Source organism: Nyctereutes procyonoides, unplaced genomic scaffold (assembly GCF_905146905.1).
Source record: "Nyctereutes procyonoides isolate TBG_1078 unplaced genomic scaffold, NYPRO_anot_genome, whole genome shotgun sequence".
NCBI classification, from domain to species: Eukaryota; Metazoa; Chordata; class Mammalia; order Carnivora; family Canidae; genus Nyctereutes; species Nyctereutes procyonoides.
The window spans coordinates 34286025-34773611 of NW_026575051.1; the positions used below are offsets into that span (position 1 = coordinate 34286025).

The following is a 487587-nucleotide window of genomic DNA, read 5'->3' on the forward strand; positions in this document are numbered from 1 at the left end:
CTAAGCCTATCAAAGCCTTTATTTCTATTACAGTGTTTTTAATTTCTAGGATTTCCTTCTGTTTCTTAGAGTTTTCATTGCTCTGCTTATGTTACCCATCTGTTTTTGCATGTTGTCTACCTTTTCCTCTACAGCCCTTAATCATTATGCTATTTTCAATTTCCTATTGAGAGTTCCAAAGTCTGTGTCATACCTGATTCTGGTCCTGTTGCTTTCTTTGTCTCTTTTTTTCTTACTTTTTAGCTTGATTTGGAACTTTTATTTTTTTAAAGATTTTATCTATTTATTCATGAGAGACACATACAGAGAGAGAGGCAGAGACACAGGCAGAGGGAGAAGCAGGCTCCACGCAGGGAGCGCAACGTGGGACTCGATCCCGGGTGTCCAGGATCAAACCCTGGGCCGAAGGCAGGCACCAAACCGCTGAGCCACCCAGATCCCCTGGAACTTTTTTGTTAAAAGCAGATGTGACATATTAGTAAAAAGAACCAATATAAAAGAACTTCAGTGAGATTTTATGTTAATTTAGCTAAATATAAATTTTAAAACTTTCTGTAGCGGTAGCTACCAGAGTTTTCAGATTCCTTCAGGGTCATTGTTTTTGTCTCCCCTTTTGTCTTTGGGCTTCCCTAGGACCTCCTTTTTTTTTTAAGATTTATATTTATTTTGAGAGAGAGAGTGAGAAAGAGTGAGTAGGGGCAGAGGGAAAGGGAGAATCTCAAGCGGACTCCCCACTGAGAGCAGAGCCTGCATGATATGGGGCTGGACACAGCTTGATCTCATGACCCTGAGATCACAACCTGAGCATAAACCAAGAGTCAGACACTTAATGGACTGAGCCACTCAGGTGCTCTTTAGGAACTCCATTTTAAATAATGTATGTTTCTTGCAGCTTTTACAGCTATCATCCACTCTACTTATATTAGAATGGTTAATTTGGTGATAAATTGTGGGAGAAGGGCCATTCTCTGCAATCTTAAATTTAATTTTTTTTTTCTGAGCCTGTTTCCCTAGGCTATAAGACTATGACTTTCACAAGTGCTTCTTAATTTCTCCCATCCCCTTAGGTGAGATCAGCAAGGCTAGAAGATTCTACAGTTGGATTAATATCCTTCTCCCTAAGTAGGATAAGGCTATGGTAAAATCTTTGCCCTGATAAAAAACATTCAGGGTTTATTTCAAAATGGTTACTTTCTTCCACCCCCTTCTAGAGCCATAAGAGGATTTTTCTTAGCTCTTCTCTGTGAGAACCTGGTGGAGCTCCTAAAGGTAAAATTGATGAAGCATGTGTGGGAGAACCCCTTCAATTACAGCTTCCAGGATTTTCTCATTCTTGCACTGGTCCTCAGTCAGCCTACAGCAATTTGTCAAAATTACCATTTAAGTGCTGCTGCCAGTTATTGGTTCTGCCCCCAGTAAACTGATCTTAGCTGTAATTCTCTGTATTCTCCTGTCTCTGCAAATTTCAGGGTGGCAGTTTACCCTGTGACTTCAGTTTTCTGGTGGATCTAAGAAAAGTCATTACCTTTGAGCTCTTTCTGGTTTTTCTCTTTTTTCTTGTTGTGAGGACAGGAGTGACAACTTTCAAGTCCTTTACATGGCAAAGATGAAACTGGAAGTCTGTGTGTAGTTTTAATCTTTCCATTGACTGCCACCACGAATTATCTGCCCAGTGATCACAACAGGCTCTCTCTCCCTATGGTCAAATTGAGTGAAGGACTATTTATTATTGTAGCAGGTAAAGTGGAAATAGCACTATTACATGGTATCCCAGTTTCTCCTCTTGAACAAGTGGGTCAGGACAGGGTATTGTTTTTATTTTCATTGGATTAGGCCAACTTGACCTTTGTCAAAATGGTCACATTTATTTTTTTTTAATTTTTTTAAATTTATTTATTTATGATAGTCACACAGAGAGAGAGAGAGGCAGAGACACAGGCAGAGGGAGAAGCAGGCTCCACGCACCGGGAGCCCGATATGGGACTCGATCCCGGGTCTCCAGGATCGCGCCCTGAGTCAAAGGCAGGCGCCAAACCACTGCGCCACCCAGGGATCCAAAAATGGTCACATTTATTAACATTTGGTGTGCAACATATGATTCTACTTTGATCAAGTCCTATGTGAGAATGATCAAAGAAATAAGGGGAAAAAATCATTTCTACTCTTCTTGGCATTAAAAATGAGTTTCTTGATAGTTCCTAGGAAATGTTTGAAGCACACAAAGGGCAGTTTATCTGTTGGTGTGAGTAAAACAACCTATTTTATTATTATAAATACAGGAAATAAAAAAAAACATGTTAGTTTCTTTCTTAGAAATACTGATATATAAGAAATACTTTATATTTTCCTAGTTGCTGAATCTGAAAATGTTACCAAGAAAATAATTTGTAGTCTTTTGTACTCTAGGCACACTGTTAGAGAATTTTCCTTGATATAAGTAAATATTCTACAAAATATATTTTTAAAATTGAAGTATAATTCAATTTCAGGTGATAAACCTAAAAGACATCAATGATAGGTTCTGATATCCTAGTAGTTATTTTAGGAAATTATAGCATCACTTATAATTAAAGTTAATAATTACAGAAATACTCAAATTTGGGGCAGAAAGTGAGAAGAAAAGGGTAGAACAGGAAGGGAAAAACAAAAAGAGAGAGACCACATGTAGATGTTTTTGGAAATTGTGGATCACAGAGCCAAGGTGAGATATGGAAAAATGGAAGCCTTAATCTAGGACACGAGATGCTGAGGTCACTCAAACACAAGATGCACATGGAGGTAGAGGCTATCCACAGCAAAGGGCCAATATGGGCAATTGTTTATGACCCAAGGATTAAGTAGAAGCCAAATGTCTAGGAGGTGTCCTAAACTAAGCCAGACAAATGTGATTGCTGAAGTAAGTGCAAGGGGCCAGAGGATGAAAGAAACCATAACTAAAATCGTTTGCTTTTGATAGACCTTTTCTTGAATATGTCTTAAGGAGGTTGGTCAACTTCCTCATATGCGCAAATCACTGTTGAAACTCAGAAGTTTGATGCCAGGCCTTAAAAATAAAAATTAAAAAATTAAAAAAAAGGAAATCAGTCACTATAAAAATGATTTAAGGGTCATAGTAAAGTCTGATGAGTCTCAGTCCCAGTAATTATGAATTAAAGAGAAGCAAAGACTTCAGAAATTGTCAATGCTGCTGAAAACAGTGGTGATTACAATGGAAATGTTGATAAATTATCCAAGTATAGACTATTCTGTGATACATATCAGAGTCCATTTTGCTGCTTCACTAAACATATGCACATTTTGTCAATCTGTCTACTTGGTTCACCTTCTTCTGTTATTCAAACTGCTGAGGAAGGACAATGATCTACACTGGCCATGCTAAATAGTGCCCCAAAGAATATTAATATAGTATCTATACACTGTTGAAAGAAGTAAATATGATAAAGCCTGTAGAACATTTAGTACGGGTCAGGAACACATAGTATGCTCACTGAATATTATTGCTATCATAAAAATGTTTAGAATATTTAAAGGAGATATAATTGTCTCCATTTTACAGATAAGAAATTAGAGCTCAGGAAGATTAAGTTGCCTCTTCAGTTCTGTAGGGCTAATTAGTGCCAGAATAAGGAGTCAAGTCCTGGTAGTCTTCTATCAGTTTTCCCACTTGCCTGCAGGGGCTATGGAACTGTGGATAGAAGCAACTGTCTTCTCAAGGACTGGCTTGTATGGGGTTGGATTGTTCATCTCAAATTTGGGAGTGGAAAATAGGAAAATATGCAAGAACTTGCCAGGAAACAGTGTCAGGGGTTGGGTTCATGTCAGAGAACTCTAGGAAGGAGTGATTATTTAAATCTGATTGTCAGGATCCCTGGGTGGCGCAGCGGTTTAGCGCCTGCCTTTGGCCCAGGGCACGATCCTGGAGACCCGGGATTGAATCCCACATCGGGCTCCCGGTGCATGGAGCCTGCTTCTCCCTCTGCCTATGTCTCTGCCTCTCTCTCTCTCTCTCTCTGTGTGACTATCATAAATAAATATAAAAAAAAAATTAAATCTGATTGTCAAGGTCTCTCTTTTAATGAAATGTCATTTTTAACAAAAAGATGGTTAATAAATGCTAACTCTAATAAAGTTGTCTTTCAACTTACTTAAATTTTTAGTGCTTATAAAATAATCTAGACTTGGAAATTATTATCCATTTTCCACTTAGGATGTTTTTGGCTTTGGAAGTAAGTAAAGAAGTTGATATTTCTTTTTAAGGCAGTTCAACTTATCATACTCTTTAAGAAAGAGATTGATTGTAAATGGAGGAGGATCTCACTCACATAGCTGGGAGGTAACATTTAGACTTTGATACTTTAATGAGTATAACTCTCAGAAGGCACTCTCAAAAGAGTAAAGCATCTTAACAGTTGAGGCATCTAAGATGGAGACTCTTCATATCACATAAAATCAAAACTGAATAATTCTCAAGAAGTTACTCAATATAAAGAAGGAAATTGGAAGAGATCAGAACATGGAGAAATTATTCTCAAACATTGCCAATTAAGCATTCTAAGTTTGACTAAAATAGAAGATGATCAGTCTCAGAAGAATGCAAAAGAGGCCATGAACTCTGATTTTTAATCAGTAGACAAGCATTGAAAGGAAATAAAGAAAGAATAGCTAAGAATATTAATTGCTTGGAAGAAGTATGTCCAAGGCTGGTATGACCCACCAAAAGAGAACAGAATGAGATACCTTCTTCTAGGTCCAAGGACAGAGACATTCCCACACATTGAATTCCTCATGAAATAAATGACAATAGTGGAACCTTACCAAAAATCAAACTAAAATAGGTATTTGGCTGAATTTGAGCCAAAATCTGATATCCCAATTCAGCCAAATACTTTCAGTGAAGTCTCCTGAGATCCAAATGTTCTTTGAATCCAGAAAGACTATATTTTTGCAAATTACTATAACTATGTACAAATAGAATGGCCATATAATTTATCATCCAAACTGGATGATAAGTGAAAGGAGATGCTGTTGATAATAATGCTGGTATAATAGACACAAACTCAGATGGTTCTGGACAAACCAGGATATATGACCACCTTATGTATAAGCCATTCTTGTGTGTAATCGTTTATAATTATGGTGGTGTTCATAAAAATGACAGTGAAAAATATATAGGAGGATATGGTGATAACTGAAGTCAGAACTCTAGGATTATAGTTCACCAGTTAGTTAAGATTGCATCTCAATAGGTGTTGAAGATATTCCTAACTAATTTATGTGAACATTTTCTAAAAAAATTAAAAACACTTAAATAACTTGAGTATAAAGAATCCTGATATCACAATTATGCTACTTGCTTATTCCTTGAAGTAGAAATTAACTAGTACTTTGTCCTTAGCTCTTATGTGAATGTGCATTTGTATGCACACTTCTGCTGATTATGCACTGGTGGGTTTTTCGATTTTGTCATTGTGAAGAGAGCAATAAAGGCCCCTCAGCCCTCAAGCCAATCTTTGATAGAAGTAATCTTCAAAAGAGCATGTCTTTTTTTAAAACTTTAGTTAAAAAAACAAAAACAAAAACAGTTTGACCAGAGGGATCAATTAGCAAATTAAAACCAAATAGATTTGTCTTTTTGAGAGTTTAGATGAGGATGATGACAATGGTGATCACAATGATGACGGAAAACTGTGGATACCCCTCCCACACCATCTATTCCTCCCCCATAACACATACACGCACACACACATTCCCCATCTCCATGTATGGAGCCACCACCTACGCCCTTCCTGCTCAGCTCTCCAAAGGAATCAACTGACATCTTCTCTTCACAAATCCCTCACATCTCATCTGTCTGCAGGTCTCTTGGTGCTACTCCCAAAGCACATCTTGAATGTGTCCACTTTTTTCCACTGGTACTATACTACAAGTCCAAGCCACTAGCCCTTGCTGCTACCCATTTTTCTGCCACCCACTGACAGAGTCATCTTCTAAAAAATGTAAAGCATATCACTTAACTCCCTGTTGAAGCTCTTCAATGGCTTCCTATTGCAAAGAATAAACTAGCACTTTTTGTCAGGGTTGACATGAGCACACCTTCTGTCATCTCCTTTCACAATGATCTCACCTCACTGGCTTACTCTGTGTTCCCCCAGAGTTCTGTCCCTTCCTGACTCAAGGTGCTATCTCGAACACTTTCTTTGGCTTGTAACAGCCTGTGCTGAGCTCTTCTTAGGCTTTTGCCTTCTTATCCTTCAAATCTCTGGCCATGGGACACCTTCTTAGGACTCGCATGACTACCTATCTTCCCACAGTTTATTTTCTAATCTATCTGGTAAGTTATTTTCTAGAGCAATTATCATAATCCAACTGTTCTTAGGTGTTTTTCTGTGCCTTCCCCGCTCCTCAAAATGCATTGTAAGCATCTAGGGCAGAGGTTAAAAAACTTTTTTTTTTTCTATAAAGAGACAGATAGTACATATTTCTGGCTTTGCTGGACATATGCTTTTCCATTTTACATCTACCACTGTAGTATACAGGCAGCTATGGAAAATACTTAATCAATGGATGTGGCTGTGTTGTAATAAAACTTTATTCAGGGGGTGCTTGGGTGACTCAGTTGGTTAACTGTCTGCCTTCTGCAAAGGTCATGATTCCAGGGTCCTGGGATGGAGCCTCCTATTGGGGCTTCCTGCTCAGCATGGAGTCTGCTTCTCCCTTTGCCCCTCCCCCCTTCTTGTGCTTTCTCTTGCTCTCTCTCACAAAAATAAATAAAATATTTTTAAAACTGTATTCAGAAAACAGGCTTTTGGCTGTGTTTGGCTCATGGGCCCTAGGCCGCCAATCTTCTCCAGGCGCAGTAACTTATATGGTTTGTTCCCTTCCATACCCTCAGTTCCTCACACAGAGCAGGTACACACATTTCACCTTTCATCCTTACCAAAACCTTGAAAGGTGGGTAATGTTATTTTCATTGTATAGATTAGCTCAGTGAGGTTTACTAATTCATCTAAACTCGCATAAATATTGTATTAGTCTCCTAGGGCTGCAATAACAATATACCACAAACTGCACACACGGCTTAAAACAACAGAAATTTATTCTTTCAGAGTGGTGGAGGCTAGACGTCCATAACCAAGGTATTAGCAGGCCTATGTTTCCTTTGAAGGCTCTAGAGGAGAATCCTTCTTTACCTCTTCTAGCTACTGGTGGCTCCTGGCATTCTTTAGTTTGGGGAAGCATCTCTCCATTCTCTGCTTCTCTTTTCACATGGCCTCCTCTCTCTGGGTCTCTCTTTTGTCTTCACGTGGCCTCCTTCCTTATACATGTGTGCATTCTCTCCTCTTATAAGGATACTAGCCATTGGATTTAGGACTCATTCTAATGCAACATGAACTCATTTAATTTCATCTGCAAAGACCCATTTCAAAACAAAGTCACATTCTGAGGTTCTAAATGAACATAAATTTTGGCAGGGGTCAGGGGGAGGCAGTATCAAACCCACTACAAAGATCAAATATAGAGTAAGGGCTTGAACCTGATACCATTTCAATGATTTTCCACTTTGAGGTTATATCTCAGCTATTAAATTAACAGTTACTGGTGGTATCAAAATTTAGAGTTATTTTGAGAATATCAGTGGAAAACCGAGCTAAGAAACATCCCTTAGAGGAGCTCTAAGTTGTTTCTGACTACTACTCTGACCATGATGTTAGTTCTGTCCTTCAGCACATCTGATATATAGAGATTTAAGATATTAAGATAAAGATTTAAGACATTCTCCAAAGATACCATTCGTTGAGCAAGGTAGGTACCTGCTTTGGTCTCTCTAGTTAACATCTTTGGTTATCATGCTTGTAAGTCAGGATTTTCCCCAACGCTTGTCTAAAGCACATTTTCCCCACAAGGGGAGAAAATGCAGTTATCTTAGATTCCAAATACATTTGGGAAATGCAAGGCCAAACCAAGTAAAACAGATTTCTTTACTGTACTAAATAATTGCTTCATATCACTTTTTTGTTGTTGTTACAGTGGCTTGTGAATTTCTAAGAGGGAGGTATTACATACGTTTTTCTAAGCGTATTGGACATTTTTGTAGAGTACCTTCAGGAACTAATCATCTGTACCACACTTTTGTACAACTACTTTGGGTGTTTGCTTGCTTATCGTAGGTAAGTTCTGCTTTTCTGAAGGTAAATTTATACAATAAATGTATACACTCCTTTGGAATTTAGAAATTGGTTTTGTTTTTTTTTTTAATTTTTTTTTTAATTTATTTATGACAGTCACAGAGAGAGAAGGAGAGAGAGGCAGAGACACAGGCAGATGGAGAAGCAGGCTCCATGCACCGGGAGCCCGACGTGGGATTCGATCCCGGGTCTCCAGGATCGCGCCCTGGGCCAAAGGCAGGCGCCAAACCGCTGCGCCACCCAGGGATCCCTAGAAATTGGTTTTGAAACCCTCCATAATGGGCAAGATTCCTGGCAGAAAGAGAGACAGTGATGGGTTGCACCATGGTACCTACTAATTTATTGGTCAATTCATTCACTCCTTTAGTCACTTATTTTCTCACTGATTTCACATACACTTTGTGGAGCCCAGGGAAGTAGCTATGAACATAAAGATGATCAAGACTAGATGTCTTTTCATTAAGTCATCCAGATAATACACATCAATCACTATTTCCCAAAGTAATTCTAATACATGGAAATCACTTGTGTTGGACTGAATTGTCCCTCCAAAATTCATATGTTGAAGTCCTAATCCCTAGTATCTTCGAATATAACTATACTTGGAGAGAGGGCCTTTAAAGAGGTTATTAAGATGAAATGAGGTCATCAGGGTAGGGCCCCCATCCTATAGGAATGATATCCTTCTAAGCAGAGGGAGAGAAAGCAGGGATGGGCTTGCACAGAGCAGAGGCCATGTGAGGACACGGCAACAAAGTACCCATCTATAAGCCAAGAAGAGGCCTCAGGAAAAATCAGTCCTGCCAGCATTTTGATCTGGTATTTCTAGCCTCCAGAACTGTGAGAAAATAAATTTCTGTTGTTTAAGCCACCTAGTCTGTGGTGTTTTGTTACAGCAGCCTGGCAAACAAAAATACCACTGTTAATTGCTTATTCGGCCCCTGCCTTCCAGAGCTTTATTCGGCTAGTTCTGATGTCTACTGAGGACTTAAAATTCCTCTATTCATATTTTAGAAAAATTTCAAGAGGACCGATTTGACTCTAAACCTCTTGAGGACAAGGCCTTTGCCTGTTACATCTCTACATTGACAAATACACAGGCATCTTACAGAATGTCATTCTCATCTCTAACTCCTCTCTGCACATTAATAATTGAGGGACAGCCTAATACGTCTTTTGGAGAGAGCAAGAAATAACAAGAGAACTATAAAGTATTAGGCATATAGCTAGATGCTTCAAATTTATATTTTCATTTAATATTTCTCTTCTATTTTGAGGCAAATGTCCTTACCTTGCTTTTCAGATGAGAAAACTGAGGTTCAGAGAGGATAAGTGATTTTACCAAAATCATAAAAACATTGGTAGAGTCAGAATCCAAACTCCTTTTTTCCCACTGAATATATACCTATATCTATAGATATAGATATAGGTATATATTCAGTATACACTATATACACACTAGCCTGAGGAAAGCAAGGACAATTTTTTTATGATGATGGAAAGATGATTAGAATGTTTTCATCAATTGCTTAATTAGAGGAAAGAGGAAATCTGGCTAGGCATCAGCACTTATGAGAAAAACCTGGAAATTTTAGTTGACTATGTTTATTTCAGGGACATCATCATAACTGATACAGTTACCAACAAGTTAGGCCAATATTAAGTTGTGCGAATAAAAATAATGATTCTAAAAGCACTAAGTGCCAGGTACTGTTGTCCTTGTTTTTTTTTTTTTTTTAAGATTTTATTTATTTATTCATGAGACACACAGAGAGAGAGGCAGAGACACAGGCAGAGGGAGAAGCAGGCTCCATGCAGGGAGCCCAATGCAGGACTGGATCCTGGGACCCCAGGATCAGGCCCTGGGCTGAAGGTGGCGGTAAACTGCTGAGCCACTGGGGCTGCCCTGTTCTTGGTTCTTTATATGTATTCTTGATACTGCTATTCAGGAAAGCTAGTGAAAAAACATCAGTGTATCTGAAGGCAGATAACCAGAATGATCAGACTTTGAAATTATGCTACATGATTATTGATTGGGTAAACTGGCAAAGTTTACTCTGGAAAAAAAAATTTACGATGACATGATAGCCATCTCAAATAGTTGAAAGCTTTTCAAGTAGTAAAGAGATTTAGACATAGGAATAGAATTAGGAGGTAGGGAGCCTTCCATTACTGAGAGTATTCAGATAGGTGTGCCAATGTAGAAGCTAACAAATGCATTCATGGGAGTTCAAGTAGTCAAACATAAATCACTTAAATTTTAAGATTTTGGATTTTTAAGATTCATAAATATCACTATCTTCTTCTTCATTAATAAAGTTAGGCTTGTAGGAAAAAAATCTATTAGTGCTAGGTCCTTTCTGGAAGGAGAGAAACATCAATTCTCTCATCACCATTTCTAAGAGAGATATTCACTAGGAAACTGTTGTTCAATCTGAACTCTTCTCTATATTGATTCCATTATAATTATATTAACAGAATTCAGTCTTCAGGTTTTAAAGTCTGTAACTATACCTGCTTTGAAGAGATTGTCTGTTTATTTTTGCCCTTATCAGCAAGAGAAACTCATCCTTAATGCCTATCATTGGGGCCAGGCATCGAAGCAAAAGCTTCTTACAATGGGATATGGTTGGGCGTTTTTCTTATCTGGTATCAGTGTTTCTTGAGAAGTACCTACAGTGGCTAAGAAGTGAGTACATGATGATAGTGAGCATTATTAGAGGAATTCAAGTAGATAATCCATTTGCAAGCACCAGAGAAGTGCGGTTATGTGATGCGATGGGGTTACCCAGAGCCCCAAATGACAAATTAAATAGTTGCTGGGCTGTGGGGCATCTTAAGGGGGAATTAGGATAAATTACAGAACGGTCCTACTGAGGATGGGTCACGAAAGACACTGCATACAATGGACCCAGAAAATCCAAGCCGTCAGAGGGGTGTGTGTATATCAAAATTATTTAAAAAAAAATCACATTGTTGCCATGAACATTTGACTAGTAAATGTGAAATATATCGTAGCAGGAAAAAAAATGCGTCCAGAGAGTGTTCCATCCTGCTGTTCAGAACATCGTGGGTGCTCAAATAATATTAACGTTCCACGATGAAGATGGTAGCGAGGATGATGATGATTAATGCAATCCAAGGAAAAATAGGGCTGGGGAGGATGACACAGAGACCAGGAGAGGCAGGATGACTCACGGCTGAGAGGTACCTGGGGATAGAGCGATGTGGCGTGCACGTTGGCGAGCGTGGGGGGAGAGGCTGGGGCACGCGTGGCTCGGACCGGGGAGTGGGCGGGTGGGTGCCCGTGGGCGGAGCGGCTCCGGGACTGAGTGGCTGGCAGCTATGTCTGCGAGAGCAGCAGCATCACCCGGGAGCGAAGCCTCCGAGACTCCGCCTAACTGACACCCAAAACTCTCCCTCTCCCTCCCGCAGCCCCAAACTGGAGGCAGCGGAGCCTGCGAGCAGCCTCGGCGGCGACCGCGGCGGCGGCGGCGGCGGCCCCGGCCCCGGCCCCGGCCCCGGCTCCGGCCCCAGCCCGGGCCCCGGCCCCAGCCCCGGCCCCAGCCCCGGCCCCAGCCCCAGCCCCAGCCCCAGCTCCGGCCCCGCCCCCGCCCCGCGCGCCCAGCGCGCGACGCCCGGATCCGCCGAGCCCCGCGCGAGCCCTCGCCCCCTCGCCGCGCCCGCCGCGCCCGCCGCGCTCCGCCCGCCTGCCCGCCCCCGCCGGCCGAGGCTGGGCTGCGGGAGGCGGCCGGGCGGCCCCGCGCCTCGCTCCGGCGACCAAAACAAAGGCAGCATCCGGGGCTGGGTGGACGCAAACGACCATGAAAGCCTGGGTTCTCTCTCTCCCCGGCTCTGCTGCTGCCGCCGCCGCCGCCGCCGCCGCCGCTCCTCCTCCTGCTGCCGCCGCCGGGAGGGCTCCTCTGTGAGGGGAAGCAGGGGCGCAGCTGCTGGGCGTGAACCCGAGAGGTGAGAGCCAGCGAGCCGGCGAGCCGGCGAGGGGCCGGGCAGGCCACGAAGATGTCCTCGGCCGTGGGGCCCCGCGGTCCTCGCCCACCCACGGTGCCTCCCCCCATGCAAGAGCTGCCCGACCTGAGCCACCTGACCGAGGAAGAGAGGAACATTATCATGGCAGTGATGGACCGGCAGAAGGAAGAGGAGGAAAAAGAAGAAGCCATGCTCAAGTAAGCCGCCCCCAGCCGCGCCATCCGTGCCTCCGCGCCTGCCTCCACCGGTCCATTCACCACTCGCTCACCCAATCCTGGCGGCTGAGTGTGGGGGAGGGGCGGCCGAGGGACTTGGGTGGGGGGCGGAGGCGCCTGCCTTGGGGCCAGGGGCGCGGGGCTTGAGCGGGGAAGGGATACGGGCATGGAGGAAGGAGGGGATGCCACCGGGCGGAGAGCCCAGGAGCCGCGAGAGGATGGCTTGAGGCTGGGCTGCAGAGGAGGACTGGGTGGATAGGGACCACCCTGAGGGTGGGGTATGCAGAAGCTGAGAAGAGCTGATGCCACCCAGGTGGAAGGGCCCCCGGGCTGGAAGCAGGTTTGTGGGCAGGGACTGAGTGGAAGAAAGGGGGAGATGGGATGAAGAGGTGCTGAGAACAGCTCCTCTGCTCTTCTTGGAGTTGTTGAGGAGGTTGGGGTTACCCCAGTGAAGGGTGCCAGTATGTATCTAAGAAAAATGCTTATTTTAGTGTTCATTTTGGTACTCATTCATCTCCAGATCAAGGTTGGGTCCTTTTTGGGCAGTTGCCATCTTTGGTAACCTACCTACCCAGCGTCTCTTTAATCTTTTAGCCATAGTCTTCTACACAGAATACCTGTGTGAAGACACATTCTCTCACCCGTATACAATGCCATCGGCAATGCAAAGTTCTTAATAATGAGAGAAGCTGATGGGGACTCTGGCCTGAATAAAATAGAGGTTCCTCTTTACTGGTTTCCAAGAGACCTCCGGGGCCTGCTCCGTTCCTGGTGGAAGCAGTACAATAGGGGATCACCTATTTGTACACATCCCCTCTTCTTTAAAGCCCATCGACCTTTCAAGAGCTCTCTGTCTAGTGCCCCATTTTCCTTCGTCTGGGAAGGGGATTGGGCTCATGGCTGGTGGTGCAGGGGTGTGTGTCACTGCCTGTGCTGCTGCTTGTCATATTCTCAGACAAAACTGCTTACAAGGTACTGGCATCCAGACCTGGGTTTTCCTTGCTCCTTAGCATCACCCACAGAGTGGAGCTGAATGGGACTTTGACCCTGCCCTCCTTTAGGAGGTCTTCTCGTATTCAGGAAAGTTTTCAACTTGAGGGTAAAGGAATTTGGAGACCTTGATTGGCACTAATTCCTTGGTGTCTCCTGTTTAGACCAGAAGGTGTATCTGGGGGCAGAGGATTGGCATGAAGAGCCAAAGGGAACCTGTTGCATCTGGAGTTAGCTGAGAGCACAGAAGGGGCAGGGAGGAAACAGGGGTGACACCCAGGCACAGAACACACCCATCAGGGCCTCACCCCCACCCTGGAGGATTGCCTCCTAAAGAGAAGATGCTGCCACTGAAGGTTTCTTCTGCTTCCTCTCAGTGCAGTAGTGCCTGGAAGGAGAGGAAGAGAGGGAGGCTGCTGCATTCACAGATGCATGGGTCCCCACCAATGTAACCGCCACCCAGATGGGAGAGGGGGATATTGAGCAAGCGCAGTGGGTCCTGGGTCACAGCAAAAGAGTAGAAATCCAGTCATTCCTGCCCTTTCATTGTAGACTCAGAAAGGGTCCATTAACTCGGAAGGCCAAAGCTGGCCTCATTCTATACAGAGCAGCAGGTTTCCGGATTCCCTGCTCCTTCTCATCCAAAAAACAAATACTTTAAGCCTGCCGGCTTGAGGGAGGCAGAACCCTCATTAATCTGCTGCCTGCCCTTAGTGCAACAATCACATCCCTGGTGCTGCAGGCTTCCCCTCTTCTGAGACCTGAAGTAATGGATCATGTCTGATGGTGCTGCTGTTTGTCTGTCTGGTTGTCAGTCCGTCTGTCCTCACTGGTTGCAGTCCCTGCCACCTGTCCTGGACACCTTTTACGCTGGTCAGGATTTACAGGTTGCCTATTCCTTTTGCTGCTCACTGCAGACAGCAGGTGGATGGAGGCCTCTAGCAGCCAGTGGAAAACATGAGCTGCTGCCTGACAGGGTCCCAATAGGAAGGGGAAGGCACAGCGCAAGTAGTGGCCATCACACCTCTTTGTTGGCCGTTTCATGCTGGTGGGGAGAGAGATTTTAAGTGGGAGAGGGTGAGTTTTAGGACAGAATTCCAAATCTGCTGACTGCCTAAGGATAGCACAGTAAGATTGTATGGGCTTATATGGACAAATGAAAATGAAGAATACCGTCCAACTGCTCATGTCTAAAGCATCCTTCCCGCTGCCGTTCCTGTGACTGCTTTGCACTAGCTTACAAGTATTGTTCTTTTATTGCAAGGATTCACAAACTATCGCAGTATGTGACGCTGTTATACAACAGCCCTCTATAATCCCAGACCTCTGCATTAACTTTATCAATCAGCCTCCTCTGTTAATGTCTTGGCCTTTTGTGCAGTGCCAGATGGGTGAGTGTTTTGGAATCCTGGTGTGCTGCCGTGTAAGCATGTCATATTGTCTGCAATTAGTGGAACAGTGCTGTACTTTTTTTCTAGAGGGCACTTTATGTCTTAAAAACTGGTGATTGTCAAGGCTATTCCGATGACACATATATATGGGAACTTAATGACACAGTCATAAGTGGTGGCCTTTTCTCAACTTTGCATAAAAATAGATTGGAAAATGATGCTTTTCATGGGGCTTTGAAATATTTGTTAAATTAGAGATAAGTTTTTATGGTAACGCTTGGTCCATCGTATCACATATCTGAGAAATTACTTTTACAACAGACCACACAAAGCTAAAGTTCTGGCCACAGGAGTTAGACTTAAAATTCACTTTTGTCATCACTGCAGAACCATCACCTTAGGCTGCCTACTGTGCTGTCTCTCTCTTCACATGTGTATGAATGTGTGAGATGTTAGTAGAAGGTAGAAAACTGATGGGTGAATATGGGATGGATTAAATACAGAAAAAATATATTTGTGTAGTTTCATCAGTCTTGCTTATAAATTACTACTTGAATTTGGCTTTGATAATATATTTAAATATGTGTAAATGGAAAAGAATAATCAAGCTAACTTTTACCTCAAGATTTTAGAAAAATTTGACTCGAAATTATAAGTACTTAGTCATAAAATAAATCATTTTAATGTTGGCAAAGTGCACTAATTTTAAATACCATTGCCATATAACTAGAAATAGTTGACTCCCAGAAATAATTCTTAATGAGTGATGTAATTATCTGCAAATCAGAGGTCTTTTCTTATTCCTAGTAGGGTTTTTGGTATGTATGTATGTATGTATGTGTGTGTGTGTGTGTGTGTGTGTGTGTGTTCTGGAGGCTTTTTGAAACCTAACTTCCTCAATGAATACTCTTTCAAGTAACTGTCACCAGACACCATAAGCCAATATATTACTTGAGTTGAAAACTGCATTATCTGGGACCTAAATCAGAGAAGATCTCATTAGATCTAAAATCTTATTCCTTTTTTTATAAAAGCTTCATAGAGAAAGGAGCTACAGAATAGTAAGAGAAGAGAAAAAATAGCAGCAGAGAGTAAAGGGATGGTTTGAGGATGGGAGTTGAGAACCATATTGAAATATTTAATAAAATTCTAACATTTGTTAGAGCATTTACCTCATGCTTGCCATTATTCTAAGTGGTTATTGAATCAAATGCCAAATAGTTGAACTATGCTCAAGTTTAATACATGCATATTTGGATTCTCACAACAGCCTGTGCAGAAGGTAAGTCAGGTCATATAATCCTCAAATCTTCATCCTACATCAGAGAATTCCAGTAATACCCTAAGCTTAATATTACTAAGCAGTAATACCCAAGTACTCACATTACTTGGCCCAATCAGGATTCAAACCCAGACCTTTTATTCTAAGTCCAAATGTTTTCCCACCCATGACACTGACCTTCTACCAAGAAAAAGCTTGCATTTTATCTACCTTTTCCTTAAATTAGTTTGTGCTCTTTCCTCAGTTTCAGAGAAGTGGTTTGGCAAAAGATTAGGCTGACTTAGTAGATCAGTTGCTGATTATAGGATGGCCTGGAGCTTCACTCGCACTCTTAATAGAGTTTTTCTGTGGATTGAGGACAAGAGAATTGCCTCCAGTTTGAAGAAAATGAAAAGCATCATTGTATGGTAGAAAGGCCATTAATTGTGGATCCAAGCTTTTTGGGGTTCTAGTTCTAATTCTGACACTTACTGTGTATATGTGGGCAAGACGATTTAAATGGGGATTCTGTGAGGTTCTACCTTACATATAAATTCTGCAATTCATGGTGTGAAATTGATTTATAAAAAGTATTTGCTTTAGACTTCTCCCTCTCCCCTTAACAGGGAATCAGATGCTGACTTTTCACACATCCGTAACATCTACCTCTTTTATGAAAGGAGAAAGAAAATAGAAGTAGAACTCTTGCAACCTCAACTTTTTTTCTTCTTTTTCTCTCTCCAACCAATAATGTACCATTATGGCCTCAAATGGATCTAGAAGACTCAATATGAAAGACCACAATTAGCAAGTGGGAAAAGAAGGAAAAGGAGATGGGGCAGCTGGGGAGGAGTGCACATAGAGTCCCTGTGGATGCAAGTATCATGTTTTCATTGGGGTTTGCAAAGATTTTCATGTCTTATGTCCCAGAATACTATCCAGGTTGCTGAGGCAGGGAAGGGTGAGAAGGAATAGAAAGAAGGCAAATAGTAATGAGGAAATGCTGCTAAAACACGAGCTGGTGTCTACCATTTTTGAGATGTTGTGTTAAATAGAAAAGGAGAAAACTTACCATTTTACTGGACTCTTTATGCCATTTATGGTTAGGGCTATGTTTAGAGAAGGTTAATCCTGAACTCTATTAAAGTTTTCTTCTTTCAATAAAAACCTATCTTAGTAAGTGCATGTGCCCAGGACTGAATTCCCAAATGTTCCTGGAGAAAATATAGAATAGGGAAGTCTTAAAAAATGAAAGATGTGAGGAGCTATCAAAGAGAATGGAGGGAAAGAGACATAACCATTAGTTCACATTTTTGCTCATATGTCTTGACTTTCTTTTAACTTGTATGTATTCTTTCTTAACCAGAAGTGAGGAGGCACCATCGTTTAAATAAGTAGATTACTAAATTTGAAGTAGAATATGGAAACCAGTGTGGGCTATATGTGCTACTGCTGACTTGAATAGAAACACAACATCTTGGGAGTGTTATTTGCTCAACTTGTTAAATGAGGAGAATGATTTATCTTAAACCTGTGCAGTAAGCTTCCCGAAAAGATATCAAATAGGAATTCCTGAAATATTATTTTCCTACTCTTGGAATAGACAGATGGATGAGGCTGATATACCATGGATTATAAAGTCCATTGTATTGCATTGCATATACCTTTGTGAACAATTTTATATTTTTAAACAACTTTTTACATTTTATTCTGTGATATGAATTGGATATTTTAGGGCTGGTCCTGCAAGTTGAAGTAACTTTTCCGAGGACACGTGGCAACTAGAGTAAGAGACCAGAACCTATGTTCATTGACTCCAAGTTGCTAATCTTGTAAATCATTTTAAAAGTATATCAAGCAAAAATAATAATAATACAAAAATAAAAGTACGTCAAACTATGAGTATTACAGTTTGTTTCTCTGTTCTATTGGGTGGGGGGAGACAGTTAACATTTTTTGTGTGTCAGGCATATGGCTGGATACTTCACATGTTTCACAATGCCCTGAACTTACCTCTTGATGAGAAGTTCATCCTGTCAGTATTCTCTTTGTTTCCTAGGATTAATGAAATTCTCAGCACTAGCTAGATACCTTCCTGACCCTTTGCTTATGACATTTGATTCTGGGATCCAGAGAATTAACCTAAAAGAGGGAAGAGAAGAATTTCATATGGGTGGTAGCATTTTCTACCCTTTTCCAGGTCTCTTCAGTCTCTAGATCTGACCACAGATTACTCATTAACCCCATGTACACCAGGGACTTTTCTGATCTGTTTTCTCTTCTGCGCATGGTGTTAAGACCTTAGCATTTCCCCACCATTCTCCACCATGAGGTTATCACTCCTCGCTACTCTTGTTCTCAGTTTTATTTATTAGGTAGGCTATTTTGAACAAAGTGTCATATGAAAGGCAGTTCAGCAGTGAGATCGTTTTTTCAGGCATTGGAATGGGGTAGGCATTGGGCTGTTGGGACATAATAGAGAGAGTCCTTTGCTGAGAACCAGATGTTGGTGTAGTTACTACAGTTTTAAAACTGCCATGATCAGAAGGAGAGGTGTGCATCAAACAGTTGGATAAAGCAGTGAACTAAATTCTGGTCTTAACATAACCACTTTCTGTGCTGTAAGTCTCAGTTTCTTTATGTGTAAGGTAGAATTGATAATGTCTGCCCTGCTAACTTAGGTGGAAGTGGGTAGTGGAAACTCCCTTAAACTTGAAATTTCTGTACCAAAGAAAGTGCTATTATTATCTTTACTTTGGAAAACTATAGAAGAATCTCAAGATTATCTTTTCTTGTGGTGACTGCACCTAGTAGGGGTCCTGTGGAAATGAGTTCTTACAGAACAATTCCTTCATTGTATCGTGCTGACAGTCCACTGTGGCAGAGGCTGCAGCTACAAGTTGGAGAATTTGGTAAGGAGGCACAAGGTAAAATGAGTCCAGAGCTTGGTTTGAGGTGGTATTCACCTTCTTTACATTCTTCTTTCTTTTTTATTAAATAGTTCATTAAGTCTTTAGCACAAAAAGCGATGTGGGCAAAATGATAAAGTCTGAAATAGCTAAAAGGCAACCCTAATTCAAAAAGGTGAAGACAAATTAGTTTATGGTAATTCCTCATCTTTTACTAGAAAAAGACCTATGGTTTTAGTGCCACTGGATTTTATAACATTCATTTTCAGAATGACTGAATAAGGGGCCATATATTTGTCAAGTGGTAGTTTCTCTAGCATGTCAGTTTATTGTTGGGTAATGTCATAGATTATATGTTTTTCAGAATTCTTTAAGATTTTCTACTGAGGGGATCCCTGGGTAGCGCAGCGGTTTGCGCCTGCCTTTGGCCCAGGGTGCGATCCTGGAGACCGGGGATTGAATCCCACGTCGGGCTCCCAGTGCATGGAGCCTGCTTCTCCCTCTGCCTGTGCCTCTGCCTCTCTCTCTCTCTCTGTGACTATCATAAATAAATAAAAATTAAAAAAAAAAAAAGATTTTCTACTGAGTGTGTTGGGTTATCTATATGTATATTCTCACACTCCGTCATCAAGTTTGTGTCCACATATCTTGATCTAAGTCAGTATTCTGTGAATGTCAAGAGGGGAATATATGACATTGACTTTAGATTTTCTACCTCTGTCTCTGTGAAAACTTCCTGTATGCATTGATGTTTATTTAAAGGGAAAAATAGAGTTGTTTAGAAGGACAGTGACTGTACATGTTGGTTTGCCCAGGAGAGTACCTATTTATGCCTATTTCACTCTACGGTTATGGAAAGTACCTCTTTTTCTCAATTTTGTATTTCAATATGGACAATAAATTGTAATGTCTTCTTCTTTATAAGTTTTCCATCCCTGACCCATTATTCTTTTAAAACTTAAGAAAGTCAAGCAATTAACAGCCATAAAATATATCTTATCAATAAATAATACAAATTATAGAGATACTTTGAAAATCATTGGTAAATGGAAGAGCTTTTGGTGAGAATGAGGTGTTATCTTTATGGAGTCTCAGTGGAATGCTATCTTTTATGGCAAAGTAGAATTAAAAATTTCAAAACATTTTTCAAAGAACAGTGGCTGTGGATTGCAACTACATGCAGGACTCTGTTTATGAATGTTCTCCTTTGGGCTTTGCAAAGGAGCAGCCTGTAGTTTAGAGAAGACATTTAAATAGATTTTAGAATGCTACATTTTAATAATTCTTCTCAAGTTTAGATAGTAAAATAAGATAATGTCATAGAAAGTAATTTCATGCAAATTGAAAGTAATTAATATCTTAATTAAATATTAGCTATTTTAAAGAACTATAATGAAGCCAGCAGTTACCTTTATGTAATATAACAGGTAATACCTTGCTAGTGATTTACATAGTGTTTAGTCTTTCTGTGTGTGTTCCTCATCATTATATAGGTAATTATTGTTTGAAAAATGCCATTATATTTACATAGAGAAGATAAATGAATTGAAAACCAATAAAAGTATCTGCACTGTCATATGAATTTAGCTTGCACAGTTTACCTTCTTAGGATGGACTCAAACATGTTCACAAATGGGTGCTAGGAGTAGTGTAGGAGTTCTTGATGGGGTATTCCGGCTGGATTTCCTACACTTTGTGTAGTCTGTTTGATTAGCTACCCACTTACATTCCTGTGCTCAAATATGATTGATATTTGAGCAGTATTCTGGGAGATTACTGATATTCTCAAGAATATCAGGTTATTTTAAAATTGTAAGCAATCAGTGCACAAGCATCATGTGCCACATTACCATTCTTGATGTTTAAACATAGCTCTTAACAAATGCAATGAGAAGCTCTTTATTTGAGTGGCTAGCTGTTTTGTTTTCAGTTTATGAGGTTTTATATTTTAGAAAAATTGGGCAGATGGTATGAAATATCTAGAGAATGTTTAAATCAATATATTAGGCTTCTTTAAATATAGAGTAGTATATATATCCACATGTAGAAATTCTATCCAGGTCAGAAAGATTACATAGTGTATTAGTAGAAGGAGATGAAAACAAAAGTAACCAAATAGCTTTCCCTTTTATATTTCATACAACTTAGCAGATTTATCTTTCTTAGCTATCCTGCCTTGTAATATTTTGGAGCTTAAGTCTTCTTTCCTAACCCTTTTTTGGAGGGGTGAAAAACTTAATTTATTTTAAGTCTTTGTATCTGAAATAATGGGAAATTGAACTGAGCTGGCTTATTTATTTGGGATATTAAAATTTTGGTAAGAGTAAAAATCGTAAAGATTCTACTTAGATATTCTTCATGATCATCATGATGATTGTCATAAAAATGTAACTTGGAAAAATAAAACATAGTACAGTCTTTTTATGAATTAGGCTGGCTATTTCAATATAAAGATGTCTACATACCCTAGGTCAAATTTAACCACCTAATAGTTATTACCTAGAGTAGTGCAACCTGGAGAAAAAACTTAACTAGTCCAAAAAAGATACTATTCTCTGAGTTTTGTTCCAGACACAGGCACTGAAAGGGATTGCATGGTATTTGGAACTCCAAAGGCCTAAGCTGTTAATAGTTACTATTGAGTAGAACTATGATTGGTAATCTGTCAGGTGGCTATCTATCTGGTCCCTGCCTTCCATAAAAGTAGCATAGTTTAAGGTTCTTGGAAGTCCACATGCAGAAAAATTAGAAAAACAAACAACTTACAATCCCAGGCAAAGTAGCAGATAATTTACCTGGTGAAGTAGTACAAATTTTTAAAAATATGACGTATGTTTTGGGAAAATGCTAAATAAGCCTTACAAAATAGTTCAAAATGAGTGGTGGTTATAATAAGAGCTGAAGGACTTTCTGAAGCTCTCCCTAGGCCTTCTTTCTATAACTCCATTTCCTTCTGATTTATCTTCTCCTTTCCCATGTGTCCCTAATCAATCTTCTGTTGATAATCAAATTTTGCCCTTCCTGTGGGTTCTCCTCTCAACCTTCCACTCCCATATTATATAGTTTCTGGTCAATCTCAAACATACTCATGGCTTCAATCATACTTAGATGTTAATGATTTCCAAATATATCTTACTACCTTAGAATTTTCTACCAAATTCTAGATCCATGTACATAACTACCTGCTAAATATCTTTACCTGGATGTCCTTGGGAACTTCAAACCAGTTGTGATCCATCATAAATGTCTTGACCTTCTTCCCAAACACAGTGGTTTTCTTATAATCTCTATCTTTCTGGGTGACATCTTCAGGACAACTCCTTATTGAATCCATTGTCAAATCCTTCTGATTCAATATTCTTAGAGTCCTTTGAATTTCTTCTTTATTTTCCAATTCCATTGCTGTAACTTCAGTGTAGACCATCATCACTACTCACTGGATTGCCTGCAATAACCTCCTAATTCATTTCCCTGCCACTGATCAGACCCTCTCCCATCTTCACATTGCTGTCAGAGGAATCATTCTAACATTCATTTAATCATGTCCCTTCAATAAAACCCCTGTGCTTTCAGAGTAAAGATTAAATCTCATAATCTGTACTGTGCCTACTATCTCCCTTCATTGGTCTATGCACATCTTCCTGCTATAGCTTTCTTGAACAAGATCTCAAAGCATCACCACTGCTTCACAGCTTGGTAATTCCCACTTGTGTTTTTCTCTCTATGAGGAATTTCCTTCTTTCCCTAATTTTTACATAGCTTTTCAAATTAGTTCAAGTGACATCTCATCTGATAAGTCTTCCCAGACTTCCTGGATTAATTTTTGTATTTTTCCTCTGTGCCCATCTTTTTCATAATCTTTACTCAACAGTCTCAGCTCAGTACAGCATCTGTTTCTGAGAGCAGGATCATTCTTTTTTGCCAGTGCCTGGCATATAATAGGTCCCTAAATTTTTTAAACTGTGTGTATGAATGAATGAATAAATCCAGAGGCTGTGGAGTGGAAGAGTCACCTAAGGCTGCTGGATGGATTAATAGGGTATGAGTAGGTGGATGGAGTGGGAAGGTTATACTAACCATGGGAATTCTATCAGCAAATTCTGAAAGCAAAAAAATGAGCTGAGTGGTTTTGGCTATTGAGAGAATCACCATTGGCCAGAACTTACGAGAATATACTGGATGTTGGATATTACAAGGTGAAATTGAAATATAGTTTTTAGATGATCTGTTGTACTCCTAATTTATCATTAATGGGTTTTTGAAGGACAGCATTTTTAAAGTGTTGGAATGTCAGTGTGGAAGGATGTAAATAATACATTTTAAAAAGTAATTCTCTAGACAGAGATGCTTTAATGGAAACATTTTCTTTGAATTAAAACATCACTAACTTCAGTAGCAGTTTAAACCATAATATATGTCCTCTGATTTGGTATTTAGAATAAGATCATAGGCAAGTGTTGTACTGGATTATATTTTTAACTTAAAAATGCCCCTTGTTTAAGTCATCTTCTAGATTTAAACTTCTTGAATGCAGATATCTTCTCCTAATCATACAGGCATTTCCATTGCTTAACACTCTGGCTGATACATGGTAGGATCTCAATAAGTGCTTGTTGAACTGAATTGTTCAGTCTGCATACCCAGGGCAGAAAAGCACTGGTTTTTGACATAACATAACTAAATTGAGTTGAAATATGGATGGGAGCTTAGAGACCGTCCATTACAGAGCTGGCAAATGCTTAGTGCACAGATGACTTTGTGAACCTAGAAAAGCATCAGTGATAAATGTTGGATGCCTCAGAACCTTTCTGAATATAGTGCTCCAGACCAACTGATGAGAGTTGGCAATCAAGATAAAACATTTTAGCCACTAAAGATTTATTCGAACTCCATTTTTAAGAAGAGAAAACTAAGTCCCAGAGTTTCTTTCAGGTTTTCATTGTTGATTAGTGAGAGAGTTAGGTATAAGACTTTGGGTCTTCTATCTTCTTGTCCAGTGTTTTTTCTACTGTCTTACTCTCTCCACATGGTTTTAATTACCATCAAATTAAATTTTTTTTCAATTTTGCTTTGATTTTGCCTGCTCAGTAAGCATATATGCTATTACAGGAAACTTTAAGGGAACTTAAAAGGAGAGAGAGAAAACTTTTTTAAAAAGAAAAGGAAAGAAAACGCCATGGGAAGTCTTAATTACTTTGTTGATTTTGAATTTTGTCATATTGAGTATTATTCAAAGTAAGTGGATCATTGCCAGGGATTAAGAAATATTTTATTTAAAGATGTCCTTTGCAATATTTGTTGGACTTATACTTAAGCTATCAATACTTTTTAATTGTGACAATTTTATTTTTAATTTTTAATACTTCTCTGAAAGATACAATGTTTTCAATAAGCAGTAATTTATTTATGATTCCAAATAGCTTTTCCTTCTATGCTTTTGAATTATGTACATATTAAAATCATATTTTGTTTTTTTCACTTAGAAAAGTCAGTTGGTTTTTGCTCATTGTGAGAAGAGTTTTTCTTGGTTTTCCCTCATTTGGAGGTTTGTCTTCAGCTAGACTGTTGGTCAGTGACCCAAAGATAGAATTAGAGGATTGGGAAGGAAATGGCAACTCACATATGCATCCATGAATACCCTCAGTTCATCCATGCACCTGTACGTATAAACTCTCACACCCACAAACTTGAAAACTTAAAACATTCTTTCTATAAAGTCTTTTTAAAGATGTTCATTTTATTTCATCTACATAATTTGCATGACCTGGACATGCCTCGCATTACTTTTTGCAACTATAGCCCTTCTATAAATTTTGCCCCCTTGGGGATTTTGTAAGAAGCAGTTCTGTATCAATATGATCCCCCCTGGCCATAGCTGATTGAACTAAAGATTAAAGATGGTCACTTGATCCAAGTCCAAATGATTCATTGACTGGCCAAGAACTAATGAGATTCTCTTCCAAATTGAAAATAAGAAAAACATCAGAGGGTCAAGAAAATGGATAATATCCATTCATTTTTTTCTTAGAACAAAAATGGGTTGAGCAATTATGATATGCCAGGCATTATACTAGAATTAACAGAGCCATCTATCCCCTGCCCTTTGTAGGAGAAGGACATTTTATTTAAGTTAAGTTTTTAAATAAATGTAAAATTGAAATCTATGATAAATGCAGCCCAGAACAATAAATGATATTTTGATAAGATGATGTAAACCCCGAATTTTTATTAATATCAGGCTGGCCAGGAATGGCTCTCTATGGAAATGACAGGGCTGAGCTAAGATCTGAGGATGAGTAGGAATTAATTAGGAAAATAGGGAGTGAAGTACCTAATAGGCAGGAAGAACAGAGAATCTTGGATGCAAGGCAGAATGGTAAACCTGAAGACGTAGAAGAAAACCAGTGTTCTGGAAGAGGAGAAAACCAAGAGAAAGCCAAGAGGGATGTGGTTTGAGGGTCTTGGAGAGATAGGCACAACCTTCACACTGTGGGGTCTTCCAGATCATGTTACTGAGTTTTGTCTTTATCAGAAGAACTCAAATATTTTGAAGAGAGATATGATACAATCTTATTAGTATTTAAAAAAAATATTCTGGCTACAGTATCAAGAACTGATTGAATGAAAGCCCAGGGCACATCTGTGTATAGAACAGGAGGCTATTGCAGAAGTCCTGGTGAGAGATGTTAGAAGTAAAGACTTTGATGGTGATGACAGAGTGTTAAGATTTGAGAGAGATTTTGGAAGCAAAAGCCATAGTTATTTTCTTTGAATGGATTGAATAGGAGTTGACTTCTGACTTGTGCCATTAGGTTTTGGGAGCATCTGGGCGGATGGAAGGGCAATTCTAAATTTAGTTTTGGTCATTTACCTTTTGCAGGCTATAGGTTAGGAACTCAGAAGAGAGGATGGATTGGAGCTATGAATTTATCAGTCATCTAGCCATGAAGCTACAAGTGGGAATGAGTGATTAGATTCAGAAAAGAAAAAAGCATAAGAATGAATCTTAATGAAACCTCATTTTAAAAATTGAAAGGGGACAATGACCTAGGAAAGACACTAAAAATGAAGAAAGATAGGATAAAACCCAGAGACTCTTGATACAGCAAATAAAAGGGAAGAGAGTATTTCAAGGAGGAAAAGGCAATCTCACTAGGATGACCAAAATAAAGACTGGCAACATCAAATGTTGGTGAAGGTAATAAGCAGCTAGAATTTCTATGCATTGCTTGTGGGAGCATAGTATAGTACAACCACTTTAAAAAATTGTTTGGTAATATTTTGAAAAAGCTAAATACGCATCTACATTATGACGCAGCAGTTCCAGTCGTAAGTATTTATAGAAGAAAAGTGAAAACATGTATTCACAAAAGCTCTAATAAGGGAATGTTTATATCAGCCTTCTTCAAAACAGCCCTAAATTGGAAATAGCTCAGATGTCCATCAGCAGAAGAATGAATTTTAGAACTATGGTATATTTATCCAGTGAAATATTGCCCAGCAATAAACAAGAGTAAATTGCTGATACATGACCAGTAAAGATAAATCTCAAAAATGATATGCCGAATTAAAAAAAAAACAAAACAAAAACGAGACACAAATAGTGAAGACCATACGATTCTATTTTTTTTTAATAAATTAATTTTTATTGGTGTTCAATTTACCAACATACAGAATAACACCCAGTGCTCATCCCGTCAGGTGTCCCCCTCCGTGCCCGTCACCCATTCACCCCCACCCCCCGCCCTCCTCCCCTTCCACCACCCCTAGTTCATTTCCCAGAGTTAGAAGTCTTTATGTTCTGTCTCCCTTTCTGATATCTCCCACACATTTCTTCTCCCTTCCCTTATATTCCCCTTCACTATTATTCATATTCCCCAAATGAGTGAGAACATACACTGTTTGTCCTTCTCCGATTGACTTACTTCACTCAGCATAATACGACGCTCTAGAATAGGCAAAGTTAATCCATGATGTTAAAAATCAGATTGGTGTTCTCTTTTATGGTAGCAGGGATGATGAGTTGACAGGAAAGCTAAAGGAGCAATTTTCTGGAAGGATAGAAATGTTCTATATTTTGTAAGGATGTGTATTATACATGTGTATGCATTAGTTGAAATTGGTCAAGCTGTACACTTAATATATGTGCCTATTATGGTATGTAAATTATATCTGAATTAATAAAAAGGAAATCCTGACACATCATATAGAATGAGGACTCATAAATGGCTATTGGATTCAGTTGTTGGATTCAACAAGGAGATCACTGGTGACTTCAGAAAAAGGGGTAGGGCCAGAACTAGAATAGAGTGGTCAGAATCAATACATACACTTAATACAGGCAGATCCTTTGGGATATTTGGGAAGAGACATAAGGGGATACCTGGAGGGAAATGAGAGATAGGTTCAATGTGGGCCACTTTTTTTTTAATATTTTATTTATTTATTCATGAGAGATGCAGAGAGAGAGACAGAGAGACAGAGATATTGGCAGAGGGTGAAGCAGGCTCCTTGCAGGGAGCCCGACGCAGGACAGGATCCCCAGATCCCGGGATCATGCCCAGAGCCAAAGGCAGACACTCAACTGCTGAGCCACTCAGGTGTCCCTGTGGGCTGCTTTTAAATGGAATTTAAATAGGATACATTTAAGAATGTTTAACAGTTGATGGAAAGAATACAGTGAACAAGATGGTTTGAATAAAAGAGAAAGGATATAAATTTGTAACTGGAAAGATGATGGACCTAATGTCTAATGGTTTTTATTTTTCCTGTAAAATAGGAGTTGAGTTTTTTTCTGAGAATGATGAGAGTTCGAGATTTGAGGATGAGGAAGAAAGTCTGAAATAGTTGGGGTAGAAAGCAGGAGTGTGGTTTTACCAGAAAAACAGATGATTGCTTGTCTACAGAAGAAGCCCCATTGGGCCTTGTGCAAGATGGGTCAAAAGAAGAGAGACTGACAAAGCATACAGAAAAGAGAGGACTTTTGGCCCAAGAGGCATCAAGCATCTTTGATCCTGACCTCCCAGACTGAGTCACTCTGAGGCTGGCTGAACACTTTGCTGTGTAATCTTTTGTTGTTGTTGTTGTTTTTAGTTTTTTTTTTTTTCCCCAGGGTTTTGTTGTTAGATTGCTGTGTAACCTTAATCTGAGCTTATATGGGTAGGTTTCTATTTCTTCCAACCAAGAGAGCCCTGATTAGGATTTTGTAGTTGCTCTGTTTTCTACAAATTACAAAGATATTTTCAAGTCTACGTTTGGGTTTTCGTGTTCCGAGAGAGGGAACATTTTTAATTCCTCAGTTCAATAACAGATACACATCTGTGTGAGATATATAAACACACATGAAATCTCCATAAAGGAGCACACTGTTATCAAGGTAAATTACCCTTCATTCTTTTCCATATACATCTTTTCAGTTCATGTTTCTGCCCTGTCTCCCAAGATGCCCCTATTTATTTTAACTGGAAACTATTTGTGGATACAGAATAAAGAATGACATGATTTGCTTCAGATCCTTTACCATGAGGTATGGTCCAGGAATCACATTGTGTTAGGAGAAGACCTGATCATTCCAGTTGACTTGTTTCCAATCTCCATGGTTGGAGAGTAGTTTAGATTTCTTGTAGGTTAAGTTTCCCAGAAGCAGATGCTGAGATGGAGATTATTGTGCTAGAAGTTTATTAGGGAGTGCCTTCCGATTAACATATATATGGGAAAGGAAGCAGAGAGGCTGGGAGAAGTTGAACTACAGTGCAGGTACAAGAAGCTTCAGTTAGCTCCTTGGGAGCTGTGAAACTAGTTATAGTATTCTTGCATTGGCCAGTCACTGGATTCATGTTGCCAAGGGAATGGCGCCTGGCCTTAGGAGAGGTGACTTTCTTCAGATTCTCAGGGAGGGCTAATAGCTAAAGCATACCCAACATAGAGAGGAATAAGTCTCCCCATCTTGAAAGAGGCATCTGGACAGCTTGGTAAGCCATCTACTTAATAATTTTAGCTGAAATTCAAAATAAGAAATTTGGGAAAGTTAAATATTCCTTAATTGCATAAAAATAAAAGGAAGGCACAGGTTAAATATGAAGTCAGTTAATAGGATTAGGATAAACCCAAGATTTATAAACAAAATTGAGTATTTAAATCAATTGTTAGGAGTGTCCAGATTGTAGGTCTATTTTGGGGATTGGCAACATCACCAAATCCTAAATTATAAATATACCTATGAAACAGTTGCAAATGCCCATGAGCCAATGATTATAATTTGTGGAGGGTAGTGACTTCAGTTGAAAACTGATTTGTCCTTTTTTTCTACATTTATTGGAAAGGTATGCTTTCATGAAACCTTTGACTCTTTTTTCTCCCACCAATTTTTCTAAAGAAGGCAATCTACCTGGAACTTCAGACAGTGTGGAAATATGCAATGATGGTATTTTACTTCAGAGACACAGGTTTTGGGGCACATGGTTTTTGGAAAATCCCCTCTTCCCATTTAGGTAATTATTCCCAAAACCATCTTTACCAAATCTCTTGAAGTGTGTGCCTTCCATAAGCACTAAGATCTGAGGACTCCTTATTATATAGGAAAATAGAGCAGTACATTTTAGATCTGTTCAGTGCTCAGTCTAAATATTTCCATTAAGTTGAAAATATGTATTTGTCAAAAAATTAATATAAATAACTTTCAAATCTTCAGAGCTTAACATCTTAACATAATACATTTTATTTTTTATTTGCACAGTTCCATGTAGATTGGATGGCCTTCTTCCATGTGGAAGTAGTGGCTGTGAACATGTGGCCATATCCAGGAAAGAGGGGGATGGGAGGTAGAACAAACATACATCACTACAGCTAATGGTCCATTGGCCAGGGCCAGGCAACTATAAAAGAGGATGGGAAATGTAGGAGAGCACATGGGATGTTTGGTAAGCAAAGTAGAATAAATTCAAAGTACATTTTTTTATGAATTAAGCTACTTATTTCCTATAAGGAGCTAGTTTACTTTCTTTGATGCAGAAATAACTAACTTGTTGAAGTTAGAAATCGATATTTAGACTCATAGAGTTTAAGTCAAAACAGGCTTTAGTATCCAAATCAGTGGTTTCCACATTATGTCTGCTGGAGCTATCCCAGAGTGCTGGGGAGTAATGTTGACCGGACAAGGGAAAAGCGTGGTTAGTAGGGTCTAGGCCTCTATGTGTTATACTGCTGTTTTATTTCCAGCTCACTGCCATTATCTGTTTTATATTTTGTGATTTGGAGATCTTACTTTAAAAAAAAAAAAGAGTTTTGCAGCAAAAGGAAACATCTGAAAACTTCTCATCTATGCCAGTACTCCTCTTTTATAGTTATGGCAGTTTGTTTATCTATTTAACTGCTACTTTCAAGCACTTGCTATGTAGCAGATCCTGAGTGAGGCTGTAGGTGCAGAATCCCTCTCCTCCTCAAGCCTATTCTGTGGTGTGTCCCAGACAGCTCTAGTGACTTTCCAGCATCAGAATAAGATCTGAAACCCATATCCCTAATTCTTGGTCCTTCATAAAATGACAGTAAGATTGTTAACTGAGAATATTCTGAAGACATCTAGAAAATCATGGCATGGAATTGACTAGGGAGTGTCTACACTTCCCATAGAGAATATAGCTTTTATCTTGGAGAAAGAACACAAACCTCCTTAAAGTTATTTTAAGTCCAAAACAGTGGTGTCATTTGGACTTCTTTTCTTGCTCATTTCTAACATCTATTTTGCTAACAAAGTCCAGAGTACAGTATTTTTTCTTTATGACAATGTGGTATCATCAACAGCTAACATTTGCCCCCATGAAAAAAAAAAGTGCTTATATGTGGGTAGGAAATATCAGAAAGGGAGACAGAACATAAAGATTCCTAACTCTGGGAAACAAACTAGGGGTGGTGGAAGGGGAGGAGGGTGGGGGGTGGGTGTGACTGGGTGACTGGCACTGAAGGGGGCACTTGACGGGATGAGCACTGGGTGTTATTCTGTATGTTGGCAATTTGAACACCAATAAAAATAAATTTATTATTAAAAAATGCTTATATGCACAATCTTTATTTATTTTTATTATGACTCTGAAGTCAGTAAGATAGCTATACCTACTTTTCATAAAAGAAAATAGAAAAAAGTGATTTAGGGAAAGATTATACCACATAAGTAGTAAATGTTCCATGGAACTTAGAAATAAACTTTGTTATTGCAACCAGCTACTGAAATACAGGTGGTAAATAAAAGTTTCTGTAATATACTCTATTACCACTAGTACCAGTAGTAATTATTATGGGATGCAGGGAAATTAGTGCCTGGATTTGAGAATTAAAGAGGCCTGGGTTTGATTCCAGGGCTCTACAGTTATTGTGTTATCTTAAGTCATTTATCCCCCAAGTTGTCTTATCTGTGAAACATGGATTGGGTGGGAGGGGTCAACCAGATAACAATGGTTATGTAATGCACTTGGCATATCTCTTTATGCATGGGCAGCATTAGCAACTGTTGGCAATAATAATTGTTATAATAGTATGAATTTGAATAGTACTATGCACCCAGTATTCACATCTCTTTGAATATAAAGACAGGTGCAGCAATGCTGTATGAACACTGTCCCAGCTCAAAAATACAGTACTTGCTGTGTTGATACTATATAAAGGAATTTTGAATCACAATTGGAGCTTTGGTTCTGACATTATACTAAGCCAAAATACTCCTATTCATTGTAGTGATTTTAGCACAATGCAGTTACCTGAGCTTTAGGAACACACAGAAGTTGGATGCTTTTTTTATGTCAAACTAGGGTAATATCCCTTATTTTAGCAGCACTTTGGAATAGTTTTACCCTGAATTGTGTCTGCAGATTTAATTCTTCACATTTGTTGTTTTACTAAGGAAGCTTTTTGACTCACCTATTGAGTTTATAATCTCAGATGAATGCATACAGATTTACATATATAATTCGTATGGTCTGTATTCAATGGAAAAGCAACTGTCTTGAGTTTGTGGCATGAAAGAATACCTCCAACTGGTTAGACTCTTTTTACAGGAATGCCTTATTTAAAAAATTAATAGATTGCCACATTGAACCATGGCATTCATGAGTAAATACTCATAATAAATGCTGAATAAAATGTAAAGAAATGACCTTTAAAAATATTGTTCAAGTGTAAGGCTGGTGTGGACTTGTGCTGGTGAATAGTTGATATAATGCTGATATTTTCATACAAAGTAAGGGGTGATGGGGATAATTTCCCAATATTTTAAAAGTACATATACACCAAAGCTCTGCACCTTTGCTGAGATTAAGATGCAATGAAAATACTAAAAATAATAGTATAATTTATAAAGACCTAACTATCAATATCAAGTTCTAGCTCACAATATATATAGCTCCATAGCACCATATATATATCAAAATGCCTGCTTTTAGCTCATGAGAAGAACAAGTGTACATAATAAAGGTCTGTGCTTTCTTGGCAAAACTCTTGTAATTTGGATATATGTTCTAAACTGCATTTAATGCAAATTTTCTAAAAGATAAAGTTCTTTCCTGAGTTTTCTTTATACTTAAATTCACAATGATCAGTATAAATCTAACAATTAGTTATTTTTTTCCCTTCAAGTTTGAAATTAAGAGGCTGATGTATTTACTGTGATCACAGCATACATTGCTCAATCTTTCACACCACATGGTTGGTAAGAGGACTTGGTGATATGAAAGGTAGGCAGTTATAATTCCATTTACCCTTTGTCTCTTGGTTCTAGTGGGACTGGTGTTCTTTCCTCTCTACTTCCAAAGAGGGCACTCTGGCTTTTAGCTTCTGTTTTTATTTCTTTAGGGAAGAAATAATGGATAATTTGGGCAGAAATTCAGGCACTTTATCTTCTTTCTGCTGTTCTTTGTTCTCTACTCCTCCTCATTACAGGAGACAGAAATATGAGAGCCTCAGTGGGGAATTTCCCCAGAAGAGAGATGAAGCATCCATTGACAGTCATTTCAGGGGAGGAGTGATTTTTCTTGTTTGGCCCTTGGGTTCTCCCCTGATGGCTAAATCCAACTCTGTGCCATCCCCTCAGGGCTGCTGGAAGGGAGACCTTCTGGAGGAGAGGAGCTGGGTGGATTGGAGGGAGGCATTACTTCCATGAGCTGCTTCTTTTGACCTCTCCTTGTAGGAGAGTTAGCCCTTCTAACTATACAGGAGGCTGCATATAGGGTATTTAATTTACTTGTAGACAAGCAGAAACTGTGGATGAGGCAAAGCAGCACATTTAGAAAGGAAGAGGATGCTGTGTTGGCTGCACAGTCATTGGTGAAGTTTGAGCACCCCCTATTATTTTCCCTTCAGCATGATGTTACAATATGTTTTGTTCAAGCCTAAATGAACCTTTTCATCTGGTAATTAACATTTTTACAGTGTTTCTCCTACCACTATATATTTTTGTTTAGAAAATTAAGACCCAGAGCCAAAGTCAATGAGTAAAATGTTTGTTTTGCAAAGAGTATGTATTTAAACCTGTAAGAGATGATTAGAGTGTAAAGTGAGAAAGTTAAAAAGTCCTTTAATCTCAACTTCCTTGATTTCCCCCATGTATCAGTATCTGGATCCTACTGTCCTTGCAGTTTATTTCATACTTACTATTCTTTTTTTTTAAGATCTTATTTATTTATTCATAAATAAATAGAGGCACAGAGAGAGGCAGAGACCTAGGCAGAGGGAGAAGCAGGCTCCCCATGGGGAGCCTGATACAGAAGACTTGATCCCAGGATCCCTGGATCACGACCTGAGCCACCCAGGTGTCCCCATACTTAGCATTCTTTGAAAATGTTTCTGAAATCAACTTTTACTCAAATTAAGTGACAGATACAACCACTGAGTGAATTTAGTGGTGTCCTTTTTGTGCTGTGGATTTTGACACACACAAAGAGTTGGCTCTGAGTTTGTGAAATTTGTGTGGCAAACTGATATCTTAATCACATGTGAGTTCAGGAATTAGTGGATTCCAGTCTTGATTCTACTTTCTCTAATCTAACCCTCTAGGGTCTCTGAGTTTTCAAGAATGTTTCATTCGTTTTAATTAATTAATTGCTTAATTAAAATAATGTTTTGGCTCTGGCTTGCATCAGGAAATACAGAGGTACACTAAAATTAACAACAATTATGTGATTCTGTAAGTTATTGCAGAGCTTATTAAACTTTCAGGAAGCCCTGTTTTTTATGTGCATGTCAGAGCTAGTTTTTAATTTATCTGAAGTGGTTTGTAATTATTGGTAATGCTGATAATAGAATTTATACTGTTTGGATCAGAAAAAAATTAGTATAGCCTCAGCCTTTTATTAAATGCAATCTGGACTCTGAAATGTACTTCCTGGCACTCCTCATATTGTAGATATTAATGCTTTCTGCCCTCCTTTCATAGAATACAAGTTCAGCTTAGATGAGGAGTCAACCCATCTCTTTTTAAACACTGATTATTTTCTGTAAGTTAGATGGTCAGAGGATTTCAGCATGACAGTCTCAGTCTCCATTTAGAGGTCTAAACTGTAGCAGAGGAGAGTTCATTTGCAGATGGGAAATAACTTTTTAGTAATAAGGCTATGGTGGGAGGCTGTGAAAATCAGAGGGAGAGAGGCATCTCTTTGCACATGCTTTTTTCCTTATCAGAAGGAAATTAAAAATAACTGCCCATTTGTTAGACTAACAGATAAGCTGACAGTCCTAGGCTTAAGGGGAAACTCAAACATTTCATGTTTTAAAAATACATAATTTTAGAGTGATGGAGAGAAAAGTAAAACAAAGGTTCCAGTGTATTTGTCAGACTGTGGAAGCTTTGGAATGCAGTGAAATATTGTGCATTTTTGGACTGGACATATTTTGGTCCATACACTGACTGAAAGGTCCCTGGGCTGACAATAGGGTTGGCACAGTCACTAGTGGCCGGTTGGTACACAATGCCCAGGCCATGAATACACACTGGCCCACATTATGCTTACCAGACTCTTAGGGCATAAAGTCTCATATTCTGTATCGATAATTTGCAATTATCAGTGCTTGTAATTTTTTATGCATTTAGAGGTAATTTTTTAAAACAGATTTTTAAGACTGTGAAATGAAATATTTATATTTATTAAGGCCGTGTTGGCAAAATTCAACTAAATGCCAGCTATTGCTGCTCTGAATTATTGCCCACATTTTATGATTTGAATTTATTTCCTACTCACTTTCTTATCAAGGTGCTTATCCCTTCTGCTCTGTTCTGTATTCTTTGTGATCCAGGATTGCTCTCAGAAATACTTAGTGTACATTTTTGATGATGTATGGTACACACAATATCATTTTTGGAGTACTTTTGCCTATATACTCTTTGCCTTAGGGAGAATGCAGACGCAGGGAGCAAAACAAGTTACTTTTAAGTGAATTTGGATATTTTTGAGGTGTGTGAAAGTTGCCTTCTGATAGCTTGAAGTTTGCCCCAAGCCAGAAACTAATTTATTACTATTCTTTTGTCCAGTAAGTATTGAAGAAGAATGTGGGGTGTACTAGCAGCTACACAGATGAGATGAGTCTGTCAGCCTGACTCCATCACAGAGACAGGACTGGAGGAGAATGCAAGGAGATCAGGGGGAGGATTTTCTGCTAAAGCTGTGCAAGGGTGAAGATGACGGTGGGATCATATCTAATTTAGGTTCTATGGACAGTGAGCAGGTAAGGTGAAATTTGAGGACTGTCAAAATTTTACTTTTGAAAACCCCTCTGGAGGAATCCACATAGAAGGCAAACTATCATCTCTGTTCTGTCCCAAACTGGCATTGCGTTAAAGCAGCTCTGTTGAGCACTAGATCATAAAGTTGTGTTATAAGGTCTGTGTTGAAAAAAAAATGTGTCTGTGTGTCTTTGAATTCATTGACTACCACAGTCTCACTCATTTGGAGAGGTATTCTGTGGTTGAGAGACAGGAAGTGAGACTGCCCTTGTGTAGAAGATCCTCATGCTCACTCAGAGTAAATGCTTATGGAGAAAATTGGAATGGTGAATGGATTCCTGCCCACTATTTAAACAATTTTCTTATTTCTCTCTGTGTCATATGGTTAAATTCTTGTAAGTTTAATGCTTGTATGATGCAAATGCACTATTTTTGTGGTCAATTGGCAATAGCCAGCATCCCCTAGTTCCTCATACTGTTTCTTGATGGATTTAGCACTGGAAATAAAAATACTCATTGGTAAACATTTCTCTCTTTGAGATGGATTACATCTATAGAAATAGGCTAGACTTGTTCTCACAAAATCTAATTCTACATGGCTTTGAAACATACAAAACTTTTGAAACCCTCGTTTCCTTAATACCCATCAGTCTAAAGGTAGAGGATTAAAGGGCACTTATTTGTCAAAAATGTGTTGATACTTGCAAAATGTAAGACACCGTCTGGCCCTGGTGAGTCAGTATACAGCAAAGAACACATGTCACAAGCCTTTGTAGGGTTTCCATTTGAATTTAGGCTTGCTGTTTCTCTTACATTTTACATCTCTTAAATTTGATTTCATCACATATCCTTTAAGATCTTTGGGAGTGGACTCCCATCTGTGGGGCTTCAGTTGAAAGGAGAAAATCCTCTTTCTTTACCAGTGCCACAACTCTTGTATTCAGTGTTAAGAAGAGTATAGCTTTATGTTCTCAAGTTTTTGCTGCTCTCTCTATATAAGATTTATAGATAGGTATAAGATTTTTTTTTAATCTTCAAATTCATATCCTGAAACTAGTCATTTGAGTCCAGAGGAGAATTTGGAATTAGGTATAGAACAATCTGAAAATGAAGTAGGTATAAAAACGGGCATTCAAGTTTACCTTTTCTCTAGTCTGTGAAGTTATACCAGAAGGGAATATAAGGATGTTTCAAAGAGGCAGGGACAGTTCTTCTTTTGTTTTAGGTGACACGTTTTTTGCTTAGTCCAAAATATGTTTTATTGCAACATTTGAAAACAAAATCTCTGATACTGAACTGAATTCTTCATGTCTCACCATTCCTTCTTTCTCCAGTTTCTTGGTTTCTTGCACCATTGTGCCTCCAAGAAAGCAAATATAGAACACTGATGTGTAAACTATTGGAATAGAATTTAAATATTCTGCCTTTTACCTGCTGTTATTTATCATAATTTCTACTTAATTATAAATATATTTTTAATGATACTTGTTTTCATTGAGTCTTCTTTCATATGCTGACATGCTTATTTAAAATGTCATAGCATTGTTCCCAGGGATGGTTCCATAATCTTCCCCAAGCAATGACTTGTTGCAATGACAAGGAACCTCTTTAATGGTAAAGAAAGTGCTCAAGAGGTCTTGATGAAACATTTGGCAAATATTAGCCCTTAGAAGTGAACACAAGCTTAAACATCCAATTTAATTGAATAAATATTTATTGAGTAAGTATTATGTGTCAGGTACTGAATCATATTGCCTAACAGAAAAATCTATTAGTAAAATAAATAGAACTTTAAAGGGAGAAAAGTATTTGCTGTCTTCTGAGAATCCAGTGGCATGGGAAAGAAGGATTTGATGTTTTAGTATTATTTTGCAAACAAAAGACAAATACCTTTATTATAAAATCCTAAGTGAAAACAAATGTGAAAAATAGACTTCACGAAAGCTTCTTGAATTTCATACACTATCCTTTGTTCTGAAAACAACTGACTGCAATCAGATATGTTTTTAACTTTTTAAGGGAAGTTTTTAACTTTTTAGGGGAATGAACTCAGGCTTACTTTTTATTTAATCAAAAGCTACTTTGATCCAATTATTAAATCTGTGTGCTAATGCCTTACTATAACCAAAACGTTTCTGAACTATAAGTTGTATGTTTTGTGTAAAAAGACTCATACTTATTTGAAATATGAGAAATAGGGGATCCCTGGGTGGCTCAGCGGTTTAGCGCCTGCCTTTGGCCCAGGGCGCGATCCCGGAGTCCCGGGATCAAGTACCATGTCAGCCTCCTGGCGTGGAGCCTGCTTCTCCCTCTGCCTGTGTCTCTGCCTCTCTCTCCTCTCTCTGTGACTATCATGAATAAATAAATAATAAAAAGAGAAATATGAGAAATATTTTGTCATTTAAAAGATCAGAAGGACACCTGGGTGGCTCAGTAGTTGGGCATCTGCCTTTGGCTCAGAGCATGATCCTGGAGTCCCAGGATCAAGTCTCATATCGGGCTCCCTGCATGGAGCCTGCTTCTCCCTCTGCCTGTGTTTCTGCCTCTCTCTCTGTGTCTCTCATGAATAAATAAATAAAATCTTAAAAAAATAAAAATAAAAGATCAGAAATATAATTTTATATTGCTAAATATTTCTAAACAAGGGTCTTGTGATAGAACGTACCTGGGAGATAGGCTTAGCTCATCTATCCGTACGACAATATGGACAAATTGACATGGATGCTCATGTCAACTAGCCAAGGAGAGGCTGGTTGGTGAACAACCAAGTATATTTTGACAAACACTGATTTTTTAGACTTGAATATTGTTTGGGGGGAATTAGTTCATCTTTTTATAAATTTTATAATCTTTTTAAAATTGCGTGAAGAATGCATTCCACACCCCCTTCCCCAGTCTTGTTTCTGTCTATACTGGGATTTTTGTAATATAACACCCTTAAATAGAGAACAGTTGCATCTAATCCTATTTAAAATGGTTGCTAAGGGACTATTCATAGGAGCTTAGAGATGACTCAAGATCTCTCTCTAAGGAGTAAAGGAGAAAAATTGAAGAAAAGAAAACATATAGAAAGAATTTTGACATATGGATTTGTGTCATGTGGTTTCTGCTATTTAGGATGTAGGAATCATTTCCCAATCTGTGAAAGTTCTAGGTCTCCCATTGAGCCCTGAACCTTCTCCTAGCATACTGGTCTCCTATTTTCCTGAAGACTCCCCAAGGAAAATAGATTTACACAGCTGAATTTGGGATGAGAGGGATGCTTCCTTTTTCTCCAACTCAGTTGTGGTAGATAATGATAACTAAAGTTTTGATCCATATCTCTGCTAACTAACTCCTTCAGAAGAGGAGGTAAGGGCAGTTGCTGGGTGAAGGGGGGGCCGGGATAAGACTACCTGGGCAACTGTGCTTGGTTCTTTCTTGCTCATTTCAGGAAACACAGGGTCTGCTTCATGGTAGTTGTTGTTGTTGTTTCAGGATGAATGTGTAATACTTATTTTTCCCTTCATTTGTGATAGTGATTTTTATATTTGTGACCAGAAAAATATGAACTCTGGGGCTTGCCATAGACCAGGTGAAGTATATGTCAACTGTAAACATTGCCTTTCTTTTTTTGGCCAGTTGCAAACATTCAGGAATTTGTAAGAAGGAACTTTGAATGCTAAACCAGAAATTTCTTCTGACATACAGAAAGTTAGAGATCTCTTTGCCCACAAAACATATAAGAATGGATACAAGGGACTTTTAAAAATCAAAACCTGGCCAGAAATTTTAGGGCAAAGAACAAAGTGGAAAAAACTTCTAATCCTAAGTAAAAAAGGTTAGGATAAATTAGTTCTCAAAACTAAGGTGAGATTAAAAATGAAACTTTAATAATAAAGGTGTCAATTTATCCTTAGATGTTTATATGTAAAATGAAAGCTTAATAGCTTTGTTCATATATGATTGCCAACTAATATATACTTACTATAAAATACAGAGTTCTTGTTCTATGAAACTACCAAAATCAGGTGGGAAATTGTTAGTCTCCATCTCATTTTGTTAGACAGCTTTGAGATCTAAGTCACCATAATTCATTATTTGCTCTATAGGAAGAAAACCTAACTCACTGATTGCTAGCCTCCCAGATTTTAACACCTAGAAATTAGGATGCATCAAACATACTAAAAATTTAGGGCCTCTTTTGCTGAATTTAGGTTGTTTGAGGGTCAGGGTCATCCTAAGTCAATAGATAACCTTTGTGCTTCCTGAAGCACTATTAGAGCATCTTAAATACAATGGCCATAGAAACTCTTTGTTGTCCAAGTGAATTTAAGTATATGAGAATTTATATGACTTTGATTTAATCCTGCTTGAGAAGCTTGATTTTTATAATGATGATACTTACTGCAACCAAGCAGTGATATTGCTAAATTATGCATACAAAACCAAGGCTTGCTCTTGTTATAGGTGTGGATCATTTAGTGTTTTCCTATCACTCTAGACCTCTGTCCCCCTATATATATAGACAACTATTCTATTTACAAGATATCCTGACTAATGCTATATATACACACACTTTTATTTTTCCCTTTCCAGGCCTTATTTATCTTTTTCCCGATCCTGTCACATAGGCTTTTCATCTTTGCCTCTACTTTCTCTCCAACTATGGCCAGGCTGCTCCAGAAAAAAAAAAAAAAAAAATCAGTTTAGTGACATATGAGGTAATCTGCCTTTCTTTAAATGATTGTGAATGTAAAAGGCCAGCATCGTGGAATATGTTTGCTCCATGTAGGTGGTCCAGGCTATCTTCCAGTTGTCCAATGCCTTTTTTTTCCCCCAAAACACCTGGGTATCTTTCTCACTCAAGAATATCCACTATCCTTTGCTACACAGATGCTGTTTCTTCTTCCTCATCTATTAGAACAGGGTGTAGTTACTGAGAATGTCAGAACTTGGGCTAGTCACTTAACAGCTCTGTGTTTCAATTTCCTTTTGTTACTGGATTATTTGGAAGATTAAATGAGTTAATATTTATAAAGCACTTAAAACAGTGATAAGCACTTGGTAAACATTATCAAGTTACTTGACATATAAAATAAATAAAAATAAATGTGGAGAAAAAAATTAGTGGTGAGAAAAAGTGGTATTTGAGAAGTAGACTAGGAATTCCTCACTTCTGATGCAAAGAGTTTTGAAGTTCTGTGAGTTAGTGTTTGAGCACTAGGGAGAGCTTTTCAAACTAATCCCATAATTTCCAGGAAAGCCAGCTATAATAACTAGCATTAAAAAAATCATTTATAGATTAGTGTGTCTGAGGGAAAATTTATACTGTTTCCAAGGTTACAGAGCATTTTCTAATAGACCGCTTAGCTGTATGTACCCATTGCCTCATTGAGCAATAACGAAATTTTACTTTTCCATGTTCCTTCTAAAAATTCAGTCTGCTCTTCTGCCAGTGGTTAATGAGTTATCTGGATCAATTGGTATTTGTATTTTTAAGAATTCAAGTTATCCTTAAGTAATTATAAGTTGATTTTTAAATTAACCTTATAAAATTAATATTGCTTTAGATTTCTGAGCATATTATTAGTTTGCTGATTTGCAAGTCCTGCATGAAGAACTAGGATTACAGTTTTAAAGAATGTCTTGGAAAAAAAAATGAAAATAAAAAATGTCTTGAGAATCCAAAATGGATGCTACTCAGCAATTTGTATCTCAAGGACTTTATTTACAGGCAAACCCTTTGTGGTCTCACACTGAGCATGTTTATTCTAACTTGTTTAGATCACGATTTAATTAAACAATTAAGGTAGTTAATTAGTCATTTGTTGCGAATTAGGAGGGGAAGAAGAATAACTGGAGGAAGACACATGCATTTATTCATTCACTCAGTACTTATTTACCAACTGCCTACAGTTCAGGGACTATTACAGTACAGTGACAACCAGACAAAGTCCCTACCCTCATGAAGCTTACATTCTAGTGAAGCAAATACATGATATGATGGAATTGGTAAAGTAAATACATTATCATTCTGCTGCTTACTCTGTGACTATGCCAAGTTTTTAAAACTCTCTGTACTTGTATTTGTCTCTACATATAGTGATAATAATAAGATTACTTACTTCTAGGATGATTTTGAAGAATTAAATTAGTTAATACAGTGCTTAAAATAATGCCTGGCGGGCAGCCCCGGTAGCTTAGCAGTTTAGCTTAGCAGTTTAAACTTCACCCCAGGGCGTGATCCTGGAGACCCGGGATCGAGTCCCACGTCAGGCTCCCTGCGTGGAGCCTGCTTCTCCCTCTGCCTGTCTCTCTAATAAAGAAATAAAATCTTAAAAAAAAAAATAATGCCTGGCACATTGTATCAAGTAAGAATATAAAGGGAGGCAGGGTAAAGACGACTATTCATCAATCTATTGTAGACATTCAGGTGAGAGATGAGTATAGCTTGAACCAGAGCAGTAGTGAAGGGGGGTTGATGAATAGGGATTGAGTATAAGATATATTGCCAAAGGTGGAGTTGACAAGAGTTTGATTTGATTGGGTGTGAGTAAAATAAAAAAGTCAGAATGATTCCAGTTTTGTGCCTGAGCATCCAAATGATTGAGGTGCCATTTATTGAGATGGTGTACATTTAGAAAAGAGATCTAATTGGACCAAGAGTTCATTTTGGGACATGATAACATCAAGATGATGATTAGATATATAGCTGAAAATCCTGAGTGGGTAGTTGCATATTCAGGTTTAGAGTACAGGCAAGTGTTGGGTCTGGGGCTATAAATTTGGAGTGGTCAGATTATAGATCTTTTGGAAAGCCATGAAGCCTGGGTTTGATTGGCAAGACCAAGAATTGAGAAGAGAAGAAGGCTGAAGATTGAGCTGTGGTATTGCTAATTTTTAGATGTGGAGAAGAGGGAGTAGAACCAATAAAGGAGAAGGGAGAAGAGGTGACAAATGATACAGGAAGAAGACTAGGAAAGTGTGAAAACATGAGGCCAAGTGAAGAAATAGTTTTAAGAAGGGGAGAGTGAAAAAGTCTTGCTGAATACTTGTGAGGAACAGAGTAACAGTGAGGGCTGAGAGTTGCCCATTGGATTAGACAATGTGGAGGTAATTAGTACCCTTGTCAAAAGCAGCACCTTGGAATACTTAAAACCAAAACATAATTTGTTGAGGAGATTCAAGAGAGAATGGGAAACTGCAAAGATGAATAACTCCTTTGAAGAGTTTTGATACAAAAGTGGCAGAGAAATGGAGTGTTATTTGGAGAGAATGCAGGGTTCAGTTTGTCCTTTTTAAAGGGAGGTACTATTACAAATCAGTGTGCTATTAGGAATGAGGCAATCAGGAGTTTAAGAGAAAATCCTTAATGGTGTAGAGGAGAGAAGGGATAATTATAGGACTGAAGTCCTTGAATAGGCAAGAAAGGATGAGATGAACAGAAAGGAGAAGTAGGCTGTAAATACAAGCAAGCACAGTTGATCCATTATAATTGAGAAGAGGTATATTAAATGGGCACAGACCCAGAAGGTGGTAGATGGGGAAATGTGGAAATTCTTATTTGATCACTTCCCTTCTCAGAGACACAGTGTTCAACTGGGAGCAATTAGAAGGTGGGAAATGCTAGAGAAGAAAGGAGAAAATGCAAAACAAAGGTCTCAGACGGTGAATAAATTTTTCAGAAAAATGTAGACAGTTGCCAGCAATATTGAGGATTTATTTGACATTTGAGATTTTAAGTCTAATTTGAATTCACTTAGCAAAAGGTGTGTGATTTTTCTCCAGCTATGTTCAACTGTTTGTAAGCAAGGGGTGAGTGGAGAGTTAGATTTAACCAGTGTTAGAGTTTTGTCAAGTGTCTACGAACACTCAAAAAAAGGGATCCTCTGAGGGTGTGTCTCACACTGTGATAATAGTGAATCATGGTTCTTGAAATCTAAGTGGATAAGGTGATAGAGTCAATGAATTGTAAGTATTTCCGGGATAAAGGATTGTGAAGAGGGGTTTCTAGAGTGAGTGAGTGAACAGAAGAAAAAGTGATGTTGAGAGAATGGGATGTTTAAAGTTGAGAATTGGTAATAACAAGGCCTAGCATGTGACTCTGGCAGTGGATCACTGAGTGTGGCAGTGAGCCAGATCAGTAAGGAAGAGAGGTTGAGTACCTAAGAGTCCAGTGTTTGGATGAATTGTCTACATGTGCACTGAAATTGCTGATATTTTAGTCTGTTTGGGCTGCTGTAACAAAGTATGCATGGACCACAGAAACTTATTTCTCACAATTCTGAAGGCTGGATGCCTGAGCTCAAGTGCCAGCACAGTCTGGTTCTGGTGAGAGCCCTCTTCCAGATTGTGGACTGCCATATTTTTGTTGTACCTTCACAAGACGGAAAGGACAAGAGAACTCTCAGGGGTCCCTTTTTATAAGGGCACTGATCCTATCCGTGAGGATTCTACTCTCATGATCTAATTACCTTCCTAATACCATCACATGGGAGGTTAGGATTTCAATATATGAATTTGAGGAAAGGAACAAAGATTCAGTCCATTGCAATTGCTGATAGAAATAACAGTAAAGAGAAAGACAGTGAGTCACTGCAAAAATCTTTAGTGTCTGGGGGATTGTCTTCAGGAAGCCAAAAAGCAGACTGATAGTTATATAGGTTCATGGCATGTGCTTTGAATATTTTAGGGACTTTTCTAGGGAGGAGAGAGTTTAGCACCTGTGATATTCAGGTACCTTAGAAGATGATGCATTAGATAGCCATCTTAAGGAGTTTGAAGTAATTTTGTAGGGGAGATGAGAAAACTGCATTAGTAATTTCATAGCAGGGTAAAATGTGATACAAGAAACAATAGTGGCATAGCTGACACAAAGGAGATTCAGCAGAAGAGTCTACTTTGAGATGGGGGAATCCAAGGGGAGCTTTTTGTAAGAGATGCCTTTCAGGTAGATTTTGAAGGCTGGAAAGGATTTGAACACAGAGATAGGAAAGAGGGAACTTCACGCACAAGGAAGAATATCAGCAAAGGCTTGGAAATAAGGAATTACAGGGAAGCATTTTTTGCTTCCAGGATCCATAAAGAGGATGAAAAAGGGAGAACTGGGGAGTATGATTGAGGCCAGATAAAAGGAATATAATTCCAGACAAAGGCTGTTTGTTCCATAAGCAGCAGAGTAGAGCGAGACCTATAGGCACACTAAAAGTTTTTGAGCAAAAGAATGACATAGTCCAGGGTGGGCTTCAGAAAAAGAAATGGTGCAGCTCAATTTCCAACAGGTAGAGGAGGAAAAGTCTAGGAAAAAGAGACAAGTTAATAGCACAGGCAGAGAGTAATTTGTATTTGCTTTACAACTTATAAACACCAACTATGGTTAGTACTAATACTTATAGTAGCATTGAAAAAGGATTGGTGAGGACAAATTAATAAAATCTAGTAGCAATTCAGTCAATAAATGTTAACAACATTTGGATCTAGTATTGAGAAGAGGAGAGAATAAAGCCAAGAAAGTGACAAGGTTTTGACTTTAGCAGATGTGAAGGAACATGATATCATAAATAAATGACAAAGGAAGAAAAGGACCAAGTATGAATGAGAAAATTATCAGTTCAGTTTTGGCATATTGAGTTTAAGATGCCAGCTAACATCCAGATACAGTTATTTAGCAGTCAGTTAGAAACTTAAGACTGGTCCTTGGGAGTCATCAGTGGACTGCTGACAGTGGAAGTCATGAGACCAGGTAAGAATGACGAAGAAAGGGTGGATGAAAGAGAGAAGTAAATAATATCAATGATAGGTCATTGTGGGACATTTCTATTGTAGGAAGAATGAGAGCAAATAGCCAGAGATTGAGGCAGATAAGGGGATAGTGAAGTCAGCTATAGAGCAAGTCTGCAAGATTGTAATGTCACTGAATTCAAGAAAAAAGGCAGTTTTTTTTTTAAATGAAAGAGTTATTTAATTATATCAAAGGATCCAAAGAAGTTAAGGTTAGGAACTGAAATAAGCTGTTAGATTTTGTAATAACTAAGTTGTCACAATTGATGGATGACTGCAAAACATCAATAATGTAACAACTACTACAACAGCTTCAACTTTGACTATGATCAATACATCAGCAGTATCTTACCACCAGGGGAAAAAGCAGACAGTAAGCACCAAGGATAAGAATATACTCAAATTTATACCTGACTGGGGCCAGTTAGTATCAGATTCAAAGAGTGCAACTCAATTCAGCAAACCCTGAAAGAATCACAATATTATTACATAATTGATGTTTATAATATTAAAACATGTTTTAAGAAAAGATCACTTCACATTAAAGCTTCATGGTTTAAAAATCAGTGACATTAAATGCAATGTGCTATCCTGAATTGGATCTTGGAACAACAAAAGAATACTTTTGGTGAAAACTGGTGAAATGCAAATAAAGTTCTGTAGTTTAGTTAATAGTCATGTACCAATGTTAATTTTTTGGTGTAGTAGTTCATGTATAATGGAAAATTAAAAGAGCCTGGGCAAAGGGTAATGAAAACTCTTTCTGCTATCTTTGCAACTTTTCTATAAATATAAAATTGTCCCAAATTGAAAAGTTTATTTAAAAAAATTATGACTCAACAAATCCTGTGGTACATGTAATGTAAATTTTCAACCCAAATAGGTAAATGAATAAATTCTCAGTGCTTACAAAGGTAAATTTTAGTTAATGAAAATTTTATGAAAACTCTTTCCACTGGTGTTTTTATACAAATATGGCATTACTCTTCTGAGACTAAGGAGTGATTCTGAATAAAATATCCTTTAACTCACCTATTTTCTCCAATTTTTAGATCTGCAGCCTAAATAGCCAGCTCCAAGTGAACCTATCTTCACAATGAAATTGACTATAGTTTTGTATTTATATTTTGGCTTTTTTATAAAATTCATATTTATATTTATTTTTATTTTATTTATATTTATAAATTTATATTTATATTTTTTCTTCCCAATTACTTAACACCAGAAAAAAGCTTGTGCCCATTGTTTACAAACAAAGTGTTCTTACAACAATGAGAAAGCACTGTTTTGCTCTTGCTGGGACCTATTTCAGCTTAGTGGGTGATGATTTGCATACCAAAAGCAAAGGTGTCCTCCTGGAAATCCCAGATAAAAGGACATCTGTGCAAGTGAAGCAGGATGACCTCTTAAGCCTACCTTCTTTGAAGTCAGTGAGGTTGTTAAAAAAAAAAATTCTAGTCTTGAATACATTCCATTCTTCAGCCAGTTGCTTGTTAAAAGGAAGTTAAAGTTTCAAACTCAAAGTTTCTGATACAATATATTAAAATGTCCAGGTAATTCAACCACCTTTATGCCCCTCTTTGTGGTATGACTTGTGCTTAGCATAGTGATTTACAAATATGGACTCTACAGGTTGGGACTCTTGTAGAATCACATTCATTTACTTGCATTGTGGTCATATTTTGCCTATTGTGTTAGCAAGAATGGAAGCCAAAATTGCCTATGAAAAAGAGATGGCAAATTATCGAAGGCTATTTTTATACAAGTATTGAATTATGCAAAATATAAAATTTGCTTGCATATTACACTTTCTCTAGTGGGAACCACACATATAAAAATAGTCATTTTATACCTATAGCAACAAAAAAGGAACTGGTTTGGGTCTTTATTATACAAATGCGCTTAAAGAAACTGCCCACCATATCCTGCAGTATTTTCTTTATGAGAATCCTTGGTGATACTCTAGTTTCTCTTCCAGTACTTTACCACAGTTGTTTTGTTTGTTATTCAATGAATATTGCAGATTTTTGTTTTGGCTACTAAGAAAATCAGAACAAAACTTGCATGTTACCTTTAACCACCCTGTTGGACTTAACAGGATATATATTATGTATACTTAACTCATTTCAGCCTATTTTCCTTATCCTTAGGTCACTTAGTTCCAGTTCTCTCTCTCTGCTTAAACCCACATACATGAACATTTATGCATTTAAGTCTTTTTTCAAACTCATTTTTTATTGTGGTTAAGTTATATACATAACTTAATATTTATCATTTTAGCTCTTTGTAAGTATCCAACTCATTGGCATTGTATACATTAGCAATGTTCTGTGATTTTCACCACTATCTATATCCAAATTTTTTTATTCATCCCTAGCAAAAACTCTGTATCCACTAAATAATAATTCCCCTTCTTCCCTCTCATTCCCTGGTAACTTCTGTGCTATTTTTTGTGTCCATGAGTTTATCTATTTAGGTATCTATCATATAAGTAGAATCATACATTGTTTGTACCGTTATGTCTGGCTCATTTCACAAACATAATGTTTTCAAAGTCCATTCATATTGTAGTGTATATATATATATATACATAAGAATTCCATTTTTTAAATAGATGAATAATATTCCCTCAAATCCTTTTTGAAAAAGGCAAAGTTTAAAGAAGAAGGAGGAGGAATTAGATGGAGAATTAAATGCAGTAAAATATGGGAATATGCCCACATTGTAGTAAGTGCTCCTCAAAAATAAAAGCATGGAAAAAATATTGATGTTACTTTGCTAGCAACTAAGAGCTACCCCTGGGAAAAATTGTGAGATAAATGAAATTAATATTTAAGACTTTCTCCCTCCACTCCCAGAGCCTCTCTCCTTCCCTCAGCAGCTTTCACGTCACCCTTCGAGATCTCAAGGCACTCTGCTCTATTTGTATTGTCCCACACTGTCTCCACAATCCAGCCCCCACATTTAAGTCTGTTTCTGAACTGTCCACCACTTCTTGAGGATTCAACTTCTCGTTATCCTTAACAGGCTACCGTGTGATAAATTTATGCAATGGCATTACTGCTAATAATAATAAATCTAAAACTAAGAAAAATTTAATGTAATATATTATTTTTGTTTAATTCAAGAGAATTTGAATTATAATGTTGGAATTTCAAAGTTTACAACTGTCCAATGTGGTAATGATTTTCCTTAGGGTACAAGGTGGTAAATTGGGTCTCAGTCTTTCTTAGTCTCCTAAGCCACATTAGTACCCTGTGGTAAAGCTATCCCTGTCTGTAATGGTCACAGGTCAAGTTCCAGGACAGGACAAGAAGGACATGCTGCATGCTGTACATCTTTTTGTAGCTGCTTAAAATGGGGCTTGGGGAATCACACTACCTAGAAATATTGTGTGTATTCTACATAGAAAAGGGGGACTAATTCTACTATTTTCTTCAGTTTTGGTATTTACTCAGCTAATCACCTGTATATATTCTTCCTATGTTACCTGTTCTTGCCATTGTATTTTTTTAAACCAATAATTACCTCCCCCCACCAAGTTTTTACTTAAATCCTACCTAGTCAACATGCAGTGCAGTATTAGTTTTAGGTATAGAACTTAATGACTCATCACTTACATACAACATCCAATGCTCATCACAAGTGATGTTTCCTCTTTAATCCCCATCACCCATTTAACCAATCCCCCACCCACCTCACCTCTAGCATCCCTGTTTGTTCTTTATAGTTAAGAGTCTGTTTCTTGGTTTGCTTCTCCCTTTTTTTCCCCTATCCTCATTTGTTTTGTTTCTTAATTTCCACATATGAGTGAAATCATGTGGTATTTGTCTTTCTCTGACTGCCTTATTTCACTTAGAATAATATACTGTAGCTCTATCCATGTCATTGCAAATAGCAAGATTTTATAATTTTTGATGGCTAAATAATATTCCTCTCTCTCTCTGTGTGTGTGTGTGTGTGTATGTAAATACCACATTTTCTTTATCCATTCATCAGTCAATGGGTGACATTTGAGTTCTAGCCATAATTTGGCTATTGTTGATAATGCTGCTATCAGAGTATATGTATCCCTTCAAATTTGTATTTATGTATAATTTGGGTAAATACCTACTAGTGCAATTGCTGGATCATAGGGTAGTTCTACCTTTAACTCTTTGAGGAACCCCCATACTGTTTTCCAGAGTGACTGCACCAATTTGCATTCCCAAGAGTGTAAGAGGGTTTCTTTTCTCTGCATCCTTGCCAACACCTGTTGTTTCTTTTGTTGTTAATTTTAGCCATTCTGACTGGTACGGGTCTGAATGTCTCATTGTAGTTTTGATTTGTACTTACCTGATGATGAATGATGTTGAGCATCTTTTCATGTATCTGTTAGCCATCTGTATGTCTTCTTTGAAAAAATGTCTCTTCATGTCTTCTGCCATTTTTAATTGGATTATTTGGTTTTGGGGTATGGAGTTTTATAGGTTCTTTATATATTTTGGATACTAACCCTTTATTAGCTATATCATTTGTAGGATTTAATTCCTGAGCTGCAAGGGTGGTTCGGTATCCACACATCAATCAACATGATGCACCATATTAATAAAAGAAGGGATGAGAACCATATGATCCTTTCAATATATGCAGAAAAAGCATTTGACAAAGTACAACATCCATTCATGATAAAAACCTTAAACAAAGTAGGGTTAGAGAGAATGTGTTTCAACATCATAAAGACTGTATATGAAAAACCCACAGCTAGTATCATCTACAGTAGGGAAAAACTGAGAGCTTTTCCTCTATGGTCATGAACAAGACAGGGATGTCTACTCTTACCACTGTTATTTAACATAGCACTGGAAGTCCTAGCCTCAGCAATCAGACAACACGAAGAAATAAAAGGCATCAAAATCAGCAAGGAAGAAGTAAAACTTTTACTATTTGCAGATGACATGATACTCTATATAGAAAACCTAAAAGACTCCATTTAAAAAATTGTTAGAACTGTTATACAAATTCAGTAAAGTTGCAGAATACAAAATCAACATACAAAAATATGTTGCTTTTCTATACACAAACAATGAAGCAGCAGAAAAAGAAATAAAAAAATCAATCACATTTATAACTGTACCCCAAAATGGTAAGATATCTAGGAATAAACCTAACCAAAGAGGTAAGAGATCTGTATTCTGAAAACTCTAAAACACTGATGAAAGAAATTGAAGATGATGCAAAGAAATGGGAAAACGTTCTATGCTCATGGATTAGAAGAACAAATATTGTTAAAATGTCTATACTACCCAAAGCAATATACACATTTAATGAGATCCCTATCAAAATACCATCAGCATTTTTCACAGAGCTACAACAAATAATCCTAAATTTGTATGGAACCAGAAAAGACCCCGAGTAGCCAAAGCAATTTGAAAAAGAAAAGAAAAGCTGAAATATCATAATTCTGGACTTCCAAATAGATTACAAAGCTGTAGTGATCAAGACAGTGTGGTACTGGAACAAAATCAGATGTATAGATCAATAGAACAGAAAAGAAAACGATTGTATTCTTTTTTCCTTCATTTTCTGAAATATTGTTGGATTAAGTTTGTCCTGTTAAACACCTGCAGATTTCATACTTGAAGTAGTTTTATTTTCCTGTTGGATAAATTCTACCATCTAAGTAATTTTTAGTTGGGAACTAGAGTAGGGCTTGTAATATGATATGCAGGAATACAAAACATTTCTGATGTCCTCAACTCTCTAAGAAACATTTGGTAGAGGGGCTCAGAGTATTAAACCAAGTTTCTATCTTTGCCTTGAGGGAAACAGGCCTTGCTAATTCGGTAACTATTTGGTAATGTCATGTTCTGGGATTTATTCTTAGATTAGTTCCCATGAAGAGATTTAGAAATCTAAAGTTTATGAGTTTATCATTTATTTATATATTTGTTTGTTTGAGCTCAATAAAATAGAAAGGTTTGTTCTTATCTCTGAATTTCCCTCTTTGTTATAAACCAAGAAAATATTGCTAGAAATCTCTTTGAAGGCATTGCCTTCATCAGTGGCACACTACTTCTTGTTTTTAGATGTCAAATTTCCTCCCTTTGAAGAATGTTCTGCAAGAGAGTCCGAACTCCTCAATGAAAGGAATATGTAGTCCTGGTGAATGGAATGCTAGAACCAAGTAGGTGCTTAATGAGCACTCTTGAGTGCACCTATGTGTAAACTGCAATATAAGAATGTTTTCTACAAGCTAATGGGTTAATTGGGAATAGTTTGAGAAGGTTACTAATTCCACTCTTGAGGTTTCTCTGTTATCTTTCATTTTGGGATTACAACACTTTTAAACAACTAGATTTGTCACTTTGGACAACTAATTATCCCTCTGCCTGACCTTATCCATCCTTTGCCTTGTCTGTCTAACTCTAATGTAGTGAAATCAGTATGATAATGTTTAAGTTAGAGCTCCATTTATTGTTTGTAAGGTAGAGATAATAAGACATCAGAGAGTTTTTATGAGAAAAGAAATTGGAAAAGGGTCAGGCGTCTGATAAATGTTATTTTCTTTCTCTTTTGCTTGAATTGAGAATTGTTAAAAGGCTGTAAAGCAGGAAGCTAAGTATAAATACAACTGATAAAAATGATTTAATAGATAATTGGTATTCTATTAAGTGGGAATATTTATCTGATGTGGTGTGTGAAAAATGACTACTTACATGAAATATTTAATGCCAATGTTGGCTGATATTATAGATCACAAAATTCTACAACAGAATTTGTGAGTGGTGCAAAGGCACAACATAGGCTAGGTTTTTAAGATAAAAACTGCATTTCCATGTAATCTAATTTGGAGAAATGGAGAAAAAATTTAGATACCAAAATAAAGTTCTATCTTTGTGAAGGCACTCAAAACTAAGAATTAGCATTAGTCTGAGCAGTTATGAAATGTTTTGTGTACTATCTTAATGTACATATTTCACCTCTGTGGTTTTAAAGCTGATACCTCTGATATTTCTTTATAGCAACCATAGGTTCCATTATATGTTTAATCAGTTTATTGGAGAATTGATAAAGTGTCAATGAATTCAGCCAGTTTAAACATGAACTTGGGATTGTTCAAATCAAAATAAGTTTCTCCTCTCAGAAACTTTTCCATATATATTGATACAAATGTCTTTTCAGTTTCACATCAGTAATGTACACATAAATTTAAAGATCCAATATTATCAAGTATGAAAGGATATAACACCCATTAAAAACACAACTGTAGAATCACATACATAAAACTAATGCAATCTTTAGATGCCCACATTAGTCTCTGCCTCAGTATTGAATAAACAAACCTGAAACATTTTCTCATGTCATCAACAGAATCAAAAACCAAATGTTGCTTTCATGTTAAGAGGATAGTTGATATCTCTCCACTAAGTTAACTTTTATAGAATTCAAAACATAACAGTAGCCTAACCACTTCTACTTGTTAACATAAGCCTGGTAACGTTACATTAGTCATGACATGAACTTTAACTACATAGATATATTTAATGGCATGGCTTTATAAAAGCAGTAAATTAATGTTAATTAATAGCCACATAGACCACCACAGATCATAAGCATTGTTCTGGGTGTATGATACAATGATATGATGAGTAAGGTATTACATGCATGTCACATATTAGAGAACTGTGTGGAGCTTATGCACCTAATAAGAGGCAAACCAAGATATATCCTAAATCTGTTTAGATTCAAGTCAGTGTTCTGTTTATTTTGCCATATTGCCACTCCAAGATGGCTTCCATTCCAAGATGAACTTTGTCTGAACTGATTAGAGATGAAGAAAGAATGCAGAAGAAATTAAAAAATAAGCTAGTGACAATGAGTAATTTCTTTTCCTCACATGTTTTTACTGTAAGGTGGAGAAATGGGGAGAAGACAAGAATATCCCTCAATCACCTGTGTACTGCTCTACCCTTACCTTCAAACAACCATGTCTTTTAAACTGACAGAGCATGGCTACTTACATATAAACCTAGCAGAGTTGCTCTATCGGATAAAGACATTTGGAGTATTTAGACCTGACTGACTCACAATTTTCTTATTTGTTGTTGTGCAGTTCTGTGCAATGGTTTGTAAAATTATTACAGCTAACTGCATAATATAATAAACTCAAACAGTGTTGAATATGTATTAGTGTATCTTTGATGAATAAAGAGTCACAGTGAGTTAGAATTGAAAGGCTAGTTTTGACTGGATAAAGACAGATGTTATTAATTGACTGGTTAGGCAAAAATTCAGTGAAAATTTTAAGGGCCTGCAGTATGGAGTATATGACTGTGAACTTTGGGTATGTGAATGGGTAGTACTTTTTTTCTTTAATTACATATTAGGGAAATAAATTATCGAAGGATAATTGAAATACTGAAGGATATGATTTATTTACTAGAGAAATCTACACTCTAATATTCTGGCCATATACCAAGTAATGGTTATTTCTTATTTTGGTGCTAATGGTGAAATGTCTTGGCATGATTATCACAAAACTTTGTGTAGTAAAATAAAAATTAGAGACCAATTTATAACATTTGAAAATTAATAGATTGAAATTGTCAGGTAAGTAGGATGCATTAATAAATTGTTATGTCGCCAGTTTTCTTTCTGAAATGATGTAGTCCTATATAAAATTCTATGGTTGTTTTATGATTGCAGTCGTGGAAGGTTCTTCATATTCTTCATAAGCTAGCAAGTGACCACGTTCTGTAGAAATTGTGGAGATCAGAATCTTAAAGTTTTCAAGTAAAAGAATACATGCTCATTGTTTTAAAAAGCTGAGCAGTATGTGAGTGTATAATGAAAACTGATAACCCTTTCCTTAATCCTAACCACAGTCTACAGTGTGTGATGATTCTCAGATATCATTCTTGGTATATACAAACAAATTTATAGATATTTTTATATGCATTCTTATATACACATACAATTATAATGGAGGACTCATTTCATTCAGACTGTTCTGAAATCTAATTCCCCTTCTCCCCTTCACCACCCCCCCAGGCCACTTAACAGTGTATTCTAGGCATCTTTTCATTTGGAATGTATAGAATAACCTTATTATTTTTAACCTTATCCCACTTTATTCACGTAAAACTGTTTATTTGGCCACTTCTTTATTGACAGTTTCTCTTCTGCATTATTTTAAGTAATGCTAAAAGAACATCTTTTCAACATATACCACCCCCCCCACAGTAATTAAATTTGAGTTGATTTTCTCCAACTTGTATTTGATTTTCCTATGGAGGGTATGTTAAAATCAATATGGATCACTGAATTATAGAAAATGAGGAGAAAGAACATCTATAGTATAAAACTCCACCTATGAATAACATTTATATCTACACAGTCTTTATTAATCAATCATATATACAATAAGCCAGCTAATGTACTTTTTTCCTTTATTAATCAATCATATATACAATAAGCCAGCTAATGTACTTTTTTCCTTTATTAATCAATCATATATACAATAAGCCAGCTAATGTACTTTTTTCCTTTATTAAGGTCTTGAACTTCTAGAAAGCACTACTTAATGCTTCTCTGTCTCTAAGAGATTTTTAAAATCTTGATACCCAGGATGCACCAGTTAAGTTGGAATCTCTAGGGGTAGGACCCAGGTTTTGTAAAGCCCTCCAGTTGATCCCAGTTTGCAACCAATGTTGAAAACCACTGACTCAAAAGAGTAGCTTGTTTTGAATGAGATGTTTCCTGGAGAGAAATAGAGAGGAAGCAAGAAAAAAAATTCCAATAAATCAGTCTGTCATCAATAATTTAATATATGTGAAGAACATGTCCACATCATGCTAATTTTTTTTTGCAAGAGACTGAAAGTTTCCACTTCTGGCTTAATTTGGTTCGTGGAAGTAAAGGGGAAAATTGCAGCATCTTGCTATACACAGTACTGGTTCTAATTCCAGCTATAATTGCTCATAGTACCTCTTCTTCATAGCAATTGTTTGGGTTACATTTTATGTTTTCTATTTATTGCCATCAATCTTCAATTTATACTTTTCTTCCCTGGTAGAGGATACTCTCCTTGAGAGCAGGGTTTCAGCCTGTGTCATTTTAGGGCTACATTCCTAGGTAGTGCTGACACAGTTGGCAGAGTTGATCAATATTCGCTTCATGAATTGTGACAGCACTCTGGTACTTCAAAGGAAAGTAAAAGGTAGTCAGAATAGAGGTGACCACCATGGAAGCAGATTGCTTTTTGTTTTCATTCTTTTAAAATTCTTGTATACCAGGTTGAGAACAAAGTACCTTTTAGCTGAAAAGATATCAGATTGTATTTCCTTAAAAGTGGATTTTCTGTAGGAAAAATGTTTCTGGGTAAGGTGAGTTTACATCATACACAAATGGGGGAAAGTGAGAAAATGACAATGATAAAGAAAACTATTTGGAAGAAAAGAGACATTTTATTTAACATGGTAGTGAGTACATTCTTCAGGAAAGTAGAAAACTATTATATACTTTTTGTAAAAGCTTATCTGGTCTTTAAATAAGAAATAATTTGGCAGGAACAAAGATGGGATCTAAAGAAATTTCAAAGAATTAGTACAGTATACTTGAGGGAGGTATTGAAACAAAATTATAAGAAAAATATTGTAAAAGTTCTATTGAGACAGCTAAAGATATGAAGGTTATCATATTTAATATCTAATATTAAAGTTAACAGGACAGGCATGGCATGGAAAGAATAAGAATGATTTTAATATGCTCCAGGACTCTGCAAAACCTTGGTATGAAATATCTAATTCAGTTGGAGAAATAACAGAATATTTCAGCCTACCTCTGCAAATTTTATTTGATATTTGAGAAAATTATGAATAATATTTTAATGATCAAAGGCATTATGTGGATGATGACAAATATTCTCCAACTAAGTTGGACTTGATTTTACTACTGTGTAAATTCAGAAGTAGGAAAGTCCCAGGTGTATGGGAATAAATATGTGATACATAAAGATATGGATTTAGAAAAGTGTATTTTTGTCATATTTACAGTCATGATTGTCTTCAATAAATCATTTATTCCGTGTATTTATTTCTCATGCTTTTATATCCATACTTCTAAAACAGTTTCAAATTTGTCATTGGAAGAAATGTACTGGTGAAATGAGCTTATTCTGGTAATTTTAATGTCACCTTTTTCCTGACAGAAACCAGGTCACTTTTATGCAGTTAAATTTTTATTCTCCAGTTGGTTATTTTTTATTATAAACATCTTCAGTTGTCCTTCTGTTATCATTTTTTTTTTCAATCATGGCCAATTTATATATAGGCCTCAATACAAATGTCTTTCTCACAGGTAAAGGGATCAGCATTTGTGGTTTCCAATGGCCGGTTTAAAACGGAATTTTTTTCTTTTAAATTTTTATTTAAATTCCAGTTCCATTCATTAGTCACTGGACATTTGGGCTCTCTCCATAGTTTTGCGACTGTTAATAATGCTGCTATTAACATCGGGGTGCATGTACTCCTTCAAAGCTGCATTTTTGTATTTTTTAGGTAAACACCTACTAGTTCAATTGCCAGATCATAAGGTAGGTCTATTTTCAACTTTTTGAGGAACCTCCATACTGTTTTCCAGAGTGGCTGCAGCAGTTTGCATTCCCACTAACAGCACAGGAAGGTTCCCCTTTCTCCACATCTTTGCCAACACGTCTAAAACGGAATTTAAGGGCAACACTATTTGTTATAAGTAACTGTCTTAATAAAAGAAAATAGATAACCTGTTGAAATATATGTAGTTTATTATTTTGTAATATTTTTGTATTTGGTAGTACTATTTCTTATTCTGTGCCTACTGAGGAGAGAGGAGTAGCATTTTAATAATGCTAAGTGATGGCATTACGAAAATTTTTAATTGCTATTTAAATATATGTTTCAAGGCCACTTAAATATGAAATCCTCCATCTTAATTTATTTTAGAGTATTTTATAAATTAAGATAACAAGCTTATGGTTAATACACAAGAAGATACTATAATAAAACCTGAACCAAATGAAACTGGGTATGTTTAATACAATAGTCTCCCAGATTTTAGGAGGTATGAAACTTTCATAGAATCAGAATTATATTGCTGGTGGAAAGACCCTAGAGATTAGTCAGTCCATTACCCTGTTTTACAAGTGAAAAATTGAAGCCCAACAGGTGGTTACTTAGAGAACTATGAACCATGAGTAGAATCTAAACTCCCTTAATTCCTAGTCTTCTGCTCTTCTGTGTCATGTTTTTATTTATTATTAAGTGAATCAGGTCCAAGTATTTGTCCTCGACAACCCCCTTTTCATTAACAACTCAGAATTTCTTTTTTTTTCCTTAAGATTTATTTTTTTATTTGTGAAAGAGAGAGGGAGAGTACAGAGGGAGAGGCAGACTCCTTGCTGAGCAGAGAGCTGAGTGTGGGGTTGATCCTAGGACCCTGAGATCATGACCTCAGCCAAAGGCAGACACTTAACCAACTGAGCCACCCAGACACCCTCAGAATTTCTTTTTCACCCAGATGCCCTCAGAATTTCTTCAACACCATGGAAATAAATATTATCATCCTCCCCCCACTTTAAAGCTTGCCTGAAGATGTCAAATGGAAATGATGTTAACACAGCCTAGACTGCAACATATCTGGTTTAAGTATTTATATTATATTAAGGTAAAGGTCAGGATTGGAAAAAGAATGGATTAAAAGCAAAACCTCTAAGAGCACTGAGACTGGAATCCATGAAAAATATAAAGCCAAGATTGGCCGCACATTTACCCTTTTTAATTATGAAGCCACTAAAAATAGAAACAAATGCCTATGTAACTAAATTACTTACTGTTGTCACTAATATTTTTGACTTTTGGAATAGAATTTTTTTTTACTTATAGTTTCATGTATTTGTGTATAACTCCTGTTCAAAACGCCAAATTCAAATAAATGGACCCTAAGGAACTTAATTCTCTCCAGTCAAAAACAGTAATTTCTGAATAATTTCATCAGAAGGTTACTATGTTTACATCTAAAAGGGTCATGTAAGACCTCAGGAGAAATACTTGCTTAATGTTGAATATTTAAATACAGGGCATTTTTATCAAAAGTTTAATTTACATATGCTTATGAAATACAAAAGAAAGAGCAGAAAGAAAGTCTAACAGGAATATCTTAAGAATTGATCCAAAGAAACATAACCATTTTTTGCAATGAGTATGCTCTACCATGTATAAAGGATTTTGTTTTTTTTAGATTTTATTTATTTATTCATGAGAGACACAGAGAGAGAGGCAGAGACATAGACAGAGGGAGAAGCAGGCTTCCCTCAAGGAGCCTGATATGAGACTCGATCCCAGATCCCCAGATCATGCCCTGAGCCAAAGGCAGACACTCAACCGCTGAGCCACCCAGGTGTCCCCGTATAAAGGAATTTAACGAGCTGTTCACAAGCAAACTAGATAATTTGTCATCTAATAATAATGAAGAATTTATTATCAGTGATGATTACTGGATATCATTTTAGTATACATATCTCGACATTTAAGTGTTGTACAACATGCCTGAGATTTTTAAAAATCATTTCTGGATGGGAAGATCTCTAGAATAAAATTTTATAGAGTGCATTTAGGAAGTCTGTTAATTTGGGGGAATAAATATTTTACAAGTTACATATTTGGATAAAATTATGAAAAAGAGGAAGGGAACCTAAATAAAAGATTCTTTATTGACTCCTAATATTGCTTTTTTTCCCAAATGTTTATTGAGCACAGATTTATGTAGCAGACATTGTACTGTGCATTGGAAGATATAACAGTGACCAAAACAATGTAATCTTTGCTCTAAGGATTTTAGAGCAAGTGCTCTAAGGAACTTACACTTAAGTGATATGTATATACTTCTTACTGTCAAAAGGTAATCATCAGTGTCCTGAATACTTACAAAGAATAGCATAATAGAGAGTAAGAAGGAGGATGGAGGGAAGGAGGAATAGAACAGGGAGGAGTGAATGGCAGAAAATTGTGGAAGAGAAGTAGACCAAGTTCTGGGGCACAGAACTTGGGGCACAGAATGCTCCATTGTGGAACCTTCTTCAACTCAATTTCCATGTGAGGTATTCTCTCATGTACCATAATATTTCCATCTTATTTCATCTCTGCATTGTTTCCCCATGTGTTTTCTTGCCTTTTCTCTTTACTTGACTCTGAACTGCTTTGTCATTAATCTTTATATCCCAGAACCAACCATGGTATCTGATACAGTTGGTGCTCCACTGTATTTGTTTAATGAATATTAATAGCAGTTATCTGACGAAGTTTTCAGTTGTGGAAAAACCTGTATCTGTATTTGACCATTTGGATTATATTGGAAACTAATGTGGACTTTTTTGACTGAAAAATTATAGTTGAAAATATCTTTACTTTAAAATTTTTAAAGACCAAATACCAGTGGCAGGAAAAAGAGATACTGTGAGGGAAAAGATTTTGGTTGCCCCACTTCCTCCAGATAATGTCTATTGTTCTTCCTCAATTACAAATAAATACAATTGGATTTAAAAAAAAATAAAACTATGTGAATTTAGCTTTAAAACAGTTTCATAGACCTATCTTCCAAATGAATTTCTAATTCAATATAGAAATTCCAGAGCTGCTACCATCAAGTTACTGCTACTGGAAATACTTTCAAATCTTAGGAACACTTTAATATATCTTTTAATTATTTAATAAAACCACAATCTGCAAAACAACAACAAAACCCCATCCAACCCACACCTCTCACTTTGTGGGCCTTACTAGATACTAAAGGGAAATCCAGGGCAGCCTGGGTGGCTCAGCAGTTTAGCACTGTCTTCAGCCCAGGGCTTATCCTGGAGACCTGGGATCGAGTCCCACGTCGGGCTCCCTGCATGGAGCCTGCTTTTCCCTCTGCTTGTGCCTCTACCTCTCTCTGTCTCTGTGTCTCTCATGAATAAATAAATAAAATCTTTAAAAAAAATAAAAAAGAATAAAGGGAAGTCCATTCCTTCAAGTATATCACAAGGAAAGATATACTTGAATTAATGCCTGGAGAACTCTCCCACCTCTTTAGGTTTTCATGACAAGTACTGTTTTAAGTTCTCTATAGCTCTGTACAGAAGATCTGAGATGTGGGAGTAAAAGGGTATGAGCATCAGTGTGTGCTTAGTTCAAACAGTTAAAATTATATTTCCAGAGTTCCCTAGAAGAACTGTATCAACTTGACCCAGCATTACCTCTGGTATTTGCTTCAGCAAATCATTTAAAACATGTGTAACTATTGTTGTCTTTTGCTTCAAGTTTATAGTCAAAGTGGTTTGAAAACTATTGGTGCCAAACACAAAAGCCAGAGATGAAAATGGAACATACAACCCTGAACATAGGTTGTGATGAATCAGTTTGTCAGCTTTCAAGTACTACAATTATCTACCTAAAAATACCATACTGTACTCAGTCACCTTCCCTAACTGTTTAACTTGCTTGCCACTTTAAAAATTTCTAGTACTGTTGTATGTTTGTTTTTAGGTTATAATGTTAATACTCTTCAATATTTTTTACTTAGCAATTATCTTTTAATTGCCATATATTTGTCTTTTGAGATAAATATAGTATCTTGTTAATCACACTAATTGTGGGTTGCATTACTAGGATTTAGAGATTAGTCACTGTGGGGAAGAGGGGAAGTCAATGCCAATTGGATTGTAATAGTGATACTAATTGAAGAGAGGAAAAAAAATAATGCAGACTTTTATCCTGGACTCTGAGTCCTAAGGATAGCTGTCGAATGGCACCAGATTCCTGCTGTTTAATATTAAACATCTTGAACATGGGGTTGTTTTACTAGTACACTTGTCTGATTATTGGAGCTTAAAACATCTCTGCCATTGTTATCCATATCCACAGTGGCCCTGAATTGTGTTTGTGGAAAGACACCTTTCCCTTCAGAATTAATGCATGTGTGTGTGCATATGTGTGCTAGTTTGCCCCTAACAAAAGAGATGCGACTTAGAATCAAAGCTCTGTAAAATTAAAACTGTTGTTAACATCCAGACTAATGGTAAAATAAACACATTGAATAAAAAGACAAAGTAACTACAAATTAGTGTGGGGGGAAAAAAGAAAGAAAGAGATATACAGAGGGAAAAAAAGCAGAACCTTGGTCAGATGGGTTGATTTCCTGGTGGTTTTCTTTCAGTTCTGCATAAGACAAGAGAATAACTTAAAACATTCTCCTTTTCCCCCTCATCTCTCAGACAAATAATTTAGTATTATACTGAAAACTCTTGAATTCAAGCAGAGGTGAGGGATAAATATTTTATCAACTCAAATGGATTTCTCCTCCACATCTTATTCTGTAAACCACAAAAGATAATTTATGTACCAATTAAAAATGTCAGAACACAATTTTACCTGATTTAAGTGCTATGGATTATTTTCCATATCATGTTATTTTTAATATCATATATTTTCACATATGTGCTTTCATCATTTTGACAAGAAAAACATGGGGAAAATACATAATCACATAATTACACTCTGGAAAAAAATTTGTTTTAAAGAGCATAAGGTTTTCTCAACAATCTGGTGGTTACCAGAGGGGAGGGGCATGGGGGATGAGTTAAATAGGTGATGGGGATTAAGGAGTACACTTATGATAAGCACAGGGTAGTATATGAAACTGTTGAATTACTATATTGTACACCTGAAACTAATGTAGCACTGTATGTTAACTAACTAATTAAAATAAGAGCTTAAAAAATTAAAAAAGCATAGGGCTCTCTCAGTAAAATATGCCTTGGTTTAGATATACATGATAGATGGATGAACTACAGAAGCAAAACAGCTTGCCCTTGCTGGGAAGAGAGAAAAACCAGCATGCAGGTTGCCATTCTGGCCCCTAGGTTTGCATCTCTCTCATTTTATTGCTATAGACATCCATTCTGACTGGGATTCAGCCTGAAACACCCTTAAGAAGGTGAACAAGTTCAAGTTGTGACCTGGGGCCGCAGGAACTGGCTGGATTTTCTCCTGTTTATTAAAGCCGTGATTCTAAAAGTTGGAAGCAGGTTCAATGAACAGAACTTTGAAATCTCCCTTTTGTCATTTTTGCCCTTTCCTCTTAAATATTATAGATACAAGATTTTCTTGAAATAATTCTTTTTTTTGTGAGCATCAAGGTATCACAGTGTGAAGTGTGAAATATTGAAAAATTTATCATGGTTGTTTATGCTGGAGACCAGCAAGGTAACACCTCCAGTTCCTATCTCAGAAAATACTGAGAAATCTCAATGATAGTGTCCTTTGGGCTCCAATGGAGCATAGTCCCAAGCTTGAAGGAAAGGAAATTGTGAGGGATTTTTATAAGGGACTAAAAACTAGAAAGTATGAGTGGAAGAATTCTGCACGTACGAACTAGCCAGCTGCCTACCTATGCCACCTAAAGCAATAATAATCAACAAGAAAGGTAATAAATGTCCATGCAGAGCAGGATATTCAGTTCAGTTCTTCCCTTTGGAAATAGTAAGTTAGAACAATGAGCAGAATTATCTTGAGAAGAAAAGTAAAGCTTCCTCTATGGAACCCGACCTAGATTTTGTAGTTGGAATGAAGCTCATGAACACCTAAATTTAGTGAATTAGCTGGTATATTAGAGAAATTGTGGAATTGTATCTTTGACTTTGGGGAATAAAATGCTTCCCAGTGGCTACTCTTCTATCCAGTGCTTTGTCTGTTCTCACAAGACTGACTCAGAACAGGAACCCCTCGAGGGCCCACCTTGTTGAAAAGGAACTATTCTGTGTATAGCAGAATTAGAAGTCACTCCTAAACCCTTTTCCAGTTCCCTTAATTCTCATTTGAATGATGAGGTAGTCCTAAAGTGTTCTGCTCCCAATTCCCATGTGTGGGAGAGTTTTCTAAGTAGTGCACTGATACCAGTTGACTGTCTTGCAATTCAACTCAATTCTGACACTATCTACCTAGAGGTACCTAGAGATAGTGACACTACCTAGAGATAGGGTCAAACCCCATAGATTAAGGGCTAAATCCCATAAGACTGTACCTACCTCCCCAACTTCAGCCAGTAATTCCAAGCCCAGGTTGTCACCTGGGTTTCTGACCAATCTGCTATAGATTAGAAGTTCCCATATCCTCCTCCTTGGGTTTGATTGATTTGCTAGAGCTGCTCACTTACTAAATCACTGACTTATAAAAGGATATAACTCAGGAACAGCGAGATGGAAGAGATGCATAGCATAGCATAGCACAGGTATGTGGAAAGGGTACAGAGCTACCATGCTCTTTCTGAGTGCACTTCTCTTCCCAAATATCCATTGTTCACCAGCTCGGAGGTTCTCTGAACACTGTCCTTTTGTGTTTTATGGAGGCTTCATTACATAGGCATGATTGGTTCAACCTCCTGTCCCTTTCCTCTCCCTGAGGGTCAGAGGGATGAGTCTGAAAGTTCCAACCCTCCAATCACTTGGTTGGTCCTTCTGACCCAGCCCCCATTCTTAGGTGTATTTGAAAAGTCACCTGATTAACATATCAAGAGACACCTTTATTGCTCTTATCACAGGAAATTCAAAGGGTTTTCAGAGCTATGTGTCAGAAATCCAGTCAAAGGCTAAATACATATTTCTTATTACAAGTCTCAGGATCAGATCCAATGACTTAAGTCAGGCAAGATGGAAGTCTGAGTGTTTTTCTGCTAGCTAGTATGGTTCTTGGCTCCTCTGTCCCAGTTTACCTGCCCAGGCTTAATGGAGGCAAGTGCTTACCAAGGCCAAATTAAACGGACTGGTCAATAATACTAACTATAATTTGGCCTTCTGCGATAAACCAACTATTTTAAAATAACTACATAATGGCAAATGGAGTTATGGATTTGGTCCTGGATTCAAATACCATCTCTGCTCCTAGCTCTCCTTGGGCAAGTTATTAAACTTCTCTGATTTTAGTTTCCTCGTCTTGGTGATGGTAATCACCATATCCATCCACCTCACTGTGTTATTGTGAAAATTAACCAAGGCCATTTGTATGAAGTACGGTGTCTATTCCATGATAAACACTCAAATTATAGCCATCATTATTAATAGTTAGGGATTACAATAGTGTTTGGAGCTATGGGATGACATTATAAATGAGATTCTGGAATTCTTGCTTTTAATTACATCCATTTTTCTGATCTCCTTGCTCCTTTTATGAACATTTGTGTAGGCACATCAACCCAAGGATGAAGCAAAATCTCACTTTACTACTATCCAGGAGCATTTTCAGAACCTTGTAGGGAACTCTGGTAAGCACAGTATTAGGACACAGAGACCAGCAAAAATCTAAACTCTCTGCAAACATTTAAACTTTGGGATCTTACTACATCACTTTGGCAGCCCCAGACTGCTTCACAAGATCCAAGTTGGCTGAACCATTTAACTTCATGGAATGAGGCAAAGAAGAGTGGTTTTATTTTATTTATTTTATTTTATTTATTTTATTTTATTATTTTTAAAAAGAGTAAAGCTGAGTAAATTAGCCTATAAAATAAATATGGTCTGTCAAAGAAAAGAAACCTTAAATAGACAAGACTTTATTCAAGACTAATAATTCAATACTATTGCAGTAGGGGAGAGATTGAATTTAAGTCCACCGAAACAGAAGACAGTGGGGAGAAGGGTATTTTAAACTCTGGGGAGAGCTAAATCAAAGTATCAGAGGACTTTAGGAGAGAGATTGGTGGATGTGGTTGGGCCATGAGTGTTTTTTGATTGGCTCTTATGAAAGTTAGGCTCCTAGCTCAGAGCCCAGGGACTGGGAGATCAGACAGGGACTGGGAGATCAGACAGGGACTGTGTCTTTCTTAGTGACTACATTTCAAAGGATTGGCTCCCAGGTCCTCAAGAAAGATATTCCTGGATTGTAAAACTGACAGGAAGCTGGGAGAAGATTTGCATCTCAGTGCGGCAGGGAAAGAATTCATAGTTGAAAATTCTCTAAAGTAAATGCTGTAAGAAAAGGGAGATCAGAGTGCCTAGTTGGGAGAAACTTGTCTAAGGTTTAGTCAAATTGAGGGGAACATTGGTCAGGTCTGTGATTGTGACAAATCTGATTCTTCTTCCTTACTTTTTAACCCCACCAGAACAGATTTAGTCTAGTACTTCACTGTCTGAATAAACTTCTATAATAGCCCATTTATATTTTTTAATGAACAAATGTGTTTGCCTTGTTCTAATTATTAAAGTAATCTTTATTGTAGAAAAATATTGCCCCTAAACCAAGAGAGACAAAATAAAATTTATTTTTTATTCAGAGATTATCACTGCTTACATTTTGTTGGTTATATCTTCCCCACCTTTTTCTAGACATACAGTAATTTTTCTAGTTACACACTTTTTTTTACAAAATTGCAATCACAGAGCATTATCTGTTTTTTTGCATAACTGTATATTACAGATTTTGTTTTAGTATTACCATACATCCTGTTTTATTTACCTGGCTTGTGCCTTATTTCTGCTTGTTAATATAGCAAATATAGGATGCAAATATAAGAGCATTCAGTCAATATTTAGTGACTTCATAATCACTTATCAGTTTAAATTTTTAGAGACATTTTTAGTAAATTATTTTATATAAATTTGTGTGTTTGAGGAGTGTATGTTTTTCCTATTTTTCCTTGGTTGCTTTCTGATCTTTTTAGTGGCAGCATATTGTACATTAGATGAGATTTTGAGTCTGGTTCATAGTAGATTCCCAGTAAATAGTAGTGTTAAGGAAAAAAAAAATCTCATGACATTTGTTAAAGCACAAGAAAGACAGCTTTATTCAAGGGGGGCAACGTGTTGTGATAAGTATAGGGACCACTTAATGGGGTCTTGCAGTGGGGAAGAGAGATTGGACTCAACTCCAAATACAACATGGGCAAGTGAGAATTTACAACCAAGGAGCAGGATGGGGGTCAGTGGTTGGAAACTTACTAAGAGAAAACATCAGGAGTAAAGAGGATTTTGGATAAACCAACCTAATAGGATTCTTGCTGATGGTGGAAGATGGGGAAGCCAATTAGGTATCAAAGATGATCAGGCATTGAGGATGGAACATTTTGGCTAACCTGACTTAGCAGGATTCTGGCTAAAATTAGATAATGCAGAGATGAAATGGAAGTCCAAAAATCTGAGTCTAATGAGAAGAGGATTCAAAGGAACCTAAGAAGAGTATGGTCAAGGAGAAAATTGTTGTTAGTAGCTACTATTATTATTAATCTATATTGTGTGTGTGTGGGGATATATTATAAAGCAGAGTTTGCTGGAGATCTTCCAAAATTCTGTCTGATGGTTTTATTACAGAGTATTTGCATAGTCTGTCTATAGGTTATAGGCCACAGGCTTCCAAATTTAAGGCAACATGCTCAGGTTGGGAATAAAGAAGGATTTGAATTTTGGTTTGTTTTGTTTTTGTTTTTGTTGGGAGAGGATCTGATTTGCAGAGTTTTTTTTTTAAGTCCTCTTTTTGCTTTCTCATTCATTCCTCTGTTTCTTGCTACATAGAAAATCAGCCCTTTGATTTGCCTCCACAATATCTCCTGTCCATGGATTTGAGCTTTTTTATTTCATATTGTTATGTGTGCTCTGAATCCATATGCTACACACCCAATTGCTGCTTCTATGCCCAGCCTCTTCTGAACTTACACTGAACTTTCTGCTTGGTTTTGGGAGGATATTACATTGTTTTTCATATCTTGTGCTTCACAGCTTTTGACGAGGTGCTGCCCCAATCTGAAGCACAGCGAGGCTTCTTCATTTGGAACAGCCCCAGGTGCAGAGAGGAAATTCACAGTCACTTCCCATCATCATGCTCCTAAATATGATTCCAGTTCCACAAGACCATTCTTTCGACCAGTTGGCACCTTGCTTTAAAAAATGAATTCTTGGTAGATTTATTTGTGGGCACCAATTGTCAAGTCAGTTTACCTTCCCTTCTTTAGGTGCTCTCTGGAACAATGCTTTAGAATACTGAGGAGTGAGAGAATACACTACCATAGTGACAGGGTGGATGAGTTTCTTCTGTTATGCAGATCTTTGTGGCATTCCTTGTCATGGCTGTAATTATAGCATATGGCAATATTCTCTTCTGCCTGTATGTAAGGTTAACACAGCTCCACATCTGTTCCAAGCGGAGTAAGATGGGCAACTCAGTAGTCTGTTTATTGCTGTGTTATTAATGTGAGGATTAAAAATAAACTCAAATCCTCCTGTGACGGGCTAAACTTCCTAAGCAGGTTGTAAATTACACTTAAAATTGATCACTCTGAATTTGATTACATATAATTTTTAATAGATGTAACTTTCCTTAGTTTATATATATCATACATATATTCTGGCAATTTGAATGTTTTATTTGAATGTCAACGTATTCAAACTTGTATAAAAATACTTATTTTCTGTGACATTTTATTATGTGTTATGTATTTCATAGTCATAGTTTATTGCTACGTTTAATTACAGTGTTTATCAGACAAGAAACAGGTACAGGTAGTTTCTTTAGAACCTTGGAGGGATTTTTTAAAATATATTGTCTGTTGCTATATTATCAGAAATTACTTGGTAGTTTGTAAGGAGACATAAAAAGGACAAAAAATATATATCTTATAATTAAACATAGAAATAATACTAAATATAAAAATTAGATGCTTATAAATTATAATTTTTCTGAATCTCTGAATATTAGTAATTATCCATGAATGATTTATCTAAATGTACTTATATGAATTTAGAACACTATTTTCCCATAATAAATGTGTGCAAATACTAAATGTAAATGTATATAAATAATAATACTAACCATAGGTATTTTTAAGACTTATGTATTAAAAATGGAAAATGCATACTAAAGATCTGAAGTGAGTTTAAATCTCAAAAAATTAATAAACTAGTATTTGTAAGAGTCAAGATAAAATTTAGGTTACTTGTATCAGTTCTCACATACTGTAGTTATTCCTAAAGTAGTATTGATGTCTTTATTAAAACAATAACAACAAAACCCCAAACTTTACCTACCACTGAGTTATAAATAATTTTCATTTATAGCTTCAACTATTTAGAATTGAAATTTCACCCTCAAATTTTAACTATAAATTTTGGATTTGGCTATATTTTATGGATGTGATTAACTATTTGAAAGCTGTGATATTTTTGACCAGCAGAATAAGATTCCTTTAGTAATAAAGTCATTGATCTGTGTTCATGTAGCAGGGATCATTTTATGCATTTCCCACAGGGTCATTCCGGACATTTTTTTTTCTTTTCTTTCTTTATTTTTTTAGCCCACAGACTCAGCACTCTTGGAGGGGTAAGAGTTTATAATTTCTATAAAAAAATGTTTCACAAGGATTAGGAGCCAGCTACTCTTGAATATTTTTTTTTAAGATTTTATTTATTTATTCATAGACACACAGAGAGAGAGGCAGAGACACAGGCAGAGGGAGAAGCAGGCTCTATGCAGGGAGCCCAAAGTGGGACTCGATCCCGGGTCTCCAGGATCACACCCCAGGCTGCAGGCGGCACCAAACCGCTGCGCCACCGGGGCTGCCCAACCAGCTACTCTTGAAAGGGACAAACCTTCATCTTTAATTTGTTGAATTTTACCTGTGCTCCAAATTAGCCCTGCTATAATAATCAGTAATTCTAATCTTGCAGTAATTCTGTACACATCAAAAGGCTGGCTGTTAATGTAGATAGAGCATAATGAAAGCTGGTTATTTAAGGGCAGTTCAACTTTGCTCAGCATGTACCATATAATATAGGCAATAAGCAATTTTTTCGTCTCAAAAGCAGCAGTTAATTATTGTAAATGTCAAAATTGTAGCTGTCATGGTTATTTTCCTCCCAAATTGTTTGAGCATATATAAACTTCTGATGGAGCATTTGAACACCAAGGTTCTAATCCATTCTTTGAGATGCAATGCTCAAAAGTAAAATTGCCAATCCAAATTCTTAGATGGTTTAAACCTATTAAGTAATAGGAAGTTGCAATCTGATAGACTTAATATATTTTACTCAAATATTTAACTCAAACATATAAATGGATTATTTTGCTACCAGTTTTAATGTATAATATAAGAAAGCAAATTCCTTTATGATCTTTTTAGTTAATAAGTTTTTCTTCATTTTCCTGGAACATAAGCCTATGTAAAATGTGGTGCATAAAGTAAATGATGCCTGTCAATCTTTTAGCCATTACTTGTATTAGTTGGTAAAACATTATTGTGATTAATATAAATTTGGAGAGGCATCAGGGTTTATTTTCATATTTACAAAGTATCTTACTATAAAAATTTACCTAATGAGACATTTAATGTTTTAAATAGGTTTTGTGTGTGTTATTTTGCATTAAGACTTTTAAGTCTTAATGACATATTTTTTAAAAAGAAAAAGCTGCTACAAAATAGATGAGTAAGTACAGAAGTGTGCAGATAAGAAGAGTCATACCTTTGTCCTGTGGGCTCAGCCTCCCACCTGGTGCCCACTGTGGTGTGGAGTACAAACCAGCTTTCACCCCTGCCCCAGGCTCTTCCATGACCTATACCTCAGGCTGGCCATTAAAACCATCTCAACTGTCCTGAAAGCCTTGCTCACTTTTGATGTGAGGGAGGAGAGAGTTTGAAGATGTCTTGGAAGACATCATAGTTTTAGAAAATGTGGAATTGGCATGAGGTAGGTATTAGAGAGAAGAGTGTGGGAGACAAGAGTAGTGAGACCAGTGAGAAGGGCGTTAAGTGGAGAGAAAAAGGTGGAAAATAAGGCTGGGAAATTTCTCTGAAAAACAGGCTAAAAGTTTAGTAAAAGAGCAGTAGAAACCATACCTAACATTGCATGTGGAATTTATCTTTTTAAACTACATAGAAATCATGAAATACCTGGCCTAGAGGTACTTGGCTAAAATACTACAAAGTTTGAACTGGATTAAGGTCCTCAGACTATAAATAAAGCTCTTTTTCAGTGATGTTTCACTGACTTCTAGTGATTTATCCAGATGGAGACTTGTTCCTATCTGTAGGAGAGGAGTCCCGCAGAAGATTTGATTACTTACAGAAAAAACTAACACCTATGTTTTCTTTATTTATCTGAATATAAGGATGCCTGGGTGGCTCAGCGGTTGAGCATCTGCCTTCGACTCAGGGTATGATCCCAGGGTTTGAGATCCAGTCCCACTTCAGGCTCCTTGCAGGGAGGCTGCATCTCCCTCTCCTATGTCTCTCAGTGTGTCTCTCATGAATAAATACATACAATCTTAAAATATATATATATTTAAATATATATCTGAATATATATACTTATATATATTTATTTATATACTTAAATGTGTGTGTGTGTGTATATATATATATATATATATTCAGATATAGTGTGTAAATTGTTAAGACTTCTATCTGTCTCCTATAACAGATGGCATGATAAAATGGTCAGTTTGAAAAGATACTAATAAAGGGACTAAGTACAAAGATGTGGGCTATGATTAGGACAGACAACAAGGGATGGTGAAGTAACTCATAGCCATTAACAGTGAGGGGGTGTGCCTCTCTAGACCTGAAAGAATAAAGAGAAAGCCAAGGATAGAGCTATGTGGAAAAGGATAGATTTGCGGGGTTGTGGCATTCATGAGGGGGACACAGGGATGCTGACAAGTAATGTGCCGGGGAAATAAATATCTCATTCCGGTTCCCTCTCTAGTTCCTGATCTGCTGCAAGTGCCTTCCATTGGCTAAGCCAATCCAAACCAGAGGGGAAAGAGTCCCATTGATTTAGTTCAAATAGCCTTCCAGGCCTGGAGCAATGTGGACAGGGATGGACATTGGATCGGAAGGAGCAAGCAAAAGATGTTTAGCACACAGCCCTACTGTGCTAGTCACTCTTTCCCAAAACCCAGTTTTATTATTTTTTTCTTTAATTATTTCTAAAATAATTATCATATTTATATATTTCATGCTTACTTTCTACTTCGCCACGAGAATAAGGACCTTGCCAATCTTGTTCTCTCTTTTCATCTAGTCCTTGGAGCAGTGCATTGCAGATAGGTACTCAGTTATTTAATTGAATAAAAAAATAATTATGTATTAAACACATGTGCTCACATGTATATACATATATATAATATATAAATATTTTAATTATATAGATGTATAAATACTCTAAATTTCTTAGTAGACATTATGTAGGCATTACATTTTATAATGGTTTGAGCCTAAATAGTACCTGAAACACTAATCTCCGTATAGTAGCTTCTCATTAAAAACTTGTTAAAGGATTTTAAGTGAGTATACTTAAAATAGATAAATGAACATGTTCAAAATATTATAGTAAATAATGGGATTAATTTCATAAGACATCAATTAAATATTATTAGCATATGGTCACAATTTGTGTTTTTCAAAGATGTCAGGTTAAAAATATCTATTTAGTTTATTTATCCAGCATTTATCAAATAGGCCACATATGTATTGTCAAATCCTGAAAATATCAATTGAGGCAATCATTAATGTTCATCAGATACTTCTGGATTTTCTTCTTCTAAGCACTTGCTAGGATTTATACTTCTCCACTCTCTTAACTTAGCCATCGTCATGAAACTTGCTTTGGTCAATGAAATAAGAACAGAAATGACATTTAAATACTTCTGAGTACAAGCACTTAAGAGCCAGTGCTCTGTTTGCTACCTCTCTCCCTATCTGGCTTGGGGAATTCATGATGGTATTAATGTTAGAGCCTCTTGGAATGATAGCATGTGGGGCAGAGCTCCACCTACCTGACATGAACTTGAAAAATCAATGGAAATACACCTTCATTATTTTAAACCACTAAAGTTTAGATGCTGTTTGTCTTGCAGCATAACTTAGTTGATTTGGAATGATCCAGCGGTATATCAGATTAAGTTCGGCTCTCAAGGATCCCATGATTTAATGAAGGAGACAGTTTTATAGCAAATTATTATAAAACAACTCAAAGGGGTGCTAGGGAGAGATGTCAGAGACCACAGGAACAATGAAAATGAAGCAACTTCTGCATGAATTAGGGGAGGATCCTGGAGGTGACACTAGAATTTGTCACTTAAAGGGTCTTCAGGCAGAAAAGCATTCTAAGATGAGGAACAGCTGGAGTCATGGCAGGTTTGCAGAATGTCATTGCAGAATGACAAAAAGCTTTGACTTAGGGATACTTATTTAGGACACCTACAACAGACACTTGGATCAGATCCAGAGCTCTTGGGCACAGACAGTATAGTGTAATGGAGAGCACAGCCTCTGGAGTAAGATTACTTGGATTTAAACCTTAATTTGTTATCTGTGTCATCTTGGGCATGGTATGTAGCTTTCTAAGACTCAGTGTTCCCTTACGTAAATCAAGAGACAGTACAAATACTGTGATATTTTTTGATGTACTTATTGTGTCCAAAATGTAAGTTTCATGATTACTAGCAATATATGGGTCATAATAATTTCATGATTGGAGATGAAGGAAAGTTGGGCAGTAGGGATGAACAGTGCTAATCTAAAGGAGAAGGTAGGAAGAAACACTGCAGTTGAAGTGACTTGGGAACTCCTCTGGGCTATCAGAGCAGGGATACCCTGGGGACATGTAAAGTTGCTAGAATACTGACCTTGCCAAATCATATCCCCTTGTATTTTTAGTCTTTGTGCATTAGAAGAATCTAAGTTTACTCATCAAACCTATAAATAGAGTGAGGGCATAAGCTAATTCAGGCCTGCAAAGCAGAGGCAAAGGACAATTAGCTGGGCCCTGAGTACACCCATCATATGGTCCCTAGTGACCTGCCTTGCCCCTGGTGATTAGACAACTGCATTTCAAACTATGCTGAAGACATTTTTGTAGTATGAGAATTTGTCCATCTAAGTGCTTATAGGTATATTTTAAGATACATATGCAGTATCTTAATGTGGATTCAGGGTATATATGGAACAGGAATGGCAGAATGGACATGACTTGCAACTTTGATTTCAGTGTCCTATATTAGGATATAAGCTTACTTGGGATGTCACCTCCTAGAGCTCTGGGTCTGGGTATAGAAGGTTAACAAGAAAAGCCTTTTAAGGCCTTCTTCTTTCTCCAAATATCAGGAGGATAAAATGAGAGAAAACAACTGTATGCCATGTTTTACATGTATCATTAAGTATATTTTTGTAGGCAACACCATTTGTTTCCTATTACACTGCAGTGGCCTTAGGAATCAGACTGCTTCAGATAAGGTTCCAAATTTGCCACTTGTCTTGTGGGCAAATTAGCCGCTCTGAGCTCTCAGTGTTCTCATCTAAAAAATGAAGATATTAAGTATACTCTACTTGTAGAGATAGGGGAGGAATGAAATGAGATAGGTCAATTCATAATTTCCATAATGTTAAATTAACCTAACTCAAATGGCTAGGAATCGTTAAGTCATCTTGTGTTATTATATAAAATGATCAATTATAATGTTTCCATCGAACAGTTAAGGAGTGAGTAATGGAAACTCTCTTATACTGCTAGCAGGAATGTAAAATGTGTAGCCACTTTGGAGAACAGTTTGGTAATTTCTTATAAAATTAATATACTCTTGCCATATGACATGACAGTGCCCCTCCTAGGTATTTACCCAGGAGAAATGAAGAAATATACCTTTACAAAGACCTGTCCTTGATAGTCATGGCAGTTTTATTCATATAGGCAAAAACTGGACACAATAAAATGCTCACCAACTGGTGAGTAAATACACACTCTGATACATCCAAGAAATGGAGTATTACTCAGCTTTAAAAAACACCCTACTACCAATATGTGAAACAATACAAGTGAATCTCAAAAATATGCTAAATGAAAGAAGTCAGACACTGAATATTGGATAATTCCATGTATTTAACATCCTAGGAAAGGCAAAATTATAGAAATTTTAAAAAATCAGGGGTTGTCATCAGGTAGGATAGGGGAAGAGGGGAAAAGGAAAAGAGCTTGACTATGGAAGACAGGAGAGAACTTTTTTGGATGATAGACATATTCTATATTTTTACTGTAGTGATGGTTATAAGACTATATATTTGTCAAAGCACATATAAGTGTACACTTTATTTTTTCTTTTTAAGATGTTTTATTTTGAAATGTATTATTTAAATGGAACAGTATATGAGCCACATATGCATAGTTTTATTTTATTATTTAATTTTAATTTTATTCCAATATAGTTAGCATATGGAGTTATATTAGTTTCAGGTGTACAATATAATGATTCAGTAATTCTCTGTTTTACTCAGTGATCAAGATAAGTGTACTCTTAATCCCCTTCACTTATTTTACACCCCCCACACTCACCTCTTTTCTAGTGTACATTTTAAATGAGTGAATTTTATTGTATATACATCGTATCTCAGTGTAAAAAAAGTTAAGGAAGTAGTTATGGTGGAAACCTCTAGGTAGAAAGAACATCAGAGACCAGTTAAGAATTCAATCCAGAAAAGCATTCTAGAAAGGAGAAACCAGTAACATGGATTTTGAATGAATGTTTGGCCTCCCTGATAGTGGACATGTGGACATTTGAGTCTACTGTTAGGTTTTGATGATAGTGAATTAAGTCAAAATGTGAATGAAAAAGCAACCTCTTAGAAAACCTGCAGTTGCAAGTTTATTAGAATAATTTTAGAAGCCTCTTCCATAATTTGTTATGAATGTTTGAGAACTATGATTTGTCCAAGAGTTTCAAGATTTATTTTAAAAAAACTTGCTATCTAAGCTTTCCTCCAAAAACATTTTTTTCCTACTCAGACAGTTTCTACTTTTAAAGCCAGTTTTAAGTGCTATCGTCTGATGCATTTCTATCCAAAGTGATGAAATTACACAAACTTCCTCCTTAAAAAAAAAAAAAAGAAGAAATAAAACTCAAAAGTAAGGGATGCCTGAAGCATACTTTTTATACATGCTTGTTTTTCATGGTTACATATTTTATTGAACTGCCTTTACAAAGAAAGCCAGAAGTCTAGATAATATTTAAAATGCAGAAACATATTGTAAATAGCCGTAAAAGTTGGCATTTCATTTTTTTCTTAAAATTAGCTTGCAAAAAATCAAATATACTTTTGGTTGGGTGTCTGTGGTGATTGGAAGACATGGGAAATCAAAATAAGCATGAATGAAGATTAGGATGCTGTTTTTGTATTTTGTTCCTTATCCTGATTTGTGATGGATTATTTAGATCATTTTTTTAGCAGATTGATAACGTGGTAAATGGAGTCTTTTTTCCTTTTTTTTTAAGATTTTATTTATTTATTCATGAGAGATATAGAAAGAGAGACAGAGACATAGGCAGAGGGAGAAATAGGCTCCATGCAGGGAGCCCAGTGTGGAACTTGATTCCGGAACTCTGGGATCATACCCTGAGCCAAAGGCAGACGCTGAACCACTGAGCCACCCAGGTGTCCCTGGAATCTTTTTCCTACTTAAGTCATAGTCAGTTTCAACTTGACTATTATATTATATATTAGATCTCCATAATTTTAGAAGATTGTTTGTTTCCTTGCCTCAGAACCACCTGTCATTGACCACATAATATAACCATGTTAGTAATGATGAAATTTATTCAGCTATATTCTTAAGTACAACAAATAATTTTGGAATGCCTGTGTTTCCATATTAAAAGTAGGGTAAAAAAATACATTGTTAAAGCAATACTGTACAATTTGATAATGCTTGAGTGTCTTCAATGTGTTTTATACACATTACTTCATTTGTTACTGCTAAGAGCTCTCTTAGATGGGGTCAAGAAATATGTTATTAAGCTCACTGTGTTGGACCATATTAAGTAGCAAGTTGTTTACCTAACATTTTCTAGACAGAAAGTAGCAAGCCAAGCCTCAAACTCAATTCTAATTCTTTGTCCTGCTACTCTACCCTACCATCATTCTAAGAGGATACTCTTGCTTCCTAGTAAGATGAAAATGGGCAATTGGATTTGGTATGTAGTTGTTATGTTTTCCATTGAGGTCTTGTAGGGTGAGATCAGATGAAGGTCTGCATTGATGGTCACATGGCAGTTCCATCATGTCCAAGCCTGACCTTGACTTACATGGAATAATGATAATGTATATAGTGTTACAAACTATTATGTGGGGTTGGTGGGAAGTCTATATGGGATGATTTATAAAATTCCAGGAAAAGCATTATGATGCTACCCGGTTGTCTTCTAAAATTCTCTAGTAACTCCATCCTTTTAGTGAATATACTAAAAGTTCATTGCATACATTCCTATGCAACGTAGCCATTATCTATACTGAAAAAAATTTCCAACACATTTATTCAGCAAATGTGCATTGCTCAATCATGTGCCAGACCCCAGTAACTAGAGGTACAGGAATGATTAAAATGAACAAAGTCCTGGCCTTCACAGAGTTTTGATTGTTCTCATTAATATTATTATGAATTAGCTTCAACTCAAATCTGGACATTTTTTAAGACATTGGAAAAGCATAGCGTATAAGGAGTTGATGGGAGAAGATGGGGTCTCATTCTTAGAGAAGAGGCCTAGGAAATACCTGGACACCTGGAACTTGAGTATTATGAAAACATGGTAGGCAGAAGTTTGACCTGCTATAATGGGAAAAGAAGTCTTTCTTGAAACTGTATACATGAATATCTCTCATGGGGCCTAGCAGTCATTCTGGAGGTAAGAGGAGAAATTAGCCATAAAACTCTCAGTGCATCAGCATGCATCAGCTTAAATATTATCTAGACTTCTTTCAGATATTTGTGAAAGGGCTGGAACCTCTCAGCCAATATCAGCTACGTGTGTTGATGCTTCTTTGGGTTAGCTGGGTAGACGTAACTAACCTAGGCTGGGCTTGACAAGACATTGGCTTCAAGCTACAGGTTGGGTCCAAATTTGCTTCATGTGTCTCATGGTAATGGCAATTCAAGAGGGCAAACCTCAGTGTACAAATGCATGAGCACATTTCAAGCTTTCTCATTATATCTCCTCAACCTGCCAACATCCTATTGCCAAAGCCAGTCACATGGCAAAGCCTAAACCAGGGACAAGAAATACACTTTGTTACCATGATGCTAAAGCAAGTGGGATAGCTCAACTCAGTAAATATAATTGGAGAAATGGTATAGGATATAGGAGTGAGGGAATGAATATATTTTTAGCAGTAATTTAAACAACCACAGAGTAGAAAGGAATTTTAAGGGCAGGGAATCCACTGATGTAAAATTGTCTATGACAGCATGTTAACATTCTGACTTCTCATTAGTTTTTCCATTATTTCATACCCTCTCATTACTACTATTCTTTTTCCGCTCAAAGTTAGGTTTTTTTTTTCCCGTTAATATAATAACATTCTTACCTCCAGAATAAAAGTACATGGAAATAGCTTACTTTAGTGACTTCAGGCTGACTCTTCTGGATTCTCAAACCTTTCAGGGCTTAGTTTTCAATGAGGAAGAAAACCAAAGTAAATACACCTGCTCTTCTGTTGGGACCATTGAGTTGCAGTAGCTCTAATAAGGATATAAGAATTACAGTTTTGAGGCTATCCTCAACCAAATGGACTGAAGTTATAGGAATATGATTTTTACCATATTGTTTTGGGAGTCAAACTGTTTATGCTTATAGAAGATAGAAACTATTTATGCTATAGAAGATACAGACTAAAGTCTTAAACTGTTTATGCTTGGAAGTAGTGACCTTCACTTAAATATGCATTTTATACAGTAATAACAATTGATGTGCTTTTCATGACTTTTTGCATTTTTCAGTGTTTTTCTAATAAAAATAATTTTTAAAACCTTTTGGCATAAGATTTTTCTCTTAGAAATTGTAACTAATGCTCAGAATTTCTTAGAAAATAAATGTCATAAGGCATATGGCATAAGATATATTTTCAGTTCTACATGAAATGTAGACAGTCTTTCAAAATACCAATTTTAGGATTTTTTTTCCAGCCGTAAATGCTAGTCCTGTTCTTAAGTAGTGTTTTGTGTGAAATAGGAAGCAAATTTACCTTTTAAATAATCTACATATAATTTATGACAGGTAGTATTTTAAACATATGGTATTATGGTTTGTCCTTTTCCTGAACTCTATTTTAAAAGCTCCTATAAGTTCTTCATGTATGTGTAATAATTCAAATTGATTAAAAATATTCCTACATAAAATAAATTTCTTAGCTTTAACTGTGTTTATATTTATCCTTCTGATTCTGACAAGGTATAAAGGAATAAATTGTTCACTTGAAAAAGTATATTAGTTGTTTGATTTCCATAGTGTTTTAGTGGAATTATTGTTTTCTGGAGCACATTAAATTATATTCTACTTGCACAAGAGATGACATATCCTTAAATTATGAGACTTTTGCCTTATTTCTTTGAGCCATCAGTTATTTTTCTTATTTCTTTTTTACTTTTTAAAAATATATAATTTACATAAAATAAAATGTATAGATCTGAAGTGTTCATTTTGATTAATACTGACAATTGTATATACTTATGTCTTCAGATCTTAAAACAGGGTATAAAACATTCCCACTATCCCCCTCCAGTCCCTCCCTACCCAGAGGCAACCACTTTCTGATTTTTGTCACCATTGATTACTTTTACCTTTTCTTGAACTTTATAAAAATTGAATCATGGAGTAAGAACTCTATGTCTGGTTTCTTTGCTCAACAAAATATTTCTGAGATTCACTTATTCACTCATATCTGTTGCACATATCAGGAGTACATTCCATTGTATGAATATAGCATGCTTCTTTTCAAACACCTGGGTTTCCAGTTTAGATTATGACTTTGAATATTCTTGTAAAAGTAATTTTGTAGACCCAAGTTTTCATTCTCTTGAGTAAATACCTAGGAATAGATCTCTGGCTCATAGAATACATTGCTTTTTTTTTTTAAGTTGATTTATAAGAATACTTTATATATTCTGGATATAAGCCCTACATATGTATGTATATGTAAGGTATATATAAGATATATAATGTAAATGTTTTCTATCAGTGTGACTTGCATATTATTTTAATAGTGTCACTGGGGGCAAAATTTCCTATTTTGATGAAGTCAAATATTTAAATTTTTATCATTGGTGAAGGATCAGTGAGTTTTAACTACATAGTACAAAACCTAAAATATTATTTCCAAAATAAGAGGATCATTTTCAGTTGCATAGCAATAAAATTATGGGCAATTTGGATAGACAAGGACAATCCTGTTAATGTCACATCTTTTTAGTTGATTTGCTACTTACTTTTATTCATAAGAGATAAAAATAGAAATTTTTTCAATAAGGTAACTACAGGGTTTTAGAGAAAGTGTCTTATTACTTCTAGAAATTTCTCTATAGGCAAAATAAGCTGTATAATTATTTGCTTGAAAAATGACTATTTAAAATGTGTTTATGAACAGTGAAAATATTTGGAATTTTTTGTATTTCCTCTTTACTATTAGGGTGACAGATATAGTCTACTTACTGCAATGATTACATTTTTATTCCTCACACCTCTAACATGGGAATTTCAAAGAAGTACATTAGGATTTGTATGCCTTTTTAGTTATTTACCTTGAAGTTTACGTAAATATATTGATTGTTGCCAGTGTGAAAAATCAAACAGTCAACAAACAAAAACTCTAGGCTTTACACAAAGAATTATTAGTGTAAGTCAAAATCTGTGCCTTTCATAAGTTTATATTGGATGCTAGTCATGAAAGAATTTATTAAGTACCTCATGTGGGTTATCTCTCTGTAAAATTAGTACATGGAATGGAGAAAAGTATGTACCTTTAAACTGTATTCTCACCTGGAAGATGAACCTACTAAGAGTTGTATGATATGTTCAATGGACCAAAATATGAGGTACTTGCCTATGTGCAGGTAAATGTAGTCATGCTTTTAGAATGAGAAGCGGCCAATTAAAAATATTTCCTATTGAAGTAAAATGCCATATTTGCTATTCTGTGTTATCATTTGAAATAATTTACCAAGCATCAATTATATCCTTTGGAGAATAAATATTTCTCATGTTGCAATTACTGTCATTTCATCATTTCCCAAACTGAATGGTATTCCTTGGGAAATGCTACATAGTATGATTCTGTCTTAGATGTGAACAATGAACACTATCATTTTGAAGAATCTGAAAATCTATTTAGTAAAAAAAAAAACCCTGCTTAACCTGTTTAATTTAATGTTTCCCAAATTTATTTGACCGTGAAACCATTTTATTTCTGTGTCATAACACTTACTTAATTCCTATGGAATGTTTCTGTCAAATATTCTTTCTGAATTGTTAACTTTGTGTAACATTTCAATTTTAGTGAAATGCCATTATCATCATAATTGTGTGTGTGTGTGTGTGTGTGTGTGTGTGTGTGTATATTTATTTGTAAGTGTCAGGGCATACTCGTAAGGCATATTAAATTTTGATTCTTTAATTTTTTCTTATGAGATAAAGTTTTAACCTTTTTCTTTTTGTGATCCTGTTTTGCTTTTCTCAAGAGGATTTCAACATAAAACAGTAATAAAATAGAAATTTAGACTTATAACCAAGAAAAAAGTAAAATTATAAACATGGTTACCATGTCAACAGTGTTGTTATGATAAACTTTAAGTGTTTCTCTGAACTTCTTGGAACCTTGACCAAAAGAAATCATGATAGGTATTTGTAGTAAACAAAGAATGACATTTTTCTTGGTACTAAGTTTTGAATCTAAGTTTGTGGGATGGGTGTGAAGTGTTTTTTTTTTTTTAAAGATTTTATTTAATCATGGGAGACACAGAGAGAGAGAGGCAGAGACAGGCAGAAGGAGAAGCAGGCTCCACGCAGGGAGCCCGATGCGGGACTCAATCCCAGAACCCCAGGATCACACCCTGGGCCAAAGGCAGGCGCTAAACTGCTGAGCCACCAAGGGTTGCCAGATATGAAGTATTTTTTTGAGAGTGCAAGAGAGCAAGAGAGCATGAGTGGGGGCAGGGGGCAGAGAAAATCTTAAATAGGCTCCATGCTCAGGGCAGATCCAGACTTGGGGCTCGTCCTTGCAACCCTGAGATCATGACCTGAGCCAAAATCAAGAGTTGGGCACTTAACCTACTGAGCCGCCCAGGCACTATGGATGTGGAATTTTATAGAAAGGGTTCAAATTTAAGTAGTAGACAGTGACCTCACCAGTAATTTCTACTAAAGGCAGATACCGACTTCATACAGTTATTTCTTGTATCAACTGGTCATAAAAACTGAAGGCATAACATTAAAATGCAGTCAGGAATAGCTATTTTATGAGGGACTATGATAATGTGGTCCAAGTTATTGATACTTCTTGTGGTTTAGGTTCCTCAAAGGAAAGGACTCAGACTGTCCCTTGGAGTGAATGAATGGCTTATTCTTCATCAGCAGTTCCCAAACAGCAGCCTGGACATAGAGTCACTCAGGGTAGCTAATCATTTGAAAAATCCAGGGCCCAAACTCCAACTCTGCAGGTCTGGGCAAGCACCCAAAAACTTTGTCCCTCTAAAAACCTCTTTAGGTAATTCTGATGCATGACCATGTTTGGGAGCCACTCATTGATGATTTCCCTTGAATATCATTTCTATCAGTTGTCCTTTTTATATGATTTGGCTATTAGGCCATTAGAGTTTGTGTTCCTTCCTGTAGATCTAGAGTGGAAACACTGCACAAACAAATGGAGTTAACTTTTAAGAGAGTGTTAACCGAACAAGTGCAGCCACAGAATACATGCCAAATGAGAGATGGTTGAGGGGCTAATAAAGAGAAGTGAAGTAAGGGTAAAGGGACACAGGACCACTGAATCAAATATATGAGGAGATGGTCTCTGTTAAAGGCAACGAACTTGTTCCATACAGCTTTTCAAGGGCTGAGTTAGGACTGAAGTGTGAAAGTTACATCTAGGTAAATTTCAGTAGATATTTAAAAAAGGATATTGCAACAGTCAGAAATGTTTAACAATAGAATTAGCTATCCCAAGGCTAGTGAAATCTCTGTGGCTTTAGATTTTCTATAGCAGAAGCACAAATGCCATAGAAGTTAGTAACTTGAGAGGTGCCCAGGTGGTGCAGTAGGTTAAGTATCTGACTCTTGATTTCACTCCAGTCATGATTTCAGGGTCATGAGTTGGAGCCCCCTGGCAGGCTCCATCCCCTGAGTGGGGCTTCATGCTCAGTAAGGAGTTTATTTGAGATTCTTTCCCCCCCCTCTCTGCCCCTCCCACTTGTGATGTCTTGCTTTCTCTCAAAATAAATATATATATATATATTTTTAAAGTTAGTGACTTGAATGGAAGGAGTGACAAATTTCAGTCTTAGAGTTTGAAAACCTCTATTTCTTTAAAAAAAAAATTCATGCATCTATAAGTAAGAGGTATGTATCAAATCAATTCCAGGAGTGACTAGCTAAAACTCTGGAAGTGATGCTGAAGAGTGGGATAAACGTTAGTTATATATGATAATGTAATTAAAATTATTTTAAATCTTTGCGAACACTGTGACATTATACAATACATATATATTAAGAGTATAATAGAGTCTTAGTGTTTTAAATTTTTTTATTTGAGTATAGTCGACATACAGCGTTACATTAGTTTCAGGTATACTGAAACAATCACTTAGTGATTTGACAAGTTTATACATTATGCTATATTCACCACAATGATACTGTATTCCTAATGCTCTGCTTTTTATTCCTATGAGTTACTCATTACATAAATGAAGGCTTCTATCTCCCTCTTCCCATAACCCATTTGGCCCAACCCACCACCTCCTTCCCCTCTGACAACCATCAGTTTACTCTCTGTATATAGTTCTGATTCTGCATTTTGTTTGTTTATTCATTTTCCACTCATAAGTGGAATCAAATGGTATTTGTTTTTCTCAGTCTGACTTACTTCACTTAGCATAATACCCCCCCCCCAGGTTCATCCATTTGCCTCAAATGGCATCATCTCATCCTTTTTAGGGCTGTGTAATATTCCACCCTATATATGTATATGTAAGGGTATTATATATGTATATATGTATGTACTGACTTGATTTCAGGTTGTGATACACACACACACACACACCACATTTTATAATATAAATGACTGACTTGATTTCAGGTTGTGATACACACACACACACCACATTTTCCTTATCCATTACTTTATTGGTGGATACTTAGATTGCTTCCATGTCTTGGCTATTGTAAATAATACTATAATAAATATAGGTGTGCATATATCTCTTCAAATTATTGTTTTCATTTTCCCTGGGTAAATACACAGTAGTGGAATTATAGGATCATATGGCATTCCTATTTTTGATTTTTTGAGGAACCTCCATACACAGTGCCATACCAATTCATATTCCCACCAACAGTCTGCAAAGGTTTCTTTTTCTTGGCATCCTCACTAACACTTGTTGTTTCTTGTCTTCTTGAGTCTAACCATTCAGGCACGAGGTGATATCTCATTGTGCTTTTGATTTGCAGTTTTCTGATAATTAGTGATGTTGAGCATCTTTCATGTGTTTGCTGGCCATCAGTATGTCTCCTTTGGAAAAATATCTATTCAAATCCTCTGCCCATGTTTTAATTGGACCATTCGGGGTTTTTTGCCATTGAGTTATATAAGTTTTTTATACATCTTGGATATTAAGCTCTTATCAGATATATCATTTCCAAATATTTTCTCCCATTTAGTAGGTTGTCTTTTTGTTTTATTGATGGTTACCTTTGCTATCTAAAAGCTTTTTATTTTGGTGTGGTCTCAATTATTACTTTTGCTTTTATTTCCTTTGCCTAAGGGAGGCATCTCTAGAAAAATGTTGCTATGGTTGATGTTAGAGAAATAACTGCTTGTATTCTGTTCTAGGATTTTTATTGTTTCAGATCTAACATTTAGGTTTTTAATCTGTTTTGAGTTTATTTTTGTGTATAGTGTTAGTAAGTAGCCCAGTTTCATTCTTTTACATGTAGTTGATTACAGACTAGAGTTTTATTCTTCAAAATAAAAATATTCGTATTTAGCATTTTGGGGGGAAGTCATCCTTTATTGCATTATTAATCTATATTTCTATACTTAGTCTTATTTTTACATACATTTGAAGATAATTTTTATATTACATGAGGGATGATTTCAGCAATTTCAAGGAATAAAATAGTATTCAAATAGAGTTCAATTTGTGGAACTAATACTGTTGTAACTTACATATAACAGGGTTTTGCAAATGCTATCTTGAGTGGTTATTTTCTCTGCTTAGCACATGGAGCTGTCAGGATCACATGAGTTAATGTATATAAAGAGCTGAAAAGAGTCCATGTAATGCTCAATTAATGTCAGTTATTATTATTGCCATCATTATTGATGAACAGACTGACTTAATTTCAGGTTGTGATCATAGCATATGTCATAGTGTATGGCACAGAGCAGGTGTCCTATAAGTGTTTGTTCATTGATCCCAGAGATGTCGTAATCATTAGGACTTTCCAACTGGGACTTTGGAATGTGCCTCCATTTCACATCCTATTTTTACAGCAGACATTTATTGAACTTCTTCTTAGTAGTTAAGCTGCAGCTATTAGATAAAGTCTCTCCTATATAAGGACCATTTTTTATAATGGTGAAGGATTAATGAGAGTCCTTAGGCTGGAGGGCTTCCTGAAGTTTAGGACATTTCAGTTGAATTTTGAAAGAACTAAAAGATAATGGAGAGGGAAAAAGAGGCAGATAATTTTAAGTAAGAAAAATGGCATATGGAATGGAGATGAAAATGACAAAATGATGTTCTAAAAATTTGAGGTAGATATACCTGACTTGGGAAATGGGTTGTATTAGGAATTAAGAAGAGATTAGTGAATGAGGGCATTTGTCAAAGAAATACCCTGTAACTGGATAGCTGTATATGCATTTGATAGGGTGGGAATGCAAGCTGTTTTGCAGAATCTGTGAATAGGAGAAAATGGAACTTGAGGAATACTACTCTAGCAGTTCATTCAAGAGAGAAAATGAATTTGGAAGTAGTATACAAAATAGGAATGGGCAATTTCAAGAGATCCTTCAAAGGAATAGTCAGAGGACTTAATAATGATTTATTGTCCATTAGGGAGAGTGAGATTTCATAGTGGCATCAAGATTGTGAACATCAGTGATAGAAGTTTGATTAACTCCTACATAGAATTTGAGAGGTGTTTAAGTTTGAGAGGAGAAGGAAGATTGAGTTTAGTAATTTTAATTGGCTTAAGCTCATTTCTTAGAATATTTAAATAGATATAGATTTAAGACCTGATAGATAATGGGGGTAAAGCTTGGAAATAACAATTCATGAACCATCAGCCCATTTGAAGCCATAAGAATGTCAGTCCTACTAAGTCAAGAAAGAGAGCAGAGCACTTAGAGAATGTTTACCCTTGTCAATGAGGAGTGAGAAGTCATATTCACTAGATTATCTTTCCAAATATCATACCTTTCATCAGTATTGTGGCCTCTTGACAAAGTAAAGGCATTTTTACTTATAATAAAAAATGAATAGTATATATTTATGCACAAGTAATAGTCCACATACAACATATGTTCATATCTGTCTCCATTTTCTGTCTAAATTTCTAGACAGGTGAATCAGTTGAGAAAATAGTTACAACTAATTAAAAGCAATGCCTGAAATATTTCATTAATCCTTTCCCAAGTTTCATTTTCCCAATTTATTTTATTTATTTAAATCCATTTAAATACCACCAAGGAACCATTATGGACCTCCTAGTAGATATTTATTTAGCTATCTGGCTCTCAGATGAGAAAGGAGAATGAATGCTTGTGGAGAAAAGGCATTCTTAGATACATAGAACTAACCTAAAATCATTCAAAGAGCTATGGTTTTGTGTTACAAATAAAGAGCAGAAAAATTGTAAGTTATAAAAAAAGCTCTGGAAATACCATTTATCTCTCTCTACTACCAAATTGCATTCTTTACTCTGGATATTTAGACTGTAGATAACCATTACCTGACAACTATCTGTTACTCTTCTACGTCATTGAAATGTGGCAGGGATATGAGTGTGAGGGGTTAAAATTTGAAATACTCAATCACAGTTGTGTGTCTCTTGCTAAAACTTGAATAACAATGAAATAATTTATTTGGTCAAAACAAAGTACTTCACAAATATCATAGATTTTTGAAATGATGAATTGACTCTCCTAAGAAGAAATTGGTATTTCACAAATGTGTACCTTGGATAGTGCCAGGTGCCATGACTAATCGCATATGGAATTCTTAGCATAGCTCCTAGCCTACTGTAGGCACTCAGAAATTTTAGCTGATATTATTCACTGTTATTTTTCTGTTTTGTGATTATATAGTTTTCATATCTAAATGTGTTTACATTTCTTGAAATTCATCTTGTTTTGCTGAATTGCTTTTTTGAATTAAGACAATTTTTAGTTATATGTTCTCTCTGAGAGTGCTACTATTCCTGCTAACTTGGTGTTATTGTTGACTAAACAGTCTCTCTCATCTCATTCAAGTCAGTAATCTTTAAGATGGAGAGACCACTCAGCGAGGCTTGGGACAGAGCCAGCAGTTCAGACTAGTAGTTGTTGGTTGGGCTGTCAGGCATGAAAGTTAGTTGTGAGGGGTATTAGGACCTCTATTAATGAAATTGAACTAAAAGCTGTAAACAGTTTTCTCTTTAGGATGACTTCATGTTAGTTCTAGGATTACCCCCACAATACTATGATTCTTACTCACTTTGAGACCAATATGCTTTCTTTCATGGAAAGAAATGGGTGAGAGTTTTGTTTGTGAAACTGGAGCCCATGGGGATGTGCTATACACAGAATCACTGTCATGAGTGCCAGAAAAACAAAACAGGCTGAATTTACTGATCTAAACTATGTTTCTTCCCTCACTAGAGAAAATTAGATATTATTTAACTTTTGTAATGTTCTAATTTGCTGTGGTTTATCATTCCCAGGTGAGTTTTTGTTGCTGTTGTCATAATTTCATTTTTGTTTTTTTTAATTCACTGTAAGTCTGAAAGACTAAGTCCTCTGAGCAGGCTTCAGATGTGTTTCCCTAAATAGCTTGAACAGAGCTGGGTTAGTGAGGAAGAGAGAGTTAGCAACATCACAGACTTTGCCACACCCAAATCTGCTCAGGCTACTTACTGAGGGAAGCGGAATGCTCAAGTAGAAGCAAAAAGAGGTCCTCTATGCTTGTACTCAACAAGCGAAAGAGGAAACTGCCCACTTATTCTTGCTTTTGAGACATGATAATCCTTGTCACTAGTGAAAATAAATTCTTACTGGATGATGATTGGGAGAAGAGAGCTCCCTTAGATATTCCCGACTACTCCAGGCACAGGAAAGAGTGGGGAGATTTTAAGAACTTTCTGCCTCAAAGGAGCTGAATTAGAAATATGAGAAGAGGTGGAGAGAGAGTTTTTTGTTCTCCAAAACCTTTCCAAAATGAATCTCATTGGGCAGCCCCGGTGGCGCAGCGGTTTAGTGCCGCCTGCAGCCCGGGGCGTGATCCTGGAGACCCGGGATCAAGTCCCACATCGGGCTCCCTGCATGGGGCCTGCTTTTCCCTCTGCCTGTGTCTCTGCCTGTCTCTCTCTGTCTCTGTCTCTCTCTCTCTCGCTCTGTCTCTCATTGAATAAATAAAAAATAAAATCTTTAAAACAAAAAACCAAAAAACCAAAATGAATCTCATTGAACATTATCCTGCAAGTTTCTTTTTTGGAGAAAATGGAAATGGCAGTTATGGTCAAATGAAAGATGACATTTTAGGGACAAATCCCCTACCTGTTTGTTTTATGCCATCCCTCTCTATCTTCCCAGCAACTCTGCTTTCTCACTAGATTCTATCCTTTTTCCTCTTCCCCGCCTCCCTCCTTGTACCTTGAACTTCTCCTTTTTCTTGGGGCCAATTCCCTTGCTTACAATCTTGCCTGCAACTATAAAAAGGCTTTCTTCCCTCATCACTCCTTTTTCAAATCAGTTTTTGTTTCTATTTCACTAATTGACTCCATTTTTTCTCTCTCTCCACTTTCACATCACCCCTTGTCCCACCGACCCACCATAATTCCCCTTGTACCCCATCTCTTTTTACTCCTGGGGCGTTCAAAATGTGTTTTCAGGGCTCATCCTTGATACCTCTGCTACACTGGCCATATTAATTGCTTCCTCCCTCTGTAAATACCTTACTTCTTACTAGATGAGTTTTCCCTCGTCTGTGGAATGAACAGAAATTCTCTCTTGCAGGTTTAGTGGTAGGAAATTTCTGCTACTTTTGATTTTTCTAAGGTTTTGCAGGCTTTTGGAGAATGTACGCGGGTTAGTAAGTAGAAGAATGTAAATGGGACAGTGTTTGAGGGATGGCAGCCTATATAAATCCATAGATATGCATAATATTTCAAGAATTGGTGAATGGAAAAAGAAACTAATTATGTTAACAAAAAATAGTAGCTTGGATAAAAAGGGGTTGATTGGTCATATTGCCAAAATGTTGGAAACCATAATAGGAAACAAAATTAGCCTGTTAGCATTTTGGAGACATTAAGGGCTAATAAATGGAGTAGGTTTGAATAATTCAGAAGACCTGGACTTGATTTTTTACCTATCATTTTCTTTTTTATCAGTCTTTGAAAAATCTGTTTCTCTAAAATTTAGAATTGCTCACTAATCTCTGTGTTGAATCTTCATCTTGTTATCACCTTTATTTTAGAATCCTATACTTTTTTGTCTGGTTTTGTGAATAACTTCCTGGCCTCTTCAGGGGAGGTTCAGCAACCCACATCAGTCATTGTGAAAAATGGCCAGCTGGCTTCCCTTTTCATATAATTAGGAACCTACTTCGCCTGTCCTCTATGTCTTTTTTAAAATAAAAATTAATGTAGCTTCTGAGGGTTCCCTGAATGCACATCAGAGGTATAACAGGCGGCCCTGATGATTTGTGATTAGTACATCTGGATTTTCAAAATACCAACGTTCACTCTCTCCTACTGGTGTAGAATTTTTACTATTCCATCTTCATCTTATGGGTAACAGTCATCATACTCATTTGTTCATGGTTAAATTAACATGAATATGCAATTTTTTAAAAGTCACTTTTTAAAGTAATATTTTTCATCTTTTTTTTTCTTTTTCGTATTTGTGAGTGGAAATGAGATCACTTTTGAAGGCCTCCTTTAAAAATATATTTGAAGAGATTTTTATCAATTGTATGATGTTTGTCCTGAAAATATTTTTAAAAATAATCTTTTTAGCTTCCTTGATTCTTTTTCTTATATACGCTTTTATTATAGGCCAGATGGCTTGTCTTGCATTTCACATTCCATAGTGTTGCCATTGGTCTTAAGGTCATTTTACATTTCTAATTTAACCAACCTGACCCACTGTGTTAATGTCAGGAGTCTGCTTGCAGTGATAGAAAGGACATCACCTTTGATTCCAAATAGACCTTGATACAAATCTTGCCTTCTTAAAATATCAATATTTGCCATTATATTAAAAAAATGATCTCTTAGATGTGTATTCTTCATCTGTCAAATGGGACAATCATATCTTCTTTCAGAGTAGATATCTTGAAGATTGAAGAAGATATGCTATGTATATTTGGTACATAATAAGTATTAAATGAACAAAAGTACTTCTTATTTTCCTATATGTTTAGAAATATCAGAAGAAAAAGGGATTTTCTCTTTACGATTATTGAATTACCTCATATACAATTATATTAGAGTTTTATTTGATAAAATATCAGTACATGACATCTTAAATGGTATCTTGCTGGTTCAGCCAATGACTTGACATTAGTCTTCTCCACTAAATAAGTCATATGCTGAGAAATACCTTTTTTATTGTTCAGAAAGAAAATGAAACTTAGTCAAACCATATAAAAATGCATTTAGTGAAATTATTCAAGTCACAAAACTTGTTGGCCATAAATCAGTTTATATTTTGTAAATATTTTATAGAAATATGCTGTAATTTTGCAAAAAGTGTTTACCTAGAATCTATTCTGAATCACTATGTTTTAGAGTGTTAAAATTACTCAAGCTTGAAACCCACAGCTTTTGTCCTTTTTATCTTATCCATTAACAAATATGTATTAAGTGACTATTATGTCAGACATTATTCTAGGTTCTTGAATATGTGTTAGTGAACCAAAGAGACTGAGATCCTTCCTGTTGAGCAGTTCATACTTCAGCAGTGGGAGGCAGGAAACTTTAGTAAGTAGCAGAGCAAATTAAAAGGGCATCGAACATATAGGAATATGGTGGCTATGGGAAAGCAGATTATAGTGGTAAGTAAAATAATCAGAATGGGAGTTTTCAGAAATTGGCATCTAAGCAAAGCCTTAAAAGAAGTAAAGGAGTTAGTCATAACTAATATCAGGAAAGAACATTCCAGACAGAAGGAAAGGTTGGTTGATGAAAAGAACCCAAAGTAAAATTAGGGCTGGTTTATTTGAGGAAAACCAGAAAGGAAGCCAGGGTGACTGGAGCAGAATTAGCAAAGAAGGAGGGAGTAGGGAACAAAGAATAGTAGGAGATGAACTCTAGAGTTATGGGAGGCCAGATTATATTTTGAAGACTCTGGCAATTTATTTGTGAGTGAAATAAGTAAACTGGAGAACTATGCAGAATTTTGAGCACAGCAATCATGATCTGATTTATCTTTCAGAAGAGTCTGGCTGTTGAGTTGAGACTAGACTAGAGGAGGGAAGGCAAGGGTAAATGCTGGGCAACCCTTTACTTGTGGAAATCCAAGTAAATAGTGATAATGTCTCAAGACAAGATGGCAATAATCGAGGAGGTAAAAAAAGGATTAGACTCTAGATAAATTTTGAAAGTAGAACCATTTTATGAATTGGATGCAAGTGTAAGAAAAAAGAAGAAAAGTCTAAAGGTTTTGGCCTGAACAGCTAGAGAAATGTATTTGCAATCAGCCAAGATGGAGATGGCTGCTGGGGAATCCTTGTTTCTTTCTATCTATCTCTCTCTCTCTTTTTTTTTTTTTTTTTTTTGAGGGTGAGAGAGAGAGAGCATGTGAGAGGTGGGGCAGAAGGAGAAGGAGAGATTTCTAAGCAGACTTCAACTGAGCAAAGAGCCTATGTGGGGCTCAGTTCACCACCATCACCATGAGATCATGACCTGAGCCAAAATCAAGAGTCAAATGCTCAACCAACTGAGCCACCCAAGTGCCATTCTAATATTTTTAATTAGTGATCTGCAAATTAGAAAATTGTGTATTTTAAATTTTTTTTCATTTTCTCAATCTTAGGTTATTTTAACTGTCTCTAAAATTTCCTATGACAAATGCAGACTAGTACAATAACACTCGGGGAATAAGCACAAATGCGCTTTTTCTCCAGACACTATTTGAATGTACTTATCTCCATTGATGATAGGAGTAAAATTCAAAAATCAAGAGACAGAGAACAGAAATGTAAACATGTCATATCTATTTGACAGCTTAGTGCACAGTATATAGTTTCCTGACATTAGTCATGAAAGATAAAACAATTTAGATAAAGTTCAAATTGAGATAAAGTTTCATAAAATAGTGTTTTGTTTTGTGTTTTGCAGGTGGGTCAAGGGGAGTGGGTAGTTATTATAGGATCCAAAATAGAAGCTCAAAAGAGAGAAAGTAATTATGTAAATTGTGTTTTTTGAAGGCATTTGGGATTTTTAACTTACATACTCTAAGTATCTGGAAACACATTTAGTTCCTGCTTGGAAAGATGAAAGTCTAACCATAACCTCATTGACAGGCTTGTGGCAGTTTGAGTTTCTCCTGTGTGTCTGTGCACGGAAGAGTAGAAGTGGTTGAGTGGGCAGTTGGCAGCCATTCATCGCATTGATTGCAGTCATTCATAAAACCCAGCAGTGCTGAGGGTGGAGTCAGGAGGAGCGTTCCCCTGTGGTGGTTGCAGAATGTCTCATTTGCATAAATCTGCAGTAATGCTTGAGTAATGAGAGGATGCTCACTTGCAGTTTGAAGACTGTTAAGAGTCCACATCTGATAAATCCTTGAGGAATTAAAGATGTTGCAAATAAGAGGTCAAACCCCTTGAACTGCTAGTCTCTTGATCCATAGTAATTCTGGGAAGTCAGCACTTTGGCAGTGTTTGTGGCCTCCTTATGTCTGGCTGAAGGAATGAATCATATGTAGAGGAAGACACTTAATAGCTACAATAGCTACAACATATTGAAATACTGTATTTCTTAAGTATGAGGGGTCTATGTGATTCAAGTTTAATGCATGGGAGATGATAGAAGGCACTGGTGCTGAACAATTTCTGCTTATCAGAACTGTCAAAACTATTACAGCTTATCCCTCCAAATGTAATATGCCAGACACAACACAATCCAATTATAATTTTAAAGAAATGTTAATCAACACAAGCTAACACAAATCTTGAGTGTATTATATATATTTTTTACATCTTATGTAACTATATGAGCGTAGGGGTTTTTTTAAAAATCTTTTCTTTCTTATATCTAGAAGAAATTTCAGCTAAAAAGAAGTCAAATTAGAAAATGTAGGAATATATATATACCATAGTTTAGAGTCCCATCAAATTGGTTGAATCCGAAACAAATAGTTTTTACGCCGAAAACACAGATTCAGTAGCCAGCTGTATGTATCACTGTAGTCTTGTAATCAGAATATATGTTAGTATGAAAAATGTTACCTGCTTTTTAAAAATTAAAGTATATTAAGTACATCTCAAATTATATTTATTTTTTAAAGGTTTTGTTTGTTAATTTGAGAAAGAGCAAGTGCGAGTGAGAGAGAGAGAGCAGGAGCAGAGGGGCAGGGGAAAAGGGAGAAGCAGGCTCCCTACAGGGAGCCTGCTGTGAGGTTCAGTCTGAGGACCCTGGAATCACCATCTGAGCCAAAGTCAGACACTTAACTGACTGAGCCATCCAGATGCCAAAAATTATACTTAAGTTCATTGTAAATACTACATTTTTTGAATATTGATGTATCTGTTTTCATTATCTAGTACATAAAGTTCAGAAACTCGAATAAAGTTTTTATTTGAAAGATTCTATATTTGTGCAGACAGAAGCAGTGTGTCAGCTGTTGTACTTTTACACCAAAAGCACTGGGCACTTGAGATTAGATGAGAGTTTTCTTACATAGACGTAGTCTTTCACTTAGGGAAACAGTTTGCTTAGAAGTCTACCTTTGGTGCTGGCTGATAATCCACATTTATTAGAAAAGAGTTACTTAAAAGCATATCTAAGGAAAACTGTAATTAAAATGGCTGATTTATTTTAAAGCTGTGTATAAGTTCCTGAAACTTTAGGGGAAAAAAAGAAATAAACTAAGACAGAAGGTTGCATATGGTTTCCCATAGATATAATTCTTCAAAATGTTTTCCAAAGTTGGTGATATTTCCAATATTTTAACGAACCAGTGCATGTAGATTTAATATGCTAAATGTACTATTTTTAGTTGAGTGGGAATTGTTAAAGATTTTCCAGTGCTATGAAATATAACTTCCTTGTACTTTGGATAAGTTAGACCAACATTTCAGAGCTCAGAAATCCCAGAACATTATTTTGCTCTAATGAGTGCCTTGTTAGTTACTGACTTAACCCTTGTTGCCTGAGTGGCTTTCTCCTTCCATGAAATGAAACAAGAACAGAAGGCCTTGTGTTCCTGTGGATGTCTTTGACTTCCATCTCTTGACCAGTCCATTAAGAGTTTAACATTAGTTCTTGACAAATGCTACATTTATGTACTTTGATCCTCCAAGTATATCAAGTCTTTGAAATGATACCATTTTCTTTTCTCGTTACATTACATATTGATTTCTAAGTCTTAGATGACCTTGTTTGGAATGAGCAGTATGTGTGTGTGCACGTTTCTGTGCGTTGTGTCCATGTTTCCTTGTATCATTTCTTTCAGAAGTGGAGAATTTTGCCATGCAGCTTTTAGCTCTGGGAAAACAATATATCTGCCACTGCCTCACCAGTGATCCACTTCTGGAATAACATGACTGGTTTTAAATATTAGTAGTGTAGTTGAACATCCCAGAAGCCTCCATGGAAGTTGTAAGAACCAGATTCATGTTTGAGAATGCTGGGTCCTAAGGGGCTTTTCCATGTTACAAAGTCTAAGATGTGGGGTCTCAGCTTTGTAACCAAGGGTTTCCCTATTCAAAGCAATATTTTTTAAAGCTCTTGAAATGAAGGCATATCTGAGCCATCCAAGTACAGCCTTAGGCGGGGGTGTTTTTTAATTTCTGCCAATGAATCTCTTCAATGCTCGGCATGCCCTGTTAACACAAGGGTAAGAGTATCCTCTGCTGCCCTTTGGAGCTCTGTTATACTGTCTATCCTCTGCATTTAGTTAGCCTATAATGGGGGATTTAAGACACAAAATCCTTTTGCTATTTTTTTTCACATGGTGGAGGTATTTTCTCTATTTATTTTACATATACACACATACAAACACACACACAAATACCTTATATATGAACATTTCCTTCTAAGTCTTTCTCTTTTCTTAACTTGAAGGGGTTTTGAACATGGAGAATGTCTTCAGGCCTGTTAGATCTCTTTTTGCATAAAGCAAAAAACATGTGTGGTAATGAATGGCATGAAATAAGTCCATATCTTTTAGTAAAATAGCCAAAGCCACAGAAAATCCTGCCCATCTTTTAATATATCAGTGCAACAGTTGTTCGTATTTTTAAACTTTCAGATGTTATCACATGATGAAGCCAAAGCTTTCAGTAGCATTTCTTCTATGGGGAAAACTGCTGACAATCATTTTATTGGTGCTAAAAGGAAAATCAAATTAAAAAGCTAGAACAGATTTTATTTGGGTATAATTGAGCTCTTGGAAGTGTAAGTCAAAAATATCCAACTCTAAGGGCTTTTCCAGGGCCTCCAGGTTAAGATCAAAGGGGCTTACAAAGATTTTCCATTAGACTGTGTTTTCAGTACCATGTTTAATTTCTAGATATGTTCTACCCTTTTTATAATTAATAGTGCGTTGTGCTGTCTATCATGCACCCCAGGTGTGTTGTCAGGGACATGGCGAAGCCTGCTGCCTGCAAAACACCAAGAAATGCTGAAAACCAGCCCCACCAACCTTCACCGTGAGTATGGCATTAGTTTTATGGACTGAAAATGTCGTCTCTTACACAGATCACTGATTACAGATATATTAATTCACTTTGCATGTGGGAGTAGATACTCTGATTGCTCATGTATGTGTAATAAAAAGGCTACTATTTAATCAGATAAAATTATCTGGAAACATGAGCTCTGTATTAAGTATCTTTGTTAAATGAAGTTTCTAATGCCATATTGGAAGCATAAAACTAATTAGAGGAGAGGGACAGATTTTTAGGGCTCTAGGGAGGCAGAAATTATGTGCCTTATGGATTTGGAATGTACGTGGGCTGCAGCCTAAGACTTGAGGGTAAGGCAAGGTAAAGAGAGGGGGGTGTGTAAGTAAGAGAAGTGCAGAGGTAGTCCATTACCCACCCTCACCATATCATTTAAAGGTATGGACAATCGAAAAGAGTGAATTGCCCATCTAGTTTCATTTTTATTATTGCAACCTCAAGTGTAGATACTAGTGAAGAGTTAAACATTAACATAACGGGGAAGCAAGAAGTAGAAAAGAAACCAAATAAGTAAATTCCAAGTTGTGAATGTGGATTTTGATGAGATAAAATGTCAATAGCTTTAAAATTCTGCAGAGTACAGGATATATTCAATCTTCTGACAAGAACTATGCTCTTAATAAGAAAAATTAAACATTCCCTTAAAATGTCTCAGTAGCAGCAATACTCGGCTTAATCATTACAGCCAAGTAGTTACTACTGGGAAATGTCTCCTTCCAAGGGTTTTATCAAACACCTCTGAAGAAATGTGTCTTAAGAGTGATTTTCTATAGATTTTTTTAGTTGAGAATTCTTTGAAGTATACCAAAATAAAGTGATAAAATTGTAAAATGTGAGAAGAAAAGTAAATTTTTATAATTCTTCTACTATGACAAGTTTTTATTAGCATTGGCAAAGACCAAAATTAAATAAGGCATTAAATCCTTATATTTTGTATATTACAGTCAGTCACAAATCATTTAAAATTATGTTTTAGAAAACAAAATTTTGGTAAATACATTTCAAGAGGCTCAGTACATCAGTTATAGATTTTATCTCAGACTTTAAGTATACTTGAATATCATCTTCTACATTTTACCAGTATTTTTCAAGGAATAAAAATAATTTTTATTTACACATAGTAAAAAATGACTTCTAATTACATTGACAAAAGTACAAAGTTGGAAGAAGTATTCTAAATGGTGTTGCCATATTTTTTTTTCTATAAATGTTCTTGCTCTAAAGCCATTTTTCTGATAATTGAACTTTCCTTCATAGTTCATGGAAAATTTATCATCTCTACTTCTTATGTTCTAGGCATTGCAAGACATTTTGTTTTGTATTAGGATTATATTAGGATTCAATCTATTTCTGGGAAAGTTCTTTAGGGAATTAATATTGATTTTAAAATGTTGTATTCCACATATTGAGGTTCCATTTTAATTGGTCCCACTTGATCTAATGTCCATTTTAAATTGGAGTTATTAGATATAGAACAGCAATTGTCATCCTTCCCAACAATACTTTAGATCACTTTTCTTTATTATATTTTTTACATTCCATAGACGTAAGAGTTGTAGAAATATGTTGTAATTTACCTTGTACCTAGTGGAACTTTCCTGGTAGCCCCTCTGAGTATAGTGGCCTAGAGGAAGCAACTGTTGTAGTTCCTTTGGAGCCTCTATTCTGACCACTTCTTTGCTCACCTAAACTTTTTGCATTAAAATAGTGAACCTCTCTTTAGGTGAATTCAAGTATTTAAAGTTTGCAATTCTTTCCTTATCTTGCTGATTCTCTATATAGTGTGTTTGTAATTTGAGCTCTCCTTATCCATATATGTGCCTTTCTAGGTTGATAAGAAAAAGGCAATAATAAATTGCTGGCTAATCAGAATTTTAGATTTGTGAGTTATAAACCATGAGTTGGTCTGAATATCAATAAAGGCTACTTTTTTGCTTTTTAAATTTTGAATGGAATGTAAGAGATTAGAAAATCCAAGAAAGAATGTATCCCAGCTTAATATTGTGGGATGAATTTAAGTTTCTGTGTATGACAACTAGGTAAAAATATAAAATTTAATAAACACTATATTTAGTTATAAGGATGTCCTAATGGCTTTTAATTAGGAGGGTAGCATAGATTTGCATTATATATGTGTGTGTGTAGGTATATAAAATATGTATTACTTTGACAGAAGTGGGGAAAATGGACTAAGAATGTGATGTGGGCAAAACTAGGGACAAGCAAATCAATTAATAGACTATTGTAATAATCAAAAGAAAGACGATAATGTCTTATAGGAGTAGCAGAGGGTGTAGGAAGGAAACATTTCAGGAGCTGAGTAAGGATTCACATTGGCAGTGCTTGATTGTCCATTGAATATGATTTGTAAGGAAAGAGTTTAGGGAGACTATCATATCAATTGTTTGATAATTAAGGACCTGACAGAAAAAGTGGAATTAAAGAACCAAACTAGGTCTAGGTAGGTAAGCAGTGAGGAGTTTGCATTTTGATATAATGATTTTGTGGTACCTGTGCATTATCCTAGGGTACAGGTCCAAGAAATAGTTGGGTATATGAAACTGAAACACTCAGTTAACTGGGACAGGAGATGACATCACTAAAAGATATATAGTTAGAAAAAGATAATAGAGTCCTAGGTAAAAATCAATGCATAATGAATAGGCAAAAGAAAAGGATCCCCTGACTCAGCTGAGAAATAATAATTTAAAACATAGAAGAACCAGAAGCCAAGGTAATAGAGGGGCTCAAGAGGTATCTCCAATAGTATCAAATGCAGCAGAAAATCAATGAATAACTTCAGAGATAAAAAATGTCCTTAGGATCTGGCCATTTGGAAGTCATTGGTGGCATTTGTCATAGCAGTTTAAATATGTAAGTGGGTGGAAATACTCTATTTTGATAGTTGTGAGGAGTAAATGACAAGTCAGGAAAAGGAAATAGTGATTGTATATGACTTTTAAAAAGGCTTGACTGTGTGGGTGTGGAAAAAAGAGAGAGAGTGGTAGGTAGACAGGAAGTAGGGCAACTATACTTATGTTACTTGGTACATTCTACTTGCAAGTCTAGATTGATGAATACACATGTCAATAAACTTTATATTTTTGATAACTGTGTATATAATCTATCCAAGGATTCTTTTTCAGTTGTTATTAAAATGTCACTTAGTCATATTTTAGACATGCTGCATAAGTTGTCATCACTTAAAGTAATAAAGTGCAATATGTTAAAAAATGATTTATTCTGTTTGGGGTTGATGTGGGTCAAGGAAGGATATACCAAGCCTGCAGTAGGTAATACGAGTTTTGAAAGGAGAATAGTTTGATAGGTAGGCAGTTTTGGAGTACAGTCTTCTGGGAGAGAACAATTGTCCTGAGTCCCAAAACATCAGGTTGTGCTGGGGTAATTTAAAACATGTTCTCATTGTTGGAGCCTGAGAACATGTGTATGTGTATTTGTGTGCTGTGTGGTCATATGGGTGGGTAGAAGTTCATGTGTGTGGGGGTGAGTGTGAGCATGTATGTGAAAGAGAGAGAAAGACAGGAGGTAGGAAGTGCTGCATCAGAATCTCTGAAGAACAGGACGTTTGTCTAATTTGGAGAAAGTATATAATTAATTGTGCCTTGTCTTAGGTTTTATTTTTAATACTGTATTTTGAAATTTGACATACCATTATGGGTTTTTGATTTTTTTAGAGTGATTTTGGATTTAAAAAGTCTGAGAGATTCTTGTCTATTCATCAGTATCAGTCTTAGATCTTAACAGGGATAAGTAGGAGAGGTAAGAGATAGGGTAGATTTGAGAAAATTTCCCAGGTGGTATAATTAGAGTATAGTGATTCATTATATATAGTAATAAAGCAAAAATGAGGGGAGACAACTCACTTTATCTCAAGAGATTTAGTGAATGTGATAAAATCAAGAAGAGAGTTAATTTAGGCATGAAAGCAAGTTTAGATTTAGCATTAGATTTATGTATTAATGGCCAAAGGTATCTCCATTTGAAACATCCAGAAGATATTTGGCTCTCCATATCTCAAACTCAGGAGAGGGTTAGATGAGATGTGCTAATTTGTAAGTAGTTGCTTTATAATAAAAGCCATCAGGACAAATGAAATAGCATGGGGAGAAAATATAGAGTTGGAAGGAAAAACTGGAAAAGGCAGTGTAGAAGGTATCATCTGTATTGCAACAAAGAGCAGAGGAATTAAGTAAATTATGCAAGATCATGAAAAAACAAACTTGTCCCAGTTTTCCTGGAACTATCCATGTTTCAGTACTGCAAGTCACATGTTTTGGGAATCCAATTCCCTGCACCGTCCTGGAAAAATTGGGATGATTAGTCATACTAGAATGGGTGAAGTTGGAATTTGAAAGTAAAAATCCAGAAAATGAATGTATAACCAAAGAAAAAATATATTTATACAATGTTTGTATTACTGTGGAAGGTGACATTATCAGGAAAAAATTGAATCCAGAGGTATATGTATCGTTATTCAGTCTTTCTTGGTTTTGTTTTTGTTGCTGATTGCCTGCTTTTTAAAATGAACATGCAATTCACATGCCATATGTACAATTCACCTTTCATGGAGTACAATTTAGTGTTTCTAACAAAATTATGCAACTATCACTGCTTTATAACTTCAGAACATGATGATCACCCCAAAAAAGAAATCTACTACCCATTAGCAGTCATTCATTCCCCTAGTCTCCTCAAACCCAGTTCATAGCAACCACTAATTTACTCTTTCTCTATGGATTTGCCTTTTCTGGACATTTTACATAAATGGAAGCATGGAATATATGGACTATTTATGTCTGGTTTTATCATTTAGCATAATATTTCAAGGTTTACCCATGTTACACATCTATCAATACTTCATCCCTTTTATTTCCAAATAATATTCTTTTGTACGTATATACCACTTTTTTGTTTACCCATCATCCATGAGTTACGTGGACATTTGGATTGTTTCTAGTATTTAAGCTATTGTGTAAAAAGCTGCTTTTAACATTTGTATACATTTTTTGAGTGAATATATGTCTTCAGTTCTTTTGAGTATAAACCTAAGAATGCAATTGCTGGGTCATTATAGCAACTATATGTTTACATTTTTTTAGGAACAGTCAAATTGTATCTTAAAGCAGCTGCACCATTTTACATTCCTACCAGCAATGTAAAAGGATTCCAATTTCGCTACATCCTTGCCAACACTTGGGATTGTTAGTATTTTTTGTTAGCCATTCTTGTGGGTATGAAGCACGTGAATGGCTATTTCATTGTGGTTTGATTTGATTTCTGTAGTGAATAATGATGTTGAGCATCTTTTCCATGTACTCATTGGTTATTTATATATGGCTTCTTTGGAGAAATGTTGACCAGAATCTTTTGTCCATTTTTAATTTGGTTACTTGTTATTATTGTTGAGTTGTAAGAATTCTTTATATGTAATGGATACTATATCCTTGTCAGAGAAATGATTTGCAAATATTTGCTCCTATATAGTGAATTATCTTTTCATTTTCTTAGTACCTTGAAGCACAAGTTTTTAATTTTGATGAAGTCCATGTGATCTATTTTTCTTTTGGTTACTTGTACTTTTGATGTCATATCTAAGAAACTATTGTGAAATCCAAGGTCATAAGGATTTACCTCTGGATTTTCTTCCAGGAGTTTTATAGGTTTAGTTCTTATCTTTAGGTCTTTAATCCATTTTGAGTTACTCTTTGTATATGGTGTGAGGTAGAGGCCCAATTTCATTCTTTTGCGTGTTGGAATCTAGTTGTCAAAAAGTGGTAACAAACAACAAAAAAAAGTGGTAACAGCAGATCTCTATCTTGCTCCTCATCTAGGAAGAAAGCTTTCAGTCTTTCTCCATTAAATACGATGTTTGTTGTGGAGTTCCAGTTGTTTTTTTTTTTTTTTTTTCTTCAGGTTTAAGATGTTTCTTTCTAGCATGTTGAGTGTTCATATCATGGAAGTATGTTGGATTTTCTCAGATGCTTTTTCTGTACCTATTGAGATGGTAATGCCCTTTTTATCCATTATTTAATTAACATGGTGTACTGCTTTGATTGATTTTCATATGTTGAACCAATCTTGTATTCCTGGGATAAATCTCACTTGGTTATCCATTTTATATGTTTCTTTATTTGATTTGCTATTATTTTTGAGGATACACACACACACACACACACACACACACACACACACACACACATATATATATATATATATATATATATATATATATATTTATAAGTGGCATTAGTCCGTGGTTTCCCTGTGATTTCTTTGATTTTGGTATCAGGGTAATTTTGGCCTCATAGAATGAATCTGGAAGTATTCTCTACTATTCTATTTAGGAAGAATTAGTTAAAGATTACTATAATTTTTTTTCAGATGTTTGGTAGAATTTACCAATGAAGCCATCAGCTTCTTTGTGGGAAGCTATTTGATTACTTAAATTCTATTTTATTTGAACATTTATAATGGTTCTGTATAAATGTATATGTATGTTTAGGTAAGTGTACTGCATATGAAGTCCTCACATCTTCGGGAAAGCTCATATTCAAAAGTTAATTCTATATTACTCTTGAACCATTCCTTATTTTGAATTTTTGATACTTGTGATTTCTAGTTCTAGAAAATAAATTTAACTCTTTTGTGTGTTCACATGTATAACCAATTTCATAATTTAAAACTTACAGTGTAACCTCAGAGTCTGGGTTCAGTATAGCTACAGCCAATCAGAAAGAAAAGATCTTGTAGACATAATTTCTTTAATAATTTTGAGATTCTTTGAGTTTCTCTGATTACCTTTGGGAAAAAAATAGAAACTGGTTTTAATATGGTGTTTATTTTTATTTCTAAAAATTATGTTCGTCGTATGTTTGTAAGTCCTGTAAGTATCAATTTCATTTATTTAACAAAAAATGATTTTAAGTTCCAGGTAAAAATGCAAATTATTAGTCTCAGAATTTTACTTTGCCGTTCTGTCTTTATCCTTTCTACTTCGTTTCTAGAAATGATCTCTCTGTGCAGTGGTAATTCATATCCTGGACTGGATCATTAAGTACCATCTGCATTGAAGCTTTTGACATGGGTATGTGTGTCACACATACTCTTCTTTTCCCCTTCTTCACAGCTTCAGATGAGTCAGCCTTGAATTGACAGGGAGGCTGTATCCAAATTTTTCTTTTAATAGGCATACTTTTTCAGGTATCAAGGGCATGGCTTTTTTCAGCAACAACTGTCTTTGTTCAGATTAATTATAACATAGGGGTTTCTGAGGACTGATATGTATGGGATCAGAATGAATTTAATCATGTCAATGTGGTAGCTTATATTTAACCTAATTTTAAAATAGCCTTGAGAATCAAAAAATTAACAAGAAAAATATATATTAATATATATACTTTTCCCATAATGTGTGAGAAGTATACATGTGTCTTTATACTTGATTATATGGTTTTTCATTTAAAATCATATCTAACATCAACATTGTATTTTATACTAGATAACAGATTAAACAAAAGTGTGTTTCTGAAATTGTTAACAGTTGGACAGAGCCCTTGTCACCATGTCACTGTACCTTTAAGCCCTGCATTCCAGACATGATTCAGGTTGTTTATACTAAATGCCCAAAATTCTGTCTTGCTGTAGTAATGGATGGCAAAAATTGCATGAATAATACAGAAAATTGGGCAACCCACTGACAGACTATCACCACCTCAGATACAACTCCATAATAAATACAATGATTCCTCTCAAAAACCTGGGGGAGACCCTGTGAATACCAGAATCTAGCCTGCTTTTCCCTAGGTTTCCTGATCTTGCCTCTCTGCACTTCCTGAGTCATGTGGTGTTCTCTGCTCCTGAAGTTTAGCAGATTTTATACTCAGTCTTTTCCACATTCTCTTAAGTTCTGATCTCTGCTCAGGTATGGTCTGCTCCTTCATTGGGGACCTGTTAAATCAGCTTTGGATGAGAAGGTAGCATTGAGGAGAGGGGAAATGAACGTCAACTGGTAGAGATTGTGTAGTAGGAGAAGCTGTTCACTGCTTGCTTTCCAGAGAGTCAGGCTATTAATTATTCCTTCAATAAATATTTATATATCTGTTTTTTGTGCAGAGCCTAGTACCAGCCACTGGATATGATGATGGACAAAGCAGAATCTTTGTCCTTGTAGAAGTTAGAATGTGTAGGAGAGGATCTAAACAGCAAACATAGATGACAAAATTCTTATTTTTAACAAAGGGCTAAACTGAATGCCATGTTAGAGAATTACACTGGGAAATCTATTTAGAAAACATGTTCAAGGAAGGCTCTGAGAGATGACATTTAAGGAGAGGCTTGAAAGATGAGAAATCAGCCTTGTGAAGAGTCAGCAGAAAGGAATTCCAGTTGGACAGGATGGTGTGTGGAGTGGATCTTAAATGGAAACCAGTGTAGCATGGTTGGGAAACTAAAAGAAAGCAGAGAAATGTGAGGGGGAGGGCAATGGATGAGACTGATAGGATAAGCAAGGGTTCCAACTTAGAAACCTCTCAGATCTTAGGATTTTATGTAAGACTATTGAGAAGCCCTTGCAGTAGTTCAGAAAAGGGAGAATTATGATCCAATGTAGTGTGGCAAGTGGGTTGGGTGAAGATAAAAGAACCTTAGGAGGCAGTTGTAGTGGTTTAAGCAAAATATAATTGTGGCGTGGACTCTGCTGGTAGCAATAGAGATGGAGCAAGTGAAATTTAGTGATGTTTGATGAAGTTTAGTGTAATTTAATGAAGTTTTGGAAGTGGTGAAAGAGGAGGGGAACCTAAATGGCTCAGTTCATTGGGCATCCAACTCTTGATTTAGGCTCAGGTCATGATCTCAGGTCATGAGATCAAGCCCTGCATTGGACTCTGTGCCCTTCATGGAGTCTGCTTGAAGTTCTCTCTCTCCCTCTGCCCTCCCCTCCACCCCCACTCTTGCATACACACTCTCTCTCAAAATAAATAAATAAAACATTAAAAAAAAAAGATTTTAAAAAGGAAGAGGAGAGAACTTCTGGTGTATACTGAAGGGAGGAGGCTGCAAGTCATATGTATAATCTCTGATATGTGTAACAGGTTGAATGCATTGAATGCATAATGTATAGTAACATGTTTTCTCATAAAATATTAAGCATCTTATGTACACATACATATCTTAAAAGGCACATGTGAATGAAAAATTTAGAAATCTCAATTATATTACTTTAGGTAAATTTGCATAGAATGTCAAATATTGAAAGTAAAAAATGATGAAAAGTAAAATTGAATAAAAATTGAAACATGATTAAACTGTGCCATTTTAAATGTTTGCTCTTTTGTGATTTTTTTTTGCACTCTCATATTCTGTTCGGATAGAAGATTTAATAATTTTGTAGGTGTTCTTTACTACAGGAAATAAATATTCTAAAATATATACTAGATAAAAATATTGCTCCTTTTTGGAAAGATATCTCATTTTGTAGTAAAATTCAGCCAAAAAGAAAGGGAATATATTTCCATATGCAAAAGATCTTTTAACTATATATTTTATCATGAATGAACATATTATTCAGAGACAAGCAGCCTGTTCTATACTATTTTTAGCCAGATGTTTACATCAAAATGTGATGAGTTTTATTTTTTTGCTGTTAACTATTTTTTCATATATACCATAAGAGCTGTTCAGTGTTATAGTCAATACTTCTATTACCACCTGCAGTAGGGATCATATTGTGAGCAGGTAATATTAGAAAAATAAAAGTTCCAACTAAAAAAATATATATATATATATATATGTTTTTGTCTTTTAGGATAAAGTCAATACAACCAGTAACTTGGAAATAGAGAGTACAAGGAATGCTAACATTTCCAATTCATGGTTATAATTAGGAAGTGACAGAATTTTTCTTAATCGTGTGGCTTTTATAGTCTTCATTCTCTTTATATGATTTTCCAGTTTATGAAAATCATTCTGTGCCAGTTCACAGAGTCTTATAAGGCCCTTCTTTCTGTTGTAACTATTTTAAGATGATACCGTTTATATCTGTGTCTGAATGCTCAGAAAGAAGATGCCTTCTTCAACTCCCTGTGTATTAAAAAAAATTAGTTCTGTAAGAATAGACTCATAGTAGTTTTATGTGTAACAATTATGTTTCACGGACCTTAATTAATCATAAATTACTTTCACCAGTTACCCCTTTTTGACTGAACTACGTCCTCTGTTAATGAGGCTCTGAACAGTTTCTAGTTTGGTGATCCTGACATTAGAGGACTTGCCTCTTATATACTATGTCCATTGTTCCTGTGCATAGAGGGTATTTTAGCTAAAAACAGTTTTTCCCCTCTTGTGCAGAGCAGCTGAGTAGAATCTTATTCTTTATCATCTTGTTGATTCTATTAGGAAGCCTATAGGTCATCTTTACCATAGACCTAGGGGCAGCCCTAAGGACCTAGCTCAATGGATCTCCATCCCTTCAGCTTTCTTGGGTCAATCTTAGGCCATATGAAATTTTTCCATAGACACAAAGAATTTATTTTAAGAAAATTTCCTGAAAAACTAAAGTTGTAGAAGCCTAAGCAGACTTCTAATTGAATTTGTTTAATGTAAACTTTAACTCAAGTCACATGATGTGGGCACCACTGAACTTTAATGATTTGTGCCCTTGGCCTGCATATGGAAGACGAGACATGAATTTTGGTAGTGAATTGCCTCACTGTCATGTAGCAGGAAAGGGGCAGATCTAGGTCTAGAATCCAGTTATCTAGATTCATAGTATAGGATGGATTCAAAATACCCAGATGATCTACATTATGATTAAGAAGAATTTTGCAATTTTTTAGGAAGTAGTGGGTAAATCATAGCATTCAGAGTTTGAACCAAATATTTTTAGTCCTTGTTCTGGTTCTTACTTGCTGGGTAACATTGGCCCAGGTGTTTGTTTGCCTTCCTAAATCTCAGTTTTCTCATCTGGAAAATAGGAAGAAAAATGTTTCTAGTTATCTCATTGGCAAGTTTTGAAGATGTAATGAGTAAAAGTATGTAAGAGAGTTGTGTGTAAAGTACTGTATAAATATTACGTATTCTACTACAGTAGCAGTGAACAATCTCTACATTATTCATTATTTTGTCCATTTAAAATATTTATGAAGCCTTTACAGTGTACTCTTATTGGCATAATTTGAAAAAAAATACTTTTTACCTAATTCAGTCAAAACATAGGCTGTATCTTATCTATAAGTGTTTCTTAATGAGAGTAGTGGTATAAAAGGCATTGGAACAGTTTTTGAAAAGATAAACTATACCTCACACTAGCCCATCATGTATCAAATGCTCCCTACTGTGCATGAGTAGTGAAGCCAGGAAATTTGTATTTGGAAAGTTTCCCCAAATTATCCTGACATACTCCTGTGGTTTAGAACCACTGAGTTACTCAGTGAAAATGAAGATTAGTTGGGAGAGTGATAATTCCACAAATCAAAATTAACGTGACTATCTCTGAATTAGATCTCTCTTCCAAAACTCATGTTGAGAGAATGCAAAGGAAAATAAATATTGGCAATATTATTATTAGAAAGTTGCTGTGCCTCAGGGCCTAGCCTGTGAATCACTGCTATTTCTTCTGTTCTTCTACAGAGTCTTTTGTCCAGAATGAGAACAGTCTGCCAGTGCCAAGAAATGGTTCTTGTGCAAAAACAGGAAGGAAAGGAAAATCTGTACCCCCTGGCTACTTCTGCATTGGTATTAGAAGGAAGGTATTAAATAAAAAGAAAAGATCATGCCCAGGATCTTGGGCGACTATACAGCAAATTAATGTTTATTTAGTAAAAAATTTATTTTAGTAGATAAATGAATGCACTCATCTATTATGCATATAACAAATATTAAATGTTGTGTGTCTAGACTGTCTTTAATGACTTTAGATAGCATCATCAGTAATATATAATTGAGGTCATTGGGTAGATAAATTCAGAACATGATATGCTGAAACAGACCTTTTAAGTCTTACTTAACTCTGGGTAATATTAAATAAGATTTCCATCATTTTCAAATGACCCATATATGTAGCATATATCTTTACATGAATTTATTCATTTTAACTCATTCATTTGACACAGAGACTTATAAAACTATTAATAAGATAGAGCTGGTTAAACTGACAGACAAGTAAGTAGATGATTACAACAAAGTACGCTGATAAAGCTATGAAAGAAATTAGATTGGCATGAAAGCACAGAGAAATCTAACTCAAAATTAGAGGTCAGGAAAAGTTGTTAGAGCCAGTAATACTTGATGTTTTATCTTATTTATGTTAACAATTATATGGTATCTGATATTTTTCAGTAATTCTTTAAAAATGTATTTATTGAGCACATAGCTATGTTTTAAATACTGTGCAAAATTGGAGGGTGAAGGGAGGCATCCCAAAATAATGGTAGGTATAAGGTCTGTTCTCAAGTAGTTTGTAATTTAATTGTGGAAGAGGAGAGATGGATGGAGGAGTGGACAGATGGATGGATAGATAAGCTTATGGCTACACTGGTATAAAAGATACATTACAATGCAAGTAAATGACCAAAGTTTATTTAGCAAGAGTCAAAGACTATAAACCAATAAAGGAAGGTTGGGACCAGTAGATAAATATCTTTGAAATTTAGGCTCAGGGAATTGGTTTTACTCTGAAGGAAGACAAGAAAGTATCTGATCACAGAGCTACCCAGATTAAAAGGAATGCTTTGGGATGATGAATCTTTCAGAAGTATGCATAATGGATGATAATAGGGCATTCCTGGAGAGAAAGAGACCAATTATAAATGATTAAAATAGACCAGAAATGGTTAATAATAGTAAGGATAATGATAGTGGGGTTATGGAAAAAATGGTTGAGAGAGGCATTTGGAAGGAGAAAGCAGCAGGCTCTGGTGACAAGTGAATGTAGCAGAGAAAGGAACAAGGAAGACGAAAGACTGTAAAAAATGTCCAGAATTAGAGTTGGGAATTACCTTAAGAAAGGTAATGAAAAAGTAAGGAAAAGGCATGTGGCTTTAGGGAATTATTGGCACCTCTTTTCTGATTCTTTAGGGGGATCCATAGGAAAAGAGACTCCATGGCACAATTGAGAGGACTATTTCATTTCAGAGCATCAAAAAGGAGAAAAAACACACATCTAGATTTTAAAAACTGCTCATCAACCTGAATTTGCATAAGGTTAAGGTGGAAGTGTGTCTATTTTTAGCTCTTTGCTGGTTCTCTATCAACTGTGGTGGCAAAATAACTACAATTAAATACTATTCTGTTTTAGGTATTTTATGTGCATTTAATCTTTACAAAATTCTATAAATTACTATTACTCTCTTCATTTTACAAATGAGGAAACTGAGCATAGAGATATAAATTACTTGCTTATGTAGTTACTTCTGCTAATAGTGAAGCCAGGATTTTAAGCCAGGCAATTTGACTGCAGAGCCTGCACTCCAGACTTTAGAGGTAGTCTGATAATTCCTTTCAAAGATCCAAGTGAGGATCCAGTGATGGTCAGCTCTCCTTAATCCTGGGCTACACTGTGGAGGAGTTAGAAGATGATAAGAATGCCATAGGTTTCTTGATTCAAATAATTCACTGTAGGTGAGAGTGTGGTAGGCATGATACGTAATCAGTGAGTAAGTCACATTTTCCATGATATTCACCCCAAGTTGGAGCAAAGTCATGGAAGATATAAAATTTGACAGACCTAGAAAAATGTACAAAATTGCTCTCAGCAACTTTTTTGCATTTGGGTTTCCTTACATATGAAATAAGTAGGTTCTTATTTGTTTTGCTTGCAGAAAGAGGGGTTGGTACATAATTTAAGGATGAGCTCCTATAATACTTCAGAAGTATACTAGTCATTTCTCAATAAATTGTTTTCTTTGGTTGCCTTAGTTGATTAAAAAAATCATTAGCTTTAAATATTTTTTTGGTATCTTGCCTCCAAGTTGTTGGTCTACTATAATATGTAATACTATGTTACACCATTGGAACTTGATACAAATTGCTTTCTTTTGATTCCAACTGTGATTTGATTTGAATAATAAGTGCCAATGGACAAATGACTCCAAGATGAATTCTGTTATTCCCTTTATTGTAAATGGTACTCTGAGTTGATAAACATTGAAGATAAACATTAAAGATAAACATTAAAGACAAACATTAAAGAGTAGAGGATACAGAGAATCAGGAAAGAGAATGGAAAGCCTCTTTCATTTGTCCCTTTGATTTTTCTCATTCTGCCTTTCCATGCAGTTCCAGAGAGCTATTTCCACCATCTGTTATCCTTTGGAGCACTAAAAAGTGTTAAAATACTTGGGCTGGTTTTTTGCAATGTCATTTACTATGATAGCTCAGGGGATCTTGGACCATATTTATGAGATGGTCTTGGACCATATTTATGAGAAAAGCTCAGCCTTGGAAGAAGTATGGCTTTGAGTTTTATTCCTCTACGTGTATGTGTGTGTATATGAAAATAAAATTTAGGTTTTTTGCAATTAAAATTAGAGGACATTTAATGTTTTACTTACAACAAAGTGGGATCTCATGTGCCACTGGACTCTTCCCAGGGACCAACATGGTACTTTATACATAAAGGCACTTAGGTATTATTATGTTGTTTGGTCTGAGTAAAATGACTGGACTCTGTATTTCCTTCCACATCACACTCCATGGCTCACAGGCACAGTCACGTACTGCATCCTTCACCTTCTCTCGTGTACACATTCCCCCTATTCTCCAGATGGACAACCCCTGAGTCATTTTCAACTCTCCTTCCTTGTGCTCCCTACATAGAATCAGTCACTATGTCCTGTCAGCTGTAATCCTGCATCTCTCTCTCTCTCTCTTTTTAAAAATATTTTATTTATTTATTTGAGAGAGAGAGTGCTCATACAAGCAGGGGGAGCACCAGAGGGAGAGGGAGAAGCAGGCTCTTCGGTAAGCAGGGAGCCCGATGTAGGGCTCCATCCCAGGACCCTGGATCATCACCTGAGCCAAAGGCAGCCGCTTAACTGACTGAGCCACCCAGGTGCCCTGAATCGCCTCTCACATCTGTTCCTTCTTTCCCCTCTCACTGCCATCCTCTTATTTTATATTCCCCTTCTCTTTGACTTGGAGTTGGAAACCTAGTTGGCCTTCCTGTCTCTTGTTCTTTGGCTAGTCTAAAGTATCCTACCGAGCTATCGTCAGAGTGGCTGCCCTCTCAGAGGCCCAAAAGCTCAGAATAAATTACAGACCCTGCCCTTACTATCCATTGCCTGTCTTCACTCCCACAAAACCTTCTCCCAGTTGTGTGTTTGACAAAATTATATTACTCCTTACTCACTGACAGTGCTCTCCACTACTTTTGGCCCTCCTGGGTTCAGTGTGTAATTTTTTACCCAATCTACTTTCAAGGCACTGCTTACATGTAATTTTCTCTGAAACTTACCCAACATACCACCCTGCCAGGATTTCTTCTCCTCTGAGCTTTGGGGTACCTGTCTTCCCTAGAGTACATATCACCTCCCACCTCTTCATTTATGTATGTGTCTTAAATCTGCCAAGTTTATGAACTCTATTTTAGTTCTTTTTATTTTTCTAATTCTAATAGAAGATAGTCAACAGTTTTTGAGTGGAGTTGCGTACCAAAATGAAACCTGCTGCACTGTGCCAGTGCTATCCCACTCTCTTTCATTAAAATATTAAATTTTGGGGTTTAGCTATACAGGGAAAGGCTCAGTATTGAATGATCAGAATAAAAGAGCTTTGTAGTTTTTCTTTATACACTGGCATAGGAATTATGATGTTTTTATTTTGATAAGATTGTAAATTTTAAAGCTGGTCCAATCAATTCTCAGTTAAAAGTAAATACGTTTTTAGATGTGATTACCAGAATAGTGATGTTGCAAAATATACAAGAAAAATAGCCACTTGTCATATCTTTGTGTTTTTTTCCTAGACTCTTTTTTGAATGTTGAGATGTGGGCCAAAAGAACTATTTATTTTTCTTGCACAAATTTTATATTTATCAATAAAAAAATTTGAGGGCAGTGAGTTGTATATAAATTTTAAGTGCAGATATGAAGCTGCTGATTATATATAACCTATCCTGGGTACACTCTTAATATATTCTTTCTTAAATCCCATTTTCACCATCTTACTTTTTGTAGTTTTTTTTTTTAAGATTTTATTTATTTGAGAAAGAGAGACAGAGATAGCAAGAGAGAACATGAGCAGGGAGGATGGGGAGAAGCAGGCTCCCCGTTGAGCAGAGAACCTGATGTGAGGCTCAATCCCAGGACCCTGGGATCATGACCTGAGCCAAAGGCAGATGTTTGAGCCACCCAGATGCCCCCATCGTATTACTTTTTGATTCAAAATGTATTTTGGTTTGCTGTTGCCTCTCCAGTTAAGCTTAAAATCCAGTGTCTGGATTTCCTGGCATTTCCTCATCTTTATTCATTTCTATTACATCTCTCTTTCTCACAGGTTTCTGCATGTTTTTAGTTACATGGCAAAATGCATAAAGATGTTATCTTTTACTTATTGGTTGATTGATGATAAATTGCTATTGTTGATCACTTTAACAGCTATAATTAGAATATATTAGAAGCAAAGAGACTGTATTTATAATCTGACATTAGATTTCTGCAATATGTTTATCTCTGAAAGAGAATAAGGCAAAAGGGCTTGAGAAACATCTCTCTGTTCTGAAACTCTAAATAATTATTGAATGAAATAGAGGGAGACACAGAAAGGAAAATGGGAGATAATGTTTTCAGACATGTCCAGAAGGAATCAAAGGTAATGTTAACAGGATGATATTTGAGAGAATAGGAAGAGAAAAAGAAAAAAAAATCTGTAATACTGGAATTAACATCATAAGAAATAAGGATGTGTCTCTACTTTGTGCATAAGCAGAAAATGTACATGTTTCTGAAAAGATATGTGGGATTTACAGTGACACTAACTGGGAATTTTATTTGGCAATTTTGGTGTACAAACCTCTTGCTACATTAAACCTCAGATAATTTTCTCCCTCAGGAAGAAAATACTAGTTTCTACTTTTTAAATCTCCAGTAGATGACAGAGTTGTTACTTAGACCTCTGATGCATATTGCTTCTTTTATTTCATTGCATAGGGATGAGTAGGACCCTGTGTAAGTTGAATTTTGTAAGTTGAGATGGTAAATCTTTAGTTTGTATTCTTATTATTATAATTAATCTATCTCTGTCATCTATCCATATGTAGACTGATGGGAATTGTATAAAAGGGATGTCTAACACCTATCATTGCCCACATTCCCCTGCCCTATTCATTCATGTTCCTACCCACATCTTCCTTCATGCAAACATTTTATGCATCACCAGTATAGACTTGTACTTCACCAGCACACAGTGGTGTGCTTAGGGATGGCCTGTACTAACTAACTGTTAGATTTTCAAAAACTTTCAAACTGGTTGTTTAAACAATGTTACTATTAAAAATTAAATTATATAAACTTACAATTAGGAAAATTACATTAAAACAAAAGTAATAAATGCATGAAAATCACCACTTCTTAATTATTTTGCTACATGTGACTATGCTTTTGAGTTATGTCCATTGTATCTGCACGTTAAAAATACTGTATGATAGAAATATTGCAGTACCACATCTTTTGCCAACTTCACATTACATTTATTGTTTGAAATCTGCCCTAGTTAGAGTATTTGTACCATGGAAATTGGCAAACTATATAAATCAACCACTTTTTTTGTTGTTTGTTTTGGAGAAACAATAGCACATTTTTCAGCATAGCACTGCAAACACTCTCTTGGTTCTCTTTCCTGCCTTTGAAAATGTTTTCTTCTTTGCCTGGAACTTCTCTCACGTTGCTCCTATGTCTGCACATGTACCACACACACATATTATCCACCCAATTAACTACTCTTAATCACCTTAATTGGTGTCACTCCTTTCTGAAGATTTTTTTTTTTTTTTGGCCTTTCAGACAGTTGATCTCTCTCTTTTGTAGTAGCTTTGTAATTTGCATACCTTTGTTTTAGTGCATACATCATCATTTATTACACTTAGGGTGCTAAATTTAGCAAATAAAAATTTGAATTTCGAGTGAACTATATTTTTTAGTGTTAATTGTATCCCATGCAATATTTGAAGTGTACTTATACTAAAAAGTTATTCACTATTCATCAGAAATTCAACTTTAACTGGATGTCTTATATTTTATCTACTAACCCTAACTACTACAGTTAATTTATTAATATTTATCTTCCTAGTAGAGAGGTCCCAACTCTTTTTTCATGGGTCCATAGTATTTAACACAGAGAATGGCTCATAATAGGAATCTTATTTTAATAAAATCTGAACTGTTATTCTATCTTATTTCTTACCTAACATGTGTTCCTACATGGTTCTAATGAATGAAATTAGGAAAAATTTTTGTGGAATTTGATATTACAGGATAAAATATGTACTTTATAAAGATAACTGTAGATGCTATGTGAGAAATGGTTTAGACAGTGGGTGGGCATGGTGGAATTAGGGCAAACACCTAAGGCAATAGGCTAAGTGAATGATGGCAGTGTATGAATCAAAGAACTGACAGTGGCTTGCAGTGGGAAGCATAGCATGGGTATAAATAAAAATCTGGAAAGAGAACAACTAGACATGATCACTGGATATGGATATTAAATAAGGAGAAAATAGAAATACTCTGAAGTTTCCTGCTTAGACAGTAGAGTTGATGGTGGTGCTATTAACTGAGAAAGATGTATAAGACATATAGCAGATTAGAAGCAGTAAGAATAATTGAGGAGTTTAATTTGGGGCAGGTTAAGTTTGATGTGCTATGATCAAACATAATACGAAAAATATTTAGCCACCAGTACAATATGACTGTATGATATTGATACAAACCAATTAGAATGGACAATAGCCAGAAACAATCATACAGTGGCACTAGTGGCTGAAAGTGCTTTCAATTCAGTAATGAGATATAAAATAGGGAATCATAACTGTGGGTCAGGAACTCAGAAGAGAATTTGTATCTGGAGATTTAGGAGTCCTTGATTCAAAGGTAATGTTGGTGCTTTCAGAGTTAAATGAAATCACCTACAGAGTATTTGAAGAAGGTAAATGATAGATCCATAGCATATAATAATATTTCAGGATGGAAAGGAATGAAAATAGTAAAAAAGAAACAGATCGAGTGGTTACTTTTCTTTCTTTCTTTTTTTTTTTTAAACTCAATTAGCCTCTTGAGAAACCTCCATACCATTTTCCAGGGTGGCTGCACCACCTTGCATTCCCACGAGCATATAAGAGGGTTCCCTTTTCTCCGCAACTTCACCAAAATTTTTTTCCTGACTTGTTAATTTTAGCCATTCCGACTGGTATAAGGTGGTATCTCATTGTAGTTTTGATCTGTATTTCACTGACGGCAAGTGATGTGGAGTATTTTTTCATGTGTCTGTTGGCCCAACAATTGCACTACTGAGTATTTACCCCAAAGATAGAAATGTAGTGACCTGAAGGGGCACCTGCACCCCTGTGTTCATAGCAGCAATGTCCACAATAGCTACACTGTGGAGAGAGTTGAGATGTCCATCAACAGATGAATGGATAAAGAAAATGGCATATGTGTGTGTGTGTATAATAGGCAATTGATGAAATTTTGAACACTACATCTGAAATTAATGATGTACTATAAGTTGGCTACTTTAAATTAAAAAAAAGAAAAAAGTAAACAGACTTTTATCACTAGATGTGCTGTATATAGTATATAGTTAAGGCAATATTCTTTATTTTTTTTGGTAATATTCTTTTTTTAGAGAGAGATTTTGTTCATTTATTTGAGAGAAAAGAGAGCAAGAAAGAAAGAGAACATATAGAGAGAGGGGCAGAGGGAGTGGGAAAGAGAATCTTAAGTAGATTCGCTGCTGAGCATGGAGTCCAACATGGGGCTTGACCCTACAACCACAGGATCATGACCTGAACTGAAACCAATAGTGAGACGCCCAAATGACTGAGCTGCCCAGGTACTCCAAGACAATGTTCTACATCTGATTAGTATTTGAAGATGTTATAACTTTATAATTTAGTACATAAAATACTATGCTATTATATTGTCAGATGTTACTACAGATATAGTAGAGACTTTGTGTGCCAAAAAACAAAATAAATTCAATTAGCCAACATATAATACATCATTAGTTTTGGATGTAGAGTTTAGTTATTCATCAGTTGCATATAACACCCAGTGCTCATCACATCATGTGCCTTCCTTAATGCTCATCACCCAATTACCCCATCCCCCTTACCTCCCTCCAGCTACCCTCAGCTTGTTTTCTATAGTTAAGAGTTTCTCATGGTTTGTCTCCCTCTCTGATGACTTCCCATTCAGTTTTCCCTCCCTTCCCCTATGATCCTCTGTGTTGTTTCTTATATTGCACATATGAGTGAAACCACATAATAAGTGTCTTTCTCTGATTGGTTTATTTTGCTCAACATAATACCCTCCAGTTCCATGTCTATGTAAATGGTAAGATTTCATCCTTTTTGATGGACTAGTAATATTCCATTGTTTATAGAGAGTAGTTATGTTTTGTGTATGATGGAGTTGTTGGATTATCTTGCTTTCACTTCAGATTCCACATTTTTTTCTGATGAGTCAATTGTTATGTTACAACTGAAGTTGCATAAACCAGTGGGCTTCAGTAAAATACTAACTTTTGACCTTTCATGCTATGATTAGACCACTCTTGATTGGACCTATTGGTTGACTAAGGATATAGAATACCATTATCACTCCCAGAGGATCTGCTAAAACTGAAAACAAAGATGTTCAGACAGGGAGGGGAGTAGACTTATTAGTCAGGGCTCAGAGTTGATTGCCCCAATAGCCTCTCCAGCCTCAGTCTGTGACAAGAGAAGAAAAGGGCTAGGAATAGGAAGTTGCCTGTGGTGTGTCATTGATTGTGTCCTTAGAGGGCTTCTGCTCTTGTTATATTTCTCAAACTTGATAATGGGAGCAATTTTGAGTTGATGAGAAAGCATTTGCATTTGAACAGTGAGCTGTTCTCATTCTGTTACTCAAGGAGTTCCTGTGGAAACTGAGACTGCCAGAGTCCATATGGTCTGGAAAAGAACACCACGCTCAAGCTCAAATATGTGTGGGTCAGCAGACTGCTGGGTTTTTTTCTTCTGATTCTGAAAGGTTGCTTAATCATTTGTCTTGTTATTGCAAATGTTACAATAATAATTATAAATCATTCTTTGCTTCCTAGAGTAGCAAATCTAAATTCTTCCAGTTGACATCAAGATCCAAGCTACCCTGCCCTCAGTAGTTCCCCCTATACACACATCTAAGTCCCCCCAAATTTTACCACCAGGCTTACTGGATCTGAGTCCCTGATTGTCACATGATATACCATGTTGTTTCCTTCTGCCATGTCTTTATCTTATCCCTTTCCTCAAAATTCCATCCAATTTCTACTTTATCTGTTCAAGCTATTTGGAGTCTGTAGACCAAAATTCATATATTTCAGATCCTTTGCTTAGGAAAATTTTAAAAACTATGTATACCCACTGACTTGGTAATCCTATTTATGGAAATATTTCTGACACAAATATGGTGCCAAAATATAGCTGTGTATATAAGGATATTTACTGCAACAAATTGGATAAACTTATATATTCACCTATAAGAAAATGGCTGAATAAGTTATGGTACTGCTTGTGGAGTTCAGTTGTTAATACGAGAACAATGTCATTAAGTATATGCCTATGCAGAACTGATTCTAATTATTAAGTGATTATTAAACAACTTATAAAGCACAGACACAAGCCTAGCAAAAGGGATCTTGACTCTGAGCTGTTGGATTGCTCACCAGCTCAATGTAAGCCCTATACCTAGGGGTATGTATAAAACAGTGGACGAGTTGTGGAAGGATGCACACACCATTGTCAGTAGTGCTTCATTAGGTGAGACTGGAGTGGAGAAGAAGGAGACCTCTACTTAAACAGTGCTCTTGTTTGGATTGTTATAAGCAAGTATTATTTCTGTAATTGAGATGACTGAAATTAAAAATAATGCTTTACTAACACAGTAACTAGCATATAACAGGTGCTCAGGATTTGGTAATGATTATCATCATCGTTATGAGTACCTCAAGTTCAATGAACTCTAGAAATCTTCTCTACTAACATCTACCCTATCCTTTGAACCATGGAAACATTGGTGTGTACAGTTTATTTATAATACGCTTCACTGCATGTATGAAGCTTCATTATCTGTGGCCTTACTTGTATGGAAGTTTTGTTTTGATCTAAGAACATAGTATTGTTTTTAAGGCAGAGTCACATTTTATGTTTAACTTTTACTTCATCACATAGTATCAGAAAATTTAATTGCAAACAAAATGCTGATAAACACAATCAGTTTATTCTAAATGAATAAACATCTATGAGCTTCAGGTTCTTGATTATATTGGAGGTAATCATTGATTGATGTGTTCATTCATCCAATATATATGGAACATTTGCTACATACCAGTCACTAGGAATAAATCTGTACTGTTCACTATTGAGTAATAGTGAACAAGACACCTAAGGCCTGTATTGTTATGGAATTTTTATTTTAGTGGGGGAGACAATAAGATAAATTTATATAAATATGTATTTATAAGTAGGTATAGATAAATAGATAAAATAGAGGTTGTAAGGGGGTTTGGGGAATTAATGAATGGAGTGCTATGATAGAGAGTTGTAGAGGGGGTGACTTTAATACAGACACAAGGGATGACCTCTGTGAGATACCTGGAAGCTGATAAATGATGAGAAGCAGGCTGTGAGAAGTTGGGACAATGATGTCTCCAGCAGGAGAGGCTGCAAGCTTCCAGGTGGGAAGGAGTATGTCCTGTGGCTCAGGATGACTGGGGCACTGTGATTAGGAATAGAGAGGTACAAAGTAAGGATGGAGGAACAGATGTAGGCCAGGTCATGTGGGGCACAATAAGCACTGGGCTTGTTCTAAGTTTGATACTGATATTATAAATTAATAACGTACTAATAATATCAGGCCACTGTCTTATAAGGCTTCATGAAATGTACTTTAAAACAGTTAAGATAACAACAGAATGCTGTCATATCTATGAAGGCACATCTGGGAAAACTTTAAAATGTATTTCTGTACAAAATATTATTTGTTGATCTTAAAGAACATTTAAAGAACTAAAATGAATAAAGAAAAACAAATAGGTCTTTTATAAGGTCAAAATTACCAGCCTCAACTAATTATGATTTCTTTTATCTAGGGCTCTCTTCTCTAAGCCATACTGAACAGAATATAGTAACTGCTTTATTTTTATAAATGGCTTCCTTTAAATTGCAGACTTTATTTTTGAGATTGCCTCAAGACTCTGTGAGTCATTTGTCTTTCTATATTAAAAAAAAAAAGCCTTAAAATTTTTAACAGCATATTATATCAATTTACCCAGAACATCTGAATGTGTTTTTAAAAATGTATCATGTACCATTTACTTTACCATTTATTTGGCCAGATTAAGTAGTACATCCTAAAACCCAGATATTTTGTATTTTTTTAGATTTATATACATGACTGTATCTTTTACAAATATCCCTAAAATTGAATATAGTTTATCCAGCATTCATTTCCTCATCAAACATAAGCATATGTTGCTACATACAAAGCATGTGCTTATGTGTAGGAATCAAAGGTGATATTAGACTCAATCCCTACGTTCAATTATATTCAGTTTAGTAGTAGAGTTTCGGTTTGATACAAGTGAAAAGTAGAGCCTATTATATGTTACATATAAAAAAAGGGACAAATAAAGTACTGTAGGAGTTTAGGGAAGTCATAGATAGAGTAGAAGTTACAAATAAATTATGGGAATTTACAGAATGAAGAAATTACTGCGAGCCACTAAAACACATACAAAATATAATACAAGTATATTAATCTGTTTGTTCTCCTTTACTTTTAAAATTGTGTCAAATAGAGAAATTAGAATTTTAGAACTGAGAAAGGTTTAAAGAATTATCTAATCCAGGGGATCCCTGAGTGGCTCAGCGGTTTGGCGCCTGCCTTTGGCACAGGGTGCGGTCCTGAAGTCCTGGGATCGAGTCCCGCATCAGGCTCCTGGCAAGGAGCCTGCTTCTCCCTCCTCCTGTGTCTCTGCCTCTCTCTCTCTCTCTATGTCTATCATAAATAAATAAATCTTTAAAAAAAAAAGAATTATCTAATCCAGCCCCATTGCTTGAGACATAGCATTGAGATCAGACAGGTCAAATTGGAATACCTTCCCACGTTACCCAGGGAGATGACAGTAAAAAGCCTGATGGTCTCCTGACTGGTAGAGATGAATGTTTCCCACAATCATGAGAACAGAGGTGCCAGTTTGCAACAGGAATGTAATGTGTTACCAGAGAATATGCTGTTGTCTTTTTTATTTTCAAATAATCACATTTTATTTTCCATGGTCTTCTAATTGGAACTTAAATGAGCAAGTGCATTTTAAAATCAGTTTCTTATCTAAACACACAGAAGACGGTTAAGGAGAAGTTGGATTTAATAAAATCAGTTGGGATGTGGATTAGTCATAGGTAAAGCTGTTTCTTGATGTTCAGGTTATAATACCAGAATGCTCTGTAAAGAAATGTTTTTGAGGCTCAGTCCACAATATTTTAAAAAAGAAAAAAAGAAGATTGTTTCACCTATGGGTTTCAGATATTAACTTGCCGAAAGGTCTCTCAAGGCCTCCTTGTTCTGTGACTTTATTTAAATTTTTGTTATTGTTTCCAGTGCTATGAGGAGAGGGAAAGCTCCATCCAGGTAGAGTCTGTGCTGACATCTGTTTGTTCTCAAGCCCTAAGTTCATGACATGCCAAACAGAAACATAAACAGGAAGAGTGCTATTTTGGTGTGATGGATATCTTGACTTCTTGGTGAATATTTTTTAAATGAGAAGACTTCCTTGGTAGAAATCAATCATGGTGTAAAGTATCTCTGTTTCTTCTTTCTGTCTTTGTTACATAAGGACAGAACAACCACAGAGTAGCCTGTGGTCATGCCCACTTGGAGCTTCTATAGAATGAGAGCTTTACAAAAGCTGCAGGTTGAACCTATATAAACAATTATTCTTTCTCATGTTTATAATTATTTTTGAATTATTAAGTATACATGGTTTAGTACATAGGGGATTTTGTCTAAACACTCATAAAATGGCAGGGTGGAAGATATTTCCTTACAGTTTTTGAAATTGACTTTCATTTGAAATTTATGGCTCAGATACGCACATCATATATTATTTCAGTTAAGTAGTCACAAATTGACTTTTTTTTAACACTGTCATCAGTCAAATTAACACTGTTCAAGAAATTTTGATAGTATTTCCATTGTGATTTTTGCAAATGTTTTATTTTAAAATGGTCTTTGAGTGACTATAATTTAAGGGCATTAAACCCTAAGTTAGGGAGTGTAGGGAAAGATTAGTGATGGTTCTAGTTTGTTTTGTCAAGATAGCTTGTAGAGATAGTAACTGGAATTCCCCCAGTTGCTTTTGTTTGTTTTCATCTCTTTTGTCATTTTTAATAAAGAGGATTTATGTGGGGAAGTCAGTGTTGCTTTGTTAAACTTGATCTTCAAAAAGATAAACCCAGACTATTTGGGTTTTGGTCAAATATTTTATTAGCAAAAAAGAGAAAACATTTCTAGAAAATACGTGCAGTAGAAACACTCATTGCTTCTTTACTCTGTCATTTGTTGACATGCCAAGTAAATCAATAGTTCAAGTAATGGCTGTGGAACTGCTGGATGGTAGACACTGGAAGGATAAATGTGGTGATAGTAAGTACTTGCCTTCAAGAAGTATAAAATATAAGATGAAGCATGGTGTTGATAAAAAAGATTTTGATGGACTCTAGACAAGTCATTTGATACTGCCTTGGGGACATTTTGTCATAATCTAAATAGAGATTTTTAAATTACCCAGGAATTGAGCTTAAAAGATACACTCCCTCACCCACTCATGGAGTCTCACTCCATTCTTAAGCTTTATCATAAGGGTATTTTTTGGACTGAGTTGCCTCATAATTCTTTACTCTTCCAGGATAAACTGCCTAAAAGACCCTGTCAGTATCACCAACTAATCTTTGAACAAAGGAATGTAAAATGAACCAGGATGGCAGTCCCAGTTTTACTAGCAGAATGACTAGAGATTGTTTTTAAACATATTTTTTTAAATTTTTATTTATTTATGATAGTCACACAGAGAGAGAGAGAGAGAGAGAGAGAGGCAGAGACACAGGCAGAGGGAGAAGCAGGCTCCATGCACCGGGATCCCGGGTCTCCAGGATCGTGCCCCGGGCCAAAGGCAGGGGCCAAACCGCTGCGCCACCCAGGGATCCCTGTTTTTAAACATATTTAAATGATAACATTATAAATTCTCTCTTAAATTATGTTGCCTCGCATGCTTCTATCTCCAAAACTGAGTTACAACACTTCTTGCCTAGGGAAAGAGAATGTGGTACACTCCCTAGTACAAAAATTTCATCGTTCTGCTTTTGTATCTCAAAGCTGATTTTTTGGGGATCCCTGGGTGGCTCAATGGTTAAGCGCCTGCCTTCAGCCCGGGGCATGATCCTGGAGTCCCGGGATCGAGTCCCACATTGGGCTCCCTGCATGGAGCCTGCTTCTCTCTTTGCCTGTGTGTCTGCCTCTCTCTGTGTGTCTCTCATGAATAAATAAAATCTTAAAAAAAAAAGCCGATTTTTTTTTATTTTTGTGCACCACAAAGAAATCATTTTGAAATATAGGCTTTGTTACAAAGAAATAGATTTTCTGAATTATGTTAGTTCCATTAATATACCAAGAACAAACTAAGATGATAGACTTCCCTTTATAGTATAGAACTGATATTTTTTTTTTTCTCATGAGGACGAAGGCATGGTTTCCTGCTCCTCTGAGAATAAAGGACCTGTGAGGTAGGGAAGTCCATGGAGCCATTCTCCAGGTGGAATTTATTATAATCAGTGTTAGAACTCTGAAAGACAGCTTATACATCAAAGGCACTGTTGAAAATTAAAATCATTTAATTTATAAATGACTGTTTCCAGATTTAGAAATCAGTCTAGTTAGTTCCTTAACTGTTTCCACATCACACTACATTTTCTTTGTACTTCTGTGGTTAAAAATATTAAATTATAAGCTCCTATCTTCTCTTACAGTAATGTAAGATGAAATGAGCTCCTCTATCCCTGGTTTTCAGTTTTTTGATATGTAATATAGTATGTGTGTGTCTACTGGGTGTGTATTAAATAGCACAGACTGAGGGCTTAAACAACAGAAATTAACTTTCATATGGTTCTGGAGGCTGAAAGTCCTACAGTAGGGTTTCCAGCATGATCAGTTTCTGGTGTGAGCTCTTTATCTGGCTTGTAGACAATCATCTTCTCTCTATGTCTTCACATGGGCCTTCCTTGGTGGGTATGCAGAGAGAGAGTGGGCTCTTTGGTGTCTCTTCTTACAGTGCCACTGACCTTACAGGATCAGGGCTGCAATCTTATGACCTCATTTAACCTTATTTACTTCCTTAGAGTCCTTATCTCCAAACACAGCCACACTGGGGTTTAGAACTTCAACAAATGAGTTTTCAGGGGGACACATTTAGTCTGTAATAATGTTGGCCATAAATAGCATCCATATCTAAGTACAAAACCACACTAAAAATAATAAAACCTTGCCTCCAAGCTAATGCTAAGTATTTATTTTTTATGTATTAAGATTCTATACCTTGATTATATTTTTTTAATTTACAATGAGCAAAATCAAATTTAGAATGGCTTAGGAAAAGAGGGATCCCTGGGTGGCACAGCGGTTTAGCACCTGCCTTTGGCCCAGGGCGCGATCCTGGAGACCCGGGATCGAATCCCACGTCAGGCTCCCGGTGCATGGAGCCTGCTTCTCCCTCTGCCTGTGTCTCTGCCTCTCTCTCTCTCTCTCTCTCTCTCTCTCTCTCTGTGTGTGTTGTGTGACTATCCAAATAAATAAAAATTTAAAAAAAAGAAAATATACTGGGGAGAATTCAGCTCAGAAAGTATCATCAGAAAAAAAAAAGTATCATCAGAACTTGAGGCTTTCCTTCATAATCTGTGCTTTTTTTTTTTTTTAAATCTTGTAATGGGTGTGTGTTCTCTGCACCTGTGTATATAGGTAGCAGAACATGGCAAACTCAGTCCCTGAGCCCACGTTACCCACCCCCCCACCATAGTGTCACCAATCATCTACTGATGTCTAATGCCCTTGTACCGAGGGACTGTGAAGTTATGGAACAGGGGCTCACCCTGGCACAGGCCATTGCAGGGATAGAGGTAGAATGAAATCGTGCAAACTAATCTCAGAGATCTACCATGTTCTTGGAGGGGCAGTTCTGAGGAAATATAGGAAAGCTGCTACAGAGCTGCTTCATAATCTGCCTAATAAAATTGCCCTAGGTTTTATTAATTATACAAAGCTCAAATTAATAATGAAATTAGTGTGTAGATCTAATATGTACTAAGTAGCAACTTACCAGAGGTAGTAACTAATCTATCATAAAGTTTGTGTGACAGATTAGTTTACTTCAATGTAGTTTTATTGGAATTTGATTTTATTTTTAAGTCTGTTTTTAACTTTTTACTTTTTTAAAGATTGTATTTACTTATTTGAGAGAGAGCATGAGCAGGGGAGGGGCAGAGGCAGAGGGAAAAGCAGACTCCTCACTGAGCTGGGAGCCCAAGGCAGGGCTCCATCCCAGGACATGGAGATCATGATCTGAGTGGAAGTCATATGCTTAACTCACTGACCCACCCAGGTGCCCCTTATTTTTGTTTCTTAATTAAACACTGTGTTCACCATGGAGCTTGAGTTCATAACCCCAAGATCAAGAAATCGCAAGCTCTACTGATTGAAACAGCCAGGCATCCCTGGAATTTTAAGTTTGTTTTGATAAATCACATTTTTCTTAGAGCAGTAACATTTTATCTGGAACACTTCTCAATGACTGTTCTGCACAGAAAGTATAATACTGAAGTAAATTAATTACTTTTGGAGGGAGACAAAGGTCACTTACATATAATTTTAGAAAAGAGATAAACTGCTTCATATTAATGAAGAGTTCTAAAATGATTAAACCTTGATGTGAGTTTTCAAGTTTAGATTCATTTTAGAAAAATAGAAAGTAAAATAAGAATAATATGTTTATAAACCAGGTGTCACTTATGTGTGCAGCAAGGTTTCTTTGCAAGAGAGTTTCAAAATTCCTGGTTATAAAAAGCAAGCCAGCTAAAATTCAAAAGGAATGAAAAAGCCATAAAATAAAATAGGCATTTAAAATATTTAATGAAGTGTGAACAAAGCTCTTGTGCTTTAAATGGTTGTCCCTTTCATTAATTTCTTCTCTAAAGCCTGAACAATTAGGCTGAATGTTAAAATCATTGCAAAACTTAAATAGCACTTTGGAGAATAAGGTATTTTGAAAAAGGTGTTTCTGCCTAAGAACTGCAAACATGAAAATAATTTTACCTCATCACAGAAATCAAAGTGTGTTTTCTATTTTGGTTGGATGAAAAAGAGAAGAGGGAAATTTTAAATTTTTTTTTTTTTAAATTTTTTTTTTTTTTATTTATTTATGATAGTCACACACACGCACACACAGAGAAAGAGAGAGAGAGAGAGAGAGAGGCAGAGACATAGGCAGAGGGAGAAGCAGGCTCCATGCACCGGGAGCCTGACGTGGGATTCGATCCCGGGTCTCCAGGATCACGCCCTGGGCCAAAGGCAGGCGCTAAACCGCTGCGCCACCCAGGGATCCCGAGAAGAGGGAAATTTTAAAATAATAATGGACTGCAGAACACTTAAAGTATTCATAAGAGAAATTAGTTAATATAGATTACTATTTTAGAACCTCAGAGTTCTCTTAATGCTAAATCAAATATGATAGAAAATCAAAATAAGTAAGACATATTTAAGTTGCTTTTTTATTTATTTTTTACCAATCTATTGTAGTTAGTAATGTACTACTCTGCTTCAGAAAACAGTAAAATAGCTTGCTCTTCTTGGAAGCTTCTAATGGTAGAATAATATAAAAATGTATAGAAATTTGAAAAAAATGCCACTTGTTCACATCCATTTTTATGGGTGAAAATATGACACGTAGCACCATGTACTGATTACTGAGAGAATTTAGAGAGCCTGCTCTTAGAGTAAGATCAGTAGGTTTCTCGGACCCTTTTTTCAATTTGTTGTTAATGTTTTAAATATTTTTCTACTGTCTTAAGCACACTCACCTACATTAGATTTCTAATGCTTTTGTTTCTTATATTTAGAATGTGTGTTGTGATCTGGGCTTCAGTGGCCAGACCTTTTATTTACTACTGTTTTCTGTTTAGGTCAGTTGCTCAGCAGGCAACTTTCTTTTCTTTTTTTTTTTAATTTTTTTTTAAATTTATTTATGATAGTCACAGAGAGAGAGAGGCAGAGACACAGGCAGAGGGAGAAGCAAGCTCCATGCACCGGGAGCCCAACGTGGGATTCGATCCTGGGTCTCCAGGATTGCGCCCTGGCCCAAAGGCAGGCGCCAAACTGCTGTGCCACCCAGGGATCCCAGCAGGCAACTTTCTTGATGCCTGAATCAAAAGCAGCAGTCTTCCTAACACTTCCTACCCGTGCTGTTTTATTATATCTATAGCACACATCACTACCTTCACTAAGTTGTGTATCTACTTGTGATTGGTTTATGGCCTATCTCCATTACAGTGTAAACTCCAAGAGAGCAGGGAGCTGGAATCAATCTGTTCACTGCTGTCTCCCATTATGTAGAGTAATGCCTGGTAAATGGTCTTGCTTAACAAATTTTTGCTGAAGGAAGGCTAGAAACATAAATCTATATTTCTGCACTGGTTTGAAATTTCATATTTATCACATAGCTCTTTATAAGTTGATATTTCTGAATCTCTTTTCATTTCAGGTCTATTTTCTGTTTGTGCCATATTGTTTTAATTTCTATAACTTTAAAATATACTTTCATGCTTAAGAGAACAAGGTATCCTTCATTTCTTTACTATTTCAAATATGTTCTGACTCTTCTATACTTTTGTTTCCAGGTTAAACTTTAGAAAAATTCTATCAGCATTCAGTAAGCTTCCCATTAGATAAATGCCAAATTTGTAAATGAATTTGCCTCTTTAAATATAGAGTCTTCTAATTCCAGATGAAGGATAGTGTTCCACTTGTATTTATTTTACAGCTAGTGAATTAGCTCTGTAATTTCTTAAATATATGTCCTTTACAATTCAAGATAAGATATTTTTATGGCCTTTTTCTTTCTTTTTTTTTTTTTTAAAGATTTTATTTATTTACTCATGAGAGACAGAGAAAGAGAGGGGCAGAGACATAGGCAGAGGGAGAAGCAGACTCCATGCAGGGAGCTTGCTGTGGGACTCGATTCCCGGACTCCAGGATCACACCCTGAGATGGCAGACGCTCAACCACTGAGCCACCCAGGTGTCCCGTTTTTGTTTTGTTTTCTATTTTTTTAATATTGTGCTTTTTACAGCATTTTCCTCTGACTATAGGAATAGTATAGTTCTTTGAAACCTTTAAAATCCCTCCACTTATATTACTATATTTAAGTATTATACCTCCTTTAAATTAATGTTAATAAAACATTGATATTTACTAGTGTGGCATCAAGTGGGCTGGACTGCCTGAATTTTCTGCCAGCCTTACCACTATGGTCTGTCAGTGGTGGATAAGATGTTTTTGGTGGAATGTTTCTACCTTTCTTAGTATTTCTAACCTTCCTCCCTCATAATTGGTATTGTGGTATTTTTTTTTTTTTAAATGAGTAGCTGTGTCATTTTATTGCTCTTAAGATGAGCAGTTGAGTGTCAACTTTCAATAGCTCATTATAATTTAGGTTGAAATACTCTTTGTCAGAAAATTCTCAGAATTTGAGATATTAAATTGATGTTTCCTATTTTGAGCATTGACAAACTTTTTTCTCTAATTTGTATTTTTTCTTCATTTTGACCAATTTCTGAGAATGGAGGAAGGATATGAAAAGGGAACAGCATAAGCTTGTACTTTTACCCTATCCTTAAGTATAAATATGTGATCTGACTTCTTATAAGAGACAAAAATGTCCTGATTTCCTAAGTAAAGCATTAAAAAAAAATCATTGGGATGCAATTTGAAATAATCCAAACTTTTTCCTATAAATATCTTTTTATCAACTGAGTTTAAGATACAGAAAAATTTCAAGTTCTAAACATGTATTCATCAAGCGTATCTGGGAGGTATTAGTAACATTATGTAAATATAGGTTGAAAATCTAATGGTCAAAAAGCTCATTGCCTTGAATACTTGGTAGAATGGTTTCTGCTTCATTCTTCTAGTTTCAGTTTCTCTTCTTTATAGTTTTCTTTTTTTCAGCCTATAGTCACATTTATAGCTGACCTATCCAAAATTATCCCTTCTACAAACAAAACAAACCTTCCCTAATGCATCCATCCCACTTCTACTGCTTTCCGTCTTCTTCTTCATCTTTACTACCAAAGAGGAAACATCTACTTCTGTAGCTACTGTATTTTGGCAGTGCCTTTGCCATTACATTGACACTTGCCCCTTTTGGCCACAGATGAATTTCCAATTGCCAAATTCAGTTGTTCTGTTTTCATCGTCATACTGCTTACTCAGCTTTAGACATTTGGCACTGTTGATAGCTCTCTCCTTTATAAAATTATTTCGTCCCGTTACTTTTATAGATATTAATTTACCCAGATCCTCCTCAGTAATCTTTCCTTCAAGATCTCTTTCCATTGGGCATCTAGGTGGCTCGTCAGTTAAGGATCTACCTTCAGTTCAGGGGTCCCTGGGTCCTGGGATCAAGATTTGTGTCAGGCGCCCTGCTCTGCAGGGAGCTTGCTTTGCCCTCTCAGATCCCTCCACTCATTCTCTCTCTGTCTCTCAAATAAATAAATAAATAGATAGATAGATAGATAGATAGATAGATAGATAGATAAATAGATAAATAAATAAGTCTTTTTAAAAAGACCTCTTTCCATCAACTCTCTTCTATCCATTTCTTAAATGTTTTTCAACTAACTACCACTATGATGTACACACATACAGACACACAGACAAATTATATTGTGTGTCCTATTGTCTAAATATTGCTATTTGTATATTCCTCCATCATCATACATTTAAAACACCCAACAAAACTCAGTTTTCTACTTTAGTCAATGTATTTCCCAAATCAGTTAAAGTCATCTTTCCATTTTTTCTCTGAAGCTATAAATCTAAATCCACCTGAAAAGGAAGAAATGCGATCTATGTTAATATACCATATAAAACCCTTGACAGTCTGACCACTTGCTACGTTTCCAGGCCTTCTATCACTCCAGGCTCATTCTATACTCCTGCTGTGGTCTTCTAGTCTTAGATATCACGCTTTTTCTCATGTCTATACATTTTACTTTGTTCTTCTCTTATCCTAAAATACATTTTCCATTCTTCTGTATCTACAGAAGCACTACCCAAACATTAGACTGCAGCTCAAATACAATCTCATTCACATAATAAACACTTCTTTCTGTGTACTATAGATCTATAGTACTTGGTTCGTGTTGCCATTGTATAATTACATTAGTATTTATTGATATTTATTCTTGTTTCTCCTCTTCTTTACCCATAGTAACTAAGATGTGTTTCTCTTGAGGACAGGAGTAATATCTTATGTTAGTGTGTTATGTAAACTAGAAAGTGTTGCTAAATAATAATACATCAATAAAGAAGGATAGAAAAAAAGGGCAAACATTCATTCCCATGCATGGGTTTATTCTAATTCCTTGGCTAATCTACTACATTTCTATCATGTATTTGGATGCAAACTCTAGACATAGTTGTCTATGTCAGTATAGTTTCTTAAGGCTACATCATAATGGATTTTATTCCTTGAGATTTCGTGACTATCAGTGACCAGGATCATCACTCTGGTATTCCATAGTAGAAGGACCTTATTCTGCCAAAATATGATACAGAAAATTCCACAAAATAAATGAATGAATGATGACAAGGAAGTCCTCAAAAGAGTTCAGAATGCTCATTTTGTTATCTTCCCATCCCTATAATGTAAGCTGATCAAACGATTTTAAAAATCATTAAAAGTTAAAACCAGACATGATAGGGGAGACAGTTGTTAAAGCTTGTCGATGTGTCAGCAAGAGACTTCAAGACTAGATCTAATGCTCCATCATCTGACCTTTGCCATTTCATCTTGTTGCTCCATGCTGTATCAGTTTTAACTTGTAAACTTTTGTGCAAATGGCAGCAGATTAAGAACACAAATAAAATATTTTCAAGACTATGGACTATCAGGACTTTTTAAAAAGTTGCTTAAATTTCATACTGAGAGAAGCTGTTATTAAGGCTCCAACAGGGGGAAGAAATCATGGTACTTGTACTTGCAAGAAAAGAAGTTCTAAAACATATAGAATATGAAGGGTGATATAGCACCCCTGGCACCATTATAGTCAAACTTGGCAACAATACCCTCAAAGTCTGGGAAGGGAATTTTAAAAAAATAGGTTGAAAATAGCATCCTAAAGATAAAATGTTTAAAAATACTTCAGTGGCACTGGTGAGAACAAAAGACCAAAGTTGTATGGGGTGGGAGTGCACAGAAGCTGCTGTGGTGTTCACATAAGCACATCATCTCAGGCAGGGAAGCATGTTTGGCAGCCTGAGGAGGTGGCAGTGATAGAATTGAATTTCACTGAGCAGAGTCAAAAACCTTATGCATTCAGAAACAAGATCACTAGTAATATCTGTGGACCCCACAGGGCCATGTGAACAGGTAACCCAGTGCAGCATCACGCAGGAAGCAACAAAAATAGGACTGGCCAGGATAAGAGTGGTTGGCAGGTGAAGAAGTTGAAAGTCAAGAGTATAGGAAAAAAATAGAACTCACCTGGAGTGCTGTTTACCCTTTCATCTAGTGGAAGAAAAAAGCTAAATCCATACCAGTTATCCCATAAAGTGGAAAAGACTCAGTGGAGTAATTGTCCTTGCTCCTAGCAGAATCTGTGTGCCTGTAGCTGCTAGTCTCCTCACTTCTACCTCCCTCTTTCCCCAAATGGGGTCATGAGTGTGCTTTCCAGCCCCTAAATCAGACATCTACTTTTATGTTTTTTCCACAGCAGCCAGCCTACAGGGTGGGCAGATCATAAGAGGATTATCACGACTCAGTGACTGAAGAGTAGAGACAGATGAGGGAGGATTCAAAAATAGCTTCTAAGGTGATTATGGGGGTGATCTTGTGGTGGGTTGAATGAAAAGAGAATGATCTATCAATACCCCAGTGTGCTCAGTGATCTCTTCCTTGTCAGATCTTTTAGCCTTTTGATTGTTTTAGTTCTCCTTAGTATTTCTGCAATACTTGACCCCTTACCTGAACTTTCCTTCTTGAAAATATCTCCTTCCTATCTTATATTGCATCAGATTGTAAGCTCCATGAGGACAGTGGTCATGGCTGCCTTATTCTGTATGGCTCATCACAGAATGCCTGCCTGCTTACCTGGGTAGAGGCATACATGGATGTATGAATGAAACATTTCAGCTGTCTTCCTGACTATTCCTAATTCCACTGATACCTAATTGTGAGCTTACTAAAATGATGAGATATACTATTTTGCTTGAGAGTATGAATGTGTGAGTATGTGTCATGAATATTAATCCGGTCACTCTACCTAAATTATCACCACCATATGATTATATCCCAAATGTATGCCCCTAGCAAAAGTGGCCAAATATCAATTATATATATATCCATTTCCTATACACAGTCCTGTATTTTTAATTAACTGTCCACTATGGTTTTTCTCTCTCTGCAATTAGATTTTAAGCAATTTGAAGAACAGGGCCAGAGCTCATCCTTCTTTTCCCTACCCTTTAGCAATGAAACACAGAGCTAATCAGTGAGTTTTTGCTGATTAATCAATTGCTAGGAGACAGCATATTTCTCCTAGTTTAAGAAAAAAAAAACATCATTTACAATTTAAGAACATTCTTCTTTCTTTTCCTTAAATTCAGGCAAGTAAGTAGACCAGAGCAATCACTGAGTACAAAGAAGTTGGTGGATAATAATCCTCTTTTATTTGCCTCTTACTACCTCCTCTGGAATTCAGAGTCTGTTGTGTTGTAAGCAAGGCTCTTTTGGTCAACTTTTACTTACTTAGTATTCATCTAATACACATTTAGTGAATGTCTACATACTAGGAATAAAGTAGTGAAAGAGGTATATAGGTTTGGTCTCTGCTGATATGGAGCATGTAGATCAGTGGGAAGCAAAAAAAAATAAAAGGAATAAATGGGAAATTTTTAAAAATTCAGTTCAATGAAGGTAAAAAAAACACAGGTATAGTAAACGGAAAGAGTGAGTTAGGATTGTTAAGTAGTACCTATATGAGAAGGTAACATTTATGTTGAGACTTGAAGGATGAATACTAACCATTAAAAAAAAGAAAGAAAGAAAGCAGAAGCATAGCTTTACATGAAAAGAAGCAACCTGGCTGTATGTTGCTTCTTCTTTTCAGATGAAAGCTGAGACCTCAGAGGAAGCTCCTCTATTTAGTGTATTCTGATCAAGAGGAGTAGTGCTGTAAGTTGAGGTTGGAGGTATGTGCAGCCAGTTTATGAAAAGGCTCCTTGGCATTGGTAAAGAATATGGATTGTATTTGGAATATGATATAAGGCCCTTTGAGACCTTTTAAGCAGAGGAGTCACATGATCCAAATTCTAAAAAAAGATTGCTTTGTTAAATTTTGGTATTAGGAATGTATACAATACATTATAAGTGTTTAGGTTAAATTGCGTGTTGCAAGCATACATTTTATGAAAGGCATGCACTCAGGGTTATTTCGTCTTAAGGCATGTTTTACAAAGGCAACACTGAACACTGGGTTGGGAATCAAGACACCTGACGTTCAATTATACTTTTCTCTATGCCTATGTAGATGATGTTGTGCAAACCAACCACTACTTTAGTTCTTGCTTTCTTAAACATTACTAAAGTGAATTTTATCTGAAAGACTCCTAAAGCCTCTTCAAGCACTGTAACTATTATATAAATCTATTCATACGTTGGTGTGCCAATAACATTTATATATTGGGCCAACTAGGTCTAGTTGGAGAGTATTAGAAAATAATTGAGTGTTACTAAAGACAATCAGTTTTCAAATACTTTGCTTGAAAAAAGTAGCAAGATAATTTATAAATATTATCTCACACTAAGCACAGGATTTATAATAAGTACAGTACTTAGAATACTTTTGCTTTAATTCTGATTATTCTAAGCTAATCCTTTTAGTCACCAATTATATGTTGAATGTGTGTATGAACTTTGCTAAATGCCATGGCTATGTAGGTCACAGAATATGTGACCCTGTCAAGTACTTAGAGTAATAGGGAAGACAGGCATGATAATATAATGTGATTATTATGTAAAAGTGTGAAGTTGAATACTCTGAGAATCCAAAAGAGGGAGAAGTTTGTTTAAGGAGAGAACAGTGACATTTATATACCTAAATCTACCATTTTTCTTTTTGCCTCAATTTCTCCTTTATTTCAAATGTTAAATACAATAAAACCTAATCCTACTATTTTTTTAAAATAACAGTGTTATTGTGATACAATTTACATGGTATAAATTCAGCAAGTTAAAATATATAATTTAGTGGATTTTAGTATATTTAGAGTTGTGCAACTATCACTGCTATGTAAATGCAGAATATATTTTGATCACCTGAAAAAGAAAACCCATACTTATTAGCAGTCATCCCAAAGCCCCTGGCCAGCATTAATTTACTTTCTGTCCCTACAGGTTTGCTTCATTTGGGCATTTACTATAAATGGAATCATACAATGTGTGGTCTTTTGTGACTGGCTTTTTTCATGTAACAATTTTTCAAGGTTTGTCCATGTTGCAGCATGAAGCATATATCTGGATTCCATTCTGTGTGGATAATATTCTATTGTATGGATATACCACCTTTGTTTAGCCATCCATCAGTTGATGGAAATTTGGATTGTTTACACTTTTTGGGTATAATGAAAAATGTTGATATGAATATTCACATACAGATTTTTCTGAGCATGTATTTTCAATTCTCATGGTTTTATAAATAGAAACATAATAGCTGGATCACATGACACTCTGTGTTAAACATTTTGCAGACAGGCAAACTGTTTACCAAAGTGTTTGCACTTTTCATAATCCCATGGACAATGAATGAGGTTTCTAATTTCTCTATATTCTTGTTATTGCCCATCTTTTTTATTCTTGCTATCCTTGTAGATATGAAGGGTTTTATCATTGTGGTTTGATGGGAAAATCTTTAAATCAATAATGAAATTGAGTATATTTTCATGTGCTTATTCACCATTGTGTATCTTCTTTGGAAAGTGTCTAACTATATCTAACTAACTATATCTGCCCATTTTATGGGGCACCTCAGTAGTTTAGTTGGTTGAGCATCTGACTCCTGATTTCGACTCATTCAGGGATCTCAAGGTCATGAGATTGAGCCCCATATCAGGCTCACACTCAGTGGGGAGTCTGCTTGAGACTCACTCTCTTCCTCTCCCTCTGCCCTCACTCCCTGGCTCTCTCTCTCTAAAATAAATAAATAAATTCTTTAAAAAAATTCTGCCCATTTTAAAATTGGGCTATTTGTTTTTAATTGTTGAATCAGATTTTTTATTGCTAGAGTATAAAAATAAAATTGATATTTATATATTGATTTTGTTCCTTAATCCTCACTGAGTCATTTATTAGTGCTAATAAGTTTTTTTATGGCTTCTTTAGAATTTTCTGCATAGAAGAACATGTTATCTGCAAATAGAAATAGTTTTACATTATTCCTTTCTATCCTTTATGGATGTCTTTTAGTTATTTTTCTTGCCTAGTTGCCCAGACTAGATCCTCCAGTACAATGGTGAGCAGATGTGATATGAGTAGTCATCCACGTCTTGTTTATATCTTGGGGGAAGGACTCAGTCTTTCTCCAGTTAGGTGTGGGCTTTTCATAAATGACATTTATCAGATTGAGAAAGTTTCCTTCTATTTCTAGTTTACTTCAAGTTTTTTATGATGAAAATTTTAGATTTTGTCAGTTGCTTTATCTGCATCACTTTCTATGTTCGTGTGGGTTTTAAAAATTCTATTATTACGGCAAATTACATTAATTGACTTTCAAGTATTAAACCAACCTTGCATTCCCAAGATATTATACTTGGTCATGATCTATAACCTTTCTTATGTTTCACTGTATTCATTTTACTAGCAATTTGTTGATGATTTTTGCATATATATTTATAAAAAATATTGGTTTATACCTTCCTTTTTGGATCATGTCTTTGCTGGAATCAGGGCAATATTGTTTTTCTACTATTTTATTTAGTTCTGCTCTTATTTTATATTTCCTTCCTTCTGCTTGCTTAGTTTAGTTTTCTTTTCTTTTTATAATTAAGAAACTGATTCCTAGGCTTCTGGTTTACACAGATACTTTAATTCTGGGGCAACTGGTTTTGAAGCTTCTGTGAAGCTAGGAGGAGAGGAGTGGGAATAGGGCAAGTAAAAAGCATAAAGCATGCTGTCCTTACCAAGATTCAGCCATTTTTCTTGAATAATTGCTCCTTGGATTCTTGCAAGCTGTGTTGATTTCCAGAATTTTGAAAAAACTGACTTTGACAAGTTTTGCCAGTGTTCTCATTGTTTTCATGGAGATCTAACTCTCTATTCTAGCAGAGTGTTTCTCCCTGCAGTGTTGTTTTAACTGTTTGAAAGGACAATCCACAAAATTTTGGAAAGGTATTAGTTGTACATTTCTGTGAACACAAAGTAGATGATGATATGGATGATAATTAAAATTCTCCTCAAATGCCTATTATGTGGAAAATAAAATATATTTGACAGTCATTTGTTGATATATTATAATGACATGGGACCCTGACAGTTGTCATGCAGTGGGAGTCCTGATTATTTTTGCTCTAAAGAAGAAATAAATGGTAATGCATTCATGGATTTAACTAAAATATTTGATTTTATTAACTGAGTTGAATGCATTAAATCTTTAAAAGATTGCCTTTTGTGAAAAGTGCATATACCCACACATAGGTGAAATGATGGTAGCTGGTATTATAGACATGGGTAGAGACAGAAATACATTCACCATGACTGTTGTAAGGGAGCCAGCTGCTGTCTTCTTCTGTTAGTGTTCATCACCCATTTTTAGCCCTGCCTATGTTAATATTCAAATATTTTGATTCAGTTATTCACACAATTTCATTCTAATGGGAGCATATTAAGTCTGAGATATATTTCCAGTCACAGCATTGTTGGTAGTAGTAATTCATTTTTGTGACTGAGTGATGAACAATTGCCATTATGGTGGTCTGCTAAAATTGCACTTTGCTTCCTGATATGGTATATAGTGCCTCTCTATGTGTAATTCTTTTCATCTTTCCAATTGTATATGAAAAAGCAATATTCTGTTATTTTATATAATCAAAAATATTATATAGAATAGAAAAATGACATTAAAATTAAATAATGTAAAAAAAAGTATGGTGGCTGTGCACAGAACATGACAATGGTGACATTCATTCATTTATTGCAAACATATTTAGGAGCACTTACTTTACAGTGTGCCAGAAATTGTTCTTGATTCTGGGGATACAGCACTGAATGAGATAAAAATCCCTGTCCTCCCTCCTGTTGCTTGCTTTGTATGGAGGAGAGTCATGATAAATAGGTTAAATATATAGTTTATTAAACTTTTGAAAAATGGTAAGGAGAAAAATGAAGAAAAGGGGCAGGGAGTATTGCTATGAGGTGTTGCGATAATATATAGAGTGGCCAGGAAAATACTTAACTAAGAAAGTAACATTTCAGCAAAAATCTGAAAGAATTATAAATGTGAGCCATTATATGTAGAGACACCAGCAAGTGCATTATCCACAAAATGGAAGTGTGTCTGGAATAATCCAGGAACACTAGGGAGGCCTATGTGCCTATGGCAGAATCAGGGAGCAAAAGTAGCAGGAAATGAGACTGAGAAGTTCCGAAATGGCGGATCCTTGTTGACCACTGACTTTGGATTTTGCAAATGTGTGAAGTGGAGAGCCATTGCAGAGTTTGGCTAGAAAATTGACATGACCTGATGCACATTTTAAGCAGATCATATTGGCTGCTATGCTGAGTGTGGCCATAGGAGTGCAAGGGCAGAAACAGGGATGTCACTTGGGAGCTATAGCAGTAATGTCAGTGAGAGGCAATGACTTTGATAAGGGTAGTAGCAGTCTAGGTTTTAAAGGTTTATTAGATTCTCAATATATTTTGCAAGTAGGGCTGAAAGGATGTCCTTACAGATAAAATAGAGTGTGAGAAAAAAAGTCAAAGATGACTAACTTTTGGAGGGGCCTTAAACAAATATAAAAGTAGAATTTCCATTTACCAAGATAGGGAAGACTTTTAAACAGACAGATTTTATGTGTGGGTGGGGAGGTTGGAATATCAGGAGCTTGATGTTACACATGTTAAATCTGAGATGCCTGTTAGATATCATAGATGGAGATGTGGAATAGGCAGTTTTATACATAGATCTAGAGTTTAAGCTTAGAGACATCTAAGCTGGAGGTATATATTTCTTCAAGATTTTTATATTTATTCATGAGAGACACACAGAGAGAGGCAGAGACATAGGCAGAGGGAGAACAGCTCTCTCTGCGGAGAACCTTATGTGGGACTTGATCCTACGACCCTAGGATCATGACCTGAGCCAAAGGTAGATGCTCAACCACTGAGCCACCCAGGTGCCCCTAAGCTGGAGGTATATTTTGAGAGTTACCACTGTACACAAGGCATACACTGGTAGAGAAGGATCGTGATCCCAGATGTGAGCCTTGGGGCACTCCACCATTGAGACACTGGAAATAGGAGGAGGAAACCCAGAGGGTGTAGTGTTCTAGGGGCTAAGAGATGCATGTATCAAAGAGAAGAGTGAACAGATAAGGACTGAAAATTGACCATTTGGTTTAGCAAATCATTATTTGTTTTGGTAGATAATTTCCCCTAAAATGGGGAATTTATCATTTCAACAGGAATTCTACTCTATGTTTCAGAATACTGCTAAACATTTTAATGGATGATAGAAAGCATACTGAAGTAGAATTAACAATCACAGTCATTGAGCAAGAAGTCCTTTACTGGCTCATTAGATGCTGTACATGATCAGATAAGATAGTAATTCAGAGGAGACAGTGGGATTCACACCCACTATGAATGGTGTGCTTGCACCAGTGAGTTCTGGTGTGAGACGTACAAACTTACTACAATTTTACACTGAAAAAAATCTGTTTTTTGCATTTTTGTGTTTGAAGTATGAAAACTCTTTGAGCTCTCAGAATGAAAATATATAAATCTGGAGCGAAACCAGATTTGTGAGTATTTGTGCAAAACACGAATGCTCTCAGAAAAATATTCTTGACTTTTACTTGAAATTTTGATGTACATATTTAACTATTATTGTATCTGAGATTCCAAATAGAATTGCAGTCAACACAAAACTTGGTCAGTAATGAAGTCACTAATATTTGTTTTGTTCACTTGACATGTTTTTTATTTTTATTTATTTATTTATTTTTAATATTTATTTATTTATGATAGTCACACACAGAGAGAGAGAGGCAGAGACATAGGCAGAGGGAGAAGCAGGCTCCATGCACCGGGAGCCCGACGTGGGATTCGATCCCGAGTCTCCAGAATCACGCCCTGGGCCAAAGGCAGGCGCCAAACCGCTGCGCCACCCAGGGATCCCTTGACATGTTTTTTTAAAAAAAGTGTGGAGCAGATAAGAAAATTAGAGGAGGGAGAGCACGTGAAATTATTTTGTCATAGGAAAGAGCCTTGCACATGTTAGGTTGATTATTATAGAAAAACCTTTTACATATTTTATTTGAGGGAATCTATGATACAGATAATACAGTAGGGAATAATAAAAATGTTAATTTTTGATTTTATAATGTAATTTGAAGGGTATAGACCTGAAATATTGAATTATTTCATCTTGATAATCTGACTAAAGGAGCTGGAAAGTTATTTAAAATGTCTTCCCGGGCAGCCCCAGTTACTCAGTGGTTCAGCGCTGCCTTCAGTCTGGGGCCTGATCCTGGAGACCTGGAATCGAGTTCCGTGTTGGGCTCCCAGCATAGAGCCTGCTTCTCCCTCTGCCTGTGTCTCTGCCTCTCTCTCTCTCTCTGTATCACTCATTAATAAATAAATAAAATCTTGAAAAAAAATAAATAGAACGTCTTCCCTTTCTAGGGTGCCTGGGTGGCTAATTTGGTTAAGCGTCTGACTTTTTACTTTGGCTCAGGTCATGGTCTCAGGGTCTTGATAGCAAGCCCTGAGTCAGGCTCCATGCTCAGCAGGGTTATGCTTGAGAATTCTCTCTCCCTTTGCTCTTCCTCCTGCTCTTTTCCTTTGTCTTTCTCTCTAAAATAAATAAATATTGGGACGCCTGGGTGGCTTAGCAGTTGAGCTTCATCTGCCTTTGGCTCAGGGCGTGATCTGGGGTCCAGGGATCGAGTCTTACATCAGGCTTCCTGCGAGGAACCTGCTTCTCCCTCTGTCCATGTCTCAGCCTCTCTCTGTGTGTATCTCATGAATAAATAAATAAAATCTTTAAAAATAAAATAAAATAAATAAATCTTTAAAAAATTATCTTCCTTTTCCTATTCTCCTTGGTTTCTGTGTTCTTGGCTGTCTGGGAGAGATGATGGGTGACATGTATTTGCAGGGGAATGAGAGTGATAGGATTTTATCAAGTTAGTCTTTGAAATCTAGTTTGTTGAAGTTTTTTTTTTTCCTTTTATCATATAGACATGTGAATTTGCATATATTGCCCAGGTCCTTAGTCCTGTCATGTTGTTCTCCCTTGTCTTCTAAGATCTTTGATGGTAGGGGCATGGCTTATTTAAGTTTATTGTTCCATGTACTGTTTATTTCTGAACTGAGTTATGCCAGATCATCCATCAATTTAAGAACTGGTGAAACAAATTCTTAGAGTTTAAGCTTTAGGGACCAAAAACCGGGATTGGAATCCTGGCTCCATCACTTCAAGATAAGTCTCTTGAACTTTCAGAGCTTGTCTTCTTACTTGAAAATGACATTGTATTTATTCGATATAATGTCTCAAAGTAAGTTCTGTACATAACTCTTATTAATGTAATGTGGCAATAAACTCATAATTAATAATTACTGCTAATAATATGGTGACACTCTGTGATACAAGTTGCACCCTCAGGAGACCATTTCTCCTACCTTCTTTGGAGGAACTGGAAATAATAAAATTTCTGCATTGCAAAGTCCTTTTCAAATAGTTTGCACAATAGCCAGAGTAAACTGGTTTTCATAAAACTAAGTTTTCCTTGCTTAAAACCTATCAGGGATATCTTTGAGGGAAAACCATTCAGTTGTTCAGATAGCCTGTAAGGCATGTTAAAACCCTGGTCTTGACCCACTCAGCCTCTTCTGCACTGTGTGTCAGCAGCCCTGGTCTTCCTTCTGCTGCCTTAGTGTGCCAAATCTTTCCTGCCTTAGGAACTTTACTGTTGCTAGGGACCCTCTCACTTTCCATCCCAGCCTTCATCTACTGGTCACTCCTGTTCTTCTTTCACTTCTCATCTTGATAGTGCCCTTGACATTTCACAATATTTGATGACATGCATATGTCTGGAGAAGTCAGGACTGGTAGTATCCTCTTCCCACAAAGTTCCCAAGGAACAATAACACATGACCAAAAACTACTGTCTCATTTAATGGGCTAATTCTGGGTATCCCTGAAGAGGACTCTGGTGAAGCAAGTTGGAGATGGGTTAGACTGAAAAAGAAAGTGGAAAGTAAGATGCCCAGACCTCTAAGAAGGTGTTCTGACTCAGTTTATCCATTTCTCCATAAAAAATGAGAGTTTAGGAATGCTTGACTTCTTAACATCTCACCATGTGATGAGATGGTGGAAAATTTCTCACTAGTGTTTATTCACTGTGCTGAGGTGAGGCTCAAAATCAAAAATCCTAAAAACAATAAAGGATGAATGATTCTTTGTGCATAGGACCCAATCAGTGCCATATAGATCATTGGTTTCAGTTTTCTTTACTTATAATCTAAAGATAAAGTGATGGATAGACAGGCAGTTTCCTTTCCCTTCCACCATCCTAATGGAAATCTTCCCCTGCTCCCTTGTTTCCGCAAACACTGGAATCTGTCTGCTTAGCCATCAGCCCTTGCTATGTGGGTCTTACTGGCTTTCTGGGGAGTAGCTGTCTACACTGATCAATGAGGTCTAGAAGAGTGTAAATCCTCTCGAAGATTCCTGCTTATTTTGCTATTCAGTGTAGTGAACCAACCTCCAAATTCTTAGTGCATTCTGCTAACCACAATGCAGAGGGTCCTGAAGTATCCCAGTTTTCTTTCAGGCTTCTTTTTTTCCTTAAAGGAACCCAGGTGTGACAGGGGTGCTTTCCTTTCTTGTCAGGGAAACTACTCTGATTCCACTCCATGAAAACTCCAAGGAGAACTAACTTATAAAAATTCTGTCAGTTTTGTTCCTTGAGAAGCAGATGCCATGATGGGAATGCAAGGATTTTATTGGGCGAAATGCCTAGTAAGAGAAAATAGAATCGGAAAAGGCTGGGAGAGTCATTAGATGCAAATCTGACCTTTAATGAATGATAGAAGGAGAAAGGTAAGGGGAGTTAGGTGGAAATATCTTAGATTGCTGTGTAGTCTACAGAAGGTTCAATAGGACTGTCAAAGAGCTTTTAAGACCTCATCTGTGGTGAGGTAAAGTAGCTACCTTCACTCCTAGGAATGAGTTGGGGTTTATACCTCTGCCTTGCTCAGTGATTGGCTAGGAACAGCCCATGTGAGGTGTGGTCTCTACGCAAGCAGTGATAGATTTTTCAAAGCACTAAAGATGGGGCCTTTGGTTAGTTACACTTCCTACTCCAGCACTTACCATGAGGGGCAACATGACACAATAGTAAGGAGCGGGGCTCTGGATTTCTACTACTGCATTAATTTTAATCCCAACTCTGCCACTTATTATCTTAATATTGGGCAAATCACTTACCTTCACCATGTCTCCATTTCCTCATCTGTGAAGTGAGGTTAATAATACTGTCTAGTAGTATCATTATGATGCTTAAATGAGTTAATATATGTAGAACCTTAAAAAAGTGCCTAACACATAGTAAGTACTCAGGCACACTACTGGCAGAATGAACTTGTGCAAAAGTACTTAACCTCACACTCTTATTTTCTTCATCTCATCATGACAGCATATATGCCATGTGGCTCTTGTTGAGATTAAGTGAGATAATTTTATGTAAAGCTCCTAGAATGGTACCTGGCATAGGATAAGCGCTGAATAAATAGTAGATAACATTTGCATTATCAGACTCAGCAGCAGAAGCAATGACAGCCGAGTTCTCATTATACCTTCTTTTTTCTACACAAGCATTCTTTTCTAAAAGTAAAACCTATTCAGTTAATAACCATTCTTACAATGTACTATTGCTGAGTATCCATGTTGTATGTTCAAAGTACTGAGGCTGTTTTATTTTAATTCCAAGCTATTTCAGATGCATTTTCTAATTAAAATTGTCATTAATATGATAGGGTAGATGATGTAGTCTTTGCTAATTTGGCTACACTTGTAAAAACATGTCCATAAGTACATAAAGGTTAATGATCTTGCTCCATCTTACATCATAAAGAGCTGACTCACTTTGGATTGGAATAGTCTCTTAATTCTTTACTCCAGAAGGCTTTAAATGTGAGACCATATTTTTAAAAAGTAATCTTAATAAATATGTTTTCCTTATTAAAAATATTTTATTTATTCATGAGAGACACAGAGAGAGATAGGCAGAGATATAGGCAGAGGGAGAAGCAGCTGTGTGAGGAGCCCAGTGTGGGACTCCATCCCAGAACCCTGGCATCATGATCTGAGCCAAAGGTAGATGCTCAACCACTGAACCACCCAGGTGCCCCAATAAATTTGTTTTCTGCTATTGAAAATAAAACACTCAAATATGTATATCTAAAGAAATTCTTATTTAATAAGTATAGATTAAAACTCACAGAATACTGTTATAGGGGCTTTTAGTATTGGAACTAACAGATTTTGATGAATAGGATTTGTCAGTGATATACTCAATATGGTGCATAATGAGGCTTTTAAAACATTTATTAAGTCTGTACTATTTTCCAGGTACTTGGGGGATACAAAGGTAGCATAGGCCTTTCCCTTAAGGTACTTATTCAGACAAATAGATAATCACAGTAGCGTGTAATAAGCTCTATGTTAAGCTTAAGTTCAGCATATCCGAGGTACAATGAAAGGACACAGTGCCTTTTGAGATTAAAACTGTCTGAAAGTAATAATAAGAACAAAATACCCCAAATAATAGGATCAAACTTTATTTATCTCTCAAGTCCAAAAAGTGGTTCAGTAATCAACATAGGAGGTGTACAGTTACCTCAATGTCAGGGGCCCAGGCTTCTCTTATCCTATTGCCCCTGGGTGTGTAGCTTTCTTTCCCAAGGTTATTCATGGTCCAAGTTGGCTACTGATGTACAGTTATTATGTTCACATTGGCCAGCAGAAAGGAGGAAAGAGAAAATTCAGGACTCCCCCTCCTTTGAAAAGTAATTCCTAGAAGTTGTATATAGCATATATGCATTCATCCCTTGACCAGAAAGTGGCCACATGGCCACACCTGTGTACAAAGGGAGCTTACAAATATAATCTTTATTCCAAGCCGTCATGCACCTAGGTAAAATGATAGATTATCTTACAGTGAAAGAGGGAATGAATGGATATTGGAAGACAACTAGCAATTCTACCATAAAACCCAACCCAGCAAGGAATGGGCATTGAGGAAACTATCAAGTGTTTTTAATAAAATAATGTTACCAGTGTATGACATTTTAATGGATAATCTATATTGAATTTCAGAAAGCATTTACAGAAAATTCACAGTCTAATTGAAAACTCACTGTAACAAATTTTCAACCATTGACAACAAAACATTTAAGTTTCTTGCAAGTAAAGATGAAACCATGTACAGCATGTTGTAGTATATCTTAGCTGTTCTCCCAATAGAATAGAGTCTGATGTTCACCTTGTTCAAAATTTTTGGGCATTAGTATTCTTATCTTCCCCAAATTATTATATGTAAATGTTTATAGAGGTGGAAAAGCTTGTGAGAAGAGTAGATGATCTGTCTTTTTAGCATATCCCAACGTATTAAGTACATATACATTATGACACATATTTATTACAATATAGAAGGAAAACTTAATATTAAGTTCTTTGTTGCTAAATCCAGGCATAATACCTACTAATGAGTTGAATAAGCATTAAGTAATCACGTAATTCACTTCCTAAATGCTTTATACTATGCAGGAATCTTTGGTGGATTTATTTGTATTTTTAAGAGGGCTTTAATAATATTTGGTGACATTGATTGATGTTTTTCTTGAAGGGATTGGGATGCTTAATTACATTTTCCCATTTAAAATATTAGAAGACAAATCACACTATCTGAAAATCCACAATCTAATGCTTTTGTAGGAAAATACTTGGTGCAGATAAAGAAGAATACCTTTTATTAATGATCCTAAAACAGGACAGAGTGGAAAGGAGACTGACTAGGACTTTCTTTTAAATAATATACTCTAAATGTAATATGGAATACTGAACAACTATTTTTCTAAGTGATATTACATATGCACACACACATCCAGATATATGTACCTGTACCAATTTTGGTTTCTTCATTCACTTGTATTGTCTACTTACTCATGCATGAGTTCTCCCTCTAGGGGAACAGTTGAGAATTGCAGGCTATTTTTTAAAAGCACAGCTCTGGGTTTGTAGTGATTTTGAGTAAATTTGCTTTCTAGAGAGAAATGAAACAAAGAAGACAATAGCTTAATCTTAAGGAGCAGTTCAGTGTTAAGTTATCCAGATCATTTAAAATACTCTTTTACATCCTAAAAGAGTAAGAAAATGTTATTAAATGTTTGATGTTGGTAACATACATTTTAGGTCTAAATTATAATGTAGAACAGTGTCATATTTATATGTTATGTATAAACAGCACTGTGTGTTTTTAACATAATCAAAGTTTTTCAAATATTTAATAGTTTTATTCATATATAATTGTGTATAATTGTGGGGGTTTGAATATTAATGTAGCTAGAATTAACTATTTAAAAAACCTAAACTTACAATGTTTACTGTAGCAAAATATGACCTGATTTTATGTGTCATTAGGGGTTCATTAAGATACTTATCACAAAAATAAGGATGTAAAACATGATTTATACTTATTAATCAGCTTTAGAAATGTATTGACACATTTCTGAAGGGAATTTCCCTAACTTGCCTCTCATTTATTTTACTACATCTGTGTTTCTGTATATATATTTATGTTTTTTTTATCTTTCTTCTTCACCTCTCTGTTCCCCATTGTAATGTTTGTCCATCTTCTATTTCCTATGATTTCTCTACAAATTCTCTTTTTCCCTTCATTTTAGAAGTTTTATTTAGTTAGATGTACTCCTGATCTGAGTCCAATAGACTTAAGTTTTATCCCAGTTTACTCATGATTGTTAGGTATCGAATCCTTATTTGTGAGAGAGATGCCGATCTTGAACTCAGGGCTATTGTGAAGATTAAATGAAATAAGGAATGTAAATGCCTGACATACTGAAGGCACTCAAATAATATTTTAATTCCATGGCTTCAGTTATCTTTGTCAGTATCTTCAAGCTAGCCCTGGTTCAACGTGGAGAAAGGGACTATTTAAGGCCTCAGTATCAGAGGCATGGATTGTTAGTGGTCATCTTGGAGGCTGGCTACATTTTTCAAGAAAAACAGTAGTATTTTCTCATTTACCTACAACAGAGAGGCAGTGCATTGGGTCAGAAAGAGTATAGATATACAGGAATTTTCTACAAAACTTCTGTCGTTTTCCATTGCTAACTAGACAAAGAACAAACACCTTAGCTTAGCATTGTAAGATCTCCAAAATTCTGTCCTTAACCTATTCTTCTCCCTTTACTTTTCATTACTTTCTTTAAGGGACCCAGCATAGGTTTCAAGAAGTCTTCAAACCTCAGGAATTGTGTAATATAGTGTATGTAGGAATATATGTGCATTTTTTTGCCAGGAAATTTGCCCACATTTTCTGTTGTTTCTTCCTTCCAGGAAGAGTTTAAATGACAACTTCTACATGAAGTCTCATCTGATCCAAAGAAAGTTCATTCTCACCCTCACTCTACCCTACCCCCCAAGAAACCTACTTAGTATTTTTTTAGTTATTTTTAAAGTCACTTTTTGCATTCTACCTTGTGTCACCATTTTATGAATTCACGCCTCATTTCTTTAAAAAATCTCTAAGGCCTTGACAGTAGAAGTCATTTCTAAATTATTTTAGATTCTCCTAAAACTTTTACTTTTCCAGTAAAATATATTCATCTTAGAAAATTTAAAATATATGGAAAATGAGGTAGGAAAATAATTCTGATCCATCCTCTGCAGTATTAGCTCTAAGTTTGATGAACGAATGAAGAACAACACATTCATGAATTTTTAATTATACTTACAAGGATGAATGATTTAAAATATATCCATGTATTTTTGTTCAATTTATTTGGATAGGCAATTTTTTTTATTGTAAAAAGTGGCTTCAAAACTTTCTATGCATTTCTAAGATCGAATTGGCATTCTTTTAGCTTACTGGCTACTACATGAAATCAGTTTTACATCAGAAATGGATGAACCCAGAGCCTGGGCCCAGGAGGGCTTGTGGTTCATTAGTCTGGAAGACTAGAATTGACAAATAGGTCATGTGGCCTTGTGGCTGGGGCAAACAATCTCTGCATCTCTGAAGGGGCAACCACGAGGGTAAGCTACATAAAATGATCAATTTGACCACATCTCTACCACCAAAACTCTTAAAGACTAATACAACACATATAACAGGAAGCACTTGGAATGCCCTCAGAGAACGTAAATAATATAAATCAAAGCAGTTTTATTATTCCTTGACAATAAGCTAATGTAATATCCTCTTTTGTTATGGACTGCAGTCTTATCTCCCTATTAAACTTTTAGAAATGAACTAAAAAAAGATAATTCTGACTTAGAATTTATACTTGCCAATCTTTTCATTGATAAAAGCCATAAAAAATGTCCTTGGTCTCACCCTCTTTGTTTGATAGCTAGCCTATTACTGTCTACTTATCACATCAGACTATATCCTGTACCCTAACTAGTCCAATGACAACTATTTTAATTTTTGTAGATTTTTTTTCATAAGAGTAGAAAAGAAATTAGAAACTCAAGCATTGTCATATTTACTTTGCACAATTTAGATTTTGAGATACTTATTTCATAGATGCTCAAGATAGTATCAATAATAGTTGTCTTGATTTTTTTTAAGATTTTATTTATTCATGAGAGACACACAGAGAGAGGCAGAGACACAGGCAGAGGGAGAAGCAGGCTCCACGCAGGGAGCCCAAAGTGGGACTCGATCCCGGGTCTCCAGGATCATGCCCTGGGCCAAAGGCAGGCTCTCTGCCACTGCGCCACCCAGGGATCCCCAGTGGTCTTGATTTTTATCTTTTGCCATGCTGTTGAGGCAATAAGTATACTAGAAACACCAGTTTTCATTTCCATATGTATTTGTCTTTGTTCTGTAAGAACAAAATGAAGAGTTACTTACCTTTGGAATTTAGATTAAAGAAACGTTTAATAGTTAAACAGTTACATATCAAGGTGTATAGGCTCTCAAATCCTTATAAAATGGAAGAAAACATTCTGGATTCCAATTGGATGTGTTAAGTATAGTGATTAATAATCCAAGTAGTCAGCAGTAATGGATCTGACCTAATCATGTAATATCAACTTAGTAAATAGAACTTTATAGCACAGTGTAACTTTTAATCTCTTGGCCATAATATTTCTACTGTAAAGCTTCTAAAAGGACACTTGATAAGAAGTAAACATTTAGGTATGTTTGTCAAACTATTGAATATATTTACCTAAAAAAAAAAACCCTGTAGCTGGGACACCTGGGGGTGGCTCAGCAGTTGAGCCTCTGTCTTCAGCTCAGGGCATGATCCTGGGATCCTGGATCAAGTCCTACATCGGGCTTCTTGCAGGGAACGTGCTTTTCCCTTTGTCTGTGTCTGCCTCTCCCTCTGTGTGTCTCTCATGAATAAATAAATAAAATCTTTAAAACAAAACAAAACAAAACCCTATGCAATCGATTGTGTACCTTAACTATGGCAAGGTTTCTTTAAAATGTCTTATTTTAGTATTATATCTACATAGCATGTTGAAAATATAATTTGTGATTTGGAATTGCATATATAATTTAGGAATCTGTATAATCTTCTATATAGGCCAACAATGGAAACTGAATAATGTTTGACAGTTGTGTCCTAAATCAATACCATTTTCAACATGATGGAAAATGAAATGCTTCCTTTCTCAGCTTCTGCATTGTCACATTGGTGATGAGTCAACACAACTTTTTGCCAAATCCCCTTCTAACAAGACAAATGAAAGCATGAATGTCTTTCAGTTATTTTAGTTGAATTTGCATATGTTAAAATAGAATACCCCTTACAATATTTTAGGCATTAAAAGTATTCAGAATATACAATTCTTTCACTGAACATATAGATTCTTTAGAATCATCTGGATTCTGAAATAAGAGTCTATGTTAAAGTGGAGAGTTAGTAAACATCCATGTATTGTTCATATTCTTTGTGTCCATCTTTTTCTTAGAATCAGCAGAACCAATTGTAGTTTACTAGTGGTTGACTAATGGTCAGAAATGTGCCATAGTAGTATTGAAGAAAATTGACAATGGAGGTGTTAGATTACTAAAATTATTTTACTTTATCCCAAAGTATTACCTCTATTAGTATAGAGACTTTGACTGCAATTTTAGCAGAATGTATTTGCAACTTTTTATTTTTCCTTGAACTGTTATGATGTCAGTATTGGCAAAATGGATGTTTGAAACTGATATATCAAAATGTAATGGAAGAAGTACAAGTTATTCATATTATTTAAATATTTATAATTGTAATAACATTTCTCCAAAAGTTTTTTTGGTGCTATATTTTGTAGATATTTGGCCATCGTGTCTATAATTGTAAAATATTTTGAATTTTAAAAACACAGCAACCACTTTGAATTATTTCAAAAATGTCACTTCAAGTTTTAAATAGAATTTCTAATATGTTTTATTCATTTTCTTAACATTTTAAATAGTGTAAAGAAGCCTTTGAATCCAAAATATATGTGAGCTGTTTATTTATTTATTTTTAAATATTTTATTTATTTATTCATGAGAGACAGAGAGAGAGGCAGAGACACAGGCAGAAGAAGAAGCAGGCTCCATGCAGGGAGCCAGACTCAGGACTCCATCCCAGGTCTCCAGGATCACACCCTGGGCGGAAGGCGGTGCTAAACTGCTGAGCCCCCCGGGCTGCCCTTTGTGAGCTGTTTAAACACAGTTATACTATATAGCTAGAAAAACAAAATTAGAGATGTTACTTTCAATTGCTTACTTTTGTTTTCATTTTATTTTTGCCAAAGTATATAACTGAAAGAAAGATTTAGTTCAAACTCTCCCTAACTGTTCTATTGTTGAGAAAGAAGGCATATGAAGTGAAAAGCACAGAAAAGTTTAAATATACTTTCTGTGGATTTTTAACTTTGGTCTATTATGTATTTACTATAGCTTTCTAACAAATCACATGTGAAGGTTTTGAGAGCTTGTTGGAAAAAAACCAAATATGTAAAATAAATACAAGGCATGGCATGAGAATTTTAGCAACTTTGTATCATATAATCATGGAACTTTCCCTTGCAAACCTTAGGTTACCAAAGATTACACAGGTGGCCATAAATAGTGATAAAAACAAACTACGAGATGACTGCTTGAGGCTACATTAGAAGAAGTGGTAAAAGGAGAGATATCACTTCCCATTTTCTGTTCGGGTAGAAGTGTGGGAATTTCAGTTCCACCACTTCCTCTATATATTTAGTAATATATAAATGACTAAATGATACTTCTGTCAGAGCCTGTACCCGATTCTTTATTCCCCAACAAAGTATTTTCATATATGGCCTAGAATAGCAGTTTATCTATATGTGAGTATAATTTGCCAGTGATTCTAAATAAGGAAGTGTTATTCTTGCAACTGGGATTAAAAATATAGAAGATGTTCCTCAATATGGAATAGTAATTATAGAATTCAGAGTCTCTTGAATTGATGTAAACTAAAATCTGGGGGAAATAATTGGACAGGAAAAAGCTTCATATGGGTAAACATCCAGAAAGCAATAAAAACAAATTTACAGCATGATGGTCTGGCTTCCAAGGTACAGAGTGGTTATTGGTAGGCAGAGGTGGAACCTTCTTTGAATGTCAAGAGTCAAGATGATGCATTTGTGGTGACATCCTGAAATCTTTGAGTTTTAACATTTATTTATTTTAATTCAGTCATTTACTACTTAAATGCTTATTACTTGAGCCTTTCTTAGGTACATGGCAATATACTCTGTTATAATGGGAGAGAGAAAGCAAAGTAGAAGAGACAGCCTTTGCTTTTGAAGTTATAACAATAGAGACAAAGAAGTAAGCATATATACAGTAATTAAATATATAAACAAATATTTGATGATACAAAAGTATTGACTTGAAAGGAAAACAATGAGGGTTATGTTTGAGGAAGTCTATTGTACAGAGTCCTAATTTAGACCAGTGATGCATGGGTGTTGGAGGAGAGGAAGTGGGAAGCAATCCAAGATGTAGAGGATGAACATAAGCACAGAGGTATAGTTACGGTGAGAGGAGGGAGATGGGTGTGTGTACAGAGGTGTGTGTTTGTGTGGAGGGTGTGCATGGAAATGTGTGTATGTATTAGGATATTTCTATATGGTCTTAAAAACAACAAATCATCCTGAATTAAACAGAAAGAACAGACTATATAGGAGGACTAAAAGTAAAGCATAGAACTGACTCTGTCAGTTAGAAGTACCTCATGACCTACTCATGATCTTACTCATTTGTTTCATGTGTGAATGTCCAAACCCTTCCAATAGACTCTGGCTTCCTAGAGTTCTCTCTAGAGTTACTCACTCACATCATATCCATATATATGGGTTTGGAGTCTGGCTTGTCCTAGAGTGCTGTTTGGGCTCTTTCATTTTAGCTGGAAATGGCATCTAGGAAGAGAAGACAGGATACCCCTGGAACATCATGGTTTTATGTTTATTCATGAGAGTTTGTTTAAGAGGAGTTCTGTTTGTATAAATCCTCTGTAAATAGAAATGCTTTATTGCGTTTTAGTCAGATTTCACCCCAACTCCTTAAGAAGAAACTTAGAATTTTTAAAAATAAAATGTGTAAAACAAATTCATAATGCAGCAGAGCAGAGTAGAATCTGAATAAAACATCTTGTATATTAAATTAAATTCTATGATCTTTGTTTCTGATCATTTCCCTCTCTATCTCACATGGCCACTTACATTCTCATGCATTTGTTCAGAAGAGTCTAGGTAATGATTATGAGTGGCATAAGTTCCTCTTTTTTTTTTTTTGAGTGGCATAATTCCTATTCTCAAATTGTTTTTGCCTTTTAGAGGAAAACAAACATGTAGACTTACAGCTCAATCTAATAAGACACTAGCTATCTGGGTGCACTGTGGGGTAAATAAAATGTACTATGGAATCCTAAAGAAGAAACAATTAACCAGACCTCTAGGGATTTGTGGAGATGGGATGACAAACAGCTAAGAAAGATTTCCATAGTTGAGACAGGATTTGGGTCCTAAGAAATGGACATTTTCTAGGAAGTAAAGAAGGAAAAGAACATTCTAGACTTGTCTAACTCTTCTGTACCCTTGTCCATCTTGGATTCACAGCTTTTTTTTTTTTTTTTTTTGTCACTTGTGCCTAGTTACTTTCTGTTCACTAATGATCCAGATTAAATCCTCCTGACAAGTTGTATCCTGATCTCAGTGGGCAGTCTGGGGCTTTGCATGGATACTGTGCTCTTATATCACCAAATAATCTCCTCCCTGTTGCTTGCTTTCCTTGGGCATGATGTTTTTAGGTCGATTACCTAATTATATGACTTGGATTCTTAACTATGATTCAGGTCTATACTTAGGTGTTTTGGACTGTGTATCACATGTCTCTTCAAGAAATTCTATGAGTTGTCTCTTACCTCCAGAATAGCCAGATGCTCTTGGTTTTGTTTTTCATAGACATTTCCTTTCTACTCGTATTCTAATCATTAAAGAAAACCCTTCAGAAAAGAACAGCAACTCTGTGAGGGCTGATTTATAGATAAAGATTTTTTAGAAAATTTTACTGCCTATAGCATGTTTGAAGGGTAACCAGGAATATAATTTATTCTTTATATAAATGATCATTTGGTATTGAGTAGGCTCAAATAGGTCTAAGAAATGAGAAAAATAGGATGATACCTTGGGATAGCATTTCTCAGATGTACACTCAATGGTTCACAGGTTCTAATTATTTTCTTTTGATTTTGTGTTTTTACCTCAATTGAGTGATTCACTAACCAATAGAGTTGCCAGATAAAATACAGACACCCCATTTAATTTAAATTTCAGATAAACAATGAATAATTTATTTGTATGTCCCTAGATTTTAGTACATCCCTAAAAATTTTAATAAAGTACATGCTTATACTAAAACTCAATGTCCCTCAATAGGACATTCTAAGAAGTTATTCATGGTTTACCTGAAATTCCAACTTAACTGGGTGTTCTTTATGTTTATTTGCTAAATCAGGTAACTCTATTAGTAATAAAGATTAAATTTCTCTTTTTCAGGGATGATTCACAATTAAAAGAGACTTTCATGGTACATGAGTTTCTTGAGTCTGTTTTTCAGAATGAGTGACTGTGGAAGTATTTTTGTCAGCTCTCAGAGATTACTTTTTCTTTGAATATATGTCTGCTTCTTACTCAAATTTTAAAAACACTTCTTTGAAACTGTAGAACTCTCTTGGTAAAATTATTCTTCATTATCTGGGTCATTATCAAACAAAACAAATATCAAGAGACCTCAGAGTTCTAGGAATTTGGAGCTCAAGGAATATTAAAGATCACTTAGTTTAAACTTGTTTTTATTCAGTTAGGGAATAGAGCTATAGCTTTTAATGTTAAGTGACTTATTAATAAGCTAATAAACTGAGACTGATCCCAAGTCTTCCAGTTCTTGGTCCTATATTATAAGGTGTATAAATGTGAGGCTGTATGCTTTCTCTTCTACGAGGCGATTAAGGTGCAAAACTGTTAAGTAATTCAAAGAAGAAAATTAATTGAATGCAATATCTTTTGTAAACACATGGACTTGGGGGCAGCCCCAGTGGCGCAGGGGTTTAGCGCCACCTGCAGCCCAGGATGTGATCCTGGAGACTCTGGATAGAGTCCCATGTCAGGCTCTCCACAGGGTGCCTGCTTCTCCCTCTGCCTCTCTCTCTGCCTCTCTCTCTCTCTGTGTCTCTGTGAATAAATAAATAAAATCTTAAAAAAATAATTAAAAACACATTGACTTGAGCATTATCAACCATAACTAACAACTTCCAATAGCACTAATTGGTTACTAAACTCAATCATCTATTGCCAGTTGTTAAGAGCCAAGAGTCATACTGCTTAGTTTAAATTCTTGCCTCACCATCAACAGATTATGTTACTTTAGCCAAATATCCTCTCTGTGCTTCAGTGTCAAAACAACAATTACAGTAATGATAACTACATCAAAAACTGTGGTAAGAATTACATGAGAATGTCTGCAAAGAATTTCTAATAATAGCTGACACTGGTAAGGGTCTAATAAGCGTTACCTATTATTATCTTGTTTTTTGTTCTTGGTATTGTTAACACATATGATACCTACAAATGGTGAAGTTAATTTCACAACTTCTGTCAGAGTAAATGTGTCGAAAATGTGCTTATGATTGTGATCAAACAGCTTTAATTTAGATATAAATTTTTAGTGATTCTATGAACGATTCAGGGATATAACATTCAGCACTTTATAAGATGTTTTAATAATTGTTTAAAAACAATGGACTCCTTCTCTTGTTTTACCAGCCAAAGACAAATATCCAGTTTCCTCTTCTAATGCCTTCAGTGATACTACATCTGAGATTCAGCCCAAGTTTTCTTTTAATCTTTTCAATATTCATTAGGAAAATGTGCCCACAGTAGGAAATTAGTATTTGAATTTGTGAGGTTATGCAATCCTTTTAGAGATTAAAAAAAAATTAAGCAGTCAGTTTCTTCAGTGACTTCCCAAGAGACTCTATTATTCACTCATGGGAAGAAGAGAAAGAGTAGCTTCCCACTACCATTCTGATAATCCTAATTAGAGGTTTATAACCAGAAAGTTCAGGATAAGTTTCCAAATTTAGTGGCTTCAGTGTGTTAAATCCCAGAAGAGCCACTGGGGAAACTGATTATATTTAGCTTAGTAACACTTTTGGTAAAAAAAAAATAAAAAAGAAAGAAAGAAAAAACAAGTGATGCTTTTGGGTAGAAAGGTCATTTAAAAAAAAAGAAAGAAAAACCTCACCTCTTTAAATTTAGCTAAACAAGTAGATTGCTACTATTCTGTAGATTCAAACCTAGTAAAATACCCTAAAGGGCACAGAAGTGCCTGCATTGTGTTCCTGAAATACTCAAATTCACAAAATTCTGCTAACAGTTTATGGCAAGTTCCGGTGAATTTTCTTCATGTTGATCTCTTAGCATAGCTGTAGCAAAGACTGAGAGGCATTATGTATTCCTGGTCTTCTGTGAGATACATAGCCCATGCCATAGCATCAGAGGTAATTTCAGACTTCATTAAGTTCCACATTCACATTTAAGAAGGCCTATTGCTTGTCAGTTTAAGAGCTAGAATTTAGGTAAAAATTCCCTTAATTTCTCGAAAGTTGTTGTTAAAGAAGAGTCAAATGTAACAATAAATGCAATAACTTTTTGATGTGTAGTAATGTCAAACAGGTCTGCTGTGGAAAATCCTACCCAATCATTTGTTCACAGATGTATGTATATATGCATTTCTGAACTAGTCCATGCATTCTTCATTGATCATGCATGAATTGAGGACTACAATATTAGAGATACAAAGACAAATAAGTATAGTTCCTGACCTTGTGGATTCTGTCTGCAACTTGTACTAGAACCTACAAAATGATCAGGTCTAGTTCTAGTCTCAGTTCTGTAAGTCTGGCACTGAAAGAAATCCAACAAAATCTTGGAAAATTGTAGCACTTGATAATTGGGAATCAGAGGAAATTATAATGTCCATATTAGCAATGACCACGTCGTTAATACTATTATAACCACTGTGCCTAGCACAGTGCATAGTATGTACTCAGTAAGTTGTTTTAAGAATGGAGTAATATCTGAATATATTATTTGGAAAGCATAGCATCTTTTAGGTTCATGCAGGCTGAAATAATCCAAAGTTGTAATTCATATAAAAAGCTTTCTTCAAGATAGAAATGGAAGAGTCCAACGTGAGGATTTCTGATCACATAGAGGAGAATGGAATAACTTTTGTGTCTGCTTTTAGATCAATAAATACATTCTAACCCAAACTTCTCCTAGGAACTGGTATCTCTGAATAAGTATCCCATACAGAAAGGACAACTGTGGCTAATACAAAATGGCATATCAAGATGATGAAAGTACTTTCCAGCTATTTGACCCATAACCTTTCCATCAGAAGCCCTTTTGTGATCTGAGTTATGGACATATTTATTTCCTTATTCCAAAGGCAGTTTAGAGGTTAGGGGGTAGGGATGGCAGGCAGCATGCTGTGTTGGCATGTGGCTGAGGTGACAGGAGGATTTTAGCAGTTCGTGGGTGGGTGTTCAGGGAGCAGGTGGCATTGGGAGAAGGAAGTGACTGTCAGGATTCCGTGGCATTTGAGGGCGTGTATAGGCAGGCATAAAAAAAGAGTTGGATATTCTAAAAACACTTTGGTATTCTCATAAAGAGAGATGTAATCCAGGGCTTCTAATGTCCCAAGGCAGAGAATTTTAGTTTGTTATTCTGTGCAGAGTTTTAGGAAAGAGCTCCGAGAGTTTAAAGATAAGTGAGAGCAGTAACTGATTTGCACAGTGTATTAACAAAACCTGCATGATCATTTGATTTTTGAGGCAATGCTTTGGCAGGTCAATGATAGGCCTTTTATGTTCTTTTCTTACAGAGGAAACAGATTTCACCTCAGTATTTCTGTTGTTGGTCAGTTTGAGAGGCCTCAATTGCCTCAAATGAAATGAAGCTGTTTCAGTATGTTGACCACATCACCAACTGGTTACCTTTTGTGCTTGGCGTCATGCGGCATTCACATTCTGAATTGCACAGAGTTGCACATCTCTTAAATTGTGGCATTCTGGTGCACATAATGGAAGAGCTTGTTATTTATGTAATCAACATGATCTCAACCTTTTTTGGGACATGGAAAGAATATAATTTTTAATTCAATTCTGTTGAACAACCAAACAAATATTAGCTTCTCCCCTCCCAAATTCCAAAAAGACACCATGGAAATATGCATTAAGGAAGGTGATACTTCCTTCCAAAGGTGTACCTTTGATAACATTGACCACAATGGCATTACAAAGATATTTCTAAAAATGAATAGTAAGTCTCTTTTTCAAATAGGCTTTTGATAAGTTGTGGTCATTTGTAAGCACTGTCACATGAGAACCATAAAAAAGATAGTATTCAAAAACTTTGGGGAAATAGTTTTTCAAAATTCGGTATAATACTTAAAGATAAGAATATTCTTCAAATGCTTGTGTCATTTTAAAAGACATGATAGGGTTTAAACATCTTAAATTTAGAAGTTCAAGTTGAAACATTTGTACATTCACAAGCTCACATTGAAATAGGAAAAACAGGGATGTAAACTAACATTTCTTAATCAGGGCTATGAAAAGGGAAAGATAAAAGGACAGTTACATGACAAATTGGCAGTTGTGTGGAAAAAGTGGTGTTGGTGAAAGAGCCCTAACTATATGGTTTGTTCCTCACAGGAGTGTAAGTACATTGGAAAAAATGAAGGCATTTCTTGCTCTTTTGGTTGGGTTTTGCAGGAACCTCCTGGGAATGAGAGATAGAAGGTTCTGATGTCCCTTGTGTTGGGATTTCTTCAAGTTACCATAATGAGGTGTTTTCCTATTGCCTGGAGCTGGCTGGACTATAAGAGAATGCTTAAGGAAGGCTTATTTTAGGATCTTTCCTTCTTAGATGTCTCCTAATGCATTTATATTTTATAACTTTTGAAAGGATAGAGTGATATTCTAAAAACTTTGAAGTAGCATTCAATATGTTGAGAATTCAATATACAAACAATCTTGATTGACTTTTGTTAAGTTTCAACATGGTTTAGGAAAGCTCTTTTGTTTGTAGTCATTTCTTCCTTAGAAATCACCATTCATGGAATACTTTCCAATAAGAATAAATAACAGTATTTTTTAAAAGTATAGTGTGAATTAGCAACATATCTATTTTGAATAATATCTGTTGCTAAATATTATGCTGTTATCAGTCTATGTGATATAGAAATCAATTTAATGATTCTTATGTATTTTTCAGCAAGGAAAAGCCTAGAATATGAGGCACATTAATCTACAAGTTCAGAGACAAAATGACTAATTCTTTTCTAAAGCACATCTTTCTTCCTACCTGACATTCATTTTGACAGTGTGAAGAAACTGCAAATGGGTTGATCAAAGTGTGTTGACATTTTAGTGGGATTCAAATGATCTTTGGTATTCAGGCAGAGCTGATGGCTTCATCTGCAAGTGAGCCATATTGTTAAAATATTGAAACATTTTCCTACCACTTGGAAAAAGATCCCTCTCACTTAGTGTCCCAAAGTGTCCCCACCTTCAATGCAATAAAACCCTCTGTGATGCAGCATCCAAAGGAGTTTAGGACAGTATATCTTTGTATCAGACACTTTATCTGGTTCTGTGATTTGATCAGAGTTATTAGTTTGCATTTTAAAATTTATATTCAGAAATACTAATGGATCATGATTAGTTTTAATAGCCCAAATAAGTTTTAATTCAATGTATATTGTGTCAAATATATTTAATATAAGTATAATGGTTCAAAGCATTCACTCACAGTATTAAAAAAAAAAAAACTTGTTTAACTAGTAAGATTTTCTTTGGTAGGCAAACTTAATGAACCCAGCAATGAAGAAGGGGAAAGAAATACTGGATTATACAAATTTTGATACTTGCCCTAAAAATTATCCTTTTTTTGTACACCCAAAGAATATAAGCCAGCATTGATAGTTTTGTGCTCACAGTGACTACAAATTAGCATTGCACATAGCACATAGCTTTTAATGCTAACAGAAGTATTATGAATTTTCTAAATATAGGCTCTGTGATACAGGAGAGAAGGTGCTTAACATTTATGAAGTTTAGTTTTTTCATCTGGAAAATGAAGAGTAGAACTAGGTTGTCTGTATAGTTCTATGATTTGTATTTTTTATTCCTATGCCTCATTTTACCTTTCACACAGTTATTCCATTGCAAGACTAGTCAAGATAAACTCTGGTGTCCAGTTACTGTTTCTAACCATCTGTTATGTAGAGCAAAATGAAATTTATAAGAGGACTTAAAAATAATCAAACTTACCTGGGCAACATGACAATGCTGTCTAGAAATATTTGTCTGCATTTTGAATCTTAGCATCTAGGCTAATTCTCATATTTTGCAGATTAGAAATACTGAGCCACAACTCATTATTTCTGAGAACCACAACTGTAGCCAGGTTAGAGAATTTCTTTAAAATTTAGAGTGCTTGGCTAGTATATTTGGGGCAATAGGTAACATTTAAAAAGTGAGATTTGTACTCTTTTATGTGTTATTACTATTATACGAAGTATATGGGTACTTTTGAGATGAGATGTTTCATCAATCTGCAATATCTACCACTTAAAGCATATTCATGCTACAGATACATCTAATCATTAAACAAATCCTGGGAAGCTAAAATGAATTTAATAAATATTCCCTTTTTTCCACTGATTCATTCTTTATTTTTGTTGCTGTAACCTATTTATCCTATTAAGTAATAACTTCAACTCATTTATATATATTTTACAGTTATGTAATTTGACTTGTTTTTACAGTTCTTATTTACAGTTTATTAATAATGGTGTCCCAAGACAGTTTACTTATATCCAATAATAGATGCAGCTTTGGAACCTAAAAATTTTAGCTATCTCATAACTCTGGTTGGGTATTGTTAAGTTATTAAGACCATTTTATTATCTCCTCTTAATTTTGTTTACTCATAATATTACCAACAAAATTATTAATTTAAATGTTACTTTTAGTTTTAGAGGTTCCCTTTAAATGTTGAAAAGATACAATTAATCTTATTAATAATAATGCTGTTATTTTAAGTCTTAGCACCTCCTCCCTTTGAAAGTCTATTTGTTATCTGATGATCATTTCAGGTATTTTTTTATTGTCCTGCTCACTGTATAGATAGTAGAAGTTAATGTCTAATATATTTTTCTAGAATATTATAAACTAACTTCATGCTTAAGATTCATATTAATTCCTTTTTCTTTTGCATACTGATCCCAACCAATCTTCCTAGATTTTTATTCATTTTTGGATAATTCAGAGAGGTTTTGAAAATTTATCGGGCTTCATAAGAAAGTAGTATATTATATATATAATCCCCAAATCATGTATATATGTATATCTCCAAACAATATATGTATTGCATCAAATGTACATACATATATATGACATCAAATATATATATATGTATATATACATATGCATATGTATATATATTGCATCAAAGTAATAGTTTTGGTCTTAATGACTTAAAATGAAGGAAGAATGCTTATCTATTAAAACTCAGAAGGATAAGAGCCAACTCTTTCTTGTCAGGAGACACCTCAACTTTAAGCCTATAGGAACTATTTTACTTGACATGTGCATCATGTCTGTTTCACTAACACATTTTAAATTATATCGTTACTGTTATTACTTTTTCTTGTCATATAAGACATAGCTCCACTCCTTTCAAGTGGGGTTCCCTTCTAAACACCCAAGCATACCTGGCCAAAATATCACTAAAGCCTATAAATGAATTATCAGGGAATGTGGATCTCTGCCATTGATGTACTTTATGACTTACTGAGCATATACTGAGTGCTATGCAAGCACAAACACACATCTTTTTTTGTTTTTCATCACTAGTCATTAGTTTCATCAGAAATTTACTAAATTCTCACCCTGTCATTTCAGATCAGATACTATATATAAAGCTAAATAGTCTTAACAGAAGAAAGAGACCAATTTTGGATAGTTTTTGTCTGTGCATTCTCAATCATTTAGACAAGAAATGCTGCAAATCAGGAGCTGCCCTCTTAGGGAGAATGACTATGTCAGCATATATTTTTAAATGATGTATTTACTATATATCATTCCAATATCTGTGCCTTAAGATTGTGATGAGTTTCTACTAATATTATGTGAAAAGATGTTTAAAACTTTAAATAAATAAAAGAAAAAATTAAATTACTCCTAATTTTACCACCCACATACAGTTAAGCCTTAATATACATATACAATATATTTTATATCAATAAGTATTCTTCTATCTATACATTATAACAATAATTGGAGACTATGTCAGTGTATAGGTGTGCTGCAATTTATTTCAATAACTATTTATTAGCAGACACTGAAGTTGTCCCCAATTTATCCAAGTTATTAGCCATGGTATATATAAAACACTCTTCTTTTTCCTCTGTATGCTGCAGTCTTTTTCCTTCTAAATTGAGGTTAACATGCTATACTTTGGCATTTCAGATTACAAATAAATAACAATCTAGTCTAATCTATCTAAAAGAATACTTCTAAAAAAATAAAAGAATACTTCTAATGAAGTTATCTCACCCCCTTCATATTATGAAGTTTCTTAACATGAAGAGTTGCATAAAATACTTAAAAATGGGTTCACAAGATTTCTCCAAGTGGTATTTGAGTACCAAGTGGGTGTAGTATAAGAGTTTAAGAACCAATGTAGAACAGTTGAAATTAATTCTCATATACAATTCAGGCATTGTCAAAAGCTTGTTTCAGGTGATTTCTAATTGTTAAAGCTGTATTTCTTTTGAGTACTAATATTAAAAGAATACTGCTGGGATCCCTGGGTGGCGCAGCGGTTTGGCGCCTGCCTTTGGGCCGGGGCGCGATCCTGGAGACCCGGGATCAAATCCCACGTCAGGCTCCCGGTGCATGGAGCCTGCTTCTCCCTCTGCCTGTGTCTCTGCCTCTCTCTCTCTCTGTATGACTATCGTAAATAATAAATAAAAGAATATTGCTTCTTCCACTTACTAATCTCACCAAATACTCTTTCAACTAAGTATTTTGGGTCATCACTTTATATCTTACTCTAATACCACTTGGAGAAATCCTGTGAACCTATTTTTAAGTATTTTGCTATGTCCTACATGTTAAGAACCTTCATAATGTGAAAGGGACAGGAATCTCCATTAGAACTGTCCTTGGAGATACATTAGATTAGATTATTATTTATTTGTAATCACTAAACACAGCACATTAACCCCAATTGAAGAAGAGGGAAGAGAAAAAGCACCATACAGAGGAAGCACAAGAGTGTTCTATAGAGCATTGTTAATCATTTGGAAAATTTGGTGACAACTTAAGTGTTTTAACAATCAGAAATCACCCAAAAGGAAGCTTCACACAACACCTGAATTGAATGTGAAAATGAATTTCAACTTTCTACTATGCTTTTTTAGCTCTTACACTACACCCACTTGGTACTAATTATAATTTTTGCCATGTTTCAATTTATCTTTGAATCTGTGGTGTGTAATGCCATAGTCATAGAGCACACACGCACACTTGCAAGATCATTTGCATCACTGATATTGTGAATGCAAATAAGAAATTCCTGAAAAGGCAAGTTCCGCTCTGCCAAAACTATCACTCTTATAAAAAAAAAAAAGAGAGAGAGAGAAAAGGAAAAGATAAAGAGAAGTGTTGAAACACTGAATGAAAAATTTTAATGAAAACAATTTCAAAAAATTTTATTATAATTTATATGTGCATTTAAAAGGGAAATTGTATTAAACATATAAAAGTTAAAGTATTCATAATATAATCAAAACCTAATAACCTCTGTGTTGTGTACTTTGATATATAACACTCATGTGTACATATACTTTTGCTTTTCCAGTTTTTTCCCCTATATAACAATATCATTAATGTTTTAATATATTATTAAATAATCTTTTATAAGAGCATTTACCAAAAAGGTAGACATGATAATTCATGCTGAAAAAAATCAGTAGGTTTTGTCATTAAACAAGTCTGGGAAGCTTTTCAAAGACATCAGAGTAATTCAGTGGTAAATAGCAAATAGTGCTGAAACAACTAGATATCCATATATGCAAATGAAATAAACAGATTTTTTTTACTCCATACCATATACAAAAGTGAACTCAAAATGAATCAAAGACCTAAATGTAAAAGCTGAAATGAAGAAACTATTAGAAAAAAACATAGGAGAAAATATTTGTGACTTTTTTATTAGACATAGAATTCTTGGAATGGATTCCAAAGCATGAAACAGAACAGAAAAAAAAAAGATAAATTGGATTTCATTAAAATTAAAACTTCTGCTCTTTGAAAGACACTTAAAAAATGACTCCAAACCATAGACTTAGAGAAAAAAATGTAAAATGCATTTCTAATAACATATGTGTACCAAAAATAAATAATAAGATGGTAAACAACTTCTCATAATGGGCAAAATATTTGAAAGAACATTTTACCAAAGAAGATAAATGGTAAATGACTACATGAAAAGATGTAAAAAAAATTGTAGCTGTAGTTGTCAGTTTGGAATACAAATCCAAACTATGATGATAGAATCATCATACTCACTAGAATCCCCAAAATTTAGAAGATATGCAATAACAAGTGTGGTCAAAGATTCTCATGCATTGTTGTTAGAAATGTAAAATGACAAGTCACTTTGGAAAGCAGTTTGGCAACTTCTTATTAGATTAACACATATGTAATATATTACCCAGCAATCAAACACCTAGATATTTATCCAAAAGAAATATAAACTCATGTCCTCACAAAGACCTATATGCAAATTCATAGTTGTTCTATTCGTAATAGCTAAAATCTGGAATAACTCAAATGTCCATGAAATGGTGAGTGAATAAACAAATTGTCACACACACACACACACACACACACACACACGAATACTATTCAGCAATAAAAAGGAACTACTGATATACATAATAACATGGATAAATCTCAAAGCCATTATGCTGAGTAAAAGAAGCCAGATTCAAAAAGCTATATTGTATAGGATTCTATTTATACAAAATTCTAGAAAAAGACAACAATAGTAATATCAGAAAAACAGTAGTAGTTGGTAGGGTTTGGGGGAGAGACAGGGGATTGACTACAAAGGCACCTGCGGGTACTTGTAGAGTTTATGATACTGTTCTGTCTTGTCAAAATGCATCACGCTGAATTATATTGTATTAAGCTGTATTTCAACCTGACTTTTTAAAAAAAAATTAGAGAAAAGGAGGGAAGGGCGGAGGGAGAAGAAGAGAGAGATTCTTAAGCAGGCTCCGTACCCAGTGTGGAGCCCAATACAGGGCTCCATCTCACAACCTTGAGATGAGCTGAAATCAAGAGTTGATGCTTAACTAACTGAGCCACTCAAGTGCCCCAATAAACTTAACTTTTAGAAGGGGAAAAAAAAATGACTGAGGAACTCTTGCTCCCTCTTGGAGATTCACAAAGCATATCATAACTTAAAAACTCTAAGATCTGAGGAAAATAATTTCTATTTAACTCTAAAAGCCTGGGAAATCCATAATATTTTATTACAAGTATTTTAAATAGCTTAATTGCTATTATAACATTGCCATTAAAAAACTAAAATGCTATTTTATCAAAACAGATTCAAATAGATTTGTAAAAATTTTTATTTTTTTATGATAGTCATACAGAGAGAGAGAGAGAGGCAGAGACACAGGCAGAGGGAGAAGCAGGCTCCATGCACCGGGAGCCCGACGTGGGATTCGATCCCGGGTCTCCAGGATCGCGCCCTGGGCCAAAGGCAGGCGCCAAACTGCTGCGCCACCCAGGGATCCCCTAGATTTGTAAAAATTTAAAGCTTTTGCTGTATATTGACAAATGTCTTCAGAAAGGCTGTCCAAATTTCACATTTATGAGAATGACTATTTCCAAATGCCTCTGCATGGGGCATTTTCTGTTTTTTAAACTTTTTTCAGCTTTATAGGTAAAAAGTTTGTAGAGTTTATTGTTGTTATTTTAATTTCCATCTCCTTTCTACTAGTGAATATGAATATTTTCCAGAAGTTGATTGGCCATTTACAATGCTTCTGTTTTGAATTTTCTATACACATTCTTTGTTCTTTTTCTTCCACTTGGCTCTTTATATTATTTATTGATTTTTAAGATCAAAATAATATAAAGATCCTTTAATTTTAAACAATTTCAATTTCAATTTTGATATTTTAAAAATATTCATTTTTAATGTTTGAATAATAGAAATTTTCCTTTCCTGCATATATCCTTGGAATCATTTTAAAGACATGATTTTCTTAAAAAAAACAATATCATGCTAATGTGGAATCAAAATGAAATATTTTGTTTCACAGGTAAGTGATTTAGTAATTGAGCCCCGGTAGTGACTGATCAATAGAGGTCATGTGTCGCTTTTGAACTCTCTATAAGTTGTTGAACTCCAGGGAGCAGCTTACGTGGATATTAACCTTGGTTTCAGGTTCTATGTTTACATAACCATCAGCTCTATTTGGAAGTGCTGCCTGATGCTGCTTGTCCACCTTTGTGAGTGTGTGAGTCAGGATGTGGGTTGGAGAATGATATAGGATGCTACAGTCAATAGTTCTGGAAGAGTTTGAAGATACAGAGAAGCAGGACAGCTGATGAACTAAAATTCCTAAGAATTCTAGAAAGAATAAACGAGAATATTTAGAAAGATTAGCCTTTATTATAAGGATTATTAGCTACTGAGGCTAGAGGGAAGAATGGGAACAGGGATAGATACATTTACAAACAGGATAAAAGACTTTGAGAGGAATCCTACCCAAAGGGCACTATTATGTTTATTATTTTTAGCCAGGCTATTTGCTGTAAATTGGGGTCTGGAGACAGGTAGCAAATGAATGCTTTAGAAAATTCAGACTGAAAACTGAAATTTTAGATTTTGTTTTTGCAAACATGGAATTCTGGGAGAACCTATTTTTCTTTTGTAGAATATTTGCCTTGAATATTTGTTTCAGTCCAATAGACCTTAAAAACAGATATTTTAGGCCATTTAAACAATTTCTGCTATTGATATTTATATTTTCCTGTTCTTTAACTGTAAGCTATAACTGTTCTGCTATTATCTGTAACTTGAGTCTTTGCAAGAAATAGATAATTAAAAAACTACTTTAGGAATGCCTGGGTGGCTCAGCGGTTGAGCATCTGCCTTTGGCTCAGGGTATGATCCTGGGGTCTGAAATCGAGTCCCACATCAGGCTCCTTGTGGGGAGCTTGCTTCTCTCTCTGCCTATGTCTCTGCCTCTCTCTCTCTCTTTGTGTGTCTCATGAATAAATAAATAAAATCTTTAAAAAAACTATTTTAGATTCAGGGAATAAATTTTAAAGTTATATGACTCAGAAAAATAAATACTATTTATTGTATGAATTACTCAAATACCTCTTTTCATTATAGAAGATTATGATATGCAGTTACAAAAAAAATCTGTTTTTATATAGCCAGCAATAATATGCTTTATAATTTGAAGTGACCTATGTAAAGAAGCAGTCAATATTTTTTAAAGCAACTCCAGGTTTCTCGTTTTAGCTGCTTATTGCTTTTTTGTGCGTCCCTGAGCACTGCAGAGATTGATTTTCTGTTTGTGCTCCCCTCTGCAGTTTTGAGATTCTTTGAATAAGCTCATCAGCCTTAACTACCTACTAGAGCTTTATTTCTCTGAAGCAGCATTGTGACACTCAAGGATTCCAAATTAAATCTAAATGCAAACCATGGAATTTTCGGTTGCACAATGTTTTTGAAGGCCTGGTAGATAGATACTATAGAGGAGGGACTCTGTGATGGAGTAATTCTGGAAATAATAATCATGTGAGAAGTTGCTGGGCTATCTTATTTTAATTTCCAGTGACCAGACTTCAGCAGTTTTTCAGCCTGAATTAAGTGTCTTCTAATCCCAAATTTAGAGAGCTGAACATAATATATTGAAAGACAGGAGGCTAATGAAACAAGCAAGCAAAAAACAGCTTTCAAAAACTTTATATGCCAGGACGTGAGCTTTAGAAACTAGTTTATAGCTATTCTGACCTAGCTGGTAATGTACTAAAGAATAAACTTGAAAAGGTACACAGTTGATCCAAATTCTCCTTCAATAAAATTTACAATAAACTTCTAAAAGAAACAAGTGAGTGTTAATTACACTACTGTATAGGTGGCTTTTAATATCATCTCCTAATCAGGAAGTCTTTGTTAAATTTCTGTTCTTTATGTGTGATCTAAAATATTGGTTTGCTGGTACTTGGAACTATTAGACAAAATCTTTCAATTTATTGGCCAGTTAGCTTTTATTTATTTCCCATTTCCATATCCAAAGTTAGCAAGCAAGTAGTGGTAGATTCAAATACATTATTACTATTGGCAAAACAACTTATTCATTCAATAACTGTGAGTGCTTGGCACTTTTCTAGGTATTTGGGATACAGACAGAATAAAACAAAAATTCCTCCTTCATGGAGCTTATATTCTACTGGGGAGAAACAGAAAATAAACAAGCAAATCGTATGTTATATTAGAAGATATTAAATGTCAAGGAAAGGAGAAATGGGACCAGAAGTCACATAGGGGAAGATGTTTTTGTGTATTCAAATAGGATAGTTGGAGCAAGCCCCATGAGAAAGTGACATTTGAACAAGGACTTGAAAGGGATGTGTGAGCGAGCCAAACATATACAGGGAAGATTTGTGGCAGCTGAAATGGAAGTGCAAATCCCTGAGGCCACTGTATTTCCAGTGTATTCTAAGAACAAGGGGCCAATGTGTCTGGAGAGGGGGAGAGTGGTAAGAGATAAGACCAGAATGATAATAGGCTTTGTAGCTGTACTTCTAACAGTGGATGTGGAAAACTATACCTGACATTGCCAACTTCAAAAATGGTTATAGAATCATGCATAAACACACTGACTGCCATTTGTAAAATTAGAGTTCTTCTTTCCCTCATGGAAAGGATGGCCTGCTTTTCAGCAATAAAATTAGAATGTTGAAGGTAGAAAAATATATTTTAGAAAAACAGAAAAATCATACTATAAAAATATAAAATTACTTAGAAATCTTGATCTGCATCTTTGCCATTTATATTTAATACAGTGCCCTTAATTTACTATAGGCTTATACTCATCCTGGTTTGCTTGAGTTGTTCTCATACTTTGCTCAGTGCCTCAGAGGCAAAGTCAGTTCTTGAAAGCAGAATAGACCTATACATTCCAATGGATGTTAGCCAGTAAATGTACTATGGAGATCCCTAAAGTGGCAGTTGTCAATGAAATGAGGGCGGTTCTAACAGGCACATTTTGATTCTTGGTTGCAGTTTCCAAGCAGCATCCAGAGGATACATGGGTGATATATCTGCCTGAAAGAAAACTATCAGAACTACCTCAGTTCTGCCTACTTTTACAAAAGAACAATGTTCTTGATTATGATACCTTTATCACTGCACAGTGTGCCTCCTATGACAGCCATGGTTCACAGGTACTAGGAGGGCCTCCAAGACATTATTCAGAGAGCACTTCATGGCACTTCCCATTTCTACCTTCTAAGCTGCCAATTATTTCAGCCTTCTGCTTGGCTGAAAGGGTCTGGAGAGAACATGATAAAGCCACCTCAAATCTTAAAATAGAAACTTCATTAAGTTTCTGTTTCAGAATATTTTCTTTCCAAATACTAGTTTTAAGAGTCAATTTTGTGGTGCTAAAAAAAGAAGTAAAATTTAAAAAGACATGCTGAGGAGAAAAAAATGTATTTGTATTATGGTACCAGTGGTATAAATTCTAGTTTCAGAAACTAGGAAGATAGAAAGGAGAAATGAAATCTTTCAGGTATGGGTTATATTTCTCTAATTTAAAACGTTCTTTTAAAAATTAAGTTTGCCCTACTCCTAAACTCCTTTGAAATATCTTTATAATAGGGTGCAATACAGAGTTAGACTTATGAGAGCTTCTCAGCTTGAAGGGAAAAGTTAAAGTCTATATTTCTGAAATATCACTGTTACATTGCTTAAATGAAATTATAATCCTTTTTTGGATATTGTTTGAATCAAAGGAGTTTGAAAGAAAGAAAGAAAAGAGAAGAGAAAAGAAAGAAATTATCTGTCTTTATCTTGGCCTTGAACATAACCTGAATTGTTCTCTCAGGACTTGTCTTATGACCCTCTTGAGTTTGGGGAAGATTGGCCATTAAACTTCCACCTACCACCCTTTGGTTAAAATAACGCATGTGTCAAGACACCTCAAATCTGTGATGATTTATACACAGTGGTGAAAATATATGCATGTTCCTAGGTATAGTAATGTTTTAAGTAGGAATGGTGGACAAAGGGGCACAAAATAAATCCTAAGTATAGCTATATGCTGTCTTATAACAGCTATTTTGGCTCATGGTGTAAGAATCTAGCCCCATACCAGTGGTTCCGATGCTCTTGCATCCAAAGTGAAAGGATTGTCTGAGTGCTTGGTTTCTTCTCAGGGTGCTACCTGTGCTGGGGCTTAGCTAACACAACCTCTGCCTTTTAACTTTGGAGCATTCCCCTGAGCTTTATTGTCCTTTAATGTCATCGACAGTAAGGTTTTTCTACTTGTCACAGACTTTCAACAAAATGTGGCCTAAATGTTGCTTTCTCAAGAGTTATATGATAAATTTTATTTGACTGTGTCTATAAGATGTAGAAAACAAAATAAAATAGAAAATTAGAAGTTTGAGAAAGAACAGATGTATATTTGCAGCAGTGGGTTAATTGTGTCGTGGAAGAACTGGGCCTGGTGGATCAACAGCTTTCTAGGAAGTAGGATTAAATATTAAAATGTTAATTAAAAAGTTATTATCACATCAAATGTTATTTTCTTACCTTTAAACTTTAATCATGAGCAACAAATTGAGAATGGGGAATATTTCATTACTCATGCCTGAGATTAAGCTACTTGAGGGAGGGAGGGGTTAACAAAAGTCTCTAAGCCCCACCATATATTGATCTGCTGTCACCATCTTGCCCTATTATAGGCATGATCCATTATGTTGGCAAGTGAGACAAGGAAGGAAGGTAGGGCTGCAGGCAAAGGTTGGGCAAAGATGGGACAGGGGGCCGAGGGAGCAAGTGGAGCACTGCAGCCACAGAGGAGTGAGGATGCGGCTGGAAGCAGGGTACCCTAGAGTTACAGTTCAGAGTAGTCCAGGCATGCAGTGAAGATTGAGGAGGACAAAGTACCAGAGAGCAATATCATGGGCGAACACCTAGAGCCTAGTATGTGGGATCTAGAATGGGGATAAGCCATTGAGGAAGCAAGAGTATCCGAATCCTGGCAGTGAGGGCCAAGTAAAGGACATCAAAACCAAGAAACTGCTATCTTGCCCTGGAGGAATTTTTTTGTAATGTGTTTACTGATAAGAATTTAGAGCCTATAATCTTGGATCTCACTTCTGACAATTTGGCAGTGAAAGCAGAGGACTGAGAATTTTTTTTTTTTAATTTTGAACATTTTCTATTACAGAAGAGTCCACCAGTTGCCATTGTAGTTGATATAGTCTAGTTCATCTCATTGTAGTTATAAAGCCAAGTTCAATAGCAGCAAGACAGTGAGCATTCTAATAACATTTAGTGTAATGTCAGGAAGTGGGAAAGTGGGAGGGATAAATGTCACTGTGTTACCTAAAGCAGCAAAGAAATAGTCCCCAAGATTGGTTAGGTGTGTGTAATGCTGAGGGACAAGGGAAGGTCAGCAAACAGCATAAGGGAAAACATACTCTTGTCTCACCCCAACCCCTAAAAAGACCTTGGGTATATATATATATTTTTTTGCAGACATATGACCTCTGTTTGAGTAGGAATAGGAAGGATAATGTAGGGGAAAGAATAAGTGCAGTAACATTCCTTAGTGCTCCCATTATTAATTTTTACTATCTAATCTAATACATCTGTATTTTTTTCCAGAGAAACCACGTATTTAATATCATAGCTACAAGCTTATATCTATTCACATAATAAGTAAATACGTAAACATATATTACTCATGTGACAACTACCTTGTTGATTTGAGCCAAGGTGCATTTTTCAGCATCAGGGTAAAGAATTCATGCTGACGGCCTACTCAAGAGACATTAAAGAGAGTCCAATGACTACTTCTGAAAACTTAGAGAATCGCTTAGAGGAAAAATGACTCTTTAAGAGACTAAAAGGTTAAATAGTGGTAAGGAGCTTAGAAGCTTCCCAAGGTTTTGCAAAGGGACAGATCCTGAGCATAGTTTTGCATGGTGTGTCTTGACTATGTCAGAAATTGCAATATCTAATTTAAAAAAAACTGTTTTGATTGAGAAATCTCAACTCATGAGGAATAGGCATCAAACTATTTCTCTTGAAGTAAAAACTGCCTCCTTGAGCCTCAGGGAGGTTCTCTTTCCTGCTATGAATCCATCTCAAAGCCATCTTGATCCAATTCTGTCACTTTTTAGTCACTTTCATTTAATAAGAATAAACTGGTGTTAGGAGTGAGATTATCTATCCATCCTAAGGGCATGAGGTATGGTCTGTCCTCACACACTTGCCACCTTCTCTGCTCTGACTTTCAGTGCTGGGACTTGGAGGTGGGAGAGGGAAAAGACAATCATCAGGTGGCCTCCAGGATGTGTCCCATCTCCCTCGGTAGCTGTCACTACTCTGATGCGCTGACAAGCCTGGCTTCAGACTGTGGGGAGGATGTCCAAATGCCTGCCTTCTCATGAAGCTTTTGTGGGAACCTGCATGTATTTAGTATTCCAGTATGGGGCATCCAGGAAAGACTCTTTTCCTCCTCAAAGAAAGAAGCCTCCTACTTCGTGAAGAGAACGTCTTAAGTTTAATCAGGTTCAGGAACCAGAGCTCTCCCTACAAAAGTTTCCTTCAGAATTTAGCTTGAAACCTAACCAGCTTAGCATAGGTCTAGTTTCTCTGTCTAAATTGTTTTCAATGCCTTCATTCCTCAGCCTGGGCAGAGACTCTGAAGACTCTACTTCTCGGGCAGCCCGGGTGGCTCAGCGGTTTAGCACCGCCTGTAGCCCAGGGCGTGATCCTGGAGACCCGGGATCGAGTCCCATGTCAGGCTCCCTGCATGGAGCCTGCTTCTCCCTCTGCCTGTGTCTCTGCCTCTCTCTCTCTCTCTCTCTCTCTCTCTCTCTCTCGATTAAATAAATAAAACCTTTTAAAAAATACTCTACTTCTCTTCCTCCATGGCTCCCACATACATAATTATAACTCTGGTTCACATGGAAATCTTTGTACCACAGTCTCCTCTGAAATGATATGCCAGATTTCATATCTATGTTGTCTTTCTGTGTTTATGAAATTTCTAAGGAAAAAATAACCCAGAGGATCAATAGACTCTTGCTTTTGTGACTTAATGTCTTATAAGTCACCCAACTAGCCCATTTCTTGTAGTAATTTGTCACTTTGCAGGCGCAGATTTGGATCAAGAATAGGAGTCAATATTAAAATGAGTACGGGAAACTTGCCATCTACCTAGAGTCTTCTTAGCATCTCACTAAAAATTTATGAATTTATCTCATAAAGGCATGTGTAATTATTCTCCTAAAGTGAGGTACATTTCATTCCTTTGTGAAGAACAGTCCTAGAAATCAAGCAAACTCCAATATCTGGTGTTGGAAGAGAAAAGAACATGAAGAGGTTTAAGAGGATAATGCTTCTGAACCAGAAAATAAATTCAGATTTGCAAAAACTTAGAGTAGGAAATCAGATCTCACAATGGTTAATATTTTAACATGAATAAGTTTACCATATTTTCTAAATGCAGTGAAGCATGAGTAATTATGAAAACTAGCCTCCAAAGTTTCTTTTCTGCATAATGTAATTGAGAAACATATAAGAATTGGAGAATTCACAGAGGTCTTGAGATGTATCTTTGTGATTGTTAAGGAGCTACTTTTGTTTCTTTTTATAATGAATAACAGTTGCCATATAATGAGCATCTGCCACATGCAGGACACACTCCTAGATACTCTTTATATATTATTATATATAGTTTTCACAACAAGTACATGAAGGAAGTGCTAACTATGAAAAATTGAGAGTGGAGGGAGGAAATTATCTTGTCCAAAGTCACACAGATTGTGTTGCCATGAGTAGCCCAATGTCATTTTCAAAAGTACTGAAAGGAATGCTCCCTGCATTATTATGGAAAATTGAAACAGTTGCTGTGATTTTTCTCCTCCAAACTAGCAAGACAGGTGACTTTTTTCCTTTCATATTTCGACTTTAGAAAATGAATGAATCTTTTGCCTATAAGCTTAATTCCATTATGCCAACCTTATAAGCTAACCTTTGTCCTCTAATCACAAATATGATAATTATTTCTAGAATGAAAGGAAGGCTCAGAATTTTTATTTTAATTCTTGACTTCAATATTTATTTAGCATTTTAAAATTTACAAAAGGAGTTGAAGTGGTTTGTAAGTAAAATATAACAGATAATAAGAAAATTAAGGATAAATAAGCAAATAGATCATCTAAAATATATACAATAGATTGTAAAGTATGCTTAAGAAAAGCTGACTTATATACCTAGTTTCTAAAATTATTCTCAATTTTATGGCACCTAAAACAGGGAAAATACAATTTATAATCTACATTACCTCTTCTAATAACAGCAAAAACATGTAGGGTAAGAGTAAATGCGGATATATTTTTAAAGCTATACCTAAGAAATTTTCAAACACATAAATTCAGGTATGGCCTCCTAAAATGGTGAGTCTCAGCTGGTGTTGAGGTAACATAGTTTGAATTTACTGCTTTATGCGTCTCTAGCCATATAACCAATAAGCAAGCCAAATATAGGAAAACAGCAACTACCATGTCAAACGAGATTGTTGAAAATATCACTTAATTAGAGGAGGGACTTTAGCAGTACTTGAATATAGTAAATTCAGGCTCAGATTCTTTGACTTGTGGCTGTTATGCAGCTAGCTCCAGCTACCAGTTAAAGGTTATGTGTTTATATAATTTGCTGACCAAACGGGGACACTTTTGAGGGGAAAGAACCAGTTGTAACCAAGACAAGAAATGTAAAGAGACTGTACCAGACATGGTGGGAATATGGTCCCCCTGGATGAGAGTAATCATTTGTTTTAGACACCAGCCTCAGGAGCAGTTGTGACCATTGAGGACCATACTTTGTCACCCATGCAGATGTTTAGCTACTTAGTATGAGCCCAATTGTGTGGATGCCTAGAAGATAAATCAACATTCCTTTACAAATTATTTTCAACAATCTCACAGACTTTTAAAGTACTTACTTGATTGCTCTGAAGTTGGATACTAACTTGTTTAACCAACTGTTTTCTCTTTTTAAAAATTAAAAAAATCAAGATTAAGCATCCCGACTCTTGATTGCAGCTCAGGTCATGATCTCAGGGATGTGAAATGAAGCCTTGCATGGGACTCTGTGCTGGGCATACAGCCTGCTTAAGACTTACTTTCTCCCTCTCTCATACCCTGCCCTACCCTTTCTCTTTCTAATAATGATAATAATAATAATAATAATAATAATAAATCAAACCATGAACTTGTAACATTTATAAGGAGAAAAAAATTTTCATAGCATGATGCTCCAACCTTGACCCTGATTCCCAAGCATCACCTGTCACCTTCCCTGTGATGATTTCTTATTCATCAGCTTTGAAACTCTCAGTCTGGTCTCAGAAAAGTGTTGTAAAAGCAGACTTCCTTCAGGAGTCCTTTTTTCAGTATTGACCCCCATCTTTATTATTTAAACAAAGTGTTACAAAAAGCTCTGAGATGACAGATGAATAATGCACGCACAGTGACACGCATCTCGGTAACCTAGTTTATAGGATGAAATTTGCCTTCACTTTGGAAGCCCTCCTGGGCTTGGGCTGCTGCCAGATTCTTGGCACACATTCACCTGATTGAGCCCATTTTGTTCCACCTGTGCCTTGCAGGAACATTTATCCAGGTGTTTACCCTCCTGGAAATTCACACAGAGAAGAGGGAGGCCCAGAGACAAACCAGTGCCTCCTCTCCTTCCACTTCCATCTCCTCTTCATTCTGGTTTCTCCCCCAGATCTTCCCTGAATTATTGACAGCAGACTGTGAATCGAGGTCCGTCTATATACTTGCTGAAGGTATCCATAATTCTATAAGCATGCCTTGTTAAAAACTTAATGTGAATGTAGGAGACACAAATTAGTAGGAAGATTATTCTGCTCCATAGAAGTGTAGTACCTTTGGTCTGAAAATACTATTAAAATATTACCAGATGACTTCTTTTTAAATATATTAAGTATTGAAAATATTTGCATTATTAAAACAAGCTAGGAGAAAAACAGCCTCTTGACTGGATGTTGAAAGGATTATAATAGAATAAATAATTGAATAAATCACTGTAATAGATTAATAATAGTAATAAACAGAATCTTCATTCAGGATTATATACCTACTATTCAAATTCACTTCTCAACTTGTTTTTAATTTTAACTTCATGATTATCATTGGGGACATAAATATGGCTCATTCAGTTATTGATATAACTATGACCATGATTCCATTAGGTTTTACATGCTATAAATTTTACCATGCTATAAACTATACATTTCATAATTTTATGTAACTGACATGCTTCCATTGAAATCATGTTGCCTTAGATTTGTTAACTGCCATGTATTAAAAGCCAATTTATCAATTGAATAAACTCTAAGAATGGCTAAACATATAATAATGCCTGCTACTCTCCAATTTGAGGCTGTATGAATTCATGCTGTGATCACACTAAGATGCTTGTTACTGGTGGTCCGTCTGTAAACTCTCAGTGCATGGACTGAATTCAGCTTTTAGTCATTAATCAACTAATCAATATAAAATTCCTTTTGGATTACTTGACATCCGTGAGTTAGAAAAATTCACATAAAAAATCTGGATTTCCAGTTTTCTGAAAATTGGACCTCCCTAATTTCTTACGGGCTAGGTCTGAGTAGGTCCTCCTCAAGGATGCTATTTTTTTTTTTTTTACAGGATCTTCTTGGCCTTGACATGCACTGAAGTCTGCAACCCCTGATCTAGACACTTCCTATTCCAGTGCACCCTACACTTGGCCTCCAGATTAAACTTCTAAGTGTATCACAGTAAAGCTGCCATACCCCTACCAAAAACCTTTCATGCCTTCATCCATAGAATCTGTGATACGGACTTTAAGGCCTTCCCATTTTGACTTTATATTCTGATGTTCACCCAGAACAATGGAATAACAGGTATCCATTATTCTGGGCAAGTGGGGCTACTTGTTATCAGATCACACTTTGTGCTTTTATACTTTTTCACTTTTCTGATGCCTTTCTTCTCTCTCAAATTCCTTCTCATCTGTATTCATGTATTTTTTTAGATCCAGTTAAAAATTTGTGTCTCGATTATATCTTCACAAAGCAGTCAAGGGATGGTGATTCTTCCCTCTTCTACACTTACAACACTGATTTCTCTGACTTTCAAATTCCTGAGTGTGTACCATTTTATGTTGAATTTATGAGTGATCACAAACTTAACTAGGTAGGGTCTAAATCTTGTTCAGTTTGAATCCCACATATAGTTGGCATAATTCCTTATACTTATTTGACACTCAGTAATTACTTGTTGAATGAGAAAATTTTCTTCTTTGTTCCAATATTCTTTTATGTAACTAACATCCTCTGAGACACAGCTGTGATTTATATTTGCATTTTCATTAGGTAGATAATAGGTGTGTATATTTAAAATATTGATTTTTGTGAGATATGTGATTATTTAGAGCTGTAGAGCCTTTTGTGTGATCAAGTATTTGACCTTCCTGTTTAATCTTTTTTTTTCAGTAATTACCATGATTTAACTTAGTTTTTTATACTCTCACGTACTAAAATAATTCAGAAGGAATTATGGAATATCAATGATCTTTCTTGAAATTATAATAGTATTGTATTCAAACTAGAAGAAAAACAATTGCTCCTAAACTATAATGTGGTGTTAAATTTTAGGTTAGCAGGATTCATTGTGAAGCTTGACTGGGTATTTGTGGTTCATAGAAATCTTTTATGATATTACAATAATTTTTAAAAAGTATTCCTTCAGGTTATACAGTTTATTAAATTAGTCATTACTCATTGTTATAAATTCAAAAGTATGTGTTTATATTTGGAGTATGTTACATATAAAGTGTATATTAACAACTTTTGTGTACATTGATAGATTTGTCCATTTTGTTTCATGTGATAAGCACTCACTTGGCAGCTGCTCTGTTTTCTTCTTTCTGACTTCTGATTTTCTTCTCACTTTGTTTCTCTTTTTTCCCAAAGATGTGTCCTGGGCATCTCCCAACTTTCCCCTATTTATTTTTAGAGGGTGGTAGAGGGAGAACGTAAGGCCACCTCTTGTCCCCAGGCCTCCCACTAGCCTGGCTCAGCATCTCAAAGAGAATAGTTGCCTGCAAAATGAAAAAGAGCCGCCAATGTGGGTCAACTGTATATATCCATAAAGTTCAAGTAAAAGTGGTTTTCTTTTAATGTTATAAATCTGTTACAAATGATTCTAGAAAAGATTTGCAGCACAATAACATTTTAATTTTTCCCCTGGAGAGAATCTTTAATTGTTTTTAAAGACAGAAACAATTGCATTCTCATAAATATATTCATTTTCAATGTGCATCAATATAATTATTCAGCACAGCTATGTCAGCAAGAGCTATAGGGATAACTTGGGCTTGACCTTTACGCAGAGTAGAAAAATAAACATGATATGTTGGCTCTTTAAATCTCTCGGTGAACTGCTGCAATGGAGGAATCGCCCATGATGAGTAAATAGCATTCAGACTTTGCAGGATCTAATAAGCCTCTTTGAAAGTGTCCAGAAATTTTTTATCAAGGACTTAGATTTTTCTCTGTTAATTTCTTAATATTTCTTATTTTATTGAAAGGAAATAGGTAGGAGTAATAAGGTGACTGAGTAAGAAAATTCTGTCCTTGTGACATGTCTGTGAGCTGGCCGTTTCCAAATAGTAGTCTTGCTTGTTTGATTATTTTTTGCATGTTTGATTATTTATGTTTACATGTAACAAACTGCTTGTATCCTAATAGCCCTTTTACCTCTACATAGTCACATTCAGAGGCCCTGTGGGTTGGGACTTCAACATATGAATTTTTGAGGGGCATAGTTCAGCATATGACATTCTGCCCTTTTGCCTCCCAAAATTCATATCCTCTTCACATGCAAAATATATTCACCGCATCCCAACAGCCCCAAAATCTTTATTCATTCCAGTGTCAACTATTAGTCCAAAATATCACCTAAATCTCATCAAAATCAGATATGAGTGAGTCTCCAGGTATGTCTCTTGTCATTGAACTCTACATTAGCCATTTTGAATTTCTTTCTGTTCCCTGACCTATCTCACGTCTTGGCCCTTGCACAAGCTGTTCACTCTTCCCAAGATACTCTTTCTCATTCTCTTATCTTAGTTTTTTTTTTTTTTAAATTCTTATTCATCTGTTAAGCAGAGGCCTACATGGCATTTCCTCCCATGTGACTCCTTTACATTTCTTTCAGGGTCTGTCCTGTTTGCTTACTCCTTCAGACACCCTATTTCCCCCCTGATGCCCATATCTATTCCCAGTAGCTTCTTAAATGTTCCTCCCACTTTCTAATAAGATAGGAAACTGTAAGAGAGAAAAGCGCTGCCCTCCCCCCCGCCCCAGACATTTGACTTGTCACCACTGTAGCCCTGCAAAGGTGTAGGAACATAGAAAAAAGTTGGTAAATTAGTTAAAAGAAGAAGGTAACGAGGGAGTGTGGGAGAAGAAAAGAGAGAGAGAGAGAGAAAGAAGGTTTATGTGGAAGGAAGATGATGATAGAAAGCTTTGAAAGAAGCTTTTACAATATGGTTCCCATCACACCTATGTGTGCCACCTTGTTCAAGTGATTTAACCTCAGTGGGCTTTGTCTGATGAATAAAAGAGCTAGACTTTAATTTTCTTTATCTCTGTTATGAGGGAATTAAATTCTTTTTTTCAGCATCTGAGAGTGGGTTTAAGATGATCAGGGTAAACTAGGCTCTGAAAGACCACCTAGGAGCCTCTTGCATAAATACAGTTGTGAGGTTCTATTTGAAAGAGTTAAAATGATAAATTTGGTCTGGAGATATGATTTAGACATTCAACACCTGCATTATGTTCCTGTTTGTACCAGTGTATGACTTTTGGAGACATGTGCTTGCTATAACATTGATGTGATATATATCATCTTATGCCACAGACATCTCTTTAGGAACATAAACATTGTTATTCATGTACAGTGTTTAAAAGAGAGCAATGGTTTGAAGGTATTTATTTTAAATCTCTGTAAATCATCTCTTTATATTGTTAATCTGAATTATGCTGATATAAGTAGCTACTAATCATCTGTGATTAGAGAACACACCCCAGTCAAAAGGTCCAGGGAAGTCTTCTGTAGATTAATGTGGAGGAGGAAGAGAATCATTTGGAGCTAAGCAGGTCTGACTCCAAACCCAAGCCTGACAAGCGACTGTGTGGTGCTTACTGGGTACCACACTCTTGCCAAAGCTCATCTCTCATCTGCACTCAGGATTACCAATAAATTGGCTGAAGGAATTATTTTTTGTAATATTGAACCATAATATCCCATTGCAATCTTCTAAAGACATACATGAAAGAATAACTCTGCCTTATTTTAACTAATAGAAATTGCAAAAGATTTCTAAAAAAATAAATCCTTTTAAATGTCAAGATTTTTAAAATGACTATTATTAGTAATTTTACTTTTTAGAAATATTTCTTTTTGTTAATTGTTTCTTCCTCATTCAGAGAAAGGGAGACATAGAATTCTAAGTACATATGAAAATGATTGTGATAATAATAACAAACATTTATTGATTCCTTATCCTAATCCTTTATCAAAGTTTTTGCCTATTACTTCATTTAATCCCTGTAATAACTCTATTCGGAAGATTTGATTATTACCTCCATCTTATAGGTAAGAGTTTCTATAAGACACAGAAATGTTACATGGTGTGCCCTTGACCATATACCTGATAAGTGGTAGAGTTGAGATTCAAACTCAGACTGTCTGGAAACTATGCTTTTAACCAAACATGCTATAGTTATAGTAGTTGCTAAATAATCATTCACTGAAAAGGAATCAGAAATTTTGTCAAGAGAGAAATAATAGAATTAGAAGCTTAGGAAAGGGAATGTTTAATACTAATAATACAACTGAATTTATCTCATGTTGGGAATACTCCAAGATTATATACAGAGAGAAGCAAATTTTCTGTTCCATTCAATCCATTATCAAGGGTGATTGTATATACGCAGGTAAAGACCATGGAGGAACTCAGATTACACTAAAGTTTAGACAGCTCTTTTCTTGGGATATTTAGGTACAGTTTAGAGACACACACGTAATAAATGATTCATCATTATCTTCTTACATATTTATAGATTTCAGTGTTCCCTGTAAATCTATAGTTAGCCAAGATAAAAATATTTGGCTTCTTTGATTTTATTCAGTACTTTTCAGGTATATTCTTGGGCCTATTGAGCCTATTATATCTGTGACTTAATGAAATATCTCCTTGCATTTCACTGACTGTAAACCTCTAGGCTTCTTTTTGAGGTCATTCAGTATTATAATTAACAAATAATATACTTGAATCTCAGCCAATAACCAAGTTAGTTTTGACATCATGCATTTCTGAGTTGTTCTATTAACTATACTTAGATTTCTGCTTGACCAATCCAGATATGAGTCCAGCTATTTATAACTATTTAGATCCTTTTTCCCTTTTGTTTTCATTATTATCTTTCTCTATGCTGAGAAGCAAATTGTGTTGTTCCTCCCAGCCTGTTTTCTATTAAGAGGAGATAACAATAGCTCCTATACCCTGAGCTATGTGAATATTAAACAAGACTATATATGGTAACTGTAGTCGAAACTGCTTTCCCAAGATCTAAAACTCATAAGTAAATGTTTATTCAGCATCTTTACTTAGATATCTCATAGGCATCTCAAACTTAACAAGACCTAGACACTACTCTTGAAGTCTTTACCTCAAATAATCTCCTTCCCTGACTCTTTAATCTCTATAATTTACCCACTTTCTCAGGTCATAAACTTAGGACACACCCTTCAACCTTCTTATTTATTCACACCTTGCAGCCAATCCATCAGCAAATTCTGTGAACTGTACCTTCAGAATAAGACCTGAATCTCCTTTATTTACTATCTTTCTTGATATCACCCTATTCAAGCCACCTTCCTCCTTACCAGAGCAATTGTAATAACTTTCTAACTGGTCTCATTGCCCCATACTCTTGACCCTATACACAGTTTTCCCCCTCCCAATAGCAGCCAGAGTGATTCTGTAAATCCTTAAATTAGATCTCTCCCATTCTTAAAATTCTTCTGTCAGTTCCTAAATCAAAAACATAAGAAACAACAAGTATTGGCAAGGATGTGGAGAAAAAGAACCCTCATGCAACATTGATGGGAATGCAAACTGTTGGAGCCAGTTTGGAAAACAGTATGGAAGTTCCTCAAAAAGATAAAAACAGAACTACCCTACAATCCAGCAATCAAACTACTGGGTATTTACCCCCAAAATACAAAAACACTAATTCAAATGCTGCTGTTTATAGCAGCATTATTTGCAATAGAAAAATAGCCCAAGTGTCCATCGATTGATGAATGGATAAAGATGATGTGGCATATATCACGGAATAGTATTCAGCAACAACAAAGAATGAAATCTTGCCAAATGCAATGATGTGAATGGAATTGGAGAGTATTACACTGAGTGAAATAAATTGGAGAAAGACAAATAGCATATGATTTCATTCATATGTGGAACTTAAGAAGCAAAACAAATGAGCAAAGGAATAAAAAAGAGAGATATAGGCAAGCCAAGAAACAGACTCTTAACTATGGAGAACAAACTGATGCGTACCAGAGGGAAGATGGGTAGGGAGGAAGGTGAAACAGGTGATGGGAATTAAGGAGGGCACATATTGTGATGAGCACTAGGTGTTGTATGGAAGTGTTGAGTCTATATTGTACACCTGAAACTAATATTACCCTATATGTTAATTATATTGGAATTAAATGAAAAAATTTAAAAATGATTTCATAGAAAGAGTAGAATGGTGGTTGTGAGAAGTAGTATTCCTCCTTCCTACTGGGAGGAGGAATAAATAAGATGATGAAGGTTAAAAGGTACAAATTCTCAGCTATAACAAGAATAAGTTCTAGTTATTTAATACATGATATAGTGACTAAAATTAGTAATGCACAGTTGTAAATCAGAAAGTAAATTAAAAATAGATATTAAGTATCTCATTGCAAAAAAATAAAAAAGAAAACCCCCAAAATGCAGTTAACTATGTGATATGATGGATGTATTAATTTTCTTGATCTTAGTAATCATTCCACAATTAAATGTGTATATCAAATAAACAATACTGTAAATGTATGTAATCATCCCAGCAATTTTTTCAATACATTTAAAAATAAAAATTTAAACAGATGCTTCAGCCAATTCCCATCCCACTAAACTAAAATACATGCAATTTTTCATTGATGATACAACCTTAGAGCATTATTCATCTTCATCAGCCTTGCTAATGTTTCCTGTGCTCACGGGCTGCTTGCTTTTGTTCAGTTACATCAAGCTCATTCCTGCCTCAGTATCTTTGAACTTGCTATTCTTTTTGCCTACAATAATCCCCCTTAGATATTTGCATGACTTTCTTCCTCACATTATTTACATCTCTGTTCAAGTGCATTTTCTCATAGGGGGAGCTGGGTGAGGTCTTTTCAGGATAATTTTTCTAAAATATCTTTGCGTATCCCTAATCACTTTCTAAGCTACTCAACAACCATAGCACCTGTTATTTATTTATCATGTGGTATGTCTGTTTATATTTTTTCTTCCATCCAAAATGTATACCCCTTGAGTTCAGGAACCGTAACAGACCCAGCACATGGTAGACTTTTAATATAGATATGTCAAAAAATGAATTAATGGATAGAAACCACATACAGCCTGGTACATACTAAGTTCCCATAAATATTATCTGTGATCCTTCTACCCTTTTCTAATGATATGCATTAGAAAAATCCTAGCTTGTTTTATTCTCCATTACACATATATATTCCTCATAAAAGCTGTTAAGTCAATGTTTCCATTTCCCAGATGGAGTAACTGAGGATTAGACAGATGGATAACTTGCCCAGAATGATGTACTCGTTAGTTCAGAGTTGGCCCAAATTCTTGTTTCTATGTCTAGTGATCTTGAAATAGATGATTTCAATGAGAAGTCACCATTCTTTTGATAGCAAAAGTTGATTTAGCTAGTATCACTGCTGGGCAAGCGAGACTTCTTCTTTTACTGCATAATACTCATGCCTAGAAGAAGAATAAAACACCCCAGAGGGTAGGGAACTGTTTTTTGATCCATGATATCTAACATGCTAGAACCAGAAATGGTCTTACATCCAGCATTATTTTACTGTGCTTCATCTGCTTCCCAAATCACTGCCAAAAAATCAGCTTCAACTCTTCTCTTTTGACCTTTATAGATTAATTTTTTTTACAAATTTTAAGTCTAAGTGGCATGAGTGGTTGTTATGCAAGCTCATTTAAAACCATTTTGCTCATAAAAATTCACCATGCTTAAGCACTAGTAGATAAAGTCTTTCCTTTATTCTTAGGCACTAAATCATGGGACTGCTAGAATTGTTCTCAGAGACAGAAGACAGGTGGAGAAAGAAAGCAGATATCAGTGAAGCTGGCAGAAGTGAAGGGATGAGGGGCAGTTGGAAGGAATGAAAAAAACTGGAAGGAAGTGGCCAGATCTGCAAGTGTCATCAGTGATGAACAAGAAGAGGCAAAGCCTGTAGTGAATGTATGAGATAGCATGCACCAATGGGAATGCTGAAAGGAACTGAACTGAAGTAACCAGAGATAGAAGAAAGTTCCAGAAATAATGACAAATATAGATAGTAATCCAGCCAGCAGTAGACCGTTAAGTGTTTGGGAATAATGCAGTTAATGAAGTACAGTAGAGATTAGCAATGGTCATAACAACTCATGTAATTTTGTCATGCTGTGGAAGCAGGACTTTAATATTGTACTGGGTTGGGGAGAAATGAGAAGCTACACCTTCTTTTCTCTGCTGCTGATTTTGCTGCTTTACGAGTTGCCAGTGGCACCTAGGTGCTCTACTGTTATCCAAACTGGTGTGGTGGAGGAATTTGGAATAGCGCAATAGCTTCTGTGGTACCAAAGGGGGAAGTGCAAAGGGTGTAGACAGCTGAAGATCCTGAATGGTCAGGCAGCTCAAAAACCATAGCTCACCAACCATGTTCTCTACCAGACGGCTCTGGTGATTTGTTGAGCCTTTGTGAGGACAGACTAAAAAATACTTGTGAAAAAAAATTAGATTGAAATTACTTGAGGATGCTAGAATTCTGCAGATTAAGTGTTGTGGCAAATGCAAAATAAAATATATGTTTCAGGATTTTTCAAAAAGGCAAAATTGATTCTATTTGGATTTTTTTGCGTATGTAAACACTTTTTTCCTTGAGCACATGCATCCATAGAGCCCACCTTATGATCTGCACCCTGTGATTGCTGCTTAAAACCTTCATTCTCCCTGATGCTTCTGAGGGAAAAAGCTGTCTTCAAGTATCTCAGAAGCTTCTCACAGTATCTTTGAGCACAGGACTAGTCACATGATTTCTAGTTTCCATAAAACTAATTTGGAATTATCTTAGACCCATAGAGCAGAGTCAGGATCTGTCTTCACCATCCAGTCATTCTTGCTTTAGATCTATTGTTAGTTTAATTTGGCTGTGTGTGTGTGTGTGTGTGTGTGTGTGTGTGTGTGTGTGTGTGTGTTGGGGCATAGCAGGAGTCGCAGATGTGATGCTTAGAATAGCTATATGAATTGTTATGCTCTGGAAAATATGTACTATACCTTAATTATGTTTCCAAAGTTTCAATGTAAATTTCAATTTGGCATGTTTCTTTTTTTTTATCATACTTTCCCATTTCCTCCTTTAGCACTTCTCTTATATTATTTTTTATTCAGTTAACATACTTGAATACTATGTACCAGGCATATTTCTAGGTACTAAGAATATAATGGTGAGCAAAATAATGTGTAAAAATTTATGTACATACACAATTCTTGGATCATTTTATAAAATCAATTGAAATATACCATTTTAAGATAGATAAAATGGAATAGCATATGAATTACTTTTAATAAAATTTCCTTAGCACTTATTAGTCTCTGATTATGAATTATATAATGGTATCAGTCCTAGGGAGCTTGTAGTTGATTGGGGGAAAGGCATTATAATAAGTGATTTCTACAAAACATAACTCTATAATTAAGTCTGTTACAAGAGAAAGGACTCTGCCTATCTTGCTTACCCTTTTATTCTCAGTACAGCATCATAAAAACAGTAAAGGTGTTCTTCAAGAGAAAATCAGAATTTTTTGTTAACAACACAATTGAGTTTTAGAACTTGGGCTATACATAAAAACATCCAGGGAGCATTTTCAGGATACACATTTGTGAACCTTTCTCCTGAACCACTTACTGAATCATATTTTTGAGGGGTAAATCCTAACTTTTGTGTTTCTAAATGTTCTTCAGTCAATTTATTGCTAAGCCCTCATTATGAAGGACTGATTAAGAGAGAAGTTTCTTAGTGCATGTCAAGGGCCCTGTCATTCATATCACTTTCACTAATGATTTAGATCAGGAGTCAGCAAATGCCCATGGGCCAAATCCAGCCCACTACCTGTTCTGGTATGGCTTGTGAAGCTAGAATGACTTTTACATTTTTAAAAGATTGAAGAAAATCAAAAGAAGAATAATACTCTGTAACACATGAAAATTAGATGAAATTTAGATTTCAGTATGTACAAATAATATTGTACTGGATCACAGTTCCCCTCATTCATTTTGTATTGTCTGTGGCTCTTTTCCCACTGCAAGAGCAGAGTTGAATAATCAAGACAGAGACTATATGGCCTGCAAAGCCTAAATATTTGCTATCTTGCCCTGTACAGAAAATTTTGCCTACTCCTGTAATAGGAAGAAAATATTCATTATATATTTCACAAGATATGAATCTGGGAGATATAGTAAGTTAGACGAGAAAAAGGTTCTTGTCACCATGGAGAGATGGGCCAAATCTACCAAGATAAAACACAGTAAGTAAGATAGTAAGTTTCTACATGTTGGCCTAAATAAGACAACCACATAATTATGAGCAATTTAGCTTTGGGGCATATAACGATGACATAGGTGTTTTATTTGACAGTAAGTTCAAATAGATGTTAATTGTATGATTATTATGACTAAAAGTCTAATTTATATGGACCTATAACAGAAATATGGCATTTAAAATAAGGAATGCTAAGATTACACCTAAATAATTCATTTCACTTTGGGGTGGCCTACTTTCAGAATGGAATAGATATCTGAAGTATTTTCAGGGGGAGCTATTAGGATGGTGAAGGGATACAAAATCATGCCAAATGATAAATTATTTTGCCTGAAGAAAAGAAGACTCTGAGGGGACACAACAGATAACACTCATCAAATATTTGGATGAATATCATGTGGGGAAAAAAATTAGGCTGATTCTGTGTGAGCCAAAGGAGTATAAAGCCAGTTATGGAGATGGATAGTGCAGGCATAGTAGGCTCACACTAATTGTTCAAATATGGAATTGTGATTCCTTGTGAGGTGACACCTCCTTGGAAGTTATGGAAAGAGTCTGGAAGAATTCTGAGTCAGGATATTGTTGGTGGGATTTGAGGATTAGAAGGGTAGTTAGATTAATTTAATGTAAGATCTCCCTCAACATTAAGTGTCACTGAGAATAATTCCATCATGCCATATGCATGGATTTTGATATTCCTTGTGCATTCATTGGACATTGACTATTTGCAGAACATTCTGTTTATAATTTTGACAGATACAAAGGGAATCCATGGTGTGAGTTGGCGAAACAAAGGAACTTTGCAAACAAGATGTAAACACCTAAAACATCAGGATGAGTGATATATAAACTGAAATTCTGTTTTTCAAAGAGGATGTGATCAGTGAAGACTTCAGGAAGGAAGTAGGCTCTGAAGAGAGCTTTGAAGATTGGTTTTAATTTGGATAGACTGTGGTAAGAACACAGGGGCTGTAGGTAATGGGACCAGCGTGAACAAAGATCAGTTAAGGAGCAGTAAGGAGAGAAAGAAATGCTTACTCGAACAACATTAATCCCTTATTCATTTAGTACTTAAGGAGCACCTACTATGGGAAACCACAGTTCAGTGCAAGAACTTACTAGGAGGAATAATGATTCCTACCCTCAAGAAGCTCCCAGCCCAGAAAAGAAAAATAAACATCAGCATCCTCTATAGAGTAGCTTAATTCCTGCATGATTTAGCCAAAAGATGAGCTACTCAAAATTTCTTGGACTATCTGCCTCCAATTTAAAAAATTAATCAACCATCATTTAACAAATATTTATTGAACTTCTGCATTATTCTCGCTGTTTGAGATAGATCTGTGATCAGAACAGACAGAGCACTCCTGGTGACCAGAATGTAAGATAAAAACATTTTGTGTTATTCCCTGGTCCTTCAAGAAACATAAAATGTTATTTATTGTCTTACAAAATTTGAGAGGGCAAAATCAATAAAGAAATATCTTATTGGGCTTTACGAAGGATATTTAGAGCCCTGTCTGTGAAAAAGCTGTGAAATACTCAGCAGTGTCTCTTTAAACCTATGCTCCTTTCTTGAGCGGCATTTGTATTTTTGTCATCCATTCCATTCTTTTTGTTTTTGTTTTTTAGCACCTGCAAAATTTAAACTGGAAATTTCATCTTTTGTGTCTCAGCTCTTGTCACTCTAAACGTCTCTTGTTGTGCGAATCAGTATTGGCTCTTCATACAAATAAAATGCAAATCATATCCTTGCCAGAGCTAAACACTTATCTCAATGAAATCAGAACAAATACTTGAAGGTTAAAACTGAGATTCATTGCTTAGCAGAATAAAGAGAAAAACACTGAATGCAACATGAATTTTCCACTGAGATGAATTCCAAATACAAGCCAAAAACTCAGTAGAGATAAAAATACTTTTCATGCCAAATGATGGATTTTGATATCTCGAGCCAGATATCAGACTTATTTCTCAGCTATTTTTCTTTCACATGAAATTTAATATTAAGCATCTAATTGCTTCTCACTCTTGAAAAATGCCATATTAAGTTTCACAAAGGAAAGCAAGTTAACTCCAGTGTCCAGGTCAAATGACTATCCAAAAAAAAAAAAATGTGGCTTACCTGGTCACCAAACAGAACCCAGAATTCTGCCCACTGGTGAGTGCTGAGTGGCCTGGATTTTGTTGTTCCACCTTTTTCTGTGTAGTTGACTTCCCTGGCCCTAATTTCCCTCATAGACTCTGCAAGTCTGTGAGTATCACTCTCTAGGCAGTTGCTCTGACCCATAGAATAAACATAGTATATTATATTCCATTGTTTATTTTTAAAAAGTATTTCCTTTATGTGTCCAGGAACTTAAAGTGACCACATGTATTACTACATTACAGATTTGCTTTTTTAATGCTTTGTTAATTTTTTCCAGTGTAATTTGTTCCCTTTCCAATTCTACATACTGCATAAAAACAATCTGAGCAGGGACTCATAGACTGCCAATGTGCCCATAATACAAAAATAGCTCAGAACCCCAAGTCCTGTACTTGACTGATGAAGCAGGATAGTACCTCCTCTTACCCAGTGTCCTATGGCTCTTCATGTTGTCCCCTTAAGAGATAGGCAGGGTCCTTGCTGAATATACTAATAAGATTCATGAAAAAAAAAAACAAAAACAAAAACAAAAGAACCCTACACAGCAATGTTCATTCACATAATGGATTGCATCACATAGCTATAGTGATAATAACATAGCTATTCTTATTGAATTCTTTTATTTGAAGTCTAGGCAAAAGCCAAAACCAAAAAGACTTGTTAAAAATCATCATTAGGGTGAAAAATTGTGTCTGTTGATGGGCCAACATCCTGAAGATGACTGAGCCAGGGTAGTGTAAGTATGTATATTGTTTCTGCAGTTTAGATAGCTACTGCCTGTAAACAATAAGCACTTTCCAAGTCTGTTCTCTGAGCTCTGGACATAAATAACATAAGCACTTACCCATTTCTGATATCATAAACACCCGGCCTGATGCTTAATGGAAGCTGTATAAATAAAGTTATTCCTTTTAGTACTCTCAAAAAGGAAAAGGCTTGTGGGGTATCTCCCTTTCAAAAGGTGAAGTCCACCAATTCAGAAATAAAATAATCTTGAGAGGGAACTCATCCTATCTTATGGAACAAGAGATGCTATTTTATGTCATGTTCTGGTGATGGTTAATTTAATTTTTCACTTCTGTATGGATTCTTATCTGAAGGAATTTCATCCTGTCATTTCATGTTTAATAAAATTGAAAATATATTATTCTGCTTAACTAACAGAGGAAGAATAAAAACAGGATGTTCATGAGACCCAGATCTACAATTCTTATCGGTTTTCTGGAAATCCTTTATGCAGGTGTCTAAACAGCACAAAGGTTCAAACCAATTATAAGTCCATATCTGTCTAACAACCCTGAGTAAGCTTTTCTTTTAATTAGTAAGGATTGTTTTTTAAAAATTTTTTTATTTATTTATGATAGTCACAGAGAGAGAGAAAGAGAGGGGCGCAGAGACATAGGCAGAAGGAGAAGCAGGCTCCATGCACCGGGAGCCCGATGTGGGATTCGATCCTGGGTCTCCAGGATCGCGCCCTGGGCCAAAGGCAGGCGCCAAACCGCTGCGCCACCCAGGGATCCCAGTAAGGATTGTTTTTATAGAATTCTACTATGAAGGCTATTCTTTTTAGACTAGTTTTTTAAAAATACTTGCTCAAATAGTAAAAAAAAAGCAAAACATTTTTTCTTTATGGAAAATAAACAACCAATGATCTGAAAACTAGAACTAATTTTGTTTATGCTCAAATGTTGTGATGTAACTGCAGGTAAATTTTTACTATCACTCATTTAAACTTTTTGTGAATGTGTGACCTGTTTGCTCATGTGTAATTGTATGTGACCTACATTTCTTATAACATTAAATATTCACTGGCAGACTTTAAGAATTTTTAAAATTGTTATTCATAGGAATTGACCCTTATATTAATCATTATGACTTGAGAAAATTTAAAGCTTTAGTTAGCATTGGCATTTTGGTCTCATAACAACACTATGGAGTAGGCAGTATTATCGCTTCCATTTTACAGTTGAGGAAATTCAGTACATCAGTCAGCTCAGGCTGCCATAACAAAATACATAGACTGGATGGTTTAAATAACAAGAATTTATTGCTCATAGTCCTGGAAGCTGAAAGTCTGAGAGTAAGGTGCTGGCTGACTTGGTTCCCCCATAAGGGCTCTCTTCCTGACTTATAGATGGTGGCCTTCTCACTGTGTTCTACATGGCAGAGAGACTGGGCTTTGGTCTCTCTTCTCTTTGTAAGAATGTTAACCCCATCATGAGAACCCCACCCTCAACCTCATCTAAACCTAATTACCTCCCAAAGTCTCCACCTCCAAGTACTATTACATTGAGGGTTAGGGCTTAAACATGAAGTCCCTAACACTCAAGGTTTAGGGAGGTTAAGTAATTTGCTGAATGTTACAGAGCTAGTAAGTGGTTAAAGATGGAATAAGCTCCAGAAACTTGCCAAAACAGTAGTTTACACTGGTGTGATGACGTTAAAAGTATCTTCGGTTTGGCTTTTCTTTACCATCCTCACCACAAGCATGCTATCAAAGAACCATGTAACTAACTCCTCTGTCTTGGACTGCCTTGTGTGTCTATTCTCCACACAATAGAGAGATCCTTTCATTTCTTAGTCTCATCATATCATTTTGCAACTCAAAACTCAGCAGTGGCCTCCCATCCCATTCAGAAGAAAACTGAAAGTCCCCGCCATGTTCCTATGGTCTTCCTGACATCGTGTGACTATGACCTTTAATCCAGTCCTTCCTCTACCCTGCCCTGTGTGACCTAACTCAAGCTCTTAACTGTTCAGTATTTATACTCCCTGCTCATTCTGCCTGGAATAATCCTCTTCCTCAGTTAGGCAGCCACATTTCCCCACATCCCTCAGAACTCCACTCCCCCCTGGCCATCTTATCCCTGTAACCATGCCCTGCCCCTGCCCTCAACTCCCTATTCTTTAGTCTCTTATTTGTCATAAACCCTTATAGTGCTGCCTGACAAGATCATATATTCTTTTGTGAATATGTTTTAACACCTGCCTCCCTTAGTTGAATGCAAGTTTCCTGTGAATAGAGACTTAACTTGTTCTTATTCATATCACTGGTATCTCAAACAGCACCTGACATGTAGTAGATAATCATTATTTCTTGACTTTACAAACTGATGATGACCCTAGTGATAAAGAAGCCCAGCTCAGAGGTGCTGAACGCTTGTCTGAAGTTCCCCAGAATGTGATTGACAAAACCAGGACTGACGTCCATGTTTTTTACTTTAAATGGTCTCTCATTACACTCTCCTGCCCTTTTCTGTACTTGCTCAGAATAAGGAATAAATCACAGTATTGTGAAAGGGAAAGTGGTGGAAGAGAACAGAGATTTACTGAGTATCAGATCTGTGTCAAATATTGCACTAGGTAATCGCCTCTACAATCCTAAGAAGTAGCAACCATTATGCTCAATTCATAGATGAGGAAAATGAAATACAGACAAACTGCATTGCTTGTCCATATCACTCAGCAAGTCACTAGCAGAACATTTTCTCAACCCATGACTTTTATTTAGTGGGAATACACTCACCCAAGAGATGCTGACCAGGAACCCTGAATGAAACACTTATTCAGACTTTCATTAATTCAGGAGTGAAAGGAAGAGATTGGTATTACCTTAGATGATAGCTGAGTTTTTCAGAATTTATAAAACAACTTGCCTGTGCCCTTGCACTTCTATTTACTCACGGTATTCAAAGCTAAAACAAAAGCCAGAAACCTCTGGGTTTTGAAAGTAAATCTGTTAAAGACTATAACTTGCCTATCATTAAAGCCAGGAGTATTTATACATGAAGCCTACAGCCTAAGCACTTGATGAAGCTGAGATGATGTGGTTAAAGTAGCCTTGAAAAATCTTTTCTTACACAGATTCTATAGAAAGGTGAGCAGCAGGATATGCACAGAGACAAATTAGCGATGCTCCTAGCCAGGCTGTTTAAATTATTTTTAGGCAGGAGACATACTGTACACACCAGGTTTTAGGTGTGAGTAATTAATATGAAATGTTACCTTTTTGCCTGTAGTCACACTGAGCCTTCTTTATTTCTTGTTCTTTCTTCTCAGTTCCATTTCCTAGTATCTCATGTATCGTCTGTCTTGTTGATTGCTCTTTTACTGTGAAGGATTTTCTTGTTATGTTGGTAAGAAGATCCTTACAAACTGTTGGTGACTGTAGCAGCTATGCCCAGAGTTCACTATGTAAAGCCTCTGTTGCTTCCCTGGTACCATATCTGAGACCCCTTGGCTCCCTGTAGGTGTTGGCCAAAGGCACTTGTTTAGATTCACCAGTGTGCCTATGTAGGAGTTCTAGGGAATTGGGACAGGTTGCTCTAACAGGCCTTTTTTTTAATTTATTTTTTATTGGTGTTCAATTTACCAACATACAGAATAACCCCCAGTGCCCGTCACCCATTCACCCCCACCCCCGCCCTCCTCCCCTTCCACCACCCCTAGTTCGTTTCCCAAAGTTAGGAGTCTTTATGTTCTGTCTCCCTTTCTGATATTTCCCACACATTTCCTTTCTTAAGTTCAGTACGTGTTTACACAGAACCCCCATTAGAAGCTTTCTCCTAGACTTAGGAGAAGCAAAAGCAAAAACAGAATAAAACCAAAATCAAAACCAAACCAAACACAACAACAAAATAAGCTAACGTAAGAGATTATTTGGAGAAGCATTCTCTTAACATCTGAAGAAATTTCTCTTTCCTTCCTGCTATCTCCATATTTATAGCCTTGCACAAGGAGAACTGATATTAAAATGGAGAACTTGAGGCTCTGCTGTATCCTGGGTCATCTAACAAGGTTTAAAACACACATCTATATATAAGCATACACATAGAGACACACATACACACACTATATAGTAAGGCATTCAATGTGTTAGAAGAAGTTAACTGCATTAGAACATCACAGTTTAGGGTTCTATAAGTAGTTAAGGGAAAATTAGAAAAACACAGTAGAAAAAATATTTTAAAAAATGTTAAAAATTAGAGCTATTTTCCCCCCACAGAACCTGCATTCTAATAACCATTTAATTTCTACTTTCATCTGTGCCTTGGACATAAAAATAGTGACCACTGGGACTTGGTACTGCAGCGAGAAGTGAAAAGGAACTGTGGGAACACTATTAACATAAGATTTCCAGACATGAGATTACTGTGTATTCACATTGCCTACATATTATTAATAGAATATATAAGATAAATGAAATTTCTGGTAATTTTATAGTGATTTACAATCACTATTCAGTTCAGATCTACCTTGATACTTTACTAAGTGCCAGATTTTAGAAGTTGGGTGGGTGGTAGCTAGGTACTTTGTCCATGAGACCAACAGAGCACCAAATAAATTTGGGTATTTTTAACTATGAGATAACATACCATACTACTTCTTCATATCCTCATTATGTGGTAATTCCTACAGAGCATTTTCTTTGGTGTCACTCAGCCTGCGAAAGCCAATCACTCTTCACTTTGTGTGGTTGGACAATAATTGTCTTTGATGGTGAGAGAAAATATACAGCATGAAGTAAAAATGCACCCTGAGAAACAATTTTAAAAGAAAAAGAAACTACATTACAGTCATGAAAATAAAAATATGTCTACCTGCGAATGCTCTGGGAAGATTTAAAGTAAGATAAGAGGAAGAAGCATCTGACCACTTCTTACCACCTCCATCCCCTGAGGTCTGGTTCAGATTTTTATCATCACCAACCTGAACTCTTGTGTGGTCTCCTGACTGTTGTCTCTGCTTCCAAACCTGCCTTCTATCACAAACATATGAGCCACAGGGATCCCGTGAAAATACAAGTCTAGTCATCTGACTCCTCCATTCAAACCTAGAGTGGCTTTCCATTCACACAGAGTAAAAGCCAAATATTTATGATGACTATGAGACTTATATACCTCCCCCAACCCACCACCCCGAGTCAGAACTGTGCCTTTGCTCAGTCCTGCCCAGCCATGCTGGCTAGCTGGCTTTTCCTTAGATCCCCCAGACAGGCTCCCACCTCAGGCCTTCACTACCCTTGCTATTCCCTCTGCCAAGTCTGCTCCTTGTGACTTGTTCTCTCACCTCCCTCAGGTCTGCTCAAATTTCACCATCTGAGTCAGGCCTTCCCTGACTTCCCCATTTATATTTTGAAAAGCAGGGAAATCAATAGTGACCGTAACATTACTTAGCATTCAGAATTCTCAGATGATGGTAAAATATAAAGTTCACTCTGCATAGCTACAGCATATTCAGTTAGGCTACTAGGTTTAACCCTAAGAGGAGCAGAGGGCAGTGAAACTTAAGGAGAAAGAGGAGGAGTAGACTCTTCTTAAGGACTGACAACATGTCTTTCTGGGCCACTGAATAGATTTCGAATTAAACTCTAAGTATGAAAAAAAAAAAACAACTCTAAGTATGTATTGATTGCCTGTTCTGTGGGACTTGATGCAGGAGTTACTGAGTTGGGTAAGAGATGACAGGACCCAGGTTTTAAGTTTGAGATGATCTACCAAAAGAGATTAATCAAGTACTCAAGAGAAACAACAGTAAAATAAGTAGGAAATAGGGTGTTCCTTCTAAGTGAAATACAGATCTTCCTCAGCTTACAATAGGTTATATCCTACTGAACCCATTGTCAATTGAAAATATTGTTGAGTCAAAAATTCATTCAATACACCTAATCTACAGAATGCTATGGCTTAGCTTAGCCTACCTAATCATGCTCAGAAACTTACATTAGCCTACAGCTGGGCAAAATCATCTAACAAAAAGTCTACTTTATAATAAGATAGAATAATATCTCATCTAATTTACTGCTATTGTACTAAAAATGAAAAACAGAATGGTTATTTGGGTACAGAATGGCTAAGTGTATCAGTTGTTGACCCTCATGATTGAATGGCAGACTGGGAGCTCTAGCTCCCTGCCACTGCCCAGCATCATGAGAAAGTATCATACTGCACATTGCTAGCCTAGGAAGAGATCAAAATTTAAATTTGAAGTATGGCTTCTACTGAATGCATATTGCTTTTATGCCATTGTAAAGTTGAAAAATTGTAAGTCAAACCATTATAGGTCTGGGACCATTTGTATAGCAAACCATTTTCTTTTTGACCAACTGCTTCAAAATTTATCAGATTATTGAACTGGAATCAGATCGTGCTTTAATGGATCATTACAATGACAAAAACTGCAACATTTTCTGTCCGGGGTTCTAAAATATCCTATTGAATTAAATGCAGTTTAGATTTAAAGTGCCTTGATATTATTCAAAGTTTTTCATAGATAATGAAATATTAGAAAAGGTAAAATGGACTATTTCTATCTTTGTGCGCACTATGATTAGTGAAAGCTGATTGTGAGACATTTTTAGTATCTAAATATAACATAAGATGGTAAGTTTTAAAAATAGACTTGATTATTCTCAGGCAGTGGCTGGTAAGGGTAGAAGTTGTTGTCTGGAGTTGATTAAATAGTGGTAGGGGTTCTGGGTCACAGGCAAGAGATATAGAGTGTAAATACATTTGTATAAATTAAAAAGTCTTATGTTTTCTGGAAATTTAGCTTGTACATTTGCAAAGCCATTTGAATTATCTGCTTTATGATCTCCCTTTCATGAGCATAAAAGAACTTCAGTTATTTACAACACCTGTTATATTATTTAGATGATAGTTGGGTCTCAAATGCATATTAACAATGTATTTTAATTAAGGGATGAAAACAGATGTCACCATTAGCAAATATAATGGGAAGGAAATTACATCTTGTCACTTGTCTTGAAATGCATTCCAGAATGGCTTAGAAAATACTGTACCTAATGATGGCTGACTAATTCACTATACTGTGCAAGTAAAATTCAGGAAGCTTGTATTTCTGTGCTTTTAAAAAATGAAAAAGGAAACCTTTGTGGAATACATTTCTTAGTCCTCAGATATTTAATTCAGGCTTTAAAAGTAGGATATTTTCTGGAGCTGCTTTTAAAAATCTGAACTCAACCTAGACACTTTATTTCATAATTCTAAATCCTACTTACATATTGCAATCCATTAAATAATATTAGATGGCACAGAACAAAAACAGATGCTTTATCTGATTTTCTTTCACTATTTTCTCTGTACATTATAAAAAAATAGCTAACGTTTTATAGAGTACTTGGTAACATCCACACCTCCCTAAGTGCTTTACATATATTAGCTATTTTAATCCCCACAACAATCCTGTAAGTAGGTTGGTATTATCATCTCTATTTCAGAGATGAAAAAAGTAGAGTATTAGGGTGTTAACTTGCCAGCCCACAAGGTTAGTAAAAGGAAGATCCCAGGAAAGAATATTTGGCCCCAAAACCCTTGGGCTCTGCTGACTTCTCAAGTATTGCTATGTATGTGGATTAAATCCAAAACCAAAGAAATATGTTAGTACTCTTACTTCCTGGGGGCAAGAAGCTAGTAATACATTTCCTTACTCTACCTGGAAGAGAATTGACATGTCTTCATTAACTCCTCTCTAGGGAGAAGTAGATGAGATAGCACCTTTGATCAGACAAAACAGGGATGTTACTGGTGGTATCTTAGAGAGCCTGGTAGCTGAGATGGGTAGTCACTAAGCTTGACCAACCAAAGGTTCTGTCCACGGAGGCAGAGTTGTTAGATGCCTGCAAATTATGGAACATTACACTTCTCATTTCCCCCTTATGGCTCTGTGATTTCTGGGAAACAGAGCATCTTACCGAGCTTCATAGGACTGTTCAGATTTTTTAAAAAAGATTTTATTTATTTATGTGACAGAGCACAAGCAGGGAGAGTGGCAGGCAGAAGGAGAAGTAGGCTCCCCTCTGAGCAAGGAGCCTGATGTGGCACTCGATCCCAGCATCCTGGGATCACGACCTGAACCAAAGGCAGATGCTTAACCCAGTGAGCGACCCAGCATGCCTAAAGGAATTATTCTGATCAAATATTACAAGTGTAAGATAGTGATCTTTTGTCCAAGTTACACAGAAAGGTCCCCTTTAGCCACCACCTCCCAGTTATATTTTATCATTCAAATGAATAAGCAGTAAAAGTTGGTTAACTCACTAATGAGAATACATTCAACGTGCATAAATTTATTAGATATTAGAAGTAAAAAGAAACGACTTCTTGACATATTAGAATTTTTCTATATATCATTCATTCTTCCACCATTTCAGAGCATTTAGAATACATATATAGCCTAATGATATTAGTCTTTTTAAAAAGATTTTAGAATCTCCTTTTTTCTTTTTTTTTTTTTGTATGAGTTAGCAATGACCATTTTAAAAAGCTGACAAAAGATTCAGACAAAATTATGTGTCTAGGGAGAATACACTAGTGAGCATATCTCCTGGACTTTCCACAAAACAAATTATATCAGCGGGCTCACCTTTCTTTCTTCCATCTTGTAAGATGACCTTTTATCTCTTTATCACTGGTCAATTGATAGATGATCTATGTAGCTCATACTGATACCTATATGCCTGGAAATCCTGACAGTTATAGCTGCTTCTCAAAGTTATCAGCTAAGTGTACTCAGAAATTTAAAAGCAAAGTGCTTTATTTTCTCATATATTATCTATGTGTACATATAATAATAGCTGACATTTATTGAGCTTTTACCATGTGCTAGACACTATGCTAAGCACTTCACATTGATCATCTCAACTAACTTCCCACCCCCAATCCTATGAAGTTGCTATTATTATCACCAATTTGTAAATGAGGTAACTGAAGATTAGAGTTTAAATAATTTCTTCATAGCCATGCACTTAAATTTTTGTATTTAACCCCTTCCAAAAAGCAATTGTGAAATGAAGTTGGTTTGATTTTTTTCCCTTCCCCACAGTAATAATACATAACAAGTCTGGTGAAAATAGTCAAGATAATAGAAAGATAAGGTTTATAGCATGTTGTATAGGCATGAATTGAGTACCTAAGGCTTTGGCTATATCATGTGTAGACACCACTTTCTTTGAAATTGCCCATCCCTAGGTCAATTAATATGATCAAATGACACATCCTGGAAAAGTACATGTGGAATATAATTAGATGTATTTAATATTGATCAATTACATATTTATGATGCAGGTGGTATCAACATTACCTATTAGATTATTTTCTTAAAAACTGACTTCACTTCTTTCTAAAATTTCAATACTATTTAATCTGCTACTTTATAGTTTCTGTTCTTTTCACTTGATTTTCTTCTCTTGAACTGTGCTGTGAACGAGATAACCTGCTTGTCAGGTATGAAAATGATTCCCTCTTGCGCCAGATTTTCAATTTTAGACCTCTGATAGATCTCAAATATTAGAAAGCAGTGCTACTATTCCATAATTTAGAAGCTATATATCAAGGCCTAACACACAAAGCTTCTACACATGCAGTGTCTCACAGAACCCAGGAGCACAGTGAAGGTGCATTTTGGGAGATGAAGTGGAGCAAAAATTTAAATATGTGCTAGTGGGCCTCTGTGTCCTGAAATGTCTTCCTTTAATGCTTACTCAGGAGTGGCCTCCTATGGTAAATTGAAAACGGAATTAAAAATAAATGCTTGACTGAAGTAACAGGCTATAAAACACTAAGAGCTAATCATCAGCTATGCTCTTATTTTTCCTAAGTGTCATCTCTCAGTGCTTTCAGAACACTGTTGGATGCTGATTGGATGAACTACATCTTTAACAGTGCTAACTGGAAGACAAAATAAAAAAATAAAATATCTGACAAAACCTTTTATATGTATTTTTTTATTCTTTTTTCTTTTTTAAGATTTTATTTATTCATGAGAGAGGCAGAGACACAGGCAGAGGAAGAAGCAGGCTCTCTGTAGGGAGCCTGATGCAGGACTCAATCTCTGGACCCCTGGATCACACCCTGAGCCTAAGGCAGACACTCAACTGCTGAGCCACTCAGGTGTCCCTAATATATAATTTTTAAAGACCCACATAGAATGAGGGTCCTCCATCAAAGAGCAGAAGTTCCACCACTTTATAAATTTATTTTTTGTTCTTTTACAGCTACCTCTGAAAACACATTTTTTCTAATAAGTTATACCCCCTGCTGATTCAACCAATATTATTTAGCACATTAGATATTTTAAAGAAAATAGTTTAAATAACTACCTAAGAACTCAGTATAAAAATTAAAATCTTTAGTGCCATCTGCTGGACATTTGTAATAAGTAGAAAGTATACTGTTAGACTACAGACTTATAATGGTTTTAGACAGAAACTGGAACATATTTTCAACTGTAGTAATTTAGAACATTTTTCAGTAGTATCTGAGATAAATTTCTGAATTAATGAAATGTTTACGAAATATATAATATTTATAAATTAACGTTTTTGTATATTCAATATGTTTTATTATATAGCCTTTTATGGCAAAAATTTTTATAGACTTTATTTTTAGAGCAGTTTTAGGTTTACGGAACAATTAAGAGGAAGATTTCCTCTTTTTAAAAATATTTTATTTATTCATGAGAGACACACACACAGAGAGAGGCAGAGACATAGAGGGAGAAGCAGGCTCTCCGCAAGGAGCCCGATGTGGGACTTGATCCAGCATCCCGGGATCACGCCCTGGGCCAAAGGCAGACACTCAACTGCTGAGCCACCCAGATGTCCCAGGAAGATTTCCTCATAATTACAGGGATTTCCTATATGACCCTGCCCCTAAACATGCATAGCCTCTCCCTTTATCAGCATCCTCCACCAGTGTGGCACATGTGCTGCTACAATTGATGAACCTACACTGACACATCATTATCACCCAAAGTCCATAGTTTACATTGGAGTTCACTCTTGGCATTGCACATTCTGTGGGTTTGGACAAATGTATAATGGCATGTATCCACCACTGTAGTATCATACAGAGTTGTTTCACTGCCCTAAAAATCCTCTTTGCTTCATTTATTTATCCCTCCCTGCCCCTCATTCCTATTATGTTCACTTAAGAAACCTACAAATACTTATATGTATATATTTGTAATTCATAATATTGTTAAGTTTTTTTAAATGGTGGATATCAAATTAAGTTATATGGCAATATTTTAAATCTTCTGCATATTTTTATATAGATTTCCCTCAGGTTTTACACTTAATGATTAAAATGTAATTATGTGATGAAGAGTAATTTTATCAAGGATGATGGAAGATGTATGGAAAAAATGCCTTTATTTTCAGTAATGTCTACTGTACCATAGTCCCCAGATGATCTGCCCCAGGATCACCTGGATTGACCTTTAAAAAGTCAGGGTCCAGAGACACCTGGGTGGCTCAGCGGTTAAGCATCTGCCTTTGACTCACGGCATGATCCTGGAGTCCCAGGATCGAGTCCTACATCGGGCTCCCTGCATGGAGTCTCCATCTCCCTCTGCCTGTGTCTCTGCCTGTGTCTCTTTCTGTGTCTCTCATGAATAAATAAATAAAATCTTTAATAAAAATAAAAATAAAAAGTCAGGGTCCTGGAATTTATCCCATATCTACTGAATCAGAAGCCCTGTCAGTCCAAGAACTTGCATTTTAACAAAGCCCCTTCAATAATTTTGATACAGTTTAAGAATAGCAAGGAGACATCCTTCACAAGTCAACTTTTAATTCCTTTAGCCATATTCAAATGAGTATTCTGAAGGTAGGAAAATATAGTAGAAAGTTGAAAATAGAGGATCTAATTATCACAAACCAGTTTTACAACCTTATAATAATGATTCTAAATTTTATAAATGAGAAACTTGTACACAATCATTTTCAAAGTCTCTCCTCCTGCGTCTTTTATTTTCCAAAATATTTCCATTTAAAAGTGGGTTTTGGAATCTTTTCTTTATATTTTCTCATTCTGAGAATGGAGTTTGAATGATTCCAAAGTAGTGAACCCCAAGTCTGAGCAAAGAAGTAGGGGGCTTAGGTTTCAAGCTTATACAACTAGGTATCTTAAATTTCAGGAATAATTCACAAGGTTTGAAAGAGAAAACAAAAGTGACATTTCAAAGAAAGCTAACATGGTCATATGGAGAAATAACATGTTATATTCCTACAGATTGGTGTTAAGTGAAAAATTAGCTTAAGTAAATTTAGATGAACAAATTTCTGATAATTTAAAGTTCTGTAATACTTGGTAAGAGTTCAAGTTGCATTAGGAAGTTCAAGGCTGAAAAGAAAAAACACACTGTTGTAAAAGTGATTTCACCTATATCACACAAATTTGCAATTACAATAAGTTCCTTTTGAAGAATATTTAATATATATGTGACAAATCTGTAAACCACTAATATTTAAAATAAAAATATATGTGGGACATCTGGGTGGCTCAGTCAATTAAGAGTTTGTCTTCAGCTCAGGTCATGATCCCAGGGTTCTGGGATAGAGCCCTACACCTGGCTCCCTGCTCAATGGGGAGCCTGAGTCTCCCTTTCCCTCTGCCTGCAGCTCCCCCTGATTGTGCTCTCTCTCTCAAATAAATAAATAAATAAATAAATAAACAAATAAATAAATAAATAAAATATTTAAAAAATAAAATAAGAACATACGTACAATATAATTTGAAAAACCACAAAAATATATTGACACAATTTAACCAAGACTACTTGTTCCTCTAAACAGCAAAAAACTATTTAGCCATTAATAGCAAATCATAAACCTTCCTTAATTTTGTGCATAGGGCCTAGAAAGTTACATTTTGTTAAAACAAATCAAATTTTATGTTTGTGATCAAATTACATTAGGCTTTGAAAAGAAAAAAAAATCTCTAATGTGGGCACATGATCCCACAAAAAGACCCACAAAAATACCATTTTCTGACATTTATCAAAAAGCCTTCATGGGACCCCTGGGTGACGCAGCGGTTTAGCGCTGCCTTTGGCCCAGGGCGTGATCCTGGAGACCCGGGATCGAATCCCATGTTGGGCTCCCAGTGCATGGAGCCTGCTTCTCCCTCTGCCTATGTCTCTGCCTCTCTCTCTCTCTCTCTCTCTCTCTCTCTCTCTCTCTCTCTGTGACTATCATAAATAAATAAAAATTTTAAAAAATATATTAAAAAAAGCCTTCAATAAAGTAATAAAATAAGTAAAACTCAGTATCCTCTTATGTTATGTATGTTATTTTCTTTGTACCCCCTAGAGACTCAGGCAGTGTCTGTTGTACACTTGGAGCTCAATAAATATTTGTCAAATTGATGTTTTTAAGTCTAATGAGAACTGTGTTTTATACAATCTACAATCTACAATTTTAGATGCACAATATATGAGAAGCATTTGTAAGAGATGCTGATAGGTAAGTAAGTGGTAGCAAACGGAGAATCACCCCAGGATGAGGAACTGGACTATATCTTATGGATGCTATTTTATCAGTGGATTGACATAATCGATTCACTTTGTTATGATCACTTTTATCATTCAGATCATATGAAAGATGAACTAGAGTGAGGAAATCTGCTGGCCAGAGCCTAGTTAAAAAGTTGACAAAACAACCCAAGTGAAGAATAATGAGAGCCTTCACCACAGGTAGTAGATTTGTGCTATGCATCTAATCACTACAAAAAGAGTTTTTGGTTTGTTTGTATATGTGTCTTGTATGTGAGTCTGAATTTTACTTTGGTTTGCTTTTTTACTAGATACAATGGACTGGACAGCTACATATATGTGGACATAACTTTTTTAGGGGACTGCATTTATCAAAAGAAATTTCCTGGTGGAGGCAAAATACTCCCCAGAGTGTTCACTAAGTGTGTGTTCAGTACATGAATTAAGAGAGAGAAAATATGATAGGAAATGTCTGACACAGGTATTGCTCACTTAATCAGAGGATTGTAGCTGAAGTGGAAGACTGATTCTAACAACTGTCTCTAGGGAGTTTATGAAGAAGCCAGGAATCTCAAAACTAAATTTCACAGATTCTCTTGCAGCTAGATTTCCTGATGTGATTTAGGTTCCACCAGTCAGATGTACTTGTATGAGACCTGAATTGAAACTGAATTAAATGGAGAGCCGGGGCAGCATGCAGGACAACCATTTTGCTGGCCTCTCTGGCAGGCTCAGAGCTGCTGTGGTGGTGGTTTTCAGATCAGAATGGATGAGCTGACATGGTAGGATTCTAACACCAGCAATATGCGCAGTGGCTTTCTGATCCTGCAACATCCTGATCAAGGAACTTTGAGTCACTGGTTTATGCTTTTGTTTTAAGAGTCATTCCTGAAGATCAGGGTAAGAACTCACTTCTATCCCCCTTCCAACAATTTTATAGCACCAAATTCCATAACTTGATATTGTTGCTTAAAAGGCTGTGATGTGATTTCCAACTCAACTCTAATATAAGGGACTATTATTTCCAAGCATCATTACAAAAATTTAGTCACCACTGGAATGCAGTGGAATTTTACTGCTCTTCTGTTATAGAGTAGAATCAGAGAGATGATTTCATTAAAAAGGGGACAACTGTGTTTTGAGACCAAGAAACCATTTTTTTAACCGCACATATGTCTTCACAGTCAGTTATGTGTGATTACTAGACTGTCATTCATTAGAACATATAAAGTGGGTGCTTATTTGCTGATATATAAAGACTCTAAAAGAGAATTTAATTTCAGCTTACATTTTTGAGAAGTTTGAGAACATTCACAATTGTGTTGTTTGTGATCAAATTACGTGAGGCCCTACACCTGGATTTCCTATGTCTTTGCTGGAGTACTTCTATTAACATTACCAAATGCCATACTTTTGGTATTCAGGAATAGTCCAAGTTGTAAATCACCTAGGGAAATGTTTTTTGACTAGCTACACCAAAGAAATCTCCCTGATTATTTTACCCAGAATGGTTATTCTCTGTGGAACACTTTACTTCCATTCCTTGGAATGGTATATGTTCCATAACAGTCACTTGGTATATGTTGCCATAAACTGTTAATTTATGTTTACATATAACTTACTTCCTAAGTAGGCTGTACCTTTCTTGGAATAAAGAACTGTGCTTTAGAGTTGAGGTTAGTGTGAATTTTTTGACAATAAAGTATGGTGTCAAAATCTTTTAAAGCAAGCCTCCAACCTATTGGCTAGCAAAATGTTTAATGAAATTAAACATTTCATTCATTGTCAGGTCTTTCTCCTGGACATCCCCAGGTCTATTGGAGACACTTAAACAATCTAACATTTTCAGAAGAGCTCTCCTGGCTTTAGTCTCCATGTCACTAACTTCATGGAGCCTATATTATGCTCTGTTTTATGTGTCCTGTGCCAAGGTTGGGAAGGAACATGGAAGCCATTCTTATTGTTTTCAGTACCCATGCCATCTCACCATTGTATGCACATCCCAAAGCAATTCTCATTTTAGAGTGCTGTGCTTAAATTACCCAGTCTCTGCCCCTCCTTCATTTTAGGGAAAGCTCATATCTTCCTGCCTGCCTGCCACTTAGGCTCTTGAAATTGCAAAACACTAGCTTCCAAACCCCTCCTATTCTAGGCAAATCTAGTGTAGACTTTGAAAAGAAAAGCCAGGAAGAAAGGTGGTTTGTCTCCTAGCTTCTGGCCATTTTGAGGATGGAGGAAAGAAAAATACAAAATATAAATAAATGAGGTACTATGCCAATTACAAAGATTTCTTTGCATTCTATCATTACTGGTCATTTAGCAACTTGCTGTGTACCTTATTTATAGTAAGTGATCAACAAATCCTTATTAATAGGGAAGAATGTCAATAATTTTCTGTTTAAATTATTTTGCACTTACAGAATGATGTTTTTAGACATTTAAAGAATCATATTTAGATTTTTAGGCATTCATCTTTATTTCTTTCAAATATGCCATTAATCACTGAACAGCTTGTTTACAACTAGAATCTTGGAATTTCTTGAGTTGAGTACCCAGGTGTTAGAATAGTGCAATGATTGTTACAGCGAAGGAAAAAGTCGCATCCTGGGAGAAAGCCAAAGTTTTTGTACCAATGCTTTTCTTTTTATAATATTACATATTTTATAACACTCCATTTTCTGTCTAGATAATTTAAATCTGAGATTTGTGATCATATATATTGTCAACCTTACTAATCAATAAGGATATTGTGTTAATTCTAAAATTCTGAAATATACAAATAAATTTCACAAAAAAATTACATTTGCAGTCCTGCATTACTAACATTTACTGGCATTTATAATACTGTATAATAAAATATGTATTTCCATTTATTATTCATAATAGAACACTGTCACATATTTGATATGGATTAAGGCATTAAAACATCAGATACGAAAAGTAAATATGCTGTTTATGGTTTCACTACTAATATCCTGATTCCAAAAGCAAAATTTATTATGAGGACAACATCTTGACAGAGTGAGATATCAGAATAATGTAAGGGAAATACAAATTGAGAAAAGGATCCCTGGATGGCGCAGAGGTTTGGCGCCTGCCTTTGGCCCAGGGCACGATCCTGGAGACCCAGGATCGAATCCCACGTCAGGCTCCTGGTGCATGGAGCCTGCTTCTCCCTCTGCCTGTGTCTCTGCCTCTCTCTCTCTCTCTGTGACTATCATAAATAAATAAAAAAAATAAAAAAGAAAGAAAAAAAAAGAGAAAAGGGAATTAAGCTTGATTTTTAACCGACAGCTTAGAAGATCGTTGCAGAAGCTTACAGAGTAAGTAGATTTTGAAGAAGTGAGAATAATAAATGTCGTACCATCCTCCTTCCCTCCTTTCCTCTCTCCCTTTTCTCCTTCCTTTTTTTCTTTTATAGTGTCTGCTGATAAAAAAGGAACACAATGGGAAATAAGTTAGAGGGGTCTATAGGTACTTTGGTTGGACTTTTTCTTTCAGTGAGGAATAAGGGAGTCCTACCTGTAAAGAGAGGAAGAAGCCTATGACAAAAATAATTCTCTCCCTGTGGGAATGTCCAAACAAGTAGTGTAAACATGGATTGCTGCCAAAACCAGGAAGGAGTTTTAAATATATATGAGAGGAGTATACAGATATGAAAAGGCCACCAAGGGATAGCTTCTAGGAGGATGTGAGTGATGCTTGTGTGGATGGCCTTATGAGCTGTGGAACAAACACTTGTCAAAGAGCTGCCCCAGGCCCCTTAGGTACATCTCTCTAGGAGAAGAACACTGTCCCCTGGCATTTGCCATCCTTACAAACTACTCTGAAGGCTGAGTTTTTCTTCCACTGGAAGAGAGACTGGAAGAAAACTTCTCCCCTAAAATGTCCCATGGAGAAAGTGAGAACCTAGGTACCTCACTGTCATACCTCAATTGAGAAGCCTTATCTTACCAACCTTCTTGCCATGGACTACTGGAGAAGGACATGTTGCTGCCTGCTCACCTGTCGTGTCTTGGGAAACCCCATAGCCTAAGCTGCACAAGCATTTGTTCAGTTGGGAATTGACATTGAGTTCATAAATCACCAAAATAGTATTTTGAGTCTTTTAGGAGAACCCAGTAGCTTGAAGCAGTTGGAGAAAAGAGTTTGGGAATAAAAACTGTACAGGAGTTGAAAACTAAATGAAACTATTACTGAGCAGAAATAATAGGTCTATGGAAGTTTCATGGCCTGATTTCATCAGCATAGCTTTATGTTTTTCCATAGTCAGCTTCTGGTCATGTACCATCAACCAGTCATAATCACAATGTGACATTTCCTGATAATAAACTGTCCTGCATTCAGAAACATTTCATTTGCAAGTGTCATGCTTTATATGGGCTCAGGCAAGACCTGAAGTATGCGAATTTTCATGATATATTCAGGTGGGAAGGAAAAACACAGCCCTCTACAAAAATTAGTTTCGTCATCAATAAGATTGGAATTTACTTCATAAAGTTATCATATATTTAAACATATGCATTTCTTCTTTAAATTAATTAGGCATAAATGGTGAGCTCTATTGTAGATTTCAATGTTGTCTCATATATATTGTTTTTCTCCAATTCTTTATGGCACTCATTTGTTATTTAATGATATTTGATGAGATAGCACTGACTTTTTCCTTTTTTTAAATATGAAATACTTCATACATGCAAAAGCATATTGTATAACATAAATGTAAAATATAAAGACAAAGAATAAAACATACAATATGCACCCACTGCTCAGCTTAAGAAAGAAAACATTTTCAGTACTTTTGAGGTCCAGAGCTTGAAAAATTTCATATCTGTATGCAAAAAAAGTCTTCTTCCACTGAGCACAATAAATATGTATGAATAAGTACTGTACTCAATAAGCTTAACAATTTTATTCTACTGGAAAAGACGTATACATATAAATATGCAAAGTTGTTAATAATGTCTAAATATACTCTATCATTTATTTTTTATTTGTCTGGCCTGTCAATTACAGAGAGAGACAGATTTATAAAAGTATACTATGAAGGTGGATTTCTTTACCTTAGTAGTTTTATCATTTTTTGGCTTTATACGTTATTATATGCAATTAGGTTTAGAATTGTCTTGTACGAAATGAAATTAATACTGTTTAAAATACTTTTTTATCTTTAGTAATGCCTTTTTCCATAAATATGATCCCAGTTTTGTTGTTGTTTTCCTTATTTTTTTACGGGGATGTATTATTTTTCATTCTTTTCTTTTAAATATCCTTTACAGTTTAGTTATATCTCTTCTAAACTTCATTTAGCTAAATCTTTAAAAATCTAACATGTTGGATTTGTCTTTTAATGATGCTGCAGTCCATTACATTACATGTACTGTGTGGCTCCTGAAGTATTGGATTATTTCTACCATTGTGTGCCATAATTTATAACTGTCCGGCTTTGTCTGTGTGTGTTTGTTTCAACTCCTGTCCTCTATGGGTTGACTGTTTTCTTGTTCCATGTTTTTCCCTCTACCAGTTTGGCAATCACACACTCCATTTCAATTATTTTTGGTGGGTACCTAACTACAACATTATTTTGCTCACTTGTATGAAAGTTAAAAGTTAAGTTCTCGGTCCCAGAGCCTCAGCATCGTCATTTCTAAAGGGAGGTAAAGGGGGGGGGGGGGGGGGGGGGGGCGTTTGCACGGGGTTCTCTTTTTTGGGGGGGGGGGGGGGGGGGGGGGTTTTGTTTGTTGTTTTTGTTGTTTTTTTCTTTTGCGGGAGAGGATCGAATAGTGAAGTGGGTGGGGGAGAAGGGGGTGTGGCTGTAGGAGAAAATTAGATATCCTATTGGTTTTGGCGGAGGGTTGTGCTGAGAGGTGGGGTGATGTGGTTTGGTAGGATCGATATTTTGTAGGTCTTTGGTTATGGTCTGTTATGTGTTCGATATAATGGTACTATGTTATTAGTATGTAATATTGTCTTTCAGTGTAGATAGTTTGTTTTGATATCGAGGATGGTGGATGTTTAGTTTGGGATACTCTGGTTTTTAATATTTGGACTGTTTGGTATTAGTGTGAAGGCTGTCGTATGGATTGAGGATGTTATACGTTTTTACAGTTATAGTTTTATTGTTAATGATGTAATTATTTAAGGTATTTGCTATGACATGTGCAGTTGTTATCTCGATGGGGTCAGTGCCATGATGTATGTTTATTTATTTGGATAGTGGTGGGTTCAATTTTTGATGGGACCTTTGAGGAGTGGGTAAAAGTTTCGATGTTTGAATTTTGGTTAAATAAGTTTGGGTTTATTGTAATTTATCAGTCATGTGAGGACACGATGTATAGTAGAGTTTGATGAGAATAGTCAGAGGGAGAGAGCTACGGGGAGAGAGCTGCGGTAATGATATAGGACTATGGGTCATGCATGTGCAATAGGTTCAACCACTGATCACAGAGTGCATGCACAATATATGGTTATGTTTTTAATAAATTATAAACAATGGATTTTAAATCATTATCCCTCAGTATAGAGCATATGCTAAATCTAGAGCTGACAAACTGGTCCACGGGCCCAATCTGGCCTACTGTCTCTTTTGGTAATAAAGTTTTATTGGAACATAGAGCCACATTTATTATGCTTATTATTTGCATATTATCTGTGCTACTTTCATGCTACAATAGAGTTGAGTAGTTGCAAAAGAGACTATACAGCCCAAAGTCTAACATATTTACAGTGTGGCAGAAATATTAAGTCTGCCAACACCCAGACTAAATCATATACTAGATTTCAAAGTAAGTTTATAGGGAAGCTTTTTCCTTAGTCTGGCTTTCTCATTTATATTTACTTAAATAAATTTGATTTGCTAGTTTTCACAATATTTATTCACACACTCTCTCTGTGCTTAGAGTTTATATCTGTTTCTTTGATTGGAGGTATTTCCTTGTTCCCACTCCTTAATAATTATTTTCTTTAATAGAAGTCTTAAGATTTCCAATGCTATTTTGTAAGGTTACTTTTGAAATAATAGATGTCCATGGTTGTTTTCTACCAACTTGAGCCTAGATTAATGGTGCTTAAGGTATAAAAAATTTAATGTATGAAATAACTTCACTCTTCAAGTCAATCAGATATGCTTGATCACTATTTCTTTCTAGGAACTGAAATTGGCTAGCCTTTAGGTCGAGAAGGGCTTCAGATTCTAAACTACTTTATTTTCTAGAGCAAGTATGATTGCTTTAATTATGGGAATTAAATAGAAAAAGTGTCAGTTGGCAAAGCAGGAGAGAGAATTCAAAATTTTTAAAGTAATCGTTAAAATTCTGTTCAAGAGGTGTTGACATTAAAAGGAAAATAGAATGAAATCTCAGTACTTCAAACACTACAGTCCTAACAGTTAACTTTTGTGATTCAGTTTCCAGGGAGTACCAGTTCCCACAGTTATCTTAGGTGTAGAGAATCAAGCTAACTGCCTATATTAACTATAGCATGTGTGCGTACTCTGTGTCCAAGGAAATAGTCACATCCAGCACGCTCACTCGGGTGCACAGATGAATTTCCCAGGGGTTTCTCCTTTGTCATAATAGCCACTACTGTTGGTTAGGCCTGGGACAACTCTTTCAGTTCTCATTTACAAAACTAAGGCATTCTTTTACTGGGGGATTCACTGAATGTCATAGTATTCTGTATAGAACAGCAAACAGTTTTTATTTGTAGCAATCTAAGATTGGGGGATTTGGGCTGATGGGGAGAGGAAGAGACTTGAATCATATTAAGTGTGATCATTCTTATGGGAAATGGTTTATCTCAACAATTTTGGTTGCATGCGTTAAATAAAGAGTGGTAGCAGCTCTCATACATATAACCTGAAAGAGATCAAGGAAAGTTGGAGTATGTAAAAATATGAATATTAGTATAGTTTAGGACTCTTTTTTTTAAGATTTTATTTATTTATTCATGAGAGACACAGATAGAGAGAGGCAGAGACACAGGCAGAGGGAGAAGCAGGCTCCATGCAGGGAGCCCAACGTGGGACTCGATCCCGGGTCTCCAGGATCATGCCCTGGGCCAAAAGCAGGCACAAAACAGCTGAGCCACCCAGGGATCCCCTAGATTAGAACTTTTCATGTGATGTGGAAAGACTAGTGAGCTCAATTATAATGTATAAGGTAACATTTTGTATACTGTATGAAATCAGACACTGAATATATAAATAATCTCCAAGGAGAGGAGTAAAGAAAGATATTCTGTGGAAGACAGAAGCATAGCATTGTAATTTAAAACAGTATTTTTCCAAGTATACATCATGCTCAAATAGTGGGCCATGGAATCAAGTTGCTATGACAAAGTTTTTTTTTTATTAGTAATCACTATTAAACTTAAAATAGAATGAAATAGAATATACCAGAGTACATCATATATAGTTAGACTAAGGATTTTGTATAACTTTTGCTTCAGTTGTATACATACATGAGTATAATTGTAAATTGTTGAGTTCCCCAGTCCAAATACTTTGAAAGCCACATGTTTCAAAGAAGCGGAGGCATGGAGTGGATGCATGAATCCCACTGTTGTGATCAAAACAGTGATTATATAGAGTCTATTTATATATGGTTCATTGCTGGTAAGCACAGTTGGAACCAATGGGACACACGCAAATACATTTTTTACTGTTGGAGGTAAGATTAGTGGCAAAATTGCCTTGTATGTTTTGATTTAGTTCAAATAGCTATACCACTGTTCTGTTAGGAAAAATTGCTTTTATTTTTTGTCTTCCATCATTCACTTAGTTTGCTACCATTTTCTGTTTTGCCCAGGAGATTGCATCAACAATTTGAAAGCTATAAAGAACAAGTGAGAAAAATAGGGGAAGAAGCACGGCGTTACCAGGGAGAGCACAAAGATGATGCTCCGACTTGCGGAATCTGTCATAAGACAAAGTTTGCTGATGGGTGTGGCCATCTCTGCTCCTACTGCCGCACCAAGTTCTGTGCTCGCTGTGGAGGCCGTGTGTCTCTGCGATCCAACAACGTGAGTGTTCCCTGAGTGTGCAAGGCACTCTGAGTGCAGAGGGAAAAGCAGTGCACCTCCCAAGCAGAAAACACATGCGTGTTAGAAAGCACACCTGGGCATAAATGTAGACGTTCATGTTCCCCGTCCCCATTTTCTGTTTTTCATGAGGTTCCTAGTAGTGGAGCAGTGATAAAAACAATTCATAAAAAGGTATTTTCCATATGTATCTCAATAAGCAATTCCCATTCAAAACCCACAGGTTATCTGTGGGAGTAAATTTTCTGAGGAGGGTAGTAAATATATATTTAGTATCATGAATTATAAAACTCTTGCAAGTATTTATGCCCAGTTCTTCTTGTAAAATGAAAAAAAAAGTTTCATTTCTGCAACTGCTTCAGATTGAATGAAAGTAAAATATAAGGTAAACTGCGTGGCATTAAAATTAAACCAAGATAATATGTATGAAGCAATGATGAGCTTCTGTGAGAGTAATTTCCTATTTATTGTCACAGTAAAGTAATGTAGTGCTAAGTTTCTCTAATGGAAGTTATTTGGATATTTAAAGAGTATGTCAAAACACACTCTTTTAAATTGGGGGGATTTTTGCACTATTTTCTTCTCTATTCCTCTATTTAGTTTCATCCAATGAAGTTTCCTTGTTTGGCTTAATTAAATAAGAGCTGGTCTTCTGGTAAGCCAGTGCTTTAAATATATACAATCATATTTAGTCCTCTTAAATATGATTATTGATGAAGTACTAAATAAATTCTAATAATTTAGAATACATTTTAATGTACTTTATTATAATCCATATCATAGTACAGTAGAATTATTTATAGGGATGGCTGGGTGAGTTTTCTTTGATATAGATCTGCAATGTAGTACAGAACAGTTAAGATTATCATGTACCTGAAGAATTCCCAGTATTTCCCTAAGTTATTTCATATATTATTTAATTACATACGCAATTTAACATAGTACAAAGTTATATTTAAAAATAATGTGGAAGCTGTAAGCGCTTTTGATATTTTCCTAATTGAGAAAATCATAGTCAAAATCAAAATCAACCTCCCTATCACCATTGTATTCATTGGTAGTGTATTTGAATTGCAAGTAGGGTATTCTAAAAATCTCTTCCAGTGGAATTAAGATATTCAGTAAAATAGATCTATTGTATATTTTAAGGTGAGCCCACTGTTATCTTCGTGGCCTTGGGAAGATAATTAACTTCTCTGAACAACAGTTTCTTTATCTATGAAACTGGATAATAATAATTACTGTATATGATTATTATGATAATTAAAATCTAGGTCTTTATGATATTTATTTAATTTTTCTTTAGGTACTATTCTGATTAACAAATAAGTTTTCCTCCTAAAATTTCTTTAGTTAATTTTCATATGTTATGTTAAAGCTTTTTAAAACAACTTTGGGTTAAAATAGCACCTGGCACATAAAAAGGTACACAAGACCTGTTTGTTAATTAGTGTTCTTAAGTGCACTGGTTTGAAATGAATTCTCACAGATGAGACCTGGGCATGATAGTTAAAGTATTTAACAAACCATTTGGTATAGGGGTACTGTCCAATTCGAAAGGTATGGGCAATAAGTAGTAGTGTGCGAATCAGCAGAGTGTAACTACTGACAGAGAACTTATGTTGTTGAATGTTTTTAACTTTCTACTTATAGGTTTGAGGAAAGTTGACAACAATACAGTTAAATATTGATATATTACAATTACTTGGGTTAAACTCATGTTTAAAAGAAATTGAGCTAAGAGGTACTCTGCTTTGGAGTAGACATCCAAGCCTAATGGGGTCAATCTGTCTTTACTAAACTCATCCCATTTGCAAAAAATATTCAGAAGAACAAAATAAAAGAAAGCACTGCTTTAATCTTTAATCAAAAATATATTCATACAATAATATTAATAGTAATTAAGATTTCTTTCTGAATAATGTTTTAAATATACATGTAATAATCCAAGTTCTAAAAATTTTGGAAATTATAGTACTCAATTTTTGTATCTTCTTCTATATACAGGATCTGTATGTATTCATTTTCAATGAAAGCTTGAACAATGAATACTTTGGGGCAGAATAAACATTTACTTTTTAAAATAACTGTGTTTTAACAGTTTAAAATAATACATGATTGTTCTCTTTAAATCTATTTATTATATGTGCCTTATTTTTTATTTTTCTCTTCTTCTTTTTCCTCTCTTTTTGCTCTGCTTCCTTGGATGCTTTCCCAAAGGAGGACAAAGTGGTTAGAATCCATGCTTTCTTTTCTATCATTTGTTATTATAATGTTGTGAACTTTATTAAGTGAATGTTTCACCTAGTCTTGCTAGTCACTATAATTTCACAAAGAAATTATGTGCTAGGAAAAGCTCATCCCCTGTTCTCATGGAAAACAAATAAATAAAATGAATATCTAGGGGCATTACAGAGCTTTATATTAATAGGTAAAGTATGGGTAGTTTGAGTTCATGGGAACAGTGATGTTTTAAGTCATTTATAACTTAAGTCATTGTGAACCAATTTGTCCTCTTAGCTTTCTGAGTTTTGATGATGATTCCATCTGCAATATGGAATAAACTCATTGGAAAAACAAACTCCAATAGGTTGTACCTTTCTCAGCACTCAGTAGATGCATAGGCAGGTGATTTGAAATTTTATTGCAGAAGAAATTGAATATACTGGTTTAGTGCCAAGAATGAGTCAAATTAAAATCAAAAGCTCAAAATAAAATGATTTTTCTATGGAACACAAGTGGCAGAGTTGTCCTACTGAATCACATTTTGCCCCCTTTTTCCTCTCTCATGCATAGAAAATACTCTCTAGGGTAGTAAAAGGTCACTTTTCACTCTTACCAGCTATAGAAACCACAGAGGCTAGACTTATGAAGATAGGATCCAATTGGAATGTTCAGTCAACCTGTCTTTTGTACGCAAACTATATAGTTTCACTTGGTGTAAATTACAATTTCCCCAAAGCTCAGTAACTTCCCAATATGAGACTGAGGCAATGAGTATTTTGGGTTCAATATATCAACTCAGCTGCCTTTCAACTGTTTTAAAATTTAAATGTTGTATACTATAGTGCATACATAGCAAGCACGACATTAAGCTGAACATTAATATTTTAATGTTGATGCTAATATATGTTCATCAGTTTTTTTTCTCTGAGAAAAGAATCAGGTTGAGAATTATATAGGATAGTTAGTTTTCACTAAATGTGTTTGCCTGCACCATTGGTGACATGTGAGATCATCTTAGGGGGTATTATTTTAACATATTAATATACTGTATTAGAAAAAATATCAAACTAGAATATCACACCTTTGGTTTAATGAATATTACTTTGAGTTAATCTGCATTTGAAATGTAGATAATTTTAAATTACTTTAAAGAATAAACATTTAAGTAAATAATAATGCTGGTGCTTTATAGGCCTGGTGGTATAAGGCTTCAGTTACTCTTCTAGGGCTGGGCAGATTCATTGTCGCTTGGGCAACACTTCCCGTAATGGTAGGTTTTTTTGTACTTATTATGATTACTGACTGTGTAATGAGCATTCAGGTACATTTTGTGGTTCTCAGGCTAAAAATGGAGTGGAAAGACCTATAAAATACAATCGCTTTCAGTTATTTTCTTTAATTAGAATGCTTATATCTACCACTTATTTTTAAGTACTTTGTCATAATTTCATTGAAACCCTTTTCAGTCTGTTGAAGTTGTTCAAGGAATTCCCATTTGAATCCAAGGAAACTGAAACCAGATTTTGTTTTAGTTGAGTTAAAGAGAATAACCGAATAGTAAACAAAGTGCTTGTTGGTTCTTTTCTTATTTCTCTGAGCTCTTTTATTTTTGGTAAAGAAATGATAATTTACAGTGTATGTGTTGGTGTGAGTGGAAAAGGAAGAGGAATAAGGGTAAATAAAATGTTTCTAAAAACAATCTACATCTTGGTCAATAAAATAATAAGGAATTTTGCTTAGTCTGTTAAATTGGTGAATAAATATGACTAAAATACTAGTGTGTATGATATGAAGCCTAAAGATAGCTAACATATAAATATGCCTTTTATTAAGTCCAGCAAAAAGTATTAATGATCATATTTTTTGCAGACTGGCAGTATTTTATTTTAAAACTTCACTTAGCCTGAATCACCTCCCTTAATAACTTGAAGGATTATGTACTTGCTTATAAGGAAAATGGCTGTCATAATCACTTTGCAATTGACACATGTGATAGCTTATAATAGGAGAGTGTTTTATATAAATGCATACTCTCATAGGTAAGATTATGGTTACTTATTTCCCTGAAAGCTCACTCCCATGCCTAAATATATAGGAATAGTGTAGAATTCCCCACAGTTTGTTTAAATTGCTTTTGACTTTGTTTTTACTCTCTATTTGGTGCTGGAGTATGAAATTTAGGTAACTCCTTTGATAACATGAACACTTTGTTGTTGGTAAATCAGCTTCCTTGAATCCTCCAAGTTAAATTTCTTTGGGATTTCCCATAAATTTTCATCAGTATTTCTTTTTTGGTTGGGTGAGAGGGATTGTTTTACAAATATAGAAACTAAAAATGAACTTGCTACACTTCTAGTTAATCTTTATTTTCACAAAAAGTGTCAGGTTTTATAAGTTAAGAGTGTAAAAAAAATAAGTTAAGAGTATTTTATAGAAAATATCAGCAATACCATGAAAAACAGAATCCTACCATTTTCTCATTCTTCTCAAATGTGAAAACTGCACATGCCTACCTTTAAAATATCATGTGTAAAAAAAACCAGATAAACAATAGATAAAAAAACAAGCAAGTTAATAAAATCAACCATTTTAAAAAATGACTTTCATGATTGTACTAAATGTTTATTTTTATTATAAAAAATCTTCTGAGAGTTGTCCACATTTAGTCCATGTCATGACAAAGAATATGATCATAGTTTTCAAACTTCATTCTTTTGAAAAAGTGAATGTTAGAGTTTGCCTGGGCTCACTTTCCTGTTCTTGATATTTTTGTTGTTGTTGTTTTGTTTTTGTTTTTGTTTTTGTTTTGTTTAATTTGATGACTGCTTTTTTCTGCAAGAATTGTTCTCTTATTCTTCCCAGAAAGATAATACGGGCCTAAAGTTTTAAAATACAGACATATAGACAAACGTTTCAATAAGGAGATGTTAGGGTGCCTCAGAGGAGAACTTTGAATAAGCAGTTTAGTTGATTATATTTCTTTTTTTATTTTTAAGATTTTATTTATTTATTCATGAGAGACACAGACTCATGAGAGACACAGGAAGAGACACAGGTAGAGGGAGAAGTGGGCTTCATGCAAGGTGCCTGACATGGGACTCAATCGTGGGTCTCCAGGATCATGCCCAGTTGATTAGATTTCTCAAGGTATTTCTTATGTTGTTGTACTTATCCTTCAGGGGAGTAACACATCAAGTTGTAAAAACTACTGTTAGGTAATTCAGAAAGTTGTAAATTTTTTATTCCAAATTTGTTCTAGGAATTCACTATACTATTTTTCAAGGGCACGAAATCTTTTTTATTTATTTATTTATTTATTTATTTATTTTTGGTAAGTGGATGTAGAGCCCAACATGGGGCTTCAACTCAAGACCCTGAGATCAAGACCCAAGTTGAGATCAAGAGTTGGACACTTAACCTACTGAGCCACCCATGGGTGCCCCATGAGGCATGGAATCTTAATCTCTTGCTCTTAGCATTACCATTTGGGAATGTTTGCTAATATTCAATGATCATTAGGAATTTTGTAATCCAGTCTTGCTCCACCCCAAAATCATTATTTAATGCACTTATAAAACTTGTTTCAGGAAATTGCAATTTCACAAATCAATGTTAAATACAGATGCTAGTACATCAAAAGGAGTTCCACTCGAGTATAGTAAAAATAGTCCCTGTAGTATAAGGAAAAGAGCTGCAGAGAAACAGCTTTCAGGAAGCTAAAGACTAAACCATGGGTGAATGCTCTGTTTTTTGTGAACATAAGTTGATAAATATCTTGTTTATATACCTAAGAGTTGAGTTATTGAGTCATTTAATAGCGCTATGATTAACATTTTGAAGAATTGACAAATTTCCCTAACAGCCTTACAGCAATGTTTAAGGGTTCCAATTTTTCCACACTCATTAATACTTGTTATTCTCTGTTTTGTTTTGTTTTGTTTTGTTGAGCCATCATGTTGCACGTGAAGTGACATGGTATCTCATTGTGCTTTTTATGAAACTATTTTTAAGTGAAAATAATCAAACTGGCTTGATATCTCTAAGGATTCATTTTGATTTTGTGGATTTAGATTCTTACATAAAAATGCTTCCACGTTAGCAATTTCTTGAGAAAGCTTTTTTTCTTTAAAGGCTAGCATATTCATAGTATCAGAAATTCAGTTTCTTTCTTCTCTAGAGATTATGTCCCTTGTGTTAGAATTATATATGTACTTATTAATCTGCATGAATCAGAAGAGGAGTTCTGTCAAATCTAAGATACCTTAGAATCTAATATCTGCTGTCTAGACTAACTATCCCGAGGGTACACAAGTAAGAGATTTTTTTTTATTGCCATTTGACTGGTTTTTAAATATGCAGAAAGAACTAGCAGCTTCAGCAGATTTACCACTCAGCCACAGGCCCAAAATTAACACACAAACTGAAGCCCAGAATGTAAAGGACTATTCTTTTTCTGTGTACAAGATGTTTTCTTGAGTGATGTGAGCTTTTAGTAGCATGTAAACAGTTATACAAAAAGACTAAGTAACAACCAGATTTTTTGTCATCAGCTACTCAAATTTCATTATATCCTTGATGGCTGCCATCCAACAGATTTCATTAGCAGATAGATTCTCTATTATTGTTGCAACTAGTGGGGAGTATATTATTAGTCACAACTAAAGCCAATTTTTCTGTGATATTACTAAAGCCACTCTAGCTCTCTTATGGTTGCTGTTTACATGGTATATCTTTTGACATCCTTTTGACTTTACCTACTTTTATCTTTGAATCTAACATGTCTCATATTAATAGCATATGCTTAGGTCTTGTTGTTTGTTTGTTTGTTTGTTTGTTTAAAAGACAGCCTGACAATCTCTGCCTTGTGATTGGATTTTTAATTCATTTGTATTTAATATTATTATCAATATGATCGTATTTGTCTCTTATTTTCCTTTTATGTACTTCATTTTTTGTTCCTCAGTTCCTTCTTTACTGCTTTCCTCTGCATTAAATGAGTCTCTTCTAATCATGTTTTAATTATGTCAGTGATGTTTTTCAATACATTTTCTGAGTTAGTAGCTCTAGGGTCTCCAATATACATCTTAACTTAAAAGAATCTAATTTTACACTACCTTACTTCCAATAAGAGATATAAATAAATACTAATTCTATATAGCTCTATTCTCCTTTCCCCCCTTTATGTACTATTATTTTAATAAATTTTATGTCTATATATGTTAAAATTCAATAATATATTTTTGTAATTATTACTTTATATAATTATATAATCTTATGTATTTTAATGAAGCTGAGAGAAGAAATAAGAGCAAGCATGTATTTATAGGATTTGTTATATAATATTCTTATTTACTATTTTTGATTTTCTTCATTTCTTCCTGTGGATTCAAGTTACCATCTGGTATTCTTTCTTACTCCAATGCAACATTGCTTTCACCCACTTCCTTTATGCTGTTATTGCCAAGTATATTTGATTTCCATATGTTGCAGGTTTGACAATACTAGTATTTTATTATTGTTTTATACTATTTTTAGAATCACTTAACATAAAGAAGAAATAGGAAATAATACTTTTATATTTACCTATATAATTATCTTTACCAGTTTTTGTTTTGTATGTGAATTCATATTATTGTCTAATGTCACTTCTAGCCTTAAGAATTTCCTTTAGTGTTTCTTTACAGTGAATTTAATGAATTCTATCAGCTTTTGTTTATTTAGGAATGCCTTTATTTCACCTTCATTTTTTGAAAGTTAGTTTTACTGGATGTAAGATTCTTGGTTGACAGCTTCTTTTACTTCTTTCAGAAGTTCAAATATATCATCCCACTGTCTAAGACTTCCATTGTTTTTATTTGAAGTTAGTTATTAATTTTTAAGAGTCTCTTGTACATGATCAGTTATTTTCTCTTGCTACTTTCAAACTTTTATCTTTCCCAGCTTTTGACATCTATTATTATGTGTACCTCCTAGTATGTACCTCCTAGTATGGTTCATTGAGCTTGTGGATATAGTTTAATGTTTCCCATAAAATTTGGGAAGTTTTTCAGCCTTTATTGCTTTGAATTTTTTTCTGCCCTTTTTCTCCTCACTATTGCCACTCCTATTATACATATGTTGGTGCGCCTAATGGTAGCCCACATCTCCCTGAGGTTCTGAACATTATTCATCATTGTTTTCTCTCTTTTCATCAGACTGCATAATTACTATTGATCTATCTTTAAGTTCACTGATTCTTTTTTCTGCCAACTTATATTTAATGTTGAATCCCTATAGTGATTTTTTTTTATCTTGGTTATTGTACTTTTCAACTCTAGAATCATTTTAGTTTTTAATAATTTATGTCTTACTGTATCTACCTATTTGATGTGACACTGTTAGAACTCCCTTGATTCATTAAACATGGTTCTTTTAGTTCTTTGAACATATTGATTGTAGCTCATTTAGTATCTTCATCTGATATTTCCAATATTTAGGTCCTCTCAAAGGAGTGTTCTGTTTTCTGCTTTTTTTTTTCCTGTTAATGAGACACACATTACTGTTCCTTTGCATGTCTCATAATTTATAGTTAATTCCTGGTTGTTTCAGGTAACACATTGTAGCAAATCTTTCTGTGGTCCCTTTCCCCCCTCCTGGGGTTTCTTATTTGTTTGCTTCATTTTTTTGTTTAATGAGTTGGCAGTATTATTTCAGTGAAACCTGTTTCCCCTGCAGTGTGAAACTTCTGATATCATTAGATGTGGGCACAGCTTTGGAAATGTACATATCACTCTGACCTCCTCACCACCGGGGATTATAGTGTTTTTAATCAGCTGTCTTTGTCTCCCTCTTTCCTGATCTCCTTGTTAAGCTTTTAGCTATTCTGCTTGTGTTGGATTCAGTCTTTAAAGCTTGCTCCAATTCCAGGTGCTTCTTATCTGGATCTCCCTATTAAACTTCTAGTTTGTGTATTGTTTTACTCACTGCTCTCATAGAACTATCAGCCTCCTCCTGTGGTTCAGTACCATTGTTCTTAACAGTGATGCTGTGCTTGAACTTTTCCAACCTCTGTTCCAAATAAAATCAGTTCCCTTGGGGGAAAGCTACAAAGCTTTTCTATGATCTGCCTTTTCCCCTAGTCAGAACCTCTGTGCTACTTCTCTGGAGATGGAGATAGGGACAGAAGCCTGCTTCTCTCAGATAGATACTCTTGTTCTATGAATGTGGCACTGGATGAAGTTAGCAACCTTTGTTCTTACTTTTCCTGGAATAGAACCTCTGCCCTAAGAGCAAGCTAGGACATAGATGATTGAGGTTCAGTAATCTTGGTCTGCCACACCTGCATAGAACTTCAGTACTACAATTGGGAAATGAGTAGAGGAAGGGAACTCCTAACCATTCAATTACACTTGCCTGGAATAGAGCTTCTGCAACAGAAAGCCAGAATGGGGGAGTGAGAAATGAAAATGACCTTGTCCTCTGGGGTAGATACTGTAGTCCTTCTTTGGGAACTGGTGGTAGGTGGGAAAACCTGTGTTTTTGGATATATCCCCCCAGAATAAAACTTCAGTCTTGCTGAGCTTGTTGAGGGAAAGGAAGGGAGTGAGTTGTAACTCAAATGCAACAGACTTTCACTGTTCTTATGGGGATTTAGTAGATTTTCTCGAATAAACATTTCTCCATTTTCTACATGCCCTTTGGACAACTTCAAGCGACTTTAAATGGATTTTTTTAAAGTAATTTTCACTAGTATGGTTGTTTTACCAGAGAGGGAGTCTGCAGAGCACCTCATATCACTATTCTAGAAGAATCTTGATAGTTCTGTGTTAACATTTATCCATTCACTAATTCATTTATTCATTTTTCCCAGTCATTTTTAATTCATAGGTTTTCTCCCATTAGCAGCCTTATATATAATGATTTTTCAAAATTAATTCTCACTTAAAAAATGCAATTTTATAGTGATAGATGCCAAAATGCACTCTTTCAGTTTAATTTAATATAAAAGTTACTTATTATTTGAGCTTATTATTTGCATATTCAGATTAACTGTGTATGTATCAATGCATAATAATTTTTATCTAATATTATATTGAATAAAACAGAATTCCCAAAAACTTCCTCTTTGAGTATAGGATGACAACCATCTGGAAATTCTATCAATATCCATACTCAAACCTTTTAGTGCCAAAAGTATCATGTGCCCATTTGCTTACAAGCCTTGAGATCATGACCATTTTTCATATTCTCTTTATTAGAAGTGTTTTGGAGATATCTTCAAAAATTTGTAAAATATATTTTAAAATTATTGGACTTGTTTTGCAGATACTTAAAAAAATTTTTAATATGTTCTAAATCTGGTAGTCATAACTTGAAGTTAGACACCTAAATCTTAAGAAATCGTTTTTGTCATATATTCTCTTACTATGGAATTTAATAAATAAATATTTTGAGTAATTTGTTTTAGTGTTTTATATACATATGGGCAATAGAATGTTTTCACACATATAAACTTCAACACAAGTATTTTTTCAAAAATTCCATTTAAATTGCTTTAAAATGTTAGAAAACTAAATTTGTGCATTTACTTTATAGATGTATATGTTGTAAAATATTTAAGTTTCATAAAAAAATCAATCAAATGTTTTTATTGACCAATGAAGTGCTGTTGCAGCAAATTATATGTGTAAAAGTAGAAGATTCATCTTCTATTGGGAAAACATTACACTTCTGGTCTCTGCAATTAATTCTAGGAATTTGAAAATGTCTGTGTCTTTAAACTACATAAAAAACTCAGAAGACCAACAGTGTCAGTCCTTAAACATAATATACAATTATATTTTTTTGGTACAAGCTAAACCAGATAGGACAATCACAGTGGGTAGATGCACTTGATGGGTAGTATCATAGGAGGTTTAATGGAGAGCAGTAAGTCAAGCCTCAGATTGGTGATGGAAATAGATGATCATAGAGGCTTCTTGTTTTACTCAGAGTTGTTGATGTTTTCCTTGTTTGTTGTTGTTAGTCCTTACTTTTAGACATGGTTTAAAAAATTTATTACTCATTATAATTATTTTGTTTGTGTGTCATAAGAATATCTCTTCTCAAATTTATATATTTTGGTTCTTGAAATTTACAGTTGCTAGATATGCCTGAATTCTTATTAGATATCAAAAGACCATTTATTGGGAGTTTTGTAGAGGTTATTCATGCATCAAATGCAGTTTGGATTAATTTACAAGTTAACAAGACTATTAACATGTTTTGATACTTTTGTACCCATGCTTAGTTTCTATCAATACCAAAACAATGTTGGTCAAGTTTTCCAGCTGACAAAAAGTAGTTTACCAAATGCGAAGATCAACTCAAATTCATCCCCCACATGAAGCCCTCCCTGAGTGTCTCAGGCAGAGTTAAGAGTTAGGTCTTTCTACACCTTTTAACTTTTATTATAACATGTTCTATTAATTAGTGACTTCCTTCTAGGTGTGGAAAGAATAAATATTACCTTGAATACTCAGTGATGAGCACACTACTTGACACACACTAGATACCCAATTCATGTTTGTTGGAAAAATGTGAATCAAATGAAATAACAAATAGGTTCTCTTAAACTCTGACATTTTATATGTCTATGAAATGTTAGCTGTGGAAAATCATTCCTAGAAACTAATGTTTAATAACTATGTGTTTCTTAAATACTAGATAACAAGGCCAAATTCTTATGCAGTTTATATCAGAGATTCCACAAACCCTTAGCATTTGTTAGTGTCAGCCCAGTTCAGTTGTTTTTAAATCATCCTTCTTTGACCATACATCACCACTGAACTATTTCAGGAAACAATATCAACACTGTCACTTAACTCAACTTTTTGTTTCTATTTACCAGAATAATATGTTCTTTTCTTATTTTTCTTTGAGTTCTCTCTTTTCTTGGAGATTAAAGAACCAAAGACTATCCTACTTTTATTGTGGGTTGACTATACATCAATACCTCTCTTTTTACCCTATATCTGACTCTGTGTTCTCCCTATCTTTGTTTTATTTTCAGTTTGGTCAGTAGTAAAAGTTGGATATAAAGATGAATTATAGGACATAGTGTAAAAAATATAATAGGGATTATATAAAATAAGAAAGCATATACAGGCATACCACATTTTATTGTGCTTCACTTTACTACATTTCACAGATATTGCAATTTGTTGCCAGAAATTGAAGATTTGTGGAAACTCAATGTCAAACAAGTCTATCAGGACCATTTTTTTAAATAGTACCTGCTCACTCAGTGTCTCTGTGTCACATTTTAGTATCCTTGCAATATTTTAAACTTTTTACTGTTATATTAGTATGGTGGTCTATGATCAATGACTACAATCACTGAAAACTCAAGTGATGGTTAGCATTTTTAGTAAAAAAGTGTTTTTTAATCAAGGTGTTAATATGAATTGTGGAGGTTTTATTCAAGTAAATTTTCTCTAATTTTTAAAAAGATGTTACTTATTTGAGAGAGGAAGAATGGGAGAAGGGGCAGAGGGAGAGGAACCAGCAGACTCTCCACTGAGCATGGAGTGCAATGTAGGGCTAGATCTCAGGATCCTTAGATCATGACCTGAGCCAAGTCAAACACTTAACTGACTGAGCCACCCAGGTGCCCCAACTGATTTTTGTAATATTATATAATAAGGCTGTTTCTTAGAGAAACACTTGCTTTGATTCCTCAGAAAAGTTCCACTATTTTCAAATGAAATTTTCATTCAGATTGATTGAAATTCCTTTTCTAAATTTTAGTTTTAGATGAAGAAGAAAGCTTTCATTTTCTCTTAATCCAGTCTGTCAGTTTTCTGAAAGATAAGCATGGTACTTTGGGAAGGAAGTTATGCAGCAGTAGTTCAAGACAGAGTTCCTTGGTTCTTCTCACTAGCTTTCTGCCACTCTGATTCTAGCATGCCTGTTCCCCTTTCCTTTGGCAATATCTTCAGTATCATTCAGGGATTGAGATTTCTTTTCCTCCAAGTATTCTGTTGATTATACATGTCTCCAGCCACTACAGGTGCTTCTGAGCTTCCAAGTATCCGTAATAGGTCAGAGTTCTAATTGTCCTAGAAAATAGGGAGGCTGAGGCTTCCTCAGCCTGGCAGTGAATGTGTTCACAGATGTTTTTTAAGCATTCCAACTTTACATGTACAAAATCCAACTCCTGGTTTTACCTTCCAAACTAGCTTATTCTATAGTTTTCTTCACTGCAGTAAAAGGCAACTTCATTATTCAAGTAGCTCAAACAAAAACTTTGGAATCCTCCTGACTTCTCTTTTTTTTCTTGTCATATATTATATCCCCATTTCTAAGGAACTTTTGTTGCTTCTGTCTTCAAAATATATCCAGAATGCAACCTCTTCTTACCACCTCCACTTCTGTTGACCTGGTACAAGATCATCTAGTCTGAATTACTGCACTGCTTTCCAAAATGACCTCTCTTTTCTGCCACCTAAAACTCCACTCCCCAGTCTAAGCTCAACTAGAATGATATTTTAAAATATGAAATAGATCAGGACGCCTGGGTGGCTCAGCGGTTTGGTGCATGCCTTTGGCCCAGGGCGTGATCCTGGGGTCCTGGGATTGAGTCCCACATCCAGATCCTTGCATGGAGCCTGCTTCTCCATATGCCTATGTCTCTGCCTCTCCCTCTCTCCTCTCTCTCTCTCTCTCTCTCTGTCTCTCATGAATAAATAAATAAAATCTTAAAAAAATATGAAACAGATCATATTACATCTCTGCTTAAAACCTTACAAGGACTTCTCATCTCATTCAAAGTAAAATCCAAAAACTTTGCAGTAATATTCAAATTCTGTGTGATCTGTACCCCACATACACACTCATCATCTCCCATTACTCTCCCACCTGCCCACTGTCTTCTGCTTGTACCTTCTTCCTGTTCCCAGTTCATAACAAACAAAAACATGCCTAAATTCCTAGCATAGCTGTTTCTTTTCCTGAAACATTCTTCTCATTATTTACTCCTAAATTCCTTTGATCTTTGCTCAAACAAGACCTTCTCAAAGAGGCTCTTTCTAATCACTCCATTTAAAATTGTTGGCACTTCCTCTACCACAGAATATCCTTTCCCATTTTTCATCTTTTTCTCCATATTACTTTTACCGGCAAGAAAAGAAATATATATTAAATAATATATAATATATATTAAATAATACATGTTAAGTAATATATATTAAATAATATATATATACACACACAGAAAGACACATAAACACATCTCTTTGTTTGTTGTGAGTTCTATGGAAAGGAGGTTTGTTTTATTTTCTTCAGTATCCCTAGTGCCACCAACAATGAATGACACAGATAGGCAATCAGAAAATATGATTTATAGATTTATGAGTATATAAATATATGTATCTATGGATATCTATCTACCTGTTGGTTCTGTTTCCCTAGATAACCCCAATATAATTTTGTATATATCATGTAGGTATACCTAGATATATAACATATAATATATACCTATCAATCTATGTGATTCTAGGTGATATATATATAATGTAATATATAATGTAATCTGTAGTATGTTTTTTAATGGAATCTCTTATGAAATGTTACTATATCAAACATCAAATGAACAACTGAAGGAATTCTTCTCTAATGCATCTTGAAATTATCTTGGAAAGAAAAATGTTTGGATTATGTCAACTCACTGTTGAACTGAAAAACTTTTTTAAGATTTATTTATTTATTTGAGAGAGAGAGAGAGCAAGTACAAGCAGGAGAACAGGCAGAGGGAGAGAGTTAAGGAAAGGTAGAGAATCTCAAGCAGACTCCTCCTTGAGTGCAGAGCCCATGTGGGGCTCAAACCCATAGCCCTCAGATCATGGCCTGAGTCCACATCAAGAGTTGGATGCTTACCTGACTAAGCCACCCCGACGCCCCTGAAAAACTTTTCCATTGGTGAAGCAAGGTATTGTGTTAGAGAAAGTGAGGGAATTAGAATTTGACTTGTCACAATACAGTCAGTGCAAATGAACGAAAAAACACATAATTTTATAATTTATTTTTAATTAGCTTAACACTTTTTAAATGTTCTGCAAAGTAATTTCAAATTACACTATTTCATGGACCTGTATCCTCACTGATAGTTATGCTAGTTATTATAGACAAAATCTTCTTAGATAGAGATTAAAAGTGTGGCCAGAGAAGTTTAGTGTTTTTCTGTACATCAAAATGTTGACAAGATGTGGTTGAAAATCCAGAGTACCTGCCTCAGAGCTTGTGGCATTTAAAATAAAATCATGTGGTTAATTTCTTCCAAGATAAATTCCAGGGTTATAAAAATAGTCCCTAGTATATACAACAAATTTTAAAGAGAATATTAAATCTCATATTTTATTTGTAGACATGTTTTTAATTCCTTTGGTTTGATCTAATTGCTCGAATGACATGGGCCATATTTTAATTTTCTTGGTGTTTTCTGAGCAATCACAACAATGCTGTAAAAAGCACTCTATGAACTTTGGTTTTTTGGTTTTTGTTCTTTCAAATTCTATGAACTTTGAATGAATGAATGAATGGCACTTCTCTGTTAACTCCTCTGTCTCAATCAAGTGTTTTTGAAATTCCAAAGTTGGAAACTCTAAAATATAATTTTGCATTTTAACATATCTCTTTCCAAAAACAAAATCAAAATCATTAGAACTGTACTTAGCTATTGTATGGAGCTGTCCTATCAAAACAATGACTTCTGGCATTGCCTTCTCCACTCTGTTCAGATTAATGGTATGAGAGGATATTTAATCCCCTTCTTTCCTACACAGGGCTCTGGATATACTTAAGTTGAGAAGAATCAAAGGAGGCTCCCCACAAGCTTTTTCCACTTAACCAAGTGCATATCTGAACCTACCTCAGGAGTGAATGGTGCATGTATGAGGATGAGATCAGATTTTAGTATTTTGGAACATTTACTTGAGATTTGCAAGCAATCAATTTTCCATTTCATGAATGCTTCCTCATCATACATTTCTTGATTGGTTCTTTATTATTAACTGGAATGGATTAATTTATTTCAGTTTATATCTTTCATAAGCATATGAGTTTGGCTGAAATCAAATACGTATAGGCCTTGAGATTTCCTACTCAGACATAAAATAGATAAAATGTTCTAGTCAAAGTATGGTATTATTAGAAACTGATTTCATGAGTTCTTTTGATTCACTCTTTTATTAGAAGGTTTATTTTTGGAAATATGTGACCCAAATACATAATGCATTGTATTTTTGTCATCTTTTATAAGCCAGTTAAAATATACAATATCAAATTGGATTTCCAAAGTGATTGTATTTGTTACAAACATTTGGACTTATCTTTATTTAGCCTTATTGGTGCTCTATAGGAAAGTATTTTTCTCACTTAGATTTTTGGATAATGTATTAGCAAATTAAAAAGTAGAATATTATAAGCTATTTTTCTATAAGTTATTGCAGTTTTTATTATTTTCTAATGCTTTTTGCAGGTGTTATTTCTTTTTTATTTTACTTTAGAAGGCTAAAACTGTGGTTAATTCTTCTACTTACTATAGCAAATATCTCATCACCTACTCCTAATTCAGCTGTGGGGTTAATGTCATTTAATTTATAGTAGACGATGCAAATTCCTACTACTGCAGCTGGAAGATTATTCATATCCTTAGTTGTTTGTATTAAGATGCTGTCTTTTGAACCTAATGTTCTGTTTGCTTTCACAAAAAGCCTTAAAAATAGTATCTTTGAAATATTTAATTCCAAATCATAAAACAAATAAATCATAAAACAAATCACGTTTAAACATATTTTAGAACTAGAGAATATGGCTAGCAGGAGTAATCCTTAATGACAAAATGTAAATATCTGATTGCTATACAATTTTGCTTAGAGGTTGTATAAATCTTTTCCTTTTCCTACTTAACATAATTTCTGTGGCATTGCTGAGATGACCACTGAGGCAGTCTGAACTAGAGCAAGCCCTCAAACAATGGTCACGTGCACACCTGCTCTGGGCTCTAGTTTTTTGCTGGTTTGTCACTGATGCACCCTTCAGCCCTACAAGGTGGGCCTAATCCCCACTTACAGATGAGAAACTGAGTTCCCCCCCCAGAGAGGGGAACTAGGGCCTCTTGTCTCTGTGCCCTCCTGATCACTTATGTCACCAACCACTGACTCTGGGCACCCCTTGAAGTACACTCTGTGGGCTAATTCCCTCAGTCTTCATAGCAGCCTTTGGGAGGGGCCATCAGGATCTAAAGGTGATATATCACCCAGCAGTGATCACCAGGTGCCATCTCCACTACTTCGTTTGGGCACCTGTATATTCCTAACTGTAAGCTTCAGTGTTGTACCTGCTGCATCTAGTTCAGACTGTCTTGGTGATAATCTCAGCAGTGTCATAAGAAATTATGTTATGTAGGAATAGAAAAAGATTTATATGATCCCATAGCAAAAATATTTAGATAATTATTCAATTTTCAGAATTTCACTACTGTATAGGATTAGCAAACTTTTTCTGCAAAGGACTAGATAGCAAATATTTTATTTATTTTTTTAATTCTTTATTTAAATTCAACTTAGTTAATATATAATGTATTATTAGTATCAGGGGTAGAATTCAGTGATTCATCAGTTGTATTATCATACCCAGTGCTTATTACATCAAGAGTCCTCCTTAATGCACATCACCTGATTAACCCATCCCCCTACCCACCTCCCCTCCAGCACCCCTCAGTTTGTTTCCTAGAGTTAAGAGTTTCTTATGGTTTGTCTCCCTGTTTTTATCTTAATGTAATTTTCCTTCCCTTCTCCTATGTTCATCTGTTTTGTCTCTTAAATTCTACATTTGAGTGAAATCATATGGTATTTATCTTTCTCTAACTGACTTATTTTGCTTACCTTCTAGTTCCATCTACATCTTTGCAAATGGCAAGATTTCATTATTTTTGATGACTAACATTATATAATGTGATATATATATAATGTGATATATATATATCATCTTCTTTATCCATTCATCTGTCAATGGACATCTGGGCTCTTTCCATAGCCTGGCTATTGTGGACATTGCTGCTATAAATATTAGGGTGTGTGTGCCCCTTGGAATCACTATGTTTGTAGCCTCTGGATAAATACCTAGTGATGCAAATTGCTGGGTCATAAGGTAGTTCTATTTTTAACTTTTGGGGGAATTTCCATACTGTTTTCCAGAGTGGCTGCACCATTTGCATTCCCACCAACAGTGTAAGAGGGTTCCTTTTCTCTGCATCCTCATCAACATCTGTTGTTTCCTGAGTCATTAATTTTAGCTATTCTGACTGGTGTGAGGTAGTATCTCATTGTGGTTTTGATTTGTATTGTCCTGATGCTGAATGATGTTGAGCATTTTTTTCATATGTCTGTTGGCCATCTGTATGTCTTCATTGGAGGAATGTCTGTTCATGTCTTCTGCCCATTTCTTGACTGGGTTTTTTTGATATTGATATTGGTGTTGAATTTGGTGAGTTCTTTATAGACTTTGAATACTAGTCATTTATCTGATAAGACATTTGCAGTTATTTTCTCCTATTACATAGGTAGCCTTTTAGTTTTGTTGACTGTTTCCTTTTTGGATACGAAATATTTTAGGCTTTGTGAGACTTAAGGTCTGTTATTATCTTTATTATTATTACTATTATTATTTTAATGATCATCATCATTATTCTTAGCTCCTGAGCTATTCAAAAAGAGATAGTAGGCAGGATTTGTCCCATAGGCTTGTAGGCTGCTAACCCCTGAGTGGAATAAAAGGAGCAATTTGTCTCATTGTATTATTAATTTTATCCACTATATTTCTTACTTACTAAAAGTGTGTGTGTGAGGGAGAGAATACATTTTTTCACTGTCTCATAAACATTGAATGAGATGCTAATATGTCAAAGATTTAGCAAACTATCTGACATATAATAAGCATTAATAAACTGTATATACATATGTGTAATAATATATAACATTGATATGTAATATATTAAGTAGTTTTCTAATATGTAATGCATTATATAAACTATCAAAAGGACTTATATGTGTGTATATATGTGTACATATATGTATCTGTGATTATTTTTATTAAATCATGGATTCTTGAATGCCATCCAACTGGAGTCCCTTTTTCTAATAATAGAAATTATCATAAGAAGCTTCATGTGTAAATGTGAAAACTAAATATATGATTAGCATTTGATAAATGATAGCTCTCAATATATATAAACTTTTTAGGGTGATAGAAGTAAGGTATGTGTATTTTATCATAAAATGAAACAATTCAGCTTCCTTGGTAATATACTCATCATTACACATATCCCTGGTTTTTGCTCTTAAATTATTAAAATTTCATAAAAATTGATAAATTATGACAATATCACAAATTTAAAAAGATAAGAAATTCTCAGGTGCCTTTAGAAAGAATCATCTTTTTAACAGTTAACAGAGTATTGTAACATGTTACTAAAATCAGCATTATGATAATTTGTTACAAATATGATTCTGAATTGCTTTTCCAGTTTGCAGAATTTTGAGAATGAAGATCCAAAGTCCCTTTTTTTTTTTTTATATGAAATTTCAGAATAGGCAAATCTTTTTTTTTTTTTTAATTTTTATTTATTTATGATAGTCACACAGAGAGAGAGAGAGAGAGAGAGGCAGAGACACAGGCAGAGGGAGAAGCAGGCTCCATGCACCGGGAGCCCGATGTGGGATTCGATCCGGGGTCTCCAGAATCACGCCCTGGGCCAAAGGCAGGCGCCAAACCGCTGCGCCACCCAGGGATCCCCCAAAGTCCCTTTTCAAAGCTTTTCTTTACTCATTTCTTCTTACTTCCCTCCTATCAGAGAGGAAACACTCATCCCAATACATAATGTTCTGTTAGCAGATATACTTTCTCCATATAATTGTTACTTATTGATGTTAATACTTTATATTTACCTTCTCGTTAACATTAACAAAAAACTGACCGTTTTTAATTTATGAGCTTCAGTATCTCTTCCCTACTGTGATCTGCATTCTTTCATGCTGTAGGTTAATGTGGGTACCTGCTGTGAAGGTTTTCTTTCTTTTTAATTTGTGTATACTGTATCACATGCTGAACTGTGTTCTGTTTTCCAAATTTACTGTGTGGTGAGTATATAAAGGCACTTGGATCATCTTAATTTACTTCCATTAACATAATTCTGCTTGTGAGATTTCATCCCATGAGGCCAATGGGAAATTCACTTTCAAAAATCACTGAAGTTTAATTCCCCAACCCTGTATCTCCCCAGTCCCTAGAGGTGTGATTTATGTATGCAATACCAAAGCATTGTAAGACCTCCCCAAGTCTCCAAGTCCATATCAGCAACCGGAACCTTTGGAAGGTTCTATCCCATACTTGGAGCATGGCAATCTTGATGAAGCAGAGGCTCTGTGCCTCTGGTCCAACTTTTGGATAAATAAAATTAAAAACAAAGTTTTTCTGGGGCATATATATGGCACAGTTGGTTAAGCATCTGAATCTTGGTTTTGGCTCAGATTGTGATCTCAGGGTGTCTAAGATTAAGCCCAGTATTGAGCTCCACATTCAGCATGGAATCTGCTTAGGTTTCTTTCTCCTTCTTCCTCTACTCCATCCCCTGCCCCCACTTCAAGCATGTGTATGCTCTCTCTCACTCTCTCCCTCTCTCTCTAAAATAAATCTTTTAAAATCTCTTCTACACAGGTAGAAGAGAAAGAAAATAGCTTTATTATTGAGTAAGCATTAAACTAGAATGTGATGCACACCACAGACAATCCCCCAAGAGATGGCAAAGACAAAAATAAATCTTACCCTTTTATATAGCCAAATGGATTGCATATGCATCCTCAAAATAAACAGTAACTAATCAAGAGAACTTGATAGCACCATTTGTCACACATAGTTCATCCTAAAGGTATTTAATAAACGGGGTGACCATCTATATTAGCTAATTGGCTTTATCTAAAGCTAAAATAAACTTATTTTTATGGCAAATGGTAGTACAACTTGGAGACAGGCATCAGAAGAAATTAGCCTCCTACTTTCCCTCAGAAACTCAGAGAGAATGGTCTTCCTTCATGATTGCATTACCAAGAAATGGCTCCAACTCCTTGGAAAAAATATTGCTGGGTCTTAAAGCTGGCAAGAGGCTTATTTAGCTTTTAAAAACACATACATTTCAAAGAGACAGGGAAAGAACTTACCAATTTTCCAAAGTAAAAAGAAAAAGGTATTAGAGGAGTCTCTTCCCTTACTCTGAACAGAAAGAATGAGGTCTCTTTTAATTTTTTTTAACTTATCTTTGCCCTTCCACAATCTCCTTGCACCTACACACAGCCATCCCCTTAAAGGTTTTGCTACTTGCCCAGGGCATAGTCCATGCTGGAGTCTCTGCTATTGTCAGGACAGCCTCTTCAAGACTGGGAATTCTTTCAGGATTCTTTTCATAAAATCCACAATGCTAATTTATCTTACAAAAAAAAAAAAGTCCTGGGGTGGAGGGCACCTGAGCGTTTCAGTCAGTTAAGCATCCAGCTTTTGAGTTTGGCTCAGGTCATGAACTCCGGGTCTGTCGGAGAAAGCCCCATGTTAGCTCTGCACTCAGCTGAAAGTCTGCGTGGTATTCTCTCTCTCTCTCCCTCTGCCCCTCCACCTGCTTGTGTGCACATGCACAGTGCATACTCTCTCTCTCTCTCTCTCTCAAATAAATAAAACCTTTTTAAAAATCTCTAAGACAAGGAAATAAAGAATAGCCTGATTTGAATGAATATGGCTCTGAAATCTGGGGACAAAAACCACAGATTAATATCTTAATATGTTATTTTCCCACCATAACACTATCATTTTTACTTCTTACATAGTTTTTGAAGTTAACTGAATTGACCAGATTACATTAATTGCAAGCTTTGTGTGTGTGTGTGTGTGTGTGTGTGTGTGTGTGTGTGTGTAAATTTTTTTTCTGTAGCTTTAGCCCATATATATTATTGAGGACTTAATTTCCTTTGAGTATAATGTTCTCTCTTTAATATTCTCACATTGCATGTGATAATTCCTAATTTATGAGATTAACTCATTACAGTCTGTACCATAGCATAATAATTGCTCCCATTTTATTAGTACTTTTGAAAAATTTTACAGATATTTCCTCCATGTTGAAGTTTCTCCAGAATTGTTTTCATTATTCTCTGTTCACCCCTCTCAGACTCCAAGAAGCCTATGAATGAATACTTACCCTATTTGCTCTGAAATGATCTTTTGATAAGTTAAACCTACTGGTGTCAGTTCGCATGCAGTTAAAGAACCATTCTATCCATCTTTTTATTAAAATAAGATTACCTGTGAAGTATTACAGTACTCCATAACTACCTTAATAGCATGTGATTCTGTGTTTACAAATGGCCTATGAATTCAATTTGTAATTGAGCAGGGACTTTTATTGTGTATGAGAAATGGCTATGTTTGGGGTGATGATAACAATGACCCAGTGGGAGTTGGATGATCTGTGCAGCTCTATGACTTGGGAAAAAAAATCACAGCTTTTCTTGACTAAGTTTTCTACTTGTAAAATGGAAATAATATTATTGAACATTACCTACTGCCCAGAGCTACTAAATAAAATAAAAAGAGTAAGAAACTTCTCCAACTGTAAACTATATGTCTTTTTTATTCATATTTTTTTGCATAAGACTCAGGTGGTAAGTAGAACAGAAAGAGCTAGGTAAGCATTCCTGATTACTGCTCATTTAATGTATTGGGCCCTATTTGATTTTTTTTAATTATAACTCTTTAACTCGTTGTAAACTGCTAAAAATGGACAGTTCATTTCTGTTTGTGATTTCTGTAATAAAATAGTAACTGCATCAAACCATTATTTTATATTTATCTACCCATGTAGTCTCAAGAAGCATCCATGAAGTGTAATGAGCAAAACATGGCCTGAATATTCATGCTACAAAACTATATTGTTGCTTAGCATTCCTGTTCAGATGTTGTAATATATGACTTTTTAAAGATCCTTCAAAAGTTTTCTATCCATATAACTTCAGGATGAGAATATTTTGAGTCTTGCAAAATGGTTAGAATGAATTAACAACTATTTCAACCAACTGATTTTCATTAATAAGAATTTCTGCAGATTTTGTTTAAGTTATTATGGAAAAGAATTTGATTTTTTTTCTTTTTTATCTTGCTGACTCTTTTGAATTTAAAATTATTTTTTTCTCTGTATGTACCAATTATTTGTGTCAGCCCAAACTGGCTAGATGATTATTTCAGATACTTTATTATTTAATATGCTTGAATGATATTTACTTTTATGTGCTGTAAGCCATTCCCAGCTACTTTTTTTTCAGAATTTATTATTGTATATACCAGCTTTATTTTCCAGAAAAAGGCATATTTTACTTTATTCATATATTCATTCCTTTGCTGTGAGGTTTGATTATTTTCAGTTCAATATTTTATCAATGTTACTGCAGCAGCTAAGCATAAATTGTGTATATTCCACATCCATTTTTTTAAGTAAAATATCAAGGTAGAGCCTGATTATGGAACTAGGTCATAATGATGGATAATCTTCTTAGAGACATCTGTTTTGGGGATATTCTGCAGTTTTATCCACCAAATTCTCTTACAGCAGCATTAACTTGATTCTGTTACTGTACATTTTTTTATCTTTGTGCTTTTATTATTATTTATTCTTCCACACATAACACATTTGTAGAAACATATTTTGGAACAAATATCTGTTATCATCTATCTTGTAGTGGCAAAATTATGTCCCACAGATTATTTGGGAAGCTGCATGAAAGGTTAAAGGACTTAAATTTTGATATATCTTGAGTAAAATATACCAGGACACTGGAAAAGGATATGTATAGGCCCAGAATATAGATAAAAAGAAGACCAGGCATTTATTTTCAAAACAAAATTGGCAAAATATTAAAATAATAACTGGAAGAGACTCACTAAACTGTGGAAATTTCCACATTGTGTTTCAAGGAAATTTGACAGTTCAGAAAACACAAAGTTAAAAATGAGAGAGTGTTCTAAGAGGCAAATAAGAATTGATCAGTTTGGTTTCTCAGGCATTGATGGATTACCTACAATGTTCTTAATATATCTTTTTGACTCTGTTGCTTTCTTTCAGTTGAGAGAGACCTATCCCTTACATCTGTTGATAATAAAAATTGTGATTACCAAGGAGAAGTTCATCAATCTTCATTCTCAAAAATCGACAGTTAGAATTCTTGTATACTGAGCACAATGGAAAGTGGCTCAGTTCATCCCTAAAGATCAAAATAAAATAGTAGTATGATGGCCTAAATGTGACCAAATGTAACAGCGATAATATCATAATGAAAGTTAATTTGCATAGTATATCATTTAAAAATATCACCAGTTATAGAGGCAGACATTTTTGGGCTAACATTTCTTAAGTACATAATGTTGTTATAGTCGGTGTTCTCAGATGTGTGTGTGTATTATACATCTATATAGTTTTATTTAATTATATAGCCTTATTATTTTCATGTGATAGATGAGGAAACTGAGTCACAGTGCAATTACTGTTATTACTTAACTTGTTCCATGCTTCACTTGGAGAAGTCTGTTATGAAAAATCTGGGCACTTTGTGATCCAGGCCAATGCAAACAAATCATTTGAAGGAAATGCAGATTTCTGGGTCTCTCCCCCAGAAATTTTGATTCTGTCGGTTTGGGATATGACCTAGAAATTTGCATTTCTAGAATTTCTCAGATGATGCCTATCTATGAACCACACTTTGAGTAGCCTGATCAAGCTACAGTAATAAACATTGTTGTATAATATCATATTATAGCCTAATCATGAAAAATGGTTTAGTAATCAAGTAACACTTCATTTATCCTAATTCGGGCGTCCAACTTCACCTTTCTGAAAAACAGGTAAAAACCAGGAAGTAGGAAAAAGATGAATGAAATTTCATAAATAATTTGATCACATCTAAACAATTAAACTCATACGATTAATTCATAAGAGATCCTAGTGTGCTGTTAGGTTATTAATAGCTCTTTAAAAAGCTGGATTTTATTTCTAGTCTTCAAATTTGTAAAATTGAATCAGAAAAGAAAGAGAGCCTACTCTTAGCAGATACCCTGGTAAGAAGCATCTGGCAGCTTCAGTAGATAATCAAAACTAGAAAAATAGGCACAATAATTTAAAAATGTGGCAGTCTGAGTCTATGACCTTCACATAATCACAAAGTCTATGACTTTCAACTGACCTGTGCATCTCAAATGGACTTGAGAATTTACAATTCTCAGGGATTGTAGCATATGCAAATATATCTGCTTCTTTACAAGGACAGCTCCAGAGAGAGAAAAGAATATAGAATTTGGAGGCAGGCAGAGTGTTTCAAATCCCAGCTCCTTCACTACTGGCTGTGGATGGCACTAAGTTTTCTGCAACTAAGTTTTCTCATTTGTGAGGCAGTCAGCGACCACCTCCTTAAATGGAGTAAATAAAGCAGGTGAGCAAGTTTCCTAGCAGGATACATAGTGCATAACAGAAATCTAAGGCTTTGCTATCTTTCAAGGGTATTATCGATAATCAGGGTAGGATATGGAGTCAACCAGACCTGGGCTTAGATCCTGGCAACAGATATATTAGTTAGAAAACTTTACACAGGCCATTTGAACTATCAGTGTCTCTATTTTCTCATTTGCAAAGTGGAGTTAACATCTTTTTTTACTGGGTTAGTATAAGAATTATTAATGATATACATATGGTATTTTGCTTTTATTAGTCCTTCAATAAATAGTAATTATAATGATTATATTTGTCATTCCCAGTATCTAACTTTTATGACAGTATTACAGATGTGTTATATACTTCGGAAATATTTGTATCCTACATGGCAAAAATGACAATCAAACTAACAAAAACAAATATGCTCCAAAGGATGAATCTTTAGTAATTTAATATAATTTATTTGTTATAGTTCTAGTTGTTTGTAGTTTCAAGATTTTATTTATTTATTCATGAAAGACACACAGAGAGAGGCAGAGACATAAGCAGAGGGAGAAACAGGCTCCATGCAGGGAGCCCAATGTGGAACTCGATCCCAGGACCCCAGGATCACGACCTGAGCTGAAGGCAGATGCTCAACCACTGAGCCACTGAGGTGCCCCTGTAGTTTCATTTTTTAAAATTATTTATTTATTTGGGAGAGAGAGAGAGCATGGGAGGAGGAGCAAAAGGAGAGGGAGAGAGAGAGACTCTCAAGAAGACTCCCTGCTGAGCAAGGAGCCTAACACAGACCTTAATCCCATGACCCTGATATGATGACCTGAGCCAAAAATCAAGACTTGGATGTTTGGGATGCCTGGGTGGCTCAGCAGTTGAGCATCTGCCTTTGTCTGTGCCTATGTCTCTTTTCTGCCTATGTCTCTGTCTCTCTCATAAATAAATAAATAAATCTTAAAAAAAAAAAGAGTTGGATACTTAACAGACTGTGCTGCCCAAGTGCCCCTGTAGTTCCACTTTATACATTAATATTTACACCTTGCGGGCAGCCCTGGTGGCTCAGTGGTTTAGCGCCACCTTAAGCCCAGGGCCTGATCCTGGAGACCCAGGATCGAGTCCCACGTTAGGCTCCCTGCATGGAGCCTACTTCTCCCTCTGCCTGTCTCTGCCTCTCTGTCTCTGTCTCTGTCTCTGTCTTTCTCTCTCTGTGTCTCTCGTGAATAAATAAAACCTTAAAAAATATTTACACCTTGCCTTCATATAGAAAAATATATACTTAACTATTTAGAATTTCTCTTGTGATATGTGTATACATGTATGTATGTATATATATATATATGAATATATGTATATATGTGGATTTCAAATTTTCCAGCATTTTCAGTGTTTCGCATAGTTTTATGTCATTATTCTTAGAGGATTAGCTTGTAGAGAGTGATTTGAGGTTGGAATTTTGACATCCTAATATGCTTTAATATTAATATTATTATCTAGGAAAATACAGCAAAGCATAGTTAAGAGCCAGAGAATAGACATATAATAGAATTAAAACCTGGCTTCTCTACTTATAAGTTGTGTGGCTTAGGATGATCTCCTTAACCGTATTGAGCCTCACTTTTCATTTGTAAAGTGGGATGAGATTCCTTACTCTCAGTGTTTTGGGGGTGATTACTAGCATTTATAACATCCTTAACATGATACACATTATAAATTCCTAATAAATGGTTGTCTTGTCTAGTCATTTTATATTCCATTGTCACATTTGTTAGTGATAATAATAAAACCAGATCACTAACACTTAAATAATTTGGTTCTAAAAAGAAAAAAATTACTGACATTGTTCCTAGTCTCAAAGACATACTTAATGAGTAGATAAATGAATACCAATAAGGGTCATAAATGCTCTACATGTTTTGATTGAGTTAAAGTACAAGAAAGAAAGAAATTGATTAATTCATTTGGGGAGATCAAAGAAGGCTTTCCAGAATGTGATACTTCGTATGAATTTATTTAGTTCAAGTAAAAATTTTTGTTAGAATTATAATAGTGAATATATAATAAGGAAGACAGGATCAAGATCCTAACAAGAACACACATACAAACACCTCCCTAGCTACCTAAAATTCCTTTAAATAAGAGAGAAAAATTAAAATACGAACAAATTCAGAACAAAGCTAGGACGTAAGATATTTGATTGGCAGACCATAACTTTTTAGATACCCTTACAAGACAGAATAAGACTTAATTAACAAAAGCAAACAATATGCCAGCCCTAAATACAAGCAATAGAAAAATTATTACAAAGAATTATTATGTTCAGTGATAGCCAATATAAATATAAAAGGGAAAAACTACCAGTACAATTAGTCAAACATCACTCATAATGTGAAGGACATTTGAATTCACTTGACCTCCCAACTCTACTTCTATACCTGTACAATTAAGAAAACAAGCAGTAAAAAAATAAAAAATAAATTAAATTAAATTAAAAAGAAAATAAGCAGTAACATATTTGACTCTTACATTCAAGACGAACACTCTAACACTTGAGGACTGTAGTCTAAGAAAATTTACTTATTTGAGGAAGGTACTTAGTATAGATGTGAGGGTCTGAGAGGGAATCAAGTGCAGCTTGAAGTAACTTAGTATACGAAGTTGACATGGATAGGAGAAGAGAAGTAAAACAATCTACACTTGAAGGAAATTTACAAGAGTGTTCCACTGTCAGGTAAGAGTCAACTTTGTTTTGAAAAGTGAAAAGCTAAGAAACGTTTTTGTGTGTTTGGGTAGAGACTAGTGGTATTGCTATTTTCTGGGCCCATTATATGTTCAAGAAGGGAAAACAAAGCCAGCCCATCAATACATTCCCCCACTTACACTGAACGCACAGTAAACTCTCCTGCCTAGAAAATGGGGACCCTTAGGAAATAACCTGCACAATGGAAGAAGTGAACACAAATGATTAAATGAGATTTGATATAACTCAAAGACAGATTAGTGTATGTCAAATAAAGACACTTTGCTGGGCAGCCCAGGTGGCTCAGCAGTTTGGCGCCACCTTCAGCAGTTTGGCACCACCTTCAGCCAGCATGATCCTGGAGACTCGGGATTGAGCCCCACGTTGGGCTCCCTGCATGGAGCCTGCTTCTCCCTCTGCCTGTGTCTCTGCATCTCTCTCTCTCTCTCTCTCTCTCTCTCTCTCTCTCTCAAGAATAAATACATTAAAAAAATATTAAAAGAAAAACCACCACTTTGCTGTGGAAAGGGGTTATGAGTAAATAAGGATGAGTTAGGAATTAAAACATGTTTGCAAAAATCGTTTTTAAAAAATCAGAACTAATTAATAGAGCAGACAAAGCTGAAAACTGAATCAGTGATCTATAACGTAATCAGGTGATACTTCACTGAATGAAGAGCAAAAGGTAAATAAAAGGATGTTAGAAAAATTAGTCATAGATACTTAATCAAGGAGTTCTAATTAAAATTAATAGGAGCTGCAGAAAATGTGAAAAGGGGAAATGGAGGACATAAATACAAAACTAGAAGAAAATATTCCCTAATTGTTGAAAGACTTGAATCTTGAGATTTAAAGAATATATGTCAGGTAGTAAGAAAAATTACTGGAAAAGATTTATACAAAGACACCCCTTGGTGAAAAGTAATAAATTTATATTTGAGGATAAAAATCCCAAAAAGATTTCTGAGAAAAAAATGAGAAAGTTTATATCCACAGAAATGAAAATCGGATTGTTATCTGACTTATATCATTGACAGAATGTTTGAAGTTAAGTAAGCAATATCTTTAGTGTTCTGAAACAAAAGCTTTCTGAATCTAGCATTCTCTGTATAACTAATTATGGGCACGAAATTAACACATCTTGGACATAAAAATATTCAGAAAGTTTATCTTCCACATACTTGTTCTGAAATAATCACTCCATGATACAGTGCAACAAAATAACCAGGTAACATTCAGTATATGAATGTAAGGGTGATTTAATAGCAGTAAATCTAACAACATAATTCAGTGCATCAAACAAGTAAAGGAGAAAATCAGATAGTCATATCAATGAATGAATGCTTCAAAAGCATATGATAAAATTGAAAGCCATTTCTAATTAAACTGTAGGAAAGCTAGAAATATAATAAAGCCTCCTAAATATGAATAGGAATATTTACCAAAGCTAATAGTGATTACTATTCTTACTGATAATACACCAAAACCGTATCAATAGGGGATCCCTGGGTGGCTCAGTGATTTAGCCTGCCTTCGGCCCAGGGTGTGATCCTGGAATCCCGGGTTCGAGTCCCACATTGGGCTCCCTGCATGGAGCTTACTTCTCCCTCTGCCTGTGTCTCTGACTCTGTGTGTGTGTGTGTGTGTGTCATGAATAAATAAATAAAATCTTTTAAAAATATATCAATAAATATTAGAACTTGGGGTAATTACTATTATTATTTAATGTAGTTTTCGACATTTTGATGAATGTAATAAGACAAGCAAATAAAATAACGTGAATAAATGTGGAAAGAAAAAAGATATCTTATTGCCAACTAGGACTGTATACCAAAATGAAGATGAAAAATTTAATAAGATGGCCAAATATAAAATAAATTTCCAAAACCCAACTGGCATATACTTTAATTCATTTAATATTCTTATTTTTTCAGGGCTCTTTCATGCTGAGAACAACACTACAGTGAATATCCTTGTGCATATATCCTTACTTTTTAATGTTTTATATCTTAGGAATAAATTCCAAAATATAGGTTTTCCAAACTACTTTCCAAAAGAACTTTGATAATTCAGAAGTATTTGATAGTACATTTTTTCCATATATCCACCAGTACTAAATGCTAATATTCTTTTTTAGTCCTGTCAACATAATGCATCGTAGTTAACATTTTATTTATTTTTAAAATATTTTATTAATTTATTATATTACTTTGATTTTCATTAAGTTTATGTATTATTTCATGTATTTAGGGCCATTTGGGTTTGATTTTCTGAGAACTATTTACTAATATTCTTTATTTTTCTGTTTGTCTTTTTCTTGTCTGATTGTAAGCACTCTGAATATTAAATATATTAACATTTTATATGTATTTACAATGCTCTGTATAGCATTGAAATACATATTTTTTTCTTAATCTATGTTTTGTTTACTGATTTTGTTTTGCTTTCAAAGCCTTGTTGCATTGCTTTTCCTTGGTAAAATTAAGGTGCAAAGATGTGTTTCCAAATTAAAGTGTATATATGACCTAAGCAATGCAAAATCACATGTGAGTCTATGTGTGTATATGTATATGTGTATAAAAAGTACCAAAAAAGGTTGACTTTGAGACTATATCTACTAACTTGAAGGGATATCAATGATTTATTATTTTATAAAAGTTACTGAGTAATGTGTGTATTTCTTTCTTTAAACCAACTTGAGATATACATATAAAACTCGTTGCATTCAAATGTAGAATTCAATGCTTCTTAGTAATTTTACTGAATGGTGCATCCATTATCATAAATCAGTTTTAGAACATTTTCATTCCCCCAATAAGATGTCTCATGCCCATTTGTAATTAATCCCCCCATTCCTGACCCTAGCTCCAGGAAAGCTCTAACGTACTTTTTTTCCTCCATGCATTACCTTTTCTGGACTATTTCAACAAATGCAAAGAAAACAAATATATATATATATATATATATATGCAAATAAAACAAATAAATAAATATATATATATATATATTTGAAAATAGGCTTACATATGTTTTTATTGAGAAGGGATACACATCTGGCTGTTGACATTGGTTAAATCAGGATTGGAATGAGTAGCGAGGGAAGAAAAACAAAAACAACCAAATAAGCACTCTTGAAAACAGAAGTATAATCCAAATATATATATATATATATATATATATATATATCATTTGACCATGAAATCAGCAAAAATTCAGAAGACCAATGACATTCAGTGTTGTTGGGGATTTTGAGAAATGACTATTTTCATATTTTGCGTGTGAGAATGAGTCCAGCTTGTTTTGAAGGAATTCTTTAGCATCTATCAACATTTAAAATTAGTTTACCATGAGCAATCCCACTTTTATATTTTTAAATACTAGGGAAATTACATATGAACAGTACTGTATTTTATAATACTAAATAAAAATCTGTATGTATATGTGCATACATATGTGTGTAGGTATGTATAACTCACACACATACACATGCACAGAGTATACAGTATTGGAAGCTACATATGAGGTGAGACTGGGCTTTATCAGGACCTACATGGCCCTGCAAGAACCGACCTCTCCACCACCCTCTCTCAACTCGATCTCATTTCTTCTTACAATCCCCTTCACATAATGCCCTCTATATACAGCCTCTTGGCTGTTCACAAACCAAGAAAGGCCTCTACACTTGCAGTTCCCTATTCCTAGAAGGCTCTTCCTTCATCAGTCTGACACACAGCTGTGCCTTAGTTCAAATGGTACCTCATTGGAGGTGCCCTTCCTGAAAACTCTGTTAAAAAGCACTCCCACCTTCTACCCCTGCCCCTCCCTGGCTCTTTATTCCAATTTATGTTTCTTATAACACTACCTAACATAGCATATATTGTCAGTGTGTTTTTTTTATTGTCTGCTTATTTCCACTAGAATATAAGCTTTGTGTTAATAGGGACTTGTTTTTTTCCTATGGCCTGATTAATACCTGGTACTTAATAGACACTGACTAATATGTGTTGAATGTTAAGTGAATGAACTAGACTATAATAGTTATCAGGTATTAGATGAAAGGCAAACTTCAGATTTCAATTCTAATCTTTATTTTTAATTATTTATTTTTATTGTCTTTTTTTCAAAAGAATGTATTTCCCTCATGTGTGCATTGCTGTTTTAATAAATTACTTTTAAAAATCACAGATCAAATACAAATCCATCTACCTTTCCAAATTAATACAGGAAGCATGTTTTTAGTTAAGTGTTTTTAGTTACATTCTTCAAATTACTTAAACTTTAAGTCTGAGTTTAAAATAAATTAAAGACCTTCATTTTAGATAAGGTAAGAAGTTTGAAGGTTGATTTAAGGTATTATATGAATAGTAATGAACGAAAACTTAATTTATTTGTATTTGCTTTTGTGAGATGGGTACAAACAAAGTGGGACAACTTCTCTTCATGCTATATTAGAGGAAAAATGTTTCTCATTCTTAGGTAATCTGATGTGTAACTAATGAGCTATACTGGTTTAACAAACAAACTGTTCTAATTTGTGATCTATAATAAACAGATAAACAGTAAAGACTTCCTTTGTGACATTTTGATTTAAAAAAAAAACAGTGACTATCCACATTTTCTCCTTAGGAGAAAAGATTATTTTCTTCATTTTATATCACTGTGTTTAAATGTATCATTATCAGCAAAAACCACTGTTGCTCTAGCTTATGTATAATTCTGAGTACTAGTAACAGAATGAAATTGGAAATTATGTTGAGCAACATCAACAGTTAAATGGAAACAGAGCAGTCTTTAGTGAGGATATCTAGATAGCTAATCAGTTTATTTCTGCACATTTAAAATTTTTACAGAATGCTTTATTATGTTGTCTAGCAGAAGTTACAAAGCATTAGGGAGAGCAAATGGCCCTATTACATAGCATGTTACATTATGGTTTAATATTTCCACTTGGTGTGATTATTATACTTAAAACTTAATGCCTTAAGCTCCTTATAATGGCTATTTGTATTTTGTGTGAGTTTGTGAGAAAAGCCCTCATTTCTCAAACAAGAAAGTAGATCCCTGCTATATGTGGTAGTGCTATTGGACCTCTCAGAGCCCAGAGATGTCCAGATCAGGAATTAAGGCACCAAGAAGTAGGTTTCCCATCATCAGGTTATCAAAATTATGGAACCATCTTAGTTAATTTTGTATCTCTGTCCTTAAGAAATATCAACATTTATATAATATATAAAGCATAACTATTTTCCTATTATCATGTAGATGAAAAGATCTACTTTTCAGTAAAAATGAATGGTTCTCACTAGAGACCTGCAAAAAAAGAAAGTTGGGAAAAAGCCTAGGAGGACAGAGAAATCATTCCTTAGGATGATGATGTTCCCTTTCCTTCTAAGAATGACAGAGAAAACTTGATAATTTACTAATTTAGTTGAGTGGTAGGTTTTATATATCTTGTATTTTGGGATGGGTATGAGTACCAATATTGCCAACAATATCTTGAAGACCATTCTGCACATCTTCTAGGAATAGATAATTTTTCATGAATGTTTTCATTACTAGAGAGTTCAACAAACTTTGAAACAGTTAAAATGTTAGCTATCGCATATACAATTATGGAGTTTGGATACAGATTCATTGAAAAGTGATATGGTCTAAGAGATGTATGTCAGGAATTATATAAATAAATGCTAACCCTTGTCCTGTACCAGTGATAGAGTGTAGGTCAGCTGTGTATGGTGGTCATCAGTGTGCCATTGATAGAGAGTAGCTCCAAAGCAGCTTTCTTGCTATTCATTTTCTCAATTCTCCCTACCCCCAGAAAGTTTAAATATACTTCCGATAAGTATTTAAATCAATTGACTAGTAGGTCTTAAAATCTGTTATTATCACATTTGGTGAATTAGAGGCTGCATTTTGAGGGAAACGTATCATTAAAAAGTTATATTTTCTCAGAGGATGATAGTGTTGAATGATGGCCAAAATGCTTGGTATTGGAAAGAGTAAAAATTTCTTTCAAACAAAAGGGAATGAAGAGGGTCCTAATTAATTTTTCCTCATGTTTTGACACTTTATAAAATTACTTAAACTTTACTACATAATTTAAACAATCCATGGAAGAGTAAATGCTAACATTTTAAGTTTTTAAATAGGAATTTAAAGATAATGAAAAATAATTCTTTGGTGTTATATCTTAAATATACATTTTTCAGAATTTAATGTGCTTAGAGTAGTGCTGGCATAAAGGAAGCTGGTGATAAAAAGGATAAGTTACTAGTCTTGGATTAAAATGGTCTGATATCACCTTACTTGAACTGTTAGTTAAAGGTGTCACTGGAAGTAAATAATCTAAATTCCTTTTTATCTAAATAGTTTCTTTACCTGGGAAGTGATGGGCTTTGAATTACATGGGTGATAAACTTCACTCAAGTTCCAACACTCTAGTTGTAATAATATTTGTGATTTACATACTATTGCTAAAATATTTTTACATCATGCTTTTAAAAACTGAAAATTAAATTCTGCATTTGCCTTAGTTTAGTGGGTCTTTTAAAATTGTGTATGGCTTCTAAAAGATCACTATTTTAAAATTTGTAAGCTGAGTGGTGGGAGGGAATTTGATTCAGCTTTTCATTAAATATCAAGCACTATGCTAGCTACCTTACACAAATTATCTCTTTAGCCACATATGTATTTATGTCATTTAATATGCTTATATATATTATTTATATATATCAAGTTAACTATTATTGTCCTTAATTTATAGAGGAGAAAACTTAAGCCTAGAAAGCTAAATTGACTTAACTGTCATTCAAAAATCAGTTAAGTATACCTAACTCTAATGACTGTTTTTTTTCCTACACTGTATCATTTTAAATGAAAATATATCCTTATCCTTTGGAACAAAATATGAGATATTTTGATGTCATCTTAAAGTGATTCTGACAGAAAGTAGCAGAACACTAAAAAATAATCAGTATGTATTTTAACAAGTTAGTAAATTTCTTGTCTATGATATATCTTTCATTTCCTGACAAAAATATATAACCATTTATATTTATTTCTGAAATCTATCAGAATTTACCCCCAAATCATATGTAATAATAAAGAAAAGATAGGTCTGTAGACTTTTCTCAGTGCAAAATCTATGTCAAATAACATTTTTCCATTATATACAGAGAAATGAGATTAACTCCAGCTTAATATTAAGCAGGAATCATCTTGCAATGACAGGTGTTTCTGCTATGTTATGATATCATTTCCAAGGTAACTAAACAGAGCATCATAAAGAAAGAATTATGTTAGCAGGTGTGAAATAAACAGCAGGAGAACACTTAACAAAACTTTATAAAACCTTGAAAATGGATGAGATTTTTGGTGAATATCACTACCAGCAATAATACATAAGGAATTAGGGAGGGAATCAAAAATTATCTAGTATGTGAAGCACGTAGTGAAAACTTGGCCAATGTGAATTTATTGGAATAGGAGGACTTATTCAAACAGCCTTCCCTATGGTACAGTTTTATTAAGCAAACTATTTTTTCAAATTCTTTTTTTTAATTTTTATTTATTTATGATAGTCACAGAGACAGAGAGAGAGAGAGAGAGAGAGAGAGGCAGAGACACAGGCAGAGGGAGAAGCAGGCTCCATGCACCCGGAGCCCGACGTGGGACTCGATCCTGGGTCTCCAGGATCGTGCCCTGGGCCAAAGGCAGGCGCCAAACCGCTGCGCCACCCAGGGATCCCCTATTTTTTCAAATTCTTTAATGACCATGGTTATCTTAGTTGTGATATGTTGGTGTGGAGTAGATAAATTTAGGGGCAGAATATAGTGCTAATGGTGATTGGTATGTGTGTGTCTATGTTTTCCTTTTTTTTTTTTAATTGAAAACTGTTTTAATTTCTTTCTAACATATAGGCTAGAAATAATATGCTCTTGTATATGACATTTATCCCAAGACTAGGAGCAGAAAGATGTATCATTTCTTTTTAGGTATGTGGTTGGTGGTGGTTTCTTAGAGAAAGACATTTTAGAAAACTGGGATGTAGAATTGGTTCTGTTTCCATTTCAATTAACAAGGCATATCAAAGTAGGAAGTTGTTTAAGTGTGGAGCTGTGGGGGAAAGATAATCTACTTTAATTACTTCATGGGAACTGGCATCAAAAGCAAAACCTGAGTTGAAAGTCTGAGCCATTGGCCCTGGCATTTGAGAAGAGTGGCCAATTTCTGACAGTAGAAAATCTTGGTGGAGAGATAGAGTCAAGTCATTGCCAACAATGGAATGTAGAAATGAGTACAGAATTTCACATTTCTGTAGTCTTAAGATTATGACTCTGAGGACAGAGAGAGAGAAGGACATTAAATTGAAACCTTGGTGGAATGCCTGGATGGCTCATATCTGTTAAGCATCCAGCTCTTGATTTTAGCTCAGGCCATGGTCTCAGGGCCAGGAGATCAAGCACTGAATCAGCCTCCATGCTGGGCATAGAGCCTGCTTAAGATTCTCTCTTTGTCTGTCTCCCCATCTGCACCTCTCCCAGTTACACAGGCAGTTGCTCTCTCTTTCTCGCTCTCTCAAAAAAATTTTTTTTAAGATTTTATTTATTTATTTGACAGAGAGAGAGAGAACAAGCAGAAGGAGTGGAAGAGGGAGAAACAGGCTCTCTGCTGAGCCAGGAGCCTGATGTGGGGCCTCATCCCAGGACCTCGGGATCATGACCTGAGCTAAAGGCAGACACTTAACCAATGTGAGCCACCCAGGTGTCCCCCACCCAAATTTTCTCTTTTTAAGTTGATATACTGTGATGAACACAGTTTTGCTTTCCTCCCATCATGCTGTGTAGATGTTTAGTTGATGTTCAGTGCTGCCTATGAAGATCAAACCCCAGTTTGAGCAGAGGATAGCTCTGGTTTATGACAAAGGGGACAGAACTGATTTTCCAAAGCAGTAAGTGCTGCTTATTCATTATCATATTTCTATATCTTTTCTGCCAGAAGTATGACACTCAATAACAAATGACACATTACTGGATAAGACCCTATTATTTAATGAAACTTCTGAGCTGTGCATAGCTTTTGGCAATTAAAGGATAACAGAAGGATCCTGAAAATGGTGAGAGAGTGTAGGGGAAAATGAAGAAAGAGAAAGTCAAATATAACTAAAAGTAAATGTGTCCTGGGCCACAGTTTTCTGGGCACAAATTCATGACTGCCTGATGATGTCTTCCACTGTAGCAGGTGATGCAATCAAACATTACTGAAGCCACAAATCATTATCCAAGCCTGTTTAAGACACAGCAACAACAAAAGATGGCAACTATTCATTATATGTCTAGTAAGTACTATTCAAGCAGTTGGTCATTAATAAGGTAATCTAATTGAAAACCACGTATAACTCAGAATGACTTCTCACAAATGTATCAATGGTCTGAAATTTCAGAAAAGTAGTTAAAATTCACTCTGTCAGGGAGTAACAAGGAAGAGTGTAAGTCTACTCACTCTTCCCATTGTAGAGTAGGAATTTGACATGGTAACTTTAAAGTATGTGCTTTCTGTACTCTTGAAATGTCAGGACATGAAATAATTAAGACATTGGAATCTGGACATGAAGACTTTCTGTTTATAAGTAAAAATTTTAAAGCATATTTGACCTCTACACCCTCACTAATAAGTATATTTTAGTGTATAGACATCTCTCACGCTAAAATAGCCAGAACTGTTTGCCTTAGTAGTGATCTAATGTCTCAGCCTAGTTTTGTAGGAACTGAAGTAAACAAAAATATGAGATAATTGTCTGTTCTTTTTGTTTGCTCATCACTCACCATTCGTAGGTTTGATTTTCCTGTCAGTCTTCTTGTTTTCCTTTCCATTCCACTTCTCAGGTTCTCATTCTTGATATTATCTTCAAAATAAGGGCATCTGCTCCTCGGAGAAGGGCCACAGTGTCCAGATTATATTATTGCTGTTTGAAGCTCTTTTCTGCTTTTAATCATTAGGACCCTAGTAATAAAAGCCAGAATTATATTTGTTATATTTGGTAGAGGTGGACACCACAGTGCAGTCATAAATGCAGTTGAAAATCATTTAGTCTAGGATTTTTTAAAGTGCTTAAAAATGCAGAAGGGTATGTGTTCTATTTTAATGGAAAAAATGACCAGCTACATCAGGATAAAAGTTGAAATATGTGTTATAAGAGTGTAAAAATTACAAAGAAGAAGTTTTGATAGGGTTTCTGATCTTTCTATGAGCACCTTCATCAAAACTTGGTCAGATTAGTCTTCTGAAAATACTCTTTATGGTGAAAAAAACATGCCATCCACATTATTGGAGGTGTATTTGATACCTCTGTCAGTAAATTCTTCCGTATATCAGAGGCTAATTCGTGCCACTGCAATATGAGCTTATCTTTAATACTCTCTTCTACTGTAATCAGGAAGAGCAATCTCTCCTCTCTCCCCACCTCTGTCTGTCTTTCTTATAATATGCCATTACATATAAGACAGGACTTTCTACTTAAGGAAGGATAGCATGAGTTGGATGGCAAGTGCTCATTCTTTTTCTTTTTTTTTTTTTTTTAAAGATTTTATTTATTTTTTCATGAGAGACACACCAGAGGGGTGGGGGGCAGAAACACAGGCAGAGGAAGAAGCAGGTTCTATGCAGGAAGCCCGACATGGGACTTGATCCCAGGTCTCTAGGATCAGGCCCCAGACCGAAGGTGGCGCTAAACCACTGAGCCACTTGGCTGCCCGGAAGTGCTCATTCTTAAGCCCCATATTTCATTTACTTACCAAACATTTTTATAGTCCTTGCTATGTATCAGGCATTATTTCAAGTTCTTCACAAATGTTAATTCATTTAACCCTCACAAGAAAACTATGGTGGAGATACCATTAGTGTGCTGTCATGAGCACACTGTGAAGGCACACACATGAGTTGTGTCTTTCCACAATGTCAGCTTTAATGAACCCTAAAGCAAAGTTAATCACAACTATAAAGCAGATTCAGGATTCCAAACTCAGTGACAATCCACCATGTAATTAAACTTGGCTTCTTACACAGCACACAGCGCAGGACATAAGACAAGCACACAACAAACAAGATAACAGTTAACAAGGAAGTTAAGGAACCAAACGTGAAATCAGTCTGTGAACGCAGAGTTGAGATACAGCCTCCGGCTGGTCAGGGTCACTTCTGGGCACTTCTTATGTTCAAGCAGTGAAGGATATCAGTTCTTCAGAGATCAATCAAGCAGAGCCTTTGGCAGCAGTTGGCTTTATTAAGTAGTCAGACATAGAGGGGTCAGTTCTGAAGAGTCTGACAGTTTGCTGCCAAAATCCTTCCCTTCCTAAAGAGGTTTAACCAGTCTTGGGTCCCTCCAGACCTCCTCTGGTTCTGCTTGTTATCAATTCTGGGGTGTCAGTTGACGCCGATGCTGGCAATATCTCAACTATCTTGTACCTGTAGTACCGTGAATTACTTGCGTCATTGCTTAACACAGACTCCTGCTTGATGTGAGAGATTCCATTTTGCTCTCTACATGTGCGTATGGTATGGCAAGGAAACTGAGACACAGAGCAATTGGGTAGCTTGCCCAGGATCACAACTACTGACAAATAACAGAGGTGATTCTTAGCAACTATGCTATAGTCTTCTCCATCAAATCTGTGATGTGGAAATGGGTTTCAGAGCAAATGGTCAAGAAAGAATTCTTGAGATATCTTTGGTTGTAAAAAGGTGGTTTTGTTAAAACATGGGGACAGATGGGATGCCTGGGTGGCTCAGTGGTTGAGCGTCTGCTTTCAGCTCAGGGCGTGATCCTGGAGTCTCGGGATCGAATTCCACATCAGGGTCCCTATGGGGAGCCTGCTTATCCCTCTGCCTGTGTCTCTGCCTCTCTCTGTGTCTAATAAATAAATACAATCTTCTAAAAAGTAATAAAAAGCACAGAGACAGAACGAGCTGCATTGGGGTTGTGATGGGTGAGTGTCGCTTTCAAGTTGGAAGGGAGTTGGGGATAGCACAAGTCTCTAAGGAATTTTGGAAGCAAGGTTTCCAGGACCTTGAGGGGGCCAGCTATTGTTCAAAAAAGGCCATTTATTACTGTCTAATAAAACCTGAGTCATGAGACCCTTTAGATGTCTATCTGGGCCTATTCTTAGAGGAAGATTACTAACATATATCTTAAGGGAAATAGAAATAAAGGAAGTTTCCAAAGGAATTTATATTTGTTAAAGTAGACTTACAGGATCTGGAGGGAGGGGAGCAGGGGAAGTCAGCATAATGTTAAACTAAGATTGCCTTTTGCCCTTAGCAAAGTATCAAAGTATCAACATCCAGGACAGCTGAGTCCCTAGAGGAATGTCACTCTATCTGTTTCAGGGACTTGTCAATGGGCTGTAGGCAGTAAGGAAATTTAATGTTTTCTTTTGCCTTTGTTTCCCACATCATTCTGCATGCTTTTCTCTGATTTCTTTACTGTATTTATATGATTCTATTCCCAGTAGTATCAAATTTGTTATTTATAGTACAGATATTTCTAAGATTCTTGTGTAATGTATAGCTAGCATGTGCATATGCATGTGTGTAGACATGTGCTTACTTGCATGTAGTGTGTTTTATTATTACAACAGCATTCATAGAGATACTGGCACTAATGGAACCCTCAATTAGGAAGCAAGGAATATATAGCTCCCTGCCCACTCCACCATATACCCCCCCCAATAAAAATCTCCTGACTAAATAAATGCATTGTGAAACCTTGGATAGTTCACAACCTCTCTGAGTCAGTTTACTCATTTGCAAGAAAAGGGAGTTGGGCTCATTGATTTTTCCACCTTTAAATTCTAGACCTGGATCAGGATATATGTTTACTTCTAAAGTAGCCAGTAAGGACATTTCTCCTTAGGATCCAGTTGATTTTTGACACTTGAAAGAACTAGATCCCAAAACTTTAATAAAGTCCCAAGTTTTCAGGAATTACAATAGCTCATAACAAAATATAGTACAAAAATAAAATTTTACATGGCCACTTTCTAATGCTCTGTTAACTCCAAAAATACTGAAATAAGTCATTTAAAAATTTACTACAATATGTTATGAAACAAAACCAAAACTTGCATTTTTGTATTATATAACCAATCAAATAAAAACAGCAGCAACACACATGCATTCAAACAAAATCAAGTGTATGTAGTTGGTGTACAAAGGGAGAATATTCTGGAGGAATGTTAGGAAAGATTCTGAGGTGGGTCCAGGGGAAGGAGACCTAATATGATTGCAATTATTTACTATATGTGACAATTATTTAGACACAGGGTCACTGAGGATAATAGCTGGGCCCTACCCATCTGTAATGCTATCTCCTTAGATGTATTATTTTGGAAAATCTGATGATTATAACAGTTGCATTAATGTGTTTGCTTGTATAACGTGGTTGTAATGCTATAGAATTTTTTTTACTGTTCATATTTTGAAATGCACAAGGCATAAAAGGGCAGAATTTATCTGCATGCTTATTAGATATAAAAGATGCAGGAGGAAAGAGAAAGATGCAGGAGGAGACACTGTTGAAAACATAATTCTCACCTAATGAAAGCATAGAATTAATTATGAACTTGAATATGCAAGTGATTATGCTGTTTCATAAAATCTTTGCTGTTCTGTGAGATAAATTGTCTCTGCTTGGCAGACTGCTTGATTCCTGGAAAGAAAATAATATATATACATATATACGAAACAGCCATAAATTTGCAAGCTGGGAAGATAATTACATGTGGAAAGAGTTGCAATTTACAAAAAGAGGAGTCTTTTACCTTTTCTTTTGGTTCAGGTTTTTGACTCCTACTAAGGAGCAGTATATTCAATGGAATATTACTCAGCCATTAGAAACGACAAATACCCACCATTTGCTTCAACGTGGATGGAACTGGAGGGTATTAAACTGAGTGAAGTAAGTCAATCGGAGAAGGACAAACAGTGTATGTTCTCATTCATTTGGGGAATATGAATAATAGTGAAGGGGAATATAAGGGAAGGGAGAAGAAATGTGTGGGAGATATCAGAAAGGGACACAGAACATAAAGACTTCTAACTCTGGGAAATGAACTAGGGGTGGTGGAAGGGGAGGAGGGCGGGGGGTGGGGGTGAATGGGTGACGGGCACGGAGGGGGACACTTGACGGGATGAGCACTGGGTGTTATTCTGTATGTTGGTAAATTGAACACCAATAAAAATTAATTTATAAAAAAAATAAAAATAAAAAAAGGAGCAGTATATTGCTATGCTTACTGACAAGTGACCAATGGATGGATGGATATATTAATTGTACAGCTCTAAAATGCAAAGGAAACGAACAATTCAACAGAAATTTATTGAGCATCAATTATATCTAGAGCATAGGATGATTGGTCTATTAAAGGAATTAAAAGAAAATAAAAAAGACTCGACTTTCAAGGAGCTATAGTAATGAGGATAACTGCAAAAAAAAAGCTAGACATTAATATGAAAGCAAAAATGTATCAAAAAACATGCTATGAGAATGTAAAGGAAAAATAAACTAGTTAATTAATGTGAAAATTCTTACAAATGCATAATCATTTATCTAAATATAATTAATGTCATTAATCTACGTTTATTAAAGAATTTAATTATATCAATATGAGAGTACCAGAAAATCCAAGACTAATAGCCATTGTGAATCTTTTACAGGTATTGTGTGCCAGTCTTAGCCTATGTATAACCAGTGTTGTGGCTGGAGCAGTCCTAGTGATTGCATGACACCCATAGCAATAGATATCCAGGAAACTTTGAAAAAAAATTATTACTTATGTCCTAGAAATTACCTGGCACACCTGGAACTACACATTGAGGAGAAAGATAGAGACAGACAGCATGAGGTTGAGGGCAAGGACAAAGGTGAGAATGAAAGCATGCAGTCCTGGGATTTTACTTTTATTGGGGTCTAGAATGAGGGCCTAGAATTCTGGGGCTCACTCTTTGTAGGTATATTTCAAACATAACAGCAGGTTAAAGCAAGGGAAGAGAAAAAAATGCAGTCCAGATAGTTATGAAAATCAACCAAAACTTCATTTAAAAAAGGAGCCTAGGGGTAGAGTGGTGGGCTTGCTCTTTATCTACTCTGTGGCTGGCAATATGTTTATTAGAGAGAGCCATCTGTGAAGTGGATGCTCAGCAATCAAAGCTTAACTAAGGCACTTGAATTAAAAAAAAAAAAACATTCTCTGATGGATCTAAGAAGAGTTGGTTTTTCAGTTTGTTCAGCTTTTTCTTCTTCTGAAATACAGGAGGATTTTTTTTCTTGACTGAGAATCTAGTGGGTTTCCTAGATATAAGTGCCATAAAGTGGAGGTGCTAAGATTGTGGCCCCAGAAATTTCTCATACAACTCTAACAATCATTCTTTCACAATTTATCAAACTTTCCATTCAAGCATTCTTACAAGTTTATAGCTATAAGTTCCCCTTTTCTCAATCCTCTGAAATGTCCCAAGCCAGCACCTTGAGTACTAAATCCCTGGGTTGTCTATACACAGCTCTTTTGGACATAATCATGCTCTGAATATGAGTTATGTTCAGGTGGGACCTCCTGTTGGAGAAGTATTCTGGGCCTTAAAAAAGAGGAGGGGAGATATAGGAAGATGGTAGAGTAGGAAGATCCTGAGCTTACCTCCTTCCACGAACATACAGAGGAAACCACTACATCTGTACAGCTGAGTCTGAAAGTGACCCAAAGACTAGCAGAATAGACCAACAGTTAATTGTGGAGAGTAGGCCACTTGAAAAGAGTACTAGGGCAGAGATGTGTCTGGGAACCCAACCCCTGTTGAGACTAAACACAAAAGGAGGGATTCCACAAGCCTGGATCAGACCCCACCCCAAGCACAGGAGATTCCCAGGGGAAAAGAAGACCCCATAACATTTTATTTTGAAAACCATGGGAGCTTAACTTTGAAAAGTTTTTAAAATCAATGGGATTTACCTCTGGGTACTTTAAAAATCATTGGGTTTAGCTCCAAGATGGGTGGGGCCGGGGGTGGGGGGGATAGGAAACTGAGTTCCTGCTCTCAAAGAGCTAGCCTAACAAATAACCTTGCCAACACATGGAATAGATGTAGCAGTTTGAAAAGTGCCCAGGGTATATATGAAGGAGATTTATTTATTAATCTCAGAACATGCACTGGAGTGACAGAGATCTTTAGGAGACTTCTTTAAGAACAAAAGTGCTTGTGGGTACCATTTCTCTTCCCCTCTTCTAACCTAGATTGCTGGACACATGGGAACCAGCACAAACATTTCCACCTATCTTACTAGGACCATATGCCCTGCCCCCACATCCCCTGCAACCCTGCTCCACTTAGCTGGGATTCCTCTAAAATAGCTCTCATCTAGACATACTCTGCAAGTAGCCCTGGCAGCAACCAGCACCACTCCAATGTAACTATTGTCCTGGAGATGGGAGGAGAGAAGCACACACACCAGCACACGAGAGGCTTCTAGCTGGCAGCATAAGAGAATGTTCTGCAGTTTGGAGTGATTGCAGCCCCAATAGAGTAACTAAGGGTGGACATCTGGTCTGAGTGCGAGGCTGGCTCACCAATTTGAAAGCCTCTCAGGTGGTAGTACAGGGAAAGTGTTGTGCATTTGCACTTGTATGCAACTACATTAGACATTGAGAGCAAAGGTGGTACCCTGACTGGTGACATTGCCCAACTACAGCCTGAGGTGGACTCAGATAGGCCCTCAACAGTACAGGGACCAAACTGCCTGATACCAGCCAACTGGACTAAAAGCAAATCCCATAACAATAGGCCATATGCACCCACATAGGAGATACTCTTAGAGTACATGATTTTAATGACCCAGGGGCATTTGCTCAGGGCAACACAGGACCTCTTCTTTATGGGGCCACCACATTCAAGATCAACAGACATAACTGACCTTCCTGATACATAGAAACAAAAACATAGAATTAGACAAAATGATGACATAGGAATATTTTCCAAATGAAAGAACCAGACAAAATCATAACAAAAGAGTTAGATGAGATGGCGGTAAGCAATATACCTAATAAAGCATACGAAGTGTAATGGTCACAAGTACTCACTCAGCATGAGAAAAGAATGAAGGATATCAAACCTTCAAAAAAAAAAGAGAAAGTAAAAAAAAGATGAAGAACTCAATAACTGAAATAAAAAATACACTAGAGGGAATCAATAGCAGATTAGAGAATGCAGAAGATATCAGCCATCTGGAAGGCAACATAATGGAAAGCAACCCAGTTGAACAGCAAAGAGAAAAAGGAATAATAAAAAATGAGAATGAGTTAAGGAACTCAGTGACATCAACAAAGGTAATAACTTTTGCATTATAATTTCACATATCCTGGAAAAAGAAGAGAGAAGGGGTAGAAAATTTATTTGAAGAAACAATAGCTGAAAACTTCTCGAATCTAGAGCAAACAGATATCCAGATCAAGAAAGCACAGAAAGCCCCTAACAAAACTAATCCAAAGAGGTCTGTGCCAAGACACACAATAATTAAAATGGCAAAAAGTAGTGATAATGAGAGAATTTTAAAAACAGCAAAAGAAAATAAATGCAAGGGAAATCCCATAAAGACTATCAGCTAATTTTTTCAGCAGAAACTTTTTAGGCCGGAAGAGACTGGCATGATATATTCAGGGTGCTAAAAGAAAAACACCTGCAACCAAAGAATACTCTACCTGGCAAGGTTATCATTCAGAATAGCAGGAGAGATAGAGTTTCTGAAGCAAACAAAGTTAAGGAGTTCATCAACACTAAACCAGCCTTACAAGAAACATTAAAGGACATTAGTGGAGGTAAGAAAATTAGGAAAGGAAAAAAAATTCACAGTTAAATGCAAACATACAATTAAGGTAGATTATTTATAAAGCCAGCATGGAAGTTAAAGTAGTAAAATCAAATAAATCTACAAAAATCAGTCAATGGATTCACAAAATAAAAGAATGTAAAATATGACATACATAAAATATGGAGGGGAGGGTACAAATTTAGTGCTTTTGGAATGGATTCAAACTTAAGTGACCATCAACTTAATATAGACTGCAATACACAGAAGATGTTATATATGAACTTAATGGCAACCCCAAATCAAAAACCTATAATAGATGTGCATACAAAGAGAAAGAAATCCAAGCATAACAATAAAGAAAGCCATCAAACCAAAAGAGAAGAGAGCAAGAAAAGAAAGAAGGAACAGAGTAGAATTACAAAGTTAATCAGAAAACAAGTAACAAAATGCCAATAAATACATACCCATCAGTAATTAGTATAAATGTAAATATATTAAATAGTCCAATGAAAAGACATAAGGCAAACTAAATGGATAAAAGCAGCATTTTTATGCTGCTTTCAGGAGATTCATTTCAGACCTAAAGACAGAGCTTCCAAATTGATTCTGTGAGGCCATTACCCTGATAGCCAAACCAGATAAAGACACTACAAAAATAGGAAACTGCAGGCAATATCTCTGATGAATACAGATGTAAAAATCCTCAAAAAATATTGCAGAATGAATTTAAAAATACTTTAAAAATCATTCACCAACATCAAGTGGCATTTATTTCAGGGATGAAAGGATGGCTTAACATTCACAAATCAATTAATATAATACATCATATTAATAAAAGAAAGGATAAAAAATAAAGGATAAAAACCACATGGTCCTCTCAATGCAGAAAAAGCATTTAACAAAGTACAACATCCATTCATGGTAAAATTATCAATAAAGTAGATTTAGAGGGAACATACCTCAACATAATATAACAAAGGCCATATATGAAAGCCTCACAACTAACATCATACTCATGGTAAAAAACTAAACTAAACTAAACAGTTTTCCTCTAGTATCAGGAACAAGACAAAAATGTCCACTCTCACCCTTTTTATTCAATATAGTACTAGAAATCCTAGCCCCAGCAATCAGACAAGGAAAAGAAATGAGAGACATCCAAATTGGTAAGAAATAAGTGAAACTCACTATTTGCAGATGACCTGATACTCTATATATAGAAAACCCTAAAGTTTCCACCAAAAAACTATGAGAACTGAAAAATGAAGTCAGTAACGTTGTAGAATACAAAATTAATATACAGACATTTAAACACCAAAAATGAAATAGCAGAAAGAGAAATTAAGAAAATATTCCCATTTATAATTGCACCCAAAAATAATAAAATACCCAGGAATAAATTTAACCAAGGAGGTGAAAGATCTGCACTCCAAAAAATAAAAAATACTGATTGAAGAAATTGAAGACAACATAAACAAATGGAAAAATATACCATGCTCATGGATTAGACAAACCAATATTATTAAATTGTCCTTACTATCCAAAGCAATCTATAGATTTAATGCAATCCCTCTCAAAATGCCAACAGCATTTTTCACAGATAAAACAAATAATCCTAAAATTTGTGTGGAACCACAAAAGACCACACATAGCCAAAGCAATACTGACAAAGGAGAACAAAGCTGGTGGTATTACCATTCCAGATTTCAAGATATACTACAGAGCTGTAGAAATTAAAACAGTTTGGTACTGACAAAAAAAAAAAAAAGGAAAAATGATGAATAGATAAATGGAACAGAATAGGGAGCCCAGAAATAAACTCATACTTACATGATCACCTGATCTTTGATAAAGGAGGCAAGAATATACAATAGGGAAAAAAACAGTCTCTCTTCAATAAATGGTATGTAAATAGCTACATACAAAATAATGAGACTAGACTACTACTTTCATACACCATACATAAAAATACACTTGAAAGAGATTAAAGACCTATATGTAAAACCTGAACAATAAAACTTTTAGAAGAAAACATAGGCAGAAATTTCTTTAACATCAGCTGTAGAAATATTTTTCTGGATATATCGCCTTATGGGAAATAAAATTAAACTATTGGGACAACACCAAAATAAAACGTTTTTACACAACAAAAGAAACCATCAACAATACAAAAAGGCAGCCTTCTGAATGTAAGAAGATATTTGCAAATGATATGTCTCATAAGGGGGTTATTATCTAAAACATATAAAGAACTTTTGTTACTCAACATCAAGAAAACAACCTGCTTTGAAAAAAAAAACGGTTTGCTTGATTGGATATAGGGATAATGGAATAAAAACAATGTAAGTCTCTGAAATTCTTTTTCAAAATTATCTTAGTTCTTCTTGACCTTTAGCATTCCCACAATGATTTTAGTATGAACTTACACATTTCCAGAAAAACTTGGTGGGATTTTTTGTGTCTGTTGGGGTGAGGACTGCATCGCATATATAGAGCACTTTTAGAATCACACATGAACACATTTGTTATTCTGTAGCTAATGAAAATAGTTCTACTTATAGGTATCAGTGAGGCCAAATTTTGTTCAATTCTTCTAAATCCTTACGGAATTTTATTCTGTAATTTTATTCTGAATTTTATTCTGTTCTTTAGTCATTTAGAGATGTGTTTATATCTCCCATTATACTTGTTATTTGCCTATTATTTTATTTGTCAAGTTCTGCTTTATATATGTTGACACTATGCTGTTAATGTATATAAAATTAGAATTTAGTGTCTTTGGGGTGTATTGATCTTTTATCACAATGAAATTCACCTTTTTTTTCATCTCTAGTAAGACCTCTTGCAATAACTACTTGTCCTGATATTATTTTAACTGTACCAGCTTTCTTCTGATTATTTTTTGCGTGGTGTTTCTTTTACTTTTTCTTCATTTAATGTCTCTGTATCCTAATATTCAAGGAGCATCTCTTCTAACTAGCAAATACTTCAGTTATGTTCAATTGGTGATTTTTTTCTCTTTAATTTGAACATGTAATTTGTTCATATTCCATGTAGTGGCATTATATTTGGGGTAAAATTTAACATCTTACAATGTTTTTGAGATATTTTGGTTTGTTTTGTTTTATTATTTTTTAAGATTTTATTTACTTATTCATGAGAGGCACACACAGAGAGGCAGAGACCTAGGCAAAGGGAGAAGCAGGCTCCATGCAGGGACTCTGATGTGGGACTCGATCCCGGGACTCCAGGACCACACCCTGAGCCAAAGCAGATACTCAACCACTGAGCCACCCAGGTGTCCCTTGTTTTGTTTTTTATTGAGGTATAATTGACATACAATATTAGTTTCAGGTGTACAACATAATTATTTAATATTTCCATATATAGAGAAATGATCCCCACAATAAGTCTAGTTAACATATCTTTGCATACTTGGTAACAAATTTTTTTCTTGTGATGAGAACTTTTAAGATTTACTCTCTTAGCAACACTCACATATGCAATACATTATTATTTTATTTATTTTTAAGATTTGTTTATCTATTTGAGAGAGAAAGAGTGAGTGAGGGAGGAGCAGAGGGAAAAGGAGAGTATCTCAAGCTGACTCTCCTCTGAGCACACAGCCTGACTTAGAGCTCAGTCCCGTGACCCCAAGACCATAACCTGAGCCAAAACCAAGAGTCAGACACTTAACTGACTGAGCCATCCAGGCGCCCTGCAATACAGTATAATTAAGCCTAGTGACTGTTGTATACGTTGTATCTCAATAAATTATTTGTTTTAGAACTAGAAGTTAATACGTTTTGAATCCCTTCATCCATTTTGCCTACCACTGACCCTTTGCCTTTGGCAACCACCAGTCTTTTCTCATTATCTATGAGGTTGGGGTGGAAGGGGTATGTTATTTGGTTTTTAGATTCTACATATAAGTGAATTTATATGGTAATTATCTTTTTTGTCTGACTTCTCTCACTTAACATAATGGCAAGATTTCACTCTATCTTATGGCTGAATAATATTCCATTTCATGTGTATGTGTATATGTATATACACACATATGTATATGAATAAACTTTTCTTTATCCAGTCACCCATTAATGGACACTGAGGTTGTGTCCATATTTTGGCTGTTGTAAATAATGCAACAATAAATAGGAATGTATATGCTTTTTCAAGTTAGTGCTTTCCTTTTCTTCAAATACCCATAACTGGAATTACTGGACCATCTGGTAGTTCTACTTTTAATTTTTTGAGGAAACTTTATTATTGTTTACATAGTAACTATATCAGCAGTGCACAAGGATTCCTTTTTTGCCACATCCTTGCCAGCACTTGCTGTTTCTTGTCTTTTTGATAGCCATTCTAAGGCGATATCTCATTGTGGTTTTGATTTACATTTTCCAAATGACTAGTAATGTTTAGCATCTTTTTCATGGGTATATTGGCTTTAGAAAGTGTATGTCCTTGGAAAAATCTCTAATCAGATCTTCTGCCCATTTTAAAAATTTATTTATTTATTTATTTATTTATTTATTTATTTATTTATTTATTTATTTGCTGTTGAGTGGTATTAGTTCTTTATATATGTTGGATATTAATCTCTTATCAGAAACATGATTTATAAATATTTTCTTCTATTTAGTAGGTTGTCTTGTTGTGTTGTTAATGATTGACTGCTGTGCAGAAGGTTTTAAGTCTGATATAGTGTTACTTCTGTTGCCTTGGCTTTTGGTGTTGGATCCAAAAACTCATTGCAAAGAGCATGTCAAAGAGCTTACTGCCTTTTTTTTTTTTTCACAAGTTTTATGGTTTCAGATCTTATGTTCAAATCTTGAATTCATTTCAAGTTAATTTTGTGTATCCTGCAAGATATCCAGTTTCATTCTTCTGCATATGCTGCCCAATTTCCCCAACACCATTTATTGAAGAGATTTTCCTTTTTCAACTGTATATTCTTGGCCTCTTTGTCATAAATTAAGTGACCATATAAGCATGGGTTTATTTCTGGGCTCTCTATTCTGTTTCATTCATCTGTGTCAGTTTTTATACCAATGTTATACTGTTTTGATTATTATAGCTTTGTAACGTAGTTTGAAATCATGAAGCATAATGTCTCCAGGTTGTTCTTCTTTCTCAAGATTTTTTTGGGGTCTGCCTAGATGTTTTTGGGTCTTTTGTGGTTCCATACAAACTTTAGGATTGCTGGTTCTATTGCTGTGAAAAATATCAATGGAATTTTGATACCAATTGTGTTGAACCTCTAGATTGCTTTGGGTATTTATGGACATTTTAGCAGTATCAGTTCTCCTAATCTATGAACATAGAATATCTTTCCATTTATTTGTGTCTTCTTCAGTTTCTTTTATTAATGTCTTATAGTTTTCAGTGTGTAGGTCTTTTACCTCCTTAAATTTATTCCTGGGTATTTTATTCTTTTTGATGCAATTATAATGGGATTATTTTCTTTTTTTTTCTGATAGTTCATTTTTATTGTATAGAAACATGATATTTCTGTATGTTGATTTTTTAATATTGCAACCTTTTTGAATTTATTTATTCTAACAATTTTTAATGGCAACTTTAGGGTTTTATAAATATAACATCAGGCCTTCTGCAAATAATGACAGTTTTTCTTCTTTATTTCCAGTTTGGATGCCTTTAATCCTTTTTCTTGCCTAATTGCTATGGCTAGGAATTCTGATAGTGCATTGAATTAAAATGGGGATATTGGGCATCCTCATCTTGTTCCTAATCTTAGAGGAAAGTTTTTGAGCATTTCACTGCTAAATATGATATTAACTGTGGGCTTGTCATATATGGCCTTCATTATGTTAAGGTAAGTTCCCTCTATACCCACTTTGTTGAGAATTTTTATCATAAATGGATGTTGAATTTTGCCAAGGCTTTTATGCATTTATTGGAATATCATATGATTTTTATCTTTAATTCCATTGATTTGGTACATTACATTGACTGATTTGTGGGTATTGAACCACCCTAATACCACTGGAATAAGCTCCACTTGATCATGTGGTGTGATCCCTTTAGTATATTGTTGAATTTGGTTTACTAATACTCTGTTAAAGATTTTCACATCTATGTTCATCAGGGATATTGGTCTGTGATTTTATTTTTTTGTAGTGTCCATGTCTGGTTTTGATATCAGAGTAATGTTGGCCTTGTAAAATGAGTACAGAAGTATTCCCTTCTTGGGGTGCCTGGGTGGCTCAATTGGTTGAGCATCCAACTCTTGATTTTGGTTCCAGTCATGATCTCAGGGTCATGAGATCGATCGCCATGTAAGGCTACATGCTCAGGGGGAGTCTGCTTGAGATTCTCTCTCCTTCTCTCTCAAATAAATAAATAAATCTTAAAAAAATGAAAATGTTCCCTTCTTTTCTGCTTTTTTTGGAAGAGTTTGAAAAGAACTAGTATTAATTCTATGAATGTTTGGTGTAATTCACCAGTTGAAGCCATATGATCCTAGACTTTTGTCTGTTGGAAAGTTTTTGATTATTAGTAATCCATTTGTTCAAGTTTGCTATTTTTTTGTGATTCCATCTTAAAAAGTTGCATGTTTCTAAGAATTTGTTTCTTTTATGTTGTACAATTTATTGACATATAATTGTTCATAAGAAGAATATTGTTTCTAATTTTAATTCTAATAACATAGTTTCCTGTATTAGGACTAAGTTGACCTTATAAAATGAGTTCAGAAGCAGAAGTAGGTTATTTTCCTCTCTTTTAATTAAAAAAAAAAAGCTTTTGGAAAATTAATATAATTTACTCTTCAAAGATGTTAAAAATAATTTTCCAGTGAAGATAGTTGGTTCTGGAATTTTTATTGTAAGTTGCCTTTTAATTATGAATTCAATTTCTTTTGCTTGTTTTAGGGCTATTCAGATTTTCTATTTCTTCTTGTGTCATTTTTCCTAATTCAAAAATTTTAAGCAATTCCTCTATTTATGTTATTTAACTTGTTGGCATAAAATTATTAATAATACTATTTAATTTTTCTTTTTAATTAATCTAGGGTCTATAATGATGTTCTCCCTTTTGGTAATTGCATTTTCTATTCTTTTTTTGTGATCAGTCAAGGAGATCAACTTTATTAGTCCCTTCCAGGAGCCATATATTTTTATTTTATTGATTTTCTTTAAGTTATTGATTTTTTAATTTTGTATTTTATTAATTTCCACTCTCATCTTTATCGTTTTCTTCTTTACCCTATATTATTTATTTTTGTTCATTCATTTATTCTTAAGGTGGAAACTTAGATCATTATTTAATAATTGTTTTTTTTTTAAGATTTTATTTATTTTATTTTAGAGAGAATGCAAGCGTGAGCTGGGAGGAGAGGCAGAGGAGAGGGAGAGAGAAAGAGAAGCACACTCCCTACTGAGCAGGGAGTTCAATGTGGAGCTTGATCCCATGATCCCTAGATCATGACCTAAGCTGAAATCAAGAGTTGGACACAACCGAGCCATTCATGTGCCCCTAATTGTTTCTTTTGCAATGGAGTGTTTAATGCTACAATTTTCTTTCTAAGGAGTGTTTTAGATGCATCTTATAAATTTTGATTAGCTATATTTTTATTATTATCCAGAACAATACATATTTTAATTTCCCTTGTGATTTTTTTAGCCTTGTCATATTTAGATGTGTATTGCTTAATTTCCAAAATTATGCTATTTCCAGAATTTTTGAGTTATTATTTTCTAATTTTATTGAGCTTTGGATTTTTTTTTAAGTTTATTTGAGAGAGGGAGAGAGATAGTGAAGGAGAGCATGAGCAAGGAGGAGAGGGAAAGCAGGCTCCCTGCAAGCAAGGGGCTTGATGGAGGGCTCAATCCCAGGACCCCGAGATCATGACCTGAGCCAAAGGCAGACACTTAACAGACTGAGCCACCCAGGCACCCTTATTTTATTGAGTTTTGATCAGAGAATATATGCTATGTGACATCAGTTCTGTAAATGTATTTTTTTTTAATGGCCAACCTGTGATCTGTCTTGGTAGGTATTCCATTTGACTTGAAAATAATGGCCAGTGCTCATTACAACAAATGCCTTCCTTACCCCATCACCCATTTCGCCCGTCCCTCACCCACTTCCCCTCCAGCCACCCTCAGTTTATTCTCTATAGTTAAGAGTCTCTTATAGGATTTGGGCATGTTGGTTTATTCACTATTTTAGACAATGTGGTTTTAGAATAATTCAACATAAAACATTCATTATGCCATTTATGTAATAACTCACTTTAGTGATAAATATAGATATACTGTAGGCATTATACAATAATGAAGTCTATGAGTCTAAATTCTGCAGTTGTATAGGACATTATAGTGTTTGGAATCCTAGCATGATAACAGAATATGCACAAATTATACTTTTGTTTTTTATTTCATTATTGAAATTAGGAATTTAGGCCATTAAAAGTAAAAAATAAGATACCAAGGTTTAGAAATACTATAAAAAATGCACACAACAATTTTTTGGTTTTCTTCATAATGCATTTCTATGGGAGATATGATACGTATGAAAATTTTATAGCATCAGTGAATAAATGAAATACTGTATCAGATGTGAAAAATGCAGATGTTATAAAATGTATATAATCCATTTGGGTATGGAATGAACCTAAAAACGAGGTCATAAAGCTAAACATCTGGAACAAATTCTGGGAACTGCATAATGTTGAGAAAACTGGAGAATGGAGTATATGTGGGAAACAGCTGTTGATGAGGTTGAAAAAGTAGGAAAGAACCTCAGTATGCTAAACAAGAGTTATAATTATATCTTGAATGCAGGGAGTGATTTTGTCAAATTTAAATTTTAGAGGATGTGAAATGGGTTGGAAGATTTATTGCAGGGGCAAGAAGAGGAGGAGGGAAATCTGATAGGATGTCAGTTATAGAAATCTTGATAGGAAAAGATCACACCCTCAAATAAGTCAGTACAGTGTGAATAGACATAAGGAAGCAAGTTTGAATCATGATATTCAGAAATCAGAGTTAAGATATGATGAATCATTAGGGGGAGAGTAAGCTAGGATCATTCTTAGATTAATTGTTTGGGTGACTGTGTGGGTGGTTGTACTATTAACTGAGACAAACAATACAGGACAAGATCAAGTTTTATGGAAAACATAATCACTTCTGTTTGGTGTCCTTTAAGTTTGAGGCTCCTAGGTTACATTCAAGTGGGCGTATGTAGTAGATAAGAGGGTACTATGGTTTTCGATATTTTACTAGATGCCTGAGCTAGAGATTATGATTTTAAAGTCTAAAGCTTATAGTATAGGATAGTCAATTTGTATGCAAAATAATATTAAAGTGCTATTTACTTTTTAAATCTCATTCATTCATTTTCTATTTTGCATGTTCTATAATGGAAATATTGTATTAGTGTAGTAGTCATCAACACAATTTACTGAGCAAATACTCATTGTATAAGTCTTCTGAAAAATATTTTTCAGGAGGGGTTGTGATAAAAATATGAAAATCCTATATCCATCTCACATGGAATCTATTGGCATAAGAAATGCAGAGAAGCAAAAATGGAGCTCTGTGTAACATTAACATTTAGTAAGAGTGAAGAAAGTTTTTATCGAGGAATATGAGAGGAGGTGATAGAAGTCAGATTAGACCAGAACAGGAAACTATCTCTAATATCCATAAACCAAAAACAAAAGGTAGTCATAAATTCCATACATTCAGTGTATATAAGTGAAACTAACACAATGGAAGAGATCACTAATGTCTATGAAAAAATAATTAAATACAACTGTGGGGACTGGTGTCTCAAACACCAGTCGTTTATTTTTTCTTTATTTTTCGTTGAGAAATAAATTAAATACAGCTGTGGGGACTGGTGTCTCAAACACCAGTCGTTTATTTTTTCTTTATTTTTCGTTGAGAAATAAAGGGGATATAAGGAAGTGGGGCAAGTATTAATTTAGTTACTTTATCAGGTAGTTTTCTTTATTTTTTATCTTTTTTTTCAGGTAGCTTGATTTTACAGAGGATGGAGAAAAAAGTGACTAGAGAGAGAATAAGTTCAAAGAAAAGTTTTGATTATATTATATGCTTTAATAGTTATATGCTAAAATGGAAGGAGTAACAGAGAAGGCAAGGTTGAAGACACAGGAAAATGAAAGGGTCAGTGATGGATTGAAGTCCTTTACTGGGCAGAAGCATTGGTATCCGGAGTACAGGCATGTGCATTTACTTTTTACAAATGGAGAAACATATTACAATGTCAGTCAGGACATAGAAAAATAAGGATTTATGTGTGGTTGAATGCTACTAAGACACAAAGATTTTTGAATTAAACAACAGCAGCAGCAGCAACAACAACAACAAAAAAAAAAAAAAACCCATGGTTCAGTCTTGTGCTATATAAAAAAAGAAATGTAACTCCAACGAAATTACGCAAATAGATAACCTAAGGATAGAGAAACATATCTGTCAAAGATGAACCAAAAGAGAATAAAAATAGCAGTATTAGAATTTAGTTCATAACAATTCCGCAATTGGTTCCCTACATTTTATGCCTAATTCAACACAGTAACCAGAGGGACTCTCTTAAGACCTAATATGTATCAGGTCACTTCTTTGCTTATGTATTTTATAAATTTCCAAAAGGAAAAATAATAAACCCATGAAATAGTAACAAAAATAACAAGAGACTGGGAGAGAAACACACACACACACATATGCCGAAACAAGTACAGAGAACTCTTTCATTTTCACCTACTTAGTAATCAATTATTTTCTACTATCTCATCTACTATTGTCAAAAAAGCTGAACTATCACCTTGATAATTTTGTCCCCCCTTCTGCTAGAGTGAGTGCCTTCACTGAATAAAGTAAGGAAAATAAGTAAAGGTACTCAGAAAATGCAGCATCTATAATAAAGCTGAATAGCCCATTTTCTTTTTCATATTTTCAAAATGGTAGTATAACTATCTTTGAATACTATATTAAATACAAGCCAATATTTTCACACTTAATCTTTTTTTAAAGATCAAATCTTCCTGCTTATATTTATTCTTTATGTTACAGCACTAACTACCTCAGATGGACTTTTTTAAGCAACACGTTTGTGCTAATATAGGAATTCTGTACCTCATTGTCATGAATCACCTTAGCAGTATCATTGAGAGTAAATCTAAGGCACGTTTCTTCTGCTCTGTGTGTCTGGATCTGTAAAAATTTCATGTGAAGGCAAATATAAAGTATTTCTTGCATCTGAATCATTTTTTTTTTGCCATAAAATGGTCTACTGTATTTCTTAAGGATTCCTTAAATGGAATTTAAAATGCTGTTAGTACAAAAGTTCTGAATAAAATTTTCAAGTGTTCTTCATATTTCTCATGTACGGCATGTAGTTTCAGAATCCATGTTCCATCACAATAATCTTTCATTTAAGTTTGTATTTGGTTGCTTAACATCTGTAAATTGTTAAGATAAGGTATTACACAGACTTGCTTTGGTTTAGATTAGTTTGGAATACATCCCGGGGTACTTAATCAGGGTATAATCCTGCATGATCTTTAAAAAGGTGTGCTGTATTTTAAATAAATTGCATTTTTTTTGTAGAAATATTTGTGTCTTGTCCTTTTTAAAAAAAATGAGTTAAGAAAGGCTCCCTATCCCACTTTTGGATTAGTATCTCACGTTTTGAATTATCTGTCGTTAGTAGACAAACATAATACTTGATCCTAAATTCAAAAAGAGAATCTGTAAACATACATAACTGCATTGCTTCTCAGCAACTGTTTGGCTTATTTTTTATACATGCCTGAAATGTTTGATATGAACTATGTTGAAAGGCACAACAAATGTCCTATTGTACTGCCATCTATTTTCCTTACAGCTTGTATAAATAGTTTCTTTTTTCTTTGTAAACTCTGTGGCAAGAGTAATTTATATAATTAATGGTAGAGATTGGGAGATAGTATTTTAACAAAAAATATTTTTATTTTTAGAGTTAATTTTGCTTTCAGATTAGAAGATAGATTCACCACACTTATAATTAATTTTGAAATACAAATTTAAAAATGTGTGCACAAGGAAATAAAGCATAGGAAAAATTTTTTCTAAGTGTTAAAAACAGACAAAATTAATGAGACATTCAGAAAAGAAATAAATAATATTTTGAAAATATTGAAGCAGTTGCTTCTACTTACTAACTGTAATCTTTTGAATCTATTTCATATGAAATTAAATGAATTTTAGTATTTAATGGTAAGAATAATTTAATAATAACCACATTTTATTTGCCTTTATCACTCTTGTGGCAATTCTGCATATATTCAAAATTTAGAACTTGCCTAGATCTGGCAATTACTTTTCATTGACCCATTTTTATAACACTTAAAAATATGAAACAATTGGAGCACCTGGGTGGCACAGTTAGTTAAGCATCCAACTCTTGGTTGTGGTTTCCACGTTATGAGATTGGGTTTGCACCAGGCTCACACTCAGCATGGACTCTACGTAAGATTCTCTCCCTTTCCCTCATACCCTTTACCCTGCTCATGTGTGTGTGCTCTCTTTCTCTCTCCCTCTCAAATAAACAAAATCTTTTAAAAAATATATGAAACAAAGTAAGATTATGATAAAAATTTTCTAGAAAATATTCAGATGCACAAAGAAGAGTCTCCTTTATCCTTCATTAAAAAAAATTTTTATTTATTCATGAGAGACAGAGAGAGAGAGAGAGAGAGAGAGAGAGAGAGAGTCAGTCAGAGACATAGGTGGAGGGAGAAGCAGGCTCCATCCAGGGAGCTCAGTGCAGGACTCAATCCCAGGACACTGAGATCGCGCCCTGAGCAAAAGGCAGATGCTCAACAATTGAGCCACCCAGCATCCCTTTACCCTTCTTTTTATCAGTATTTTAATGTTTCTTTCTGCCTCTTTATTTAACTTAACTCCATTTGGGAATTTTTGTTTAATTGTAATTTTATTGTGTTTTCCCTATGTTTTAAAGGAAATTTATATTTATCCTAAATATACTTTAATATTTTGAGGAAAGGGACTTACTTTTGATGATGAATAATATTTTGCTTATAGTATAATAAACATAAATTTAATCTCCCTAGCAATATAAAGTAGTCAAAGATTCTTCCTGGTTTCTTTGCATGATTTCAGACCTTCTCATTACTGTTTTGTCAGCTAAAGATGCAACCAATGAGATAGCATATCACCTGTCCCCATCCAGGGTCTGGGTGAAGGATAATCAGTGTCACTGGCATAAAGTCCTGGCCTGGGGATATTGCCCTTATAATGATATCCTTGATAAGACTATATTCAATGAATCGGAATTTCTGAGGGACCTTATTTATGACATAAAGAGATTGTGATACATTGTGCTCAATATCACCTCATTTGGGAAGCATTTTAAATTACAGATATGTTCCATACTTCCTTTATTTTGTTACAGGCTTATGAAATGCTCTGTTTACCTTGTTTAACATCTTAGCATATGGGAATTCCACTAACTGCTTTTGTGAATCTAGTCCATTTCATTTTATGACCTGAGGAAGTGTAGAGGAATGAACTAATAAGCTTTGTCGATCTTAAACTTTTTATAGTAAACATCTTTAAGTCTTAGTTTTCCCCATACTATTGATCCATTTGCATTTTCTTGCTTGGAAAGCAGCAGCTCTTAACATTTCATACAGATGAACTCTTCCATGTTAAAAACATAGTACTTTTCTTTTTCTTATTCTCACTTTATCTTTTGTATCTTAATTTTATAGCTACCATTGTAGTTTTTCTCATATTCATCTAAATGTTTTCAGTCGTACATTTTCTTCTTTTTGCCATCTCAACAAGGCTTCATCTTTTAGCATCGTCATATTGTTTCTCATGTACTACTATCTGGGATTTATTCATCCTTTTGTAATATTTTTGAGGAATTGAGACTGATTCAGTATTTGTGAAAACCAGGGCCTGTAGTTTGAGGAGCAGCCTTTCCTGTGGGTGCTGTTTCTGAAGTACAAAGGAAAACTGAAGTGTGTTCAGAGGAAAACAACTGAGGCAGGGAGGTGGAATTACACCACAAAACAGAGGTACTGGAGATATCTGAGAAGAGTGCTCATAGGCCTGTAGATATCTAGTTTTGCTCTGTATACTAGGTGTTGCTGCTATCATTATTCATCATTTCTGTTATCTTTGTTGTCCTCATTATTACATTCATTTAAATGTCACCAAGAGGAGAGCTGATGTATAGATTTAAGTGATAAAAAAGTCTAATAATTTCTCAGTAGATGTATTTCTAGATGACTATTCCAAAATAGAATCTCTAGTGCGAACAGTATTGGAGTGGTCTCATATGAATAAACCCAGCCCTAAATTTATTGCTTTAGTAAAGATGTGCGTGGAAACTTTTATAGCATAATGTAAACCTGAGGTGAGTTTATTACTAATAAACTAGAGAAGATATACAGCTTGACCTTTTCTTTTGTGCCTACCTTTTATTGTTTGTCCCATATGAACATCTTTTAATATCAGCTTTAGTAATGCATAAGTTTTGAGAAGACAGATATTTTCTATATCCTTCAAGACACTGAGATTTATGTACATAAATATTAATTTTATAGCTCTTTACAGCATTTTACTAATCAATCAAACCCTGCTTAAAACATTTTTACTAGCATATACTTTAAATGAAACTTCAGATTCAGTCATACAAAATGTGATGGATACATGGTAAAAGAAAGTTCAGAATCACAGGGTTAGAACACCAGGAAAATACTCTGGTAACCTAGAGATGCTGTGGTTTCAGATGGGTGACAGTCCAGGCATTCATGTACTTGTCTGTGACCTGTGCAAGGGTCATTGTCACAAGAAATTTGCAAGGATAAGTATACATATGACAAGCATTTTTCTTTTCCTTAAAAGATATTTTAATGTGTTAAAGATAAATTATTATTTCCAAATGGCATAGAAAATTTATATTGTTCTCTCTTCTTTAAATAGGTTATGTGGGTATGCAATTTATGTCGAAAGCAACAAGAAATCTTAACCAAATCTGGGGCATGGTTCTTTGGAAGTGGCCCTCAGCAGCCAAGTCAGGATGGAACCCTAAGTGATACAGCTACAGGTGCTGGTTCTGAGGTACCAAGAGAAAAGAAAGCACGGCTCCAAGAGCGATCACGGTCTCAGACACCCCTGAGCACGGCAGCTGCCTCCTCCCAGGACACTGCTCCTCCCAGCGCACAACCAGACAGGAGCAAGGGGGCTGAGTCCTCACAGCAAGCTGTGGGGCCTGAACAGAAGCAGGTTTCATCCAGGTCTAGAAGTGAACCTCCAAGAGAGAGGTAATAGTTCTTTAACCCTGTAAGCAAAAGGCAAGATATTATATTGAGAGCAAACCTCTTTTCAAGAATTAACTGCTATTTAAAGGAATATGTGGAGGTGCTATTTCTCAGGCTCCACCTGGAAGGCAACAACAGTCCTAAGGTGCTTTGTTTATCTCTAGAATGCTGCATCAATCCTTAGAACTTTTTTGAAAAGCATTTCTTTCATAACATTGACACATGTGAACAAGTCACCTGAGTTGAGATACTAACTTCCAACCTTGAACTCAGAAAAGCTCTCAGATCATTTATTCACTTTTAGAATTAGCACTTTAATGGAAAGTATGCTCTGAGAGAATATGAGGGAGCCAGACCTGGTGGAAGGTGCATGGGTACCTTCTTTGAGGATATCTTTTATGCTGAGCTCAGCAAGTGACTAGGAATTAACCAGATGAAGAAGGAGATGAGCACTCCAGGTATCTGCACAGGCATGTGGACTGAAGAAACAAGTTCTCGTGTGAGAACTTAAACGATGCCCACACCAAAAGTGTGAGTAGCTGAGGAGGAGAGCAGGGGAGAGCTGGGGAAAGGTGACTAGTTAGGTACCAGGGCCCAAGTCTTACTGGGCCTTTTGGCCAAGTTACATTTTATAGATTTTATCCAAGGAATTATGGAAAGCTACTTACGGTTTCAAGCATGGGCTAACAAGATCAGATAATTTAATTGATTGATTCCTTCATTCAACAATGCATTTACCACCAGACAGGAGGCTCCTACACTGGGAGACAGTGTTAACGAGGAGGATATAGCCCTTCTTCATGCGGTTGGTAGTTTGGGGGACCTTATTATTGTTAAGAGTAGATTTTCTGCTTTTGTTGGTATAATCCTTATGCATCCCACTGGGTGGGAGAGTTGGCTTCAAGTCAGGCTTTGGTTCCCCTTTTCAAACAAAGCCTATACAATAACATCAAGGACTTCAAAGTTACAAGGATCTTCTAGTCCTTTGGTTCTGTCAAAGTAGACAGTAACAACCCATCTTGCAGAGTTGTGGTAAGGGTTAAAGGGGAGCATGTGTTCAAAAACTGGCAGATGGGAGGCATTCAGTGAACATAGCTATTATTCAAGGCAATAGCCATTGTGTATTTACCACAAGCAAACACTGTGCCAGAGACCAGAGTATAAAGATGATTAAGACAAAGTCCCTTTGCTGACAGATCCTAGGGAAGACACCATACAATATCCTAGGGAAGATAGACACCTGGACAATTAACTGTACCAGAGGCTAATTTGATCAAAGCTAGAAAATACATGAGCCACAGAAAGAGGAGGTGCCTTCTGAATTAAGCTTTCTAGGATACCCAGGAATTATACAGTAGGTAGGCAGGGTAGGATGGGACATTTCAGAAACAAAGAATGAGTGCACCTGAACTATGTGGAGAGGACACACAAAGGACACCAGAGATACTTCAGTGAAGGTATAATGGGAAGCTTTTTGTGACAAACTGTTATGGGTTAAAAAATAAAAATATTAAAGGTGCAGTTTGGGATTGGTCAGAAAATGATACTTTTAAATAAGAAAATTTGGAGCTGTAAGGTTTTTTTTTTTAAGAGAAAATATGACAAATGTTGCTGATTATATAAATTACTGATGATATAAATACTTAAAATTTTGAGGACATTAGGGGTATAGAAGGAAAAGAGATGGATGGTGACTTCAGGGAGGTAAGTGAGAGCAAAAGAATGTTGTCAGTCTATTTAGAACTACTGAATTCTTCATCAGGAGCTAGTGGAAAGGGAATAATTAGAGGTAGAGGTAAGGGAAGGCATAGGGAAGCAAAGATCAGAGACGGCAGAACTCTTTTCATTTGCCTGACACTCTATTAACCCATAAAGCACCTTCACAGATGGTCTCTCTAATGCCCCTGTGAACTTTACAAGGTAAGCATCATTTATCAGCATTTGAAGGAAAGTAAATTGATTCAATATAAACTTCTAACAAGATCAACTGTGCCTTACTGAGCTATTAAATGTCTGTAGTACAATTGTCATACTTTTATAAAAACTGTATTTGGTAACTAATATATGTTCCTATTAGACTTCTTACATTGTAAAACTACAATGCCACCCTTACAATTCCACCCTCCGATGAAAATCCCTTCCACTTCAAAACACCAATGTGAACTAAATGTTTAAAGCGGAATTCACCATTCTCTTCTGCTTACTAGTTAGTCCCATTTGAAACCCTTTATCTTTTCTTTCCGCCATTACTAGCTCCTCCTCAAACCCACAGTATATCCTCGCAACTAATACTTTAATAACCCACAACAGAAATCGTCCTTTTTCTCATCTTGTATTTTTTCTTGATTTTTATGCGTGGTGTTTGCTTTTGTACTTTCAGTCAAAGATGTTCCCTTCGAAAGCCCTCTGTGGGTCTCAGAGTTTTTTTTTTTTTTTTTTTTTTTTAAAGCCTAGGTTGTTCCCACCTTAATAGCATAGTATATCATATAGTGTCAAGACACTTTAGATAAGGCCCCGACTTTTTTCTAACTTCTGGTGTAATTGCTGGAACTTTCCCAAATTAGGTGCACTCCAGTGTACAAAAAAGAGCTGAAAGGGGCAAATGAGTCCTATATCTACAGGATTTAAAGATTGCCAAACCCTTTACTTTTATCTTTGCAGTGCCTTCAACGGGATGCAGAAAAAATAGAACAGAAAACTATCGTGTGTGTGTGTTTGTTTTTGTTTTGTTTTACAGTGTTCTGAAATGAGAGGGAAAGGAGGGGGAGGGAAGGAGGAAAAATGAATAATAATTTGAAACATTTCAATAATTCTATTATCTTTGCCCAAGGAAGATAAAAGGAAGGCTAAGGTTCAGCCATTTTTTCCTAACCAACTCCCTTAAAAGTGGGTGCATATGATCTTGTTAAAATTACTTTCGTTGTACTATTAAAGAAGTGCTATTAGATTTAATTTTTGAAATGGACATGCTTAGTATTCACATTTAAAAGTTGCTATTATGATAAAAGATTGTCGATATGTATTGTCCAGATACGTATCAAGTATGTATTTAGAATTGAACTGACCCGTGTATATTAGTTAGATGAAACCTGTATTAGTTTCATCTAGAATACCTTTAAGTCTTTCATTCATAGCAGAATTTTGCATAGAACTCGTTCATTTATTGAATTAATGTATTGGTGGCTTTTATTCATCTAGTTAATCCATGGAGAATTTTAAATGTGAAAACTACTTGCCAAAGTTCCTTAAGACGCTGTAACGTAAAGGAGCTTTATTTGAAAGCTAATCGGATACATAATCGTTTAATGTGGCTATCAAATGGCTTCTTAATTAGACATCCAACTGTAACGAATCACTTGAAGAGACTTAAATGGAATGCGAAGAAATGTCTCTTAGGTCTGGTCTTGAGTGTAGCTTCTGCACTGCTTTCCTTCTTCACGTTCCTTTGTGTATCACAGGAAGAAGACTGCGGGGCTCTCTGAGCAGAATGGCAAGGGAGCCCAGAAGAGCGAGCGGAAACGCGTGCCCAAGTCCTCCGTGCAGCCTGGAGAGGGGGCCGCGGAAGACCGGGAGCGGAAAGAAAGGCGGGAAAGCCGAAGGCTCGAGAAAGGGCGGTCACAGGACTTCCCGGACGTGCCGGAAAAACGAGAGGACCGCAAAGCGGCGGAAGATGAGAAGCAAAGGAAAGAGGAGGAGTACCAGACCAGGTACCGCAGCGACCCGAACCTGGCGCGGTACCCGGTGAAACCGCCGCCCGAGGAGCAGCAGATGCGCATGCACGCCCGGGTGTCCCGCGCGAGGCACGAGCGGCGCCACAGCGACGTGGCGCTCCCGCGCACCGAGGCGGGCGCCCCGCCGCCCGACAGCAAGGCCGGCAAGCGCGCGCCGGCCGCCGCCAGGGCCTCGCCGCCCGATTCGCCGCGGGCCTACTCGGCCGAGAGGACCGCGGAAGCCAGGGCGCCGGGCGCCAAGCAGCTCACGAACCACAGCCCGCCGGCACCCAGGCATGGGCCGGTCCCCGCAGAAGCCCTGGAGCCCAAAGCCCAGGAGCCGCTCAGGAAGCAGAGCCGCCTGGACCCCAGCTCGGCCGTCCTCATCAGGAAGTCCAAGCGCGAGAAGGTGGAGACCATGCTGCGGAACGACTCCTTGAGCTCCGATCAGTCCGAGTCGGTGCGGCCGTCTCCGCCCAAGCCGCACCGGTCCAAGAGGGGCGGCAAGAAGCGGCAGATGTCGGTGAGCAGCTCCGAGGAGGAGGGCGTGTCCACGCCGGAGTATACCAGCTGCGAGGACGTGGAGCTCGAGAGCGAGAGCGTCAGCGAGAAAGGTAAGGCGGAGGCGGGGCTCGGGCGCGCCTGCGCGGAGCCCGGGGGCGCGCGGCCGGTGGGGGGGGCGCGGGGGGCTCGGGCGCGCCTGCGCGGAGCCCGGGGCGCGCGGCGGGGGCGGGGGTAAAACGTGCGGCCTGAAGCGTGCAACGTGATGACGGTAGTGAACGCCGCAGTGCGGTGTGTTAGAAAGTCTCGGGGGTGGACGCGTACGGTTCGCGTCCCAAGGGAAAAACAAACTCGTAACTAGATAAGAAGATGGATGCTAATCATTTTGGGGATCATTTCGCACTGTGTTTGTCAACTGGCTATACGGTATACCTGACCCTTCTGTGGAGCTGTATGTCGGATATCTCCAGATTTCCGTGGAAGTGGGGGGGGGGGGAGTGCAACGTGGAAAGGCCGCAGACCCAGCCTCTCGGGGAATAGAATAGAAGGTTTTAGCCTCCTTGCTTGCTTTATTCCTTTTTGGTAGGATTTTGAGACATAACCACAAGCTTCAGATTTGGATTACAAGAGTGGTTAATGCCTCCGTTTCTTGTCATTATGGAACATCCAGTACGCACTAAGTTAATACTTTGGGGTGGATGGTGGAGGACTTCTTTTCTAGGAAACCAAAACTCTTCCTGATAAAGGGGAATGTACCTTTTTTAAACTTCTGTGGTGTGATACTCCAGAGAGGGAGTATTTTTCAACTTTCAAATGAGTCTTTTCCACAACTGGTGAAGAAAGTCTATCATGCAGGTGTTACATGTTGTTTTGGATAGTGACTTTGGAGTACAAAGTTTATCATATTACAAAACATTTCAGAGCATTCATTGTACGATAGACTTTTTTTTTTCTGTCTTGTTCTACACTGTTCTACAACATCTTAACCACATGTAGCTATTTACATTAATTACAGTTACATAGACTTAATTATTAAGTCTCCCAGTCACTGTAGCCACATTTCAAGTGCTCAGAAGCAATCAGCACAGAAAGTTCCCTTAGATAGCATAATACTGGTCTAGAAAATACTTCGATTTAATTTTGCAATTACGTATTTCTTTTGAAGATTCACTTCATTCTGCTGTTCACTCGGATTTAAATTGGCCACAGTCCTAAATTTGATGGTGTTGGTCCTGATTCTTGTTATATAGTGTTTCCTGGTTATATTTTGGGGTAGCTATTTTTTACAGTTTTTGGCTTGTATTATAGTTGCTAAATTATATACTAAATATTATAAATTTATTAAAAAGTAACTTTGTTTCCTCATATTCTCTATCGTCATAATGCATGGCTGTGTCATCTCCCTTTATGTGTCTCTGTCTCCTCTCTCTCTCTCTCTTTCTCTCTAGATAAATACAAACATATATCCATCTAGCTAGCTAGCTGTCTGTCTAGATAGATAGATGGGTGAATGTATGGATGAATGGATATATATATATATATATATATATTTGGGAAAAATTAAGAAAGTTCATTCTGTCATTAGGATTACTGCAACTTAAAAATGACTCTTTTGGACAGTGATTTGGTAAGAGATTACTTAGCAGAATGTGGATGCCATGTAGTAAGTTTCAGGGTCAAGGAAAGACTGTCCACATGAAATAAAATTTATAGGGCAGTGGGAGACAGAAATTAAAATATTATATTTATATGGGATCATTTGGCTCTTTCAGCACACCTTCTGATGACTTATGTTTGTCTTAGAAGTCAGTATGCATATATTTATGCATATTGTACATGAGCTTTTTAAAAGTCACATGGTGGCTCAGTAGGGTGGAGGGTCTGACTCTTGGTTTTTGCTGGGGTGGTGATCTCAGGATCCTGGGATAGCGCCCTGGTGGGGCTCTACACCAGTGTAGAGTCAGCTTTGCTTCTCCCTCTGCCCCTCCCCCCGTTCACATGTGTGCTCCTGCTCACTTGCTCTCTCTAAAATAAATAAACCTTTAAAAATAATATGGTGAGTATACCCTTGCTGTCTTCTGTGCCTTAATATTGTTGTGTGAACACCTATTTTTCTCCCCTGAAATAATAAAATGTTAAATAAAAATGTAAATGGATATGCTTAATTGGTGTGCAGATAACTCTTAATAGATATAAATATGTATATATGTATTTTCATATATATGTATATTTTCCCATTTCCTAAAGTAAGGACTCTACATCAGTTCTTACAAAATGTGTGTTTTAAAGCACAGTGGGCATAGAATCAGGCAGAACTGAGTATCAAAATATTTACAATACCAACAGATTGTGAAAGAAAAAATGACTAGAGGCATGAGTAATTGGAAGGATGGAACTGGTGTAATGTAAGGAACTTCTTGCCTCTGCATACTGTCTTCCCTCCTTAAGAATTATCATTTTAGGGACTCTGAAGCTGAAGAACACAGGGTATCACATTTGCCGTTATCTGGTTCAGATGACTCTATTTTCTCTTAAAATGAATCTCCTTTTCATAATGTCTTGAAAATAAACTCCACTCAAAATAGTTGCCTTATTCTAATATTTTAACCAGTCCCAACTCAATGTTTACAAAATGAAACATTAACTGTAAAGAACATACTTTTTAATGTAGCACATTTTCTTATTTCAAAATGATTTAAAAATTCCATTTTCTATGGTATCTATTAATGCCTTTATTACCAAAACCCACCATTGTCTACTAAGGACAATCTAGGGAACCAGCCATGATAATCTACAGTATCCTGTGACTCTGCACAAGTTACTTAACTTCCATAAGTGCTAGTTTTCTTGTTGGCACAATGGAGATAAGAGTATCCACTATCCGCATGGTAAGATTATCGAGTGGTGTGATGAGATGATGTATATAAAATAGGATGCTAAATTAGCATTTTTCCTGTTTTGATTTTGCTTGTGGTACCTATACCATAGATAACCTAATATCACAATAAATGTGAAGTAATCACTCACATATATAACATATAAAGGAAAGGTAAAAGAACTATTTGTATGTCTCATAGGATCTAATGGGGTGAGGAAAAGAATGATTTGGGAAGAGATATCTTAGGAGAGTGAATGCCGTGTTGTGACTTTTGGGGTCAAGGGAAGACTATTTTCATGGAATAAAATTTAAAGGGCAGTGAAAGATAAAAATTGCATTTTAAGTATAGACCATTATTTTGGGTTCTGGACTCAGTTCCAAAATGTGTGTGTGTGTGTGTGTGAGAGAGAGAGAGAGAGAGAGAGAGTTCCCACACTAACAAGCAATTCTCATATAGCAGCAGGATGTCCAAGAGAATTCAACCTAATTCAATTCTGATGTTATCTACCGAGAGGTAGCATCAGATCCCACAGGTTAAGGGCTCAGTCCCAAAAGACTGCCCTCCACTTCAGATGTCAATCATAATAAGCCCAGGTTGTTACCTGTGCTTCTGACCAACTGGCTATAGATCAGAGGATCCCACCACCCCCTTGGTGGGTTTGATTAGTTTGTTACAGCAGCTCACAGAATTTAGGAAACCCATGTACATATTAGATAACTGGTTTATTATAAAAGGATATAACTCAGATGGAAGAGATGCATAGGGCAGGTTCTGGGGAAAGGACGCAGAACCCATGCCTCTACAGTTATGCTGCTCTTCCAGCACCTTCATATGTTCCCTACCTGGAAGCTCTCAGAACCTAGTACTTTTAGATTTTTATGAATGCTTCATTACCTTGGCAGAGTTGACCAAATCATTGGCTTTGGTTCATCCTCCATTCCCTCTCTCCCAGGAAGTCAGGGGACTGGAACCTTAAGCTCCAATCCTCTGATCACATGATTGGTTTTCCAAGTGACCAGCCCCCATCCTTAGGTGTGGTCCAAAAAGTCACTTTGTAAACTAGTTACTTTGGCAGCATATATACTAAAAATCACCCCGTTAACCTAACAAAAGACACCTTTATGGCTTTCATTACTTAGGAAATTCCAAGGATTTTAGAAGCTCTTTGCTAGAACCTTCACTAAACTCAAATATATATTTCTTATTATAAAGCACAGTATCACATCCATTCATTTGTTCATTCAGTTTAAGAGTTACACACATAAACATTTAACATAATGCTTACTCTCTTACTATGTTCAGGCTCAAAAAAAGTTTTTGCTACAGACTGGGAGTGTATTAATGACAGATATTTATATCTGACTGTTTTAGAGGCTAGGAAGGCTAAGATCAGGATGCCCACGTGGTTGAATTCTGGTAAAATACCCCCTAGCTAGCACCTTTTTTGCTGTTTCCTCACTTGGTTGAAAGGGCTAGGGAGATTTGTGGGGTTTCTTATAAAAGCACCAATCCCATTTATGAAGGCTCTACCTTTGTGACCTTAGCACATCCCAAAAGCCCTAACTGCTAATACTATCCATCATCTATGGGGGTTAGGAGGATTTCAACCTGTAAATTTTGGGAGGGACACAAACATTTAGACCATATCACTGGCGTAAGGTAGCTACTTACTATATGTATGCCATTTTTGTCATTGACATTATTCTAATTTTATCATTATGCTGAGTTGGTTTGTTACTTATCAGTAAATGTATTTAGCACTTTACATATATAAACTGAGGTTAAAAAAGGATAAATGGGATCCCTGAGTGGCGCAGCGGTTTAGCGCCTGCCTTGGCCCAGGGCGCGATCCTGGAGACCCGGGATTGAATCCCACATCGGGCTTCCGGTGCATGGAGCCTGCTTCTCCCTCTGCCTATGTCTCTGCCTCTCTCTCTCTCTCTCTCTCTCTCTCTATCATAAATAAATAAAAAAAATTTAAAAAAAAGGATAAATATGTCCCATGCTCTCATAGAGCTTACATTCTATAGAGAAATAAGCAATAAAGAAAAATTACACAATGAAATGCAGTTTTATAAATGCCTAAAAGGGAAATTTTTTCTAGATATATTGATATAATTTGCTGTGTCCTAAAATTCAACAAAAATGATAACCTGGTCGAATGGCATCTGGAAGACAACACAGCCTTTATAGTCAATATAATATTGTACATATGGTATAATTCTCTTTCTCACACACACACACAGGGATTAACAGTAAGCTCTAGTGGGCTTGTCTCAAAATTGAGGTCAATTATTACATGTTTTCAAAGTGAATGCCATGTTGCTTTTGCCAGTTGGGGAAAATTGGGAAGAAAATTTGTTTCTTAGCTTATAAATATTAAGAGCATAAATCTCTTTTCAGAAGAAAAGCAGTGAACTAAAACGTTTATGAGATAGCAGTTGAATATAAATGAAATGAGTAATATGACCCTTGGGGCAAGGCCTAGTAAAGATTTGTGCCTAAAGGAATTGAGTACAAAAGCATGAGAATAAAGAAAGAGACAAAGATGATGCCAGTGTGGAAGAAAGAAATGGCACCAGTTCTGAGAAGAAACTTAGAAGCATTGCTGTCTTGATCAGTAGAGTAAGCTATTTACACTTACAAGGAACTAAAAGTATAAATCCTCAGACAGAGCCAGTTGGAATAAGAGCCTGGCAGTGGATAACAGGATTTCCTTTTTTATCTTCTCCCACTTTGAATAACTCAAAAAATACAACACAAATTGATTATACCTTTAAACTTTTAAAGTACTGTGTGAATGGCTTCTGAGGTCAACCTAACAAGGGCTAACTGGTTTGTTTGTAACTATTACTGCAAGGCAGTATTTAGCAGTCCTTTTAGGAGCATGTCATATCTGGGTGATACCTGCAAGGGTTTCATATAAGACTATGGATCTTTAATAACAGGTGTGAATTTTCCCCCTAAAGACAAAGATAGTTTCCATGGACCAGAGTATAGGTTTTAGGTATTGTGAATTATTGACCGTTAAGTTTGGATGCCTGGCAACTTAATCATTGGGGAATGAGGAACAGGAGTTTGGAACCCTTGCAAAAATCAAATATTAAAATTTTTAAGTGTAAATCTAATTCTTTATATTTTTCTTTAATCACTAAACTAAAAATATTGAGAGTAATTTCTTTGGGCTCCAGCAGTACAGTGCCTATTGCTCACAGAACTTTTAATTCTGACCAGAAGTTACTGGTTTACTTGTGTTTTTTGACAACAAAGAATGCATTTCATATCCTTTTGGTAGTCTTAGTCCTTCCTACAACCTTAAGAGGGCTTGCAATTAAAAAATTTGATCAGATTTATTTATGTATTAATGTGTATGTAACACATGAATATTAGATAATACACATGATACTAAAAATATCTGTAAGAACCTACTGCATTACAAGCACACTGCTAGGTTATAGAACCACAGTGATTAAATAAATAAATATACACATATACATAGCTATGGTTGGTTTCTCCTCTCATGACATTTTTTTTTTTTTTTGGCTATCCAGAGGATTCTTTTAAAATAGATTTTATAGAGAGATAGGATACACCAAGATAAAATCAGGTTCTTTGGCAAGAATTTGGCTATAGATATTTTTTTAAAATGGTAGCCTGAAAACAGTTGCAACTTAAAAGGGCTTTGTCTTCAAATCTAAACATTTAGTTTTCTTACCCCATGAGATCCCATAAAAGTGAAGAAAAAGGAAGTGAGCTATGAGCAGATGAAATGTTTTTAGAAGATGAAAAGAAGAAAGTAGTCTACTTTACCAGCTTTATTTATTTTGTATGTTTTATTTTTTATTTCAAGTTTTATTTAAATTTTAGTTAACATATATGGTAAATTGGTTTCAGGTGTAGAATTTAGTGATTCATCACTTACATATACCAGCACTCATCACAGCAAGTGCTCTTCTTAATGTCCATCACCTAGTTAGGCCATCCCCCACCGTCTTCCCTCCATCAACCTTCAGTTTTCTGTAGTTAAGAGTCTCTTATGGTTTGCTTCTTTCTCTTTTTTCCCCCTTCCCCTATATTTATCTCTTTTGTTTCTTAAATACCACATATGAGTGAAATCATATGGTATTTGTCTTTCTCTGACTTACTTCACTTAGCAAAATATAGTCTACATCTTACTTTTAGACATAAGAGGTTTCTAGGTAAATGAGGGTGTGGCGGTGGTGAAGACTGCCAATGAAGCACCTTACAGAGACTTAAGACCCAGATAACAGATTCTGTGAAGCCAGAAGTAAGAAGGAGACTTTCCAATTGGCAGATACATTCAACATTTGTTGACAGAGCAACTGAATCACACTGTTTATTCTCTTTACCATTTTTCCCTCCTCTTTACACCCTTACATATAGCAAGAGCAACCCCACATTTAATTCCCAGGTAGAATTCAAGAAGAAATCCAGTAAACTGCCTCAGCAAAACTCAGATTCTGGATTGTTGCACCCCCACCCTTATAGCTTAATGCTGAGTTCCATATGTTGTTTACCCTAAAGTGAAGGCTACTAGCTCCCAAGCTCCATTCATTCACAGATGTTAGAGATACTGTTAGTGTCCACTACAGCAGTGTGACTGAAAAGACCTTCATGGAAATACTCATCAGCTACACACAGAAATTAAGTCAGTAGTCTGTCTTAAATATAAATGAACAACAAATCCCACAAACTATGAAGAGCGCCAGCAGGAAGAACTAAAAAAATCAAGATAAACAAGTAGATCCTAAAAGTAAGAAGTTATTTCAAGAGCAAAATGGTGTTTAGAAACCAAACAGTACAAAATGCTACATTCCTGATCAAATTTAATACATCCTGAAATACCTAAGCCACATCCCCAGGGCAGCTTCCTCACCCAACACATGGATATTCTGTGTAAAATATTTTTTTGAAAAATTAAAGTTATTATCCAAACTTAACAGAAAGCTCTGGATACCAAAACCCTTAACACTGAAGTACTTGGACAGAGATCCCTGGACAAAGTATAAGACTGTATGACCAGACTCAAGATCACAAGCTTGCTGCAGATATGAGTTAATTCTCCAAGCCAGGAAGTGAAAAACTTGATCTTAGACATTAAAAGCTGATACAAAACCTCTAAACTTCTTTCATCCAAAAAAATGTGAAACTGACCCACAAGGAAACATCTGGAAGCTCAAAGGATGAGGTCATAATGGTGAAACATGGGAGGAAGTTCAACACCAACTAGATGCCAAGGAAAAAAGGGGAAAAAATCTATATGCTTTTGGAGGTTAAAAAATAAACTAGGTCATATATACAACAGTAAGAGTTAAACTGTCTTTAGACTTCCCATCAGCAGCAGATTAGAAACTACAACTGTTCAATGCCTTTAAAGTATGGCACAAAACTGTTTGAAATTAGAATTCTCTGAACATCTAAACCATCAGTCAACTCCCAGGTTCTCCAACTTTGCAGTCTCCATCTGAGAGAATTATTTAAAGATGTATCACTCAAGAAAACTTGAATAATAATTAAGAAAGTGGGACAAATGAGAAGCAAGAAATAGTGGAGCTACCCCAGGAATCCAGTGCAGAGAAATCCCTGGATGACATTGTGTACAGAAAGCAATCTGTGAAAATTAAAAGCAGAGATCATTTCCAGGAGGCTCCAAGAAGAAAATCTTTATGAAAAATGTCATGGATTCTAAGAAATATCCAATGACTAATGAATTACATGACATTATTGGATTTCCTTACTGGGTAAGAAAAGGCTGTCTCTTTTTTTAACAATGAAAAGGGACAAACACTGAGGAAAAAAAACAAAAAAATGTTAAGGAAAATCAAGTTTCAAATATGAAGCAAACAAAAATGTGACATTATTTTATTAATTGATACAGCCCATTCAACTAATAACCTAGGCACATTTTCCTCTGAGTGAACAGGAACCGTGACAGTTCATCCCTAGAAAAGGAAATTTATATTCTGCACATTTTTAACTTGTTCTGTAGTATTTATATGTAATAATATTGTAAGTGCCACTTACATTTTTCAATTTATAGAATAAACTCCCTTCCACATTGAATACTTGCATATGTTTACACAATTGAATATAAATATTTGTCCATGTCAAAATAATAAATAAATAAAATCTTTAAAAAGTATTCGAGTGCTTTGAAGAAAGCAGTCTTATTTATAAGAAAATAAATATTTGAAAAAAAGTTTAAGAAGTGGAATTGATAGTGTGGGCAGAAGAGCCGTGAAAGGAAATGAATTATTGTAGCTACGTATCCAGCCCTTATTTATTTTAATTTTCATCATATGCGTGCATTAGTTTGATATCCATTAAAATAAAACATAAAAAACTGTTTTTCAATGTCCCCTTCATTAAGCTGCAAATAACTAGTTTTGGTGTCCTCTGGGGCCTTTCATAAATGGCATTTTAGCCGCCAGAACTTCAAAACATTGTTGGATCCATTAGCATTCTAACAGCATTGGCTACTCTTTTACCTTCTATTGAGTTCCTACTATATGACAGGCACTTACCAGGCTTTGGGAATATATGATTAGGATATGGCTCCTGCCCTGAGGGGGTCCTTAAAGGAGCTCACTTCATTTCTTTTGTCCTGTTTCCTTTTATGTAATTTTGGTTGGCCCATTTTACACAGATGCTGATGAACACACTTTTATAGATCTCTACCTCTACTTCTTAACTTTCAACCAAATGCTTTCTCTAACATCTTCTTTAATTTACCCATTTAATCTATGCAGAGGAAAGAAATTGCTGTAGGACCAGTAGTTGAACAGGTTGACATTTAACACCAAAGCCCAACAGTTTTATTTGCCCTGGTTTTCTTTCTTTTTTTTCTTTCTTCCTTTCTTTTCTTTTTCTTTCTTTCTTCCTTCTTCTTCTTCTTCTTTTTTTTTTTTTTTTTTGATATTACAAAGGACAGAGATGAAAATTGTCACAAAAGAGAAGGGGGACTACTGCCTGGTATTGCTGAGGAAAAGATAAGTTTCTTTCCCCCTTTCAACTAGTGAAAGAGGCATGATTTATCATGATTTATGGGTGTGTTAGATGCTACAGTTTAAATGCCTTACAGGGATTCTGAGAACTAATTTCTTCTGTTTTTTTTTTTTTTTTAAGATTTTATTTATTCATTCATGAGAGACACACCCAGAGCAAGAGAGGCAGAGACATAGGCAGAGGAAGAAGCAGGCTCCATGCTTCTGGGAGAGCCTGATGTGGGACTCGATCCCGGGTCTCCAGGATCAGGCCCTGGACCGAAGGCGGCCACTGAGCCACCTGGGCTGCCCCTAATTTATTCTAACAGTGGATATGGAAAATGGACATTAGCCATTTTAGTCATCTGTGCAATTTAAATCTTAGGAAGAGATTGAGAGAACACAAATAACTCTGTGTGTGTGTGTGTGTGTGTGTGTGTGTGTGTGTGTGTGTGGTCTGAGCTAACTTAGTAATTAGTTTCCAAATTTCGAAGAATATGTGTTAAGCAAATTTTGGAAATCATCATGGTAAGAAGCTGGTTTTTTCAGAGCAACAATTTCTGCCTAATATATAACTACTAAAAAATCGCCTTGATTCTAAAACAAGAGTTGTGATTAAAAGGAATTTCTATAAAAAGAAAAGAAATGAATCTGTAAATCTAACATGATTATACCCAATAATATTTCTCCTAAAATAATCCATAGCTGGAAATATTAGTCATTTAGTTACATCTGAAAGCAATTCCTATTTTTGAATCAGGAGAAATGAAATTAAAATCTGTGCTACATTTTCAAAAATAATCATACAAATTTTATATGTAATATATGCTTACAATCTTAACATAGAATGTTTTAAAAGATTTATAACTAAAGGTCATTTTAAAGGGAAACATTTATGCTTCAAAGTACATTTAGAAAAAGATTTGATGTTGAAGATTTTAGTGCCACTATTTTATCTCAGTAAGTTGTTCTTCAGTATCCTTTTAAAATGCAGAATCATACTGCAGTATTTTTGACCCATTTTATCCAGTGAATGAAAAGGTTGTTCTTACTTTTGGTTCATTTTAACAGAATAACAGAATCTTAGACCTGAGAGAGACTTCAAAAGAAAAAAAAATACCTCTCCTTTCACACACTGTTGAACAGAGAAGGAGACATTATGGGTGTTGAGATAGGCCTGATATCCCTGCCCCTAAAGCCATTTCCTCTAGCTGGAAGAGCTTGGAAATCATCTTGTCCCTAGCACTAGCCCGACCCTCTGAGGACTAGCATTTAGCAGTCCAGGTACTTGTTCTTCTGCAATCCAGACCTAGTCCTAGCAGTGACCAGACACTAGATTTTTGCCTAGATGTCCCTAGATCCAGTTATGCTTCCAAGTTCCCCCAAGAACTAAACTTTTGGCTTGTCCTCACCAATCCCTGTCCAGAAATTAGAAGCTGATCTCTAGATACTGACTTCCCTGATTCCAACTGCCATATTGGAAGTATAGATATTACCTTCTCTATCATTTTTCTTCATACATTGTGGGGTATCTATGGTTCTTATTGCTATTCTGGATTTAATAGTTGTTGCCTATAGCCATCTTCTTTGAATATCTTATTCTACCAACTGAACTGAACTTCTGTGATTAGTTATTTTTCCTTTAAGCACTTGTTCTATATCAAAGGGCAGATTATTTTTAATCTAGTAAACTCTTCTGAGTCTGAGATGATAGTGTATGATTTTCCTAGGGCTGCCATAATAAGATACCACAGACTTAATGGCCTAAACAGTAGAAACTTATTTTCTTCATAGTTCTGAAGGCTAGAACTCCAACATTAAGTTATTGACAGAGTTGGTTTCTTCTGAGATCTATGAGAGAAGAATATATTCCAGCCTTTCTCCATGGCTTGCAGATGACCATCTCCTCCCTGAGTACAGGACTAATTCACACTTTATAATCATTTGAGAAGCTTCCTGCAAATGTTACCAGTGATTAAGCCCCAAGTACAGAGATTCTGATTTCATTGTTCTGGGTTGTGGCCTGAGCATTGTTGTTTCTATTTATTTATTTATTTATTTGAATTAAATTAGCCAATATATAGTACATACTTAGTTTCAGATGTAGTGTTTAATAATTCATCAGTTGCATATAACACCGAGTGCTTATCACATTACATGCCCTACTCAATGCCCATCACCAAATTACCCCATTCCTCCACCCACCTCCCCTCTAGCAATCCTCAGTTTGTTTCCTAGAGTTAAGAGTCTTTCATGGTTTTTACCCCTCTCTGATAACTTCAGTTTTCCCTCCCTTACCCTATAATCCTCTGCACTGTTATATTCCACATATGAGTGAAACCATATGTTAATTGACTTTCTCTGACTGACTTATTTCACTTAGCATTATACCCTCCATGTGATGTGAATGGTAAGTATTTGCCCTTTCTGGTGGCTGAGTAGTGTTCCATTGTCTATATTTATACCATATCTTCTTTATCCATTCATCTGTCAATGGATATTTCTGGTCTTTCCGCAGACTGGCTATTGTGGACATTGTTGCCATGAACATTGAGGTATAGGTGCCCCTTTGGATCACTATATTTGTATCTTTGGGGTAAATACCCAGTAGGCAATTGCTATGTCGTAAGGATAGAGGGAACATATTTCAGTATCATAATATAAGCCATCTAGGAAAAGCCCACAGTGAATATTACTCTCAATGGGGAAAAACTGAGAGCTTTTCCCATAAGGTCCCAAACACAACAGGGATGCCCGCTCACCACTGTTGTTCAACATAGTATTGGAAGTCCTAGCCTCAGCAATCAGACAACAGAAAGAAATAAAAGGCATCTGAATTGGCAAAGAAGAGTTCAAACTCTCACTTTTCACAGATGACATGATACTTTATGTGGAAAACCCAGAAGACTCCATCCCAGAATTGCTAGAACTCATAGAGCTATTCAGCAAAGTGTGCATATAAAATCAATGCACAGAAATAAATTGCATTTCTATACCCTAGCAATGAGACAAATCAAAGAGAAATTAAGGAATCGATCGCATTTATAATTGCATCAGAAACCATAAGATACCTAGGAATAAACCTATCCAAAGAGGTTAAAGGATCTCAACTCTAAAAACTATATGACACTTATGAAAAAAAAACCCTAATTCTAGTGTGTAGTCAAGGTTATGAATGGCAGAACCTAAAAATTTCCTTCAAGTACTTTCCAAAGCTCAGCCTTGACTCTAATTTATAAATTATGAAGTGGTGATTCTTCCAAGAGAATTTTAATTTTGTATAATAATATGAGAATCACATTTTTAAAAAGTTACTTATTTATATGGGCACATATATGATTGGAAAAAGCATCTAAAATGACACAATTTGTGATCTGAAATGACTCAACTTGTTTTGGGGACAGAATAAAGAGTTGTATGTATCCAGATACAAGCACCAGTCTGACTCAGGTACTTTAAATTTATTTTCTGATGGACTATCAGGTGTGAATTCTGCGGGCTTACTGCAATGCTTAGGAGCCCATAAATGAGAGAGGGATTGAAGAATAGCAGAATGACCTTGCAAATGTCTAGGACAGAAACCAGAAGCCACGCCTATATAGAGACAATAGATGGGAAAGTAATTCTCAAGGTCTAGAGTATTATACAAATGTGAGTAATTATTACTATCCTAATGGTTGTCCCAGTTGGGTTAGTGGTAAAACTCTTACAGATTGGGTCATTTCATAGGGAATAAAATTCAAAACTCAAGCCAAGCCTGTCAGTCCGCAGTGTAACACCAATTTATCCTCACAGACTCACCTTGTCTAATACTGTGCTCTTCTTGATTAGCTCTATACCCTGTCCTTGACTCAGGCCATGTACATTTCCATCTCTGTTATTTGACATTTGATGTTCCACCTTTTTAAATGCCTTCCTATCTCTAGTCATGATTTAAAACCAAGACCAAATTTCACTTCTCTTGTTCTCTTGAACTGTCTAATTTTATTTTTAATGTTTGCATTTTTGTGTCTTTTCCCAAAGGAAATTGATTGTAGGTTTAAGTAGAGACATCATGTTTCTGCATTTATCAATGTATACTCTAGAGTAATAGTTTATAGTTACATACGTAGAAATGTAGTTTTTGGAATAAATTGTGCACTGCTAGGTCTTTCTTTTTTAAATTTGTGGAGCTACTTACAAAAAGTAAGAAACTAATAAATCGTATATTTGAGTAGAGAGAAAAAATATACCAAAAGTATAGTTAAGGATGATTGAGTTTGAAAAAGGATTAACTTTTCTTGTCTTCTAATTCTTGATGCACCCCTTTACTTTATTGATTTAATGATTATGCATTTGGAAAAAGTACTTCAGTCAAGAGATATATGTTCACTGGATGGCAAGAAATTATTTACTTTGTTTCTTGTGTGATTACAGCTTACTTCTTTGTTCTGAGAATTCTACTTAATTATTTTTAGTAATTTGGACATTATTTAATTCTTTGAACTATAAAAAGGAAACCACAATATTACTACAACTATATATTAACTTATGTATATTTTAATGAAAGATAAAAAAATTCAGTTATCCACAGAAGTTATAGTATGAATTACAGTAAAGAATTGCCATTAGATTTAAAAAAGAAATAAAACAGCATCAGTAGCATCAGCAATAGTAGTGAAAATGGAGAACTGACTAATAGCTGAACTGATCATAAAGGAAAGAGCTGAAAATTTAATTGGTATAATCCCCCCAAAATTCTAAATTAGGTGTAAGAGGTTCTATCCAGAGAGAACAGTGTCTTTGGGAAGCCATGAATTAAGTTAGAGATTAAGAATTTATGGGAAGGGGGATCCCTGGGTGGCTGAGCGGTTTAGCTCCTGCCTTCAGCCCAGGGCGTGATTCTAGAGTCCCGGGATCGAGTCCCACATCAGGCTCCCTGCATGGAGCCTGTGTCTCTGCCTCTCTCTCTCTCTCTCTCTGTCTCTCTCTCTGTCTCTCATGAATAAATAAATGAAATCTTAAAAAAAAAAAGAACTTGTGGGAAGCCACAAGGTAAAGGAAGTATCATCATTTAAGGCTTTGTATTTTTCAATGAGTTAGGGCACTTGGGATAGTGATTGGAATTGCTCAAACTCAATCTAGATGATTGGAATAAAAATTACATAAGAAATTGTAGCCTAATTGTGAGTAAACTGTCAAATTTATCTAATAGCCAGAATTCTTACCTCTAATTGACCTATTTATGTATAGTTTATAAAATATGATTGTAACCCCAAAAGTATCTTGGCAGAATAAACTCTTTGTGATGGATATGGGTAAATATTTATTATTATAACAGTGTTTATAATGTAAAAATTGGAAGCTAGCTCAATTTTCTGATTAAAGGACACTGTTTAAAGGACTACTGTGTAGCCATAAAACTTCTGTTATATATTCTTATCTTTATGCATAAAATATTTATGATGGCTGAGAAGCATTGTTAATTGTATATATACTATATCATATGTTTTTGAAAAAATATATATGTATATAAGGAACCGAAAGGAAATGTTGATTATACTTACATCTGGATGGTAAAATAAAATGCATTCTTTATTTTTTGTCTTTTGTATATTTTTAAATCCCTCCACCATTAATATATTATTTTGTGCTAATTTAATTTGACTTTTCTAATTACTATTTGTTTGCTTTTCTTTTTCTCTTTTCATTCCTTCTATTAGATTGATCAAGTTGTTTTCTGAGCCTATTCATTTAATTTAGAGCTTAGGACATTATATATTTTTTTCTATCCTTAAATGCAAAACTTAAGTTTTCAGTGCAGTACTTAATTTTACAATTTTTTTAGCAAAATCTGAAAGTCCTCTAGAGTCTTCTATGAAAGAGGACTTAAGCATGCTATTTCTTCCACAATTTACTGTTTTCTTTCTATCCTCAATATTACTGTTATCTGGAATGGGCCCAGCTTGTTTTTGAACATATAAATAAATGTTAACATTATTTCTGTAGTTAATACTTATTTAGATTTACCAACATGTTTACCATGATTTACTGATTTCATTGTTTATAACTACTTTCTATATCTCCCTTTTTTCCTTGCCTTCATTTTTCTTTTTGTTAGAACATATTTTTTATTAGTTCTTTCCATGAGAGTCTAGCAGAAGTAAAATAAATATTAGTTTATCATTTTTTGAATGACATTTCAACTGAGTCAGAGGCTCTGCTATAAGCAGAGACTTTTTCTCTTGCCCAGTTTTTTGTGCTTTGTGAATAACAGAGATGCAGCAGCTTTCAGGCAGCAATCCTGGGAAGTTGACTGGAGGTGCTTTGAACTCCATTAACTGGGAGGACTTTGGTCAGGGGCTGAGTGTTCTCTCCCAGCAGGATAGGACAGCTTGGCAGCAGCCACCTCTACCCAACACTGGTTTCCATGTCAGTGGATCCAACAGCTTGAACCACTCACCTCTGTAGTTTCTGTAGCTTTCAGCTCTATATTTGTCTTATTTATGCTTTGTAGCATTGTATTTATTGTTTGAAATAAATATTGTACTGTGTTTGAGTAGAGGGAGGATTTTATGTGTGTTTTACTTTGACCTGGAGTACACATACCATTTTTAATAAGACATTTTTAAAAATTGAAGGACGAATAAACAAACCAGTAGTACCACAGTTCTTTAGTTATAGTAGAAACCAGGAAAAATACTGGCCTTTTATGTGATTTGGTTGTAAATTTAATTAATTAAGGTGGAACTTTGGGAATCTCCTATTCTGAAGAATCACTAGTTCTGATTTGTTTTAATTCTTGAAAGGTTTTAAAAGTACTTCTAACATAATAACAACAAAAACGACAACAAACGGATACAAATAGAAAAGATAAATGGAGTATAGAAATAATGAAGTGAAACTGCAAGTTTCTATATGGCATTTAATTAATTAGCTTGTATTTTGCAAGTGATCTTCCCTCTCTCCTTGACTGTGCTCTCTTTAATAACTTACTGTTTGAAGTCTCATCATATGTGGCCCAATGTTTCTACTCAGCCTTTTTATTGGTTGCTTTCTTAATGAAGAAATAGCTCATGTCCATGATTGTAGGAAGCTATGTATTTGGGCCACAGGATAATTTTAAAAAGTCATCATTACTCACTACATAGCATTACTTGAATTGTATCCTATAAATACAAATGAATAGATACTTTAATGGTTTTTGAACTTATAAATGAGATTTTAAATTGCCATTTAAAATTTAAATTTTAAATTTTCCTATAAAAAGGAAAAAGTTACCCATCATACCATTTGAAACTACTTCCTGTTTACAGTTATATGGCTGTGTAAGCTAAAGAAATTAAAAACAAACAAAACTAATTTTCACTGCAAAAAACCTATAATGGTGAAAATATAATGTTTATTTAAAAAAGCATAGCTGAGTTTACATAAAGAGAAATCTCTAAGAGTCAGAAATGAAAGGAGAAAGCCTATCCTTAGTGTATATATCGGCAACACCTCTGATAAATCAAAATTTGTAATGTCTGGGGTTTGGGTTTTTAAACAATACAGGGCTGCCAGAGGCAGTTTCGCCCTTGTAAGAAGCAGGTAATTGGAACTGACATCTGTGGATAAGGCCATCACCCTCAGAGTGCTTCTCCCACATAGAAAGGATTAATATTACATTTCACACAGTTCAGATAAATGAGGAAACTTTTTCTGTCTGAACCCTGGGTGAAAAATCAATCTCTTGTAAGGAACTGAAATATCATTGTGTTCCTTAGGTGGATTTTGTAGGCTGAATTTATATTGCTTGTATTATGATTTAATCCCAGGACAAGAAATTAGCATTAAATTTGGTCCTTGGACAGTGATACCTCATTCTGCAATATCTTTCCTATCTAGCTTCAAGCTCAAGAGCCTTCCCATTTTTCTATAATCAATAACTTAAGCTACAAAGAACAGACAGATGCTAAGAAATGACCCTCAGAGTGCCAAAATTTTGGCTTTGTCAATTGAATTCCTTTTTCTTTTAGCATGTTTTCTGTCTTTTACAGAGAAATGCAGTAATGACTAAAGCATTTGCACCATGTTTTAGGCTGAAATGGTCAGCTTTTGATTATCCTTTAAATATCTCAGCACCATGAAAAGCAATCGGTTTCATATTGTCCTACTTTGCTAGGTCTCCTGCAGAACATGTATAGAATAGGTCAGAGGGTATGAATTGGAGAAACATTCTGTGGTAGGTGAGTCAAGTTTACAGTAATTGTGATCCTTAATACCAACCTATCTTAATAAAGGTAAAAATTTCTCACTTTGATCTCCCTTTCATGGCTCACTCATCTCCCCCCACCCCCACCTCATTTCCTTAAAAAGATCCTTTCTGAAATGTTCCGTTCCCTACCTCACCCTGACCCATATTCTTCCACTCTCTGACATTTTGGCATATCTGCTGTTCTGATACCAAGTATCAACTGAGTTACTCCATGTGTTTGGTTCAGGATCTGGGAGCCCTAGGTCTCCCTAGCTTAGAAGACAGTACAGATTGAGGCACGTTGTACTGACTAGTTCTCCTTGAATTATCCTTTTCATATATGCCTGTCCTCTAATACACTGTGAGACAAAGAATAGCAACATTAATAGTGTGCTTACATTCATTTATATTTTAAATGGTTTCATTGCCATAGCCTGAAATTCCCATACCTGTATTTCAGAATTTCAGAGTGCTTTGATAGCAACAAATTCTATGACTATTTGTATTCTTTCAAACTTTCTCAGGCTAGGCATTTTATAGCCAGAGTGTCTTCTAGTATCCAACATACTCTTGTCAGAAACCTATAAAATCTGACATAAGATAGGTTGTAGCCTTATGACTCAAGAAATTGAAGATATGAAAGTAGCTCTCAATCCTGGAGAAAATGTTAATTAAATAGATTAATTTCCCAAATCCTAATGCAATTCTTCCTTGCTTAGGATGGGGTTACATCCCAATGAGCCCATCATAAGTTGAAGATATTAAGCTGAAAATGCATTTAATACTTAACCTACTAAACATCATAGCTTAGCCTTAGTCTACATTAAACATGCTCAGAACACTTATATAATTAGCCTGTAGTTGGGCAAAATCATCTAACACAAAGCCTATTTTATAATCAAGTGCTGAATATCTCATTTAATTGAATACTGTACTTAAAATAAAAAACAGAATGATTGGGCACAGAATGTTGTAAGTGCATCAGTTGTTTACACTGGTGATCACATGGCTGACTGGGAGCTGTTGCTCACTGCCACTGCCCAGCATCATGAGAGGCTATATCATATCTTATATTGTTAGCTCAGGAAAAGATCAAAATTCAAAATTAAAACTGTGATTTCTGTTGAATGCATATTGCTTTCATACCATCATAAAGGTGAGAAATTTTAAGTCACACCACTGTAAGTCAGGGACCATCTATATTTTATTCATTCTCATATCTTTAGAACTAACCTTTTCTGTTATTCCACAGAGTCCTTAGTGGTATTTCGAATATTGGTTTATTCTATGTCTAAATATATAAAATTAGGATTTCCCAGAATATGTATTTGGACTTTGTGTTTTGTTTTATGTTTGGTTTGTTTTATTTTAGCTTAGGATCCTTCAGAACAGTTGCTTCAGTGTGATTCAGTAGAATTGAATAAATGGAAGACCTTGATCCAGAAGCATATCCATATCGGTCAGAAAGGGATAGCTGAGCTGGTGCTTTGTGACAGCAGAATCACAGATAGCCCAGTGACAGAGCAGGATATGGAACAGTGCCTGTTATTACAGAAACTACCCAAATGAACGATATGGTTCTCAAAATCAACTCTGAATCTATAAAACAGAATCCAGTACTTCCCTCCCTTTTTCATTACAATATCTTAACAAATAAAAAGAAATAGTATTAATAATGCAGCATTTCTCCATCTAGTATTTCTGCAGAGCAGTAATAGTTTTAATAAGTGTTCTGTCAAAAATAAGGGTGTTCAAATAAGATTGGCTGATGCTAACTTTGGCCAAAATTACTTTAATTAAAGACTTTTCACCACCTTTAAAGGTGATGTGCATTGTGATTGTTCTAGAAAATAATACAATACTCAGTATGTCCTGAATACATTTGATCAGGGTAGCTTTCATTCCGAACCATTCATTAATATTTCTATAAACTGGTGTTCTGAGGTCTAGGCAAGACAGCCATGCTAGAGTTTCATGAAAGACCTCAGCCAGTAAGTAGCATCCTGTGCATTTTACTTGGTGTAGATTCATTTGCCTCAATCATGAACCACCAAGAACAGTCTTGTACTTGATACTAGGTAAAAGTTCCTATACTTAAGGATGTTGTGATCTAAAGCAAGATTAGCTTTGATTATTATTATTGTTTTTAAATTCAAGTTCTTACTCTGCCATGGACTAGATATGTCATGTAGCATATCTAAACCTTGGGTTCTTTATCTGTAGTATGGAAATAATAATAGCACCTGAACCTTCAAGGAAGAGATCTGGTCTAGCTCTTTTTTCTCTTTATTCTAGACCTAGTATATTCAGTGTTTAGAATTTTTGCTAGATGAAAGAAATTATAAGTGCATACAGGGATCAACAAAACTTTTGAGAAAGAATAAAGTCCAATGTGGAACTCTCCTGTTAAGACCTGAAGGGAAGTCAAAAACAGTGAAGAGAACCACGTGGATTTAGTCAGTGAAAATGTCTCAGAAGAGGTACTTTGAACCAGAACTTGTATTTATGCCATAAGTTTTTCACGAATACTGTATTATGCTACTGGTTGTGAAGATTAAGAGCCTTGATTTTACTAAGATGTTGTAGAGTTTACACATGTATAGACTGAAAGACAATGCGTTTACCCTCTTTTGCCCAGAGTTTGTCCTGCCATTGATCTAAGTGCCAAAATATTAATACAATGCAGTGTGGCTCACAAAGTAGATAAAGCCATTTGATATGGTGGCAACACATTATTTCCACCTGGACTATCTTCAGTCTGTAGTCTCACAGAGAATCAGAAACTTTATTTACATCCCATCAGGAGTTTATAACCTAGGGGTACCTGGGTGGGCTCAGTTAGTTAAGCATCTGCCTTCGGCTCAGGTCATGATCCCAGGGTCCTGGGATTGAGTCCCACATCAGGCTCCTTGCTCAACAGGGAGCCTGCTTCTCTCTCTTCCTCTGCCTCTTCCCCAGCTTGCGTGCTCTCTTGATCTTTCTCTCTCAAATAAATAAATAAAATCTTTTTTTTTTTTTTACAAAAAAAGAGTTTATAGTCTAGATATCCCCATTACTTAAAATTACTTAGTATATTTGTCCCTGTGGAGGTATACCTTGTATTTTTTTAACATATGATTGTGACCAGCAGAAGACACTACATAGATGAGTTAGCTATAGACAAGTAGAGATCTTTTTCAACTTTTGTAAATATTTGAGGAGAGTTAGGAAATAATATATATATTTACTCTATAGTATTTCAGTGCCACTCTCCTTAAAATGTATTATATGGAACTTAGAAGTTCAATATAGTATTATTACTTGAAAGTGCACTTGTATGAGATTTGTGATTTGAAATGAGATTTATTTTTTCGTAGTTGCTAGGACTGTGGAGGAAGAAAAACCCCATAATTTCCAGGGTATTATATGTGATTAATATTTCAACATTAACAGTATTGTCACTTGGTTGTAATAAGCTTTACCTGTACTTTCCGACTTTTCTGTTAATACTGAAGTTTAATTAAAAAATAAAGACTTGATGAAGTGGAAGCCTTAGGTTGGTGATTTAGGAATTTACTTTCTAGACAAGTCAGTCTTGATATACACTCCTATGTCTGTTTCTGTAAATAGTTGATTCTCTCATAATGCTATTTATCCTGGTCACTTCTCAAATTTGTTTTGAAGTACATGAATATGCTTTAGGAAGAGTGAAATACATGCATACATACCTTATTTTTTACTATTTACAGCATTCTCTGTATTGAAATTCAAAAAATAATCATTACTTACCGAGTAATATGCTTACATTAAAATATATATAACTTTGTTTTAATGAGAAGACTACATTATGATAGAGGAAAAATATAACTGCTTTCTTTTCCTCATAGAGTTTGCATTCTATCTGAAAGAGGGTACATAGTCTGGAAATGTACCAAGTCACATATAGTAGGAAAAAAATTCCATATATATATAAATGTATGTATGTACTTAAAAGTATTTGCCTCTGCTAGGAAAATACAGCAATAGGAAGAGGGAATCTACCTTTAATAGTTTATGTGAATAGGAGAAAAATAATATATAAAGAACATGCACATATGTACAAAGATAGCTCAATTTCAAATATTTCTTCAGGAAGAAACAAAACATTTTTTTCTTCAAAAACCAAGGATATGATAATAAGAAACGTATTTAATTGATTTTAATAGTACTAAACAAAAGCAGAAAAGTTATATTTTAAGAAATCATCATATGGGCTAATGGCCATTTTGCTGTCATAAAAATCCTTTATTTAGCCCTCTCCACAAATAAGCTCACAGCAGGAGAAAGGCCACTAGTTAGAGCAATTTGGAGGATAAGTAAACAGAAGGAATGGCTAGGAGCATAGTGTCATCTGGCAGAGAGCTTATTTCCTGAATCCTGTGGATCTGGTTAAAACCCAACAGAGATGCCAATATGCTTCTCCTCAGTAAATGCTACCAGTCTCCATGCCACCAGGCCCACTGAGGCTTATGTGTGGTATTTTATCCAAGTGATCCTTTGCATAGCTGCACAGTGCCTGCAATGACCTGAGTCAGTCATGCAAAGAGACTTTCTTATGCTTACACCAATATTTTCTTTTAGTTTCCATTTTCTGCTGCTCCTGACCTACGGGTTGGTACTGTTGTTCAATGATGTAAGCGGAGTGGTGGGTGAGGTACTCTGTGCTCTTCTTAGATGAGATTTTGCATTTGTTTAAAAGCAAAGCTAAAAATCCCCAGGCCGAATTTCTTTACAAGGTTGCTGTCATGTGTGCACCTGGGATACCCATCTCTTCAGAAGGGTGGGGAGAAGTGAGGTCCGTTGATTCCGAAGAGAGAACAGTCGATGTCCGAGGAGCAGGTGCTGGTAAGCAACAATGAGTTTGGGGCACGGGGATCCCATGTCATTATTTTTAAGAGTTGGACAGAAACCTATATTATATACTCCCTCTGTATCTGTTTCTCCACTGTAAGTATTCCCATTCTGTGTGTGTAAGGTGTGGAGTGATTTTGTTCCATTTTCTCAGCAGAGCAAAGTTTCTAACTACCAATTTTATTTTCATTCTTTTTCTCTGAAAAGAGATGATTAGATTTATGATTTAGCTCTAAAGACTGTAAGATAATTAATCACATTTGTGATTTATTTTCTTGTGTAATAGCCAACCCCAAAATATTTAAAGATTACAACATCAATATTCTCTGAAAATAAGGAAAAGAATAGCAAGTTGTTTAATTGTGCATGAGTTTTGTTTTGTCATCAGTATATTCCACGCTAATACAAAGAGTGAGAAATACCTGACAAATTAGAACTATCTATTAGTGGGTAGTTCAGTCCAAATATAGGAAGTTAGTGTCAATTTTTCAAAATAATGGGTCCTGGGTTCTTGAAAAGAGCTGAAACCCTTCCACACAGGCCTTTTCCTGTACCACAGTAGAACAAGGTCAAATGGTGTATGTGAAGCAAGCTCAAAATTGCAATTGATGTTAGGCTTTATGTGTTCTCTCCCCAGGGAAATCAGTCTGCTGGTCTATGAAAGGCTGTGGAATCACAGCTGAGTGAGTGGTTTTGAAATATTATAACCCCAAGATGGGATATATGTAGTTCAAAATGGACAGTAGAAATGCTTTAAATAAGTAAATATTACTAATATAAATTTCTGAATTGACAAGATAAAAATGGAAGGGTTTTTTTTCCCTACCTATATGAACAATGTCCTCAGTGACACTATTCTATGCATAGAATCTTAGAGTATGTTATGCCCAGAAATAAGTGAAAGGACATTTTAAAATAAAATCAATATTAGCCCCTTCTTTTATTGATTCTGTATTTTAACTCTGAAGTTATGAAAGCTTTGTATACCATTTCAGAGACCTTATTCGGTTTACGAAGTATCTTTTGTTAGAAATATAATTTGTTAACACTCAATTAATTTTTTCATATGGAGGCACTTTAGGGAATTCAAGATAATTATACCAAATCAACAAAATTCATGACATGAAATGAGAGAATATTAGATTAATAGCATTCAAAATGACTTTGTAATCTTAAATAAATTCATACCAGGTAATAAATGAGAAAAAAATAGGAGAACATAAAAAAATACCTCAAAACTCAGATACAGTAATAGTCACATGCAGTGAATTAAAATATTTTCATTTAGCTGGCTTAGCCTACATATAGGTCTATAAGGTCCATAGATTCTTACATTTCAATCAAACAAAATTATATGGTATCATTGGACCTAGGGAAAACTGGTAACTCGATTGTTGAAAGTTGGACTCTCTTTCCATAGATTATCTTCAAGTATACTTGCTGGGCCAGTAGATCAGTCTCTAGACCATGACATTCTTATGTGTTCCTTATGACAGTGCCATAGTGAAAGGAATTTAAATTCAGCAAGGATAAGATTTCAGTCCTATAAATAGCTCTGGAAAATATTCACTGGCTTCAAATGTAGGATATAGAGGTAGATGATTATAGGCCCCTTCTGCATCACCATGGTTTTCCACACCAAGTCATTAACACTTTAACTTTGAGGTAATCCATCAGAATAATTGCAGTAGCTCCTATATATCATGGTGTAATGAAGAGCTTTTGCATGGACATTCAAGTCAGATAAAGTCAAATCTAAATTCCATCTTTCCAAATTCATGTGACTTTGGGCAAATTATAATTAGCCTTTCTGAGCTTCATCAGTAATATGGGATAAGTAATACTGATTTTGTCATATATCTCTAAGAATTACATGGAGTATGTAAAATTAACACAGCACAATATTTGGCACATAAAAATCATTCAAATGATATTTATTTCCTTTTCTCTCTTCCCAGCAACAATTTGACCAGTCTTTAACTTAAGCCAGTTTAAAACATAAAGTTTAGGGTAAAGAAAAAGCAAAGATTCTAAATAGAGGCTAAAGACATATTCTGTTAAGGAGTTGAAAACATTCAGATTTGCTATTTTGTGTGAGGCTGATATTTTGCAGTTGATTTGGTGATGGTGAGATGATCCATAGTTCAGTATTAATTTTTTTCTTATCAGATAATTATTTTTAACAACTATAATTTAATTAAACACTGCATTTAATTTAAATAAATGAAAGATGGTTCTTAATTCTCTCCCTATTATCATTTCATCATTTAATCTTCTAAAACAAACTAGAAGCAGTCTGCTTCTACTTTTCAATAATATTCCCTAGTGAATTAGAGAAGTGTATTATTTTTCATTGTTGTCTCTGGAAACAGAATGATGTATCATGATAAAAATGAATTTACAGGAGTGACATAATTTCAAATCAACTAATTTTGTTGTTATTATTGCTTTTGTTCTGTAGTACATGATATGGGGTTGATAGTGTAAATGTAGCAACCTAACAGAGAATAATGATTCTATGCTTCAGTGAGAGTGTGTGGTAAAAAAGACAGAGTTGTGACTCTACAATCATCAAAAAGCTGCACATTTAAAATGTTGAATATAATATGGACACCCTCCCCAACTCCTGTCAAAACCTGTCTGGAGTTGTTCTTTTGCCCCCTGGAGATGAGCCACTATTACCATTAGGCTGGCCATACCGGAACACTTTTGTCTGTGTTCTCAACAATCACTCCTGAATTCCTGGTTTATGCCTCCTGGTGCCAGTTGTCATTGGGCTGAGTAAGATTTCTCAGGGAAACTGCAGGGGAAATGATCTGTTACACAGAGCTTGTTAGGACCATTGCCAGTGATTGATAATGGGACCAAATCATTTCAGGTGAGTTTTCTAAGGTCCACAAGCCAGCAGGGGTCTGCTTGACTTTATCTTAGCCCATGGATATCTCAGTGCAATGTCACTGGGGAAATAATAGGAGGAGCTCTTCAAGCATATGCCTAAGTCTTTTTTCCTGTGCTAGTTTTAAGGGACCACAGCATTACATTTCGTTTCATTTCGTGTCTCTGCCTACAGGAAGGTAACATCTTCTGTGCATTGTTTCAGGAAATGGTTAATTACGGACCTACCAGAGCTTTGGTATTTGCTACAGTGGGAACCTCTTCAGTATAGCACAGAGCACTATAGATTAATGCAGTAATCAATGAGAATCTGTACACTGCAGAGATCTGTTTTGATGACAGCAGCACTTATGGCCTTGTTTAGTGTCACCGTTGTATAATGTTGGACACTGCAGGCTTTTTAAATTTTTTTGGTTTTGATTTAGAATGCAAGGACCACAGGGAATTTTAACATTTTTTTTTTGCATTTTTGGTGTTGTTTTTTTTTATTGTGTTGTGCATTTGCTGCTTTTGCTAGCTAGAATTTAGTGATTTGATGCCAGTAGCATTTATTTAACCACTCCGATGCTGCTGTTATGTTTGCTGGGTTTCTGCAGTTTCTCCTACTTCATACGTTGCACTCAGGAACAGGTAAACTAAGCTATATTAATCTTATACATAAATGTAAAATTAATATAATGTATTGTTTAATTATTCCAAGAGTAAGATATTAAAATGCTTCATTTAGAGCCTATCAATATAGAATAAGGAATAGTTTGCTTTTAACATGCAATTACACAAATATATCATTTTAGAATACAGTAATGATCATTGAGTTGCATTATATGAAGTTATTTTCATGTTTATGTTTTAAGTAACAAGTGTACATTAAATCATCTACAATTTAGTATTTAACTTTTAACTTGATATATATATACACACACATATATATATTACACAATTAATTCAGAAAGTATGTATTTTCCTTTTCTGATTGACCAAAGATAGTTGTTTTCCATGTTTACTGAATTTCATTAAAATTAGAAAGCTTCAGAACTTAATCTTCTTAAAGACAGAAAGATACCAGTTTCTGTATAGATTGTTATTTTGAAGTGTATAGACAAAGGCTGCCAAGGCCTGGTATCTCCTAATCAACAGTCCTGATTTTAGCGCACAGCACAGAATTGCCTGTGTTTCTGTGATGTTCAGCTGTGGACTAAAGGGAAAACTGTTTAGATATAGGGAACAGATAGCCCAGACAGAAAAAAGGAAAGGAAAATGCAGTCTTTCAGGTTAGAGATTTGAGTATGTGACCTTGGACGACAGAGTAACCAACCCCTCCTGGCCCTTGTTTCCATTCTGCCTGTTTGAAAAGAGACTACTGTTATTCTCAGTGGGAATGACACAATGTTTTTCAGGGCATCAGGATTGTCTGATGATTATTTCTGTGTAAAAAAAGACACTTATTAAATTTTTAAAGGTATACATTTTCTTAATATAGGAAGGGAACAGAGTTTTTTTTTTTTTTTTTTTTTTTTTTGTCTTTTCTGTTTAGTGTTTTAGCAGCTGAGGCTTTTTTTGGAGGGGAGATTATGGGTCTTTTAAATTAAACTGGTAAATCTCTTGGCTTCATTGTAACTATTTTGCCAAATTGGCATTGAGGAAGTGTGAGGTGTCCTGAGGGCATTTGCTGTTAGACTGTATTCCTTGGAGCTGTGCGGGCAGCGGGGAGGGGGGGGCACATCTCGAGTTATGCAGCAGCAGGATAAGGTCCTAGATGCAGAGGCTCTGGGACTCTCTGAAAGCTTGCCAGGGACACGAGCTCTCCTGGCTACTCCCTTGCTCCCTCTCAGGTACAGCAAGTACTGCTGAGAGCAGCTAAGGAGAGTGCCTGCCTGCTCTTCCCAGCAAATGACTTTCAAGAGGTTCACTTTCTTGCTGAGGACAAGCTTAAAATCCAAGATATCAGAGGCAAATGGTGACGGGCACTGAGGGGGGCACTTGACGGGATGAGCACTGGGTGTTATTCTGTATGTTGGCAAATTGAACACCAATAAAAAATAAATTTATTATAAAAAAATAAAAAGAAAAGAAGCAGCCAGCCACCGTCTACTTGTAAAAGTATTAATCACATTGTTGTCTGTCAACTGCTAGTTAACATTCATGACAAACTAAATATGTTCTTTCTAGAGGACAGAGGATTTTATTTTGAATTGACATATACTTGCAGAGTAGCTATGGTTGCTAGCTGATAAAGATGAATCCCATGTTTATGGTCATATTTACTGTGTCTTCTTGGTAGACACCCACTATTTTGAGAGGAAGACTGAAGCAATGATGGTTCGTGCTCCCACATTTGCACCTGAGAGATGAGAGGAAAATTATGTGATTGATTTCTCTATCTAGCTTTGAGGGAGCTGTCTATTTGATTTTACAGTCTCTATAAATGCATGTATGAAGGCAGTAACTTCACTGGTGAAATGATCATCATACAGAAGCTTGCCCACTCAGTTCTCTTCAAACTCTGTGATTTTATGTGATACTGTTATTAACATATGGTTAAAAATCTCTTCAGGAGAAGGAGATATTTTTATTTTGAAGTACTGCCTGTGAATGGTCTGGAGGAAAATTTTATTAGAGAAATGATGGAAGTCATTTGGAAAACAAAGACAAAATTAATCTCAGCAAACAGCAAATATATATTGTAGGTAATCCTAGAGTGTTGGGAAGAAAAAATTTCTTTGCCGTTCAAGATTCTTCTAGCTGATCTAAGGATTAGAGTGACATGAGACAGAGTAACATTAAAAAAAAAAAGGTTTAATTACCTGTGCATGGAGGCCCAATAATGAAATTAAGACCTAAAGAAATGATCAATGCAGGCAGTTTCTATGCCTTTTAGATATCTTTTTTTTCTCAGATGATATGCTTTTTATTTTTGGATCAACCAGACATATCACAAAAACTCTTTAATGTACAAACTTCAGTCACAACAGCATCCACATAGCAATGAGAGGATGGGGTATAGTGGGGAGCATTTCAGGAGTGGGGTGAGGGAAAATTTCCAGGGTCCCTACTGCTTCCTGTGCCTGCAGTCACCCTGTGACCTGTGACATCTGAGAGCATGTCTTAACAGAGGGAAGATCAAGGCAGCCAGAGGCAGAGTGGCCCTGATGCTGACACTGCGACAGACTGGGCACAGAGGTCCCTCCAAGATGCCATCTTCCCACTGATAGTGATAGTCTCCAGGGAAAGCCAGATCCAGGTAGGAGGTTACAGGAAAATGACTGTGAGGAGAGTCAACAATAAATAAAATAAATATTTCTTCTCAATTTTCTAAGGCCTGGGAGATTAAATAGAAGCATGTCCAATCATAAAAATAGGGAAATCAATGAAGAATTACTAATTATAGTAATATTAATAATCAAGAAGACTTTTATTCTATTCAGTTCCACACCAATAAATGGTAGGCTAGTGAAATGGGTTTAGATTTTGGATAGCCTGCTTCAAGTAGGCCATCTTTTCTCTTTAGGAAGGTAATTGTCATAATCATATAATGAGTTGGTCAGTTCACTTCAGAAATCCAACCAAAAATTCTAAATGCCTAGTAAGTCACTTGTTTCAAAGAAGGTTTTGTGTGAGCTGTATGAGTTTTAAAGGGAAATAATTTTTTTATTTGATAAATTGTAAATATTGAATAGATTTCAAAGCTGACTTCAGAAAAGGTGGCATATTGATTAACAGATGTAGGTTCTAGCAAACATGTTTTCTGTTGTATAACACCTGTCAGACATTTTAGACTTATTAATGACTTTTGAACTTTTTTGTGGTAACAAGAAGCTGTTAGCCTTGCGATTTCAATTTTTTGTTGTTGTTTCATTTGTTTGTTTTTCCCTCTCTAGAGAATGCTTAGCCTCTGAAGTTTGTTCTTAACTTCTAAGCAGGTCCGAATTGGAACAATTGTTTTATCCACTTTGGAGTTTTACTCTTATTTCAGGATTATGCTTTCTAATAGTTTATTTAGATTACATAAAGTTTGTGGTTTTTTTCTATATTTTCCTTCTTAGTCAATGTCTTTGAAGTTGTTTAAGGAACTCATCAGGGAAGAGATTTTAGCACATCTATATATAGTATTTCTCTTGCCTGTTGATATTAAAGTCTTTTCAAAAATATGATTCATTAGAGTCCTGATAGCTCATGAAAGTGCTTTCTGAGATGAATTTCTTTGCCCTCTGTATATAATCATAAAGCTCATTTTCTCAGGGTATGGTTTCTTGATTTCCTAAGTGTCTAGCTTAAATAGGGCTCTTAATGAAAGCATACTGCTGAGGCTGAGGACCTATAAAAGAGGATAATTCTGGGAGCTAAAGGTAAAGCACCACGGCAATATAGCAGTGTCCTAGTTTGAGTCACCCCTTCATCCAGACTCTTCAACCATTTGCTAGTAATTTGGAGAATGGTCATAGGCCCATTAGAGAAATAAAGGAAGCAGTGGGCTCTCACAAAACAATACTTACTGCACACAAAATTTTGAAGAGCATATGGATCCCCTAACTCTAATTATGGATCATGTAAAAGGGCTCACATAACTCAGATTATAAAGTTTGCCTTAAAGATCACAAAAACAAAAAAGTACTTGGTATTCCATGGTAGAAAAGTCTTGCCCTATGTGAAGGTAAGCCATTTCTCTTCCCAAGTGACCGAAGTGAGTAAATAAACCCAACACTCACTTCAAAATGTTATTGCTAAAGAAACAAACAAACAAAAACCCAACTTCATTACTGTTTCAGTTTTTCATGGGGTTTTATTCCACATCATAGTAAAAAAATCTACCGCAAGCTTAACTTTCTGAAAGGTAAATAAATGATAAGATGCATTGATATAAGTAAAGAGACTAGAAATGACAGAAAATTCAAATACAACATAGAAAGCTTTCATTTAGATGAGTGGGAGACTATATAGGGACCCGCATTATTTCATCTGTACCTGAAGGGCCAGCTAGAGCTATTTCTGTTCAGAATGACTTAACAGAGACTAGAGTTTTTTCTGACATTAGGCATCCTGGAAAAATATGTTATGACTCCCTGACATCAGAGGCTAGTCTTGTTCAAGCTCAGTCATTTACTTATAGAGATTTCTATGTAAGGTTTATTTTAGTCTATGAAATTTTACTGCAATTGGAACTATTCAATGAGAACATGAAGGTGATGGAAAAATTGGGCACAGAATAAGAGCCCCCTAAATATCTATTTAATCTGAGAGATCCTTCACAGTGATAAACCTGTGGTTAATAATGAGGAGAAGGATTTGTCTTTGGAGTTTTTGCTTGAAGTTGTCCCTTTTGAGTTTACTATACAGACTCTTTGAATATACCATCTGTAGTTTCCACATTTACCTGGCTGGTTTATAAAGCTAAACTGAAATGGGTACAGTTTTCATGTCTGTGAACTAAGTGCATATCTGGATGTTTGATGTAAAATATGATGCAATGATAATTATGTTAAAGGACCATAGTAGGCCCAAAGATCTGGAGTGTGTGTGTGTATGTGTGTCATTTTTTTTGTCATCAAAATTATTAGTGTATCACTTTGGAAAATGAATGGAACTATAAAAATTCTTAGTAATAAGTGAAATTATAAAGGCTAGCAATTGTTGTCTTTCATTATTTTTATCCCTTTCAACAGTAAAAAATGCAAATAGCCAGGCTAGAGTAGTATAGTTTCTCATTTGAAAAATGAGTATTGGGATCCCTGGGTGGCGCAGCGGTTTGGCGCCTGCCTTTGGCCCAGGGCGCGATCCTGGAGACCCGGGATCGAATCCCACGTCGGGCTCCCGGTGCATGGAGCCTGCTTCTCCCTCTGCCTGTGTCTCTGCCTCTCTCTCTCTCTCTCTCTCTCTCTCTCTCTGTATGACTATCATAAATAAAAAAAAATTAAAAAAAAAGAAAAATGAGTATTTATTCATTAGAATAGAGTTGCAACAATTACCTTAGCCTGGTTTCTTTAAAAATATATTTCAAACATGAATAAGCATTTTCTACTGAAAAGTAAAGACTACTTACAGTCTTGCCATATAGAAAGAAATAAGATTCAGTTTAGGAGATGTCTATTGACAGACTCTTTCATTTTTATCATTTTATTATTTCTTTTAAAGATTTTATTTATTTATTCATGAGAGACACAGAGAGAGAGAGAGAAAGAATAGACAGAAACATAGGCAGAGGGAGAAGCAGGCTCCATGCAGGAAATGCGATGTGGGACTAGATCCCAGGACTCAAGGATGACACCCTGAACCAAAAGCAGGTGCTTAACCACTGAGCCACCCAGGTGTCCCCAGACTCTTTCATTTTTAAAAGGAGATAAGCTTTTAATTTGAGTTGAAATATATATAAAATAAGTCCTTCTGCCATCAAAAAGAATGAAATTTTGCCTTGTAACAATATGGATAAAACTAGAGGGTATTATGCTAAGGAAAATAAGTCAATCAGAGAAAGACAAATATGATTTCAGTCATATGTAGAATTTAAGAAACAAAACAGAAGAACATAGGGGATGAGAAGGAAAAATAAAATAAGAACAGGGAGGGAGGCAAACCAAGAGAGACTTTGGGAAAGATTAAGGTAAACTGATTTTTTTCTTAATATTGGAACTATTATAATCACACTAATTATTTGATCTTTATGATGGGCTTCATCCATTTTTCCAACTCATTCTTGCTGTGATCAGTAAAACACTATAACTAAAATTTGGGTTGGTATATATGGAAATGAGGTACAGTATAATTGTTATTGTTAAAATCATTGGAATTATTCAATCAATCTTAAATGTGCTCTTAATTATTGGGAGAAATTACCTAAAGATATTTACTGTCTTTGTGAATGAAATCATTATGTCTTAATCAGGAAAGGTTTGTTATAGATTTGTAAAATTTGCATTAGAAAACAGGTGAAAAATTGTTATTTTTAACATTGTTGAAATAACAATTTAGTCTTTTTTCATAAAAGAGTATTTTTTTTTAAGATTTTTATTTATTTATTCCCGAAAGACACAGAGAGAGAGAAAGAGAGGCAGAGGGAGAAGCAGGCTCCATGTGGGGAGCCTGACGTGGGACTCGATCCTGGATCTCCAGGATCAGGCCCTGGGCTGAAGGCGGCACTAAACCGCTGAGCCACCTGGGCTGCCCCATAAAAGAGTTTCAAGAATAATTGACAGATTTAATGTCATTGAAAATTTTAAATATCAGTGAAAACAGTATTCAGTTTCAGTTTTTTCACCAAATAGTTGTTAATTTCACAATTTAATTGTTACATGATCAGTCCCCTAGAAAGAGTTTTGTTTGCTTTGCTCTTAAAAAGGCAATAATTTTGATCAAGAATATTTAGAAGACATTTCAGCTACTCTGTGTATAGTATGTTTTACAAAGAACAATTAATTCTATCTTTCCCATTTCTTATACTAAATTCACAAAATGTCAAGAAATAGAACATTCAGAGGGAGAAAATAAGAATTAATGTTTATCATTCATTGAATCCTTTATTACATCATAAATCAAAGGCAGTTATTTGATAAACAATTACTGCATGTCTGTTTTTTGTTGTTTTTATGAGTAATGATTTAATTTTGAAATGGTGAAAACTCAGATTCAAGTCCATAATTCTTGATAGCTAAATTTTCCAACATGTCAAATATTTGCCAACCAGCTTGTTGTTGTTGATGCTACTTGTTTGTTATTTTACTTAAAATCTTATTCATCAGTATTGTATATTACTCTTTCATTTTTAGTTTTAAATTAAACCAGAAAACCAGAAAAGGAGATTTCATTCTATTTTTTTTAAAGTTTATATGCCACAAAATAATTTTTTTGGTTGTTGCCTAATGTATATTGTTTTGACATCAGTTATTATGTTGCCCATTGGTGCAGTTATGTTCTAGTGCTACTTAAGTGTCATAGTGTTGAGGTCATGTATATCCTTAACCAGTTTGTTTGATTGTTTTGTTTTTTTTTTTTTTAATTTTCCCTTTCTCTCTCCTTGTGAATTCTTATTGCTGTTAGTGTGCTTGTCCTTACCAACACAATGCATGTTCACTGGCCCTGTGGAGTTGAAAAACAGAAAAACTCAGAATTTTGACTGTAAAATTGTGAGGATCCAGGACTTTTGGAAGAATAAAGTCTAGGAGCTCAGATTTGTGTTTTATTTATTTATTTATTTATTTATTTATTTATTTATTTATTTATTTCTAGATTAGAAGTCTTTTTTTTCATTTGCTTTCCATTCTTTGGCAATATTTCCAAATAGATAATTTGCTGAGATAATTTGCTATTTTCTGCAATCTGCTGTTTAAGCTGTGGATAAATTCATGCCTGTATATCAGTTGCATTTTAGTTAAGTTGTTTCTTATTGCATCAAAGGTATGTGAGGGATCCCTGGGTGGCGCAGCGGTTTGGCGCCTGCCTTTGGCCCAGGGCACAATCCTGGAGCCCCGGGATCGAATCCCACGTCAGGCTCCCGGTGCATGGAGCCTGCTTCTCCCTCTGCCTATGTCTCTGCCTCTCTCTCTCTCTCTCTCTGTATGACTATCATAAATAAATAATTAAAAAAAAGGTATGTGGAGAGTGATGGATGGAAAATTCTATATTTTAATGAAAATAGTTATAATAAATTTTATTTTATTTTAATTTTTGCTTTAATGTCTACCTTAATATCAAAAGTTACTTAAGGTACCTACCTAAATGTAAAAGCATAGCCATACGAAATAAGTTAAAAATGTGTAGAAAAGATTGGTAAGAAAAAATAAGGGAAGAAAATTAGGCTGCAGGTTTAGCCATGAACATTCTAACATGTGCTTTGATAAATGTACCATCAGTTATAAAACTTCAGCTTCCATAACGTGAAAATAAACCAGTCTAGTGCACACAAATTTTTCCTGAGAGTGACACAGAGGGAAGTTTCTTTTGTTCACAGAAGGAGATAATCATTATCAGAGCATGATCCATATGAGTAACATCATCACCATGACTCATAGAGTCATATGTTGAAGGACAATATATGAAAAGAACTATGGAGGCCGTTGGGGAGAAGGGGGAGGGACTATGTGAAATGTAGTGTAAACCAAGTGCATGGTTGTGTGATGCTCTGGATTAATTCAGAGTTAGATTTTAGAATATCTAAGTTGGCTTCCTGCATATCCCTCACAAGGATAAAACATGTCAAAAATATTGAGAAACACTGTATTCCAAAATATATTCTCTCTGACGTACACTTGGGAATAGTTCAGTGCAGCTAGGTAATTATGGAATCTTGGATTTAAACATCTAGGCACACTGGGCATGGATTGCCTTACATTCCTGAGTAGAAGGTCATCTCATTCTTCTCACCTGTGACCCAGCCAAAAAATCATATTGGGCCCTTTAAGTCTGGACTAATGAGGCTTCTGATTTTTTAAAGTAACAGTTTTTGCTATGAAAATGTTATCTAAGATGAAGTTATTTTGAAATTATTATTTTGGAAACATAATTTTAGAATCACTTATTCAACCCTTAAATGTTTAGGAACTCTGGAAGAGAAGTCCTTTCTTGAGTCAATAGGTTAATATTTGACCAACCTTAATATATTTTGCTTTATAAAGATAAATGTATATGTGATCTAAATGCATTGTGAATATTGTTCCTTCCTTTTGTGCTTTCTCCTGCCTGATTATCTTCCATCATATGGAGTTTGAGTATAGTTGAAAGCTTTATACAGTCTGATCACTTTTGCCCTTTGGCAGAGATTTAGGTAGTGATCTGACAGTATTTTGCAACCTGCTTTCCTGTACCATAATTTGGAAGTTTGTAAATATGGATACTTCACATTTTTCTCTATAACAGTGTTGAGGCATAAAATATTCTCCAAACTTCTATGCCTAGCAATTTCCCACTGCCAGTATAGGAATCATATATATATATAATTGTATATATATAATATATAAATATAATACATATAATATATATATATAATGTTCTTTAATATATCTATAAATTATTTATTTGAATACCCAAAATAAAAACAAGTGAATAAAAAAAAATAAAATAAAAACAGGGGAAAAACATATTTACAGTAACTTTCTTTGATAGACTCTGATTTTGAAACATCTGTTTATATTACCAAAACTGTTTGCTAGAGTATATTTATTTCCTACTAATTTATAATTTTACTACATATTTGTAAATGATAAACAGTATCAGTCCCTCATAAGTTCTTCCATTTTGTTCTGTGTTCCCTTGGAATTCATCTTTATCATTATTTGACTATTATTCTTGTTATTTATATCACTAAAACTGTGATAATGTATCAATCTCTGTATTTTTTCATTTCCATGTCTTTGGGATGTAGAGGCTGGCAGAAGTTGATTTGACATTCAGAATTATTATTGCAAATTAATATTGTTTTGCTAGTTTTGCCTGGGTGTGAGGTCTGGATAAAGACTAACATTTTCCTTTATCAACGATATTTACATCTCGAGTGCTTTCTGGTAATGTCTCTGCTGTGAACTTGCCCAGCACTACAATTTCTTAAACCTGTGGTTAACGTCCAGTCCCCAAACAATGAAAACGTATAAACCCCGATTTTTTCCACAGGGTTTCCTGGCTGGTTATTCTGAGGCTTTGCACGTGACAACCTGTTCTCCCACGTGAATGGAATACTCAGTCTCAATGTGGAAGCCTGGTCAGTTGGAAAGTTGCAGTAAAATATTTCCCTCCTGTGTGCAGCACTTCCAAATTCTTATTTATGTAGAGTCATTGTGTTAGAAAAAAAAGAAAGGTTTCCATAAGACTGTTAATTTTGTGCTTTGCTATCCAGGGTACTTTACTCTGATATATTTAGATTCTGAGAAAAAAATTTCTCAGTCATTAGACCTCAAACCATATTTATACATGAAATTTATTCCTTTCTAGACTATTATATGTAGACATCTTTTTGCCCTATCATCAGTAATCTTAGACTTCTCTGTAGATAATTTTTATTGTCATTTAATATAGATAACAAATATAGTCTGGTCTAGATTTCCTGAAGACGATGAACATCCTTATTATTCTAAGGCATAAAGTGTGTGTGTGTGACTGTGTGTGTGGTTTTTTGTTGTTGTTTCAGGAGTTTAAATTAATCAACTTCTTCTGAGGCCTGCAGCATCAGGTCAGTGCAGAGATTAAAAATAAGGATGTCATCAAGCATCACGATGCTCATTTTGGAAGTGGTGGTTTGGAAGTGTTTCTGAACTCTGAAGTGGCATATAGCCTCAAAAATCTAAGTTTATATACTTTTCAAAACTAGGAAAAATTAAGTTGATGATTAGTGTTAAGTATCTCAGATAGCTTTTTACCTCTGAATGTCTTTTAGCTTACTTAAGTAAATCCACAAAATTTTCTGTGCTTTTCCAAAACCCCATCATTCGGGATGACTCAAATGCATCTTTAAACTTATAATTGTTTTCTTAAGACCATCAGTCTTGTTATTATTTGGGAAATTTGGCTGGGAGTATAAACTGAAAAAAGGAATCTTAGGAAGTTAGGATGCTTATAGTTTATTAGAATATAAATATTAAAATTTATTCCATAACTAATGTCCATAACTAATAATTTTTAGGGTATAATACAAGCTGGTTTCAAGGAAACTTTTTCAAGGATATCTTGAATCATCAGAAAAAAAGTATAAAGGAATGTAATAGCCTACCTGTTTCATGTTTCAGAGTAATTCATCACAAATATTTTGCTGATACATTGTATTTTATTTTTCCACATTAAAACATGATCATATAAAGAAGAAATGATGAAATACTTATTTTTACATTAAGGATACATTATGCATTCTGATCAAATTAATTGCTTCATTGTCCAGATAGAGTTAGAGGTTAATCTATATACTTAATGTGTAGATTACCTGACAATACTGTAAAAACAACTGTTTTCTTAATACCTTAGGCTCCCCTTGGCTTTATGGAAATTAACAGGAAGATGTATGTTACTTTTTCTATATGTGATAGCCTTTTTCCTCATCCTTCATTAATTCGTATTAAAGAAATATTCATTCACTCTGAATAGTTGAGCAATTGTTTTACATCAGGCCAATTAATTTCTGTAAATAAAGTGACTAACATCTTTCTAAGCCTAATGCAGAGCATATTTTGCAGAGATTGCTCATATTATGTATATTTTAGTTATAGCTAATTAACTATAAATGTGAACTCTAACACCATGATTTCATAGTCCTAATTTCAGTTGTGTAGTTATATAATAAAATCTATTTCTGAAGTCCTTTATAATTTACGAAGTTGGCACATCTCATTTAATCATCATGAAACTTTTGCAAGAAAGTGGCATTATCCCCATTTTATAGAGGAGGAGAAGGTTTATAGAGATGAAGGTATATTATCAAGAATATGGCAGAGTTAGGAAGAGAGTCACAAATCTCTAATGTCAAGTAAAATGCCCTTTTTACACGAAAGCTAGTTTTTATGTTTTATAAGAAAAAACATAATTATTAGTTTCCAATACAAGATAATGCTATTAATAGAAGAATTAAAATAGAGTGAAGTTCTCTGATTATTCAAGTTTCCAAATAAGTAAACTATGGGGACAGTTCCTTAATTTTTACCTGGCGTTAGAATTGACAGAGGTGCTTATCAGTATTATTATTGGAAATATGTTTTAGTAAATGTTTTTACACTCTAATGACAACTTGCATTTCTGTGGTGCTTTATAATTTGTAAAGCAATTTCATGTACTTTATCTCAGATAACTCTTAAAAGAGCAATAGGATTCTATAGGAGTTAACTCTGAAGTTGAGGGATTATCTGAATGCCTGAGCTCAGAGTTCAGTCACAAGTGTTGATTCTGAGTTCCATAAAACTGCTTTGTAGAAATTGTGTGGTAATCGTGTTGGTGTTCCATTAGCACTCAAAATCACCAAAAAGTACACATAATAACCAGAGAAGTACTAGCTCCACCAAATATGTTAATGAAATTCTAGATGAGCTACCAAGCCTCCATTCTTGGTCCTTAACAGTGTTAAACAGAGAAGGCACTACAGGCCCTTACACAAATATCTCATCTTTCTTTGGAGGTAGTTCAGCTCTGGAGGTTCTATTGAGTATAAATGGTTTCTGAATACAAACATCTTTGTACATCATTAACTTAATAAATAATAGTGAATGCATTTATTTGAACCATCAAACTCTTATACCAGGGAAAGAGTGGTATTATTGGTTCTCTGATAGAAGCAGAGCACATTGTTAACAAAGGGGAATTTTGAAAGTGAAATTTATGACAAGCATACAGAGAGCAGCCAGTCTAGTAAATCCCTACAGGCTAGATATAATGTAATTCTTCCAGCAAATAGCACCTTCTGTGTATGTGTGTGTGTGTGTGCGCGCGCGTGTGTGTGTCCTGGGCCAAAACCAGAATTTGGAATTTATATTACTTTGAATTTTTGAAGAAGTTCTTGCTGAAGACCAGTGGTGTGGAGATACCTCTAGCCATGCCTCAACTGACACAAATTCCTTAATTATGCAGCATTTGCTGTCAAATTGTGGAGTGAACATTTGTGTTCAGTAAACTAAATGAAATCACCAAAAAGTGTTTTACTATTCTAGGGACTTATACTGATATTGATTTTGCATATACATAGTATTTATTTATTTATAGGCTTTAATATTTCACTGATTAATTATTAAATTTTGCAAGTATATCTTCTCATTTTATTTTAATGCCTGGATTCTAAGACCTATGAAACAATATTTGTTTCTTATCCTTGACTGCTAATTTAACCTAAGTAAATTTAGGCTTTCTAGGACTTTGCTGTATAGCAAATTATTGCTTATTTATTTCAAAGTTAGTTCCACTGTCATTTTTAATTTAGAGGTGGGAGCAGTCACACTTGACTTTTATAGGCATGGAACTATCTGCAATAAACTTCTAAAATAAGAGGAAATTATTTCAAAATGGTATTTTCATTATATTAATCAGAAGTTAAGATTTTTTCTCAATTCTTAGACTTTGGATATCAATTCCTATTTATGAAAAGTAGGCCTTTGTAAAATAAAAGGATTTAATATGTGTAACATTTTCATTACATTATAACTAAAGCAGTATTTATTAACTTGTGTGTTAACCATGGTACTCAGTGTAAAAATACCCCACCTTGTCTCAAATTAAAAACTCATTCTTGGAACTTGAGTTGGTTTTTGTGTGTGCACTGCGTATCTATTTAACATGAATGTCTGTTCGACACTTTTACCAAGTATTTTATTTTGTTTATGTGCTGTGCTATAATAAAGTATATTAGGATTTATTTAATTTTACTTAGTCCCAACACACATCCTATTACAGAGGATAAATAGAAATAAAAGAGGGAAACAGTTTAAGAGGTACAGGAAATGTCTGATAAGGATGATTCTACTGATTTTTGGACTATGAATTTTATAATTTCTTTGGATACCAACAATCTGTTCTATATAGGAAGAATAATTTTCTTTGAGATGACAAGTAGCACAATTATGGATATGTATTTGGAATTGTGCACAGTTACTGTGAGTCAATCTTGGAATCTGTTTCAGTCCCATCTTTTATCATCATTCATTATAATGAGGTTAAAAATATGCTGTATATTTCTTCTGGAAATGGAAAAGAAATCCAAATTTTCTAATATTTAAAGGTTTTGGTGTAGATAACCTTTCCTTTACTACCTATACATTAGATACACATTCCACTTGGTCAAGTGTAATTATCATGTAAATTGATAGGTATTTATTGTATGAAAACAGAATTATGGTTTTATCTTTATGGTTTTAATATACTCCTACATTTTCATGCATTTGTATAATTTAGAAAGAATTTTTGTTCAACTGATTTTGATCCTATTGGAACCCATAGTGCTTTGACATTTAGTACAATAAGATAAAAAGTTTTAAATCATAGAGGCACATGTTTACACATTGTTATATTCTCTTTTTTTTTGTTACATTCTCTAATCATAATAACTTGGGTTAGGAAAAGTTAGTTCTCTTTACAGAAGGTTCAGGAGTCATATAGCTGACTTTTATTCTTTCAGTGAAAGTTGAGTGCTTATTAAGTTTAATTAACTACTTTTTCACAAGGGATAGGATAAAAGTCTGTTTTTAAAGTCTTAAAAAATAATACTTAAAATTATAACACTTCATTGAACTTCAGCAGTTTATGAACTCAAACAATTTCAGTAGACTCAAGCATCTGATATACTCCCTGGACCTAAATTAGTGATAATAGTAAATTTGTTCCTTTATAGTTAGTTATATTGAACATTAGAACCAAAATTCTTTTGAATTCAGTCCATAAGCAAATACCCTGAATTTATCATTTTGTAGTCATGCTACTTTGAAACCAATCTCTTTAATCACCTATTAGAAAAATAATCAAGGAAAATGTTTTATATTAATGAAATACTGGATTCTGAATATTTTAGGAGGAAGTTTTGTTGAATGTTGCCTAGTCCATTAATAATAGAGAAATGTGACTTCTAAAGACAAATTACAGTACTTAAAAAATCAATAATATCTTTAAAATTTGGTAATTATGTGGAAAGAAGAAAAATAAGTTTAAAACTACGTATTTAGATTTTAGAATTTATTTTTCATAAGTCTTTAAGCAAAACTGTTATATTTTAATGACTGATGATGAAGTTTGTGATAAGAAAATTCTTAGAAACTGTTCAGAATGTGAAGCAAGTATAATTATATACTGAAATATATACAAATATTATTGTATACCAAAATATTGAATGACCTCTTAATTTACATTTAGGATCAGTTTTAGTATATATGAACAGTACTATGTATGACCAAAATTATCGCATTAAACCAATTAAATTAGACTCTCCATTCAAGATCATTATTTTTTTTAGATTTTATTTATTTATTCATGAGAGACAGAGAAAGAGAGGCAGGGACACAGGCAGAGGGAGATGCAGGCTCCAAGCAGGAAGCCCAATGCAGAACTCGATCCCAGGTCTCCAGGATCACACCCTGAGTAGAAGGCAGAGCCACTGAGCCACTCAGGTGTCCCTCAAGATCATTATTATATAAAGGTTGTAGATGATAGGATACGTTACTTGAAAGCATTGTTTTTACATTAAAATATGCTCAGTATCCTCACCAAAACGTACTAGAAACATAAGCTTTTGTTTTTTTTTTTGTGTATAAGGAGCACTTTTTGCACAAGGAATATTCATCAGATATCTATATCCAGATTTAATTAAGACAAGATGATTGAGACACAGAGTGAACCACCATACAAGGAGTTGATGCATGAGCCAGACAAGGATACCAACAAGAAGTACAGTTTTTAATATCTAAGTTATTGAAGAATACAAAAAACTTCTTTTAGAGTCTTTAAAATGGGATGGATTTTGTCATATTTTTAACCTCAAAGATTTTTCAAAGCAGCTAAGCTTTCAACTTAATGACTAATTCTCTTCTTTAAGCCCCACAAATCTCGGTGATTTTATTAATTTATCACAGTATTTCAAAATGATTCAGCATTTAAGAAGTCATCAGACTTTTGGGGATCCCTGGGTAGCTTAGTGGTTTAGGGCCTGCCTTTGGCCCAGGGCGTGGTCCTGTAGTCCCTGGGATCGAGTCCCGCTTCGGGCTCCCGGCATGGAGCCTGCTTCTCCCTCTGCCTGCCTCTGCCTGTCTCTGTCTCTCTCTCTCTGTCTCTCTCTCTCTCTCTGTGTGTGTGTGTGTCTCTCATGAATAAATAAATAAAATCCTTAAAAAATAAAAAAAAAGAAGCCATCAGACTATCTTAGGGGAAAAGCTTTGTGAATTGTTACAATCTTTTGAATGATAATTGTAGTTACTACTTAAAACTGCTTATAATTTTATAGTATGATACATAGTTTTTCTTTCAAGAGGAATGGTATCATAATACTAAAGACAAAACAACTTTAAAAATAAATATATGGGCAGGGGATGAGCAAAATGGGTGAAGGGAAGTGCAATATACAGGCTTCCAGTTATGGAATGAATAAGTCATGGGAATAAGAGGTACAGCATAGTAATACAGTCAGTGGTACAATAATAGTGTTGCATGGGGACAGATGGTAGCTACAGTTGTGGTGAGCACAGTATAAAGTGTAGAGATGTTGAATCACTATGTTGTACATGTAAAACTAATGTTAACATTGTATGTCAACTATATTCAAAGAAAAAATTTTCGTAAAAAACATGATGTTTTACAAAGAGTAAAAATAAAGGATAAAAAAAAAACCTTTTACAACTTTCCTTATATTCCATTAACTGAGGTGATCCGAAAGAAGAGCAGAAATCTATAATCATTGGCACCAAGCCATGTACACATTTTAAAGTATGTGATTTTGAAAGGGATATGGACTCTGTATGAAACAGAAATAGAATATAGTTTCTGCTAATGCAGTTTCTAGTATTTACCCCTTCCCAGAATATACTACCATGTACATGACATATTTAAAGAACATTTTAGTATTTATTGCAGTATATATAATATTCTCCCTTCAGCCTTTCTAAGATATTATTTAAAAGGAAAAGAGAAGCAACTACTAAGAAACTTAAATGTATAGACTTCTTTATGTCTGTGGATTTTAATAATTTTTACATTTTCTATCACATTTCTGTTATAATGCCTATATCTGCCATGCCTGTCATCTACGTACAATTCTTTGCTTATGTACTTTACAGATATCAGCCAGACACATTTTCCCAACATTAAGCTAGATTTCTGTTAGTTGGCATGCTTGACTCACTTTCTTAATCATCTTCTCTTTCAAGATCCATCAAGAGAAAAATTTTCATGTATTTAATCTAACATTTAAAATGTAAAAGATCATTTATTCTCACTTTCAAAGGCCATACTGGCCTTTCTTCCTATGCAAATACTGAAAGCACTGCTGCTTTCCATTAATTGTCTTCTTTTTTTTTTCAGGCCCTTTCTTTAGCATTATATTTTTAAGCCAAAAAAATCAAAATTAAAGTTTCATAAGCTCATGCTTACAAAATTAGTATTTTTAAAGTTTTCTAAAGTCTTTTATGGCTTAGTAAAATTGAATTTTCTGTTTGTTGTATTGTACTCTTGCTAAAAGTTCTTCTTGATACTTAGTTTATTAAACACTATGTTCTAAAATGTATGCCCTATTGCCAGTTGATGAGGGAAGAGGATTGAGACCAAATATTAATTTTGAAAGGATATGATATAGTTCAGAAGAGTAGAAAAAGAGACACTAAGTTTTAATACTTAGTTCAATGAATATAATTTCTGCCACTATCACTAGATGGCAGGCTATGCCTTGGTATAGTTAGTCTTTTGATGGAAAGTGGAGTGGGTTAATCCAGTTCTTTCAGTACTTTTTATGTGTGTTTCTTTAATGAAAATAAAAGGTAGTATGTAGTATTAAGCGCATTTATAACACATCCATTCCAAGGATTCAGGTCACACCTTGGCAATACAAGGGTGTATCATTCTGGCATGTACACACTGAAGATTATGGTATTCATAACCCTTTGCTTTATAGATGAAGAAGTCATACTTAAAATGATGCATTCTCCACTTTAAAACATTTAAACACTTTTAATTTTTTTCCTGTGGTGCAGGTGATTTGGATTATTACTGGTTGGATCCTGCTACGTGGCATAGCCGGGAAACATCACCTATTAGTTCGGTAAGCTTTCTAGGAAGTGAAAGTTTGGAGCTTGGGAACGATGTGTGCTGTTCATAGTCCTGTGTTTTATATATGATAGATGACAATCTTACTCCATTTCATTATATGTACATTTTAAGAGAGAAAATATCCATTGCAATTTAAGGCAATGCAGTTTATTTTTTTAATATTTTATTTATTTATTCATGAGAGACACACACAGAGAGAGGCAGAGACATAGGTAGAGAGAGAGGCAGGCTCTATGCAGAAAGCCTGATGTGGGACTCGATCCAGGACTATAGGATCACGCCCTGGGCCAACGGCAGGTGCTCAACTGCTGAGCCACCCAGGCATCCTGGCAATGCAGTTTAGAAGGGAAAAAAATCACTGAATAAGTATAATAAATTTTAAATTTAAGCAAAAAACAATTGACTATATATAAATTAGATATTATTTGGTTAATGATATTAACAACTCAAAATACAGAATCATTTTTTCTTTATATAGGCAGATATATTTTAAATTTCAATTTAATTCATTTCAGGACAATTTTTTAGAGATTTACTTAATTGCTGATACTTTTAGAACTATTTAGTTTAAGAGTCTACTACAAATAAAATGTAGCTATAAATGCAAATTGTTGTAAGCCTAGGGTAGAACCCAGCAGAATAAAGAATTCCTTCTAGAGAGCCTTTACCTGAGGAAATAACATCATACTACAACCAATAATTATGTGTCTATAGGAAAGAAAATAACTTACCTTTTTAAAAACCTTATTCATGTTTTAATAGCATCCTGTAACGTGGCAGCCATCTAAAGAAGGAGACCGATTAATTGGACGTGTTATTCTTAACAAGAGAACAACCATGCCCAAAGAATCAGGTGCATTACTGGGTCTGAAAGTAAGTATGCTGGTTTAAAGTGTTTCTTTAGGGCGGATCACAGTATGGGCTGCATTCAGCAGTTTCTAACTGATTTTTAAATATCTTCCTCTCTTCTCCAAAATAATGTCCTTCTTGTGAATATATCTTGTTAATATACTGATGTCTTAATGATAGATTTAGTGTTTTATATGGATTAATATTTCAAAATCATTTTATTAATATGGCATACAGATGTGTTAGGAAACTGCCATAAAATAGAGGAAAATAAAGAATTTTTATCTGAGTATAAAGTTCAAGGACACTTTTTACATTAAAAAGATTTTAATGGATGATAGTAAAGTTAGATAATGTGAACTGCATAATTTTATTATATCTTGATAAGCAACATAAAATATCATTAAAGAGATTGTTTCCTAAGTATAATAGAATTTATGGTAATACCAAAAGAGTAAAATGTATCTTTTAAAAATATTAACTGATTCCCATTGCAAAAAATTATGTTTTATTATCGAAAAAATATATGTATACATTTTATCTTATTATATGTTTGCATGTATATATCACATGGTTTTTATTTGCTTTCAGAAACTTAGAAACACATTCAAAGTTGGGCTTTAAAATTATTTACCAATGTATTATACTATTGTTGTGTGATAGTTTGACTTCTTCAAAACCATTGACTATTAATCCAACCAAAACTTTTCTTCAGTTAATGCACATAATATCACCTCATCAGTTATTACCGTTAATTTCTCTTGCTATGAGATAATTCTGATTACCTCCACTAATGAGCATGTCCCAAAGAATTGTGGATCAACCTCAAGCTTTGGGAATTGCCCTGCACTTTTAATTATACATACTTAGCACCTGCATTGGGAGAAATTAAATTTAGAAACTTTGAGATGTATGTAATTTTAGTTACAGTAGAAAAGCTAGGTAAAAGTCTTAAATATTTAGTAAAATAACTCAGACTTCAAGAGTTAGATTAGAACACATACATATTTCAGATGAAGTCATGAATGAAGATGGTCAATAGCAGAGATAAACTTAGGCTTTTCCTCATTATACCATGGTGAATTGCTTCCCCAAAGTAGCATATTCTTGGTTTGAATCTATAGTCATTATGTCTTAGGTCTATATTGTACTGAAGGTATACAAAAGAGTTAAAGAACTTATGTGGCAGTGGTACATCATGTGCATATAGAACTATAATTCAAATGGTTGGCATGAATTTTGAGGATAAAGAAAAATGAATCCTAATATAAACTATGGCACACACTTCTGTAAGTAAGTCTGGAAGACCTGGCGCTTGTCTTGTAAGGATATACATTACTCATGGTGCCCTTGCATATTGTTAGGTCAATATAAGTAATCAGTATATGAACTTCCTTAGGACACAGGATCATCTCAAATATAATGAGATATTTTCTTTTTAAAACTACACTGCCACTCCATGCCAGTGTAGCTCAGTTGGTTAAGTGTCTGGCTTGTTTTTAAGATTGTATTTATTTGAGAAAGAGAGCACAGCAAGAGGTTTGGGGAAGAGGCTAGAGAGAAGCAAACTGCCGGCTGAGCAGGAAATTCAAAGCGGGGCTCTGTCCCAGGACCTCAGGATCACAACCTGAGCTGAAGACAGACTTTTAACCAACTGAGCCATCCAGATGCCTCAAGTGTCTGACTCCTGATCTTAGCTCAGGTCTTGATCTCAGGATCACGATTTCAAGCCCTGCGTTGGGGGCCTACTTAAAAAAAAAAATACTACCACTCATTTAATCAAAAATATATTTCAGTTTATTAATGTACCTACACTCAGTCCTAAATACATTGTAAGAGACTGTAGGAGTAATTCCTCAAAGTAATAAATTTATGTTTTGATATGAATTTTGGGAACTTATAAATTTATTATTGTCCAGGTTGTTGGAGGAAAAATGACTGATTTAGGACGTCTTGGTGCCTTCATCACCAAAGTAAAGAAGGGTAGCCTTGCAGATGTAGTTGGACACTTGAGAGCAGGTAAAGTTTCTTTTTAACATTTAAACAGTGTGTACTCTTTGCATGAGATGGTGGTTTTCAATTTGGGGTAAGTTATATATAAGTCAATTAAATACATAACTAATCTTAGTGCATGACTGAAGACTTTTTTCCTGGTGTGGATATTTATTGATGGCAATAATAGGTAATGATACATCAGTAGCAGTTTGGAGAGAGTAAGATTAGGAATCTTTGTTTTAATTTGTGTAAAAGTAAATAGATACAAAGTGCTGCAAGATTACTAGTTTATGTAGATGGCTGCAAAATGTTGCTACAAATCCAAAACAATTTAGCCTTGTAGAAAAAATAATATAGCTAATTAATTCCTTAGTTTATATTTTAAGTTGTTATAATTACTGAAGTTTTTCACAATGGTCCCCAAACACTTACCAGTAGTAATTTTTAGTAAAATACAACCACAGTCACATTTCTTACACAGATTATGTAATAAAATAGTTGTTAATTTAATTGTGGCATTATCATACACATGCAGAGGTGCTACTTCTTGGTATTTGGAAATTTTCATAATGTTGCTCTGTAACCTTAACGTATAACAAAATCATTTGATAATTCAGATATACCATATTCAGCAGCAATCTACTTTAAAATCTATTTTTGTTAAATTGTTTACTCTTCATTTTAGTTAAAATTCTGTTAACATTTTTTTTTTCTGATTTACTTCACAGTTGAGTATTAAATCTTTTGGTTGGAATGTCTGCTTATGTATTTGAAAGACAATCACAATAAAAACAGAAAGCTGAACTGTAGAATTGAGGATGAATAACTCATAGCCCATAGAAAAAGAACATTTCTAGGCTATTTTCAGTTTTTATACCTTAAGATTGTAATTACTGAGACTTTTAGAAAAGTGTTCTATAACTGTTAAATACATTTTTGTTGTAATTGATTACCAGGATATCAGTTCAAAGTCATTTAAGTTTTCTCTCTTTTTTTTTTAAAGATTTCATTTATTTATTCATGAGACGCACAGAGAGAGGCAGAGACATAGGCAGAGGGAGAAGCAGGCTCTCCAGTGGGTGCCTGATACGGCACTTGATTCTGAAACTCTGGGGTTACACCTTAGCGGAAGGCAGACACTCAACCTCTGAGCTACCCAGACATCCCAGGTTTTTTCTTTGATAGAGATTCCCTATGCAGGTATTGTATAGGGAGAAAACCCAAATCAGAGATCTTTCTCCATCTATAATACCTACAGCTTTGAAGATGTGTAGAGGTATAGTACACTGTTGTTTATTATCAGGAACTAGTTATGATTTAATAAGAAAATAACTCAATCAAGAGTGTGTCAATAAACTAAGTCTTGCTTGTCTCTAAGGCTGAAAAAGTCAGCCTTAGAATGTTTGAGAATCCCTTAAAAGAAGCATAAGAATCCCTTAAGTCAATGTGGTGCTCTGATCTAACTATAGAAATCTGAATTTGCAGATCAGATTATAAACATAATGGCTTTTGGTCTTTGTATTTTACTACATGATTACATAAGAGAGTCAGTGAAAGGTTTTTTTCTATATAAAATATCCCTTAGTGATAAATTTCATTTATTTATCACCCTTAATATACCTTCAGCCTGAGAAACTTAAATCTAAAATGTTAAAAGCTCAGCTTAAATAAGTATAAACCATACAAGTAGACTTTCACTTCAAGCAATTGATGCATTTGAAAAAGTATTTTAATGAATTGGATCATATATTCTGTTTGATTGACATTATAATTTAGGAATGATCTTCCTTCTATTTGCACATAAACATCACTGGCCTCTACCGCTCTGTGCTTTTTTATTAGCTTGACCTTTGTTCATCATTTGCAATTAATCTTTAATATTGCCATAGCTTTCTCTACTGCTCTTTCCCCTTGAGTCCATTTACTGTGCTACAACTTGGCTTACTTATCAAAAACACAAAGTCGACACTGACATGCCCCTTATTAAAGCCCTTCACTGTCTTTCTGTCATCATCTGCCTCAGTCAAAGCTCTTTAGTTCTGTTCTCTGCTAACAGTTCCAGCCACCTCCATTACCATTCACTGTCCCTTCTGTCATGGCGGTCTGCCTACAGGTCCCTGGGAAGCTGTCCACTTTTAAGACCTGATTACCTGTTCTCTACTTGGTTACTTTTCTGCTCTGTGCTCTGCTTATTGAAGTCCTTCCCATCCTTCAAAACTCAGCTAAAATTGCCTTAATTTTCAAGTGTTTCCTGATATCTCACCTGGAACACTAATTACTGTATCTCCAGCACTTACCTGGCTCTACTTCTGTTCCTCAGATGAACTATCATGGTGTGTAACCTTGTAGTAAAGATATTCATTCCTTTCCTTCTTCTCCGCCACCAAATGTAAGGCCAGAAGAAATCTCTTTCTCATCTTTCCATCACCATAGTCTACATCTCTGCCTGAAGATATTATCCACATAAAAATAAATATTGTTAAACTATCTTCTACTTTAGGAGGTATTGATTTGTAAATGAACACATGCACTAAGTCAATATGGTATTAAAATATATGCTTAAAAAATAAAAAAATAAAATAAAATAAAATTTATGCTTCCAGGTTGCTGTCTATAAAGAGAATTTTATAGTTCAGGGCTTTTGCAAAATGTTGACTGCAGCTCATTACTGGCTAGTTATATTAATTTAGTGGTTTGTATCCATTTTTTAAAAAATGAAATAAAACATGATAGAATAAGAGATATCAGGGTAAGTATTCTTTCAGAAAATATTTTTTCATACATGCACACATACATATATATTCACATGACATAAACTTTATTTCCTTTGTCAAATTTAAAAGACTGAATATATTTTAATTTTATAATTTAATTCCTTTTTTAACACCAATTTATATTCATTGCCTATTTTAAAAACCTTGCTGGGTAACTTCTTAGGTCAAACTATTAGAAGTCATTTAAATGTTGATACTAACCATACTCTTCCAAACCAAAGCAGCATCACATGCCTTTCAAATATTCATTTTATATTTTTGAGTAAGCAAACATTTGGGAAAAAATACCTTAAAATGGTTCTAGTAAAACAAAATTTTTCTACTTCTTTTTAAAGACCTACCTAAAAACAAAGATTTCATGCTTACAGTTAGCTTTCATATATATAATGATTGTATTGATTCATCAGCTTATCCTATATTTACTTAGCTAGTAAAATGTTTAGGCACTGAGAACAACAAAATGAACAGAAACAAACAAACAAAAAATTAAGACACCTCAAAGTATCACTGAGGTTGGGATATTTCAGCTAAGCCTACCATTGTGAATTGAAGGGTACTGTGCAGAGAACCATTTGGGATCTAAAATTTCTTAAAATATTCATGAAAATAAATAATTTTTCCCAAATGATCAATTGTGAAAAGTCTAGTTAAAATATCAACAATAAGCATTAGCTCATGTATTTTAACATCATATGACCCTACTTGATTAATCTTAGAATATTTAACAAATTAATGAGTACTATATTAGTTTTATTATTATAAAAATATTTTCTAATTTTATGTTAATGCTCACAATATATATTATATATAGAATGTGTGTGTTATGAACATCTGGAAGTGGGTTAACTGTCATGCAACAGTTTTACATCTGCTTGCTTTGTAACTTTGCCATAGCTACCTGCGTTGCCCTATGGGTATGAATTCAGATCCTTTCATGCATTTTTATTCTGTTGTGTGTCTGGTGAAGACAATGAAGCATGACTTATAATTGGAAAATTCATGCTAATAAATGTTAATTGCTATTTCAACCAAAAACAAAGCAGGATTTATGCAGAGTTCAATAAGAATCTTTCACATATAGAGCTGCCTGCATTTATTATATGTAGGACATGCTGCTAATTATTATTTTTTAATGTTTCCAAATAAGCTGTGCTAATTCCATCCCATAGCATGAGATTATTTTTTATATTATTTCTGGTATATATCAAAGATAAAGGTAGTTTTGTATTGTACTGTTTCCTGTGACCAGTAATATTCTATGGGGGAAAGAAAAGGAAAAAAAGAGAAAGAAAGAAAGAAAGAAAGAAAGAAAGAAAGAAAGAAAGAAAGAAAGAAAGAAAGAAGAAAAGGAAAAAGTGTTTAGAAGAACCATTTAGCTGACATTTTATGTCAATTAATTTGCTTTTGAGAGCAGAGCCTAGACAATTAAACTATTTGTATATGTTTTGCATTTCTTTGTTAAAAAAGAGAAAAGATAAGAAAAATAAACAGAATATATAAGGTAAAAAAATACCCTTTTTTTTAAATTCAAGGGGATGAAGTTCTAGAATGGAATGGTAAACCCCTGCCGGGAGCTACAAATGAAGAAGTTTACAACATTATTTTAGAATCAAAATCAGAACCTCAAGTTGAAATTATTGTTTCAAGGCCTATTGGGTAAGGCTAAAAAAACTTACTTCTTAAGTTTAGTAAATTACATGTATTAGCAGGGTTTTAAAAAGAAGTTTATACATTCATACAGTACATGTTAACATGGATAGTTTTTTCTTCAATTATGGGCATACATTTTAGATTTTTAAAATTTCTTAATTTTTTAAACTTGAATACTGAATTTTCTTCACTACATTTTAGAAGCTCCACAATTTATCACTTGTAATATCAAAAAATATTGATATGTATTTTTCAAAAGTGAAAAATAAACTAAAAATATCTTCTTTTAAGGCAGAACTATTATTTTTAGTAATTTTAATTTAATGAGTAGTATTTCCTTGAAGGGAGTCACTAACAAACTTGTCTTCTTATATTTAAAATACTAATTGTTTCATGTCTACATGAACTTTTTTATTATTTTACTAAGAATAGAATATTTTTTTCTTTATTTTTACCCATGGGTAGTACCAACTTTTAAAGTTAAGCAAATGTGAAATATTTTTACTTTTTAGTTGGTCATAATAATCGGTATAGTATTTTTTAAACTTAAATTTTTAGCATAATCTAATTATCTACAGCCAGTGGGATATTTTTCATATTTGTGCATAGAGTTCGCCACATCATTAGCTTCTCCTCACTAACTCACAAAGTCCAGATACTCTTTTTGCCGGTCTGTAATTTTTTGGAAGTCATTTTAAATTGTCTCATTATAGTTGGGTTGATGTTTAAATATATTTTTGGAAATAATTCCTTTTTACCCCCTTTTATCTAAAATATTGTAGAGCCATTAGTTCAAGACTTTTTATGTTGAAAAAGTAGTAGCCTTAAATTTTTGTTGTCCTCATGTATTATATATGCCAATGCAAAACATACAAGAAAATATAATTATCCTAGTTTCCAAAGGACTGAAAATGTATGATCATATATTCCAAAGAATAATATTAATATATATAAACTCTAAAATAAAAGCAAGATTATAAACAACTTTAAGTGGTGATTATTAAGAGTAAACATTGAAGACATTTGCAAAAGTATGATACATTTCCATGCAGATTTTTTAAAAATAGCAACACTATATAATTTATGCTAGTTTTATATGATATGTGTTCTAGTGCTAAGGTAAATATGAGGCTGGAAAAGAGGTAAGTAAATTGGAAAATGAATCAAAAGTATAAAAAAAATTAAAATCAAGCACTGTACACATTGCCAAATACTTTCCGATATGTAGAGATTTAAAAGTTTAAAAAAATTTTTAAAAGACAAAATATGGATTGATGGTAACTTTAAAAAAATTAACAGGCAATTAAAGTGGACTGGAGTAACATTTTCATTGTTTTTACTTTCTATGAAAATAATTTAAAAAGTAATAATCTGTATAACCAAACCCTAAATTGTCATGGATTATGGAATTTAAAGAAACATAGAATGCAAAGATTATATGTAAATAGAAATCAAATCTGACATCAACTCTCCAGTTAATAGAGAAATTATTAGGATCGTAGAAGAGTAATTCTAGCTAAATTTAATAATTATGTTTAATGTAATTCTATGACTAATTTAAAGAAGAAAATAATATTTATCCTTAGTTTAATGGGATAGTAATTCCACAAATCATTCCAAATATAACTTACATGCACATTGATCAAATGGACTAAGAAACATTAGCCCTCTTGAAGTATTGATCAATTTTACTAACCTACCAATATAATATTCTTGGCATTTATGTTTATAATTGGTATCAGAACTGTTCTGTCACCTTACTTGTGAGTAGGATGAGTAGAAGTAATTAAGAAGGCTTGTTTGTAAATGTGGAAATTTGTTCTTGAAAATATTACTGAAGCAATAAACATTAATAAATTTTGATTCAAAATTACTTCAAAATTTTTTTTACTTCTCCGTAGTCTTTCTTTCACAGACACATAAAATCCAAAGCTTGTACCTGGTTTTAATTACAGATTCTGATTTCCATAATTGACTTTGAGACTGGTTTTCAAAGTTGTACTATCTAAAAAATGATGGCTTCTAGTTTTTTTTTTTTTTAAGATTTCATTTATTTATTCATAAGATACAGAGAGAGAGAGAGAGGCAGAAACATAGGCAGAGGGAGAAGCAGAGTCCTTGCAGGGAGCCCAATGCAGAACTTGATCCCAGGACCCTGGGATCACACCTGGGCAGAAGGTAGATGCTCAACCACTGAGCCACCCAGGCATCCTTGCTTCTAGATTTTTTTAAAAAAATTATTTTTATTTCCTAGATAAATTTAGAAGAAGGTAGTGGGAGATAAATAGTTGGTTTCTTGTGGTTAGGTATTACAGATTAAGCTCCTGATTATGATATAAAATACTTATTTTATACAAATCAGTAGTTATACAGAAATATACAATAAAATATATTTATAAAATATACAATACAGATTGTATTATCTTTGTAAGAAGTATAATATAGGTGGTTTTGCACTTTGCACAAAAAAGTAAAAATGAAGAGTCAGAAAATAGAGAAAACTGCTTTTGGTTCTGTTCCCCACCAAAAGTGCAAAGAAAAATCAAAGTGACGTTAGGTCACACAGGTAAGTGGTTAGAAATTCTTAAATAATATTCCAATGTTATTCTAATAATTCTCTTGCTCCTAGCTAATTCCAGTCTGCTTTAATATGTCATGTTAATACTTCCATATTGTTAATATCCTTAAATTGATACAAACTATCTTTCAAAAACCAGAAGTAAAGTAGTTCTATGCAGTACATTTCCTAAACCAAACTGGTCCAGGGTTAAGGTCACAGTGGATAATGGATTAAGCTGAGGTTATAAACATTTATTCAGAGTAATTTGTGAGTGTGACAGGAATGGGTGTTCTCACAAGTCACTTTCTAATCATACAATAAATGGCCATATATTTAGCTAACTTCAGTATAGAGATATAAATCTCTATATAGGGTTATATATGTGTATATAAATTATGTATTCACATATATAAAATATTTTAGCTTTTTTGTTGCAAGCTTGAACCATTTTTAATTTCTAAAGCAATTCATCCTTTTCATTTTATTAACTTTGCCCATGATATTCACCATATTATTTTATCAAGAAATGTTTTCATCCCTTTCATTCAGTAAACTCTTTCAGATGTGTTTGTAAAGCATATTACTGATTTGTAAAATATGTGTCATTTTGATTTTCTCAAATTGAAATAAAATATTATCTTTAACATTTTTATTTCCAAAACCTGCTGTTTTGGTAGTAAAAATATTGTGGCAATTTTAGCCACAATATTAGTCTGATTGTTGTCATGTTGAAGTGTTTTGCTGTTAAATATATAAAAAGTTATTTTTACTGCAATTTGTGTGTGTGTGTGTGTGTGTGTGTGATGTTTGACATTCATGCACATTAGTAATTCCCTTGATAGTAACTCATGTCTATTTCCACACCTGTAAAGACCCAAAAGGATTGTTCACACCACTGAAATAAAATGTGGTTGTGATTGCCTCAGGCAGGGTAATTTATCTAATGGGATTTTCACCATCCCCTATTTCTTTTAGTGACATTCCACGGATTCCTGAGAGCTCCCATCCTCCACTGGAGTCCAGTGAGTAGAAGATTTATTTGTTACTTTAATATGTACTGAATGAAATTGAAGAATAAAGATTTAGCACTTATTTTAGTTATTGGATATAAATGAATGGTATTACTATACTAAGTTATCTCCAATGATATCAGAAGTTGGCAACTATGACAATCACTGAAAATCCAAAGTTCTATTTTAAGATTTTTCTTTTCCTACTCTTTCTTTTCTTTTTCTTTTTCTCTTCTTTTTTTTTTTTTTTTTTTTTTTTTGATGGGTATACAAAAACCTTAACTGGCAGTACCTTCTGCATCATAACAGTCAGGACTCTTACAGACCTCAATTAATATACCAATATTAGTTTTGTTTGCTATACATAAAAATCTACTGTGATACTGGATTATTCAGTCTGATACAATCAATTAGCTCAGTCTCATAAGCTAACTTCCAGTGAAGGAAACAAGCACGTTAGATAACTTAAAAAGAGCATAACATGATAAGCACTGGGTACTATATGTAGGTGACTTCTACTCCAGAAACCAACATTGCACTGTATATTAACTACCTAAATTTAAATTAAAGTAATAGTAATAAAAATTTTTAAAATAAAATAAAAACAATTAAAAAAAAAACCTAAAACAACCTATAACAGTGTCAGATATGATTGTGGAAATGAGTGGGTGGAGTAGAAGTGAAGTCAGTGGAGTAGAGGTGAAGTTCAACAGAGGGGGGTCAGGGGACAGTGAGGCTCAATGGTTGAATTATCTACATGGCAGTTAAAGACACTCCAGGTAATAGAAAATTATAATGTATGCCTTGGAGTCTAGACAGTAATGAGATTTTCAGTGAGAATATGGAAGTAATGAAGTGATGCGGATATTTACTCTGCAACAGATTGGCATTAAATTCATAATACCTTGGGCTTGATGATCAAGTGTTATTATGTAACCCATTTTATGGAAATACAAATACAAAGTGATTTAAGAGGAAAACGTGATCGTAGCTATAAGGAGGTAGAAAAATGTGGGTGGGATAGAAAAGGAATGGAAAATTAGCTTAGTATATCAAATCCATACCTGCTAGAGATGAGTCCATATTTGGTTTTGAGCTTTCTGATAATCAACACATAGAGGAAAATTGGACCAATTGCCTCATTTATAGTTAACAGTATTTAAAAATAAACTTCTGTATTAAAAACAAACTTATTATTGGAAGCAACAGTGTTCCTGTATTAAGACCTAAGGGAAAAAATTATCTTAAGGATACCTGATAAAAGAAGCATAGTTACAAAGAATTTTATAAAAATCTTTTTTGAAGTCTTTGGAGGGCACAGAGTGATGCTATGTGGCTTAACTTAGACTTAATTTGTGTGTATAAAAAAAAATGTGTGGATGACACACCCTCAGGCAATGCTCCATAAGTGTTTTATCAATAAAGCTAAATTTCGAATGGCTGTGGTGTGGGTTCAAGATACATGCCAGGATAATAGCATTCCATAAACATTCTTTACCATGGATTGTGTCGGGGTATATTTTAACAGTGATCTGAGAAGAGAAAACTCTTACTTTAAAAAGAAGAGAGAAAAGCCACACTGAGTGGCTAAGTGGACTGCCAGCCTCCTCTACATGAAGGTGAAATGGGTCACTTGTGGTGAATCACTGGAGAAAGCATTCTCAGACATTCAGGAGGTTCATTCTTAAGATCAAAACTGAGATAGACGGGCGGGGGTGCCAGGGTGGCTCAGTAGGTTGAACGTCTGACTCTCGGTTTTGGTTTTGGCTCAGGTCATGATCTCAGGGTCATGAGATCAAGTGTGAATTGCTGGAAATTTTCTCCCTCTCCTTTTCCTTCTGCCCCTCCCCCACCCTGTGTGCACACACACTCTCTCAAAATAAATAAATAAATCTTTAAAAAAATAAACAAATTGAAATAGATGGTAAATCATATTTAAAAAAGCAATGAGTTATAGGCTTAGATGTGGCTCATAAATTATATGTTTATTCATTTTAATTTCAGCAAGGATATTCATAATGGATGATTCTTTAGCCAAGATAATTAAAATAACAGACACCATCTTTTTTTTGATATTTTATTTATTTAATCATGAGAGACACACAGAGAGAGGCAGAAACATAGGGAGAGGGAAAAGCAGGCTCCCTGCAAGAAGCTTGATGTGGGACTCAATCCCAGACCCCAGTATCATGCCCTGAGCCTAAGACAGATGCTCAACCGCTGAGCCACCCATTCATCCCCAGGCACCATATTTTTTATCACTAAAGCATGAAGTCTTTATACCTATATGTGACGTTATGCCAGAACCTAAACTGTACAGATCCCCCCTCCGAAATATAGAAAGACAATATAAATTGGAGCAAATAAGTACAATATTTAATTATATCATTTCAAATACCTTTAAAATAGGAAATTAACCATAGAAAACAATATGATCACTTTCTGTAACTATCCAATAGGTGCATTTAACATTTCATAAAATATATATATATATATTATAACACATATAAATGTGTTACTAAAAATTACTTATATTGTTTCTCATTTTAGGTTCAAGTTCCTTTGAGTCTCAGAAGATGGAAAGGCCTTCCATTTCTGTTATTTCTCCAACAAGTCCTGGAGCTCTAAAAGATGCCCCACAAGTCTTGCCAGGACAACTTTCTGTGTGTATTTTTCATACATGTTGGAGACGATTAGTCTTTTCTCATTGTTCTGAGTCTGTCCTTAAAAAAATGAAGGACATTTATTTCTCAATGTCCCCCAAAATTTGAAGTCTGTCCTCCAAATATACATCATGTATTTAACACCGTAATCTATTTCACAATTTGCATATATTTATTAAATTATTAGATTAGTCTCTGTTCATATATTTATTTGGAAATATTTATTCAGTGCCTCTAATGTACCCAGATGTTATAAACATTCAATGATAAATGACAATGTAAGTAAATAAAATGCCCATTATGTTTTGTGTGCTATAAAAGTTTATAAGGTAAGTATTTGATTAGACATAAAAACTCAGAAGGTCATGGCTCCACCTACTTAACCTTATGAACCTGGAGCCTGAACTTTAATCATTGGATGAAACACTTCATTTCTGATATCACTCTGGAAAAGCTACAGTTTTTCTTTCCGTTGCTTTATATATGATGTGGGGAAAGCCAGAGAAAAGAAACTATGGCGAACTATTATGAAATGCCACATCTATGTAGATTATGGTAGAATAGAGGACATTTATATTTGTAACTAAAAGAAAACTTGCTTCAAAACTGTCCTGTAAATAGTTTACTTTTTCTTCTTTGGTAGTATGTGGATTTCTGTAGTCTGTTTCTGCTGCTCTACTCTTGGCATTTAATTAAACAAAGAAGGTAACTGTAAGCTTACTGTTATTTTTAAAACCATTCTTGGTTTTAACTTCTATTTTTAGTAAATTGAATATCTTTGTATAGTCCTTTCTGTTTATTTTATCTGCCCTGCCATTTGTGTGTGTGTATGTGTGTGTGTGTGTGTTTGTGTGATAGAGAGAATCTCTCATATACTCCACCAATATTTTAGGAGGGATAAAAATCTGTTTGGGTTTTATGAAAAACACATCTCTGTTATTAACTGAGAACAGAGATATGGATTCATATGGATTCAGGTTTGAAACTTTACTCTGCCCTGCACTATGAAAGACCAATCCTATGTTAAATTACGTTACTTTCTGTAATGACTTTTGAATATGTTCTAATATATTCCCATTAGACAACTTCACTCATAGTTTTTACTCAGCCATAAAACCAAAGTTAACTTCTAGATTAAAAAAAAAAAAAGTCATGTTAACATTGTTCACTGCCAGCACAAATACTATAATGACCACTAACATTCTGGTTTTTAGGAGTTTGATGGCATTTCAGTCTGCCATTGTCCCATTTTTTTTTAATTCGAACTATGAAATCTTAGTAGAAATATCATTATTTGTTCTTCACTTAGTTGAAGATATGTAATGCACCTTTCCTACCTTCCTTGTTCTGTTCCCTTTCTCTCATGAATATTAACTTGTAATAGGTTAATTATAAAAATTAAATGAGAAAAAAAAAACAGAAAACAACAGTATCTGGTGTTAAGGAGGCTCACAGTAAATGTTTCCTCCTCTTTACCAAATCACTTGTGTAAACTGCCTATTCATTAAACTTCATTTCAACACATATGGTAATATAAAATACATTTAGCCACACTAAAATCATTAAGTCATTTATAAACACCAAACACTGGCACTTAGCACTTAAAGATAAGGAAAATTATTTTAATATTCTTCCCTTACCTTTTAATAAAATTTTTATCAGTTTTATTTTCATAACATGATATAACACTATAGGCTTGCCCATCATTAAGCCAAACACATAAATAGAAAATTTTGTCAAGTTATAAATGGTTATGCTTTCAAGTTGGTATTCTTTTCAGAAATAATATAATTGTTATTTAAAAGTTCTTCAAAAATAGGTTTAGTATGTTTTTTTGCAGAATTATGATACTTCATGACTTTTACAAATAATTCCTTTCTTCATTGATCTTAGGTGAAGCTGTGGTATGATAAAGTGGGACACCAGCTGATTGTAAATGTTCTGCAAGCAACAGATTTACCTACTAGAGTAGATGGGCGTCCCAGGAATCCCTATGTGAAAATGTATTTTCTTCCAGATAGAAGGTAGTGAATAATTTTAGAAAAAAATATGCAAAAATTATTACTAATAGAAAAGGTACGATATCATCTCCTGGGATATAGTTTAGTTTTTTTAAAGCCTTATTAAGGGGCTGCCCGGGTGGCTCAGCAGTTTAACGCTGCCTTTAGCCCAGGGCCAGATCCTGAAGACCCAGGATCTCGTCCCATGTCGGTGAATAAATAAATAAAATCTTAAAAAAAAATAAAAAATAAAGCCTTATTAAGGTAAAACTGATATACCAGAAATTGCATGTAATTAATGTGTGCATTTTGATGAGTTTGAACATATGCATACACCTGTAATATAGTTTTAAAATATAATAAAATATTCTCTATGAGAGAATAACTATGTTTTCCCTAAAAAAAAAACCCTCAAGCTTTGTATTTTAAAAAAATAATGTACCAATTTAAAATTTTTTCATTACCTTGTTTATACATCACTTAGACTTGAATAACAATACATCATTTAGAATATGCCTTTCTGTATATGCCTGTTATTACTATTGCTATCATTGTAGTTAAAATTAGAGTGGTGTTAAACCCTACAGTCTTTTTAGGCTTTTATATTAAAAATTTTGAGTTAAAAAGAATAAAAAATCCCAGTAGCAGTATTACATGTCACTACAGTAGATGGCAGCAGATTCTTCATTTTTCTTTTTCATTTACAAAACATACTTATTTTTCAGTGACAAAAGCAAAAGGAGGACCAAAACAGTAAAGAAAGTCCTAGAACCAAAATGGAATCAAACATTTGTCTATTCACATGTACATCGTAGAGATTTTAGAGAACGGATGTTAGAAATAACTGTGTGGGATCAACCAAGAGTACAAGAAGAAGAGAGTGAATTTCTTGGAGAGGTGACGTATATTGTAAAGATTCAAGCCAAATGCTTATTGAAGTTTCTGTGATATGTATTAATTGTGATTGATTTTATATTCTGTTTTGGGCAAGACCCTTGATTTAATTTAAGAACTGCCCTTTCAGATCCTCATAGAATTGGAGACAGCACTTTTAGATGATGAGCCACATTGGTATAAACTTCAGACACATGATGAATCCTCACTACCTCTGCCTCAGCCATCACCATTCATGCCAAGGCGACACATTCATGGAGAAAGCTCTAGCAAAAAACTACAAAGTAGGTTAAAGTTATTTTTAGTTACCAGAATTAGTTATGTTGTATTGATCAAATTAAAGATTGACATTCAAGATATTTTTTAAATGTTTATTAGAGATCAAAATATTGGAAAATGATTTGTCTATATAAAGTGACTTGGCAAAACTATTTTCTACATTTCTCTAATGAAAGGTATGTGATTCCAGAGGCTCCAGTTAAAAAACTCTGAATTATCATTCTTTGCTCAGTACTGATTGAATTGATTGGTTGATTAATTGATGGGTTGCTATATATATAAGATTCTTGATAACTTAATAGTTCCTCAGTATTTTTAGTATTATTATTAATAAGAGACTTTTTAAAAAGCCATTGTACAGTATGTTTGTTGTTACTTATCTGGTGATTGAGTAAAACAGTATCCTTTTCTGCCTATGTCCATTAAATTTTGAGTTATGACTAAATAATCAACTGAAACTTAGAAGCTTCATTTTGGTAATCTAGAACCAACTTGTTTTTCTCTTATAATTGAATATTTCATGTTAGTGCCTCTCTGATCAGAGAATCATGTTCTCAAAGTTAATGTTTAATGCAGTATAATGACTAATTTTGAAGGATAAGCATAAATATTTTATAAAGGCCATGATGTCCTTTTTAACATATGAGCTCAATAGAGCTCCAGCCAAGAAAGTCTTTCAGCCTTCCCACTCAGCCCCATACTCCCACCCTTCCTCTTGGTGGAGGAGGGCACCTAATTGGGTAGAAAATAGTGTATATACTTTGCTACAGACTTTTAGCATAATACATGAATAAAAGAATAATTTGAAAAGTCAAAATCTTATTATATAAAATCTCCTTGATTCTATGTCTTAAGTGACTAAAAGGAGATACTGAGAAAATGTTATCTTTCGAGAAAAAACAGGTTTTAAAAAATCGTCTCAGCATTAACTTTGTGTTATTCTTGTTCAAAAGTATTTAGTAGTAACGTAATTAGCTTTTTTAAAAAAATTTTTTGACCATGTCCTTTACATTTCATAAACCAACAAAACACAGAGGTATCTGTTTGCCTTACTGTTGTGCAGGATCTCAGCGAATCAGTGATAGTGACATCTCAGATTATGAGGTTGATGATGGTATTGGAGTAGTTCCTCCAGGTGCGTGGGTGAAGAGCATGGCTCTGCTTCACTGTGCTTCTTATGCTTGTTTTCACTGTCAATTTCCAGACTTATTTGGGATACTGAACTGGAGATTTATAGGACAGAGAAATCAGTATTATATTATTCCATGGTGACTTGTGTTCCAAATTATTAAGAAAGTTTGAAATGGGCTAGGAACTATACATTAACTGTCCCACTTACTTAATTTACTCAGGTTCTATCTTAGAAGCTAAGATGGCTAGCTAGGTTGAAATCATTATTTCATAATGCTCTGAGCATAAGTAAAAATACAAATTTCGTTTTGAAAGAATATGTTAATTTTCTCAAAAATCCCATTCTCCTATGTTTTATATTGTATGCCTATGATTTTTCCTTCCTCCATTTCTCAAAATAATGTAGCCTTCCATGGAATATACTGAGAAAGATGCATGGCAGGGTTTAAAATTGCATGTGGCATGGCTTAAATTTTAATGCTTTTGTGATGTGTTTATCACTTATTATACCTAGAATGTGTATGTATGTATTAAAATAAGGAAATGCTTTAGAAAGATTCAATATTCATTTAAGTCAACATCTTTTTGTCACTGTACAAGTTAGTAAAATTTTTGTGGCATTATGTGATTCAAATCTATGTTTTTCACCTGACTCTTGTCAGAAAGTGAGTAAAACTAAGTTGTAAAGGCTTATTTTCTTGATGCTAATCCTGTGCTATTTTCTTGACTTACTAATAAAAAGTAAGAAAATGTCAAATAACAAGTAAAGAGAATATCTTGGAATGCATAATTATGAATTATTAAAGGCATTTCTTTAGGACAGTAATGACATATGACCCCTTAATTCGTGTAATTTCTCGGATGGAGATGCACTTAACTTGAAGGCAGTGATTTTGGTAAAGTCAATGGACAGATTCCACACTAGTGACTTAATTCACAGTTTGAAGAGATACATAAAACTTCTTTAAAACTAGGAGAAACTGTGGAGAGTTCTCTAAAATTAGAATTCATTTGCTTCTTATAATTCAGAGAAAATATAGTATTTAATCACTGTGTGAAATTAGCAAATATTCTTAAGAGCAATAAACCTGATGCTGTGCCCATCTATATTCTTAGGTAATACTCTCTGACATCAGACTACAAGAGTTTTGAATATTAATGCATAAAATTTCATATTTTCTGTTTTATTTTTAAAAGTATCATAATAGACACATTCTCCTCAGAAACTTGAACACAAGAGTCAATAGAATATTCATTTTTTACAAAATTGATAGTGGAAAAGTGTATATTAAATCCACTGATTCCTATTTAAATTCCTATTCAGATGATTCCTGGTAGAAGAGTAATCAAGCCTTTTTAACAAGAATCTTGGCTATTAATCAGCCTTAAAATGGTCATTACCAACTCATCTAAACAGAATTTACTTCTGTGTATAATTCTCATGTTTCATTCACCTGAAATTTCATATTTTTATATTATGAGGCAGGATAACAAACAGATGAAAGAATAAATGGCCAATTGAATAATTACTAAATTACTAAAATGGTTTCTTCTCCTTTCCCTGAGAGATCACAGATAGCAGCCAAAATGGGAATTACGAACCCACTATAGTAGGAATGAAAACTAAAAACTCACTGAAAAACACTGAGTTTTAAAAATATTTATATTCTGCACTGAAATTTACCAAATCATGATTTTATAAACATATATAATCTCTTTTATAATATAGAAGCAATGCCTAAGTTGTCATTTCAAATAATACTCATTTTTATTCAGCATTTAAAAGATAATGAGGCAGGACTTTTAATAGAATATGACAAATAAATAATCAATAATATTTTATATTCTAGAGGTCTCTTCATAAATAAAAAAGGGAGATAATGCAATTAATTTATATATTTAGGTATACTCTTAATGGATCCAAAATGGATATATGCTAAATTCTAAAGATACATTGGTGTGGACAATAAAATATAGCAAGTTACACAGTAATATACAATACGTTAAAAAAAAAAGAGGAAAGATGAGTCATTGGTAAAATAAGGGCAAGCAGCAAAAATAAAATGAAGGGATAAATTAATAAACAAGCAGGTAGATAAATTTGCACATGCTTTTAGAGATCAATTATGAATTTGTTACTATGTTTCCCAATATTCAGTATGAAGAAAGATTTATTTAGATGTAGATACTAGTTCTACATTTGATTAGTATACTCTGAAATTTCTGGCTTTTTGTTTTCTGAAGACGTTCAAAAGCTTTATTTAGATGTCTTACCACAGCTGAATCTTTATTAAACTTTCTAAGACTTTTGCTTTTCTAGGACCACAGAGTTCTCATGTTTGATGTACTTACCTTTCTACCCTTAGGGAATGTTTTGAAAGTAGCTGAGACTTTCAAAGCTACATTTTATTAACTTTATCATAGCTTTGTTGTTATTTAAAATAAATCATTTTAGCCACTTAAGAAGAATAAAAATAAGCATATGGAGAATGCTCTTATATGGGGCAAGACATGTGGTAGCCTCAATTTTTCTGAGCATTACTACAAATTCAGAAAGTGAAAATACAAATAAACCCTCTTTGAGTTAATTAAAACATTGAAATGAGCATAAAGTAGCAGTTTCCTCCCACCTTTTTCTGAAGATAGAATATGTGTTATCAGCAACAAATTAAACATAATACAAAGAAAACCAAATTATTTTGAAAAGCATCAAAAAACTATGAATACAAATTAGGATAGGATAAAAAGGATATTACTTTCTATGTAAATACAAAGAACCCATGAAAAAAATCATTTATACCCTTCTAACAGTAAGATGTCAAAGTTCTCTAAGTTATTTCATAATAATTAATTATATCCAATTATAATGTGATTTATATTGTTTATTATATACATATATTTCAAATATGAAAGTGTTATTTATATATCTTAAATATTCTTTGAAATTTTGAAATGGTGCTCCAATTCAATCTTGACCTTCCATAATTCTTGTATAACTGATACAAAATGTTATCAAGTAATAACAAATGGTAATTTGAAATGTTTAAGTAATTGAGACCTTGTATTATCTTTAAAAATAATCACCATTTTTTATAATGAGCTGTGACATAAATTCACTACGCGTACATTTACGTGGTTTCTTTCTAAACTTAACAATGACAGAGAAACTTTCCTATTTGAAACTCAAAACTTTAATTACTATGATTTTTGTCACAAAATGAAATATATGAAATTATAAATTATAACATTTATTGTTATATTATTTGATCATTATACTGAAGTTTTTAGAATGACAGTGTTGGGTATCTTTGATCTCAGTATTGTTAAATTGCACTTAATGAAATGTTTAAAGGCCTTTCTTATTCATTAAGCTTAGTTAAAAGATCATACAGTCACAACAAATAAATTAAAGAAATTTAGTCTCCCTAATGATGATGTTTCATTGGCATATTTTAAAATAATGTAGAAATTATCAAGTAAATAAATGAAGAACAGTTCAGGATGCTCAGTTAAATTTAATGTTTCATGTACATGTATGTAGTTGTAAATATATTATTTTCCTTGGGCCACAGAATTTTTTATTTTCCTTTCAATGGCAAACAATGACCATCAGGGAAAAAAGAAAGTTAATTAAACTGTTACTTGGATTTGAGGTTGGATTACTGTTTTATCTTAACTAAGAGATGATATAAACCTTTTTGTTTCTAGGGAGAATTAATTTTACAATGTACTTTTAATTGCAATTTTATTAACTATATTAACTAAGTTATGTTATCAGCACATTTGAGGAATAGTTTCAGATGTCTGAGGTAGATCTGATGATTGTTTCTATAGGAGGTTTAATTTTCTCTGCATTATTGCCATAATCATCTCCATCCCTACACTATTTTCATTTGAAAATTTTGGTATTATATACAGTTTGCAAAATTCAGTGAATATTTGTAATAGTGAAGATTTAGTACTCTTCTTTGTTAACTAAAATTGATATGATAACATTTTCATTTTCTTAATTGCAAAGCCATCTGAAATCCAATTAAAGTAGTTGATCCTTTGGAAGAAAAGTTCAAATAACATTTAAAGAGACCCCACATTTCTAAGCATTGATTTATCTATTAATGAGAGAACACTGTCAATGAAAAAAATCACTAACTCATTCATTTTTAAAATTAAAATAGTATCCCAGCTCATCATAACATCTGAGGCATCAGTTGTCATATTCAGTATTTCCATGGGTACCTTTGAACAAATCTGTAGCTTGTTTTTATGCATGTATATGTTACACTCTGTGTACGTATACTTAATAGTTTTGAGGAGAAAAGCTAATAATACTGATTGCATGGCATTAATTGTAGTAGGTCAGTGGCTGCTTTAGATATAATTTGATATTTCCACATTAATGTTTGCATTATAGAAGAGTACTGACTGATTTTTTGTGTGTACTCTTGCCAGTAGGTTATAGGTCTAGTGCTAGAGAAAGTAAATCTACAACATTAACTGTGCCAGAACAGCAAAGAACAACTCATCACCGCTCACGTTCAGTATCTCCTCACCGCGGCGATGATCAGGGAAGGCCGCGTTCACGTTTACCAAATGTGCCATTACAGAGGTAGGCTTTGAAATGGGCTTAAAGTCTCTGTCAGTAATTTTTAATTTTAATACAATGTAAGCTGCCACAAGACTGTTACATAAAATAATGGTTTGGGCAGTCAAGTTCTTTTTTCAGAATCATTTGTAGTAAAATGTCTTTTTATGCATTACTCAACCTATATCACATTCTGTTCTTGAATCTCAAGAAATTTTTTCTAGGGATTTGAAAAAGTTTATGTCCCTCCCAAGCATAGTTTTTGAATGACTATCATGTATTCCGTTGGCTAGTTTTCTCTCCTGTTAGGAAAAACTGTATAATAATGAATAACTTGTGGAGAGAAATGGCAAAGAGGAAAAGGTTAAGAGGCAGAATGTATTTTTAAGAAATTTAGAATTTAGAATTGTCTCTTTGAAGCACTTTAAGTGCTCAAAAAAAGTATATAAAACATAAGTAATGTAGTGCTCTAATCCTGAAATATACTTCTGAAATTATAATTACTTATGCAGATGAAAATTGTGGTCCTTTTTTGACAGAGATGCAAAAGAAGATTGGAGAAATGCAGCACAGGGAAATCATCATAGGGAATTAATACATTTAGCTCACTGATAAAATATGTATTTGGTTATGATGCCAGAACTTTTCAAGCCATGCCTGTATTTTGCCAGTTACTGACAGATCTTCCCATTAGTTTGCCAGATTTGGGAAGATTATACACTTTGATCCATATGTATTTTTGTAATCATTTTAGGAGTTTAGATGAAATTCATCCTACAAGAAGGTCACGTTCTCCAACTAGACACCATGATGCCTCCCGAAGTCCAGTTGATCACAGATCCAGAGATGTGGATAGTCAGTATTTATCAGAACAAGACAGGTATTTGTTCAAATTATGATCTCAACATTTTAACTTTTTATTTGCTCCTTTTTAGTATATGATAGATATCTTGGCAGAGTACATCAGAAAGTAAAAGTACTTAATTGCTCAAAAGTGAACTCTCAAGGAACAGCTGTGAGGATATTCCAATAGAAATGCGACTCTAGGAAATATTTGGCTAACATTATATTGTCATAATGTGTACATTTTTTAATAAATAGAAATTTATGTTTAGCCAGTTTAAAATGCATAGCTTATTGTTTCTAAATTATAGAAGGAAGCCTACAGAAGCAATTTTCAAATATTTTATATTTTGTGGGTTGCAGTCTTTGGGATGTTATTGATGTGATTATAAAATTGTGTTTATGCTGTTAAACAATTATGTAATTATAAAATTATGTTTTTTATGTTATTAAACAAATTTGGATACAGGTCATCTGAAAGACAATTGATGTTGCAGAGTTTCTGTGAGAACTTTAATTAAAAATAATATTTTTATATACCTAATTTTCATAAAATGTATTTCTATAAAATGTCTATAAAGTATAAAATATTGAGATGATTTTTTTTCATATGAACAAGTACTTCCTGGACACAATTACTAAAAATCTACATTACAGCTCTGTTGTTCTACATGCCCATAGACTTTGTTCTCAGACTAACCACATACTTGTATATGCCAGATCACAAGCTCAGGATCTGATTTAAGGTTTTAGAATACCCACCTTGCTGGACATCCTCTTCTGGATTTTTTAAAGTGGGAAAAACTTTTAGGAAGGAGTAGGGAAATGTTAGTGGTGCTTAATGATTGATTTTTTTTTTTTTTTTTTTTTTTTTTTTTTTTTTTTTTTTGCTGTATAGTCGAGGACACAGAACTCAGTAGAGCTTCTTAATCCTTTATTGTCATCCTACTGTGGGAAGTGGTGTCATGACCTTCAAGAGTGGAGTCATACTGGGTACTGAGATAAGAACTGCTTTGAGGAATAGGATTGCACACTGCTCAACCTGAGTTGAGTTGAGTGAGGGCCACTTTGTCAGCCTTCATTGGGGCCACTGTGAATTTAGGTGAGGATGGAAAAAGAGGGCTTCTTGACCAGGGCATTTAATAAAGTGAAATTCATTTGAGTGTAGAAAAAGTACCAGTTTTAAAATAAAACAATTCTAATTGAGTATATTCATGATTGGCTAAGAAGTAACATATATGATATTGCATTTTTAGTGACTGTAAGAGCCAAGAGGACTCATGCTTAGGATTCTCATTAGCATCAGAATGGCCAGATGTATAGGCCTTTCAGAAGTTTTTAAAATACCCAACTATCAGGAATTAGAAATAGATTTCTGCATCTTATTTGGGGAAGGTTCAGTTTAGATTTGTTTTGTTTGAATATTCTGTAAAGTCACTTGGAAATACAATAGCAAATCAGCAACAGCTAGGACTTTGACCATGATGTTTGTACTTTATTGTTTAAATTTTTTAAAATACTGTCATGTTTATTTTTGTTTAACCTCTCGAGCAAATATGCTAGTGCAGACAATCTGGTTTCTTCCCTTTTCATGTTTTCATCGGCATACCATTGACATATTCCATGTCACTTAATGCCTCATGATTTATCTGTTTCATCCACCACCCATCCTGTCTGTGCAGTGAGCTTCTTATGCTGCCCAGAGCAAAACGAGGACGAAGTGCAGAATGCCTACATACAACCAGGTAAATACAGGGATTTGGTAATGGTAACTGTGTGTGATGACTCTCTTTCCATTCTACTATTCTTTCTTCTTGCACATAATAGTATTATTACAAATATGTAAAATTAATTTCCCAAATATTCAAAATTTGTTTTGTTTTATTGGAGGCTGTGGAAAGGTTCCAAATATATTTTAATTCTAATCCAGACAGACTGCTTTTCTATTTGTATATTCAAACTCCAGAGACTGATGTGCCTCTGTGGAACTCTTTACACATTCCTAAAACTGAGGAACCGATTTCCACAATTACAATTAAAAATGCTCACTATGAGCAGCCCCACCAAGGCCCCTGGCAGCACACACACATACCTGTCTAGTCACAGGAGGTCTGATCTGTGCATGGCAGTGTTATTGTTTTCATTATTATGTTTGTTTTAGCCTTTTTAATTTGCTTTTGGAACCTACTATTATTTGTATTATTTGCTTTTAATAAAATCTTAATAATGGTCATTTTTTATTGGCTGAGCATCAGCTTCCTTCATGATAAAGAATGAGAATATTTGACCTTAACTTCTAAACCCTCCCTCCCTCATCCCCTCACCATTCAGAATGGTTATAATACAAAGTTTCTCATATAAGCATATAACAATATGATGCTTCTTTAAAGTTGAGAAGAAAAGGGGATGTAATATTCTACTGTAAATTGGAACTTAGAACCTGATACTTGATTTACATCTCATTACATCTTGGATTTCATATCCAAAATAAATAAATTTAACTAGTAAATCTCATAGATTATGCATAGAATGCAACCTGTAAACATTTATGCCAATTTAGAGTTAATAGAAGGTAAGGAAGTAGAAGTCTGTGAAACAAACCTACACAAAGACAAACTTTTTCAAATATTTTGGCTAATAAAAAGACAGTAGGAAAGAGCTGTAACTGTGGAACATCTGCATGCAAGGACGAATGCAGGATTTACTTTGTCTTCATGGCACATGTGTTTCTGCTCAGTAATGCAAACATGATCATGCTAATAAGAATTGTTTCAACTTCTTTTATATGTAAAATTATCTTATTGATAACTATTTCCATGTCTTCTTGTAGTGACTCAGGAAAAAAATGAGGAAATGCTAGTTTTGATTGTGAACTAGGGAAAAATATAAAATTATAAATATTATAAAAATTATCTCAAATTCTTTATAATGCTTAACTGCCCAGAGTTACTATTACGTGTCTTCCTAAAAAATAGTTTGTCAGTAGGAACAATGTATTTGTAAATTCAAAAATAAATAAATAAAGTAAAACGAAATAAATTTACACCAATAGTCTAAATGGAAGAACTAAATATATTTTTTCTTTCCTGTATTCTCTACATATAAAGTTGAAATATCAAGATATGCAAATATAATATACTGGTAATTTCATCATTTTGTACAATCTTCAAGATACATCATTTCATATTCACTTGGGGATTTTAAGAATAAAATTTGACGATTTACTACTTTCGAGCAAACAGGGAAAATACAATTCATTGAGCACCAAGTATAGTGTTGTCATTAGTGTACTTTATCTCAATTCTCTGGCAGTAATTATATGATGTGAATGTTATTACCCTCATTTTACAGATGAGGAAAGGTGCTGAGAAACTTTAATAAGTAACAGAGCAAGGATTCAAAATCAGATCTATTGACATTTTCCACTAAACTAGTTTTTCCAAAATTAGATTTTGAGGAGTTGGTGCTGTGCCAGTAATAGAGTGTGAGTCAAACAGATTTTGGAAACTTGCAAAATATAGTCCCTCCCTGAAGATTTAGTATGCACATCATGTTATAGTCATCATACACTAAAGAAATATATCTCATGCTGTTTAATCCATTTTCTGCCTATTTATTTTAATAATTAATACATAATATCCAATTATTTTATTTATAACTGATAATGATTATAATTTGTTACACAATTAATATCTATTTATTTAACCATTAAACCCTTTTCATAAATATATGACCTGAGAAAGTAACATTGTACAGAAAATGCTATATAGCTGCTTTACTATGTGTTGCATACTTTATATCTATTATCCCATTTAATTCTCTGAGACTCCTGTTAAGTGGATTTATATCCTCTCTTATATAGATGTAGGAAAAGGTCTGAATTAGCCAGGTTCATTGCCATTAAGTTGCAAAGCCAAGGTGCGAATTTAGAGCCTTCATACTATACATAAATGTTATGCTCTCTTCCATTCTGATGCACATTCTCTGCTAACCCTTGTCAAAGTGTTCCTGAATAAACCACTTTTGAATTGATTGCTTTAAAAAGTTATAGAGCAACCTGTTGCTGGAGATATTTGCCTAAGGTCAGGAGTTGAAAAGAAAACTACTGCTTGTGAAGCAGGCAGATCCTTATTTTCAGTCAAATTTGTCTTCAGTTGGTTTTCAAATATGGTGCTCTAATATATTTTTAAACTGAAGCTTTAAGAGGTTTTCTTTGATTTGACCATTAGTATTAATATGAGTAAGCCAGTGGGGTGTTTGAATGTTTAGTTTGTCCTCAGCAATTGTTTATTCCCTTCCCTGTTTATTATTTTAACATAAGCTGAAATAGACTAGGGACTTTCATAATCAGCAGTTAAATTTGTAGAAACATTAAATTGTTAAAAAAAAGTAATTAACTGGATCTACCTTGCCCTTGGTGTAGTTTAGACCATCCAGAATCCCTCAGAGATTTAAAATAATTCAAATAAGGTTGGGCCTTTTCCACCATTTTCTGCCAAATCAAAATCTATTCTAGTTTGCATCTATTGTCCATCTCATTTGCTCATTTGCTTCCCAATGATAAATTTTACATGTGGTTGGATTTGGATTCAGATGCCAGTAAATGGGAAAGGGTTCCTCCACTGCACTCACCTGATCTTTTGGTCTCATCTTTCCTTACTGCAGTGCCATCCCATGATGAGCTTTCTCCCTGACATGCTGGTCAGCTCTCTGCTTATTACTACAATGTCATATTTTAATTCCCAAATTACATAAATTATTTGGTTAGCACGTTTAGCTATGAGTTGTTTATTTCCACAGAAGCAGATATATATTAAGTTAGGGATTAAAGAGTAAGTCTAAATATTCATTAACTCATAGTTTTGTTGGCAGATATTTTTCAAATTAAGGCAATTAAATTATAATTTTGAGTCTTTACCTTAATTATGAAGTCAAATGTCTATAATTCCATATTTTAATAATTCTTATTCTACCCTTAAATAATTACTGTGGTTATTCTGATAATAAGCAAAAGACCTGTCTTTGTTTGAAACCTAAAAGGCCTCCGACATTTTTTCATGTCCCAATAAAATTTGCTTCATATATATTTTTCTGTTTCCTGCATGTTTGTGTTGCCATGTTCCAGACATTTTGTTAGGCACTATAAAACATTACCGCCTAAGATGCCTTTGTTAGAGAACGGTTCTCACTGGAATATTTACAGGTAAGAGCCATAACAGTGAGTCCCAGTTATAAACCAATCCTGAATCCCTTGCCTACTAAACATAACAAATTCAATTTCTAATAAAGCGCTAACCTTTTCTCTTGAAAGTAATTATGCACAGAGATTCATGAGATTAATGATATCTAAAAATGACTTTAACTATATAAAGCTTACTAATTCCTTAATATTTCTCAAAATGAAGTCTACTTAAATATCAGAATTCTAATTGTCGTGTCATTTATTTGTTTTGTTGATTTTAATTATGATAATTAATTTTATATTATTTTATTTTTGGATAATTTTAATGTGTGAAGCTCAGTTCTGCCTGCACATACCAAAACCAAGTCAGTGACTAGACAGGACTTTCCCCTGCATCATGAATGCTTTCACTCAAGAGTCTTGAGATTTACTGATGAAATATTGGTTAGGTAAGAACATTTGGAAGTCATGCCTTCCACTTCCCCTTGTCTAGTGTCGTGAACCAAAACAGTTGAGTCGTAAATTTTTTCTCCTCCAATGTCCTTCATTTTGTTTTGGTGTGGCATCTGTTCTTGGTAACGAAGTTTTAGGCATTTTGTTTTAGTGCTTTCTGTATCCAGTTTTTTCATAAGTAGGTGTGTTGTAGTCTCATTTTTTTTTCAGTCTGAGACCCTTTTAAAAAATTATGCAAACCAATTCAAGCATAATCTTTGTTTAGTTTCATTTTCTAAACAAAATTTTGCACTGCCATCCTGTCAACTCTCTCACACCCTTATGAACTGAATCACAGTGATTCTGCATTTTATGTAAAGGGGACATTATTTTATGCTTTACTCTCTAACACGGTCTTCCTTTCTTTGTTTTCTTTGTCGTTCTCTTCTACCACTGGATGCAATGCACTGGCACTAGTGAACTGCAGCCCTCTCTTGACAGGGCTAGGAGTGCTAGTACCAACTGCTTGAGACCAGATACTAGTTTGCATTCACCAGAACGAGAAAGGTATAAAATAAAGACTTTCTTAATCTTAATTTCCTATCATTTGTACTAGTGATTTTTTTGATCACTTTGTTTCATGTGATTCTCACAGTTTTATTCATTCATGTTCACTTTGCTGACTGTCTCCATCTCCCCCTTCCCTTATTATACATATCTAAGTAGAGATATGTGTATGTGGGTAAGCCCAGGGCTACACATACACATATTTCCATGAATGTTGTTGCAAATGGTGTGGTATAATTTGTCACTGCTTCTGGCTGCTGCTTTTTCCCTTCTGTTGCTGTTCGGTCGTTTTATTTACACACAACTCAGGGAGCCTTCAGTATGCTGATAATGTTATAGGGCCCAGAGAGTTATCCGAGGGGGATCACTTTCCTATTAGTTCCTATTAAGTATAGGTTTAAGAGCAATCTTCCCACAAACTAAAAATAAGAATTCTATTTAGGTGGGAAACTTACCTTGTAAATTTATATTCATTGCTTAGTCAACCTTCTCATTAATATAGATCAGGTTTTGCAGTAAGTTATTATTTTGACAACAAAAAAATGATATGTTTATCTTAGATTTTCTGATGCCTTACAAAAATAAGTGCACATTATATATACAAACACAGATAGTTTTACTTAACACTTTCAACTGATGGATTAATAAATAATTCTGATTTTAATTCAATTGTATTCAAAGTTTTTGTATTACAGTGTTTCCTAATTCTAAGCAGCTAATTTTTCCATTATAGTGGAATTTTCTGTCCCAGTATAAAGTTGGTTATAATTGATAGTCTTGGATGTACTTGTTATTTCTTTTCAATTAGAAGTCATTCACTGGAGATTTGTTTACTACCTCTTTATAAATCTTGAAGAAAAACAGTTAGTGATGCTAATGTGCAACCCACTTCTCCTCTTCTTCAGAGGCTGCCTTAAACTTTTCTTTAGCAATCTTTTTAGTCAGAATCTATTTATGAGGTGTTTATTTCTGGACTTAAATAATAGGTATGGGTATACACATCCATTTTTAACTGACTGCATATGATTCTACTGAGGAAATTACTTTTTATTTAGTATTCTTTTGTATTTATATATTTTGTAATAGCAAACAGTGGAATCTAACTTATATGTTATATATTTTTTATATTTGTATTAGAAATTTTAGTTGAAATGGCTATAGGCTCTTATAAAATCACAGTTGAAATTGTTTTATTTTTCTCTTTTGTTATAGAATATACCTCGTCCTCAAGAAAAAATACAAGAGTAGAAAGAAAGATATTTTTATAGTTTTTACTTATTTTTATTTTCTTATATGTTTCCAGTTGGTATTAAAACAGAATAGAATTGCTCAATTTAGTAGAATATTCTGACTATATAACAACACCCTAACATTTTTAATATCATTTATATAGGTACTATCTACTAGAGATATAGTGCAAGCCACATGTATAATTTTTAATTTTCTGGTTGCCATATTTAAAAGGTGAAATTAATTTTAATACTTTAGCCCAATATACATCTGAAATATCATTCTGACATATAATCAATTAAAAACTATAGATATTTTACATTCTTTCTTCCATAATGCTTAATAGCCACTTATGGGTTGTAGCTACTATATTGGATACCACAGGTTTATTATGCTGACCTATCTAGCATGTGTTCCTTTGTTACTCTAGAGGCATAGAATTCACAAATCTATGTATTAGTGAATTTAACCTCTTAAGTAATATTCTTAAAATAGCCTGTAGACAATCTGGCTACAATTTTTGTACTGGTCATAGAGAAGTCTGAGTGTACTTACTTTTGATAGAAGAAAAATATAATTGAAACCTATATTCAGTCTATATTACTAAATAGAAATTCTCCATTAACAAATGAAAAAGGACCAAGGGGCAGGAATTGGTATGATCAATGATCTTTAATTTATTGTGGTTAACTCCGTTGCCAAGAACAACATAAAGTGAGATAAGTTTTCATCAAGAAAATTACACAAGTTGTAGATTCTTATTGGTCTGGAGGATAAGGACCTCAAATGCCATTTTTTGCCCATACCTATCAGCAGCTTTGAAGCAGAACATCACAGTATCAACAGTGGTGACTTTGTTCTCTTTGGAAAATGCATAAAGTCCCAGGGCAGAATGTTGCAGAGTAGGGAGAGGGAAGTTTAGAGGCTTGTCCCAGTTACTTAGTTTCTCATATTGACCAGAGAACTTCTTAAATGAATGCCTAATTTATACACAGGACATAAAATGTTAAAGAAAATTTTTCAAACATAATTTCATATTCTTAAAATAGTGACATGTTTCCATGGCCTAATGAACTATAAAAGTTAAATAATTTACTGATTCTAAACCATTTTAATGAATGTTTGTATGCTGTTGTACCAACCCCTCCATGCCCTTTTCTGAAGTATCTTCACTAACTTGTAAAATGAATGAAGTTTTGTGTCAGTACAAAGCAGAAAATTGTCAAAGCGGACTTGATATCCAACACCATAGTTCACTAATGATTCAAAGATGAAGGAGCACCAGGCACAGATGACGTATTCTTTTCTTCAGGGAGTCCCAAACCACCAGATCCATTTTTTCTCTCTTATTAGGATGGTTTGGCCCAGGTTTTATAGTGCGTGTAGAAGCATTGTTTGCAAAGGAAGCCATTTCCATTTTTAAGTGCCTTCATTATATATTCTGTTGAATACACAAATAACAAACACAAGTATGAACTATCCCATTGCTGAATCTAGTCATGCTTCATAAATCAAATTTAGGGTTTATTTACAGTAAAAGGTTTAGAAAGACTATTTCCTACTGAAGATGTATATATTTTCACTAGCAAATATCACTGAATGTTTACAAGGAAGGCTAGTCAATGTTTTTTAACTTTTCCTCCATCTTTATTCAGGGAATATTTCATATCATTCATTCCCCCTCATGCCCTGTTTGGGAAGGGGTAGGTTACAGGCCTACCATTAACCTTTTCTTTCTCAGGCTTTAAAACAAATTATTATTTAAATGTTCAGACACATTTATTTTTAGAGCCATGGGAATAGTTACTTTTCTTCAATGCTTTATCTTCTTTCTTGACCTTTCATAGAAATCATAGCCTTAGTGAAGGTTTGTGAAAGGGTAGTCTCCACTTACTGCCTCCATTTTTTTACCTCCTAGTAAATTCTGCAGTCTGACTTCTCCTTACCATGGCTCTATCTATAGTACTGAAATTCCTCCAAGAACTACACTGGCTCCCTGTTTGTTCAGCAGCGTCTTACAACATTTTGCATTAACCACCCTGTCACTTGAACCTCTCCCCTGTTCAGTACCCTCTACAGATTTTCTTTCTTGTGCTTTGGTTATGACAGTCTCCTCTTGCAGGCTTCACTTCCTTCCCACCCCACAAAGATAGGTGTCTTTCCTACTTCCATCTTCAGTTTTCTTTTGCCCCACTCATTCTGCCCCTGAAATTGTACTTCTATTAAAAATTTGCATCCCAATACATATGAAGACAATGCTCCACTATAATTGACCAGGCCAGAACTTTCCCTTGAGTATTAGCTAGGTCTGAATTTCTAAACAATTGCCATTTCTGTACATCAGAATGTCTAAATTAAATTCATTATGTCGGTTTATATCCTGTTATAGCAAAAGACTTTCTTTTCCTAAATTTTCCTTTTATTAGATAGCTTTGACATATAACCAGACACATTATCTGGAAACATTTTTCCTGATCCTTCACATTAAGGAGTCAGGAAATCCTATTAATTCTCTTTTGAGAATCTCCCAAACAGATCTCTTACCTTGATTGTGTTGAATTATATTATAGCCCTTCCCTTGTCACTCTTGCCCCATTAGTTTTTTCATGACCCTTATTAATAGTTTTTATTCCTTTTTGTCTCATTTTCTTTCCATTAAAATTATCACTTTTTCCTTTGTTGTATGATTAAAAATTTTATTTTATTTAAGATTTTATTTATTTATTCATGAGAGACAGACACAGAGAGAGAGAGAAGCAGAGACACAGGCAAAGGGAGAAGCAGGCTCCATGCAGGGAACCCAACGTGGGACTCGATCCCGGGTCTCCAGGATCATGCCCTGGGCTGAAGGCGGCGCTAAACCACTGGGCCACTGGGGCTTCCCTGATTAAAAATTTTAATGTCCATTCTTCAAAAATGGACATCAGATAACTATAGCTTTTATAAAACCTTTCTAAATTACCCGCACCACCTACTCCCATACTTCCCTTTTGCGAATAACAATTATTCACTTTCTTTTCTGGGCCCACATAATATTATATACTTCTATTAAAACATTATATTTTACCTAGTAGTGTATTTGTTTTTTCTGCTATATTTTATTCCTGGAAGATAGGGATCATATCTTATTTGTCCTTGCCATCTCTGATAGCATTATTGTTTTTTACTTAGTAAATGCTCAATTTGGAGATTTAGGGGGCTTAAAAATACTCCCATTTTCTGTTCACAAATTTGGGTCTAATTGTGAGCTAGACCCAGGAACTGGAAGATGGGAGATCTTAATATCACCATAAATGCAATGGACAAGTTTAATAGCTGTGACTTTAGGGATCCCTGGGTGGCGCAGCGGTTTGACGCCTGCCTTTGGCCCAGGGCGCGATCCTGGAGACCCGGGATCGAATCCCATATCGGGTTCCCGGTGCATGGAGCCTGCTTCTCCCTCTGCCTATGTCTCTGCCTCTCTCTCTCTCTCTCTCTCTCTCTGTGACTATCATAAATAAATAAAAATTTAAAAAATTTAAAAAAAAAAATAGCTGTGACTTTAGGTCTACAGGCTTGCTAATAACCCACCCCAGAATCAGTTAGATTCACTGAACCACAAGACAGGTTCAGGCCCAGACCTCAGATCTTATAGCTGTTTTGAAGATTTGTGTCCTGCAGTGTTTGCTGTTTGCAGGTAGCTTGATTTGGAAGGAGTAATCCAGAAAGGACTAAGTCACCTGTGCCTGGTCCTTTAACACAGTCACTGATCTCCTAAGACATTCTTCCTTTCTTGAGGTAGAGTGAGACAAAGGGTAAAAAGAGACAGGAGCATTGCTTGAATGAATTTCACTCCACATGGAAACATGAGGCCTAACAGAAAGGAAGTACCTACTTAAAATGTAACAAATATAAATTGAATTAAAATAAATAAGCTTTGTTACTTATACTTTGTTTCAAAGTATAAGTATCTATATTAATTTTACTTTAAAACAATACTGGGGAATTTTTTTTTTACTTTATTTTTTATTTCAAGTTTTTATTTAAATTCCAGTTAGTTAACATATAGTGTAATATTAGTCTCAGGAGTAGAATTTAGTGATTCACCACTTACATATAACACCCAGTGCTCATCACAAGTAACCTCCTTAATAAGCCCATCACTCATTTTTTAAAGGACTAAAATGAATAGTGAGATCAGACAATAAAAATACCTTCTATATAATCAGTCATCTCATTTTTTCAGGTTTAGCTTCTAATATTACAGTAGTTCACAACTATTTCTTACTTGTGCTGCTTATGAAGTGAATGGTTACATTTCCGTATAATTTCTCTTTTAGAAAACTGAGCTGCTTAACCATATTCTGCCAAGAGATATGTGCCATTGAAAGAAGTGTACATATGCAAACATAAATAGTAATTGCACATTTAAACACATCCACCCACATTTGTTTTACAGTGTATCAGTTCGGGGGGGGGGGGGGAGACATGACATAAGAATCATTTAATTGCTTACCAGAACCTGTCAATTCAAATTCCTTTATATCTCATTAGTGAGTCCCTTCATCACTGTTAATCTCTTAGTTAAGGTACTCATTATTTCTTACCCATAATAACTTGCTGTCTACTTGGGCATTCACAAATATATGTTGATTACTTTTTCTGTACCTGTCAAAATGAAACAAAAACAAACACTGGAGTTCCTTATGCAAGGAGCTCACAGCCTATTAATTCAACCCTCAACCATCAGAGTGACCTTTCTTCTACTATGATCACAGGGAAAGAGATGAGCTCTGAACAAATAGAGGGTCCTAAATTCATGGATTGGGATGCCTGATATTGAAATAATAATATTGTAACTAACCAGTAACTTCTAGGTAGGCTATTTTGGAAAGAGAAATTCAAGAAGGAGCTTCAATATACTAGTATATTTGAAATTCACAAATGTATCATATTAAAACTTATGTGATATCTAGTCTCTGGATGAAAATTGAGTATAAATTGATCTTGCTCCCATATTAAATATATGAGGAAAAAGCAGATTGATTTCTTATATTTTTCTGTATATCAGCATATTCAGAAGGACTTTGAGTATACAGATAATATATGTATTATTCTACATATTTCATCAAAAATTACCTTTTAATAGCTTGCATTCACAGTTGCTTGTTTCCAAATGTACACCTTTTCCTTTCGTAGCTTTCACTGCATGGTTCATAATTACAGCATTTTCCTTTACTTTTTTGTTTAAATAAACACAAGGACTGGAATTTTGCCTCAAGAAGCAAGGTTACTCATGATCCTGTCAAGCTAACATTACTTAATTCTTTACAGAAAAAAATACATTAACTATATTTTTAGTGTTTTCACATACCATAAAAACTTCCAACACCATTATTTTTAACATGACAGAGTACAACTTAATGTAGAAGACACTGTGATCGTGATTATTTTCAATTACTTTAGAAATATTTTTCTTTATTTTTTCTGCAGAACAAAAGGCAAGTAAAATACATTTTAAAGCGGTTAGATTGGACTGACCAACTATTTAATCCAAAATTATTAAGTAATTTAAAAGTAATACAAGGTACTTTTAATTTCACAAACATGTAACACATTTAAGAGTATATGTCACACAGTTTTCTCTTCAGGCCCAAATTCTGCTATTGATACCTTTATTTCCTTCGCAGCTTCCTTAAAGCTCTGTTTGAATCATAGTGTGAGGCTGACTAATTAAGCACAAACTTCCAAGGAGCTTTCAGAATCTAGTATCTGCTGCTCTCAGATATCCTGGTCACATGTTGACAGCCCTTTGCTGCTTTTGTCCAGATAATAAATCCAATAAGCCAAGTGAAATGGCAAAGAAGATGGCTTTTATTTTTTTTTTGAAACATTAGGACTAGTCTACTTTGGATAATAATAAACTCTTATAGCTGGATGAGTCCTTAAAGACCATTCAGTTATCCCTTCTTGCATACAAAGAAGTAAATATCCAGAGGAATTATCCTGTTTAAAGTATTCACACCTAACATATAAAAATTTCCAAATCTGGCCTATTTAGTTCTTTATTCCTCTATTCTGTTTCAACTGGGTATTTGTGATTTTTGCACAAACAGAATCTCAAGATAGTTTAACAAAAGAATGAACCAAGATTCAAATTTTCATTTAACTGTTAATCACAAAAAAGTATTATTATAAACACAGAAATAGAAAACTGTGCTTCTGCTTTGTATTAAATTCACACACCTCATCTTTGCCACTTTATCCAGTAATTTCAAATAAGCATCAGTAGCTTATTAAATCTGTTTTTTATGAACATAAGCCAAGTTCTTAAGGGCGCATCTTTTTTTAACTTAAACTTATATATATGTGTGTGTGTGTAGATATGTATCCACACAAGCACATTTTAAAAGAACAAAATTACACATAATATATTTCAAACATCTTCCCAAATAAACTGTTTCTATTCACTTCTAGGGTAACAAGATTTATTTTCTTACAATATTATAATTTATTTGTCTAAGGCTTATCAAAATCAAGAGTAAATTATGGAGCAAAGATTCTACACCTTGCCTTTTTGGGGTGCTTTTCCAGTCCTATTTTTCCATATATTATTTTGTTTTAGGAGTTACTAAATGTCCTGTTTTTTCCTGTCTTGTTCATTGGGCAAACAGGGGTAGATGGTCCCCCTCCCTAGATAGGAGACGACCTCCTAGTCCCAGGATTCAAATCCAGCATGCATCTCCGGAGAATGACAGGTACTAGCCAACTCCTCCTCACAGACAAGTGGCTTCGACAGGCTTATAGGTCACCAAGTGAAAGATAACCAAGAGAAATGTTGGTTATTATATGCTTCCTTTCAGGAGCCAGAATCAGATATGTTGTGATCAATAAATGCATCCACCGTTAATAAAGTACCTCAGAGTGTTTACTGAAATGAGGGTGGCATGCATATGGCATAGTTTAAACACAATAAAGTCAGATTCAGTGGAAGAGTTCTGTTTTAAATTAGCATTTATTTCAGTGTTTTGATTTTCTAGAAACATTTAAATATTGCTTTGATTTACACATGAGTAAATAAAAATTTTCAGGGGCTTAAAAATATGTTAAAATCTGTCACAGAGCCTTTCTTTGTTATTTGGTTAATGGTTTAATCTCTGTTGTCTTGTGTTTTTTTGTTGTTGTTGTTGTTGTTGTTGTTGTTTTTACTACACAGACTTGTTAATAATGAAGTTTAGGTTTGTGGGAACATTAAAAATGTCTGATTTTGAAATAGAATAACTGGTTCTTATATATTTTATGAATATGGTGTTTTTAAACCAAATATTGTCAAGGGCTAGTGTCAGTCTACAAGGTAGGTCTTTGAAAATAGCATCAGTCCTTTGAATGTACTTCATGCTGATGATGTGTCAGAAATGCTGTGTTATCCTTCTCACAGGCATAGCTAACCCAGTTCTCCTGTTTACAGTGCTTCTTATATATAATTTTTTGCTTTAAATATCTGTTTCTAACTGATCTCAAGAAGTTATTGGATGTTTGAGGTGCTTCTAGTTTAAGGAGAAATTCAATCAACACATTGGTAATATTTATTAAGTAGATAAGTATATCTGATAGCTCAGAAACAGAACAACTAGTCACGCAAGTATACAAGAGGTTCCTGTGGTTCATTTCCAATATGTGTGGGTATAGATAGCAGAGTAATTGCAATCTTAGTTAAGAGTGATGTAATTTTCTTTCTGTGTCTGTAAATAGTCAAGATATCTTCAGGATTCCAATATGAAAGAAAAACAAACCCGGTCACTCAGAAAAAATTAAGTCATTTTACCAATGTTGGAAAGGACCACAAACTGGTAGTTTATAAAGACTTTAAGAATATTTTATCATGTTTTAATCTTTAAGAAATTTACCTTTTAATATGATTTGTGTATTTGAAATTTAAAACTAATTCCTTCTTCTATTATCTGGTATCTAAGATAGAATTTCGGAGAGTAGAGAAGTTAGTCGAATCTGAAATCTAAAAATTATTATAAATTTAAAGTATTTTCTATCCGAATATAAGGTATCATATAAATTAAATCAAAACTTAAATCCACATTGCTACTCATCCATTCAACAAATATTTATTGTACCCTGCTATGTGCATTCTTATTATGGCTAGAGACATAGCAGTGTTTAAGAAAAGCAAGATTCCTGCCATCAAGGAGCTTAGAATGTCCTTTTATAAAACACAACTCTGGAAAGCCTTTGAATCTATTCCAAACAAATGAGTCAGTGTATTTCATCTCATGTAATGACTGTGTGAGTATAAGACAATTACATATCATGGTCTTTATAATGAATATAAATGTAAGTTTATCAGGACACAAATTAAGCAAAATGGAAATCCAAAGAATTCTTCCTTCCTTCCTTCCTTTCTTTCTTTCTCTTTCTTTCTTTCTTTCTTTCTTTCTTTCTTTCTTTCTTTCTTTCTTCCAAATAATAGTTTCAGTTCTTAGACACATGAGGTTAAAATTAGTTAAAAATTAGTTGTCATTTAGTGACATATGAATTAATTATGTTATTCGGTTTAATAGAATGTATATATAATTTTATGGGTAAATTTTAGAAGCAGAAATGGTCCTTTTAGATAAGATCACTAAGGAAACTTTTACTAATACATAATTCTGAATATATATTTTATGTTTTTATTACAACTTATTTGTAAATAAGATCTATGTTAAACCAAAAGACACATTTTAAATGGCTTGACAACAGGATTTGTTACAATAGGGAACAGAAAGTTATTTACAGTAAACTTTTATTAAAATATAGGAATAATATATACCCATAGAAATAGCTGAATCAACAGATGCTAAGTTCCTAAGTAGCCTTGTCAATCACTTGACAAAACATTACACTTGCATTTTACCTCCTATCAGTTTTATTTACTTCAGTTTCTACCAATTTCTAAGTGAAGTGAACCTAGCATCACATTTGGAGATAGTGAATGCTCATAAGAATTTGGGCATCATTTGACTTTTGCCCTAGGTTACTAGTAACTAGGAAAATATTCTAAAATCAATGGCAATTCATATAATCAGCCTTTGGATGTCCTGTATCAGAGTCATATTTGATTATTTTGAAAATAACAGTAATACAGAAAATTTTGCTTAAGAAGGTTCTCTAGTAAGTTGGAAAGCATTTGATTGCCCACTTATTTCTTACAGCATAAATATACATATGGTTACATGTGCATGTGCACTCACATGAAATTTTAATGTGCCATTTTCCCACAATTTAATTTCAGGGTTTTTTTTATTTTTTAAAGATTTTATTTATTTATTCATGAGAGACACACATACACAGGGAGAGAGAGGCAGAGACACAGGCAGAGGGAGAAGCAGGCTCCATGCGGGGAGCCCGACGTGGGACTGGATCCCTGGTCTCCAGGATCACGCCTTGGGCTGAAGGCGGCGCTAAACCACTGGGCCCCCAGGGCTGCCATAATTTCAGTTTTAAACAATCTTGATGTCATATCAGGTTGTATAATAGATTTATTTGTAATTAACATGGAAGTAGGTTTTTCTAGATCTAGGAGGATTTCCTAGAAGTTGTAGGATGTTTAGAACAATGATGAAGAAGAACTACATAAATTTGGAGACCCAGGGAATGATTTTGGCATTAAAATTATAGAGAAAATTTCCTTTCAGTTTTATTATTAAAAATGCAAAGACATTTTAAAAAATAATCATTCCAATAACAAAATACTTCTTTGTAAATGGTATTATTTTAATATATAAAAAGTAACTTCTATGAACTTGCTTGTACATAATTCTGTTTATGAATTTAATAAAAACTACATCTACTTGTAGCTTCAAAATAATAATTTTTTTTATTTTGCAAGTTAGAAAAAAATGTATTTTAATATACCCCTGACAGATCAAGGTTCTGAGTTTAGCACTCACAGTTGAATTAATCATTCTTAAATATGAAAGGCTAGTATAAATAATCATAATTGCTATTATCTAATTCTTCTTTATTCTTGGTATAAAAGCTTTTTCAGAAAAATTCAATGTATTCTTATTGGTACATTTTGAGATGTATTTTAACACTTCATTAGCTTGAAGTTACTAGCTTTAATGAGTGATTGAGAATATTTTTGCATCCTTTAAAATGCATGATAACTTTAAGGTGTGTGATTTAAATAAATACTAAAAATATTTGAGGAAATAACCCTGTTTTCGAGAACGTTATTATTGGCAACAAGTAAATTATTGGAACAAGTAAAGCATCCCACTGTGTTACAGATTAATTCCTGAGTCGCTAAAGTAGTTCTTATTTCTTTTGTAAATAATCCTGTTTGTATAGTTTCCCAACATTTGTCAATTAGTAGCAGCTACTTGTCCATTAGAATCTCTGACCGAAAATGTCAAATGATTTTCTTTGATTCAAACTGAATGAATAGTCTTCCTCCATTAAAAATATTTCTGGAATAAAGAGATTGCCTACTTTTTTACTTCCAGACTTCATGGCAGTTGCCAGAGTGATGCAGAGTTAACATAGAACCATTTATAAATTCAGTACATTACTTACCATTTTTATTTGCATGATAGCATCATTTGTTACTTGTGCTTTTCAAAAATGTTCTTTATTTGGATGAATGAAATATACTTATCCACTAAAATACTTAAGTCTGTTTAATAGCTATAGTCATGTACATAAATATCAATACTGTACAAAATGGTAAAAGCATCTTAATTGCATGCAGCCATCTTCACTGCATATGAACATTTCTTAGGTAGATTCTTATTCAAATATAATGTTTTCTTCCTAAATTTAAACAGAACATACTATATTTTCATTTTATTATAAAATGGCTTTAAATAGGGGTACCTGGGTGGCACAGTTGGTTAAGCATCTAACTCTTGGTTTCGGCTCAGGTCATGATCTCAGGGTTGTGAGAGAAAGCCCTGCATTGGTCTCTCCCCTCAGTGCAGAATGTGCTTAAAATTCTCTCCCTCTCTCTCTTTGCCCCTCCCCACCAACTCAAGTGCTCAGGTGCATTCTCTGCTTTCAAAAAAATAAATCTTCAAAAAAAAAATAGCTTTAAGTAATACTACAATTTTATTAACATATTCATTTTAGACCTTAATAGAATTGTAATATCTTCAGAAAAGCTGTATTTACCACAAAAAAAAGAAAAAAAAATGTATTTACCAATGTCTTCAGGGAATTGCTCTAATTGAATTTAGTTACTGAAGAGGAAAGGAAAGTAGCACAGAAATAGATTTTACCAATTACTTGTCTTCATTAGTACATTTTATGAATCTTCACATTTAAATTAATAGAACAATAATTAAAATGGAGTTACAAGGAATTAGATTTAAATAAGAACACTCCCACTTCTGATTATTACTCTTGCTTTGATTTAATAATAAAATAATTGTTTTACCTACATTTGAATGTAGCTTTATAACTTTTAAAGAATTCCATTTGTGCCCTGGGAACTAAGAATCAAAAGGCCAAAACCAACAACCATCAAGTTGTGAAGTGAAAAGAATGCTCAGTATTTCTGATTCATGCATGTCTAGAAGCACTATTTATGAATAATAAAAAGATAATAAAATATTTTAATGAACAAAACATGTTGAAACCTAACATAAGTAAGACATGATGGAAACACTACAACTGTTTTGTTCACTTCTCTCCAGGGGCCCCTCCAATAAACATCAATCATTCAAGTCATTGGAGGACAGATGGGCAGAGAACCTAAGGACATGAGAAAATGAAGGTGGTGTCCTCACCAACTAATTAAGGCCCCTCTTACCTTGCATAAGTCACTTAAACCTTATGGAACTCTGTTTCCTCATCTGTAAATTTAGGTAGTTGTAGGTAGACTAGGTGAATTCTAGTGTCCCTTAAAACTAAAAATCTGTTTATGCTGCTTGTTGCAACATGATAAGCATTTTTCGGGCCAATAATAATGACTGATACTTCATTATACATAAGGCTAATGAAATAGCTTTTTAAATGTATGATATTTTGTATTTTACTGAAGCACAGAAAACAATAAAAAGTTATATTTCTAAATTTATTTGATTTTATGTAAAATGAATTTTATAACCCTAGTTTTTTATTTATTATAGTTTTTTAGACTCTCAAATTACAGGATAATACTCAAAAAATTAATTTTTAAACCATTCATTCAGTAAACACTTATAAGCAGCTACTATGTGCTAGATGTTGATGTTACAGTGATAACTCAGATGCCATTCATGATCATAAAAAACTTAGAGTAATGTAAGGTAGAATGTAGTTCATTTCACCATGATCCATTTTATAATCATATGATCAATAGTTTCAATAGTATAGTACATAAATATAGGTTGATCTAATCTTTCCTATCTCACGTTTCACAATCCTCTATTCTAAGAAATATCTGTGTTTAAAAATACTATATATTCATAGCAATAACAGGATTTGGAGTGAAAAAGATGTTAGAATTTCCTATTCTGTTTCTTGCTTTACATTGAATTATTACAATTAAGTGTATATTATTTGAACTAAATTTGAAGATCCTTTTAAGTGGTTAAAAAGAATTATAAAGACCTGTCCTTTGTAGAAATCTTTAGATGAATCTTCAATAAAAGTAAGTTTCTATAGCATTTGGAGAAAAAAGGTCATTCTTAACAAGAGAGTTAAAATAGAAATTAAAAATTGGATGTATGAACCTCTGCATGAATTTTTGTCATCCAGGTATGGAGTACTGACTGAGGTTGACACTATTCTAGATGAATGAGTCTTCACTTTTAAGAAACAAACATATGCTATTATCTGTTTAAATAATACTTTTATAGCACTTACTGCTAGCTAGTTCTAAGTAATGCTGAAACTACTACAAATCCTTGTTCTGTGTAATGTCATAAAAACCGTAACACAAATACTAAGTGATACTCAAAGAGTTAGAATTGGCAAACTTGTGATGTGATAACATTATCTCCACTTCACAGGTAAGAACAAGAAACACAGGCATGGAGTGGTTAGATAACTTGACTAAAATCACCCAGCTAGATAAAAACAGGTAGTTAAACCCAGACAGTCTGAGTCCAGAGTCCATGCTTTTAACTACTGTGTGCCAGCGTCATTTACGCCACAGATGAAGTATGTTCTCTGCTGTTCAGATTGTGGAGTCTCCTTTCACTTCATGGTTTCACATTTAATGACTTTATGAGTTAGAGAAAATTATTTAATCTCTCTAAGCCTCAATCTTTTTATTTAAAAAAGATATAAAAGAGTAGTATCCATCCCATTAGATTGGTGAGATAAGATGAATTAATGCGAATAAAGCAGTCAGGTGTACAGCAAGCTCTCGGTAAATGTTAGATATCATTGGTATCATCCTCATCATTGTCATCATTACTCTCATTATAGATTTTTGTGATAATCTAGTATGTGAGTATATTATTAGGGATGAGAAGAGGAGGGAGAGTTGAAAGTTTTACAGGAGCAAAATCTCAGTTGAATCTAGAAAGATTAATAGAAATTAGCAGGGATAAAAACAGGTTCTAAAAGATGCCTATAAACCTTTTCATTATGCAGTAGGAGAAAGTTTGTCAAAAGTCTATGGGATACTGCATATAAGTCACCAACCCCCACCCATCACCAAACTTGTCCTCTGACTCTTCCCTCTCAGCACTTTGCCTTCTGGTCTCCTTACTTTGTTTCAACATACCAAGGACACACCTGTCTTAGAGCCTATGCACTTGCCATTCATTTTCCTGAAATACATTTTCCATAGATACGTAGGTGTCTAACTCCCTGGACCTCACCTTATGTTGCCTATTCAATGAATCCTTCCTGAATTTACCCTATTTAAAATGGTGATCTAGATTTGCCCTCCAAACCCCACCCTCACATACATTTCTGATCCTTCCTGCTCTCATGGACTTTTTGTTGTTAGCATTTATCACCTTCTATTACACTATATAATTTACTTCTTGAGAGCTTTTTGTTGTGGTGGTACACTGTCTCCTACAGATAAAATGTTAATTGCTTAAAGACAGAAGAATTTTTATTTTCACAGACATAAGCCAAACATCTAGAACAGTCTGACATAAATACACATTCAACAAATATTTGTTGAATGAATAAATGAGTGAAAACCTTTATGACAGTGAGTTTCATGTAACCTAAAACTCTGCTCTCATTCTGTTCTCACTCTGCTCAATATGAGAAAAGGAACATTTGTCCTACCAGTCCCTGAGCGTTCTTGGGACAAGGAATAAATTTCTCTTAATGGTATATTTTTATTTTGAGTTCAGATGCCTACTGAACTCCTGCTATGTATATACCTTCCTTCCCTTTGCTTTAGGGACAAGCTTTCCTTCCCAACAACCACCTCCAATTGATTTTACATGTGTGCCATGTACTTCTCTACTCTTCCACACTACAGTTCTCTCTCCTCATCACAGGATCAACAAAGTAAATTAGAATATCAGAGATACTCCTTTAGTATGAGGGATTATGTCTTCGTGCTTCCCTAGGCTTATACCACATTTTGTAGTTTCTTCCCTTCTTGAGCAAAGGTGCAACCCAAAGGCATACATTAGAATCAACTTCATCCCTTCACTTTGCTGGATAGTACGTGACAGAAATAGGTTAGGAGCCAGACATACTTACATTCTTTTCCCAGCTCTACTTCTTACTGATTGAGTAGCTTTGTCCTGAGCCTGTTTCCTTATCTTTGAAATGAAGATGACCACAAAAGGATGTATGAAGCTTAATACATCACTGCCTCCCTCAGGACCTGGCATAGAGTTATCATTTTATATATCCCCTTTCCAACAATTCAAGGAAAGTGGCAGGTGAGAGATGTTTCTCTCCTCTGCTTCAACCCTTTTTTCATTTCTCAGAAGTGAGATGTCATAGTAACAGAAGACCCGAGAACACCCAACTGAAAGCCTAAATTGGAAAGGCAACACAGGGTGAGCCCAGTTTTGGGCAACAGCAAAAGAGATGGGGAGAGAGGAACAGCCGCAGAAGTCTGTATGCCCTGTGAAGGTGGACTTTATCCTTTGATATGTTATTACTAGGGAGCTTGATAGCAGGGCTTGGCATATATGTGACACAAAGATTATCTGGCATTAGTAAGTAATGGCAGATAGTTTTCTCTTCGTTGTTGGAAAGAAGGGATATCAGGAAAGAAAAATAAGGATAAACTGTAAAGAATCAACTATTGAGATAAAAATATACAATTATCAAGGTAAAAATGCATATTACTTTTTATGGTTTCCCTGGGATTCTTTTTGAGGTCTTAGTTTCTTGACCATAATATATTATATTTATTTCAAATATATAGTAGCTGAGATACATTTTAGGTCAAATAGGCATATATAAGCTGCTACTTAGGGAGGTAGGCTCTCTATATAAACATTTCTTTGGGAAAGGACATTTCAAGTTCCAAATGTTCAGTGTACATACGTGCTTCTGGAACATAGAATATATTGAGAACTTTATTCTTTGGTTTGTGATATGTGGTTAGCTTTTTAAAGTGCTACATGGTTACAAAAGCATGTTTGTGATAACTTTGGAAATAATTTTAATACTTGATTTAAAATGATTATGTAAATCATATTTCACTCTAGTATTTTTCTTCTCTTCATATTTTGTGGAGGAAGAACAACAAACAAAAAATCTTTGTAGCACCCTGTTCAACTTGTAAATGTAGAGGGCACTTCACCCCTTTGTAGTCTTTCAGCACCTAAACCATTACTGTCATCACATCCATCATCACTACATTGCTCCACTGGACTTGTTTACTCATTAGGAAAGGCAAAGTTGCTCGGCAGGGGTTTCTACTAAATCATTACTGCAGACAAACCTGTCTAGACTAAGAGAGTCTCAACTTCTTGTATCTCCTGTTGGGCAACTTGTGTCTTCCACTCAACACCAGTTCTGATTTTTATTTATTATTGTTTTTTTTTATTTTAAAAAGCACCAACTGACAAAACCATTTAAGTAAGATAGTTGTCATTTCTCATGTCTATTGCTTTGATCATTGTGTGATATTACTGTAGCTTTATTCATCATATATTTTGTATTTCTTTAACATTTCATTCCACAGGCACTCCAGAAAGTCTGACAGATCTAGCATCCAAAAACAGACTAGGAAAGGCACTGCCTCTGATGCAGAAAGGTAGGCTTGGTGTTGTGCTGTGTGGCCATCTTCTATTTCAACTGATAAATTCAAGGGTGCCTTCACTTATTTTATATGATCAGTTCATAAGCACAGATTGTGATGTTTAAAGACATTCATGTAAATAGATCTCCTATATGGGAATAGCCTTAAAAAACAAGAGAAGGATAATTTGAAGGTGGCCCTTAAATTTTAGGGTTTAAGAAAAATCTCTTCTATTTCTCTTAATGATCATGCTGATGACTAAAGGGGACTAAAACTGTACTCATTACTATTTACATATTAGGACATTTTAATATTTTGTTTCAGAGATTATTTAAATATTATCAATGAATGTAATACTTGGAATATGCAAATATTTTGAGTGTTATTTATCTGAATGATGTCATCTTTTTAAAAAATCTCTTTTCTGCAAATTGATCCAAGATTTCTACTTGCCTATAAAAGATATTTGTTGAGTTAATGTAAAAATTAATGGAATTATTGACTTACTTTGCAAGTTATCCAACTTTACCAATTTTTTTTTACTATTTTTAGGTGTAAGATATTAACACATTATTTTACATAGCTGTAAAAAACACCTCATGTCTCATTAACATATTCTTGATTCATCCAAAAATTATTGAGAACATGTAGGGGGACGCAGATGTGAATGAAAGAATGCATTAAAGTGTTACAGCTATTACTATAAAGGTATGCACAAGGTATAGTGAAAACAAAAAGAGTAGGGTGCAGAAAGGAAATATCTCATAAAAGGTGTCACTTGAGGGATACCTGGATGGCTCAGCAGTTACAGCATCTGCCTTTAACTCAGGGCATGATCCTGGAGTCCCGGGACCAAGTCCCACATTGGGCTCCCTGTGTGGAGCCTGCCTCTCCCTCTGCTTATGTCTCTGCCTCTCTCTCTCTCTCTCCCTCCCATGAATAAATAAATAAAATCTTTTTTAAAAAAAGGTGTCACTTGAGTGAAATCTAGATATTTAAAAGTAGATGTGTAGAAAATATTCCATGAAAAAATATTCCATGAAAATGAAAAAAATATGAGTAAACACTGAGGCTTAAAATTTCCTCTTGATCTGGGGGGATCTATGCCCATTTTGAGAGGGAGAATCCTTTCAGGAGATGGGAGAGAGTTGAAAATAAAACTGCAGAAATCTCTAGATGTTATGTTACACATGACCTTGTGGACTATTTAACAGAATTTCAACTTCTGCTTTATTCATCCATGAGCCATTGGTGGGCTGGACACATAAGAGGCTAATCATTGGCTTTGAGTTCAAAAATTATAGATCACTATAACAACAGTTTGTAAGATGAATTAAAAGATCGAAAGGCAGATGCAAGATTCCAGCTAGGCTGTCACAATAGATTTGATTGAGATAAACTCTGGACAATGCAGTTATTCATTTAAAGGATATCTGCCAAGCAATGTGCTAGTAAGTTCAAGGAATAAAATAGTGAACAGCAAAAAAAGGAAACCTCCCAGGAAATACTACCTCTGAATTGAGATCAGAAAAATTAGTAGTTAAAAAAAAAAGAAAAAGAAAAATTAGTAGCTATTAGTTACATCAAGGGGTGTGGGTAAAGGGAAAATGAAATTTATTCCAAGCTAATAGTTATGGGGATATCGATTATTTAAGGATTCTAATTCCTTTAGATTTAGAGATTTAGGATTTAGAGGATTCAAAAAGTGTTGAGTAGATATTCAATTTTACAGAGATCTAGGCTTTGAGAAAGAAAATGAAAGATAGAGAGATAGATAGCCTGTGATGAAACAATACTGATTATGTTTCCATTTACATATTCTTTAATGCCAACTCAGTTAACTACAGTTTCTTTACTAGTATTATAAATGACTTGAGTTCCTTAGACAAGTTTTTAATCTTCAAGCACCATTTATTGCTCCCCTGCCTCACAGACATAATTTCAATTATTTTGATATATTAAGATTTTTCCTCAAAGTCTTATTCTTTTTACCCCATTCAGGCTTTAGTTCATTTAACAACAACTAATTGAGTGTAAATGAGAAAGTCTTTTTGATAATAGGATACTGTTTTATAAAATGTTGGATGATTCTAGAATCAACTCATGGTGCTTAACTACAAATGAGTGGGCATTTCCCTCTACAACACTGAAATTATCTGTAAATAAACACATATCCTCTTTCCCTCCAAAAAGAATAGCAAGAATTTCATTGATTCCCAGTCTCCCGTGTTTGCTGCTTAAGTTTCATATTCATATTACTCTTGCTTTATTTACTTTGCTAATAGATTTTAATATAGAAAACTCAAACCTTTTAAGGGTGTATATTTGTTCGATTATAATTAAAGCTCTCCACTGATTTTTAGAGGATAAATTATATGCTTGGTTTTTAAGTGGATTGTTGAATAACTAGTTACAAAAGAAGAATTGGCCTGATTTTCTAGGTTTGTGTTAACTCTCATTACCTTGAGTTAACACCTAACTTCAGGTGAATTGAAGTCACAGTATGAATCCTTTGGACATCAATGCTTAGTCTTTGGGAAGTTAACAACGTACCCAAAGGATTCATACCATACAGTCACAACTTGGCTTCTGGCAAATGTGCTATTTAATGGTCATCATTTTGAAGGTCCTTTGTTGGCCTTAACAAATTTGGTCTTATGGGGAATAGCGTTGTAAGAAAATATTTTGAAAGATACGACCAGTTACAGACAGAGGACAAGCAGAACTCATTTCTGACTTTTGTGCCTAGCATTTAAAGCAGTGCTTCAGATTTTCTTGGGAAGCTCCTTCGTAAAAGTCTGACTTTTCACTCTCATATGAATTCAGTGTATGATATCTAGCAGCATTTCTCCTTTCTATTCTAGCGACTTTTATTTTTGTGGAACCCATACTCTGCAACCTACCTAGGGGATGTTTTGTCAAGATTAGTATTTAGAATTAACCAATTTGAAAAGGAAAGCTTCCCAACATATATGCATTTTATGTTGTTCTGGTGCTATTGGAAAGAGAATGTGTAGGCCTGCAATGGCCGTTACAAGAGGAACCATATTGAACAGCTGACCTTAAATAGCACAGGTGTGTCCATCCTTTATTTAATAAGCCATAAAAAAAGATATATTTTTAAGCTACAGTAGAAGAAATTCACTGCAAGATCATTGCAACAATAGATATGTCTGACTAACCTCAGATTTTTGTGAGATATGTGTTTTTACTTAAGTTCAAGTCAAAACACTAGTCTTAGATGAAGAGAGTAGGGATAGATTGGACACTGGTAAATATTTAGATTTACATTTGGAGATGGTAAACTAGCTTCAGACATACTTAAGTTTGAATTAGAATTTTGCTCTATAAGCTTTATTTTTTGTTTAAAAATTATGGGATATTTATAGATCTGTATAATGGAGTAGGTATTCATTAAATGCCATTTCCCATACATTTTGTTCCTACAAGCTCTAAGACCATTCTGTTAAAACTTGTCAAACAGTTTGATATTTGGATATATATTTATATTTTGTTTTGTAAGACTAACAGTATATCCAAGGATTTGCCATTTTTCATCTTGTGATATGGAAACAAATTCTATCTCAATAGGCAACACAGGGAGCAAGTGTTGGTGGTCAGTAGATCTGTGTGGATCCTACCTTTACCGCACATTACCTGTCATTTTACAAGTCACTCTATGATCTTCAGTTTTTCTGTCTATAAAATAGGAATAATGATACTTCTCCAGAGTTGCTATGAGAATATCAAAAAGAAGAACATATATGTGTATACATGTGTCCATATACACACATACATTTAGTGCCTGGCTCCAGATGGATGCTCAGTAAAGAATAGTTGTTACTGTCATTTTACTTATCCCTCATGCACTCCCTATTCCATTCTCTGGTATGGTTGTTCCTAATCTCTTCCATTCTTGCATCCGTATGTTCTTAGCACATTACATTCCATTGAAAACATCAAGGCTGAACAGCCTGGATTCTCAACATTTCATCCCTGTACCTCAGAATTTCTTGATTGATTTGCCTTTCCTCTAGTCTAAATGAACTGTACTTGGTTCCATTATCTCTCATTTCCAGAACCTTGCCCTTCTCTCTTAAAGTTCTGCGTATTCACTCTCCTCAGTTCTCCTTCCTGGAATTCAGACTTAATGCCACACTCCTCTCTCTTCCTCAGGCAAAGTGGTTATTGATGCCACCCCTTTGGTCTGTGCTTTCATACTTATAGTTTGGCTGGCAGTAGGGACTGTTTTGTTATTAAGGGATTTTTTAGTTCGTGTCAAAGAAAAAACAGATCTGGTGCTAAATGAGGAACCTTAAACACACTATACAAGCTGTTCCCAGCTACTCCTGTAGCTTTGGAGATGGAAACACTCTTAATCTGGATTAATACTCACCTAGAAAGCCATTTATTTGTCTCTGCAGTTACTTTTTATATCTTTGCCAGTTTGGTGCCATACAAGGTCTACCTAAATTGTTCATATTTCAAGTAACATTTAAATAGTCCTTTTAGTGCCTATGAATTGCATTAAAGAATGAAGATAGATTTAAGTGAAATTGAAATGAAATTTCTCAATACTAGGGTGATAACTACTATTCACTTTTCAGACCACACTAAAAAAGTATTGTGAATAAGGATTGCTTGAAGTTTGTACTCATGATAATGGCTTTTAAATAGAATAGATAAAAACTCATTCTTTACTACTGAAAATGACTTGATCATGCCCTCCTTTCCATATAAATTAATTCTATAGAGTTGAAGTATCTGAAAAGTCAATTTAGAATGAATAGACAGTGTTAGTATGTATTGTCAGTTCTTTTCTCCTTTAATTTATAAATTGAGACAACAGTCCAGGTTTCAGGATTAGCATTAAAGTCTGATAAAGCATCAATCCATAGGTCAAGAAGATAAAAATGTACATTTATTACCATTCTAAGTTGTCCCTTTTTCCCATTTTATTGTTCTGAAATAGATACCTTGAATTAAAATCATAACAGCTATGAAAGTCATTTTATTTAAAAGAAAAATTGTCAATCTGAATACAAGGTGAATAAAATAGTCAATAATTAATAAACTTCCAATGATTAATATGTATTCTTTACTCTCACATTTCAAATCACTTGATAAGTGGATTTACAACCTTGTTTCAAAAGGGATGAAATGTTATTTCTTTGCTTCTGTCACTGTAAAAAAAAGATCAATTTTGAGTATTTTAAACATGCATTTTATTTAAATACATATTGGAAATGATTTTTTAAAAGACAAAATCATGTATCTGTTTCAAACAAGATACGCATCAGTTTTTCATTCTTCATTCATAAATTGGCTTCATAATGATTTTGAACCCTATATTAAGATAACTGTCAATATATGGACAGTATCTTTTCAGACTTTTTTTTAGTCTTAGAAGATATGTTATTATCCATACATTAGCCATTTGTATTTAGTCAGTTCAGTAATGAAACATACTCCATCTTATTGTATCATTATAATTTGTTGGTCTGCTTCTCTTAACCTTAGAAGACATCTTCCTTTTGCAGCCTACATGGAATAAACTTCCTATTGCAGATTATAATGATTAACATTGTAAAAATATACACAGAGTCCTACAGTGCACTATTTCTTCTCGAAGGCAAGTGCTTGAAGTATCCCTGTGTTTGCTATTCTAATCATATTTATTCATTCAATCAAGGTATCTTTTTTGAGTTCTTGCTTTCTGTACAGCTGTATTCTAGGCACTAGAGATGCAGCTCAGTAAAAAAGAGACAGAAGTCTCTGCCCTTGTGCAACTTTACAAGAGGTTTATTATATTGGAGGAATCTGGATTAGCCCTCTGAAAACCACGTGGCATGTACATTTGCAATAACTTGTCAGTTTCTTTTGAATTCCATTTCAGTGATCGCATGATGATGAGTTTCTTCTGGTTTTTAAAGTCACTGCCTTGTAAGAGTAACCAGGTTTTCCTTGGACAAATGTGTTGGTATCAAACTTAATGTGAACCTGCTGACTGAAGATCTTTTTTGGCCCTAATGTTTTAGGGTTCTCCCACCATGCCTTTCTAGAAGGGGATACGCAGCCCTAAGAGCGACTGATCAGCCAGTCCTTAGGGGAAAACATCCCGCTCGCTCAAGGTCGAGTGAGCACTCTAGTGTCAGAGCACTGTGTTCTACCCACCACCTTGCCCCTGGAGGGTCGGCGCCACCTTCTCCGCTTCTGACAAGGTCGCTATTCAGTGTCCAGCCCAGCATTCATGTTCTGCCTCTGGGTGTTGGTGTGGTGTTGTACTTTCCTGAGCACTTGATGCTTTCACTCATTATGACACCATAATTTTTACCCCTTTCTTTGTGGCACTTAAACCTATTCCACATTCTCTATAGTTGCATCTATCTTCACTGTGCTGATAGTAGTCTATAGTTCCTGCCAATTAGCTACCATTGAAAATTAAATTTGGCTGTGTTATGTCCTTCCATCTGTTTGTGGCATATTCATATATATATATATATACATATATTTTAATTATGTGAAACTCTTTATGAAAAATTACCTGGAAAATTAAATGTGTATTTGCTTTAAAAAGTATAAGAGAAATTTCTTTTATAAAAATCTTTTGTATGTTTTCGGTAAAATCTTAGAGTGTTTGAAAGTTTTTTAGTTAAAAAAAAAAAAAGTGAATGCCAGCAGATGGAGGTCAGATTACTCCTGTGCAGTAGTAATGTACCTGCACACTTCTCAAATTTATATTTGTAACTTCAATCCTTGGACCAGTATATTTTATAGCATGTACCCAAGGTTATTTTTTTTAAATATCCGTCAAGGTTTTCCTATTTAAAAATAAAGAACAAATGAATGGTAATTTATAAAAGTCTACAGCTAGAAGTATTCTTATCACTTATAAGTAATTCTATATATAAATATTGACTTAATAGTAGCAATTTAGGCAACAGCCTTTCTTGACTAATTTATCCACATGGTTAGGATTCAGAGGCTGTAAGCAGATATATTTGGTTCAGCACCACCAAAAATGGATAACTTAATGGAAAGCCACAACTTCATAGAAAGTTATTGCAAAGTGAGTCTGATTGTACTCAATTCAGGAATCATTATGCAGAACTATATGTGACAGACATGACCTTGTCTCTTTTAGCTCCTTTTTATAGTATTTCTTTTACACATATCATCAAAAGCATTTGATTTTGTTTCCAAAGGCTGAGTTAGGAGGTTTATGTCTATTTTAATAGTAACAGGAAGAAGGGAAAGGTACTTGTCAGGCCCTTCTTGGAGTTTCATAATTTCATTGCCCCTTTGTTTTGTGCCCACAGAATGCACAGACAAGCAAGTCCAACCCATCCTCCTCCTTCAGACACATCCTTCAGCAGTCGGAGGGGACGACAGCTCCCACAGGTGCCAGTGAGAAGCGGCAGTATAGAACAAGGTATCCAATAAAGAGAGATCATTGTCCAAAAACCTTGGATTTGAGAATCACCTCTTTTTATACTCTTTATATTAAATGAATAATAATTTATGTAGTTTACTGAATCTTAAAATTTTGTTTCTTAGAATTTTATTCCCAGAACCAAGTTATAGTGGTTTATGGCATATACTCTGTTTTTGCTGAGTGAGTGAATGAATGAATTTTAGACAGTCAATTGAGAGAATGAATTGAGCCCTAGAAGCACCTTTTTAGAAAGGGACAAAAAAAATACAGTTTTTAAAATCTCAGTAAAATATGATATTTTATGTGTTAGAAGAAGGCTTAAACTTATTTTAAAAATATTTTTTAAACATTTGAAGTCTTTACTGGTATTTTTAATTTTAATATACTTGCAATATGCTAGTTTTTTATACAAGTTTTATGACACAAGAAAAAGTTAGAACACATATTTTAGTGTTTTGGGTGTTTTTTTTTTAAACAGTTCATGTTACTTACAGATTCTCTTATTTTAAGCATATACACATTGTGTTTATTTGCCTAGAAAGAAAGAGAATGAGAGAAACAGAGAGAAGAGAGCTTTTGTTAATGGAAATTAAGTTCCCTAAACTTAATGCAGGCTAGATTATTTCAATACTGTGTTAAAATAGTCCCAGTTTTTTTTTTCATGTTCCCCAAGGTCTATCAGATTTCTCACTAGGTAAAAAGATTTATAAGTATATGTTATCACTTAAGTATTATCAGAGATCCACTAAGTAATGTACTGAAATAATTTTTAGTTTGGGGTTGTAGTATAATACAGTGAACTTCTATTTAAAATGTGTGTTCAAAATCTTCATCCCCGTAAAACAACTAAAAGGTTAACATTTTGTATATTTTTTTCAATAGTGTTGGTTGTTCTGATGTGAAATTTGTATTTCATTCTATATTGAGGGAGCTGTGTAGGTGTTTTACTATTTAACTGTAGGAATTTACTGAATGTATCATGTTAATATATCACAGAAATGATGTAAGAAGATAAATACATTGTTTCAAAGACATATGGCAGAGAGTACAAAAAGAATACTTGGTTATAGAAAAATTAATATAGATTTTAAGAAGTATCAACTTACTAAGAGGAAGGTTGCTATGGTAAACTCTGGATATGTATTATTTTTAAAAATTATATGTCTCATTGATATATCATGCTTCAATATTCAGGCCTGTTATAAGAGTATTCATTTAGTTAATAAGGAATTTATGCCATGTGAAACTCTGACTTTCTTTTCTAAAATAGCAATTAATTGGAATTCTCAGTCATGTGTTTAACAAACTTTTCTCTTTTGGGAACATTTTGAGAAGATAATTCATAATTAATGTTCTTAAGGCTCGAATTAGCAATAGCCTAGATGAAACTGCTTTAAAAAAACTTGGTGTTTATTTAAATTATCCATTCATGAACTCCTGTTGCACAACTAAAAGAACCACAAACTCTGGCATTTTGTAGAAATTCATTGTTACTGGCCATATTTTGCTAAAGATCGATATCCAAAACGTCATGTGTTCCTAAAATTCTTTGCATTTCCTCCAGTTGCTATAATACTCTGCAGGTTCAAAAGCATATAAGGGTACTGCATATAACTCTTATATAGTGAGATCATAGTTATATTACTTCTGTAGAAATAAGAATTGCTTCTATGAAATCAGTTGGATTGTATGCTGGATTTGTTGTTTTTTTAAAAAAAGCTTATGTTCTATTGTTAATATCAACATTACTGTTTATGATATTCATATTCACAGTTGTCTTTCAGAGAAATCATCAATTTGTAAGGATTGAATTGAGGTGGGAAGAAAGGAATGACTGAGCTTGAAATTGATGGAGTTATTTTGAAATTTAATATAAATATACTTAGTCAACACTTTTTTGTTATTTGAGGTTCCTGAAATTTATGGTCTCAAAACCTTTCAAAAATCTGAGAACAAACATGTGTTATTGTATCTAAGTGTTCTAACATAATTAAAACAGATCTGGTTTACTTTTGATTTTATGAAGTGCTCTGGGACTTTTGGTAAATGATAATAGTATCTGCCATCATCATATTGTGGATCTATTTCAAACTGAACAGACATGAAATCTTTGTGTCCTAAAATATGTTTTTAAAAGTAAACTTTTTATTTGATTGATAGATTAGCAGAATGTAGCACATTCTATTTATGATTGATTTCATTGTTCGTAGGGCTATAGGATTATTCTTTCTTCTTTTGACAGTATTTTTTAAACATTAGTTCAGTCTTCTTTGTAGTTAACGCTGAATGAAGTTCATTTGCAAATTAAGCCTCTACTCCACTTGACTTCCTTCTTTCCAGTCTTCTTTTTTGTTGCTGTTGTCTTTTTTATTTTTAACAAAGGGTAGTTTTATTTATTTATTTATTTATTTTTGAAAAAAGAACTGAATTGATGATAAGTAATGTTGGTAAGATCAGATATTTCAAATGGTTTAGATTCCTGGATAGTGATACAACTTTTTGATGAACTCATAAAATGTTATTCATACAGTTGCTGGATACAGTTATCTACTTGATTGTTTTTAGGATTCGTGCCAGGATGATTAGATTGTTTGACTGGATGCATTCTTTTTTTTTAAATTCAGTCTTAGTCCTCTGTATTTGTACCATAAAAGCAATATGTCCTATAAAGGCAACACATCCTTTGAAAGAGCATTTTTACTAAATTTTTGAAAAGTTTTTTAAAGTTTCTTCTAAAAATTAAAAATGCTAGCCTCTTTGCTACATGGAATCTGATTATGTTAAAGTATACTTAGAAGAAAAGAAGAGGAGTGATTACAACACAGATTTTGAGATAAAGTAGCCAAAAAAGTAGCCTTACAATTTAAATAACTGATGGCATGTGATAATTGAGCAAAGACTCCTAAGAAATTTCTCTGATTATATTACAAATTTGTATTCCAATGTAGTCCTTACAGGGAGTGAAGCTGAAAGCAACATAACTGTTTGCAAAGAAATGTATGGTTTTCTGAAACCAACCAAGTGACTTTTTGTGCTCAACTGAATATCTTTTAAAGAAATACTTAAAAATTATTTGTAAACTAACACTTGGTGTTCCAGTTTTATTTTATGTGTTCTATTATTAATATATCTGTTACTTAAAACTCTGACAATACCCCCTTCAGAATTATCTAGATAGACCACTATTTTTCAATAAATAGTGTACAAATAAGGAGGTAGATATAAAGCTTTATGAAATGTCTAAGAAATATAATCTCCAAAGAATAATTTCACTTTGGGATATTTTAATATAACTAATTTGGGAAGGAAGAAAGGATTACTTAAACTAGGATAATTTTTTCCTTGTGGGAAATGTTACTGAATATTTTCAATGAAAAGAAAATGCTTACTATCTAGTAAAAAATGGAATTCTGTTTTTCATGGCTTATATGAAATTTCAAATTATCTGAAATGCTATCATTTTTGAAATGATGAAAAATGTTCATTATGAATATTATGGATGCTTTTTAATATGCTTGCAATAAAAAGTCATAGTGGATTAAATTAGAATTTATAGGAAAAATTAGTACTGAAATATTTTTGCAGTTCCTAAAAGAAAGAAAAAATGCCACACAATATATTTTCAATGCCAAACATTATTAATTTCCCAATGTTTATGTTTTTATTTTAAATATTTAAATTATTGTATTCATTCTTTCTTTGATTAATTTTAGTACCATATTTGAGACTTCTTATGATTTGTCATTGCAATTTATCATGTCACATTATATGTTGTACATTTTTATTATTCATGCCATTGTGCTGATTCACATTTCCGTGTCTAACTATAAATTTGCTGATTTCTTTCTTTTGTTTCCATCATTATGTGCATTTAATTCATTGAAGAACAAGAAAAATATAACTCTTCCACAAAAGGTAAATATTAATGTAACTTTTTAACCATTTAATATTATTCCTTTTCTTTCATAATATGTGAATTATATAACTGTATTTATTGAAATAATGAGCAAAATTATTTAACATAAAGGTAGTTTCCTCCCTGCAAAGATTTTGTAGGGCATTTGGTGTTAAGTATTTTGTATTGTGCACATTGAAGAGGAAAAGATTAAAATTAAGAGTGCTTTTGTCTCAAAATTGATCTATGATGACAATTACTTTTGAAAAATAATATATTTTTATATGTTTTTGTTTGTTTGCATTCCCCTGCTCTCATATAAAAGGTTTGATTATGCCTCTGTTCAGCGTAGTATCTACTGCAGCGTAGTATCTACAGCTGCCTAAATATCACTTCTCTCGGCCTCAGTACTGTTACAATACCCATGAGTTCTGTCTTCCTGAGTGACGAGGAAAACCACTCAGCCTGCTATGTTGGCACATTAGTGATCTCCTGTCTTTTTATATTTTGGATCACATTTGATTTTTGGTCTTTGGACTTGAGTTTCAAGTACTCACATACCTTGTCCTGCTCATGTACTGCCCGTACCATTTTCTATTCACTGTTACTGTTGGCCTGATAATTAAATATTTGAACATTAGCTTTTAGCTTAATAGAATGTTGTTAATAATAGTTAAAAAATTAAATAATCCTATCTACATAATAAAAGTACATTTACTTAGTATTTGTGGATTAATGATTGAATTAATTTTTTGGGCATAGTAGTCCTAAAACTTAGAGAGTAGCATCATCTTTTTTTATGAATGATAAAGCTCAGATTCAGAGACATTAAGAGATTTAGCCATCTACACTGCTAATGAATGGTAGACTATACACCCAGGTCTCTTACTTTTTGACATCCTTCCTCTATACTCTAGTATATCCTATTTTAATAGACGTGAATCCCAAGTACATTATCCCTAACTCCTAGTGTATTAAGGTATGTGTTATACACCTCAGTATTACCAAGTGAAAATGGGAGATAATATTCGATTATTTACTTAATTTGAATTTTAAAGATACATTTATATTCTGGCAAAGTATCTGACATACTAGGCAATAAGTAGATATTAATATAAAATAAAATGTTATTCAGTAAGGTCAAAATGTCTTGGTCCTTAGATTTTGCAAAGATTGCTGGCCATCCTGCATTTTTAATTCAGGTATCAGAAACACAACTTTAGATTCAGTGGTTCAAAAATAGCCAATGCATTTGTACCTAGATGAATTTAGTTGGATTTGTATGACAAATTTAGTATGATAAAAACCTTAAAACTTTATATTAGAAATGGGTCACGACCTAATTAAGTTAGCCAAAAGAAAGAAAAATGTAATAATTATTCACTTAGAAAAATCTTCTATATATATTATTAGTAGCCAAAAGCTATAATTAGCTAATCAAAACAAAACAAAACTCATAAGTTGTACAACTTAAAATCTCTATGAGTTATGCACATTTAAAGCCTCACTACACAGCCTGACATTTCTGCAAGGTCATTGTGTTCTGGCTGAGAGGTATCGTCACCCTGCCAAGTCTTCTTTGCATGTAGAACATGGATATGCTTCATGGAATGGACCACATGACTGAAACAGCCAGAGGCACATCCCAAAATGCATGTAAGCAAGGCAGAGGTTGTTGCATCCCTCTCCTAGGATTTAAGGGAGTATTGCTTAGTCACAAAAAGTTTGAAAAGTCCATAAATGATAGAAGCAAGTTCAAGAAATCTCTTTAAAGTCTAAGTTTAGGTTCACATATCCCCACAAGAAAGAAACAGTTTTATTTTGTATAGAAACCCTGCTGCTATGAGCTGACTTTTCTGTGATGGATTGTATTGGAGAATTAAGTTATCTTGAATCTTCCCTGGATAGATGAAGACTGGGACAAACTGCCTACCTGAAAGTATAGACTAAGGGGCTCCTAGTGACAGTTTGTTTTTAATGAATGTAGACCAACTTGTAGGACAACTAACAGTCCCAGTTTGTGGAGGACTGAGAGGTTTCCCGAGATACAAGATTTTCAGTGCTTGAACTGCGGCAGTTCCAGACAAAATGGGATGGTTGGTCACCCTAACTGTAAAGGAACAGTATATAATTTTCCAGCATATGTTTGTAAAGCACATAAACAGAGATGTTAAATACTATTAACATTTTTAATGTTAGATAGAATTTATTCACCATTTATTCTATGTCAATAACTTGACTAAGAGTGCTATATATTTATCTCATGTTCTTACAACAACCTGAAAGATAACTATGTTTATGGTAACAACATGTGCAACTGTAAGGAAGGGATTAGTACCTGTTTCATAGAGTCAGAGGGCTAAGTGGGATGCCTAAGGGACAAAGCTGCTGCACAGCAGAACCAGATTTCGAGTCTGCCGCCCATTTTCTGTCTACAGTCCATGTTGCTATGACATCTACCACTTACAGCACCTTAGAGAGGCTCATGTAGGAGTCCCACCTCCCCCTGATGACCCAATTTCTTACTACTCAACTAAATCTTATACCCGGCTTGTCCCTCAAATTAATGTATTTGAATAAAGATAACACATTCTTGAAGTTGAAAAGTTAACTGAGGAACTATAAATGTTTATAAAACGTTATTTATCTTTTCCTTCCCTCTTTTATGTTGAAAGCTGAGAGACCATATCATTTTAGACTTCACAAACTGCTTTATAGGCATATTTTAATTATTCATTCTAAAAGTAAGCCAATTTTTCCCTCTCTGCTACATTTCTTGGACAGTTTTAAAGAGCCCATGAATGTAGTTTGGGGGCATCGAAATAATGATATAAGAAGATCAAAACAGAACCAGAAATTAAATGACTTCAAGGTGAGAAAAAATGTTACTATCATAATAAATTTCTAATTTATATACGTTTGGATACTATTTCTTAAGTGCACTAACTTTGGGGGTTTTGGAAGCAATTTTAAATCCTAGCAAAACATGTCACATTCTCTTTTATACAAATATGAATTTTCTTTATTATAAAAAATGTGTAACTTACACCTGTGGAGAATGAAAAGCAATTAGAGTTCAAATTATTAAATGGTTTGAACAGGAACAAAGAGTAAGTGGCACTTGTTGCTTTTTTATTTTCCTGCTTCACTAATAAAATATATAATAATTATTGCAAACAAGTTGTAGGGGCTCTGTAAGGATTGTCTACAGTCAAGTGTATTTTAAAGTATAAGGTTTTTATAAAAAATGGTCAAATCAATTACCTGTACTTTCCTTCCTTAAGTGTTGACAAGAACAGTTGAAATGCTAAGTTAAGCAAAATAGAATTTATGGAACTATTAAGCATTACTGCAGTTCATATAAAAAATGAAAAACATTTAATGATCTTCTGTTACCTAAATTATTGTATAGATGATACCTGCACATTTACTTTAACATTTACTTTAATGGTATACTATGGTTGTGAAACACATTATAGGAAAAAATCATGTAACTTAATCTTTGTTGAAAGTAAACTAATTTGTGTATTCAGAAGCAGCACTGTTTTAACTGTCACTAAGTAGAAAAGGATTTCAGTTCTATTAACATTTTTATTAGATGCATATTTAGTAGGGTGCATTTTAGGCCAGGTGATTCATTTCCTGTTATTATATCATGTTGTGATTTCAAAGGTTTAAGTTTCTTTATCTTCCAGGCTTTGCTTTTCTTGAACCCTTATGAATATTTATGAATAGTTCATAAATATTCAGAGCTCCATCAGTAAAAGTGTCTAATTTACCCATTTCTTTTTTTGCCACAAATCCTTAAATATAGTTGTCATTCTAGCCTTCTCTTTAAACTTTAGAGACATAGTGAGTGAAGCAGCTTACGTATAACAGTTCAGAACTCTTGGTTTTAATCCTGTTTTCCTATCTGTTGATTAATATATGGTTATTTAAAATAGTATATAGACTGTAAAAACTTCAAAGTAGTTAGCACTCATGTCAACTTGCAAGATCTGCCTTGTTGAGGGAGAACATTGTTACCACTTTCTTCCTAGGATTTTTTTTTCTTCCTAGGATTTTTTAAGAAAGTGTAGAGGAAAAGTAAAAGGCAGACAGATGTCTAGCCATGCATAAGTTCTGTGATTTTTTTCCTTTAACAGCATGTGTTTCCCTTCAATATTGTATTTTTAACAAATTTTAAAATTGATAAGCACTTTTTATATTAAAAAGGGAAGAGACTATCAAAAAATTGATGCTGAATTTAGCAGTTAAGCCATATCAAACCTTTCAAGTTAGATACTCCTCCCATCTGTATTGTAATGGCATAATAAAATAATGTGATTGGAATAAGTAATTGGAATAATGAAAACTATGAATAAACATTTTGGAGATCACTTGGAATGAAGAACATGATCCCTCAGGGAATGATTTTGGTATTCCCCCAGAGAAGCCTTACATACATGGGCTGCTTTTCATGAAAACTGTATTCTTGAAAGTGTCTCATAAGGAAAAAGGTTCCCCCCAGAATAGAAATACATTTTATAAAGCTGTTTACCCCTATGAAACACAAAAGGGCAAAGTAAAATGACAGATTATTTCATCAAGAGCCTTTCTAATCTGTCAAGTATCTGACTAGTATTTGCAGTGTTACTCTGGTGCTTGGCAATTTTAACACTGAAAGGGATGCCTGGATTGGTAATCCTAGCTTTGTTTTAGACAGTTCAGTGAAAATCAGCATGCTTAAACAAGAAATGGTCTTGTGGCTTTGGCTATGGTGAGATTTGAATGATTATATGTACAAATAACCTATTCCGCCTGTGCCAATATTGCACTTCAATGATCCATACCAAACATAAGTTATTTTCTTTAAAAGCCTTTAAAGGCAATATGTTTTCACTTAACATGTTATTTACTTGTTATATTTAATACTTCTCATGCTGGATAGATGTTATCTGTTATTTTTATTGTTTGTACTATGATTGCACAATTCTTAATATCTAAGAGAATCATACAAGAGCACAAGGAAAACAATTTGATACATTTCTACCCTTGCAAATTGTAATGCATTTTATTTTGGGAAAATGACCCACAATTTGGGCATTTCTGTGTAGTGAAAGTACTATAAACATTTAATTTTCATGTAGCTATACTGTATATGTGTGTGGAAGGTAGAGGGTGTATTTATATCATAGTTGTTTACTACACTTGTATGACTCCAAAAAATAGGATGAATATGCAAGGAATGCCTTTTTTAATTGGAAAAATAAACCACAATAATAAATAATAATGTAAAATGCACTGTTGATTTTTTTCCCTGTTAACATCTATAGTTTTAGCAAAAAGTTAGCAAATTTTATAATACTGGGAATTAGGTAATAGAGCAAGAGAGAGAGTCATTTGTAGTGTTATGTTTTTTAAACATGTGGAGAAAATTCTAACACCCTATTGAAATAAACAAAATCATAAGCTATAACAGCTGGAAGTTAAACTGAGCGATCTTACTACTTTACAAATAGAAACTCCATAATGAAGAGATGTGTCAGGAATTGATCAAGGCTACACTGATGAATTGATGAATGGTAATGCACCCAAGATTGTAAGCCATGCCTAGTCATTCCTGTGGGGTCTTACTGTTTTGCCACATTGCTTCCAGATGTATGGAGAATGTTTATACATCTTAACAATTTGTGTCACTTAAAAGCCTAAAAAACTGTTAATAGAGACTCTTCATTTTTGAATTTTCAAATATTAACCCATCTTTCTGTTCAAGTTGTATATAGTTTATAATAGTTAAAAATTCAGTTAGCTAAGTTTTTAAATCTTTTATTACTTATAGTCTCCATGTTTCATGTTATATTGTTTCTTATATTTGAGTTACCACTATCAATGATTTTTTTAAGTGCTTCAGAGAAGGAATTTTTTTTTCAATACTCTCAATAACTGAGACATCGTAAATGTTTCATTTATGTATCTCATTCTACCTGACAAATTCCAGATATGTGGTCATTTACCATTGCTCTTCTGGACAGACATTGGAGAAAAGATGGGACTTCGTTATCTCTGAACTCTCATTGTACTACTACTGAGAAGTAGGGAAGCAGAGGCATTGGTTTTTTTATTGACAAAATCTGATAGCACTTTGTAGTTGACTTGACAAACATTAACCTCCAGTCATGATTGACAGATGTACTAGCTAACTCTGTTATAAAGTAAAATAATCATAATGTTTTTAATTTAATATATTTAGTAGTATGGAAATTTTTATTATTCCTATTCTCTTTTACACTTATGTTTCACCTAGAATACTACAAAGTATTAGAAGGTTTAACAATATAGTATCTGGATTTTCTTTTTGCCTATAAACACAAACATTTGAAACTCCAAATTCATGTTAATTTGTAGATGCATAGGAAGAAATGAAGATTTTGGATTTGAAGATCAGAGCAAATTTATCATTATGTAATTGTAAATTCATTTATATTTTAAATATATTTAAGGAAGTGTAATGCTTGAATTATAATTATCTTAAATTATACAAAACTTTAATATTTAAAATCTTTTTAAGCAAATCACAAATATCTGTAAGTCAGAGGAGTTTCCCTGAAAAAATTACATTATCTTTGGAAGAGATGATATTATAGACATTTTTCAGTGAGGGACAGTTAGGGAAGATTTAACCTTTTAATTTTATTATTTTGTTTAAGTCACAGGCCTCTTTAATAATCCTATGAAAGGGATAGATCTAGAAGAAATGCATGTAGGCACAAACACAGTATTTGAAAATGATTTTACCCTCTTTGGAATTTCATCAAAGATCATCCATACCATTAGAGTAAGAATTCATAGCAAAGTATGGGACATGAGAAGAGAAACAATTATTTTAGTCTGTCTTTTTAATAATATTTAATACTTTCCATTAGCAAATTGTAATAAATTATAGACTTTTAAAATTGTCCTTACTGGGATGCTTGGGTGGCTCAATGGTTGAGCGTCTGCCTTTGGCTCAGGGCGTGATCCCAGAGTCCCGGAATCGAGTCCCACGTCGGGCTTCCTGCATGAAGCTTGCTTCTCCCTCTGCCTGTGTCTCTGCCTCTTTCTCTCTGTGTCTTTCATGAATAAATAAATAAAATCTTTAAAAAATAAGTAAATAAAATAAAACCGTCCTTACTTTTCTCACCTTTCGTGTTCCAATCAGAGTCCTTGTTGAGTTTAGAAGAAATGAGTTCCTAAGTATGGTTTTAAATTAACCCATAAAGGTTCTAGTTTTATTATTTCTTAATTATAATATTGAGTTGATATTTGACATATGTACATTCATTTAAAAAATGTCAGAGTTTAAAATAATGGTGTAAATGAAGTGGATCTAAAGAAAATGGATTAAATTCAATAAATATTTTTTTAGCTAAATTACTATCTGCTTTTGAAGAAGCACAGTTTATTTAACATCAGACACAGCTTTCAGCTTGTAGAAAGCACGGTGAAAAATTCCAACTTAAATACCTTTTGTATAAAATTACAGTGTTGGGCACCTGGGTGGCTCAGTTGGCTAAGTGTCTGCCTTTGGCTCAGATCATGATCCCAGAGTCCTGGGGTCTAGCCCAGCATCATGCTCCCTGCTCAGTGGGGAGCCTCCTCCCTTCTGCCACTACCCCTGTTAGTGTTTTCTCTCTCTCTCTGTCAAATAAATAAATAAAAATCTTTTTTAAAAATTACAGTGTTAATTGTACCTTAGAGGGAGAGAAGAATTGTTTATTCATATCATGTTATCACAATTATAGCTAAAATTTAATCTATAGCAAACATCCTTCTCTTTTGACTGTTTTACCTAAGCTATATGTTCATTAAAAGACTAAATGCAATTTAAATTTGTTGTAGAAAATGAGAGCATTTTTTCTTAACTTCTAGTATATGACAGTTTTGAAATTAAAAAAATTAAAACCCAGAAGCTCCCCAATTTTTAAATTCCTTTATAACAGAATGACAACTGACATTTTAATGATTTTGTTAGTTTACAAATGCTGCCAACATTCAGAATGCTCCTAAAATGTGAATTTAATGCTAGGTTTTATGGGAGAATTGGAAAATATTTCATATTTTAGCTTTGCTATTGGCATTAAAAGTGCCAATGCAAAAATTTTAAGTGACCATTCTTTTCAAAACAAGATACTTGAGCTTTCTAGGCCATGGTTAATTTTGCTTATACCGGGATACTTGACAGATAACCATATTCCAAGGATTCAAATCATTTTTAATCATTTCTAAGTATCACTCTATATAAATCTACATTAATAATCATGTCCTCTGGTTCAAATTGTGATATTTCATTTTAATTCATATATTGTTTTACTATTTAGATAGACACACCAATAATTCAGAAATAATGTCATCTCAAGTAAGCAAACTCTGTAAAAAAGTTAAACTCTCCAAATTCACACGGAAGCTTCTTCATTGATGTTTGGAGAAAAAATATTTACTGAAACATAATAACTTGTTTGAATAATTATTTCAGAATACACACTAATGTATATACCATATGGAAGTATTGAGAATAACTAAAAAATGTGAATTTTATGTAATTATCTGATCTTTTGATATGAGTTAGTAAATGATAAGCTATTGGCATTTTGCTTCTGTTCTTGGGATCTGAGAGCAAGCAATGAGGATAGATGGCAACTACATTTTTTTCTGGGTAGTCAAGGGAGTCTACTGACAATTTTGAATCAAAATTTGGGGATTTTCTTTCTTTGACAGATTAAAAAATGTTAAATTTCATTCCCTTAAGAATAAAGATAGTGTATTAGTCATTTTTGGAAGGTCAAATGAAGTCATTTAAAACCATTTTAGTGGGCACCTGAGTGGCTCAGTGGTTGAGCGTCTGCCTTTGGCTCAGGTCGTGATCCCGGGGTGCTGGGATCAAGTCCCACATCAGGCTCCCTGCATGGAGCCTGCCTCTCTCTCTGTGTGTCTCATGAATAAATAAATAAAATCTTTTTAAAAATCTACAAAAAAAAACATTTTAGGATTCGTTTTAGTTAGGCTACTACTGTCCCCGTATGATTTAGTTTTGAGTTTTGCAACATAAAGATTTAAATACAGCCATATCACAAACTAAGTAATCCTATTTAGAGAACTGAGGTGTTGTCCTGGCAAGGTAAAATCACCAGAAATGTTTCAGATTGCTTCAGGCCAGTAGCTCTTGGGAAATTATCTTTCCAGTGTAAGTAACTATCTTCCCTAAGAATTTCATGATAATAAAAGTGAAGGTTACAAAGCTATGGGCCAATCAATGTGAAGAATATCTTAAAAATAATATTATTTGGTGAGAATATTAAGCTAATGTCATTTAAGTTTGGTTTTATTACAAATACAGATGACTTTGAGTTACTTTAAGCTTTAAGTGTACAGTATGACTTATTACTTACTATTCATTTGATTTCCTCCATACTCAAAGCAAATGACAGAGCAAGTATCTCAAGGTACCTACACCATAGGCAGAAGGCAGAAAACATATTTTTGTACATTTTCTTGTATTGCACATGGCTTTATGTAAATATAATGCATCTTAATAATTTTGTCTCAATTTCTAATTAATCTCAAGTAGCCTTTTACATAGTAATCATTACAACTCTATATTGTCAAGTATTTAATAAATTTCTACTACTTTTCTCAAGATCTCCATTGTACCATCCTTTAATCATAATAATCATCATTTACTGTCTCAGAAGTCAGCTTTTTCAAAGCAAGTGTGCATCATTGCTTAATTCACAGAACAGTGGTGTCAGGGATGGATGTTGTCTACCTAATTTACTGAATTTAAACAAAGCTAAACATCTAATAATGTTATGCTTAAAGTATAATTAAAACATTTGCCCACACATTTCAAACTATGTATTTATCTCTTGTGCTATTCATCTGTTCTTGAATACACAATAAAAGCTACATATTTGCTTAAGTTTTATAATCGATGTCAGTGTCTTTTATCGAGGATGATAGGCCTTTAGCTATTGCAATGGAAACATTTGCCAGCAAGTGTCTTTATAAACTCCTCATAAGAGGTAAAATCAGCTGCCAAGTCAATAGCATATATCGACATTCATACTATAATGAGGGCATTTGGCTCTCTTGGCAGAAGCCTCAGTACTTTAATCACACACACAAAAAAATTCCCCCCCATAAATATATGTATATGCACAACTTAAAACTAAATCTTAGCACTGTGTGCAGAGGTTGAATAGTCTGAGAAATTGTCAGAAGGTTATAAAAAAATAACATAGGTCTCACACAACACACGTGTATCTTTTGAAGAGTTTATTCTCCACAGAACTGTGCTCTTAGTTCTTTTTCCCCCTTCATTTGTAAAAATGTATAAAATAATAGCAAGGTCTTGAAGCTAAGCTGCTTATGATGGATTCTGACTTAAAATAGCTTGTATTTTATCAAAGGCTGTAGTTTTCCTATCTAAACAGTCACGCTTCCACTTAGGAGACTAAGAAAGATTTAAATGTAATGTATTTCTTTCATATTACAAATTAAAGAGCTAAAAATTTTATATTGTATTTTCAAAATGTAAGAATTTCATATATGTGGTCAGATATAGCCACTAGAAATAGAAAACTAATTTTTTTCTCTTAGTCCATTTCTAAGACTGGCAAATATTCATGAAACACTGCTGGTAGAAATTGATTTAATAAGAATGCCTCAGAAAAGCAGGTGTTTATCAGTTAAAACAGTTTTTAGATGACTGCAGTTAGCTGAGGATGTTAAGTGGATGTGTGCATGCATGCTAAGCATGTGCATATATGTGTGATGTGTTTCAGTATGCATATTTGTTTATATATGTACATGCAACAAGCAGTTGATTAAATGGAAAGCATATTTTCACAATTAAATCTGATTTCACATAGTCATTTATAAATGGAATTGAAAATATTTCATATCAGGTGAAGAAGTAGGGTACTTATATTTTGTTACTAACATTTGTGTTCCCCATTTTGTGTTATTTGAGTCATGTCCATCTTTAGATTAACAGGTGCTAGCATTGAATATTCTGCATTTTGTTTATTAGTCATGAGTTATTTCTAAATTTGATTTAATTGAAATCATATCAAAAGAATTGAAATCTTAAACCATTCAGTTCCAAAAAGTGCTTCGCCTTTGTTAATAGGCTTCCATTGTGTGTTTTTGCAGCAAGCTTAGTAGTGGAGGAGCGAACAAGACAGATGAAAATGAAAGTCCATCGATTTAAGCAGACAACAGGGTCTGGTTCTAGTCAAGAACTTGATCGCGAGCAATATTCCAAGGTAAAACTAGTAGTATCCAACCAATAGTTTCCCTTTAAAAAAAAATGTATAGTGTGTATTGCAGGTAGGACTGGCAAGTGCCAAGTTATGTTAGAGAAGTTATCATTCACGTGATGGTCTTGCATCATAACCTCTGTCCTTTTGATATTTTAGAAGATATGTATCTTTGTTAAAATAAACTTGGGATTTAATGTCTTTTTCTAAAAAGAAAATGTAAATACTTGATATTAAAGTCATTTAGTGATCTGTTACCAAGTCAAATTGACATAAATAAGCAAGATAATGAAGCTATTTTATTGCTTGAATCTCATTTAATATCTCATTTAAAATATTAAGATAAAGGTTTATAATCTTAAATACTATTTTAGGTTGATATTGACTATTGAGATTTATTAGTGAGTGACACAAGTTATACAATGTGAGATTTCTTCTTGATCTGTCTTTAGTGAGAAGAATAAATGATATATTCTTAGAAACTGAAATCACAATTTCAAGTGGCAATAAAACATTTAATTTATATTTCAATATTATTTTATAAGGATACACTAGGAGTTTATAAACTGCTAATTAGCATGTAATAATTTTAATTAAAATGTGTGTAGAATTTTTAACCTCATGAAACAATTTTAAACAGATTATATGTTTCACTTAAAATATACATATATTTTTAATACTTACAAAAGTGGCAGCAGCCATTACAGAACAACCCATGTTATAATTTGATGTCAAGAAGCCCTTTTGGTTGGAAGTAATGGACTTTTAGAAATTCAAGATTAAATAAAAACTGTACTTAATATTGTGAACTTGAAATATGAATGTAGAAAAACCTACTTATTTGTAAATATTGGGGGTTGATCTTTACATAGCCAGATATTCAGAGACTGATACAAAAAAATAGAATTGGTCACAAAATATGACTTGTCACCAGACTCAAAAAGAGTCCTATGTATTGGCTATGGTTTACCACCCTACATCTTAATTAGCTATAGGATTTCTAATTGAGACAATGCCTAGGGTCACTGATTTCGGTGAGGCTCAGTACCATAAGAGTCTGAAACAACACTTTAAAAAGTAAAATCATTTAAGAAAAAAACAAAACAACCAACTTATGCAACGATGAATTATTGAACTCTACATCTGAAACTAATTATTATATGTTGGCTAATTGAATTTAAATTAAAAGAAAAAAACGTAAGCAGAATATCTTAATGTGCCATAGAGTTGCTGATTCCAGCTCTACAAGTCTTTTCTGTGGTTCATTCTTAATTATTATCACTTAGCTTATTTGTCTGTCTTCTTTATAAATATCATCATTATTTTTGTTTTCTTTTACAACAAATGAAGTAGTGATTAGAAGGCAGGATAATTTAGGTTTTCTTCCTCCACAGTTGGATGCAGTTATTTAGAAAGGTTCTTTAAACTGGAAATGCTTCATTAAAGCTGAAAATGCCTTATTAATTTCATAACATTATGTCAAAGGATAAGGTCAAATAGAATAACAAGTCAAAGTTAGGGACAGTATAGGAAACAAGAAAGAGATAAACAATTAGGGTAATCTTAGCCTTTCTGGCTCATTCTGGACTCAGACTCCAATCATCAATCAGTTGATCAAAAAAATTTACAAAGGAAATGCGTTACAAGTCTAAACAACCATGAGGGGGGCCTGAGTGGTGCAATAAGTTAAGCCCAGGACCCTTGATTTCCACTCAGGTCATGATCTCAGGGTCTTGAGACTGAGCCCCATATCAGGCTCCGCACTCAGCACAGAGTCTCCTTGGGATTCTCCCTCTCCTTCTGCCCCTCCTACTCATGCTCTCTCTCTCTCTCTAAAATAGATAAATCTTTTTTAAAAAATCTAGACAACCACTAATATTTAATATTTATAATAAATCAAAAATAGGTTTATCTTGATTGGGAGATTCCATATTATCTGACTTTTAGAAATTTAGGACTGAAAAATACCTAAAATTAATCTTATATTCCAGCTCTCTTACTTACCAAATTTATGAAAGCTGAGGCTTACCAGAATTTGTAAAGCCTTTCTGTGGAGTGATGAGTCCTAGAACTCCTTATCTGAAACTTAGGTATTGCTGTGTTCTGCTTCTTACATCATTGAAATGTACACATCATTCCAGTTTGATTCAGAAGTTCTCCTATGACTTAATTCGCATGCAGTTAAATTATCATATTCTGTCTTTGCTCTCTCCTTAGCACAGGCATCTTTTTCTCTCTCATCCCATTTGAATATTAAAAAACTCATAACTTTCAAATATATTATTGTTGCTCTTACTGTATAAGTTAAGACTACTATGTTACCTAAATAAAATTATGATATATTGTATCAATAAATGTGAGACCAAGGATATGGTCTCTTTAAGAACTTATGAATACAGGATAGGAAAAATATATAAGATAAAATAGTTTATTTTTTATTTTATATGTCAAGTAAAAGATAAATCCTCTACAGTTCTAATATTCATATTGTGGCCTAATACGTAAATTTTTTAAAAGAATTCCCTATTTCATTAGGAAATGATTTAAGTAGTTTTCCATTTTAAGTAGTTTCATTTCGAAGAGTAGGCCAGTTAAACATCTCTAACCTACTGGAGAAGTTCTCTCTCATTTTTTATCCTTTTACTCCAACCTTTTTATAATTTACTTTACAAAAATCATATAATCAAGAACTAGAATTGTCCTAAATTTATAATTTCATATAAATTAACTTTTGAACTTTTTCCTTTCCTGATTCTTTTTTAGTATTTTAATACATTTGACATTTCTGATGAGCACCTTTGTGGAAATTCTGCCAAATTAGAAATTAGTTAGCTATTCTCAAAATATTTAGAACCAAATACCAGTAGAACTAGATTTTTTTCAGGGCAAAGAATTATCAGATAAATGTACTATAATTATTAAGATGTTTCAAACCTGGCACCTCTTTTAAAATATGGAACATCCTGAGAAGCCTGGGTGGCTCAGCAGTTGCATGTCTGCCTTTGGCTCAAGACGTGATTCCAGGTCCTGGGATAGAGTTCTGTATCAAGCTCCCCACAAGGAGCGTGCTTCTCCCTCTGCCTGTCTCTGCCTCTCTCTCTCTGTCTTTCATGAATAAATTAAATAAAATCTTTTAAAAAAAATAAAATAAAATGTGGAACATCCCTAACTCCATCTTGAATAGGGAATTGGCACTAACTTTCCTTTTGAAAACACACAAGACTGCTTCAGGATCCGTGAAATGTGATGCTATTTTTTCAATGATGTTATATACAGTGTTGCATTCCTTAATGATGGGGTGAAATTCATAATTGGAGGGTGAGTTTGCATTTAGGCACTCACATTTTAAAGACTGTTTATGTTTCTATAACCCAGGAACAGCAACCAAGATTGATGCGATGGGTTTTGTAGGTAGCTGCTGAATGTTTATTATTATTTTTAAAAATAGCCACCATATAATTAGAGTCTCCCCTCACACCAATGACTTATTTCTCTGCTGTATTAGTATAAATTCCTCCTAGTGATACTATATTTCTCAAAATAAAATTTATTTCCATTAAAATATTTAATTGTTAAATAGGAAATTGAACAAATAATGCTTGAAGAAAAGTCAAAGTGATTAAACTCCTAACAGTTTTTGAAAATATAGTAGTAAAAAATATATGTAAAAATCTTTCATTTTCTTCAGATAACTAAATGCAAAGAAAACTGTGATCTTGTGTTAAAATGATGGATTGTTTTTTAGCCCTGCATAGAAAACTTTAATATGGCATATAGTCTTTTAAAATCCCTGTTTAATCTCTTTGCTGAAATAGCAAAAGCCTATATACAAAAATGTTGAGGAAGCGATGGCTTATGGAGAAGGAAGATTTCTTTAGTTGGAGAAATAGTTCTGTGTGTATTCACATATCCTTATGCTATAGTCTACATTGCTTATTATTGGAATTTGCCAAATAAGGAGAACATTTGTTCTGATGTTAACAGAGTGACAGAAAATCTCCTACAGCTGGGTAGATTTTTATTGCATTAGAACCCAATTCTTTCATAGTCCTTTGTGGACAAGCTATCATTTCAGTATGTTTGGAAGCATCATAATAATTACATGATATGTGTACTTAGCAAAATAGTTTCCAAGACAAGTTAAGATAGGAGTTATGTTTGTACCCCACTAACAGTATAAAATTCAGATCCTGCTGTGTGAGCATATTTAGTTTTTACCACATCCACTCTATAAATAAAAATAGTTCTGATTGAGATGAGTCATGTTGGCATCATGCTATAAGATATAACAGAATTGATGGTAAAACATTTTCACATTACTTTAATTTGCATGTTATGTTAAGTCATATTAATGTTATATCATACATGAAGTTGTAAAGTAGCTCTCAGTTCTGCACATATATGAATTTCCCTTGAATTATAATTTAACATATGGCTTTCATAAACAACTTACATAATTATGAAAAATTCTTTGGAAAGATAACTTCATTCATAGTCTATAATTTGGAATTGTTTTCATCCTGGATGTGAAATTCTTTGCCCAATACATTCACATGAGATATAAAGAGTTAAAACTAACATGCAAATACCTCAGGCCTGAACTACTCTTACCTGAAGGATTATTAAATAAATATGATTCTCTTTTCTATGATTTTTTAAAAATATATTATTGTTTTATTGTTTTATACTTCTTTTTTATAGACAGATCCAGGTTTTTAGCAACATTTCACTTAGTGTACTTTAGCAAGACAATTATTTATGCAAATTTTTATAAAGAATATTTGGACTATTTTAGGTCCATTAAAACTATCTGTATGGAGCATCAGAAAATAGAAGAGATTTTCTGCAGGTTTAATAAACATTTGATATTTTCACATCTCAGCACATAAATATAAAATTAAATTACTTGTTAAGAAAATTAAATACCCAATGTTTAGTCATGTTTTTCTTTTAGTCATGTATTCTATCATTAATAAGTTATATTATCGAGGCAGCCCAGGTGGCTTGGTTTAGCGCCGCCTTCGGCCCAGGGCATGATCCTGGAGACCCACGATCCAGTCCCACATCAGGCTTCCTGCATGGAGCCTGCTTCTCCCTCTGCCTGTGTCTCTGCGTCTCTCTCTCTCTTTCTCTCTCTCTCTCTCTCTCTCTCTGTGTCTCTCATGAATAAATAAAATCTTTAAAAATTAAAAAAAGTTATATTATCTTAAACTTTCAGTACCAAAAATAAGAGAAACACTGAATAATCAGGTATTTTAAAAGTATATATAATTACGGTTGAATAGTTATGTTATAACCTATTTATTATGATGAAAACACAAATATAAAATAATAATATATAAAGCTACTTGCTATGTCATCTACTGCAATAAGAGTCAAATAGAGGAATACATTAACTGCTCTGACAACTTTGCATGTTTTAATCTTCTGCCTAATGATTTCTAAAGTCTTAGGTGTAATGAATACCAAAGCAAATTTAAAAATACAACATATAGTGTATACTCAAATTTTAATAGGAATCCCATTTTTTTTTTTTACTTTTGACACTGAGCAAATAGTTTAAATCTGAAAATGTCTAATTAAACTACAGTAGAGAGCTAAGGTCCAGTTTTTGCCTCCATTGCTTTATTCCTCCTTGGCACAGGCCCTTAATTTAATACCAGCCCTTTATGAAGAGATATATATTTTGAAGAAATGTGAAACAATTTGATGTCTTAAAACAGAGAAACTGTGTAGGTAAATTGAATAGTTTTGGAAAGAATCAAAAGCACAGACAAAAAGAAGTAGTCTATACCATGCATACAGTAGAGATGACCAAACAGGCAATAATGACAACCAAAGTAAGAATAGAGAAACCAATACACTGGAAAAAAGGACATTTTGAAGTTTCAAGTATATGCCAGTAATTTATTCAATGAATTTTCTGCCCAAACATTTAAAGTTTTTGTTTGATTTATAATTCAGTCTTCATAAACCATTTTTTACCACTCAAAGGATGTAGGATTTTTGTATTGAAAATCATATATTACATTAGTGTCTGTATTATTTTTTATTCCACACCTACTTTTTTGAAGGTACACTTTTACTTGGCATGGGCTAAGTAGTCATTAACCTCACCATGTATGTCTCTTTTCCCACAACCTGATGATGGAGCTCACACTTTCTTGTTTTTAATCTTTAGTATAGCATACATAAAGATCAGTACAGAAGCTGTGATAACGTCTCTGCCAAATCATCAGATAGTGATGTCAGTGATGTGTCCGCCATTTCCCGAACCAGCAGTGCCTCACGCCTCAGCAGCACAAGCTTTATGTCAGAGCAATCTGAGCACCCCAGGGGTAGAATCAGGTGAGTTGGCAACACTGTTTATGTAAACTGGGTCTGTATCCATGGTATAAAAATGCATCTAGCTTTCTTAATGTTCTTGCTAAAATACAGTTTAGGTCAAGCAGCAGAAACATTTCCCTAACATAACTGAGACTGGAGTGGGTTGAGTGTTATTTGCTATTGTGTAATATTGCCTACAGACTATTCAATACTATCTAGCTTATAACTGCAGTCATAATTTTAGAGATTGCTCAGAGTAATATATATGGAAGTTTCTTCTAATGTAATTAAATCCACAAAGCATCCTTTAGTCCAGTGTTAAAATTTTTTTCCTAAAAAGGGCCAGATAGTAAATATTTCAGGCTATAAAGGACAGTCTCTCTTGCATTTACTTTATGATATCATTGTAGTGTGAAAGCTATGCAAACAAGTGAGCATGACTGTATTCCAATAAAACTTTATTCATAAAAACAGGAAGCAGGCTACGTTTTGCTTATGGGCTGTAGTTTACTGACCTCTTCTTTAGTCCCATAGCAGTTGGTCTTTCAGAGTAGGACTGAGCAGACGTGATACTAAATACACATCCCTAGTTTACATTACATGAGTTCTAAGAAATCTGCATGAAGTTTGTTTAAAACACCAGTTGTGCTCTTGTCTTTTTACAACACAAATGCCTCGCTGAAAGAGAAAAGACCACAGGAATCAGAGTGCCATCTTACTTAACGCAGACTTTGTCTGGACAAGCCATATTTTATATTTGTTCTTAACTAGTTTCCAGAAAGAAGTTTCACTGAAGGAATTTGGGGCTTGGTGAGAGGCCCAAAAAATAGAAATGTTCAGAATAGGAGCAATTACCTTTCTAATACTCTGAAAATGGACCTCATAAGGGTACAAATAAATTTCCTAGTGACAAATCAGTTTTTTCTAGGCATTTCGGTTTTCAGCTTCCCTTTCTCTGCTCTGCACTTTAGAATACATAGGAGCTGAGAGAGTTTCTCAAATATATAAGTGGATTAGGTAAATTTAGCCACCAATGCTAACAGCTAAGCAAATTTCCCCTTACACTAGTGAAGAACTACTTTTCTTATACCCCCATACTTTGAGCCAGTGATTGATTCTTGGTATGTGGTACACATGTGATTTCTTAGAATACTTAGGAGGAATAGATAGGAAAAATGAGATGGGATATTAGTAGCTCTTTCTTCTGACATTCAGTCTAGTTATCTTTTCATATGTATTCTTCTCCCTGAATATCCTCATAGGCACACAGGCATACCTGTACACACACACACACACACACACACACAGGCATACACAGGGTTATTTTTCATCCATCATCAACCACTTGGTAGAAACCTGAGAAAGCTTTGGAATAAAGAAAAAAAAAAGGAACAAAATAATATCAATATAAAAACACTGTGTCTCACAAATTAGAACATTGCTTTTAGTCTTTTTAGCCATTAAATATTTCCTGTTCTCATAACTAACATTGTGAAGAATGATGGTTCTCAATATAATACTGCTTCTCAGTTCTATTTTTTTAACTAACATCTGCATAGGTTTTAAAATTCTGTTAATTCAAATCTGTGGATAAAAGATCAACAAGTCTAATCAATTATGATGATAGAATGTATTTCTATGTCATAAGAAGCAGCAAACTTTTGGATTCCTATCATGTGTAAGAACATCATTATTTTCCAACACTACCTTAAAGTATAATACCTAGGCTACACATTCAAGGAGATTATAATTTATGTGAGAATTTAAATTTATTTTTATTTTTATATTCTCATTCCATATGTATTTTTTCCTCAAATTTTCCCATGACACAAAAAATGTTTTATTATACATTGTGTCAGATGAATTTTATTCTAGAAGTCAACAAATAGATTTAGAAGACATTAGAGCATTTCCAAAGACAGTGTTCAGTATCCTAAAAGGCAACCAAATACCGAGTATTCTCATAAAGGACTATAGGAAGAAAGTATATGATATAATCTTATCCACATTATGCAAACTCTTAGTATATAGACACTTAAAATAACATGTACAGCTTTGTTTACCTCTATCCAAGCATATTATGAACCAAGAAAATGTTGATAAGCACATCTGAAATGAACAGTAGGCTGCACAACCTTCTGTATAATTTCTTGCTTTCCAAATACTGCTTGCTATATTTTCCTATTAATGATTCACAGTCTACATTACTGTATTTTATTTCACAATAGTTCTTCAATTCAGCAGAGGAATATAGGATAACATTTAAAATAATCTTTGGATTTGTTTGTGATGGCATTTGAGAAATACTTAACTGCAAAAATCACTTGCTACATATAGCTTAGAATAACAAATTGAACTTTCATTTTATATACTTACTATTTTTTTAAGATTTATTTATTTATTTTAGAAGGAGAGAGGGAGGGAGCATGAGCAGGATGAGTGTGAGGCACAGAGGAAGAGGGAGAGAGCTTTCCAGGAGGACTCAACTCTGAGCCCAGAGCCTGAGTGGGATGCAGAGCTTGATCCCAGGACCCTGAGATCATGACCCGAGCTGAAACTGAGAGTCAGACACATAACCGATTGCACCACCCAGGCACCCCTTGTGCTTACTAATCATTAAGCCTACTGACAGTGAATATATTAAGAGTGATCAAAAGGGAATTTTTTTCTTGGAGCTATCCACCCTTAATGTTGCATGGTTGCCTGTTGTACAATGAAAAAGCAGTCTATTGAGATCTATAAAAGTACTAAAAAGGGAGGAAAATAACATGGAAATTTGATGATAGGGGAGACAATGAACTGGAAACAGTGAAGGATACTGGATATTGAATATCTGAGAAAGAAAAGATATTTTAGTGATCTTCTAGTGGCTTCTTTCACAGCATCGTCTTAGTTTTAATAGTCCAAGATTGATGAGTCATCACCACTGTTATTTTCTGTGACCAGATTAAAGCTATAAAGAGATAGAAGGAATATGCCATGTGCCCTTTAAAAAGGGTACATACAGTAAAAACACTACACCATACTTATTAATATATCATATGACTAAATGTACTATATATTTAAATTATTATACCAAGCCATAATTATAAACAAAATACTGCTTGACCTATGAATATAAGTGATTCAACAGACTTGATAATGGCAAGTTACAGAGCTCTTGGGACAGATGAGTAGGTTTTCCTGGTAAGGTTCTTCCTTGCAAGCCATTTAACATTGCAGTTTGAAGTAAATAAAGCAGCACTGGTTTTGTTTGAAAAGCTTTAGCCTGCTTCGTTTTTACCTTTCTACTCTGCGATTTCATTATAGATTTACTAAGATGTATTTAGTTAAATCCGGGGAATGTCAGTAGAAAATTAGATAAATGCTTACTATCTAATAGGCAATAAAAAATAAGTTTTAATAAATTAAATTTTCAAAAGATAATAGCAACTTGGAATACCTTATAAAGATGTGATTATTTATGAAAAGGATTATAATTAGATATTAGTAGGGACTCATGTGGGGGAAAAGTATACACTATACATGGAGTTTTAAAAGTACATTGTAATGTTTTTTATAGAAATCTACTTCTCTGTAGTTTTATTCTTTTATTAGAAATAGATCATAGATTCTGTTTAAATTTAAAATATTTTAAAGGGCAGCCTAGGTGCCTCAACAGTTCAGCGCCACCATCAGCCCAGGGCCTGATCCTGGAGACCCGGGATCCATCCCACGTCAGGCTCCCTGCATGGAGCCTGTTTCTCTCTCTGCCTGTGTCTCTGTTTCTCTCTCTCTCTCTCTCTCTCTCTCTCTCTCTCTCTCTCTCTCTCTGGGTCTCTCATTAATAAATAAATAAAACCTTTAAAATAAATAAATAAATAAATAAGTAAATAAAATATTTTAAAGAGCATGTTCAATGGAGATCATAGATAATGATAATTAGAAATTTTTCTTTAATTAGAAAAATAAGTCAGTGTGTCTTTGGAAGAAAGTATGAAAAATTTATACACGTCTATTTATGATTGCCTGTAAGTTTTTTTCCAATAATTTTGTAATTTAACCTAAAAGAAGTTACACATTTAATTTAATATTCTGTTGTTAAATAAAACAATAATATAATTCTCCCTGCTTAATTATTATTTTCCCCTCAATATATAAGAAATTAACTTAACAGCTGCTAACAGCACATCTTCAGTATAACATATTATTAAAGATGTCTAAAGCTTAGACATCTTTTAAGTACAAGGAAAACAACATCAGACTTAGGTATAAGAAACTCCCCTGTTGCTAAGATGTTGTCTACCTTTATTTCAATACTACATAATTCTTAAAGCACATGAGGACTTCCTCAAGAGCCAGTTATGTCACCCTTTAGTCTTTGATGTGTTGTAATTACCACACAGACCGGCTATATTAAGGATGCTCAGTGCTATAGTAGCTACCAAATAGCAGGATGACTGTTGAGAGGATCGAAAATTGTTACTATATTTTTATGCCAAAAAGTATATAATGGGAAATTTCTAACAGATTCTTAAATTTCTATTTAATGTACTGTGTTTACATGTTTATGTTTGCACATTGCAGAACCAAATGGGGATTATAAATCTAGCTGTATTATGTTGATTGGCAGTTAATTATTTTATTGGTCACCAGGCATGAACTCTGGCAATCAATATTAAATACCTTCCTTGGGTAAATATTCAAATTCTGTGACAGTTCTCTTATTTGGAATGGATAAAATATCCTTTTACTTTGAGCCAGTGCTTTCCAAACTTCACCTATTTCATGTGTCATTTTCATAATTTTGCCATAGCTATGCAATATGTATATTATATTTTAATATAATGAAAATATAATATTTTATGTATTAAAATATTTTATTTTTAATATATTAAAAATACTGATTTATTAAGTATCTTTTTTGTGTACCAGGAACTTTGATAGATGGTCCACATGCAAGATCATGATTGCTATAACAGCCTTGTAATGTAATTATTAATGTCATCATTTTACAAATAAAGATCGAAGTGGATTCACATAGCCAATATGCAATAGAGCTAGAATTGACAGCCTGGTAATTTAACCCTTTTATCTTATGGAGTGAACTTGTTTATCTCTGATAATAATAATATTGTTTTGATTTAAAGAAACTTTTATCTTATATGAGAACATAAGGGTTTTTTTTTATTAGTATTCAGTCTAACTCTTCCCATCCTTTTATTCTCAACCTTTCTGAGACTATATGTAACAGTTGTATCTCTTATAAATGGCATGTAGCTGAATTTAGATTTTTTTTCTTCTCCTAGCCTATAAGTCTCTCATTTAATTGGCTTCCTAATCAGTTTGTATTTATTTTGATTTCTTATATATTTGGAATTATTTCTATCCAATTTTGTATTTTCCATTTTTATTATTATTATACTTTTCCTCTTTCCTGGTTGATTTTTAATTGAATTGTATTTATTTCATTTTTCCCTTTTATTACTCTGGAAATTATACTACTTCTTTGATTTTAGTGCCTAATTTAGTGTTTCAAATAGATATATTTAGTTAAATAACACATTTAAATTTAAGTACTTCTACTCCCTCCTAGGGAAAAAAAAGTTATTCTAGTCACTTTAGCTCTTTTATGTTACAAGTATTTGTATTAACATAACAAAATGTATTTACATATTTTCCACTTGTTTTCTTTCTCCCATTATTAGATGTTATTTTTGCTTTTAAATGCTTTAGATTGACCCCACATTTTCAAGTTTCTTTGCTAACCACTTCCTGTGTATTTTAGACTTTCATTTTGGGGCATTTCTCTGTCTTCCTGAAATAATGCATTAGAATGTAACCAGTGAGGGCCATTAGGGCTTAGGGTGGGACTGAGTTTTTTCTTGTTCTTTAAGGATCTTGGTTCCTGCAGGCTTTTTAGTTCTGACTCCCCACTGGGCCTGCTCTAAATCTCTCTACAAAACCTCCCAAGACACTCATAATCCATTAAGCGATCTGTTTTCAGTTCCCTCTTGGTCTTTGGCTAGGGGGATGTGCCTTTCTTGTGAACTTGGGTTTGTATTGTAATGGGTATTTGTTGTGATTTTCACATAATTTCTAGGCATTTGGGAGTGAAAAGATTTTCAGAATGTATTACCTACCACATTGCTAGAATAGATGTTTAATATTTAATGCATTCCTATTTTCTTTAGTTAAATTTACTTCCTTAAAGGGAATAGTTAAAATGAAATTAATAAATAAGAAAATAATTGTAGGGATCCCTGGGTGGCGCAGCGGTTTAGTGCCTGCCTTTGGCCCAGGGCGGGATCCTGGAGACCCAGGATCAAATCCCACGTCAGGCTCCCGGTGCATGGAGCCTGCTTCTCCCTCTGCCTGTGTCTCTGCCTCTCTCTCTCTCACTGTGTGCCTATCATAAATAAATAAAAATTAAAAAAAATAAAAATTAAAAAATTTAAAAAATTTAAAAAAAGAAAATAATTGTAGGTGTAAAAAAGCAAGAACTATGGGCCTAGGGACTTTACCCCAGTTAGAAAGCAAATATCAGGGTAGGGCAAAGAAAATTGTATCTTAAACTCACAATGATGTCTGAGGTGTTGAGAAGATAGCAGTCAGGGACATCAAAGCAGAAGGCGGAGGGAGCTCAGGACAGGAAAAGGAGGACCGAGAGGAGCTCCAACAGAGAAAAGACCATTTAAGATGTGAGGAAGAGGGATCCCTGGGTGGCACAGCGGTTTGGCGCCTGCCTTTGGCCCAGGGCGCGATCCTGGAGACCCGGGATCGAATCCCACATCGGGCTCCCGGTGCATGGAGCTTGCTTCTCCCTCTGCCTGTGTCTCTGCCTCTCTCTCTCTCTCTCTCTCTCTGTGTGTGACTATCATAAATAAATAAAAATTAAAAAAAAAATAAGATGTGAGGAAGAATAGGAGATGGAGCATCGAACAGAAATGTAAGGAGTAAAGGGAGATTACCGCTAAGATAGAGAAAGAGATTCTGGGAACTCAGAGGACCTTGGAATTTAAGGAAAGAAGATGGGTGGGCCTATGATCAAAGGAGCGATTAGTAATCATCATTCATAAGATGATGAGCATCCCATAATCAGAGGTCCAAAGCCTGGACAGTCTATAGGCTGTCTTCCTGACCTTAGAGGCTGATGAAGTTTTGGAATACCAGTGAGGTCCAGAGCCAACGACCAAGAAAGAATTCCTGAGATGTCTTTGGTGCAAAATGGTGGTTTTATTTAAGTACAGGGACAGGACTGATATATACCTGGGAGTTGGGAGGGGTTTAGGGGATAGCATACTCCCTAAGGAATTTTGAAAGCAAGGTTTCCAGGACATTGAGAGGGCTAGCTATAGTTGGGAAAAGGTCACTTATTACCCTCTAGTAAAACCTTAGTCATGAGACCCTTCAGATGTATATCAGTGGGCCATGTGCTTGGGGCATGGTTGCCAACACATATCTTGGGGGAGGGGTAGAGGTAAAGGAAATTTCTAAAGAAATTTTTATATGTTAAAGTAGACTTAACAGGATCCTGTGTGTCAGGCTAAGATTGCCTTTGCCCTTGGCAGAGTATTAACATGGAGGCAGCTGAGTCCTTAGAGGAATATCCCTCTACCTGTTTCAAAGACTTGTCAATGTGCTGCCCTGGGGTTATGCTTTGTCCTCAGCTAGCCCTCTGTTCCCCCCCTCAGGTCCCCCCTACTTTCAACTCAGATGCCAGTCCATGATTCAGTCAGCTGTGGCCAAGATGACAGGATACTGAACACATTATGCTCGACACAAGCAAATGTCTGTGACCTTTTTGATTCAAGTAGAAGCAGTATAACTGGGAGGCATATTTGATAGAGGTTGCTGACAAGCAAAAAACAAAACAATACAAAAAATTTAAGCTAGGTCTTCACATTCCACAGATTGATACAAAATAATTGCTATACCTAGGAGAAGATCACCTCACCACAAGTACAGTTGACCTGTGAACAACATGGGTTTGAACTGAGCGGGTCCACTCAAATGTGGATTTTTTTTTTTCAACATACACAGTATTATACACAGTATAATACTATAAATGTATTTTGTCTTTTTGTGATTTTCTTACTAAGTCTTCTTTTCTCTTGTTTTAAGGAATAAATAAAATTTATTTTATTGAAAGAATACAGCATATAATACATATACAAAATGTATTAACCAATGGTGTTTATCAGTAAGGTTTCTAGTTAACAGTAGAATATTAATATTTTAAGTTTTAGGAGAACCAAAAGCTAGATGCAGATTTCTGACTGTGCAGGGAGTCAGTGCCCTTGACCTCCACATTGTTCATGAATCAACTGTAATTAGAATTTCATGGACAGTATGGCACTCAGCAGAGAGATATGGGTATATTGAAGATAGAGACATATACATATCCATGGAGAATATTTAGACCTTAGATAAGTACACATAAGCAATCAATACAAGTTGTCTACAGAATGTATTTAGGAAGTTTCTTATCCGGTCATATTGACAGATAAGAAATGTTGTAATGTGAGATTATCTTTTAATGTTTTGGTATTCACTGAATATTGCACGCCAGGTTTTGTTGAACTGTGTGTGTGTGTGTGTGTGTGTGTGTGTGTACAAACATATATTTACTTGCATTTATAATATCCTGGAAATACATGAAAACATATATTGCTAACTAGCTATTTGTAGTCATTGAGATCCTAAAATATTTCTTAAATATATAAACATATTGACTTAATTAGTATTTGAACAGAGTAATTATATTCTTCCCACCCCATTATCCACCTGGTTCCCAAATCAAAAACCTGGAAGCCACCCTTATTTTTAACTCTTCCCCCATCCTCATTCTAATGCATTGTTCCTCAATTTTATCATTATCAACCCCCTCTTAGATGTTATTTTCCTAATTGTCCTTCCCACGTGACATTTTAATATCGTAGATAACATTATATCTGTTTATGTGCTGTGGCTCTTTAGAGGACCACAGCCATTGTGTTATCTAAGAAGGGTTTACCCCTCTTACCTCTACCAAGAACCAGTTATTACCCTTTGGAAGTATATCACTCCCATTGAGATTGCATACTGAAATGAGTCATCAAGACTCATTGATTTTACTTCCTAAAAAGAATTCTATGATCTTACACTGAAGATTACAGAAAACAGAGGTTTTTATTCCTCTCTAATTGTCAGCTGAAAACTACCCACATTTTTAAAGAAAGAAACGAAAAACCTCATCCTGCATGAACCTAGGAGACAACCATATCTTTAAATCATAAATCATAGAAAACAACTTCCAAATTCAGCGAAATCTGGACTCAAATGAGGAGAAACATCAAGAGTAGATGCTGACTTATTTGCCTATTGAATAGAATGTAGAGCTCTCTAAAGTCAATGGCACAACATTGGAAAGCCCCATCAAAAAAATTCCCATCTAGACTCTGTGAGTCTAGTTCTCTGTGAGAACGAGACAGTTTTAGCGCTGGAAAACACAGAGACAGTGTTTTATGCCTTGAGTAGCAGATGATACCAACTCAGAGGGGAAGCCTCCAAGTTGGCTATTGCAGAGAGGCTGCTGAGGTACGTAGAGGGCCTGATATGGCAGAAGCTATTTGGTGTCGTTTGCAGAGAAATAAATTGCTACAGCACAATTATAATACTTAAAACTTCATGGCTAATCTTGTGGAGATTTTGAAAGCATCACTGGTCTACCATTATTCAAGAACAGTAAGAAGACACAGTCCTTCCAGTTTCAGGCATAACAATATAGTTTGTATCAGACTAACCTTCCCACCTCTAAACCAACAAACACAAACAAGCAAATGTTTGAGGGTATTTGGATGGAACAAAACAGGCAGAAATTTGAAGAAATTCAATCTTTGAAAGAAGAGAAGAGGGACGCCTACATGGCTCAGTAGCTGAGTGGCTGCCTTTGGCTCAGGGCATGATCCAGTCCCACATCAGGGTCCCCATAGGGAGCCTGCCTCTCCCTCTGCCTGTGTCTCTGCCTTTCTCTCTGTGTCTCTCATGAATAAATAAATTCTTTAAAAAAGAAAGGAAGGAAAGAAGAAATAAAGAAAGTGAAGTAAGTGCCAAAGTTAACCCAGCTTTCTCTGAAGGTACTTTCTGATTTAGTGACCTGAGATAATAGAGCCTAAGCAGAAAGCAGCAGTCTTACTGGACTGAGGAGAGCAATCACAGGTCAGGAATTGATAAAGGAAAGGAGCTGGAAACTGTGTCTGAGGGGCACCAAACTTTGCTACAGGTTTCCATAATTTGTTGACTCCTGAAGTGAGCATACACAGGAAAAGACTCCCAAGAAACCAAACAAAAAGCGTGGCTAGAAGATTAAAGGAAGGATTGAAGAAAGATTCCAATGAGTGCCCAGTGCTGGGGAGACACATCACTCTCAAGTTCCACAGTCAGAGGGGTTTGAAAAATACCTTTAGTTTCTTGGACAAAGTCCAGAAGGACCAAACTCTGGGGATACACATTATACTATACAAGTAATGGCAAAGCTTTAGGGTCAACTCTGAATAGGAATGAGATGATTTCTCTCTGCCTACCAAAAGAAAATTTTACCCTGATTAAAGGAAAATAAGAGAGCAAACATCCACAGTGGCTGGCATCTAATTAAAATTTATAAGGCATGATTTAAAAATTAGATTAATAAAAAAGGACCAATTGACCAAAAATCAATAATAGAGTTTTCATATAGGGTCTTTAAAATATTCATGATTAATATGTTCCAGAAAACAAAGGATGTTGGGTGTTTTCTGCTGAGACCTGGAACCCATTCTAAAAAGTTAAATGGCAATTCTAAAACTAAAAGATACAAACAAAAATTTAATAGGTCAGTTTAATGGGATATTAGAAGCAGTACAATAGAGAATTCTTGAGCTGGTCAATGGAAAGTGTATAAATTGATGGACAAAGAGAAAACAAGGAAATAAATTGGAGGAGAACATATGAGATATGTGGGCATAATGAGAAGGTCTAATCTATATATATAGTTTGGATCCCAGAAGAAGAGGAAATGGCAGAAACAATACTTGAATACCAAAGTACTAGCCGAGAGTTTTCCAAAACTGATGAAATACATCAAATTATGAATCCAAAAACCTATAAAAGAATCCACAGGATGTAAAAAGAAAAAAAATCTACCAATATCATGATCAGAGTACTGAAAACTGAAGAAAAAAACATTTTTTAAAAGAATCTCAGGGTAAAGAGATGTGAAGTTCACCAAGACAATGATAAAACTGGCTGAAATTTCAACAGATACATAAAAGCCAAAAAGCAATGGACTGACCAAAAGAAAGAATGTTGTAGGGAAAAAAAACACAAAACAAAAATATCTTCCAGCCTAAAATTTTATGCTTAGTAAATATTACCTAGTAAAGAATATCCTACAGAAAATGAAGGAAGGGAAGAATACAACAGGTAGGAGAATTCATCACCAGTAGACCTGTACTCCACATTGAAGGAAAATGCCCCCAGTGGGAAGCACTAAATTTGAGGAAAGAATGAACACTGGGAAGAGTTAATAATGATAACAATATTTTGTCGTAGTTAAAACATATGTAGAAGGGGGTGCCTGAATGGCTCAGTCAATTAAGCGTATGACTCTTGAGTTCAGCTCAAGTCATAATCTAGGGTTGTGAGATTAAGCAACATTTACTATCACTATTTACACTGGGCATGGAACCTGCTTAAGATTCTCCCTCCCCCTCTTCCTTTACCCCTCCCCTACCACTCGTGCACTTTCTCTCTCTAAAACAAAAAAAAAAATGTAGAAGTAAAATATATAACACCTACATAAAAGGTGGAAAGGGTGTAAATGGAATCAAGCCATGCTAAAGTTTTCGCATTCTTTTGAAAGCGATAAAATGTTTAATTTAAGGAAGTTTTTAATAAGTCAAGGTATGTATTATGTATTTTTTAATCCTGAAGGTATCCATTAATAACTAATAGAAGAATACACAATTCAGATGCTAATATGTAGAAAAAGAGACCAAATTAATCTAGGCAGAAATGGAGAAGTAAAAGAACACGATGATTAAAAATAAGTGGCAAGTGATATAGGGTCAATTCCAGCTATATCTCATTAATTGCATCAAAAGTAAATGGACTAAATACATATAACCAATGTCATGAAATGAGAAAAGGGAGATACCAGTGTAGGATACACAAATATTTAAATGGTTTAAACAATTGTATGCCAATAAGTTTTACAGTTCAGATCAGGGTCAGGGTTAAACTATGACCAACAAACCAAATCTGGCCCACAGCCTATTTTTGTGAATAAAGGTTTATTGGAATACATCATTTCCTTATATATTATCTGTGGCTCTTTATCCACCATAATAGTAGAGTAATTGCAACAGAAACAATCTGGCCTGCAAAGCCTAAAATATTTACTATCTGGCCCTTTACAAAATAAGTTTGCCTAACCCTGACTCAGATGAAATGTACAAATTTCTTAGAAAGCACAACTTACTAAAAATGACATAAAAAGAATAAAAACTTTGAAGAGTCCTGTGTCTATTTTTTTAATGCTTCTGAAATTATTTTAATATTCCCCACAAAGAAAACTCCTCACCCATGCAGATTCACTGATAAATTATTCCAAATATTTAAGGAATGAATGTTCTCAGGCATATAGCAATTTCTCTAGAGAATAAAAAGTAAAAGAAAAAATACTTCCTAAATCTTTTTGTGAGGCCAGCCTATCCTTGATAACTTTGATAAGGACATTAGAAGACAGGAAAATCACAAACCAAAATCTCTCATAAAATTTCAGCAAATTGAATCCAGATAGATTTTGAGAGAATGAAAATACATTATGACAAAATTTTTTGTTCCATAATGCAAAATTTGTTTTACATTTTCCATATATAATTAATTGCAGAATGAAAGAAATTATATGATCATCTCAATAGATAAAGGGAAAAAAGCATTTGATAAAATTCAGCACATACATTTGATAAAATATCTTAGCAAACTAAGAACTTTCTTAAGACAATAAAAATTATCTACAGTAACCCTACAGCAAGTATTTTATTTCATAGTGAAAAACTGAACACTTTTGCCCCAATTTCATAGGCCATTCTCACAACTTCTATCAAACATTATTCACATGGCCCTAGCCAGTGTTGGACCTGGCAGTATAGCAATATAGCATTAAAAAATAAGTTAATAAAAGCTATGAAGATTGCAAATGAAGAATTTAAAATGTCATTATTCATAGTTTTTATGATTCTTCATATAAAAAACCCAAAATAATCTATAAAACAACTATTAGAATCAATAAATGAACTTAGTATAGTCACTGGATACAATGTCAAAATACAAAAATTTATTGTATTTTTATGTACTAGCAACAAACTTTAGGAAATTAAATTTATAAAATACCATTAGTATAATATAATTAGAAACTAGAAATACCTAGGAATAAGTCTGTTACCTAAGAATATGCTAACAAAAGGTATGTACATCCTCAATACCAAAAACCACTTATAGCCTCATGCATGTGTATGTGTATATGAATGAAATTCAGCAAGAATTACACAGAGGTAATTATTCTGAACGGTTGGCATTTTTGAAGAGATTGAATATAGTGATTTAACTTGAGTGCATCCCTCAGTTCTAACTGATGCTTATTCAGGTAGATCCACTAGACATGGTCAGGAGATATTTGATGCCATTTGGTTGTCATTCATCAGCCCTGTATTTTAACTACTGAAAATTTTGAGATAGATGCCTGGGAATTGTTTCTTAATATTGATCAGCAAATTTCTGTTTGATTTCAATTTGTGATTAGTAACTTCCATATTGATCCAAATAATTTGGGTTGACTTTTAGTATTTTTGTTAACAGAATTATGAATTTATGTATATTACAGCCATCTTTTAATATGCCTTATATTACTGGCCCCTTTTCAGGTTTACCACAGAATCTTGTTAGACCTCCAGATTCTTTTGGCATGTTGAATATTTAGAAAGTGATTATAATTTACCAATCTTTTTTAAAAAATTCTTGTTTAAAATGAGTTTCTAAATTGGCTATTATCATAATTTCATGGTTCGCACTTATTTATACTTTGCCATATATGAAATTGGTATATATTTTACAATTGATGGCATGCTATAGTTTTGTTACCAACATTTTTCTTTCTTAAGAATACATCAAATAATAATGTATTTTAATATTGATGACATCTTTGATTTGATAAAATGCATATAGATTATCATACCATCTTTGCCATTTTATGGTAAATTATATCCCACTAAGTAATGTACGTTATTTACAGTGTGAGCCAAAGCAGTCATCACTACCAGACATCATTTGCTGTACCTATCACTATGAGATCTCTAAAATTCTGCTAAGTTCAGGATACAGACTTTTTTTTTTTATTATCCGTAGTTCTAGGATCCTGTGAGCCATAAAACAATACTAGACCAATTTCCTTTGCAGGCTTTGTAGGTATTGGTTCTACATATAAAGTAGAACTCTTGTTCCTTAATGGTCAGCTTGCCACTTCTAAATTAAATGAAAGTTGCTCTCAACTAAATATTCTAAGATCAATTCATCATTTTAACAGAAAATCAAATTCTAATCTTGTATTAATATAACTTTTAGTAAATAACTCAGACTTTTCTTAGTATATTATGAATATTTACATTAATTGGAGCCAGTTTGTCAAAGTTTTATTTTTTTGCCCTTCAGACTTACTGTTTACAGCTACCATAAAACAGGGTAAATAGCTCACGTTTCCTCAGACCTTCTACAATTTAATGTATCTGCTCAAGTTCTGTCTTTTACTATCTTCATTCACATTCCAGGTATTTTACTCTGAGAAATTATTTCCTTCTTTTCCTTTGATAAATAAAAACACATCTATTGTCTTGAATATGTATCCACATATTTTAAAGTATATGCCACTTTTGTTCCTAGTGTAGAACCAACTGTCAATATTAACTACAACTTTTAACCTAAGCTTCTATTTCATAGAGAAAACTCAGAGGTAGGTAATTGAGCACAACAGACTGTCATATGCAAGTAATTTAGCATACCAGCAAGTTACAGAGCACACATGACAAAGCACCCTACACCCACAATATCCCTTAGATATATTGTTTAAGGGGCAGAAATGAAGATAAACTTTATCAAAGGCAAAGCAACTGTATATCATATGAAAATTAAATGTACATATATATATTTCCTTGGTTATTAACCAAGTTTTATGTTCTAACTTAGAAATTATCTATATTCTTATTATCCAGAATCTTATTCAGATTTTTTTATTAATTAATGAATTTTTTAATACTAATTCTAAATCTTAAAATTCACTAATCACTTGGAAATTTTGCTTAAGCTGACACTCCAACTTAATTCTTATTGATAACAGAGTTTTATCAGAATTACAATTCAATTTAGTTATTACATAATTTCACATTTTTCATAATCTTAAGCATTATTACTATGTTAGCGTTCCCATTAAGTAAAACCAGTTTAGGAATTCCAGATTAATCTGGCTGCCCATGCAAAAACCAATCTGTCTTGGAAAACCAATCTAAGTCTAAGTCTTTCATTTTCTAAAAAAGAAAATGAAATTTTGTGCTCATATCATATACCATGCTGGTAAAATCTGTAAGAAGATAAAACTTTAAGTTGAGATATAATTCACATACTACAAAGTTCATCCTATGGAATTATAAAATATAGAAGTTTTTAATGTAGTCACAATTGTATGTGCAACTATCACAACTGTCTAATTCCACAATATATTTATCATCCCCTAGAAGAAGCCCATTTAGTGGTCACTTCCCATTCTCCCCCTTTTAGCCTTTGGTGAACACTTATCTTCATTTGTCTCTGTGAATTTGACTCTAGGACATTCCATTTAAATGAAATCACACAATACGTAGCCTTTTGTATCTAGCTTCTTTCATGTAATATGATGTTTTTAACTTAATCCATGTTTATAACAGCACTTCATTCCTTTTTATGTTTGATAATTCTCCATTGTATGGATATGCCACATTTTGTTTCTCCATTCATCAGTTTATGAGCATTTGGGTTGTCCTTTTTTTCAGTGTTAAGAATGACGTTGATATGAATATTCATATGTGAGTTTTCCTGTAGATATGTGTTTTAAATTTTCTTCAGTGTGTACCAAGGCATGGAATTGCTGGGCCATATGGTAACTATGTTTAACTTTTGAATGGAATTACTGAATCATTCGATAACTTTGAGTTTAATTTAACTATGTCTAAGTTTAATGAAACTGCCAGACTTTTCCAAAGCAGAAGTATTTTACTTCCCCATCAGCAATGTATGAGGGTTCCAGTTTCTTCAGATTCTCATCAACACTTGTTAGTGTCTCCTTTTTATTATAGTTATAGTTTTTATTATAGTTATCCTAGTGTGTATGAACTGGCATCTCATCATGGTTTTTATAAGGCTGTTTTTAAGCCAAATTTATCAAACTAGTTTGGTATCTCAAAGGATTAGCTTTGATTATGGGCTTAAATTCTTCTATTAAAATTCTTCTGAGTTAGCAATTCCTTGAGAATTTTTTTTTCTTAAGAGGCTAGCATATTCAAAGTATTTGATTTTCAGTTTCTTTTTTTCTCTAGAGATTCTTTAGTTACCCATATTAGAATTATGTAAGTACTTACTCATCTATACAGTTCAGTCAGAACAGGAGTTCTATTAAATTTAAGATAACTTTGGATCTAATATCTATCTGCTTGGACAGCTATTCCTAGGGTACATAGAAAGTAAAAGATTTTTATTATCAATTAAAAAGACTGTTTTTAAGAATACGAAGAGAACTAGCAACCTTGGTTTTCCCACTTAGCCAAAGGGCCAAAATTAACACCGAAATCTAAGCCTGGACTTTAAAGAGCAGTTCTTATTTCAGTATGCACAAGACATTTTCATAAGTTATGTGAACTTTTACTAACAAGCTAACAGACATGTAAAAAAGGCTAACAAACCCAATTTTGGGGGGGTTTTGCCATCTAACTTATAATATATCCTGATATCTGTCATCAAACAGATTTGATTCCAGAATGGATTTCCTATTATTGGTGCCATTAGTGAGGATTGTATTATTAGTCACAAGCAAGCAAAATACGAGCCAATTTACCAAAAACCAGAAACAAACAAACAAAACAAAGAAATACAGAAAACCAGAGTCTGAAAAAAGGAAGCAGAGACTAAAAGTCATGTTCTGTTGCCACTTGTTTAAAGGCAACCTTTAAGGAGTACAGGAGGTGCCCTGCTCCAGCAACATAGTTTAATTGGATCCAGCAGGGGGTTCATTTGGGCATTTTGATGGGACTCCTCAACACTACCAAAACCTTATTCTCAAAATCAAAACACAGTAATAAGAAAAACAGGTAGCAAATGTTGAAGTTTTAACTCATTAGTGAGAAAACCAACAGGATGATAAATAGATTCCAAAGATGATCCAAGAAACTCAGGTACTTATGTATACACATATATAGTCATTGAAAAAAAAGATGAATGCTGAATAAGATTATGAATTTAGATTCAAAACTGGGTAATATTCTCTAGGTCAGTAAAACTGTAACCTTTGGAGTTACCTCATCTTCTAAATAGTAATCATTTGCTCCTTATCAGTTTTCTTCAGGTTAATATCTAGCTTTACAGAGTTGCAAAATCTTTGAACCATAATTATTATAGGAGTAAATAGACAAAAATTTTGCACATTCCCCTAGAGAGTCACATGACCCTTCAGTGGGCTTGTTAGAATACACCAACCATTAGAAAATAAGGCAACTATTTTATTTGGTCTAAAATCCACATTAGATTTCTTTATAGGGGGAAATTATTACTCTGAGCAATTGGGAGAATGGGTATCTTTAATGTGATAAGAAAGATAAGTTCTATAGAGCAGTTTTTCAGTTGGGTGGAACATATTATTTTTGAGAAACATATCCAAACAGGAATGTCAGTTAACAACTGACTATATAAATCTCGAGTTCAGGACTGAGTACAAGTGGAGAAAAAACAATTGGAATTTGCAGCAATGGTTAATATGTAAAGCCTGAGAGAGGAGACACCTGGGGAGTTAGTGTCATAGGGAAGATTAGGTCAGAGGACTGAGCACTGAAGAACCGCAGTATTTGGTGACAAAGAGGATAAAGGTCTTCTTGTCAATGAGGTAGGAAAATCATGAGAATAAAGTGTTTCATGATCAGTAAAATCAAATGTCTTGTCACATACATGATTTATTGAGAGGTCAAAAAGGTAAGGACTCTGCAATGATAGGACTACCATGTGGAGTCATTGGTGACTTTAATAAAAAAGGCAGTTTTGGTGAAGTAGTAGGGACAGAGCCTGATTTAAATTAGTTCAAGATTAAATAAATAAATAAATAAATAAATAAATAAATAAATAAATAAATAAATAAATAAATTCAAGATAGAATAGGAAGACAGAACATACAGACAACTGCATGAGAAGATTTTTTAGCAAAAAAGCCAGTAGCCAGAGGGAGGGGGGGTATCAAAGAAGAAAGGTGGGGGCTTTGTTTATTTTTAAAGATGGGTTATATCCTAGTCCATTTGTATACCAACATCACTTTTTTTTTTTTACTTCCTACTCAAATTTTCAGTTCATTCAGCAGTAGGAAGGGCACTGTGGCAAATCTAGTGATGCATAACATGCATGCTGTTATAAAATGTAAGAATCCTAATATAACCAAAAGAAAACAGAAAACAAAGGACTGGGAAACGAGAGTCATAACACTAAACAGGCTCTGAGGAGCTTTATAAAGCAGAAAACCTTAAAGTACATCCTGAAGGATTCAGGCACTAAATGAAACTAAGTAATGGGAATAGTTTACTAGGCAATGGAAGTGAAACAAATAAAAGGATACAAAATAGGGGAATAGAAAGCATATTTGCAGTAAAATGGTAACCTTCACATGAATTAAATTAACCTAATTAGAACCCAGAAACCTCTCCCCTCAATTAGGTAAACAGAATTGAAAATGCCTTAACATGTTCTTGTTGAACACTATGATATTCCATATTCTTTAGGAAGCTGTGTACAGTTGTCATATCATATAAGAATGCTTTTAAAATTCTAAATATTTTATTTTTTGAGGAAAAACTATATCATTTATTCACAAAACTAATTTTAACATAAATCCTTAACTCCATAAGTGGTAATCACTATACAGATTTCCCTAATTTTTTTAGAAGTTTTGTCATTGATTTGCATTGGTGATATAGTGATGAGCATAGCTGCCTTCCAGAATTTTTTCAACATAGTAGAACATTTCATTGCTGTGATTAAATGCCCATGAAAAAATAATTTTGAATCTTCCTGGCTCATCTTGAATACACTTTCATGACAGAAATATTATTGATGACATTTCCCTATACTTGTAAATTTTTCTGTAGCCTAAAGAACATCGTCAAATATTTTACAGTAGTATTTTTTTATGAACTAACTTTTAAAATACAAATTGAGAGTTGTAATAGAATTCCATTTTCATGGAAATAATGGGGAAACAAAAGGTACATGTTAGTTTATCCAGACTTTACTATTAAGGTAAGAATAAAATCATCAGAAAAGAAATTTTCAATAACTCCTGCAAGGAGTGTGCTAAAAAGATTGATGAGAGGTGGAAAAACTACTGACTTCTCAATCACAGGTGTTTGATTGAAGATGGACATGATGACTACAAAACTGACCAAATTGTGACATTGTTTCATATCCTCCAGCAAAAAGTTTGCAAGCAAAATAGTAGAAAAAGCAGGTAGTAAGAGTAGGCTTAAGGAGACATGGCAGATTTAGATCATGCATTGAAATAAATTGGTGAGGACATAGAAGAAGTTTACTGTAATATTTATCATGAAAGAAGGTCCCCTGGAGTTGGGAATACAAACCCCACAAGAATCAATTTTGGACTAGCTATAGGTAATACTGTCCTCAATAATGTTTTGAAATAGAGTTTGCATAAAGCACATAGCATAACTAAATGGCTTTAAAAGCTTTGAGTTAATGAAAAGCTGATTAGAATAAATTGAAAGGGACAAGTATTAATATTATTAATGATATAGACCAAGTAATTCAGCTAGGGATTAAAAATGATTCCTATCAAATAGGGGTCTCATTTTTCAATTCAATTCATGGAAGGATCCTAAGGATCCAACAGTCTTGTTTCTTTTCCATAACTTCTAAGCCTTCCACAATCTCATTCTCCCATTTTTCTGAATTCATCCCATATCAGTTTCCCTTTCTACTGAAACACTCATTATATATTTAACCACAAATACGTTACATGATCCCAAATATTTGTTTTATCATTTCTAATCATATTAGGATTTATCCCAACCTGAGTATTAAATGTCATCACTGTTAAAAGTTGCTGTTTTAACGTATTTTGTACTTCGAAACAAGAAATAGAAAATCAAGATCATGGTGAGGGTCATGTAAGTCAATTTTTGCAGATATTTTAAGAAAACATAAAATAAAGAGGGCCATTTCAGATATATCAAACCAGGTCTTCACTAGACCAAAAGAGGGCAATCTGCATAGATAATATAACTGCATATGCAGCGTAACTTAAAAGATATGAAGAATCCTAATATCCGTGGCTCCCAACTTGCCTGCCTTAGCTCTCTCCCCAACTCACAGACATACATTTACTTTAGCAAGTAGAGGCGATTTTTTTTCCCACCAAACTTCCAGGGTGTTTGAAATTCTCAACAGTAATTTTTTTCATTTAGGAAAGAAGTATAGTAATTTATTCAGGTAAATTAGTATAATCTGAAAACATAGACAAGCAAGTTATAATAAGCAAGGGAAAAAAAAGAACATCTCAATCTGAGCATATGAGTTTGAAACACTGACAGAGAAAAAGGAAGTGGAATTTGGAAAGATGCAACGTGAGGGGATAAGGAAGAAAGAGGGAAATGTGATTCTTTTTGCCTCATTAGTAGTCTGTCTTAGACTCATTAAGCCTCAGATTGTAAAAGAGATATCTGTTAGTTGGAACTAGAACAGATGTTTTCATTTGTTAAGCCTTGAATGGCAAATCCAGAGTATCCATTTTTAATAATACTTTTTTCTGAGGAATGTATATGAACTTGTTTTATTGATTTAAATATTTTTGTTTTTCTCTGAAAGTAACACAGTAACTCTAAAATTAGTAACATTTTCCTCCCTGTGGATAACATTGGTTGCATTTCTTTTTACTCTAAGATTCCTATGTCAAAATACTATTGTTTTAAGCTATGTCTAGTAAATCCTAGCTATAAGCCTACTACTCAACTGACTTTTCCTGCTAAAAATTTGCCTGGATTATTTCAAAATTAATTAGATTTAGAGCTTCGGTTATGCTGACCTGTAATTTATGGATGCATATATGTTTTTACTTTGTAAATATAGTTCATTTACCCCTAAAATGCAAGGCAGACGGATGGGGACTTCAGGAAGAGCCATCACAAAGAGCACCAGTGTGAGTGGGGAGATGTACACACTGGAGCATAATGATGGCAGTCAGTCCGACACGGCTGTGGGTACAGTTGGAGCAGGTGGAAAGAAAAGGAGATCCAGCCTGAGTGCCAAAGTGGTTGCCATAGTATCTAGAAGGAGTAGAAGCACATCCCAACTAAGCCAAACAGGTGAGTGAAGTGAATTCAACTTAGACACCTCGAATTCTTGCTGGAGAGACAAAAGTGGATCCTCGTGCTATGGCTTGTGAGTGATTGTAAAGTGTACTGATTCTTTGCAAAAGGAAATTTATTTTTCTGTCTCTGAAAATCTGTCACGTGTGTGTTTATTTTTTTTCTGTACAGCTGTCTAACAAGGTATCATTTGTCAATCTATAAAGTGGTCAGATATTTTCCATAAGTTAAAAAAAGAAATAAAGTCATGTATATAAATATGCAAGGAAATGCAAAGAAGTATTAAAGATCCAAATTGATTTATATGCAAGAAAAGCAACAGGATTCTCCTTTTCAAAATGTTCCATGATATAATTACCTATGATTTAGGCTCTATCTATATTTTTTATAGAAAAGAAGGTCAGTTGTGCAACTTGAAATATAGTCTTCAAGGTACTGTATGAATATAATTATTGAACTGTGATTGTTATATTTTCAGTGCAAGTTAAAAACCCAGCAGTTATTTTTACTTTAGGAAAATGGGTCAGTGGATTTGTGCAAAGAATAATGTCTTAATACAAATTTGAGTTTCAGATATTTTCTACAGCTTATAAATCTTAAAAGCTTTATGTCCTCAAGGTATATAGAAAAAAGCAAACACAGAAAGGAGGATGGTTATTTCTGTACTACAAAATTTTTTTCAGTTGCCCAAAATTATATAATATTTATCAGACATTATTAGATAATTCAGTACTATGCTCAGTACTATGGAAAACTAAAGGTAAGTGAAATATTGAATTGATTTAAACTGTCAGTACTTGTTTCTCTTGTTATAACCATTGGTTCCGTATTTCTGTTCCTTAACAGCAAAAGTCTTTTTTTATTTTCCAAGTGTCAGACTTCTTCCTAAAGAGTAGGAGGCATTTTTCCTTTGTGTTGTTTGATTTGTCTTATTTTTGATGGTGATGCTTCTTGTTTTTTGGTATTGATGTAATGATAGTTTACAGTGTGGATAAGGATTTCACCACCAGATTTCAAAATCCTTCATCACTTAGATGAAATGGAAATGTTCTTCGATGAACCGGTCTTTCCTATGTGAGAGGCTGCAGGTTTAGCGAGCAGGTATCTTCTTTCCCTAACTATTCATAGTCTCTCTTCTTTTATTTTTCCCCTATAGTTAGTTCCCTCTCTATCACTCACTAGTTAAGTATAATTATAGTTTCTTAGACTAAAACACAACAATAATTTTATATAGAATCTATACTTGTTACACAACTTTGTAGGTAATAGGTTCAGATGAAACACTTAGACTCTGCTTTATTAATTTAAATTTTATTCCATTTATGTCATTGTTTAAATTCAAATAATATTTACCTTCCCAAAAGGTTGCATTGTTAATAACTTCCATGGAATGCCTACTTTAGGGGATTAGGTTGCAGTGTAAGGAAGCGGAAAAAGATATCAGGTTTACAAAGCCAAGCTAACAATTCTATTCCATAATGACTCAGTGAATCAACTTTGACTTCATTTCTATAGGACTTAGTTTGCTTATATAATGGGTGGGTTGGACTAGATGTCCTTGTTTGAACTTTCCAGGTATAAAATTTTATGTCTCTTTTTCTATATCATAATTTTACCTGTTATTTGATACTCTCGATCTTTCTAAAGCACACGACAAATAGTAACAAACCTCAATTGTCATGCCTCTTTGTTTCAGTGCATGCCATGGTTTTTTGCCCTGTTCTGTCTTCTAGAAGTGATATGGAGAGGAAAACAGCATTCCTTATACATTAAAACAGGCTGTGTATTCTGTGAAATAGAACGTATTACATTTAATATAAATGTTTAATTGTTTTAATGTGAAAAAAAGATTAAGTAAGGTCTTCTCTTATAGTAAACCTCTAATATGTACAGCCTGGGTTACAGCTTCTCTACCCTCTACCACACAGACAACAGAGAATCAGGAAAATGCGAAGCACTCAGAAATAAAGTCTAATCAACTCTTTTTAGAATGATAGACTACAAACATTGCTTTTCTGCTTTTGTTGCTATAACTGCAAGTTTGCTCAAAGTGGCATATTTGAGTCTTTGTTTGAAATCAAGTAAAATTTATTTCAACAAATTGAAAATAGTAAATTTTATACATATACTCACATATGTATATTTACTATGAAGAGCATTTATTAGCTCTTTAATTAGATATATAATTATTCTAACAATATACTAGTCTCTAAAGTTACATATAATCTTACAGGATATTTCAGTTATAAATAATATTAATATTTTTAAATCACCTTTACCACACTATTTATTCACAATTAAAGTAGGAATAACTTCTTTAAATATGTATTTTTAATAGGAAAGTGACAAACAAGACATTTCCAATGACTCTAGGTGTTACTACTGGTAAATGTCTTCAAGCAATCACAACATACTATTTACTATTCGGTAAATGGTAGCTGAATTAGATTGAAATGTGAAGTAGTGAAAGAAAGGAAAATTATAAGAAAAAACTCCTGATCCTGATCTAGCAATATTTTCAAATTGAATGAAGTTCTGAGTAAACTTAGAGCTAGGCTTTAGAACTCAAGGTAGATTTTTTTAGCTCATGTAGATTTAGAAGCCCAGCCTGAGTAGTGTGAGGATTTGTTCCCTCACTTATAGGCTAACTGTATGACATTCCCCCAGTGGAAATCCCTTCCTTACTTATAAATAAAGGCATTTTTTAGAAGGGTCTAAACATCTGTGAAGGTTCATCCCTAAATAACACCCCTGCAATTACCTACAAGTATAAGTATCATAAGAATGGTAAGTATTCATGTGTCTATGTGAATAAAACTAGTAACAGATTTACATTCTAGAGCTTTTCCCATGCATTCTTCAGTTATACATATGCACGTATGTGTACATATAATTTCACTCCTTTTTTGGTCATAATAAACTTATGAAGTACCATTGCTACTATTCCCTTTTTTTTTTAAGATTTTATTTATTCATGAGAGAGAGAGAGAGAAAGGCAGAGACACAAGCAGAGGGAGAAGCAGGCTCCATGCAGAGAGCCCGACATGGGATTTGATCCCGGGTCTCCAGGATCACATCCTGGGCTGAAGGCAGTGCTAAACCACTAAGCCACCCGGGCTGCCCTATTCCTATTTTGAAATTGAAGAAACTAAGGCATACAGTGATTAGGTAATTTGCTCAAGTTCCCATTATAAGTGATAGGGCCCAGAATTTAAACCCAGATTTCTGGGTACCAAAGCCTATGCTCTTAACCACTGTGCAACAAAGAATTTGAAATAAGTTTCAACAAACATTTAAGCACAGTCCTGTTGCTAGTGTGTGATAGACACTATACTAGGCACTGGGCTAGGAGCAAGGAATACTAAAGAGATGGATGAAATACTGACCCTGCCTTCAAAGATGTCAAAGTAGAAAAGGGTGAGTTACATATTAATATTCCAGCTCAGAAAGGGCAACTATCCAATTATCAAAGTGGTACAGGGGGAGCACAGAGTGTGATTCACTCTCTCATGCAATTTCAAGAGGATTCCTTGATGAGGTGAGACCTGTGCATTAAAAAATAAATTGGGGGGCACCTAGGTGGCTCAGCGGTTGAGTGTCTGCCTTTGGCTCAGGGTGTGATCCCAAGGTCCTGAGATTGAGTCCTGCATTGGACTCCCTACAGGGAGCCTGCTTCTCCCTCTGCCTATGTCTCTGCCTCTCTCTGTGTGTCCTCATGAATAAATAAATAAAATATTTAAAAAATAAATAATCAATCAATCAGGACTGTTATACAGGGAAGGCCATTCCAGGACAGAGGGAACAGTACCTCGATAAAGTATTGAAAATGATGAGTGCTTACTCCCCTGGGAAAGGTGCACATCCTAAAAGCATATAAAAGATTTCTTTAACTCTAATGAATAGACCTCTTCCATGCAAGAGACAGGTCGCCTCAGGACAAATCTTAGATCAAATAAACACTGTGAATCTGAGATTATGATTTCTGCTTAGAACATTTAGATTTTATGAAGAAAATATCTATACATGTAAAATACCATCAGTTTTGTAGACTAGAAATTGTTCAATTTACCTTATCTTATATTACTGAATAACTGTATCTCCATTCTGTACCAGCCACAGTAGGTATTTTAGAATTAAAAGTATCATCCCCAGGGGAAGGAAATGATTCACACTTGAAATAAATATAAACCAAAGAACTGAATGAGAAAATATAAGCAAGTGCCAAATGTAGTAAACACCATGCCATTTATGTATGTTACCAAAAGAAGAGGGAAGACAAAATGATCTAAAATCTGTGTCTCGGGGTGAGAGCAAATGTAGAACTGATAAATAATTATGGTCTAACCATTTAATTAAATTATTTATTATATCATTAACAGCTAAAAATACTTTAGTAGATAGACTAATACCATGTTAATGATTAAAACTGATGAAATTATGGAAAATGTTACGGGACTATTTTCTAATTTTCAAACAATTAAGAGTCAATTATCATGTACTAAGAATGTACCAAAAAATCATTTCTCTTTCTTTAATGATAGATATTCTGTACCTTTCTAAAAAATTTTCCCCATTCCAAATTTCATTTTCTTCTGTCCAAGTCCTTTCCTTTAAGACCCTGCTCAAGACCCTCTAACTCTATAAATTGTCTTCTGTTACTTCAGTATTTACCAGTATCTTTTTCTCTGAATTCCTGTTAGATAAAACTCTCTGACTTTCCTGTCCGTTTGCTTCAAGTGCAGAAAATTTGGGGCTATTGTCATGAGCAAAGTAATAGGTATATATTTTGTAAAGAAACATATCTCACATGAACATGGATAAACAAAAATTTCTATGACTTGGAAATGATGTACACCCCTTCTGAGTAAAAGAATCTCAATCTGTACCAAGAATACCTTTTAGTTACATTAAACTCCTAGCATATTCTTCCTCTCTTTCTGTGTCACAACAGAGCAGCGGACCAGGGCCTGGGTTCCTACAGGTTCCACCCTGGCCTCTGGGCCCTGCAGAGCCTTCTCCTCTTTCCCCATCTGGCTCACACATTTAGCATTATCTGTTTTAGAGTTTAGGCATTTACGAAAGGCAAAAGAGTCGCTGCTGCCTTCTGGCTGCTTTACATTCCTGTGAGAATCCCTGAAGCAAGGAAGCATAAAATAATTTTGTGGAAACATTAAAAGGCAAATAATTTTGTGGAAAGGGGAAAGGAAAAAACTGTGAGAAAAACACAAATGTATATTTCAGTAAATGATCCCAGCCCATGGACACAGTCTGGAGAAAGCAAAGGTGTATGAAAGGGCTATAGTGGGAAATATATTGAGAAGAAGAAGGTTGGGGCCAGGTCTTTAGAAGCCCTTAAGGGACTTTGCTCACTGTTTGATAGAGACATTTTAATCAGGACAATAGAAGAAGCAAAGCTGTGCTGCTTGAAGCTTAAATGGAAGCCAAGTGGACAAAATCAGTGAAGAAGCAAGGAGGTCAGTGTGGGGCTAATAGATAAAATGACAGATGATGACACAAGAAGGTAGAGAAGGAACTATAGAAATGGAAAGGAATGTGCTTACTCAGAGAAAGGAACGGACTGAAGATAAATTTGAGAGAGACAACATCAAATGCCCTTATTCAGGAAAAACTACTAAGGGAAGAGGGAGAATATAGAGAAGTGGGGAGGGAGGAGCAGGATCCAGGAAAAAGAGTGAGGAGTAAAGACAAGAAAGAGAGTCCCAAGGAAGTCCCAACAGAAGTCCCATTTCAACTTTCTCTCATCTCACCCATGCCCACTTAATTACTCCCCATTGGATTTGGGTTGGGGTTCTTGTCATGGGTGAAAGGAACTGGAATAGCAGAGACTGTGGATAGGAGCTCAGGGGCATGGAAGTGGAGGGTCTACAATGGGATGGCATGAGGCTGCCCTCACCACCCTAAAGCTTATTGAGATATATGGGGCTGGAGCTGGAAGGATGAATAAATAGAAGCAATTACTATGAACTTCTCTTCAGGAAGCTTAGTATTAGGAAGAGAAAAGACCATGTGAACACTTCTTTCATTCATTCTACCAAAATTTATAAAGCATTTTTTTATGTACCAGACATTGTAATGGAGGCAGTATTAGGAGTAAACTGTGTATGCGTGTGTGTCTGTGTCTGTATGTGTTTTTATCTCAGAATGAAGGTGATCTGAGCATTTTTACAGGATGAAATATGGAAAAAGCACCTCTGGATGAAAAGATTGAAAGATACAAATACAAAGAATTTTAATTAACAGAGCAAAGTCCCAGAGAACAGAAGGTATAATTCAAGGACACCAAAATTATTCTTGGAGAGGAAAAGATGGTTCTCTCCCTGAATTTGACAGAAAAGATCCAGAGGAGTCTTGCAATGGGAATATGAAAGCTGAAGGAGCTTGAGTCTGAGGCCTTTGATCTTCTCAGTGCAAATGAGGCTAGAGTGAATGGAGAGAGTGAGGATACAGGGTGAGGGATGTTGTAAGAAATGATTACAGTAAAAGTACTGCTGAGCAGCACTGGAATTCCAGCTGAGTTTGGATAATGTAAAATCTCGGCAAGGTAACTTTAAACACATTTACCAGGATTTGCAGTTATCTTAGTTCATGTTAGTTCCATTTGCCTTTCAAGACTGTCATCCCCTGCCATGTGCAGCTCCAATGTCTGCACCAGAATTTCTGGGATCATCATAGGATTCTTTGAAATCATACTGTCCATCTTTAAGATAGATAACATTTGGTTAGATCTAGATTATTGTATTCATTTTGGAAATTCATCTGTCTTGAGCTGCCATTTACTACTTAATTTGGCTCTTCCCAGTATGAAGATTTGCACTATTGGAGAAAATTGAAGCTCTGCCCTCTCTCTTACCTATTGATATTACCTCTTCCTAAGGCAAATCATTTTCTTAATCTTACTCAGAATATGGATTAAAAGTCCTTTTTTGGCAATTTATCTCAATGAAATTAATTCTTTCATTATAATCACAGAAATTAAACATTTCAGAAGGTTCACAGTAGAATTAAAAACTATATAGTATTCATTATCCCACAAGATTACACAGGCAAAAATGTAAGTATTCTAAGAACTTTTAGGTAGAGTTATGTATGTTTGATTTCAAAATAGTTTAGTAAGAGTTAAGGAATTACCAAGGCATATCACAGATTCCTCATGAAGAAATCATAGATAGAAACTAACAAAATTACCCTTGTTCTACTGTCAAGAAAATAATATACAAGAATAAAACTGTAACTATAACCCACTTAAACCTAATGGGATAGTGCTTGAATAAGTTAATTTCCCTGTGACTTTAGGACATGATTTTAAAATTCATGTGGTCCTTAGACAATAATCACGCCAAGAAAATGTCCAAGATATTAAATCCCCTTCTGCTAATCTTTTTCCAATTTTCTCCCCAAAAATCACACCAGCAAAGCAAGTCATAAAATAAGTGATCACCAGCTTGGATTTCATACTTTATTTACCTTGGGAAAGTGAATATCTTATTTTGCCATAGGATTTAATTTGTTTCCTTTCAGCCAATCCAGTTTACCAAAATATTCTCTACATTTAATTTTTTCTAAATATTTTAGGTTGTTTTTTGTTTTTTGGTTGTTTTTGTTTTTTGGTTTTTTTTTGTTTGTTTGTTTGTTTGTTTTTTGAGAGAGAGAGAGCAGGAGGGAGCAGGAGGAGAGGGAGAAGCAGATTCCCTGATGAGCATGGAGCCTAACATTGGGCTCCATCCCAGTACCTTGAGAACATGATCTGAACCAAAGTCAGACACTTAACTGACTGAGCCACCCAGGCGCCCCTGCATTTTAAGTTTAGTGCAGCTTTGTGAAGATTCTCAGTCTTATCCTTTATAAAAGTGAGTTACAGCTGCAAGGAAGGAAGGCTAAGGTGTTCTCTTAGAACATTTTAAGATATGTTTCCTTGGCTCTGCTGATGATTAATAATGAAAGCAAAAAGGTCTCACAAAGGATAGATGCCCCCCCAAGAGCTTCAGAAATGGAAAGCTATATTTATCACAATCTTGCTAAAATCCAGATTCTTTGTCTGTACCTCATTTATTTGATTCATTTAATAGCACAAGAAAAACATTCTGAGGAACATAATGTTTCATGTTCTTTGTTTCCTGAATGCAAAATCATGGTGCCAGAAATGATTCCCAAGTCTGCAAAACCATCAAATAAATGTAAGCATGGGTTCTTTTATTTACTGTTGCTGTCTGGCCTAGGAATTCACTACTGTTAATAGAGATTTCAATTCAGCTATAGTAACTCATCTTCTGAAGAGATGCCCTAATAAGGATTAGTATTTTCAAACACATGCCAGCTGCTCTATTTTTGTTCTTTTCCTCACTTGAACTATAAATTTTCAATTTGGCTAATATGTATATATACTTTTAGTAGGTTGGTTTGTCAGAAAAAAATATTTATTTGAGTGGAATTAATTTTTATAATTTGTGTTTAGAATCTGAAGGAGGAAAGGAAACTAACATTTATTAAATGCCTTCAAAGTACAATCCTCAGTACTCAAATAGTTATATATGGTGATAATTATTGTTAACTGTACTAAGATAATTTTTAAACATGAGATAAATTTCAGAATGAGTGTTATAAAATATTCTGGGTAGCTCAAATGTCATGAGAAACGTGTCTGATTATTTTTATAGCAAATAACCAGTTTCAATGCATCCTCATTTAACATAGAGTGATTTTACATAGATTTTTTGCTCATTTATTTTAGTAATATTTTTCAGATTTTTAGTCACAAAAAAAACCAGAAAAAAGATAATATAAAACTCTTACAATGCCACCACTAACTGCAAGTTCACTGTGAAAAAATTAGTATATTATTAGCTAATCTTCTTAATGCATGTTATTAATATTAATAAAACCATCAACAGTGACAGTTATTATTTATCAATTACCACATGCCATCCAGGTGTTTAATTGCTTTGCATATATTAATTTCTCCAGTCCTCAAAACAGTTATAAGGTGCTATTTATTACTACTATTTTACAGATTCCATGACTTGCCTGAGGCCACAGAACTTTTAGAAATCGAAGTAGAGTTTAACCACTTCATTATAGCTCCATTCAACTCCTTGTACACACAGAGAGATACTTTTTATATAGCTTTTAAAAAATATAAATTCATATATTTTTTATTCTATAACACTACCTTTTTTTTAATTTAAAAAATATATATATATTTAGAACATCTCTTAGGACACCATTGCAGAAGGCTTGTGCCAAGCTATATTTAGAAAAGCTGGGTGAGTAGGAAAAATATTATAGTCCTTTGTATCCAAGAGTCTGTGGGCAATAGAGACGAGAGGAATGCCAGGGATAAGAGTACATATTACCCTTTAGTCAAAGAGTGACTGCTGGGCAAGGATATTATTTATCACTTCTGGCCATTCAGATTTTGGGACAGTCATTGGATAGGTTTTTAAAGCAATTGAGGATCATCAGCATGTAAATGGAAATTGGGGTTAATGAATTTTCTTAGGAAGGCAGTGCAGAATGTAATGACAGGGGGCACGTGGCTCAGTGGTTGAGCATTTGCCCTTAGCTCAGATCAAGATCCCAGGATCCTGAGATCAAGTCCCACATCGGGCTCCTTCTGGGGCGCCTGCTTTTCCCTCTGCTTATTATGTGTCTCTTTCTGTGTGTCTCATGAATAAATAAATAAAATTTAAAAAAAAAAAAGAAAGAAAGAATGTAAGGACAGAGGATGTGGAAGACTCCAGAAGAAAAGGAAAAGTCAAAGGCCTTTCCAGCCTCAGTTTTTTCAACTATAAAATGCAATAAATGGTACCTATCTCAGAAGACTATTGTGAGAATTAAATGAAAATTCATGTTGACAGTTTAGCAAAGTACTTGGCATAAATAAATATATATAAAAATAATATAAATAAAAGGGCTCAACAGTAATACTGACTAGCGATCTTAATAATTCTGAGAAACCAAATAAAAGGGCAGTAGGTAGAGAACAGATATTGGTGACATCATTCGTGAATGATGTTGAGAGACAGGTTAAGCCAGCCAATGTTTTTCTCTGCTCGGTTAGGTGTAAAGTGGTTAATAGGATACAAGTTCTTGAGATCTAACCTGAGTTCTATTCTTATCAGTGTTCCCAAAGTTCCTCCTTGTCAAGTCCTCCTTTGAGGATCTGGTACAGTCTGTCAGCCTTGGCCTCAGGAAATTGTACTTGGTCACATACACCACATTGTGCACACACTTAAAGGGCATTTGTGCACATGTTTATCCTGCATTAAGCATAATCTGCAAGAGAATGATTCAGAATCTCTCTTAAACTGACCCTCCCTGTGCCCTATTACCCAGTCTTTTCTATCCTAGGTCAGAGGTCAGCAAACTCTGGCTTAAAGTCTATTTCTTTTGGCGTATTAGCTAATAATGATTTTTCAGTTTTTTCAAATGGTTGGAAACAGTCACAATAGGAATAAAATTTTGTGACGTAAAAATTATATGAAATTCAGTTTTGATGTCTAAAAGTAGTTTTATTGAAATTCAGCCATGCTTATTCATTTCTGTGTCATCCATGGCTGCTTTCATGATACAAAGGCAAAGATCTCATGGCCCACAGAGTACAAAATATTTATTATTTGTTTGTTTATTTATTTAGTATTTATTTATTATAATATTTATTTATTTATTCATGAGGGACACAGAGAGAGGCAGAGACAAAGGCAGAGGGAGAAGCAGACTCCCTGCGGGGAGCAGATGTGGGACTCCATCCCAGGACCCCAGGATTGAGACCTGAGCCCAAGGCAGAGCCACCTAGTGCCTCCTCCACTGTCAACTTTTAAAGAGGTTTCAGGACCTTTGCTGTAGGCCAAGAACTTAGTGCCTACCATGGATAATACAGATGAAGTCATTAGAGAATAATGATCATTTCTGTAGTTACCTAAACACATTTTCTGCTTCTCAGAGTCAGAAGTTAATTTATACTACTCCCGAACTTTCAGTTTCCCTATTCCTTCAGTGTTGACATTTATACTATGTGCCTATTGGTGTCATCTCTCACTAGACAAAATGATTTTTCAGAATGAAAGCTGATCCACCCTCCACAAACATAAGAATCTTCAGCTCTTCAACCTTGCCCTAAAAACTGATCCTTGACTTAGCTGCTTGCATAAAGTAGTGAAACCATTTCCCCTAATTCTTAATTTTCCCAGTTGGGAGCTCAGGGTTGTATCTTTTATTTCAGTGATGATTACACCCCCAGATTTTAGCACAATCCCTGTATTAGGCATACAAAGATTTTCTTGAATGAATGAAACTTTTTAAAAGAGTTTTGTGTTCTTTCTCTTTCCTCACAAGCCACTCAGTCCTCCTCATACCCTAAACTGAATTCTGCTCCCCTCAGGTGCCTCAGATTGTTCTTGTTAAAGTCACAGAAAGTTCATAGATATGAATTTGATTTGGATAAAATTTAACTTATAAGGTCACAGGTATTATGCATATGAAACCAATGAGATGTGTGTAATGGAAAATATTGGTAAAAATTGCACTTCTACTTGTCAAAAATTTTAAAAATTAGATGTGTTGATTTCCTAAAACATAATAAAATCCAACATAGAAGAAAAATTGCCTTTAAAATATATCCACTAAGATCAGCAGGTCATAATGTTAAATGAAATACCATGATATGATCAATTAATTACCATCTGAGCATGATATTCTGGCTGTGCAAACATTATACCCAACCAGTAGACTTCTATCGAGAATCTTCTTCATTAAAGAAGGCACTGTCCTGTAAGACACTGTCCCTCGCAAAAAAAAAAAAAAAAAAAAAAAAAAAAAAAATCCACTGTTGCACAGCCAACACTTTGACAAGTAGAAGTGATTTTTTTTTTTTTATTTTTCTGCCTCCTTTTCCCTTTCTTTCTCTTCTTATATATAACTTCAAAAGCCCCTAAGTATTGATCTGGATACATTTTACTGGATACTTCCACCTTTTTGCTTTTAAGTTTAAACCTTTCTATAAATAACAGTAGATACTTTCATTTTAGGGTTTTGAGATGGTAAATGAATTGTTGTGAGAGTAACTTCTTTACCACAGTAAAGTCAAAGTAACATTTTATTAGAAAATTACTGAAAGATGAAATTTGCATTGATAATAATTGATGAAGATATTACAGTTTTCACTGCTCTCTTACATATATCATTTCATTTAATAAAAGTCTGGCAATTAATTTTATGAAAGTACTTAGGTAAGAAATGTGAAAATGTCTATATTTTTTGGAAATCTGTGTTTCCTTAGGGATGAAGACAAAGTATACCTGTCATAATGGATTTGCCATAACCATTTTGCAAGTCAGCTGGTGACTTCTTATATGGAAAATAAAACTTCTGGGGTGCCTGGGTGGCTCAGTCAGTTAGGCATCTACCTTCAGCTTGGGTCATGATCCCAGGGTCCTGGGATCGGGTCCTCTGTTGGGCTCCCTGCTTGGTTGGGGGCCTACTTCTGCCTCTTCCTCTGCTGCTCCCCCTACTTGTGCTCTCTCACTCTGTCGAATGGGTAAAGGAAATCTTTAAAGAAAAAAAAAAGAAATCTACTGATATCAGGCCAGTACATTGTGATACTTATTAAAATAATCCTTTACATTGTAAGAATTATTTTCTTATAACTAAAGAATGTGGTACACACAATGATTAGTGAAAGTTTTAGTGAGGCTTAACAGACTTTGTTCTAGGACTATGGGGAAAAAACAGTCCATATTCCAGATTCAATTCAGTACCCTAGGATGTTTTTTTTCTTTAAGATTTTATTTATTTATTCATGAAAGACACACAGAGAGAAAGAGGCAGAGACAGAGGCAGAGAGAGAAGCAGGCTCCATGCAGGGAGCCCGAATGCAGGACAAGATCCCAGGACTCCAGGATCATACTCTAAGCTGAAAGTAGAAGCTCAACCTCTGAGCCACCCAGGCGCCTCCCTAGGATGTTTTTGTAAGTTGAAATAGCACCTTTCTTTAGCTTTTAAGTTGAAACTATAAAACTTCTGACATCAAGTAGTAAATAATTGTATTATGTTTAGGAAAGTTTCAAATGGAAAGAATTAGAAAGTATATGTAATATCTAAATAAACATTTTTAAATAAACATATAGTTGCATGGAAACACTGCTATTATCTAATGAAGTAGAGGTATATTAATTAAGAAATATAAACAAATCAGTTAATATCTTAAGTTAACATTTTTATCACTCCAAATTTGAAAATATAAGAAGAATCTTACATGATCTGCCTACCTGAATCATGGAAACTGGAAACAGATGCAATGCCTCTAATGAAGGAGAGTTCTTGAAAGGAAAGCATTTTGATCAGAAATCCACAGGAAAATAAATTCAAGGGATGTTTGACATATATGATTCAACCTGCTACTAAAAATGCCAATTCTTGCTTACAACTTCTAACTCAAGAAATTCACCCAATTATCTAGTTGTTTTTAAAAAGGAATGGGGGGGGGGGCGGTGCCTGGGTGGCTCCAGTGGTTGAGTGTCTGCCTTTGGCTCAGGGCGTGATCCTAGGGTCTCGGGATTGAGTCCCACATCGGGCTCCCTGCATGGAGCCTGCTTCTCCCTCTGCCTGTGTCTCTGTTTCTCTCTGTGTGTCTCTCATGAATAAATAAATAAAATCTTAAAAAAAAAAAAAAAAGGAAGAGGGGCACCTGGGTGGCTCAACAGGTAAGCATCTGCCTTTGGCTCAGGTCATGATCCCAGGGTCCTGGGATCGAGTTCCATTCAGGCTTCCCAGAGAGAGCCTGGTTCTCCCTCTGTCTATGTGTTTGCCTCTCTGTGTCTTTCATGAATAAATAAATTAAATATTTTTAAGAAAAAAAAAGGAATAGAAAAGAAAGAGGGAGAAAAAGAGAGAGAGAGAGAAAGAAAGGTGTAATTTTAAGAAAGATTACATAAAATTTCCTGGGAATTCTGTGATCATCAGAAAATCATTAACAAAAAATACAATTGATATGTTTAAAAGACTTATTAAGAAGATTAATGTGAATAGCAAGATCAGAGTAGGAAACTTTTACCTGCAAAGTAAAAATTTACTTTCAGTTTGTTGACTTTTTATAATGCTTAACAATACTCTCTTCTCATGGATCATTCTTTATTATCTCTTTCAAAGTAAAGACTCCAAAGCATTCTGTTTTTGTGGGGGAAAACCACCCACCCACTTGTATAAATCATGTAATTAATTTTGAAAATCTAGTCCAAATTTTATATACAGAAACATAAAGGAAGAACAGCTGAATTCAAGTATTTTAATGTAATGCATTACATGCTTTGATCAGGATGAAAAAGCATATTTTTTCCATATTCTTGAATTTAGTCTAAGTACAGTTACAAATCTTGGTTTTAATTTCCAAGATGTAGGTGGCCTGAATTATGGGTTCCTTGGTGAGAGTCCTCGAATCAAAGTGGCCCTATAATAACAGATCTGTTGGCTTCCTTCTGTTCATGGTGCTGGATGCAGAAGCTCTCTCCTCAATATCTCAACAGTGCTTTTCAATTCATATTCAGCATGTCCTAGATTCTTTGGCCCAGATAGCACAATTTGACAATTTGGTGCACATCGTTTTACTCTGTAAGTGGCTTAGTGATGTTCCCCCAAAGTAATGCCAATTATCTATTCTTTTGTTCTGCTTTTATGTTTTTGTAGTCATTCATTGTGTACCCTTTAGCTAAGCATTTGAGAAAAACCTCTGCCCTTTAGAACTCTGCTGTGAGTATTCTTCATGGTACACACAAATAGAAAGCATTTTATTTTCCCTCGAATTGTTTACAGGCTTATTTTTTACTTAATAAAAAGCAGAGGGCTATCTTGTCTTTTTATAGAGCTTTACAGTTTACAAAGTCTTTCAGGCTCACCATCTCATGAGTGCAAAATTATTGAAAGCTCTTAAAATAAAAGCCAGATCATATTAGGAAACATTAGAAATACATTAACTGAGGAAGGATTCCTGAAGAAAATTAGCTTTAGGGTTAAATATAATATAAACATATGTTCTTAAAATTTAATATATTCATAATTTGCCTTTCTTTCCATTCAGAAAATGTGAGAATTAAATACAATTATAAAGAGCTCAAATAGTTCAGATTTTGCATATGTATCACCTGAATTTTAATCTTTTAAACAATATGTTTTTAGTAGCATACTATACTAACATCTATCTTGTTCATTCTTAATTATATCCTGCTCACTTTCCCAAGGTAAAGAAGTCATTATTTTTCTTTCAAGTTTTCCCCTTTCTTCCACCATAGATCACTGGGTCAGTAGTGCCTGAAACTAGCAATTGTTCCCTCACTGAACTTTAGTGGCTACCATTTTTACTCCCACCTAGCGCTGGCAGTAATGTTTATGTGATGCCAAACATTTCAGTTACTCTGAAAACATTTATCAAGTGGATATCAATAACTAATAAAAATGGTGAATACTTGTTCAGCCCATATTATGTGACTGGTCCTATATAATGTACTTAATGCGCATTATCATATTAAACCCTCTCAACAATTCTGTGCAGTTGCTAGGAGAGTTTATGATACACAGTAATTATCTCGTAATCTTCAAGGAAAAAACTAAGGCTGAGAGAAGTTCAATCACTTGCCCAAAGTCAAACAGCTAATAAGTGGCAAAGAGAATTTGAATCTTTGTCTTTGCCTAGAGTCTTAGTCCTTGCTATGGGTTGAATATGTCCCCCTAAAATTCATATTTTTTAACCTAGTGGCCAATATGATCATATTGGGAGGTAAGGCATTTGGGAGGTGACTAGGTCATGAGAGGTAGAGCCCTCATGACTATTAGTACCCTCATAAAAGAGACCCCAGAGAGCTAACTGCCCTTTCAACCATGTGAGGTCACAATGAGAAGACAGCTGTGGACAAGAAAGTGGATCCTCCCCGGTCACTGAATCTGCCATTTCCATCCATGATTGTGGACCTCTCAGCCTCTAGAACTGTGAGAAATAAACATTTATTTTTTTTAAGATTTTATTTATTTATTCATGAGAGACACAGAGAGAGGGAGAAGCAGGCTCCATACAAGAAGCCCGATGTGGGACTCGATCCCAGAACCCTGGGATCACACCCTGAGCCAAAGGCAGATGCTCAACCACTGAGTCACCCAGGCATCCCACATTTGTTCTTTATAAGACACCTAGTTGATAGTATTTTTGTTATAGCAGCCTGAATGGACTAAGTCCATAACCATTGTACTACATGGTCTGGGTATGTTTAAAGTGCTGTTAACTGTTAGTTAAATGTATAATTATCTATAAATATCCAGAATATCTAGTGTCAGTGTTTAGCATTTTGATATTTTTATAGAAGTTTATATAACTAGAAAAATATTTAATTTGGGTATCATTTTCCTTTATAGGGAGAAAATGATAAAATGTATATTCACATAATTTTACACATTAAAATTAATAAGCTAATGCACACCACTCTTACTTCTTCTTCAGTACTATGCCTTACTGTATTATTAGTCCTATTTTACTTGTCAGTAAAACATATAGAGTAACTTCCCAAGTTCACACTTAGTAAGGGCAGAATTTGAGCCTAACAATCAAGCTACAGAGTCTCTGCTCTAAATGGGGCCTGTCATCAAAGTTGGCCTGGGAAGGGACACTGTCAGCCTGCTGTGTGGTTCCAGGACCATGATACTATTGTACTGCAACTCCAACAGCTTGGTGAACTAGTTTCTCATGCTGTCTTAAAATGTGCAAAGGCTCAAACACAAGATGATTATATTTCTTGTTTGTTTAACAAAAATGAGTTTGGTGGGCATCTCTGGGTTCAGTAAATTCTCCTAGATTTTTCTGTGGAGAAGAGAGTACATAAAGGGATCATATCTAAAATTACATAGTCTTCTTTCAAAGGGAGAAGTCCCGTTCAAAATGGTACTTGTTTTCTTCTGCAGCATGTTGCTGCTTCCTGGGCACTGAAGAAGTTATCAAAGGAAGGAAAGATTTCCTTGGGATACCTGAGAAAGAGCTGTAAAAGATAAGTGAAGGAAGAAGAGAGCTAAAAAATTATCTGTACATGCACATGGGAGATTTCCTTTGGTCCATGTTGTCCAAATTACTTGTAGTGAGGCACCAGCAGGAGAATGGTCCCAGGGAAAAAGGAAGCATGGGTATTAGGAAAGTATCAGGCAGTTAGTTGTCTACAAGGATCCCCTAACAGTCTAGAACAAGTTGATTGTGTTGGGGAGAAGATGGGAAAATGCTATCAGCAAGTCATTTATATCTTGAGGACTGCTACTATATTCTTATAAGAAAAGTAGATTCATTTGTTCTATTCACTTAATTGATGCAGTTATCCGCAAAGATAAACATAATTATAGATATTAATAAAGACTGAGTTTATTGAATACATATTATGAGCCAGACTGACACAATTCTAGCACTTTAAAATAGGTACCATTGTTATCATCATTTTTTTAGATAAGGAAACTCAGCTCAGAAAGATTAAATAATTTTCCCAGGATCACATAGCCAATACTGGTAGATTCAGCATGCTAGCATTTATATTCTTTGTCATGATACTGTGCTGTCATCCACAAGTAACTTGATAATATTAGTTAAAATAATTCTATCTGCTATAAAAATTGACTTTAAAATGTATAGTCTCAAGTTCAATAAAATTTTATTTATTGTTCAATTAACAATTTAGGCAGGTGTTCATAGTTGACAATCCATTCTCCTCCATGCAGTAGTTTGGGCACCCAGGCTCTTTAAGTTTATGCTTTTTTCAATCATCTGAATCCATATGGCAGAAGGATAAGAGAAGAACAGAGAAAGTACATCTGCTTCTTAAAGGCCTTGTTCTAGAAGCACCATATGTCACGAATCATATGACCATGCCTACGTGCTAGGGATAGGGACTGGGAACTACAACCCTGGCTTAGTATCAGTGTTAAACAATGGAAAGGAATCAGCAAGTGGCTGGTTCTCATATGCACGACTTAAAATTTCTTTAATTATAATTAATTAAATCATTTGAGAGTTCAAATTATTTTTTAAGTAGAGTCTAAAACTCTTGCTGCTTTCTTATGTTATTTTAAGATTTGTTCACCACCATTGTAACCTGGGAGTCTCTTTATCCCAGTATCAAAGCCTGTCAGATTCTGAAACTATCCCCACGATTTCTATTCCTTCCCCCAGTTTAAAACTTTCCTGGCCTCTTCTGAGTCTTGGAGTCCAGCTCCCTCTGTCCCATACTTCATTGTGTGAAACCATTTCTGTGGTTTTTAAAACAAAACAGAATTAAAATTTGTGCATGCCCAGCATTCATGCGTCTCACAGACTTCAGTGAAGAGAGTATTGGGAGCAAACGGGGGACCAGAGAGAAGGGAATGGTTTGGAAGTGGTCATAAACACTAAGCACATGATATTGTGCCAATTTTTTTTCTCTTTTCTCTCACCATTCCTCAATTATTTCTCCTGGATTCTGTCAATATCTCTAGACAACAAACAAGTACATTTTTGTCACTCTTCAAGTTACTTTATCAATATTTAATCTTTAGATAGATTTATAAGGTGGGCTCTCCTATCATTTTTTCTGTTTGCCTGAGGGAGGAAGCTAAACTAGAGTAAGTGGAGTTTGGCAGAGCAAGGATTTGAACCCAGGCTGTATGACTGTAGAGTATGTCCTCTTAGCCACTAAATTATTCTGCCTTTCAATGGGGCCAACTTCTTCATTAAGGAAAATTGTAGTACCAGCTCTTAAGGTAGAATTCTATTTTGAGTTTATTTTTGACGTAAAGCTAATTTTTAATCCAACTCAAGTACTTGCTATAGTTAAAATAATTACAACTTTATGCTTTAATAAAAAAAGCTAAAATCTGTTATGCAATCTAGCATTGGATATTACTTAGTTTCTTAGATACTCTATAACCCATGCTCAATGTTAAGTCTTAAGAGTGATAGAGGGGACTCCTGGGTGGCTCAGTGGTTTAGCACCTACCTTCGGCCCAGGGTGTGATCCTGGAGTCCCAGGATCGAGTCCAAGGATTGAGTCCCACATCAGGCTCCCTGTGGGGAGCCTGCTTCTCCTTCTGCCTGTGTGTCTGTCCTCCGCCTCTCCCTTTGTGTCTCTCATGAATAAATAAATAAACAAACTCTTTAAAAAAAAAAGAGTGATAGAGTTGCCATTGATTGGTTGAACTGCAGGAGATTTATTTGTAGTTTTTCCTAGTATTCTTTTGATGATTAGAATAATGGTTTTGACAGAGGTACTTAGTTTTGTATACCTTGTATATGTACACTGAGAAAACACACAGCCACATCCCAGTGTGGTAACCTCTTTAGTTCTTTAGACTTTTTATGGACTTGTCACACAAATCAGGGCCCAGAAATAAGTCCAGATAGCACCTAAAATCTTTGCTGCTGCTACTTTGCACACAGAATCCAGCTACCAGTATTGGCTTTTGTTCTTTCTTCTGAAAATCCGTTGTTTGTTTGTTTGTTTGTTTTTTGTTTTTGTTTTTTTTTTTTTTTTTGTGCTGAGTGGCATGTTCAAATATTAAACAGCTAAGGAAGTTTGCAAACCTATGTAACCAAATAGGAAGGGGGAAGAAAATTATGTGTTGTGATTGTGCATCCAAAGTGTCACCAAACAATTCCTAAGATGATAAAATATGGAAAGAAATATTTCCACTTTGGATGCTTAGCTAAAGTTTGGTTAAAATTTTTAAACAGTAGGCATGTGTCATTTTATAATTTTTGACAGAACACAAATATGAGGATGAAGAATGAGATTATTTTCTAGTCCATCTATGTTGGATTTTATGCTATCTGTAAAGTTTACATAGTTCAACACTTGTACATAAATCCTTTAGGTTACAGCTTAACATGTTTTTGTTTTTTTTTTAAGTGGGCTCACCACCTAGCATGGAGCCCAGTGTCGGGCTTAAACTCATGACCCTGAGAAAAAGACCTGTGCTAAGACCAAGAGTTGGATGTTCAACTGACTGAGCCACCCAGGGCCCCTAGTGTATCCCTTTTTAAATGTTAGTTTATTTTAGGTGATTTTCTTGATGTAGATATTATTAAGCCTTGAATTCTCAAAAACAAAAGAAAATATATATTCACAGCTCAAGTACCTAAAGCAAAAATAACCCAAATTATAATGGCAATTTACTTTATTTGGGCTTGGAAAGATTTGTTAATTCTTAAAATTATTGTTCCTTGATTGTTTCTTTTTCCTTTATGTGTAAGTGCTGAATTCTTTTATTCTTCTTTTATGTGAATAAAGATAACTGAAAACACCATTATAATAAGCAATTAGTTTTTCACACTGGTAAATTGTGCAGCAGCTATGTTCTCAGGTTAGCAACTGTCATGTCAAGAGATACTGGATATTTCCACCTCTCAGACTGCATGACATTTTAATGAATTATAGTATGTATCTGCCATCTGTGGTTTCCTAGTAGTTGATTGCTATAATTAAAAAAAAATGTTTGGGCTTTCTGTTTATAGTTTTCTTATATCTCAGTTCTATACCCTTATTTATATCCTCTCCTCTCAAAAGAATTGACTCATAATGAACAGGAGCTCATATTTGCTACTAAAAACACTTTTGACATTCTTATCAGACACATAATGACTCCTGGTTTCTCAGAAGATTATATTAATACATACTAGACAGTTCTTTGGCTTAGTCTCAATACAAAAAAAGGAGATTGGATATCATCATAATCCTTCTACATAATCTGGAAGGTGATCCCAGCCCAGTATGTGAACCATCTTGTGATACCCCAGAGATGGGTTGACATTCTATATCCAGTGAATTGATATATTGGTCTCTAAGGTATGCCCATTTTAAGCCGATTCTATACTTTAATGCTGTCTTCAGTATATAAATATTTCCTATCTGTGGAATATATGAACTAAGAACTATTTTAACTCCTAATCACTGAGCTCCAAAAAGATTGGAAATTCTATCATTTGCCTTCTGGAATTTGGAAACATTGCTTCTGGGATAAATAAAGAAATGATCCAGGGCACCTGGGTGGCTCAGGCAGTTAAGTGTCCAACTCTTGGTTTTGGCTCAGGTCCTGATCTCAGAGTTGTGAGATTGAGCCCTGGGTCAGGCTCCACGCTCAGTGTGGATTCTCTCTCTCCCTCTCCCTTTGTCCACCCCCCCCCAAAAAAAAAACTTAAAAAAAAAAGGAAGAAGAAATGATCCATGTTCCTCAAACTTTTCCACTGAATCACTTCTAATGGCAAAGGAAACTAGCACTTATCTCCAAAAGGACTGAGAGCATAGCCTCAAACAGCAGCTAAAGAAGGATTATTCGAAGTCTTCAGTTTTATCGTAAAAATTAATGAGACTTTAGCCTTTCACCCAAATTCATGTTTACTATAAAATTCTCCAAAATCTTCCAATAGATGTAAAAGGGTATTATTCTTGAAATTCCATGCTTATTACTTCTCTTCAAACATCCTCTAAAACACTGCTTAACTTTCCCCAGAAACATAAGCCAGAGTCTTAAGGCCAGACGGTCCACATGTGTGGGTTAAACTGCAGAGATTCTCAGTGTAGCCCATGACTCCAGAATAAAGCACAACTAATTGGACAGCAAAGATATCAAACCAGAGATAATCATCTAGCACTAAATTCCAACTATCCAATTCAGTACTTCACACTGAGTTCAGTTTGGCTTGTAGGCTAAAAGAAAAAAGATTATTTTCCATGGCTCCCCCAGAGAAAAGACTTGTGTTCCACTTTCTGGTTCCCAGGGACTCTGATGTTTAACCTTCACTGAAGCTGCAAACTGAAGGCTTCCCCATGGCCTCCTGCAGGGCAGCACTCTCTCCGCTCTGATGAGGGAGCAATCTTGCTGCCAAATGCTGCACACACCCGGAGAACTCCACAACTGCCTGGTTGGGACAGCAGTACTTTATAGATAGAATATTTTTAAGTATAAACAAGTGACTTACAGGATTATTCTGTCAGCATGTATGTGTTTCCTGAAGATGTGCTGAACTGAGAGGGTCAGCAGGCCTGAGTTGTAGGGCCTGCCTCTTCCACAGGCTGTGACAGTCCACACGGTATTTCCTGTTCTCAGCCTCAGTTTTCCCAGCAGTGGCCCAACAGGATTGAGTTATACATGGTGTCTACTACTACTGAGCTGTATAACTTAGGGTTCCATTAATTGTTTTCTATAATAATGACTTTAATCCAGATTTTCTTTACTCGGTCATACATTACATAATATTCAACATTTAGCTTTTCCATAAACCTGAAACAGAATCTACTAATACCATATGAGTCATAATCCCACTTTCCTGAAATTGGTAATTGACAATTATTATGCTAAAGGTCGTGTAACTTTTTTCTTTTTCTTTTTTCTTTAAGATTTTATTTATTTGAGACAGAAAGAAAGTGATAGAGCATAGGAAGGGTGAGAGACAGAGGGAGAAGCAGACTTCCCTCTGAGCAGGGAGCCTGGTGTGGGGCATGATCCCAAGACCCTGGAATTATGACCTGAGCTGAAGGCAGAAGCTTAACTGATTGGGCACCCAGGTGCTCCAACTTTTTAATTTTTTCTAAGCACAAAAATATATTGAATCTGATTACTTGCAGAGACTGAGAAATCAAGAAAACAAGCCATAGTAGTTTTTATTTAAGGGTGATACTCAACTGCTTTATGTTTCACTTCTGTGCAGCCAATTTCCCATATCCTACATTGATTTCCTTACAACAGAGCTGCTGTCTGACAGAAAACAGTGGACTTTCTGCAGTGTCACCACCTTGGCTCTACAGCACTGTAGAGTACCAAAACACTTGCCCCTAAAAAAAAAAAAAAAAAAAAAAAAAAAAAAAAAAAAAAAAACACTTGCCCCTCATAGAAATGAGTGAAGAACAGAAAACAGTAGGCTAATACTGGTGATAAGCATAGACATCATAAAATAGAATTCAAAAGAATATAATTAGAGACTATGTCTAACAGATGAAGTGGAGTAATGAAGTGATAGAGAAATCCTCATACTTCTGGTATGAGGATAATTATCTCAAAAACATTTCAGTGAGTCTTTTACTAACACAAAGTAAAGTTATAAGTTTGTATGAGAACTGAAAGAAATATTTAGAAGTGGCTGCTGACATTCTAGAATTTCTGATTAGCAAAGACTTCTTTGATAAATTCCTTAGAATTTATCAAACAAAATATTAAACTTAACTAGAGATTATGTGGGGACAGATAAGGAAAAAATTATTTAAATATAATTCTCTGAGAAATGAACACAGAAGAGGAGCCCATTAAGTTTGTCCCAAAAGAATATAGGTTTTTGAAATACTTATAATCTAATGAAAGGGACATTTTAAGATCAAAAGAGAGAGAAAGTAATCAATAGAGCTTGGTCCTTGAGAAGGCAAGAGGAAGAGGTATCAAATCCAGTTAAGAGAAGAGTCACCCTTTGTACTGTGGCAGGAGAGGAGGAGGGAAAGGGCAGATGTGGAAGATGAGGGGCTGAATGATCTCCTTGTACATCAAGCTCCAGCTAACTACCTATATGCTACCTAAACCCATAGATAGGTCTTCACATAAGACACCAACAGTCCTTAGAGTGTGTAACAGAGCCCCAGCCAGATGAAGTGAGACATCTTAAGTCTAATATGCCAAAAAGGCATTTAGAAAGCACCTCAGAGGGAGCACTTGGGTGGTTCAGTTGATTGAGAGTCAGACTCTTGATTTCGGTTTAGGTCACAATCTCAGGGTTCTGGGATAGAGCCCTGTGTAGGGCTTTGTGCTCAGCGGGGAGTCAACTTGATTATTTTCTTTATCTCCCCTTTGCCCCTCACTCCACTCACACTCAGTGGACTCTCTCTCTCTCTCTCTCAAATAAGTAAATATGAGCACCTAAGGGTCACTCCCACTACCCATTCTTCTGTGCTCTCTAAGCTTCATCTCCACTTAAGTTACATGGTAGAAAGCAATTTACCTTTCTTTCCCCAAGGAATGAACTTCCCAAATATCATAGAGCCTATTAGGCACATTTTTATTGGCCCTCCTTAATATACTGAGCATGTCAGGTAGTTGCATAAACAATAAAGCTCATTAATATTTACTGCCCATGGAGTCACCAGAACCTCCCGAGACAAGGATATATTTTGACATGCATTTCTTTCAATTAACATGTATATAGCAAAGGTTGCAAGTCTAGTTGACAAGAATTTTCCTACAAGGGTCATGTGAAATAAATAATGCTCATAAGATCATAAGCATTAGTACTTTCCAAGGTTGGGTTCCCAATATATGTTAATGTGTTTTAAAGTAATCATCTTCTCATTAGCACATATCTGAAAAAATTATTGTTAAAAATCATGAAAAGGACCCAACATGCAAAATACTTATCTTTCCTAGTTTTCTGGAAGCATTTTATATTCTTCTTTGTCAACTTTTACTAACAGACTTTTAATATGCAATCATTTCCATAGATTTTTTTAACACAAATTGTATAAAACTCTATCATGTAGGTATGTTTGCTTTAATTGGAGTGACTAGGCTAAAACAGAATAACTTGCACATCAGAGTTTTGTTCACCTTCCAGATTCAAATGTTAAAGCTATCCCAAAATCCTAAGCAGAGGATTATTAGTTCTTACATATCAAGTTGCTTTCCTGCATTGCATCCCCCTTTCACATTCCTTAAAAGCAACAACTAGCTTTCCTAATATTTTAATTCATGTCAAATAATAGAATATAAACATTCTTTCATTAATCATACTCTATGCTAATTTAAAATTCCCATTTGTATAAGGTTAACTTCTGTTATATTTTATCACCTAGCTTCTAACCAGAGCACACTGTGTCTTGATCCTACTTTTAAAATATCTCCCTGTTAACAACTGCTTTCAAGCATGTATGGAAATGTTATTAGTCAGAACCCTTATTTGTGAGAAAATACAAAGGGTCTGCAGTACAATGTTATTCAATGTAGAAATCCGTAAGTCCGAAGTTATTATTATATTAATATAATAGCTACTGGCTTTTTAGGTGTCTTACCCACCCTGAGTGCTTTACATAACAACATTTCTATTCCTTCCAGAAAACTAACCTGTTTCCACTTTACATAAAGGAACACTTAAGGTAAACAACTTACCAAAAATTATATCAGTGGTAGTGGTTGGATTTAAATTAGGTTTGTGTAGAGTCTCAATATAGGGAAAACGTGTGTGTGTGTGTGTGTGTGTGTGTGTACCTGAGGATAAGAGAAAAGGCAATATTTTATTTCTATGTATATTCCTTTAAAGTTCTTAATAAATATTTGACCAAATGCATTCCAGTTACAAGTGACTGTTTCCTTAGATGTGAACATAATAGCACTTATAGTAGATTATGTTTCCTAGCCTTAGAGATCTTCCTTATAAATGATAGTTTTTTTTCTCAAAACTATTTGGAAGCTGTCCATGATTATCCTCACAATTTAGATTATGAGACAATTTTATAAATAAAAGAAAATTTTAGGGTAGTCTTTTGTAAGATAATAGGTTTTTGAGCAATCTCCTGATGTAGGGGCAGTTTATTATAGTTCCTCATTGCTGCTGTAACAAATTATCACAAATGTAATGGCTTAAAACAACAGGAATGAACTATTTGGGAGTTCTGGAGGTCACAAGTCCAAAATGAGTTAGGGTATCAGTAGGGCTTTCTTCTTTTTGCAGGCTCTAGGAGAGAATCCATTTCTTGCCTTCACAGGTTCTTAGGGGCTGCATTCATTCCTTGGCCTTCAGCCCTTTTCCATCTTCAAAGCCAGAAATAGCTAGTTAAGTCTTTCTCATATCACATCTTACTCTGACCCTTCTGTCTCTTCTCTTCCTATAATGAGAACCTTTGTGATTATACTGCCCCAAACAATCCACATCATCTCATTATTTTAAGGTTAGCTGGCTAGCAAACTTAATTCTATCTGGAACCATAATTTCCCCTTGCCATGTAATGAAGCATAAATTCTAGAGATTAGTACACAAAAAATTTGGGTAGGGTTACTTATTCTACTTAGTACAGGCCAGTTTAGATTTTATAAAGTTTGCAATCTGAAAAATATGGAAACCCCCTTTAAGAAAATGAACAAACAAAATTACAAATGCAAATTGAGACACTAAAACACATATTATGTAGTGAGAAAAAAGACGACACCAACTACAGACTTTTAAAAAGGCCAACTGCATAAATATCTCCCAACTTAACCCAAACCAATTTTACCCTCAATTGTTTAATATATCCATATATCAAATAAAACAGTTCTGTGATAAAAAAAAATGCCTCTTTTAAAACTTCCATTTGTTTTGGGTAAAAGAAAAATAAATAGGTAGAATCTTTGCCAAAATTATGCCTTCAAAGTTTGGTTTCTCAGCAACTCTTTGTTCATTTGTATTTTTGTCATCCCCGCCCCCACCATCAGTTTAATTGTCCAACTCCTTGTATTCTGGGAGATGTGACATAAAGAATATGGAATTTGAGCCCAGAAGACCTTGGATCATGTCACTGTTTATTCACTCATGAAAAGCATTTATTAAACAATCTAATATTTACCAGGCACTGTTCTGAGCTCAGAGTAAGAAGCAAGATAGATATGGTCCTTGCCCCAGGACAGACATAGGAAGGTCATCTCAAATACGTTAAATGTTATGAAGAAGTACAGGGCCCTATAGCAGTGAGACCTACAAGTGGTCTCAACCTAGACTAGTGGAGTGATGTTTAGTCCAAGGCCTGAGTGATGAGACAGAGCAATCCAGGGGAGTCAGTGCAGAGGAAGAGGGAAGATTCCAGGTAAATATTATGGACAAAGACCTCTGATGGGAAAGCTGATGCTGATTTTGAGAAGCCAAAAGAAGGTCAGAATAAACAGAGGGAAAGGGAGAGGGTGGCATAGTAACATTCTTGAGAGCAAGTTGGGGCCAGGTCTAATAAGGCTTATGACCATGCTTAAGATTTTGATTTCATCTTAATGCAGTAGCATGCTATTGAAGAGTTTTGACAAAGATGTAGAATGATCTGATAAGCAGACTAAAAGTTCTGCTTTAGAGCATGGGGCTGGGAAGAGGGGGAAATGCAAGATTAGATGTAAGTGAATAAGTTAGGATGAAGAGAAGTGTTTGCAGTTGAAACATAAAGATGTGTTATTAACTACCTTCTCTTCAAAAGGATTCTGGTATATATGCATTTTCATTGACAATGATTCCATTTTAAAAATGTTTAAAAATGTTATTCATTAAGCACTGTTTAAGACATACAAGAAAAGTAGAAAGCATACCAGATTGGTTGCTTTTATGCTGAGAGATGCATTCATACTGTTTCTTTGACCAGGTGTTTGCATTTTATTTCTAAGTATATAATGAACAGTTTCCTAAATACAGGCATTTCAGGCATCAACAAAATGGTTAAGGGGATAATTGAGGAGTTAGAGAGTTGCTTCTCAAATCTTACCAGGCCTTCTCTACATGATTTAGTACATGTTGGTGGCAGGGAAGAGAGGCACCCCCATATAGCTTCCCATTCTTGTGGACTGAACCCTCTTTCTAGGACTTACTGATCATGGAGGCACCAGGTGAGTTCCTCACCAGCTTCCAAGGAACATACTTGGCATTGATTTCTCCACTCCAGATGTTTCCTTCTTTTTCTTTTTCAGCCCTTTTTCAAGCCTGGCCATTGGCCAAATCCCCTGCCCTGATCCTATTGATAAAACTCACTTTTGCATCCCTTATTTTTCTGCCCTAAGATTGCCAGTGGCATAGTTTATGTTTTCTTTGTGATCATGCATATCTTTAACAAACCTTGCCACATTCTAGTATCCCCTCTGATACAGCTTCTACCTCTGCTTGCTACATGATGAAATATATCATTGGGATATGGTTCTCTGTTGATGGAGGTATAAATTATACCTTTAAAAATAGTTAAGGGCACCTGGGTGGCTCAGTGGTTGAGCGTCTGCCTTCGGCTCAGGTAGTAATCCTAGGGTCCTAAAGTGGAGTCCTGCATCGGGCTCCCTGCAGGGAGCCTGCTTCTCCCTCAGCTTATGTCTCTGTCTCTCTCTCTGTGTCTCTCATGAATGAATGAATGAATGAATGAATAATCTTTTAAAAAATAAGCCAAGATGGATAGCCACATAAGAGTTTTCATTCCATAGAGAATGAATATCTGAAGAAGGCTTTCCTATATTTGTGATTCCCACATGCTGTCTGTGGAAAGTTTGTTTTTTATAATTTATGTGAAATAAAAAACATCACTCTAATATTTATAAAATACTAATCTATTGACTAAGAAAAATTTCCTACATCTCCCAAATATTGGCTAAGCCACAAAGCTCTCCAGCCTTGTAAAATAGAATCCACTTGTCTTTGGCAACTCTGTTGTCTGGGTTCTCCTAAAAGCAGAGATTTGAGCACAAGTAGTTATTTTGAGAGGTGATTCCCAAGGAAGCACCAATATGGATTATAGGGAAATGAGATAGGGAAAGTAAGTCAATATAAGGTGTGTTACGTGGTAAATTAGTGCTCTGGGTAATTGGGGCTTGATCCCATTGGGGTTCCATGGCAGACAGTGTAGAGGTGTCTCCCCTGAGGGTAAAGAAACTAGCATTTATCCAACAACTTCCATTTGTCACTGGCTGAGGACTGCTTCCAGGATCATTAACTTCCTGGCACTTTCAGGCCTCTTTTCCATGTGAACCTAGCTGACTGCCAACAGTTGGAAGGCCCCTCAGCAGAGTTGCAGGTGCCTGCAGCCATATGCCATGCATGCAAACAGGAGCAGCGAGTGCAAGGGTGGGTATGGGCGGCACACCAACCACATCTGCTACTGTAGCCTTCTACCCAGGGTCTCCAGCTATAGCTGTACAGATTGGGCTCTACACAAAGGTACCCAGCCAGGGGGTGTGGGGAGTGGGGGGAGCTCTACAATACCACAACAATTAAATATGTGCAACTTATACCAAGGCACAAGTTCTGTGAGGCTATTTCCACTAGTAATAAATAATATGCTAGAACAACAGGCCCTCAAACATGATTGCCCTGAGTTAACCATGAAGTGCGATTACCCTGTTTACCTATTCTTGCTCTTAACACAGCACTGGAGGGAAGGAGAGGAAAAAGCAGAACACTCAGGACTCTCATTGCCCTGGCCATTGTGGCCAGGGGGAACCATAGGAAAAATACTGCCCTGGTAAAATGATTCTATTGGTGCAATTTTAAAAGCCTCCCACAACATAGTGTCATAGAAAGACCTTTATGAATTATACAGGTTTCAGAGGATGTGGGCCTTGGGATTTACTTTACTCCCTCCTTTTGTAGGGAGTGATAGTTTGCCACTGACTGTTTCTTAACTCTTGAGCTCCAGTTCTCACACTTGTAAAGTAGAGCAACACCAATACCACCAGCAACTTAGGAAGAGGGTTAGTGGAAATGCAGAAATGCGTATAAAACAGTGAGTCTAGGGCTTGGTATATAAAAAGCACTCAACAGAGGTGGGGCCTCTTTCTTATTCTAGGCTTTACCATTTCCCTGGCCCTAGTACTCATCTCCTGGCAGGGGGGTGGGATGAGAAAGGGTCTGGGGAAAGCAGATGTAACCTATGAGTGCTTAATAAGTGCATTTTGGGAGTGATAATTTTCACATTCTAAGGGTTACGTGTGTATTACAAAGGCCAAGTGGGTGTGATGCCAGAAATCAATATGGGCCTTCCTCCTGCCCGTGTAAATGCTCTCTAAACAGATTTACCCTTGGAAATCAAGTATTAGCTCTGAGCTTTACTTCTTTGATATCTCTTGAATAACATCAGTGTTTAATAAAGTAAGCAACATATTTTCATTTCATACGTAAAGTATGTCTCCATTATATAGTTTGTTTAAGATTTGTGACTATGTAGCAGTTTTCAAAAGTGTGGCTTTTTAGCAGTTTTCATATTTATGAGATAATAGCAAAATTACTGAGTGATTTTTCACTTCATGGTCTTATAATAAGCTATAGAAAAAACACTCTTGACAGGAGCAATTTAATCATACTGTGTGTATGAGTGAGAAGAAGAAGGGGGGGTAGGATGTAGGGGGAGGAGAGAGGCTGAGAATGAGAGAAACAGAGATTGGGAGAGAGAAAGTAAAGACTGCAGAGAGCTCCGATATTCCACCCAGAGACAGGACAGCTTATTTAAACCAGGTCAAAGCTCCTTTGGATTTCAGGTTTTCTCTGAGAACTTAATTCTTAACTTTTTCAAGATAAACAAGGTAAGTCTGTGTTCCATGTATGAATATTCCGAGTTCTAAAAGGATTTTACTGCTTAATTTACAACTTTTCATAAATCTAAAACCAAAAGGAGAATTTCTATATTTGAAGCTTTCGATGATGTATTAACAGTTTCAAACAAAGGTGATGTTATACTTGAGATTACTAATAAGTGAACGAAAAGGAAAAAATGCAAAAACTTATGAATGTGATGCATGACTGACTTACAGAAGGAGGTGGCAGGTATATGTATAAAATTGTGATGTCTGATGTGATTAACTTTAAACCTTGACTTACTGCACTATAAAGCTGGATTTGAAATCAAGCAGTGGTTTGACTCATTAGTACCAAAATATGCATCATAGTGTTATCACAAAGTTACAGTTTTCTTTAAAGCAATTTTATTTATATTTAAAATTGCACCAGCTGTGTTGCATCCATATAGGCCTTTTACACACAATTCAATGCAGATACTTTATATGGGCATTTATTTTGGAAATTAAGAAGCATATTTAGTTTGCATTTGGAAATTATAAATCATATTTTCTATTTTAGCTCCAAAAATTTTGCCTTTCATTTTGTTATCTTCAGACAAGGACCAGAGAAATGTAACTTTTGTGTGTGTGAATAACTTACAATGACTCATGCCAGCTGTGTGATAAGCTGTATGATAAGTTATACTTTTTTTTCTAAGACTACCTATTTATGAGGATCTTTCTCAGCAGTATTTCATAGAAATCGCTTAAAATTCTCAAATGATAAACATGTTTTAATTGTCATTAGATCAGAAGAAGACATACATATTAAAAACTTAAAGAAATTTCAAAAATAGACTTAAGTTTCAGATAATTTATGGAGAAGTACAATCCAGTAAAAAAAATTTTCCTAATTCATTTTCTTATTCACCCATGTACTGATGTCACAGCAGTCTGGCTGAAATTGAAAACGTAATATTGTTATCACTAGAGTTTGTGCAAAAGCCATTCTGAGATCCCTCTAGAAAACAGCAGTCATACTTGTATATATTCCAAAACAGAGTTGTTCTCCAGAGACTAAGCATATAAATAAACTGTATGGTAAAATCAATACTTATCAGCAACTCCCTTTCTTCTTTCTAAAAAAGCTCTAAATCAAAATCTAATGAAGGACACTTTAGTGTATGAAGGATTTTATACATGAGCAAAGAAGAGTATTCTATATATTGCTTGTGTTATGTTTATATTTTCATTTTATATTCTGAGTAATATTTGCAGTTAATTTCTTGTTTTTAGTTTTAACACTTAATATTTAATTTCAGACGCAGGCCTCATCCATGAAAAGAAGGCATAAATATACTTAGGATGGCTGTGCTACATTTTTAATTTATATCTTTCCCTCCCCTAATTCCCAGTTTAGTTTAAGTCATTTATCTTAAAAGGAATCTTAACATCTGTTTGGTTTTATGCCACCCTCATGTTTAACCAACTAAGTGAAATGTCCCTTTGCCTCTTATCTGTGCTTATCTGTGCTGATTGTTAGTGGGCACCCAAAAATTATCTTTCTACCTAAGTAAAAACATTTATTCTTTTCCTCCCTCACACTTTAAACTTGATATAAGACCAGCATTACAGAATCAGTGTGGTCTAGATATTTTTTTTTTTACCTGATTGACCAATCAGTAGGAACCACTTTGGGCTTCTATGAAGATATATATACAGTTAACAGTCTAAGTTTTAGTTACTAAGGTTCATTCAGCAACTCACTTGATAAACACTTGCTGAGCAGTACTCTTTCACAAAGCACTCTGACAGGAGAGTACTGGAAGGGAAAGGTATAAAGCATATATATTTATGTGAAAAATTATATGTAAGTGAGGTTTTTATTAAAATTCTATCATATTAAGTATTTTCATAGAGCAATTCATAATCAATTACCAATTTAAATATAGGGAAATAATCAATATAGGAGTTTAGAGAAAAATATCACTGCAGCTTAAGATGGTCAGACCAAGTTGTAAGTAGAGATGCTTTGAGGTGGTCTTAAAGCATTGGTAGAGAAAAGACAGAAAGGACATCTCAAGTGGGTAGGATAGTATTAGGAAAAGTTTGGAGGTGGAAAATGTAAAGTCATGAAGAGGAAATGGTATATAAACAGCTTAGTTGGCACAGAAGTTTGCTATCAGAGGTACAGAGGTAAATATGGCAGAGTTGGTAGGAATACAATAGGGAGCACTTTAAATGATGTGCTAGGGTGCCAGGGAGAGCCAGTAAAATTGGAGCAGGAGACCAACATCTTTATCTGTTATGGTGGTCCAAACGCAGTTGAAATAATAAGAATCGCAATATAGAGACCAGTTGAAACAAAAAGGAAGGAATAAGTTCAGGAGATATAAGGCAGCAAAAATAATTATAACCATGTTTGATAATGGGGGAAATGGCAATATCTTTAACAGAATTGAGAAATGAGTAAAAAGGCCAGTCTGGGTCTATAAACCTCTACCAGTCCTGATTCAACTAGAGAAGCAGAATCTATAAGAGATGTATATTAAGAATAGATTTATTACAAGGTATTGTTGGCTTCTGTGATTATGGAGGCTGACAAGGCATGAGCCTGAGAGGGGCAGGCTAGAACTCTCAGGTACTGGCTGAAGCTGTGGAATTTCTTTAACATGAAAGCCTTACTTCTACTCTTAAATTCCATCTGATTGAACTGGGCCCACCCAGATGATCTGAAATAGTATCCTTTATTTATGGTCAACTGATTGTGGACTCGGTCACACGTACAAAATACCTTCACAGTGACACTTAGATTGAATAGCTGGAGCCATAGACTAGCCAAGTTGACACATCATAAAACCTTCAAAAATCCCCAATTGCTACATAAACTCCAAGTTGCTGGCAGGATTTCTTAAGTGAAGATGGCCAGAAATATATAGGAAATTCAGAATCAAAACTCAAGAAAGTTACTGAAATTGGAAATACAAGATGGACATTATCCACATAGAGATGATATCCATGCCAGTCAAATGGAAGATCCCCAGAGAAGTCTATAAACTTCTACATCAAAGATGAGTTCTGGAGATTAAAACATTTTAAAGAGTTGAAGAAAGAAGAATTAACTAAAAGATAAAGGAAAAAAAGGATGGAAGAGCTAAGAAGAGAACAAGAATAGCATATAGTCTTGGCTAAGAAGAGAACAAGAATAGCACATAGCCTTGGCTGTCCCTTTCTTTGCTAGACTTTCTCATTAGTTTCCTGACATTTCCAGTGGACTGGGGAGCATTGTTGTGGTTCCTCTGCTTTCCTCTTGAGTTTTGAGAATCTTGCTGCCAGAGATCCAAACATAATTTACATTGAGTAAAGGTCAGTGGTTTTTACCCCAAACTTTGAAGGTACAATTCAAGTAGAAAGATGAAAAACACTCCAGATTGCAGGTGTTTCGGACCTAAAAAATTAGATATGTACCACAGATAATAAGGATTTAAAGTTACAGCTGTTCTGATTACTTAATAGGTCTTTCAGGGACCCTGGCCTCCAGAGTCTTGAATACTCTTTCCCTTCCTCATCTGCCCAGCAAATTTGTTCTTAACCTCCAAGGTATAACTCAAGCATCTCCTCCTCTAGGAAGTTCCTTAACTCTTGCCGACAGAGATGTTAACTTCATCCTTTGTCCCATCATTCATTTAGGCATATTTTATACTTCTTATCCTGCTGAAATAGAATTGCTTCTATGTTTTTCTCCCCCACCAGTTTGTAAGCTCCTTTCAATTTTAAGTTGACAGTGTCTGTAGTAATACCATCCAAGTGTTTAATACATATTTAGGAAAGGAGGGATAGCTATATATGCATGTATATGAGAAAACAGTGTAAAGAAGGCAAATCTATACATGTTTATTATTGGGGGCATCAGGCAAAGGGAGAGGGAGAGAGAGACTCTAGCAGGCTTCATGCTAGCATGGAGCCTGATGGGGGGCTTGATCTCTCACAACACCAAGACCATGATGTGTGGTGAAGTCAAGAGTTGGACAATTAACCAGCTGAGCCACCCTAGTGCCCCAAACCTATATATGTTTATAAACAGTTCATGGAAGGAGAACTTTTGAAAATTCTGCAGTTCACAGAGTAAAATGTAAGGGAATAAGGTGGAGGAGAAGAGAAGGGGGAATGTATGGTAAGAATGCACAGGAGAAGGAATACCATTCTGATACTGAAAAGGAAAGGAGAGACTTGGTGTACATAAAGATTTAGTTGGAAGGGAGGAAGGATGGAAGAAATCTGTCCCCCAGGAAAAAAAAAAAAGACAAATGGATGTGAAAGAAATTGTGCCTTCTCCTAAGAAAAGATTTTTCTTGATGTGAAAAACTTGACACTGTATTTGTCAATTTAACTTTGATCTATAGCATTTAAAATACTTGTAACAATGAAAGCTGCTATTCCTTGTGTGTGTGTGTGTGTGTGTGAGAGAGAGAGAGAGAGAGAGAGAGAGAGAGAGAGAGAAATCTGAGTGTCTATCTATTATGGGTAATTCTTTTTTTAAGATTTTATTTATTTGAGAGAGAGAAGGAGAGAGAGAGAGAGTGGCGCAGAGCAAGAAGCAGACTCCTCGCTGAGCAGGGAGCTCAAGAGGGGGCTCCATCCCAGAACCCTGGGACCATGACTTGAGTCAAAGGCAGATGCTTAATGATTGAGCCCCCCAGGCACTCCTATAATGGGCAATTTTTATGAAAAATGACACTTGACCTCTAATCAATGCTAGGATTACAAATGCAAGTAAGTCAAAATATGGTTCCCACATCAATAAGTTGAAATTATTTTGCAAATGGTGATATCCTTAATGAGTGTAACTCTTACACTATGGGTTGCAAGAACCAGAGATGACTTTACACATCAACATTATATTGCAGTATTCTTGAAAGGAAAACATAAAAGTTAAAAAGATTTATTTTCAATTAAAGTGCTGGTACATATTTCCATGGTGTTTACTTTTATAAAATTCAATGTCATATCTCCTCAGAATTGTGGAGTGTGGGATACCTGGGTGGCTCAGTGGTTGAGCATCTACCTTAGGTTCAGGGTGTCATCCCGAGGTCCGGGGATCGAGTCCCACATCAGGCTCCCTACAGGGAGCCTGCTTCTCTCTCTGCCTGTGTCTCTGCCTCTTCTGTGTATCTCATGAATAAATAAATTTTTAAAAAGAGGGATTCCTGGGTGGCGCAGCGGTTTGGCGCCTGCCTTTGGCCCAGGGCGCGATCCTGGAGACCCAGGATCGAATCCCACATCGGGCTCCCGGTGCATGGAGCCTGCTTCTCCCTCTGCCTGTGTCTCTGCCTCTCTCTCTCTCTCTGTGACTATCATAAATAAAAAAAAAAAAGAAATTGTGTAACGTATTCCTGAGATAATTATTTTTGCCTGTGCCTTCCAGGTTTCCATCTTTTAAATTGTTTCATGTTTTTTTCCTTTAATGTAGCAAATGGTAGATGGAGCTTTTAAATCCATAAACATGCTTTCCCCCTTCAGCATTTAGAACTTGACTGCTTATTATCTTTCAAAAAATATGAACTTAACTTACTTTGTAGAGAAATACAGCTGAAATCAACTTATCAAAAATTTAGGAAACCAGTGGCATACAGTACTTCTCTCCTTTTGTACTTTTTTTTAGGGGCAATTTCAGGAAGTACTATTGAAAGCTTTTTACTGTAGTACTTCAGAATTAGATTTGGAAACAAAACCTTTCTGTCTCTAAGGAGAACAGCAGAACTAAGAGTGATTTGTCTGGACTGTGTCTAATCTGCAGTGATTGGGTTCCTATTCATTGCAGGGACATCATAATGGCTGCCTCCAGGCTTCACCACCTGTTCCATAAAAAATTATTGTAGCAGAGAAATGCTGAAATCACTAGAGGCTGGACTTGGCCTATTGAAGTGTGAACAAATGGAGTATGACAATGTGTGTTATTTCTGAAACAAATAGGAATAAGGATACATTGCATTCATGCTTCACTGCCTTCATGATGAGACTTTTTTTTTTTTTTGCAAAATAGGAGATTGACATTTCATCTACAATAAAGGCCAGATAGAAACACTTTGGAGCAGAAAGATTCAAGCTCTAACCCTCACTGTGGCATTAAGGAGTTGGGTGACATAGTTAATGATTTAACTTTACTGTACCTTGGTTTCTTTAAACAGTTTGGATGAGGTCATTTATTTTTAAGTCTCCAGTGCTAAGTTTCAGATCTATTCTAAATTTAACAGTTTAATCTACCTATCATATACATTTCAGTATTTCATCTTTTTTTAAGACTTTATTTATTCATGAGAGACACACAGAGAGAGGGGCAGAGACATAGAGGGAGAAGCAGGCTCCATGCAGGAAGCCTGATGCGGGACTTGATCCTGGAACTCAGGATCACTCCCTGAGCCAAAGGCAGACATTCAACATGCTGAACCACCCACACGTCCCTCAGTATTTCATCTTAATGTTTATTTTTAGTGTTATTTTAATCCTCATTTGATATGAACTGAAAATAAATATTGCCAATATGAAATTAGCTTACTACTTTAATATCACATAAGCCTCAAAATATATTAAATATTTAATATTCTTATAAATTTACTTCTGCTCTAATGAAAGAATATCAGGTTTGTTTTTAGTTTATATCATAGTCTTCCTTCGAGAAAAGCCACATAAACTCTACAATCTTGGCCATGTTCATTTCCTCCCACTTGTCAAGGTGTAATGTCTTTGTCTGTTTGGCTGCTGTAACAAAAATGCCATATACTGGCCAGTTTATAAACAACAGAAACTTATTTATCACCCTTCTGGAGGCTTGGACGTCCAAGACCAGGGTACCAGCATGATCAGGTTCAGGTAAGGATCTGGTTTCTCGTTCATACATTGATGGCCATTTTTTTACTATAAATTCATATGGTGGGAAGGGCAAGTAAAATATTTGGAGTCTCTTGTATGAAGGCACTAATCCCATTCATGAGGGTTTTACTCTCATGACCTCATCCAAAAGCCCCACCTCCTAAGGCCATCACACTGCATATTAGACTCCATACGTGAATTGGGGAGCCAGGGAAGACACATTCAGTCTTTAGCAAGTAGCTGAAAGAGAATCAAAAGTTTTTGTGTGGTTAACACCAAATGCTTCTCTAACTCCTTCAAACTGTCAGGACTATCACTATTTTAGAATGAAATTAGCCAGAACAGTGCCTTGAAAGTAATAAACAATATCTGGAAAAATGAGACGTAGATAGTAATTGACTTTGCTCAGGATGTCAAATTAGTATCAGTAATATGTGCATGATTCCTAGCCCCCATTTTGTTAAGATAGTTCCTCTATTAATGCTTAGATATCTGGTTATGCAGTTGTTTGCCTGCAGATTCTTTAAATACCGTGCTTGACATAGGTCAGTTAATTCCCTGTATTCCCTGAGATATACAGGTAATTTAGTTCTGAAAATTGGTAAACCTTTGTCACTAGATTTTCCCTTTACCGGCACACTTTTAGGCCTTTATTATATTGTATATTTCAAGTTCTTGTTTGCCTGATTTTCAAAAGATGGAAGGTAGTGGGGTAAAAATTAAAGACAAAATGTTTAATATTTTGTACCAATTTTCCCACCAAATATTTTCTCTTTATTTCCTAAGGATTTTCTTTTGCCTTTATGGGTATGTAACTTTACGTTTTGTTATGTAGTACTTATTCTAATCACACTCAATAGAAAAGCAGCCAGCCAGCAGTTTCTCAATTCTCTCATGCACAGAGGCTCAAATTAACCCTTTTGTACATAAATTGTATTCTTGTCAGTCATGGAATCATCCTTCATCAGCAGCATACAACCTCCAAGACCTTGGTGGCCAGTCCTCGAATTACCACAGTTTACTTAATTTGCACATTTTGCTGCTTATTATGTTCTGAGGTATGGTTTGATCTCAGTGCCAGCCTGGAATGAAGTAGTTACAGCATTTTGCTCTACAAGGACCAGCTGCTCAGACTCATATGGTGCTGATGGCCACCCTTACTCTTGTGGTCTTTTTTTGGAAAATTGGTCTCTCTTTCTCTCTCCTTCTCCCCTACTTCCAATTAATTTATTCTCCTCTCTTCACTCAGAATCTGAAAAATTTCTCCTGAATTTATTAACTTAACTCCTTCTATGCCTACTAGCTAATCCTGATACCTCCCCCTCCAAAACCATAAATTACCTTTCTGATCACTAAGTAAATAGGTATAACAATTTTAAAAATTTTTATCTCATCCTCTAGATTAGGTATGCAGCTGAGTGTTAGAAAAAAAATAAGCCAATGAACTAACTTGTAACAACCAGAGGCAGTTGCTAATTAGAAATCCAAATAAACCAACAATTATGATATAACAAACTGAAGTGAAACATTTCCAGATGATAGTATTTTGGGAGTGCAGCCACCTTGAGTAGTCCTTACATTTTCACAATTGATTTTGCTTCTTCCTCTACAATGACATAACATACAAAAGCTCCTCTGGCTGTGTATGCAGGTCTCCAGAGGTAGTGGGGCAAGATTTGGGCAGGAAAGGGGCAATGAGTATGGATTGTTTGTAACTAAGATACCACCTAAATGGGATTTTGCAGTATTTTCTGGCTGCTGACTCTGTGGAAGTTTGCTAGTTAACATGTCTGTAATCCTCACCTTCTGAGTTGAAAGTATTCCATCTGACAGAATTTTTTAATATCTTCACTAATAAAATAGAAACTGGATGATTTTTCAAAGCTACCAGTTGATTTTACAAGCTCAAGAGGAAAGAGATGACTCTTAATGCATCTGACTTTACTTTTTTTTTCTCTTGAAAATTCTTAAAAATTTTAAGTGATGGCTATTAAGGAGGGCACCTATGATGAGCGCTGGGTCTTATAAGTGATGAATCCCTAAATTCTACTCCTGAAATCAATATTACTCTATATGTTAACTAACTGGAATTTAAATAAAAACAAAACAAAAAATTTTTAAGTTAAAAACGGTCAATATGATTTTCCAATTTTATAGTTTTAAAAAGATTTATCTCAAGACCCTAGTTTTCTTTGGAATCTCCACTTAAAACAAATCTTAGCAAATAATGCTTTCACATTCTATTAAAAATATGCAGAGAAATACCAATCATGTGAGGATCATAAACAAGACATTACAATATGTGCTAGCACATCCTATCTTGTTCTGTGAGGTATAAGCTCCACTGCACTGAACCTATTTTCCTGCTGCCCTGATCCTACCCCACCTGGTTTACTTAAGAAATATTCTGTCTAGGTATAAGGCTTTGTACTTCCTGTGTGCCAACATGAAGATCATCAACCCGAGGGACAGAGAAGTGAGGATTGAGCCTTCAAAGATATATGTACCCAGTAGAACTGTTATTACACACATTGTCTCTTTTCTTCTTGTACCTCCAAGGTTCCTGAACCAATGAGAGGTAAAACTCTACCAAAGAGAATAGGTTTTTGTGACTCACATAAGACTTCCTTGTTTTTTTTTTAATTTTTTTTAATTTATTTATGATAGTCACGCACAGAAAGAGAGAGAGAGAGAGGCAGAGACACAGGCAGAGGGAGAAGCAGGCTCCATGCACCGGGAGCCCAACGTGGGACTCGATCCCGGTCTCCAGGATCGCACCCTGGGCCAAAGCCAGGCGCCAAACCGCTGTGCCACCCAGGGATCCCCTTCCTTGGGTTTTAATCATGAAAATTTATTCCAAGTTTTTCAGACTGACCAAAACTCCATACAAAACTACCCAACAGATTTATTCTAATGATAATTCTTCAAATCTATCAAAATAAAGGATTTGTGGTATTATGAAGCATGAGACAGTTTTATACATGAGATATCCTTGGTTGCCCCAGGACTGCTTCCATGTTTTCACTACTGTAAATAATGCTGCAATAAATACATGGGTGCATATATTCTTTCAGATTAGTGTTTTTGTTTTATTTGGGTAAATACACAGTAGCAGAATTACTGGATCATACAGTAGTTCTATATTTAATTTCTTTCAGAAACTCCATATTGTTTCCACAGTGGCTGCACCAGCAGGGCATGAGAGTTCTTTTTCTTTATATTCTCACCAACACTGATTTTGTGTGTGTGTGTGTGTGTGTTTTGTTTGTTGTTTGTTTGTTTGTTTGTTTGTTTTAGCCATTCTGACAGGTGTTTTAGCCATTCTGACAGGTGACACCTCATTGTGGTTTTGATTTGCATTTCCCTGGTGATTAGTGATGTTGAACATCTTTTCATATGTCTGTTGGCCATCTGTATGTCTTCTTTGGAGAAATGTCTTCATGTCTTCTGACCACTTTTAATTGGATTATTCGGGGATTTTGGTGTTAGGTTGTATAGGTTTTTTATATTTTGGATACTAACCCTTTACCAGATATATCATTTGCAGATATCTTCTCCTGTCTGGTAAGTTGCCTTTTCATTTTGTTGATTTCTTCCTTTGCTGGGCAGATGCTTTTTATTTTGATGTAGTTCCAATAGTTTATTTTTTTCTATTGTTTCCCTTGCCTCAGGAGACACATCTACAAAAATATTGCTACCATTGATCCCAGAAAATTACTGCCTGTGTTCCCTTCAAGGATTTTTATAGTTTTATGAGGTTTCACATTCAGGTCCTTAACCCATTTTGAGTTTATTTTGTGTAGGGTGTAAGAAAGTGGTCCAGTTTGATTATTCTGCCTATAGTTGTCCACTTTTCCAAACACCATTTGCTGAAGAGACTGTCTTTTTCCCATGATATATTCTTGCCTCCTTTATCAAAGATTAATTGATCATATAATCATGAGTTTATTTATGGCCTCTCTGTTCTATTTTATTGATCTATGTGTATATTTTTGGGCCAGTTACCATACTGTTTTGATTACAACAGTTTTGTAGTATTTCTTGAAATCTGAGATTGTGATTCCTCTAGTTTTGTTGTTTTTCAAGATTACTTTACTATTCAGGGTCTTTTTGGTTCTATACAAATTTTAAGATTATTTGTTCTAGTTTTGTGAAAAATGCTGTTTTTTATAGAGATTTTGAGATTGCAAAAATCTGTAGACTGCTTTGGGTAGAATGGACATCGTCACAGTATTTGTTCTTACGATTCATGAGCATGAAATATCTTTCCATCTGTGTCATCTTCAATTTTTTTCATCAATATTTTATAGTTTTCAGAGTACAGGTCTTTTGCCTCCTTGTTTTTCACCTCCTAGGTTTATCCCTAGGTATCTTACTATTTTTGAAGCAGTTGTAAATTGGATTGTTTTCTTAATTTCTTTTTCTACTACTTCATTATTAATGCATAGAAATGCACTAGATTTCTGTGTATTGATTTTGTACCCTGTAGCTTTACTGAATTCACTTATGAGTATTAGTAATTTTTTGGCGGAGTCTTTAGGTTTTCTATATATAGTTTGCCATCTGCGAATAGTGAAAGTTTTACTTCTTCCTTACCAATTTGGATACTTTTTATTTTTTTTCTGTCTGATTGCTGTAGCTAGGACTTCCAGCACTATGTTGAATAAAAGTGGTGAGAGTGGACATCCTTGTCTTGTTCCCGACCATGGGGGAAAGCTCTCAGTTTTTCCTGTTGAGTATGATGTTTGCTGTGGGGTTTTCCTTTATGGAATTGATTATGTTGTGGTATGTTCCCTCTGAACCTACTTTGTTGAAAGTTTTTATCATGAATACATATTGTACTTTGTCACATGCTTTTTCCACATCTATGGAGATGATCATATGATATTTATCCTTTCTGTTTTTGATGTATCATGTTGATTGATTTGCAAATACTGAACCACCTTTGTATCCCCAAAATGAACCCCACTTGATCATGGTGAATGATTTTGTGATGTATTGTTGGATTCAGCTTGCTAATATTTTGTTTAGGATTTTTGCATCTATGTTCATCAGAGGTTTTGGCCTGTACTTTTTTTTAGTAGTGTTTCTATCTGGTTTTGGTATCACGGTAATACTGGCTTCACAGAATGAATTGGAAAGTTTTCCTTCCTCTTCTATTTTTTTGGAATAGTTTGTAAAGAATAGGTATTAACTCTTCTTTAAATGTTTAGTAGAATTCACCTGTGAAACCATTGGGTCCTGGACTTTTGTTTTTAAGAGTTTGTCTTATTGTTTGTTTGTTTGTTTGTTTGTTTTACTGATTAAATTTCATTGCTAGTAATAAGCCTATTTGTATTTTTTATTTCTTCCTTATTCAGTTTTGAGAGATTATATGTTTCTAGGAATTTATCCATTTTTTCTAGATTGTCCAATTTATTGTCATATAGTTTTTATAATTTCTCATAATCATTTGTATTCCTGTGGTGTCAGTTGTTATTTCTCCTCTATAGCTTCTGATTTTGTTTAGTTGAGTTCTCTCTCTCTCTCTCTCATCTTTTTTTAATTAGTCTTGCTGCAGGTTTTCAATTTTATTGATCTTTACAAAGAACCAACTCCTTGTTTCATTGATCTTTTCTATTGTTTTTTTTTTTTTAGTTGCAATTTCATTTAGTTTTGCTTTAATCTTTATTATTCCTTTCCTTCTACTAGTTTTGGGTCTTGTTACACCTAGCTTCTTTAGGGGTAAGATTAGGTTGTTTGGGATTATTCTTGCTTCATGAGGTAGGCCTATATTGCTATAAACTTTCCTCTTAGAACAGCTTCTGCTCTGACCCAAAGATTTTGGACTATAGTGTTTTCATTTTCATTTGTCTCGATGTATATTTTGATTTCTCTTTCAATTTATTGATTGACTCACTCATTGTTTAGTAGCATGTTATTCAACCTCCATGTATTTGTCTCCTTTCCATATTTTTTCTTGTGGTTGATTTCTAGTTTCACAGCATTGTGGTCAGAAAAGATGCATGTTATAACTGATTTTTTCAATTTGTTGAGACTTGTTTTGTGGCCTATTGTAGGAGGTATTTTAAAGAATGTTCATATGTACTTGAAAAAACATGCATTCTGCTTTTGGGGGATGGAACGTTCTGAATATGTCTATTAAATCCACCTCGTTTAGTGTGTCATTCAAAGCCTCTGTGTCCTTACTTTCTGTTTGGATGATCTATCCATTGATGTAAGTGAGGTGTTAAAATTTCCTACTATTCTAAAAAAAAAAAAATCTCCTACTATTCTTGTATTACTATTGATTATTCCCAGTATGTTATTAACTGCTTAATGTATTTGGGTGCACCCATCTTGGGTACATAAATATTTACAATTGTATCTTCTTGTTGGATTGTCCCCTTTAAGATATTATGGTATCCTTTGTCTGTTGTTACAGTCTTTATTTTAATATCTATTTCATCCAATATAAGTATTGCTACCCTGGCTCTCTTTTCATTTCATTTGTATCCTTTCACTTTCAGTCTGCATATGTTTGTAATAGGAAGTGTGAAGATGAGTCTCTAATAGGCAGTAGATAAATGGGCCTTGCTTTTTTATCCATTCCGTTACCCTGTGTCTTTTGATTATAGCATTTAGTCCATTTACATTCAAAGTATTTATTGATAGGTATATATTTATTGACATTTTGTTACTTGTTTTATGGTTGTTTTTGAAGTTCTTCCCTGTTTCTTCTCTTGCTGTCTTCTCTCTTGCTGGCTTTCTTTCATGATATATTTGGATTCCTTTCTGTTTTTTGCATACCTATTACTGGTTTTTGATTTCTGGTTACCATTAGGATTATATATAACATCTTATGCTTATAGTAGTCTATACAAAGTTGACAGTTGCTTAAGTTTGAACCTATTCTTTACTCTTCTTCCCTCCATCTCTTAGGTATATGGTGTCATACTTCACATCCTCTTATTTTGTGACTGATTTTTATAGATATACTTAATTTTACAGTTTTTGTGCTTCCTACTTTTCTTCCTCCTACGTATAGTCTTTTCCCTTCCACTCAAAGAGTCCTTTTCAACATTTCTTGCAGAACTGGGTTAGTGGTCAGGAATTCCTTTAACATTTGTTTGGGACTCTTTATCTCTCCTTCTATTCTGAATGATAACTTTGCTGAACAGCATCTTCTTGGCTGCAGATTTTTTTTCTATCAGCACTTTGAATATTTCATGTTATTGTCTTCTGTCCTGCAGAGTTTCTGTTGAAAAATCAGCTGATAGCCTTATGGGGTTTCCCTCATAAGTTACTGTCTTCTTTTGCTGCTTTTAAAATTCTGTGTCACTACTTTTTGCCATTTTAATTATTATGTGTCTTGATGCGGACCCCTCCTTGAGTTGCTTTTGTTGGGGGTTTTATGTGCTTCCTCAATCTGAATTTGTTTCCTTCCCCAGATTGAGGAAATTTTTGACTAATATTTCTTCAAATAAATTTTCTGCCCCTTCTGCTCTCTCTTCTCTTATTGTGATCACTATAACGCAAATGTTATTATTCTTAATGGTGTTGCTGAGTTCCCATAGTCTATTTTCATTTTTTCTTAGTTTTTTCCCCGCTCCTGTTCAGCTTGATTACTTTGTACTATTCTGTCCTCCAGGTCACTGATCTGTTCCTATGTATCCTCAAGTCTGTTATTTATTCCATATAGTGTATTTTTAATTTCAGTTATTGATTTCTTCATCTTTTTTGGTTCTTTTTTATGTTTTCTATCTCTTTGTTGAGGGTCTCACTAAGGTCTTCCACTCTTTTCTCAAGTCTAATATTTTTATGACCATTACTTTAAATTCTCTATCAGGCATATTACTTATCTCCATTTCATTTAGCTCTCTTGCTGTGATTTTGTCCTATTCTTTCATTTGGAACATATTCCTCTGTCTCATTTTTTCTAACTCTGTTTCTGTGTATTAGGTAAGTCAGCTACATCTCCTGCTCTTAAAAGTAATGGCCTTATGAAGAAGAGGTCCTGTATTACCCTGCAGTGCAATGTCCCCCATTCACCAGAAACTGGCATTTCATGGGTGTCTCCTATGGGTGTTGCATGTGCCCTGCTGTTGTGGCTGAGCCGCTTTTGCCTTCAGTCATCTGCAATGACTCTCTTTGCATGTTGTAGGCAGGATTTGGTCCCTTGTCGTGAGTGGGCCAGTCTAAAGCCACATTGGGTTTGAGTTGAGTCAAACCAGAAGTTTGCCAGAGATGTAGTTGCACTGAACTACATGGCATTTTCCCTGTGTTGTTCCTGAAAAGCTTTCACTGATGGGTGCTGCTTTCATTCAGACCAGAGCTCTGCCCCCAGCCCACTGTTGGGACCACAATTGGCCTGGTATGTGTGGTCATCTTCCCCTCTCCTTGGGTCAGGAGTCACTTTGGAGTGGTACTGACCCCTCTAGGGGCTCCTTGCATCCTGCTGGACTTGTGACACCTTCTGGACGGGCTGTAGCCAAGAATGTATTGGAGGGGGCAGGTATGCAGGAGAGCACAGGTATGGAGCTCACTGTTAGCAAAGTCCATGCCTGTCTGCTCTGGGGAGAGAGCTGCAGCCACCCAGAAAAACTCCTGCATAAGCTTTGATGGAGAGTGTGAATCCACATAGCGTACAGGGCAGAAGGGAGGGGGCATGCTGTTAGCAAGCTGGATGAAGAGTATTCATGCTGTGCTGGTTCCCATAGGTGTTCTGAGTATCCAGGCTTGGGGATGAAGGAGGAAAATGGCATCCATCAGCTCTCTTTTTCTTGGAGAAGTCTCCTAATGATCTCTGCCCCTCCAGCACTATGCTCTGAAATTAGTAAACAAATCTCCTTCCTATATACCCTAGGTGATTTTCATACTACTGCTTCTGTGCTGTATCTCAGTGGAGATGTTTGTTATGCTGTCTCTTTAAGGGTAAGGACTCAGTTTCTTCTTCCCCTCCAGCTCTCACAGAGCCAAGCCCACTGATTTTTAAAGTTCCAAGTGTTGGGCAGCCCCAGTGGCTCAGCGGTTTAGTGCCGCCTTCAGCTCAGGGTGTGGTCCTGGAGACCCAGGATCCAGTCCCACGTCAGGCTCCTTGCATGGAGCCTACTTCTCCCTCTCCTTATGTCTCTGCCTCTCTGTGTGTGTCTCTCATGAATAAATAAATAAAATCTTAAAAAAAAAAAAGTTCCAGGTGTTAAGCCCCACTGGTTTTAAGAACTCAAAGAGTTAGGCCCTTCTGTTTTTCAAAGCCAAAGTTATGGGAACTCATTTTCCCAGTGTGGGGTCCCCATACCTTGGTGCTCTTCTCCCCTCTTCATGTCCAAAGCATTCCTCCCTCTCACAGCCTCTCCTGTGAGTCCATTTGGCTCCCAACCCATCTCTGCCCTTCCTACCATCTTCAATGTGGGCTCTTCTCTACATTAGCTGTGGAGAGTCTGTTCTGCCAGTGTTCAGGTTATTTTCTGGGTTATTTACACTGATGTAGGTGTTATCTAGGTGTACCCATGGGACAAAGTGAGCCGATGATCCTCCTACTCTACTATCTTTCCCAGAAGATCTATCTACAGTAATGATATTTAATGAACATTATTTATTGCTAGTTTCTCCCCTTCTAACCCTGCATATTCTCACATGTCATAAGGAAGAAAAATTCCCATTAATTTTATTGTTAGAAGAGTCTTATTCTTCCAAATATAAAACTATAGAGGAACAATCTAATATAACCCCAATTTCTTATCCAAAGTTAAAGTATTGACAGTACTGTTCACAAAATTGCTAATTTTTTAAATCCCCTATTGATTTTATTTAGAGCACTATGTACTATGATACAGGACAGGCTGCTGTAACAAGATACCCTTAGATACAGTGGCTTAATGAATACTGTCATATAACAGGACAGTCCAGTCTGGGTTATAGTGGCTCCATCATGTCAGGGATCCAGGAGGTGCCAATTCAACAAGTGCTTCCATCTTGAGGTCCAGAGTAGTTGCTGCAGCTCCCACCATTATGTCCCCATGCCATCAAGAGGGGAGAGGGAAAGGGATATGCAGTTGGTCTTTAGCTTGTAGGATGGGGAAATTGTATCACTAAGATAAAAGGGTCAGAATGGGTACTGGGGACACAAGTAGTCTCTGTGACATGTTGCAATTTAATTATGCTTCATTCTAAATATTTTGAGTTAAATATGATGCACAGAAACATGTGCTTTCAGTAGAGCAAGAGGAATTATCATCATTCAACTTGAAAACTTAATCTGTACAAAATACTGGAGATCTTATTGTTGTAACAATATTTAACTTAAATAGGTACAGAACACTGTCCTGAGTGCTTTACATGGATTATCTCAATTACTACTCAAAATTATCCTGTGAGCTAGGTATTATTATCCCTCCCCTTTCATAGATGGAGGAAGGTGAGGCATACAGAGAGAGGTGAAGTAAGCTGCCTACAGCCACAGAACTAACATATGGTAAAGCTGGTACTTGAATCCAGACATTCAGATTTCAGAATTACCTCTCAAATAATTTCCTGTTCAGCCAGCCCTTGGAATCTTAGGCTGCCTTTTGAACCTGGATAGGAGGAAAGATTCTCTAAATAGCAATACCCTGAATTTAAACAAAAATTTTTAAATTAAAAATATACAATAAAACAAGATGTAGCCTAAATTATTGTTTTATTTTTACAACCAGAATGGTTGATAGTAAGGAGATATTCTAGGTTTATAATCAATAAATGAAATCCAGATTCATCTAAGGTATTAATTTAGGCTAAAGGAGATAGAAAAAAAAATTGATCTAAATGTGTTTTTTTACTACTCCTGGGAAAATATATATAAAGCCTTATTTTCTGAACCTCAAGGATTGTTGGTAAATGATTTAGGTATATTCAGCTATACTTCAGACCATTTTTTTAATCAAGGATATCTGAAACAAATTCATCCTGTTATTTGGGGCTTAATCTCACCCTCAGACCATTCAGGTGATGACATATCCATAGGTGCTTTAAAAGATATTTAAATCATCACATTGAATAAATAAGGGGATGGCTTTAGAGTGTTAAACTAACAATATCCACTCCCTAGATGCATTAGTTTGCTAAGGCGGCCATAACAAAATACCATACATGGGGCAGTTAAAATAACAGAAATTTATATTCTCACAGTTCTAGATGCTAGAAGTCTATGATCAAGGTGTGGGCAGGTTTGCTTTCCTCTGAGGCCTCTCTTCTTGGCTTGCAAACAGCTGCCCTCTTCACATGATGGTGCCTTTCTGTGTCCTAATGCCTTCTTCTCATAAGAAAACCAAAAAGGTGAGGATTCGAGCCCCCGCTAGCAGGGTTATTTTAACTTTATCACCCTTTAAAGGCTCTGTCACCAAATTCAGTCATATTCTGAAATAGCAATCTATTTTTTCAACGTATGAATGGCGGGGGTGGGAGGAGTAGTCCATAATATGGAAACTCTTTGTAAACACTGAAGCTACAAAATCAATTGGCAGCAGTGAGAAGTTCAGCTTTGACCTCCCCCATCTTACAGCTTTGCCCAAAATAGAATGTGGTACAGGTAGTATGTTTCAGTGACAATAAACCTCTTCATCTAAATATTTTTTGGCAGCCTTACTAAATTCAGTATGAAGATTATTTAAAAGAGCATCTTGAACTTGCTATTGCTTACATTTTCACCAGCCAGGCAAGAGGAAAAATGAAAACTCAGTGTGACACTGGCAAATGTTTTGCTGAAAAGCTCAAGTGTGGTTGAATGAACTGAGCAGATAGGACAGACAGGCATTACCTTGGCTCAGAACAATACCGGGTCTCCTACCAGAGAATAACTATTAGCCACAGAAGAACTGGAAAAATACAGATCAGTGTTCAGTATGCATGAATCCCTTTTCTAGAGTTGTATCTGTAGAAAACTTAAAGTATATGGCAGCAAGAGAAAACTACCTCTTTCAGGTTATGACAGTGAAATAAAAGAGGATAGGCACATCACTGAGAAAGATTTTGAAGTATTCTGAAAATATCATTAAGGGAATTTATTCCATCATCTCACAGAAATATTCTTAATGATACTATTTTTATTTTCTTGACTATTTTATTTCTTTCATTATAAATCTCTCTAGAAAATGAGACGAGGAAAGGAAAGCTGTGAACTTTATTGCTTGTAGGATTAACATAGAGGATAAATGAGGGAGACCAAAAAGTCAAAGAGGCCTCATGCAATTTTGTAAAAATAATCTTCAGATGTATGAAATTTTTACAAGTTGTACTTATCTGGTTTGGGATGAAATACATTTTTAAAACTTTGGCATAACACAAAAGGAACACTTGTTTGTTTAAAAACTAAGAAAGAAAAACCGTGGCACTATTAGAACAGACTACCTTATAAAGATTTCTATGTAGTTATGACAACATTAGAAGCATCTGACAACAAAGGGGAACTGCTGAATGCTTTCTTTTAGAGAATGATTACTAAAGACCTTTGACAATACTGCTATATCATATTGCATATAATACAAATTACACACAACGTTATTGGGATAATATTGGCATTAGGAAGACCAAGACCTTGAGATCATTAACAACATTAATAAATAACAATACAACAGCCACCCAAATGATACATACTGTACACTTGAGAGCATTATAGGAAAGGTCCCGTGTGAGCCTGCCCGCCTGCCATCCCTCTAGCTTCAACTCTCATCATTGACAGAACCCTGGTCATTCTGGAAATGTAGTTTTCTCAAGAGGCTATGTTCTCTATCATGTCAGGACCTTTAAATATACTGCTCTCTTAGCCTAAAATACAAATACCACCCCCATCCACCATCTGCATGGAGTTAAAATTTCCTTTTCAAATCCCTTGGATACCTAGTCTCTCAGCATATCCAATACTGTGAGTTTAACTGTAATTGCTGCTACTTTGTTTGAACACCAGATAAAGTGGTTGGTTTGTTTTTTGTTTTTTTTTTTTTTAGGAAGCCTATTTTAGAGATCATCATAAGCACCAGAATTATCTTCAGGAACAAAGTAAAGGAAGAGAAGATTTGCATTTCTCATCTCCTGATCTCACCAGGTTCCATGCTCATTTAGTGGCAGAGCAAGCACAGACTCACACGCACTGTTTAAATTGTTCCTTCTCTCCCCTTTTTCTTCCTCTCTCCATATTATTGAATATACGTAAAACAAATACCTAAAGCTAAATAAATATAAAATAAGTCCTCTGTTTTAATTATGCTGAATCACAAACTTCTGCGTGTCAGTCTCTCCTACTAGGCAACAACATGGTTGCGGCTAAGGCCTCTCCTTTTTACTCTTCCATATATACGGTACTGGAGCCAAAACACTCCGAGAATAGTTTGTTGAATAAGTAAACAAGGGAATGAATGACCAAAACATATTAACTACAACAACTTTTCTTTTTAAAAACATAACAATTTTGTCTCTGTACATAAAAAATATTTAATTTTTATCACTGATCTCAGTTTCATTTTCAGGATTACCAAAAGACTGCATCTACTTCTAGTTTTTCTTTGTGAGCTAATAGGATATTACTGCATTTATCTTTCGGATCTGAACTGTTTAATCAGTTAAATGATATTCTTTTACTGATTTTTCCAATTAATTGATGAAACTGACTATTCATTTGGCATTAGAGAATACTTTGAATGATGATTTATCAGACATTATCTATGTTTATCCACCTTTCCAACCAATAATATTAGATCTAAAAATTTTAATGTTTTGTGCATTCGATCATTCCCATCTGTATAGAAACAGGCTCTAATGTCACATATCTTAAAAAGTAGATAACCTCTACATATCCTATGCAATTCTCCAACCTACCTCTCAGTCACAACAAACCTTTTCAAAATAGTCATGGAAACTCCCTCTACTTACTGTGTCTCATTCTCTTTTCTGACTGACCATTCCTTTCAGACTCCTAGCCCTACTGCTTCACCAAATCTACTCTTGAAATCAGTGATTTCCATGAAGTCAAACTCTATCATCACTTCTGTCTGTGCCTTTTTTCTTTTTTTAAGATTTTATTTATTTATTTGAAAGAGGGAGAGAATGAGTGCTTGAGCACTGGTGGGGATGGGGGAGAGGCAGAGGAAGAGGAAGAAGCAGACTCCCCAAGAGCAGGGAGTCCTACATGGGATTTAGTTCCTGGGACCCTGAGATTATGACCTCGCCCAAAGGCAGATGCTTAACTGACTGAGCCACTCAGGTGCCTTTCTAAAATTCTTACTGTTTCTTACTAAAATTCTAGGTAGTAGACAATACTTTTTTTTTTTTACTTCTAACACTTTATTCTTGTGATTTCTGCACCATGACACTTATCTATTTTACCCCATGCCTTAAAACATCTTCCCTTGAGGCTCTTTAACAGTCTTGATTTTCTTCTGGACCTCTCTAAATATAGGAAATACCCCAGGCTTTATTTTGCTTACTCCTTTTATCTCTCTCTATACTTCCTCCCTATTTCATTTACTATGATAGATTTTAATTCCATCTGCGATAGATTTTTAATTCCATCTGCATGCCAGTATATACTGTCTGTCTAACTACTGGTTGACCTATCCCTCATGGTCCTGACTCATGCACATACTTCCTACTTTACTCTCCACATGGCTACTTAGGAAGCCCCTCAAACATCCAAGAGAGAACTCATCATTTTCACCACTCATAATGAATTCCTCTTCCTTTCCAGTAAATGACACTACTATTAACTAGTTAACTAAAAACCTGAAAGTTAATTGATGTGTTTTTTTCTGAACCTCTTGTACATCTAATAGAGCAAATACTGTCATATCCACTTCAAAATATAATCAAAGCTTACCCTTTTCCCTATCTCCACTGCTGCTTCCCTAACCTAAGCCACTATTTATCTCTCTTCATAGGTAGGAAAGTAGCTTTCCAATTCTTCTCTGCTCCCACTTCTAGTTTCTACAGTTCATTCTGCACATAAGAGCTAGAATGATCCTTTGAAAATTGTAAATCATATCCTGACCCTTCCCTGTGGCCTCCCAGTACACTCAGCACAAAATCCAGGTCTTTTCCAGCAGGCCATGCCCCACCTTGTCCTTCACCCTCTTCCACCCTATCTTCTCCTTATCCATATGACTTCAGCTTCCCATAGCTTTCTCAGACCAGCCAAGGAAAGTCAATCACTCCTCAAGGTCTTGCACTTGCTCCTTCTGTCTGGATAATACTTCCATTAGATCCAGAAGTGTCCTTTTCTGCCCAGCTGGTCAAAAGTAACTCACTCTACTGGGACAGTCTATTCTGCTTTGGTTTACTTTTTTTCCATGATGATTACCAGTTCTAAAATTATCATAACTTATTTGTTTTAATTGTGTATTATATGCACTATCCTGTCTTCTTACTGTTCTAGCTCCAACACCTAGAAAAATGCCTCTTAGATTAGGTACTTGCTGGTGCCTGGGTAGCTCATAGGATCAAGTCCTGCATCAGGCTCCCCACAAGCCAGGAGCCTGCTTCTCCCTCTGCCTATGTTTCTGCCACTCTCTTTGTGTCTCTCATGAATAAATAAATACAATCTTTAAAAAAAAAGATTAGTTATTGCTTAATGAGTATTTACATAATAAAGTAATGTATCAGTGAGGGTGTTTCTCAATATAACATACATCTCTTACTATGAAAAGAGGGAAATAATTAATTATACATTCCAGAACATTATATAAAGGAAAGTTGTTTTTCCAAAGCAGGGGAAAATAATTGTTCCCAAATTATATGGATTTTACTAATTTTTCATGTGTTCATGAATATAGAGTATTAAAATAGGCTATTTTCTAATCCCTTTGTTCTTTATATAATACTTGGGACAGCAGTTTCAAGTCAAAGGTTTCATGTCATAATCTGATAGGAGACTTCATGTCTTAACCAGGTTGATGATCCTTCAATGGATACAAATAATTGTTAAATAATGGTGATCTCATTTAATGGTTTAATGCATTATATTGATACTTTTTAAATTACATATATGGAACATATATTTATGCTATAATCACAGCATATATACAGAGAGATACAGATAATTATATATATTTGTGTTTACATAGAATATATATGATTTTAACAAAGTTTTTAAATGAATTTGTAAGCCCATATGAAATTGTGTACATGAAAATATCTATGTAGCTAAACCATTGTTCTGTTCATAAAATAAATGAGATTAGACTTTGTGTTTTCCTAAACTATGGTATAAAGGAATGGTCATAAAATTGAGATTCAGAAGATCTAATCCAGCTTCTGCTGGTAACTAGCAAATCATTTTGAGCAAATTGTTTTACTTATTAGAAATGTACATTCCATTAGGAGAGGGATTTTTGTCTGTTGTGTGCATTGCTGTATCACCAGTATCTGGTTAAAAGGCTGGGCTGAGTGTAAGTGCTGAACAAGTATTTGTTGCATGAGGTATACTTCTCCAAAATTAGTTTCCACATCTACAAAACAAAGTTCTTTCCAATCCTTGCATTCTAAATGGTATTAAAGCTGTTGGGAATTTAAATAAGACAGATTCGTAGCTAGAACTATATTCAGTTTTTACCTAGGCTTTTATAAAATTGTTTAGTTTATCAAAAATCTTTTTTTTATCAAAAATCTTTTTATTGGATATTTATTAACAAGAATAAGACAAGAGATAGGTATCAGTCCCTATTTGCTGTCTTCAAAAGGACTAAAACAAAAACTTTACAATTAAAAACATATTATTCAAATTCATAAAAGTAAGTAAGTATAAAAGAAAGTTCAATGACCAACTTCTCAAATGATGTTTTCTCAAGGTGTGTAGCATTTACATTTTGGAAGCTATTAAGTTTTAAAACTGTTCCAAGAATGTTAGGGCAACCTGTAAATATACCCTTCTTTAAGAATACTTGATGTCCCAATTAAAGAATATAAACGAATTAACAGATTCTACTTTTTTTTCATTCATTGAACAAATGTGTAATAAGTGACAACTCTGTGAAACCCTGTGTTAGGAAATGATAGCCTACTTGATGAGCCTACTCTGCACCTGTCACCTGCACTTCCAAGTGTACCCAGAGCCCTGAGATCTCTGGTGACACAGCCTTTTGGCCAGAGCCAACATCAACATTGGAAAGACTACAGAGGAAAGTTGTGCAGGACCAAGAAGACAGGGGCCCTCTCCTGACCACCATTACTCACAGCCTCCCCACCAGTCACCACTACCAGTCCCACCAGGGGTGTTTCTTCCCTGTTCCCTCATGGATTGTGTTGTCACTTCCTCCACACTGATGATTAATGAAACCCTCACCCCTTTATAATAAAACCGTTGCTGCTCTACCTTGTCACTTTTTATACCCTCCCCCATCCTACCTGTTTTTTTTTCCATAGCAATTATTACCAAGAATATATTTATTCGTCCATCGTCTTGATTGTATACACACACTAGAATGTCAGCTCCATGATAGCAGGAAATTTGTCATTCATCATGTCCCCAGCACCTAGAGCAGCGTGTACATATCACAAGTACTAGTAAATATTTGTTGAATGGATGGATAAATGAAAAACTGATGAATGAATGACCTGAACCTCCCCACTATTGATCTTAACTGTTCTCCTCCAATTTCCAGCATCATCTCACCATTTAGATTTAAAATTTGCCCTCATTTTCCTAGCTGTGATAGTCCTTGTTCTCAATAAGAATTTGGTGTTCAACCCTGGGTTTATTGCCTCCTGCTGCTTCAGGGAAACACTTGCATAATTCCACTTAGCTTGCTTTCATAATACGCCCTTGGGGCTTGCCTTTACTCTGCAAGTGGAATCTAGTCAATATGTGTGTGTGTGAATGAAATGTTGTTCTACCATAGTGACTTCATAAAGGAACTACATTTTGAGAAGGAGGCACAATATACAAACAAATAAATATATAAATAAAAAACAGCATTAGAATGTCCATAAATGAATTCACTGCATTCAGTAATTGTACAAATTCTACGAGGATGAGTCAAATAGGCAAGACAGAGACTAGAAGGGTTTGGAAAAGTAGAGAATCCCTGAGCCTTAGTTGGAAAAATGGGTACATCCATATGAATGTTGGTAGCAGTGATTTAAATTACTATAATGTTTCTATTTGGCGATTTAGAAATAGCTATTAAGATTAAACAGATTTCCTATCCTTTCACTGGTATTCAACTTCTGGAAATTTGTTCTATAAAAACTCTCCTGTAACAACAAGAAACATCCCAATGCTCCTCAGTTAGGAGATGGCTTAATTATGATGCCACCTAATGGTGCAATCATTAAAAAAAAATAGATATAGACATGTTTGTATTAAGGAATGAGGAAAATGTGTGATCTTGCTATTGAGTTTATACCAATGTTCTAGATACTAAGGATAACAGTGAGCAACATTCACAATGTCCCTCTCCTCATAAAGATGGCATTCTAATTGGGGAAACAGGCAGCAAACAAATAGAAATTTAATGACAGAGCAGTGCTATAAAGAAATGTCAAGCATAGCAAGGAGATAGAAAGTGATAAGCATCAGTAAAAGCCTCTCTGAGGGGGTGACATTGGCACAGAGACTTGAATAAAGTGAGGGGGCAAGGCAAGAAAGTCAGAAGGGAAAGACAGGAAAGCAGCGTGCTTGGAGTGTTCAAGAAAATGTGGGAAGACTGTGTGACTGGAGACAAGTGATCACAGGAATGAGAGGCAGTGTGAGATCTGAGAGGTGAGCAAGGGTTAGGTTATGTGGCATTTTATGGGCCATAGTAACAGTTTTGGATTTTCTTTTAATTTTGTTAATAGAAAAGCACAAACTCTTAAGCAAGGGAATGACATATTCAGATTTATGTTTTTAAGAAACTCCTGTGGCTCTTATGTAGAGAATATTCAGCATTCTGAACATAGTATAACCAATTTTTTTATTAAATAATCTACAAGATTACAGTGACCAAAAAATCAGGAAAACATGCAGTGTTTCCTATAGTTTATTTATGAGTGTTTTGAAGCATCTGCTTTACAGAGGCTGTATGAGGGTTGAAGAGTTTGTGTGTGTACGCACATACATGGTTATGCATATAGAGCTTTTTTCATATATTAATGGCTATTAAATGATACTATATGAAAAACTGAAAGAAAACCAGAAATTCATATCAGATGTGTGGATGGAAAATGTGTGGCAGGTATTAAAAGACTAAGTGTTTGTCTAACCTTTTGATATTGCTTTAATCAAACAAATGTTTTAGAATTTAATTTCCATGCTATGAATAGAATGCCAGTTAGTGCATTTCAAAGTGGCTTGATGAAGTTGCTCTGAACTTAGAGTTTATCAAGAAAATGATCAGCCATTATAATTCACAATACCAAAAGAGACTCACACCCAAAACTGCCAGACAGAAGTCACGCAGCTGAGACAAAAAACCAATGAGAGAGCCATAAAGGCTTGGAGTTAAGATATACCTGTTCTACCTCCATAAAGGCACATGCCTCCTATGTGCCATCTCAATAAAGAATATGTATGGTAAAGTGTTTCGAAAATCATTAAATAAAACACTACTGTTTCTCTTTATGAGATTGCTGAGAAACGGCCAAAACTGGTTATTTTTCATATTTGCTTCCCTGTGTCTCTTCCCCTTTAAAGGACAAGGCCTGGGGCAGCCCCGGTGGCTCAACGGTTTAGTGGGTTTAGTGCCGCCTTCAGCCCAGGGCGTGATCCTGGAGTCCCGGGATCAAGTCCCACCTCGGGCTCCCTGCATGGAGCCTGCTTCTCCCTCCGCCTGTGTCTCTGCCTCTCTCTCTCTCTCTCTCTCTCTCTCCTCTCTGTCTCTCTGTCTCTGAATAAATAAATAAAATCTTAGAAAAAAAAAAAAGGACAAGGCCTGTTCATTTAGGTCTGTTCAGAACACTCCAGATTGGGAAAAACCTTTTGTTTTGTTCAGCATTATATTTCCACATAAGACAGTTCAGTAGCAAATCGTTTTTCACTGCAGTTGATAACTTGAGCAGCAATAAGTCAATAAATTCATTTTGGTTCACTGAGATTCAAGTAGTCTCTGGAACTGAGGCAGTGGTCTACCTTCCACTGCTACCCCTCTTGGCCAAAGCATATGTTGGCAAAGAGATTTAGCTAATCAGATTATTCTCTTAGACTCTCTTTTTCCGAGTAAGCATTTAATTTTATGCATAATTATTTTATTTGCAGAATCAATCAGTACTCAGGGAGAAACTGTCCAGACAAAACTTAAGAGTTTCTTTTACTCTTTCTTGTCAGAATCAGGCCACAAGAAGTTAAAAAGTACCATCCAGAGAAGCACAGAAACAGGAATGGCAGCTGAAATGAGGAAGATGGTAAGGCAACCAAGTCGAGAGTCTACTGATGGCAGCATCAACAGTTACAGCTCCGAGGGAAAGTAAGTGATATTAGCACCTCTGTATGGCTTTAGGACCATGGTTTGTGTAGTCATGGGTAAAATAACAAAGCTGCCAATGGTTATGGTACAGATTCTTTATTTACTAGGAGTTCAACCCTTCTAAAACAGCCTTATCTCTTGTGATACGTATGCAGGGACACACCTCTCCTGGTCACTCAGAACTTTCAAAGGTATGAAGAAAATCTGGGCTAACATGAATAAAGTGATCTCCATCATCCCAAAAAGTTCAGAACAGTCCATAACCGGATGTTTATTGTAGAATTGCCACATTTAATGTATTATTTCATGTGAGGAAACTCATTGTCGGGCTAAGACACTAAAATCTGAATTAAAATTTAGAAATGAGGGACACCTGGGTGGCTCAGTGGTTATGTGTCTGCCTTCAGCTCAGGGCGCAATCCTGGAGTCCTGGGACCGAGTCCTGCATAAGGCTCCCTGCATGGAGCCTGCTTCTCCCTTTGCCTATGTCTCTGCCTCGCTATCTCTCTGAGTCTCTCATGAATAAATAAATAAAATCTTTAAAAAAAAATTTAGAAGTGAGAACTAATTTCCTATATTCCTACTTTTCTCCAGACTGTTTTGGGTTCTGAATTGTTGGAAGTCTTACACTCTCATAATAGCTACTTAAATTTTTTTTGTTTTTAAAAACATCACTAACTCATCTTTATCTTAGGAAAACAGCCCAGAATTTATCTTACTCATTATTTTTCTGGTTAAAGAGTTTTAGTTATTTTGAAATTAATTAATCTTGAAAAAAGTATAACTCAATTTGTGTTTTGCTTACTTGCTTTTCCATAAAGATCTTGCAGAAAACCTTGCTTTTTTCTATGCTTGAGAATTTTTCTGATAAAACCAAACTTTTACTGAGGTTATAGATCTTACAACTAAGTAATCATTATTCTGCAGTGGGTTACTTGGGGATTGACTGTGTACAAATTTTCTATATTCATTTATTGCCATTCAAAAATCTCATTTACCAATCTGAAAGTAATAATTTATTTTACTTTACTGGCACTTTTTTATTTTGCTCAGAAAATGAAATAAAATTATGCCAAGTTGTTCATGACATGCTTTACACTAGAAAGGTGTGTTTATTTGATTAAATGATTGGTATGCACACTCCCAACAAGATATAGCTAAGACCAAAAATAAGCAGGAACGAAAATTATGGAGATGAACTTGCTGACAAAATGCCAGTATTGATGAAGTATTATAATGCAATGTGCAAATGAAAGACCAGAGACATTATTTTCTGATATAAAATTAATAAATCAATATTTATCTACATTGTGGATAAACCACTTAACCTCTCACAGATTGATTTTCATAGTCTCTGGATGTCATAATAGTATGTCCCCCCACCCATTCCCTTGATTGTGAGGAAATAATATGTGAGAAAGTATACTGGAAACAATAAATCTCTATAGATATGTGCTTATTCAAAAAATCCTTACTGAAGTCCAGCTACATAGCAAGGATGGTTCTTGTTGCCCAGGATACATCAATAAACCAGAAGAGCATAGTCACTCCCTGCTGGAGCTTCAGCCCAGGGAATTCAGGCAGTCAAAATGTAGTAAGAAATGAACATAGTCTAATCAATTCTTTTCCATTTGAACTGAATGAAAATCTCAGATAATATAAAAATGTAGTTCTCTAAAAAAAGAATAAATTAAACAAGTTTTGCTTGTAAATAAGAACTTGTACTGTACTATCACATTTGTTGAAGAAATTATCAGGCATTTTTTAAATTTAGCATAAATGTTACTTAATGTTCATGAACATTTATGTGAAATTCATTATATAAAAATTTGCATCTTATATTTTATGTCAGCAATATGTTTATGTAGGGATTTGTATTTGTAAATGTCCAGAAAACTTAGTATATCAACTGTAGCTAAGCCCTTCTGAATAGAATATCAGCTCTTAACTTGAGAATTTATTTAGACCTTTTCTCAATCAGTGCTGAGCTTCATATACTTGGTTCAGAGGCAATGAATGCAAAGAATCAATGTAAACTGTCTAATGTTTATGACTCATGAAGAGAATTAGGAGTCAAATGGAAGCTAATGAAAAGAATTTTAAAAGATCTAACATTTTGATTTCTTTTTTCTTTGCTAATAGCTTAATATTTCCTGGAGTACGACTAGGAGCAGACAGTCAATTCAGTGATTTTCTTGATGGATTGGGACCAGCTCAGCTAGTTGGCCGTCAAACCCTTGCCACCCCTGCAATGGGTAGGAATTATTTTTTTTTCCATAAGAAAATTGATGTTTCATGATTGACAAGGTCATTTAAAGTATCATAATAGTGGGCCTCTGGGTGGCTCAGTCTGTTAAGCATCTGCCTTTAGCTCAGATCATGATCCCAGGATCCTGGGATGGAGTCCCCCCACATCTGGCTCCTTGCTCAGCAGGGCGTCTGCTTCTCCCTCTACCCCTCCCCATTGCTCTTGCTTTTGCACTGTCTCTCTCTCAAATAAATAAATAAATAAAACATTAAAAAATAAAGTATTATTAATATAAGCGAGAAGCAACATTTTAGCAGGGGTATTGCTGGTTTCAAATGACTATTCTAATTTCTGATGCCTGTTTCTAACTTAAGACATGATGCAAAGTGAATAAAGTTAGTCATAAATCTTTGACAAAGAAAGGTCTCAAAACATTTTCCTCATACACAACATTGCTCAGAAAGTTACCAGAGGGTATACCTCAACAACATGAGCTAGGTGAACTTAAAAAATTACATAATCATAATTATATAGTCTAATATTGGGATAATGACAAAGTGTCAAGTATATGGTGGGAGTAGGAAGGGAGTGAGGGAGATTGAAGATAGAAGCCAGTAATAATATCTAAAACTGAAAAATAGGAAAATACCTTATAAGTATAGTATTTAGGGCAGCCCAGGTGGCTCAGTGGTTTAGTGCCACCTTCAGCCCAGGGCTTGCTCCTGGAGACATCAGGCTCCCTGCATGGAGCCTACTTCTCCTTCTGCCTGTGTCTCTGTCTCTGTCTCTCTCTTTCTCTCTCTCTCTCTGTGTGTCTCTCATGAATGAATGAATAAAACCTTATATATATATATATATAAGTATTTTTATTTTTATTATAGTATTTTATTTTTATTATAGTATTTTATAATATATATGTATACACACACACACACATATATATATATTATATATAGTATTTAGAAATAGGGAAATGCCAAGTCATAAAATAATAAGTCAGATAAAAATATTGAAAATTCTGAAGGCAGTGACCTTTGGAAGGCTGCAAGTTGGGAGAGAGAATGGGAATCTTTTATACTAATAACAAGACTTACGGAACAGTTTGACTTTTTAACTATGTGTCTATGTCATTAAAACAAAAACAAAAGAGACATCTGGGAGCTGAGGTCTGAAACAGAGTTATAAAAAACTAATGAACAATCCAGAGCCACAGAATTGATCAACTGACCTGGCAAATAAAGAGAATTCACAACTGAGAAAATAGAGATGATTTAACTAAGAAAAAATTAGAAATAAAAAATTCTGTATTAAGAATACAGAATACAAAATCAAAATTCTGTATTAAGCTGTTCATTGTGGTGCTATTTATAATAGCAACAACATATATAACCTATGATAGATAACCTACCTAACCATAGATATTTCCATCAACAGGGATCTTGTTAAACAGGTAATGACATGCCCATTCACTGGTCCATATAGTCAACTGAGGATATATGGTCATGATAGAGATAGGTAGGTAGGTAGGTAGGTAGGTAGGTAGGTAGGTAGGGAGAGAGAAAGAAAGGAATGAAGGGAGGAAGGGAGTTAATTAAAGAAAGAGAAAGTATTTATGAGGTTGCTAGGATGTTCACCCAAACATTAATAGTGGTTTTCTCTAGATAATGAAAATATAGATAATTATACTTTTTTTTTACTAAAAAGTATTATATACTAGGTTATATAAAGGATAAGAAATCTTACCAGACACCTGGCTGGCTCAATTGGTTAAGCTCCTGCCTTCGGCTCAAGTCATGATTCCAGGGTCCTGGGATCAAGCTCCATGTCAGGCTCTCTGCTCAGTGGGGAGCCTGTTTCTCCCTCTCTCTCTGCCTGCTGTTCTTTCTGTTTGTGCTCTTTGGGGAGCCTGGGTGGCTCAGTTGGTTGAACATCTTCCTTCAGCTCAGGTCATGATTCTGGAGTCCTAGGATAGAGCCCCTCATTGGGCTCCCTGCTTAGTGGGGAGCCTGCTTCTCCCTCTGCTGCTTCCCCTTCTTGTGCATGCTCTCTCTCTCTCTCTCAAATAACTAAATAAGTAAATCTTTTTTTAAAAAAAGAAAAATCTTACCAGAGTATAAGAATAACTTAAATACTTGAGTATTATTGTAATTAAGTGATTTTTAAACTAATTTGAGATACTTATAATGTGGATTAGTACCAGAAAAATAATGAGAAACATTTCAAAACCTGATTGGAGGCAGGGGAATAAAAGTGAAAGCTGGGGTTCTAAGTATTAGGGTTTTTATCAAGATCATGAGGATCATGGGGTCTGTCGTATACCTCTATTTTTTCAACTCTGTGTAACTGCAAAGAAACTGAAACATTTTGTTTCCTTTCCACTTGCAGGTGACATACAAATTGGAATGGAGGATAAAAAGGGCCAATTAGAAGTTGAAGTTATTAGAGCACGAAGTCTCACGCAAAAACCTGGTTCCAAGTCTACACCTGGTAAGGAAAGGTGGTACTGAGTTTGGACAAGATAATCTGACATAAGCAAAAAAAATCAAAATATTTGCTGCACTTGAATTCTATATGCTCCACTTCACATCATCTGAATTATTAAAAAAGCAGCTTTTCTGTATTCTTTGATTCTATAAAAACGGATTTGTGTTTTCCTTGCACAATTATTCTGCAGAAAGGATAAGGAAGAGTATTATCAAATTAAGAAAAGTTTAGTTATGATTGTTTCTTAGCTTGTGTTTTTTTTCTGCACATTCACAAATGAAAAGGAATTTTTTTTTTTTTAGTTCTAAGCATAAAAAGGGAACAATGGGCTTTAAGTTATACACCTGAATTGTGAAGCCAGCTATATCTCAGGTCAGTCAGTCTTAGATTAACTTTGCATACATTTACTTGAAATGAAGAAAATGCCTAGTGGTAACATAAGAGTTTTAAAGAATAGAATTTATGGAGCACTGGAAATTTAAAATGATTTAAATAATCAATGGGGAACTTTTCAATAAACATCTCTAATTCTCTAATAAAGCATTCTCCAAATCAATTTCACTGAAGGATTAACTTCTTATATGTTAAATATTACTTTGTTCAGCTCCATACGTCAAAGTATATCTTTTGGAAAACGGGGCCTGTATAGCCAAAAAGAAGACAAGAATTGCACGAAAAACCCTTGATCCTTTATATCAACAGTCCCTGGTTTTTGACGAAAGTCCGCAGGGTAAAGTTCTTCAGGTTGGTAAAAGTTTGAGTTTTTACATTATAATGTCCAAATTATTCATATAAACACTGAAGAGGTGGTAAAACATGAAAAGAATAAATTTCAGTAAGGAGAAATGTCTAACATCTTTGAGTAGAAAAAGACAAATTGTTAAATTACAGTATAAACAATATGTAGTATTAAAAATATCTGATGAATCTAATGGAAAACATAATTTTTATTTTATCTCCCTTTTTTTTTTTCCTTCTCCCCATCCTCTCCTTCCGTTTTTGTCCTGCTCTCACACCCCCTCTTCTCAGGCCAGATAGCTGGCTAGGTAGGTAGGTAGATAGATAGATAATCAAGGCAAATGATGCAATGATTTATTGAGCATTGCTATGTGCCAGACATGGGATACAAAAAGGAAGAAAGGAAAGAAAAAGAGAATATTCATGACTGGTGAATATCGGACATATTAAGTAATTCTATTACATTACTTATTTTTTTTAGATTTATTTATTTTAGAGAGAGCAGGGGGGATGTGCAGAGGAAGAGAGAATCCCAAGCAGACTCCATGCTGAGCACAGAGCCCGATGCAGGGCTCCATTTCACAACCCCAAGACCCTGACTTGAGCCAAAACCAAGAATCCGATGGTCAACTGACTGCACCACCCAGACACCCCCATACATTCTTTTAAACATACACTTCTTTTAAACATTTTAACTATTGTGTGCATAAAATATCATAATCCCCATTATACAGATTATGTATGAGGATCACAGAGATTAAATAATTTGGCAAAATTACTCAGTAAATTGAAAAGGCAAGTTTCAGCAGTCCTGTAAGCTGGTGAATGATTTCAGTTGAGAACCTTTATAGATGACCAAAGGATTGGAAAACAGAACCTAGTAGGAGTAAGTGTAATGGAATGCTTATCTGATGCCAATAGGAGTTGACCCAGATTGTACTAACTGCCTGTAAGCAATAGGACTTATTAATCATCTGATCAAATCAGAATAGTCAGGCAGATGCTCAGAAGGCACTGGCTTACAATTATTTTTCAACCTGCCACATCACTAACAAGTACATAATGTAAAAGAAATGTAATGAATGTCCTCATTCTTTGTACATAATCCGTGATCATATACATACATACACATGCTCCATCATCATCCATATACACACTCCTCTGTACACTGAATTATGTCGTTTTGCTCTGCTAATTTATACAAATTTTAATTTTTATTTATCTGGCCCTGCACATGACTTATTAGATAAGATAGGTAAATAAACTTACATATTTACTTCTTTAACATGGTTTATGTAGATAATATCCCTCACTGATAGGGAAACATTATCAAATCTAAAAATTATCATATAGTGTCTCTTTGAGCACTTTAATGTTAGTATCTTTCTATCTGTTCTTCCTCTTTGGTGTCAGTTATATTCATTTCCTCTGCTTCACTGATTGGCCCACTTTTACAGAATAGTTGTTTTTAGCCTTCAAATATGAAAAAAAGAGCCCTTCAAGTTGTATGGCATTTCTCTGTCTCTGCAGGTGATCGTCTGGGGGGACTATGGCAGAATGGACCATAAATGCTTTATGGGTGTGGCACAGATCTTGCTGGAAGAACTTGATCTCTCCAGTATGGTAATTGGATGGTACAAGTTGTTCCCACCATCATCCCTGGTGGATCCCACACTCACTCCCCTGACCCGCCGGGCTTCCCAGTCATCTCTGGAAAGTTCAACTGGTCCTCCCTGCATCCGCTCATAGTGAACTCATACAAGAGTCATTCCAGTGAAACTCTACCTTTCAGGATAATAATCTGAACCAGATATTTCATGATCAAAAGCATTGTTGGAGACAGACAATCAACTTGTGTTTTGCCTGTAGTAGTTTTCAATAATATGTCCCACTTGTTGTTTAGAACCTGGCTTCATATGACAGAACAAGACAGTCTATCAAATTATAGTAAGAGTCAACATGCTAGTGAGAGTCACTGATGCTTCGAGCAAACAGAAAAAGAGGAAACGTCAAATACACACACACAAACACACACACACATACACACACGCGCGCACCCCAAATTGAACAAACTGGAAACTCTCACTCTGAAAAGTTGTATTTTACACATTTCTGCACAGACCACAAGCAGTGTTATTTCCTTGGTGTTTGAGAAATTTTGTTCTTCTGTGTGTTTTATTTGTGTATTATTTGTTGGGTTTTGGTTTCTTGATCTGTTTTGTTTTATTTTTCACTGTATTTGTTATTTCCACTAGTTTTTGGATATGTCATGACAGGCCTCATGATGCTTACAAAGACCTTTCCTTTCTTTTCCCAAAAGCACCAAAAAAGGGCTGAAGCAGTCTCTGTGGCATCTCCCCAAAGTGTTCAACAACTAGGCAAGATGAGGCCAATGAAGGGTTTCACTGGCTTTCATTTTATAATACTTCAGTCTTATGTGTGGAAACCCAGAAAACAAAAAGTTATCTTCTAAAACAAATAATCATAGAATCACTTTTTTTAACGAATAATCTGTTTACATTCTCAAAAATTAATTTATGTTTTCCATTGTTCTCCATGGAAGATTTTTAAAGAAGTCAACCTGCAACAAATGCTGGGAATTAAAACTAACCACATAACTGTACTTTGGAAACTCTCCTCATAATAACTTCTTCTTTCTGATATCCCCCCAAAAAAGTATATGCTCATGTGTATAAACCATACTTTTGACTCCCCAAAATGGTGACTAAAAACTAGAAACAGATTTGAGCTGAAAACACTTACAGTTATGCCCAGGCCTCTCGGCCATGTCTCCACGTAGACATACCCATCTGCCCCAGAAAGAGCATGGTATGAGCTGTCCAGTATTCCACTGGAAATTCCAGTTGAAATATTCTGCACTAAAGTGATGTTTTTATCAAATTTTAGTTTACATTTCTTTGAGATCGATGCAAGCACAAAGCTTGATTTTTTAATGCAAAGTATCTTACTTCTGGGGTGGGGGGAATAAAACAGTCAAATTTCAACTTGCATTTTCTTCATTTGAGTTTTTCTTGGCCTTGAATTTCCCTTGTGACATTCTATATAAGTGCTACAAACTGCAGACTCTGCAGATGCATTGATATGTTCTCCCTCCTTTTATGAGTCATTCAGTTTTTGTGATCACACAAATAGAGCAGCATGACTTGGAACTGTTCAAAGCTGCATGCACGTTTTGTAAAAAAAAAAAAGAAAAAATAAAAAAAAGAAGAAGAAAAAGAAAGGAAAAGAAAGAAAAAGAATAAAGAAAAGAAAAAATGAAAAAAAAAGGTTATTTAATAATGTATGTTAGTTCCACCTTAGGCCAGCTTGTATGTTGCATGTACTTGTACAGTTTGCTCGTTAATTACTCTACTGAAATAACCAAGAAATCTAAGCCATCCATTTTTGTTATAGACATTTTGCAGGTTTTAGCCATACTCCGTCTGTGAGTTTGGGGTGAAATGTCTATAGATGGACTTTATTTTTTACCCTCTGGAAAATGTGATGTAGTATGGACCAAATTCCTTCTAATTAATATTTTGGTGTAGATTCCTACCGTGGGGCTGTACCACATGTAGACACTGTGTTACACACTAGGTTTTAATCCATAGACATACTGCCTGCACCAAGTGAATTATTTATTATTATTTACACATACCAGAATTATCTGCCCATCATTCCACAGGGCACAGATTGACCACTATACTCACCATGCTGAGCAGGAAGAACTGAAGCATTGGTGCACTTCTACTAGATTCCGTTCTGTCTTAGTGGCCAACAATCAACTAATTATAATTGGGTAGTATCTTTCTATTTTGACCACTTGTCTTAACACTCCCCTGTGCTTTTAAAATGAACAACTCATGTATGTAAACATGTTTAATAAAATTTACTTTTCATGTCAGTTGGTAGCCATCTGTGTTCTATGTTTTGCCAGATTTCCATTGTGGGTTCTATGGTACAAAATGGGAGCCAGATCATGGGAAAGGGAGGCTGAGATTTGTTGTCTGCTGTGGGCATTTGACTTGACTTGTCACTGCACTATATCTGTCTTAATCTATGCCCAAAGGGTACTTTGCATCACATACAAGTTTTCACTTTGTTAGCCTGTCTAAGTGAACACATGACTATACTTCTGAAAAGTGGCATTATTAAAAACAATAAATCTCGGTAAGAATCAAATGGAAGGTTGTTTTTCTGCTGCTGTTTGAGTGTGCTAATAAAAGAGACAACTCTCTTGTCCAATTGCCAAATCATTTCCAGTTATGTCACATATCAGAATATTAACTCCCGTGTCTCTCATCAAAGCAACCTGTCTCCTCATTCCATCTTTTCTTGAACTCCTGACTGATTTATAAATCTTTGCCTTAGATGAGGCCAACTTAACAAACCAAGCAATCCATTAAATTATCTTTAGTAGGTTCTTAGGGAATAAATATGTATTCACATATAGTAGATGAATCTTCATAAATAATATGTTAAAAGAGAAATTATTAGCTGTCTTAATTTAATTTTAAGACTCTTTGCTCCTCCAGAAGTGTGTTCACGTATTTCATAATTATCCTCACAAAATACTTGGTAAGCAATAATTTCATATTGCAGTTTATTTGTAGTAAATCACTGTTAGGATCCAGTCTCTACTTTTTTTAAAACCCTTAATATTTTTATAGACCACACTGGCTTTAACGTAAAGCAAAATAAACACAACTAAATCAGTATCAAATTTGAGACAATAAAGCAGTGTGAGACATGTCACTATATCAGTTGTTTAAAGTTTTTTAAACAGTTGACTGAATTTTACCCTATTGAGTCAACCAGTTGTTTTGTCTACAAGACATGAAATTATCTGTTAGATTGGGTCAAGAAGACAAAAACAACAGATTAGTTCAGTTTACATCAAGCTGTCAAAGCAGAGCTGTTTAACACATAACGGGGGGAGGGCAAGGGCAAGTCTGACATTAAAACAGGAGGCAACTAAATACAGCCTTAAAATTCTTTGTCTAGACAGAGAAAAGCAGAAATCTCTCTTCAAATCAGGAAGTCTGCCTGGCATGATGACTTCAGGGCCTACAGTGGTAGAGAGTTAGTAACCATGAGAAAGGCAATTTTGCTGTCTTCATGGGTTTTTTGCTGACTTTGACAACTTAATATCTAGAAATCCCAGCCGGAGATATATGTTCTGATTATACTTAACTAACATTTTTAAGGGCTTTGTTGAGTACTAGATGTCATGTATATTTACTTGGGATGTATAAATGAAAAACAAAAGAAAAACAAACAAACAAACAAAAAAACCCTGACCATCTTAAAGGAGGTCTTTATCTACTAAGAAAGATCATGACATAAATAATTACAGTAATGTATTTTCATTTGTATGCAAAGGGATATGGGATTGCCTTTAATTCTCACAATAGCCCTATTAAGAACTCTTATAACCCTATTTCAAGTGTAGGATCTGTGGCTTGGAGAAGATGAATAACAGGCCAAAGGTCACAGCACTGGTTAGTGATGGAGCTGGGATATGAACCAAAGTCTGACTCCAGAGCCTGCCCTGCTAAACACTTTGCATCCTCCATTATGCCCTGACAGTTGAGCTAGATCAACTTCATTTAAGATTGAAGAGTCCATCAGATGGGAAAGAAAGGAAAGAATTCTAACCCAAACCACTCTGCCTTAATGCAACTTCCAGCCAGTTCTAAGTACTTTTGCCATAAGCATCTTTACCATAGACCTCTTGTCCACAAGTATTTTTGCCGCAAACCTTTTCACCATATAAATAAAA

The 487587-nt window shown here is 35.0% G+C and overlaps 1 protein-coding gene across 17 annotated transcripts; it reads left to right on the plus strand.

Annotated features, from left to right (window-relative positions):
• Window positions 1-11995: 11995 nt before the first annotated feature.
• On the plus strand, window positions 11996-485969 carry RIMS1 (regulating synaptic membrane exocytosis 1). 17 transcript variants are annotated; one of them, XM_055330491.1, is made up of 33 exons: window positions 11996-12370; window positions 95466-95546; window positions 210807-211020; window positions 213259-213270; window positions 272379-272719; window positions 276175-277040; window positions 321401-321468; window positions 322239-322349; window positions 324245-324344; window positions 328627-328750; window positions 332280-332326; window positions 334865-334977; window positions 336871-337001; window positions 337703-337874; window positions 338002-338155; window positions 339214-339285; window positions 343731-343887; window positions 344618-344743; window positions 346389-346451; window positions 349832-349909; window positions 350798-350887; window positions 368199-368270; window positions 374294-374476; window positions 375575-375687; window positions 379576-379605; window positions 390758-390870; window positions 397046-397212; window positions 418606-418841; window positions 476197-476335; window positions 478478-478590; window positions 480969-481070; window positions 481672-481811; window positions 483336-485969. In XM_055330491.1, exons 1-33 carry the CDS (start codon window positions 12207-12209, stop codon window positions 483552-483554), a joined length of 4911 nt encoding a protein of 1636 aa, XP_055186466.1. In that variant the 5' UTR covers window positions 11996-12206; the 3' UTR covers window positions 483555-485969. The 17 variants fall into 17 exon arrangements, with proteins under 17 accessions (XP_055186466.1, XP_055186467.1, XP_055186470.1 ...); XM_055330492.1 differs by lacking the exon at window positions 379576-379605; XM_055330495.1 differs by lacking the exons at window positions 374294-374476; window positions 379576-379605.
• Window positions 485970-487587: the final 1618 nt, after the last annotated feature.

Excerpts from the sequence above, each read along its gene's own strand:
- RIMS1 (XM_055330491.1), top strand. The coding sequence starts at position 12,207 with ATGTCCTCGGCCGTGGGGCCCCGCGGTCCTCGCCCACCCACGGTGCCT. Across the intron at positions 328,751-332,279 it reads ATTGTTTCAAGGCCTATTGG|TGACATTCCACGGATTCCTG; the intron begins GTAAGGCTAAAA and ends TATTTCTTTTAG. Across the intron at positions 344,744-346,388 it reads TATTTATCAGAACAAGACAG|TGAGCTTCTTATGCTGCCCA; the intron begins GTATTTGTTCAA and ends CTGTCTGTGCAG.